Genomic DNA, 567,145 nt, shown 5'->3' on the forward strand with positions numbered 1-567,145 from the left:
CGTGGATGTTGATTTTTAATGAAACATGGTATTTCAGGTGACTTCAGAAAAAAATTGCATAAAAGTTGAAATTTAAGTTGAAGATGTTTGCAAATGAGGCAAATCAAGAAAGAAAAATTGTACTTTTTATTAATGATCATAACCAGGTTTGTCTATGGGGCAGGAAAAAAAATCTAGTTCAGCAATGCAGTTGGTTCATTAACCAGTAATATGTCAAAAAATGTGCAAAAAATCATGCAAAGAACCTGGAATAAGGAATAAGGGATAGTGGCTGAAAAATATATGCATGAGAAAAATAAGAAATGGGAAAAGGAATGAATAAAACAATCAGATGAATCACGAAAAAAAACGGATATAGTATTGTTAGTGGTCATGTTAGGATAAGTGTAAATGACAATATGTATGCAGTGTGGTGTGGGGAATCCTTGGCCTATGGAAAAGTCTGATGGCATGTGGCCCAGTGGAAAACGTCTGGTCTGGAACATGTGAACCAACAGAGTAAAAGAAACAGAGCTTGGATTAATAATAAAATGTCTGATCTGAGTTCACAAGTCTCCAATCTACAATAAAACCATTTCCTCTATGTGCTGCTAATTGTTTGATGTAGTTGCCCTCTTGTAAGTAACCATTTTATAATGAGATTTTAATCAAGTGTGATGTGTAACTCTGTGTTACAAATCCTCCACAGTGCAACAATGCTAAAGCAATTGAGGGGCACCAGGTTACTGTCAAAACTGCCTTCATTATGGCTTGGCTCGATATAGTGCCAGTTAAGGACACAAGCACATTTACCCATTCATCTGTAACTGAAAACTGTGTGCAGTCTTTTATGTGTTATTAAAACTCAAAATTATGGGCTTCCTGTAGAGATGTGGTCGCCTACAGGTCAAAGGTTACATCAGTTAATCGGATTGCTGCCGGATACCCCACAGGCCTTCCTACTCTTGATGAGTTTTCAAGCTACGAGGCACTTAACATTTATGCCCACCGTGTGGGCTGAACTCGTTTATGCTGCACAAGAAGAAAGAGAAATGAGATTTCAGCTGGTGAGAGTCACTGCGTGACTTCTGCACATCATTTTGTCATGAGCGGAAAAAGTTGAGCAGAGTAATCGGTGTGGGAAATTACAAATTTTAGTTCATGATCTTCTGCACTGATTTTATTTTATTTTTTTAAGTGCCAGATCTTTTTTAAAGTGGACCAAACACTTCATTTTAGGCAGTCTTTTAAGGTTGTTAAACTTTTCAGTTTCCACTTTATGATGAGCTAAATGTGTTTTCCCTCTCGTCTCTGTTTGATCTAAGTTGGGGACTAAATCGGCGATACCATCAGGACGAAACAGAGAGCAATCACTAGATGCTCGTGAAAAAGCTGCATACACAGCACATGTGGAGATAATAACAATTTAACTCTGTCTGCATTCCAATGTTGTGATTGTTGTGATATGATCCAGATTAATCTATTTTAGAAACCGAACTAAGCACATTTTTGTTTTATTTACTCTGACATAATGACATTTACTGCCTTAGAGTGAGAGCACATATGTAGATGCCTATTGTTCCAATATGCTGGGGAATGTCTCAAATATTTCTAAGTCCCCCTGCCAAGCTGTAATTGACTTAATCTTTCCATTAGCCCCTAGTTGCCAAAGCCAGCTGTCATCTGTTAAAGTTAACTGCTGTAACAAGGTGCTTTTCATGCTTTCTGGTAGATGTGAAGACTCAAGGGGGATTTTTAACCCCCTGACCGCCGGCACAGCACACAAACACACATACTCATGCATACCTCCTCATGCGTACCTGTATGTTCCCTGCTGACAGCTCTTATAAGCAGCAGCACACAAACTGACAAATTCTTCATTTTTTTCAGGTTATGGGGCACCGCTGATCTCATTGAGCTTGTTAATACTCCTGTAGACAGAAATAAACAGAACCTATAACCTACACGCATCATCACTTCTCCACAGGTAGCAAACAGAGATAACAAGTCCCTGCAGCTTGCTAGGAGACAAAACCACATATGTAGAATGAGAGAAAGCAGAACTGTTTCTTATATTTCCTTAAATTATTTGAACATGCAAAATTAGCTTACAAAATATAAATTATTACAAAGTTGAATATATATATATGCGTGAATACATGTCTATTTACTTCACTGCCACTACCAGAAGATGGCAACATCACATTATACAGTAAAGCGTACAGTATTGCATCAGAAATATATTATTGTGTGACAGCATGATACAGTGTTAAGAAACACAGACAAAAAAGTCTTATTCTAGTGCAGAACTGATACAAAAATGTAGTTTATTTTTAAGTCTTGATGAATTAAAATTAAGCTGAACAAGGCAATTACAACTTACTATGTTTTACAGCACAATTTCATCCACGTGCATACAGTGAAAACGTACATGCATGGATCTTTCAATAATTAGATGGGAACCGTGCTACAATGAAATTTTCAGACGTGTTCGTTTTGGTTCAGCTTGTCAGTCACGCTATTTTCCATAGTTGTGTTTTCTCACTACTGAAAGACTGCCGGGCTTAATTAGTTCAAGATCTCAACAAATGACTTTGAACTTCTATTGCTAGCTTGACTATTGCATCAGTGTTCAATTTTAGAAGCAGGGTCAGAACCTGGCCAATACATACCACATCTAATTGACAGAAGCTGGACTGCAATGCCAAATGAGTTCTACACCCACAGGCACAGCAAATGCCCTGAGGTCCTGTTAAAAGTGAGCATATATAACGCACAATAATGGGAAACGGTGTATACTTTGTTTATTTCAGTTTTTCTTTTATTTAATCATTTATTTTTGTTCTTATTTAATTCAGTCATGACTTTTAAACAGACTGAGGAAACGTCCACCAAATAGTGACTGACTAATGTGAGGTAGAAGGAGGGCTTATATATGTCTGGTCTTCTGTACCAGGCAAAGTTCAGTCAGTTTATCAAGTAATGACTAAATAGAAGCAGGGTCAAAACCTGGTCATACAGTAGCTTTCTCATTAAAGCAACCAACAACAAAATCAACAACTGTAACCCTTAAAACAGATACAAAAAATCTATTGATATATTGTTAATACATTTGTCTTGAATGATGAAAGCACAATTTATCATAGTGGTACAATTTCACAGTGATACAGCAATGTGTGTATCAATATTCCTGACATACTTAATACAATCTCATAACTTTAGAAATATCTGCTGATGGCTGGTGCACCAGAAACCTGATCAAAAGTTTACTACTGAGACCTTTTTTTTGTAAGTGCACGGCAGTTCTTGTTATTAATTATGTGCAGATTAAACACATAAATCCCAGGTGCTGGCACAGAAAATAAGAGTCATTGCATACTTGAGAAAAGTGAAAATAGTAATCAACAAGCCGAACTGGGTCGCAGGAGTCTGAGGGGAACAACAAACATCATTAACAAACGTTTGACCTAGAATTTCTAACTCTCATTGAACGTTCTCCTCTTAAGGAAGTTCCTTAAGTTAAGGAAGTCTTAAGGAAGCCTTTCTGTAATTCACTGGTTGGAAACTGTCTTAAAATGATCTTGTAAGTAAATTCAGTGCTTAACAATTTGACCACAAGTCAGTGAAAGGCTTACATCAGATTTACCCTAAATTGCAATTTTAGTAATTACCAAAATCCATCCATCCATCCATCTTCATCCGCTTATCCGAGGTCGGGTCGCGGGGGTAGCAGCCTAAGCAAAGAGGTCCAGACCTCCCTCTCCCCAGCCACCTCCTCCAGCTTGTCCGGGGGAATACCAAGGCGTTCCCAGGCCAGCCGAGAGATATAATCTCTCCAGCGTGTCCAGGGTCTGCCCAGGGGCCTCCTCCCGGTGGGACATGCCTGGAACACCTCGCCCAGGAGGCGCCCAGGGGGCATCCTTGCCAGATGCCCGAACCACCTCAGCTGGCTCCTTTCGATGTGGAGCAGCAGCTGCTCTACTCTAAGCCCCTCCCGGATGGCCGAACTTCTCACCCTATCTCTAAGGGAGAGGCCAGCCACCCTTCGGAGGAAGCTCATTTCCGCCGCTTGTATCCGCGATCTCGTTCTTTCGGTCACTACCCACAGCTCGTGGCCATAGGTGAGGGTAGGGACGTAGATCGACCGGTAAATTGAGAGCTTCGCTTTTACACTCAGCTCCCTCTTCACCACGACTGACCGGTGCAGCGTCCGCATTACTGCAGCCGCAGCCCCAATCCGTCTGTCGATCTCCAGCTCCCTTCTCCCATCACTCGCGAACAAGACCCCGAGATACTTGAACTCCTCCACTTGGGGCAGGAACTCATCCCCGACCCGGAGTGGGCACTCCACCCTTTTCCGGCTGAGAACCATGGCCTCAGATTTGGAGGTGCTGATCCTCATTCCCGCTGCGTTACACTCGGCTGCGAACCGCTCCAGTGCGAGCTGGAGGCCCTCACCCGATGAAGCCAACAGAACCACATCATCCGCAAAAATCAGAGATGAGATTCTGAGGCCACCAAAGCGAAAGCCCTCCGCCACTTGGCTGCGCCTAGAAATCCTGTCCATAAAAATTATGAACAGAACCGGAGACAAAGGGCAGCCCTGGCGGAGCCCATCACCCACCGGGAACGAGTCCGACTTATTGCCGGCAATGCGAACCAAGCTCTTGCAACGGTTGTATAGGGATTGAATGGCCCGTAGCAATGGGCCAGACACCCCATACTCGCGCAACACCTCCCACAGGACGCCCCGAGGGACACGGTCGAATGCCTTCTCCAGGTCCACAAAACACATGTAGACTGGTTGGGCAAACTCCCATGCACCCTCAAGTATCCTCGAGAGGACAAAGAGCTGGTCCAGTGTTCCGCGACCAGGACGAAAACCGCATTGTTCCTCCTGTATCCGAGGTTCGACTAGCGGACGAACCCTCCTCTCCAGCACCCTGGCATAGACTTTCCCGGGGAGGCTGAGGAGTGTGATCCCCCTGTAGTTGGAACACACCCTCCGGTCCCCCTTCTTGAAGATGGGGACCACCACCCCGGTCTGCCAGTCCACAGGTACTGCCCCTGATCTCCACGCAACATTGCAGAGACGTGTCAACCAAGACAGCCCTACAACGTCCAGAGCCTTCAGGAACTCGGGGCGGACCTCATCGACACCAGGGGCTCTGCCACCAAGGAGTTGTTTAACTGCCTCAGTGACCTCGCCCCCGGAAATTGGTGGGTCACACCCCTCATCCCCAGACTCTGCTTCCTCCCCGGAAGACGTGTCAGTGGGATTAAGGAGGTCCTCGAAGTATTCCTTCCACCGCCCGACAATTTTCTCAGTCGACGTCAACAGCGCTCCGCCAGCACTATACACAGTGCAGGTAGAGCACCGCTTTCCCCTCCTGAGACGCCTGACGGTTTGCCAGAATCTCTTCGAGGCAGTCCGAAAGTCTTTTTCCATGGCCTCTCCGAACTCCTCCCACACCCGAGTTTTTGCTTCAGCCACTGCCCGAGCCGCATTCCGCTTGGCCTGTCGATACCTGTCGGCTGCCTCCGGAGTCCCACAGGCTAACCAAGCCCGATAGGCCTCCTTCTTCAGCCTGGTGGCTCCCTTCACCTCTGGTGTCCACCATTTGGTTCGGGGATTACCACCACGGCAGGCACCAACCACCTTGCGGCCGCAGCTCAATGCAGCAGCTTCGGCAATGGAGACGCTGAACATGGTCCATTCGGACTCAATGTCCCCAGTCTCCCTCGGAATGCTGTTGAAGCTCTGCCGGAGGTGTGCGTTGAAGATCTCGCGGACTGGGGCCTCTGCTAGACGTTCCCAGCACACCCTCACTACGCGTTTAGGTGCACCAGGTCTGTCCAGCGTCCTCCCCCGCCACCTGATCCAACTCACCACCAGGTGGTGATCAGTTGACAGCTCAGCCCCTCTCTTTACCCGAGTGTCCAGAACATATGGTCGCAGGTCTGGTGATACGATTACAAAATCGATCATCGACCTACGGCCTAGAGCATCCTTGTGCCACGTGCACTTATGGACACTCTTATGTTCGAACAGGGTGTTCGTTATGGCCAAACTGTGATTAGCACAGAAGTCCAATAACAAAGCACCGCTCGGGTTCAGATCAGGGAGGCCGTTCCTCCCAATCACGCCCCTCCAGGTCTCGCTGTCGTTACCCACGTGAGCATTGCAGTCTCCCAGCAGGACAACAGAGTCTCCAGGTGGAGCACCTTCCAGCACCCCCCCCAGGGACTCTAAGAAGGCTGGGTACTCCGAACTGCCACTCGGCGCATAAGCGCAGATGACAGTCAGGACCCGTTCCCCGACCCTAAGGCGCAGGGAACAAACCCTCTCGTCCACCGGGAAAAACCCCAACGTACCGGCAGCAAGCCGAGGGGATATAAGAATACCCACCCCAGCCCGCCGCCTCTCACCAGGGGCAACTCCAGACTGAGACAGAGTCCAGCCCCTCTCCAGGAGACTGGTTCCAGAGCCCAGACAATGCGTAGAGGTGAGCCCAACTATATCTAGCCGGTACCTCTCAACCTCACGCACCAACTCAGGCTCCTTCCCCACCAGAGAGGTGACATTCCATGTCCCTATTGCCAGTCTCGGCAGCTGGGGGTCGGTCCGCCAGGGCCTCCGCTCCTGGCCGCCACCCGGCTCACAATGCACCCGACCCCTATGGCGCCTCCTGCGGGTGGTGGGCCTGCGGGAGGATGGGCCCATGTCTCCTCTTCGGGCTGTGCCCGGCCGGGCCCCATGGACTAAGGCCCGGCCACCAGACGCTCGCCCTCGGGCACCCTCCCCGGGCCTGGCTCCAGGGCGGGGCCCCGGTAACCCTATCCCGGGCAGGGTAAACTGTTCCCTCGATATTCTTTTCATGGGGGTCTTCTGAATCGCTCTTTGTCTGGTCCCTCACCCAGGACCAGTTTGCCATGGGAGACCCTACCAGGGGGCAAAAGCCCCCAGACAACATAGCCCCTGGGATCCCTGGGACACACAAACCCCTCCACCACGATAAGGTAGCGATTCAAGGAGGAATCGCTACCTAAAATCATTTTTTATATTTCTGTTATGCTTAATCCATCAGTATCCACAAGCACTTTCATCAAAATGATTAAAGAGCTTGCTAATGATATTTTCAATGAATTTCAATGAACTTTCAAATTCACTGCTTTACAAAAGCAAATACAAAACAGTAAAGCACATTAGGATTTTGTAAAAACTACCAAGTGAAACTTATTTACTTGCATTCCTGAACAAATAAATTAGTCAAATACATTTGGCAGATTTCTAAAATATTTGTGTTTTCTTGTTTTAATGACAAGTGGTCTAATACATTTGTTGGACACTGTATATACATATGAATAAAAATAAAAAACTGTAGTAGCCTGGTAGCCTGGTGGCGTAAAAAAAAGAAAGAAAGAAAGAAAGAAAGAAAGAAAGAAAGAAAGAAAGAAAGAAAGAAAGAAAAACATTATTTAAGAGGTCACTAGGATTTCTTAAGAGAAGGCAACATCCCTCTGCCCTCTAGTGGCAAATGCATTAAGTGACTTGGTGAGGGTTGTTTAACTCTAAATCACAATTTCTATCCAGTAAAATCCCACATAATTAAAGGGTGTGGCTTATAAATTTAAAAGAATGTACATCTGGGCACCAGGTGAGCAGGCGCCTATATGCCTAAGTGCAGCCCAGGTTTGAGTCTGTGACCTGCTGCATATCTTCCTCTGTTCTCTCGCCCCCTTTTCCTGTCTACTCATGTTTGACTATCAAATAAAAGCAAAATGTCCTAAAATAAATCTAAAAAGATGTGGGCCCATTTCACTTATGTGCTTGCAAACACTGCCAAGAAGAACATTCATAGGCTTCCGTTTTGTTTAGCGTTAGTGATAAAAGAAATTGGGATAATAGTTTCCAATACCAAGCTTTACATTTTTATGATGTTGATAGTTTTTTCTTTGAATATGGTATTGGGCTCATGTCTCTTAAACGTCTCTGATTATGAGCTTGCCCTCAAAACCAGGTGTCCAGGTCTGTGACTTTATCAAGCTTTTTGAAAAGCTCCCAGCTTAAAGCAGGATTGGACAGGACAGAGATCAGACCTCTCCACCAGAGAAGCCAATGAACTTAGCGAGCAGAAATATTAGGGGAACACGGTGACAATGTACTTATTTGGCAAATATGGTGCCTTGAAAATGCATTTCTTAGCTTCTGATTTCTTAGTTGTTTTTTTTGCAATTTGTTCATCAAACAAATTTTGATATTAGATTAAGCCAACCAAGTAAATACAAAATGCTGTTTTTAAATAATTATGTCATTTATTAAGGGGGGGAGAAGCTATCTAAACCTGTCTGGCTCTTTGTAAAAAGGTGATTGCTGCCTTTGTTAAATGATGATTTGATTAACAACTTGGAAAGCTGAATTCAATCTCACAAGCCACACCCAGCACTGATTACTGCCAGACTTGTTGAATCATGAAATCACTTAAATAGAACCCCTCTGAAGTGAAGCAGGATGAAAGAGCTCAAAAAGCAGCACATTACGCCACAATCGAAAGACACAGCTGAGAAACAAAGTAAGGGACATTTTTCAGTATAGCAAATGTGACAAAGCCATTTCTAAGACTTTGGGACTCCAGCAAAACATGGTTACCCCCCTTATCTACAAGACTTGGAACGGTGGTGAACCTTCCCAGGAATGGCTGGCCTACCAGAATTACTTCAAAAGAACACTGACAACCCATCCATGAAGTAGGAGTAGGAAATATGAGTAGGAAATCACAAGAACCCACTTGCCTCAGTTAAAGTCAATGTTCATGATTCAACAGTAAGAAAAAAAAACCTGGAGAAAAATGAGATTCACGGGAGAGTTCCAGGGCAAAAACAACTGCTGACCAAAAAGAACACAAAGGCTAATCTCACATTTGGCAAAAAACATCTTAACGGTTGCCAAAACCTCTGGGAAAATAATGTGTGGACTGAGTTTGGAAGGTTTGAGTCCTATTACGTCTAGCATAAAACTAACGCAGCATTTCATGAAAAGAAAACCACACCCACAATCATACATGATAGTGGTAGTGTACAGGGAGTGCAGAATTATTAGGCAAATGAGTATTTTGTCCACATCATCCTCTTCATGCATGTTGTCTTACTCCAAGCTGTATAGGCTCGAAAGCCTACTACCAATTAAGCATATTAGGTGATGTGCATCTCTGTAATGAGAAGGGGTGTGGTCTAATGACATCAACACCCTATATCAGGTGTGCATAATTATTAGGCAACGTCCTTTCCTTTGGCAAAATGGGTCAAAAGAAGGACTTGACAGGCTCAGAAAAGTCAAAAATAGTGAGATATCTTGCAGAGGGATGCAGCAGTCTCAAAATTGCAAAGCTTCTGAAGCGTGATCATCGAACAATCAAGCGTTTCATTCAAAATAGTCAACAGCGTGTGGAAAAACCAAGGTGCAAAATAACTGCCCATGAACTGAGAAAAGTCAAGCGTGCAGCTGCCAAGATGCCACTTGCCACCAGTTTGGCCATATTTCAGAGCTGCAACATCACTGGAGTGCCCAAAAGCACAAGGTGTGCAATACTCAGAGACATGGCCAAGGTAAGAAAGGCTGAAAGACGACCACCACTGAACAAGACACACAAGTTGAAACGTCAAGACTGGGCCAAGAAATATCTCAAGACTGGTTTTTCTAAGGTTTTATGGACTGATGAAATGAGAGTGAGTCTTGATGGGCCAGATGGATGGGCCCGTGGCTGGATTGGTAAAGGGCAGAGAGCTCAGACGCCAGCAAGGTGGAGGTGGAGTACTGGTTTGGGCTGGTATCATCAAAGATGAGCTTGTGGGGCCTTTTCGGGTTGAGGATGGAGTCAAGCTCAACTCCCAGTCCTACTGCCAGTTTCTGGAAGACACCTTCTTCAAGCAGTGGTACAGGAAGAAGTCTGCATCCTTCAAGAAAAACATGATTTTCATGCAGGACAATGCTCCATCCATCCCCTCCTTGAATCGCTACCTTATCATGGTGGAGGGGTTTGTGTGTCACAGGGATCCCAGGGGCTATGTTGTCTGGGGGCTTTTGCCCCCTGGTAGGGTCTCCCATGGCAAATTGGCCCTGGGTGAGGGACCAGACAAAGAGCGATTCATAAGACCCTTATGAAAAGGACACCGAGGGAACAGTTTACCCTGCCCGGGATAGGGTTACCGGGGCCCCGCCCTGGAGCCAGGCCCGGGGAGGGTGCCCGAGGGCGAGCGTCTGGTGGCCGGGCCTTAGTCCATGGGGCCCGCCGGGCACAGCCCGAAGAGGAGACTTGGGCCCATCCTCCCGCAGGCCCACCACCCGCAGGAGGCGCCATAGGGGTCGGGTGCATTGTGTGTCGGGTGGCGGCCAGGAGCGGAGGCCCTGGCGGACTGACCCCCGGCTGCCAAGACTGGCAATAGGGACATGGAATGTCACCTCTCTGGTGGGGAAGGAGCCTGAGTTAGTGCGTGAGGTTGAGAGGTACCGGCTAGATATAGTCGGGCTCACCTCTACACATGGCTTGGGCTCTGGAACCAGTCTCCTGGAGAGGGGCTGGACTCTGTCTCAGTCTGGAGTTGCCCCTGGTGAGAGGCAGCGGGCTGGGGTGGGTATCCTAATATCCCCTCGGCTTGCTGCCGGTACGTTGGGGTTTTTCCCGGTGGACGAGAGGGTTTGTTCCCTGCGCCTTAGGGTCGGGGAACGAGTCCTGTCATCTGCGCTTATGCGCCGAGTGGCAGTTCAGAGTACCCAGCCTTCTTAGAGTCCCTGGGGGGGGTGCTGGAGGGTGCTCCACCTGGAGACTCTGTTGTCCTGCTGGGAGACTTCAATGCTCACGTGGGTAACGACAGCGAGACCTGGAGGGGCGTGATTGGGAGGAACGGCCTCCCTGATCTGAACCCAAGCGGTGCTCTGTTATTGGACTTCTGTGCTAATCACAGTTTGGCCATAACGAACACCCTGTTCGAACATAAGAGTGTCCATAAGTGCACGTGGCACCAGGACGCTCTAGGCCGTAGGTCGATGATCGATTTTGTAATCGTATCAGCAGACCTGCGACCATATGTTCTGGACACTCGGGTAAAGAGAGGGGCTGAGCTGTCAACTGATCACCACCTGGTGGTGAGTTGGATCAGGTGGCGGGGGAGGACGCTGGACAGACCTGGTGCACCTAAACGCGTAGTGAGGGTGTGCTGGGAACGTCTAGCAGAGGCCCAAGTCCGCGAGATCTTCAACGCACACCTCCGGCAGAGCTTCAACAGCATTCCGAGGGAGACTGGGGACATTGAGTCCGAATGGACCATTTTCAGCGTCTCCATTGCCGATGCTGCTGCATTGAGCTGCGGCCGCAAGGTGGTTGGTGCCTGCCGTGGTGGTAATCCCCGAACCAAATGGTGGACACCAGAGGTGAAGGGAGCCACCAGGCTGAAGAAGGAGTCCTATCGGGCTTGGTTAGCCTGTGGGACTCCGGAGGCAGCCGACAGGTATCGACAGGCCAAGCGGAATGCGGCTCGGGCAGTGGCTGAAGCAAAAACTCGGGTGTGGGAGGAGTTCGGAGAGGCCATGGAAAAAGACTTTCGGACTGCCTCGAAGAGATTCTGGCAAACCGTCAGACGTCTCAGGAGGGGAAAGCGGTGCTCTACCTGCACTGTGTATAGTGCTGGCGGAGCGCTGCTGACGTCGACTGAGAAAATTGTCAGGCGGTGGAAGGAATACTTCGAGGACCTCCTTAATCCCACTGACACGTCTTCCGAGGAGGAAGCAGAGTCTGGGGATGAGGGGAATGACCCGCCAATTTCCGGGGGCGAGGTCACTGAGGCAGTTAAACAACTCCTTGGTGGCAGAGCCCCTGGTGTTGATGAGGTCTGCCCCGAGTTCCTGAAGGCTCTGGACGTTGTAGGGCTGTCCTGGTTGACACGCCTCTGCAATGTTGCGTGGAGATCAGGGGCAGTACCTGTGGACTGGCAGACCGGGGTGGTGGTCCCCATCTTTAAGAAAGGGGACCGGAGGGTGTGTTCCAACTACAGGGGGATCACACTCCTCAGCCTCCCTGGGAAAGTCTATGCCAGGGTGCTGGAAAGGAGAGTTCGTCCGTTAGTCGAACCTCGGATACAGGAGGAACAATGCGGTTTTCGTCCTGGTCGCGGAACACTGGACCAGCTCTTTATCCTCTCCAGGATACTTGAGGGTGCATGGGAGTTTGCCCAACCAGTCTACATGTGTTTTGTGGACTTGGAGAAGGCATTCGACCGTGTCCCTCGGGGTGTCCTGTGGGAGGTGTTCAGGGCATGTCCCACCGGGAGGAGGCCCCAGGGCAGACCCAGGACACGCTGGAGAGATTATATCTCTCGGCTGGCCTGGGAACGCCTTGGTATTCCCCCGGATAAGCTGGAGGAGGTGGCTGGGGAGAGGGAGGTCTGGGCCTCTTTGCTTAGGCTGCTGCCCCCGCGACCCGGCCCCGGACAAAGCGGATGAAGATGGATGGATGGATGGATGGATGGACAATGCTCCATCACACGCGTCCAAGTACTCCACAGCATGGCTGGCAAGAAAGGGTATAAAAGAAGAAAAACTAATGACATGGCCTCCTTGTTCACCTGATCTGAACCCCATTGAGAACCTGTGGTCCATCATCAAATGTGAGATTTACAAGGAGGGAAAACAATACACCTCTCTGAACAGTGTCTGGGAGGCTGTGGTTGCTGCTGCACGCAATGTTGATGGTGAACAGATCAAAACACTGACAGAATCCATGGATGGCAGGCTTTTGAGTGTCCTTGCAAAGAAAGGTGGTTCTTCTTGAGCTCTCAGCGAAGGCGGTCGCACTTTCTCCTCTCCTCCTCACCCTTATCTTCCCTGCTTCGCCTCTATGTCCTTGTCTTGTCTTGTGTGAATTTACTTTCCCTGGAACAGTCTCTCACTGTCGTTCTCTAAACCTAAAAGAGAATTATGGATTTGATCAACTGGTCTCTGAGTGCTATTGACACCCTTTTCTCAACGAGAAGTCGGGGCTCGGGAGAGCCTGAGTGCCCTGGAGGGACTTTCCCTGCCGGTTACACGATGGACGGGTGGCAGAACTGGAGGACCGTGTGCCTGGCGGGACTGTCGATCGAGGACGCTGACGATATCTACCTATTCGGAACCATGATAACAGGGTTCATGCTGATCGGCGTTGGCTTAGCCCTGGTTTATCAGAGAAATAAGAAAGCGGAACCAGCTGTTCAAACCCCCACAAGGCTGCCCGCTGGATTCGAAGCGACGGGACGAGGTGCGACCTCTCACAACGAACGTAATATGGTCAACACCTTGGAGACGCTTACAGCTGCTGTGAAGGCTCAAAACAACACCATTGAGCGTATGAGGGGAAACATCAGAGAGAGGCCTGCTCAAAATGAGACCCTTGAGCGACAGTTGGAAAACATCGCGGAACGGATCACTGCAGTTGTGAGGTCTCAGAATCAAAAGACTGACAACACCACGGAACAGAAGTTTGATACCATCATGGGGAGGCTCGCAGCTCTTCAACGGGAGATCGAGAGACCAGCCTCGGAGTGCTAGAATTCGAGCTGCTCACAAAGGAGAAATCAACAATATTCAACATTTGGACACCACGGCCCCAGCTGCAGGCCCAAGGCTGGAGCCCACCAAAACAACTCCCTGATAACGACTGTGTGATGACTATTCTTCCCGCCCCATGAAGGACACCTGGATTGGCTGGAGGACTGTTTACTTAGCCTGATAGGCCGAAGGACACTGTCTCAGCTAAACTATGGACACGCACACACACACACTTACACTGATAAGCACTCACTCATCCCCCTCCCTTTCCAACGCCTTCGATGCTTGTGCCCTACCGGGGATGATAGCAGTCAACTGGACCAGCACAGATGCTGCAGGACTGGATGCGCTGTCTACGCCGGCTCTCTCTTACCCTTTACCCGCCCCTGTTGCTTGTCTCGTGTTTCTATGGTGTATTGATAGTCATGTGCTTTTGTGCTGAGGTGTTTTTTCTTTTATCAAACTGTTCTCCCACTAGGAGCTCAGTCTGAGTGGAGTTTTTTTTCTCCTCCTCTTACCTCATGTAGTGTATTTTCGTTGTTTTTTTCCTATCAGCCTACCTTCTGACATGTCTGCCCAATGTGATGTTTGTGTAAAGTTGGTCAGAAGGTTCCTTTGTGAGTGCGCATGCGCCATTAGCGTGCTGCCTGCTGTAACCCCTAATTTGCCTCGGGATGAATAAAGTATTCTGATTCTGATTCTGATTCTATATTGGTCGCTGATTTGTTTTTGTTTTGTTTTTGAATGTCAGAAATGTATATTTGTGAATGTGGAGATGTTATATTGGTTTCACTGGTAAAAATAAATAATTGAAATGGGTATATATTTGTTTTTTGTTAAGTTGCCTAATAATTATGCACAGTAATAGTCACCTGCACACACAGATATCCCCCTAAAATAGCTAAAACTAAAAACAAACTAAAAACTACTTCCAAAAACATTCAGCTTTGATATTAATGAGTTTTTTGGGTTCATTGAGAACATGGTTGTTGTTCAATAATAAAATTATTCCTCAAAAATACAACTTGCCTAATAATTCTGCACTCCCTGTATGCTGCTTTACAACCTGAATGCCTTGCTGTCTTTGATAAAACCATGAATTCTGCTCTCGACCAGAAAAGTGCTTGATTTAAAACACTTCGGAACAGAGCAGATCAATGACAACAATAACAATAATAACCAGTCCTGCAAATTCCTCTGCACTGATGTAAAAACACTCACTGCTAGATCTTTGCTAATGCTTGTTGTAGCTCTTGCTACAAATATTGGCACAAACAGTTATTAAGTTTAGAGGGCAATTATTTTTTCTCATAGAGTGAAGTAGGTTTGGATTGCTTTGTTAATAAGTGAAACAATCATTTAACAACTGCATTTGATCGTTGTCTAATAGTCAGATTTGTTTGATAATCTAAAACAAACACATGACAAATATGCATCTAAGAAATCAAGAAAGGGGCCAATACTTGTTCATACTAAGGTGTGTATACCAGAGGCCATCTGGGTTTTCATATTCCACTGAGAAAATGTTATGCAGTGCTGCTACATCTGTTGTATAACAGCTAATTATAAAGTTCAGATTTCTAGCTTGGTTAAAAGATAAGGAAAGATCATAAGAACAGCACACAAAACTTCTCATTCCCCAAGAAAGTTGTGTACAGTCCACAGTTTAGCTGATGAATTCTGGTTGGAGATCCTTTTGTGTAAATATATCTGATAAATTAGAGTATTTATTCCTCCTTCTGTCGGTTAAATTGATGAATGGACAATTCATGACTGAATGACAGTGTAAAGAGGTTTTGAAATATTAGTTTTTTAATTATTTATTATGTTTTTACTTGTTATGTGATCTGTATTTACTAAAAGTTCGCCCATTTTAGGTTTTTGTCTTGATTTTTGTTGTCTGATTTTCAATGCAGCAGTTGCCTGATCCAGGATGTTTTTCTCCTATGGGAGACAATAATCTTATCTTCCACCCATCTATTTTCTTCCACTTATCCAATTTCAGAGTCATGGTTGGTCTGGAGCCTATACCAGCTGCCAAAGGGTAATAGGCAGGGTATGCTGTTCCTAGTCCGTTGCAGGACTGACGCAGGGAGAGAGATAACCATGCACATCTAGAGCCAATTTAGAATCACCAGTTAACCTAACAAGCATGTCTTTGGACTCTGGGAGAAAGCCAGATTAAGCAGAAGGAACCCATACAGACAAACTCCACTCAAACAGACCATAGCCAGCAAAGTAGATTCGAACTCAGAACCTTCTTGCTGTGACACTACAGTGCAAACCACCTTCCTCTGTCTCAGTTTGTCTTAAATAAAATGTACCAAAACAACATATATATATAAGTGCATTACAGTTTGCTTGTAGGATATAAAGGGATGTAATATAAAGAAGGCCAGCTTGCATCCATGCATCAGCCCTCTCTGTCAGCTAATCTCCACCAAAAGTGCATTATAATAAAATATGGGACATGAGCTGATCATACAGGACGTTATTATGGCAAGCAAGTTAACCGGAAATTGTTTTTGTCTAACTGTATCCTGGTTATATTTGATCATTAGTGTTGGAAATCATGCTACACAGACTGCTTGCAGTAAAAACTGTACACCTGCGGCCCCAGCCACACTCTTTATTACTTGAGAGCAACAGGACGCAAAAAGGAAAGCTACACCATCTGCATATACTGTAATAAATCTTTCTTTGCACTGTTATAATTGCATTAGTAAATGCACAAAACAGCAGGCTGTTTTGCAGATTTCTTGCAGGTGCAATGTAATAACAGCTGGAGTTATAACAATAACAGTGATCACAAGTCCTGTAAGTGAGATATTCCAAAGCAGGGGAAATTTGACAGATCATACACGGTGTTCTCTCACACACATACAGTATCTGTTAAAATCACACAACACTCTTACACATGCAAGTTGCAACAACTACAAAGAAAAGGAGGAAATACTAAATGTGAGTGCATGATTCATAGAACATCACTTGATGAAGTCCATCATCTCAAGACTGTCCTCTCACGATGCCTGCAACTGATTAATGTCAGGAATATACCTTCGGAGCAAAACCAAAAGGCTGAAAAAAGACGAGTAAAAGGAATTTACAAGTATGCACCTCACAAAAGTACAGAAGTACCTCGTGCAAAGTCATCCCACATAGCTGTATTTCAAAGGAGGAAGCACCGACGATGGCTGTGGAAGAAAAGGTGGTTTTGAAAGAATTTTTTAAGCCACTTCTGTGTTTGCATTAGCCAGCTAAAGACTCATATTAACCATCTTACATCAATTGGCTGTTGTTCACATAACTCAAACAGCAATCCTTTAACAGCCCAGTGGATATCAGGGATAAAGAGAATTTACAAGATCTCTTGAACAGCAATTTTTACTAGTAAAGTAGATTCTTGTGAACATTTATTAAATAACCAAAAACTTTGCAATACAAAAAAAGACGCTCTTATAGTAGTCTGTGGTTGCTGGATGTCTGTAAAACCCTTGAGTCTACAAAGATGAAAGTGGGAGGCTAGGGTGTTGCACAGATCCAAATCTCTGCTTTTTAAAGTAAATGTGTGATGTTACTAAAGGGCAAATTTTGCATGAGTTGGTAATTCCAGGGAAATCAAAGATCTTTGGTATCTGCTCCGCAGTGATGTATATCTATTCCTTGTGGTTTCCAGGAAACATCATTAGCAGACGGGTTACAGCAGCAGAAAACCACAGTGGCTGTCACTTCTGTCGGCTAAGAGCAGGAAATTGAGGCGATCGTTTTTACCAACCCCTAACAATATTGTGTGGTTTGATGACTTTTGATTTCTCCAACAAAACTACATGGTAGTCTTAAATTTGGCACAAGCAATATGAAAGCATGGATCCATTGTGCCTTTTTCCCCCCCAACTGTTCAGTGGTGGTGGTGTAGTGGTGTGGGGGATTGTCAGTATTTAAAAACCACAGCCTACTTTAGTGTTGTTGCTTTCCATATCGATCCATTTATGATCACAGTGTACTCGTATTCTGAAGATTAATTCCAGTAGGATAAGGCGCCTATATAGTCACAAAGCTCAATTCATCTAAAACTGGTTTCTTGCACATGACAATCAATTCACGCTGCTCAAATGGTCGCCACAGCTACCAAAAACAAAATCTCTGCGGGAGGCAATTCTGAAGGCAAAAGAGGGTCCAAACGAGTAGCAATGTTTATCTAATGATTTGGCCGTTATCTAATAATAACAGTTACAATTTGTTCGTGTGAGAGTATAGCTCACATAAACAAATTTTAACTGTTATTATTTTTTTTAGTTTATTTATTTTGTATGATTTTAATCCCGCCCTTAGGAGACTAGTGATTTTTGTTTTCTAGGCAACGTTATTCCTCGTTTTGTTCCTTCGTTTATTTAGCATTATCCCCGACACCTGTTACACCACTGTTAATGTCCTTAAATCTACAAAGAAAGTTACCGTGTATAGAAATTGCGCCTGGATGAACGTCACGTACTGTTTTCTTACGTGTATTTTACAGAGAAATATGCGGTAAATTGAAGGAAAGGGGTGGGCAGGGGACCTGACATGCCATTAAGTTGCAGACTCTTTGGTGGAGACTTCAGAGATTAAAAACAATCAGAGCACGCAGCTTCCCTTTCCGACTGCAGCTGTGCGCGGAGCTTCGTCGACTGATTCATGTGATTTACAACTGGAAAACATCAGGAGGTAAAGTTTGTATTCCTTCGTGCATTATTAAAGCCACAGTTAAACAAGTATTAGGGTACTTTAAACGAAAACTAAAGGATTTTAGTCGCTTGTTTTCGTGCATTTTTAAGCGAAAAACAACTTTAATCATCGTTTAGATGACGATGATATGTTATTGTTATTCGTTGTGTTAGTATGGGTGATTAATTATATATTTTACAATGTTTTAAAGGCAAACATACGTATTTTTATTTGTTTTTTTAATTTGTTTGATTTGTTTTTGGTTACGCACTGGCATCTCAAAATGTGTCATGTGAGCAGAAATGTGTCTTTTTCGTGTATAGAAGTATAACACGGTCAGTCTTTGTCAGTAGTTGACTTGGTATTTTTTCTTGTCTTTATTTTTCAGTCATTCTCCGTGAAGACTGAGACAGTTTGGGCAGCAATGTCTCAGCTGTACTATAAGAAAGCTGACAGCTCCACGTACAGGGACCGCATCCCTCTGCGGATCGTGCGGGCAGAATCGGAGCTCTCTGCTCTGGAGCGGGCCTACCTGGGGGCTGTAGAGAAGGGGGACTACGCCAGCGTGAAGCAAGCTCTGGAAGAGGCTGAGATCTACTTCAGGATCAATATCAACTGTGTGGACCCCCTGGGACGCACAGCTCTGCTCATTGCTATTGAAAACGAGAACCTGGAGATTATTGAGCTGCTCCTCAGCTATAATGTACACGTGGGTGATGCCCTGCTACATGCCATCCGTAAAGAGGTAGTGGGGGCCGTTGAGCTGCTGCTCAACCACAAGAAGCCACGTGGGGAAAAGCAGGTACCATCTGATTTGCAGTTATTGCTGACCTTTGAATATACTGATTTTTTTTTTTCATTAATTTATTTGTTCAGCCTGGCATTGGGAAAATCTGCGAGCCTCATGTGGTTAATGTAAATTATGTTATATTATATTTTGTAATGTATTTGTATAAAGACATGTTGTGGCAAGGTTACATTTGAGCAGAAGTGTCTCAATGTCTTACTACAAGCTACTAATTATTATATGGTTATATTTGTATACAGAAATATGTTGTTAAATATTTGTATATAAACTCCTCATATGTTTAAGTAGGAGCAGTGAGAAAAATCATTTTATTTTCTAGTCTGACTCTGAAAGAGATAAGATGCAAATAAGTGTGTTCTTTGCCTTTGTATTCTAGCTACGACTGGATGATTTAGGGAATAAAGCTATTATCTTCTCTCATAAGTTACCGAACCCCTACTTCCGTGGGCCTTTCTGCTACAGCTTTTACAACAAATTAGCCATTCTCCACAGTCTGTTTATCAGACTCTTTGAGAAAGGCCCCGCTTGTGTTCAGCTTCTTGACATCTTTGTAAATGAGGTCTTCCAGTACTGCTTGCTTCTCTCTATGTATTCTGTGAAAAGGGAAAAACAGGGTGTTGCTTCCAACCAGGAAGCCACTTTGAGGCCAGCTGAACCACAAGCCATTAGTTGTGTGCTTGCTGTTAGACAAGATGGTTAGAGACTGAAGACAAATGAAATTAGATCCAGTCAAAGAGTTGTTTCAGTTCCTGCAAGAGGTTTAAAAGCATTGTACTTTTGTGATAAAATGTTTGTGTACCATAAATGCGTTATTTTATGTCTATTCATTTGTGTGTTGCTCTGTTGGTTTCTTCAAAAGGTTCCATCGGCTCTGCTGGACAAACAGTTTTCAGACTTCACCCCAGACATTACTCCGATCATCCTGGCAGCTCAAACTAACAACTATGAGATCATCAAACTGCTCTTGCAGCGAGGGGTTTCTATACCCCAGCCACACGCTATACGTTGCAACTGTATGGAGTGTGTGTCCAGTTCAGACGTGGATGTCCTGCGTCACTCCCGTTCTCGTCTAAACATCTACAAGGCCCTTGCCAGCCCGTCACTCATTGCCCTCTCAAGTGAGGATCCTTTCCTCACGGCATTTCAGCTTAGCTGGGAGCTGAAGGAGCTCAGCACGGTGGAGAACGAATTTAAATCAGAGTATGAAGAGCTGTCCCGTACATGTAAACAATTTGCAAAGGACCTCTTGGACCAGACTCGTAGTTCCAGAGAGCTGGAAGTAATCCTCAATTACCGTGACAACATCAACCCATTGCTGGATGAGAACATTAATGAGCTTGCCCGACTGAAACTGGCTATCAAATATTCCCAGAAAGAGGTGAGCTTTTATTTGATTTTGATGTGGTCTTTGTCACACTGGAACAAAAAGGTTTTTCTGGATATATTTAAGGTGAAAAAGACATGAATACAGGAATTTGTCTACACCAGTGCACATGCAGATTGGCAACAAGTAATAAGAATCAACCTGTTTGAAGATGACAAGAAATGCGCCAAGATGAGCTGTAAATGGCCTGGGTGGAGATGTCCTGTGGGAGTTTAGAGCAATATGTAATTGCCAGGCTGGCTCTTAGCGATGCATTACAGTAACCCTCTTAGAGAATCCCATGATAATTGGATAATTGAGGATAATGATGGGAGAAGTAATGGCCATTTCCCTGAAATACAAACTCATAATATTTTAAACTGGGTGGGGACCGTTTAGTGTCTTTTAACATATTCTCTGGATATTTATCAATTGCATACTAGTTTTGTATTATTTGCTGCAAATGAAAGAAAACCTACTAATAATTAGATACCTTGGCATTCACACAAAGATCTGTGTCATTCATAATTATATGTATATTTAATTTATATTGGAGTATAACGGTACATTGCATGAATATCAACCTAACACAGAGCAGGTGACAACAAGTTTTTAAAAGGTGGTGCTTTTGGTGTCAGGTCTTTTTTTCACACCTAAACGGCGAATAGTGTTGGGAGAATCCAGTCACCCTCAGACTCTGTTTTGTTTTGCTATGGGTGGTGTCTCTGTAGAGCATGTATAGAGGCAGAGGCAGGTCACCTGACCCCACCCGCTCCCTGTGAATTCACCTGACAGTGACCAGTGCTATTGTCACATCGGTGCATCACACGGCGTTTATATCAGGAAGCTGTTAGAGTAAACACCAGTTAATGTTCAATCCACCTGGCATTCATGTTTTCTCGTGCAGCTATTTCTGGTATATGGTTTAACTCGACTTACACTGTTACAAATTCAGGATTGCTTTGTTTGTTTTGGTGTTTCCTGGATAACAGACTGGAATATAAAGTACACATTGCGTGCACTCAGCGGGTGTCTTTCATTTATTCCACTCATTAAAGAGGCTGTGTGGAACTTTTGGGTCTTGTTTGTGTACAGCAGTTGTATAGTATTTGCAGAGTTAATGGCTCATACCACCCATGTAGTCTTAGAATTGAGGCTTTAAGAGTATTTTGATGACACAGTTGGTGACATGAATAAGAAAGATCAGTATGACTGCCAACAGTTCTGTGTGCTACAATTTATCTCCATGGAAAAGGCTTTAGACAGGCCTTCCTACTAATTTTGTTTATCTAATCATTTGGCCTAAATGAACTCCAGTGAGCCTGAAGTGAGAACAATGATCTTGGTAAGAAAAAGAAAAAGATTTTTTCTTTCTTTTTTTAAAAACATTTTTGACATTTGATTTTCAGCTTATGTGATTATTTGTAAATTCTACATCAGCACATTAAAAAAAAAAAAAGCATTAGCATTATATTTAATGGGCCTTATAGAAAACTGTTCCCATTACCCCCAACCATGGTGTCTCCCTCTGGAACCTGGTTCTGCCCGAGGTTTCTTCCTGTTAAAAGGTAGTTTTTGCTTTCACTGTTTATTGCTCATAGGGGGTCTCTGTATTATTTTGTATTATGATACCTTGTCATGAGACAAGGTAACATTTTTCCAATATTCTGGTGACTTGATTTTAACTTTGTGACATGCAGAGTTATCCTGATGGAAGGAATCGTCAAAAAATGGGTACACTGTGGTCATAAAGGGATGAACATGGTCAGCAACAACACTGAAGTACACTGTGGTGTTTAAATGCTGATCGCCCACACCATACATCACTATCACTAACCTGGACTGTTGAAAAGCTATGGTTTCATGTTGCTTATGCCAGATTCTGACCATACCGTGTCTAGTCTATCACTTCAAAGCCATTTGGCCATTCTCCTCAGCCAACTGTATCAGAAAATTGCTTCTTACTGGATATTTAGCTTTTTTTTGTTTTTGCATCAGTCTCTGTGCACAGTAGAAGAGTCTGTGTGGGAAAATCCCAGTAGATCAGGAGTTTTCTCAGACCACCCTGTCTGACACCTACAGCCATGTAATATTCAACGTCACTTAAATCATTTCTAATTCTTGTGTGCATTTGAACCTCAGCAAGTTGTTCTGGCCATGTCTGCATGCCATGAGTTGTTGCCATGTTTGCCATCATTAGAAATCTTTGTTGTAACATGTTGTACACATGGACCTAATAGAGTGGCTCATGAGTGTAGAATATCATTCTTTATTAATAACAATAATAGCAATTATCATAACAATTCAGATTAAAAAGACAGACACAGAGCCATGTGATTCAAGGGTTTAAAAAATAAAATTCACTTAAATATTAATTGGACTACACAAACTAGAACTTGTTTGATGTCAGCAATATTAGGATCATGAAAGTCTTCTTTCTTGTATTCTTCGGAGATTTCTCTGGAGGTTTCTTTTCTTGCTACTTGCTGTGCTCACTCTGCTTTTGCACATTTTCCTCTAAACCTGAGCTCAAACTCCAAATCCAAAGTGTTAAGTGTTTAAAAAGTACAAAATATATTTAACTGATTTTGAATTTTGGATTCTCAGTAACTATTAAAAATAGTGGTAGTGTTATCTGTGAATTTTTAGATAGTAGAGTGAATATCAATGTTCTGTATGATGCAATTTGCAATATATTGTGAAATAGAAGTAAGAACACTAATTGATGTAGGAGTCTAGCGTGAGATCTGTGTAGGGTCATTTTCACCTTCAAAAAATATCCCCATACACAATCTGTTCCTTCCAGATGTCACCATTTGCCTCCAGTCATTTTATGTAAGTTCAAATCTGTCCAGGACAGTTACTGAAGGAAACTTTGAAAAGGCAGATTCTGCACTGATAGATGACCTCATCACCCGCAACAAAATGCTTTTTAGTACCATAATTGGGATCCATTTAGCCATAACTGGGTTACACTGAAATTGAATTCCATCACCATCTGCAGATGTCCAACAGACTTTTATATCAAATCTCATAGAGCAGAGAAAATGTGCATGGGGAAAAGATTTGGCAATCATTTCTTAACAGAGCGTTGAACATCACTTTAGAAATACCTTTTTGAAACTCTTTGTTTTGAATGAATGTTTCTAGTCGTTTTGCAGTTCTTGATCTTTTGTGGCAAAAAACGTGCACATCTTTTGTGTACCATTAATTACCGTTTTTTCTGTTTAGTCAGTTTTTGGTTGGACCTGAGAGACAGATGGGTAAATAAAAAACAATTTATTTCATGTAAACATCTGTAATCTTTATTTGTCTCTCTCTTTGTCTCCTAGTTTGTTGCTCAGCCCAACTGCCAGCAGCTGCTGGCGTCTCGCTGGTATGATGAATTCCCAGGCTGGAGGAGGCGTCACTGGGCAGTAAAGCTCATCACTTGTATCTTCATTGGCTTTGCGTTTCCACTGTTATCCATCTTCTACCTGATCGCTCCAAAGAGCCGCTATGGCTTATTCATCCGTAAGCCTTTCATCAAGTTCATCTGTCACACTGCTTCCTACCTGACCTTCCTCTTCCTGCTCTTCTTGGCCTCGCAGCATCTACAGAGTGATGATCGGTTGGAACACCGTCAGGGCCCACCACCCACCATTGTGGAATGGATAATCCTGCCCTGGGTGCTTGGTAATAATACACACACATATTGCAGACTCTTTTTTAGACTGCACTCCTGTGTACATGAACACTGTAGTCTAAGCAGAGGTTTGTCACATGATTTCATTCATTGCGTCTCATGTGTGTTTGCCTCGGGACAAATACCTGAGCAAAAATACAACAATGACACGTCTTATTTTCATTCCTTGAAGGCTTTTTATGGGCTGAGATCAAACAGATGTGGGATAGTGGTTTTGAGGACTACATAGATGACTGGTGGAACCTGATGGATTTCATAATGAACTCTTTGTATCTTGCAACAATTTCACTGAAGATTGTTGCCTATATTAAGGTAATTTATATTAAAGGCTTCTATCTGTCTGTCTGTTTTATTTATTACTTTGTGCTGGAGTAACCATCATGCCGGAAAAATTGACATTGTGTGCTATCAATATTGAGCATGTTTGACTATTGTTCTTTTTTTTTTCAACAGTATAGTGCAAAGTGCCAGTTGAGAGACACCTGGGAAACGTGGCACCCAACATTGGTGGCAGAGGCATTGTTTTCCATCGCCAACATTTTCAGCTCCTTGCGTCTCATCAGTCTTTTCACTGCCAACTCCCATTTGGGGCCTTTACAGATTTCATTGGGCCGCATGCTTCTGGACATACTTAAATTTCTCTTCATCTACTGTCTAGTGCTGCTAGCATTTGCCAATGGCCTCAACCAGCTCTATTTTTACTATGAAACAAATAATGGGACTTGCAAGGGCATCCGCTGTAATCAGCAAAACAACGCTTTCTCCACGCAAGTTGAAATTCTTACATAAATTACCCCTGAAAATCTGACTTGATTAATATGTTTGTTTTTCCAACAGTGCATGCTGTGATGTATGGTTGTGTTCTTTTTAGGCTATTCGAAACACTGCAGTCATTATTTTGGTCTATCTTTGGGCTGATTAACCTGTACGTGACGAACGTGGAGCCGGACCATACATTCACAGAATTTGTCGGCTCTACCATGTTTGGCACCTATAATATCATCTCCCTGGTAGTGCTTCTAAACATGCTAATTGCAATGATGAACAACTCATACCAGCACATTGCTGTAAGTAGCAAACTAAAGATTACACAATTATTTATTTTAGAGTTAGATTATTAGAGTTATCAAAATAATCTGCCTAATCTGCTCTATGAATTGTTTGTGTTTCTTTTCAGGATCATGCAGACATAGAGTGGAAATTTGCACGAACAAAATTATGGATGAGCTATTTTGAAGAAGGGGGAACTTTGCCATCTCCATTCAATTTAATACCCAGTCCAAAGTCAGTTTATTATCTAATTGGATGGATAAAAACACATTTGTTTAGGAGACCAAGCACAAAACGTCTTGAAACCTTTGAAACTTTGGGGGTAAAGTGTTTCCAGAGATTTTCTCTGACCTGTACTGTCACCACTGCATGTTATACATTTTCATGCATGCCTGTTTATACCCTGTCTACTATTACAGCCTCTAAGTGGCTTCGAAAATGAATTCATCCATGTTAATGTGTGTCAAACGATTACCTATTGAAAAAGGGCAAGTAAGAAAAAAAAATCACCTAATCAGTGAAAATGGAAATAACCCGGTGCTGTCTTAATGAGCCTTTTGTTTTTCTTGTAATTGCAGAGACGTGCAGCTGAAAATGTAAAATTAAGCCATGAGTATCAGGTAATAATTTGTATTATATTGCACTGTATTGTTTATTATTTTTGTTGTTTTTTTACTATCCTATTTTGATTGAATGTAAATGGTTAAATGTAAACATAACTCTTTGCTTGTTTAAAAATAATGTGTTTTAGGAGGTTTTGAAGAACCTCATGAAACGATATGTGGCTGCAATGATTAGAGATGCCAAGACAGAGCAGGGGTTGACAGAGGAAAATTTCAAGGTAGCATAAAATTCTTTATCATTTAAGCTTAAGTACCCAGTTGTATTATGTTTTCCATATATTTTTTCCACTGTTTAATCTCAGATTCCCAATAATTGATAGGAGCTCAAACAGGATATCTCCAGCTTTCGCTTTGAAGTTCTGGGAATGATGAAAGGTAAACCTGGGCTAGCAGGTAATATTGCAAGTACCACCTTGGCTTACCCTGGAAATCCATTCAAATATTCTCCTAAATTCCCTACTGATGAGTCTCAACAGAACCAGGACATCTTTGATATGTTCACTGCCACTACCAACACTACCAACACCACCCTACAACCTGCCAAAATCACCAGGTCTGCTTGCTTTAATAGCCAAACCAGTGGTTCAGTTATTTTGTCTACTGCAGGACAGACTCAAAAAGAGGCTGCCAAAGAAGATTCAAACCCTGGATCCCTTCACAAAAGGAAAAAACTCCCTTCTCTGAAATGTGATGAAATATGTTCATTGCCAGAGGAAGAAATGTTGGGTACTGATGAAGAAATGCAAGGAAAACATCAGACTGAGGACATAATTGTGGACGTTTCACAGACTGATGAGAAGGAATTCAAGGACATTAAACCTTCTTGCAAAGAACTTGATAAGGATGGGCCGACAAAATATAACAATTAATCTGCCAGCAAGTAAAACTTAAAATAGTTTATTGAAATAAGTTTGCTTGTGATAAACTGTACTGTAGTAAATTACCTATTCTGCTTAATCATGAATTCTATCCAGTGTATAATGGTATTAGACAATCACAAATTATATGACATGCATACAACCACAAAAATATGTGGTGAGGACAGGCGTCAGTGCCGACTTGATGCTCAAGCAATTGCCAAACATATTACTAATTTATGTTTTAAACTGAGCAATTCATTCCAAAGAATCCTTACAACCCACTGCCTATCTTCTACTCTTTTATTGCCTACTTACTATGCTATGCAAAAATACTGTATCTTATCCAGTTATTTGTACGAAAGAAATAATCAACAGTTTTAACACTGATATTGTATTCAGTACTGGAGGTAATTTGAAATTTAATCATTCTATCAAGTACACAAGCACCTTCTCTCCTACACTGGGAGGTGTAAGGGAAAGCTTTTTTCTTATTTTTGCAGTTGTAGCAGACGATGTAATCTAGATGATGTAATCTAGATTTGGTCCTGTAGTAACTGTTGTAACCTTGCAGGCAGTGTTGCGGACTAGTGAACTACATTTAACTTAATTTATAGTTTAACTTATTTTGCAATAACTTTCAGTTGATCCACAATAATGTAAGCACTTCATTTGTATGTTTTTGTGGGTGCTTAGCTGTTAAAGCTATAACTTTGACCCATTTATTTAAACAGTTTTACGATTGCAGTCAACCAGCTTTTAAACTAGGTATAGCAGGGTGGTATTGCCCAGCGTTCACTAAGCAACATCGTCAGTGATAAAAGTGATGGGTTTTTTTTTTTTCAAAAGAGTTTTACATGCTGTTTCATCCCCACCTGGAGTTCCTAGGCAACTGTGTGATGGCCAGTGTGCCAGTGTGTGCAATGATTCTTTTTTTAAATATTTTGTTAAAATGTCATATCATATGCAGATTGCCAGTTTAATCTTCTTTTTTTAAGAAAAAATCTGTTTGAAGTTATATTTAAAAGGGGCTCTATACAAATTTCTTCATGTGTTGATTTAGGTGTACTTCTTCCAGTTCTTTCAGTATGATTTACATTTTCATAACACTGCTTGCAAGGTTAAAGGCGTTCTAGAAATATGTGATAACTCTTCAGTTTAGTAACTTGTCACATGTATTTAAATTGCTCTGAATAAATAAAATCAAATGCTAATGTAAGTGTTATCTTGTCTTGCTACCACATGTGCCTCTCTTCAGTTAGAAGTCCTCCAGTTGTTTGGTTGTCTTTTGGTAAGCAATGACATTTCTGTGTGTTTGGTCTATGTCAGGGCCTTCTAAACTACTGAGAAAAGGATTAATGATAGGACCCATAAATACTGTAGAAATAGAAACATATTCTAGAAATAGAATACGTAACTTATTTCTTATTAGAAATCAGCTAAAACTAAATTTTTCTCAGATAATCAGAGACACATCTTGATTTTACATTTGAGAATGAATGGTTCAATGGTACAGTATCTTCAGCAAGGGTGAGGAATGTGTAAATTCGCTTTTGGCTGATTTATGTTTTTATGTTTTAGCTTCTCTCTGAAACACTTTTTGATTTTATCTTGAAAGGTGCTATAGAAATAAAATGTTACTTAGTTACTTTACTGTGGAATACCTATATTTGTAGTAATGCTGGCTAAAGTTCCATCACTAATCCTGACACACTGGCCGAGGGAAAGGTTGAAGATGAAGAAGAGAACATCAGCTAACTCGCTGGCATGCTCTGAGAGTCCTGCTGCCTTATGGGGGTTGAGCTTCCTCACTGCTGTGTGTACCTGAGCTCATGAGATTGTTAGGCGAGGTGATGAGGGGCAGGTGGTCCTATGTGTATGTTTCCTCTCTGTGTTATAACTGGAGGTCTCAAAACAGGTGTAGAAGGTATTGAGGTCATTGGACACGCTGTCTATGGAGCTGGTGATGCTGGTAGTGCTTGTGTAGTCTGCGATGTGTTGTAGGCCTAGCCACATGTGCCTGGAGTCAGCAGTAGAATAGAAGCCATCCAGCTTCTCTCTGTATTATTAAGGACGGAGTTGTTTAAGTAACAGGAAATAGGACATACTTAGATGTCAGGGTTTTAAGTGTGTAATGGCCCAAGAAAGATGTCTTGGCCCATTGTTGTATGTTATCTTTCCTAATGGCATAACAGTCATCCTTAATAAGGCTATTATTTCTATGTATCCAAATTATTCATCAATATATATATTAGTTACCACTAAGAAAGAGTTAAATGTTAAGTGGAAAAGGAGCAATAAAGTGATTTTGAATGTCTGTAAATCAAATAGCATTATACTTGGTTCTAACCTTTCTATTTGAAAAACTCGAAATTTAAAGGTTTCTATTAATGGTGTGTTTGTTGACCAAGTTCATGAGACCATTGTACTGTGTATAATCTTAGTAAATTATCCTGGACAGAACATATCAAGATAGTTGCTAAAATAGGAAATGGGATTTCTGGGTTTAAAAGACCAGGCTCAACCAGGTCATTTCATGATTTTAATTATTGCCAATTAATATTGATGAGATTTCTTTTTTAAAAAACCTCTCTAAATGTTATAAAACAGTTAACTCTTATGCTTTTATTATGATGTTATACATCTGTGTGGAGATTGTAATAGTGCACTGTTAAAGTTTAAAGACCCGTGACCCCAGGAAGAGTAGCTGCTTTAGCTAATGAGGATCTTAATAAACTAAACCAAACCTAATTGCTTAAATCTTGTTTGTGCTTGGAGAAAAGAATTTAGTAAATAGTTTACCTTTTCTCTACTTGTTTATACAGTCCTTCTTCTATGGAATAGTGTTGCACAGCTGTCCTCAATATGTTTCCTTTTCTCACAGACTGTGTGACGTGTTAGAGGAAAAAAAAACACTAAAGGCATATTTTTCTTTCTCATATATGACAAATAATGCTAATTCTGTTTTTGTTATGAACTATAAATTCTTACATTTGGAGCTCTTCTTATAAAAAAAACCTTTTAAAGTAGTTTTGGCCATTTTTGTAATTGTTATTTTAACCAAAGACCAAGAACAGTTGAGCTGAACAGTCATTCATTTTAAAGATAAATCAAGTGGCTTTTTTACCCATATATGTTTTCTTCTCATCACAACTATAAATATGACATGTTGTAGATTTAACTGTGAATCGACTTGTAAAATGAGGTCTGCCTTGAAGAACTACAGAAAAGAACAACTGTTTGAATGTTAGTGCTTTAGTATGACTGCTCTAGTAATAAAACTCTTACATCCACGACTCTTTGTAAGAGGTTATTAAAAGTCATTTTTAATTAGCTGTTAAGCCCAGTATACCTTTTGCCAACCTTGACCTAAATGGAAGAGAAACCTGTATGGTTTTACACTATTGATCACTGAAACTGATGCAGTAAAACTACAGGCTGTTGGTACATTTGAGAGCTTCACCACTGTTAATAATTTAGCACTCAGCACTGATATTTCCGGTTCTCTCTCACGATTGAGAGATTCTGTGGTTAGAAGAAAACTGGTTTATTTCCAAATAGGAGATGAAGCACCATCTAGTGATCTGTGAGGATATTAAAAAAACAAGCGTAGTTGGCTAATGACAATACTATGGTACCTCTGTGTAATGACTATGTAACTAATCATACTATTTAAAGTAGAAAACCTGTGAAAAACATGTCATGATGGTACCTTTCAGGTACAGAGGCCTATCGTGTTGCTACTTTTAACCTGTAGTCAACAACACAGTGCTTAATAGAGGTAAGATACTACATTGATTAACTGAGCTAATAGGTGCCTGTGAAACAGTGCTACTGGTGCTTGGTTACTCATAGTTTGTATTTTCACAGACCGTTTCACACCTTCATGGATTGAAGCTTGCAGGCAACCTTAGGTGCTGGATGAAACTGATGTCAGTTTCTGTTACCATAGTAGCCCTGCTATCTTTAGAAACCAATCAACAAAGTGTTTGGGTCTTTGTACTATATCTGAAAAGCTCACTCAGTTAAGATTGCTGTTGCACCTTTTCCTTTAATTTCCACTTAAAAGTAAAACGAGCGGAGCCCGTACTTGGGATCAAGACTTACTTTATTCTTTGTGGCACATGAAATGTTTGTGTCGGTGCCAGCGTGTGTGTCAAGGACTGATTCAGAGAGAGCGTGCTCTGATTCAAAGTGCAAAAGCCACACTGCATTTGATTATCACTGCAACGAGTGTGTGGCGATTCCATTATCTCTCACTGGCTGTTTAATAGGATGATGGGACTGCATAGTAACTGTATTTCAATGTTTTGGATTTTAGAGGATTAAGGGGCTTTCTAAATGCATTAAATAAAGGTGATAAGAAGCTTGGGCCTTCAAACTGTCACTTTTTAAATGTGATTGGCTGATTTTTTCATTTCAGGCTTACAACTTGAAAATACAAAGTCAGTCCACTGATGTTCAGCTCCAGATGTCTGTCTGTTTGCTTTTCTTTGCCATCCTCCCTTTCTAACCCCTCAACCAGTCACAGCAGATGGCTGCCTCTCCCCGAACAGGGTTCTTCCAGAGGTCTCGTTCTGTTAAGACTGAGCTCTTTTTTCCTAAGTGCTTGCTAAAAGGGGAACTTTTAGAGAGAGCTTTTCTCTCTAATATTTACCTACATCTTTACCTACAATATGAAGCTCACTAAGATAACTGCAGTTTTGAACTGATGTCACATAAATAAAACTAAACTGAGTCAATGTCTGCACGGTATTGGGTCTTAGGGTCTTTAAAAAAAAAATCCGCTGACTTGGCTGGTTAAGACAATCTTTTCCTTATCCTATTTAGAGCATCTGGTTAAAACCAGATTGGTTTCACAACATGTGCCAAACAGAACTCTATAACTAAAACCTTTGGTTACGGTACAAATAACAATTACAATTCCAGAACTGTTGATATTTGCAAAGTGAAAACAAATAATGATCATTAACCAGCACCATGAGTAATTTAGCTTATTAATAGTCAAGAGAGCTGCAACTTTTGGAAATAACAAAAGATGACATATACATTGCTTTCATATGCTTAGCACATGGGTTCCTGCTGTTCATCTTCAAGATACAGCCTGTTATCATTTCCTTGTAACAGTTGTGGGATTTTACATTTTCCACATCTGAGACATTTCCCAGACAATCGTTTCCTGTGCTCTGTATATGTGAAGTTGTTTTTAAGACGCTTCTGTTAACATGCCAGTGCAAGTTTCCTGTTGTCCTGTTACTACTTGTGTTACAGCACTTAAGTGTTGCCCCAAGACTCCATTCTTTGTAGCCTTAAAAAATACCACGGCTCCACTATGAAAACATCTGACAAGTGAATAGTAGGTGCAAAGACCTGAAAACAAGAGCTGAACTTCAAAGACTACAAAAATAGTTTTCTGCTAAACAGGAAGATACTTTCAGATACTTCTGTATCTCAATATTTACTCCTCCTCGAATGTAAAAGTAATCATGGGCAATATTATCCATGTCCAACAGCACTGTGAGCCTCGGTGCTTGTACTCCCACAGCCACAAGGTGGAGCAAATAGCATTCTGAAAGATTTACACATTCCTAGTTCTGGAATTTGTTCAGAGCAGAGATTATGTAATGTCCCTTTGTTTGTACTCCAAATAAAGGACACTTTTATAGGCAAAATACATTTGAACTATTCATCCCAAGTATCCCATCTGTTCAATATCTATATCTATCATGCATCACTCAGCTTCAAAGCACTAGACACAAACTGAAATATTTTGCATCTGTGCACTGAGAATGTGTGCTGAGCCTTCAAATCTTCGTTTGAATCAGTGTGCAGATGCAATACAACACAACAGATTTTTAGATACAACTTTTTCCATAAAGTGAAAGCATAAACTCATAAAGGGACTTTTAGAATCACTCTTATATGGCTAAAACATGTTTATGGAAATTATTTTGTGGCAAATGTGCACATTCAAATTTAGACAAGGAATCAAAAAGGTTAATTTGAAAAAATGGTAAAACTGCTAACAATCAAAAATTGTCTCGCTATTTTAAAAATGCTTTTCCTTGATCAGTTAATATAGAAAAAAAGATTGCAATCCTTGATTATAAATGGTAAAGCCCAGTGTATGTTTTAAGTCATATGGGGTTTTTTTTTAAGTGCTGGGTGGTCCATGCATGTACAAAAAAAATTGCCATCCTCCTAGGGTGGGTGAGACTTGTGGAATATAAACTCCTGCTCTCCGTCTGCTCCCACTACTCTGGGTCTGGGTGGGCTAGCGAAGGAATCAGGGATGAAGCTCCTTTTTGTGGTTGCCTGTGCACTTTTTGTGCTCTGTACATTTGATAATGCTGACTCCTCAGCTTATGACAAAATTGTTGCCCACAGCAGAATCAGAGCCAGAAAAGAAGGGTAAGCTCATCTATATATATTGTTTTGCTCTTTTTTGTGCATGCATGAACATTGAACAGTTGTTATCATTTTTGCACATTTGTATATTGTACAACTCTATAAGTTCCAACTATTTCAACAATATTAATTGTGTATTGTTTTTGAAGGGTATCTAAAATCTTGCATTTCACTTAGGACATGTTTAATCCAGCATGTGTCGTTATCACTATTCATATTTAACTGTCTGGCTTCAAAAGCAGCAGTAGTATTTGCCAAATAATTATTCATGCTTGACGGCCTGATGTCTTATCCATCTGGGCTGTTAAATAATCCTTTACACGTGAATAATTTCATAGATTCCTACTGATGTTTTACTTGCTGACTAATTCTTCATCACATTTTTTGGTATAAATTCTCATTTAGACCCAATGTCTGCGCCCTCCAGCAAGTCATGGGAACCAAGAAGAAATACTTTAGCACTTGCCGTAACTGGTACAGAGGGTCCATCTGTGGAAAGAAAGCGTGAGTGCTTGTTTTGTGTATCCAACAGGAAAAACTGTACCTCCAGTTCAAACAAATACATTCACTCAGCAGTTATGTGGGCTTACTGTTCTCTTTATTTTCTTTTCCCATTTCTTCTACTCCACCCCCACCCCACTCCCTCACCCCACCCCCTCCAACATGCGCATGCAAACACACACACACACACACACACACACACACACACACACACACACACACACACACACACACACACATCACCCCCTGCCCTCATTTTTCATGGAAACTCGGATGTTTCCACAGAGATAGACATCTGTTATCTTACTTTGAATTACATTACCACTTAAAATGAAAAACACATTTATAGATCCAGCCTTTAAACTCTTTCTTTAGAAAACAGTCCAGTTTGATCCTAAACTAAAAGTTAGGGTTCTCATAACTTGAGCAGTCGGTTGATGTTGGATGCCACAGTGGTGAACCACTGATTCCAGGATATGATGTGGCTGCAAAATGTTGACTGTATTCTTGAATGGAAAAGCGTTTAGCTCAGCCATTATAAGAAACCTCTTTATTGGTTTTATTCCAGCAATCTCAGCAGTTTTAGTTTAAACATGAATCAAGTTTGTGGCTATTAACAGACCCTTTTACTCTTTTTCTTCCTGTCACACACATATACATACATACAACACTCACACTGAGTTTGCCCTCAGCGCTTGACTGAGTCATGCTTTGCACTCTAAATAGGCTCAGTTCTTCATGATGAATACCCTCTGCTCACTGAAATCGGCAAATGATAAGGTTGAAAACAGTCAAAATATTGTGTTTTAGCGGAAGTCTGACAAGAAACTATATAATCAATGAAAAGTTGGATGGGCTAAAGCTGCAGTTAAAGCTGACTGATTTACTCATTTAAACCTGTTACAGTCTTCTAAATTAAATAAGTCAACTTCAGTTTGAGTTAGACTTTTCTCCCATAGAAGAGAACTAGATAATCTGGTCGAATATAAATAAATTGAGCTTCTTCTTTTTTTAAAGTACGAGTTATATGATTGAGGAGGCCAAGTCTCCTGGATCCATTAACTGCATCCAATTTTATTACCTTCTCCAACCAAGCCTGTTGCTCCTCCCATCATTCCTCCTACCCTGTCTTCCATAAATCCCCCAGATGTTAGTAGTCCTCCAGCATTAGAGCAAAACATTTATGTCAGTTATAACTTTCAGAAGTGCTTTATTAAAACTGCAAAATGATTTTGTTTACCAGCTCTAAATTTTGCTTGTAGGTGAGAACATGTGCGTTTTAAGCTAAAATATCACCAGTGCCTTTTGTGATCATTTGAAGAACTTCAGGGTAACTAGCTCACCAAGATAATCAAAGACAGTGAGACCTGAATAGAACTTTTCCATTTATGGCAGTTGGTGCTCAGCCTAACTTTATCTAGCCAGTCAAAGTGTTTGTCTTCACCCTCTGAGAGAATATTCTCTGCCAGAGCAGGTCCGCCTCTAAAGAAGCTTTATATTAACAAACCTTCAGAATCCAGGCTAAAAAAATTTTGGTGGGTTTAATTGAAATTACGCTTCATGGACGATACAAAACGACAAAGTTTTGTGTCGTCCATGAAGTACTTACAGTACTTTTGAAGAGATGCTGATAAATCAAAAGTTTCCAATTCCGTAGCCAGACACATTTCCACAGTGTGGGAAAGCAATGTTACGAGGGTTTTGCTGACTCTGCCTCAATGGGGCTCGTGTGATCTCATCCCAATCCCTGCAACTCTGATGCAGACCAAGAAGCATGGGTCTGTTGGCTGAAACATAATAATCAGATAAGAGCAACAGTAAAGTAAAGTCCAGACTATAAATCATCATCTTACATGCAATTCATCTTGTCACCATGTTGTATAATGTTTCTCACATGTATCCCTTAAAAGCCATAAAACTTGTGTAAATTCAGTCTTTATTGTCTAAACTTGCCTAAACTGTTCTAAACTATTAATGGCAGATTTGACATGCATTTGTCACAGGAATACTGTTGATAGAAATGAACTGCTAAACTTTTGTACTTTAACATCCTTTTTCCTTTAGTTTATTTTTCTTGTATTTGGAATCAGTATATGCATTGCCAAAAGCAATACTACTTGTTACTATAAACTAACTGCCATGACTTGGAAAAGAAGCAGTTTTCCTACTGTTAGTGTTTATTTTTTCTGACAATTAAAACTGGGCAGTTTACCTCAATAATCTCCCCTGCCAACTCTTGGTGCATATGGCATTGTTTATTCCTCATAGCTATGTCTCTGATGTTTTCATCATCTTGGGAGTCTTTTTACTGTTGAATACTCATTAGGTATTTGCGGTAAAGTAGATATATTCAAATGACCAGTTTTCCCACAGGAAGAGATAATCCTATAGCTTCAGCATGGTCGAACCTGCTGATGTAAGACATCTTTTATGTTGTGCAGCTGCACTTTGAATTTTACTGGTCTTTTCAGGCTATGATCTCAGGCATTTTGGAGAACATGCCGCTGCTCTTCATATGTGTGTCCAACAGCAAATAAAAATGTGTCAAAACATAAATCAAAATGACTATTCTCTCAGTATGAAAGTCTGTTTCAAAAACGTGTATGCTGGCGTCCAGATTAGCTAAACTAAGTCCATCAAATCCATTTTTTATGTTAACCAACATTTTGTAATCTCAGATATAATTACTGATCAGACTTTCAAGACAGACATCTTAATATAAATGTCACATAGAGTTCAGACTAATTCTGTAGCTTAAAAGAGGAGGCCTTGGTGATATAAATCTACTACTGTAATGCTAGCATGAACACAATTAGGTTTTGGCAAAAGTCTTTGGATCACATGGTCTGTTTGGGTAATGCAGAGAATAATGGGTTACATCTGGAAACACTGAAGAAAACAGAAAATCACAGAATGATGATTCAACTAAAAACATAGCAGCAAGAAAAATTACTTTCTTGCATGTATTATTATGACTGGTATCTCAAACATATGTGCAAATCCATATTTTTGATGTGTGTGTTTTTTTCCTGCAGGACTGTGATTTATGAGTGCTGCCCAGGGTATATGAAAATGGATGGCATGCTTGGCTGCCCTGCAGGTATGGCCTGTACTGTTTTGTAGAACAGTTGTAGAACAGCTGTGTTTTAGCTTTGAGATCAGACCAAATAAACTAGAAGCAAGTGCCACAGCATATTGTTGACACGTTTTTTTCCAATCGATCAGTTCAAAGATTGTGTCTTATTTCTGTTTTCAAAAACAACGCTCGACCCTTATTGTGATTTTTTTTTCTTTCTTAGTTGCCCCGATTGACCACGTGTATGGCAGTTTGTCTATAGTGAAGGCCTCATCAACCCAAAACTACGCTGACATTTCCAAGCTAAGACCTGAGATTGAGGGACCAGGATCTTTCACCTTCTTTGCTCCCAGCAATGAGGCTTGGGATAATTTGGATACGGTGAGTCAGTGCAAAACAAAAAGCTCTGGAAGATCTCCATCTTTGAGATTTTAACAACTAATTTTTTTCATCTAACAGACAGTGAGGGATGCGCTGGTCAGCAACGTCAATATTGAACTATACAACGCTCTTCATTATCATATGGTCAACAAGCGCCTCCTGACCAAAGACTTAAAGAATGGAATAAAAGTCACCTCCATGTACAATGACCTTGATCTCCATATTAACCATTACTCCAATGGGGTGTGTACTCAGTGTTATTTTAACATGTTACATTAACCATTTGTCAGGGGTATTACACTGAAACAGATGTCGTGTACAGATAGTGACTGTGAACTGCGCCAGGATCATCTACGCCAACCAGATCGCCACAAATGGAGTCGTGCATGTCATCGACCGCGTCATCAGTACTATTGGAAACACTATTCAAGATGTCATTGAAGTTAACGATGACTTGACAACCCTGAGTGTGAGTACAAGCTTTGGTAGGAGAAAAATGATTAACAACTAAAACTGCAAACCCTGCTGTTAAAGACTTATTGATGTAATACAAGACACTTACAATTACTATTATACAATTATAATGTGAATATTTTCTTTGTATGCTGCTTTGCAGTATAATGAAGTTCACTAAATATAATATTGATGGTGAAATAATCTTCTAGGATCTATTTCAAAATTCTGAGCTTTTGGAGAAACTGGGTCAGCCAGGACATTACACTCTTTTTGCCCCGACCAATGAAGCCTTTGAGCAGCTCGGCATCGATGTGCTGGAAAGAATTCAGAGTGACAAGCAGGCCCTCAAAGGTAAATCAGACTTCTTCAAAGGCTTATTTTTAGTGTTAAGTTAATTGAAGCAGAACGATGTTTACTGATGGAAGTACTGGAAAAGAAATGTAGTGGTTGCTGGGAGTATGGTTGCGCATTGAGCTTCTTCCAATTCAAAACAGATGAAGCCACAATAGATCTGGAGCTTATTTAGCTTTAAAAGCTAACTTGAACCAAAAAAAAACTTTCTTCTTTCAAGCCAAGCATTAAATTGTGAGTTTGAAAACATATGATGTAACACATAATTTGACATTTTTATGGCCTTTTTTTTTTTACTGCTATATGTATCTTCATAAAATATACTCGTATAATTATCAGTAATATTTGTTGTTGTTTAAAGTGTTGAGATATACATTGTGATTTCTTAAAGAATCAGAATTCAGAATTTCTAAAAGGCTTTCAAGGTAATTATCAATCTAAGCACCAAGAGATAGTAAAAAGTTGTACTTCATCTGTATTTCCTCATGTATATTTGCTGTGCCGTGCTCAGATCAGAACAGTTCCCCACACTAGAGGACCACTGGGATCTAAAGGATATGCAGGTTTCTTGGATATAACCTCCTTGACTTTGGTATAACAAAGGAAAAAACATTAATGTCCCAGTGTATCAGACAAACATCTACTTACACAACTAAATCATATATTAACTCAAATATTTTAGTTATTTATTTATTTATTTATTTATTGTTGTTTCAGCTCTTCTGTCTTTCCACCTCCTGGACTCAATCCAGTGCTCTGAGGGTATCCTGGCTGGCACCTCTTATGAGACACTGGAGGGCAACAACATTGAAATTGGCTGTGATGGCGAAAGCTTGACAGTCAATGGCATTAAAATGGTGCGTCAGAAGGACATTGTCACCACCAATGGTGTCATCCACATTATTGACAAAGCACTTGTTCCAGACTCAGGTTAGAGCACCTCTTTGCTTCCTATTCAGGCATGCCTTGTTTATTACACAATATGTATATCGAAGAATATGTAAATATTTTTTCTATAGTTCATATTCTAAAACCGTCAGGATTTCCTTTACCTCTTTAAGCTAAGCAGGTAATGGAACTGTTGGGAAGTTCCCAGTCAACCTTCAGTGACATGGTGTCTGAGCTGGGCCTTTCTAGTGGCATGAGATCAGATGCAGAGTACACTTTACTGGCTCCATTCAACAGTGTCTTTAGTGGTGAGTCATATACTCCTCATTATACCGCTTGCACTTCCTCTCTTATCCACTCGGCAGGTGGCAATGTCGATTTTTTAAAAATGCTTCATGGAATTCATGCAAAATCTTAATGTCATATGTGGAAAAAGTAGCCGCTATGCTTCTCATGTTTTAAGAAACAATTAATTGTAGTCAGCTAGGGAAAAATTGTATCTTATTTATATTGATAATCTTTTGTCAGTGGATGTAAAGAATTCCACAATAAGAAAATCTAAAAGTGACTGTTATCAATTAATGTTGTCACATTTATTCTGTGCATTTATCTATTTATTGTCTATCTTGACATAAGACACGTCCAAGAAAATCAGGAAAACTGTGACAGATGATGATATTTCTTGCTCAATCCATAAACATTCCCTCTGTCTGTCTGTGAACATGGACCTACAGAGCATTTATCGTCATTTGTAGGACACTATTTGTGGTTTATCTGCAGAACTGCCAGGTCAATGAGTACAGAGTTGACTTTGGTCAAAATATGTCTGTTACTGCTTTAGGGTAATGGTAGTCAAAGTAGTAAGAATACAGTTTTTTGAAGCCAGTGCTTTAAATGTAAATGTATTTTTTTCCTGGTGTAATTAATTTTAAATGAGAATCATAAAACTGTTTCTTTCCTCTGCAGATGAAATAATGTCCATGGATCAGGACTTACTCAAAATTATCCTGGAGAACCACATCTTGAAGAATAAGATTGTTCTGGGACAGCTGTACAATGGCCAGCAGCTGGAGACCATCGGAGGGAAACTTCTTCGGGTCTTCATCTATCGTTCAGTGAGTACTCTTCTCTAAAGATTTGCCCAGTAGTTATAGCTGGAGGCCATTAAAGACTTGTTATAGGCAATAGCCTCAATCAATCTTCAAATCTTTGAGATTTCAAGTTTATTCTCTTTTATTCAACTTGTTTCACATCTGCAGGCTGTGTGCATCGAGAATTCCTGCCTGATACGAGGCAGTAAAGAAGGAAGCAATGGGGCCCTTCATCTCATGAGGACTCTGTTGAAACCTGCAGAAAAAACTATGTACGAGATTCTGACAGAAAACGGAGGGTTCAAGTAAGTACAATGGTAATATAAATGGACTGTGGTCTTAAAAACCAGTATAATACTCAAACCACATCTTGACAATCATTACATTAAATCCACATGGCACATATGGGAATGGGAAAGTGCTGTTGCTGCAATATGTCATCCCTTAGAGGCGTCTACAACAGCCAAGTTACAGTTTTCTTCTCTGCTCTTTAGGATCTTTTTGTCTCTGATGGAAGCTGCTGGCTTGACTGACGTGCTTCGACAGGAGGGAGGCTTTACTCTGTTTGCCCCAAGCGACAAGGCTTTTGCAGGTTTAAGTGAAAGAGACATGGCTGTGTTGAAGAGTAAGTTTACAAGACATTTTTGTCTATTTATTTGTTGGGCAGTAAAAGTCTAGTTAGAAATGCAAAATACAATAATAGCTTATGTGTGTGTCTTTGCTTTATTTCAGAGGACATAAATGCACTCAGAACCATCCTTCTGTATCACATCAATAATGGTATCTTCATTGGCGGTGGTTTGGAGCCTGGGGTGACAAACCTTCTCAAGTCCCTCCAGGGCAGCAACCTTAAAATTGTAGTTGTAGGTATTTTGTGCATCCAGATGGAAACTATATATCTTAATCTATTAAACCTTATACTTCAGATAAATCCCTTTTTTTTCTTTTTCTTTTTTAAATTTAATCGTAAAGAGTTAAGTATTCAGTAAAACTGTTTTATATGGTAGTGTTCATGAATATTGTCTGATTAAAAGTCACTTTGAAACTCAGTGACTCCAGTAAGCTAATGATATTTAATGTGGGACAGAGATTATTCTTCATATTTTAGTATGTGGTTTCATTCACACCCAACACTTTGTGGTTTTCTTGTCTGTAACTGTTTGAAATGGTTGTCCTTAGGCAAACAACACTGTGAAGGTTAATTCTGTTCAAGTCCCTGAGGCTGATATGATGGCCACAAATGGAGTCATTCACTTTGTCAACAAGCTGTTGTATCCTGAAGGTAAAACTTTCATCCAGTTATTGTCTTATAAATCTGCCAAGAAACGTGATAACTGTAAATACCTAATTGCGGTCAACGCCCTGTGCTGTCTTGTAGAAATCCCTATTGGATCCCAGGAACTCCAGATGGTTCTGACGAAGCTCATCTCTTATATTCAATTTAAGGTTAATTTGTTTTTTGTTTTTAAAGTTCCCGAGATGTTGGGTTGGGTCTAGTTTGCAGTTTTTTTATTCTTTATTTAAGTCGTAACAAAATTGTTATAATTCCATGTAAAGTATAAGAAATAGAACATACAATGAAGATTATGCTAGTGGTTATTTTAGTAAAATGGTTCTGATTGAACATTATTGTTGTTAATTATTTATATTTTTCAGCTGAGCTGAGCAATTATATGCTTTATTATGCAGCATAGACATTTAATATGCTTTAACAATTGTATTTACTTTTTTACAGTACATTTCTGGATTCAGATATCAGGAAATTCCCCTTACATTTTTGAGTAAGTAGTTTGCATGTTTCACTGTCATTAATAACTCTGTATTTCCTGTTGTTATTATAGAGGACTGTCACTTGTGTCATTCAGGAAAGTATAGTAATGGTGATTAAAGAATATCAACATCATTTGATTCCTAATCAGTGAAGTATGACCAGTTATATTTAATAAAACTGTTGCAAGCACAAAACTGAGGAATTTCAAAAGACCAGTGGAAAAAAATAAAAACAATATATTCCTCATCTAATGACAACCGTAATATTTGATTATGACTGCTGATCTAGCTACCACATTCTGCTAACTGTTCAATGCCCCATCCTGAGGCACTCACACAATACCTGTCAATGCCTGAGAAGAAAAAAAAAACATTAGGCAGTTAGCTAAGATTAGCATTCATTAATCCATTGACATTTCTTCTTTCCACTTGCCATAAATTGTTTGGTATCACTCCATTTCCATTAAGGTAGTCAAGATGGTGAACAGTGAGGGCAGGGAGGGTACAGTGTACATTAAAAACTATGGGAATCTTTATGAGATTACCAACCAGGAATTCACAGTGCACTTTATGTAGCCAAACTTGTCAGTTTACATGCAGTCATGCACTGAAAGCTAGTTAATTACAAATTTTGAAACACAGTATTTAGATATCACTGACATAATAGTCACATGTATTTAAAATAAAGCTGTGCTAAAGCAAATCATAAAGCTGTAGAAAATTATAACACAATTGTATTAGTAGATATCCTTTGATTAGGAATCGCCTTTTCTTTCATGGAAATTTTTCACTGAAACTATTTTTTGTGTGTGTTGGCTGTACAGAAGTTGATCAGTATACAATGCTGTGCACTCTTGATTTCAGTGTAGTAAAACATGGCTTCTTTGCTTTTTTACACTTCCTGGGGTAAAAGAAGTGACGAGGGTCATTCAAAGGGAACCCATCAAAAAAACGGTTACCAGGGTGATTGAAAAGCAGAAACCCATCCAAAAGGTTACCAGGGTGATTGAAACGCAGAACCCCGTCCAAAAGGTTACCAGGGTGATTGAAAGGCAGAACCCCGTCCAAAAGGTTACCAGGGTTGTCTCTGGTAAGTATTTCTTAAGTGTAAAACACAATCATATGACTTGATATTAAGAACTCACAAATGTTGTTGTTTCCAGGGCCTCAATACTCAGTCAGCACTGGTACCAGCAACATTGATCTGGAAGGTCAGTGAAATGCTTTGGAAACTTAAAAATAAGGATTGTTTGTGTGATTATTAATTAATAATATTAATAAATTATTGTTAGATTTGATTTTAGATTAGATTAGAGCTCTCTGAATTTAGCTATCACAAATAAAATAATATAGAATATAATAAAGATAATTTATACACACATCATAGGTGACTTTTAAATACATATAATAGACTTTAAATCTTATTAAACAGTATTTAGTTAGAATTTATGTGTTATTACGCTTATCTGATATTTTTTGCCAAATATTCTAGCATCACTTTAAAGATACTTTCATTTTTCCATCAGGAGTCGATCTTTCAGAAGTTTCCACCATTGAAGCGAGCGATCTTGACACATCAAGGCTTACCAAAATAATCCAAAGTGAGTTTTTTTTTCCAAGTCTCTAGGAAGTGGAAAGCAGGAAAAGAATTCATAAATAATGTGTGATTTGTGTGTTTGTTTTGCCTTTATAGAAGGCAGTTCCAGAGGAAATAATCCCAGAAGAGTTATAGGTAAAAAATAAAGAAAGAAAGAAGAAGAAGAAGGAAAAAGAAATAGAAAGAAAGACAGAAAGAAATGAGACCTGGAATTGTAATTAATGCAGCACAGTGTGAGATAGTTTAGACTGTCACTTTAACCTTCCTGCCTTCTTGGGACCTTTTTGTGCCACTGCTATGTGTTAAATGGCTGCCATTTCCACTGTGTTCAGTGGAATATAACCAAACTTGCCACAGGATAGTTTTTACCTGTCAATGTTAATATTCCAGTGTGAATTCCTTAAATCAGCCTAAAATGGCTGAGCAGCAGAAATCCCCACACCCATCACCCTGGGGACCATTTTCTGCCCATTGACTTCCATTATAAACGCTATTTTTCAACCCCAAATTATCATCATATGATTTTATTTTTTCTTCTTTTCTTGGATGTCAATGAAGACTCAGGGCCTTGAAGTTTTAATTTTTAAATTGCAAAAAAAATGCAAAAAAAATAATGGCAGGTCAAAATGTATGTTGGTGCCAATCTTTGGTCCATCTAAAGGCCTACTTATAATGACAATCACATATTACTTCAACTGGTTTTTTGTGGAAATATTTAGTTTCGTTTTTTGGTTTTTGGGGCTTATAACACAGGGTGCTCATGTAATAACACTGGGATTTGAAGGGTTAAAACAACGAAAATATAATTAAAACTTTACATGAATATTTCAGGGAGAAGTAGTTTTACAAGGTTGGCTAATTTAAAGTGGAATAAAATATGGATATATGGTCTTTTTATGGCGTGGCTGAGAATGGTCCCTAGGGTGATGGGTGTGAGTTTTTTAAAGGATGGCAGGAGGGTTAAGACTTTGGCTTCAATTATGCTCCATTCTCTTCCTGTACCATATGTCCAACACATCCCTGCAATCACTTTGGTACCTACAGGAATAGCTTGACATTTTGGGAAATCTGCTTACACTACTCACTCTTTGTTGAGAGTTTGATAAGAAAACTGATACCACTCTCATTTATGGATTGAGAGGGCCAGCAGCCCATTAGCTTAGTTTAACACAGACAGAAGAGATGGCTGGCAATCACACTGTAATGCCAAAAAAATATAGTCCTGCACAAAGCCTTCTGTAAAACCACGTGCTGTTTCAGAATACCGATTTTTTATAGATTAAACAGATGACAAATCATTAACTGGTGCTGGTACAGACCCAGGCTAGTTATTTCCGGGTTTGTGCTTAGTTAAGCCAGCTGCTATAGCTTCATTTTTGTCTTGTGCATACAGTAATGGTATCAGTCTTCTCATCTAACTTTCAACAAGAAAGATGCAAATACAATTCCCCAAAAATCAACATTCCTTTATTCCAGCTGCAGTCTCTTTGCTCATCTGCTGTCATGCTTGCTGCCACAATGCTCTCCTCAAAAGCTATGCAGAAATGTGTCGCTTCAGTGGCTGTTATACAACATTTTGTGAGACCCACATCCAGTCAGCATCCATCTGTATAGTTTCTGAGACTATACACTTCCCAAGAGGGGAAGTCATCATCATCACTCCTGCTCCATGTGCTTGATGTTTCCATCTGGGCAGTGATGAGAGTTTGGATGCCAAACTTCAGCACAGTATATCTTTTAGACTTCGACAACAATCTAATCCACATGGCTGACAAATATTTATTGTTCTCTTTTTTCCAGCTGGCAGCAGGAGGAGGGGAAGGGACTGAGCACAAGCCGATGAGAACACCTCCTGGCTAAAAGCCGAAAGAGACGTCAAACCCAGATTTTAAAGTTGGTGTTTTAATACAAGGGCTGTGCCTAAAATTCATACTGTAATAGGTATACCTGACAAAAAAAACTACTCTCATAAACACTTTAATGGTGCTTTGAATGTATATAAAGCAAGTTCACATGAATATTTCAGCATGATTTTAAATACACAGAAAGTCAAAGCAGCTATAGGATAGTCTGAATGCATTCATTCATTAGATTTACAATAAAATACTTCAATTTTGAGCTTCTCTATGACTTTGCTTAACGCAAAGAGGTTAAAAGCTGCCTGAAAATTTTCAAAATCTAAGCATGATAAAGATAAAAAAAAAAAATTAAAAAAAAAACATGTTTTCTGACTTTAACTGTATTTTTTTTCTCTGTATATTGTTTAAATTGTAATGTAAATTTGTCTCTCTCTCTATCATTTGGAATGATGTAGCTGAATGCTTTTGGCTTTGCCTTCTATTTTCCAAACATCTTCCAATAAAAAGCTTTTGTTGAGATAAATATGCCTGTTTGAACAGGGCATTAGTGGAGATTGTGTCATTTTGAAGTCTTTGCAAAATTCTTAAATGGTAAGTTTTGTTTCATTGAGATGTTAAAACTAAATTTGTGCTTGGAAAAAAATTCTTTACTCCACAAAAGTTTGACCATAAAATTAAAGTGAAAACAGTACACAAATAACATAACTTTTTTTAAGTATGCTAATTCTGCTTTTGTTAGCCTGTTAAATGTTTAACATTATGATGGTCCTACTCAGAGAAAAATGTATAGCTTTGAAAATGTTTTGCCACTTGATATAGGATTTTATCTAGTGAGTAACTGCAAGCTTCTTTTGTTATTTTAATTTTATAATGTGCCAGCTGTTTTCAATGAGTGACATATCCAGACACAGGACCAACAGATTAGCACCTTTATTAGAGTCATGCTCCTCTATATGCTTGTATTATGGCAGTATGGGTAGCAGCATTTCTTCTACCAAAATTTGATTGTTGTTCAGCTTTAATGCTTTTCATACATTTTGGAAATGCTACTAAGCAGTGATTTCAAAAATATTTACACAAATTATGCCATAATGTAATGTACTCAATTATAGCCATTTGATGGCGTTTTTCACATTTGTGACTGTTGCTGACCCTTTGCCAAATTAACTTTATTAAATGTGAGATTGCCTGTGGATGTGTGCTTTATATTTACTTAACTTTTCCAGTATTTTTTCGAAAATATTTTGCTCACTATAAATTCATAGTAGTATTTTTTTGGTAAATGGCCTGTATTTATATAGCGCTTTACTAGTCCCTAAGGACCCCAAAGCGCTTTACATATCCAGCCATCCATTTTAGTTTAATAGTGACCTAAAAGAGGGTTTAAAAGAGTTGTAAAGTCAGTCCAACTCATTGGAAACAGAACTGTAGATACCAAAACCTATGAGTCATTCCTTTCAGTGGTTTAGCCATGCATCTGCCAGTTTAAAAGGATCCAGGCAGTTTGGATTCTGTACAAAATAAACATCAAAATTGGTTTAAAAAATAACTGCATTATCCTCATTTTCAAGAAGAGTCAACTGCCTTTACTCATAAAAAAAAAAGTCTAACTAAAAAACTACAAATAATTTATGAAAACTACAAAATATGATGAAAAAATAAATTGTAACATTGGCATCAATTGCAAATTACTTACATTTCATTTCAAAATGCATTGCCGAATTTCATTTGTCAAAAGAATATGTAAGTAACATGTGTTTTTTTATGTGTGAATGCAGCTGAGATACTTCCCTGAGGTTACAGGGACATTATGTTTGCTGTTATGTACAGATATTTGGGTCAGCACCAGCTTCTGCATTATTGTTTCATGAGAAAAATTCCTCAGTGCAGTTTATGGCTTCTTGGATACACTAAAACGGTTTAAAACCTCAAGCAGCCAAGAAACTTTTGCAACACACAAAACAGACATGGCAAAATATAAAACGTTTTGTTTTTTTCTTATCTGTTATTTCACATCAGAAATCATTTACAGGAATCGTCAACAAGCTTTGGTGATCCAGGCAGCTGGTTCACATGGGCTGATATGATGAAATCATACAAATAATCAGTGTTTTGCCATTTATATGTTGTTTTCCCCAAAACATCCCTAATGACAGCCCACGTGACGCATCACAACTGCTCATGCAGTCAGTAGCTTGTGGAAAATCAAAAATAATATTTGTCTACCAAGCAAAGAAGCACAAATAATATCTTAGTATTTTCTGTAGAGCAAGACCTGCACCATATGGCCTAAAACCTGCTCACATCTGTACTCTGTGGCTGTTTTAACAAGTAATGAACTGTCAAAAGCTCAATTGCATTGAAGTAGAACTGTGAGGCAACTTTTTATACCTCTAATTATAGATGACAGGTTTCATTACTGAATATTTGACAGGATTGCTTGCACTATAGAAGCTGCTCACTTGTGTCGGCTTGCTACATTTTTCTTACCTAATAGAAATTAAACACATTTTTATTTCACATTGTTGATGCTGTTTCTTTCAGCATATTGAAAGAAATACAAAGCACCTTCATTTTCTGTTTGATAAGTTTGTGTTATTTACAAAGGGATTAAAACTGAATGTCTCAAATTCAGCAGTGCTGAAACATACCTCTGCAGCACATTTTAGGTACCGTGTGGGATTATGTTGATATTATCTTCATGGATTTCAGCCATAAAAAAGAAACCATTTATTTTTTACATCTAAAATAAAAACATTAAAAAAAACATTTTATCTATTTCTATTTTATCTAGAAAGTGTAACCTACAGTAACATGCAAACCTAGCTACAGATAAAGTTTAATACATTCTGCAGTCAGACTCACAGTGGGCACTATTTTATACATTTACAACTTCTTCTGAAAACATCTGGTGCGGGATCATGTTACTTTTCCATTTGCCTTGTGATTTTCCATGCTCTCTTCAGCAGCAATCTACCAATCAATTATTTGGTCATTTATAAGACCGTTCTTGTCAATAACAACAGTCTCCAATTTCACTTGACTTAGTACAACAGTTTCCACTGCTCATCACCAAAAAGCAACTGTCTTCTCATCTATAAACAAAACAACAGAGTCGGCAAATGCATGTGCAGCATCCTTTAATAAGCTTTCAGACACTTGTACCTAGTTTTGTTGTGTTGACTTTTATCAGATTCTCCTATTAACATGGGTCATCTGTGCTTGAAATAAACCAGCATTTGAAGGTGCATCAGGCTACAAATTTTGAACACCATTTTTAAACTTTTTTCTTTTTCCGTTGTTTAAAAGTTTTTTCTTTAGCTGTTATTATCATATTTTACTTTACTAATCAGGGCTTATCGATTTTTAATGATCGCAGAACTGCAGAGACATTAGTATTTAAGATGTAACAATAATACAATGAAATGTATATGACAAACCCTATCTGACCAATAAATGTAGAATCTAATGGAAAGTTTCTCTCAGTTTTAACTGATCCCCATCAGCCACTCTACCAAAATAACACTCCAGTCCAGCAAATGTGCATATCAGAGGTTGCCTGGATGCAGCTGCATGAAAGCAGCACTGGCTCCAACAAGCTGTCATATTTCTGGAACACTGGATGTGTTTGATGAAGTTCAACTGCAGCCCCATCGTGTATAGACTTGGCCCTCACAAAGTACAATTTAAAGGTATTCACATGAGATTCCGAGTACAGGTGAGCATTATGTACAAAATACAATCATAGTTTCTTCATTGTGTTTTGCATTTTATTTTATTTTTACCTTGTATGGTCACAAAACTAAGACTATTAAGCCCAACAGCAATGTAGGTCATCTAAGGCTTAGCGCACAGTGACTTATTTTCCATCTCTGCGGTATATTTCATAAAGAAAAGCAGATTCAGAAGTTACATAATCATTCATTCTCTGACAGACAACCAGGAATAATTGCCAAAACAACATAAATTGAGCACAGTTATAATTTTCTGTAAATTTAAATCAGACGGTTTTTTGAGAATCTTTTTCCAAGAGTTTTATTTGCTCTCTTGCTTCACAAGATAGTGTTTTTCTCAAAATGTATGTTACATAAGTATGCTTTTGAGAACTTCCAAACCCACATGTCTTTAATTAGAACATAGTTTTAATTGTCCATAAATTTAAAAACAAAAACAGCTTTAATTTACACAACAACATAGTTATCAGTGTTAATGACATTTCGATGGATCCAATCTTATATTCATGTCTGTTCACAAGCAAATTGTGTTTGATGATGAATGCCAAGGTTTCACATAATACCCTGTCTGGCCAAAAGATGCATGAGAATAACATTATAGTACATTGTAAAAGAACAGATTTCACATAGAATGAACACTTGAAACTTCCATAAATGCCATTGTTTTGTTTCTTTCTCCCCACTTTAATGTAATTCAGCTGCAAGAGTCAGTTCTAAAAGCTTTATCTGCTCATAATTAAATAGCAGACATGCACAGACTAATGAACATAGTTGAATATGTACCACAAGACTTTTAACAATTGGATTCTTAAAGATTTTTTTAAAGAACTAAATACATTTTAAGAGCTAAGTAATAATGTTAATAAGAAAAAGCCCACAAAAAAGTTTGATATAACTACATCAAATATCAGATGTATAACTATAAGGTAAGGCTATGGTAATGCTAAATGTCCACAAAATCGGGATATTTATTAAGTGCAAAGCAGTAGCTATTTAAATTGTATAACATGAGTTCAAGGAAATATTGTTTCTGGGGAATTACTCATGTTACTAAGGGTGTGCTTTGAAATGTTAAAACTGGATACAAAATGGGCCAATGTCATTCCAAATAGCAACATAGTTTTTCACTTGGCCCAAAGACATTGCACTTTTGAACTGAATGAGGAAAAATCTGGCACTGAACACTCACAGATGTCTTGGTTAAAGAAATCCCCTCGAATATAATTACACAAATCTCTTTACACAGAGGCAATAACATTAGAATTTGGCTACAGATGCACCATATACGCACTATACCTGCTTTTATATTTTATTACTGCAAAACACTGCAGTAAAGAGAAAGACTTTAGAAAACTTGAATAAAACATAAAAAAGCAATAAAGGCATAAAAAATTGTCGCCACTGTGGTATCACTCAGTTTTGAGTTTGGCAGTTTGGCTGAAAAGTGTTGATTGCTGTTATCGTTGTTGTCATTTTTAAAGGACATTGACATATGGTAAGATGACAGCTCTCTTGCGGATAAGAAAGAGATCTAAAGAGACTCATAAAAACTGCATAAAACATTAACAAAAACACAGCTACCTGCTCTTGATGATGCATACATATCAAGCTGCCTGCAGAAAGTAGACTGAAAGCTAAAGGCTACAACTCAACATGCCTATCATCTGTTTAAATGCTTGCCCTCAGGCAAATGTTCTAGGTCCAAAGCAAGCACTACACAATCAAGAAATATTTTTTATGCCAAATTCATCTGGGAACTCTGACATCAAACAAAATAAATCAATAACACGCTATGTCAATCTAAACCTGGTGCAATACTATTCATTTTTAATTCTATACAAATTTTGGTACACAATTGCAATATTTTTAAGAAACAACTCTGACCAGTTTCACTTTCTTAAGCACATCTGAATGTCTACCTGTGTATGTATGTATGTGTATTTTTTAAAATAAGATATCTGTATGTACCTAAGTTCTGTTTCTCAGTAGTTCTATCAATAGTTCTAACTAGCTAGCTTGATTTGCAAGGTATACCCATAATCCATTAGATGCTAAGTCAGATGCTAATTCAGGCTAGCAAAAACAGGCTTAAACAAAAATTCAGGTTACTTACCAGAAAATCTGAACAGCCAGCTCTTTGGAGCTTCTCTCAGTACAGCTGAAGACTATCCACAAAATAATTCTCAACTGTTTAATATTACTGGCATGTAAATTGATCCTGAAAGGTGAAAAGCAAGCGGCAACTGGTTGCACAGAAGTCTGGAAAAACAGCCTTTGGTTCCCTTGCTCTATAATCTCAATACTGACCAGAAAATCATAAACTACTGCTGACTTTTTTGGTATTAGTCCCTAATATTAAATTTTATTGAAGATATCACAAGTAAAAACAGATGCAGTCAAATTAGCCAACATGATAGCAGCTGCTGCACCATAAACTGTAGTACCAGCAATAACTAGTGACCAGGCCTTACAGTCATAGGAGAGAAGGGTAACATCTCCTGGGTCTAGGAGCGGCTTGCCCCTCTGTTTGGGGAGTGTGACTGTCTGTGCAGTGTCTATTTGTGTCTGTCTACACGTTGGGTGAGTGCCGAGTATTTGGTTGTGTATATGGGGGTGGGAATGCACCCCTGTTCGTCTGTGTCTATATGTCAGGTTGGGTCTTAGACTCAACCTCTCTGGGAACATCTCAGGCCCTCCTAAGTATGGAGGCCTATCTCCCCTCACCACACTCCCTGCCAGCGGCTGATGCCCTCAGACGTTGGTGTGTTGGTGGTTCTTGTCGACTGGGGCTGGGCGCTCATGTATGTACTGGCTCACTCCTGGTGGCCGATTGGCGGGGCCTGGGGCCTGTGGCCCGGCTGGGCCCCTTCCGGGGGTTGGGGTGCCCTCAGGCCTCTGGCCTCTGGGCCTGAAGCTCGGTCCTCTCTGGCACAGCTGGCTGCCGGCAGAGCCCGCGGGCACGCCACTGCAACCCCCTCTGGCCTCTGCTCTGTAGCTGCTAAGTGACCTCTCGTTTGGGGCTCTACTCAGCTCTTCCCAGGAGGGTGGCACGGTTCCCCCCCTTTTGGTGGTCCTCCTCGGGTCCTCGTACTCTGGGGCCTCTGGATGTCTGGGGCCTGGATCTCCTCCATACCTGCTTCATACCCTGGTGGACGGGGCTATGGCTCCCTACACTCCCTAGCAGATCGTTACATGGAGAAACCATTGGAATACAAGCATGCTGATTCACACAGGTATGCACACAGGTGTACACACGGGTGTTCACAGACATGGACTACACCTTTCTTGGCTGCTGCCTCAGAGCACATCGTGCGCTGTCTATCTTGCGTGCTGCACGATAGCGTTTAATATTTAGTATCTACTGTTATACTGCTAGTTAGTTTAGTGATGGTGCTGTATTTATTACGTTGCTCTTTTTTTTTTGTTTGCTTTCTCTTCTGTTTTTTTTCTCCATACAGGTGATCCAGGTGTTTTGTTTGTTTTTCTTTCTTTCTTCCCCCCTTTCTCACCATCTCTTCTCCCCTCTGTTTTTCTTTCTCTCCCTCTCTTTCTTTCATTCTTTCTCAATGTCCTATACCCCAGTCATGTCTGTCCCATTTGTAGCAACCAGAAATAAAATAAATACATAATTATAATAAAGGTCAATCAAAAGGTCAATCAAATGGACCAATATGGCAAGGCCATGATGATCCACTTGGTAAAATAAATCCACTTGGCATCTTTCTTGGCCTTAAGACAACAATTCTGATGGCTAAAGATCCAAACGGGACACAAAAAAAAAAGAAAAAAAGAAGAAAAAAAGAAGCAATAGCTCACTTCAAAAATAAGGTATTACAGGACATTTATGGTACTGGATTAAAGACCTAAATCACATAATAGAGGTATTTGATGCTTGACAAAATACAGTTGTGTCTGAATGACACGTCTTTCTTGTTTTTTTCTTTTTTTTTTTCTTTTTTAAAAATGTTGCCTCTTTACACAACCACAGTGGATTTTAAATGGCAGTCAAGATTAGACTGAAGTGAAAACTTCCAGCTTTATTCAAGGATTTGTATTAACTGATGTGACTGCATATAATAACTGACTGGAAGCGACTTCGCAGTGTAAATGGATAATGACCCACAAATATACTGGAAAAGCAAAAAGTTTCTCAAGGCAAAGAAGGCAATGCCAAAGATTTCAACCCAGCAGGTCATAATCTATAGTTACTCAAGACACAACTGAAGGTAGACATCTACGAAACAGCAACAGCTGGAGATGAAGTGAAGTCCTAAGAAAGCATCTCAAAAGAGAAATCATTAGATTTTTGCCCATGGATTCTGGACTGGACTGGACTTATATTTGTTTGTCCAATTAATTTTGAGCCTTTGAAAATGAGGGACATAAAAATGGATGTAATTGCTAAACAATAAATTGAAATGAAACTGAAAGTCTGCTTGTCAGGCGCATCTTGGCTTTTTGATTTATAATACACTGTGGTGGCATATGGAGACCAACTGAGAAAATATTGTTGTTGTTAAAAAATGTATGGGCTTAACTATATAAGAAATGGTCTTCAGTTCAGTGGTCTGTAACTATACTACTTTTTCAAAAATCTTTCTAGTTAGCGAGATAGATATTATATTTTATGCACATTTTGGTTGTTTTCATTGTTTTCATTATGCCTTAATCAGTTTCATGTGCGTGACTGAATATTTATAGTAGAATTACTAACTGGGCATGCAAATCATTGTAATGATTAGGTGACAATTAGACAACCTGAGGATATACAAGTATTTCACACACAAAAACACACACAGTTCCTTGGAATTGCAAATTAAGTGTGTTTATGGGCAGTTCATTTTGTCCTATTCAGAGAAAAATCTGGATTTTTTTTTTCTAAATTTCAATGCAGTTCACTTAATAATGTAATAATGTAATAAATGTTTTTCAGAGATGTTGTTGTGACATTCATAGATTCTTTTAGCACTGAATTGGCATTTAGTATCTACACGTGAAAAAGAAAAAGTAAAACAAAACTTTTTGACTAGTTTGACCAAAGGCAGCTGTAATCTCATGGGGGTTTTTTTCCCCCAAATGTCATAGTTGGCTTTGTGCACAAGGATCAAAAGAATGAACCACTTTCTGCATATTTTATCCAACACTGGCAGGTGGACACAGGAGATCTGGTAAACAAGAACTCTGACATCCGGTGATTAGTTTATTCTCTTCGTTTTACTGAAACATCACTGAAAAACGTTGTCAGTACATTTTGTTTCTGGAGGGGTTTCAGCAGTGCATGAACTCACTATACATTTGACCTTGTTCACTGTTTCTGATTTACAACCTGGCAGCAGACCTGAGGATATTCATCATTCTTCTTCAAAGCAGCTCATCACATTGAAGTCCAGCACCTTTCATTACCTGGGCCAACCCAAATATTGTGAAATGCCCTAGTTTTCATGAGCTTTGGCTTGCAGAAGAGCTTCCATGCATGATAAAATAAGGATATTAACTCTTTCATACTGACTACATTGTGAATGGGATAACACTTTTAGCCTATACTGTACAATAGGAAATTTTACATTTCCCAAAATTAAAAGGAATGGTCTTTCCTCCATGTAACACTAAGCATCGTTTCTGTATTTTTGGAACCTACAAACCTAGGGACAGTGTGAACTTACAAACACATTAAAATGTTTTATATTGCTACTTTAAATACCAAGAACAAATTGTCTTAATAGAAGTTTATAAAATCTGTTATGACTGATGCTACAATTGTGTTTTCCTGTGGAACAGAAGCTCTAAACACTGCACAGCTGTTTAACACTCTTTGTTTTATTTCTCTTGGCGTTAGTGACAGCTTTGAGCTTTAAGCCTTTGCTGCTATGAGGCAAACTCAAAATGCAGACTATATGGTAAATGGCCTGCATTTGTATAGCGCTTTTCTAGTCCATACGACCCCAAAGCGCTTTACACTACATTCAGTCATTCACCCATTCACACACTGGCGATAGCAAGCTACATTGTAGCCACAGCTGCCCTGGGGCGCACTGACAGAGGCGAGGCTGCCGGACACAGGCGCCACCGGGCCCTCTGACCACTACCAGTAGGCAAACACGGGGTTAGTATCTTGCCCAAGGATATTTGGCATGCAGCCAGGGTGCAGCCTGGGATCGAACCACCGACCTTCTGATTAGTGGCTGACCTGCTCTGCCACCTGAGCTACAGCCACTATAACCCTGACCAGGTTTGCACGGTGATCTTGAGATCTTAAAGTACAACAAATTAAGATACCATTCAACAATAATACAATACCTCCTTCCAGACTGTATTTTGGATTGGATTATATTAGACACTTGACCAAAAATTCCTGAACCCACTTTGAATGCTATCAGTGCATTGCATGGGCATTTAAGATAAGGATGAAATTTAATGTGTAAAGATGATAATATTTTATTTAGTTCAGATTAGTCCGTGATGTCTCCAAATTTTCTTACTTCGTTTCTATTTTATGCATTTTTTATGATGCAAAATATGCATTTTCTCTGGCATGCTATGATGAGGAATCCTCCCAAAAAATCCTGCATTCAGATCCACATATGAATTTACTCCAAAAGTTAATGACTTCCAAGATCATCATTGAATGCAAATAATGGGATTAAGCATTCCCCAGTGATAACTCAAACCAGTGGAACTTTTTTAGAAATCCATGCTAAACATTAACTGTGTGATGATGCCAGGTTTATCGTGTCTTGGACTTGGTACTTAAAATTCATTAATGAAACTAGGGTTGAAACTTTGATAAAAACTTCATTTAGCATGCCCATAACTGGAGGAAATGCAGGATTCTGTATGCTAGGAGGTTACTTAATTTACAAACATTACATATAGGAGTTATCCTTGTGTGGCCAGTAATAGGAGTGTAAAGGCACTATTTCACTCTTTTCCGTCATTAGCTTTTGACCAACAGCTCTCCCCTCCCCCAGCAGTTCCTGAGAGTCATGAGCGATGTCGATGGGATTCCCTGTGCTTTTGTGGTCCAGATTTTCAGTCTGTTATTTCCTCTCTGCTCAGTGGTAGCGCTCTTAGCATGGTGTGTTTCCTTGCCAAAAGCAGATAAAGTTCACAGTTATACAATATGACCTGTCAGAAATCATAAAGCAAAATCTCAAGTGAGATGTTTTCTTTGGCAGAATGTTGTAAATGAAAAACAAGCTAATTGTTCATATGCACTATAAATTTCATATACAGAAAAAAATATGTTTCATTAAGGCAATGGCTGATCTTACCTCATCTTCCCCGTGGACTGCAGCAAGTACATCATTAGTCATGTTTCTAGGCACGGTTCAAACCCACAGAAGTTTGTTTTGAATTCAAGACAGGGTCTCCAAAGAAGCTCAAAGTGTCAGGCTAAATTAGGAAAATGTGTGTAAAATGATGCCATGATTTTGTTTTTCTCCAGATGATGTAATAGCAAAGTGCAAAATATAACTCTGAAATTAATGTTTCACTCAGCGAAACAAGTGGATGTTACTTTAATGCACAAAATTTCTGCCTGTGTACTTGATTGTTTTTTTGTCCACAAACTCCTTCCGAAAAAATCTGAAGTTCAGCAGTCAAACACAGGTACATCTTAGACCCCCAAAAGTACTTTTCTACACCAGATATGTCATCACATTGCCCAGGACCCATCTAGCAATGGGATAAAAAGACTCATTTTTAGCATTCATTAACCGAAAACACCTTTTGTTGAAGTTGAAATATGCATGATGTATTATGATATTTCCACAAAGGTTTAATAATACATGCCTATAATTTACTTTGCAAGGTGCTAAATTGTCCCCTTTTTTTCATATAAATTAGTGCTGTCACCGTTAATCTCGTTAAAATGACATTAACGCCATAACCGCATTAATGCGGCAATCCTCCGTTAGCGAGTTAACACAGAACACCCCGTGCAGGGGCTGCGCGCAGTTAGCTTGTTAACGCATTAGCGCCGTTCATGTACTAACTGCCTTGTTTTGTGCTGTATACTCTAAGGGTCTGGACGTACCAAGGTTTAACTTTTATTAACAATGTTGGGAGTCATTACAGTGACTCTTGGGCAGTGGTTCGCTTCCTGCAAGACTTATCCCATGGTGCACTGGGGTCCGTTGCCAAAAAGGATAAAGGACTAATCCAAATCCAATACTGAATTATAGCAATGAGCTACGTTCAGGATCAACATGTTTTACATATTACAAATTATTACAGTAATAGCTAAAAGAAGATACTAAATATGTAAAGAGTGTTTGAAAGCACATTTTAAGACAATACTGTACCTTAAAATTCCAGTGAAAATGCAAAATATGGGGTTAAATAATCTTAAAACCACAAATGAGTCCTAATCCTTTAAAAAAAATGCTTCATGCATTTTAAAATATTTAACTCCTGAATAAAGTCACTCCCTGCATCACTCATCAGTCTAGTCAGTGTTGTGCATACATCCTGAAAGTTTTTCATTTTCATAACAACCTTCCAGAAATTTGCATTTTGGCACGCAAACAAGTGTCATTAATCATACTTGTAAGTGCATGCCTCAAACTCAGATTTAAGGTGAGCAGAAAACCTCACTAGAGAAAAACTTTACCCCTTTGGCAGAATTAATAAAAGCATCTTTCTGCTGTCAGACACTGTACATTCATCAATCTACACATATAGAAAAGGTGAAACATTGAAGTGATGACATACATACTTTTTCTTTTTTGCCTAGAGATGAGCTTCATTCTGCCTTTGGTGTTTTAGGAGTTAGGTAAATGCTGCATTTTAGAAGGTTCATCTTGAACTAAACTTTATTATTATTGATGGTAAAGAAAACTATTTTACAACCTTTTCATGGGTTTGTGCGTTCCTGCAGCTTGTGGGTGTGTTTAGGTTAAATTACGCCTTCTGACTTAAAATATGTATATTTTTACTGAACTTTACACAATGACTGGTGGTTCATAGGATTGTCGGGAAGGTTAGACATGCACTGCTGCTAATTGTAAATATTATGTTTTCCAAACCCTGATATGAAAACGGATTGTTTCAGTTCTCAAACTGAGATAAGGCTAAATACCAGAGCCACACCTTGATGTACCTAATGAATACCTTCATGTGCTCTGGCATGCTGAACACATTAGTAGTCATCCAGGTCATGGTAATCTAAGGAGCTCGGAAAGAAAAGCGAGTGGACTTCTTTAAGTTCCTCGACGACGCTTCACCTCTCATCAGAGAAGCTTATTCAAGTATTAGACCAAATGGTGGAGAGTCCCAGGTATTTAAACCCTAATGGGATTTGTCCGTTAAGAGGACTGTTGACCTACTATGGTCATGTGCCTCATCATATGAGCCATGGTGTGAAAAAGGTGTGGGTCATTATCTTCAGAGGTTTCAGATGAAACCATTGTGCAACCTTGCCTCACCCTATCATGTGACTTACTGAGATCAACTGATGCAAGTTGTGAGTGGGCATTAAGGCTTTAACCTAAGATGAAGACAAAGCAGACTTGTTCCCAAGAGTTTGCAAATTGGATCCATGGTCAGGGGACATAGAACAAAGTTGATTGCAAATGGTCCATTTGGTAAAGTAAATCCATTGGGCATCTTTCTTAGCCTTTAGACAATAATTCTGATGGCAAAGAACCACACGGGACAGGTGAAAAAAAAAAAAAAGAACAAAGTTGATTCTATGGAGAGCACACACCGACTTCTAACTGAATGGATAAGACAGGTCCATTTCACTATCGATACACTCCAGAATAAGATCAACCAAAGTCTTCAAAACACTCCTACCCTCCCTGATTTAAGAAGTTTCTAAGTTTGTGGAAAGGCTCAGCAGGCCCAACAAATTATACGAAAAGACAGACAATTTCATAAATTCCGTACATTGCAAACAAAAACGTATCATCCCGAGTCGATACGTAGACCGTACAGACAAAAACAGGAGGACACCACAACGGAAGACAGTCAGGAAAAGTAGATGAAGAAATTAGCAGACATAATGTACATATTGGGCTTGTGAACTGTAAATAAACCTTCACTGAACTGAGTCCTGCATTTGAGTCTGGCCATGTGAGGTATGGTACACAAGTAAATTCATTACTAAAATTTGACTATTCTTTTTATTATGTCAACAATGTCAGAAACAGAAAGTGGCCAAAATACACGTTATTAATCAGGCTTGCCAGTCATTCCCCTAAATCACAGCTTTTCTTCACTGAATCTGAAAAGAAAAAGTTACTAGCCAAATGACTTAATTTTGCAATTTCTCCATAACAGCCACCCATGGTGGATGTCATCACAGCCACGAAAACAGCAATAAGGAATAATTAACTGCATACCACCGTCTGTACCCAGGGGATGCAATACCCTGTATATATGGACTTCCAAAGATTCACAAGAAGAGTCCCACTCAGAGCCATTGTTAGCAGTATAAACTCAGCCACCTACAATATTTCTAAGCACCTCACCACTGTCCGAGCTCTCCTTTTGGGTAACACATGCCATTACATCAAATACTGACTTCACTGCAATGGCAGATGAAACCATAGTGTGCCTTGATGTGGTTTCTCTCTTCAGTTGCATACCTACAACTGAGGCAACTGAGTTGTAGGTATGTGAGAACATCACTACAGCAAGTCAGCTCCTTAAAAAACACATGAGCCCATGGCACATTGGTGTGCCATGGGCTCATGTGTCACCCATTGTTGTCAACCTTTACATGGAGGAAGTGGAAAGTAAAGCTCTTGTCTCTTTCAAAGGAACTGCATCTAGCCACTGGTACAGATACGTGAGTGACACCTAGGTCAAAATCAAAGCCCAAGAAGTAGAAACCTTCACTGTTCACATCAACTTAGTGCATAGAAACATAAGGTTCACCAGAAAAGATACAAAGGATAGTAGTTTGCACACACCAGTAGGCTACCTACTCTTTGAAACCCACCATGAAAAATTGCATACCCTTCATAATGATTCCATCTTAGTCTAATTTTACCTTGTTTAACTTTTATACTTGCTTTTATACTCTCATACTTCAAGTCAGTTTTATTTATACAGCGCCAAATCACAACAACAGTGGCCTCAAGGTGCTTTATATTTTAAGGTAGACCATACAATAATACAACAGAGTAAATCACAACAATCATATGATGACCTATGAGCAAGCACTTTGGAAGGAAAAACTAGCGGTAGAACTAGACTCAATGAGGAGGGGCCATCTGCTGTGACTGGTTGGGGTGAGGGGAGGAAGCCAGGATAAAAGACATGCTGTGGAAGAGAGCCAGAGTTTAATAATAAGTAATGATTCAATGCAGAGAGGAGTACAAACACATAATGAGTAAGAAAGGTGACTGAAGAAGAAATACTCAATGCATCATGGGAATCCCCCAGCAGCCTAGACCTGTTGCAGCATAACTAAGGGAGGATTCAGGGTCACCTGATCCAGCCCTAACTATATGCTCTAGCAAAAAGGAAAGTTTTTTTTTAAGCCTAATCTTAAAGTTAGATGGTGTCTGTTTGTTGAATCCAAATTAGAACCTGGTTCCACAGAAGAAAGGTCTTAAAACTGAATGCTCTGGTTCCTAATTTACTTTTAAATACTATAGGAACAACAAGTAAGCAGTCTGAGAGCAAAGCGCTCTAATAGGGTGATATGGTACTATAAGGTCAATAACATAAGATGAAGCCCGATTATTCAAGACCTTATACGTGAGGAGCAGGATTTTGAATTCAATTCTGGATTTAACAGAGAGCCAATGAAGAGAACATAGAACATCATAGAAGACAACATAGAAGAGCCACCTCGACTGGATTTTGTACATATTGGGCTTGTGAACTGTAAATAAACCTTCACTGAACTGAGTCCTGCATTTGAGTCTGGCCATGTGAGTAATGGTACACAAGTGAATTCATTATTAAACTTCAACTATTCTTTTTCTCATGTCAGAAACAGAATGTGGCCAAAATACACATCACTAATCAGGCTTCTTTTTCCACACATGACTTGCCAGTTATTCCCCTAAATCACAGCTTCTCTTTTCTCCACATACTGACTGGTTACAAAAAGCTCTTTACATCTTAATACATTTTAAAACTCAGTCTCTAGAAGAAACAAAAAACGTTGTGTGTTTCTCATTTTTATGTCTCTTAGATCAGCCTTTGGCTGTTTTGATGTTGATGTACCGGACCCAATATGTTTGGCCTTCCTTGCACACTTTCCTGCCAGAGATATTTTACTGTTTTAGGAAACTGCTCCACTGATGTCTGCATGCGTTTGTGAATCTTCCGTTGCTGGCTTTGTCATTACTATGGCTCATCCACATGGTATTCTTCGTATATGGTCAGTGACTTTACGTTCACACAAAACATTCAACATACAGCTGTGTGCAGATTTCTGGCTTCACCCCTCATTTCTTTATATTTTGCTTCCAATGAAACAGACTTAATTCTTAACTCTTTAAAATCTGATCCATGAAATAATCCTTACCACTTGTTCTCCAGGCTTTTGGAAGGTCTTTCAGGGGTTTTCTTTAGACATTGGCTGCTTTTTCACTCATTTTCAGTCCAGTCCTCCAGTCTGATCATCTTTAGAAGAATATTTGTTTGTTGTTTGTTTGTTTGTTTTGTTTATTAAGCCACTTAATGCTGACCTATGAATCAGTCAAGCATAAAAAGGCTCCTAACTTAAAGGATGTGTCTGCACAAAACAGAAAACTTATATGACCCATTTAAATTGTATCTTTCAGCAATTTGTTACTAGCAGCCTGTTCCAAAAACACATAATTTGTTACCATTTCTTTAGTTGAATCTATAAATAAAGGGCAAATATAACACAATTTGATTGGCATAAAATATTATTTTTGTACTGATGAGGTGATTTCCAAAGAGCTATTAACCAAAAACCTGACATAATACCAGCCTGTGGTATTAGAGATCTTGTCACCAGGCAATACCGTATGGAAATCATCTGATTGGTGAGAACTCTTTTTCAGCATGTCAGTGATCCCAAACACACTGCCAATGCAGTAAAAGCATTCCTGGATTGTCCTGACTTAGAACGGAACAAAAGAAAGCCAAAATCCAAAGAGGAGCTTTGAATGTCCTTCAAGAAACTATTCCGAGTGACTACTTAAAGAAACGACCAGAAAGTTTTCCCAAGAAAGTTCAGGGTGTGTTAAAGAATAAGGTGTAAATAACTTTCAAGCTCATTAGAACTGTATCTGTGTTTGTCCTATATGTTTTACTTCTATTTTCTTAGCAACATATTAGGAAGAGTGGCGGCTCAAGACGCTGTATGTGCAGTAAGAATATCATTTATAGTCGCTTCAGGCAGCTTTTTGTTTTTCAGATGGAAACATGGCTCAGAAGGATAGCTGAAAGCAAAGCCATTACATGTCTGTGTCTGTTGTCTGAGTTCTGCCAAAAAATAATTATGCACTACATATGATGAGCATTAGTGAGGGAAGAAGATTGTACTTCAAAAGTTAAATTTGCCTCCATAAGATTGAGCATATAAACAAAGTCGTACATCTTATGTAAATATAATGCAATTGCAATTTTACAAAATGTTTTAGTCTGACAGCATTTTAACCACATGAATATGATTCACTAGCCAACACTGAAACACTCCCTTCACTTATTAATGTAATTAAACATGTAAGAACACATAAAGAAGAAGCAACAGATCATCATCTGGACTATAAGCTTGGATTTTTAGTCATTTTATAAGGGGAATGTACTAACTGTAAACTATGTAAAGGCCCCATAACACCCCAGAGATGAAGTTTATAGGTAAATTACTTTAGTCTAGTGCAAACCTCTGTTACCTCAGTTTTCCCTGCATTTTTCCTGAGCTAAAGCGTTCATGCATGTAAGACTGTCAGACTGCTGGAAGGAGTAACTGCAGCCCCTGGTACAGATAATAACTTTTTCAATAGCTGAGTGATTCATGCAGGAGACCCTTTTTTAAAAAAAAATTAAAATCTGTGAGTGAGCGCTTAAGTTAACTTCATGTCATTCTTGATGACTCCTATCAAAGCAGTGTTTCAGATTAGTAGTACGCTGTTCAATATTTAGCACCCTTTGAACCAGATGTTAAAGTAGGAACAGCGAGCTTTCCCAAATATTGAAGCATTGTTTCACCTTGGGGATGATAGTGCAAGAGCTTGCTGGAGTCAGAAAAGAACATGATCTCTCTGTCCATAAATCACAAAGCCTGAGACAGGTTTACTAGCGACCGTGATCCAGTTTTCTTTTTTCAGTCAGCCCTGTGCAGCTTATGTGGATTTCAACTGAGGACAATAAGCATTTGATTAAAAAAAGAGGTCAGGATGCACACATTTAGTTTTTCATAAAGAAAAGGTATTTTAGTTTCCTCTAATTTAATCAGCTTGTTGCCCAAACTTTTTTATCAGCTTTCTTTTAATCAAGATTATTTTTAAATACTCACATTTTTTAGAGAACAGGGCTTTGCTGAAGCGGAACTTTTTCTTCTTTTACTGACTTTTTGCAGCCACTTCAGGGACACTAACTTTCTATAATACGGACCTCAGTGGAGGGCTGAGGGGAAACTGTGACTTAAGATCCTGATGTCTGTTAGGAAAACCATTAATTTATATGGGGTTTTATGACATGTGGACAAGCGGCGTGTATTTGTGGCTCAAAAATGCAGTGCAGAGGACACAGCTGCACCATATTTTAATGTGTCTTTTACAGCTTCACCAGGAAAAAAAGGCAATTCGTTTTGACGCTTGCATTAATTGGAATCATTTGTTGTTCATTTTTTCGCATTTGTTGTGGTTGCACAATTTCCATTTGTTTCTGCTTATAGTTATAGCTCATTCATGCACATTTAGCTCTTTAACAAACCTGTTTATTTCATGGTCATAATATGAAAACATGAAACACATGGGATACCACTACCCATTTTGTTACTGGTTCATAGGAGATGTGCACTGGATAACAACATATATACTATTGTTTATGTATATCAAGTTCTAGTCTCAAGTTAATTGCCATCTTACGCCACTGCAGTGACATAGTTGCCTTGTTATGGTGAATGCTTATTTAGCGGGCTTGCACAAGGACATATAAATAAGTAAATACAAATGTTAATCATTTACTCAAGATGAATGTCTTCATTTTGAACAGATCATAGTACTGTTTGGAATAATGTTGATTGAGAGAATTATTTATCTATTATACACACAAACGCTATAAAAACCTAACATTAGACCTGCATAGCAAAAATCTGAGCCTGGAACAGTCCATGATTGATTGCATTTGTGCTTCCATTTAGAAAGGCTCTTCTTTTTGGCACACAGGCATAAATTTGTTTACACAATGCCTGAGAAGCCCCTCAGTGCCATAATTCCTGCTCAATCCCTCATTTTTCTTCCGATCTTTCTCCTAAACCGATATAAAAGAAATACTAAATAGTGGACGTGACCATTACTCTCTTCTGATTATAATTGTTTTTATGAACACCGACCATCGCATATATGCTCAAAAAGTTATGGAAAACAAAGTGTATATCTGGAACAAAGTGACACTGACAAAAAGGCAGCAATAAATTACTGACATAACTGCATCTACAGCTAAAATGAAAGTCTGGCCAGGAGATAAAAATAGATAAATATGAGAACAACTGCATGTGATTTAAATGACTAATCATTAAAGTAATGGTATGTTTTGATCCGCACTGTGATTAAACTGAAGACTAGCAGTCTAGGAAAATACGAGGTCAGGCAGGGGGAATCTGGACAAAACTGTTTTATTAAGGTTTTTTTTAAGGGGCATTATGAACATTATATAGTAGTCATGTGGAAAAAACCCACAGAGCTGCCTGTAAAAGAGTTGTACATTCATTACAGCCTTGTGTCTGGTTCTTCCAAATAACTTCTTAAATAACTCATTTTATAGCTGCTTAATCTGACTTTTATCTTATAAACTCGAAACTGAAACTCCACAAAAAAGCAGGTTACTGAATGTAAGTTACTTGAATAATTGAGGATCAGCAAAGCCAGAAACCCACATGCATATCATTTGAGTGTTGGCTGGGATGTAATTCCTCATTAATCATTGTGCATGTGTTTCAGTAGCTCCATGAGTATTGAAATGTTGAAGTCTGTTTACACAAAGAATTCAAATAACCTGTTTCTGGTTAAAACCAATCTTAATGTTGCAACTCTTCACGAAAACAGCGAATAAACAGCAAGACTAACAGTCATACTCTCTCTGTTATGCCACCTCTAACTTTTAGTTTGTGCTGCACTAATGATAATTTAATAATTATCATTATCATTTGATAATTCTTAACTGTTCAAAAATGAATTATTAAGACAATTCTGATGTCCACATAGAAAAAACATTGCTGTGACCAAACTAAATCCATGATCTATAGCTCTAAAGCAAATCACTCTTCCAAAATGGTGACCCATACATATGTTGCTCATATGTGGGCCAACCTTAACAACAGAAGACATGTTTTACCAGCCTGTTCCAGCTACAGACATTAGTCGACCTCTCGGTGAAGCAGAACAAATTCAAAATTTCCCCATCTGGTAATATAATCAAAGTAAAGACAGGCAACCTGTTTGTAGTGCACTGAGCACAACTGGACAAAAACTACAGTGAAGCAGAGTATGATGCACGTACAATTCAATGAGATGAATAATAAACTATAACTAACTTCAGAAAACAAATTCGGTAATAAGAGAATGAAAAACAGATTTCTTTTTTATTCACTTTGAGCACAATTTACAGAAACACAGGAACAAAGTTCTTATTAAATATGACCTTCATATGTTAAGGACTGGAGCTCAGATCCTTTGAACATCAGCTTGCCCTCGGGCATGACAGAGTTCAAAATAGTGAGCTAAAGCTGCACTGGATTAACACCGCAACATGTGTGAAGAGCATGTCCAGTCTGGTCCCAGTGTTTTGGCATCTGTGCTCAGTGAATACTGGGAATCTGTCAAACTGGAGATTAGACTTGTTGAGCTATTTTCCAGGGTCACAGCAGCTAAGAAACTGATGAGAGTCAGACTAGTAAAACAAAAACACAAGTGATTCAGAAAAAGTTCATTCTTAGTAAATTATGCATGTTGATTTGTTCTTATTGCTTTTAAAATGCCTGTAGGTTTCTGCTGTTTGATGGCGACATGCTAGGTAATTTTATAGTCATTAGAGGCGCATTTGAACCAAGCTGCATGTCTAATCATTCCCATGATTAGACAAAATGTTTCAACTATGAAGGATGCTAAAGGTTTTTGATTAGATTGAACTCAGAGCAACATAAAAACTGTGCCGTTTTCACCACCTCATACTCAAAATCTATGTTTGAGGTAGGATTTGACTCCCTCTGGTGTGCAGTCTCAAAAATCTGAAATCTAGTAACTGAAGGTGTCTATGGCCAACGTGACATGTTTTTAAAATCCATAGCAAATCTTCTCTTTTCGTCAGTAGATTTGTAGATATTTTCTTATTGTCCTTGGGGGCTCAATAACATGTGTTAGCAATTTCAATGAGCCATTTGCAGAGTGTTGAAAGAAGAACAACGAACAAGAAGTGGGCATGTCCTGCCTGACTCACTTTCTTCTCCTCTGGAAATATTTTACAACAATTGTATCAACATTTTGATGAACCAGCATAATTTTCTGTCTAGTCGGTCAACGGTTCGTCTGAACATTAAAATGATTTAGCACCGGTAAACAGAATCCTCAGTTTCACAGCTGCTGTGAGTGTTCAGTAAACAGGATACGGTCACTGAGCAGATTAATGTTTCAGCTTTCTCAACAGCTGGGTGACCCGAGGTCAGCTCAGACCTCTGAGGTATAACAGAGGCTTTCGGGAATCTGTTTTCAATTTTTTGTTGAATACATTCATTTGAGTTACATTAATGAAAACATATCCATTTTGTTACTTTAATTGGTGATCACCTATTAAACTAACCCATGCATGTCTTTGGATTATGGAAGCAAGTTTGAGTAAGCTGCAGACACAGGAATAGCATGCAATCTTCAGTGCATAGTTTGAGTTTGGGCATCAAGCACAAGGGTCATGACCACCTTCTTCAGCACAGCCCAAACTCTCTCAGGCAAATGTTCTTGTGATTTCTTGTAAGGTCCAGGCTACAGGGAGGCCAATCCATGACCGATAGTGCTCCATTGTGCATTTTTCTAAACAAGTATTGTAGGGGAGGAGCCACTAGCTTAAAGACTCATGGGTCTGTTCATCTGACATTCACGTGTTAAGTTACAGAGTTATAACAGCTATTCCAGTTATCTTGATCTGTTGTTGTTGTTGTTGTTATTGTTAATGTTTAACATTATTGCAGCTGTTTTCTGTATTGATTGTGGCCAGCAATGGCCACCATGACTAAGACTGCTGTACCAGTTAATGACCACTGTTGTGATTTAGGGTGATGCAATCAACAGATACATACTGGTTGTTGAAAAGTGTAAGAAACACAGGGTCTCCAGGTCAAACTAGAGATCTGTGTCTCCTTCTTGGCTTACCTTTGCAACAGTAAAATATCACTGTAATGGCAGCATGTCTGGGATACTGCGATGCTGAAAAATCAACATATTGTCAGCCACATGCTTACCTGATGGCATTGCATGTCAGATCAAAATTAGAATTTTCTGCATTCATAGTGAATCATCCAAGATTTCCCCAAAATTTGGTTAATAGCTTCAAAGAAAAAAATTATAAATATATTTTTTAAAAACAAACAAACAAAACAAAAACCTTAGCATGGCTTGAGACTGTTGAAAATGCTGCATTGTGAACTTGCTTTTTATCATAAGTTCAGCTAGTTTGCATTATTGATGAGAAGTCCTAAAAGGTGTCTCTTTATTAATATTAAGAAATATATTTACACTGCCACCGCATCATTCAGTCACCGTTTTTGAATCTATATGGAAGTGTGTATAAGTGCATAATTTCTGCTTGATATTAATGGAACTGAAATTTGATTTAATGGAAAATAAATTGTTGCAGTTGCTCACTATGACCAATAGATGGAAGTGTCCCCTTATTCAAATGGTTCATTTATCAGTAGAAGCTATTTGAATGGGTGCTTAGTGACCTCTTGTGGTTATGGTGACGAACTACAAAAATTGTCAAGTTTAGGTGGCGTTTCACTACTTCCGGTATCTATTTTTTTTAAAAGGGGGCTGACATGTGATCGTATTGGGCACGTCGGGTCGGTCGTGGAACTTTTGCTTTGAAAGGTCAGTAATGACCTCATGACACCACTAGGCTCTCCTTTACTTTAGGGAGTCGTCCAGCAGCGAAGTCTAGTTTATTTACTCAGGTTGCCGATTGAAGTTATCACTCTTTGCTAGCTAGGAGGAACGTTAGCAGGCCAATTAATAAGCTGTTCTTTGGTGTTTTTCCGCTCTCTAAGGTAAGAGCTAATATCATTCGCTATTAGGTGAGTTGGAGCTAGCTGACAGCTAGTAGTTATCACTAATTACGACTTCACGTGTTATATATATATGTTGCTGTCGGTACACTAAAATCGTGGCATAGCTCCTGACTTTGTCCGAACGCAGACGTTAGCTCTTGTTGATCTGTGTTAGCAAGTTTAACACGAGGATTAGTGTGTTTAAAGCCTGTTTTAGTGGATCGTTTTAAACCAGTAACACTGACGTACGTAACGAAAATAAACCAGGTAACATGTGATCTAGAAAGACCAAGAGGGCCATTTGCGCGATGCGTTTCACTTCTAAGTGACTTGTACTTGTGATCAAGTTTGGGGTCGAAGTTAAGTAAGCAGTAAAATATCATTTGAATAACCTTTAGCCATTTCAAAGTCTAGCCAAGATAATCATTTCCCTGCATGTGCTGTACTTAATAGAAATTTACCAATTGTCTTGTTTCAGAGCAATGGAGAAAGCTAAACAAGATGCATTTGATAATGCCAGACTTCAAGTGATCAAAGATGGCTATGAAAGGGCCTTCGAGTGCATCAATAAAGGACTCACTGCAGATGAAGCCGGAGACAAGAGTCAGGCCCTGGAGCTCTACAAAAAAGGACGACAGCACCTTCTTAGGGCTATCAGTGTACCTTCGAAGGGGGAAGAGTGTGTTGGCAACTCCTGGGAATCAGCAAGGCAGATGCAGCAGAAGATGCAGGAGACCCTGAACAACATCACCACCCGCATGGCCATACTAGAGACCAGCTCTGACCCTGAATCTGCAGTATCTGCCCCTGATGCAACAAGCATTTCTGCAAAAGGTCTCTACCCAGGACTTCCCACCACAGAGAAGCCAGTACGGCCGCCTCCACCAGACATTCCTTCTGCTAATGGTCAGCCAGCTAGAGCTGTAGGAGGTTTGCCTCCAAGCGGAGGAGTGGGTCTACCCCTCTCACCTACCAGACCCTCTGCGGTTCCTGCCGAACAGCCTCCAGCCTACTCTCCTCAGGCAGCCGATGGTCACATATCAGTCTCATATGGAACAGATTCAGGGGAGATGTCATTGGTCGGGGAAGAGTTCTACAGTCATACATCTAACTCGACACCTTCCCCTCAGAGCATAGGTGAAGATGGAGAGGAGCTGCTGTACATTCCCAACGGTGTGCAGATATTTTTTGTCACACCTGAGGGGCAAGTGAGCGCTCCCTCATACCCCGGCTACCTGCGGCTGGTGAGGTTTACCAGCGATCACTCAGACAGAGTGCCTAATCGACCACCAGCATTTCTGCAGGTGAGAGGGGAAAAATTATTTTATTTATTTATATATATATCTTTTTACTTTGTTATTTTAAAATTATACATTCATGTGGTGTTAAGCAATCACTCAAAAAATATGTTATCAATTCTCTTCCTCCTTTTCTTTTTTGTGTCCCTTTACCCGATTTCATAAGATGTTTGCTCAATTTCTTAATATCCGCATTACAGTGAGTCATCAGCAGAGGGACATAGGCCGGTTAAAGATCAATGTCCCTCCTTCCTAAGGACAGAGTCATGTGAGGGTTGTTTACCTAATGCCCTAGTCCCAGTAGGTAGGTTAATGGCTATGATGTCATCCTCGGCGGAATCCCAGACATGAATCAGATTTGGGGCACAGGTGACAATATTCAGAAAAAGAAATGAACTTATTTGGAGTGTTCATATGTGTAGGCATGTGCACTATGCCAAGATGATGTGTGAACTTAATTTTCCGTTTTAAAAAGAAAATGACAGTAGCTAGGAGCTAGATGGGCATGCAGCTCCCAAACTGACAGGTGTATCTAAATGTATTTTAATATAAATGAAAAAGTATAAAGTTTTTTTTAGTAGGAGGTGGGGTTTTTTTTTTTTTTTTGTGTGTGTGTGTGTTTGTTTTTGTTTGTTTTTACACATTTAAAACTAAAGCAGTGTTTGAACATTAATATCTCAAAGACCTTTAAAGATGAAAACCTTGACCTTTACCTGTAAATTGAATGAGGATGTGCACTTAAAGCCAAATTAAAAACCAGAATCTTCTAGGAAGCTAGAGTACCCACACAAACACTTGGAGAACATGCAAACTCAACACAGCAAAATGGTGGCGTCGAACTCAGGACCTTTTTGCTGTGAGGCAATAGTGCTAGCCACTGCACCACCTGTTTCGTAAAATGTGTAGAATCACATATTAACATGAAATTGTTAGTCAAAAATAAATAAACACTGTTATTTGGTAATGGGGTTTTTTGTGTTTTTTGGTTGTTTTTGTTTTTTTTATTGGGGGGGGGGGATTTTTTAACATATCACATGGGTTGTGAATCTTCACAGATGAGCATGATGTAGTTTGAGATGCTTTCCAGATTTTTCTTTTTCTTTTGACTTGAAATAAGTTGCTTAATACAAACCAATGATGCAGTGAAATCAAAGGTTGTGAGGTGTTTTGAACTGCCAAGTTGGATTTGTACAGGTCAACACCGCAACCAGTCAATGATAAGATAAGAAAGGGTTTGGAGGTATGTAGACAGCTTAAGCTCTTTATTAAGAGACTAAATCAATAACACCAAATGTCTCTAACCTATTCAGGATTATTTGTTATGATTACATTTGCCTTTCATGCCACTAGTGTCATGAGACTAAAATTTGCCTATTTAGTGGGGGATTTCCCAGGTGTTATTGAAAGTGTGTGACATCAGTGATTCACATGAGTGCAAGTAATTACGTAAACCCAGCTTACACAGTTATGCTCTGTAATCTTGTTAGACATGCAGCAATCACAGGATGACTGTGTACTCTAGTTTGTCTCACTGTGTTGTGCAGAAGCACCATTTGTAAAACCAGGATTCATTCAAGGTTACTTTTGAAAACTTCTAGTAAAACAAAATGTCTGCAGACTTCTTTCTCCTGTTAAATGTAACTTTCACCTCAATTCACTTACTATACTATATTACACACATCATTTCATATCATAGTATACCTGTTTTGATTTGTTTTTAATCACATTTTCCATTTGTTGCATTTTCTTCACTTTCTTTTGATCCTGGCAGGTGTGTGACTGGCTGTACCCTCTCATGGCCATGAACTCTCCAGTGTTACTCTGTAACACTGGTGTGTTTATGTTTCCGGACATGATGGCACCAGCTCCAGGGTATTATGTGGGAGTGGTTTTGTCCTCTGAGCTCCCTGCTACAGACAGAGGACTGTTTCAGGACCTGTTGTCCCAGATGACAGATCTGAGGGTTCAGGTCAGTGTGTTTCACTGTGGTTAGATCTGCAACAGCATGAAATATTTGGTATTATCTGGCAAACAATTGCAAACAGAGACCAGGCTGTAAGGCCTGTGTTTCCCAAACAGTAGAGTCTGTGGCTAAATATATCCCCAAACAGAGATCATGCTGTATTTGATTTCTGTGTTTAAAGAAATAACAAGATTATTTTTTTTAAACTAGAAAATCTAAACTTTCCCAACTTCAGATTTTTTAAATTCCAGTTTAATTGTTTTGTTGATTCTTACACAAACAACACTTTTGATGCTGCACTCTGCTGTATTGTTGGCTTGCAATGAAACTCTTGCTGCTGCTTATTTCTGATCTAGCAGCCCTCCCCAAATTACCCCTGCCTCAGCATTGTGGGGATTTGACTCAGGCAGGTGAGGAGAATTAATCAGTTATAATGCTCTTATCTGCAGCAGTTAGAACCTTAGAGCTTCAGCTGAAAGACAAGTGCCAGTTTAGCCATGATGGAGGTGTCATTTTGATTGGAGTGACACCAGGCAAGGTCATTTTTAATGAATGCACACAGCCTAATTATCTTGTCAAATGGAGGTGATATCACATCAGAAAGTAAGCATTTTTTTTAAATTTCTTTATTATTCAGTCTAATAGTATACCAGAGATTTTTAGCTCAAATCTTTCGTTACAGCAGAGAGATGTTTTTAAAATGGCAGTCTGTTTGAGAGCAAACAAATAGCGCATTGTAATGAGGAGTGCAGAATGAGAGGATGCATTGTGTGCATTGGGGGGTTACTGGGAGACGAACATCTGTAGATGTGTGCAGCTTCCACAAGTTGTCCAAAGTATTCATTTTCATCCCACACTGTCTGTCTTCATTCTGCACTGGCTAATCAATGTGTCTCTATGATCAGGCTCCAGAAGAAGCTGCAGATACCATTAATCTCAGCCAGAAGGTGTCTGTTGATACACCTGAGCAACCAGCAGAGGCTCCTGCAGAGACTCCAGCAGAGACTGAAGAGGAAAAGACTTTACCTGAATGGAGTGAAAAGGTGGCAAGCGGGATCCTGACAGGTAAGCAGTGTCTCTTAAGTTTTTAATATCATTGTTTTACAAAGTTAGGAGTTTGGAATTGGATTGTTTATGAATATAGGTCAGCAGTCCTCACTAATGATCACTAACGCTGTCTGCCCTGTGTGATCCTGTCAGGTGCATCCTGGCTAAGCTGGGGACTGGTCAAAGGAGCTGAGTACACAGGCATAGCCATTCACAAAGGGGCAGCTAAACTCAGAGAACATATCACTCCAGAGGACAAACCCACCCCCGTCAGCCCCACAGTCACAAAAGGCCTCCATGTTGCCAAGCAAGCTACAGGAGGAGCTGTCAAAGTCAGCCAGTTTCTAGGTCATTAAGTCCTCTTCAGTCAGCATTTTTTACTGTCCTTGAGTGTTAATTTGGCAGTGAACTTATAATTTACTAATGCTTTCTTACTGCAGTGGATGGCGTGTGTTCTGTTGCTAGCTGCGTGGGTCGAGAGTTGGCTCCACATGTGAAAAAACACGGAGGCAAGCTGATCCCAGAGTCTATGAAGAAGGATAAAGATGGGCGTTCCAACATTGATGGAGCCATGGTGGTGGCTGCAAGTGGTGTGCAAGGTAAAGTTAATTTTCACTTTATATTCTTTAAAACATTTTTTTTGTTTTTTTTGGGTTTGTTTGTTTTTTATTAAAAACCATATTTTTTATTTGTTTGTACTTTTATATATACACAGACGTTTTTGAAAAGACCTTTTGGTCATTTGTCACATGACCAGAAATTAAAAAAAATAAATAAATAAGAGCTCTTCTATGACAAGTGTGTAGAGGATAGTATTCAGATTAAAACACCTCAGCCGTGCTGTGTATTGTCATGCACTGGCAGAGAGCATGATAAAAAAGCATTTTTTGTTTTGCTTTTCCTGCATTGACCACCACATCCTTTTCACCAGGTTTGGCACCCTCTGACTTTGCCCTCTTTCCCAAAATTCAGCTTGAATGTCTGCTGTGTAAAATAGCAGCTATTCTGGAAATGTTACCGTTAAAAACACGCTTCAAGGGAATTTTGTCCAGTCTGAATCTGATGTATTTCATTATTACGCCCTTTGCATAAATGTATCTACCCTTACAAACACATACAAATAATACTCTTGTGTTTTCCCAGGATTTGCAACCATGTGGACAGGTTTGGAAGTAGCAGCAAAGGACATAGCTACAAGTGTAGCTTCAGAAACAGTGACCACCGTAAAACACAAGTAAGAAATTAAATAAATATAGTTTAATTACTTCTGACTACTGTCACTGCTTGAATGTGCACATATGCAATTTTTTGATCAGCACTGCTCGGGAGACGGGTTTTTGATGTGTATGTTGTAAATGACTGCATACATTGTGTAAGCAAAAACCAAAAGTGCACTCACTCTCTTCAATTTGCTTTGCAGATTTAGGGGTCTACAAAACAACTGACACTCCTAATGAGACAAAGTGTAATTTTTCCTGATTCTCCACAACTGTTTAATGCTTTTCACTTCTAATTGTGCACATAACACAAGCTTCTGGTTTTTTTTGTTCTCTTTAACAAAGCACTCTTCAGCCCTATGCTGTACCAGTTCACTCCCTTTTCTTGTGTGCCAATTTGGATTACGGGGCCTCTTTAAGTGATTCCATTGATTTCTAACAGTGTTTCTGAAGGAAATGTTATAATTGACAGTATTTTCATCCTGCCTGCCTCAACGGGTTCTCGTGTTCTAAGAAATTCTGCAAAATGCAAAATTCACATCAGAGTTAAAAACTGGTTTCAGGAGGGAAATTCTTAAAATGTTCTTATAATGATGGAAATCTGCCGTACTGTTTCTTTCTTTGAATACGTTTTGGCTTCGTTAGGCATTCCTGGGAAATCACTAAGCTGGACTCTACAGTATTACATTTGCTTTGTTTTTGCATGCATGTGTCAATACAAGTTGATTTGGTTAGAATTTGTAAATGAAATTGGCCAAAAAAGATCTTCCCATCTGCTTCCAATTGGGTAAAATTGCCAATATTCTGGCAAACAAATGTATTTATTCCAGATTGCACACTTGCATGCACTTGCAACCCTCACTCCCTCACAGAAATTCACTCGACGCATGATGGCATCTTTACAGTCTTTGCACTACATATTAATTAATTCTTCCCATACCCTCTTCTCCCCGCCTCTCGCTCTGACCTCTCACTCAATCTGACTCTGAAGGTACGGAGCAGCGGCAGGACAAGCCACAGACCACGCTGTCAATTCTGCCATTAATGTCGGTATCACTGCCTTCAATGTTGACAACCTGGGGATCAAAGCTGTGGTGAAAAGGACTGGCAGGCACACAGCGCAAGCACTTTTGGAAGACTACAAGATTCAGAAAAAACCTGAAAATGGGACTCAAGTGGAGAAGTTGGAGAAATAGCTGGTAGTGTCCTGCCTCATTCCCACAGCAATGCCTTAAAACAAAATTTGTAATTTCTATTAAATCATTCTATATTTAATATTCTTTATTTATAAAACTGGTTCTAGATTTACAAGGTAACTACTGATTATATTCATATCCTATAGTTTGATACTGCTTGGAACTTGCACTTTAATATTTATGTAATACAGGAAGATTGGACCTAAATGTGAAGGACCTGAAAATTATATAATACACACCAAAAGATTAATTATAAATGATACAATATCCTACATAACATTTAATTCATTTTGAACTGTTTAACACTGCTGTTTGTATGAAGAAAGCTTTGTTCTTGAATAGAGACATAATTATTTAATATGCATTTGTGTGTTTCCCATAATAGCAAATGTGTTTTAAACAAAAGATGATGAAATATATGTGTGCATATTTACTTTCACATATATTTAAGACCAAAGTAATACCAGCTGTACTGTTTCACTATGGTGTTGAAAATGTCAAGTTATCTCTGCTTCTAACTGTGCCTTCAAATATCAAATGATAACATTAAAAATTAACATTTCAAGCTCCAAAATTTGACTAAAACACAACAGATTCGGGACAAGTATGTAGTCTCTCTATACTCAATCAGTAACCAGTAAGATGTAAATGCATCTCAGGAGTCTAAAAGATGTTGTGCTCCAGTCTGCAGGGCTTGCTTCTGTATTTTCGACTTAGTTGTAGCCATGTTATTTTTAAATGTGGCTTATTGTATTTCATAAAAAATTCACTGTAATATGTAAACCAATATCCCGAAGAGTATTTGTAATGTTTAAATGGCCTCTAGTTGCACATTGAGATTTTGTTCCCAGCTGAATTACTCAATAAAGATGAAGACTAAATGAAGCATCCTTAGGAGTCTAAAGTAAATATTTTGTGCCAGCAGAAGTGCATATTTGCGAGTGCAGTCAATTACTTTTAATTCCTCAGGAGTTAGGGAAGTTAAGTGTGAACTATGAGCCTAGTACCTCCACCTAGTGGCGACCATTCAATCAAGCTTAATTTAACCATGTACATTCATGTCTCCTGAATGGGTGATCCAGATTAGTTTTCTTCTTTAATACCAGCTAAACACGAGGTAAAATTAAGTGCAGGTACAAAGAGATTTGTGAAAAAGCCTTGAGCCAGCCCCTTAGTTACTTTTGCTTGCAAGGAGCCAGACGTTGTCATTTTTATTTAGTTATTAAAGTGGTCTTGACCAGTAGTTCTCCAGGCTTCCTGGAAATATTCCAAACCTTTTTCAGATATTGGCTGCTTTTCAACCATTTTCAGTCCAGTTCTTGTACCTGACAATTTTTAGAGGAATGTTCAAAGCTACTTAACACAAAATTTAAGTACAAAAGAAATGTTTTGTGCTTAACATTGATAAGCAACATTCATGCAATAAAAAGGCTTCCAACTCGAGGGATGAACCAATGTTGTCTCTACAGGCAAAGAACCAGTTTTAAACTTTATCTTTAGGCACTTTGAAAAGAAAAAAGAAAAAAGACGTTCATAAGTACTGAGGTTCAAGCTTGTCAGAATTTAACAAATTAAAATATACTGCATTTCCATTAATGTTTGTACATTTCACTGATTACTGTATCATTTCTCATTTTGCCAAAAAAAAAAAAATTTAGGGGGCTTAAGACTTACACATATTGAATATTTACATTCAGTACATAAATTATTCCATTTATTTCAGCAGCTTATAAAGATTTTTCAACTGATAAGATGCCATATCTTTACTCAAACTTCACATAGGTATCCAGTCCAGTTGTTTGTTTAGCATCTCATTTTTAATGTACTCGCTGGAGAGGGAAAAGCAAATTGTAATAATTGCAAATGCAGCATTTTGCCTGTGTTCGTCGGTTTTATATTTCAAGATTAAATGCTTTGAGGTTTCTAGTGGAAATTATGACTCATCTTTACTATAATTCCTACAATGATGCACTGAAAAATTAAAGATGTTACTCAATATGAAAAGAAATGTCATCTGCATCAGTCTGACAATGCAGGGGGGAAAAATGCAAACATTTTTATCAAATATTGGCAAAACACGTTTAATGAAGTCTGCAGACCGAACTGCATAAATACCTCATGGTGTTGCTATAAGCTAATCATTTCGAAACTTTCTGTATATGCGGTCTAAACATCTTTTATACACAAATTAAAATAAAAAGGAAAGGAAAAAAAATACAGCCGTCTCTCTACTAGCTGGTCATTTCAAACTGCAAAGTTGCAGTAACTTTGTACTTAATCAGGACCCGTTTCAGGGGAAAGGACAAAATCTACAAGATTAGGATCAGGGAAGCACAAGTTACTACTGCTATCCAAAAACAAATCGAGCCAAAATGGACTAACCACATCACACTGACTGTCTGTTAAAAGGCTACTGCAGTTGGCACTGTCTGGGAAAAGTCTTGAATCGCACAAAGCTTCTGAAACTGCAAGAGTGACGTCATCAGAGCTTGAAGGTTCCCTTTGAAGTTTACATGGTGAGATAACTAGTTGGCTTGTAAAATCTACTGATACAATGTCAGGTTGGCTAACCTGAGGTAAGTCAGTGTAACACACTTCAGTTTTTTCAGGTGGGGTATAGGCTTGGCCACAATGACCTGATAGGAAAGTAACAGGATCCACCTGGTGAGAAGCAGCATCCCATAACATATGGCTTGAAGATGAGCTGGGTAAAAAAGTGTGGCTGATATCTGCTGATGTGAAAGCACATGAAGTTGCATTCATAAATGCGGTGGCTGAATTTATCCAGTTATTTTCCACAAATTGAAATGAGGCAGAGAGAAATTGATCCTGGCACACTGGCAGCATTTGTCCTCGGGGAACAGTCGATTTATCCAACAATATTGGCGGGGCATGTGCTGTGGTCAGGCTGCGCGCTCGAGGAAGTGTTTCATCCATCGTCAGAGGACTATTTGTTGTGATAGATGGCTGATTTACTTCTTTACAGAGGTCTTTCTGAGGGCATCGTGAGACACGATCTGAAATTTAGCAGTATGTTAACAAATACAACAATGTACCAAAGATAGATTTTTTTTTTTAATGAAAAACAATTCCTCACTTGACGTTTTAACAGCCGGCTTTGTCCTCTGAAGCATTCTTTTTTAAGCCTGATCGTTTTTCTGTTAGAAAAAAAAACAAAAACCAGACAGTCAGCTTGGTATTCTTACCATTTAGCGAGTTAAAAATAAATCATCTGAGTGTTCAAAACTCTTATTTGGATTGTGTACCTTTTCTTTTGTGATCTCTGTATGCTTTTCCAGAAAATGCTGGAATTCATCTCAACCACTCAACCTGGGAAAGGAAAAAAAAAAGAACATTAAAATGATCATAACATTTACTTATAATATTGATATCAGGATGCATTAGACCTAGTTTAGACAGAATACCTAAGGGAAGAGTCTCTTTCAAATAGCTTATATAATTCGCGGTGAGCTCTAGTGTGTCTGCTATGTCTAACTGACCGTTGACAAAGGGCAGAAGACCACACAAGTGTTGACAAGATGTTCTGATTTGAAGCCTGGGAACATGTCAATATGTGCAGTAAAGAAGTTACAGTTACGGTGGTGATGTGAAACCATACAGGAAATGGCCAAGGAAGAGTTTTTGGTTGCTTTGATAGCACACCCTGGAATTGTGAAAGTCTAACCTCCGCCTCTGTTCTTTGCAGCAATGACTGATTGAAGTCTGGAACTCACTTTTCTGTGAAGAAGAAGGGTAACACTTCTCCGTGGTAGGTTCATTTTTTTTTTTTATCTCATCCTCAAGCCTGAGGAGAAAAAATATCTCTGAATGTCATAACACACAATGACAGTGTATTCAGAAACTTTTAAGAACACATCAAAATGACTTTTTCCCTTACTGCTCAGGTGCTGAAGATTTATATGACTGCAGTTTTTGGCTCCTGAGTTTGTCTGAAAGAAGTGCAACCAAAGGTTAATGTACTGTTAGCATACACTGTCAAGGTGCTGTTCTAAAGGCTGGAGTTACTTCCTTATTTTAAATAGAAACCTTTGTAAGGAGCATTAGAAAGTTAAGCTTTGTATAGACTTTGTAACCACAGCACCATACATACATTTAATGCATGAATAAACATTTTAAATCACGGAGTAAAACTGGAATAAAGAACAAGAAAGTAGCGTGCTACTTAAAGCCTGGACAAAACTCTTAGGCAAGAAAAGTTAGTAAATTTTGTAGCAAGTCACAAGTTGTTAATTATATTTAGAACCTTTTAGTTGTATAACCTGATGAGCGCACTTTTGTTTGCCAATAATCTTCCAAAGTTAGAGAATAACAAAGTTATGTTTTCAGCTCTTGGACAAAAGCCACACAGTAATGTGATTCTTGGCATCAGGTTTAAATTGAGAAAAAAAAAATGCTGACAAATATAAATCCAAGATGTCCAAAAATGTATTATTAACACAAGCTGTCAGCCTATAAATATATACTAATGATTTTTTTTTTTAAAGCAAATTACTCGTTAGTTGGTCGTTTTTCTCATTCTTAAGTTGTGCTTTTAGTTTCCCTGTTAAAGGCGACATTAATCAGCCCCTCAGGCGCATTTCAGGAGCAGGTCCAAATGAACTTGTTAATTTCTCACATTACCAACACCTGTGTAAGCTTCTCCCGTTACACACAACTGCAGTGCATTATTACCGCCATACCTGCTGTCTACGTTGTTAGCGCATGCGTGAATTTTATTACTTATTTTCAACGATAGTAACCGTTTAAACGAGCTAAAACACTTGCTAGAATCTAAACTTACGGTTTGATTCGAGTTTTCTTTTTAATTCAGTGCAAATGGTTGGTTAATTACTTAAAGAAACACTAATAGTAAGTTATTTCTTTTGCCGTTTTGTTTAAAAATGTCTGTAAGATATACCATAAGGTAGCTTAAATTGGGAAAGTCACCATTTTATTGTTACTTTAGTGAAATAAACCTGCAGGCCAACTACACCTGGAAGTTAAAATAAAACTTAGGTTTTTTTTATTGCGAACTAACGGGTAAAACTTAACGAGGATTAGTAGTTTTTGATTCTAATCATCCCTAATAGTGTTACTAAAGCAGGTCAACACGAACGCGCATTTTATTAATACGTGCGAGAACGCGCCCCGGCAGCAGCGTGCACGAGGAAGGCTGACAGCAGAGCGGTCCGGTAAATCACTGCAATGGAAGAGGAGTAAGGGAGGGTGGAGGACACCGGCTACAGCCCTGCCTCCAATCTGCATGTGAGTACACAGCAGAGTAGACACACGGCAGGGAAGCAGAGCACCATCACAGGGCAACAAAGGGACGCATGGTTCATACAAGGTATCCAATAAATAAAAGATCTGAGACACGTTTCGCCTGGAAGCGTTTGATTACATCCGTCTTCACCTCAGAGGTAAGATTGCACAGAAACTAGAAGATCCTGCTGATTACCGTTTCCTTCCTTTTGTATTTTTAAGGTTTACCTTTCAATAAGCTTTTAGCCAGAATCCCATAAGAGACTGTTACTGTCCATATATTATCCCCAGTAATTGCATGTGAATTTTATATATTTAAATTGAGACACTCCAGAGAACATGAAATGGGTGTGACATGCTACTTCATAATGTGTGTATGAGCAGCAGTTGCAGCATCAAGGCTTGTGCCAGTGCTGAAGCAGGTTGTATAAGCCACTAGACTTAAAGGGAACGTAATTGGTGTAATATGTTATAAGTTAAAATGGTATTCAGATTGCAAGCATGTTCTTTCCTCATATTATTCAGTATAATAGCACAGCACAGACATGGAGCTGGAACACTTTGATGAGCGGGACAAGGCTCAAAGATACACCCGAAGGGGCTCGAGAGGGAATGGGCTCCCCAGTCCCACTCACAGCGCTCACTGCAGCCTGTACAGAACCAGGACACTGCAAGCACTAAGCTCAGAAAAGAAGGCCAAGAAGATCCGTTTCTACCGCAATGGAGACCGATACTTCAAGGGGATTGTGTATGCCATTTCTCAGGACAGATTTAGGTCTCTTGAGGCACTCTTGGCTGACCTTACAAGATGTCTGTCAGATAATGTCAACTTACCCCAAGGAGTACGGACCATATACACGATTGATGGGTCAATAAGGATCACCAGCATGGACCAGCTGGTGGAAGGTGAGCATTGTTTCTAAACAGTTTTAAGCCTGCCTTAGATTTGGCTTCTATTAAGTAAAATAGTTATCTAGTAAAATAAAATATGATGGAAATGACACTAAAATAGGAGATAAAAACAAAAACCCTTAAATTCTTCTGCTCTGACACAACCTATGCTTTTTTTTTTATATGCTATGTTTGTGTTAGCATTGCTAATGGGCTGAGAAAATCTGTTGTCTTGTTGTTGTTTTTTTCCTCCAGGAGAGAGCTATGTTTGTGCGTCTATAGAGCCATACAAGAAGGTGGACTACACAAAGAATGTAAATCCTAACTGGTCAGTTGGTCCTAAGACTGCTGTGTCTGTCCGTGACCCTTCTTCCCTTGGTAGTGGCAAGGCTGGATCTCCAGAAACCAGGGAGACCAAGGACTTCATCAAGCCCAAACTGGTGACAATTGTCCGCAGTGGAGTAAAACCTCGCAAGGCTGTACGGATCTTGCTCAACAAGAAGACTGCACACTCCTTTGAGCAAGTCATGACCGACATCACAGATGCCATCAAGTTAGACTCTGGAGTCGTCAAAAGGCTTTATACCGTTGATGGGAAGGCGGTAGGTGTTAAATTGTTGTTTCTGCAGAGTTATCGGTTTGTTCATTTCAAAGACTTCTAGTACCAGCAACAACATATTTCCAAGTGGGGTTCAAATAGGAAAGCATTTGCATTAGGTAGTGACTTTGGGAATCTCAGGCATCACCAAAAAGTTGCAAATATAATGGGATTTTATTTTCCCACAGTAAGCACGTTTGTCACTACAGCTAAAGGTGTTTAAAGTATGAAGTGACTTTCAGTGCTGTCCTTACTCAGAGGAAGCATTAAGTATACGTCTCACAACTGTGCCATTCAGGACAAGTTACATAAGTGCCTGATGATCTTCTGTTTGTATTTACACAAGTGTGTTTGTGCTTGCCATTAGTGAAGCTATGTGCACATTCATGTAACAAGCAGCGCTTTTGATACAATAAATTTGAAAAGTTTAAAAGAAGAGATGTTATTTACCTTCACATTTCCCTATTTCAAACTAAAGCTCTTAACACCAAATGTTTTTATTTGAAAATCACGGACAAAGGCAAAGCAGGAAGAACAACCATGCAGTAAGAGCCCGGTACCTACAAGAGTGCAATTGCTTTATCTTAAGCTTCTCCACCACTTAAACATATAATTGGTCACAAGTGGGAAGGGTGGAAGGATGCTTCTTTAGAAGAGAAGTCAAAGTAAAATGGGATCATGCCTCCTCAGCCCTTGTAAGTGGTTTTGGAGACAGGTATTCTGGTGTTGCCATGCTGAATTCCCATTTGTGGTGCTGTGTTACATCTTAAGTTTGATTTTAGAACATTGCAATGAACCGCACTTGGTAGACATTTGCAGGAGGCTTAAAAGATTTGGAGTTATGCATCTGACATCAGAGGCTGTGTGGTCTGTTCTTCAGTCTTGTCCCTGAGAATTGCTTCCTTACCCAACAAGAGAGCCCAGCAGGTTCAGAGTCATCTGGGAATATGTGTAAAATGTATTATGAGAAATAGGTTTCTAGGACTCCATCTCATATTCCTACTAACAGTAACACACTATTAAGTGTAAGTGAGTTTGTACAAAACATGCAATCTGATCAGCGACTTGAGACTTAATTATAAAGCTTCTTGTATTCTTGCTTCGACTATATGCTCTAAATACTCTGGACTGTTATTATTTATACATTGATAACTACACTGTATATGTAGACTAATTATATTAACCTTTGCTTGGAAATTATGGGAGTCATAAGTGACTATCAGTTTTATATGTAGGGCTGACATGGCTGGACAGCATGCAAGTACCACCTACACTACGAACTGTCTAAACATTGCACAAATAGTTAGGGCACTCTGTATTAGTATCCCTCTGACTTTTTTTTTTTTTTTTTTTTTCCCCCCGCTGTGATGGTCTCTATGGTAAAATGGTTTCCTGAGCTGGTTGCTAAGGAACAGCCTCTGCGGCAGAGCGGTGCAGTACTGATGTCAGGACTGTAGGTGTATTGTGAAAAGGCTCACAGATGCAGTGCTCAGTCTGTCAGCCTTATTATTACACACGGCGGCAAGATGGAGCACATGGCTAAGGTGTAATCCCAGGAAAGCATCCTTTGTGTAATGGTATGTAGAAGGAACAGTTGGAGTTTTTCACACTAACAAACAAATCTGCCTTCGGAATATCCTCTGTTGTTTTAGGAATAGAGATTTGTTTAGCAAAAAGCACAATGATACTGCAATTAATTAAAAGTAGAATCCCACTCTATGGAAAAAGTAGGAAATTCAGATTTATTTTTTATGGTCCTCTCACCGTCTCTGCCTTTTGTATCTGCTTCTGGATTTTGTTAACTGTATCTCCAATAATAAGCTGCTTGTGTGCTTGGTAGTGCCTTCATTTCTCTGGTTCTGTGACTTTTTGCCCTGTTGTGCCACCAGATGGCCAAATAAACACCCATTGGCATTAAGAGACCTGTTTTCACGGGTGTTTAACCTTTTGGTAAATGACCTGCTTTCTGGGGGGGAGGGGTTCTTAGACAGGCTTTTGCTGACAGTTTTAAAAAAAAAAAGAAAAGAAAAATGTGACAATTTATTTTTAAATACATTGTTTTCCAGTAAGAATTAAGTACAGATTAAATTTAAACGGCTGTAATTGATTGTTATGCATTTCTTTTTTGGGTCTGCTGGTAAATTAGCAGTGGCATTCCTGTGATTTGTTGTTTTATCCTTAGTTGTCTTTGACTCATGATTCATGGTTCTATTTGTGGATCAGCTTGGCGGGTGGCTGTGCTTGATGCCGGTGATCCTACATACTGCTGAGTCACTCTGTAATGGTGCACTGCCATGCAATGTGTGTCTAAATACATAGAGAAAATAAAATCAGTAAGGACTTAGCCACAATAAAGACACTCCAAGACACTGTAATGCACAGAGAAAAGTGATGGAGAGATGCATGCTCCACAGATAAGACCAACACAGTGGGACTTATCTATAGGGACATGGCCTGTTATGACCCCTGATATTATTCGTCAGATGGAGCAAAGAGTATTTCTAAGACTGAGTAGGTCTGAGGGGACTCGATCATGATGTTCCCATCCCTGCTCAAATGGATGTGGCTCCGCACTATAACTGTATTATGCACAGTGCTAAGTTCTCTTCATGCTAAAGTCAACACTTCTTGTTCAAATAGATGTCAACAGCCACCCGAGGATAGTCTAGCTTCACATCAGTGCATGAAAGCAGAGGCTTACGCCTCCTTTCTAAAGTTATGTATGAGAGGATGTGATTAAATGGTCCATTCATGCTTTGCCAATCAGATACACAGTGGATGTGGTTGGAATTTATGGTGCTCTGTGTACAAGAGAGCTGAAGCTAACATAATGTTTTTCTAATTCATTCCTTTAAGTTGACTTTGACTCTGCCGTTTTCTGGTCTGGATTTGCCCACAATTAATCTCTTTGGTTTCTACTCATACCACAAATGTCACGTCTGCTCTATGGATCCTGGCTGTAACTCTCATCTCACTGTCTTAGGAAAATCTCACTTTGTTTATTGATTCAATAAATAAAATGACTAAATGGTTTTAGTTGCTCTGCAGCCTTCTCAAATTCGATGTGCAAAAAGATGAACAAAATGGAAGAGTGCCTCACTTTCCTCCCACTTTCTGTAGTCTGGCTGTACAAAGAAGTGCCTTCATGTGCCACTTCATTTGGTAGATATGATTTTTAGCTCATCCAGCCAAAGGACTGATGACCTCATGCCATAGCGAGGCAGCTGTCCAGCCACAGTTAAAACTCGCTATTCCTCCTCAAGTATTGGTCAGATTTTAGTGAAACCTGCACACAGTGATCACCTAATGGATCTTCATACAAACTGTGCTCAATTGTGATGGATTACATGCTGGATGAACTTCGTCATTGCATTATCCCTTCAACCTACCCGTTGCACTCGGTGGAATTTTCTGGTGTGGAATTCAAAAGAAGCTTTACAGCATGTGAACATCCTGAGCTGTGTAAAGAAAATCTTTACAGTAACTTGTGTGTGATGTTGCAGTGAAACTATTCTTGAATATTTTAAAAGTTTAGGTGATAATATTGATCATCTGTCCGTTATTATATAGACTTTTTTGCATGCTCTCATTATACCAAAAATATTTGCAGGGCGTGGTTATTATCTTGGCTGGTTATTATAAATGTTTTTGGGGGTGTTTTTTGGTTTTGAAACACTTCTAAGAGCTAAGTGTAGAAACTTAGTTTCCTTCAATGTTTTTGGAGCAGCCCCTGTTAAGTCGCTGCTGTTTCTGCAGCAGAACTGATTTGGGCATTTGTACAACAGACTGCATATAAAGGAAGCTCATGCAAAATAGAACAAGAACCATTTGCCAAGTGGAGGTAAAGATGAGTCATGTTTCTTTCTGGCATGCTAGATGACTGGCTCCTGCTTTCACTCTCACACTTCAGAAGAAGCGTTAGTGTCCTGGGAAGCTCCACCTGTGCATGTTTTGTGTTACACAATTGTGTTCCTTTATGTGATCTTTTCTATGGCTTAAATCAATAGGCTTCTATAGCATGCATATATCCATTGTTATTTATTTCTGGAATGGATGTCAGGTGCAGCACTTGCGGAAATCATAAAACCCTGGAAATCAATACTTCCCTAGGATGCTCCTGAATTGTGAAAAGTATACGTGCGCTTTCTATGCGAATGGTAGGTTTAATGGAGTTGCTGTGTCACAGAGCCTGAAGGCAAAAATAATCAATATGAAGCATCACATTCACAGTTGCCTCTGTTATTTGGCTTCATCACAAGCTTGAGAATTCTAAATTCAAAGTACTTTGGTGGAACTACAGAACTCTGAAATAAGAGGTAACTTTTAGGCGTAGCGAAATCATTGATCAACATATTTTTTTCATGTTCTTTTATAACGTTATAAATCTTTTGTATATGTATATTGTGTATATATATGTGAACACTGCTGTTATTATTGAGAGTGCATATATCATTAATTGGATCTGTAAAAGGTTTTTAGCCCTTGGTAGGTATCATATTTTTAAACATTCAGACTCCACTATCTCATAATAAGAATAATAAGAATAATAATAATTTACCTTTAACCTTTTCAATGTTTTTGATTCCAAGACAATTCACAGAGAGAGATTGGGATTAACAAGGTGGAAATTTGAATTCTTAACAACATCCTAACAATATGCTTCGTCATTCTCTCTAAATGAGGCTATGCTGCTTTTGTGTTATCTGCAGTTTGCACCATTAAGAGCTCCAGATAGGATCTGACAGTGGGTGTCAAAGTAGCCTTCTCATTGTCTTAAACTAAGCTGTGATTTTTTTTGTCTGGTCTCCTTGGTAACTGCTGTGCAGCTCCTCCCTGTGGGATTTCCTTTTAGGAGGAGGAGGGGGTAGAATTGGGGGTAGGGGACATCAGTGATGCAGAGAAAAGGTTCTTATTTAGCAACCCCTCTCCTCAGCCCCATGTGTCTGATATTCCTTTTAACAATTCTTGACTGAATGACCTTTGAATGTTTTAAAGGTTACTGGTATAGCCAGCCTGACTGTTCTGGTTTTTTTTTGGTTTTTTTTTAATATTATTGTGATCTAAGATCAGTGCAGTGGAGACCAGAATATTGATCCATCAGAAAAAAGGTGATAACATGATGTGATAAGGTAATTCAGTAGTGGTGTTAATATACTAAAGCAAACAGTCTATCTCGCCTCTAAAATCTTTTTAGGCTCCTGATAAGCTTATCGTTCTTGATTAATGGATACCAACATTTGGCACATTTTGTTTTGCATTCGAAAACTCAATCTGTATATGTTGAACTTGTTCCTCACTGGACTACTTGAAATCATATCCAAATTATGGTTATGCATATTTTGTTGACTAAAGTGTGTTTCCCCATCATCTTGGCTTGTTACAGTCTGTCATGTGTGGGTTTGAATTTTTAAAGAAAAGAATAAGGGTGTGCTGGATTTTGCAAAAAAAAAAAAAAGGAATGCAATATAATTGCTTTCTGATCCCATTTAGGGTTTTTTTTTGTTTTGTTTTGTTTTTTTTGTTTTTTTTTGGAAGTTGTAATTTAATATAAAGTTAGATTTACTGTTGCAAGTCAGTGTCTTGTTTTTTGTGTCATTTGTTGCTGTCAGTTTTCTTGTGTACATAAGAGAGCCATTTCCTTGGTCATCAAGGTCACAGTTCAGTTTATAGGTTGAAAAAGAATGGGAGACAACAACAAAGAAGAATATATGCATAAAATCATAAACAACGTAGCAGAATGTGTGTTTGTGTATGCAAGTGTAGAAAGTTAGTAGTGGAAAGCATTTATGGATGGGTGTGTTTTTAAACCAAAATAAACAAACCCAATGAGCCTGTCAGACAGGCTGCAGGAAGGAGGGAGCTTTCATCGATGACCACACCATGTGTAAGCGTGGGTCATCCAGCTAACCCCAGTCCAATAGGCACATTGGAGAGGGATAGCAGGAGAATCCTAGAGGTGATCACAGTGGCAAACATGCAGTTCTTAACAATATATGTGATGTTGTGGAAAGCATGCCTTTGTATTCTAACTGATATCTATAATACTATAGGTCAGTTAAACAATAAGGATTAAAGGCTGAACCTTATGGAGAGGAAATTAAAACTGAAGCTCTACTTTCTCTTGCACACTCTTATTAGCCGAAGAGTCATCTGTGTCTATCTTTATTTATTCATGAGACTGCTATATAACCATTAAGATAGACTTTTCTATAAATGCAAACACCAGCACCCACCTAGCCATACAGTTCTTGTTTATAGAAAAGCAGAAATGATTGTAATTTACACTTCTGTTGTTTTTACAGTGATGGTTACTTGGTTACTATGTTATTTTATCCAAAGTTTAAACTAAGTAAAGTACATTGTGGAAATGCTGCTTTTTCAGAAACAGCCTGACCACTGTGTGTTGTTGCGATTGGATCTCTGAATAAATAGCTACTGTTAAACATTTTCTAACGTGATTTTACAAAATATAATCTGCAGTAACAGAGGGCAATTAACTTAATCGCCCACTAGAGATGACGATTTAATGGAAGACAGACACCATTGTCGTGGTCTCCACTGAATAAAATCTAACAGGTTTAAAAGGAGCTTTTCTTTTCTTAATGGTTACCCTGAAGACATTAAAGTGCAGCTGGGCTGTCACAAGAGTAGAAAGAGGTTAATTCTTTTATTTATATGCTATACATGCTGTACCATTAATTTTTTTTATTTGTGCTTAGATCACAATAAGCATTTATTCAAGCCTGGCATCCTTAAATCCAGCATTGTGATCAATAAAGTTCTTTCTTTACTAGCACATGTTTTATATACTCCATTTAACATGATTATCCAAATGTTATAAATCCTATTAAAGTTTAAAAGCCATTATACACCATTTTCTGTAAACAAACTGCTATATTCTTTGCACAAATGTGACACATATTGAAATGTGAATTATTTATTGAAGAGACCTTTTTACCAGGAAATCTTGAAATTAAAGCTCAATACATGCTAACTGCATGCTAACTGCATGTTGCCAGGGTTCAGACCTACATACCTTTTGCTGTGAGACTGTAGTGCCAACCACTGTGCAACCTGAATTTTTATGACATTTTTGTTCAATATGTTGAATCCTTCACTTAGCATTGATGTGTCATGTTGCTATGATATCGTACACTGACGCATTGAATCTCATTTGCCTCAGTTTGAAAAAAAAAAAACAAGCAGAAGAAACAGTAATATACTCATTTTTACTTGATTTGCATGTCTTTGTCTGAAAAAAATGCTTTGTCTGTTATAGTATGTATACAGTATTTCAAGATGTTAACACATCATCTTATTTCCAGATTATGTATAGTATCAGTTGAGAGTGAATGCATTTCAGACTTATTGAACTAAAGCTGACAGACATTATTTTTCTCAGGTCACCTCCCTTCAGGACTTTTTTGGGGAAGATGATATATTCATTGCTTGTGGTCCCGAAAAGTTCCGCTATCAAGACGACTTCAACTTGGATGAAAGTGGTAAGTGTAGTTATGAGGCTTGCACCAATTTCCCGTGTTTTATATGTTGTTCACCTTAAGTTGCTGTGCAGTCATTTAAAAAACATGTGAACCCTATATTTAATAGTAATACTAAATATGATGATGATGATGATTAAATGATTTTCAAATGAGGAAAAAAACTATATTTTTGTGAAATGTGCTTTGAATGAAAGAAAGAAAGAAACTAAATAAATGTGGATCATGAGCATGCCCACCACTCTATTGCATCACCTCTTTCTCTAGCTCTGAAGGAGGATTTCACATTTTTCTTGTTCAGATAAAACTTCAGCTGCTTCACAGTTTGAAGTCTCCTGCCTGATATTTTTCATTTAATTATGCTTAATTATGCGTAAAATATTTTAACATGTAACATATCTAGACTTCAAGCAGGACAGTCTGCAGCATGGACTCTTCCCTACAAACCACGAAGAATTGGCTTGCTAAAATAGGCAAAGCTTTTTTTGGGGGAAGAAAAAAATGTATATATATTTTCTGGATGGTAGTATGCTGTACACTGCTCCAAAACCTGTGCTTACTGGACTGATGTAGTGAATCTTTGTCCCGCATAAAGATTTTGGCACATGCTGTGGATGTCTTTCTGTACCACTGTTTACAGAAAGTATCTTCCAAAGACTTGCAGTTGGTTTGAGAGTATCGTCCTATCCTCAGCACAAAAAGGTTCACCAGCTCATCAGATAAATTAGCACCCCTCCTCCAACCCTCATGCACCCGAATCAAAGTGGTGTATGGTGTCTTGTACTCATCCAGCCACAGACCAATAATCTCTGTTCATTTGGTCATAAAATCTTTCTTTGTTTCAAATTGTATGATAATGATATAAATGAGATCTACATTAGTTACAGTGCGTGCTTGTTGGTAGGCAGTTGATGTCATTACTTGGTTTATACTGATAGGCCCAAAAAAAGAAAAAAAAAAAAAGAGAACAGTTGTAGCTCAGATCGTAACCCCAAGATGCTCTCTGATGCATCCAGAGTGTCAGTGGTAGATAGAAAGCACTTAAGCATAGAAAAAGTGATTGTGTGAATAGGTGAACGCAACACATTGTGTAAAGTACTTTGCGTACTCAGTAGAAAAACACAATATAAGAACCAGTCCATTTAGCATTTAATAATGCCAGAGAAGCCGAAAGAAAGACAAAAGGTCAGTATGCCACACATAAAGCTGATCATTTATTACTCTGCCATAATGATGCTGGAACAGTCCACACCTTTTATTTTGCTTGTTTTATTTCTTTTCAGAATGCAGGGTAACAAAGTCTGCATCATATGGGCGGCTGCCCACAGTACATGGTCGCTCTTCCCCAAGAAGTGGTGGAATGCCCCGCAGGAGCAAGTCTCCCTCATCTGCCGGTTCAGGTAAGAGTGTGCATGTGATCTGTCGTTCACGTCTTGTGAACTTGGTTTATGCTACAGTATTTAATCTTTATCTTATCCTAAAAGCTAATGGCACTGCAGGCAGTCAGCTGTCCACACCTCGTTCTGGAAAGTCTCCAAGCCCCTCTCCAACCAGTCCAGCTAGCCTCAGAAGACGACAGGTAAAAAAAAACAATAATGAAGTAATGAAGTAATGATTTGTGTTGTGCCAAGATTGAAGAATTTTAAGAAGTTTTTCATTTAATTAGACAGAACTTTAAGTGCTTCAACAGGTTTTGCACTGACATGGAACAGAAGTTTATCACCATCCTTGTAGTTCCAAAAAATGTGTGAGTCAGCGTTTGAATCATTATAAAGATTTATCAGTGAAATGGGGAAAAAATCCAAAATGCTTAAGTGAGCTTAAACCCTGTGGAGAAAACTCTGACATGAACTCAGGGAACCCTTGTCACAATGAAGCAATTAAGAGATTAAACAAACACGCTAGTGAATTAAAAGCCCATGTAATCAATGCTGCTGGCTAACTAGCAACTTTTCAGCAATTTGTGAATGAAACATAATCTTCACTGAAGCAGCAGCGATTCTGACATATCTGATCATGGATCAGGAGAGTGCACAGTCTCTCATTTCTCATTTAAAATCCAGGTATCAGTGATACTGGTGTCACTTATTCATAATTCTGGCTCAGGTAGCTATTGTTACTGTCGTGAAGTTTTTGCATGTCATTTTCTGTCTGTGTAGAATCACTTGGTAGTCTTTGTGCTGGTACAATGATTTCTGTAAGGTTTCACCATGCTTGGTTCATTGCTATCTACATGCTCAAGGCTAGCAGAGTGGAACAAACAAGCTTTGTGTAATCTGGCTGTAATCACATTTTTATAAGCTTTGCTCCCCTTCTGAAATTTGTTTCTTTTTATTCTCACTCCATAGCTGTCTCTTCTTTTTCAGGGATCTCAACACAGTGGTTCTTCACTCTCCTTGGCGTCTACCAAAGTATGCAGCTCAATGGATGAAGGCGATGGGCCGAGCAGCGAAGGTCAGAAAGGACACAAGACAAATCTCCAAAAGTTGATTCTGTTCATCTGGAGAAACGTTTCTCCCACAAAACGCTACGTCCAGATGAACAGAATCAACTTTTGGAGATTTACTTACCTGGATGATTGAGCATGCATCAAGACGACACAAGACATAAACTAATTTTAAACAAACAAACAAAAAACAGTTTGCAAACAACATTTAAACTACTATATAATGCTTTACCTATTATAGAGTGTATTTTATTTCATTTTATTTTTTTCACAGCTGAGCCAATGGATGAGTACTCTTCAATCCCTGCCTCCATAGCAGAGAGGTACAAAGTGGGAAGGACTTTAGGGGATGGAAACTTTGCTGTGGTCCGAGAGTGTGTGGAGAGATCCACTGGAAGGGAGTATGCGCTCAAGATCATCAGCAAAGATAAGTGCAGGGGAAAGGTGAGCCTGCTCTGCACCTGCTGAATTCAGCTTTTACACCATCAAATTTCCAATGTTCATAAAGTTGAAGTTCAACTGTTGCTGAGTCATTTTTTTAAGTCATTGGTGAGCAGGGGTTGCTATAATGCTGAAAGCAAAAATATTTGGTTCTGGTTGGTTTTGTTTTCTTTTTTGTTTAAATCACAGCATCAAATGATCCTAGTTTAGAGTTCTCTTTTGAAAACTGTTTTCTATTACTTCTCTAAAATTACAAAACAAATCTCATATATTGTGTGTAAAGGATTCTGGCTACAGTGTACAGATTGTTTTCTTTGTCACCCAGGAGCACATGATACAGAGTGAAGTATCAATCCTTCGGCGTGTGAAACATCCCAACATAGTTCTTTTGATTGAGGAAATGGACACACAAAACGAGCTCTATCTTGTAATGGAGTTAGTTAAGGTACTGATTTTTTATTTTTTAAACGAAGAAATTGAAACCTTCGATGTCACAAGATAAAATTCAAATAAGTTATCAAAAACATTTAATATGTAATGCATTCTTTTTGCTGTCATAGACTGGTTTATAGTTGAATTAATTTACTTCAGTTAAAAAGAAAATTTTATCAACCATTTATCTGCGTCAGACTGTTATAAATTTAGCAACTGGGCCTCTTTCACATTTCAAACACTCTTTCTCCAGGGGGGTGATCTCTTTGATGCCATTACATCTTCTAACAAATACACTGAGCGCGATGCCAGTTCTATGCTGTTCAACCTGGCAAGTGCTATCAAGTACCTGCACAGTCTCAATATTGTCCACAGGGACATAAAACCAGAAAATCTGTTGGTAAGTACGACTCTGCACAGAGCATCTGTATGGGTGGGGAATCGCTTTGCATTGTAAAATATCCACTTTCCCTATTAGCCCCGTTTCCGTGTCATTGTTTTTTCCTCAGAATCTGTACATATATATATACATAAGAGCTTGGATTTAAAACTACCAATAATAAATGGTGCATAGGTAAATAAGTTAATTAAATTACACAGTTCTTTGGTAATTTAACGATGATCAAATATACTCAAATTTCTTCTCTAGACCAAAAATTATTGTTGGTCTTAAAACTACACATTCACTTTTTTAGTATTACTGCTTGTTGAATAAGATTCATTTCACGATCAAACCAAAAGTCAGTTTTCTGTGCAGACCATCCGTGTTTGCAGTCAATGGAATTTTTTTGTAGTTAATTTTGCCTGAAATTACTGCACTAATAAAAAAAGAAAAATGGCTCAATAATGAAATCAAAGTTTTACTAATCAGATTGACTATTGGTGACCTTTTCATCCAGTATATCCCACTGTCCCTTTTCTGTATCTTGTCCAGGTATATGAGCACAATGATGGGAGTAAATCTCTGAAGTTAGGAGACTTTGGCTTGGCTACTGTTGTCAACGGGCCCCTTTATACTGTGTGTGGCACACCCACCTATGTAGCACCAGAGATTGTTGCTGAAATGGGGTAAATCAGTAATTACATTATCCAGTCCAGTCATCTGCAGCACCATTATCAAGACCATAAAAAAAAATGCAAGAGTGTTCTCCAAAAGTTGATTCTGTTCATCTGGACGTAGCGTTTTCAGTGAGTACCATTCAGTTAGTACCATTCATAGGGAGTTGGGGAATGGCTGCAATTGCAGCATTGTAAGATGGCAAAAGATGTACCCTTAGACCCCCTCCTCGATTTCAATGATGAGGATGTAAACATCCTGGACAGGGAGGGACGCTGGTTTGAGCGCGGAGTCAAGGAAGCCATTTATGTGAAAAGGGAAAGACCATCTCTGAATCGAGGAGGGGGCCTAAGGGTACACCTTTCACCATCTTACAATGCTGTGACTGCAGCCATTCCCCAACTCTTTGTGAATGGTACTCATGGCCATTGATCAGTGGTCTTTGATCAGTGGTTGTTGATCAATGGTCATGAGAATTTGCATAATTATGATGAAGGAACTGGTCTCCCAGCCCATTGTTCCTTCAGTGGTGCTAGTTATGCAAATGTACTGTTTATAAGATTGGGGAAACCTGCAGTCTGCTGAGACTGAAGAAGTCACTTGGATGAGTGATGAAACGTTTCTCCCACTGAAAACGCTACGTCCAGATGAACAGAATCAACTTTTGGAGATTTACTTACCTGGATGATTGAGCATGCATCAAGATGCAAGAGTGTTGTTTTTCTGCGTCAAGTGTCCTTTATGTGTTGTGTTCATATTCATATTATAGATATGGACTAAAGGTTGACATTTGGGCAGCAGGTGTCATCACTTACATACTGCTGTGTGGATTCCCTCCCTTCCGTGGGTATGTGCTCCTGTATTTGGAGGTTTACTTTAAGCGTTACACATTATTTCCATACATTTTTAAGGTGTCGCATGTAGACTAATAGTGCCTATAGAGCAACTTAGCTTTATAATTTAACTGTATACAGGAGTGGTGAAGATCAGGAGGCGCTTTTTGAACAGATTTTGAGGGGCCAGCTTGAATTTCCTGCACCACACTGGGACAATGTGTCAGACTCAGCCAAGGTTTGTATCTGAAAGTGGTCCTGCTGTGATCACGAGCCATGTGAAACACCCCAGACACCCTCAGTATGTTATTATGAATTTTTGTGGCTAACAAATCTCTGTTTAGGCTCTGATCACTGGGATGCTGCAGGTAGCAGAGGATAAAAGATATACAGCTGTACAAGTCCTTGATCACTCGTGGGTCAATGTAAGTGTGTCGTCAGTCCTTTCACCAGAATCTGCATCGATACCAGTGACGTTGAGAAAAGTAGAGTTGCTGAAGTATGGCTCTTTATATTTATCAGGATGATGGTGTGTCAAAGAAAGAACACCAGCTGCCAGTGGCTGGGAAGATCAGGAAGCACTTTAACACCAGAGTGAAGGTCAACAGCACTACAGCTGGAGTGTCCGTGATCACAGTAAGCACTGCTCTGCACTCTCCACACTGACACTGCATGTCGGTGTGCAACGGTAGATTACATTTGGGCTTTCTGCTTATTAGCATGCTTTGGCAATGAAGGACTTTTCAGCTTTGAGCCATAATGTGCCTCATACAACTCACACATGCAGAAGCTTTTTATTTTTATGCCTTGGATGTCATTTTAAGTTGGAACTAAAATTGCTGCTTTTGTAAAACAGGTAAACGATTGTCCTCTGATGTTTTTAAATCTGCAACCTCCCTGCTTTTTTCTGTCAGTCATCACTTCATCCATCTGCATCTTACTGCTAGATTTTCCTTTGTTTGCTCTGCCCTCTCATCCTACTTTTAGCTGGACTGTCAGCACTCTTGTTAGAAAAGCTTAGAAGTAACATAGTTGACCATTACGAGGTTTTAGGAGATGATATTTTAATTTGAAATATTTGCAAATACAAGCTGGATTTGAAAGATAAATAACTTGTTTTCGAAGTGAGCATTGTTATTAAGGAGGATCTGCATTGCTCTACATTTCCTGTATACAGTCTTTTATTTTGAAACCATTTTCAGTTTAGTGACATGACTTCTATCTGCGAGTATCTTATCAATAATAATAATAACAGGAGTGTAGAGATGTGTTCCTAATCCGGTAAGTGATGCTTTGAGTTCATAGTGATCCTCTGAGTTGCGCTCATCTCTCTCTGCTCAGCTGGACCAGGACTTAACCATCAAGAAGTCAGGGTCTTTGGACCGCTACCAGCATCCTTTGTACTGGATAAGGTATGACACAGCATAGTGCTTAAATAAAGTGAGTGCTTTCATGGCAAAGTGCTGGCAGTCTCCATTTCCCATCTCCCAAGGGTTTGACATATTGCCCATCAGTGGATCCCTTTTCATGCCTCATCATATCCTTCACTTTATCACCTTACATCATCTCATTTGGGCTGTAGCAGGTAGCTGCACAGTTTTCCTTGCCATCGACTTATTTTGCATTTAAAAAGGTTGTTTGAGAGTTTTGTTTTTTTTTGTTTTTATAAACTGTGCTACTTCATTTTTATTTTCCAAGATAAAAACATTTTTTTTCTTTCTAGAAGTGTTGGCAACATAAAGTGGTGGATCTTATTGCCTCTTCTTGCCTTAGAGAAGATGAAGTCATTTTTTTTTCACATAGAGGAAAAACTTGCAAGGGAAATGCAGCTTTTCACATACAAGTGCATGATGACACTGGCTCATCTAAAATGTACCTCATGCCTCAGTGAGTGGATGCCAATCCTCATTAATCTGGCTCTCTAGATACGCTAACAATTGCTGCTGTGTCACCCTCTCTCAGACCACGCCACTTGATAAAGAGAAGCAAGTTTTCCGACGAAGACGCCACCAGGATGTAAAGGCCCACCTCCCTCATGGTATCCGTGCCAGCCCCTCCCACAGCGCAAACCGTGGCCTTTCCCCTGCTGAGGTCACTTCAGAGTCCGAAGACTATTCTCCAAGTTCGGCTGACACTGTCCGTTCACCCACTTCTCCATTCTAAAAGCCTTCCTGGAGTGACAGTGCCATCCATTCCTCTGTGAAAAAAGAGGCAGAGGGTTTGATGGGTCTAGTCTGTTGACTTGAGCTTTCACAGACTGAATAATTACCCTTACCTGTTTTACCCCCCGACCCCCAAAATGTCATGTTACCTTTATTTCAATTCTTGAATGCATTTAAGAGAGAAGTCTAGTCTGGATCTGGAGGTTTATATTTTTATGCCCAAGTTCAAATGGCACATCTTTGTATCATTTAAAGTTCAAAATATTCTAATAATGCAGGCTCTCAGTTCACCCATTAAAACCTCGATTTGTAACAGGCTGTATTTGCTAACGTCTCTTCAAGGATGAGCTCACTCTGTCCTAATTGGCTAACTTCCAGAGGTTGGGCTCTCCTCTGCACAGACTTTAGCTGGCTCTTGGACTTCAGAGCTATGAAAACAAACATCAGTAGTCAGGTTTCAGTATTTTTCTATTTCCCCTAAATGTAAGCTGCAAATCTGCATTGTTGAGCCTGAACAACTCTCTTAAGAATTTTCCAACAAAGACATCCACTAACATTGAATGCTGATTTTTTTTTTTTTTTTTTAAAGCTTTTATTTTGTGTAGGCTTCTGTGATAATTCTATAAATTACAGAAAATCACGAGATGCATGTTGTTTCCCCTTCCCCTCCAAAAAGCCAACAAGCTGTTTAGGCCCTATCAAGCGGCAAGGACTGGTTCATTGTAGTACTTTGGAGCCCTCTGCTGGTTAATATTGTATCCTACAGGAAGTAAAGCTTTTTGAAACCGAAACCTTAGCCTTTAAATATTAAATTACATTCAGTAAATGATTGGTACATATCTGATTTCAGCTTGTTAATATTAACAGTATCGGCCAACCTTCTGTTGTACTGTAAGGCAAACAGTTAGCGTGCTGTAGCACTTGACTTTGTGGTGCATAAACCATTGACACGTTATTTGAAAGGACTTCAGACATGCTGCCAAATAAGTATTTCCTGGACCTAACAGAATGACGACAATTCTTGTCTTGCCACATAGTAGTTCCTCAAAGAGAAGATGGGCCACTGATATTTAACTGATGGTTTAGCTTACCTGTGTGCTCGAGGGTGATTACTTAAATAGTTCTGTTACACATCTGTGAGAGTGATTGCAGTTCACTTGTGGTGCATATGAATGTCAATGCTGTAGTTGGTAATAGGTGCATATTTTAAGGCCTTGCCTTGACACATATAGATTTAAGTGCAATTGGGTATACTGTGCTCTTGGGCAGTATACCTATCAAATGCTGTGTGTCCTTTGTAATGCTTGCATATTTGAGAATGTGCTGCTGGGATTATTGGAATGTCAAACTCTTCCCTATCACATGAGGGTAACTGGTGCAACATGGTTGATTTTCACACACTGAAATAAGAACCAAGTTAAATAATAGTAATACAACAGTGCTTCCAGTAAAATCTGCAATTTTAATATTTCTCTCCATTACATCATTTAATTTGTTGAATGTTTCTTTCAGTGATCACATCAAATATGACTGAGCAATTTTAGGTCACTAGACTTTCTGTGCTTTGTCTAATTGCTCCAAGCATTGGTTCACAGGGGACAAAATATTCATTATTATGACTGTCCTCTTTCCTTTTTCATAAACTGTAATCTGCATGTGTGCTGATATGCATCCCAAATCAGTTGTTCTGGTCTTCTACTGTTTAACATGTGCTTGTCAGATATAAAACCATTCCTTTTACCATTATACGTGTTGCCTAGATGAATGAACTTTGGTAAAGGCAGACTGTAGTCATACACAGCTAAGATTTGTATATACTTAGTCGTGTGAAGTTACTGCTGTTAAACTGACTTTGTTGTAAAAAGGGCTTTTGTTTTTCGATTGAAGGGATCAAACCCAAAAAGCACAAGAAAAGCAAAGTGTGAGTTTTGGGGAATGTGCTGAATCTTCACCAAAAGCGTATGTAATGTTTACATACGGTGTGACAAAACGGGGAGTGCTGTTATTTTGGGGGAGATGGGGTATAAAAGAATAGTGTTGTTTACCCATATTCCATAAATGTAAGGATGCTGTACAACAATCTGAATGAGAACAAAAATAAAAAGGGAAAAAATATTGCTGTGGTTAAAAAGCAAACTTCTAACAATGTACTCTGCACAGAAACCAAACCTGAGAATAAAATGGATTTAATTTGTGAGGCAGTGACTTTTTGAAACACCAGATGGCAGTATGACCAAACACCACATAAATTCCATCTCCAGCTACTTATAACATGTACTGCACTACTGCTATAACACCTTATTATAGAGTAATCACATGAGTAAAATCTCAAGAATTACTCTTGAGGTGACTACAGTGTATGCAATCAATTTTAATAAAAACAATAAAAGAAATTCAGCATACAGTTGCCAGTTTTGACCTAATTATTTCAGCTCCAGACACATCCTCCTGGAACATTTGCAGAATCCTTTTACTGTGTACTGATTGCAATAAAAATTAACTGCTTCATTCGGAGATATTGTTAATGATATGACATTTTTATTCACAATAATGACACGATTTTCACAGGAAAGAAAAACCAGTGCCTTCAGGATTTTATAACATGCAAAATATTCAGCTTTGGGTAGGTAGGTTTATGTCTTGTAGCACCTGTTTAAAAAAAAATTAACCGCTAACTCCATCAGTTTGCATATTTTTGTTCATTTAAATTGACAGCTCATGGAAATCAACTTCTCCTTGCTTCATTTAAATCAAGACTCAATAGCTTTCATGTCACCAAAAATAGACCATACTCATATTTATACTGCTGTCCTCTTCATTAATATATCATTTTGTTACACTGCTGAATACCTCTCATTGACCTATTTGTTGAACATGTCATAATATTGCTTTCAGAGCATGGAGTTATGGAGGACAGAAAATTGCAAAAGAAGAATAACTTAAAAAAATCTGATATACATAAAGAACAGTATAAATGTTTGCAGTGCCAGAAACTGTAGAATGTCTTTAAAAATGGCACTTTCAGCTTTACCATAAACACGTTGACAATCATTAGACAATCCAACAAATCTGATATTTTAATCATTCGATGTTTTTTGGAAGAAACAATGTCTAAAAATAAATGCATGTTCCACATGACAAACTGGAATCGGTATACAATCTTTTCATATTTTCCATTAATAAACAATATAGTCCCCGATTTAAAATAAATTTGGAAATATCCATATTTATGACATGGTCATAAACGCTTTTCACAAAGGACACACTGAATTTCCATATAGACATTCAAACACAACAAATTAACAGTAAACATTGTCTTTTCACATACACATACACTTGACCACTGTTAACGATAAGCAAAGAAGGGTCGTATACGTGGAACTAACCAACTAATATCTGAAGAGCAATGAAAACCTTTGCAACATTTATACATGGCTTAATGGAACATGGTGGGTAGTCTAACAGCATTTAGATCGTTGCAAGTCTTTATAAGGAAGAAACACTTTAGACTGTCCTTTTTACAGGTTGAGCATTTTTTTTTCTTAGAAAAATGTTCCAAGTATCTGCCATACAAATGTTGTATAAATGTTCCTCATTTTGTTTCGCATTTTCACAGTTGAAACAGGAACATTAAGTATGTTTTAATAACTTAACTGTGTAATTTTGTTAATTAGAGTTGATTTCAGTCTCCTCTTATCCAGAACAGCAGACCTGCTCGACTCATTTGGGTAAATACTTCAGCTGGAGCTCAGGAGAAAACCAACAAACTGACTCCAGATTGTTTAGCAGCAGACATGTGTTCACCTCAGAGGCCAGATGAACACATGCAAGAACACACAGTCCTTTATCGTGCTGATGCCCCCAGCATCTTGGATTCTCTGCAGCACAACTCGGTCACTGGTTGATAGGTTTCCCTCTTAATTCTCCACACTAGCCTCCTGCTGCACGTATCCACCTCTCGTCAGTACCTGTTCTGATGCTCGTAGTGCCAGCGGTTGAAATCTATGTTAAATGCCACAATGCTGCCAGAGGCCATGCCGGTGATCAAAGTCCTAAAAGGCAAAAAAACAAGGAATAAATACCAGATATAATATTCCAATGTTAGAAAACTACTGGAAAATGTAAATATTCTTTCTATAACTTAATGCTATTCTAAAGGTGTGTGAATGAGAGCGAGAAACCAACATGCGTTAAAATATGTTCACTGTTTAAGCGTACTGCCATGAATCTGAATGATTTGTTAAAATCCCCACAGTGAGTGAATGAAACCGGTGCAGGAGGTCATGAGGGGCTGTGACAGTAAATTACTGAGTTCCTCTGACAACTCAAGTGGACCACTGAGTCCCACTGTCTTTCTGTAAGTGCCCTATGCCCCCAGTGTCCACATCTGGCTGGTATGTAGGAAAAGCAGCTGATTTCACAGGGTCGTCTTATATTGCTACACCCCGAGGGCTAAAATGCTCCAGCACAATGAACAGAGTTTTAGCAGAATGTCCTTCTGTAAAGGGAGTCAAGGAGCCCAGCTCACTTAGATTACCTAATGTCAACTTATTGAGAAAAGACACTGCAGCTGAATCGAGGGGTTCTTCAAATATTTAAGTGATTTAAGTGGTGGTTTAATACTTGTTTAATGTAAAAAAATAAATTAAAATAATTCAGTTTCCTCCAACTAGCCACTGCTTGTCTTAAAGGGTTATTTAAGCACCTTTGATGGTGCAGATTTAAGAACTAATGTTTGGATATATATGTGCTCACAAAGTTGAAGGGCATATGTGCATGTGTGTTTTTCAAAGCAAATTGAGCCTGATTTGGTGAAATGAAAAGTGAGACATGAACTTAAAAAAAAATAGTGATCTGATGAAAATGTTGCACATTTATGCCTTGTTGATTACGCACACTTGTAATCAAGTTTTATGCATTTGGCCCGAGGTCTCTGTTTTTGGATAGGCCTGTAAATACTGAGGGATATTTGGCCTGTGGCTGTGAAGTGAAGCTTGAATGTTCAGGCTCTCTAACCTCTCTTGACTGCCAGGGTCACATGATGACGTCAGGCTTTTAGCCCCAAAGCGGACACTGCCGTCTGTGAGTCCAGACACTCATTATATGACTCCTGACAAATCTTGTGGAGAAATAACTTTCAGGACAAACAAGGGGCTGACCTGCCTTTAGATTTCTGCCTTCATGTATGTGTGCTGGCCAGTGTCCGAAATATATGCATTTGCACCCCTGTAATTTTTGTCTCTATGGCATGTGGATGAACTGTTAGAAATGTAGAGTTTATCCTTCTCAACCGGCTGGAGCAAAGAATTAAACCACTGACCTTCCAACAAGCTACCTGCTTTACCTCCTGTGCCACAACCGCCCCATTAAATGATTATAAATATACTTTGGTTTACCTCATTAAGCTCTTAATCTCATGGGCCTAATATACCATCACCAGCATACAACTGCTTGCCCTGACCTTTGATCGTGTGATAGGTCCATGGCTCGGATGCCTGCATCACAGCCTGGATAGATATAGAGCTGTTTGAAGTCACAAGCCTGCCACACCTCCACCACACCGTTGTCTCCACCTGTCACCAGGTTGTGGCCATCGCTGCTCAGGAGAATTGCCTACAGGAGGGATAGAGGCCAGTTACACGTGAAACTTCCAACCCAACATTTACTCACCTTTCTTGCTCCAGAATGAGAAATATATAGCATACTGAAAATACATGACATGATGCAACATACTGTACAACATTACTATCATCCAATCAAAGGTTAACTTGCTCAGTATGCATAAAAAAATGACTCAGTATTTGAATAAAATGTTATGTACTTGAGATTTAAATATCTCCAAACATTTTAAAACTGCAGATGAAAAAAAATGCATATTTCCTGGAGTATACTGATGTTTTTTTTAAGTTGGCATACCCTGGTGGAATCATTGACTTCCATTTGTGCCAGCAGTTTTCCATTAATGCTGAAGTTGCAGAAGCGTCCCCTCTCATAGTAGATGATACAGTGGCCCTCGCTGGAAACCGAGATGAGCCGTGGGCACAGATAGTGTTCTGGTCCCTCCAAAGCCCGCAAAAGGTCCCCTGTGATGGTATGGACCAGACACGGACCCTCTACCAAACCAGAACGCACATGTGATCAACCTGTGCTTATGTAAAGAATCTATAAAAATAGTCCATTTCTGTGAAGCGACTGCATATCTGTCATCTGGATAAACATTGGTTTGGAGGTGGTCACTAATCAAATGGTCATCTAATGCACGAGCACCGTTGTTCCAGTTTATTGGTGTACCTGATGTCACCTTTTTTTGTCCAGTCAATGTGACACGGAAGAACAAAGAAGCGCACTGACCTTTAGCTCCACTGATGACGAGGCCCAGCTCTGCACAAACTGATACACACACAACCTCCTGGTCGTGACCCGTGAGAACTGCTCGGGGTGCTGGGTAGTCACCTAAAGGACAAAAAGGCACACAATGTCACAAAACAAATGACTTGGCTAATTGTTTTTAAATCTGATGTGTGACTGCAAAAATCCTGTGAATAGCATGCTGCAGGTAATTTACCGGCCAGTACATAGTATTTTTGCGCTGTCACCGAGCACATTTATAAGACAATGAAATCATATAAACACAATCGCTGTGATTGTGACATACATCTGCTTGCAGGGAGGTCCATGTGAATTGTTATGTAAATGAAGGGATGCCCAGGGATGGCAGGGGAGGCACTTGATTTGATCCTGTGTGTCACATGATTGATGATGGCCGGGGGAGAGGTTAGTGAGGGGTGTTTCGTGGCACCTGGAGCCGACCTCGAATAGTGTCAGAACGATGAAAGCGGGAGTCTTTCTGAATTGCTCTGATCACCAAAAAAAAAAAAAAAACCACCACTAAACCTTTCCCTAAATAGTGCTGAAGAAGGGAATGAACTTTTAATTAAATTATATCATGCGTAGAATGTTAAATCTCTTTAATTAATCATTAAATTCTACTTAAAGTAAATGACAAAACACAACTGAGAATCTCTAGTTGCTTTAAAAAACAAAGCTTAATATTCTGTATTTCTTTTGCTTAAAGGATATTTTTATATAGAATTTATATTTACACGTTTGTGATAGCTAACAAGTCTTCTGTTTGGGCCTTTACTGTAGTCATCACCTTTTCCCCAGCTGCTCATGCCAAACTTATGTCAAACTAACAACTGAGACTGTTGGTGTCCACATGTAACTAAAAGTTCAGCCAATTCCGTCAAACTTTCCCTATTCACTGGATGACAGCACCATCCTGATAGATGATGTTGACACACTTTCGACCTCACCACCACCACCTCGGCATATTGCTTCTATAGCCGCGGCAGCAGTCCAGTCAGTGAGCCGGACTGTGATCGATGCAACACGGTCCCTTAGAGACCGGGACCTGAGCAGTGCTGTCAGTCCCAGTACCTGCTGCTGAGGGGGGCTGAATAGGACAAATGTCAGCAAAAGCCTCCGGGGGAAAAAGGAGCTCACCTACCCGACAAAAGATTCAATCACCCTGTACCAACTAACCCCCCCACCCTGCCTGAACCCTTGGGACAAGCTAGATTCAGCCACAACAATTACTTGGTGCAAATATCTCCTTGCAACCAGCGTGATGGGCTGAGTCTGAGGAGCATGGCCATGATTGAGCTGGAAGTTATTTTAATTATTAGACATAGAAGTTGCATGCAGGCTTTTGAGGCATGGGTGAAATCAATTTCCTCGCGAACGCCACATCTGCGAGATGATAGAGTAATGATCCGGCAAGCTGCTGCTACATATTCACAGAACCTTTTACTAGCATTACAGAAAATATAATAGGCATGAAATCACTAGAATGATATTCTTGGAAAAGATCGCTCATTGAGACAGTCAATAAGGATACAAAGGACTGCTGTTTTGCTTTACGGCATTAATTTGGGGCCTTTAATTGTAAAGGTATGAAAAGATGGTAGTAGTTAATTTGTCAAGACTAATGCCTTTCATCTGTATTTGAATATGATCATTAGTGGCTCAAAGATTTATATAAGAAAAAAGTTTAAAAGTTCTCAGCTGCATCCTAATTGTTTTCCGCTCCCTGTGCTTCAGCTACATAGCTTCCTTTTATCTCCTGTCCATTAAAGGTGCATTGTAAGCACAAGTAGTGTGAATATCAGGGGAATACTGTTTTCCTGCTGCAGTAACACAAGTGCTATTGCCCCTTGCTAATTGGAGGCATCCAAGCTGAAATTCTTAATTAACTGTCGGAGCTTCAGTGAAGTTAATTAAAGGACACTCACGACTAATTCAGAGCTCCTAGAATCTGAGACGACTGGAAACACGAGATCTTTTAGGGCACACACACGGCATTGTTATCCAAAAATAAAATAAAAAAAGTTTTTTCCCCCCCTTTATTTTCAGTTTTTTCCCCATTCCACACCATATATGGTTCTGCTTGCTGCATGGTACTGTAACAGTTCCTTTTGTGATTAATTGTCTGAAACACAAGACAATCAGTGCGAATGAGAAACTAAATGAACTGAGCAGCAGAAATCACACACTGGGGTCTACTATTATGAATGCCAAGACATCTGGAGTCCTCTACTTGAAAGCAGCACATCTCAATGTAATGAATCACACTAATGTATCACAGCTTCGGTGCAGATAAATGATCGTCCCCCGTCACTCCTCTGGATTTGATTGTAGAATCTAATTATAGAATAGAAATATTTTTCACCAGTTTATTAAAATAAAAAAAAAACAACAACCAACAAACAAACAAAAATACTAGACTTGTTTACCTTTACAGACTTTCATTTCACAAGCAAGAAATGGCATAATTAACTATAAACATGTCCAGAGGGCAGTTCTTCTCCTCTTTTGTTATGCATGCGAGTGCGTGGCACTTGGATACGGTTACTCACTGTTATTGGGGTTGTCGCCGATAATATGGTGCCGCCCACTCCAGTACCATAGTAGCAACGTAGCATCACGGGACCCAGAGACGATGTAGCAGTCTCCTCCAATGTAGGACTCTGATCGGGCCAGACATGTCACCACGTCCCAGTGGCCAAAAACTATCTGGGTCAGCTTACCTAAAGTGGATACACGCTGTACATGAGTTCGGTGTTGACAAAGTCCAGAAATGTAAAGACTGCTACAACTGGTACTGTGAATGCTGTCACTTCAGTAAAGAGAGTTAATTTATTAATTAGTGAATAAATACTTGTAAAAGTTAATCTAGTGGTTAACCAGCTTTTCAAAATAAAACTTTTGCTTATGACCCCGTTTAAAAGATAACGTCCTTAGCATTTTTAAATGGATTATTTAAGCTACCCAGTGTTTCTAAAGAGAAAGAGAGTGTGTCAAACTCCTGTAATTATATAGCATATATAAAATATGGAAGTGGCCACCATGACACCACTGATTTGTTTGTTTTGTTTGACTCACGATTTTGAAGCCATAGCATTTCAGACATCGCTATCTTGTTTTTCATTTTTAAACTGGATTTGGGAGGCAAATGATGGATCTGAGACAAATGGCATGCATATCCAGTAGCAACCTGTCAGTCACAAGGTAGCTACTCTCCAGTACATACCATGATTTTACTCAAAATAGGATAACAAGTTACAATATGATAAACATGCAGTAATAAATTAAATTAGTGACTGGGCCATAATTTAATAGGAAAGTGTTTAATAAGGTCATAAGTGAAGAGAGAAGAGGGAGAACTTTTGCAGAGCCTTTAATAGTTATTTTCACAACCAAAGGAACAAAATCAAGTTTAATGCAATTCTGCTCTAGCTTCACTTTTCAGACCTATCTTTTACATACAGTCTGTGCTTGCATTGTAAGGTGCAACGCTAATCCTTTTTATATATACACACATACCAACACAAATTAATGTTACCTAAGCCGACTGAAACATAAGAATAAGGAGAAAAAAAATTTAAAATAACTTTTTTTTTCTTATTTCAGTCCATTATTATTTATTATTTTCACCCATTTTCTACAAGGCTTGTCAGGAGAGAGGAGCAACAATACTGTATCATTACCGTCATAGCACTGTCCTCCACACATCAGTGCACACCTCTGTAGGAAATAGAGTTTACACTCTAACCTACCTGTCTCAGAGGAGTACACACGGAAGCTCTTGTCCCAGAAGCCACACACCAGGATGTAGCGGTTGTCAGCTGTCACGACAAAACAGTGTGTGGTGATTTGGATGCTTTGGTCCACTAGGTCTGTGATCTGACGCTTGTTGCTTCCAGTATTGTTGGCTGTGGGAAAAAAAAGAAAGAAAGAAATAACACATGTCCCAAGCAATTTCCCAAGCAAAGCTATAAATTAAGGACTGTGCCATTTTATACAGATCTAAAACTCCATTAGATATTTTTGTTTAATGCTGTTTTTTTTTCCATTCAAGCTCACTCACCAACCAGAGAATCCATCTCTATGGGTAAGTGATGTGCCTGTTCCAGGGAGTAGCCGGGTGCTCCTCGGAGACCTGAATCCAGACAGATATGTGAGCCTATTTCTGACCAATGGACATATCTGCACACACGCGCACACCTGTTCCACTTTTAGAGCCAAGTTAATTCATGATATCTTCCAGGAGATGGAAGCATTGGAGGTCCATCTGTCTTACTCTGCTTTTTTTCCCCCCCAGAGTGTCAAATTGAATGGAGATATTTCATCCATGTGAACATATCTGGAGCCAGTTTTGAAGCAGCTACATGCCTGAAAATATGGAGGTCTTGTTATCGTAATTATTCTGAAAAGCCAAACCACATTTCCCTCCTCTCCAACAGGATGGCAAGGGTGCTGCAGCTGTGTTCATTAGTGTGGGTGCAGCCAGAGCCGCCACATAGAGCAGGCTCTTTGGTCCGGAGGTCTGTGTGTTTCTACAGTGACAGATGGGGATGTGTGAGGAGAATGTGGTGCAGTTGTGGCCTAATTTTCTAGTAACCATTGCTTTGGCCCTCTGACCCTGAGGTGAGGCCGATTCTCAGGGTTGGGCTCCGTGGGTAATGTTGTTCACACATGTCTGAGAAGTAACATGTGGAAACACTCACGGTCAGCTTACCTGGGAGGTGCTAGCCTCTCCCATAGCCAGCTGGCTGCAGCTCTATTATGAGCAGTTGGTAGTTTTTTTGGTGTGTGTGTGTGTCTGCGATGGTGATGAAGTGATTTTACAGGGCCACTGCTGTGGTAGGTATGGCATGTGGTGTGGCACACTTTTGTGCATGTGAGCTGAGCTCCACTCACCGACGGTGTTGTGCCATCGGTTGACTGCAAATAGGCGGCTGCAGGTGACAGTGACCACAGCAGGTATTGTAAGATGGGGCAGAGTGTTGGCAGCCACGTGGGTTACGGGTGAATTGGAGGGAAACTTCAACACCATAATGACATCCTGCTGCATCTGGTCCTTGAACATTAGGGGACTCTGTGGAAGGAAACACTATTGAGTAGAAGAGAGAAAAGACAAAGTGTGGAAAAGGATGGAGTAGTACAATGTTGGGAGAGGAGGAGGAGAAGGAGGAAGAGGAGCAGGATGGGAGGCGATGGAAAAAATGAAAAAGAAGAGATATGAAAAGATGAAAGAAAAAGAATGCAAGAGGCAATTAGTATGGAGGTTGGAGGAAAAACTAGGTTTAGACACAAAGGAGAGTTTCATGCACTGTCCCCTATGGGAAGCAGGGACTAAGACACAGGTAGACATGGGAAACTGGGATGGTATTGACTGCACGTATGAGATGGTGCATACATGTACATACATCAGAAAATGGCCCATAAGGAAAGCACTAAAAGCAACTGGCTTTTTAAAAACGTTTGCAATGTGCTTTTCCTACCTTTTCCTACTATGCTGACTTCTGCATGTGTAGCAGAAGTAAAAGCAATGGCAGACATAGTGATACTAGCAATACTGTAAGATCTGAAACAGTTTTAGGTCTCATCCTTGATACAGGAAGCCATTTAAAGAACTGGAGAGAAGTGATGAAAATATTCTCAACATTTGCCAAAGTAGAAAACGGACCTAAAAGGTCTTAAGTTTCTTGTAGGGAGAGAGAAACAGAGAGCCATGTGAGGATAATGAGGACAAGGCTGGTTGTTACATGGATTGGACAGGGAAGAGGTGCTTCCAATATAAAGAAAGGCACTACTAGGCCAGTAGAGAGCACTATTCCATTTTAACCACACTCCTAGTAGGCAGTACCAGCTCCAGAACAGTGCAGACCACTGGAACTAAAAGATTGTTTGCTATACTGAGGGTCTGTGACCTACATGATGTAGGACTTCTGAAAAATGTATCTTCTGTTATAAAAGATCAGATTCAAAGAAACTTTTGGAAGTGAGAATTTGAGGACTTCCTTGTCAATCTTCTGTCTACTGTACCTACAAACACATTCACGCTAACACACACCATCCGGGCTTGGACAGGTCCACACATCCTTCCTCATGCACACCAGCACCACCAGAGGTGCAGGGAATTTTCCCAGCATGCTCGCTGTTCTCACCAGGTGCATGGCGGAGCTGCGTGGAGGATGTGGCTCAATAAGCAACTGAGATGGCGTCTGTCCAAAGCTCTGGATCTGCGCCTCTGTGGCCTGCGGGAGAGAGAGAGAGAGGAGAAGGAGAGAGAGAGAGCGGCTGTCACAATCAATATGCATCAAAGTGATGGGTCAATGCGTTACTTGACAATGCAAGCAAATCCTAACTCAGCCGTGCCTCTGAGGAAGGGGGGAGGTAAAGGGAAAGGGGTGCACTCCCAATCCGCCTGGGTGCTCCCCCTTCCCCCCTCACCCTGCAGAGTCATCCAAGTGTTAGTATGGAAGAGACAAGCCTTTTCCTATTAACATGCTTCAGTTAACCATTCCCATTTCCAGGAGCAGGGGCCCCAACTGCACAAACGTTAACCTGGAGTGACATCCAGCTAGGACCGCAGCAAGCCGGTGTGCTTTTAGATGTTATTGTGCTTGAAACAAAAGGGTAAAAGCATGTGTATGCACATTAACATGTATTAAACAGAGCCACAAAATTACACAAGCAGGTCAGGGCAATTTGGTTAAAGGTACTTTGATGAAAGATGATTCGTGGGGTATAAAATACAAGTCTAAATGCATGTGATGTTAGAAAACTACCTAAAAACAGCCATTAAAAGAGTAGATTTAAAAAAGAAAATCCATTTAAATAGACACTAGATCTAATTTGCCTGCAGTTAGAGGGAGCAAAAAACAAATAGTAAGAGCTGCTGAGCTTGACTGAAAGTGGGGCACTCCACGGTGGGAGTGATTGATGTGACTGGAGCCACTTCCACCATCAGAGGGGAGCTTGTAGACGTCCGTCAATGCCACTGTGCACAATGGAACATACATCGCTCAGCCTTTCGCCCGCCCTTCTGACTGCCTGGGCAGCTAGCCCTCATTTTCCTCCGCCTGTACACACCACTCACTATCAAAAAGACCCATTGGGTAACACATGCCACAGTGGGAGAAGTGGCATGGGAAGTTTGGAGGTGATACTGAATTAGGACAGGCCACCTGCAAGCCACACGGTCGCCCCCAACACCCCCGATCACTTCCTATCTTCCACAGCACCAAAAAAAAAAAAAAAAAAAAAAAAAAAGGCGCTGTCTGCACAGCTCTGTCGCTTAGTAGTGAAAGTTTCACGTGAGTTGGGGAGCACATTTGGCAATCATTAAGTGTTAGTCGGGGTTTCTTTACAATGCAGTCTGTCAAGTAATAAGCAACTGACATTATGGCTATTTAAGGTTAGGTTTGGGGTTAGGGTCACCGTGTCTGTTCAAGTAGAGACATTTGATACAAAGATCAGAAAGGCTAAGAAGGCCATGTGGAAAACATCAACATATTTTTTATGATGATTCTATTATTGGGGAAACTGGGTGCAGCAAAGCCCCATTTTGGTAGCCTCAGAAAACCCTGAACACCAAAAGTTTCCAAGTGCAAACAGGAGAGTTTGTCTCTGTATGTGTTTTTGTGTTATGGGGGCAGGGGGGCAGGGGGGGTTTGACTTGTTGAAGGTTAACCCAAGAACATGTTCTTCCACTATATGATCAAAACACATCAATAGCTCTCAGCTATTTAAATACTAATCTTCAGTGATGTATGTCAGAAACTTATCTCGATCTGAGATGGAGAGCACTTAACAGGTAGTTCATTAGTATAAGTCACTTCAGGCTTTGATTTTTGGCTGATAAGTGACACTTATTGCCAAAGCCATCTGGATGATCTTCCCTCCCAGCAAAAACCCACCTTGCTTGGATGAGCACCAAACATCCGTTATAACTCACCATGTGTATTTGTCTGTCTGACTTTGTTTGCATCTAATTGTGTTATGAGCAAAAGGCTTCAGAGGTGAGTGTCTCCAGCTCCCTGCGTCTCTACTGTATGCTCCCCAAACTGGTGGCAGTCTCTATGGAGGATCCTCCAGTGCACTCATGCAATGCAGCAACACAACAGCTCTGTCACACAGACTGCAGACATGGCCTTGCATTGCCCCACTAAGCACCGTGTGCTGAGTCACGACACCTGAGATGCACAGTGGCAACTGCAAACATGAAGCTGCGGCACCTTTCACCTTTTGGTAGATCCCATAGATTACAGATGGCGAATTGCTTTTAAGTAGAAATTTAAACAGGTTGCAAAAACCCATCAAAACCATACAAACCCATGTAAATATATGTGAAGGTACCATTTAGAATTTGTAAAATCTGTGTAACTGAGTTATTTTCCCATGTGACAACATCACTGCCCATTCTTTACATGCCTGTGGAAATTTGTTTAAGATAAGCTTATCTGCAATCCCTAAGTACAAATAAAGAATTGCCTTGTGGGTGTTTCTTGAGTGACAGCTTGGGAGCTGAGCAGAAATGTCTCAAACATTATGTCCACCAGTATGTGTTTGTTTCGAATGCAGCTATGATCACTGATAATGCACATTAAATCCTATATGATCGCTGATTAATACAGATTAAGGTCAAGCATTTAAACATGTATTCCATCATAATTAGAATATCACAGTGAAATCACTCTAAAGTATGTCAGCTACTTCAAAGCCCCACATTTGCTAGCTATAGCACACTTTGTTGTCTCTGTTGAATCAGAGGGGGCAGGAGGGGCAGTGACATGAGGAGGAATAGAGTCCTACTGATGAATAATTTGTCTGTTTACTTCTGAGTGACACAGTGGGGTCTGAATCCAGGGGTTGCTGTCATGTTTTTCAGTAAGAGAGCGCTGTCACGAGAAGCATCACGGTGAAGGACTGCTGTTCCGGCAGTGTGCCCAGTAGAGCTGTCACCGTGCCCTCAACCAGAGGCCCAGCGGCATGTCAGAGGGTGTCATCATTTTCATCTGACACACAGGCGGAAATTATCTCTCATGACCTCTAATTTCTTGACATTTCAAATGCCTTAATTGTTGTGACTAATGCCAGATCTGCAGCTTCACCTGTCAGGCCCAGAATGAATCAATACCCCGAAGTCAATCGCCACATTTTAGAAAAAAGCAAGACATTCACTGGGCACACTTCCATGCCACACCTCACCGACTCATTAAGGCAGAAGTGGAACAGAAGCAGGTAGTCACCTGCCAAATGTTCTTAACATTCTCAGACTGTGCAGAATATTGATGATTTTTAATCAAATTACATGGCTTCTACTTGGAACAAAATCATATTTGCAACTTTGCAATACAATAAAACAAAATAAATATATTTTAATGCATGAACATGACGACTTTTCCAAAAACCATGTTGATGAGATTACTGGGAGTTTTAATATACAAAAAAGTCCACCTGGAATGAAAAACCGAACTGTGGGTATGAAGGCTCATCTTAATTAGTGCTCATCATATCAACATTACATCAGTTGCAATTAGCTGAACCAATTTCTTTCTCCTTCACAAAATATATTCACAATACATGTCACAACAGAGAATACATCAACTGGGTGCAATTAGGGAGCCTGAGTAGCAGGCTTCCTAATGTGCAACTAACTAACAGTACTGTCATCTCACAGGGTAACAACAGCCAGGGTGGAAGACAGCTTAAAACCAGCTCAATCTGATGCAAAATAAACAAGGCATCATCTAAAATTGTCCTCAAAATGATGAAAACCAACTCTTTCACAATATGGTTTGGTAATTAGATCAGCCAAATCTTCTGCAGGTGATTTGCATAGTGGTCACTTGATAAATAAAGGCGCCCCTGGAAGTGACAGTATATAAATGACTTGTTTTGCAGACAGCAGATGGTGGATATCACAGGGAGAGACGAGCTCACACTGGAAAGTACCACAATGCATGCCAGCTGCTGCATATTCTGGTCCCCTTTCCCCTTGCAATTACGCTATTCACGAGTAGTATGGCGGAGCGAGTAGTTATTCAATTAATTTGTTAAGAACAAGAGGATTCACTCCCTCATCTACTGACTAAGTGACCTTTGGTGATTGATCAAAGAGTGAGGTCACATTCACTGATCTGATTCAGGGCGAGGACAGACAGTATCTTCGACATGACAAAAAAAGGAGGACATTGTTACGATGTTAAGACAAGCTGTGAATAATGATAATGCTGAATGATATGAAAGGACTATTGTTTATCTGAGAGAGTATTAATAATTCCAGAAAATCTGTTTGTGTAACCAGGAAATTACACAAATAAAAAATAAAACCTGCAGTGAGTCATGATCTTTATCTGATTCTCTCACGGTGTACATTTGCATGACACAACATTTGACTGACAGATGCATGATGCGAATGCTCCTGGAGCTCCTGCACATGCCAGAACAAATAGAGACAGGAAGTTGTGGTTATGTTGAGCAACAGAAAAAAAAAAAAAAGAGGGGTTGGCGTGTGTGCGTCCGTGTGCTTTACCTCTCTGAGCAAAGGGTCAGTGATACTGTCCAGGTTGACGGAGCCCTCGTAAGTCAGGTAGTGAAAGACGTTGAGGGCGCGCATCGCCTCTGGGCCTCGCTGCTTGTAGCCGAAAATAAGGTCAATCCACTGATGAAGCTGACATGACACAAACTCGCTTTCCAGGGCCTGTCAGAGGAGTATGGGGCAATTAGAGGTGAGAGGCATACCAGCAGCGCATAGCACATGGGCCAAAAGACACAATACAAATTTCACTTCCACCCAACAGTGAGTAACACAAAACACAACCTTACTGACCATTACATTACCTTTAAATATAACAAAACTAATTACAAAGTGAACTATAATGGAAAGTATGACTGAAGCATTAAACATTTTAGTTTCTATTAATAATATTTTTTTGAGTTTTTTTTTACTGGACATAAAGATTAGAAGGAGTACGCAAACAGAAGCTGAATGCTCAATAATCTAATCAGCTGACTGAAGGGGAAACCTCCCATATCATATTTCTCTGTCCACTTAAAAAACTATCTTTGCACGGAGACAAAGAAATTGGTTCAATACCAACAGGATCCATATTACAGTACAACTGTCTACAGGAAAACACTGATAAATTACTTGCAAGAGCAAAAGAGGAGACTAAATTTCTTGCGGGAGAGCTACTGAGATATTTAGGATAAGATTTATGTCCGATAATTATTATAAATATACCTATGGAAAGCATGCAGTGGGTGGGGGATGGGGGCGGGGGGTGCATTGTTCCAGAATATTGTACAATACAATTCCCATGCATGCAGGCGTAAGGCTTTGCTGGAGAAATTTTACACTCCTCCCCTCGCGTCAGGAATAACAGCCATTACCAACAAAGCCTGCTCAAGCACACAGAGGCAGAGTTTGCCACAGGGCATATCACTACAATTGAAAGTGGCACATGCAAAGATGGGAAGTGGGAGGAAAAGAGATGGAGGGAGGAGGGGTGGGGAGAAAAGGAGGGAATGAAGAAAGAAAGAGTGAGAAAGAGGGGGAGGCAGTCAGAGCGATTCTCTGACAGAAATGAAATAATAGAGGAAGCACGAGTGTGGGCTAGCTAGAGAACAGAACAAAAGAAAGACAAAAAAATGGAGGCTGAGGACTATGATTTTCAGGGCGTGTGAATACACTGGTCTGAGAATCCAACAATGCAATGCAACATCACACATGTAGCCTTCAACAGTGAGAAAACATCGACTGTAATCCTTTTTTTTTTTTTTTTATCCGTGTTGTTGGAGATGCAGACATGCCAGTAACAACTCCCAGCCTTTCCCTTTTCTACCACTTCTCTGCCAGTATACAAGGCTGAAAGAGCTCAACCAGGCAGTCCGAGTACAGCATGGGGAAAGGTCACCTGCATAAGACCAGCCAGGCTCTGTCACTCCAGCTGAAAAGGTCAAGAGTGTTCGTGCAGCCTCCTTTTACCTCTAGTTCAAAAAACACGGTGGCCTCTAACCTCAGGATGCCTGAAAGTTTGTGTCTTCATAGCAATGTTAAAGAAGCCGTTCTGGTTTTCAGGTAGAAGCAAATCTTTATACTTAAATGGAGGCGTATCATTGAGCATTATTTCCAATAATATAAACTTTGATTTTAAATGTATCTATTCTGCTCAAATTACAATTTATTTTTGAAGGTATACTATCATAACCAAGAAACATCACTACAGTACTAGACTACTGGTTATTGAAGATCAATTTTTCTAAATAGGAATTTTAAGTCTCCAAAAAGCAGCTTTTCAGCTCTAAAAACATGATGTTATTTTTAATGTTAATATTTATTGAGAAAATATGCCCATATGTGTACCAATGTATCCACACTGCTGCAAACAGAAGCTATTGTGTTCTTGCTCATTAGGTTTAGCGGGGAGGGGAGCTGTTGAGCTTCTGCAGTAAATGATTCCAGATTAAAGGGAGAGTCGAGTTTATCTGAAGGTAAGAAATGGGTCCGATCTCATTGTCTATTTCTGCTGTTCCCAAAACCTGTTGGGAGTTATGAGTCACGTGTTGATAGGCTATCTGTATTAACTGTGCACACACACAGACAAATATGCAGACATGTCCACACACATGCAGATGAAAAGCACCCCGCACACTGCTAAAGTGATGAGCCCTGGCTTTACAGAAGGTAACACTATAGGACAAACTTGCCCTCAACCTCATCTTTTGGAGACACCACTGGGGTCAGATTGTACAATGTTAGTATTGAGTGATGGGCTTTATAAGATGAGCCATGAATAAGACAAGGAGGCAGATGCATGGGAAGGTTAAAAGGAAGAGTGGGAAATTGATTGATTTGATTTTGTGAGGAAGCAGAAACATTACAAGGAGAAATGTTACATGCGCCATTTGTTTCAGAATGATGGATAAATATGTAAATAGTCTTTATAAAATTGGTCAATATTATAAATAAAACAATAATTATAACACAAAGCTGGTTCTATGAATATATGCATGCAAGAATTCTAGTTGGTGGAAGAGTCGAGGCTGAATTTTTTTTCCTTTCTTCGGGATTCCCTGACCAAACTGCTATTGATTAATCTATGCTGTCTATCAAAGACTGAGTAGTTATTAACTGTACACTGCTGTACTGAATGAATATAATATCTTTCCTGATTTATTATATTTCCTGTTTTACAAAACATGTTTATAGATGTTCATGTATCAATTGTTTTTTTAAAAAAGAGCAACTTTTACATTAGTAAATGCTAATGAGGATCCAGATATATATATATATATATATATATATATATATATATATATATATATATATATATATATAGCAGTGGGGACAGAGCATCTCCTTGGTAGATCCCGCACTTGATGGTGACTTGTGCTATGGGCTTGGAGTTGGCCTCTAGTGTTGTACGCCACATCCCCATTGAGTTCCTGATGAAGGCTCTTAGGGTCCCATTGATCTTGTACAATTCTAGGCATTCCAGTACCCAGCTGTGGGGCATTGAGTCATAGGCCTTCTTGTAATCAATCCAGGCAGTGCACAGGTTGGTCAGTCTGGTCTTGCAGTCTCGGCTGATTGTTCTGTCTACCAGTAGCTGGTGTTTTGCGCCTCTGGTATTCTTGCCAATTCCTTTCTGTGTCCCGCTCATGTATTGACCCATGTGCCTGTTCATCTTAGCCGATATGATGCCTGACAGGAGCTTCCATGTAGTACTGAGGCAGGTTATTGGTCGGTAGTTGGAGGGGACCGGTCCCTTCTTGGGGTCCTTGGGGATCAGGACCGTCCGGCCTTCAGTTAGCCATTCCGGGTGTCTCTCGTTAACTAGCAGCTGGTTCATTTGTGCTGCCAGACGCTCGTGGAGTGCAGTCAGCTTCTTCAGCCAGTAGGCGTGAACCATGTCGGGCCCTGGTGCTGTTCAACTCTTCATACTGGAGACCCTTTCTTGGATATCTGCCACTATGATGGTTACTGGACCCTGTTCAGGGAGGTCGCTGTGGTCTGCCCTCAGATCCTCTAGCCACTGAGCATTGCCATTATGGGTTGCATCCTTCTCCCATATGCTCTTCCAGTATTGCTCCGTCTCCAGCCTTGGTGGTGCTGTTCTCTTATTGTTCCCTTGCCACTCAGAGTACACCTTTGCTGGTTCTGTGGAGAACAGCTGGTTTATTCTCCTGCCTTCTATCTCTCTGGTGTACCTCCTCAAGCGGCTGGCCAAGGCTGTGAGTCTTTGCTTGGCAGTTTCCAAGGCCTCAGGTATGGACAGCTTGCTGTATTTCTTATGCACCTTCTTTGTCGCACCTTTCTGCAACTCCGTTAGTTGGCTAACCTCCCTCCGTGCTACTTTGATCTTGCCCTCTAGCCTCCTTCTCCATGGAGGGTACTGCCCCTTGTCGCTGTTCAACTTGTAGCCAAGCATCTCACTGATCACTGCTGCCGTATTGTAGATCAGCTTGTTAGTGTCGGTAATCGTGGTTGTAGGTATTGCCCGTAGTGCTGCATTAACATCATCTAGCAGACCTTCTGAGGGTACTTCACGTAATCTTGGTAACCGGCTACGGGGGATCCAGGTTTCAAGCTTGGCCATGATCCTATTTTTCAGGTCAGTTCCTCTCGCACTCAACGATCCTTCTCCTATCGCACTTGGGGCTATGTACCCAATCTCGGGTGGGGGTGATGATATCTCCCCCCTGACCTGGCGTCCTGACTCCTCCTTGCCGTAGCATTTGTGTTGTACCTCGTCAATCTCTAGCTGTGAGAGCAGTCCCTTCTTTCGAATGTTGGAACACTGAGCTACTAGTTGTTTCGCCGTCATTGTGGATGTTGGGTATCGAAGAATCCATAGGTCCCTCATCCTATTCATGTAGCCCCTTCCGCCGGGGTTACTTGCGTAGTAGCATTCCAACAACGCCCTGTTTTCGTCTCTTGCCCACCGATGCCTTCTTGTTCCAGTAGCCCACTTTTCGTCAGGGTGCCTCAACACCTGACGCGGACCTTGTTGATCTGGGCGACGTCCAAGCCGGCATGCCTTCATATTTATCTGTCTCGCTCATGTCTGCGGTAGGCTTGCTTAGCATAGGGGACCCTTACTGGATACAGACGCCCCAGGCAGGAATCGAACTTGCGATCCTCTGTTCCAAAGGCGTGTAGTCTAACCACTACGCTATCCAGCTGCTCTCTCTCTCTATATATATCTATATCTATATATATATATATATATACATATACATATATATACATACATACACACACACACACACACATAAATTAATAAAGGCAATAACTCCTAATTTCATTACAAGATGTAAACGGAAAGTATATTCTTTATATTAACAGACACTGGATACAACGTGGAGGATGCAGAGGTGTATGTATGGATAACTGTGGTCAATATAATTATAGTTATAATTATAAAATGTTGTATTTGACATGACTAAACCTTACCATCCTGTTTATCCTAACAAAGTCTTCAGGTTTCTTGGCCCAGGCTGGCAGGTCCACATCACAAATCATGGTTCTGTCTTCTCTCATTCCCAGATGGTAGCCATTGCTGTTGACAAACATCTCCGGGAGGTAGTAGAACTCAGGAATCAGTTCCTGAGGAAGAGAGACATTTCCTTTTTTACAGCTGACTGGTAGGGCAATAATGCTTAATACATACTCTACACTGTATAATCACTGAAAAATCCAGCCATGTGCAGGAAATCACATATGTAAGGACCGAGCCATAAAAAACAGAGGAAAAAAAAAAGCTCTGTATCCCACTGCGATGAAGTGAGAATTCAAGGGGAAAGGTAACACAAACAAACTAAACAGCAGGCCACGAGAAGGCGGTGAGAGGTGCTAGTCCAGTTATTCCAGGCAAAGGTGTTAGGTGTGTTAAATGAAACGGGAACGGAGTTGGGTTTTTTTCCTTGGTCTTTGGGTTCTTGTGATGGGGTCAGGACCTTGCAGTGGAGGGGAATTCAGCCTGGTAAAGGAGGCCCCTATGTATAGCCTGGTGTGATTCTACACATGGAGAAAGAGGGCAAATATTTACCAGAGGTTCTAGACAAGACTATTCCTAAAGGATTTCTCATGTGTAGAATATCCTAGTGATGTTTCTTCATTTTTAACACAGTAAGTACACATAGCACTACTTGCTGCCATCAGTCTGTAACAACTACGAGTTGATTTTTACAAATAACTGTTATCATATCTATTTAATTAGCCTTAAAATCTACAACAATTCTCACAATTCCATTGTGTTTGCCACCACTCCACTAGTAGATGGTATTTTCACGCTAAAAAAAAATGGAGCAACATTTTAAACCTTTCAAAGAAAATGGAAGAAACAAGCACATCAGGATGAAACAAACACATAACCTGGACCAACTGAAGGTACGTCTGAGGAGAAAGGAAAAGTTTACAAGTAGTTGTACTTATTAACCTTTCCTTTCTTCTCAGACGTAAAAAACTTTCTGTGGCTGAATTACGATGCAAACTTTAATTTTGTCAGCACTACTCAGAAGCAGTGAAAACGAGTAAATCAGACAAATCCTTGTTGCGGGAAACAAGATATTTAGAATGGATAATATGAATTTTACATTTCATGCTTGTGCTACAATACTGGCAACCTTTATAGCACCAGTGCTATAAGCTAACAAAGTTAAGTACAGCCCTGATAATGGACTACAGAGCACTGGAAAATAAATTCAATACACTAGATTTCTTTCTGAAATGCTGTAGGTGCTTCTGTCATTTGTTCTCCAATGCCATGTGGCAAGACGATGCAGGGCAGCCATCTAAGCCTTACTCCCTCAGAGATCAATTATGTCACTAATAGTGTTACATTCTTAGTGGATATCATAGCTCTTCTGAAAAAGAAAGCAACAAATCAGAGAAATCAGAGACTCTATCATAACTCACAAAAGCGCACGAGAAGATCTTCGCTTGGTCTGGAAAAATATTTTGTTTCTCAATGAAAAAAAGCCATTTGTAAAGCTAAGACATCTTACTACTCCTTACTTATAGAGGAAAACAGGAACAACACCAGGTTTCTTTTTCTCAGTATGGCCAGGCTGACAAACACTCTACACACTAATTTTAACCAGTAACGACTTCACAAATAGAATTTCAGTAGTTAGGGAAAGTATTCACAGTTGTCCCACCTATGTAGTATTAAGTATGACAACTACAACTGTAGCTATTTACTTAAACTCTGTATCTCCTATTGGTCTTTCATCTTCAATAATTTCTTCCTCCAAACCATCAGCATGTCTATTAGACCCCATTCCTATAAGGCTGTTCAAAGAAGTCTTAATCAGATTTACTCCATCTCCCTATTTTCTCTTTTTTTCTTCTCTCTTTCATCTCACTCACCAGTTGCAGCAGATGGCTTCCCCACCCTGAGCCTGGTTCTGCCAGAGCTTTCTTCCTGTAAAAAGCAAGTTCTTCCTTTCCACCACCGCAAAGTCCTTGGTCAAAGGAGGTTTTCTCTAGAGTACTGCAGAGTATTCACCTTGCAGTATAAAGCACCTGGAATTGACTGAATGGGCACTATATGAATAAAGATTAATTGAATTGAAGTGAGTCATGTATACTTTACTTCTGACTATTACCCAAAGCACATTATGTGTATTGGGATAGAGTTTTTATGCCAGTCAGCCTTTTATATATTTATAAATGAAAGAGACCTTACTTGAGCCACCATACATAACAAAAAAAGGCATAGAAATGCTGCAAAGACTGTCTTGGAAAGTCACAAAAATATCAGCTTGTAAAAAGCTTTTCTTTTTATTATTTATTGATGACATAGTTATAGCATTATTAGATTAAATAATGACCTGTGGCAAACAATCCATAAAGTACTGCATGTGCTGGATAGGTAAACGCAAAAAAAATAAATAAATAAATGCTGACTTAAAAGTAAATTGGTATTTTGCAGTTCCCACTGTGACCCAGTTCTGATCACTCTAAATGGCTAAGTGAGTCAAGCATTTGCACAGCCAGGCATATGCACACAAGGAATGTAGATCCTCCACTCTGTCCTCATTAAAGACATGTACAAAAGACAAGTTAATGTCTACCTTTTAGCGTGAGAAAATAAAGCAGGGTACAAGTACCTTAACTCTTTGTATTTGGCTTGTTTTATGAATGCAGTGTTTGTCAGATTCAGTGGTCCTATGGAGTTTTATATTGCCTATGGGATACATAACGTGCTGGGCTTTCAGGCAGCCATAAATCACTGGGTTTTGAGAGAACGAGTTAGCATGACATGGTACAGGCCAATAACCCTGCTGGTCTGCTGTTGGTCACATTTCACCCTCTGCACACGACAGGGAAGGGAGTAAAGTAGCCATTCCTCTCTGCTTCCTCCTGTCTCTCACATACACACAGCCACACTTTCCCTCCTCTTTTTCATTTGTAAACTTCCTGCCGTAACTCACCACCAAGCCGTTAAAACTGCCAGCTCCGTTTTCAAGCCACCCTCCCATGGCAGCCATTAATTCTGCAACAGCATTGTAATGGGCTAACAAGTCAATCACACAAGCCTCCGTTGCTTTACACTGTGTCACCTTAATGACATGTTCGTCAAAATCTGTCACCAACGGAGTGCTGCTGGATTCTTTCAGACAACATGGTGGCAGTTCTCTCTGTGTGCATGAAGACGAACGTGTAGATTTGTGTCCAATACCTCCAAGAAAAATCTCCTCGTCTTTGCCCATAGGTGGCTGTGCCAGCTAAACATAACTACATCAGTGCACACCGAAATAAATGAGAAGTATGGATGCACATTAACATTAATGATGGGGTGGTCAGGGAGGTGAGGGCTTGGTCGGTGAAGGGTTGTTTCCATTTGACTTGCTCTTTTAGGAGGTCATCCCCATCAGGGGTTCAGACTGCCTTGGTCTTGTTGTCATTACTGCTGGAGGAGGTTGGGGTTAATGAAGGAGAGACCCTGGTAAAAAACAAGCTCCCTTTAAATTAGAGGCTCAGTGGGCCGGCTTGGTGTACTGGGCTGAAATGACCTTAACCCTGTACTCTCTGCTGGGTCTGGGAATGGCATTTTTGTGTCTGTCTGGCATGCATGGAGACCTGTTTCTGTGACTGCCAGACAAACAGCCTATCCTTTTCAAAAGAAGGACTATGCTGAGCAATGTTGTTAACACAGGTATGCGGACCAAAATTACACATTTAAAAAGACAATTTCAATAGTTTGGAAGCGAAATCGTTTTTTAAAAGATTACAGCAAATAATCACGTTAAATTTCCTGATAGTTTATCATGTTGCACTATGACTAATTCATACAAGCTCTTGCACAATATTTTCCTTCTACTAATGCATTATGAAATACTGGTAGCAATCCTGTAGTTTCACGCACAGTCCAGCAGCTCTCCTAATAGATCACTGGCAATGCTATGTGTGTAAAAAGAAATGCATGCAGACATACAAGTAGTTGAAAGTAGACTGTATTTGTTAACAGGGTGGCGTTTGACTATTCAGTTGTTCACTGGTTTGCAGCTTTCTACCTCTGCCTCACATGGATTGCTAGCTGCTCTCCCCCACATTCTGGCAAGTAAAAGCTCTGTCTGTACATAAAAGACTACATTTTAAATAGCTTTTGTCATTAATGCTTTATTAATTGCCTGCGGCAACACTACCCGATGCAGGGTGTGCTGGAAATATATGACACTTTGAGGTCAGTGTGTATCCCTGCTGCGTGTTATGCAGTGGGCAAAACGGAGACAAATCAGCAGGGTTCAGCGTTTTCGATGACTGCTCTGTGGATTTGCGGAGAGATGGTTTTGTTTTTCTCTCAGATGCAGACTTTGTTCAAAAGCAGGATTGCTCTACCTCTGAGATAGTTTGCTCTCTGCATGAGATAAATCAAATGTGCATAGGGTATTCCCGTGCACTACAGCTCTTTGAGATTCACTGTTTGGAAGAGGCATTTATAATTGATGGTATATATTTTTGCAGTGGTTTTGAGGCACAGAAAGGAGGAGAGCATATGAAAAAAAAGGCTTGGTTTGGTATTTTGCAAAATATATAGATGTATGCTATATTACTATAATTTTGCATTGACTTGTGCAATAAATTCTTTTCAACCATCTTTGCTGTAAGAATTGCCTTTCGAAGACCCACAAGTCCACAACACAAGCTTTAAAAAGGAAACTAGCAAGGAATCAAATGTATATCAATTGTATTTATAGATACAGATGTTTTAGTATATCCTTTGTTGTGATTCTCACCTTTACATCTGAGGTGTCCCTCTGACAGTTTCTCCAGGATCGGGAAATGCCTGAAAACGTGCGGTCGGGGTGATCGAATTTGTTGTTGTTTGCACTGAGGAAGAACATGGTGAAGGGCTCCTATAAGGAAAGACATGTATTCATCACAAAAGTCAAATATCTCAACCCAGATTTAAAGTCCTGATCATTATTTTCTCACCCTCTTGACATCTAATTTGATTGCACCTGTCAAAATCTGAGAATTTAAAATATTTTTTCAACCTTGAGGATTAAATTTTAAATGCACGGGAATTGCCTGAATTTTCTGTATTATTCATTGTTATTTTTTCTGTAGCAGAGATCCTTCTTTCATTGTATCCAAGCCTGAGGGAAAATTAATTAGTGCTCTTCCTGAGTACAGTAAGCCATAATGATAATTGGCTCAAATTTGGTTTTCTTAGACTGAGATGGCAACCATTGCCGGTTGGAGCGGAAGGATCACTCACCAGAGGAAGAAAGAGATTGTGAGAACAAACCCAGTGAGGCCAATCTAACTGCTGTCAAGGGAGCTCCCTCAGTTCATCGGCCTCTTTCTACTAATGACGAGGGGAGGGGGAGAAATACAGTACAAATTCCTCATAAAGCGCCTTCAAATTAGTAAGATTTTTTAAAATCACATGTGCAGCAACTCAAAGAAGTGTTGGAGGTTAGAAGAGCCTTTTTTGTTGGGAACAGACTGGAAGTACATGTTCTTCCTCCTCCTCTTCTAGAGTAAATGAGGACAGTGCTCAGTAACCTTGATGGACATGTCTCCAGCGCTCACTGGGTTGCCTGAAACACATAAACCTGTCACAGCAGCCTCTGTAAATCATTACCCAGCCACTCTTTATTTAGTTCACATATGCTGGTTTACTGGCCTGTGAAATGTGTTTTCTGAGCGCCATTGGTCTAACTCAGGCCCAATCAAATTGAGATGTCGAGCTGCTTCCTGTGCAGAAGCCAACAGACCTCAAAGAAACAGCATCATCAAGTCTGACAAGTGACAATCAACTAATGCAGACAAAAAATGAAAAACTCTCTGAGGTCTGGGTTTGACTTCATTCCTATTCACATACTTGACTAATTCGGGGATTTTGCACATAGTACAATAATAAGAGGGAGGGTAGCTGCAGGAGAGGTTTTACTCACAATTCTGACAAGCCAGTGCAGGGTGGTGGCAGCTGTGGAGTAGTGGGTGTTGTAATGACAAGGTGGTGTCTGGTCATCTTCCCATGACTCATAACGTTCAGTGAAGAATGCTGCACGCTTTGGGTTCAGGGCACCAATAGGCTGAAAAGGAAATGAGGACAAAACAGGCTTAGTTGTGGCAATTATCGATTTTCTTGTATTCCGTTTCCACTTAAAAGCCTTTATAAAGATGTACTACATATGCTTTGTACAGTCATGTGAAAAAGTTGGTTCACCGTCTTTCAGCTGTAAGGTTTTTACACTATCAGGGGAAAACAAATCTGACTTTACCGGGTTCTAAAATGATTTCAATACAATCTCAGATTAACAAAAACACGATATTTCACACTGTGTTGTTTCTTACTTAACAAAAAACAAAGCCAAATCCAGTGCCCCCCATTAATTTTCTGTGTTGCTTTATAAGTCTCTTGTATCACAGTGGAGGAATCTTGGCTCACCCTTTCTTCACGATATAAAGTTAATTGAAGTTTGCAGGCATTTGTTCATGCACGACTCCCTTAAAGTCCCACAGCATTTCAATCAGGTTCATCTGCTTGATTGATTTCACTTTTTTCCTCCCATTCTGTTGTAAATTTGATTGTATGCTTGGGATGCTAGTGAAGCAGCAAGGGTTTACTTGGTTTCTCATATTTTCTCCTGCAGTTATGCACTTTGGCTTAGTTTTTGTTAATGAGTGACAATGGGTAATATTTCATGTGTTGTTTTTGATCTGAGGTTGTATTTACCTAAATTTTAAGAACCAAGAAAAAACAAATATTTTTATTATGTATTGATATATAAAATCTTAGAATTGAACAATGGTGTACTTACATGTCTGCAAGTCTCATGTTTTGTAAGGCAAACAAACCTTAGAGTTGGTCCTTTTATAAATTTTAATTGACCCTAAAGTCTTAAAGTGTGTTGAGGATTATTTGTCCAGTGCACTGAATTTAAAAGTTTGTGGGGGGTTTTTTCTCTTTGTTTCTTTCCCTACTGTGAACAAGTAGGATGTCACATGATGTAAAGATAAATGTGTCATCATGTCTTTTGTTGATGCCTTCCTTCTTAAGAGTTTCTGACATTTCTGGTTATTTTACAAATAGAAGACAATGCAAAAGCTTTTTTTTAACAAATGATATTCAATCAATGAATATATCAAAGAGAGCCAAATAAAATCCTGTTTTTCTATGAATACAACAACAACTACAGTATAGAGTTGAAATAACCAGACATATTGTATGTAGGACATGAAGCTGTCATAGTGGCATAAATCTCAGTAATGAACCTCCGTATATCCTTAAGGGTCAAATGTACAGGTTCAGTGTCTCTGCAGAATTTAGTATGCTGTGAGACAACTTAGTCATTCATTATCTTCTTGTTCAAAATATTCACCAAGCACAGTCAAAATAGACAAAAGCTGCAAATAGCTTATTATTCAAATTCAAAACTGAATAAAAGAAAAAAATCAGTACTACCAGTATTCATGATAATAACAATTCTACTGTTATAACTATAAGCACTCAAATTGAAGTTTAAGCAATGCTATGTTGTAGTTACTGGTGCTTGCTGTTTTTAAACTGGGCTAGGTTTGCATTTAAGAAAAAAAAATACAGAAATTTCAGTGACTATTTGTTTCAGTGAGGACTGTGCTGCAGAATTTTAAGAATATTCGTAAATAAAATGAAAGATTTAAAAAAAAATTAAGTCATTTTATTCTAACATAAATATTCTGTATTTATATGTTATTCGTTACTGTATACCTGCATGAGTATTTGATATTGCTTTGTTGTTACCACATTCTCATCACAACCACGTTTATTAGCCTGACTTGTAACCACCTGCTTGGCCTGCTAAAGAGCTGGAAATAACAGCTTTTGGCATTTTCTGCAACACTTAACTATAAAAAAATCTCCATAAGATCTAAGGAGACATTTTGAATTTGGCTTATGGTTATCTCACATAACAGAAAGTTATGGGTCCGTATATCAGAGACAGACACAAAAATCATGAACTCATCATTCCCATTATACAGTGTCAACTTAGATCTCATGTTTTTTCAAAAGTAAACTATCTTCTCTGTGAAATAAAAAAAACTAAACATGAGTTCCACTTGATCCGGGGCAACAAGACTAGTCAGTCCTGTGTTGTTTTGCATGCATAATTTCTAAATATTACAGCACGTCTCATGAGTCATCTCCAATCTAAATTAAATTTTTATGTACAAGCAAATCTATGGTGGTCATGCAAAGGTTATAGAAAACAACAATGCTGTATAAGTCTGGAAAAAAAGCATAGAAAATTCATATTTTTGTACATTCCTAAAAGGCACTTTCTTAACTTTGTAGCCCTCACTATTTGGCTCATCATTGCAGTTTGTAAAAACTATAGTGCATGGGAAAACAACATGTGAAGCACACTAATTCCTGCATGGGGATATGGATGATTTGCTTACCTATGATATCAAAATAGTGAGAGTAACATTATAGTCCAAACATTTTTTATTTTTATGGGATTTTTTGCAGTTTTAAAGTAATGAATCCTACTTCACTTATCCTCATAGGAACATCTCAAGCATCTCATGTCAATTTGTTCTCTGTTCTTACTTAAATTAAGAACAAATTAAATGTGTAAATTAAATGTTGCAATAGCTGAAGAATAACTGGACAGAATTAATGTAAAGAAAGCTGCAGAATCTTGGAAGGTACCAGTTGGGACATTTGTAGTAATACTGGGTGGGAAGCGGTGGAAAGTTCAGGGCAGACATGGAGCTTTACTCTGGCAATTGTCTGTCAGAGCCTGTTATTCTTCTGAACCCTTAAAGTAACTGTTGCGCTGTCTTCTGTCTAAAATTTAAATGGGCATGTTGGCAGGGGTTAGCAGGATGGTGCGTTAAGGATGGAGGGAAGAGATATGTGTGTCTCCTACTAAAACGCTGTGGCTAATCCATGTGGATTAACCCTAGCTGACCTTATTTACACCCAACACACCCATCATGGCAAGCACTTTACTCTGAACTGCTATTCTTGGCTTTAACACAGTGGGGGAGCTAATATTTATTGGGGTGGCCACTCTGATGCTAGTACTTACACATTTGGGTGGCACAGAAAATGAAGTTTTCCTGTATTGTAAATCACTGTAATCAAATATTATATTTGTTGGTCACTTGATCTGAGAATTTGCTTACATAGGCATGCTGCATTTTAGTAGCACATGATAAAGACCAATGTGGACATTGTTAAAAACTGCTATAACAATAGTAGCTACTGAATCGCAATTTCTGTGCATGTGCCCTTTATGGGCTATGTGCATGTGTGGGGTGGTCACCCTTTAAAACTCCACCTGGGTCAGCAATCCTTTGTGCTTTAACACATAGCTGTTTTTAGTACCAGGAAAATACAGTGAAATCTAATAATGCAACACTGTGTTATATTACTGGAGGCTTAGACATTGAGGTAAGCCACAGGCATGGTTTTAAAAGTGTACAATACACACTCTTAAAATTATCAACTGAAGGAAACTGGAGATCAGTTTTTCAGAGGAAAAAAATGATCTTAAAAAACCCCAGTATGGCTAGTATTTTTAGCAGAAAAGTTTGCTCATTATTAAAAATACTCCCCATAATATGCGCACAAAAAACAAGCAGAAATGATTGAAACGTCACAGCTTTGCATTTAAAAAAAAACCTGCTGCCTAATTATTTAGACCCCATAAATAATCACTGCTATATATATATTTTACATCTATCCAATTATTTCCACTGTTGGGCAAAATCTTAGAGGGTTTTTTTTTTTTTTTTTTTTTTTTTTTTTAACCACAGCCTTAGCAATAACTTCAATATTAAACTGACACCATCACTGGGTTTTAGCCCTTTGGCAGCTGTTTCATTTTTATGTGTTTTAAGGCAACAGAATTACTCCCATTAAACATACATTTAGTGGTGAATAAATTGCTTTCTCTGCCTTTTCAATCACCTCATCCAATATGAGAGCCTTAGAAGCATATTGGCAGTCAATATTAATATACTCAGTACCACTGAATCAGTTGCACAGGGGGAAGGGTGACTGGTAATGTAATCAATGGCAGCTTTTCTACCTGGAAGCTGCAGCTCAGAGGTCAGAAGAAATAAAATAAAAGCAGTTTGAGGCTTATGTCTATTCTAACGTTATTAAAAACTGCACTGTTATTGTTTTAGCTGGGTGCAGTCAGTATGAAATCTCAATATGGGAGACTCTCTTGCTCACTACCATCGTATCTGCGTGTGGTGCACTGCACATTCCTGAAGCTCTAAGTCAAAACTAAATGCAGTCTCTTTTTACTTTTTTCAGTCCTTTCTTAAAATCTAATGGCAGTCCACATCAGTGTTAGCACAATTGAATAGACTGAAAGAGAAGTTTATTGAGATCTGCGCAGATTTATGGGGTGATAATAGCCTTGCATGTGACGTCTTGGCCCAGCTGGATTGGGGTGTAAGCCACAAGACGTCTCACACTCTGTAAAAGCACTGCTAGTGTGACTAATGCAGGTTAGAGCTGTATAAAAGATCCAGGTAAATACATGTGACAGGGGGAGAAAAGTGAAGAAAAGACAGCTGAAGGTACTAATGAGAATAAAGAGGAATGCCAAACTGGCAATAGTGGTAAGTTTATAAAAAGGCTTACTTGCTCAGCTTAATATTATGGTACCAAAGAGAAAGCTGGAAAATTTACTAAAATGTGTTGAAATGAGAGAATAGGTGACATATTTTGATGAAAGATTATAACAATTAACTACACTAAGATTTATAATTTGGGTACATTCAAAGTGCCTCTGTACTGTGATTCACAGCTACCTAAACTAACAGAAACTGGAGCACCAAATTGCAGGGAAGAGATCCAAACACGCCTTAATTGACAAAGTATTTCCTGTTAATTCTTCTGTGTGGCTCTACATTCATTTAAAAGAAAAAAAAAATCCACAGCTAAACACCTTCCAACGTGTTTAGCTGTGCAAGCATAAATGGAATGAGGCATTTTCTATGTCATTTGTAATGTAGTGCAGAAGTGCTTTTTATTTCACTTTCCAGAAAACATGTGAGGATAACTAAACAAACACACTACATGGGAAACCCACAAGACCCAGGTCCCTGAAGAAAAGGGTTTTTCACACATTTGTTAAAGGGTGATTGTTCAAAACTGCACAAGTCAAGGTTGTTATATAGCTAGTACAAACCAAAAATATGAGCTATGAAGCTGACAAATACCAAACTGGGTGTGTCTCACATGATGATATAGTTGTAAACATACTATCATGAAAACTTTTTGCCCCCTTCTTGACCTGAGTAAATACAAAATATAGCTTGTAAGTGATGATTTCATTTATTAAGGGAAAAAGACTATCCAAACCTACCTGGCCCTAAGTAAAAAAAAGTACTTGCCCCCTAAACCTAAAAACGGTTTGCCAACTTTGCCAGCAAGGACTGCAATCACGCTTTTGTGATAACTGGCAAAAATTCTTTCACATCATTGTGGAGGGATTTTGGTCCACTCTTCTTTCCAGAATTGTTTAAATTCAGTCACACTGGAGGGTTTTCGAGCATAAATGGCCCATTTAATGTAATGCCAAAGCATCTCAATCTGATTTAAGTGTACACTTTGACGAGATCATTCCAGAATCTTATATTTGATCTTTTTGAGCCATTTAGAGGTGGACTGTTCTGTTTCGCATCATTGTCCTGCTGCATAATTCAAATGCAATTGAGCTTCAGAACACAAATGGATGGCCAGGCATTCTTCTTCAGGATTTTCTACTTGAGAGCAGAATTCCTCATCATTCCGTCAGTTACAGCAAGTTGTCCATCTCCTGAAGGAGCAATGCATCTGCAGAACATCACACAACCACCATCCTGTTCGATTGCTGGTATGATGGGGGTTTTTTTACGGACAAGGGGGTAATTGCTTCTTCAAATAGGGCCAGGTAGTTTTAGATAGCTTTTTTCCCTTCATTGAAAGAATCTTTAAAAAGTACATTTTGCATTTATCCAATGGTATCGTTATTCAGTGTTAAAATCCAGTCGATAATCTGAAACATGTAAGACAAATACGCAAAAAAGTAAATAAACTCAGTAAATAAATTCAAAGTATAGTTGTTGAACAGTGGTCCGTGTGTAGACTGCATATTAGGGTAACAAAAGCAATGGTCACCTATTTGTAAAGATGAGGTTGTAAACTGAAATCTTGTATTCATGCTTAATAAACTCACTTTATTACTCCAAAATCAGCACCACACTGTAGAGTATTATGATTCACCATCTTAAAGAATCATGAGCACATGTCTGGTTGTACCAAATCCAACTGCAGCTACAATTAGATGATTATTAACAGAGTAAATCTGTACACTAATTGAAAGAAACGTTTGTCTAATTAGTTCTCATTTTAAGCTATGAGCGCAACCAGTTTGTGACAAAATGAAGGGTGACTTTAAGTCCACACATTGTACTGAAATGACTCTGGGTAGCCTGAAAAAGAGACTACATCCATAACATGTTTGCCTAAATAATGCACTCAGCTACAACAGCATGCAGGACTGACACAATGAAGCTCCCATGCAGTTGTTCCAGTGGAATTTAAGCATAAAAAATAAGGACACTTCCAGTTTACCCCAAATTCTGTACATGTCCAAATTTTTGCTATAATACATAAAATCTCTGTGTGTTTTTTAATTTGTCTGTGAATGCTTCCTAGACCAAATGAATTTGAACAACAAAACTTTGCATACAGGTACATCTTGGGTCCTGTAGATTCATATCTATATTAGATATCATGCTGCCAAGTATCCACCTAGCAATGGGGTAAAATTACCAGTTTTTAGCACATCTATAATTGCTTATAAAAATCATTCTATCCATTTTATCTCACAACAATAACATCTAATTTATGATAGCATCACATTGCCAACCAACCACCTAGCCATGAGCTAAAATGACCGATTTTTAGCATATGAACAACAGCTACCCCCCCCCCCCCACCCGCTGCCTTTTGTTTTTTGTTTTTTTTTTGCCAAGAGCACCAACAGGCCTTGCCCATTAGCATGGGCATGTTGCTACAGGCTTATAGTACACACCTCAATGCCTGGTGTCATGGTTTCCTGTTCCAGTATTAAGAAGGCATACTAGTCTATTGAAAGATGTCTAAGTATGATTGTTTAGGTTTACCTCTAACATTGAATACATCTGAATAATGAACTATGTGGTTGATCTGTGGTAAAAAAAAAAGAATTTCCTTAAAACCTTAAAAAACAAAAGGACAAAATGTATAACTGAAACTATGTCCCAAAAATCGAAGTTTAATTAAACTGGTTATGGAGAATGAATGAAATACGCCAATGAATAATGTATGGAAATATAAAAAGTTGATTTTCTGTTTAAACAACTGTACAACATAATGTACAATGTCTCCAGTAATGTAAGAAAAGATACAAAGGATTTCACTGGTCGCTTATTCCTGTCATACTCACCATCTGTTGATAAGCAAAAATCAAGCTTTGCTTGCATCTGTTCAACAAACAATAATAGCCTCTTACCTTCTCCTTACATTACATATCACACTGATTACAGATATAAGACCATGAAAACAACAGCTTCAGACAACGCCACACTTTCTCCCATCTGACTTCATTTCTTCTATAACACCTGACCAAGGGAAATGCAGCTGAACAAAGTATGATCAAACTTGGATTTAACTTCAGATTTAATCAGGATCATTTGTGGTGTTGCACTCCAAAGATGTAGGAAATGAACGTGGCCATTGGTGAGTGAGTGTGCAGAGAGTGTCTCCATTTGTTTGGTCATATCTAAGCTACCTCCCAAAGAGACGCATATTGCATTTTATATTTCAAAAGAAATTACATTACAGTATGTTGCTGTGGTGCTCTGTCAGGGGAAGTCACAGTCGTTTTTGCTTGCCTCGTCAGAGGCAGGGCTGCATGCAGCTCCAGTCTAATGCAATCAAGTTGCTCCAACTCAAGATAAAGCAGATGTGCTCCAAACAGCCTGACTGGAGCAGAAGTGTGAGTGATGAAGCCTCCATTATAGAGAGAAAAGTGTGGAGGGAGTGCTTTGCAGCAGCCAAGCTGTGTCTGTGTTACTGGAAGTTTTTCTGTTAGAGATTCTGAGCACACAGAGGAAGAAAATAGCCTCCTATATATTATAGCTCTTTCAAGACCATGAGGGGTTTTTTTTCCGAATTTGTTAAGGTGGAAATATATATTTAAATTGAATAAAATCTGCGCTTGTGTCACATTTTTGTTATGTCTGTCAAAATGTTTTTCAAAAGATACACGTAATAAATTTTTCTGTGTGAAGAAGAAGCATGTTGAGCAACATCTGCTTCCTTTGCTTTCTTATGCAATTAAATACATTTCCATCACATCATTTAACAGCTATGAGGAAGATAGTTTCCATACATCTATCATCTACTTGTCACTTTGTCAAAAAATAATCATTAGAATCTAATGAAACACTTCATTGCATGAGAATGTAGCTGACATCCAAATATGCAGAACTCTGGCCTCGAGGCAAATCGACACAGCATTCAGCAGAACTTTGAAGCTAACTGAATGCAGGAAATGTAGGTGTGTACAGGTTTGGGAGGTTCTCATTAAGTAGATCAGTACGGATGTCGAGCAGTTTAGACAATACTGTCCATCAAGTGACAGTTGCACATAATTGGAAAACAGGTCTCAGGTATGACTCGTCTGTGAGAAAGAAAACCTCCCAAACTGTGCAATGTCCCTATGAGGTTATGAATACTAATCTAATAGCAATTTACAAAGCCTTAATGTTGCCTAATTGTACTGCAATTATATTGTATTAACCTAAGAGTAATGATGTGATAGTTTGTCTTCTTAACCCCTGGAGGGTCCTAGAAAAATGCATACACTATTGGGCTTAGAGCCACAAATCGACCCAAGACCCTCCAGGGGTTTTAATGATGCAACCTGAGTTCTCACGTGACAGGTGATATTACATTGGGTGACTTGATTTTACTAAACCACAGGGCAAAAATAAACAGACAAGTTAAAATAAAAACTTTATTTAAAGAACATTTTGTTGCAACCTGTAATGTGAGGTATAATCTGCTAAGTTCAGGGACAGCCTGAATTCCTTCAATATAAAAAACAAGCAAAACATGCTTCTTCTTCTTTTCTTTTTTTTTCTTTTTTTTCATGTGATAGACTGAGAGCCTGTCCAAAGTGTAACTAAATGTACTATTTTCCAGATCTTCCAGTTACCAAAAGCAGACAAATTCTGAGATACCAGTAGGGATGGGTACCGGTGTCCGGTGCCATGATGGCACCGGTTCTGACATAAACGGTAGTAACCAGACCGAAAAGCAGCGCACATTTCGGTGCTTTATTTCGGTGCTTTTTTTCCCCTGAGCTGTGATACACTTCTAGCCAATCATTTTACGTTTCCGAGGATAGTAGGCGGGCCCAGGTACGTACGTTCTTTTAGAGCAGAGCTACAGATTAAAAATGTCCAAGGCGAAGCGGTCAAAAGTCTGGCTGTACTTCACAGCAAAAGATGCAAACTCAGCAGCCTGCAACAAGTGCTTTAAGCTGATACTGTGATACTGTCAAAGGAGGTAACACCTCAAATCCGATGAAACACCTGGCGACGCATAGCGTTTTTTTTTAAAGCCCAGAAATGCGCCGTATTTAATAGCTTGCTGCGAGACCTCACACGAGCGCATCTACTGCGGGTGGGTTGCCTGTTATCGGACCCGGAGTTAGCAACATCCCCCAAAAACCCGAAGAGGAGAGTCCTGGCCCCTAGCCCTGCCAGTGTAGCAGAAATGATGACGGATGATGATGATGGCAGCAGCAGCCGTTCTTCTCTGCGTGAGTAGCTTAATGTTGTTCGTGTGTAATTTACGTTGAGTAGGCTCACCACGTTATTACATTAATGCATGTAAGGTGAACTAGCAAACATCATCATAGCTACATGCGGCTGTCTTCTTGTTTGATGGCAGATACTCCCTTCACCCTGGCCAAAAAGGCTAAAATGACCAAAGAAAAAGAGGGAAACAGCTGAACATAAGAGGTTTTTGGACAAAGTTTATGTTTTTTCCATTGTTTAAGCACTGCTTCCAGCCAAGAGTGATACCATATATGCCCCATAGCTGCAGAAAAGGCTAACATTGTTATCTTTTTACAAAAAACCAGCTGAACATGAGAGGTTTTTGGACCAATTTTGTGTTCTCCATTCTTTAAGCACCGGTTTGAGCACCGTTTGAGCACCGGCACTGTTTCAAAAGTACCGATTTGGCACCGGTATCGGATAAAACCTAAACGATACCCATCCCTAGATACCAGTGAGCTTTAAAAACTGTCTGTCTTTTTTCACCTTCAATAAAAACACCAGTATATTTATTCTCCTAGGTGTCACCATTAGTCATAGCATCCAGCTATCAGTGGAAAAGCAAAGGCTGAATGAAACTAGGCCTTAGTTACCTCAGGTCTAGAGATTGCCAGGCGGTTGCCAACCAATCAGACATCGCTAGAAAAGTGTGTATTCCCTGACTGCTTGTTGAGTGGTTGCTGGCAGTCTTTTGGTGAAACTGCTCACAATGAGGTACGTTATACAGTGCACCATACTCTCCGTGCTGTTGATTTGATCACTAGATTTCTGAGGTTGTCCACAATTTGCATTGGAGATGAGTAATTGGTGAAAATTTGCAGACACGTCTGCAAATTTGCTAGCAACACAGTAAGGTTTTTGGTGCAGCAATTTATTTGCGACCAATTTCACCTGGGGACAGCCAGCATCCGCTTACCAGCTGGTCAGGAAATACACATTTTTCTCTTATAATCCACAGTTGCCAGAGTGTGCTAACTGGTCCCTCAGCCTGTGTGACTGGGCTCATAGAAGTTAGCACTGAGGTAGAGTTAGCCAGCAAAGATGTACACATTCTGTGTGAGGTATTTCTAAAACAGCAAAAATAATAATAATGCCCCCCTTGCTATAACTTTGGATGTAAATGAAGATCAAACAGACTAATAGTGGGGAAAAATATTTGCTACTAAAAAAGTCACAATCCTTAAATCTCTACACAAAAATTTTACTTGTCTCAACTGCAAGTCATTGTTTCAGGGTTAAAATATTGGTCAATATAACAGGGGCAATGTGAGCCCAGAGGCTGTAGTGTACATGGTGAGATTTGAAGAGCTCAGCTTAAAGGTATGTACACATCAACAGTACTGAAAATAAAAGCTAAACAAGTTCATAAATCCTTTTTTTAGGATTTATGAATATGCAGTAAACAAGGGATGCAGCAATATAGAACAAAAAGACAAGAGTCTCAGCCAACTCGTTAAGAGACTTGGACCCAGTGACAGGACTGATGCGTCATCACCTACCAAACACTTACCCAGAAATCTGACTCAGATTAATCTGAAAAAGACTGAATTCCTCAAGAACTAGTAATGTATTCTTAATGGTACTCAAAACATGGGTACTGTATAAAACAATTTGAAATGATATCCAGCCTCAGTTTCCTGATACATGTACAAATCCCTGGCTAAACACAGAAGAAAGTCACCACCTAATATACAATGAATGTCTCCAGAGACTACTGCTACTACCACTGATCCATAAATGAACAAAAAAGGGCAGATGAAACAGAGAGGAGAAGAGTGGGGGCCGTCGTCCCTCTCTGCTACACCAGCTTATGTGAACTTTTGGAGGTAAGAGCCCCGGGGTTCCAAGGACAACTGTCAGGAGACACAGGCTGTGAACTCATGCTAATGAAGGCAGCTCGGCCCTGTAAACAGCATGGGAGGATGTCACTAGAATACATTACAATACATAACTGTCTCCCCGGGGCAGGAGGGTTCCACATGGCACAGCCCTGATCACTCCCCTCGACACACACATCTCTATACACACGCATACACATTCTGTGGCTTTTTCATCCCACCTGGATACCCCACAGGTAAAGAAAACAACAAGACAAGACACACAACTGTTTGTCCAAAATGTTTTCTGTTTAGTTCTCCAGAGGAGTAAAACCTTTCTTTCTTTTTTAAAATTAACAATACTTTAACTTGTGACTGATTGTTTCATAGTTTTATTTCAAAGTCCTCCATCTCTCTCACCACAAAACCAAGAAAACAGATGCTTTGAAATGCTGAAAATTGATACAAACTGTTGAGAACTGAGATGGCAAAATGAGGCTCTTAGGCTGCTTAGGTTGGTGCTTTGAGGGGAACGAGGCAGCGATAAAGTGAGTGAGAGAGAGAGCTCAGACAGGAATGTGACTGTTTTCAGGTCAGTGAGCTGGAGTGTGCATGGGCGAGAGAGCGAGAGCGAAAGAAAGAGAGACAGAAAGGGGAGGGGGTAAACCTATAAACCAGGCCATAGTTCTGCTGCCTTTTTCCCCCCTCATTCAAAGACAGAGCAAACATAACACTGAACTTTATCTATCGGGGTTGCAGGGCATTAAGGACATTGTATCATAGCTGTTGTGATTTGGCACTGTTACCCGAGCTCTTACTATTGCTCAGCTTGATCTTTTTTGGACAAGCCATATTTAGAACATCTTTCACTGCGGCACTGTGCTGATGAATTCTCTTATCAGTTCATCGACCTTGAAAATAAAAGTATATTACTCGCAGAAACTTGAACTGCTGCATGGCAGAATTTAGACGAAAATATCCTTGAAATCGTACAGTTTGTGTTGAGTGTATGAAGACTGTGCAGACATCCATTATTTAGCCCCCCAAGGATAAAGTTGTCATGATTTTACTCTTGTGTTATGCAGACTGTTCTACAAATTTGTTGAAGGACAGTCTGGATTTAACTTACAGTATATATTGATTTTGTATACATTTTCCATATTGTGATGCTGTATATGCATTTCAAAAAACTACTTCTAATTTATCTTATGATAATGACTTAACATGAGCTGATCATGCTGGGTGTATGATGGTAAATGGCCTGTATTTGTATAGCGCTGTACTAAGTCCCTAAGGATCCCAAAGCGTTTTACACATTCAGTCATCCACCCATTCACACACACATTCACACACTGGTGATGGCAAGCTACATTGTAGCCACAGCTGCGAGGCTGCCGGACACTGGCGCCGCCGGGCCCTCTGACCACCACCAGTAGGCAACGGGTGAAGTGTCTTGCCCAAGGACACAGCGACCGAAACTGTCGGAGCCGGGGCTCGAACAGGCAACCTTCCGATTACAAGACGAACTGCCAACTCTTGAGCCATGATTGCCCCATGATGAACTCAGTGTTGCCTTGCTGAGTTCATCGAGTTAGACTTGTGGTAGTAAAACATGTAAAAGCCTCTCTAGTGCAAGACCACAGAGATATGTTAAGGGTATATCCAAAGCACACAGCACAAACTGTGTGTGGAGACAATGCAGCACCCAACAAAAGGGAGTAAACTTGTATAAAGTAGAGGAGTGCATTTCATGATGCTACAATCAGCATTTTCCACTTCAGTGCAGAGACAGCACATGATTCCTTTGCCAGTAAATACCATATTGTTTTACAATCTGACTCCTAATAAGAAAATCCCCTGCCATTAGATCCAGCTGCCCCTTCTTGCCCCTCTTTTTTCCATCATTTTAAGGTGAACAGCCGAGAGGCCCCTGTACCTTTGAGAGGTCTCTGAAGTTCGCTGGCAAGGTCAAGTCCAGCTCCTCCGAGTCATAGTTGGTGAGGACCCAGGGAAACACCGGGTACTGGTTCAGATCATTGTATGTCCTCCCTAAACACACAGAGGAGACAGAAAACTGTGAGTGATGATGGGCTGGAGGCGAACAGAGAGGTTGAAAGCAGGGCAGCATACACTTGAGGCTTCAGTTACTTTAGGGGATCAACATGCAACATTCCAACAAGCCCCCAATCAGACGGACTTCCTTCCACACTTCACAGAGAGTCTGCCAAGAAAACACATACACTAATGGTAGAAAATGTGAGAATGATTCTGCGTTTCCCATGACTCTGCCTGCTGTGTCTCCTTTGTTAATAGACTGTGGGAACTGCAGGAGGCCTGTCTTTAAGTATATGGAAAACATAAGCATTTTCAAGTAGTTAGGAGAAAATGTAATTGCAGAGGTATACGTTCTTCTGGAGGAAGAAGTCATGTCTTCTGGGGACATGACTTCCAATGCCTGAAATCTCACAGCAAATCTGATTGCTGATTGACCAGATGTTCTCAAAGGAAACTATGATTTTCAGATGAGAAAACTTGGAAACCTGGAAAAGCCAAAAGCATGTACCATGTTGTCAGTAACGCTTGACTTTTCCTTTGAAGACGACATTGATACAGCTGCAAGGTCAGGTGGTGGCCAGTTGTAATCCAGGACTGGGATGGGGCTGCTTTTTGCTAGAATTTTTACTGCTTGTGATAAATCATGCTGAAAACTTTGGCTCAAAGTAAACTGAGAGTTAAAATGTAACAACTTCTTTTCCAGGAAAAATGAAACAAAAGGGCACAAAAGAGATTCTAAGGTGTCAGACCATGGTATCCTAGGATATCCTATCGTTATATGATTAAAACAAACAAAGATGTTTCCTAGAAATGTCCAGTGATTGAATACAAACTATTTTCCAGCTTCTTTAGTTAAACATTCTATACTAAAGAAGCAACAATTCCAGGACTGAAAAATAACCAACTCTACAGCAGAAATAAGCAGACAGTTTTGATCTCTACAGCTAATTTCCCTTTCAAGACACTACTACACATGACATATTACAATGTCATTATTTAGTGAATAAACATGAAGCCAAAATTCAGAACCAATGTATGAAAGTACACCCCATACTGCTTCCACAGGAATTAACTGTCAGAGTTCATTTCAGGCGCCATAGGGCCTCAGATAACATGTTAAATCTTATTGTTCACGTCAGAACAATTAGAAAAAGACTGAAGTAGTTTTTTTTTTTTTTTTTGAAAAACCACCCGAAGAAAGCCACTTCTCTCTGAACTTCTCTCCCCCCCCAAAAAACAAACAAACAAACAAACAAAACAAAACATGGCAGCATGGCTAGGTTGCATATAAAAAAAACTACAAGACTTCTGGAACAATGTCCTTGGACAGACCAGACCAAAGTAAGTATGTTTGGCCATAATGGACAGTGCTATGTTTGGCAAAAAAATAAACACAGCATGCTTGCACAAACATCTCATATCAACTGTCAGCATGTTGGTGAAGGGGTTATGATTTGAGCTTGTTTTTCAACCGCAGGACCCAGGCACCTTGCAGTTATTCAGTGGACAATGAACTCCTCTGTGTACCAAAATATTATAGATTCAAATGTGAGTCCATCTGTTTGACAGCTAAAGCTTGGTCAAAAACTGGGTCATAGAACAGGACGATGCTCCCAAGCACAGCAGCAAATCTACAACAGAAGTGCGGAAAAAGAAAACCATCAAGGTGCTGCAATGGCCCAGTGAAAGTCCAGACTTTAACCCGACTGAAATGCTGTGACGGGGCCTTAAGAAAGTTGTGCTTAAATGAATGCCCAAAGCAGGAACTTCAGCAACACTTGAGGGAAGATGAACAACTTTAATAATTGACCAACGCGTTTCGGCTTAAATGAATGCCCGCAAACCTTCGTGTACATTGGTTTTCACATTACTCTATTCTAGAGGTTGGGTTTTTATATAAATCACCCTAAATTGTATTAACACCTAAAGTCATGTGTAATTCAAGGCTACTGTGCTACTATAATTTAGCTACTGTAAGTACTAAGTGAGTGCAAACTTGTTTTGTTAAGGGTAAGTTTGTACTGAAAGACACTAGAGAGCCCACTACTATTTTTTTCCTGTTTTCAACCAAGCTGTTATCACTGGCTGGTAACTACCCAGCTTGTTACGCTCAGTGTAAGACAGAATGACCAAAATGCTAAATTCAAGGTATTGAATCTTTGCATATGCACCCTGCTGCTTTAGAATGACATTCTATCATGTAATAGAAAAACACATTTACTAAAGTCAACTTTTCAACTAAAGCACAAATGGGAATAATAAGGAAAGAATAATAAAGGATGTTTCACTACATCTAGGTCTAATTAGATTGTTCCCAGGTTTTTAATGATTAACTATTAAATATTATCAACTTGAACCAGTCAATCAGTTACAATTCTGCAGCAGGCTGGCCTTAGAAAATCCCAAACTAGCCAAGCAAGTGAAAACGTCTGACAAGCACTCATGGAGAAGGCTTCTGCAGAGTAACCAGGGTCTGGGGGAATCTAGAGAACATAATTATCCAGGTTAATGCCATGCACTCAAAAGGAAACAGCAGGCTGAGTGTGGAGGATGAGTTGGGCATTGTTGTGGTTAGACCTACTTGTGCTGAGGCCTGAGCTGGGGTGGCAGGATGTTAATAACAGTGGAATAGTGTTTAATTAGAAGACCATTTCCCGTTCGCACCTCTTCCCAGCATTTCACCCCCCGCCTGTCTACCGCTCCACACTATTCTGACATCCCTGGCAGCCCAGGTCATTACCAGGGATTTTTAATGAATTTTGGGCATGTTTTTCTGTCTGCCTTACATCTAATTAGCTGACAATAATGTATCGAAGTCGAGCACAAGCTAAATATAAATATGCATGAATATGCAGCGAGAGAGAGGATGACACCTTTCTGAGCAGAATAGCGTAGAGTCGCTCTTGCCTTCCCTGTTAGTTGCAGTTCAGATCAGAGAGTCGACAACAGAACCTTTCAGCTCCGCAGACACACGTGTGCACACTCTCACAAAGCCAGGCACTAATTATCTGGAAAAATCTGCTGCGCCTGCTCTTTGCTTCAAACAGCATACTCCCATGAGCAGTGAAGTTTACAATGTTGAGCACCTCTTAAGACTACCATGGATTCTTAAACAAATACGACATAACTGAGGCTACTGATAGTAGCTTCCAGCACCACTGACACATAAAGTTTATTGATCGTGATAGCAAACCTTAAAGCCATAAGACTCTAATGGGGAAAGTTTCACATATATAATAGATTAAAACTCTGCGATTTCACCGGTTGGAAATTTTGTCCGGATAAGGAAGAAAACAAGTCAGAATCTGTCTGTTTAACTGATGGCTGAGAAAAAGAGAATATATTATTACCGTACCTTCTGCTACTTTCAATTTAAGCAAAGAAATCTCAAAGTTGCACAACATTAGAAATTCAATACATACAACATTACCTGATATAGTGTTGAGAAACATGAGGTACTCAAAGTTGGAGATTTCTCTCCTCTGCCAGCGCTGGGTCATGTTGGAGGATTTGAAAAGCTGACGAGGAGTGGCCAGGGAGATCCGTCTGGAAAAAGCATTTAAACAATAACTCAATATCCACAGGATTAGTGCTAGCTATGGATATTTTATAACTTGATTTTATTTAAAAATTTGAACTTAAAATAAAAAAAACCAACAACAGAAAACCTGTATATGGAACTGAATTCAAAGGATTGGCTGCAAACCGTGACATTATGACATTAAAAGCCAGTCTCAGGTCTTAACACTACTACTCAGTTTTAGAATTAACATACTGAGATGAAGGATGCATAACAAAATGGTATTCATAGCTGTATATCTTTTATTCTAGCACATTAAGTGAATGCCAGTTGGTAATTAAAAAACCTTAAATCACACAATTATTCAAGCTGAACTACAATGCAGGATGCCTTTCTTGACATGCACAAAATATCCTACAAGTTGCCAGTTTTGCGGCAGTAAATAAAAAGGCCTATTAGCACCATTGGAGTCTAAAGGGAATCTTTTTTCCTGTGGTCATTGGCCTGGCTGCAATCCTCTTGTATAGAGTCTTCTGTCAGAGAATTAGGTCAGCTCAGTCAGGGTCAGTGCACATCCACTTCAATGACTGGAGCAATGGGACTTCAAATGACTCTACTGCAGGCCAGTACTGCACAGACTCTTCACCACACAGCACAGATGAGGTAACAAGGCCATAAAATAATTCTAAACATTTAACAGCATTTTGATTGCTTTATTTCAACTTACCTGGCTTGTGGAAGTCCATAGCTGGTACCCACACCCACCCGAGGGAGACTGTAAACGACTTTCTTTACTGTGGCCTGGTCAGGAAAGTTGAACATGACCGATGCTGCAAAGAGTAAAAGATAACACTTATTATATTAAAAAAATGGGAAATAAGCACTTCAATTTTAAATTCTCTAAATTGTTACTGCATTTACTTCTGTTGGCCATAAAGACCTCCAGCGCTGTGTTCTGCAGGAGATAACGTCTAGTGAAGACTGCGCGAATTTCACTGAACATCCACTTCCCATGCAAGCCCTCAGTGTATGGTAAGACCTACAAGGTGAACAAGAGAAGAGAAAAAATGTCCTGTGGTTATTGTAGCTGTATAAATCAAAATATAATGTCAGATGAAGAGTGAAATAGACTACTGATGTCTTTATTTAGCAACCAAAGGATCGGAATGCAGTACGTTGCAGATATGATGAAAGGTGTCAAAGCTGTGAGGAGACTGTAACAGAGCACTGACAGGAAAACAAACCTGAGTAAAACATTACTGTACACACTGTTTTGTTTTGGGGGGTATTTTTAGTGGAAACCTATTTTCATGGGCACCACAAATACAATTATTGAGACAGGAAACCTTTGCCTGCTACTTGCAAACTAATCCCTCTACCCATTAGGCTGCTAAGAAGAATGCTTAACTAGGCTTGCAGGCAGGTATAACAGGGTCAAAGCACCCTGATGTAATTGGGACTTGGAGCTTCACCAAACCAAGGCAAAGGAGAGGCCTCAATATCACACCAGTATCAGTTCTTTCATTCCTTTTTTCAACTTGTAGCTAAGAATTAGTGAGACTGTATAACACATTACAAGGCACAATTGGTACAAAACATGCAGCTGTGTACAGACTGTTGAATGTTTCACAGTTTTTGAGTTAGTTTAAAAGAGTCATTGGTGGAAAGGCAAGCGGTCAAAGAAATAGCCCCCTGGGTCAGTGGGATATACATAATCAATAAAAATCATCATGGCAGGAAAAAGAGAGAGAGAGCAGACAAAGAATCATTAGTGTATGCAGCACCACCGGGGGCTGCAGGTCCACACACAGAAAGACAAGACAGTTGTTCTGACAGGTGAGAATGGTCCCCTCACACACATTTCTCCCTCCTTCCATCTCACTTCCCCCTGACTGAACAATTTTGTCTAACAGTATGAGCCAGGGAGCAACCTCATCAACTCCCCAGGTTATAATCACACATAGGTTCAGTTCAGAGAGTGCGTGTGTGGGAGAGAATAAAGATTTAACAGGGCAGTAAGGGGGTGAGGCCCTACAGTGTATGTGTGTGTGTGTGTGTGTGTGTCTGTGCGTGTGTGCGGACACGTGTGTGTGGTCATGGTGGTGGGGGTAGAGATGGAGAGAATCAGAGTGAGCTGGGTTAGGTCTGATGCTAATGCTCATTTAAAATAGTGACAGGCTGGAAGAGTGCAGCACAAGCCGAGCTCCCTTAATTTCTCCCTGGAATAGCTCATGCCCGACCTCCGTGCCACATCCAAAATCTCTTGAGCTCAATTAAAATTGGATTAGGTGGAGATGCTGGATGTGCAGCCCAGCATCTCTGGTGTTCTCCTACCAGTAATGCCCCTGCTTGACACCTCTGCAACCCCCAACTCAAACAGTTGTCATAGAGACAGCACGGCCCTGAGGAGGCAGCGTGCTGACTGGAGGGGGATAGAAAAGAAGGGAGGTGCGATGGAAGGACTACTAGGAGCTGGAGGCCAGCAGCAGTTCACTGGGAAGCAGGTTATCTTTTATGCCCCCTCCCACTCTGTAGCCAGATGTTGTGGAAGCAGTCTTCTGAGTGCAATGCTGAAAGGCAAGTGATACAGATAAGCATCATGGGGAGACTACAACAGCTTACTCCATCAAAAGACTAGTGAGGTGTTATGTGAATACAAATTAAGTTATTCATATGTCTAGAGCCTCTGAATGGTTTGTCAGTTTTAGTACAGTCTTTATTCGTGAAACTAATTTCTTGTTTTAATTTACCAGTAGCTTGTGAATTCTCCATCTTTATATCATGCATTATAAAATAATACTGTAACTATAACAGCCATGGAAGCAATAAAACATAATGCAGGTTCGTAAGTATTGAAACATAAACAGCTGTAATATTCGGTCTCAAAATTGGTTTTCAATGAAATATTTTAGCGCGGGCTGTTTTTGGTTAACCAGCTAACGCAAACATTTTGCTGCCATGACAAAATACAGGGCAAAGGGCCAGCTGTCAACAAAAGAGAGGCTAAAGAGGAGAAAAAAAGAGCCGATTTCAAACGGCCCAGATCAAAAAATTTGTCATAACAACAAAGCTTTGGTCTAAACCAACACGCAGGGGCCCCTGTAGACTTGGGGATTTGACAAAGCCCAGCCCTCATTTTTGGAGGCCCAGCTGTAAAAAATGCCATTTAATGAACCTGTCTGCTGAAGCTGTCCCCTGCCTGTCAGAGGTGTCAGCCAGTGACAAGCGCTGGGGACGGCCGCCTCCAGTCACAGACAGGCCTGCCAGCTGGAGACTTCGGCCCCAATCTAATCACGCCACCAGGAAGGGACCGGCGCTCTGCTCTTGGTCTGTCACGCTCAGGGCTGGGGGAGCGGTGAGAGGGTGGGTGAAGGGGTCTGGTGTGGCCGACAAGCACAGCCTTTTGTTTCCACACAGGTCCCTCCATGCAGGCTCATTAGGAGGCACAGGCGCATGCGCTACTTTACCAGCTGCAGCATATATCCCTATCCTGAATAATAGCCATAATGCAATTTAACAACTCTCTGCTTGTTTTACGTTATTCCTTCTCTCTGGTTTCCCTGATGTGACAGAGGGCAGGCCGCGTTCTGCACGCAGAACATCATAGGAGAAAAAAAGAAAATATTTTGACAGATGAGATGAGGAGAGGCACAGGTGACACCAGTGTTTAGGCTGAAACTCATATATAATAATGTGCAGATGCTCACACGGAGCACATCATGTTTATAAGCGACAAGAAGCCACTCCATGTATGGAAATAGATTCTAATCATATTTGACTTCCGAATAGCTTTACCCCCACATTGACTGAGACACAATGACAGATGTTATTAATAAATCTAACGAAGCATTTTCTTTAAAACCTGATGCAATTTTCTCCCATACGGAACAATCTACACCCCCCTCCACTCCATTTACACCAAAATAGGAAAATATTATAATTCAGTGAGACCTCCAAGCCAGCATGACTGATATATTTATATGAGACTGTGGAGCATACTGACAACCTGGTATCACAGCACCTCTGCTGCATTCTTCTCAGATTTGTCTAATAGGCTTCCACTATAAAGCCTCACAACTGCATGGTCCCAGGCGGCCATAGAGAACAGTGAAGTGGAAGAATAAGGGGAGGATACGAGAGGCAGTTTCATTTTGAGTGATATGACTACTCCCCGAGGAGCAAGTGGGATGGATTTCACACATGGCAATTTGGAGGATCAGCACACACTGCATATACTGTATTCAATGGCTGACCCCAGGCAATATGGGCCAAATCTGTGAAGAGGTTGAGGAGCCAGAGAAGGCACAGAGAAAGCATGAAGCCTAGTAACAGGGAGAGCAGAGAACAACTCTGAGTTAAGTGGGAGATCATTGCCAACCTAAGACAACATGGAAGACTGGGCAAAAAAAGAAATAAATCAATAAAAATGAAATAATGTTTATAAAAAATTACCCAACTCGTCCACTAATCTATATCTAAATTAAAAAGGAAAAAGAAAAGTGAAAAGGAAAAGCAAGCCTTGCATAGACTGTGTTATAGCTAGCATGTACATATGTTTCCCATACTTGCTTAGATGGCAAAATATCACCCCCTGAGATTTCCCTCCAACCCAAAACAACAAAAATGACTAGAAAAATGCAAAAGCCACAAAACACATTATCACAGACAGTTGCTTTGTGATCAGCAGAAAGTAGTTTCTATGAATACACAAAATAGTTTGAAATGTAAAATATTTCCTGAATAAAACCATATGCACAAAAAATAGCCCCAACTTTGACAGTTTTTTTTAAGTTTGCAAAGCCAAAGCCAAACTCCACGTTTTTATTTTAACTTTAATCCCTTTTACATCCTGCAAAGATTCATAATATATGCCTGAGCATCAAAGCATGTTTTTATCTGATCTGTCCTTAATGTGACAACTGTTATGAAGTGTAGAAATACAAAAAATGTAAAAGATTCCCCCAGATTATTAAAAAAGAAAAAGAGCGAAAGAGAGAAAAAAAATCCACGTATTGCCTCTCCGAGAGACCCGTATCTCAACTTCAATAAAGTAGCAGGCTTCTAATGCAGGTATTGGGAGAAAACAAGATACAGATTTGCATAATCAGTGTCACTATACATTTGGGTGGTAGCTGGAGTGTGGCAAGATGACACAGCTCTGGTGCTCTGGCAAGACCAGTGGGATAAAGGAGATGAATATGCATTAAATATGCTGGCAGTTCACTGCCCAAAATGTCCAGCCAAGTTTGTCAATAACATTCATGTCAGAGATAGTATTTCACGCAGATTAGCAGACCCTGCAGTGCTGTCTTCAACGCTGCCATGGTAGGACAGGTGGGAGGAGCCCCTGGTGCAATATGCAATCGTGTCTTAAAGAGTAAAAGCTCAGCCTATGTGGAAACATAAAGCCCCAAGAAATCCAATGGGTAAAGAAAAAAAAAGAGTAACTTAGGCTTGTGGTTCTCTGCAGCAGTGATAGAAAGTCTGGCATCAAGCCACCAGAAGGTTTGGCGGTTATAAGAAACAAATCATTCTAAAGTGTATGAGCCCTCTTTAAATTACATATACGTTTAAATATAGTGTTGTTTCTTTTTAGATTTTAGATCTAGTTGGATGCCTTGTGATTGAAGCCTGATGGTGACGCCATGTTTACACTTTTGCTACTTTTATTCAAGACTACAAAGTGGGAATACAATATTTAAAAAATAAATAAATAAAATGAATGCAATAAAAATAAAAATCACAGTTTTGTGGATCATATTCTTATTGTCTAATTTCATTTTATATCAGGGTTCAGTTTGTTAGGAGACTATCAAAAGTTTGGAACATGTGTAGGAGGGAGCAAGTTTGAAAACAAAATGCTTGCACTCTTTGGAAATCAAAGGACAGACCTCGCATTTCTTTCAAAAAGCAGATCAGGCTGTAATTTAGCATTCAAGCTAACATGAGTTATCTTTGTACAAGTGTTACTATAATGAAAAAAATGTGCTTAAGAATTTTCTATGAAATATGTTTACTGCCTACATGATTGTAATTTATGAGCAAAACATTTAATTTCCTGGGTTTGTTTGTGAGCAAGCAAACGATAGAATACAACATTTAAAGCTTCGTATGGAAAATGATCACGGTCAAATGGTGAGCCACCCATAGCCACATCCACAAACATACTTAGTCAGCACATCATCCAGATAAAAAGCTTTGGGGATGGTTTCACTAAGGAGCTTGAGAGAAGGGATGCAGTCATTTGGTGTTGGGTCTTTTCAGCAAGCTTTTCCTAATGGGACGTTTTCAGGGACTTGTCAGCCTTAAGATGACTGAAATCTTCCTGGCCTGGGTACCAGCTTCATCTGGCTGCCACTGAGACTGCCAAGCTGATCGCTTTAAATTCTACTTTTCTTTTCCTCTTATTTTCCTTTCTTTCTTTCTTTTTTTTTTTTGGTTATGTGTGGGAGGAATAGAGGCTCAGAGCAAGACAGAGAAAAAGAAAAGAATAAGATGAGGATGGAGAGGCAGAGACAGAGGAGAAGAGGGACAGAAAGAGCAAGTGGTTAGACAAGAGGGCCTGATGAGCAATGAGCGCCTCACTCGTCCTCAATTAATCTTGTCTTTCTACCTTTGCTTTGGCGCTTCCCTTGGCACCAAGGTAATAATGACACCCTCATCCATTATCCTTTTATCCCCCTTATTCACAGGGAATTGCTTAATAATATGTTACAGATTCGTCCTCCTTCATATAATTCTTTCTGTCATTCGCAGTATATCATCTGGAAAACACACAGCCCCCTTTCTGCTGGACGCTGTTTGAGGATTATCGCGGGTGACACCTTCGGGATGCAGCCAGAATCTGGAGCATCATTTTTTCAGCCATAAAGTGGAATTACCCTGACTTATCTGTCATTGCCAAAAGCACAACAAGCCATTCAGGGCCAAAGCAAAGGTGGTAGAGGTTCTTATCGGCTTCTCTGAACGAGAGGGCTTGTAAATTTATGCTAATGAGGGCCTTTGTCATCCAGGCTCACCCCTTGGGGCTGAACGGGACTTGCAAGGGATGATAATCTGGCTGTTGAGTGCACTAGATAATTTGTACTTTATCCTCATGTAATTATATAGTTTAAATCTTTTTACCAATGCTAATCCTTCAACACGAGGAAGTGTCTTAGCCGTGTCCATGGTTCTTAGCAGCACTAGTTAGCGTGCATCTGACTCCCTCATAAAATCACGTAGGAGGAGTGCAGCGCTGATATAATTACTCTGACTTTCTGTAGCCTGTGCTGTGAATCCTCCTATCATTTTGATCCACCTTAGCAGCCAGGCAGTAAGCCAAGCTAGCAGCCTGGGGGTGTGGGAGACAACACAGGGAAAGGTGAAAACATTGTAGCCTGACTGAAGAGCTCTTTCCATTTTTTGTCAAGAGTAGAAAAAAATGACAGGGTGAAGAGGAAAATGAGGTAAAATTAGTAAAAGTAAGTGCAGTAGGGCAGCTTCGCAGAGCTTTTGAGGTCCCTCTGCTGTCCAGTGGGACTCCACGCCATCTCTCGTGCCTGCCAAAGCCGACAGCCCCTGACAAGCTGCTTGGCGTGCTGTAATTTGACTAATTACACTGGATTAGACCATATTAATGCAAGCTGTTTTCTCCAGGGTCATTGACCCACCCAGTGTGTCCCTTGCTGGCTTTCCTCAATTCTGCGTAAACAAAAGAATCTCAAGAAAATAAAGCAGATTTTTTAAATAAGCTTTGAACATGTATCAATTTAACTGATGTTATTTTTATAATGGGAGAGACTGCTACAAAGCATCCACAGCATAGAAACTGTGAAATGCAGACTGCACTTTCCTGGGGCACATCATCACAAGGTTCTTTGATAACAAACCAAATCTTTCTCCTCCTGCTTTGACTCTTTGCATGGAAAAAAAAGAATCTCAGAGAGGTACCATAGTTCATGAGATTTTTACAGAAACAGAAGGGGTTGGGAGTTACTAAGAATGGCATCAAAAAGCAGACAACAAGGAAAATGTAACTTTGAATTTTGTGATTTTGACTTTTAATTTTCGAAAAATATCAGGACGAAATGTGAGTAATGAAGCACTGTGAGGTTTAGCTATGTGTTCAAATGTTTTCCTAGGGAAATTGCATTTTGAAATCTAAAAGGAAATAAAAGACACATTATTTCATCTGGAAATAATACTCAGAGAACCAAAAAGCATACTTAATTGTACAAAGACTGATGGGAAACCAACTCATTTGCATTTGTAAAAATCCACAAAGAAAGAGGGGAAATGAGCCATACGATATGTGTGTTTTAATACAAATGCTCTCCCAATTGTACCAAATCAATTTGAATTCCACACAATAGAGAGGCAGCTTCACTGTTTGTATGTGTTCCTCTGCCTTGAACACGGTGTAATAATAGTCTTAAACCATGTGTTATAAAGACAGAATACCAAAGAGGCTTACAGCCTTAGTTTCATGAAACATTTAGGTAAAAGTTCCAAAGGCTGAGGATGATGAAAGAAGGTAAGCTTGAAAATGGGCTTCTGGGATCCACAGCCCTTATTGTACAGAAGTCACATCAAATTAATGCTGAGGGCCATTTGCAGCCTTTCTTCTGCTGAGCTTTTCAGAACGGATTAAGCTATGAAAACTCAGAAATTACTAAAGCACCTATTAGGCATTAAGCTTACCCTTTCTTCTCTTTCCCTTTGAAAGTCATTGAATGTGCTTCACTTCACTTGTAACACAATTCACAAGTTGTTTGCATACTTGAAAGAATGGCAGTTTGATGAAATTTGTCCTCTGAAATGTATATTTTAGACTTGCTTCTTACTATTTCTTAGCAGGAGAAAATGTTTACTTCTATACACATTTTACACCATTTACCCTTGTTTTACCCAGTTATTTGTTACTTTACAAAACTGCATATTATACAAATTCATCCTGCAGTTTCACATAGCGGTGTAAGCATTTTGCTGATAGTTTCAGTGTTTTCGCACTGGAGAAGAGCTGCTACTGCTGGCTTTCTCTCAGGCTTTCTGCACCCTGCTTTGCTCTCTGAATGCTTCTTCAAAGAAGCGCGGGGAGTGCATGAATTGTAATTATGGCTCCTAAAAGGATTCAAGAGCAACCGAACGATGGCACTTGAGAAACAGGTCGTGTGGAGTTAAACGGCTGTCAGACACTCAAAGCACAGCAGCATGTGAACAAACCCACAAAGGCTGGACAAGTCCACTTTTAGGGCCCTCCTGCCCACTTTTTCTCTTGGGAGGGAGGGGGGGGGGGGATTAAAGATCAACTAAGTCCCAACTAAAGATCCATATAGCTTTTCCTCATCTTCACTCAAATTCAAGTTTTCAAGAAGGTTCCCGTTTTCCAAGTATGAAACTCAACCTGAAAACAGTAACAACTAGTTCAAGAGCTGTTTAGATTTGACTCAAAGATTTTTAATCAGGGAAAATATTAACTTATAAACAGGCTATTATACAGAAAAAATAAATCTTCTTACATTTCAAGGTAAATGAAACAGCAGGAGTGCAGCATATGAGAAGGAGAAGCAGACGTGTGAGAGATCAGGTAATTGGTACCACCTGAGAAACCACTGTAACCACAGTGTCAGATTATCCGACAATCTAGGCTTCACAATTATGGAAAGTATCATCTGCGCTCCCCAAACAGCTTCAATGACTCACCAGGGCACAGGACCCCTCGCTTCACATTAAAGAGACCAGCCTTCAGTCAGGACCTTCAGGAACTTCAGCCCCAGCCTACTCCCTGAAAGCACCCTTAAAGAAACCAACCTGCAGCGTGAAGTCCCTATGCATGACCCTTATTAAACTCCTAATTGGATTGAGAGCCACTAAGAAAAAAAAATTCAACATTGTTCATTCAGCTGAGATTTTCTTTAACATTCCTTCCAGTAGTTTGCTCCTTCAACAATAACATTCAAACTCGTGTCACTGAAAACCTTTTTTTTCCTTTTCAAAACACAAGCAGATTTTTTTTAAATAGGAGTATAGGCAAAACCTTATTCACCTTTTTTTTCACGATGTTCAGAGCACTATTTGATTTTCACAGGGTGCAAGTGACAGGCTGAAACAAAGCTCAGGGATGCCCATTGTAAAGCCTTTCATTGTTGTAATGGTTTTAAAATGGCTACAAGCAGGGCCCTATTCACTAGTGACCAGGCTACTTCACTCTCATGTTTATATCCAGGACAAACTGTGGACTAAGTGGGAACTCTGGAGTCCAGCTGACAAGTTTACTCATACCTGGAGTGCTGGACTATCAGTGCCTACAGAGGTTCCCTCCACATTTACACTAATTATAGAGAATAAATAGTTCCATAACAACAACATCAATCAAGTTCATTATGAAAAACAGCATAATGACAATAATTACAATAATATCTCATTAAGAAAAAGAATAAGAGACAGGGGAGAATTAATAGCAGACAGGTGTACAACACACTGCAATTATGGAACCTGAAATTAGTTCATTGCCTCGAGGCAAACACAAGAGAAAGGGAAGGTTGTGTGCGCGTGTGTGTTGGTTGGTGGGGGGCTGGTTTTAGGGCTGGGAGTAGGACTGATAGAGGGAGGCTCACTGACAAAAAAAGGAATTGCAAATAAGCAAACAAAAATGTCTTAAATGTGTAAATTAGAGAGAAAAATAAGAGGGAAAAGCAGCTTTTCCCTGCAGACTGGTTCCTTAGATGAGAAAGGAGCAGCGAAACGTGATCAAGGGGAGCCGTGGAGCGGTGCGGCAGGCGTCAAGATGAGCACTCAGCCAGCGAGTGGCAGCTTCTCCTTTTCCAGTCAATCATTCATTACAGAGCCAAGTGCTGTGGAGGAGTGCCTCCTCTTTTTGACCTATCATATTACTGCCTCTGTAAACTCCTAATCCCCCCCTTCGTTAGATGGTGTCAACAGCCGACATGCTCACTCCCTGCCGCTGCACTCCCTGCTCAGACACCTCCCAAGCCCTGCCAAGACCACAGAATTGACACTCTAATAAAATCGTTTGAAATTTAACGAGGTAGAACAGCATAACTTTATCCGTCTTTCTGGTACTCTTACCCACCTTTTCGACTCGTTTTTTTTTGTAAATCGTTTGAAAGACGCACAGAAAAACCATTGACTAATTAGTTAACTTTGACATTTTGTTTCACTATAAATTTTAGATACATTTAACTGTAAACAACCTTAAAAAAGTCCTGACTTTAGGTCTTCAATCTTTTATTGGCTGGACTGAGAGGCCAGTCATTTTTTTTCTTTTTTGCCTTGAGGCTGTTTCTAAGCAGGTGAAAGCCTGAAGGCAGGAACCTGCACATCAGCACTTCTTCGTCCATCATGACTCTTTCATGGCGACCCCATCTCCCGAGCTTCTCTAATAGAGCCCAGTGAGATGACTACAATAATGAGTCCAACAGATAAAAGCCCAGCAGGACAAAGCAACATTCAGATACATCTTCACATACACACCGGCACAAATCTGGGAGTATCTCTGCAAATTTTGTTATAAAAGTAAACAAAAGAATCAGGCACATGGTGCAAAGCAGGAAACCAGATGAAATATCTGTGTTTTGGCTGAACTCCAAAACTAATTTTTCTAGCAATTAATAAAGCCATGCAGATCACAAACAACAGAAAACAATCAATTTCATTACAGGAGCGTCCAAACATATCGCAGCTGTCCTTCACACACTGACCCTTTTAAAGAAAAATATTAAAAACATACACACAGTCCAACAGATCCAAGTGCATATGGGTTTAGGTAGGGTCCCAATTTAAGCTGACAGATACCAGATAGCAGATACTCAAGGAAATGACAGCACAGATTTAGGATGGTTCTGAGTTTAGCTGAATGTGACAGTGCCGCAACAAAACTATTAAACATGAGTGAAGGCGAGTAATGCTAATATTCTTTATTTCTTAATAACATGTAGCACATAAGCCTTTGTAGTCAGTCAGGATCTTAAAATATTGCACCTTATTGGGGGTATATATGCAAATTGGTGAGATAAACTTTGTCACACCTACCACGTAACATGGTTTAAGGGATGTTAATTACCGTATAAAATAAGCAATTGGCATCCGGCCCCATATGTCCCACTTTTTGGGTGAGGAAGATGGAAATGAGGTGGGGTAGATTCGATTGTGACATACTCGCCGTCTGTGCTCCACAATGTGTGCCTTTGCCAGTAACAGGCTAATATTCAGCAGAGCTCACCACCACCAGAACTAATGAAAGTAGACAAAATGTCTCTGCTGCCATCTTTGTCTAGCATCCGCTCAGGGTGAGCCTCCCTCTTTCCCTCCTCTCCTTTTCACCTCCCCTCTTTCCCCTTGCTCTTGAAGGGAGGGTGACAGCAGCATAAAATGGTGGCGAGCAAATGTGCCTTCCATGTGGCAGCAGCGGTGGGGGTGACAGGCCAGGCTGAGGCCAGTGCTATCAGCAGTGCATGGCTGTTGCTTTGAACAAGCTGGATGGTCGCCATGGAGGATCAGGGTAGAGCTCATGAAACGCCAGCAGTTGCAAACAAAAGCATCTCAATATCAAATCAAGAAAAAGACCAGCCACCCTTGAGAGAAAACTGCTAGGTCTTTGATGAATGGAAACTTTGCTGTTTACTGACACTTGTTAATAAGTGACCGCACATCACACCATTATTCTGGTTTGTTTTACGGCCTTTAAACAAAACTGATTCAAAAAACTGCATTTACTGACATTGTATTTATTATTCAGATTTTTTCACTGTGTTGTAATTTTAATTTAATATATAAAATATTTATATATGACTTACAGAACATCTAGGCATACTTAAAACTACTGAACAAAGCAAACTCACTTCATCCAGCAATTAGTGCTTGAGTCTTTCAGGGGGTTGTTATTTAACCCAGAGCTCTGAGGATGATGAAGCAAGGGCATAAATCACAGAGTGAAACAAGGCAGACTCCTCGATTCATTAATGGAAATGATCTGTCAATATGCTGGAGTCAATTCACACGTGTCAGCTGGGCTCAGCACACAATGGCCCAGCCAACTTATGAACTCCCTGCACCACTCCAACGAGTCCATAAAACAACTGGCAACGCCGCTGGGGAGCACCCCGAGACACCACCCTCTTGCACAGACCACCAGATGACACAGATGGGGCGAAACCAAACAAAGACGAGAGTCCCTTTGTACAAAGACGGACCCCTTTCAAAAGCCATTCATGCAACAAATTGGGGAAATCTGGCCATGCAGCACTTTGGGCTTGCTCTTTTATTAGCATGAGCCTTACGTCACAGTAAGTGAAATCAGATTTATGGCTCTCTGCTACAAAAAGTGGTTAAAATTAAGCGCAATTTTAAGAAAGAAAGAAATAAAGCTAAGTTAACAACAGTTTGTTATCCAGGAACAGCTTGTTCTGCTCTAACTGAACCACGGTGTAACGAGCCAAGTCACTTTTTAAAAAATTACATTTTGCTGCATTGCACAACAACAACCAAAGCATCAGCTAAAGAACCGCTAATGAGGAAAGCTACACAAAGGCAATGCTGAGCCTTGCTTTCATGTCTTCTCCTCTGGCGCTGATGGATTATTTGGCTAAATATAGAGCTAAAACATGACATAATTTTTATTGTCAAATCATCTTGACAAGCTTGTAAGCAAATGTAACTTCAGACTTCGCGTTCACTGCATCAGATAGAGGTGCAGATATCACTGATTCTTCGCACTCACGGGGAATAATGCCTATTAATAACAGCCATGCACAAGGTACTGTAGGGGTAACTTTAAACAGCTTCAAGCTTTAGCACTTTCAAAGAAGGCCCATCAGTTATGCAGGTTTATTTCCATGTAGGTCATTAAGTATGAGCACACAAGCTTTCTCTTGTTAGTCCCTCTGCATTTTTCTTTTCTTGTTCTTTCTCAGCTGCACACTGGTGCTTCTGCAGCAATCTGCATAGAAAGACATTTGTCATCATTAGCCCTGCTCTGACAGTTGGCACCCGGTACCTCAGATCTCTAAGACTGGCAATTATGAACCCTTCATCCCTTATTTAGGCAACATCACCTAATTTCATCACAGGCCTCACCAACAGCATTTGATTACCAACACCCCCAAACCTGCAATATGCCCTCGATTCTTGCATTTCCTTTGTTTTGTGCTTTGGTGTACTCCTACTCCCAGATCACATGACACGTGGGAGAGAGTCGAGTTCATTCAATCTGAGATTTGAAATTACTTATCATACACAAGGGCCGTACAGAGGCCCGCATATGAGCATCATGGGGTCAGTGGGCAGATGATTACAGCACCCACTTTTAGACGGTAGACATCTTGCAGACATTAAGATTAATCACAGCGTTGTTGCTGAATGGCTGCCTTTAAGCACAAACAAGGTGGAAATCAACAATAAAGCAAAAACAAAGCAGCTAAACAGAAATGAAAATAAGTGCATGCTAACATACAAACTGTTCAAGTCTTTATGACCTAAACAAATCCAGTTTCTAGAAATCAACAATAGGAACTCATGTAGAATAAAGTAATAAAAACCAGGTGCCCTAGTTTCCAACACACGAAATGTTTAACAACAAAATACCAACTGCAAACTGCATGCTGATAAAGTGCAGCAGCACTGTCACTGCATCTGGCCAAATGCATAAAATGTGTATGAAAAGGTGTGCCGAGCATTACGTAAGATTGTATGTTCGTTTTAGTAACACAAACCAGGCATTTCTCTGGATTGTTACTTTGGCAAACAAACTTGAATTGTATATATATATGCAAAATTCATGCAAATACATGCATGTAATTTATCAGCGAGTCTGACAAGCGTACCATATTGCAGAGGGGAGGGGTGAAGGGCCAACTGAAGCTGAGACAATCAATTAAGTTTTATAATTTACACTTTTATTCGTCTCTCTTTTCTCAGAATGCTCCATCAAACCAATACATTTGGTTATTTCTGTGTGCTGAAGCTTACTGCGAACAATGCCTGTTGAGGTTACCGCTAGAGGGTCTCTGGGTGCCCTCTGGCCATGTGCTCCAGCTTCCTGACTTATCCAAATGAGGCTGCTAATACACAGCGGAGAATAAAACAAATGAATGGACACAATCCAAAGGGGGTCCACAGTGAGGCTCCAGGCCCCAAAATTAACTGGCCTCCTACAGAGACACCATATTGCGTGGAATAATAATGCTCCATTATTAAAAATCCCAATGACAATTTCATTTTGTGACAAACAAAATTACAGAAAAATGTGTCAAAGTGAGTGACCATCCCATGAGTATATTATTTCTCACAGTTTGAGATCCAGCTATGTCACATATCCGAAGTGTCACTGCTTTTAATCTGATCTGTACAAACAGATGCCACCCTCTTAAGTCCACTTTGGCTAATCCGTACATTAAATCGGGAGCTAGCTGGTTGAATTCCCTTTGTGTGGGAATACTGCTTGAGAGAGTCGTTTTTCAGACTAAAAAAAACCCCAGAAACCTAATGAAATTACATGTGTCAGACTTTAGTTGTGTAACTAGATTTTTAATAAAACATCATTCACAATTACAACGTCAGTAAGAGGATTGCTCACCACAGAAATCTTGATCCAGTTTGTGGCTCGTATTATTAGGTAATGCAAAAAATTGAGCTGAAACACACACGTGTGATTCTTTAAAACTCTGTGAACAGAGCATTGATTGCTATTTTCCCAATTTAAACTAATTTTCAAAATAATTTTTAATGCATGATGCTGCATAGTGTTTTATGCATGTGTGGTAAATAATACATATCTATACAGCAGCGTAAAGCACGCAAATGACTCTGGCGTCACTTGGTACAACATGACTTCCAGTCACTCAAAGCGGCACTCATCTGATCAAAGGCCAATTATGCCATCAGACGAGTACCACTGAACTTATGCCCATTTATGTTAATATGATGATCGGCCTTTCTAGAAGAAAGGAGAGAAAAAAAGGAGAAAAAATGCATGAGTGTAGAGGCATGCTCTTTGAAAACAAAGAGGCCTTCAAAACAGGGTCACATGCTTGTGCAAAATTAGGGGAAGGAGAAGTCATTGTATTGATTTACACAATCATGCATGTATTTTGCTCGGTCAGAAATAGGCCTGTGCTGGAATCACAGCCCCATATATCACATTGGAGGGCCTTCAATAGCCTAGCGGCATGGTGAATGAAGCAACAAAGATTGCAATGTAGTAATGGTAAAGATATGGGTAAGGAGACTGAATTGTCTTAGGCTAGACCTGACAACTGCTGGGACTGTCATGGGACTGCAGAGCAGGTTGAGTTACTGTGAGATCTGTGCAACCACATGCTTTAGATTAAGAGGTGATAATCTCAATGAAAATCCTTGCTTCTATCACGCATAGGGACGAAAACTGGAGTACAAACTCAAGAGGTGCAACTGGATTCTGAGGTATCTCACTTGGAGAAAGATAGCCTGGAAAGTGAGCCTAGTCTGGTTTCAATAAAGAACAAGTACCTGCTGAGCTGCAGACAGTGGGAGAGAGTGAGAGAAAAGACTATCAAAGCCAGAGAGGGGAAGACTTTTAGCTACCTCTCACCACATGAAAACGTTCAATAACGTCCTCTACAGTCACCAGAAATATGTCAATAAGAATAAAACCTTTAAGTTGTAAAATGTAGTTAAAGTTACCACAGTTAAATGTGGTGAAAACTAGAATAAAATAATATTGTTATTATTTAGTGTTAGCTAGTCTCAAACGACTGTATTTAAAGAAAGTAAAAAATAAAAAGAAATCTACCCAAATCTGTAATTTCTGCCTAGTAACAGTGTGAAATTATCACAGAGGTTTACCAAGCAGCTACTGGCAGTGTGTTCATGACAGGCTGTGCTGATAATGGGAGTCACCTATCTATCAAGGTCCTTCGTGCACACACGCCACCTCCCGCTCAGCTGCATCCATGTAGTTAGAGCTGGAACTGACGAGCAGCGGTTTGCCCTCATAATGTCTGGTTGTGTGCAGTTCAGGCTAGAGCAGAGATGAGTGTAAATGACTTTTTGTTGCTTATCTGATCCACGCAGAATCATCTTTTTGAAGTCGTCTTCAAAGCGTGCACTGTATTGTGAGATGGAGTGCCAGTGCAATGATGAGAGCCAGAAGAGGGTTTAGTGCAGATGTAAGCTCACTTTATTGAGGGTCATGGCACTGTGTATAAAATGCACATACACATGATAATTATTTTGTTTATATTTACTTTTTCATTTTTCATTTTCAAAATATTGCAACTGTTTATTTTTTTTCCTGGATTTTTTTTTTTTTTTTTTTGGGGGGGGGGGGGGGGGGGTGGTATTACTATCTTGTTGAAAAAAGTAGCTCTATTTAAGAATGCAGTATTCAATGTAAAATAATGTATTTATTTAAATAATTATTGACATTACATACAACACACAATAATAACTCTGACAATCTTTAATATTAAAATTACTTTCAGAGAAAATTAATAACCCAAAGACCAAAATAAATATTTAATTATTGCACATTCTCATTCACTGACTGAAATTAATTTTTTGGTTAAAATGATAAAACTCTTTTTTTTTAATGTAGAAAACTGTAAGAACCATATAGTTGTTAAGATTACAGCTGTTTTGGTTTTCTTAGAAAATACATTAATTTAAATGCTAAAATAAAATTACACTGTTGCTGACCCCCACCCCCACCCCCCCCCCCAAAAAATACAAATACATACATAATGTATATAAAAAATACTTACAAAAAAAAATTTCTCGTTATCATACAAGCTGAATTTTTAAAGCTGACATAAGTTACTCAAACTCATAACTACTAAATTAAATAATAAGTCAAAAATGATAAATAGCTTCAAAATATTTTATTCTTGCAAAATAAAGGCGGTAGTTCAACGCTGTTTATTCACCTAACGTAACATTTAAAGATCCAATTAAAAAAAGCAAAGCTTGATTGTTTTCATTAATATATGTCTTAAAATGTACAAAAGTATTTTAATCCATACATATTAATATATTGCTGTGTGCATTTCTCCGTTCAAATTGTGATTTATCTGCTTTAACCTACATGAAAAAAAATCGATCTCGTGCGATGCAGAAAGAGGACAATTTAAATGAAACTGAAAACTGAGCCGTTTATTAGACGAATACATGAATACCAAACAATTCTAAACCCACCTACTGTTTCAAATATGATTCTACAAAGTGCACTAAAAAAATAGAAGATAGCGTCCAACGGAAAATAAGACACGTTGAGCTGTGGAAATTCTGCTTTCTTCTTCTCTCCAAATGCGTAGGTGTACTTCCGCTCCTCGATATACTACTAGTACCTGTACTTTTTACTTGTATATAACACCCGGGGATGAATTTGTTTTCGATAAACTGCGGTGACGCATCGGACAGCGATTGGACATCTTGGTTTCAACTCCTCCCTTATAATAAAGTGTGTGTGTGTGTGTGTGTGTGTTCCCGTTGTAAAACACAGCAATACCGGGCGTCTGCGTCAAGAGGACACACTCCACTCTGCGCAATTACGCGGACTCTTAACTGGCACAGTGATCAGACAAAAACGAAAAAGGCATTTCTACTGAACAAGACTGAAATGGACTTTTAATCACAACACCCTTCTAATTTCGAGGACTTGCTTTGAACACTTCAATGCAGTTTACGGCACACCAGCTGTGAATGTTGTGATATGATTTTTACGCGTGTGCTCTGAGCACAGCTTGTTTGTTTTATAAATATACTTTTTTCTTTTTAGATAGCTTTCTTTCTTCTCTAAAATTGGCTCCCGTACAAACAGCCGCGTTGGATCCCTCGGCTTACTGCGAGACTCCGGTGTATAACCCGGATCTCTGCCCTAATATGATAGCCGCCCAGGCAAAGTTGGTGTATCACCTCAACAAATACTACAACGAGAAATGTCAGTCTCGGAAAGCAGCCATCGCCAAAACCATCCGAGAGGTGTGCAAGGTGGTTTCGGATGTCCTGAAGGAGGTGGAGGTGCAGGAGCCCCGCTTCATCAGCTCTCTCAGCGAGATGGATAATCGTTTCGAGGGACTGGAGGTCATTTCGCCCACTGAATTCGAGGTTGTGCTCTATCTGAATCAGATGGGAGTATTCAACTTTGTGGACGACGGGTCCATTCCCGGCTGCGCCGTCCTCAAACTCAGCGATGGCCGCAAGAGAAGCATGTCTCTGTGGGTCGAATTCATCACAGCCTCCGGTTACCTCTCTGCGCGCAAGATCCGGTCGAGATTTCAGACACTGGTGGCGCAGGCAGTAGACAAATGCAGCTACAGAGATGTTGTCAAAATGGTCGCTGACACAAGTGAAGTGAAGCTGCGCATTAGAGACAGATATGTGGTACAAATCACGCCAGCTTTCAAGTGCACTGGCATCTGGCCACGGAGCGCTGCGCACTGGCCCCTGCCTCACATTCCCTGGCCGGGACCTAACAGGGTGGCAGAAGTCAAAGCGGAAGGTTTCAATCTTTTATCCAAAGAGTGCTACTCCCTGAACGGCAAGCAGAGCTCAGCAGAGAGCGACGCCTGGGTCCTGCAGTTCGCCGAGGCCGAGAACCGACTCCTTCTGGGTGGATGCAGGAAGAAGTGCTTGTCTGTCCTCAAAGCGTTGCGAGACCGTCACCTCGAACTGCCCGGGCAACCTCTGAACAACTACCACATGAAAACCTTGGTTTCCTACGAGTGTGAGAAGCATCCCAGGGAGTCGGACTGGGATGAGAACTGCCTCGGCGATCGCCTGAACGGGATACTATTGCAACTTATTTCGTGTTTGCAGTGCAGAAGGTGCCCTCATTATTTCCTGCCCAATTTAGACCTGTTTCAAGGAAAACCTCACTCTGCTCTAGAGAATGCAGCCAAACAGACTTGGCGACTGGCGAGAGAAATACTGACCAACCCCAAAAGCTTGGAGAAACTCTGAGGTAAAAATAAAACATATTAGTTCACCTCGTCTTAAAAATGTTTTGAAGAGGCCTAATGAGCTCCTAAACGGACACAAAATATTGCCAACCGATTTGCAAGTCTTGTGAAATGTGACTGTCCTCTGTTGTTATGTTTTGGCCTAGCCTGTTTCAAGATGATTTTCTTTTTTAAATAACAGCCTAGCTTGTCACTCTCCCCGTGCACCTTTTGGAGGTGTCAATACTTAAATTTAAATTATTGGCTAATCCAGGAGGCCACCTCAGAAGTGGTTTCTTCCCTCTCCGTGTCACACGGCTGCCTAAATCCTGCATTTCCTTAAACGCTTTAGAATAAAGCCCGAGACAACCTTTGGAAAAACAAAAAAACACATCTGTACATTTTATACTGTAAATACATTCATAGATTGTGATTCGAGTGGTCTGAAATTGTGAATGTTGTTCTGTGACACGTAAATAGGATCCACCTGTTTAAATCTACTTCTGAACTTTTTTTTTCTTTATCTGGTAGAAACGTTTTTAATTTATACTTGCATCAGTGGTAGTCTGATTCACCTGTTTCAATGGACTTTTTCTAATTTTTAAAAGTTTACATTTTGATGGTAGGCGTACGGCATTTTGTTACATTGAAAACATTCCATCGATTTACTTGAATTATTATTTAAAGTACAAACATTTGAATTGTTTTTCTCTACCGTGCTTAGGCCTACATGATTTAAAAAAAAAAAAGAAAGAAAAGAAAATGATAACATATATATATAGTATAAATATATATTACAGTTTAATTGGAAAAAAATGCACTTGAAATACACTGGATTATAACATCTGTGATCTGTTTTTTTTTATTTCTGTCTTTGATCTAATTTAAAGAGCTAATAAAACGAGCTGTTTTATATTTGTGTCCCATTATGGTTTTATTAAATGTGTATTTGAAATAGTGAAGTAGGCCTAATGCGAAGAAATAATTATTTATTGGAACTTTTCATGTTGGGGGTCTCATGCTCTCGTTAGCATTCTACATTTCAAACTTTCCAAAAGAAAAGAAGGGAGGAAGAAAGAAAAAAAGTAATTTTCTTATTTAACGTTTTCTTATTCAATATTTTAAAGCAATCTAGCAGATTGAAAAAAGAAAAGAAAGAAAAAATGTATTAAGTACACAGCACTGGGGTCCAAAAATATGACCTAATAACAAAAATCTGAGCAATAAACTTATTCAAAAAAAAAAAATACAGAGCATATGCGGAAGAGCGGAGGACTTTATTTTTCAAGAAAACATGAAATCTCGCGTTTTGATTTTATATATAAATAAGACGTAAATGCTTAACACCTGTAAGACGGAAGGGCAAAAAACACCGAGAAGCACGTCTGAAACCAACTGGCCGCTTTAAACTTGAGCTGTACACTTGCTTGCAGGTTACTTACCTTTGAGTCGACCCTTTTGAAGGCAGGGTCATCCTCGTCCACCTCAAAGTAGATTTCAGTGGTGGTGATGGACAGAGTCCCCCGAGCCACCAGGACAGGGGCAACAAGCTGGGCCGGGCTGCTCAGGACCACTGGGCCTGTAGAGTGCAGAGGGGATGGCCACATGCTCAATAAGTAACGCGCAAAAAAGAAAAGAGATTATTACTCTTTTTTTTTTTTTTTAAATTATTATATTAAGTAAAGCGAGATAAGTGTAATTCCGCTAAACTGCCCAATGCGATTACAGTGGGTGCCATCATCTCGCGGCCGATTATCCACAAATCCCAGATGTACAACTACAATCTGTAGTTATAATTATGAATGTATTTGAATCTTTTTTCAAGTATTGCGTTTTTTTTTTATTGAAACCTTTAATTCATCAATATAACGTGTACATTGCGGCAATTGTAGGGTTTTTAAAGGCCTGTTTCTGATAGTGTGCATCCGTACATGCGAAAATACAGCGTATTCAGTGGAGTTATAGGGATGTAATTAAAAATTATTACAATAAATTTAAATATTTATATACACTATTAAGGAGAACAAAAAATGCTTTTGCAGTCTGAATGGTTTCCATAAAGGCAATCCAAAAAAAGAAAAGAAAAACGCTCTTATTATACATGAGATTAAAATATGATTTTACACAATTGTTATTCAAGACTGTTTTGACAGGGACAAGCCAAGCGACGAATTCGGAAAATTAAATATAAAAATGACAATAAAAAACAGAAATAAATGAAAAAAAAATACTCTAGTAAACCTCGTTTTCAATTCCAAAAAGTCGTCGAGAGTGTTAAGGTGGGCTTGTGGCCCTGGTCAGCTGATAGTGATCACATCTTTATTTCAGTCTCCTCCCTCCTTCTCCTCCTTCTCCTCCATGTTCTCAGATCAGTGTCGCTGTGGAGTACCGTTACAGTGATTTGTCTGCTCTCAAACGAAACCTCTCGAAATCAGGATATTTATCGATTCCTTAAACTCCAAAGAGCCACTTTAATGTCTCATCAATCTTAATCTGCGCTCCTCGGCCAATTATGGCTGCTAGTGTTACAGGAATACAAGTGGATTTCGGTCTCAACTCCCAGAGCGCCCCTTCATCGCTCTTGCAGGCTGCACAGTTAAACCGCCCTCCCTGATTTTTTTTTTCTTTCCTCAGCGTTGCTCGGATCCATTAACGGTGATCCTATCTGCTGATGCTATCAGCGCAGACGCTACACGTTGCTTACAAGCTTCATATAAGTAACCAGTAACCTCAAGCCTGTTTTTCTGCATGTCTGATAAGGTCTGGTGTATTTGTTTAAAAAGAGAGCGAGAGAGAGACAGCGAGAGAGATTAAAAAGGGAGGGGGAGTACCAATAAGAGTGAAGTGGACGAATTTGTTCTTACATTAAAATAATATTTGAAATACAATCGATTCTTTTTGTCATAAAGCCTTGAGCAACAATAAAAGTTGACTGCCCTTTTGTTCACACCAGCCCTTAAATTATAAAGCGTTCCACCTCTTACTAAAAGTAACACCTCTAGGACTAAAGCATTGTAGATTTGCCCTGAAGGACTAGGCACAGAGAAATGCTCACAGCATCCATTGCTCATAGGCAGGAAAAGGATTAGGCAGTAATCCCCTCAGGGATCCTTCCATAATTAGGCTATATGGCATTAAAATGTTTACATGAGAATAATGAAATTAGGGGCAAGTTACACAGGACGAGTTGCACAGCATGAGTGGTCTATATAGAGTAAAGCTTAAATTACCAGGCTGATGGGCCTTTGTCTTAAATAAAATGCAAATATTTCTTAAATGACAGGCCAATTTAATGAAGTGATGAAAAGTCTCATTTCATTGTGGTGGGAGTTTGGGAGAACTGCTGAGAAGATGGGTATATTATTACCCACAATCCATCTAGTGGACTGCAGTGTTTGATTAGTGCGTTTAGATTTTATATTATGACAGAAAGAGAAAGGGACATGGGTTACAAGCATACCAGAGGAGTATCATTTACTTACACATCCACTTATAGCGGATACATATATATTTACATACAAAGACATGAATTTTTTAAACTACGAAAGTACTTACAGATGTTTGAAATGACAAAACAAATTTGGGAACAAAAATAAACTTTTTCTCTTCCTCTCCCATCCTTTGAGATTTACGTTCATAAACATTATGTTGCTTTTTTCTTTATGAAGATGTTACATCTCAAGGGATCGACGCTATGAATGGAGACCTAAAATGGATTCAGAAAGCCTAAATTAGGGAGAACAAAATGGTTGCGGTGCCTAAACCACACTTTGGGGTATATTAACATGGTTCTGGGATGCCAGCTGAGCAGTCATATTTACAGTCTCCTCTTTGATACGAGAGACAGTCTGCGAGGAGGCTCTGACTTCTCCGTTCTTTGTTCTCACACACACACACTTCTATTTTCACCGATTTTGGTAACAATATGTGCATACAAAAAGGTTCATTTAATGCCAGCCCAGGCATAGACAGCATTTCCACTGTTTGTGGGGGGAGCAAAACTAATCATAGGTTCAGTAACCACAACTGCCGGAGCCCATGAGTGCAGGCGCCGCCCCTTTGGCATCAGTTGCAGGCACTGACCCAGTGGCTGGCAGGAGGAGCGCTGTTGTTGACAAGGATCTAGTCTCAGATCTGTCTTTAAGGCTGTTCATGCCTGAGATTAGATACAGGACAAACATAGACAGAGCATCCTGGTAAAAACATTACCCAAATGTTACAGTGCAGGGGAGCTGCCCTACTGGTAAAAAAAAAAAAAGAAAAGAAAAGAAATGCATTCAACTTCCATTTATCACAAATAGTTATATACATAGTTAAACCAGAATTTACTTATCAAAATCAGTGTCAACCTTCACATTTTGGTTCCTAATTTCAGCTCACACTTCATAAATGTATCTCAAATATTCAACCTCGGGATTTCTGTTTTGTACAGTATCATTATTAATTCTCTGAGGATAAAACACTTGGTTTGTATGCTAGCTCTCGCGTTGGAGTTTAGGCAGACCAGTGCAGGGTTCATCTGACAGACATGAGTGTTTGACTGCCTGCTGGCCCTGGGACAAAAAGGAGGGGTTAGTGTCCTCCTCTGAGATTCATCTGTGGGATCTTAGAGGGGATTTCACTGCTCAGCAGTGCCCTGGTTCAGACTGACATCCATATGCTAAGCCACAATAACTCTGTAATGCACCACTGTGAAAGAGAGATGTTTATTTAAGTGTCTGGCAATAGTTTTTAGACTATTCCCTTTCACTACATTTTTTTAAAAATGACAGTTTGTTCCTGGAATGAATAAATTCGATTCATGCATTTATATCTGTTACTGTCATGCAAGTTTGTTGCAGCTCTGGTTTTACAGGATTTGGAAATAACAGCTACTCAAGTACTAAGATTGTGCAATCATACCACTGAAACTGCAGTTAAACCAACAGAACCTGGTAACATCTTCTAATTATCCTGTTCAGTTTTGTTAGTTTTGAAGACAAGCCAACCACCATGAATGCGCTATCAGGGAAAAACAAATGACAGCACATAACATTTAAACAAAATTTACATCATGACTGAAAAGGCATGTCGGCCAAGAGCTAAAAATGTTATGTATATACAGCATTGATGCAGTGTGCGTTTATTTATATATTCTGAAATTAAAACAGCATCCCATGACAACAGCAACTGCTAACAAAGAGTGATGGGCTTTCACCACTTGTAGAAAAACTGCATCTACTTTTTTTTTTTGCTGCTTTTTGTTCTTGTTCACCAGACAATAGAAACATTTTTTGTTTTTGTTTTTTCTGAATGTAGAATGACTGCTAGGGTTAAGTATTCCTTTATATTCTAATAAAATAAATAACTTTAGGCATCGCACACACACAAAAAACATCAATCACCAGTTGTTTGCATGAGGTGTTAAGTGAAGATCTGGCTTTATCGACAAGAATGCAGTCCAGCATTCTTGAGCTGCACTCAAAGCTGAAGCGAACTCTGTCTAACTTGCCTTTTAAAGCTATGCCGAGGTTCAAAGGCAGCACAATTTTCTCCAGACATGTATTACTCTGGTCAAATTACAGACGTTTTGGCCAACCACCACCTTAACATACTACAATTCAGTTAGTATGCTACACCACTAACTGAATTGTGCTAGACAAAGTATTAAAGCTGTATTAGGATACTGACTGTGAAGTCAGACAATAATCATACAGGTAACACAAATCTAAGATGTTTTAATCAGTACGATTTCTATTCTTTGGCTCTTCAGAATTAAATAATGCAGCAGAATTAAGAATAATTAAGCTTCTTTAACACCCAAATATAAAAATTTATTCTATTTTAAACGTTTTCCATTCAATAGATTGTATCTTATTATGTTATAATATACAGTAGCTGTCAAGTATGTGTGTGGTATTAGGATTATTTTTTATGGTTAATACCGTCAAATCATTGCATGAGAATAGGTGTATTATCCGACATCCGATATATCACGTTATGCTAAAAGTACCAAACAATTACTGTGCATCATGCTCTTACCAAATATTTCAAGGTTTTTACTTTCAGATATACTTTTACCACTGCAATTTCATTTTAGTGCACTTTAAATGCTATAACACATGCATCCAATGACTTCACCGATTATGCCAGCTATTAGGATGGGAACAAGTAGCAGTGGTGATTTATACTTACCACCCAGGTTGTCCATCTCCTTCTCCTGCAGCAGGCTGACAGCATCGTCGTCTCCATCCAGTATTAGTTCGGTCTCAGAGTTCTGAGTGGTGACAGTTGGGCTGCGGTACACCGTCTTAGACTTGACCACTTCGTCCTTCTCAGAGGCTGTAAAAGCAAGTACGGGAAGAGAGAGCACTAAATGTCGTCTACTGCTCTTTGAAGCTAATAGCAGGATTTGTAACTGTGCTTATATGAGATTGAGATACTTGGTTAATGATTTTAAATATAATTATTTAAAAGCAGGTGGGGCAGAAGTGTGTGCCTATAGTTTTTAATTTTTTTTCTTTAATCTTTTTCTTTTTTATTTCAGAAAACTCAGTAGAAAAACAAATAAACATGAAAAGCACACAGAAACATTGCTATCTAATATTGATTTGAGTTCATAAGGCACTATGTTGCATTGGAAGGCTTATAACCTAATTGGGCTATCCAAGCTCAAAACATGGGAACTCATTTCATATATATGTTTAACATAATACACATTGTCCTCTATAGTTTCTATGCAAATATTTTGAAGCATAACGTAATAAAGTGCACATAATGCTATCAGAAGTTTAGCATGAAGGATGCTACTTGCTAGCCCCTATCCATTAGTTTTCTCAGCCACTTATCCACCACCAGTCTATTTCTATTTCTGCTATTTACCACAGAGGTTTTCAGTGCTACATTTTTCCTCAGCAAAACTGTAAAATCCAATCAAAATGTTTAGCAGTTGTACCCTACGACTGAGCAATCACTTGCTTGAAAAGTCAGTGAGGAATTTAAATAAAAGAAAATAAGTGTGTGTTATTAAAGGGGATAATAAATATCGAACAAGAAAACAACACTATTGCAACAGCAGCAAAAATCAAGTTGAAAAAAAAAAAGTTAAACCACACACCCACCAAATGACATTTGTAACTCCTGCATCCATAATACAGACGGCAATCTTACACACACACACACACACACACACACACACACACACACACACACACACACACACACACACACACACACACACGGTAACAGTTGAGAAAATATAAATGTTTTTGGATAATATTTGGTGGAAAAAAACCTTTTTATTCCTATCTATAAACTAAAATTCAAACATATGGTAAAGTATAAAAACTGAGAAAAATAAAGCACGGAGAATCTCAGCATGAAATGAATAGTGATACGTGGGATGAACCTGATACAGATGCACACTAATGTACTTGCCATTCCATATAAAAGAATGTCAGAGTACACATTTGCTCACTGACTGCTTTTTCGAGTGGTTGAACATCAGAGGTGTTTCAGCTTTTATTTTTAGACAAGGTCAACAACAAAACGCTACCTGCATCTTAAAAGACCAACAGCTGAGTCAGGCATACGTCTTAAGCTCATAGCAGATTAGAGATATCATTTGCCTCTTGCAGATACTTGACAAGAAGGAGACTGTGCAGACAGCACAATTAGACCAAGACTTCATCATATGGCTATAGTGAAGCATGTGTTCATACATCCTTGAAAAAAACAAAGAGCTCCAACAACACATTTATCAGCTTAAATCAGCACATCTCCAACATGTGCCTGCCACACAGCCGCTCAAAGCGTTCATGTGAATTTGTCTTTCTGACGTCCAATGTGGGAAATAACCAGAGGAGAAATTTGCGCTTGCGAAAGGAAGAACACATATCAAGAAACGGGAGGTGGCTGACACCAGCCTGACATGTTTCCTTTCAGCACAGTTCTTAATTCGCCTCTCCCTCCCCTGAGGAACATGTACCTTGTCTTGAAGAGGTCACATTTGACTGTTGTCAACACTGCTACCAAGAAAAAAGTCTGCTTCCTGCTCTGTCTCATATCTGGAGTGCTTTCATCAGACGAAAGGAAGCAGTCTGAGCATTTCGGAAATGAATTCTGCGCAATGTTAAAGCCAAAAGCCAGCCAGCGGTCAGAAATCAAAGCACAAAGAGAGAAATTTAAAACTGTAATTCTGTAAACCATCATTATACTCAGAGTAAATGAGGGAAACCTCGGCAGACAGGCCGATGTTCTGATTGGCAAGGCTGGACAGGGTTGAGTAGACCAAATAAACCATGCTGATTTCTACATGCAAACGACCAACATCTCCTTTTTTTAGGGCAGGCAACAATGCAGGAGGAGAGGACTGAACCCAGCTTTGCCCAAAATGCAATTTAGTTCTCAGAGAAAAGAAAATGAATAAGGTTATAAATAAGAAATGGAGTGGTATGACATGTAGGAGAAAATGTGCTGACATGAAAAGCGATGTTCTCTAGAGTCATGGCCCTGGATGGACTCTCATATTAAAAGTGCTGCTGTGAGAAGAGTCAACAATTTGTCACCATTACTGGACTTGCTGTGCAGTCATGTTGAGACAGGCTCATTAGAAAGCTTTTCATGAGTTCACCCTGGGCGAACGTAGCAAAACAAGAGGAGTGTTCCTTCAAGGACCTGATATGACTCATGTGATTGACACAAAATAAAAATGAATGGAGATGAAGGCTGGCTGATGAAGATGTGTGTCGCCTACTGAAGGACATGTCATAGTCTTTTCAGCTCTATGCTTTAGCAATAAAAAAAATAGATGGAGTGAAATGTGCCTTATGAATTATCTTATTTTGCATTTGCAGGTAAAATTGATATAATTATGTTTCTGATGTAGCGCAACAATAAAAAATACAACATCCACTGACAGAGCTCTACTTACACCCTCACCAGTCAGGTGGTCAAATCCGTCATTTATATAGTTTAGTTGAATATTTGACTCTGTGATACCCATTTAGCACCAATAAATTTATGATCCACTTTGGTTGATTAATATATGTGCTCGTGTGTTTTCATTCAAGTTTTTCTTTTGTAGTTTCCAGTTTACTTTGATATGCAGTCACTGTTTTCTCCAAGGTTAACTTCCTGGTTGCGGATAAACTCTCATGGATGGATGCATATGAATGTCCTCTACTCCATCACACTGTAATGTTTTGCTATGATATGTTTCAACCGTGCAATAGTGGACTTTGAGGTAAGATCTCTCTCTTTTTTGGTGGGTTGCCATGTTTCTAAAGTGCCGACTTGTTTATTTAACATCAAACTCAATGCACCATTCAAACATTAAAAACAGCAAGAAAAGAGTTTGCTATGTTTTTGTGGGGTTGGCTTTAGTAGGCTTGAATGCAACAATTCGGAGTTTAGGATTGGAGAAAAAGTAATAGATGTTCTTTTTGTATTTTGTTTCCTGCCTGCCTTGGCAATAATTAAATCTGGAGAGTTGTGTAGTTTTTGTATGTCTTAACGCCACAATGAAAAGACTTGGATGAATACAGTTTTTAATTTGAGATACTGCTTAATTTTCTTTTCGGTAATGTGCTGGGACACAGTTCCTCCTCAGTAAATTTAGAATAAATAACAATAAAAAGCAGATGTCTGAACCAACTTCTTGGACTGTTGTACTTATTTTGGTTTTATGAATTCCCCAAATTATACACAGATTCATTTATTTTTTTTTGGCCTAAAGGTTTTCTGTGAGAAAACTTCTCTAAGACACGGTTAATGTCAAAGTTTGCATTTCAGTCCCAGGAAAATCTTTACGTAAACTTAACCAAGCAGTTATTATATTTTATTGTATTTCTTTATTTAGCCTAATTTTAATCAAACTGAAAACTACAAAATAATAATGATAACAATAATAAAACAAATAAGCATGCAAAAGAGAGGGGGAAAAAAAGCTATGTGGTAGAAAGCTCTGACTGCCTCTCACAAGCCCGAGCTGCTGGCTCATATCCTGATCAACAGCATTAACATAACATAGAATAACATACACAGCAATCTGTGAAAAGCTACTGTCACTGACTCCTGAGTGTCACAGCAGTTTGCTTTTAAGCTCTTTAGAAACAGTTCCACGAGGAGCTACCGATCACTGGTCTCCTGGGTCGTTTTGTTCAATCACCGAGTTGAAACTGCCTCAGAGTGCACTAATTACACTCAGTAAAGTGCAATGCAGAGCTTTCATGACCTCAGTGGATGCTGATGAAGACCTGCCGGCTGTCACTAACAGAGGCCGTCTCTGAACGCACAAAGTCCGGAGTTCACCCTCTTGGATATGCAATGCCCAATGTGGCACAACTTTCCTAAAAACACTGAGTCTAACTTCATCTTTAATTTTTGCCCTGGTCAGACAGATTTGTTATATAGAGTTTAAAATATGCTAAAGAATTAAAAAAGTTATTCAGTTGTTCAGTTCAAATAAACTTTGCAAGCTTAGATAAAGGCTCCCATTTTGAAAATATTTTAGGGTTGAGCAGTTTTATTACACAATGTGGACAAGATGAGCTTTGAAAAGACTTCAAAGGAGCATTTAATCAACTATAGCAACACTGCCAGGGTCCATTCTTGATATACTGTATTGATACAGATTGAGCGTTGTGGCACTGGAATTTTATTTTTATCTCAGTAGTGTAGTGTAAGCATGGCTTTTTGCAAGTCTTATGTATAATATAGACCCTCCCTCTTACACTTTTCGCCATTCCTCAAAAAGAAATCCACAACATCCTTCTCTCATATGTTCATCCCAAAATCAATTCTCCTTGTTTGTCCTCCAGCCTGTGGTCCTGTTTATCCATTTTTTTGTTAAGAGTCGCCCACTAATGGAGACGATGTCAGCTTAATAAAGTAAATGGCACTTTCCAAAGAACACGGTTCAAAAATGTATTTTATTATTAGCTTTGTTGTGAGCGGTTCTGTTCAATTATGATTGTCAACTGTATCGCTCTTCCTTTCTGAGGAAGCATCCATCTATCCATGATTAGAGTTTCCTCCTTATGCAAGTAAACATTAATGACACTACTCTGCAATCTTAGCTAGCTGCATTCTTGTTTTGGCTGATAAATGTACACCAGTGAGAAATCAGTTCGTACTCAGAACAAGGTCTGTGGAAGCATTAAATTGTGGATCGTGATTTCTGGAAAGTGACACTTTTTATATGTAAATGCCACCTGGTTCCATTATATTTAACTGCAGGAAGACATAGTGCCAAAACAGGAAAATTCACACCAAAGTAATCTAGACACATAAATAGCAGTATGAGCCACAGGGAAAATCTTCAACAGTTTGTTACATCTTGTAATTCACTTATTATGCTATAAATAAAACTCCATATATTTGGAAGAAAAAACAAAAACAAAACTTGTATCTGAAGATAGACCCCAACTTAAAAATCTCAAGTCTGACTTTAAAAAAATAAACTCTAGAGCTTCTTCAGGAGCGTTGCTGTTTTATAAAAACATAGATTATTTACAACACAATCACCAGACTGCACTATCATTCACACAAGTTTTGCACACTCATTCCAACATCTATAGAATATGAACTCTATAGAACAGTTTAAATATATCTCTTCCGTTTCCCAGATTCAAATCCTGTCCTCCTACGCTTGGTCTCCACAGGCTCCACATTCCACAAGAGTCCTGTTCATGGGATTGCATTACTGTGAAGGGCGATGCAATTCTGCCTCTTGTCTCTATACTTTTATTTACTTTGCACTGAAAGATGAAATGAGGGAGGAGGGGGGAATGACAACTTCATACTTCCTGCAATGCGGGCCATCTGTATGTGTTTTAAGTGTGTAAATGTAAACATAACAACTTTGATGTAAGGGAGTTTATACAGTGCAGACGCTTCCTCTTGGGGTAATCTTTATCCAATATCCTGGAATAATCAGAGGTTACAAACAATCTCTTCTCTTCATCAAAAACATTAAAAAACAAGGTCTAATAATCCCCACACCTCCATATACTTGCTGAAAAGCTGCATTCAAATGCTGTTATTTTGGATTTACATGTTAGCCAGCTCATTTATCTTCATTTAATATCTGTGATTATAAAGCTGGAGCGAGCTGGAGAAGGTTAATATCACATCATGACTCTGCCTCCGCAGAAGTACAGAGCTATAAAGATCTCTGCCTGGGGCAATCAGCTCTGAGAGAAGGTGCTCACCTGAAATGAGACAGCAAGGACACTCGGAGGTAAAACACCCCGTTAAACATTTGGATCAATATTAACGTGACTTCCATTTCATGCTTGCCCAATTCCAATCACCTAACAATATACTCGGATACTGGGCGGAGGCTGGCGGTAACAGGGCAGGTTATTACAGGAAGAGGGCAGAGACAGAATGTGCTGGCTAAGCTGTCAATGCTGCTAATAGACAACGAGGTAGAGTTTAAAGCAGAGTTTAACCTCCCATCACACATGTCCGTGATTGTACACACTCTTGCACACACATTGTATAAGTTACACTTGTACTAGTTTTAACAATAACTTGATTTAAACAAATACAGATTACATTTAAAGTTGTGTATTAAATATGAATGATATCAAAACTCCACAGAGGACATTCTTTTTCTGAGATAAACACCAAACTCACTAAAACCTTATTGCAAAATACATCAACGTTTAACATGTGCTACTAAGTCTGAAAATACCATCAGTGAAAAAAAAGAAGAAGATAAAAAGCAGTTAAAATAATTGGTAAAACTTGTGAAATATAAAAAATCTTCTTAATATCAAAGAGAAAACACAAAAGAATGCGGTGCCAACAACCATGCAAGCCACTCGCTGAAATGTTGATTTAAAAAATGTTCTATTGCACTTTCATTTTACCCAAGACTGACATTTACTCTGAACACAATCATGGCAGTCTGCCCTCTTCAAACTCAAATGGTGCCTGAGTGTATACTGTCATATACTGCTGTCAAACCAGGAACTGGCTATTCAGTTTAGACAACCTGCTGGTTTTCCAGTAGTCTCTGATTTTAAAGCTTCAGTAATGACTCTCATGGGCCAAGTCAAACAAGCCTCTTTGTTTTTCTACTATAGTGCCTATGCTGCCTGGAAGCCACTAAAGAGTTGTATAGCATCTCCATCAAACCCCAGAAACAAAGTCTGGATATGACAAATGATTTCCAACCTCTCAGCCTTTGCACCAGGATTATCTACAAAGAACAGGTCCTATCCTTAATACTATGCTAATTAAAAGTGAATACTCTTGTAAAAAGCACAATGTGTCATAATCCATTTTTTTTAAAACTGCCAACTGTCACTGCCAAAAAAAACCCTGCTGAAGCTGTAACAAAGAACAAAAGGTTTCTCATTTTAACTCATAACAAAAAAATGGCCTCAACTGCGCAACCACATCAAAGACTGCTGGAAACAGCCTGAAAGTGCAGCTCACCTCTCATGGAGAGCAAGAGGGCCATCCGACCGCAGGCGATCCCTTTCACTTGACAAGTTTATACATTATTCCGCTCATTAAAACCACCGCATGCCAGCAGGACTTCAACAAGTCTTCCGTCAACCTCATTGAGGTCCTAATGTCACATTGCAGAAAGAAAACTGAAAGCTCCAAAACATTCTGGTGAACGAATGACGTAAATAGCAAGTAAAGTTCACAGTATGACAGGTGTTACCTGAGTCAGTAAAGCAGCTAATTCAATTCAATTCAATATTATTTATATAGCGCCAAATTACAACAACAGTTGCCTTAAGGCGCTTATTATAAAGGTAAAAACCCTAGATTAATACAGAGATAATGCATACTTTGAGCACCTGCACAGTGAAGTTTGACAAATAAAAATGTGTCTGGTTTGTAACTGATATATTGTTTTCTTTTTCTTTTTCATATGAACTGAGTTAAAGTTATCTTAAGAACAATAAATGAATAACAAAATACAGTAAATGTCAGTGTTGAGTGGAAGGTGAGTGGGAGGAGAGTTTATTGCGGATGTTCTGATCTGTTAAGCATTTAGTGCCACTTTATTTATTGGTAGGCAGGATTGATGCAACACAATGCAATTTCTTCATCAAAGATTCTTAAAAGCTCTTTGATATTTTTAAGTGGATTAAAAAAATACTAATTTAACATTAATTGACTTGAGCCCTTCTTACAATGGAAGCAATAAAAAGCTGAAAAGCCATGTTTGTACTTATCGAACGTAACAGTGGACCACTATAAAAAAAAATGCTATTTCTATATGGGTGGAGCATCATCCACTGAAACACCAGCTCATCTTCATGTACAGAGTTGCCATGATGTACATACTACAGCAGCCATGATAGCGCAAGAGCTGAATGTAGCCAGATGACATCCCGAACCCAACCCACCAGTCTGTTCAGTAGCTCAAAACCTGAGGCACAATGAGGTCAGGGAACATTGTCATGATCATGCATGCGTCTGCAACCATTATAACAAGGCTACGCTGACCACAAAGAGTTCCCTGCTTTCTGTTTTCCATAAAGTTAAAATGGGTCTTACTCTATTAATTTCAGCCTCAATACATTCAAACTTGTGCCATTAAACATCTGCGCTGCTATTCAATTACAGACAGGAGAGTATTGCCAAGGGATTTTAACAGTACTGAGTAGCTTTTAAAAGTCAGTGTGGCAGGATATAAAGAAATAACCGACAAAAGGTGGTGGGCAATGCTGCAAGGCTGCCTCGGTCAATGAGAAAGGTTTGAGGCATGAAGAAGAAAATAATAAAGCGGGAGAGCCAATTTGCTCTAGAGTATGTGTTGCAATGATAATAAAAAGTGCAATAAAATGGATGTGTCATGTTCAATTCACAGGACTCATAAAAAATGTTACCTATAAAAATTTCTGCTAAGCAACATGTTAAACTATATGGACAAGCGGAGGCTAAACTTTAATCCTTTTTCAAAAATGTTTTAATGGCAGCATTGAAGCATTGAAATGGGATAATGCTGGATGTGAATTTTTAGTCGCCTAATTATGAAAACTTTCTTTTTTTAAATGCACATCCCATAAAAACTCACCATACTCTTGCAGTTCCTTGCATACGACATCTAGGTGGGTGGAGCCAAATGGGTTTCTGACAAATCTCCGCCTTCGCCGCAGGTCATCTTCCCAGTAGTCAAGACGCCAGAAGTCATGCAGCTGACTATGGAGGAGACCAAAGGACAGGCAGGTTAGACAGAGCAAACAATGATGAACTGATTACACCAGCCACGTTCTTATCAGAGGAAAACATCTTGTGGAGAAAAACCAGGCCATAGTTAGAAGGCATATTAAGCTGGGCCTCTGCATACTGCATGCACCGACCTACTAATGTTAGTCCTGCTAATGCTATAGCATCAGAAGAGCAGGGAGCAGCAGCAGCCGCTGCACGCATAAATCACCAGTACTCCCATTAACAAATACAGCATCAAATTACAAGTATAAATGGCACAGCTTGCCTCCTTTTTACAATGTTTTTTAACAAGTCTTGTAAATCAAAGGTAGGAACCTCAACGCAGACAGCGTGGAGTTTAATGATCGGGGTCTTGAGGCGGTTGAGGCATGAGCCTATAAAACAAGCCCCCTCCCTGAGTATGTGGAGCCATGATTAAAATAATGTGCTGAAATATTCATTGAAATGATTCCCAGAGCCCTGGAGCAACCCAATAGAAAATTGCATTTTTATTCATTATTAATAACAGCGAATTAGGGTGGTAAAAAAAAAAAAAGACAGAGAAAGAAGAAAACAGTTCCAGCATGTGGTAACCATCTTTGTAAATGATTATTTCAACATTAGTGAGGACCTGGGATAATTTTATTGCTTGCAGCTAATGCAAACCATTAAGCACCACAACCAGCATTAGGTTTCTAAGTGCTGCTTGTTCCAACTGCACGCTAGCTGGAGCTATTTCAAAGCCTTTATGTTTCCTTTAGAGGGGAATACAGCAAGACAAGTCTTGCTTTAATTTACCTTTACCAAGGAGAAGGAAAAAAATTGCATCAACTCTAGCTGACAGACGAGAAATCCTTACATCAGCCATTCCAATTTTAACCAAATGTGAAGAAATAACATATTTTTCCTTCGTTTTGTTCTCTTTAACAATGACACTATGTGCGAATAGGGCAGCACACTTCTGTACCTCAACATTTGAGCTCATTTATTATACAAATACAGGGCATCTGTAGATCTAGAAACAGAATAAATCTAGAAACAGGCGCTCAAATCTCAAAATAAAACCTTGGACGGGATATTGAGTGTTCAAATGCAAGCTGAGATTTTCCTGTGTGTGCTGGATACAGTAAGACCCTGGCAGGCAACCGTCTATTTCATTGTATAGTTTCTGCCCCCTTCCCTGCTACAGTACTGAGGGAGTCTAAACAGATTAAAGTGTTAGAGGGGATCACATCACAAAATACAGCCTTCTTGCTCCATAAATATAATATCTACCAGTGTCAGAAATCAAGAGGCTCAGGAGACTTAGCCGGGCTCTGACAGCAACATGAGCTCAGTTTCAGTTAAGTATCAATCAAAACTGAGTGTATATGTGTGTGTCTGTGTGTGTGTGCACATGTTGTATGCACAAAGTATCATGAGCTGCTGTATGCAAAGCAACACTGAACGCCTTGAGCTTGTCCCCTGTCAATCTCCCCCAAAGCCTCACTGAAGAAAAGAGAGATGTCAGTGGGTGGAAAGGAGACACCCACGTAAATGATATTGTAAATGCGAGATTACACAGTGTGAAAAATGTAAATCCACTGCAGGCAACTGGGCGATTACTGTTGAAGATTATGTCCCCTAATTCTTAGTACAAATACACAGCAGATGCCAGTGGGGGATAAATCTGCCTCTTTGAAGAGTTCCCTGTAACAGCATTAACTAAATTTGCTGCATTTTACACAAAGTGCTTGTTTGCTTATTTGAGTACAACTTCAAGCCAAAATATCTTCATTTGTCTTTAACAGCAAGAAAATACACAACAAACCAAACCTCAATCAACTGATTAATGAGTTGGACGCCGGCATTTTTTATGTCTCCTTGCCTGTTTCAGCCTGTGCAGATGGTTTCAGTTTAAATCTGCTGTTTGAGGAGGAACTGTGATATTCTACACTATGTGGTCAGTGCTATACCGGATTTGGACTGTGCCAAAGTACTGTGCTGAAGGAACCTCCTCTCTGAGGGTGGTCCAAAAACTGCTCAGGAGGATTGCAATCCTGATGGGGATACACAGTTTGATGGCATCGAGCTTCCAGCTGCAGCTCTCCAATAGGGAAATGGCAATGAAACACTAAAGAGCACGTCCATGTCTTAAAAGCATTGTAAGAAATGAGAGTTTGTTCCCCCCCAAATGCAGCAATTTCCTCATCCATGGGCCTGAATAGCAGATTTTAAAAGTGCACTTGGATAATGTATGCACACATTTTTACTGTTTAATATGCTGCAAAAGCTAACAATCAACACCAGTCTCTTCATTTTTTAAAAAAATTCAGATAATCAATTTTTAATATAAGTAATAAAACACAAATCCAGCTACAGAATCATTAATAGAAAGATAGTGTGTTGTCTCAGTAACAAATTGTCCATCCAACATCATTCATTAAGGGATGGCTGTAGACCTTTCTTATTTGACACATCAAATGTGTCTGGCTTCATGACAACCATAAAGAATTGCTGTGAGCCGGCCGCTAGAAACTGGCAAAATTTATTAGTCCCATCACCCATCAATCACCCAAATGGATTTCAAACCGCATTTTAAAAGCTAATTTTCCAGCACTGATAACCTACAGGAAACTGGAACACCATTATTTATGGCCGCTTTCAGACTTGCTAAGTGCAGTAAGATAAATTTGTAACAGGACTATTGTCTATTCTCTGCTCTTTCAAATATGTATTTAAAGGGCATCTTTCCTCAGTGTTGAGGTCTTTGAGATGAACACCTAAGTATACGTGAAACGTAGGTTGTTGAAAAGAGAAAGCTAACTGGCGTAATTCAAAATAATAACAGTTTCTAGGAAATTATATCATTCCAAAACATTTTGGCTTACATTGGGTTGGAGGGTGAAATCTATTTTATGTTGCGGTTATAAAAGGACAGCAAAAACTCCATAGTTTCCTGAAATATTTCTGATTATTTGGCAAATAGTATCAGTGTTTATTAAAAAGGTGAAACTGTGCCAGGCAATTAAAATCATCTTAAATGTAATAAAACTATGTAAGTGATGGATTAACACATTGAAAAGTAACACATTTCTGTAAACAACAACAACAACAAACTATTTATATTGCACATTTAAAAACCAGTGGTGTACCAAAGTGCTTAACATGCAAGAGAGTAGGATGAAGTAACAGGGAAGGATGAGGGCTATGGCAAGGTACCAAAACATGCTAGCAGGTTGAATGGCATTAAAAACACAAAAGCAAAAGAATTGCATATAAAAGCATAAAAGAAAACTAAGTGTAAAGGATAAAAAAATTTTTTTAATGATTAAAAGTAATTAAGAATAAGCCGAAGATAAGAATAAGCATTAAGCTAACTAACAAGCAAGCGTTAACTAGTAGAAAAGGCGAGGCTAAATAAGTGGGGTTTTAACCGCGATTTGAAGGAATGGATAGAATCAGACTCGCGTATAGCGATGGGGAGGTTATTCCATAAATCTGGTGCAGCCAAGGCAAACGCTCGGTCACCTGTAGTCTTCAGCCGGGATCTCGGCAGTACCAAGAGTGACTGGGAAGATGATCTTAGTGCTCTAGTAGGGGTGTATAATTTAAGCAGCTCAATGAGGTAGCTTGGCGCTATATTGTTAATAATTTGGAAGGTAAGCAGCAGGATTTTGAATTTAAAGCGATACTTAATGGGAAGCCAATGCAGATCAGCAAGGACAGGGGTAATAGAGACACGCCGCCCACTACCAGTAAGGAGACGAGCAGCCGGATTCTGAACAATTTGGAGTCTATGGATAAGAGTAGAGTTAAGACCGAAGTAAAGTGAGTTACAATAATCCAACCTAGATGTCAAAAGGCGTGGATAATCTTTCCAAGGTCCCTATGCAGACCATAGTGTCTGGCCTTGCTAATAAGACGCAATTGATGGAAGCAAGATTTAACAACAGAAGACACTTGTTTGTCGAACTTAAAGAGCTATCCAAAAATACAAATATCCAAATATTTACCTATAATACAGTAACAGGAATAAGGCAAAAACATTGATACAGCAATATAATGTATCACTTCCTCTGGCAATTACAGACAAATTGACACCAAATACTAGTATTTGCATTAAAACAGACAGGCACAGTCAGTGGATTTTGCCACAAATTTGCATCACTACTTCATGACTCATTGTTGTAAAGCTTATCAAAGGAATGAAGGGAAAAGCGACCATAAACTGACTGGCAATACAGAAAAAGACATTCAGAGAGCCATAAAAGCAGAAGGAGAGGAAAGTCATCTAGAAAACATAACAAACATCTATAAAACGTAAGAAATAATAATGATAGTGTACATAAACTGACAAACCAATGTGGCAAAATGCTGTGTTAGGAAATTGTCATTCTTCTGGGCAACACATTGGAAAACTTCAGTTCAGTTCGATTCTGTTCAACCCAATTTTACCCAATCCAAGTCGCCTCAAGGAGCTTTATATTGTAAGGTAGACCCTACTATGATACATACAGAGAAAAACCCAACAATCATATGACCCCCTTATGAGCAAGCACTTTGGCGACAGTGGGAAGGAAAAACTCCCTTTTAAAAGGAAGAAACCTTCAGCAGAACTATGCTCTGGTAGGGGCAGTCGTCTGCCGTTGGGGTGAGGAGACAGGACAAAAAAAGGACAAAAAAAAAAAAAACTGAATGAGAGCCAGAGATTAATACCAACTAATGATTAATGATTAACTAAATGGGTCATATTTTGAGTTGCTTTGTGGTTTCTACCGCTATTTAATAATCAAACAATATTTTCATGACTTGCATCTATAGGTTCTTTATAAGGTAGATAATTGATGAAAACTGAAACTTTAAAATCGTCAAATGGGAATTTTCACACACACTTAAGTTGCAAAATTCTATATAGGGATATACAGTTAGGTCCATATATATTTGGACATTAACCCCAAGTTTTTTTTATCTGTTTACTAAAACAATTACAGTAAGTCCAATTACTGTTATATAACAGACATGGACATGTGTAGACTCTCAGCTTTCATTTGAGGGTATCCACATTTAAACTGGATGACGAGTTTAGGCGTCTCAGCTCTTTAACATGTACCACCCTCTTGTTTTCAAGGGACCAAAAATAATTGGACAATCGACTCAAAGGTAACTCATGGGCAGGTGTGGGCAGTTCCTTCATTATGTCATTGTCAATTGAGCAGATAACAGGCCAGTTGATTTGAGGTGTGGTGCTTGCATTTGGAAGATTTTGTTGTGAACAGACAATATGCAGTTAAAGGAGCTCTCATGTGCGTGAAACAAGCCACCCTTAGCCCTTACATGTATAGTGGTCACTACAGTGGACAGCTATTCAAAGACTGTTTTCTTGTATTTGTGTCAGTGTTGATGGTATACTTGCCACCCCCTGGTCAGTCAGTTGTCCACCTAAGTGGACATGTAAAAAACTTTTTGAAAAGTACGTTTAAAAAAATAAAGTTCAAAAATATTTTTTACTGCCTAAAGATTAATAAAAATACTTAAGAAAAAGAAATACCAATTGATAATTCATGCATGAAAGGGTTAAGCTGTGAAAACAGAAAAAAAAAATCAGAGAAGTTGCTACGATATTAGGAGCGGCAAAATCATCCTGAGAAAGAAAGAAAGGACGGGTGAACTCGGCAACGCAAAAAGGCCTGGACGTCCATGGAAGACAACAGTGGTGGATGATCGCAGAATCACTTCCATGGTGATGAGAAACCCCTTCACAACAACCAGCCACGTGAACAAAACTCTCCAGGATGTAAGTGTGTTGATATTGAAGTCTACCATAAAGAGAAGACTACATAAAAGTAAATATAGAGGTTCACTGCAAGGTGCAAGCCACTCATAAGCCTCAAGAATAGAAAGACTAGATTGGACATTGCTAAAAAAAAAAAAAAAAAAAAATCTAAAAAAGAAAGATTACTACATCATCTGAAAAACAGTGGAGGAAGTGTGATGGCTTGGGTGTGCATGGCTGCCAATGGCACTGGGACACTAGTGTTTATTGATGATGTGACACAGGACAGAAGCAGCCAGTTGAATTCTGAGGTGTTCAGAGACATACTGTCTGTTCAAATCCAGCCAATTGCAGTCAAATTGATTGGAAGGTGTATCATAATACAGATGGACAATGACCCAAAAAACAGAGCCAAAGCAACCAAGGAGTTTATTAAAGCAAAGAAGTGGAATATTCTTGAATGTCAAAGTCAATCACCTGGTCTTAACTGAACTGAGCATTTCATTTGTTGAAGACTAATCTTTGGACAGAAAGTCCCACAAAAAACCAACAACTGAAAGTCGCTGCAGTTAAGGCCTGGATGAGCATTAAAAAGGAAGAATCACCAGCATCTGGTGACGTCCTTGACTTCCGGCTGTCAATGCCAGCAAAGGGTTTTCAACTAAGTAGTAGAAATGAACATTTTATTTTCAGTTATTTAATTTGTCATGTTACTTTTTCAGCACCTGAAATGTGTTAAAAAGAGAAAGCTTTAGTTCCTCACATATTAGGCAATCTTTTTGTTCAACCCACTAAAATAAAAGTCTGCACTTCAACTGCATCTGAGTTGTTTCATTTAAAATCAATTGTGACAACGTGCAGAACCAAAATTAGAAAAAAGTTATCTCTGTCCAAATATTTATGGATCCAACTGTCGAACTAAAATGTCAGCATCCATCTATAGCCTTTGAGATGCAATGCATCTTTTTTGGAGCAATGGCCTAACACGTTACAGGCCAGCTACTTAAGAGTCCTCAACACTAACTGAAATATGCACCTATTTCTCTGTAACTTCACATCTGTAAATGTAATAAAATGTATAATGCCTTAGAGATAAGTGACCACAGTGATCTGTTGTCAAAAGCAATAATTAACTTCATGTTTTTCAAGCCATTTAAAACAGAATGGCTCATAAAACTTGCACAGCGCTCGATTGCAGACAGATGAGTTTCTCATGGTTAAAGATTTTCTTTTTATTCTATTTATGCTCAGAGGGGATTTGTGTGAGGCAGTCGGGAGGAAGGACAGGGACATGCTGATTCAATAAAACACCATTATACTCCTTTTAAAAAGCTTCCATTGGTGACATGAGTAGGGGGTAATTATAATAAATGCCAGTAATCACAGACAATTCTATTCAAAGGAGCAGCGACTGGTTTCTGTCTCACACACACACACACGGACACTGAAAACACGCCAGTTTTTAGTGTAATTCTGAGGACAAGTGGTCTTTTCTTTTTCTGTTTGCCAACCTAACAGGCTCTGACTATGTGATCTAAAAAGTGTGAACTAAAAAGTGCACGAGGAACGTGTTTGAAATGTCTCAGTTAAGGTAAAAATTGAGCTAAAGTAAAATAAGGAGACAGTAATAAATAGTTCACTTGTTATCTAGCTGCTCAACCAGTAATTTCTGCCATAGTAGTCAGTTCTCGTTCGCCCATTTAACACTGATTTATTGAAACCTATCCTTTGTGTACATTAAAATGACAACCAGACATGTGGCACTGTAATGACAGGGACCTCACACGCCATGAAAGCCATCGGGCAGCCTGCAGAGGCTGCAAACCAAAGCGAAAAAATGTGAAAACATCTTCTGTCAACCAGCACATTCTTCTTCTTTTTGGGGATTTTTATGCAGCATTCACCAACATTCTGCTGTTAGATTAAAAAACTAAAAAGACACAAAAAAGCACCCTGTGCATGAAAGTTGTGACTGGCAACCATATGGTGATGAGCCCGTTGCGTTCAAAGTAAACTATAAAGTAAGGAAAAAAATACAGAGTAATTTCCTCTATAAAAACACACCAAGTCTGATCATGTGTCTCTCGAATGCCAAGTGTTAAGTGACTGTATGGCCAACATCATGATTAGATTATCACAAAGGGCTGCAAATGGCACACAATACTTTCATCTCTTTAATTTCACCATAGCTTTTCATCGCTGTTCTCAAGACTGCCGCAGACTTTAGGTTACGAAGCTGAGATCGAAATGCTTCGGGTTACTGGATATGACTTTTCTTTTGTTGATTAAGAGATAGAATGGAAACACACTGAAGAACGTTATTGGACAAAGACAAAAGGACACAGCGGCAACAAGATTAACTCCAGGTCATCTGGCATAATGAAGACAGACATACGAGGGATGAGGAGCCACATTGTGCTGTTGGTGAGCTCCCCTGGATCGCCAGCTTTCCGGAACCTATCTTTCACTGGAAATGTGGCACAGTCAAGCAATGCCCAGCTCAATTTCAACGCCCACTGAAATTGATGATTGCGTGAATGGGCCTCTTTCCAGAGATAATTAGCACAGCGTACAAGGTTAAGAGGGCCCCAAGGGAAGAGAGCCTGGTGTAGGTCAAGAACGAATGTGAAAAAGAGAGGATAGAAGCGAGCGAGAACAAAGAAGCATCATGTTTTCAATAAGATCAAATTAATGAAGATTATAAAATGCACCCTCACTTAGAGGCTGTCTTAAACAGAGCTGCATTTTATTGATGTACATAGTAGATTAAAAAAATAAGGAAGAGCAGAAACCGCTTTGGTAGAGTGGATGGGAGATAAACATCTAAAGTGTGCATGTGAACAGAAAAAAAGCCCTTAGAGGTGAATTAATTTTATAGCAGCTTCTAAGATTCCCCTTTTGATTTTACAATATTTAACAGAGTACTTCAGATTAATCACAAGAATGTAGGATCATACACGTTTTGCTGCTCTGGACGTCAAGTATAAACGTGTCTTTGAATTATATCCAGTATGTTGCCAGATTAAATTTTGTTTTTACTGTCAGGCTCAATTGGGGACCTTGACTTTTGTTTTCTGCCCCAAAGGGATCATCAGACCTCAACCCTTGCAAGGCTTTAAGGATCTCTGAAAGTGCTCACACCCCCACTGTGGTAGTAGAATTCTATTAGAATTGATAACCCCTTTCAGGAAGGACCAAATACTGCGGGCACATTGTGAGTAAAAAGGTTCATTCCATCACAAAGTTATTATCCACGGGCAGATTGTTACCATTCATCACGTGCCAGAGATGAAACTCACTGTTAGTCAAGGGAAACGGCTGTTTCACTGCCTCGAAACAGATCAATATATGCCGCCATTTTCCTTTTGCTCCTCTGCTACAAAAAAGTAATTATACAGAAGAAATGTTGACAATCAATAGACTAGTCAGGTAAGGTTAAGGTCTGCTGTGGAGGCCAGCAGAGGCTCCTCCGTCAGCTGTCAGTGATGCTACTGAACTCAGACGCCCGCATGGGAACAAAGAGAAGCTTGTATGCTTCAGCTCCCTTTTACATTTGTGTTAGGTTGGCTGTGTCGAAACAGTTAGTATCAGTGCATGAAATCCAATGAATTTTCAAGTGTTTAAAGGTACGTGTGTGTGTTAATGTAATGCAATATTAAAATTAGACCTTTAAATATATAACAAAATATAAAACAATAACGCATATAAAAATAAAAAAAGAAAATGAACAAATACACCATTAAGCTGCCTTTTTTACTCTAACGGTGTATTCAAAAAGACTTTTGTTGCATAAAATAAAGTTGCAGTTTAACTTTGTCGAGAGAATTTATTGTGCTGTCACAGTACGGTAGTCCCGTGCTGCAAAAGTGCTGGACATTAGTCTTCAATGAATTCATCAGCATCGCCTTGACATCTACTTTCACTTTAGACGAGCCTGAACTTTATAATCCACTGGCAGGGTTCAGAGGTCAACAGCAGAGGGGACCAGAGGGCAGGGAAAATCACTCTCTCCCTGGAAAAAACTCTGACATCCAATTTTCAACTTGATTTATCAGTGTAAAGCTAAAATTGATAGGGTGTCATTACTGCACAGGGAGCTGTCTTGGAGAGATGTATCAAAGCCTCCTCATTTTGATTTAGCACAGCGGATCAATACAACCCTATACTGTTTCAATTTGAGGACTATTGATTTTTCTATGCTGACTCCATACAGAGGGACATTCATCATCAAGCAAGCATATAGTATGGATCCAACGGGCCACCATAGGGTCTGATCCTCGTATTTTTCAGGCAGATCATATGACTGTAGAGCAGCTGTTTTAAAGCCGTGTACAGATCATTTCCTTATTTACCGCTCTTGCTGTTGGTGCTACAACACAATTTCCTAAAACTGTTTGTTCTAAGGTGAACAACAACTTAAAATCAACTGGCTGCAGATACCAGGAATTCAAAAACAGAGAAATCTAATACTTGGGCATCTAATGAGCAAAGCTGCAAACATGCGGTTTAAAAAAAAAAAAAGAAAGAAAAAAAAAACACTAAACAAAGAAAAGTGTCAGTAGTCTGACTACTGCCTTCCTATGAATAATTTTGTTTATAATATATCCTACACTAATGATAAATATCCCTTGGCATGTCCCCAGGCAGAACTTGGGAGTTAAAGGCAAAGCAATCTCTGTGCAAGACGGTAAAAACAAACATTACTAACTAAAGGTTCACACACACACACACACACACACACACACACACACACACACACACACACACACACACACACACACACACACAAAACAGACAGCCACCTCAAAATGCTTGAGGGCTTTATATTTTACAAGAGAAGCATAAATGGGAAAGTTAATGTAGCATTGAATAAGACTGAGCTGCTGAACTGCAACACTGCCTTGAGCTTGTGAGCATATTGCATCATTTTTCTTCACCAGCAGGTTACCATTAAATTTGAATTTGTTGGAAGTTTTGCGGTATCATTTACAATGCACCCACGCTCAATAACCTTTTGTTTCAATGCAAATGCTATGCCTCTGAGAGAAGCTCCATAAATATTTGAACAAGAGCCCAGAATTCAGTCCAATAGATTTCCATGGGTAGTTAAGGTTCAGTCAGTTTTAAGAAAATCTGTACTTGGACCCTGAGATCCTCACAGTCACGGTCAAAATATTAACATAATATTAAACACAGTGTTTGGATAAGGTCAGTTTTTCTGCCATTGTTCTGGAAGCAATTGCAATACATTATTGCCTCTAACAAATCCAAGTGTCAACGGGAAATTGCAGCATGTGATGTCAATATACATGCATTTGATAAAATTAGACTGGCTACTGCACACAATGTTCCGTGAGTAGAAGGATAAAGAACACATTTAGCTGCTTAGAACATCTACTGATTTTGATGGAAAATGCTCGAAACATTAAAAACATAAAATAAAGCTATAAAAATTAGTAAAACATTTTTTCATATTATGAGGAAACCTGGTTTAAGATCTGAAACAAATTCACGCTCAGCAAACCCAGTCGAACATCTGCACTGTATCGTTAAAACGTAATAACAAACTTAAAGCTACTGTTTCAGCAAAGATGCAAAAATTTGGCAAATAAGCAGCTGCGGTTTGTGTATAAAGTGGCAGACTTTCTCTCAACTGGCTGCTCTTGAATTCATTTTATGTGAACAAATTTACTACTACTGTGCATTTCTACAACTGGCCTGTATAATGTGATGTGGATATTTAACTCAAACTGCCTGAGGCTTTCCCTGCACCAAGTCATTGCTCATAGTTCTGCTATTATAAAAAACTGCATGCTTTTTGTCATATCTGTAATTCCCAGCCATAAGCCCAGAAGAAAACAAAACAGCTTGCTGTGACTCCTTTGTTTGTCTAAAATAACTAGCTGTCAATGCTTCTAACCAGCCCTGCATCCATGGGACCATGTGGATGATAGTGAAAAGTAAGCAGCAGAGTGGGAGAGCTGGTGGTTGTTTTAACAGGGCCCACGGGGAAGGCTGCAACTACCACCAGGTGCTGGGCTGTGTTACTGAGAGGGTCAATGAATGCCTGGACAATGCTGCAGAAACACCCCAACCCCCGTCTTCCACCCTGGTATGTTAGATGACTGGCCAATCAGCTGTCCCCAGAGGATTAAGCCACTCGGCACTGTAATTGCATTTGCTGACCTGATTGCTGACCCTATCGGATCCTGGGAAAATGACATTAACTGGTGGCCCTATCCTCTGACTGCAGAGTACTGTGAACAGGTAACTTTTGTCCTGTAGGTTGTACCTAACATTGAGTGGCTATAGTTTATCTTGAAGTCTTAACACCACCCCTGTAGGTCTGCAGTTAAACTTGTTCAAGTGTGGGGACCTACCTCTGGGCCAGCGTGCCCCAGGCACCATGCTTGTTGGTGAGGATGTTGACGATTTTCTGCTTTAACTGGTTGGCTGTTACATGGTCTCTGTGCTTAGCGGCGCAAATCAGGTGGTCACACATCTTCTCTTCCTCTTTTCTGTCAGCAGCATACTGAGCACAGTTTGACTAATTTCAGATTTAAGAAAAGAGAAGAAAGAAACAAAATGTGTTAATCTCATTCTGTATTTATATATTTAGGTACAGTATCTACCATCAAATTTAATGCTGGACATTGTTCTAATAGCATTTGAGAATGTCTTACTTGAATAAAGTCAGAATAATATATACACTCTAATGGAGCATTTGTCACGCTGAAGAATGTTATAGCTTCATTCAACACACTTGAGTGCATAAAGATATTAGTGGACAGCTGAGAGATATATTTCTACTCCCTTGGAGGAGGGCACTAAATCACTGCAAGCACATGAAGGCAGTCCATTGCCTAACTGTGGACAGATGAGGCTTCCTGTTAGGTAGCTTTGGATGGCGCTATTAGGGGAGAAGAATATAGCCTGTCAGGGTTTACAAAGCTACAATGCCATTATATCAATAAAATGTTTATGCTGTCCGCTGGTATAGCAATGGGTTAAAATGTGAAGATTTGCAGTTATCTTCTAAAACAAACTGTAAGAATGTGTAAGAACATATTGTTTTATATAATTCAAATCATAAATATAAAAAAAATCTACTTGTCAGAATGTTTAAATAAAATACAATGTGTAAAATTTGCAGCTTTACTTATAAACCTTTTTCCTGAAGTCAGCGCAACAGAAGCGCACCAGGTAGCTAAATGTAAAGTAGAGGAGCACATGCGACTCTGTCTCACTAGGCCACCCTGAGGGGAACTCTTGCTAATATTCGCAATCTAATTTGCTAACAGAAGCTGGAAGTTAATTGAATTTCCTGCTTTAAAATTTGAATTCTGTCAGATATTATACTTCAACATATACCTCATAAAGCGGATAACTCAATCTCCGCCCGTCACCTCACATTACAACGTGACGCCGTGACAAATATCAAACATTATTTATCACTTAAAGCATATGACGCGTCTTCCTGACACCAACTTAATTGTAAAACTGTCTTATCTGCGTCCTGAATCTTCAATCTTGAAGAGTGGGTAATAAAGTAATGTCAGGCCTAGATGAAAAGTGTAGGCTGTCTGGAGTTGGCAGACAGAACGGATGGGGCCAGGTACACTTCCCCCTTCTCCTGACATTGCATATCTAACCGTCTCTTCCAGTTTATCTAGTGGGTCAAGGATCCTCAAGAACTGTATATCAAGCAGCTGTTTGAGGATGGCTGCTTCTCCCAGATAAGAAACTCATCACTACTCATATGTACAAGCTGTTAACAGAGCTGGCGGAATTGTGTGTGTGTGGTTTTGTTCGATAGCAAACACACATTTTGATTTTGAACAGTCAGACTGGTAATACTTCATAACAACTGTCGTTGCGATAATCGCATGATTATAAAACTTTGTGAATAGTTAAAAAATGCAGTACAGTGTATTTTGGGCTATTATAAAGTTGTAATGTTGCTGTTTTAAATATTTTTGTTTTAAAGTAAGCAGGTGGTGTTACAATTTAAAATCAGAAGACCAAAAACCTGAAAACTACGGTTTATGTCCTATTTAACTCTCAGTTTTGTTTTCTACTCTAGTCTATCTCACAATTACTGCGACCCCAACCCTGTGGGTATCGCCAAGATAGCCCAACAATATTTGAAACCCTCACTAATGAGGAATTAAACTTTTATTATGATACCAAATTAAACAAGTGTATTAATCAGATTTGTAATATCTACCAAACCATCCATCCACTTTTGTTGTCTAGTTCGGGGTAATATAGCACGGAGAATATTGTGCATTCTAATGATATCTGAGTTCAATGGTTATCATTTCTCACCTCTCTCAGCTATGATGTCAACACGATGCAAAAATAATTCATAAATCAAAGCTGCTCACTCTTTCACAACAGCAGTTAGCTCTGCATGTTTGATATGGTAGATATTTACACTGGATAACCTTCCATAAGAAACCCCAAAGGGATCTGTGTCTCCTCCTGGGATAAAACAGGAGATGTTTTTGCTTTTTAAATGAATGTGTAAACCACTACACAACTTGCAACTTTCTAGTACTTGCTTTCGCTTTATGAAATGCTTTAATTCTTTGTGGCAAACATTCAACACGATGTTGGAAACACTCCTCAGAGACAACGTTTGGTTGACTCTGTGGAATCCTTTAAAAAACAGTTAAAAACTTTACTGTGTAAACAAGCTTTCTGTTGACCAATGCTTTTTACATTTTTATATTTTTAATTTACATCTAGACTCTATATTGTGTATATTGTGCATTTTGCTATTTATCCCTCGATCTGGGGCTCCACGCAAGATCTCATCCCGTGGGGTCAAAATGATCATGAGAACGGTGAGCAAAGATCCCAGAACCACACGGGGGGACCTGGTGAATGACCTGCAGAGAGCTGGGACCAAAGTAACAAAGGTCACCATCAGTAACACACTACAACGGCAGGGAATCAAATCCCGCAGTGCCAGACGTGTTCCGCTGCTGAAGCCAGTGCATGTCCAGGCCCGTCTGAAGTTTGCCAGAGAGCACATGGATGATACAGCAGAGGATTGGGAGAATGTCATGTGGTCAGATGAAACCAAAGTAGAACTTTTGGTATAAACTCAACTCGTCGTGTTTGGAGGAAGAAGAATACTGAGTTGCATCCCAAGAACACCATACCTACTGTGAAGCATGGGGGTGGAAACATCATGCTATGGGGCTGTTTTTCTGCCAAGGGGACAGGACGACTGATCCGTGTTAAGGACAGAATGAATGGGGCCATGTATCGTGAGATTTTGAGCCAAAACCTCCTTCCATCAGTGAGAACTTTCAAGATGAAACGAGGCTGGGTCTTCCAACATGACAATGATCCAAAACACACCGCCCGGGCAACAAAGGAGTGGCTCCGTAAGAAGCATTTGAAAGTCCTGGAGTGGCCTAGCCAGTCTCCAGACCTCAACCCCATAGAAAATCTGTGGCGGGAGTTGAAAGTCCGTGTTGCTCGGCGACAGCCCCAAAACATCACTGCTCTCGAGAAGATCTGCATGGAGGAATGGGCCAAAATACCAGCTACTGTGTGTGCAAACCTGGTAAAGACCTATAGTAAACGTTTGACCTCTGTTATTGCCAACAAAGGTTATGTTACAAAGTATTGAGTTGTATTTTTGTTATTGACCAAATACTTATTTTCCACCCTGATTTACGAATAAATTCTTTACAAATCCTACCATGTGGATTCATGGATTTTTTTTTCACATTCTGTCTCTCACAGTTGAAGTGTACCTCTGGTGCAAATTACTGACCTCTGTCATCATTTTAAGTGGGGGAACTTGCACAATCAGTGGCTGACTAAATACTTTTTTGCCCCACTGTAGCATTACACAGTTGCAGCAGATTTTTTCCACTGCACATCCATGATTAAAATCTCCCTTCCCGCCACATTCCAAAGGTAAGCTACCATGACAATGAGCAGTGAACTCATTGTCATAGTCATAAAACAAACAGACATTTACAGCAAGCATATAGCCAGGTAGTGGTATTTAAGCAATGTTTAGTTGGAACTAAGGGGTCCAAGAAACTTTTGCCACACCATGACATCACACGCAGCCTGAACCATTCGCACAGGCAGGATAGATCGATGTGTAATTGAGGCCCTACCATTTAAATGTGGCAGCAAAAATTGAGACTCATCAGACCAGGCAATATTTTCCCAACCTTAAGTTGTCCAATTTTGGTCAATCTGCACAAACTGTATCCTCATTTTCATGTACTTCTGTACCAGTGTGGTCTTCTTCTGTTTCAAAGTTCAGTGTGTTGTGCATTCAGAGATGCTCTTCCGCATATCCTGGCTGTAAGGAGTGGTTATTTTAGTTATTGTTGTCACTAACAATCCCGCCATTTGTGCAAAATCACTTGCTCTTTTCCACAGTCTGATGTTCACTTTGAACTTCAGAAGGTTCTCTTGATTATGCATTTATAATTTCATTGAGTTGCTGCCATGTGATTGGCTGATTTGAATCAATGAGCAGTTGAACAGGTGTACTTAACAAATGGCCAGTGAGTCTAATTTATTGTAATTATTAACCTTCAAATAATAATTTGTTGTATTTGAAAAAATACTACTTACTTTCATAACATTTATTAGTGATTAGTGCTTTTATAAGGTCTTATTACTCCAGTGTGCACTTCTTTTATTATGCCACTTAAACCCTAGTGTTTCCTTTCATATCTCAAATGATGGTTTGATGGGCGTAGGCTAAATACAGACAAAGGGATTTTATCCCCCGAGTTAGTTGGCAAAAGCTCATATCAAAATCCTAAATTAATATTGCCGGGATCCCTTTGCCACCAATAATTAAATTTATACGAGTTGTAAGAGCGAGGATTTAATCCTCGTGAGGACACAGAGGGACACGATTACTGAGCATATAAAGTTGAATGCCTGTTTTATACTAATAGGATTTGTTTAGAGCTCATTAGCAGATTGTCAAAATCTATTTTCACAGCAGATGGTAAAACTGAAATTTGGTCAATTGAAATATTGAAATACTGTATTTACTGTTGATTCAGTAAGCTGTGCAACTCTGGGCAGGCCTTTAATGCTTTCAGAAGCATAGTTTATACCTCAAACTCTGCATGTTTGTGCACGTCCTCTGCTCGCTGTCTGTTGAGGATGAATTCAGCCTCGTTGGCAACCCGGACTATGTGGTCCTTCATGGCATGGCAGAGCAACCTTTAATATTGCAAAGAAATTTAAAAACAGGAGAAAACATCAGGATTTTTAAAATTACTATGCATTTCAAAGACACTCCAAAGGAAAGCACAGTGTAAAGGTAAATTTAGCTTGTCAGGACTGTGTAACATTCTGCTTAGTGAGAGAGGAGACTGGTAAACAGAATCATTTGTCTGAGTTATGTTGCAAGGCTGCAGGTCAGTGACAGACCCCTCTGTAGCATTAAGGAGGGAATAGAGTGTCATTAGAGCACTGGAGCCTGTCTGCCACGCTCCTGATTGACTGAGCATCCCTTCCCACTGACCAGAACATCAACCCAGAAACTGTATTGCTGACAAGCCTGGCGGTGGAAAGCTTCTCACATGGCTGAGTCTAGACACTCCGTGGTCTCCACCCACATTCACACATAGGTTCCAGTATCTTTAATAAGTGAAAACACCCTGGATATTGTGTGTAGATTACATGCCATTTTACACACCATTAGGCCAGCTTTGTTTTAATTAAAACACCCCTTGTTCCTCTTCAGTGCTTGATACAGATTGTAATTTTCCCTCCCATCCCAAGGAGAGGCAGTAATCCCAAGGCTGCGTTCATCAGCTGCTCTCGCCTCTTTAGTTGTTGACAAGCACTCGTTAATAGACAGAAGTTCACTGTTCAAAGACAGAGGCTGACAACGCCAAGCTTTGTTTCGAAACCAAGAATAGATGAGAAAGCAAGTTGACAAGTGATATTTGGAGATGGAAAAAAGACATTTACGCGCTCCACCAGACTTTTTGTGGTATTATTTCATGCATAGAAAACACTAATCAATCACCATTCGCGCCATGACGGAGTGAGGGTGCTTAGCTGCTACAACAAATGCAACTAAAATTTCATTATGTCAAGAGGGGGGCCTGATTATCATTAACATTTCTACTTTCTTTCGCTACAACAAATGTCTTATCATCAGTCATTTCAACAGCATTAAAGTTAAAAGGTTGTTTTTTATTTGTCTTGGTCCTTTGACTGCTTCCATGTGTGGATTGCACCTCCTGACAGTGCCTTTAGCAGAGGCGCCTCTCTCATCTCATGTTGGCATTCATTGACATACAACTCATGAAACACATTAGTTATAAAAGTAGTAACACACCTTTCTTTCTCAATAGCTATTTAATATGATAATGTCTGGTGCTAGAAGCAGCAATAACTTAATGAATGCTCTCTTTGTTTTCACGAGGGGAGGATAAATGGCCTCTAAAGTGGATGTCAGATCTGATTGTGGAATAAGCTTAAATAAAATATCCACCTAATCAGAGCATTGTTAGCCTGCCTGTTAATGGCTTGGAATTAAAACAGCTGCATTATGAAACATAGCTGAATGTTCTGTTGCACATACAACAGATACAATGTCTATGTCAGCCACGCCTTGTAAGGCAAACAGATTTACCAGACTACAACTACATATACGTCTGTCTAGTTAAGCAGAATAGGTGCACAGAGATTTGAGTAAGACTGGAAAATTATGTGTCTGTCAGCAGCACCCTGGACAGCGCCGTGTGGCCCTACTGACTGAAGCTCTTTGTTCCCGAGCCAGCGGGGGACTCAGAAGCCTGGCTGGGCTCAGGCTTGAACCTGGGCATCGAGGAGGCCTGGCCAGATGGGTCAGCAGATGGGCAAGGAGGCTGAGCCGCCCCTGATCTGCTCGACAGAAAACACAGTCTGGCCACACCCAGGGAGGAAGAGGGAGGAATCAAGAAAAACACAGCAAAAAAGACAGAGGGACAAAATACAAGAGGAGGACCCGAGACTCTTATGTTATTCTCTCACAACAATCTTATTTACTTTTACCTCCAACAGAGCAGCCAAGAGGAGCAAGAGGTTTATGGGCAATCTAGTAAAAAACAGGGGGATTAGTAACCCAGTGTCTGGCCTTGTTGTTTAATCTTATGTATATTAATAAACTGATACTTTACCTCCCTTCATTAATTAGCTCAATGAATGCCAGTCCAGCATTCTTTTGAATCGAGTTCTGCCACTCCTGAAGAGAAAGAAAAAATATTTATTACTCACACAAGGACTGCCCGTGCATCTAAATTACCATAAAGCTAACAGAATAATACAAAGAACACATCAGAAATCTTTGCAAAGCACATCAAAAATTAAAACAGACTTTGCATCCAATATGCAGCAAGATCATTCGGAAAAGAGTGACAAGAATCACATTTCGTCATGAAAATTTTATATTTGAAACTGCAATTTAGATACAGTTTCATAGCTTGTAATTCAAGTACATAAAAAAAGCATTTCGTTGATATATCCTTTGAGGAAAAAAAATAAAGTGATAGCTATAAAAAGCTGAAATTCTGCACCACATGTAAGACCATCCTTTCTTCCTCTGTGAAAAGATCTGTAAACACAGGAGAGATGTAATTGTGGGATGAAACTGTATCCTCTCGCTTAAATACAGCCATTTCCTCCGTCCCTTACAGTGACAGATTACTGAGCGGGCTCACTGAGCCCTGCAGTGAGTGCCTGGAAGGAATCCGAGTCCTGGGCCAGAGTGCCAGCACTTGCTGTCTCACAACATGCTCTGGAAATGATTAAAAAGCAGTTTGAGCGCGCGCCTTTCACTGTGGGAAATTCAGCTCTCCTGTAACCTTACTGAGGTGCAAATGGAAGAGAAAATAGAGAAGGCCACAGTTCAAAGAAAAAGGGGAAACAGAAGAAAAATGAAAGGAGAAAGGGTTTTAGTTCTAAGGGCTAATAATGTACATATAACTTAAGGCTATTCACATATATAAAGGAACCTTTGAACATTGTTTACCGAAAAAGCATTAAATATAACTGCTATTCCCAACTGAAAGACTATATGGTGGTATATAATCTGCATGCAGAAAAGAGGTACACACTGCTTGTTCCCTGTGAGTGTCTGGATAAGATAAACAGCATTTGTTTAGTATAGTACTAAAATAACTGACATTGACATTATTATGTATGGGTACGTGTTTTTGTACATAGTTGTTGTGACTGACACATACTGGTTCGCGCACGAGTGCACAGTCTGACCCTACGATGCGTTAAGTCAGGGAGATGGTGCTGACAAACTGCTGAGCATCTGGTCTCCAAATGTTCCCCCTGACCCCTTTCCTGTGCTACAGTATCTGCCTGGAATAGGCTGTTGTTGATTTGGAAAGGGATCATGTACAGCCAGACTTCCAAGGTTCCACTCGCACCATGCTCACGTGACAAAAATAAATACGGAAATCAAGGCAGACGTGACACTTGGGCAACACCGGGAAAGTGGCAGCAGGTCAGAGGAGGTAAAGCATGAACTAGTCAAATATGCTATCTTGTCTGAGGTATGCTTGTTGACAGCTGAGATAGCACTTCAGAGACTCTCTTTTTTCTTTTTCTTTTTTTTAGCTGGAGTGCACAACTCCCAGAGGAGGCTGCCTTTGATTGCAGAGATTTAAAAAATCCTCTGCAGCCCATTTGAAGGAAATTAGGCTCGACGTGCAGCTCCTTAAAAAGAGATGTAATTCTTGATGTAAATGCAGACCATAACCACAGTGCAGCACCTCTGGCTATGTAAAGTTTGTTTAGTAGTTTCGCCAAGAAAAACGAAATTTTAAAGATGCACCAATAGTTTGGCCTTTTGGACATGTCTGGTTACAATTAAAAAATAAAAAAGGCTTGACATATTTTTGTCTCATTATTATTAGCTCATAATTACATATCAAGCAGGCATATCCAGGATTACTACTTCTTAGTAATATCCGAGCAGAACTAAAGTCCTATAGTGACTTGCTTATAGCTGAGTTTAGTTTCCACACACTACAACTCATTTACACTGTATTTGATATGATATAAACTGAATTTAGCTTTCTGGGGGAAAAATGCTTCAGTTGGAAAAAACTGAAGACTACAGTAGTCTACTGTATACAAATGAATTTGCTACAAGTGGCTAAAAAGTGCCATAATACTAAAGAGCAGGTGAGTTTGTTGAAACGCAAACGATACTAAGAAGTGTTTGATGCTCACTTGGGGAAATACTGGAATTCTCCATTGTATCTTTGAAAATCCTACCACCTAAAATCCCACAACTCCTGTCCCAGTGAACAGCTTGATGGCCTTGAGAGGCATCTCTCTCTTCCCACTTTCATCTTCCTGAAATTCAGCAGGGCACTAAGTATTTGTGGTGTTTCAATCCAACCTGTCAGTATGCGGGAGCCTTTGCTTTTATCTACTCTGCTTTGCTCAGTTGTACTCTCCACATCTGGAGGCCTTCCATCACTAAATCTCTGTGGCTCCACTCTAGATCCCCCCCTCTATGTTTAAGCTGTTACAAGAAACAGAGCTGCTTGACCCTTTCATTCAGCTGCCCAGACTGAGGAGAGACACATAGTGTCTGCAGCCATGGCCAGCAACATAATGATTGCTGTGATTAGTATGCATAAATAAGAAAAGGCAGATCATTAGCACTAATTTATTCATAAAAGTGACAGGTCACAAAACAGAGAGGGACTAAAGGTCATCTAAGTGCCCTCCTTGCTGTCTTAAAACATTAATGTTAAAGTATGTGAGGGGGCATGTCAAAGATGGCATTTTATTGTGATAAAAGCTCACCCTGCATCTGACAAGACTCGCTGTGCTTTCTAAAACCAGCTGAGATTCAATATGTGCTACCAAAGACATCAATTATGAGCTCTTTGCACTGCAGTTATTAATCAGATTAAGGATTGTCTCTGCTGCTTCTGACAGCTGGTCAGCACATATGAGCTTGGTTCCCTGAAAAAAGTAATGAAGAACACACTGCTAATTATCTATTTTTACATCAGTTAATTATACCAGCTGGTAACAAAAGTGGAGTATATACATAGAGAGAGTGTATTATAAGGATGAAGAGCAATTGTTCATCTTTATCTGAACAGTTTTAGAAGGACACCAAACCGTACAATCTAGTTTCAAGGCCTTGCTGTCTGATCGATATCTCAGCCTGGGTTTCAGCCCGCGAGCCCCTAATGGCAGGAACCTCTGGAGCTGCAGTAATGCTATCTGTGTAACGGGGGGTGGACTCAGACCCTTAACAGCATGCTGATGCTCTCATCTGCAATAAATCCTAAAGCTGGAAAATGCAACTTCCCACAGACAGAAAAGCAGCACAAAAAGGAGCCCATCAAAAACCATCAAAAGAGCAACAATAACTCAAAACTGGCTCCCCCATTTACGTACATTTTTTGGTGGAAAGCCCCTGAATAATGGCCTCCATATAACAGAGGCACAGCTCCCTGCCGAAGAGCCCTTTGGACTATGGATACCATGGAGCACACTTCGTGGCAATCCACCTCCTCAAGACTTTGGCCCAGCAGTCTGGATCCACAGAGGCACCAAGTAATGGCTTCCTTATGGGCTCCCGACGCAAGACTGATGGGCTGACAGAAGGTATGTTAAATGTCTCCTGTTCTAACTGCTACATCAGGGCTCTGACCTTCCCTAAAACATGGGCTTAACAAGAGATTCAGAGGGTCAGCTCAAAGGTGATCAGTCACTTGCAGGGTTGGCATGAGGTGGAGCTCATTCTCTAAAGGAGAGCTTGGTAATAAAGCTCTAGGGCGTAGTGAGAAAGTCGGTAGATTCTCAGAGATCAGTGTGTGTCTGTACCATCCGTTTGGACAATTAGCTTAAAGAGGGAAGAGATTAAATAACTTGCTGTCTAACATGAGCCCTCAAAACTGAAGCAAGTCTTAACCATAAATGTGTATACTTTCAAAATATCCACAACTTGGACTGGATAAAGGGTATATCTAATGTGCATGTCTCTGTTTAAAATACATCTTTCAAAGTAAGAGGTGAGTGAACTAGGTTATAGCAATGACCATGTCTAATTTGCCAGTACAGAGTGTCAGCTTATATTGATCTGCAAAGGTTGAAACCAGATCCTTGCACGTCTCCACAGAGTGTTGGCAGAGAGTATGTTATCAAGAGTAGCAGAGTATAGAACGGCCTATTAGACATGAAAAAGAATGGCAGATAGAAAAAGACAAAGAGAGCCTGGGAAGATGAAAACTGTGAAAAAAATGAGAAAGAAAATGCTCACCTGAGAACAAAGGAGCATGACGAGCTCCACCACTGAGGTACTTGACTTCATACACACTAGACCTTTGGAGATAAAGCAGATGAAAAGAAGAGACATTAATCTTGCATGTTAAAGAACATAAGCATACAACTGTTGGTATGATAAGGTGTAATCATTTGGGCAAACAAGATAATATATAAAAAAAGAAAAACGCATAGAGCACAACACCGACATACAGTACTCGACTTGTGCAAAGCTACTGTATATAGCCTCTTTTAGCATTTTTGCCAACCCTCCCCAAATTGTGTTCCCAATTTGCCTGTCATAAAATTGTAAAGGAGAAAAAAACCGACAGAACAAAAAAATACATCTGCAACACATTTACATACGAGCACTCCAACCCCCACACACGCACATCCTTCACACATGCCACACGCTCACAGAAGACATTCACAGCTTCTTCCCACATCTCCATTCGGTAGACGGTGAGCCGCTGAAGCAGACAACTCTCTAATGAAACATGGGCAGGTGTGAAAAGCTCATTTGTAGAAACAATGGCTGCAACTGGTCTCGTATTCTGCACCTCCAGCCCTTCTGCTGCACTCGGCGAGAACCATTAAAGGTGCAATCATTAATAAAGCAAAGAAAGGAACTCTATAGTACTCATTATAGGCAGGCAGAGTAAAAACACCTATGCCCCATGGATGTTGTTGTTTCATGGATGATGGGGAATCCACCAAAGAAGATTTCTAGGAACTTTAAGTTTTTCACAGTACAAATACTTAAAAACAAAATAGTATTCATGTAGTTGTAATGATGGCTTATTTAATAAAATTATTAATAGCAAAATAGTTTTGCATTATACTTAAAAGCAGAGTTATCTTTGATATTATTCGGTTTTATAAAGTATGCAAAAAGCACCTGAAGACACGGGTATAAAGAATAGCCTAATTATACAGAATAGCTTAATGAGAAATGCACGAGTGTCTGCTGTAATAGCACAGAAAACAATAAATAAAACAATCACATGTGTGTCCAAGGTACAATTTGCTGTCCACATGTAAACACAGCAGCAGACCTACCTCCAAAAGTCCAAACACTAAAACTGCAGTAACATTTACATTGGTTGACATGCCTGTTAAGTATGGGCACCGTTTGATAACAATGATATATACTGATAATATTAATGCACTTGTGTATTTGTAAACTATGATATGTAAACATAACATATTAATATATTTTATAAATATGAATTTAATTCTAATTACATGACGTTTCCCTTCATGGCTTTTTATTTATTTCTATTTATGTTTTATTATTTTCTGTAATATATATAGCATATGAGTTGGATGCTTATATTAGACATGTGCAATGGGCTCAGGCCTCAGTCTGCTCTAAATCTTCTTCAGGCAGTTTTTTTTTTCTTTTTGCTGTTTTTTTGTTTGTTTGTTTTTTTTTATCTTGGCTCTGTGTGATGTCAGTGCAGTGGTTATCCCTAATATAAACATCTCAGCCACACAGCTCTGGCTCTAAGCTTCTGTTTGCATGAAACAGCCAATCAGAAAAAAGTTCACTGCCACCCTCGATGTCAGCAAAGGGAGAGGAGCTGAAACTGATTGTTTTAATAAAATAATGAACAGAGGGGCTGCAAAAAGACCTGAGAGCACTGAGATTAATAGGGATTATTTTGAACTTTGAATTTGAATTGTACAAGGGTGGAAAGCCAGGAACGAGCATAAATGGTCCCCTTTAAAGGTCAACTAGACAAAATTCAGCGGAAATGGTTTTACTTGTGTGATTAAATGGTATAATCTAACACAGAATGCAAAATATTCAAACCCTGGATGGATGGATCTTTTGGTCACTGATTCTCCATTGAGTTCTATTCATGAGCAGAGACTGTCCAAGGGAACATATTGTAAATACTCTAAGAGGATGTGACCCTTCTCTTGTACACAGAGTGCCACAGTTGACCTCTTGTTATAGCAGTGACACGCTAAGCCATAAGTCAGTCCGGACTGACACAGTAGTCAGGTGGCCAACTGACCCTGGCCTTGTGCTGGTAGACAAACTAAATGCATTCTATTTAAACATGGCCTGCCAGTCCTTTCCTGTAAACAGGGCAGGGTTAAGGCATGGGTGAATGTGGCATTGTGGGGTGATGTGCCGGCAAGCTGGGCCACTCAGGGGACAGCAAGGAGCAGGCGGCAGGCATCACAACAGCGGCAGTGTTCGCGCACAGCTCTTACCCAACAACTCCAAGTGTAAAGCTCAGGGTGCACACAACATAATTGCTGCAGTGACCACATGTCTGCAAAGGGGGTGAAGGAATAGAGTGAGGCAAAGGGGCACACGGGGCACAGGAGGGCTTGACCCCGAGCAATCTAAGGAGTGATGGATGACTGGTAATTACTGGTAAATGGAGCGCCTTTGCACTACAGCACAGTATTTCAACTGCGGGCCTGGGAAGGGTCGGGAAGAAAAGTAGATGACGAAAAGAGACGAAGCAAAATCAGTCATGAACAGACTGAAACTAAGATGGGCTGAAGTGGCTTGATAAACTTCCATATAATATAGGTGTCCAAGAGCAAGTGTTGATTCTGTGTATTTGCAGTGTTTTGACTGGTAAACCTGCTCTAATCCCTGTCAGAGTTCACATTTCACAGACCCAGACAGGGTTAAACATGTCTAGAGTGCTGAGGCCCGAGCTGTCTATCTATGACCTTGTTTGTGGGGTTACAGTCTGCAGCCTGAGATCAGCTCTGGTTTGTCAGCTTGGTCAGTCTGCTGACAGACTTTGAGTGAAAGGGTAACAGACATATTCACACTTGTCAAGGCTTTGCTACCTGATTTTTCATTCCTTTCTCCTGACACTGAGTGAGTAGACCAAGCCACATGTGCATAGCATACTCACATTTCTATTTACTTATGTATATATGTATGATATACGGCTGACTTGGAGGAAACCATGCTTGTTTGTGGAACTTAACTGGTTGGAATGGAAACATTTTTAAAAAGGAGTCCGTAAAACCTCAAATGTCCTTTTCATGAGCGCAGAAAGTACTTAATGCATCATTTCACCATTCATTTCGACAAGACTAGTTATATCAAATAAAGAAGACCCTTCTTATCATTAAACATGCCAAAGCTGATTATTTTTAAAAGCTTAAATTAGATGACAATAAAAGATGCTAATAAAAAGATCCATAAAATTTCAGATCCAACATTGCAAAACAACAAAAACCCTAACTAAATGCAATGTTATTCAAAACATTAAAATATTGGAAATGCATTTTTTAAATCAACTGGTTGTGTAAACAGTTAATGAATAAAGTATGCCCCTGGAGAAAAGTGGACAATGGTGGTCAGTAAATGTGGGTCAAAGTATTTCTCTAGCAGGGCTTAAATAACAGTCACAAGAGTGCGTTCTGGCAGCATCCTGTCATTCTCTGCCAGTGTCCACCAGTGTCGGTTAGGTTACCAGCAAAAGAAAAGACTTTTGCAATCCGCATTCAGAGAAAGCATTTTGGGTGCAAGTTGAGAGAGCGGAGACCACCCGCGTATGTTTTGGACTACATACAAACAGACAAACATCTGCAAACACACACAGTCTCACTCATGCGCGTGCTGACTGCGGTGGCCCTGTTTTCTTGTGAATACAAGCCAAAACAAGCCTGGGGAATAGAGTGGTAGTGCACACACATGTAGGCATAGAGCCCTGAGGTTAGGCACAAGTAGCACTGTGAGAGGCTGCCAACCTGAGGCTTGAAGAAGGGACTGGAAAGCTTCACGCAGCCACCAGGAAATAGAGTGGAGTGCAGCAAAGAGATTTCACACTTCTGCAAACACTATGCACAACCAAACCAGTCAGTGCAGCTCTATTTGTAAAGTGACTGCTGTAATACCGTTTTAAAATAAAATAATTAATGCCATTAAACCTCGTGGCTGCACAGAGGCACGTCTAGGTCAAACATTCAAGAGTACATTTTAATAGCAACAACAATGACTACGGTAATACAGAAACATTTAAGCACTTATACTTCATTGTAATAAAAATGTGCGTGCATATAGATTTTACTGTGCACAAAAAGGTTAAAGCTTACCCTGAAATAAAAAAATAAAAAAAGATTTCAAAATCCCTTCTAGTACAATGTGAGTTGGAAAGAGTGAGTTGGAAATTTCATCTTATTTTGGCACTAAAAATAATGCAATGAGGTGGCAAAGGCTACCAACATTTAGTTCAAAATGAGATTGGTTTGACAGTGAAATGCTGATGGTTACAAAAACATCTAGGAACAATATGTGGAAAGAATTTGAGAAAAGAATCATGAAGAAAACAAACACACACATGCCACAAGATGAATGAAAGGGAAAACAAATTTAATCAGACCCCCAGCTTGTGTGCAATATCGCAACTCTCCTGTCAATGTCTACAGCATCCAAAGTTTGGCAGCCGGTGGGGTGACTGGGACAAAAATGTTAACAGCGCACTAAGAATAAAACGCGCCATACAACATCTGTACCTTCTATGAGCAACTCTTGTCCATGGCTGCCCAGCAGGGTGCGAGACAGAAAAGGCGCAAAGTCCACAAAGATCTCTCTCAGCAGGGGTGCGACTTTCTCCAAGGCCCTTTCTAGCTTTGTAGTAATGCTGTCAGAGAGCACATCAAAGTAGAAGTCAGAAAAAGAAATTAGACACCTGAATTTCAAAAAGAAAACTTGAAAGAGGTCATTCTTTTTGCTACACTATCAAGGAGCAATAAAAAAAGGAGCAGTGAGAGCCCCACAGTTCACCCGGTGTGCACAGCTAACAGCACTTAGTGTGTAGTCAGACTGTCAGAGTCAGACTGGTGGGTGCAAGAGGTAACCAGCACATTTCAGAGGATGCAAACTAAGCCAGATATCAATGAGATTGTGGCTGCTATCAGCAGAGATGTTAGTGAGTGAAGATTTAATGTTATTAAGAGCCATGTGAACTCACATCTCACTAGCTGTTTGCATTCTTTGTTGTGATATGTTACCAGAGTTGCACTTGAGATCACAGTTGTTCACTGCAGAGGAAGTTCCACATCTTTTAGACAATCACTCTATGCCTCTGGCTGACATTATCTAAGAACCTCGGAAAAACTGTGAGCTGGAGTCATGCAGCCATACAAACTGAGACGGTGTACAAGTAGAGATACAGTATATCTCCTATGTGTACACACACACACACAGAAAAAAAAGGACAACACGAGGAGAGCTGAAGCTTGTTTTCCCAGCTAAGATGGACAGAAAGCTGCAGAATACAGAAAAACAGAAAGAGAAGAGGGACGGTTTATGTGTAGTGGAAACCCGCTTCAAGAAACCTGGGAAAACATATTCAGAGAGATGACACACTAGCATAAAGTGCAGGATGCAGGAAGTCTAGGTAGCTAGCATAGATGTCCTTGCCTAAGACACTGTCCTGCACCTCTGGAGGCTGTCTTTAATCCTGTCAGGGAGCTAAAGGGTTTGAGCTCAGGAGGTGTCAGCTTCTGACGTAGTGGATTCTGGTCTACTTCACAAAAGGCACTGAAATAGAGAGAAAAAAAATAAAGAAACCACAGGCAATCCTTCCTTCATGATGCTTTGGGACTTAAAAGTTGGGATCATGAAGTCATTATATTATAATAAAGAACTATGGTAATAATCAGATTTATTTGTTTGATTTCAGTAGACCGAAGCAATCTATTCAGCTCGGCTGTGATCTAAAATATAACACAGGCATCAGTAGGTTCTGTGGTGAGATAGTACCATCATTGACTTCACAGTTACGCTAAGTGATGTCGGTTACTGCTGCCATGGCAACTGAATCTCTATTCCTGTGGCAGAAAACACTGAGGCAGAGCAAGAGAGGAGAGCGAGACTCTGGAGAAAGACCTCGGCTCTCAGCAGTCGGTGGGAGAGTAGATCTAAGGATGTCTGTCACAAACTATTAGAGCGACGGGAGAAGATGAGTCAAGGTCACAGCCAGCTGTACTCAAGGTAATACACATGCACATAAATTAGGACAAACTTTGCCACAGTGTTAACATAAAACCACTATTTTGGTTTTTATATATACATATATATATATATCGATACACACACACACACACACACACACACACAAAATGCAGAAAACTATAGAAAATCTTGATTTAGCACTTTGAGGAAACTTTAAGGAAAAAAACACAATGTAGAAAAATCTACTTTCAGGTAGATTTTATACAGAAGTGACACAGTTTGACTAAATGAGTTTGGCTGAATGGAAGAACTGTGTTGTACCTCATGTTTTCTACTGTGTCCTCAGGCATGGGGGCCACCGTCTGCACGGCCGGCAGATTCTTACTTGTGGCTCCATTGACAAAACTGGAGGAAGAGGAGGTAGAAGCAGCTGCGTCAGTGGCTCCTGCGGGAGGAATAACAGAAGCGAATCACATTAATGCAAGGCAAAAATAATTTCAGATTTATACAGATGGCTGACAAATTAGAGGAAAGACGTCCATTAGGCATCTTATTATGATGTTAAGCCTCTAAGTGCTGCAAAAGCACGCTACGGCACTTGCTTTTGATGATGGTGGTGGTGTGTAACTCATTGGTGCACTTTCTGCCATATGTGTTCAACTGGGTCAAAATATGGTAAGTGTGAAAGCCATCACACATGGCTTGCATAATTTCTGCACTGATCAAACCATTCAGTGGCCCCCTAATGGCCTTTGAATGCAGGCATTGTCACAGTGGAAGAATACCACTTTGAATCAGGATATAAAATTTCATCTCAGCATAAAGGTGACCACCAAACAACTTTGCACTGATTTTTAGTGACCCCTCCCACTAAGTGAACAAGTGGATACAAGAAAACGCAATGCTATGTCTTATTGTGTTTTAACTATCCTTGTCAAGTACCAAGCAGAAATATTTAGGTAACTAAAAATAGACAGTAAAATGTGGTCAATTCAAAGCATTTAAATACTACCACAAGATTTGTTGAAGAAAGAAGCAACGCCTTATTCAAAACCATTGTCTATCTTCAGGGAAATTCCATTAAAGTTACATCCAGTGCTTGTAAATGTTTTTAATGGCACACAGATTGAAATGACTGAAAGAAAATGAAGGAAGGATGGGAGGTTATAAAAAAGCAGCCACAATCTGGCCCCTGACAGTAGACTTCAGCCCAAATTTCAACCAAGTAGAACAAATTATGCACTTTAACTAAATCCAAGTGCAACTCAGCTGGTTCAAACTTGTGCCAGCAGGGACACATGGAACTGTTTTGTTTAGTAAAACGACAAAGATGAAGAATCAACCAACATATCGAACATATCGGAAAAGCTTTAAACAAGCCAAGAAATTTGGATATTGTGACAACTGTAATTTAAAGGTGAAACCTGAGTCAGAGCTTCTTGGCAGCATAGTCGCAAATATAAAATCATTCTGACTGTCCTTTTGAGAGGTCAGACCAGTGAGAATGATATCATGTGGTCTGGGTGAGAGTCTGTGGATTTAGCTGAAAGCACACTTTCACTTGGGTACATTTCTCAAATTCCTTCACAAGGCCTCAGAGAGGAGAGTGATTTGTATTACCATTATTACTATTATTGTTGTTATTATTATTATTACTATTACTATTAATAATATTAATAATAATAATAATAATAATAATAATAATAATAATAATAATAATAATAATAATAATAATAATACAGCACACTAAAAGGTGTTTGAAATCCTTTGTGCTTCTTTGTGTTAAGTGGGGTATTTCAAAAGCCAGAGTACACTGGCCCTGAGGTGAATCCTGCTCAATGCAGCACAGCCTCGGGAGAAGCAATGTGACAGCAAGGGGGGAGAGGCCATTTAGTCAGTCAGATCAGAAGCCATGCACCATAAAAAGTCAGGGTATGCAAATTCACTTTTGGCAAAACAAAAAAAAAAAGATTTGTTTTCTGTACAGTTGAAGCAGATTAAAATTAGGGTGGTGTCTAGACAAATCCTGGTGGCTAAACAGCCATTTTCACTCTCAGAAGCACAGGGCTGCTTTGGGGAGTCAAAAAAGGTAAAGACTGCCATCTAGTGATAGCAAAAACCACCTGCAAGGACATCCAGGATCACATGATCATACACAGTAAAAACACTTTGTTCTATTCCTAGAATAGCATCATTTAACGGAAAATCGGGAGAGGTCAGTAAGATTACAAGTAATTGCAACTTGTAATCTTAATACTGAAGCAGTATTATGTAAATCCTAGCAAGGCTACTAGGACTGAGTGTAGGATTTGAACAACGCGGTTTTAGTCCAGTAACCTTGTTTGTAGCATACCCGTAGTGTTTATCATGCTTTTGGGGGTCGCAGAGGTAGCAGCAAAGATGTTGGGGGTGCTGCCAGTTGTCAAGCCTGGAGAGGTGCTGCTGCTGCTTCCCAGGGTGTTAACTGCTAGGCTGCCAGGGGAGGTTTTCTTCACAGGCACCACCACACTCCTACATCAAACACACACAGAATGTGTCTTATTTATATATGCACCAAAAATGATGCATTAAAAACTAAAATAAAATGACGTTATTAAAAAACACAGAACAGCTACAGGGTGTTGTAATTGCTGCAGGTGTATGAGATTCAAACTGTACATTATTAAAAAAAAAATGCTAACACAATTGACTTATATTCTTGATTGAACAGCATTTTAAATATGTTTGGATCCAGAATTAGGCCTTTTATATATGACATTCTGCTTAACAAAAAGAGAGAGTCATTTGTTTTAATAAACAGAAGGTAAAAAAAAAAAAAAGTAACACAGTAACAGTTAAAAAAAAAAGGATATAAAACTAAAGGAACAAAACAATCTACAAAAAAAATATGGATGAAGCAAGACGCAAGTTTAAATCTTACAGGAATAAAAAAAATGACGTGTTTTTAAATAAATTAAATCAGATGATAGCAGAAAGCAATTAGCATGAGCAAACCTGGTACCAAAGTCATTCATGTTTTAAGGGGGAAAATATCTGCATCTCTTACTCCTTGCAGGGCCTGCCACTACGAGCATGCGGACACATTAGTCAGGGCATTTGAAGGGTAAACATCCTGCCCTGTAACTCCATCTTTCAACGTAATGCATGCAAGGCAAACTTAGACACACATGTACACATGAGGCTTAAGTAAATAAACATGAGAACCAGCCAGCGAGCTACTACATTCCCTTACATCTGCTCTTGCCTCCAGTGGTCCCCTGGTGCAGCCTGGCCTGAAAACATCCCCAAGTCGAACAAAAGACTTTCCAGAAGCAGATTTGGGAATTCTCTACTTGGCGTTTATTCTATCCAGAGCCACAGAACATAATCTGCTTCACAGTCAGAAACTATATGAAGGGTGTAGGCATATTATGGCAATTACTACTGGTTTTACTTTGTGTTCCTAGATAGACAGGAACACAATAGAAAATAAAAATGCAATCAAAGAAACCAAAAACTTAAAAAAAACCCCCAGCTACAATCAAAAACAAATATGCACATACGGAAGTCAAAAATTACGGGTGGCTTTTTCATATAAGCTACTGCACAAAACAGAACATGGTATTATGATGAAAGGGACATTGTTTATTAACTTAGGAAATAAAGCATGTTGCTTAGGATGGAAATGACACTTGTGACCTTATGTAATGACAAAAGAAAAAGCACAGGCACACCATTAAACCACCAGACTCCTCAGTTCACATGCAATCTGACTGGCCAAGGATTAAAGATGATCTAGTGAACTTGGCTCTGCAAGAGCTCCCTGACAGAGAAGAGAAGGAAAGCTTGTCCTTATCGGGTCTGCAGTTGGCCTTTGGGTTTGTGAAGGTGCCAGATAATGTCTCGTCCAATCTCCTGCAGTTACTCTCTGTGACACAGGCCAGGCCTTTGCTCTGTCACGAGCTAAGCCTGTTGTCATCTGAACCAAATCCCCAGAATCCTTCCTCCACAAAAACAACACAGACGGTTGTTGCTGTTTTGTATCTACAGTCACAGATCATGTAAAACATGCCCTGGGAAACAGAGTTTGCCTTGGATGCGTTTCAGGCTGTTGGGTAATTTATTTTACTGATTCTGCTCAAAATATTAAAAAGTATGTTTAATTTCCCCCCAAAAAATACCTCTCTACTTTGTCTTGACGGAGAGAGAATATTCATAAAGCAGATATAATTGCGCATTAAGCAGAAGGTGCAGCCCTGGTGACAACGACATAACAAGCATACAATAATAAAAATAATAGTGAAAGAAAAAAAGCAGTTGAAACTTACACACAGAATAACAGAGAACGAGAGAGCGCCAGGAAAGCTTGAAAGCCTCCTGAAATATTAATATCTCCTGGGATACAGCTGTGCTCTGGAGAACACTGATGACAAGTATCATTTATTGAGCAGATCTTCATAGTTCTCAGTGAAATATCATTGACAGATTTCATGTTTTGATTGCAGGGGATTTTTGTGAATGTCCTCTTGTTTGCCACATTCACCCCTTCCTCACGTTCCTGCAGGGGCCTGCCCATGCTTTGGCATGGCCTGGGCATTACATTAGATCTACAGTATGTTGAGAAAACATGAAACTCTTTCGATGAATAATTCATTAGCCGGGTGCTCATGAATCATGTATAGATTATCTAGTGCATATTTTATTAATAGGATTGTCTTAATTGAGTTGCGGAGAATAAAGGAAGGATTAATCTTGAAATGAATATTAATGAGGTCTGCGGCTGTGAGGGATGACTGCAATGTAAAGTATGACCACAGAAATGTCTCCTTTGTAGATCTAGAGTAGGAATCTAATCTAATAGCACTTTATTCAGAAATACAAGGAATAAAGCAGCGCAAATGTGCTGTGGTAAAATTACACATGCAAATTTAATTTAAAAACAGTTATCGCTGCTCTTCTTCACATGAACAATCAAATATGTAGAGAGGGGACCAATAATATCTGAAATCTGGAGACCTTTAGCAGATGATAAAAGTAAATATTTGATTTTATTTTCATCCATTTAAATACAGCTTTCGAGGACTTTAAACCCCTCCTCTGTGAAAGTGTCTAGCAGAGGGGCCGCTGTGACAGCTGCCCCTGTGCACTCCACTTTCAGCCATTTTTCCCCTCCTTCTTTTTGATGTTGTCTCTCCCAATCTATTTTCATCCTGACAGACAAATGAAAGGTCCGTCCACGGCTGGCAGTTCATTTCGCTGGCAGGTGGCAAACAATTAGACACAGCAAATAGAGGCTGGAGAGGGAGTGACATGAAAAGCATGAGACAAAGTTGTAAATGTGGTCAGGAGCCTTTGTGTAAAAGCATTTCAAAAATAATACACTTTGCCGCGGCGACTCATTTCAGGCTGCCACTTTCCATTAAGGATGTGAGCGGTGAGGACGATGGCTGGCTGCGGTGTGGTGCGTGGCCACTTCTGTTCAATCTGTCATCAACGCCCAGGAGACCCCCACCCTCTAAGCTGTCCAGTTTCCACATACCACTTCATCTTTTCCCCTATTCATCAAGCTCACCTCAACCCAGCTCAGCAACAGCATGCATTAAGGCGAAGGGAGGCCCCCATTGTTGCTCCTGACCCGGTGGGTCCTCTGCTTTCTCTCTGAGGTCTGAACGCGAAAAACTCTGACCAACTAAGTGGTTTCCAGAGGAAAGGGTTAGTTTTGGTTTGTGCCAAACAAACTTAAATTACTTTGTGAAAAATGATTATTTCAAAACTTTATCAGCCACAGGAAACAGAGTTCGGAGGAACTGATGCTTGAAATCCCTGTAGAAGCAGGTTTGTAAACACACAAATCCAAAAAGATTACTGTGTGGTTTTATCTAATCCAGGAATTTAAATAAACTGCAGCAGACCCACCATGCCTCAGATACTCTTTTTAAACATGGGAATCCTTTGCTTTGTTGAAAGAATACAATACAAGTGGCCTGAAATGAAAAAAAGTGCTGCAAGCTACTTAGAAACCATTAGCGCTAAACTGGATGACTAAGGTAAACCCTGAGGATTTACATCACTGTTCTGTAGCCACTCAAGATGCTGCACACACCCAAACATATCGGCAGAAATCCGCTGATGATTCAACTCAAAGATTTTTTTAGGAAAGATCTTTTCTTTCCTATTATTTCTTAAAAACATGAAAATCAGACCCTTTTGTAATCCATCACAGTCGACATAAAGTTCAAATGTCATGCTTCATCCAGTGATGTAATGACAAACCAATGATACTGTGACTTTCATTTAAAAAATGCAAAACAAATGTTCACCTTGACAAATCTGAAACTCAATAAAGAGTGTTCACTGATTTTCGTGTTGAAAAGAAAAAGGAGGGATTATTTGCAATAATATCTTGGCGCTGTTTAGCTGGCAGAGAAAAACTGAAGCACCATCATAGAAATGATTCACTTCCTCACCTGTCAAAGGAGTGAAACTGCATGGGCAGCATGGCCTGGGCCTTGGCAGCAGGGTCTGGATAAGATAAAGGTTCCACCCCAGCCTCCATGCCCTCCATTGGAGCTGCTACCAGACTCTTCAAAATCTCTTTAACATTGATGCCCTTGCTGGGCTGACTGATGCTGGTGACAGAGGAGGTCGGTTTCAGCACCTCCACACTAGAGGATTCAGACAAGCTCTCCTGGGACTTGTTCACCTCTGAAGAGAGTGTAGATATGAGGTCATTCACGACACTTGTCCCTCCAACGCTGTGGTCCACGTCAGACCCATTAAGGACGCTGGCTACCTGCTCCTCCCCGATCCCAGAGTCTGTGTGGGGAAGAAAGCTTTCCGTGTGGAAATCTTCTGATGGTACAAGATGGTCTTTACTGCATTCAAAAGTTGGAGCTGTTTCTGTAAAATATACACAGAAAACTGAAAGTTAAAAAGGCTGAGACTAGCGTTACCAACATAAATATAGTACATTCATTATAAATGATAAGTCTAGTCATAATTATTTTTCATTTATGACTGACTGAGTCAGAAATAAGTACGGTCTAATGTGTGGTATGTAATGTTTACTGGATAAACAAGTTAATTATTCAAACTGTGTCAATCTCTACACTAAATAGGGCACCATATATCACGCATTTTAAAAACACAGTCAGTAGTCTGACAAGTGTCAAAATAAAATTCAAATAGAATTTCTTGGCATAGAAGAAATTGGTATTTTTTAATGGTTTTTAAGAAGTTAAGTAAATATGATACCAGTATTTGTGAGGACAAATAAATTCCGTGGTTTGGTTTGCAATCGTCCCCAAATAGTAAATTTAGCATGTGTAGAACGAGCCACATGCCAGGACAGTTTCTTACCCACAAGTTCTGATTCTCTGGTGAGATAATGTTTTTCCCCCTCCATGGTAATAAGCATGAATCCTTTTCTTCAGCTTTCTTCAGCCTAAAGTCATGTCTATTTAATAGTTTGAGCTAGTATTCTGCGAATTTAAAAAACAAACAAACACTGCACTGTGCATCTCTACATACATGGGGAACTTAGTCATTAAAATTAGGGTCTATGTATGGATCAAGTCTTTTTTCATTTTTCCTGAAAATGCAGAGGTGCCTCTCTCACTCTCACTGGCTCATCCTGACCCAGTGGCAACCTAGATGCAAGGGTGGCCTTATTAATATTCATCACATGCCCCCTAACGAGGTCAACAGGGCTTGATTTAGCTAGCAAGTCTACTGGCTTCCTGGTCCATCAGACAATCGTCTGCCACATGCCGTCTGGAAAATTCCCCCATTTTCTGGTGAAATTTATGAAGGCGGCAGTGTGCCTCTCTCCTCCCAGCAACCTCTATGATCCCATTCTCCTCTGGTGGATTGCTTGCCTAATGGGGACTGACAGATGGGGCTGAAAATAGCAAGCCTGGCTCCAGTGCCCCAAAAACCCACAGTAGTTGGCCAGCATGCGGCCGTTTTCTCATCTTTTAACTTCTTGCTGCTCATCTTCACTTTCTTTATTCTGTGTGTTAAACTTACATGTTTCCTTTGGCCTCTCTCCTCTTCCCGTTTCTTTTATTCTCTTCACCTTTTGTGTGAATTAAAGTTGATGAAGTGTGCTCACTCGTGCATTTCATAATAGTAAGTTGGCACTGCAGCAGACATTGTGCTCAGCCTTTGTAGCCAGCCACTGATTTCCTTTCATGTGACTTAATGTATGATTTATGACTTGAGGCATGTACTTCCTTTCATTTCAAACAGAACGTTGATACCTATTCAAGTTCATAACCACCATCTCCAGCACCAGTGTTCTTGCGTCCACATTTAATTTGCTGCGGTGCAATTAGCAGAGCTCATGAATAAATCATAGGTGAGTTAGTGGAGTGCAGCAGGATATCCCTGTTATTTTATTGGAGGAGCGCTCATAGACTGGCACTAGAAGGACCAAGGACACTTAACATTTGTGTATATCAGACAGTCACTTCAAACTGAGATTAGCTGAGCAGAAAAACAAGTTTAATCAGGGAAAGGCCTGGCATAGCTGTCCACACCTGTGCTGGTTGGTGAGTTGATCTCCTGACGCATGCTGCGGCCTGACTGGCTGCTTATTCTGACGGTCTCACGTTGGGGCTCAAGGATGTCACGGTATTTGGAAACCATGAGGACAGAGATGAAGTATACCACAGCTAAAGCCAGGAACTGGGCTTGCTTACTGTCATCCTGTAAAGAAGTATCACAAAAATGCCACTTTGTATTCAGAATATGCATTTTGACACAATCCACTGCTGCTGTTTTAAACACTTCTCACAGTATCTTACATACAAAGCATGAAAGTCACAGCGAGTAAGGTAAATATTCTCAACATATTTCTACATTTGCTTTGTATGCATGTTGATTGTATATTGTGGATTCCATCCCTGCTAACCTGCAGGGTGAAATCCTCTTTTCACACTCACTACCTCACCTTTGTGACAAACACATGTCTGGACTCACCACGTCACGAAACACCACAGCACGGAGTCGATTGATATCCACATCCTGCAGAAGGCGATCGGGGTCCTTGATGGGAGACAGGTTACTAGGGAGAGTCTCTATGGCTGTCTAAAGCAGAGAGACGACAGGACGTGACATGCTACTCCGTTTCATCAAAGCTCACCTTTATGTGTGTTTTTTCCTTTCAGATTATTTTAGGGATTAGAAAAAAGATAACGATCATAGAGCTTAAAAAAATCTGCTGATATGGTGGGTTCAAAGTCAGATTTAGCATCACTGGATGTTCAGATGATACAAAGAACTGTTTGTCCCTCTACGCATGTCACATTATGAGCACTGGTCAAAGTTTTCTCTCACTGGTGGTTCTCATGCTTTTTTGCCATGAATCACTTCAAAAACTGGAAAACAGTTCACACCCCACGGGCTGCAATTTTTTTTTATCAATAATGAACAAAGACATTTTGATCTGTATTTTATTTTAGTGAATCAAAGATCAGCAGTACAGCATCAAACTCTTGCTTACCCTCCCTACAAAAAACATTTATTCAACTTTAATGGCAATTTAGCTTTTATATAATTCATTTGGATTTGTAAACAAGGAGCATCAAACAGAACAGGGAACTTTAATTCCTAGCAGCTAAGTCAGGAGACTAGCTGCTGCAATATTTTGGACACTTGAGACAGGTCATATGTGGCATCACATCCTACCTTGCTGGTAGCGTTATGCAGGATTTCCTGAGTCTTGTTGTTGAGAATGGAAGACGTATTTCCCCTTTCCCTGTGTCTCTGCCTGCACTCCAGACAATTTCTAACGGCCACACAACACACTACACACACACACACACACACACACACAGTAGATAAATAGGCTAATTTCAGAGTTAAGTGGAAATTAAATGTTAATAAAAGGCACAAACTCTTTGAAACGAATCAGTTATCTCTGATGACTATTTGTTCCAGGCTGTCAGGAAAGATAGCAGGAGTAAAATCAGCAGGCAGACCGATTTCACACTGAAGCCTGTGATGACAAATTGTATGTTTGCACCAAGGACACTTTGTAGTCTGAAGGCTATTTTCTATCCCCCAGAGCACAACTTATGAGTCAGCAATCAAGCAAACACAGGCTCGCCAACACACAAACCCACAGGAACAAACAGGTACAGACACATTTTGACTGACTTTGTGTTTCAAATACTTCATCCAAAACATCTGAACTATGAATCTTACAGCTGTCCACATTTTAGTAACTCTGAATTTAGGCTGTTATTGCCTTTTTATTTAAATATAATTCATCTGATCTCTATTATATGAAATGTCACATGCAAACAGGCACATGGGCAGAGAGCACCTCACAGGGTCCTATGAGACACTAATGACAGACACAAAGGCTAGCATTTGCAAAGAGAACCTGATCAAACTGCAAATGAATCTCTCTGCTGGCTCTGAATCCCAAAAAATTGACTCATTTTTCACCGATAGAAACTGCAGCAAAAGCCTGAACATTCTCCAATCTAGTATACAATTAGCAAACCATTCCTAAATTAATGACCTTTTTATGATTGTCATGGATTAGAGGATTTATCAGAATATGTGAAGAGACTACCGTCATGGTATTTTCCACCTCATTCACCTTTCAGTATACAATCACTACATAAAGATATGTTAATTTAATTGCTACCTCACTGCATTGACTTTTACTCATTCACATCTCTGGCCACAAACATGTGATCACCATCTTACCAAGTCTGAGGCACTGACGCATCAGGCCACCTGAGGACATGTTCTTTTCAGCCTCGATCTCACTGAAGTTGAGGGAGCTTGAGAACACCAAGACATCCACCATGACCATGAGACGGGACAGGAAAGTGATGGCGGTCTCTGAGGACATGCCCTGTGTTGCCTCGATGTTCTCTAAATCAGTCTTGAAGAAGCAACAAGGGAGACTTGATATATGCACATTCTCACTGCCAGCTGTGGTTAAAATGTGATTATTTAAAGGAAACGTGCAAAAAATGTGAAAAGGTAGGCATGTCACATCTATTAATACAGTATAGAATGTGGCTGAATTTTCCACAGAGAAATTTAGGCCAGAAAGTAGGAAACACCATATTTCATAAGTGGTCTAAACAGGGTGTCTAAGAAAGTAGAGCTAGAATTACAAGCAAAAACTGGAGGAGTATTGGATCTGAGTTTAAGTAAATCACACACACACACACACACGCGCACGCACGCACGCACGCACGCACGCACGCACGCACGCACGCACGCGCGCACGCGCACACACACACACACACACACACACACACACACACACACACACGTGGGCAGTACATATGTATTCAGATCTATTTAGTATGAATCAACAGATTCTTTTATAACTATAGCGCAAAATTCACAGAGAGCAAATAAAATAGCGATAGAAGTACTAACCTTGGTACTCTACACAGGCACAAATGGAAAAAAAGAAAGAGAGGGGAAAAAAATAAAATCAAAATCAATTTCAATTCAAGACTGCAAATTAAATCTTATAATTGTACTAGAAAGATCAAAGTAAACAAGAAAGGCACACAGGGAAATTAATTACAAGCATAAGAAACTGTGCCAAAATAATGTCTCAAGCATTAATTATAGCAGGATGAAGCTGAACAAACAAAGCCCCAATCAATAAACACAAACAAGTATTTTTCTTTAGCCCCCACAGGTACAAACTGTATCGTTAGAGCATAGACGGAGCAGTTTTAATAAACTACCACTAGATGTCATTATTCCCCTTCACTAAAGTCAGTTTACTTACTGAAGGAGACGTGGCTGCTGAGAGAAGGGGCAAAATCCCTCCACAGGCGATAATGATGTTGTCAACCATTTGCGAGATGAGATGGATGGTGTTGTGGACAAAAATGATGTTCTCATTACTATTAACAAAGTCCATGACCGATTTAGTGGAGTGACTGCAAAGAGAGGTAGGGGAAAAAAACGCGAGCATGTGTTACTCGCTTCTATGAAACACAGGACAATTTACTGCACTGTAAGCAAAGAAACAAAAATATCAGATGAATAAGAATCTAATATCTCTAAAATAGTAATCAAACTTTGTGTTAGTTCTGGTACAGGGGTAGTAAGGGTAAGTATCACTAGGTGCACCATGCTCACCCTCCCTCTCACTGGCTCTCAAGCGCACATAAATCATTTCACACACCTCCTCCAGACATGGACGTCACTCTCCAGTGCAAACAGCAGGTCAGTGAGCAGTCTCTGGTGCATGGCTGACCATTTGAACTCTGGGATGCGGAACATTGTAGTGCGTGGGCCAGGGCTGAACTGACGTCGTTGTTCCTCTGTCATGGGCGTCCCCCTGAAGCCAAGATCCACATGTATGTCCCTTTCCATTTGGGTGATCAGGCGGCCATGCAGACTCTGATTGAAGACCAGTTAATTACTTAAACAAATTAATCTGGAATTACATATACAGTCAGTGAGATTCATGAGATACTGAAACACATTATCTAAGTGTACTTATCTGATCAATAGCTCGCCCAAAATCAGATATAACCCTACTGTCATACTATTAGTTGCAAATGATAAATTGCCAGGTTATACCGGGTCCTCAAATAACCTCTTAACACCTGCGGGTACAGAAAACTCCCCCAAAAACAACAACAAGCCCAGTGGAACCACGAAACCGCTTTAAGATGAATGAGTCAGCAAGGTGCTGCAAAAGCCCTGTTTAAAAAGCAATGGTGATAAATTCAACATGAGCAATTACGCAACAGCAAAAAAAGATTTAAAAATAAACTCTGCTCCCCACAAGCCCTCCATCACAGTGACCCAATCCAAGCAAAAGATCCTGACCTCTGAGAAGGAGCACAGCTCATAAGGGGAGCAATGAATAAATCCCAGGCGATTGCTGCAGAATAATGCTTTGTCTATTTCTACCCTCATGTTGGCTCAGCCAACTATTCCACCAGCCCAGTTTCCTGAGTCTCAGAGGGATGACGCCTGTGTGCACCAGGCCTTCCTGTATCCATTAGAAATGCAGTTGGGGAAAAGAATGATCTCTGTGGGCCTGTTAATATAGAGCTGTTCAAAAGGGCTAACACTTCCCTACAGTGACCTCAGCCTCACTCCTTACTTTCCTCTCTTTTTCCAACTCTGTCACTACCTTTTTTAAAATTCAAGATTATTTCATTTATCAGTTATAATTCCCTCCTGGATAAAAGCTTTCAAATTGGTGGTCATGTCAGTGAACTTTTACCATTTCCTCTATTTAAACTTTTTTTTTTTTAAATCTCGAAATATTGGAGAAAACTTATTTTGCTTGAGGGAACTACATGATTTAATTTCACACTAACCTGGGTGGTGGCTGTAGTCTGAATCTTCTTCGTGTCCTTGTCTTTGCCATCATCTGATTTTTCTGTGTCAGAAGTGTTGGTTGTTGCATCTACACCGCTGCTGGTCTTATTAGACACGAGGTCCCCTTCAGATTCAGCTGCCGCTGTCCCCTCGGTGACCTCTAGGTCTTTAGAAGAGGTGTCAGTTTCAGCACCGGGAACAGAGCTGATACCCTCCAGGGCTGTTTGTAGTTCAAATTCATCCTTCTCCAGGATACTGGGTAAAGAGCTGCGTGTCATGTGGACTAAAAGGCTCAGTTCAGTATCGGCACTGTTGTGGACTGGTGGCTCTGGGCTGGGTAGCACCAAAGGCTCATTTGGATTGAGTTCATGCAGTAGCTTGTCCTCAATGCTGCCTGCCACCTTTCCAAACAGGAAGCTGTTGCTGTGAGGGATGCTGTCCTCATCTAGGGTAATGAGAGGGGCTGCATTTTGGTCATCCATGCTGCCTTTTGCCAACAGCACACTGTTAACATTGGTGTTTAGCTTGTCCACAGCAGCACAATAAACATTATCCAACAGGGAATCCACCTCCACCAATGCTCCATTTTCAGATACTCCCAAAGGTTCAGAAGATAGGTCCAGATCATCCAGCTTAACCTCCGTAGCCTCCACCTTTTCAGCCTTGATGTCCACCAGGAGATCATGAACTTCGACCCGGACTCCATCTACCAAACCCTCTGTTCCTTTGAAACCCTCTTCAGACCCTTTACTTTCAGCCAGCAGATTGCGCGAGTCTGAACTCTCATACTCTGTCTCACTCTCAGGTGTCTGGGAGTTATCATCTATTTCTCTGATCTCAATCACACCCTTGATGCCAGAGGCTTGAGCAGACAGACCAGAGATGGTGCTGACCAAACCCTTCTTCCCCTTCTTAATATTCTCCTCTTCCTGACGTTGGTACTCTTCATACATCTTAGCCAAGTACTCTTTATGTGCTTCATATGTCACCTATAAAAAGGTCAGTTTTACAAACAATATCAGCTACACATTTATGATACAGCCAGCTGTGAACTGACAGCGGAGACAAGACTGAATGAATTGCAATGTTTCCACGGACGGCAGAGGTCAGTGTTTCTTCTTTGCTGTACAACGCAGCACTCACCTTTGAGTGGGCTATGGAGAGTGTGTCCACCCACACGCGCCATCCTCCCCACTCGTACTTGATTGCATGGTAGAGCAGAATGCGAAAGATGTTGTACACCATCTCCGTGATTTTCTGCTCTTCAGTACTTTTAGGGTTAATGTAGCCAAGAGAAAACATCCAGTCCTGCCAAACGGAACACTGAAGCAAACACCTGCAAAAGGCACATCAGTCAGCTAATACAATCTGCGTAGGGCAAGTATTTAATCCTCTTACCTTTAGTTTTACATTTCTAATTAGGACTGGTGATATAAAATAATTTAAACCAATTAATATTCTGCTTCTTTCCTACATCCTTGTTTCTACCAAAAGAGCACATCATGTTTATTTGACCATTTCTATAATGATTTTATTGCCAATATTAAAAAATGAGCAGAGTACAAAAAACATGAACTTTTTTCTTTATTTTACATCAACAGATTGACACGCCACAGCATTTTGACCTTTTAATTTAGGCTAATTAGTGTTCTTGATTTAGGCCAGAGGTTTCCTAGGGTCGGGAATCTAATTGCTATGTGCACTAAGATAGTGTGCATACGGATATGAGAAGGACAAATTTGAGTGAAAAAGCGAGAAAGAAGAAATGAGCAAGTGCCAAAAACTGTCATAGAAACATCTGCTGGAGAACACATGCACGTCCAAAGATAATTTAGCATTAATTAAAGATGGTAATGTTTAATAGGCTGATACATTAACCAGCAGGATAATTAATGGCGTGGGAGGGCGAAGGTGGCTAGATTCTGCTCACCGTCTGTTCTCTCGGCTGTTGCTGAACAGTTTGATCATATCCGAAAGGAAGAGGCGGCGAACCTCCATCAGCTCTGTGCTGGGGGCAGAGCTCTTCAATAAAGTTGCCACTACCTTGAGAATCACTGATATCACATCCATCCAAACACAAAAAGGTGCAGGTATTATCTATGCTGCTAGATAATCATGTACATTGGAAAGCAAAAGACTGTGACAGAGAACAGGCTCACTTGGGTTCTGAATCTTGACAGTGGAGTCAGGCTCAGGATGGGGTTTGTGAACTACCTGCGTGCACACCTGCTCCGTCAGAATCTGGCGCAGAGGGCGATGAAAAGACGTCAGTCACACATACTGTACATAAAGACCAATGTTGGAGTAATGCTAGCACATTGGAGTGGAAAATGTTTTGTTACCTCGTAAAGAGTGTTGTAGGTCGTCACAGTCACAGTGTTTGTGTGTAGCATGAGCCTCTCTCCCAGGAGAGTAAACAGGCTGTGTGTGTGCATGATCTCCACCTTCCTCCTGTAGATAAACACAATCACACACACACACACACAAACACACACACACCGGCATAATGGGAAAGTGGCTTGTTTAGAGCTCCCTAAGCCACTGAAAGGATCAGTGAGTGCCGTCAGCTTGCTTCCCAGTTCTCACCCACAGGGAGCCAGGCTCTGGAGACAAGTGTCAGGAACTGCCTGCTGTCATAAATTGGGGGAATTTTGTTGGAGGTGTGTAAGATAACGAAGTTATCCTGTCACTAGGAAAGGCTCCAAGATGCAACAGAGGCATACCACAGGTGAATTGGTTCAACAGTGACAAACTGCATGGGCAAAAAGTATAAGGACTGCTGTCATAATGCAAACCTAAAGCTGCTTTACTCTGACTAAAGACAAGTTGGAAATTTCCTAATAAATTTCAAAATCTGTATTTTATAGAGGCTGGCAAATTGAACACTCTGGGAAAGAGCAGCATTTCTCTCAACTGTATAAATATGGAAATTTAGGAGAAAAGGGCAGAGTGATGATGCATAGCATGCTGAGCTTTACAGTCAGTTACCATCACCATAAAGCAGAAGAACAAGCTTTGTTGTCAATGCTTTCATGAATGTAAATCCAGACAATGACACTCTATTTTTTCCCTGAATACACTTTAAATTAACAGTTGAGACAATATTATAAAGAAGGCACACTGTTTAAAATATGGGAATTGGATGTGAGCTATTCAGTGAAAAAAGATTAAATACCCTGCTATTAGAAAGATAAGGAAATTGTACAGCTGTAAGCACATTAAGATCTGAAGCTATAAACCTCCCATTTCATATTCACAAGGATTTTTAAATGTTTAATTTTATGATTACGGTGTGAGCAGTTGAAGTTATTACCAAAAACTGGGATTTGAGTGAAACTTGCACTTGAAAAATTTGCAAATATCTTATATTTGCTTTCTCTCATGCTCTTTTTTCCAGTTTTCTTCTACTGCCTGGGCCCAAAATACAAATTAATTTGTTTATCGGGTTGACCCATCGACCCAGACAGAATAGCAATATCTACCATCACCGTGCTAATGAATATACATAACAAATCAAATTATTATTAAAGACTCATAACCTCAAGAAAATCCTTTTAATTCATTATGAGCTGCACTAGCGCTTATAGGGAACTGCCACTGTGCATTACCTTGTGCGAAAGCTATTAAAGGGCAACGTGAGGATTTAGGCTTTTCAATTGCGCCTGAGGCTTATGCTTGCCATTTCTTTCTATTCAGCAGGCACCAGTAACACTACCTGATGCACCGCTATTGTTAACTCACCACCCGCATATCTTCCCCTGCAACCTGCATTTTAAACCATAAGCTTTCTACCCGTAGGCACTCTCTTTCCCCTCTAATGTGCAGAATACTGATAATATGCTGACATCCTAGTCAGTATTTTATTATTTATTTTACACTGTGAGACGGTAACTTGGGCTTCTTCTACCCTTCTCAAGTGAATTAATGGTTTACGGGCAAATTGCCAAGAATTCAGGTGTTCAACAAGGAAGTGCACCCACATTTGCAAAGCTGGCATCAAGTCAAGAGTTTTTGGCTCTTCCCTGTAGCAGAAACAGATGATACTTCCTCTTTCTCCAAAACCTAATTTAGAATTTTTCTTTTTCTATCTCACCAGCCTATGAAATCTTGAATTGGACATGGGCATGAACAAAACTAAAACCATTTTATATGGAGGCATGATTAAAAAAGTTCCAGGACTCTAACCGAAAAAAAAGCCAAGATATCCACCACCTGCCATGCTCCCAGCACTCCTGCTATTTTTAGATCATTCTGGACACCTTTGCTTGGGCAATTGCTTTGCATAGTGGAAATCCTCCACTGTGTAAAAACAGCACCTCTTTAACTTTATTGTGTTTTTGGTTTTGAAGTACACAGGGAGGCAAATCTGGTAAGTAGAGTGAAAATTGTGCTGATGCAAAAAACAAACAAAAAAAAAAACAAACTGCTGTGTGCTCCTGCACTGCACGATGGCATGAAAGCACGCCTCGCCTTTAAACACATTAGACTGGTAGAGTGGAACTTTGGGTTGGTACTGTAGCCTCAATCTGGGGGGTGGAAGTGGGCTGAATTCAATGCACAACCTCAGATGATGAGTATGCTCAAAGATATGCTCCTTACATAATGTGACACATGGAGGCTTTGGCACAGAGGGGATTTTGTCCCCTGATATGAGCAATGGGCCAGTTTAACAAAGAAGTTAAATCAACAGCATGTGACAATAATAGTTATGTAAGCAGTCCAGAGGTGCACAGAAAGTTCATCCTAAAGGGGATTGGATTGAATTTAAATCAAGTAAGAAGTCTCAGGAAATTTTTAAATTGCATATTAGATATTACAACATTACATATTGAGTTTCATTAAGCTTTAGATTAGTCACTATAAAATGCATAAGCGTGTGGAATTACAAAGTTATGTTAACTCACTTATGGCCCAAATGCTTAAGGAAGTACCCAAGGACTTTGAGGGACTGCACGCGAATGCTTTCACTCTTGGAGGCCATGAGCTTGTAGATTACCCTGCAATATAAACAAGCAGTGAAAACGACAGTACATGGTCTTGACAGAGTATAGCCCTGATGATAAAAAGGCTTTGCAGCAGTTAGCTGACAACAACTTCCTCTCAGAATGAATTTACATTAGCATCAAAATCTGCTATAGAAAACACAAGCAATTTCCTTAGAACTCACTTGTAATGCTACACTGTGTGCATTTATATTTTATAGGATCACATCGGGCAAGTTTGATCATCACATACAGTGAAATCAATATGGTAATATTGTTACTTTCCTATGCATATTTTTTCCCTAGTTGAACATATGAATTATTCATGCACCACACGGGCACACAGCATCAGCACAAGCGTTAGGTGCTTAGGTTTATTTTGTGAAATCACCTCTTCATTTTGTGCCTGAACAGCAAAGAGTCTTTCCCTGAGGGGCTTACCGTATTCCATTTCTCTGGTCAAAAGCAGGGATCATAGAGGCTGGATGCTCAGACATGAGGGCCACCACCAGCTGCAGCACATCATGCAGATTCTCGTCCTGCAGTCAATCCAGTGGAGAAAGAAAGTTTTAGAAAAGCAGAGAGCACAGCTTTTCTTCTAAACAAAAAGATTCCTTATTAAGACTAATAAAAGTGCAGTAAAGGCAGAATTTAAACAAACTGCAATCACAGAATACAACTGAGGCTCTGATACAAGATTTAAAAAAATCAGTACGAGAGCAGGGACCAGTTTTTGCACATCAGAAATTGCAACGTCAGTTAGATATAAACTAATTTGGCAGTTAAAGTGTTAAAATAAAAACAAACCGCTTCTAGATGAGTAATTATGAAAATGCACTGTGACCTCGAAGCTTAGAGCAGCAAAGTGATACAATAACACACTGAGTTAATTTGCTAGAAGCCGAGAGTCTCAGAGGTACCTCATGCATTGTTAACAAGTAGTTGAGGATGCTCTGTAGCTCATCCTCCTTCACACCTCGGTCCTGAAAGAGCGCAAAGAAAATTAAATATTAGAGAGGCTGAAAAAAGGCTTCAGAGCTTTTATGATTTTCCATCGATTCGTTTGAAATTGCTTGAGGTGAAACACAAGAGTTTTGGCATCCTCAGTGTCAATTTTCATTGTTGTACTCTGAACGGGTTTACGATCGATGCACCTCGTTTCTGCAACAAAACCGTATTGAACAGACAGATAACTCCAAACTTGATTTCTACTCTGTGTTAAAATTTGATATGTCTTCTTCCCTGCCCCTGGATGCGAGCACGATAATTAACTGCAGAAACATAATATCATAGGATGTAAGCAGCAACATGTCAACTTACCTGCGTGCAATAAAGAAAAACTAGCTGAAGCAAAGACAAACAGCAATTTGTAAAATTGAAACTCACAAATATATCTTCACGCAATGATGAAATAATTATTAAAACTGTCTTCTTCTTCTTCTTTTTTTTACTGAATCCATTAAACTTTTCATGCCCAGCTAGTTTCCTGAATTTATTAAGGAGCAGGCCAGGATAACATTATAGGATAACAGAGGAGCGATCTCCATATTTTCTCAGTGCAGCCGTGTGAGGAGCTATGAGGCACAAAGACAGGTAGAATATACCTTCAGGATGAGTTGCTTGAGGAAGAGAAGCATGAATGCCCGCAGAGAAATTATTTCTTTCTGGGTTGGCCTTGGACCATCTGTGAAAGGAGAGATAAAAATGAGAAAGGAGGTACAGGAACCAAATAAAACATATTCCTGTCATTTATTTTCCAATCTTGTCTCAATTTTTAATATTTTATTGGTGCCTTATCCGTTCCTTTTTGATGTTTTTTAATAACCTTAAAATATTTCTCTCGTTAAAGTCATATTTTCTGCTCCTCTGGGCTTTTGAGAAAAAGCTTGGGAGCCTTTTAAAGCGCAAGTGACTATTTTTAGATTTATTTTGGGTATGTTTTGTTGTTACAGTTTTTGGTCTATGATGTCCTTTATTGATTCACTGGATTCACCTTCAGTGTGTGGATGAAAAGTTTCACCAACAACCTAGTGTTGGGCATACAGCCAATCTCCCACTTTGTCATCAGAGCAGAACACGTACTCTGGCTTTATGCTTTAAGCCTGGGAAGGGCTCATTTGGAGTATTCATCTTAAACGTATTCATCATCCACACAGCATCCAAACTCTGTGTATCCCACGTAGCCTTGGCCACAACACAGTACCCAGGCAGCCAGCCCAAGGTCACCTCTGTCACACCTGCCCATCACACCTGCCAACATCTCATTAAATCTACGCAAAATGCCTTTGCCAACTTAAGGTCACTTTGGCACTCTGAAGTTAGCCTCACATTCTAACTTAGTCAACATGTGATGAGCTAAGCGCTGTCACCAGGTGTAAATAAAATAGAACGCCAGGAATGACAAAAAACGCTGATTAACCGTCATATCAAAGAGCTGCTCCCGTTGCAGTGATTTGGCTGGCACAAGAATTAATGTTGACACAATCAGCCACTGCTCATTATCATAAGCTCTTCAGTATTAACCAAAACATGTTTTCATGAGCAAACACTCTAATGGGCTCCAGCAACAGGCAGATCACAACAATACAGAGCTATTCAGACCGACACATCAGAATATACAGGATGTGGCATACATTACCGTCTATGACAATACAAGCCAATCCCCTTAGGATTAGCAGAACTCTCACTGTAGCACAAAGGCAGGAAATCTGGTGCATGCACACACATATTTATATCTACAGTTCATTTCTTATACATCTTATGTAGCCAATAAGGTACACTGACAAAATCTGTTGCATTTACACAGGTAAGAAATGACAGTAACAGCGTTAAACACAAAAAACCAAGTGTTTAATGGAAAATTTGATACTTTTTTCATTGTCTTTCTTCTCCTCTCAGCCCTGATAAACTCTAACCTCCACCTTGGCAGAACACATGTTCATTTGAAATGGTGACCATGCCACGATGACAGATACAACCGCAGTAGACAACTGACCATCCTGCTTCAACAACCGGTCAATGTAATCAATGATGAGGCTCCCTGAGGTTGCAGGATGATGGTAAGTGCTGCTGCATCCTGACACTGATTAATAGAGGGAGAGACAAAAAACCCAGGGCAGGGACAGAGTCTGACATAGAAGGGACGATAAGAACATTATTACTACAGCTGCCGCATCTCAGTTATTCGCAACCAATTATGCTCAGCAGCTCTGAACGGCCCTTGTTTCTCATTTACAGATTGCTTTACTTCCTCAAGGGCACAAGGAGAAAGCCTTTATTGAAAAGCGATTTATGTCCATGTGATTAATGCAGGAGCCTAATTTCAGGTTATGACTGATGATAATAACAAAGTTATGGCATGCACAAAAACATGTGTGACGTCTATTGTTACAAGGGTTTCAATAGAATAGTGAGTAAATTAATTTGTTGAGTGAATGTTTCCAAACAAACAAATTCTGACATGATGTAATAATCTGCAGTAGCACTCACTTTTTCCTTTAGATTTAGCCATGAGTTGCTTTTGCATCTTTTACCCAGGTTTAACCTTTTTTGTTATGGCGTGTAGAGTATAATCACTTTAAACTGCAATAAGAAAACATTTCATAGGGACAGACTGCAATTCAGTCCTGCCCTTACTAAAGGGTAAAGCAACTTGTGGCTCTATATTGATGTTTTACTGCATAAATGTGATTCTTTTGTAAATACTGTCTGAAAAATGCCTTAAAGTTGCAGCTGCACTGGGACAACTTAGAACTAGATTTTTATAACATACCAAACCAAACATTGTAATAAGTCGTATTTCCAGATTGCTATCCTACGAGTGTGCATAGTGCCCCTCAGTTACCTAGTCAGATCCACTCCGTGCATGAAAACAGCATGATGGTAAATGTAATGCCATCCCTCTTCTTCTCGCCACATATTTCCTCCACCAAAGATTGTTCAAACGTGACTTGTAAACAGAACGCAGACAGGCTACAGACAAATGTTTGTAGATATTAAAACCTTTTTTTTCCCTTCATGTGCTCTGTTGAGTTTTCATGGTATAAATTTGTAAATGTGACAGCACACCAATGAAAGAAGTGAAAGCCTTCTCCAAAGATACATGGTGGTTTACCCTTAAGGACGACACGCACACGCACAAACTATTCATCTAAAACTCTTGATCGTATTATTCCTCTGAAGCATCCCTGCATGTCTGTAACTGGTGATTTCTCTTATAATGGGGATAACATTAAAGTGAATGTGGTAAATGGCCAAGAAACTTTGCTGCCCATCTCATTACTCATTATTTAGTAAAACAGTCAAGGCAGAGACAAAGACAAAAGGAGAATGATATAGATTGAGACAAATTGTGTGCTGGCTTGTGGGTACATGTCACAGACTGACAGAAGCTGAGCAATGAGCAACTGTCTATGAGTGTCTGCACTGATTCTGCGCATAACCGAATGATACATGGCTTTAATTTGATAGCGCTCTCTATTAAGACCTGAGGGGAAAAAAAAGGGGGAGGCACTCCCAGAAAAAGAACGAGTAGCTGGAGGAAATCAGTTTTAAACGCCCTCTCTGTGTCCTATAATTGAACACTTCATTATCCGCTTGGCTCTCTCCCTTTTTGTATGCATCTTTGTTTGGTCATTTTTCAGTTTAGGAGGACAGAGAAAAACTGAATTGCCAAAAGATGCACAGATCAATGAAACCAGACTCACTCGGAAAATTACGTACAGCAAAAAGGTGATCCATTTGAGAGGTCTTCCATTGAATCTCAACCATTATTTCAGCCCATTACAGTCTACCAGGCACACAACGACAATCAGCACCATAATTGCACTTTGTAAAGTCTGTATTCAGGGACAGCTTAGCGAAAAAAACAACCAACTCAGCAGAGGAATGTGCTTGACAAGTATGGACTACAAAATGTAAGTGCAGATGTGGATGTGTTTGTCACACCTCTTTTTATTCACAGTTTTGTTGAGCGGCGACTGCTGCATGTGCCACTTAAAATGCATTTTTTTGTTTATATTTCTCCAGTGTACTTTTTGGATCAGTCTTAATTTTGTGCTGATGCATGATGGAACGCCGAAACAGAATTTCACAGACTTTCTAGTTTCCCTGTGTACTTCAGCTCTGTCCCCTTTAAACACAGACACCTTGTGAAGGAGCCTCATCTAGGCATTCAATTATCTGAGTCACAAGGCAATGCCCATGATTGTAAGTCAAAGTCTGGGATAGACTGGTAAATCTGGAGCTTTTTTATTCTTAACCTCTGCTGACTGTTTACCACACGAGTTGAAATCCTTGGATGGCTCCTACCTGTTTATCTCATCGTCATTCTCTCATTTGGTACACGAAATCAAATTACAGTCAGATATAATCGTAAGTCAGAGTAGTTCTAAACAGGAAACTCGCTCTTGAAACAATCTTGTGCAAAAAAAAAAAAACTACAGTTCCTACGTTTAGGACAGAAACAAGTCCTAAACAAGCTATTTTAGCATCACAGTAAGTTATTACAAATTGGTGAACGGAGTGTTCAACACACAGGTTATGATAAAATCTTGTCGGAGTAGGGTGAAAAGAATTCATTGTCCTAGAACATGAACTCAAGACAAGACATGAGAATTAAAAGGGAAAAATGTCCTAATAGGATTTTGGCTTCAACACTTGCAAAAGTCATGTGATTTATACAATTTCATACTCATTAAATGCTCCCTTGTGGCCCATGATCTGTTATAAACTGCTCCCATCAGGATAGAAATGTTTCATGACTAAAACAGATAACTCTGTTTAATAATTAGAATTTTGTTTTCTTTTTTTATTAAAAACAAAAATAGTACCCAAATCATGGCATCAGAAATGCCTCAATAACTCCTCAGTGTAAAGGTCAAGGATTCAGGGTTTCTTTAATCTGGCCCACATCTCTAGGATGAACTTTCATTACTTGAATCCTGTTAACATCCTTTGATCTACAAAGGAAGGAATAAGGGACACTACCTGGTGTGAGCTGATGTGATTTGGAACTAAATAAAGTCAGAAATCATGAGCGTAACTCAGCCTGTATGTCACTACCACTATTAGAATTATATCAGTTAGGATCACACCCATTGGTAAAGTATCATGGACGCAGGCAAAGTGTCTTGATGTGGTATATACAGACAAAACACTGCAATATTCAGCCAGCTCTGCAACAGCCCGACAGAATTAGTAAGAAATGATCAGTGCCGCAGGAAACGCTGGGGGTAGAGAAGCATGATTTTTGGAAGAAAACAGCCTCTGATTGTACAACAAGTATGACATTGTCATTGTCAGAATACAAGCTTCAACCTTCAGCAAGTAAATTTCATTGGGCATTGGTGCAGTATAAAGTGAGCTCTACGATCCAACATAAAACAAATCTTACACTGTGACACAGATAGTTTCAGTAAAGAATAATGGATAGCAAAAAGGAAATGACAGTTCAAGGGCACTTTCACTCCCAGCACAGCCTGCTTGGTGACATGCTGTTGTTTCACAGACTGAGAATGCCAGTCATGCTATTGGCCCAGGTTTCAGAGACCTAACACCCACACTAAGCACCCGAGTGGGATGACAATATTGATATGGTGTGTCTGCTTCACTGTCATCTCCTGTGATGGCCACGGTCCTAACAGCTGACAAGCAAGCGCTTCCATGTGGAGATGAGTCATTTCAAATGAGGGGGAGCTGCTGCCATTTCAGGAAGACGCTTTGATAGCAGGCTTTTGACTGAACACAATGACTGTGATTGGTTCGGTACCAATGAGTTGCTTACGAAAACACCGAGCTTCTTGTGGATGAGCCCTCGGATGGATGAGAAAGAGTTTACATAAACAGCAACCCCCATCAAATCAAATCCTAAATCCACATCAAAGAGAGAAAAAAAGAACTTGCTCAAAATGATCTAGGATGCTTCATAGGCTCACCAAGACCCTTTGGTGTGATGCCGCTGCTTTCTGAAGGGTTGACAGCCCAGTAGTAGTACTTCAGCGTATGCATGAGCTGAAGCACAGTCCCCACCCGACGAATAGTGTTGTAGATGGTCGCTGTGCCAATAAACTCAGCAGAAAGGTAGGTATACAGAGAGAGCTGTACCTGGAACACAAACATAGACACATAGATGTACTCATGTTACTAAATGCACAGTTAAGTAAAAAATGTAAGTAAATATTGACATCAGCCCAATGAACCACAAACCACTTTTAGAAAGAAGTTTTGCTGTGATATTTCACACTAACCGAGCTCATTATCCTTGCAGGTGTATGCTCTAGATGGCCACTGACCCTGTATTACTCAATTTCATATTTGTCGCAGCTCCACTCTGTTCAGTGATGATTAGCATGTCCTCTGTAATTAGCAGTAGACCTGAGAAGAATCCTTAATCCTACTACAGCCCTTTTAGCACTAAATACTGATGGCTTTTCCCCCATATGTCATAAATTGCAAGATAGTAATGAGCCAAATATGAGTCATGATGAAAGGTGGCAGAGTGGCTATGATGTGCGTGTGATGTGATATCGTTTGAGGGCCTCTGAGACAAATGAACACTGCAATACTGTTAAAGCAATATCCATGGGAACAGAGTATTAAAATTGCTCACAAAATCTTATATGACCATGGAAGGACATCATAGGTCCCGTGTAATTAATGCACAGTGCATGTCAGGGTGCTCACTGGCACAGCTGGCTCTCTGCAGCCTGTGCAGCTCGAGAATATGAAGAGAGGAAATGTGGACCTTGTGGGATGTCCTCAGGGAAGGAGCCAGAGTAGCTGTGTGTAGCTAAAGTGTTCTACCCCACTTCATTACCTAGCTGTTTCTTTCATTTCTCTACTCTTTTCTCTATGCCCTATTTTGGAGGAGTGTGGCAGTCGAGCCTCCAGACACTTTTGTATTTATTTCCTCTTTTTATTTATTCATGCCTTGGCACCACAAGCAGCATTCCTGAGGCAAATGTATTTGCCACACACACATTTAGCTTCTTTGATATACCTCATCCTATTTTTTATGGGTCATTTTTTAAAAGGAGGTGGAAAAGACCTCTGGAACATTTAAAACACGCTAGAAAAGCAGTAGTTCACTGAATGTCACTTGGGCCCTGAACACCGTCTAGAGGTAAAACGACAATTTACTTTTATTTGACATCTCAACTGGCAGAGTAAGAATAGCTTTCCTTTGGTTCAAATTTTGCAAGTTGATCCTTGGAAAAATATTTAATAATTATTCATAAAAACGTTTTTCACTTGCAGTGTTATTACCCATAGAGTTTATTTTATTGCAACATGCACAAATGCTTGCTGTCACTGAGAATCGAATCTCATCAAAACTGACACCAGTATGATGCATACTTGACAGCCTGTTTCCATTAAAATAGAATGAATGTGTAAGGATTTTTATTTTTTTATTACCACCCCACGCTACAGAAGAAATCATTATGTGGGGCATTACTAAAGCCTGTTATTGTAACTCTGGATATGCCAGTGAGAGTTACCTGCAGGAACTCACCTTGGCAGGGGTGTAGATCCAGATGGCAGGATTGAAAAGGATGTGGTCACATAGCTGCTTCAGGAGTGGTGCTCCATGTGTTAGACCATCCAGATACTTTGCAAAGGAGAGGAACTGTTCTAATACAGCCCTGGTGATGTGTACACGTGATGACTGTAGAGAGAAGCACAGAGTCATGTTAAATAACAATTGTGTCACCAAGACGATTCTGCTGTAAGCAAGTTTTTATGTTACTTGATACTTGCTGCATCAAGCAAACCCTTAAGGTAACTGTTTGTGAAATGTGTCTGCAATATCCAGGGGAAGCTAAAGCCTTTTGTCACAAACCGAATAAAAATATCTGTAACTGTGTCACCGACACCTGAAAGATAGGCAGAAGCATTAAACTACAAAAGTGGGCAGCAGCAGATAATATAGTGTGATATGATAATGTGCATTTTGAAAATCTACATCTACACATATAAATATATATATATATTCATCTATGTGTATGTTGTGTATGTTGGCATGGGTGAAAAATTGATCTACTCAGTCATTTTGTCAAGTTACTGAAGTCCAATTATAAATTAAATATACTGTATATTATATTAAAATATTCAAACAAAATGAGTGCAAGTTGTTTTGACTTTGCAGAAAAGTCAACTTTGACGAGTTCTTTTAGCGATCATGTCTGGCACCTGTTCACTGTCCAGGTGGACACTTGCTGAGGGCAAGAGAGGGGATAAAATGAAGGCCCGGGAAGAAGGGAAGGTGTGGCATAAACAGATAATGAACAGATGGTGCGATATGTGAAAGTGTGAAACCTGGCGGCGGGAAGGAAGCAAGGGAAAAAAAAAACCTTCAGCTCTCAGGTGCCGACTCTGCCTGGCTGTTAGTTAACAGCAGCTGAAGCCAGCAGGAAGGCAAGTCACTGAGTGACAAAGTGGCATCATTTCTCAGCGCTCCAAAAGAGCGAGCACTCTAGAGACACCGGCTGCTAGATCTGAATCACAAAATGGGTAAATAAAAATTGATGTGAAAAGAAAGGGAGGGTGGAGGAGGGGGGTGTTCTTCCTCTAGCTCTGTTTAGTTCAAAGACACATTTAGGACTCTGCTACAGGCAACGACAGATTAGAGTAGTAACGGGGCTGTGAGAGTGTGGGGAGACGCGGTGCACATTGGCACTGAGGACAATGGTAGATCGCTGGGATAGGACTTTGAAAAGATTTTGTTGGGAAAAAAAGCCAAATAATTTCCCAGTTATCCTTTTATTGAACTAGAAAATGAAGTGGTGAACATGTGCTTTTTTCAACTATAATAAACGTCTATACAGCTGTTATTTTATTTGTAATTTCTCACAGACAGTCAGACAGCATCTTACACGCATCATGATTATTATAATAAACCCTGACTTTTTTGTTGTGGCCTATGAGCACATCATAACAATAAACATACAGACAGACATTATGAAAGAACAACATATTGTTTAGAACAAGCCAGCAGATGCCTGGTAAAAAAAATATCTAATATAAAAATAGCAAAACTATAACAAATTTAATAAGATGCATATACTGAATACATAAAAAGGTAAAATACGCACATTTAGAGAGTGAGAATTTGATGATGAGCTGTACTGTGCAAATGTAAAGCAGCATGAGTGAGTGTTTGCAGTGATACTGAGTCTTGTGGTCTGTTAGCAGGGGAGCGAATGCTCTGTGTTCAGTAGTGTGATGGCTATGGGGTAAATGCTGTTGTTTAATCAGTTTATATAAGCGTACAGGTTCTATAGTGAAGTTGGGTCAAAATGTTCCTGTATTATTCATACAAGAAAAAGAAAGACAAACAACCAATTAAAACTGCCTGAAGCCGAATCATTTCCCTTTCAGGGCCATCTTCGTGTGCATGTCTCGACAGCTTGTAGCATAGCTGGCAGGTTTTTGGGTTTTTTTTACTACATTCACAAGATTTGTGAACTGTGAATGTGTTCCCGGGATGAGACTGAACAATAAATTGTACTGTACCATATTGAGAAATTTGATGAAGGACATTTAGCAAATACGACAAGAACTGATTTGTGAAATCTGTGTCTTGTGGAAATGTGTGAGATCAAGGAAGCATCTAATCTAAATCTAGCTTTGATGAAAGCAGTCCCAGCTCGCACAAGGAGATGAACCTGAAGGCAAAACTGTCTGAATTTTTCTATTTTATTTTTTATGGACTGATTCCAGAAGACTTTGATAGTACTGCGTATTTTTACAGGTGTGGTAACACAGGTTAAATTAGAAAACAGTGGCAATATTTTGTGTAAGCTCTTGCATACCTTCTCTAGTAGGTATCCAATGACCAAAAATCCCTTTCCTCCCAACATCTGTTCCTGCATGGCCACGGAGCTCTTGAGCAGCTCAAGCAGAAAAGCCATGAGAGTGGCACTGTAAAAGTAAAAGTCACAATCTCTCATACAGGAATAAAATGCTCATCGACTCACAGACTCTTAAGATGTAATTTGTCCATCAACTATTCTATAAACAGAATGAAAAGGGGGGGGAACAAGGTCATTTTCAGAGGATGTCAGAAGTCAGCTGGGAACTCTAGCTCACTGCTTTCATCCCTCTTCAGTGCAGGAGAAAAGGCTGGTTTGCTGGGTTCTCCAGGGACAGGGGAATTTCTTTATGGTGAACTGTAACAGAGTTTGTAGGTATCATATTTTTGTACGAGGTGGGGGAAGAAGGAGGAGGCAGGGCAGTGCAGTGAAGGCATTTTTTTCTTTGTTGCAGGGTTTTTTTCTCAGCAGAAGCCTTTGGCTGAGGAACAGTGGTGCTTGGTGACACTTCTTAATCGGCTTTTCCTCACATCCTCTAGTGGTTTTCACCCCAGCACAACAATCACAAGGACACAATCACTCCTCTGCAGGCTTGCTCATGTATAGAGAACATACACTACATGCATACAAACTCCTTTACTTAATGTTAACTTCAAGTCGTTTTTTTTCCCCTTTGGTCTATTTACTTAAACAGAGAACAGAATTAAATGACACGACTCTGTGTGGGTCTGGTTTATCCCATGATCCTTTGCTGCAAGCAGAGATTCTTTCCAATTTGGTCGAGGAGTCGTAGCTGATACGACACCAGCACTGCTTGGAAATCAAGGTGACACAGGCTCACGCTATTATTAAAGGGGATTTTTTTTAAATCACTATTTGATGATGCTGTCAAGAGCAGCCAAGGCAGATCAGGGAGCATTATATGGAGTTAATTGTTGCAGACGCTTTGAACTTCTCAGCCCAACAGGCTTTTAGAAGGACTCAGTCTAAAAGCCACGGCAAGGACAAAGCAAAGTGCTTGGGAGAGTTGCACACAGTGAGCCAAAGACTCTAACATGCTAGAAAGAGAGGAGGAGGGACAGAGAGCTGAGAGGAGAGGAATCTACAGAGGGACAGAGCTTTGGGTATCAGGGATTTGTGCTGCTATGCGGCCACTCCTGCGTCCATCCATGTCATTGAACTAACACAGGATTAGAGCAGAGCTCCGGCTCCATCCTGGGCACAGTTGGGAAGCTTTGGGCAGACCAGCTCAGAACGATGGGGTGAGAGGAGTCTGAAGCAGTGAGCAGAGATAATAATGAAAGGGGACTACAGCTTGACCAAGACTGCTATATGATACAGAAAATCTCATCACTGCATTATTTATCCAACAAATCCATGCTGCAGACCCTGGGTGTTTCTGAAGTGAATCCATCATAAGTTGTCATCTACTATAAAATCATAAGCAAACCCACATTCGTAGTTTTCAACCATATTAAGCATCAAGTTTAACAAAATAGCCCATTGCTTCTGTTGATTTTACTCCCAGTGAGTTATGAGGTTAACTGCCAATAAGCTTAACACCACAAAAAAGGGTGATAATTATTTGGAACACCTCAGTGACTTCCCAATTAGGATAAGTCAGATGCTGGAATGTTGCAGCTGAACTTGATAATTTACATGAAGATGTATTCATGGGGAAAAAAAGCAACCCTTAAGTCATTTTAAGAAGTGATTAATATTACTTTAGTTGCCAACCCTTCATCAGTCACAAACACAGCCATAAATCACAATAAAAAAAATATCAAAAAGGAATTAAATTCACAACTTTCCCCCCTCATCTACAGTTTCATGTATATAACTTCTACTTTCATTTCTAAAAGAAGTTGTACAGTCTCAAAATTGCTTCTTCTTACCAGACAGTTGTTTTCACCTGGCTGTCATTCAGCTGATGAAAGTCCAGCTGGGCAAAGAGGGGAAAGAGAACCTGGATCCCACCAATAGAGTGTATGGCACTATGGATGGAGTGAGTCACTGTGGCTTTCACATCCTGGAAGGGTAAGGCAAAACCCATAAATACGCCTTCGTACGGACTGAATTTTAAACCTTATGTAATAAAAATGAACGAGTCAGTACCTAAAGTATTGAGCACAAAGTTAAGAGTAATGCAACTGACCTGAAGCATAAGGGCGTGCGGTGAGTGCACAAAGATGGAGGCGTTTTCTCTAGGCGAAGACTCCAGGCAAAGCTGGGCATCAGTGGCCTTCGCATTATAGGTGAAGGCGATGGAGTTGGCTAATTTGCCGTCATATAATACCTGCTTGTGATGCTCTGCTAAGTGAATATCACTCTCGGACTTGAACTTAAATGTACTCTGTTAGAAAAAAAACAGAGAGAGAGAGAGAAATCAAATAAAGGAATGACATAAATAAAAGTGTGAGAGTGATGGGCTATGTATTTTTCTTAGTGAACATACACCCCATCATTGCCTCTTGGGTGTTATCTTTTAATTATAACTTCATTTGAGAATGAAAAATGGCTGACACCGAGTGCATTACAGCATATCGCCATTTTCAAAATGAATTTTCTCCATTGATTAAAGCATCCTGTTCATCTCTATCATTCTGTATGGGTGCAATCAACAACAAAAGGCAAAACCATTAGCTTTTTAGTAACTAAGAGAATAAAGTGAGCTGTGACAGCAGTATTATGTTTACATGTCAAAAGAAAAGCTGTATTCAAAATGGCTGTAAATAAATTTCCAAAATATGAGACGTAAAACTCATGTTTAAACTTATATTTGTAAAATGAATTATTTTCATCGCTATGTCTCTTGGAGATATGGAGATATTTGCTGCATATTTTGTCTTACTTTGAATGTGCACGTAAGCCTTTTGTTCTGAGTGCAACATTGCCTGATGACAATCTTCAAGTTCGACTGCAGAGTACAATGATTAGGGTCTGATGACAAAGATCAAAGCTGCTTTGATACCAGAGATGATTGTGTACCTGCATTAATTTAACCAAGAAGCATTTACTCCACTCTGTTCATCAGCAAATTCAAGCCGAGCACAGTTACTGCTGAACTCTCACAAAAACATACTAAAAGAAGGCTGCAGACAAGGCACTGTCAGAGCAGTCTTTTTGGATATAAAGTACGCAAGGTTTTTTGGTGTGTGTGTGTGTGTGTGTGGGGGGGGGGGGGGGGGGGGGTGTTGCTTTTGCTTGTTTTGCACTGACATTGTAATTTTCTTTTCCAATACAGTCATGAAGCAGAGACAAATTGGGGACGAGTTTTGCCAATACAGCTGAAAACACATTCAAATTAAAGCTGGCGGTTGGCAGTTTAGCTTCAAATTGCTGTGCCACCTCACATCTATAGTAATAAGAGGAAGAAAACGGATTATAAATTTACGCCCAGCTGAGGGAAATAAACCAGCGACTTGATGATTATGATGATAATTCAATGTTTTACTGGGACTGTGTGTCTTGTAAGAATAACTGCATCATATTTACCACAATGCCTTTACCAACATGTCTCATAAAGCACAGGTTAAATGAGTCAGTGGTTTAGTAACACATTCAATATGGCTACCATAACAAACTGCTGATCGATGACAGACTAGTCTCAATTTACTCAATCAATTAGCTGTTGACAGATGAGCTGAATTAATCTGTCAGTGCAGTGTGAACGCAGAAATCAATTTCTCTAATCAGGAGGGCTGAATTATTAATGGGTGAAAGAAATGCTTTTCCTTCCCTCTCTGACTTGTGGGCAGCAAGACTGTGGTGGTGAGATAAAGAGAGACAGAGAGAACTGAAGCAACAGTGATGAAACAACCATCTGGTCCTAGAGGGACTGTAGATAAATACAGTATGTTCCGCAACATGGCAAACAGGGTTTGCGCACCTGTCCAAAACGCATCTAAATCTGGGATTCTTTTTCTCAGTGAGGAATAAATGGATAAAAAAATGTGATCTGACTCAGATTGTCAAATTCTACAATGAGTATGGTTTCTATTCTGACTGCCTCTGAAGTGCAGAGTTGTAAGTGGGTGGCAGCCTTTAGTAGAAACTTACATTTGGAAGTTTTTAATAATCTTTATTATTAAACAACAAGTACAAGTATTGCACAACACTACCTTGCATCTTTTGAAATTTAATAATACTATTTGACATTTTCATTCCGTTTTGTTACACATGTTACAGTTTCGTCTCTGCCTAAAGTGCTATGAACCTTTTTCAACATGATGCTAGTAAATATGTCTATTTATAGAGATTTATAGAGGTGTTATATCAGTTTCCTCACAGCACTGAAACTGAGAGGGTTTAATGACATATCTACGTACAGTCCGATGATAAAAAAGCATAAGAGATAATCTCTTCGCCTGCTATGATCAGGTCCACACAGCGGACATCATGCATCTCATCATGAAGTCTCTAACATCCTTCAAAAGTTTCAACTCATGGAACCCAAGTGGCAAGAAATAACAAGCTCCACTGCTTTGCACTTTTGTGCGATCCTTGCCGCAGTGTGAAAATAATGATCCCATGGGTTTTGGGCTATCAAACCCTGTAGCGTGACAGCATCATTCCATAGGCCAGACACTCATAAAAAAAGAATTAGAGTGCAGTTCCTCCACTGACCAGGGGCAACCCAGTCTCTCTGCACACCACAGGAAGACACTTAGAGGACTGCAACACTCCCTGTTGCCTGTGATACAAGTAAAAAAATAACACAATATACCCGCGTATGACTTTCATTTTCTTCTGCTATCGACCCTTGTGTGTTTTTAATACAGTGAACTAACTATCCAACTACAAATTAAAATAAAAGCAATTTTTCACTTCCAAATAAAAAATGTTTTTCAGTATTAACCAAATGTTTGAAGATTAAGTACCATTAAATATCTGTGTGCGCTGTAAGCCCCATTTTGCTGTTTTATTACAACTGTCAAGGGTTTGCATTTTTCTTTCTGTATATTGTTTCTTACTTGCTAGGAAAAAAAAGTCACATATCTATCATCTGCATGGTTTTTGTTTTGTAGGCTGTTAGTTTTCTGTTTTACTGACTTTGCTTGTCATTGTTTTGTTTTACTTCCAGCTTTGGTCCGTTTCCCATCGGCTCCTCACTAGTTATTTATAAAAATTACTGTTGGGATTATTTTGTAAAGCAACACATTCCTGTGGATTATCTGAAGCTTTTGTGATTCGGTTTTCTTACATAGTCAAAAGTATTTGGCCATGTTCACTTTACATGTACAGGAGCTGTTTGGGCATGAAGCTCACAGTTTTTATGTTGATATTAATGTTGGTGCCAGAGAAGGTTTGGAAGTTTCCAGTTAATAAATCAGTAGACTGTTGGCCGCAAACTGACTTGTTGCAATTGTGGCACATATGAATCCAGTGAGAGAGAATGATCCATTCTTTCACAAATGTTTGTAAAGGCATACTGCACAGTTAGAGGTCAAATACTTTGGGCAACAGTGGACCAGATTTGTGCCCCAATATCTTCTCCTATAGCTTGTGTTTCATACTGCAGTGCAGTGTTGTTACAAATTTCATGGGCTAATCTACCTTATGTAGAACACATATGATAGTGATAATAGAAAACAAAGGAAAAACAAAGTGCATCATGTGAAAAACTGTTAATCATGGCACAACTGTTTTAACTTGTCAAATACAGATGACATTATTTCCAAGAGAATAAAGAAAAATGAAAAAAGAAAAAAGAAGAAAATATTAGGAATAAGTATGCAGAGAGGGGATTTTTTAGGCTTTCTGTTTAAAGAACTCCCAGACCTCGTGAGTCATTACCTGACTTTTGAAGATTAACTAACTGCTAAAACGGGAGTAATGAATGGAGAGAAAAAAAATATGTCAGCTGCTGTCAGGCACAGTGTATCCAGAAGCACCTCTAACTGTATCTGTCAAAGTCTGTGAATGTCAAGTCAATCATAAAGTTTGAACTTTACAAGAAAAAAGTTGTTTGTTTGTACTTTAAACGAAATAAACAGAAGTACATCCAAGTTCAGAGCCTGAAGAAGAAATCTAGCTAACACAACACAGTCAGATTTACAGCCATAAATCATAACATGCACTAGAAACGGTAACCCTAGGCAGCAATAATCTCTGCATTTAAACTAAGTGCAGTTACGGTTACACTGAATACACAGTGGGAGTAAGTGAAAGCATGTCGAACATCAAACATGGAGGAAAGGACCACGGATTAGAGAATAAATCATACATCAGAGGCGATGGTTTTTCTCAGGCCCTGCTGAGTTCAGACAGTATAAAGTTGAGTGTATAGTACATAGTCTAACAGATGTATGCTGAGCTTGGCTGCACTCAGACTCCTCCAGGCAATTCTGCATTAAAACAGACCTCTCGTCATTTGTATAGCACTCCCACTACAACAATAAATCAGTGGGGTAGACAACTGTCTGACCTTTCTCCCCAACTCACCTGTCTAGGTCTTAAAAACATTGTTCACAACTTCACAAACTGCAGATAATTGTCTCCCCTGGGGACATTTATTCTTCATTATTTCAAGAATTCTGAACGATTGCTTTGCTGTGTCTTAATAGAAGATCATGAAATGCAGTTAAGGAGGGGAACAACAAGTAACCAGCCATTAGCAAAAAGAGAAAACAATGATTTCTCTGAGAATTTCTTGGGCATCAGTAGACCTGACTTTAATCATCTTCAGCAGGGTAGCTTTTACTTAGTAAGTTTGTCTTTAAAACAGCTGGAGACAAAACACTAGTGGCACAAATTGGTCACTGAGAGTGCAAACTGAATGAGTCACATCTTGTGTTCAGGGTTTATTTAGCATGAAATGCCATTCCTACTTTTGTGAGAGGGTGTTGGGCTTAACACTGAAGAAACAGAACAGAAACAGCCTTTTGTGAGCATCTGGGACTAAAGTGAGACAATAAGGAGAATAATCTGAAAGTAAACAGGCACCTCCTTTTTCTTGCAGATCACTGGGATGTTTTGTCAACATATAATAAATATTCACACTGTAATCCCTATTTTGGGAGGTCAGTTTCCTTTTATATTCACATTCATGTTCTGATTTTTGTTAAGATGCTCGGGAGCGCTCCACCTGCTGCAGCTGATATAACTTGGCTCATGTCTCTATCCCCTCAGAGGGCCTGCTGCTTTCCTCTGTGTACTGTGCCATTATTCCCCAGAAGTAGGTAATTTATGCAGCCGTTTATCTGGGAGGAAAAGCAGGACAGCGATACAAGGCAAAGGAACTACAGCAGGACAGAGCTGCTCATTGATTTCACAGATGGATTGGTAATGCAGACTGCTTACATGTAATCTAATTTAGGCACCCACAAGCACATACCTTATAGCCTGGTCCTAGCTGATGAATTGCAAATATCTGAGCGGGATTGAGAGCTTCGCTGAACACAAAGACAGCTCCTAGCTGTCCGCAGAACACTCTGTTAGCATCCGCTGTCTCTGAGGACCCAAGGAAGCACTTATCATAACTCTGCAAGAGGGACATAGAAAAAGAGGCAACACCATCAGGGACTAGAAGAAAAAGAAAAAAATATATATATCACACAGCTCTATTACGCAGAGGTCTAAAAGTAAAATGTAAAATATTTGATTTTTCAAATGGGTCCTTCAAATGTGTTTTATTTTCTATTCCAGCCAAGAAATTCAATTTCGTTTTTCAAAATAACATTCTCTCATGTTGTTTCAGTGTTTACGTTGACAATTCCCTGATGGAAAGAATTTCCTAACGGCCCTGATTTACAAAGACATGAAACCTCTATATAATCTCTGTGGTAGTGAAAAAAATGTGCTCTAGTTACATCCAGCACCAAATCGAAGGGCTATTTACAGCGGCAACAGCAAATTGCATAACAAGTGAAGATCTATAAAAGAGGTTCAATGGAAGAATAAAAACATCAGATTAGTTGATAGAGATCTGGTTCTATTTAACCCTGTAAAAATGCTGTTTTACGTCCAACATGTGTAAGATTTAAAGCAAACAGTCAACCAAAACATTACCACATATATTTATGCTAACTAAGAAATACAGCTTTAGTGGACTGTATTACTTAGAAAGATACAATAATCTATATCTGAGTTGTAGTTAAGAACAGAATAAGGCAATTAAAAAGGATATCTAAAGATGACAGCATTTAACCTTTAAGATTGTAGCCTCAATAGCAAAAAAACAGAAGAAGAAATCAAAATTATACATATAATGCATGTTAGATGTCTTCCAACTAAGTAAAGAAAATTCACTGTCTACAAAACACAGAGCTTTTCAGCAAATATACAGTCCTTAACAAATTTATTTACCACCTGTCAAAATAACAAGAAAACCCAAATATTTAAAAAAAAAAAAAAATCTGCCAAAATCTTGTTTATAGCTAAAACCTATATTGTTACTTAGACAAAAAAAGTCACATTTCAGTTCATGTGAATTCATGTTTTTATGCCCTCTGGTCTTCTCAGAAATCAATCAAGCACAACACAGTCAGATTTACAGCCATAAATCATAACATGCACTAGAAACGGTAACCCTAGGCAGCAATAATCTCTGCATTTAAACTAAGTGCAGTTACGGTTACACTGAATACACAGTGGGAGTAAGTGAAAGCATGTCGAACATCAAACATGGAGGAAAGGACCACGGATTAGAGAATAAATCATACATCAGAGGACAACATTCAACCACTAAAACTTTTCTGTTAGTGGGTGTACCCCGCCTTTCTGCCTATGAAAGCTGGGATAGATTCCAGTGACCCTGTTAAGGATAAATGGAAGAGAATGGATGGAAGGACGGGATGCGGGAAAACAACTGTAATTTAGCGTCTTAATAAAAAGTTTTTAAAAGTTTGATTATTTTATCTGCTTTTCTGTAAAACAATCAATTTGAAAATTTGTGGCCAACAACAACAATTACAATTCAGCAAAATAAATATAATATAACAAAATAAAAATATAATTTTTAGTGAAAACTGATGCATAGTGATGGATTAACCATCACAGAAACATTTTGGAAATTACAGAAAATTTAGGACAGCTCTGGCTTAAACCACATTGCCAGGTTGTCTAATAAATTTGTCTATGGAATACTGCAAATGTTCATGTTTTTCTTCATGTATCGCAACATTTCTTTACAAAAATCACAAATTAAGGCATCTTCATTTAATGTGGTTGAATATTTCATGAACTACACTTGGTTCAAAGCACACCTTTCTAAATGTGTTTCCTCTCTGCAAGTCCAAATGCAACACTAATCATTTCTAAATAACTGTGCGAAATCATCTGAACATACAAATATTCTGTTAGACTGTAAATCACCTTGTTATCACACATTTTAAAAAAGACATCCTCAGTCTAATGGAAGTTATTATTTACACATAAAACAGCTACTGGGTCTCAAAATTGTATTCTGATATCTACTGCAGCACAACCGGGACAAACATGTTCAAATAAAGAGTGAAACCCTAGACAGACTTCAGAGGAAAACAGTGAGTTAAAACTCATTTTCTCATTTCATCAATGAGAATTATTGAGGATGTATACATGTTTTACTCCCACAGAGCGCGAGCCATGCGAAACATTGATGTGGCAGCCTTAGTCAGCCTTGTGCCAGGAAGCATTAAAATCACGACAAAACGGCAACAGTGAGAAAAAGTAACAAATAAGGAGGACTTACATCATTTGTGTTGACGTGCCATGCCATGTCTCCATAAGAAACAAGCTGTCCGTTAACATAGCATCTGATTTCACTGTTCCTCCAGCGGCTGTAGATGTGGACTATACTGATCATGTACCACTAAAGGTGAGAAAGAAATCAGATTGAGATTTTAAGAATACAGCATTATGTATTTAGGTCATTAATGTTTTAACTAAATGTATCATTTAGTTTATAAAACAACATCACAAATAATTTTAAATGAATCACAAAGTTCAAAAGAACAATGGAAATGAAGCTTGCTACACAATGTTCTCAGATTTACAAAGGAGGAGAGTAAATAATAGATCAGAGGACAGGCCAAAGGGACGCAAGACAGCTCATTTTTATCACACACAAAAGGAAGGTAAATACTGGAGAACTGCAGCCAAAGGGGTGAGAGGGTGCAACAATAAAAAAACAATTTAAAAATTAGCAAGAGGGAGAAAGTTGTTTCTTATTAACTATATGCTAAAAGAGGTAAACATTAATGGTCTGTTATTATATTATTTCACCGCCCATTTCACAAGGTGAAGCTGTTCAATTGCTTGTCAACACAAATCAGCCAGTCACCTGAAGTTCAACCCGAGCATCGGAATGGAGACAAAAGTTAATTTAAATCACTTTAAACATGACGTGGTTGCTGGTGTCTGCTGATGTACTGGGATTTCACGACCATTACTAGGATGGTAATGGTTGGGGGTTTCTTTCCACTCTTTGGGTTCCTTAGTACCAACTGAGCATTCACTAAATGTTACACAATACATGATTATTGTTGCTGACCATGTCCATCTCTTTATGACCACAGTATACTCATCTTCTGATTGCTCATTCCAGCAGGATTACATGTTGTGTCACAAACCATCTAAAACTGGTGTCTTGAGCATGATGATGAGTTCACTGTACAAAAAATGACCTCTACAACCATCGCATTTCAATCCTTTGGGATGTGGTTGAACACAAGATTGCGGATGTACAACTGGATGAACAACTCTGCAGCAACTGTGTGAAGTTATCACGTCAACGTGTACCAGATTCCTGGGGGAATCATTCAAGCATCTTGTTGAACTGATGCCACAAAGACTTAATGCAGTTCTGAAGGAAAAAGTAGTCCCAGCCCTGCTAGCATTAGGTACTAGCAAGGCGAACCTAAAGAAGTGAACAGTGAGTGTATTTATATATTTGACGATATCAACTGTTCATCTGCTAAAAAAACAAAAACAAACAAACAGTAACTAAAACTTAATTCTTTTAAATTAATTCTCAATTCTTTATATAATAAGAAATAGGAAACTGTAAGCAATAGTAGCAGGAATTGGAAGCAGCAGTTGGAAATGTGGAAAGTGGGACAAAGGCACACCAGGCAGAAGCAAAACAATGTGGATTAAATGATATCAAGTAGAAAAATATATTTTTTCCACCTTTTATTAAGATATATTTTCGGTCTTTTTACTTTTTGTGCCTTTACTTGAGAGTAGGAACATGGCATGTAGCAAAGAGACAGTGACACTGCAGTCCAGGCAATATATGTGGCCTCTTAATTATGAGTTTTTAAAAATGTTAATTCGATGTTGCTTTTTATTAAAAATACTGCAGAACTCCTTTGAATTGGTGTCTGCACTGCTCTTGGACTTGCTCCCCCTGTCAAGCTGCTTGTGCCGATAACAATAAGACGCCCGATGCAGAACTGCATACCACTATAAAGCACTCAGGCTGCTCATAATATGAACATAGGGTAAGACTGAGACAATCAGTCACAGCAGCAGGAAACAGATTGTCCATCTCCTACAGTACGTGACTATGCCCACTTTTTATTAGTTTGACCCAGGAAGGGCAATGTGAGCAGTCTAATAGAATTACTGCTACTTCACACAAAGGTAAGGACACTTAAAGTAGGACTCCTGGTTATGGGGAAGAATGCAAGCTACCTGTACTTATCCACAGATGTCTGAACTCAAAATCAATTAAAAACTCAATTTACAACAAGTTGTCTTCTACGTTATTCCACAAAAACATACCTGCAGTGTGACACTTGGAATGAGACGAATAGTTGTTCCCAGGTCTTATGTGAAGCCTCTAATTGTTTGACACATGCTTAGAGACAGCTTTCATTCTCTGCAGGGATAGGTACGCTACACTGACACTTCATGCTAAATTAAGTTTCATATTCTCATCTACATTTACATCCAATTAGACCTGTTAAGACTGCTCAGGGGCTTTAAATACATTCACGTTTACATGGAAACATACACAGCATGACTTATGTGTAGTGATTTGGTGTAACAATAAGTTCAAGACATTAATATAGTATAGAGACAAAGGCAACAAGCACAATTGTCAATTTAAGAAAACGGAACAGGGAATTGCAATTGGGATCAAGAAACAGTTCAAGAGAATTTATTTTTTACCGCCAAGCTTATTAAATCCCCTAATCCACACTGGCATGTTTGTTTGTTTTTTCCTGACAGTACACTGAAAAATAATCATATCAAAAGGAAAGAGTTTCTGCACCCCTGAGCCCATGCAGCCCTTTATTTGTTATACTTTTAGATAATAAAAAAACTGCATTGATGCAGAAAAGCTCTTTGCACCTACTGTTTCCGCCACACAGAAGATACACTAGGAATCGATAGAGGGTGGCATGCTGGTGCAGTGGTTAGCACTGTCACCTCACAGCAAGAAGCTTCCTGGTTTGAACGCCAGCTGTGGTCGTTCTCCAGGAGTTTCCTACAGCTACACTGGTTTCCTCCCACAGTTCAAAGACATGCTTGTCAGCTTAATTGGTGATTCTAAATTGGCCATAGATGTGAGGTGGATAAAGCGCTTGAAGTGTGTAGAATAAAGTGTCGGACTTTGAATGACAATGAAGAACACAAAAAGTACTATATGAATACAAGTACACTGCATTACACTATAATCAAATCTATAAGAGGAAATACACTAAAAACAAGGAATATCATCAACAGACATCGTGTGTATGGACTGTTAGGGTTAGACTTACTTATTTTTACAGCTACTACACATTTTTCCAGTTTTCATCATGAAATATATAAATATTTTCATCACCACAGACCTTACTAGGAATAGATAGAGTCCATGGGTACAGATAATGTAACTGAAAGAAGTCTAAATAATGATATATGGTCTAGAACAGCGGTGTCCAAACCCAGGCCTAGAGTGCCGGTGTCCTGCAGGTTTTAGATGTGTCCTTGATCCATCACAGTTGATTTAAATGGCTAAATTACCTCCTCAACATGTCTTGAAGTTCTCCAGAGGCCTGGTAATAAACTAATCATTTGATTCAGGTGTGTTGACCCAGGGTAAGATCTAAAACCTGCAGGACACCGGCCCTCGAGTCCTGGAGTCGGCCAAGCCTGGTCTAGAACACTTGGAGCAGGAACAAACCAAAAGTGCTCTTACCTTCCTGGGCTGAAAATCATACTTCACACAATGCTGAAACCCTTTTCCTTTGGACTTGAGAGATGTGATGATCAAGCAGTTACCAACAAAATGTGCAGAGTAGCCGATGCCCTTGCTGGTGCGAAAGCTGCAGAAAGAGATATTCACACAGTAAATCATGAGCTGGCAAACTTGACAGGGTAACCCAAATGTACTTAGCCACAAACAGAAAAAAAAAATATTTTTAAAGCAACAAAAGCAGAACTTTTTGACTAGCAAATTATGCAGTCCAATTTCTTTATTTTTTCATCCTTTCAACTTCATTCGTATGTTTCCTCCTTAAGGCACCAAACAAAGAAAAAGAAATTAAGAAAACGGTGGCTTTGCACTGCATAATAAGTTTGTGGTCACGCTATTTTAAATACCTTGCACTGTGCGGCCAGAAAGCAATTTACAAAAGTAACTGACAAATAACTCATAAGAGAATTGTGATATTATACCTCAAGAATCACAAGAGCAAAGTAGCTGTAGTTATTTGTTCAGCTATATAGTGAATGGATTTAAACAAACAGAAAAGCGAGACTATGCTTTGACAACGCTCTCAATGGCAAATCGCTCCACTCTGATGTTCCTGCCTTCCTGGTAAAAGATATATTACAGAAGCACTGAGGAAATTCAACTTGTAAACAATAAGAACCGACCCTATACAGCCCACACTATGTACACGCACAAACAACCTTGCAATAGAACAATAGTTCTCCACTCGTAGCCTGCTTGGAATGAACATCTTTTTCATTGCTGACACGCAATACACTTTCACAATCCTCAGGTCTATATTAGTCTTCCATCTACAAAGACCCACTCCACCACACCACCATCTAAGACAAACAGACCTCTTTGTCAAGGCAGATAAAGAGGATACAGGCCTGTGCAACGCAGGGCTGGATGCAGAGCTAGAGAAATATATGACCCACACACGGATACCGCTGAGGCAGCCAAGACACAGTGGACACACTCCTTTCTAAAGATACAATTCTTTTTGTTGTCTACATGCCCTACCAGTGAGCTGTGAGGCATTCAGAGCAAAGCATAAACAGGATTAGTTTGGCATATCTCACCTTTTTGTGGGACTGTACCAGTGCTGAATACAAACATGATTGGACGAATGCAAACATCACAGCTTAGCCATTTTTTTTTTCTTTTTGATGTTGTACATCTGACAAACACAGAACAAGTCTCTCCAAGGTGAACAGACTCTTTCATTCACACTGAACTACCTATTGGGCAATTAGTCTTCTCTCTGACTTTTCATCTTTATTATTAGCTCGCTCTCCTACTACAATTCTTTTATATGTCGCTTTTGTATTTTTCTCCTAGAGTTCCTCTAATAAACAGAGCAGCCAAACATCACTGCACGTCTAGGTTATTGACTTTAGCACTAATTACTCACAAGCTCCTTCCTGGAAGGGCTGCTACGTGAGCCTTATGTGGCAGATATTCAAAACTAAATTAATACCTCCATAGCATCTCCCAGAGCGGCAATTCACCACTGGAGTCGGCAGTTGTGTAGCCGCTGTAGTTCATGGCTCTGTGGGTTTTAATCTCAATAATCTCACCTAATTCCCTATTCTTATTATAATTCGTGAATATTATCTGGCAAAAATGAAGCCCTTTTCACAAACCACATTACATAAGAGCTGGCAGTGTGTAAAAAACTGTCTGTAAAACTAGTTTAACCTTGAAAAACAAGTTGCAGTCATAATCTACTTAGACGAGAAAATCACTGTAGGTCACAGCATATCAGACACCATACTGCTTTGTCAATAAAACTGCTTGTAGCTTTATAGGCCTCTGCAGAGAGGGTATGATTTCTAATACAAAGCTAAAGCAATTAGAATGATGGAAAACTGGAAAGCGCAATTCACTTCTCTTTGGCGTCATAACGTGGCCTTACAGCACCTATGAGAGGGATGGGCGTGTACTGAGGACATTGGAAAAAGGAATAAAAGCATAAGTTAGTGTGTACTCACCAGTAGAGATATGGTTTGTCCTTGTCCACGTTGATGTTATTTAAGGGATCCATTCTGAACCAGGTATTAAATGTAAACCCATTTTGATAAGGCCACTTAGCAATAGGAGGTAAAGCAATTGCCTAAAACAAAAAACAAACAGAAAAGATAGCAAAGGACAAATTCATGCACCATCAGAGATAGCTCCTTAAAATTATGTTCCTACTGCTATCGCTGAGTTACATGACAGGGTAAGCTAAATTATACAGACTAGTATGCACCTAAGCTTTATTCTTGTTTGCTTTGAAGAAAATAGGGGCAGTATATAAATTGAAGATAAATACTGGACTGGCTGCATAAAGTTTAACCAACTTTTGCAGCTTCCCTGCAATGCACAGGTCCTGCTCTACTATACAAATGTTATTTTAGTCCATTGTTAGATGGCATAGTGACATCATAATATATAATATACAGTATATCTGAATATTCAGATTTTTTGGCTATACATTTGATGTTACTGTTGTGAAGTTAAAATGACACAATGACTCATAAGGTGTTACCGGTTCATAAATGCTACATATGGGTCATTTTAGTCCATTGGTAGGTGGTTGCTGGACACTATGATAGCATTATAATATCTGATTTGTATAAGACGCTTCAGGGGCCTTATATGTACCTCTTTGTGCCAGTTTTGGCTGCTGAACGAGTTCTTGTGTAGGAGGAGTTCACACACAGAGAGACTGGTGTATTATAGCAGGATAATATGCTACTATACTATACCATATGAATTAAAATTAAACATAAATATATAAGTCAGTAATGTAAATTAAAATGTTCATAATTTCACCTACAAAAAAATACAAAAAGAATATCCCTGAATCCATACTTTCATTCCATTTTTGAGACTAACATAAAGGAAAGTCTTTATTTTAATTATCCAAATATGTACCTCCACTTAAATATTGATGTTTAATAATTGCTCTGGAACTGTTGTCCATAGCGTTAGGTGTTGACATAATTCTCATGCAGACTACATTATCAGCGCATGTGTTCAGCCTCTTTGACATAAATCTGCTTGAGTTCCACTTTGAGTGAATTTGCAATTAATCTCAAAGACTTTCGGGAGTTTAGTTTAAAATAACTTTTAAACCATCAGTTTAAAAAAAACAAACATTTAATGACATCACTGTGACACCTCATTTACTTGCTTTAATCAGCATCCTGCAATATGTTGATTAAAAATCCAGCAAACCAGAAAAAAACATCAACAAGGCTTTTGATCTTGCAAAGCCTTAATGAGGAAAAGGCACAGTATGGTATATTCCACATTATAGAAAGTGTATTGCCCACTATGCAGACCAAAAAGTACCTGAGATGCAGTTTGTGTATGTGGATACACCTCCCCTTATTCCCTCTTTCTTAACAGAACCCTTTGTTACCTGTGTAATCTTTGATTTTAAGGTTCATTTGCATCTTTTTATTGCATTTTCACACTGTGCATGCAAAAAAGTTCATGCTTGCAATGCATGTATGAAAACTGCTTCATGGCAGAATGTACAATCTGAAAGCTTACTGCTGCGCTGCGACCAGGAAAGTTGAAGAAGGCATCCGGACCGTGTCTCTGAGGCATCTGATTGAGCACCGACAACATTTTGACTGCATGCTTCGGCTGCACAGGTGGCAAAGATAAAAAGGGTATAGATAAGACAGCAAGGCTTTCTCTGTGGCTGGCTGGACAGCAGACATTCAATAGCTTTTCAGTTACTTCATCCAATCATTCGACAGTAAGTCAATTACAGAACAAGCCACAGACCGATCAGTGTTGATGGGTTTCTTGAGGCGACTCCAGTGACAGTGTCAAACAATCACACACATGTACAGCTCGTCCTGGTATTACTCACCCAGAGGCCTCCTTCTCCTCGCAACATGCTGAAGAGCATTTTTAGTTCCCTCACTGTGATGCTGTAGCTGGCCAGTACTCCCAACATATCCACTAGCAAATCTTTAAAGACAAAGATAACATAAACACATCACATGCAGCTGCACTTTGCTGATATTATAATTCATCCACGCTGGAGGTTTTCCTGGAGTTTCTCATGGGGAAAAGTATTCATATGACTGAACATCTGAGATAATGGAAACAGTTTTACTTTAGATTACAGTTCATTGTCCGTGAAATTCTTATATTTAACACAGAAAAGCCGAAATTGCATGGAGAATGACTTGGAACACTGCAGCGAAAATGCATTTTAATTTCATCATCTGAAGCATAATTTAGAAGTAAGATGGGGTACGGGTGTAATTTGCACAGCCCAGCATGTCAGTGACAATGACTTCAGTACACAAAACCGCAGTGACAAAAAACTCATCTCTAACATTAATCTTCAAAGACTGAGGGGTTCTGAGCTCAGTTGTTTCTACATCCTTGTGTGTCTATTTCTACCTGAAGGTGTTATCAAAAAGATATAATATAATCCTGGTACCACATTTTAATTACGTCTGTATTTTATTCGAAGCTCTGCAACAAAAAAACCCCAAAACTTTAGTTTCTAACCAATACATGTAAAATATTGCAGGATAAGTAAACAGTAAAATACAGTAGTTTATATTTAATATTAAGTGCTTTTGTGAAACGAGAATACATGTGCGTGAATGCAATGGAGTGAACAGTAGTGAAGGCAGATGAGTTTAAATACCAGGGATCAAACATCCAAAGCAATGGACAGTACACAAGAGAGGTGGAAAAAGAGAGTGCAGGTACAGTGAAGTGGGCAAAGATGAGTTTCAGGGGTTAGTTGTGACAGAAGTATAGCAGCGAGAATGAAAAAGGAGGTTTATAAGACTATAGCGAGATCTGTTATGAGGTATGGTTTGGAGGCGGTGGCATTGACAAAAAGATTGGGAAAGAAGGTGGAAGCAGCTAAGACTTTCAATGTGAATGACCAGGAGAGACATTTCCTCTTTTATACTATGTAAGATAAAGTATATTAGGAGGAGACAAAGTTAGAGAAGTAAGGCTAATGTGGTTTGGACATGTGAAGAAAAGGGACAAAGGATGTTGAATATGGAGCTCCCAGAGAGTAGGCAAAGAGGAAGATCACAGGCAAGATGATTCATGGATGTAGTGAAAGAGGACATGCAAACGGGGATAGGGTGAGATGGAGGCAGATGATCAACTGTGGCGACCCAGTTCAAGGCTATTGTGACTTTTCCCAAAAACTGATGTGTCAAAAGAATTGTGTGGATTTGCTAAATTACTGAACAAAATCTAATCCCCATACACACTTAATTTCCTTCATATTTTCAATGAGAATCATCAAGTACACTGTTGTCTTCACTACTTGGTTTTGAAGAAATTTGTTGATGTTTTTATATTTTTTAATCATGTTACTATAGAACTGTTTTGGATAAAATTTAGGGCTAAGTCGCCTTTTTTTTTTTTTACGAAAACCTTCAGCAAAAAGTACAGAGAAATTGTCTTTTTGACTGAAGCTAAATCCTAACAGGCATTCTTATGTACTTTCTAGATATAAACATCATATTCATTACCATCAATTCATCTGAAAAAAACAACAACAACAAAGAAAACCCCAAACAAAACACACATACTACGTCTACTACAGGCAAAAAATGAAGACAGAATCATATCGTTATCGTACCTGCAATCATGTCATCCACTGAGCTCATTTTCAGCAACACCTGCTGGATAAGGCCCACTTCAGTGCTCGTTTGCAGATTTCGAACACTTTTTCGAAGGACCGCAGTAAACATGCTCCAGATTTCAGCCTGGCAGGTGATGTCACAGTGCTCCAGCAGCTCCACCAGGCAGCTGATGCTTTCCGCATCTTGGATAATGAAGTTGGTCTCCAGATCAAACTCACCACCCACCAACTGCAAAATAAGGTGAGACAGAAGGAAAATGTGTGAAGAGATTGAATTTTTATGCCTTTCACATTCTGCTTAAGATGTAGTTTATTCTATGTTAATGTAATGGTCCAGCAAGTAGCAACCTTTATTAAATTTATACACTGGACACTACTGTTTGACCCAGCTTTCAACCCTCCCCCCCCCCCCCCCACACACACCTTTTTTTTTTTCCCCCTAGGGGGGACATTAACTAATAGGATCCTTTCATAAATGTTACACTTCACTACACTGATGGTTAGGGCTAGAACTGGAAAGAGAAAGTGAAAATCTTTTTCCTTCTACAAGATTTCGATCAGAATTTAAGCACCCATGAAAATAGAGCTGGCATACAACAAAATAAAAGGAGAAGGCAGATGGAGCCACTATAACTATACTGCTCCATTTAAAACACAATTGATAATCACTATTAAGAAAGTAGAAAAGTGCAATCGATAATGCAGTTCTTCGAGACCAAAAAGCATGAAATTAGCCCTTTAAAAAAGGGCATGGTATTTATGGAGTGTGTTGTCAACAACCTGCTGGTGGGCATCAAAGCAAGCAGGTGGAAAATGGACCTAGATACCCAATGCACATTACTGTGACTGACAGGTAATAGCTAGGTGAGAGCAAAAGCTGCCTACAGTAGCAGAGAAAGACTAGTCCATGGAGGTATAAATAAGGCCTCACCTCAATCATCATCATCAGATCTTGGCACAATTACATTACAATGATGTGCGCTTCAGGGCTGCTAGGACTTCAAGTTCTGAATGACAGTCTTTGCTCCGAGTGCCGATAAAATAAAATATAGAAAAACCCTGCACAATAATGTACATATTCTCTCTGGGTAAAATACACATTGATGTGCATACAAAAAGTAAACTGTTCACAAACACAATTTCATCAGACACAGTCTGGCTGAGGTTTGAGGCTAAAAGTTATCGTTATTGGCCCACTTTGAGTTATTTGTATTGCAACAAGAGTTCACACAATAGCTTTACACACAACACAACAAGAGCATCCACAGTTATTAAAAAAATAATTGCAGGAAATGGAAAAATTCATAATGGGAACATTCATATGTAATGCTATTTGGTATTATGTACATAAAAGGGACTCAATATATAAGTCCTCCTATCAAGCATCATCAAACAATGACCTGAGAGCAATGTTAACTTTCCTACAGAGCAGATGGTTCAGGCAGTCTTTTATGTCAATAGACTTCCTAAGGAAACGTTTGCTATAAATGACCAAAAGCTTACCCATGACATCTTATTGGTCTACTGGTCGTGCTTTGTTGCCATCTCCCCACATTTAACAGCTGTTGCACATGTGGAGATCATAGAACTATAAATGGTAGAATAATTCTTAACATTAAAAAAATGAAATAAAAAGCACTTGTCAACATATTTAGAAAACCATTCTCAAACCAGACCTCTTCATCGGTCGATCAGTCTTCTTGACAAAAAACAGAGACATCGATCAGTGAGATGCTAACAATTGCAGGTATTCACAGCTTGAAAACACAGGTGGTGGTGGTGGTGGTGGGGGGGGGGGGGGGGGCACAGACGATTCTATAAACTCTATAAACCCAAACAAGCTGTAACACGTCTGTGTAAGTCTAGATCCAGGTTAACTGGTTTTGGACATTAACAGACTGATGGAAAGCTTAGGTCACCATTTCATAGAAGTGATTTTTCTAAATGATGCTCAGTTGGTACACCATTACACCAGCAAAATCATTATAGATCCATGCTTTCATGTTGTTAATGCCCAATTCTGACCATACCATCCAAGAAAGCAAAGACCTATCAGACCAAGCCACGTATTTCCAGTCTTCTATTGCTCAGTTTTGGTGACCTTGTGCAAACTGTAGCCTCAGTTTCCTGTTGTTAGCTGACAGCAGTGGCACATGGTGCAGCCTTCTGCTTCAAGGCTTTAGTGCATTCAGAGATGCTCTTCTGCATAACTTGTTTGTAACCAGGGGTTATTTGAGAGATTGCTCCTAACAGCTCGAAGCAGTTTGAAAGATGGTTCAGGGGAAAGTTCTTCTCTATTCTGATGGACAATGTGAACTTTGACACATTATTTTGACTATGTTTTCATGCCTAAATGCATTGATTTGCTACCATGTGATTGGCTGGTTAGATACGTTTTGTTCAGGTTAATTAAATAGGTGTACCTAATGAAGTGGTGAGTGTAATAATACAAAGAAAAAAAATTGGCATTATGCTTAATCATATATGATGTCAACAGATATTGTATTGAGAAAATTTAACAGTTCAGTCTATGCAGCACCTGCCATGTTCCCTTCTTTTATGAACTGTGACTGTGTCTTTACAGCATGAGGTTTACCCAAGATCACAATGCATTTATGTGATTTTTAATGTGTGGTTGTTTGAGGCATAAAGAATAACAATATATCAAAAGATTGATGATGAAAGCAACTTCCTGCAATTCAAATGCTGTCAAAGGTTGTCAGTAAATTATTATCAGACAAAAGACTCCTTTTTTAGTCGCTATGATGTTCGTCATCCACGAGCATATGCAATAAGAGGGAAAAAAGCCATAAAATCTAGACTAAACCTCATAATTCTTAAGTGCAATTGCCATTAATCACACTATTCACAGGCATGTCACAATCCCGAGAAGTGAAGTAATTGCAGGTTTGGTTCCTCAGAATAATTTTCACCCATTATCTTACAAGAGGCACATAAAGACATTGAATCACTGATTACACACTTAACAGGTGGACAGCACAGCGTATCTCAGCCATATAAAAATTCAATTCAACATCAATGCACAGTTTGAACACTGCTTAGCTTCAGATGCAAACCCCATAATCAGTGTAAATGACCAAGCTTAGAAGGAAATGCTGCAGAAAACATAAAATTGCAACAAACTGTTGCTAAAAAGCAAAACCAAACTAGTATTACTATTCCACATAAAACAAGCAGTTACATCAAGTGAGTAAGGAAAATGTCCTGCTTGCAAACACGGCAAGATGCACACAACACAGCTGAAGTGAAAAACAGGGAAAACAAAGGGAGTACAGACAGCAAAGATTTGTGGTAAATTACAGCAAGTCATCCTCTACAGTTGTGTTTGATATGTCCCTATTCAGCTTCTGAAAAGGTCAGGTGATTCTTTGTTGGAGACTTGACATGGGTGGACAGCAAAATTACTGGTTTGTACTGAGATGATGCTTTTGGTGTTTGCTCCTAAGACCAATTGTAGTTTCCACTGTCATTCAAAGGCTTGCTATCATGGAAAAACCGACTATAACTGGCCCCTAAAAAATGTATTTCCTTAGGCTTAGATGGTGTAAAAGAACTTCTGGGTCTGGCTGTGATGATGGAAAACCTGCCAAAAGAGCTCTACACTACATTAATTAGACCTTCTTGGAAGAGTAGCTAGATAGATCCCGCTCCTATATTAAATGGTTATCTTAGCCTCCCTGGAGTTTTCTTAATGATAGCAAAATTGACAGCAGGAGCAGAAAATATTCTCCTCGGAACACCAGCCTGAACACCATGGGGGTAATAAACAGGAAACAAACTGCAGTTGCTCGTCACCTGGTTAGCAGAGAAGATGATGGTCCCAGCATAACCAGTAGTAGTGAGGCAACCATAAACAAAGATAAAAGCCGAAACATCTTTCAAGAAAGATGACCTCAAAGGAAGGATTCACCTTTCAGCATGACAATGACCTTTCGGCACATAGCAAAGACAGTGCTGCAGATGCTACGTGATATGTGTCTTAATGCCCAGTGATCAAGACACCAGCTATGGTCTGGAGGTGAATTTGCTTGAAAATCTTTGGAAAGGCCTGAAGGTTGTTTTCTCCAATAAATCCATCCGGTCTGTCAGGGGTTGTCACAAAAGACTAACACAAACGAGACAAAAAGTGTGATAGACGGAAGAGCATGTTGTGCTCATAAGTCAAGAAAAAGTGTCTTAAGTAATTAAGGCACTTCAAGGCATGTCCACTACACCGATGAATGAAAGAAAATGTCATGTCTAAAGTTTCCTATAGAGTGAAATGAAAGCATAACACTTCTAATAGCTCCTTCCAATGATCACTGTTAAGTCTCTAATGCTGTCCAATACCATCTAAAATGATAGCTAATGCAATCTATAATACTGTGTGCACTGCTTAAAGACCTGAAGAGGCAAAAATAATGAGATAATTGATGTAGGTAGGATTATTAAGACAGATACCAATATAATACTTGGTGATTTAAAAATCCTTTTTCTCCCCCAGACAAACAGGATACACAGATTTTCCTAACATGTGTAGGTCTTTATGAGTCCTTACTAAGATGTGGCATTGCAGTTTAAAAATAATCATGTTTTACTGTTGCAACCAGTTGTGTTCTAGTTTTTCACTCTGTTTGAGTCTGTTCTGCGTCAAATCTGTTACATGCAATCTGTTTCTGATAATACAGCGACCCTAACTTTATTAATTTGTCACAAATTACATACCCGTTGCAATCAACATAGAGAGAATTTCACATTTAACTATTTCACTAGCTGGGTCCCCGTCCTCATTTTAGGTTTGACAGCATTTTAATAGGTAAAAGTGAATGCTTTGACATGAATTGAGCTGTGGTTTGGGAAAGGCCTCGATAGGGGCCTGGCAGATCCCCACGCATTAAATAGAAATGAAAAGTTAAAGAATTGAGAACAAGGAGGGAGGGAGGGTGGGACACGTAAACGAGAATGAACAGCTTGCAGAAGTGGGGGAACCCATGTAGATGACAACAGGAAGGAGAGTGTTTGGAGGCGTGGTCCTGCTCCTGAAATTCCGATACATAATCTCCAATACATTTGTGCTCAGCAACCTTCCTGTTCAACCTGTCTGACTTCTCCACTTTACAGTCGATTGTGGAATATGTAAGAGGAAAGAAATTTAATTAACTGACTTGTTGCAACAATGGAAACCTGTTAAAGTACCATAGTCAAATTCAGTGAGCTCTGTAGAAAGGACCCATTCTCATCAAAGCAGTCTGCATGGCAAAGGGACTGAAAACACCTGAATACTTTTGCCCATATAGTGTTGCTTTAAAGGACCCATCTAAAACACTATTATATAAGGAAACAGAGAGAGGATGTGACTGTACTCTAATTTATTTTGCAACTGTCATTCTGCCCCTGATGATTCCCAATGATAGAGCACTGGTAGCTTTGTTTTGTTTACCATATTTAAACCCAAGGGTGTCTGAGTGTGCTGGTGAGACTGAGCTCCTCTGCCAAATCCTTTCCCACTGACACTCAACGATCGCTAATCTGCACTGTCAAACTCCAGCTTTGTAAAAGACAACCATCAAAAATTCAGACACAATTACATCATCAAACTGAAAGAAACTGGTTAAGTTAACTACTATGTCAAAAAAGCAAGCCAGTGGCTTTAGTGGTTTAAAGAGTCTATGAATTTATTGAATCATTAAAGCCCTGTTAAAAAACAGTGTTATAAATAAGAAGATTCAAGGTTGCTAAAGGTGGTTAATATCAGTCTGGCTATGGGAAATTACATCTAAACCTCCATCAGTATGAATATGGGGGGGAAAAAAGACAAATGGTGTTCTGCACTCTTTAAGCCTTATTTCAAGTCTTATCTTGAGATGTGATCAGATATCGTTGTAAAGCTGAACTGTCAATCAGGGTTGTACACCTAATCACAGTTGCCACTGACATAGTGATTTCACACTTAGCTACATTTATGAAAAAAATACTAAAAGGTATGCTGTCTTTATAGGAAAAAGGTTAAATAAAATTATTTAAAGCAATAGGTTTAAAAAAATTAAAAAAAAAACTATTACAGGCACCAACTTTTTTCAGACATTTTATTATTTTTCCCTTTTGGATAAATAATGTTTCTGATTTCTGTATGTGTCCTTTGGAGGATCCAAATAATGTCACTTTTAATCACATGTTCCTTTCTGCCGCTTCGTCTCACTAAAGGGAAGATTCTAAGAAAGGATGGGCTCCATCTGAAGACTTTTAGGTGTTTGAGTGTTAAGGTCTGTCTTGCAGTTCTGAGTCAGAATATCAAGTTTCATCTTTAGTATTTATTATAGTCTCTGTGCAACTACCAACCTGTATTCACTTTGTTTTCACTCAAATACAAACTTAAATGGAACTGAATCATTTGACATTTCTTTGAAAGTGCCATGGTTCAACATCAAAGAGGCATAAATGTTCTGCATAGTGCGAGAGCACTGGATTGCAGAGAAACACACAGACACATGTACATCCACCTGTACAGAAAGTCTTAGTCATATGGAAGCCTGGTATAATTGAGAGAAGAAAACTCCGCAGCCAACAATTCACAAGTACCCATTGTGCTTAAAAATCAGGGTTTTGCAGACAGTCATTTACCTATTCTCAGGGGAAGGGCCAATGGAAGGGGAAAACCTGCTTCCTGTAGCTATGGCTAAACATATAATTTCAATTAAGAATATCTGCCTGGGACTATTAAGATGCCCAGAAGCTCAGTGCAGCGCCAGGTCGATGGGTTGAAAAAAAATAAAAACGAGAGGAAGCTTATGAAAACACTACAATGTGAGTCGGGAGAGCAACACCACCTTAATTAGGCTCTAACTCGTATGGATGCAGCTCAGGCTGTCAGATGTCAGGATGGTGAGTGACAGCTAGCTATTTTCACTATACAGCGCCTCAAAATCAAGAGAAAGACTTTCCATTCACAAACCAGAGGTGAAGTAAGGAGTAGTAATAATGTCTCTCAGTCACTCAAGCACACTGGCGCATCACTAAGCTGCTCACCACAATATATGCAATCAGTAATTCCATCTGGCTGACCTGCATAGACTGATATTCCTATTAAATTACAAATAACCCAGCAGAGATTGTTGTGCCACCCATTCACTTTCTTAACCACTTATGGATTCCAGGGTCATAATAGGGGGCAGGGATAGCTCAGTAGGTAAAGTGGTCGCCCCATGATTGGAAGGTCGGCGGTTCGAATCCACTTAACGGCTACCCTGAGGTACCCCTGAGCAAGGTACCGTCCCTACACACTGCTCCCCGGGCGCCTGCTTAGTGGGCTGCCCACTGCTTCACTGAGTGAATGGGTCAAATGCAGAGAAAAACAAGTAATTTCCCCATGGGGATCAATAAAGTATCCATTATTATTATTATTATTATTATTATTATTATTAATGGGACTGGAGCCTATCCCACCTGTGAATGGGCAAAAGGTGGGGAGCATCATGGACAGATTGTCAGTCTATCATAGGGAACACAGAGTAACAGACAATCATTCATGCTATCATGCACACCTTTTTAGGATCACCAGTAAATCAACATGCATGCCTTTGGACTGTGGGACAAAGCCAGAGTTCACACAAGCATGACGACACAAGGCAAACTCCATAAAGTTAAGAAGTTTGTAAGTTTTTTACTGTAATGGGATGATGGGATATGCAGTCCACCAAGTAGGTATTTATTTTACTTGGTAGCATGGCTAAAAATTTGAAAGCAATTAAGGTGTCCGTTACTTACCCCAGTGGACACTCTCTTTTAGTGCGACAGGGTTATATGAACTTCAATTAAATACCTTTAAATAACTTTTTTCCATCAAACAACTTGTGTGTCATTGCCATGAGACACAGTATTAAGAGTTACATCTGAGCCCTCGACAATCCCCCCACTTTCAACTACTTCTGATTAGGCCAGGGCTAGAGGCTTACTGTCGCCATGGTGACAGGCAGCAATGACTGGACTTGAGACAGTTTCCAAGGGAAGTCTATAGTGGCCACTAAATTGGGTGAAAATAAATAGAAGTGATGTCCTATTTACAAAGACTGCTGCAGTGACGGAGTCGCTTGAAAGCAGATGTGGAGAGTACAAATATCCTCCCTGATATTTTTAAATTGATAAAATGAGAAGTGCCCCTGGTTTAAAGACAAATTTATGCAGTCTTCAAGATCACACAGATACTGTCCATTCTGTTAATAAAATTGGTTACCATTGTATTTATCCCTAAAAAATTAACTGGGACCTTCATAATCATCGAATGCACAGGATTGATAATGCTGAGTTTGCCAATTCAGAACTACTTTAAACTTGCACAAAAAGGCTAAAAAGAAGTGCTCATGATGCATAAAAGTTGGAGAATGAAGCTCCAAAAAATAAATAAATAAATAAATAAAAAATATATATATATATATATATATATATATATATATATATATATATATATATATAATGTTTGGTGCTGGTAACAACCAGCAAGTCATCACACATATAAAAAAACAAACAAACAAAAAAAGCAGATACCATCGCAGATTTTGCTTGGAGGTCAGTGTACTGTTGTGGCTTATTCCAGGGTCACAACCTGGAAGACAAACTCTGGTAAGGTTCAACTACAAAAGTTAGGAAAGCCAGCAGCTCCCATCTATTGAAAAACCAATGCAGTCAAGGGGATGATGAAAAATGTGGCATGCACAAGTAAAGAGGAGGAAACAACAAACTGACCATTCCCCAGCCAAGTGCTTAACAGCACCAGAGAGAGTTAAATGAAGAATACAATATTCAAGCAGCATACTTGGGTTTTTTTCACCCAATAACTTTGCTCATTTCTTCATGGTTTCTGCAAAAATATATATACTTTTAAACACCAAGGAGAAAAAGACAAATAAATCTCAGAAGTGTGAAATAATAACGGACATGAAAGAGAGTGTTATGTAATGGTAGCACAATCCATTCACACAAAACACAAGAATAAGTCTGGATTTAGACCCACAGTCTATTTTGAAAAATATCATTGAAGAAATAATGAATAATTTTCAAGTGTCTGTATTTTGAATAATGTATCACAAATACAGAAGAGAACCGAAAAGGAAGGTAAAAAGCATTCTCTACTTCTGAAAACAAATATGCTAATTTGGTGTTCTTGCATTAAAAAAGAAAAAGAATGGAAATGATAAAAAGTAAAAAGTCACAGTTGAACCACAGAAATAAGATTATGAATTTGGATAACGGGGTTCACCTCTGCAGATAAAATGAGGATAGAAAATACAGAATTAGAGCTCTCCAAGTCGTAATGGAACTACAAACAATATTAAGCTGAGAACTATATTCAAAAACGAAATGTCAAACTAATTTGGGAAACCATTCATACAAGAGAATTTCTCTTGCTTGGAGAAAAAGAAATGTGCAAAAAACAAACTGCTAACCATATTAGCTTTTAGGCTTTCTCCAATGTGCCGAAACAAATGACATGAAAAGAAAAATGGATCAAGATGTTATGCAAATGCCGCCGTGCCTTGCGACAAAATGGTGCTGCCACTCCAGGGAACAATTCTGAAGAGTTGAGCTGGAAGCCCACTCAGGGCCATTCTTTCTTTAGTCTGAAAATGTCACCAAAATAAAGGTCAAGCCATTTAAGGCAGATGGGTGAGAAGCGTTGGAGGAGGGAGTGTCAAAAATGTAAGAAATTAGTTTATTGCTTCTGTGCTTCCACTGAGTTTGATGAATGGCCTTCACATCAATGCTGAACTATGCTAATGGCCATACTAATGCCCCTATCCTCTCTGCTTCACTGATGAGTTAAGCACACAACAGTGCTGCGGACTGTCTGCAAGGGAGAAAATAATTATTCTTTCTCCCTTTAAAAGGCAATCATTGTCTAAAGCTTGCAGGGAGACATCAGACGCCACATTCAACATTTTCAAAATACTGTAAAATTCACACTACACGACATTTTTTGTGCTAGACTGTTGATATATAGACACAAACGGTGCATAATTTGCACAACTAATGTCAGACAAGGAGTACGGATTCCGAGATAATGCTGCATACAAATTACAGTCATATTGACAGCACCATCCTTCTGTCCACACTGAATATTGTTTCCTTGGGAGAGCAAGTCCCATCTCTGACTAAACACATGGTTAAACTACAGTACAAGAGAAAAAGGAGTTGAAATCAATATGACAGTCTCTTAAGTCTCATAGTGGCAGAGAACCATATCTTAGTCCTGGCATGCTTGAGAGAGTGGAACACTTCCTCATTTTCTACTCAATCACGATTCATATTTGCTTTGCCACATCATGCAACCATGTGAAAACTGTGTCTATTTAACCAAGGCCAAAAATTTAATACAAGCCTTTTGGCTTACTGAATTATACAGGGAAGATTTGCAGGGATATTGCAAACACACTCATCTCTGATTTCATGCTACAGCTAAACCAAACAGAGTCAGACTCTTTTGCAAACCCATATGGAAAGGAAATAGAAAAACAAAACACCTTGTAAGAATTTTGTTGGGGAAAGCTCGGATTTCAGTTAAGTCTTCCAAGCCTCATGCTATGACTTCCTCATTAAAGTAACCTCTTTCCCCTTTTTCACAATGAAAATTGATTACTTTATGCTAACAAAGAAATCAGTTTTCCAGGAATGATTTGCTAGCAATAGGTTGGACTCTTAACCTTAATTCCTTAATTCCCCCTACCTTAATTCTTCATGACAGAGATTCAATGAGGTGCTGGTGACGTTACTCAGAGATTTAGGTCTATGTCGACATGATAGCATGACACAGTTAATGCAGTTTTGTCAGCTGAACATCTACGATCTCAATCTTCTGTTCCCTCCCATCTTAAAGGTTGGATTGAGATCTTGTGAATTTAAGTACAGTGAAATCATTGTTCAAGGAACCAATTTGAGACGATTTGAACTTTGTGACATGGCACATTAATCCTGCTGAAAGCAGCAGGCAGAAGAGGTACACCGTGTTCACGTAGGGATGGGCACCATCAGCAAAGGCACCAAAGTAGACTGTAATGTTTAATATGTTTCTTAGCTGACAGAAGTGGCACCCAGTGTAGTCTTCTGCTTCTGTAGTCCATCTGCTTCAAGATTTGATATGTTTTACAGTCAGAGATGCCACTTGATATACCTTGGTTATATCAATTATTTGAGTTACTTTTGCCCTATCAGCTCCATGCCAATCTAGCCACTGACATATAGCATCAACAAGACATTTTTGGCACTTCGGTAGATCAGTAGGTTCAAGTTCTCTTCCCGTTAAAGTAAGTCATTCCTCCTCCTGTTCCTCCTCCTCATCATCATCACCATCATCATCATCATCATCAAGTTCTTGGTGTCAGACCATTGGGGTTCTCTCTCTAATACTCCAGGGTTTTTACCTTACCTTGAGATGACTGTTTTTGCGAGTTAGCACTATATAAAGAAAATGGAATTGAATTACATATCCATCTGGAAAAAGTTTGAACCAATCATTTCTTATCTTGCCGCAAACTGTGAAGCACACGTTTGCTTCATAATTGAAAGTACACCTCATGTTTGAGAAGCACTATCTAGACAGATGAGAGGATACAGGCCGCATAACACCCACTGCATTATACCAACTAACTTCTGTGTGACACCTGGGGAGGCTCCTCTCCTTCACCAAAAATTAGGCTCAGTCTAACATGTAGCCGACAGCAGCCACCTGGTGTGTCTGAATTTCGGAGCACATCTCATGTCATGTACAGTCAGAGTGTGGATACAAAGAAAGACTATATTTGACATCCAAATGTCTGACAGTGGTGGACAAATTTGGCAATATTTGTTTTCTCACAGCTCAGAGGACAGTGACATAATCAAAAGGGAATGTGCTTAAATCATAAAGGCAATTACGTTAAGCTTGTAAAATAAATTTTTAAGTTTTCAAGTAACCTTTAATGTCACCATTTCTGAATACAGCTGCAATACATGCATCCAATCTAAACTAGGTACATGCACTGGGAGGTCTGGAGAGAATGTGACCTGAATTACTGACGCAGTCCTCACATGTGACCAGACAGTGACTATGACATCAGGACGGCTCGTGTTTGTGGAAACAGTGCCAGAGATTTAAAGATTATGTGTTTATGCTTCACTGAACTGGGCACTTGCAGCATACAGATGGGGCTAACAAGCCCTCAGAAATGATGATGATGAAAGTTGCTCCGTAATCATTCAGTCAAAGAGGGAAGCCAGGGGCAAGGATCGTGGAAAATCTTTAGTTAACAGATCCTTTTTGAATTTATTATCTGGAAACATCTGCTTGTCAGTTCAGTGACAAGTTTGTCTTCATACCTTCTCATTATCAGCTGGGTTTGCAAACTCACGACATATCAGAAATAAAAAACCAACACACACAAAGATTTGTTTCTCTGATTTCTGGCTACTTGTATATAGTAAAAGAATATAAAATATAAGGCAAGATTTCCAGAAAATGTTGCTTTGCTTAATTTTTTAAGTCCAATATGCTGATTGGAATATATAATTGAACACTAATTGCCTCACTATAGTGTTTTGCACATGGAAGACCTATCAACATTAAATTATTCCTGACAGTTAATTAACCTAATGTAAACTACATTTCACAGTACAAATTGCTGGTAAGTTGCTATTATGGCTGTGGTAGTGGCTCAAAAGCTGCAGCAATTTCTTTGTTTTCTTTATTCATTTCAATATTTATTTTTAAATAGGAAGGCTAAAACTTATTTTACTGTTGGAACAATAAATCAGCTTTTTAATGCTTTTGAACAGCTGCATCACTAACGACACTGACAGCTTTATCATGATTAAAATTATGTGTAACTCATAAAAAATGTGATCATTTAAAAATGCTCTACTTTTCTAGCAGAAGGCTGGTAGATACAAATCACACCCTAACTACCAAGATATAGAAGCTGCATTTAACTTTCAGGCTTATCAGCCCCAGATTCACTTGTAGCATGATGGAAGTCCTAACATTTAACCACCATCTTAAAAAAAGAACATCATTGGGACAGTCTGGCGGTACACAAAGAGACACCCTAAATCACCAGAACAACACTCAACGTACTTAACAAAACATTCTCTGCAAAAATACCAAGAAGAAATAGTACTGCGTTAAAGGTAAAGAGCGCCCTTGCCAAATATTGATCTGTTCTAGATTTCTTCAGATTACTGCAAGTTCATTGATAAATAAAATTCATTCATATCATTACTTTTTAAAGCACCCTCATCTTATTTTGAAAGCCTCAGAGAGTGGAAGTTATTGTTTTCTTTATAGTCAATGACAGTTTGCTGCAGAAAGATGACTGCAGCAAAATTTTATTTTCCCGTTTGCTTGTTTTTTCATTTGAATTATAATATTTTAGCAATATTAGCAGTTTCAGCACTAAAAATCAAAAATTATGCAGACACTTACATGACCATACCTCTCATCTGTGATCCATTCAGTTTTTGAGACAACTGCTATTTGAAACATTTTATAATTCATGAATATACAAAATTGCCAACTTTATTGCCTTTCGCCAGCTATTTTCCATCAGGCCAAATGTAAGTAGAACATTAATATTTGGACTAGAGAAACATCGAGAGTTTTATGAACAGAGACTCAGCTGTCAACAGGGTTAACTCTTACACAAGGGAAAAAAAATAGGAAAATCTCTTGTTGCTGAATATTTTCAGTATCATTTCCCTCAACTTCAGCCTCTCTAATTCATCATTATTTTTATTTTATCTTTAATACTGTTACGTTTTGGTGTTGTCGGTGTGTTGTTTTTGGCATGACTGTTATGTGTTTCCTGTTTTACTTTGAAAGTCTGTGTTATCTTAGTGTTTTCAGTTTACGTTTCCCTGTCTCGTCAGTTCTAATTTGCCCCAGCTGTGTTTCCCTCCTGTTGTCCATTTTCCTGATTGCTCCCTCTATGTATTTAAACCCTGTGTTTCAGTGTGTCATGGTCGCGATCTCCCCCGTGTTGTAAATAGTTTGGTGTTTTGTTGTAAATAAATAGTTTGTTGTAAATAGCTGTAAAATAGATTTGTCGATACTTTCGTTTTGGGATTTTGGTGGTGAGCTTTAGTGGGGGGTTTTTTTCTTTATTTTTACTTTTTTTCGTGTTGCACTCCGGTTGCCTAGGCCGGGGTGTAACATATGGGGGCTCGTCCGGGATTGCCTTCGCTGGGGGGTCCGGGGACCGCCCCAGCCTTTGTCGTCTGCTGGAGGGTCAGTGGGACCGCTCCAGCCTTCATCGGCTTCGTCTGTCTGGATCAAACTTTTCACTTGGTGTTAAATGTTTGATTTTTGGGTGGGGGGAACTGTTACGTTTTGGTGTTGTCGGTGTGTTGTTTTTGGCGTGACTGTTATGTGTTTCCTGTTTTACTTTGAAAGTCTGTGTTATCTTAGTGTTTTGAGATTACGTTTCCCTGTCTCGTCAGTTCTAATTTGCCCCAGCTGTGTTTCCCTCCTGTTGTCCATTTTCCTGATTGCTCCCTCTATGTATTTAAACCCTGTGTTTCAGTGTGTCATGGTCGCGATCTCCCCCGTGTTGTAAATAGTTTGGTGTTTTGTTGTAAATAAATAGTTTGTTGTAAATAGCTGTAAAATAGATTTGTCGATACTTTCGTTTTGGGATTTTGGTGGTGAGCTTTAGTGGGGGTTTTTTGTGTGTTTTTTTTTCTTTATTTTTACTTTTTTTCGTGTTGCACTCCGGTTGCCTAGGCCGGGGTGTAACAATACTCAGCTGTGAAATCCAGACTTATAATGTAAAACATCCACCCTTTTATTCCTTATCTTCCACTTATCCAATTCATAGTTGCAGTGGTGCTGGAACCAATCCAAATGCGAGAGGCAGGGTAGATCCAGGACAGGTCACCTGACTGTCTCAGCATTAACACATAAAGACAGACAACCATTCATGCTTACATTCACACCTACAACCAATCCAGAATCATCAGGTAACCTAACGTGCATTTCTTTGGAAGGGCCAGAGTACCTGGCAAGAACCCATACAGGCAGGGAAAGCTTGCAAACGCCACACAGAAGGTCCTATTTTTGAACCCAGGTCCTCGGTTTATTTGCAACATTGCCAATCCTTTTTATTTTCATAAATTATTGACATGGATATGAGAATAGAACATAACATGTGCACAGCTCAATGTAACAAACTCCAACACAGTGTTAACATTGTTCACCAATAATTTTCTTCTGAAAATAATAACGAAATAAAAAACTAAAAACACAATGTGGTCCGATTTCTGCTGTAGCATTCAAATGGTCGGGTCGGGGCTTAAAAAACATGAGAGCATGGATCCATCTTACATTAATGGTATAATAGTGTGGGGGGGTATTCCCTTGGCAGTTTCTGAACCCTTTAATACCAACTAAGCATCACTTGTTTCCACAGCTTACCTGAGTGTTGTTACTAACCATGTCCAACACAGCAGTGTACCCGTCATCTGCTGGCTCTTTCCAGCAGGATAACGCGCCATGTCACAATGCTCAAACTTTGTGAACATGACAATCATTTCACTGTTCTTAAATGGCCCCCATAGTCACCAGAACTCTGTTCAATAGAGGACCTCTGGCATGGGGTGGAATGGGAGATTTCTATCATGGATATCCAACTAACAGATCTGTGGCAGCTGTGTGATACTATCATATCAATACGGACCTAATTCTCAGAGGAATGTTGGACCTTGTTGAATCTGTGCAACAATAAAACAGTTCTGTACCAGCAAGGAGTGAACAAAAAAAGAATTATGGAGAAATTGGAAAATTTGGAATAAATACACAAACAATCCTCCTGATCTTAACAGCATAACTTGAGTAAAACTACTGACATCTAACGGATAACCTTAGGTGTTGAGAAGACCAGACTATTTGAAGTGTTTCAAAGTCTAAGCCAAACCTTCAGCTACTGTTTTTGTAAGTAAAGTGGACAGGCTGTCAGAGAGGACCATGAGCCAATATGTTTACTGAACGGGTTGCGTTAGAATAGCAAGTCATGGCAAGACAACAGCAATCATACACAAGTCACTGTTGCTCAGACATGGAACCCTTCAGCCTCACACTGGGACTCAAAACGGAAACCAAACTGGAAAAAAGTGAGACTTCCTCAAGCTCATAGTACATAAATTTGTTCTACTCATTTAATCATTCTTGCTTTACTGATTTATTTTCTCAAGATAAGTATGCATTGCTGCAAAAGCAGAAAAAATAATTCACACAAAGTCTGCAGTAAAAGATTAATTAATTAACAAAACAACAACAAAACAGAGAAGTTCAAAGAAAGCTCCTGGATTGGAAGGGAAATGGCAACCGGCCAGTTTTGGAAGGCTTTGTGTGCTGTATCTGACTTTAGTATCCAGATACAGTTGACAAAAAGCTGTGAATCTCCTCATCTCATCCACTTATTTTCTGTGCACGGCAGAGTAACTGTGTCCTATCATGCATCACTGGGACCCCATATATTTCATCTCATACTAATCCTGGCAGTGTCTAGCTGTATTAAATTAAATGTCCTGGACGGTCTACCACATCATCAGCAATATGTCAATTCATTCATCCTGTAAGAGTCCATTTATTAACAGGAAAAAAAAGGAATTTACTGAAAGAACAAGAAGTAATAGTGGAAAAAACAGATTGTATTTTGAACTCCTACTCCTGGAAACACAATTATGTCCAAAGGTCCTCTCTCACAGAAGCACACCCACAGATATTTTTCAATTTAGATCTCGAATTCATATCTTTTGCCTCGTTTTCCGTGCCTCAAACTATTTTCCCTAACTGACACAGCTGCTACAATTATTTCAATCACATAAAAAGACCACAGAGGCACAGGAACCTGAACTGAATATTAAAAAACTCTGCTACTGTCAACAGTAAGAGACCTTACCTCCGGAAAGGTGTGAACTCATCCAGTGTTTTCATCATCTCTGCTGGTAAATTACTGAAAATTTAAATGTAGCGAATCTCAAAAAGTGCAGCAGGTGCAATTTGCAAAGGTTTGGTTATTTGCTCGTGCTCCTACCTAAGTTAATAGCATGACCCTTAGTGCCATCAACATGAAAAGGAAATAAATGGAAATACAAGCAAGGTGTGGTAAAACCATTTAGTCCTGTGTCCCACTTCTTTTTTTCCCACTTAATAGTACAACCAGATATTTAATTTGCAGACACTGTGGTTATTCATAATTTAACAAACATACTTAACCATGTTTAACCTATCAAATTATATGGTGATCTTTAAGCATACAAAGAAATAAAGCATTTAAAGGACAACTGCTAGTTAGTTACTCATATTACTAAAGCCAGAAGGTTGAAGGTTGAGTTTGAAGGTAAAACTAAAGAATAGTACTGTAATGTCAAATTTTCCCCAACAAGTAACCATTTTTTCTCCCCTCAGAAAACCCCCCAAAGCTCATCGGGTAATAGTAACCTAAATAATTTTAAGAGCAAAGTCGTAGGCTTCTGAATGATTCAGTCTACGAGGAGGGTATGAAATGGATGATTACTGCAATGAAAAAGACGCACTTGAGCAGTGAGATTCCCTTGACACCAGCTGCCTGTCTTGATTTCAGCACTGAGGACAGCTCCCTTCTTATGAAAACCTGTTGAAGAATCAGAGCAAGACTTCTGACGTGCCATACGGGAAGGTCCCCTTTAAGCGAGACTGGCAGATTTAGCTTTGTAACGTGGAGTTTTTACTTTCCATGGATTCATGAATGTGTAAAATACTTTTATGCAGTGTCTATGCTGTCAAGCCTCTACTAGTCAGTTCCATGCCAAACGCTGTCATGTGGAGCAGCCAATGAACATAGAAGTGAGGCCTTTCATCTGCGGCCAGTCTTGAACTTTAAAGCACCCTGACTGTCAAAAACTAAAATGGAGATCAAAGCCTAGTAATGCTGGTCTGTTTGCTTTTGAATGGCACTTATGAAAAGACTTTGTCTTTGTTCCACTCTACTAATTAATCACACCTTTTAGCTGGCCACACTCAGTGGGGCAGTTAGTCGAAAGGCAGTCTGAGTGCAAGGGAGGGTAAAACTCCCCAAGCCACACTGCTTTCCCTATCTCATATTCACAGCTTACTGTGTGGCAACGCCGGCCTGTTTACTATTCTGGTGGTTTGCATCATGTGGTCGTTCCTCTAATCCCTTGAAATGCTTGGAATTGTCAAACAGGAGAAGTGCTCACCTCTCCAGAGGGGGAGAGGTAGAAAATTAAAAGGCAATCTTGCAGGAAATATATCTTGCACACGGAAAAAGCCTGCACTGTGAACATAGCTACTAAGAAGCCTGAGTGAATGATAGTGCTTGTCACAGAGCATCATACAGTCTGACACAGTTATAACCGCATAGGACCCTGGAGAGAAAATGCGTATAGCCCAACATCTAAAAATGTTGTTATCAATAAATGGTTGCAGGTCAAATCTGACAAGCAATGCAAAAAATGTGTCATAAATCATCTAAACAGGAACAACTTGTAAGTCTAAGGAAATAATGCTGAGATACCATATTGTCCAAAAACTGTGAACTGGCACATACAATAACTCACTTATCAATTTTACACTATGTGGTCACCTTGACTGTGCCCTGCACTGCAGCATATTCCATGCAATCACATAACACAGGCAAGGGAAACAAAAGCATCTTTCTCTGCATCTCTAAACACACTAGCATCAAAAGTGCTCCTCTAATTCCCAGTTAATTAGGCACACTAAATATGAAGCAACACTTGTGAGCCTGTATTAAGCCTACTGACCTCGAGATATGATTTGGTTGAAATCAAGCTCATATTTGAAAAATATCACGTTACATCAACAATGAAAGACAGCTGGGGACTAGCACAACTGATCTTTTTTGTGATTAGTCTGCACAGTTTCCTCCTGCTGAATAGTGCTGTCAAAAAACATATGCTCTCCTGATATCTCGTATATTGCAAGGTGCATCCATCCAGAAATATGTGCTGCTAGCTTCCATCTGGAGAAGAGAGGAGAGGAGGAGGGACAAGGAGTGAGAGAGAAAAGGGAGAGGACTTTAAAGTTCCACTGCTGATATAAACATCTCTGCTTGATAGAGAGAAGAAAAGTACACTGCAATGCAGACAGAGGCAGAGATAGAAAGGGAGGACAGAAAACAGAAAAGCTTGAGATGGGCCTTTAGAAGGCAAAAAACAGCATAAGATGAAAAGACTGTGACAGCAGAGAGCTCTTCACTCTGTCCTGTGTCACTTCTCTTACCAGGCTAGGGACAAGATGTCCTCTAGGTTAAAAAAACCGAGATCAGTATGCAGGTCACAGAACCAAAGAGGAGAGGAAGAAAGTGGTGGAAACAGTCCACTGTGTTTACTGCAGCAATCTCCCACTTCCTCTCTCTGACCACAACACTAATGACGTTGTTTCCTCACGGACAATTCATCACACTCTGACAGCAACCCTCACTGGTTTCTTACAGCAAAAAATAAAACAAAAAACTAGATGTCATAGTAATAACACCGTCAAACACACAGTCAATACTTAAAAAAAGAAAATATAATGTAAAATACATGCACTAGAATCCTTTTCCATGTTCAGAGGACTGTAGATGTTATTGTGGAGAAGTGATGTGAACCTTGAGCTGAGGTTTATTCTTGTAAAGTCTTGAAAGTCCTTGAATTACATGAAAATCACATGAATATATGTGAATGAATGAATATATGTGTAGCTTTACCCTGAACTTTAGTGCAAATATATCAAATATTTCACTGGTACAAGTATCCTTTCCTCACAGAGGTAATTACCTAAGTAAATAAAGAAGGAATATATTTACCCCATTAAAATTCATAAGGGTAAATAAGAAGAATAAAGGACTTGTCACACTCACACGTTTACTACCTAACGCATGCATAAGCATCAAAGAGCACCAAAGCAGAGGAAAAAAAGGCAAGGATGCTTTATCTCTCATTCCCACGCACATAGATACATGCCTGGGGTATGTACATTTAAATCCTCCTAATCTTTCTCTCCTTTAATGTAATTTGTATTTAAATGTACCGCCAACCAAACCCTTACTGCCTGTTATTCTAATGCCAGAGATTCCTGACATGTTCAGCCAACCGAGACTTTTGCATCAGCTATCGGAGATGTCCAACAAAGGCTCTCATCTCCTGTAACATTAGTGTTCTCATACCATATTAAATGTAATGCGTATTTAATGTAATCTTTCCAAACACCATCTCTAATAATTGATTAAATGGAACTATTACATTGTCAAAAAGTAGCAATGTTGCAGCTATAATTACAGGAAAAGCTGGATTTTGCTTAATATTATGAAGGCTTTCTAGTGAGTTTACACCAGGTCTTGCAGCAATCGGCGGTAACACAAAAAGCCTGGGGGTGGCAGGTGAGTATTAGATGAATCGGGACTCTGGTTGTATACACATCATTATGTACTAGACACTAGTTAGAGCGTGCTCTAACAGCCAGTGGAAAAGGACAATTAATGAGAGGTTTGAGCTCATTACAAGAGTCTTTGTAGCAGCAGTGAGCAGGGAGTTTTACATATTTAACATCGGGATGAGGCAGGGGGTCAAGTATGATACCCTGTTGTCTCTTGTTGCAGGTATATTACCATCTTCATGGGAACTTCAAAGGCTTCTCAGTCAACATCATGCTGCGGAACTAATGGGAATGATGGCTTGCAGTCACTTAATGCTGTTAATTAGTCTAATAGCCATGATATTCTGGTCAATTATATGTAGAGAATTTGTTAGGAAGCTTCACCCTTTTACTCTATTAGTCAGGTAAAACTAAGCAGTAGCCTGGGTAAATGATAAGCAAATGTGAGTGTCAGAGTGGGTATGGGAGTTGCAAGCCTGCCTCCAAAACAACTAAGGGGCCTATGGCAATCTTTTGTGAGTGACACTTGTAAGTAAGCTGTTGCTTGTCAGTCTGTATGCTGTAAAATACTGTTCTTCCAATCTTGGTCATGGTTCCACTGACAAACTGTCCTCACTGCTTGCCATTTCTTTAAGCACCAGCTGCCCTCTTTCACCACTCCATCACCCCCCTCATGATAGGCCAGGCCACTTCAGCCATTCTCAACACCTCTGAATCCAAGCAGTTCTGCCTGTCTCCCTCACGGTCCTGCGGTGTAATTACTCCACCGCTTACCGCTTGCTCCACCAGCGTGGCTTGTCAGTCCTGGAAAATCCACCGACATTAACCAAAGAAAAACGGACAAATCCCTTTCCACACTGGCCCCCATATCCTCCAAAATGGTCGCTTTATAATAACAAAATACTAGACTTTAGACTTGTGCACATCACAAAAAGAAATTCACATGAAAATTCAGCACTCATGAAGTAGAATCCTCCCATAACAGAAATGGTCATGTAGCCGCGGTAAGGAAAATGAAGAAATCTCTGCTCCTTAGAAAAGGCTTTATCACTGCGTGCTGGGATCATCCATGATTCATTTCTCAGGCTAGGTAGAATATGAAATCGCTGAAGCTGAGCACAGTGGATCTCAAATGCTGCTCATTCAAAAAGGAGTGATGATGCAAGTGCTAATATAAACCCTCACACTTGACATAAATAGAACAGTAAAAAAAAAATTTGTGTATCAAAGAAAATGCAACTAAACTGAGCCACAAGGAAAAATGACAGTCAATCAATCATTATTAACATGGCAACAAAGGAGAAGATGATATTTGATCAATATCTGAACACAAACATCAATGTATTTTTTACATTTCCAGCATATCTTTAAGCCAAAAAGATATTTTTAATTAACATATCATTAATTTTTCCAGTTGTCTAAGGCTGACCAGGTATTGCAGTATTGGTGTATAGTTTGTTTTTCTTTTTGTGAAACAGCTGTGAGGGAGAAAGATAAACACAATGAGCTGATGAGGACTGCATAATCTGGAGATTGTTTTCTAGACAAAAAACCCATTTGAACTGTCAGTGCTGTCATTAAATAAAATTTTTAAACCTAACGAGGCATTTTAGCGCCAACCTACTTTTGACAAAAAGAACATTACACGCCTCGCTGAAACATTTCTGTATTCTTGCTACTGCATTAGCTCTGCTTTTCATTAAAAAATATTTTATATGAAGTGCTTTTAGTAAAAAAAAAAAAAAAGAAAACATTTACTCTATACTGCTATTGTACTACTTTTCAATTAGTCAAAGAAGCTTTTTTCCACTCTGATATGCGGGCATGTATAGACTGTAAAAAACAGACTTGTTATTTCGTTGTTGATGGAGGGAGAAAATATATTCATATAATCAAGCAGCTATTCCATGCTTTAGCTAAAATCACTAATAACAATGTGGACCTACATTACTGTAGTTCAGCTTTAGTGCACAATCTGTTTCATTCACTTGGTGAAGCTATTTAAAAATAAAAAAAAAAAGGAGGGAAAGAGCAAGACTTTTTTTCTATTTCAACCTCTACCTCAACCCTGAGAGTCTCGTTCATGGTGGGAGAAAATAAATAATTCAGCTCTGACTTGAGTGGACAAAAGAAAAAGCATGGCTATGTGCACATCTCATATTGAAACATGAGAATATTTACATTATGACTACACAAGCACAAAATTTGTGCCTTTTTGTCAGCTATGGGGCATATGTAATAATCAGTGATACCATAAATAGACACCGTGGACAGAGATGCAGAGGGAAACAATCATCTACAGCAGAGTTTTACAAGCTGTGAAAGCTCCTCTTAACCAAGCCACAGAAACATAAAACAACACAGTCAAGTGCATGCTCAGTTTATATCGAGCGAGACAAAGTGTTTTTCACTTTTCTCTCCAGCTGAATGTCAAAAAGGTTATCAAACACCCCAAAAAAAAAACAAAGACAGTGTGAACAAGCTGAAATCATGTGCATGGAAAGTGTCTGTTGAGTATCTCGTGGCATTGAAGTGTTGAAGGAACAACTTGTACGAACCCCCCCAACAAAAATATCAACTAAGAAACAGCTGAATTCACATAGTGAGTAAACAGATTCTTTGAAAACGTGACGGCAGTTTAATACTGAACTAAAAAACCCTGACCAAGTTTAATACTGTACTGTCTAAGAAAACTAAACACATGCCTACTGCATGAGTGTGGTATGTTGGCAGCACAGTGATTGATGGCTCTATTATGGTCTTATTTGATCTAGTGTGTAATTACTTGCATCAACACAATCTGTCAGCTTCAATCTGCCTAACGTCATGAGGCTGCTGAGCAGAATGCTGCTCACTGAAATGGGAGAAATGTCAACAATGCATCGTTCTCATTCACATACACTGATCAATTCCAGACAAACTGCAGACAGCACGCTGTCTGCAAATCCTTCTGCAGGGCATATGCATATTCAAAAATATGTAATAGCTCAAATGGACAAACTGTGGTATTTGTTTATTGAGTCCGTGAGGAAGAAGTGTGTAGATTAGTAAAATGAGACAAAAAAAATAAGTGTAGTACTTTTGCACCGTTACATTCATTATGTTTGATGCCTCAGCTTCCGGGATTTATAGGAGGCCGGACTTGAAAAACGATGGATGGTTTCAAATTTACTTTTGGGAGTGCTTCAGTTCACAATATAATACAAAAATATATATATAATATATTTTATTTGTTTTAATTTCCCATGTCCGTGTCATATTCAAAACATGAGCTGGAATCAAGTGGGAACAGTAATTTGCCAGCTAATTTGTTTTGGCAAAGTTTACACAAAGACAAAAGCTTGTACCATTCAAAAGCAGCCACCAGTATTTCCCACTCATTTCCCAGCATCTTTTAGTCCTGTAATGAAACTGTGTTTAAATAATCTTAGTTTACATATATACTGCTAACCATACTGTGAGCTATGTCAGACAGGTTTTAAAAACTACCAATAAGAAGACCATTACGGATTAAGCTACCATATATTTCAGTTTTGAGCGTGTAATTGTAAATCAATGAAAAAGCATCAGCTCTACATAAATCCCAGTTTTCATTTCTTGACAGTAGGTTTTAGTGTGGGTACAGAATTAATTAATTAATTAATTAATTAAATCCACAAATACTGTGAATACTTTTTGGAGTGCTAAACAACCAAATACTGTAGGAATGACTGCAAATTTAAGATGGAAATCATGTGGAATTATTAGATCCTGTCAGAATTTATGGCCATTTATAAATTCAAGATGGACTGGGGTGTGGTAAAACAACCTGGGTCTAGACAGACAGAGGAGCCAGATGGCTGTGAAACAGCAGAGTCACACTACAGTGCCAACAGTGGAGTTTGCCCACAGTGTGAAGCCCTTCACTTAATCCCCAGAAAGCACAGCAATTACCTCCAGAAATGGAGGAGAAAAAGCAAATGAATTCAGCTATAATTATATTATGGGGAAAAGAACACTAATTAACCAACCAAAAACTAGCTTTGCTCTAGCTACACTGCTGCCAGCCGAAAACAGATGCAACTTATTTTTGCTTTTACATGTTTCAGAAACAGCACTATGGAGAGATTGAAAGGTCTTAAGTGTGGTTGTGGATTTCAAGTCATTTAGTTCGTCTCATTAGTTTTAAAAAATATACAGGCTACTCTTGTAGAGAAAATCAAAATCAGAACACTCTCCAGGGATGACAGCATTGATGATTCAATTTAATATTGTGTTTGATATGGATAAAACAGGTGGCAAATGCCTATTTTACCCATGTTCATTGAATTTTTTACATAATCACCCATTTTAATTGGATAAAGGACTAAGATTATGCAGGGCTATGGCTGCTTTGACTGACAAGTTGATGCTGACACAGACAGCTGTAGCCAGTGGCTGCCTGCTAGCTGTCACCTAATCTAATTTGAGCCACTGCATTGGAGCGCTTGACCATGTTTAGGTCTTGGTAGCTTTTTTTAAATTCTGGCACAAAATATCTCCAGCTTAATTGTACTAATAAACCACTCAAGAACACTGTGTTCTGGTTTGAATGAATCTAATTTTAGGGTTTGCATGCTATTTAGACGTAATTAGCAGGTACCTAGGCCTGGGAACTGCACTTGCGATAGCAAATTTTAAGACTCCTCTTCTCTGTGTCAAGATGAACTTACCAAACATGTCTCCATGCAATCTTTCAGATAAACCACATGTTGATTTATGAGTTATCTTTTATCACACAGTGTTCTGATGACATTCTGTGACCATGGCAGTTAGGTAACTCATCTCTATAAATATTCTCTTGCTTAAAAAAACATGCAGACTGCTGTTTTAGTGTCTGTACTGTTGTTTTAACCCTTTTGCAAAGGTAAATAAACCTCAGAGACAACCTGGTCATGTGCACCTTAAGTTGTTTCATATTTTTTAACACACTCATACAGGGTATAAATTGAGCATGCAGCTTCCATAAATATGCGAAAGAAATAGGGTCAAGACTGGCTATAAAAAACAAAATGCTAAAATCAAATCTTCAAAGAAAGACTTGATCAGTCATCATTAGTTGGTGATGTCACGGTGTAGATATGAATCTTTTGTTCGTATCTGGTTTTAAAGGGGGAAAAATGGTTTTAGCTGGAGCCAAAAGAAATTCACCTGCAATGTAATACAGCAATTTTTAAACAAGTTTTGTACTTTTCCTTCTTGGACATCTTTATTTATCAAATGGACAGTATTAACAAGATAAAATAAGATAAGATAACCTTTATTAGTCCTACACGTGGGAAATTTGTTTTGTTACAGCAGAAAGTGGACAGCACATAGTTACATAGCAAAAATTAGAAAACACTGGAATAGAATAAGATACTGTACACAACTGTACACAATAGAATAGAATAGAATAAAATAATATATATACAATAGAATAAAAATGCTACATACAACTGAGTAAAATACACTTTTGTCAGAAAAAGAGTATTGCACTCAGTGTTTGCAATAATAATCCATAAAGTTGTGTTAAATAGGGTGAAAAGAGTCATTGCTTTGCTATACATGGCCTGTCTTAGAGATGCACCAGCTTAGATGCATATTCACTCACCAAAGCTCAAAACTGAGCCAAGAAAAGAGTTTTCTTAGTAGGAGCTGTTGCTGTGGTGGTTTTATAGCGCACAGAAATCACTCGTCAATCTAAACATACACCCAGTACTCTCTCCCCAAGGATTTTACTGCTGAAAAATTCCAAATTGATGTCAGGAACTAGTATGTCAGCTGGTATGTTTTTTTTCCCAGTGTGCTCTTTCCTGTATAGCATTCTACCAGTTTAGGTCAACAAAGTGACAAAAATCCGCAATTTCTTTTTTTTTTTTTTTTTTTTTTTTGGGGGGGGGGGGGGGGGGGGGCGTTCAATGGACAAAATGTCTGCATGCTTGATATCATTATTAAAAAAAACACTAAAAACATAACAAGTGCCTTGAAGGGCCTTTGACATTTGCGCATTTGGACTGAGTTGTTAAACAGAAGCCAATAACTTAAGACAAAAAAGGAAGAAAGAGGAGAGGTTTGGGCAGCCAAGAAACATGGGCACTCAGGCACCACACACACTAATCTGCAGGTGCCCCGAGCGAGGCTTGGCCATGCTCTTTGCCACACGGCAATCACACGGCTCAGTGCAGAAACACAGGCACACACCGTCCGCAACACCACTGAAGGAGGACCTGGAAGCACCAGCTGCCCTCTGAACGAGAACGAGTGTACTGACAGAGGCCAACTGTCTCTCTCCCCCCCCCAGAGTGTCATTCTGGAGCCTTCAAGCACAGCGAGGTTAGAGGAGCTGAACTGACACTGTTAAAAGCAATGGTTTGATTCAATCACCGGCCACCGATTTCATCCCTAATCCGGTTTCTCACGTAATCCAGTTTTTGTGCGGTGAGTGTAAATGTCAAGTAGCTTAGGCTAACCTTGTTAAACAGTGACTGCTGTCATGATGATGTCACAGCGCTGGCTTTTAAACTCGCCAACTTTTTTGGTTTGTTTGTTTTGTTGTTTTCGAATAGGAACCTCTGTTATAGAAAAAACTGCTGCTCCTCTAATGGCCACTTTACCTGACTCCATAAGTGAGTCGGTCCAATGTTAAAATGCCCAACTTCACAGCATAAGAACGAGCTTTAATATGCTTTTACAAAAAGAGGATAGTCTAACCCTTCATAATCCAGTTTTTGTGTTTTCTTTTTTGTGTTTATTTATTTTATTTTAATATGTATGTCGTCTGGTGTTATACTGGTAATTCTTAAAGCTCTCAAAAAACATTTACAGCAGCCAGGGATCAAACCAGCAGCCTTCCAATAATCAGCTCTGTCTCCTGAGCTACAATCACCCCAACTCACCGTATTTATTTTTAATAAATAATACATCTTGAAATCTGTGGTGTGTTAGTGACTGCAAGTATTTTATGAATCTATTACTTTGCATTAATTAGTGTACATGTGTGTATATTGCACCTTTACACTTTATGAATGTAGCTTGCCAACCAGTTTAGCATTAGCTGATCATTTAGCACACCACAATCTTCTCTAAATATGATCACTTTAGGTTCCAAAACAACAACATGTCAGCAGGCAAAAAACTAATGCTGACACTTCAAACTGTCACATAGCAAACCAACACATGATGTCATGGTGGGTATGCCCATCTTTTAAATACCCTTATGGTCACTGTTAACGGCATTTTCAAACAAACTATAACAACGTTGCTACTATAATATAGTAACTTTCTGTCAGTGAAAGAATGAGGTTACGATACATAATTTAATTGTAAGCCTGGTGTGACAGATGACAAAGTAACAAAGGACACCGAGGTCCAGCTATGCACAGTGAAGTGATATATCCTGCCTAAAGGAAAAAAAACACAGCCATATGACAGCAAAGTAAAAACAGCCTGCTCCATCTGGAATTCAAAAGGACATTTGAATAAACATCTTTCATACTTTGCACAAAACAGTTGAACTATTTTGTTCATTTCAATAATAAATAAAATATGCAAGTATTCCGCAGAATAGCTACAAGCTTTGTTAACGTTTAACGATTAATGATGTTGTGTTGCAGTATTTGTTTTAACGAAATCCTTACAGGATTTTCAGCTCTAAGCATATATCACTGCATTAATGCAGCAAATGGGTTTGCATTTAAATCACACTGATGTAGCTGTGTGGCTTGAGGGGGATCATGGCCGGTTGATTAAATCCACAGAGATACATTTTCTCCTCTTCTACTTACTTTATCCTTCTGTAACTTTTAGACTGGTGCTTTCTTATTCACCTGCCATGCTGAGCATGACCCCACGTTTAACAGGTCACATACCCTCGGTCTCATAAAGTATCGACATGAACACTGGTCTGAACTTTAAACATGCTTGACTGCTGTAGGTGTAGCAAAATCATTCCTACTCACTGAATGAAATGACAGCTGTCAAAAGGAATGAATAAACAAGATTTCATAACTTAACGGCAGCTGGAAATTCACAAACCTGTGCAGTATCTGCACCTGAGGTGTCAACATGTATTTAGCTTGTGCAGAATGTGAACAAGCAGTGCGGATTTCAGATTCACATGTTAGCTTACACACAATGACATAGTGCAATGCACAAAACAGTCAGCTGTTAATAACTGTTATTACTGCTGTGAGATTTTTGATGGTACACTTTACCAGTGTCTCTTCTGAAGGATTGTTTGTAGTAAGAAACCTTGGAACTTTGTTTTTGTAGTTGAGATAAAAATGTCTTGAATATTAAAAATATGCTTTTGCATATATTCAGGGTTATTTGTTTCCCAAGAATACAGCACCACTTATAAAATTATTCCACGTCTCTCTCCTTATATCGGTAGATGTCCATATTTAAAGGATTCTGACTGGGATCAAGCCAAAAGTTTTGAGCAGGACATCACTTATAATTAGAATAGTCATTTTTTTAAATGCACCTTGTTATGCAATTTAGTCTTGGGATATTTTCTTTTCTTTTATTATTTATATAGGAAACAAAGATTGACTATCAAGATTGAATTTGACTTTTTTAAAGCATGCCAGATACAATATATTTGAAAACATTAAACCTCACAGGAAAAAAATGGTAAATGGCCTGTATTTATATAGCGCCTTACTAGTCCCTAAGGACCCCAAAGCGCTTTACACATCCAGTCATCCAGTCAAGGAAAGTAAACTTGACAGTCCAAGTGACTTCAGTAGCAGAGCTTCAAAAAACTGAAAGTAAATGATTTTAAGATGGAAGCTGTGAAGTCATATTTATATATATTTATTTGGGGAATACTCTTTAGAGCTTTTAATTCACTAGTTCAGATGATTTCCTTGGCTGAAAGATTCCCTTCCAGGCTAATTTTAGATGTGTGTGCATATAGTGTTTATGTCTAGCATGGCACTTTAGGTTAAGGACGGGTTTCAGACAGAGTCAGGGCCAAACAGTCCATTGAGCTCTGTGGATTCTCTAAATGAGACTCCGAGATGTTGCTCGGTATGGACCGGCTGCCAAAAGAGCAGATGTCACAGTGTTTCACAAATATTTCCTCACAGTGACTGAAAATGAACATTTTGGCTCAATGACCAAGCCAGTAAATTAAAAGCTGCACCTTTTAAAATATCCTGTACAGGACAAAAACGCTGAGAAAGAATCCAGAGGAGAAGCAGATGTGCCTACACCTAAAATAAGACAGCCAAGGCAGACAACAAAAAAAAATATAGTCACATGATATTTTATACAAGCAACCATGACTCATCATGGCCACCACACCTACCTTTTAAAAACTTATCATTACTCAGGTAAGGTAGATATATGCCACAGGAATCAAATTTTCCAATCATCAGGCTACTTACTCTCTCATCTTTCTACTGGATCCACCAAAATAATTTATAAAGTAGTAATTTTTATAAACCTTTATGCTTCAACATTTCTGAGAAGACGCAGTCTAACAAGCAAGACACTGAAACTAAACAAGCTGTAGACTTTAATGATCTATAGATGACAACTTGTGTCCCTGTACCTTGAGTAGCCCACTTTTAAAACTTGATATTCCTATTGTTTGAAAACTCTACATGAAAAATTGCTCACCTCTCATTTCTCTATATTTTACTTCCAATCAGCAAGACTTTCTTGTATTAGCTGTAGTTTTCGAGGCACTTTTTTGTCTTCAAGCCACTTAACACTGACCTATGACTCATTCGAGCTGTAGCAAAGCACCCAACTCAAGGGATGAACCAGTGCTTTATCTGCACGTAAAAGAAAAAATAGCAATTAACCAAATTGTTTTTTTGGGTACTTTGTTACTAGTTGCCTGTCATAAAAACATAACACATTTTGGCAGGCATGAAATAGTATTTTCGCACCAACAAATTGGTTCCCAAAGAGCTATTAGGCAAAAACCTAGTATATGTCACAGCACGGTGTGTATTGTGTACTTAAAACTTTGGAGGAAACTAGACAGGTGGAGGAAAAAATAAGTTCCAGGACTAAAAAATGAAGACGAACAATATCTCACAGTCATGTCCTTAAGAAAGGGGGGGGGGGGGGGGGGAATCCCGCAAATTTTGCAAAATAAGGGGTAGCTCAAGACTTTTGCACAGTACCATATTACCATATGTGGTACTAAAACAAAAAGCCTGGTCAGCAGAGACATGGGATCTCTGAAGGTGTGGGAGCTTTCAGAATGCTAGAAACTTGAGGTACAGCTTTGTTAGATTTAGCAGTGTAAACTTACTTTAAAGCCTCAAGGACATTTCTGGGCCGGTGGTGGCTCGATAATTTGCTCACACTCTTAAAAAGGTAAGACAGATAAAACTGTTCCAGAGAATTGGCTATGACTCCACTGCAGCCAGAAAGCAGGCAGAATGAGCTGGCCAACTGTGATTGCGGGTCACTGGTCGATAGGCACTTGGGGAGATCATGCACATAAATAGGTTTCACTGAAGTCAATCATACTGATGTTCTTCGAGCCCGTCTGAAACATATCAAGTGTAAACACAGTTTGGTTTATGATGGCATCATAGAGACCTTCTTTAACGAGGAAAATAATAGGAAATAGGAAAATATTAGAATATAAACTGCAGATGCAGAGCTGCACAGCTCTGGACTGGAAATGTTAACAACGACCACTGCAAGACGGTAGCCATATGAAGAGCTCTCTGTTGTTAGCCACGAAGCACAACTTGGAACAATCACTGTACAAGTGTGGATTGTGAACACATTGCTGTTATAAGATGCAAGTGCAGCAGCAACATGGATTTAGCTCAGCTGTCCTCCTGTGCCCTGAAGTAGCATCGTGGCTGTCCTGAACTTCTGCTCACCTCACCCCCCCCCCCCCCCCAATCTACTACCCCCCCCTGTGGTGAAAGAGCGCTTTCCCCAAGGTTAGTCCAAGGCTGAGTCCTGCGTCAGCCACGGCTGTCGTTTTACCAGAGAAGGAAGAAAGAAAGAAAGAAAGAAAAAAAAAAAAAACACTTACACTGCTGTGACCAAACCCAAAGCTGTAAAACAAGTTGTAAAGAAACATAATAGTCTCTACACTAAAAGTACAATTAGATGCATTTAATATTATAACATTTAATGTGCATAAATTTATACATTATGCCTGTAAAACTATAATCACAATTTATGTCATACTGTGCAAGCGCCTGCCAAACACAATTGCCGGTTTTCATTCTTGTGATTCCAGTTGGACAAACTGTCAGGACACCTAGTGAAAGCAATTTTGGCCTTGGCAGGACTGGAAAAAAAGCTTCTTCAGGTTTGTAATGACATACTGTGATACCAATAAAATAAATAGTACACCGTGATTCTCTCCAGGAAGTTGGAGCCACATATTTAAACTGTGCAGACAAGGTTGTCAGCACAATAACCACCACATTGTGCTTTCCAGGAAAAAATATGCCACATGCAAACGTTACTGCTGAGATATAGAGCCTCTTTCTTCAGCAGGGATTTGTATCTTCTTTTTAAGACAAATAGCTGCCGTCTGGTTCACTTGAAATATCATTAAAAACTAGATTTCAAGTGCACTGGATTAGATGTACATTTTCCAATAAGTATCTTCTCCCACTTTTAAGGAGAGCTGTCCATTTAAAGAGAAATTAAAATAATTCATCAAATATTCTGTCTAGTTTGATAAGGATCCCAAAAAGCCTCAGAATCAGTGGGAAATGTGTTTGGGGGGTATTTTAGAAAATATGCTGTTTAAATATTTGACTTTGTTTAATTATTATATTTTTATTAAATACTCTGAGATTTTTGTCACATGAAGAAAGTGCTTGAAGTGTGTGTGTGTGTGTGTGTGTGTGTGTGTGTGTGTGTGTGTGTGTGTGTGTGTGTGTGTGTGTGTGTGTGTTTTAAACAAGTAAGCTGTGCGGACTTACTGCCCAAAGCAAGGAAATAATAGATGAACAACTTCCAGATTAATCAAAGCATGTAATCAGTCAGAAATCAGTCAGAATCACAATGTCTGGATTCAGTAATCTCCCCAGCGTTTTATCACTACTAACACACTGTATTCATAACACACTGTCCCAAGCCATGTTCCATATAGGGCATCCAATTCCATGCTGAATCATCTTCCACCAAATGCTATGGCAGTAATCCATCTCTGCTTGAGACTTGGGAGCAACAGGGAGGCACTCCAACCAGATGTTCCTTTCAAAGCAGTCCTGCTTTCGCAACTAATAGCATTAGCCCAAGACACATATTCAGCGTCTAGCCTTTGCTTGAAATTGGGATTGAGCACCCCTATAGATACAACATACTGAGCTGAATCCCCGAAGCTACATAGAAAATAAGTATGTAGCAAGAACAAACATATAACACAATAAAATCAGATCAACAGCACTAACTCGCTGTTTATTTTTAAAGCACTATCTACTAGGCATCTTGTGCTTAAAGCTCAACTGCATTCAATAGTTTTGAACAGTGAGTATTAAAACAGGCTCAAAAAGCCATATACAATGTACCATACACCATCGGATGTTTACTTCCAGATAAGAGAAGACAAATACTGATCTGCCTGGAATTGGAAAATAAATACGCTCTGAATTGATGAACTCTAAAGGAGTAGCAAAGCTGCCATTTCCAATCCATTCAGTTAAACAAGTGAAGTAGAACATCACATGTAGTCGTCCATTAGCCTCTCATGAATTTATACATGAGCAATGCTTTTGTGCTGAGGAAATCTGACGTTAAATGGCATTTGAATTAAAACTAAAGCACCAAAGTTATGTTTCATTAGAGGTATACCTAAACATTCAATAACAAATGATGAGATACCATCAAAATCAGGAAGTTAATGAAACAAACCAGAGGGAAGAAATCAAGCCAACAGCAGACAATGTCCAAGTTACTAATCATAAAATGATCCAGTTAAAATGTGGCAAGGAGGATAATAAGCCATAAAAACGAATGGTGTCTACATTCATTATGCTGATCCCTTTGTATTAATTGTAATCCAAACCCCTAACTCTCACTAAGCCCTCCATTATTTCTCCCTTACTTCAGCCACATTAAATCAGTGTGTGATCTATTACACAGTCTTTCATGCTTCAATATCAGCAGGAAATGGAAACATCCCAGCTGTACTGGAGCAATAAATATAAACATCTAGGAGATTGATTACACTAACCTTTATCAAAAAGTAAAGCTTTCATGGAACTGCCGGAAAAAAAAAATCAAGCGAAAAGGATGTACATGGGAGCCTGGCTACACATGTTTATGGTGAAACACTGCAGGGTACACTGACAGCGCTTCAAAACCAATGGAATGAAGTGTAAATGAAAGAGAAGCATCCTGGCAACAATGCCGGCTTTGTCAGGCATAATGCAAAAATCTGTATTCACAACACACATCATTAACTGCCTAGTGGCTCATGTGCAACTGGAAATTATAAATATGTCACTTCTCCGTAACACGGACCTCATGCCTTATGCTACATCAATACAGTGAGCAAAGCTCTCTTGTACGTTTTCTGTCACTAGCAGAGATTTTAAAAAAAAAGAAAGAAAAAAAAGAAAATCCTCACATTTTCTACAGGGACGCTGCTGCTGAATGACAGTGAACATGTGTTGAAGCACCTTTTTGTTGATGCATAATACTAAGAAAAACGCAGCACAAAGTACACACATGTCTACCCTTTCATTCACTGCCTCCGGAAAAAATAACAAAGGAAAAAGTATATAGATTCTGAAACATTTTCCACTCATTCATCTTTTTAACCATTTATCCAATTTTAGGGTAGCAGAGGGGCTGGAGTCAATCCCAGCTGTCACTGGTCAAGAGACAACAATACACCCTGGGTAGTTCGCCAGCATATCAGCAGCCAAACACAAACACAATTCCCCCTCACATCCACACCTACAGACAACGTCACCAGATGATCTAGTACTCATGCCTTTGGACTGTGAGAGGAAACCCATGCAGGCACATGAAGTACATGCAAACGCCAGACAGAAAGACCTCAGGCACATCTGAACCTTGAAGTCATATTGCTGTGAGACATACAAGAAAATACCCCGTTAAAATCAAAGCACAAATCAGTCCATCACAGATATATCAGTATTGGCAATAGCGATGTCTGATATTCACCACTACAAAAATGTATTTTTTTAAAGATATTTGGGGTCATTTCAAGATGGTATTACTGTACCACACCATATATCAGTGGTGCTGCTTTGGGTCATTATGCAAATATACTGTTTATAAAGTTGGGAAACCTGCAGTCAGTTGAGACTGAGGAAGTCACTTGGATGAATGACGAAACATTTCTCTCACGAAAAACGTTACGTCCAGATGAGCAGAGTCAATTTTCTGGGACTGTATCACATACTTCATCCATTCCCCCTCAATGCTACCTCAACTGTCTGCAGCACATGTAACGGAGTATGCATCACAGTTGGCCTGTGATGTCAAGAAACTTTAAACAGCCTGTCACATGCCCTTTAATATATTTGTTAGGGTTCATGACTTATATACATGTACGGATATTTTCTTGACAGTAAACTGGATCAATTGGAGTGTTTGGTGAGTTTGTTTTCAAAAGATTTAATAGTGAAAACAAACTACAGAAAACCAACTATTTTATTCATTCATATATTCAGGTACATTCAGCCAAGTAATCTTTGCTTTTGCTGCATCTGCACTGCGATGTGAACGCATTGCTTTGCTATAGCGCTGTCACTGAGCTGCAGCAAGCAATATGACTTTGCATGTTTGCCTAATCAGAGATGCAGCTCATCTCCATAGAAATGAGCATGTGAATGTAGGATCTTGTGCCCTGTTTTGGGGGGAGACAATGCATTAATACGTAGGCTGGAATTTAGTTAACTGACTCAACTAACTCCACCTGGGAGTAGTTATATTGCTGCTACATACGATAACCCAACATATTTATCCCTGACATAATAAACAGGTGAGAATGGGCCACTAACAGACCACAGATGAGTAATACGTTGCTATGCCACATGTTACAGCCGAGATCATGTTGTATTGTTAGCAGCTATAGATGTTTACCTATACCATTCAAAAAATGCTAATCTTGAAACATTAAATGAGATGCAATTTATTCATTATTATTGTATGTGTACAGAGACTAATCCCCAAGGAGAGAGTGAACATATCATGGTTTGAACAGGCTTTCTTGTAATATTCCCCTTCAGAGGTTGGAGAAGGATGAGTGATGCCAAATTGGATCAAACATCCATGCAACGTCCTTTCAATGTCAAAGTGAATTATCATCACAGCACAACCACAATCACATGTCCTTTGATAGAAAACTCGAGATGTGCTCTTCGAAATACTTTTATGTGACTCAACCAAGAGAAAAAACAAGAAAAAGAAGATTTGAAATCTAAATAAGATGCTGCCTTGTTGGTGGAAGGGCCTGTCTGCTTCATCAGCATCTTGTTTTAAATCACTATTAAAGACTTTATGATATCATCAGGCTTTCTTGTAAATGTTTTTCAAACTTTTTTATGTATATTCATTTTGCTTATTTTGTTCTTTCGATTTTTAATTTTTAGGTTTTTTTGGTTCTTAACTATGGAGTTGCATTGCATTTTCCACTTGAGTCTTGCATGGACCATTTACATTAAAATTATTAATGTTATTAGTATTATTGGAAATTCTTAAATACACAAATAAATGATACAAATACATACAAAAGAAACACATAATATTGTTTAGAAAACTGCAGGAAAATCCTTTTAATATAAACTTAAAACAAGCTTCATTCTAATGTCCCCTGACCACACAAATTCACAATAGAGCCTCAGTTTATTGGCTGCACATATGGTCACGTGGGTGTTAATAAACTCTGGAGTTAGCAGTAGAGAAGAAAATAGTACTCAGGCGAATGTATCAAGCTTTCAACCTTTCAGTGCATTTCTAACATATCAATAAAATCTTCCAAACTTGAGTCTGACTAGTCCTGCTTTTGGAGTTTATGCTGATTCCAACAGGTGCATTGACCAGGCTCTAATTTGTAGGTCATACTGTGAAGCACAACTTGATTCTCTGCAAAGTAGTTTGACAGCACAATAAAACCACAAAGGGTCTATACCCAGCGGCATTCCCACTGTTGTCAAAGCTGCTTTACATGTTACTGTTGGTCAAAAAATTGATTTCTTAACACGTATCAGCTCTGAATAGCTGAAGCAGTACATTAGCTTTTCTCACTCTTCTCCCCAACAGTGCGTTTAGGAGACTGTCCTCCTGAAATCAAATCGATAAGTCATCTCTGCAGTTATGTTTTAAAATCTGGCCGTGTGAGAAACTGAATGTAAAATATGTACCAATGATGTCACTTGCAGATGGTTTGCAAGCCAGAGAATCTGGAAAAATTGAGCTTTATAGCATGCATAAACGCCATGTAAAGGGGTGAACAGTAACTTCCACAAGAACAGTTTTGGTTGTTCAAGATGACAGAGCGAAAGCCATTTGAAAATGCAGAATATGGACAAAAGTATTGTGCCACACAATCTATTAAACGTGTTGTCCTTGGGGATTATTAAAGTATTCTGATTTAGTCCCACTGGCACGGAGGTGTTAAAATCAACCACATAGTTTGGGTCGTTTTAAAGAGCACACTGAATTTAACCATAGTACTGTAATATGATGCCACCATTGCAACAAGTCAGATTGTAAAATTTCTTCCATCCTAGAAATTCTATGATCAACTGTAAGTGGTATTATTGGAAAGTGGAAGTCAGCTATGAAGTGGCAGACACTGTAATGTTACAGAGCAGAGTGACTGAGTGCTGAGGTGCATAGTGCATAAAAGTCACCAATGCTCTGAATTCCAAACCTCCTTTGGCATTATCATGAGCACAAAAACTGTGCATGGAGCAGCTCGGCATTGGTTTCCATGGCTGAGAAGCTGCTGTAGGTGCAATGTGTAGGTGGCCCAGTACTTTTGTCCATATAGTGTAGCTTGGATTTACGTGTATTGTGTAAGTAAGTAACGTTTAAAAATGTACCTTATCATGATATAGGATTATTATTATTATTATTATTATTATTATTATTATTATTATTATTATCTTATTGTATTAAAATAAATTTTATTATGATTAACAATATTTTAATCATAGTCCAGAATTTTAAAAATTTAATGTCCCTGAATTTCTAATTTTAATATGCAATTTAATAAAAATATGATAAATCAGGACCACAAGTAGAGCAGGGCGATATGACCAAAAATATTTATCACAATATACAAATAAATTTGCGAAAATTTGCGATAATGATATAACTGACGGTATAATTGACACCAGACAAAATACTTTACAACTCCACAACTTTATTAGTGCAAAAAAACCATCAATGTATTTTCACTTAAACAAGCAGCTGTTTTTTTATGTGCATTAAAGTTATATAAAAATTTAACAGTGCAAATGCAAATTCCTTGCTGAAAGTTTAACCAAAAGGCATTTCCAGTGGAAATTGGCCGCCATATCCTCAGCATAACCACATAAAATTGTTTCGAGATCAGTAAACACAACCAGAATTCACACATAAGGCACACGGGATTATAAGAGCCACTGTCGATTTTCAGAAAAATCAAAGGATTGATTTTAAGTGTGCCATATTTTCCAAACAACACGGTAATAACGTCGCCGCCATGCTTTTTCCGCCATGCCCGTTTTACCCATATTCTATCGCAATATTTCATTTTCTTATCTCTGCCCAACATTATACCATGAACGGTATGATATGGCCCAGCCCTAACCACAAGGATACTTGACAACCTGCAGAGACCTCCTGAAAATTAGATACAACAGTGGAGCTGTGCCTCAATAGCAAAAACGCTGAATACTTTCCTTAGCTTTGTTCTTGGTTGAGGACAAGAAAATGCATATCAGCATTCTGGCTGAATCAGTCAACAGTTCAGGTAAATTACTTTTAAATAAACAGCTTTGAACAGAATAAGAATTTCTATTTTTCCTCAGATCCTAAGAAGATTATCATGGAGTAGATCAGAGGAGACTGCTGTTGGCAGAAATTGGATGGCTTAGTAGAGAATAAACTTTAGAAGGGAAAGACAATTTTAGCATACTGTAGTCCCCTCTAATATACGTGGTTCAAAGTGGAAAATAAGAAAAGGCTGAGTGAAGAATTCATAAAGGTAAACACTGCTATTCCTAATGAATGTTAAATCTCTCATTATAAAGAGCATGAAGCCTACTGCTTTTGTCCCAGGTACATTAACAGCATTAATGCAATGCCTAATTGAGCCACGTAGGTAAATTATCTTTCATTACACTGCTCTACACAGAGGTCAGTGCACCACACAGCTACAGAAGAGCATTAGCAAAACATGTTTCAGATAAACGCTACATTTAGAGTCTCTTGTTATGACATTTAACACAGCAACGGCCACATCACAATCAAAACAATTAAATGTGTTCCTGTTCTGTGTAATGCCATTAAATTGAGAATGCGTGTATCTCATCTCTTGTCGTATTAAATAGTTATTCCGTATATGCATGCAGTGAGTCTGCACAAAAGACATAAAAGAGTCATGAAGCCAATATAATTTTTAAAAGAACAAAAAACAACTATCTGTAGAACTGCACAAGGGCCCAGAGGTCATATTGATCCAAGATTGATCAAAGTGTGAAACTGACTCAACAGCAGCAGAGGGACACTTACAGTGTAGGCCAATAATAACTGAAAGCTGCTTAGACCACATACAAGTCTCAGCACTTGTCTTTCATCCATTATCAATTTTCATATATATTGAATGTCTCTTGATGGCAAGTGAGCTTTATTTTAAATTGTCTGATTCCCTGTTTTTTTGTTTGTGTGTTTACTTGGTTGCTTACATGTTGGTTTTAAATTATAACATTTCCAGCTTCTCCCGCCTTCACAGAACAGAAGGAGACTGAAAGTCTTCCTTTTTTGTTTTTGCTGTGATTTACATATTGTAAAAAGGGTCCACCTTTCGTTTTTTACTTCCGTGACATTGAAACAAAGTAAAATATGCCTTTTTTTTTTTTTTTTACAGTGAAAATCAACAATCAGTATAAGAGAAGAAACAAAGATAATTTGCAGAACAGAACCAGAATCTACCAAGGTCTCAATAACCAGAGAAAACTTGGGCCAAGTATACCTTTACCACTGCACCAGTAATATCATGTTTGGTTTTAAAGTATACTTTAAAACAGCTAGGCAGCACGGTGGTTAGCACTGTTGCCGCACAGCAAGAAGTTCCTGAGTTCAATTCCAACATCAGGCCGGGGTCTTTCTGTGTGGAGTTTGCATGTTCTCCCCGTGTTTGCGTGGGTTCCCTCCGGGTACTCCGGCTTCCTCCCACCGTCCAAAGACATGCAGCTTGTGGGGATAGGTTAATTGGAAAAATCCAAATTGCCATTAGGTGTGAATGTGCGACTGAATGTGAGTGCGAATGGTTGTCTGTCCCTGTGTGTTGGCCCTGCGACAGACTGGCAACCTGTCCAGGGTGTACCCCGCCTCTCGCCCTATGACAGCTGGGATCAGCTCCAGCGCCCCCCGCGACCCTGAAAAGGAGAAGTGGAAGCGAATGGATGGATGGTTTTAAAGTGCAGATCGCAGATTGATGAGCACCACTGCCCCCTCTCAAAGCTGAACACCTTTGGAGTCTTTGGAATTAAGAGATCTTATTATACTGACACAACTAATATACAGCAATGCACAAAAGACAAGCTATCCCAAGGTAAAAATCGCAGGGTTCAAGCTCGCCTTTGTTACACCATTTAATTCCTACGGAATTACATCAACCTTGAAGGCAGAACTCCACAACCTGTTTTCTACTACATTATCTTAATTACAGCTTTCATTTGAGGCTGGCTATACATGAAAGATTAATGACATCTCTCTTTAATTAGGTCTGATAAGGGATGGTGGCACAAAACAGTACCATCTCAGTGTTTTGCTCATTCAATTACTCTATTGCACAAACAAGATTTTGTTTTAGGGTCATGTGGGGGGAAAGCTATTTAACTCTTATTCAATTAACTTGTTAACATATATAGTGAAACAATGCTCAAAGAACGTGTCAGACTGGTGCTGCTCCAAGCTGTTCGATCAATCACTTAGATGAAATATACAGAACATTCTCATTATGCTCTGTATATTTCATTACATTTGTGGGGCTTAAGCCTATCTAAAAGTTCAGCTGGCAGAGAGCAAAAACACTCTGAATGGATGATTGGTACATCACCCTGGCCACTGCTGCCCACACCTACAAATATTAGATATTTAAAGTATTCATTACAGCTAAATGTTTGGACTGTGGACAGAACAGCTATAAGTAACCAATTAGGGCTCCTACAAGAGGTTTTCGCACATACAGTACAGCCCTGAACTTGGATCTGTATGATAGAATGCAGAAGTCTGAGTGTCTGGATCAGACATGAAATGGTCTTTAACTTGCCAGCTCCCTATTACAATGTCTGGAGAATTCACTGTGAGTAAGTATATACCATGTGCCCTGCCTCCTGGATCAGACACGAAGTATTTCCAGTAGTGAAACTGTGACATCATGTGAGAAAGATCAACTTCAAACAATGTCGCTCCATGATTCTCCTAAAACTGCCATACGCTTTGCCTTTTATTGTAAGGTACATTCATGCCTTGTAACTCTATCACAGATGGGACACCGGTTGCCCTCGGCTTAGCCACGACACACAGTCGTGTGAAAAAGACAGTTTTCACAGGACTCTAGGCAATTCTGTTAAAAATTAGGTGCACTGCTTCCAGAGGAATTAAGAGGATTGGAAGAAGCCAGGGGCTGCTAATCAAATGCACTTGATTAACTGATCATCAGCAAATGTAACCACCTCTATAAAAATCAGTTCGCTGGTCTGGAGAAGTCAGGTGTGTTAACACAATCTTCCCATGAGTGGACATCACAGCAAATTCATTCCAAGGTCAGACTGTGAAAGGCTCAGAGAAACAGCAAAAAACCCAAGCACATGATCTGAGACTCTAAAAGCCTCAGTTAACATGTTAAATGCTGAAGTTCATGACAGTACAATTATAAATTCTGTGGCAAGACTTTAAGAGAGCTGTCACACTGATAAACGCATGGCTAGATTCATGCAATAAGACAAAGACACTTGGTTTGAGGCCAAAAGAAATGGGGACTAATCTTCTAACATCAATCAGAAGTCACTCAAAGTTAATCAAGGTAATCGATTGAAACTAACACCATCTTGTGTTGTGTTGTTCATGATACTAAATACAAAACTACTTCTGACTGTACTAAAGAAGCATTTCAGCTCAGCTAAGCATTTAGCAGACCAAAAACTTTAATCTTACAAGTGGGTTTTCGAACTCTTAGACAAGCCCCCGTTTGTCACAATCCAATTCAACGTATGTGACAAAAAGAAGGAGATGACACATAGTTGTAAGATGCTGTTAAATAGTTAAATTAACTAAAAAAATGGAACCAAAGACTACTATCAGTTGTTGTCAGCACATCAGTGTCCAGGCAATGTCTGAGTGCGCTTTCAGCTGGCTGACAGAGGGAGAGGAGAGGACAAGAAAAAGAGGCCCTCAAAAAATTCTGGATGGGCTGATTGATGGAACCCTGAGTCTTCAGGCTCATGTGTGCTGCATGCTAAATTGGGTCACCTTAACCCACCAATTACCTAGAAGAGAAACACAGGTTGTATGGAAAACAGCCGAACCCTTCGGTCGTCACACTCTGGCCAGGTACAAAAAGTGCTTCATTCCCACAAAAAGGAAAAGCCCAAAATTCTAGATAGCAATTACTTCACTCTGTAAACAATTTAGTAACACAGAAACTTCATTTTGAGGAGACAAGCTGCACTACACAACTGCAGTGTTTACCCCTTGTTGACTGCTGTCGACAATCAGTGAACACATCACAAAGAAAACCAGTTTTAAAATTACAAATACCAATTTAGTGCAGACAAATGTTTAAGCTCCAGAGCCTTCTGGTGCAAAGCACTCGTTGTTTAAGTATGTCAACTCTCCAGTTTCTTCACCTTTATTCAGTATGGCAGCATCTTGACTAATTTGGCTTTCACTATAAATTAAAGATAAAACAAAGATGGTTCTCATTCAGTGAAACTGAGCTCTAGAGTATTTTGTTATCTGAAATAATCAATCAACCATAGGCCAATATGCATCACTGCACTTGTCATAAGGATAATTCTAGCAGCATTTGCAAATAAGCTCATGAAAATAACTCATTTGTATGTTGACCGTGTAATCAACAAAACATCAAGGGTATAAACTCACTTGCCAATTAATTAGGTACAGCAATTCAGCTGTTCATAATCCAAATATCTTATCAGCCAAACACGTAGTAGCAATTCAATGCATTTAGACATATGGATATGATCAAATCATGCTGAATTTCATGTTGAGCATCACAATGGTTTACAGAGAATGGTCCAGAAAAGATAAAAAACACTGGTTAATATTAGAGGTCAGAATCACAGATGGCCATACTGCTTTGAGCTGATAAGAAGGCAATAGTAACTCAAAGGTTTACAGAAGAGAACCTCTGAACACACAGTTTAATTCAATTAAATTGAACATCAAACCTTGAAGCAGATGGGCTACATCACCAAAACACCACAGCGGGTGCCACTCCTGTCAGCTAAGAACAGGAAACAGGTTATAATACACTGTGGCTCACCAACATTGGACAACAGAAGATTGGAAAAATGCTGCCTGATCTTATGAGCCTGCTGCAACATTGAGATTAAAGACATATGTTTAATGGTATAAGGGGGGTTTTATTAACAATTCTGGACCCCTTAGTACCAACTGAGCATTGTTTAAATACCACAGGCACCCTGAGTGTCACTGACAATTTCCATCCTTTCATGAACACAGTGTCTCCTGGTGCCTGCTTAACAGCGAATTAAGGCAGTTTTGTAGGCAGAAGGGGGTCCAACCCTGTATATAATAAACTGGCTGGCGAGTGTACAAAAAGCTTGCCTTCAATTTCTCTTTTAAGAATGTTAGTGCCATTTCTACCTAAGCTGGCAAGACAGTCAAGACAAGTCATACTCGCGAGGACTAAGTAACAGACCTTAGTGTGGCCTTAAGGGAACACTGTACAGGCAAGATTTTTCTAGAAATTTATTATTAAACTCCTATTTTTGACAACTAATGTAAGATTTCACAACCCTTTTATAGACCACTGGCCAACAAGGTGAGGCATTAATAAATTATTTTACGCATCACCACCCTACGTTAGCAGTTTCTTTTTCTTTAAAAAATGTGGTTCCGACCAAATAAAATTAGCATCTACACAAATTTGTTTACCTGTGACAGCAGCATCAATACTATAGAATCATACTAAATCAGTTCTTCCATCTTGCCTCCTTGCTCCTTTAATACATCCCGTGGTAACGAGAATCCTTTATCAACATGTCAGTGTTCCAGTCCACAAGTACTCTGTAGTCATTACTACATTACATCAATACTTTGTAGACAAATCCATTTTCAACCTGCCCTTCATTTTGAGCTTAACTACACACAGTTACTGCAATCACATGAACACAATCTGTCCATAAACAGATACATAAACACCTGCCAAAGCACTCAGCTGCTGAGTTAGTTCCCATGACAGTATCTCCATGACACACACACACACACACACACACACACACACACACACACACACACACACACACACACACACACACACACACACACACACACACACACACACACACACACACACACACACATTCACAAGGTGAAAACAATAGCAGCCTCTCTATCATGGAGCGGAATGAGCATGAGCAAGTAAGCCTTGTGATAACTCTGACCTGACATGACAGTGTCATCTTTTGGTGTTAATATCAACCAGTTATTGGCACTACATGGGAAGCCATGGTGTCAGGGTCATGATAATTATGTGCTTGGAAGCCTGTATCCATAGGTCAAGGTATCTTGTTTGAGTACCAATGTTCAACGTATGATCCATTAGAGCATACCTGACTTTCTTCAATCAGAGAATCGTTAAATTATTTATTCTTGGTGCTAATTATTAACTTGGAGAAACTCATCAGAGAGACAGGTTCCAAAAAATGGTCATAAACTGCACATCTGGAGTAGAAAACAGAATAAAATGTTTACATGACAGATGTTCGAGCTGGTATCCTTAAACCACAATTTTCTGAACAGTTTCCTTAGAGAATGAGAAAAACATTAATATTTTATTACTCTACAGCTGGATCCCGTGAGGCAAACTTAAGGATTCCTCAGAATGCCCAAATACTGTACACTCAAAAAAAACCCAAAAAAAAAACCCAGCCTGATCTTGTAAGGATAAATATAAATGTTTTCACCATTTTCCCTGACTAGTGAGAGCCATACACACTTTTTGGATATATAAACAGGGAGACAGAATAACAATTACGGTCTAAGTTTATGTCTTTTTTGTGTGTTTGCAGGGACATTATTTTGTTTGCGCTATAAAAAAAAAAAATCAAGCAGGATCAAACTGACTGATACCCAAAATGCCTAACCAGAGCAGACCACGAATTACCCCAGTTAATTAAATTCATCATTCAAAACAAATTGAGAACAGATGAGGCTGGAAAATGATTTGATAAAAATGCATCTTACTGTACATTACAAATAACTGAAACTAAATGAGCACAGGGAGAAAGGGGAAGCTGTGACATTAACACTTTGTATTCAGTAGGTCAAGAGAATAAACCAAGAGGCTGCAGTGTTATTCCTTGTCTGGTGTGCACATTTCCTGTGAAAAAAGCGCTGCAAAGTGTGAGGGGGCAAGGTGTCAGAGACTCCAGCTATTGCAGTACTTCTCTCATGCCTGAACATGCCAAAGGCTACAATTTGTCCTGCTCCACAAAGTGGATCTCTGTTGTGCCAGAACAGGTCGTAATTAATCTCTAGTGTGCTAACAAGGAGAGGCAAACTTCTGCAAACAGGCTGTGCAGTACTCCTGCAGATGGTCAAAGCAAAAAGGTATTAACTGCCTACACAGTCTATTTATACACCAGGACAGCAAACTGGTTTCACTTGGTTAGCCTGGTCATATATGGGTTCAAATTCTCAAACACATTGTGCTGAAATCATTCATTCTTACTTTTTTAGAAGCAGCAGTGAAACAAAATGTTCTACAGGTAACAGTAAATGTATATGGGCAGAGGGTGGTGACTATCATACTACCACAAGATACCACATTTTAATTAAGTGCAGAATCTATATCTTTAACACGCTGCTGGGGAGCTACACTGATCACATCACAAAGCAGGGCTATAGTAAGTCTGGGCTCCGTGAGAATAGCTCCCCTGCAGTTGCCAGGTCTATCCCTGAAATTTTCCCACACTTATAAGAAGCAATTGCCTTCCTGCATGGGCTCATATTTTACTTTAACATGAATACCACTTGACATTGCCCTTTAAATCCCAGCAAGTGATGCACTTCACCTGCAATGACTCTGCTTGATTTGCAGGAAAACACAAGGGAAGCTGGGACTTTGTGGGACTTCTTAGAAAACTTGAGCTATGGCTTTGTGTTCTTACCTCCACCTCCTCCTTCCTTATCTGTATGTGTACATGTGTGACTTTTAACTGTTCACTGCTGTATACTCTCCCATATCCTGGGGCAGCTGCTCATATTAATGCTGTAAATAATGTAATTATTATTTCCCCCCGCTCGATGTAAAAAATAAATAAATAAATAAATATTATTTTGTTACATGCACGTTATATTCTATTAGTTGCCACTGAACACCAGTGATGATTTGGGGTTTGTGCAGTAATGTCCAGTCACAAAGTGATAGGTAAAATGTTTGCTTACCAGATTCAGCACCGTTTCAACAATATCCCGGTTGCTAACCTCTCCAGCCTGGATCAGTCCGGTAAGAACGGCAAATTTCATCTTGATATTCCGGATAGGAACCGATGGATTCATAATCCCAGCCGGGAGGACCACTGAACCTGATCCGGACATCATCACAGTCTCACCGGCCGCAGCGGAGACTGCAGCCGCGTGTTGCCCGTGACCTGGAGGAGGTTGTCGGTCCGAGAGCGACAGCGAGCCCGGCATTGTCACCGGTCTACCGCTTGTCATTTCCAGCCAAAGCGGGAGCTTTTCAGGAGCTGTTACGCTTTATCTCTGCAATATACTTAATCACTGTTCTGGAGCATCACGAAAAAAAATGAAATAAACACTCGAGAAAAAAAACAAAAAAAGCAAAACACCAAAAAAGAAATCACTCTCTTTCAGTGAAATCCACTCTGGGGAGTTCTGGTCAGTAGGTCCTGTGTGAAATCGGTGCCGGGCAGTTTACCGAGCTGACAGACCTGCGATGAACACACAAAGCTGTGTGTGATTGTGCCCCTCTCAGGATGTGCGCTGTTCAGTGGCTGTGCTGCCGTTACCGCCATGTTGCCGCCCCCTACCTGTCGTCTCGCTCACTACGCCTGCGTTGTCTGAGATACCGGAGACGTGTCGCTTCGCCGCGTTCTCCGCGGCGTGGGCTGGAACAGCCAAGACCGGCTGGCTTCAATAACTTTAGACAGACACTTAATGTAGACAGAAAAAATAGACCGTGTTATCCTGATGGGTAATGAATTTCAACAGGTTTCTCATTTCCTTAAGTCAAAATTAGATTTTACCGGTGAAGGTTAGAGATTTATCTATTTTTTATTAGAGATGCTAATTTAGTAACTTAGGTATGAGAAAAGTTGTCATTGGAAAATAGAAAACAATTATATGTAAAATAAAGTAAAATAATATGAAATCAACACTGAGTAAAATAGAAATGGACGGGATAAAAAGAAAAGAAAACCACATGTGGTGGAAATATTCGCATTAAAAGCAGAGCCAGAGCCGAACATTACAGATGACTTCCATTGTTGGTGCACCAAACTGTATTTACTGTATTCAGTGATGAGTTGGTACACCTGAATATAATACCTGACCAATGATATTATGCGCATATACCAGCTTGCTAAAGATACCTGTACTCCTATCAAAAACGAGAATTACCAAATAACTCACTGTTGCTTTTATTTACATATTCGTGAAAGGTTAATCAGCACTGCACATGTACACTTGTAAATGTCTGTATTGTAGCTGACAATTATTATTATCTTTCTCACAAAAATGTATGGTCGTTTCGTTATAGAGCGCCAGGTGTGGCATAGTTCATGAAGGACAAATGTGACCTTGGATAGTCTTTTATGCAAGGCAATATAAATTTAATTACATTAGGATGAATACTAATACTGAGACAGGGTTTCTCTTAACTTTCCTACTGAATTAGGGAGCAGTCGTCTTGTGGACACACAATCGAATGGACAGTGTAATTATACTATGCAGCATTTCTGCCACTCCCCCCCACCTTAAATGTTTTATGAGACAATTAAGAGGGCTGACTTCTCCAATATCTTTTACATGCCCTTATTTCTCACAGAGCAATGACTAAAAGATACACTGTTGGGGCATTTTCCACTTATTTGTTTTTTTTTATAAAAGAAAGAAAAATGAATAGATGGATAGATGTAATCCCATACATATAGATACATTTTAGAGAACGTTTCTGTGCACAAACATCTGTTTTGTTTGTTTGTTTTTAAAAAAGATAATAATCAAAAAATCAGTTTCCAGCATTTATATAAAACAGGCTGGCACTGACAGCTTGGGACAATTCTGTCAATCTTCCTTTCTGACAGTCGGAAGCTGAGCGTGCCTTTCAAGAGCTCATTAAACAGATCTGTGTCAGCATGGCTTCAAAAGAGTCGTGTCAGTTTTTACTGCTGTGCCTATCATGACTACCATTGTGTAATTTTGATGTATTTTGTGATAAACCACCGCAAAATGATCCACATTGTAATATTTGCCAGTTCACCTGCGAATGAAATGTAGAAGTTTGTTGAATGACATTGTTTTTACTCACGTTTCTCGCGTTCTATTTTTCTCTTGCTATATCTTCGCATAGTGGCTTAGTTTGTAGAATGCATTGTATAAGGCATACATATATTCTATTTTATTTTTTCTAATGTTTTGTCTCTGCATATCAACGGGTCACTGAATCAATGTAACTGAGACACAAACACTGCTAGTGTTGAACTGAGATCAGTGAAGGAGGCTTGGTCTACACACACCAACGGCATGTACATAAATGGCATACAAAAACCTAGACTGCCATCAAAAATGTATTATATATGTATGGTGATATGTTCTCAACGTGCTAAAATAAATAAATGTACCGATGGCAAGATCATTAAGAGGAAAAATAAAAGCTGCCACTGTAAAAATCATTGATAAAGATCATCAATCTGCAAATAGAGGAGCCATCTAGTGGCAGAAACTGACCGTTTTCCTAGTTTAACCCAAGTTACCATATATGTCTTGATGTATTCTCAATCATTCAGGTAAGTAAATCTCCAAAAGTTGATTCTGTTCATCTGGACATAGCGGTTTCAGTGGGAGAAACGTTTCGTCACTCATCCAAGTTACTTCTTCAGTCTCAGCTGACTGCAGGTTTCCCCAATCTTATAAACAGTACATTTGCAAGTTACCATATAGTTACCATGTAGTTTGGAAGAAAAAAGCCAGAGAATAATAAAACAGTCTTTATTAGCTTTTTCAACCACTATTGAGGTGGCATTAGAAAAGCAATCAATTTCAGATAAGCCATCCTCTGTGCACTATTTCGAGTCACATGAGTTTTGTAAAAAGCCAGCAGAGGTCCCTCTCATTCCAAATCAGAGTGAAGTGTATTTTCTTGCTCGGTGTATGAACTTTTGTATTTAAAAATATTTAAGTATTTTTAAATGAGAATTTCTGACACCTCTTAAACGTCTGTAACAAGTTCTTAGCTTCTTTTGAGGATTAATCGAGTTCACATACTCCCAAAAATACTGTTTAAATTTTTACTTATTTTTAGAATCAGATAATATAATTAGGAATCAGCACACAAAGCATTTCATCATTTTCATGGTTTTATTTTTTTTTTTAAAAAAAAGAAATTTTTGGACCTGACTGCACAATTCAGTACCCTAAAGCAGGTATGATCAAGTCAAACCTTAAGTCACCTTCTTCACAACCACTGAAGGTCAACGTTTATTACAGTTACATCCATTTCAAAATGGCAATAAAGGAGCAAAGTAAAACCAGCTTACAATTTTGTACCATGTGTTTGACAGAACGGTTCACACAGAAAAATTAATTAATATATGGAAAATTAACATATGTACTCATTACCCCTTCATATATATATATATATATATATATATATATATATATATATATATATATATATATATATATATATATATATATATATACATACATACATACATATATACAAAATATACATTCTATTTAATTTACAGTATATTCACACACACACACACAGACACACATATATACACTTGAGTGTACATCATAATAATTATAGCTTTAAATCTGAAACAAACAAATATATGCTTCCCAGAAGCATTTCAGAGCTCGAATGTCCTAGACATTGTAGAAACAATAATACAATAATATTATTAAAGATAATTATTATAACATACAGTTTTAGAAACATGAAGGTAAATAAAATAGTCATAAATGTCAATGATATTGGCAGGATAATTAATTTCCCAATGAAGAATTATGCTCAGCACCTATAAGATGTCCTCTTTTAAAATTGTGCAATTTCAGAGGAGCCATAAGTTATTATCAGAGCATTTTGCATTCAGACAAACAAACAATAAACTGTGCTTTCGTTCTAGAGCCCCGTCTCTACTTTTTGTGGCTGTTAGCAATGACTCAAAGGCTCAATGTTGATCTCAAGGCTGAGCAGACACAAGCAGCAAAGAATTTCAGATTTTGGTCTCTGGGCCGTCTGTGATTAGTGGCTGAAAGGAGTTGCGGATTCGGGCAGCTTCTGCAGCACAAAGGTGGCCGAAGGCTTTGTTGTACCAGTCTGGAGTCCGTCCCCTGAAATCAAATCACTATATTCAATATACTATAGCATACATCACAAAATATTTAGAAATGCAGCTCAAACCATAAGAGAACAACTTTTCTATATAGCACTTTCTAAAAGAATCTTGTGTAAAAGCTCATTGTAGGACTTACTTCATGTCCACTCTGCAGATGTGAGTTAGTCTGGACTTTCCTGAGCCACAGGGCTCTAATAGGTAGTTAGACTCCAGGACTATAGCCCTTATCCCTCCTAAAGGAGGACAGTCTTCGTGCTCTATAGACACAGAAACCAGGGAGCAAGCACCTTTGGGCAAGTCTGTCCTCCATGACCTTGAATGCACAGAAAGAGACTGATTATGGTATCTTAAGAAATACAATTTGAGCTATTCCCAAAATAAGAGATCACTGAGTTTTCTTAAGCACTCACCTAAGAACTACAAAGTCCCTGCTGGGATGAGGGGGCATGCGACTCAGGACATACTGAAACACTTCTGTTTGCCTGTCCAGTGTCTCGCACACTTTCCACTGAAGGAGGTCCATATCCCACAGGTGGCGCTCTCGCAGCACCCGGTTCAACACCACAGATGGCGGCGCTTCCACCTCGACAGACACTTTCCAACGTCTCAAAGGGTTGCCATCTCCCACCTGGATCACACACATAAGACACAAAAAGGATTGTTTTCATGTACCACTATCTTTGAAATAAAGATAGTGGTTTAAGTTTAGGTTAGAAAACTAACCTTCTTATAATAGAGCTCTGTGTTATCAGAGCTGCTGCACGACACCCAGTATTTGGATTTTTCCCGGGCCTCTTTGAGCAGGTTCTGAAGTCTCCCCTCCAAAAGTGTTTGGTATGTTCCATCCTCCTCTTCCGACTGCTTGCACAGCTCGTCAATTGTTGGTGCATGCAAATCAGCCTCCACGTAGGAATTACGCGACTGAGTAACCATCTCATGAGGGATCTAATGGGTGCATAAAAGCATAAGGTAAGGCTCACAGCAAATAAAAACAAGACTAGATACTGCATCCAGGCTTTAAATTCTTACTGCATAATAAACACAGGTTCTCGTACCTCAAAGAGGCGGTTGCACTCTATGATCATGTGAGCGAGGCCCTGTGCCGCTGCTAAATTCTCATTCAGATCCTTCTGGTCTGGTCTGCCAGTAGCATACTTCTTATGCATGGCCCTGGAGATTATATGAGGAGAGAAAACCTATTAGGCCAGCAGGGACTTCAGGTCAACATCCCCACAAGAAACAGTATATAAACCCTTCTTCCGCTCTGCAGGAAACCGCTTTGATCTCTTTAGCAACAATTTCAACTTGCTAAATTAGAGAGCTTTGCTTTGTTTGTACACAGCATGATCTCATAAAACATTAAGCTTTAACTGGGGTAAAACTGGCCCAGAAAGAGAGTTATCTACTGCACCCCTGAGGGATGAGTAAAATCTGTAACCCACTTTATAGCGATCTTTATGGAGCTGTGGGGAAGATAATCATGCAGGAGTTAATGTATGCATGTCTTCATCATTATTTTTGTAAACACAGAATGGCAGGTAATGTTACCCAAAACCACAGACACCAAGTTAAGTGTAACACAAGAAAAAAAGAAAACAATACCTTGGTGATAGATTGTCCTTCTTCATTTTGTTGAGATGGAAGAGGGACGGAGCCAGGCACACAGCAATATTCATAGGTGTCATCTGGTTCTCCGCCACAGAGGAAGTGACATCACTAAGGAAACAGAGCAGCGTCTGCAGTACCTCTCGATTTTCATCAGACATCAACATGATGGCGGCCTGGACAGCTTGCAATCTTTGGTCCTTTGGTACATCTGCACAGGTGAATAAAAGGATTAGAACACAACATTTGTGCTTTGCAGAGGTAGTGATAACAGATAAAAATGCAGTCTTTACTTACACTGGTAAATATGGAGGAAGGTCTCTCCCAGCTTGCTGGTGAGTAGGGGCTCAGGTAAATCCCTGAAGAATTGCTTCACCATATCAGCCACATCATAGGCAGACTGATCCTCATAATTTACATTTTCTGGAGAACTTTCATTCATCTGCCTCAGAGCTTGGATTCGAGACTTCACGCCTGATTTACGAAAAAGACCCACCTGGAAGCAAAACAGTTATATCACATAAACTTCATATATGAAAATGAAAGGCATGTGCAGTGTGAGAGTATCGTATACTGTCACTGACCTGGTCAAGGCACTGACTCCTCAAGTACCGCAGGGCCTGCTGCAGGCCGAGGGGCAAGGGCTGTCCTGAACGCTGCACATGCACAATGAGAGGAACTCCAAACACATTCTTATCCTTATAATCTGGTACCTTCATTCTCTTCATAAATTTTGGCACAGACCTAGGAGAGACATTAGCACATGTTTTAAAAAATTCTCTTTAGACTAAAGAAAGATGATGGCAATGAAGGACGCCAATACAGTATATCAGGATTTGGACAAATACATACATAAATAATACTGATGACTGAGAGTGATTATCAGTTCAAAGAACTGTAATAAAATCCAAATTGAAAATAGGAATCAAACATAAGTAGTTGGGAGAATACGTTAGACTTACCAAGTCCAGCCATGTTTATTGGTCAGGGAATACTTCTCCATGATTGCAGTCAAACGCAACAGTGAAAACTTTTGTAACAAACTCAGCTGGCCTGCTGATTGGTTTGTGATCTGCAGGGATGCTCTTGAGTGACTTAGACGATTAGATATCTGAAAGCTGGGCCATCTTAACCTAATGCCAAAAGAGATTAAAAAAGCAAAGAAAATAGAGTAAACTTTTATTCATCTTAACATACTCTTACTGCTTAGTTCTATCAGTTCAGTCTTACCTATTAGGTCTTGTGAGTGATGCACCTACACCGGAGTCCCTCCTTTCCCTGAGCCTTGTAGATTCTGTCTCTGTAAGTGATACTTTGTCTCTGTCTCCATCACTAGGCACGATCTGGCTTTCCGTGACAGAATTTCCCTCAAAGTCCAATGTAATCTGACTAGAGGACTGAAGCCCTGCTGTATCATCCTTCCCGTCATCGATCTGTACTATCCCCTCGCCTCCAGGGAACACATTTTTTGACCAGTGGTCCACTATCTGTTGTAGACCATTGACATGCAGTAAGATATCATCCAGGTGTGGAAACAGATCCTCTTTCTCCAGGTCTATCAGGTCTCCAGTGCTGGCATACAGATGCGAGCCAGGAACATTATCGTACACACTGATGCGGCTACCTCTGGAAGAGGACTGGGTGGCAGGCCGTGTTTCCTTTCTGCATGAAATTAAAGGGGAGTCCAGGTGCATGCTGCCAGTGTGCCAGTTAATTGAGGCGCCACCAGTTGGGGACAGGCTCTCTATGGACAATGCTTTGGGGAAGGTTCCTGGCTTGTGGTCTTTGGGAATGTGGACCACGAGGTTTTCATAAGAGCAAAATTCATTTCTACGATTTTGTTCTGCAACTTTATTCATTTGGGATCCTGAGAAGATGTCCATGTCCTCCAAATACATGCCGCTGCGTTTATGGTCAACACGGTGAGGCTTACGCTCTTTTAGGCTGGGTGTGCTGACAGTGCTGCCACCAGAATGGCTGCTACCCTCACTACTGGAGTGGGATGGCAGAATTTTATTGCATGGTGGTTCCAGAGCTCCACCATCTCCATTTATTATGTCTTCACACCTCAATTTCTTCAGGGCCTGGGCCTTCTGCTGCAGCACAGGAGAGCTGATTACCAGCGTCTTATGGCCTTTTCCCAGAGTACCTCGGGAGCTCAGTGTATCCATACGCTTTAGTAACTCCTTGGCACGAGAGTGGGTTGTTTTGCTGTGCTTGTCAGATGGTGAATTGAAGTGAGCAAATTCTTTGGGGATGTGAGGCATTGTGAGAGAAGTTGAGTCTGGCATTGCTGCAGTGTCTGAGCAGGTGCGGTTAGAACAGTCAGAGTCCTCTGTGCTGAGGCCCCGATGACCGCTGCCTCCGCTGCTCTCGCTGTGCAAAGAAGAGACCTCTGGCTCACTGAGGTCTGTCAGAACACTCTCGCTGCTGGTGGTAGTTCTCAGAGGCACACCATCTCTGGAGAGCTCACCCTCTCTGTGATTTCCCAGCAGACTGTCAATGTCCTGTAACCTGGACCAACGCCGGCTGCTCCACTCAAAGGTCCATTTGTCACTAATAGCAAACAGATCATCTTCATCAGAGTCTTCACTCTGGGAAAAGAAAGATTATTTTACACTAATTATTCTGGCAGATATAACTGCAACTGCTGCTATTTAGGTCTCATGAAAGTTACTGCAGTAGTAAATAACTATCCACTGAAATAAGAATAACAATCAAAAAGACCATGGATGCAGAAACACTCCACAAAGGATAATTTGCATATTTTACCTCTTTGTAGTGTGTGTGTGAAATTTTTTCACTGGAAGCTAAAACGTGTGTACTAACACACAAAATCTATAGCACAAAGGATAGCTACAGGCAATAAAAGGAAAATGTGTTTGCAAAGGACTAATACCATTATGCAACCAGCCAAGACAAGGCTACATTCCAGTGCGCGAACAAATAAGAAGTAATAACTGTGAATGTAATAATAGTTGTATATAAAGATAAAGTTAGGTTCTATTTGTGCTGAAGCATGTATTAACATTTCTTTTCAACATCTTAAAAATTACTGATAACTACTGTGGTATTAGACTCAAAGATTTTTTTTCTATTAAGAGCTACAAACCAAGAATAACAGCTCAAAGCAGTCCAGACTATGTGGAGAGTCGCACACAAAAGGCTATTGTTGTGGCAAAAATAAATATATTACCAATTGAGTAGGGGTGCAACGATATTCGTATCGATATTGAACCGTTCGATACAGTGCTTTCGGTTCGGTACGCATATGTATCGAACAATACAAAATGTTTAATTTATTTTATCAACTTTCCTTCTGACAATGCTGTCTGTGTTGAGCGCTCAGTGAATCTGCGTTCGACTACTCCGCCTAGGCTCGACAGTGCAGCCTAGGCGGAGTAGTCGAACGCAGATTCACTGAGCGCTCAACACAGACAGCATCATCAGAAGGAAGAGCGCAGGGCAAGCTAGCGAGACAGAAGTTAAGCTCTCCTTACAACATGGACCTCCCGCACCCTCATTCAGATCTGGCGTTTGGAATTATTTTGGTTTTCATGTGACGTATGACCCTGAAGGTAAGCGAGTCATGCACTAAAGTAAAACAGTATGTTGGATGTGCCATGCAATGCTCAATTACATGGGTGGGAGCTAGTGTGTTAGTGCAGTTAGCTCGTTAAGGTGTTGGCCATCTAGCCCCATGCACGGGGCGATCGGCGGTAGCTCGTTAACGGAGATTTGCCGTGTTGTGGCGTTAAGGTCATTTCAACAAGATTAACCTGAAAGCACTAGTGGGAACACAACGAATATGACTGCACATTTACGCCGGCATCATCCTAGTGCAAAGACAAGTGGAAGCAGAAAAAAAACAAGCAAGCATGCTACTAACTTTAGCCGAGTCATTTAGACAGCTGTTAGCACATGATTCTCCTTATATGTTTAATATGCTGCTGAGAATATAGCCCAGAAGAAGCGGATAGTATAGCTTTTATTTTGGAAAGAGCCATTTCTCTGTAATAAACTCTCTTTTTCCAAAGATGAGTGATTCCTCAATCAGATACAGGGCTCGCAATATCGCTAGCCCGACGTCCCGGGGCTAGCGATCTTTTCAGTCGGGCTACCAAAATCTATCTCTGCCCTGCCCGTCGGGCTATTGCAGGAAGGAAAAATATATGTCAATGCTTTTGCATTCTTTCAGAAATGTAGCTGGGTAATTATGTCATTGGCATCGGTGAGCCACTGTCAATATGTGACATATTGAAATCGCGTTTGAATTTGCGCTTGTTTTTTTGCTTTCACTTTGCAATGACAGCACTGATCTGTGAGTGATGATAATTTGTGCACCAATTCCTCTGACATAGTCTTATTAATTGTTAGCTTACTATGCAAACATGACAAGTGAAATCTCCCGCAGCAAGCTTAAACATGTGAGAGGTTGATCGCGCAGAGAATCGCTGAGCTTATGTGAGTGCGTGTGTAAAAGCAGCAGGATTTATATTTGACTACGATGACCTTCACAGACAGATATATATTTTAGTTCTGCTGAGCCAAATAAGACAGGTCAGGGTGAAGAAGTGACAGCCAAAGAAAAGCTTACCACAAAACGGAGAAGTTATGACAAATCAGACTATAAGGCAAAAAGAAAGTGCAGCTTTATGGTTTCATGGACAAAAGAATTTCTGTGGCTGCAATATGACGAGCTAAATAACCAGGGCTGCACATAAGTGGTCCGCAGGTGCGCATTCGCTGTCAAAATAAAAAACACGCACAAGGGTTAGGGTTAAATTTAAAAACTGTACTTTTGAGTTAAAATATATATTTATAATTTTAATAAATGACAAATTAAAAAGGCATGAACATTTTTTTTGTATCGAAAAAATATCGAACCGTGACACCAAGGATCGAACCGAACCGAACCGTGAATTTTGTGTATCGTTGCACCCCTACAATTGAGTCATAAAGTGTTTTAAAAATATATCTCTTCAAGGAGGATGCTGTTTTTTCCCCAAATCCAAAATGCATTTAATGTTATATTATACTTGTCACAACTGTAAAAGTAAAAAGACTTTAACACTTACTTTCTTCTTTGGAAGATTCACGTCAAGTTTCATAGAGGCACACTTATTTAAAGTGTGGAGTCGCCTGAAAGAAAAACAGCCTTAGGATGAAAAGCTGTTCCAAGCAAACAAAAGAAAGCAGCAGTAGTAATCAACACCAGATGAGCAGACTAGAAAAAGATCCACTTCTGTTTGTTGTTTAAGTGTTAATCTGATCAGTGTCTGTTTGGATGCACAGCCAGACCCAGTGGGAAACTGAATGTATCCATATAATAGTATCCTAAACCTAATGAACACCGGTAATTGTCAGTTGCTCTGTTCTCTAAGTGATAGTGGCTTGAAGGGCTGCCTGTAGCAGTCTGACAAACGTGAACTTTAGTTCAACTTTGCCTAATCAAATTCATTCAAAATTTTCCCCTGTACGTGCTAACATATAGGTCTTAAATGTGATCTTCAACTTGGCATGGTGATTTAGAAAGACTGTCCTTAACATGAAGCATAGACAATATAGCTGTAGGTTTTGCATTTATCATAATCTATTTATAAATACTGATGTACATTTCCTTAGCGTAGTTTTATAAAAAGAAACAGTGAATGCTTTCAGTATCTCTAATAAACATCACGAACTAAGGCTTTGAGCGTATCCTTAGTGATTACAGTTTATAGGAGTCTGTGGGTGTGCCAACTGGAATTTACAGTACACTGTACAACGGCACTAAGAGCTGAAAATGAACCAACCGCTGCAGATGGAAAAAATGACGACATAAGAAAACACACTCCCGCTAAACTGAGTGTTGGCTTTAGACAAAGAAACAAATGTGCGGTAAGATAATTACAAGCTTTAACAGCTCCACATACTGCTAACAGGCTTTTTTTAAACCGACTGACAGTATTGTTCTGTGTCAGTAAAAGGCCTCTAACCATTCTCCAGTGTTACAGAAGGGGTTAGTTAAACAAGACGTTCCCATGATTGTTACTGTAGATAGTGGAGCACTGAAGAGGGGGATCTCTAAGCTGGGGGCCCTTTATTCCGCAGGCCAGAAGAGCTTTGAATGTGGTTACTATAAAAAGGAGGCTGCTTAGTGAAGGATCAGAGAGCAACTCACACACATAAAATAACTATCTGCTTCAGTTCAATCACAAGATGAAGGCCGCTGTTTATTTTTGCACACATGCCTGTGGTGGCAAAACTGATAATAAAGCCATCCTAATGTTACCATAGAGATGGAGGAACGTCGTGGACAACAATCACGTTAGAGGTGGAACTGTTTCCAATTGTGTTGTATTTATCCCGTGGCTAGTTTGGAATTCAGATGAGTTTCTTTAGGGTTGTTTAGAGTCACAGCATATTGAGCTGTGCAAGGCACCCCTCACGTTCCTTCTGCTGTCCTCTTGGGATGGTTGCTATAGTTACATTGGTAGCCTGAGTGCTGTTTGCATCTTGGCTCGAAAAAGTATATGCGTTGTCTCACCCTACAAGAACGTTATTATAACCACCAGTTGTTGGCTTAGTGTACGTTTTTAGTCACTCTCTGGCAAACTAGGAAATCATATACAGTATTTATGCATAGTTGGGTTAGATGAACAGCAGAAGAGTCTCATCAGTGCTCTTGCAAGTGAAGGATTTAATAAAGCTGCAAGAGGCATAAAATGTGGAAAAGGCCAAAATAATTTAAAAACAGCCGTATCCTCTTGCAGTGCTAAAAATAGGTCAACGATCCGATCTGACTTCAAAAGAGTCAATCACACTATTAGACAACCATATCCTTCCACCTGATGTTGTTCTAATTTATGCTAGCCAAAGTCTCCAATCCCAGGCTAAGTGTTCTAAAGCCTGGAAACTCTCTTATCTCTCAGATTACTTACAAACAACAAGAAGGACATCAGGTTAATATAGAAGTATTTTATCCAGTAGAAAAGAGCATGTTGCTTACACCAACTTTAAACCAAAATTTTCATTTTGTCCATTTGGGGACCACCATATCTGTGCAACCTGGTGAAGGTCTGTAAGCAGTGATTTAGTAAATGAAATAATAAACATAACTCCAAGTGGGGAAAAAACTTCATAGTAAGCTACTTTCAGCTGATCGCTGCCACATAGGGGTCCCCACAGTGGGTAGCTTCATGTTTGATTTGGCAGAGTTTTAAGCTGAATGCCCTTCCTGACACGATCCCAAAGGGGATAACCAACGAGTTTATGTAATAACAGTTGTATAAATACAGGATTTGTGTCTGCAGCTTTTAGCTTTTTAAACTTTTTTCACATCATTCCATGGAAGTTGTGCTTCCATGCCAAACTTCACAGGGCCTTTAACATAGCTCCACTTCAGTGTTTGCAACTTTATTTCAAAGATTAGCTATAAATATCTGACATGACATTACCTGCACAGAGGTTCCACAAGATCTTTGTCCAAAAAATCATGATCTCTTTTCACAGGAGTAATGTCAATGGGAAACTGCGAATCTGGAATAAAAAGAATAAAAGTTGGAGAAAGAAGCAGTGTTCAAATTCCTCCCTGACATTTTAGCAGTGTTCTTGGATATGATGAATGGATAGAGAGATGGGGAAAACACATTCTTTCCAGAACTACATTGAAAGCTGGGAGACCACTAAACTTGTTTTGTATGTGATGCTAATGAGCAGAGACAGAATTTGTTCAAATAACAGCGTTCAGACTTGTGAGCATTACGTCTTGCCCTGGGTATGGGCTTCCTCTTACATAACTTAAGAGGATGAATCTAACATTCCACTGCATTCATGTCAAGTTGTCGAATTCTTATAAAAAGCAGAGGTTGCTCAGTCTGATTTTAAAGTTGGGCGAATATTCTGTTAAACTGTATTCTGGACTTAAAAAAATGGCAAAAGCTTCAAGCACTGGGATAATTTCTAATACACAATCCCAATATCATACTAAAATTATGTTAACTTATTATTCACTCAAACAGCAATGTCTGCATTCATTGCCAAAGTCCACATACTATCTACAAACTGTCAGAAAACAAATATATTGCACCACAGCACATCAGAAGTCTGGCCACAGCGCAGAGATCTGAGGGAGTATAGCTACCTTAAGCTCTGATAAAACCCAGTTCGTCCCATGACTTTAGTCTTTAAGCACAGAAGACATGTTTATGTAGTAATCGTAGCTTGGAAAAGATTAGACTTTAAAAGCAGCTGAATTTTCCACTTGTGTTGCTGTGTCTAGGGATCTGACTGCGGTTCAAGCTCCAAGGCTTCCTGAGAATAGTGGTGTAAATGAGGCGCACTATGCAGCTCATGAATACATGGTTTTGTGTACAGTGTTGGGGGCAGACCAGATAACACTGTGTACCATTATTCACTCATCAGCTTGCAAGTCCATGTTCAATCAAAAACACTGTTCTATTTAGGAACAGATCTAAAATTTAAAAAAGCCATTTTTAGTTCCTTACAGAAGCCTTTTATTGCTGTTCTACTTTGTTAACCCTTTTCCCTTCAATGTCAACATTTCGACCCTTTGGTTATGTGTGAATGTGTGGAGGAGTTTTTTTACCTTCAAAGAGCTGAGCATACTGGGGAAATCCTGCTGCCCGCAGCCAATCACACGCCTCTTTCGCCTCAATTTCTGAAATACAAGAAATTTTGTTGTTTGAGATAAAAAGTGAAATATAGTCACATTACATGAGTTAGTTTTCATTTTGACAAAGAAACTGGGCTTTCAAGTGAAACCAAAACCAAGCCTGCGCCTTTTTCCAACACGCACAACAGACTTAAGATTGGACAGACAGCAGATCTGGGTAAATCCAGAGATACTATTATGTATAAAACAAACAGTGACAAAATGTAAATAGGGTAAAAGGATCCTTATCAGCACTCTATGTCTCTTTAATAGAGTCCGAGCAAAGCAAACAAGTAGAGTTTGTGATAATTGATCCCTCCAGTCATGATCATAAACTGGTCCCGGTGACCTGACGTCTCTGCTGATGACAAGGAGAGGAAACAGACCATTGGCGCCTTTCCATTAATGCTAATAGAGCTGGGTGACATTTACCGCCTACACAAGACATGCTGTCTGACACACCAGTGCTACAGTAAATAGGTTGCGTTACATTAGGAGAGGAAATGTAAAACTGTAGTCAATAAACATCAGAATTTATAAGAATGTGTTAGGAGAAATAATGCAGGATTATTATAGCTTTTTTATGTTGAAAAAAGGCCTACTTGTCCTCATTGAAGAAGATTATTTGCTGTTTATTGCAGTTTCCTATAAAAACATTTTTCTTAAGGTTTTTAAACTTCTGGTTGTTCTGAAAAATGCTTTTTGTTTTACTGTTTGTCTCACGATAATTAACAAACTGATCCAAAGACTAATTTATAACAAAAATTCTTAAAGTTTCAAAAAAAACACATAACCAAACAATGCCTTACATCATGGTGAGTCACTCCACAGGTACATTTTAAGCATTAGAAACCTAACTGACTCTGTGGTAAATTATTTTACATAAAACATATGAAGCACAGATTTTATATCTACCTAAATCTATTTATTAAACAGCTCTTACCAGTTTCAGGGTGGGTTTTTTGTTGTTATTGTTCAAAAACCTTTCCACAATTTGAAGACGAATACAGACAGTAAATATTAATTCCAGAATAATCGTGCATAAACTGCGCCAGCGGCTGACAAACAATTCTCCCATTACATCTGAAGTCTTATTTCCAAGCCCTATCTGAGCCTGACAAAATACGACTGAAACATAAAACACCATCATTCATCACACTATACTTCATAATTACAGCAGTTGTATTGTTTAAATGAATATACAGCTATCGGACGTTTTTCCAGATATAATCCTGAACTCACCTGTTCTGCTTTACTTGTTTTCCATCCAGAAATCTATAAAAAGTGACTTTGGTCATGCAACTGAATAAATATTAACAGTTCCCTCTGTCCTTGGATGATAGAAAAGGTCTGCTGTTTACCCCTTTAACCAGCAGTTAAGTCAACATGTGTAGGCGTCCAGGAGCCACTCTGCTCTGTTCCCACCTGTATCAGCAGGAGCTAAAGGTTTTCTAAACAGCTAGCCTTCCCTCTTAGGGGGATAATATCAGGCCTGTATTATTCAACTGTAGCTCATAGTGAGAGCGCTGCCAGATCCTCTTGTGTCCCACAGCCACAGGTTGGACCACTGGGAGCAAGTAACATGAGCTGGGAATTCCTCTCTGTTTGGCATTCTGTAACACGATACTGAGACATTCTGTCCTCTCATCCTCTCTCTAAGGAAATCTCTTGTGGATAAAAGGCTGGATGGGCATGATGCCAAAAATGAGAACTTGTGTTTTCCCTCCACAACCCACATCTTTAAAACTGTGTACAGTATAAAATTACAGTTTCACAAAGAGATGAAACCCAGTTTGGCTGTGACACAATGGCTCTGAATGTTAAAAGCTGTGCACAACTCAAGCATCTGTGGCAACTGAGGGCGTCCTTCCTTTACCATTCTCTTTGTGCAACATTACCAAAAATATATTTTTAAAAAACCCAGCTGTTATGTAATTCATTGCATGGATATGACGTGACAAAATGCCCAAAGAAAACCTAGTTTAGATACAGAATTAGGTGGGTAGTCCCACAGTCTCATCCCAAACTTTTGATAAATATTGATTGGCAACAACATGAGCAAAAACTTTTGGGGTTTTTATTTTGTTTTGTCCTGAGCCTTTATAATCTTCTTCCTTTCATACTCTTTTGTAAAACAATCTAAAATAAAAAGAACAAATTCATTCATTCATTAGTCTAATAAGTAATTATCGTCAGTGAAGCATCCGTCTTAATATGCCTACTCTCCAAAACACTTCAAACTACCACTGTAGTTTCCTGCCAGGAACAAATTATCATGTACTCACGGGATGTTTTCATCATACAGCCAGAGTGGTTCATACCGGTATATCCATCAAATCTTAAGAGTGTCTCTCAGCATGTCAGAGCATCTTCATTCCCACACTGAGCCACATTCCTGCCCTCTCTCCCTGTCTGAACACAGCTTCCAGTTGGAACTCAGATCCACAGCTCCTTTCCCTTTCTCTTTCCGTCTACCCCCAACTACCATGTGCCTGTCCCAACACTAAATCTCTCCTTCAACCCACCCCTTTCTGTGGCAGACTTGTGAACATTCACCCCCGTCTTCTTCCCCTTCAGCTCCTACTGCCCGACCCTCCTATCCAGCTCTGCCCACGACAACTCTTTTATACCCCACTCAGCAGATTTTTTGGCAAACATCTAAGCTATAACCAACAGAGGAGATTGCCTCTGAATCCTTGGACTCTCTTGTATTTCAATAATTAAAAATTAAGAATTTCCTACCATTTCCTAAAAGATGTTTCTCGACTCTCACTCAGTTTTCTGTCCAGATTACACGAGGTCAGCTTTTACAGTTTTTTTTTTCGAAACTTCATCCAAGAAGTGTTAAAAGTGATGTGGGAAAAGTTTAACTTAAACAAACAAAAGGGAAGAACGTTTTTTACAGACTCCAGATGTTGTTACAGCGGGTCAATGAAATGGAAAAAACGTAGGCAGCTGAACTCTGGGAAAACCATGACATAAACTGTCAGCAATCAGCAGCAGTGAATCATGCTGAGCCCCTCGGCTCACAAGACTTTGCGCTAACATCATCCTAACAGTAATATATGTCAATCTGTTTCAACTCTATGTCTGAAACAAAACAAATACACTCAAAGTCGTCTGATATGGTGAGAGTGTAGTTTCAAGTAAATAAATGCATAAAGAACACGATTTTTTAAAAATAAAATCTTTAAATAAAATATATTTTGACACAAACACACGTTTAAAAAAAGCAAAAAGTCAACTCAATTTACCTTAGAGTTCAATGTAAATCTTTTAAAGTGAAAGAATCAAATAAGCAAATGTTTTTATAAATCAAATCCAGAAGGACACTGGGGCCGGATTGGCTGTACAATACATCAATAGCCTAATTTTACATTATACTGATTAAATCCCCATAATTATGATTTATGAGGAAAACCTATTGGTTTAATATGCGGATAAAGCCACTTTAAAATGATCAGGGTTTTCCATGGCTCTGCGATTACGTAAGGATATCATATCCATCCATAATTTCCTATCATGTGAGTAGAATTCCAGATGTACTCCGCTTGCCCTCTGCCTGCCTCGCTGTGACACTTCTGCCATTTCCTCTCCTGGTCTAATGGGGCCAGGACTGGGTATAAAGCTTCAAGCACAGACAGAATGGCAGAGTCCCTCCACTTTAGTTACCTCAATAAATCATTTAACAGCAAAGACACTAAGAGCATGGCAGAACTTTAAAACGCTCAAACAAACGGTTTAATTTACTATCTGTGTATGCCCACACAAATGTGCCTCCTCCATACTTCGGTGCCACAAAATGAATCAGCCAGATGACTCAGACTGTAACTGAGTACTGAGACTGTCTATAGGAACACCTGGAGAATGATAAACAGAACCAGCAATATGGAAAAAAAAAAGATTCCACTAGAAGGTGTCGTCATCCTGGGAAGCCTAGAGGTGAGGCCTCTCTTCTCCTTTATGATGCTAATTGCATACAGACACCCACTCACTGTGTGGAGTCAGCTAAGGCTAGCCAGACAGCCAGGGGAAACACACTGTCCTTCTCCTAGTCTGCAACAAAACCGCAACATCTGATGTTTCATGCTGAAAATAGCCTTACATTCCTTCTGTCTCACAGCTTATAATTGTGTACAGGGGAGCAAACAGGAAGCGCAAAAGAAGAGAACAGAAGAGTTCAAGGAAATGCTTGCAATTCACAAGGTGGATTAATAGTGTGCTGCCCCATGCAATTCACCTAATGCCGTGGGAATAAAGCCTTCCTATTTCAAAAGAAGGTCTTAATTAACAAAGCTCTACATGTCCCTCAGACTCCAATATCCTCAGCACAATATGCCACAGCGAAACAGGAGGTGCCACTGCTTAACATCACAACTGCCTTTCAGTTTATAACATTCACATTATCACTGATAAACTACCAAGATAGTGAAATAAAGAATACTAGTCAAATTCAAGAGACTTTGTTTCTCTCGTATTGAGTGACAACAGAGTACCTTTGCAGATTTGACTTTGTTCTTGATTGGCACATGAGCTAGATGGCTCCACAGGCCAAGTAATTACAGAGAGCCAATGTTGAATCATCCAGGGACCTCCACCCCCTCATTTGATCCTGTGGGGCACACAGGGGACCTGTTATCCTGCGGTCGACACAGGATGCAGGTTTAAAATGATCAGCTTTTGGCTGTGTTGCTAAGACACCAAGGCAAAATGTCCCCAAATACAAATGAGCTGTGCAAATCTTGGGCCAACTTCTGCCCTGTGGTCCACACTGACCTGTGGAGAGATCCTTTCATTGGCCGACAGGTCTCCAGTAACAAAGTGGATAAAAAAAATCTCGGTGCCTCCTGAAGAACAGAGACTTTAGGACAATCACAGTGTGAGCCCAGAAAAACCTGGTGCCAAGGCGGCATTAGCATTCTGAACCTGTGTAAATGCAAGGTTTCACAATTAAATCTTAGATCCACAGACCAGCCTTTTAATCTATCATCATCATTTGGGCTTTAATTCTTTTCTTTGTCTGTTAAAAGTTATAAACCTTAGCATTTTTCATTTCTCAGCAGACACACACACACAAACTCACAGCAAGCACGTATTGATTAAATAGTAAAATGAGTAAATAACATAACAACGTGAGCTAGGGATCTGCTGCTGTTGACCATTGCCAAAGCCTGCTGGGTCAAAAGTCATCTGGGCTGTGTTTTTCTCTTGAGGTCCTGTATTGAATTTAAACAAGAGCAGCACAGCTGTGGTAACACTCTCCTTCACCTCTGAAGGACACCCAGAGAGAAGGTTCTTTCATCTTCAGGGGAAACAACCCATCAGCTCGCTTTCTTTCACCATTCATATTGCCTTTTGTCTAGAAATAGCCATTAGAGCTTTTTCAGCATTCACAAGCTAGTAATGATAATACAATGCACAGTGACAACAATTAAATACCAAGACGCTAACTCACATACGCTCATTCCTGTGCAGTGTTGGTCAGCAGTAGGTTTAAAAAACAACAACAACAAAAAAAAACCTTCAGTAAAATTCCAACTTGAAAATCATGTGGGAATGGCACGATTCATGATAATCCAAACATTGCTAAACTCTAGTAAATAACTACAAATGGTTTCTAAAAGCAAATATCAGTTTATGTTCCAAGTCAACAGTCAGAAAGAAAAGGGAAAGCTTTCAAAATCACTCTGCCACAAACAGCCTTTCCATGGAGGATTTACAGATGATCCCAGACACAAACTGTAAACTGATAGCCATTCCTGCTGGCTGGGAGTCAGAGCCAGAAGACAAATAACTGGGTATGATGCTGGGGCCACGTGGCTTCTGAGCAAGCCAAGTCTTCAAAGTTCAAACCATCAGCTCTACAGTGTTTTCAGGCAGGCTGTTACAGTGTCTCACATTGACTTGGTTTCGAGAAAACGTTCTAACAATCACATGTTGAATCCCTGGGGTTGCTTTGCAAATAGCAAAAACTGAGGTTAGTGTCAAGTGTACTTCTGCTTCACAGACAGGTGTTCTGCTTCCTCCCCTTTGGTCACACTACAGGATACTTTGGCACATGGCTTCAAACTGACACTTAAACAGAAGTGTCTTTTACTACAGAAGGGACCTCTGACCCCAAACTCTAGAAAGGATGGTAATTTCCAGATCCCCATGTACCTCCACTTTACTGCCAATAGCTCTGAATAGAGGAGAAATCAATCAGTCGAGCTTTCTGTGAAATACATACGCAGCAACTTCCAAGAGACAATGTGAAAGCTAAACACTTCCAGACACTGAACTGAAGCCACGTTCCCACGCATGTTAAAGTGTTCTGAAAACTATCGTGGAGGCCCTTTTCTTAAGGATTTGCTTTCTTTTGTGATAAAAGTATCAGCTTTGGCTTTTGCTGATTTCCTTCTTCATGCAGGCAAAAGTCCCTGAAACCCTGGACTATTTCCTCAACCCACAGTGATCTTTATAGATTAATCATTGCTCTAGTTTTCAGATGAAATTATTCACTCTATCAACAGATAAGAAACACAGTGCAAGATTAATAACATGGGCAGGGCAGTAATAACATGCACCAAGGAGTTGCTATCTGCTCTCATAAATTTTCCTTTTTCAAAACTGTGGTTTTTTTTTTTAAAGCCAACATAGGAAGCATAGCTTGTTGAAACAGATCCTAGAGAGCTATTGTACCTGTGGACATATGTGCTCCCTGCAGTCCTGATGTAAGGCCTGCAATCCTATCAGACTTACGGTGAGCTCCACTTTCTCTTCACTAACATCTCCTTGGAGCTGTCTGCTACCTCCCCTCTTTCTTTTCCTTTTCCCCTCTCTCAGCAAGATTCCTGTCAGGGCTCTTCTAGTTGACTCCCTCCTCCTCGTCTTTTATGGCAGCTCTGTTACAGTTAGCTCCTACAGTTTCTCATGTGGCCATGTAGTTAAATGTAACACTTTAGTCCTACAAACAAACTAAACAAGTTCTTATACAGTAGGTCTTTGATGCATCTGCATTCAAAGTCCATACATCTTGTCTTTTATGTGAAATTCTATAGGGTGCATGCCTTGATTCTCCATTCTCTTTGATAGTCTACGTAAACACTACAATTTGGTTTTCCAGTGAAGAAGAATTACTAATTGCTAAGAATTACTGACAAACTCTCAGGCAGCTCAGGTGAAATCTTGACAGTAACATGAAAATAGAATTACTGGAAGCTTTATGACACATGTTTCTAATGTTGTGGCACCCACAAAGATTAAAAAAAAAAAAAAAATTCAGATGCTAATTAGTATAAATGTCTTGATGCATGCTCAATCATCCAGGTAAGGAAATCCCAAAATGCTCCAGGTGATCCAGAAGAGAAGAAGGACAACTGCTGCCTAAGTGAAAACCCTTAGTGAGCCCTTATGAGTCAGGAGTATCGGAACACCTGAGGCACATTTTCTCTGTGATTTTCAAACCCCAAAACACGCTGCACCAAAAATTGGTCCACCCCAAGGATCCAGTTGCCTGGCACAAACAGAGTAATATTGTGTACGCCATTAAGTGCCAGGAGAATTACTGTGATTAATACATCGGGGAAACCAACAACCTCTGGCTAAGCGGATGGCACAACACAGAAGCACTAAGCAACCAGTGGCCACTCTCAATGGTGAGGATGTACACATCCTGGACAGGGAGGAACGCTGGTTTGAGCGGGGAGTCAGGGAGGCCCTTTTTCGTGAAAAGAGAAAGAGCATCTCTGAATCAAGGAGGGGGCCTAAGGGTACATCTTTCACATTGCAGCCATTCCCCAACTCTCTGTGAATGCTTCCCATGACCATTGATCAATGCTTGTGACAATTTGCATATTAATGATCAAGAAACTGACCTCACAGCCCATTTTTCATCAGTGGTGCTAGTTTCAGTCATTATGCAAATGTACTGTTTATAAGATTGGGGAAACCTGCAGTCAGCTGAGACTGAAGAAGTCGCTTGAATGAGTGACGAAACGTTTCCCCCCACTGAAAAGGCTACATCTAGATGAACAGAATCAACTTTTTGAGATAATTAGTATAAACTAACACATCCTGTGTAGTTTATGAGTGAAGTAATGAGTAAAGACAAAAATAGAAAGGAAAAAAACATCCTGAAGAAATCCTTCTGAAGTCAGATCCTGCAGAGCTCTATTAGGTCCTCCTTCCTCTCATTTGGAAAGGTTCCCAGAGGGCACTATGGAGGGTTCCCTCCTTCTCTGGGAATGGCCTGGGAGAGTCAGAGGGTAGAGAGAGGGCCAATGTCAGAGCACGGGCCCCATACCGTGAGAAAGCCCTCTCAGGACCTCCACAATAAAAGCATGGAGCATCCGTTGGGATGCTGGTCCTAATTAACAACTTCAAAGTGAGTGGCTACAAGATTTCCTCAGGAGCTTGATGTACTCATGAAACAGACTTGTGAGTGGCAGCACAGAGGATCATACTGTCAGCACAACTTTTGTGTATGACGAGGTACAGCTTTGGTTTACCAGTACTGCCAGCCACCCATAGAGTTAAGTGACTGTTCTGCTCTATTAGAGCATTTGTACTCTTACCCACAGAACAATAACTTAAAAATGTAAAACCACTTCTCATCTGTGCCCGTCGGCGTCTGGGCTGAATAGCCTATAAAGAGGAGAGATGGCGGCTGAATGTCTGTGACCTGGATGTGCGCTGCCTTTACACTTCTGTCATTTTTTTCCAGCTATGACTTGTAATGCACATTTCTACCACAAGAGGTCAGTCAAGTGTTAAACTCTGGCACTTAGAGCACTGTGTTTTAATCACCAATTATTTTGGACTATATAATACATAGTTATCTATATTTTTTATTTCACATCCATACAAAATACATTTATATATAAGCAAATGTGGAAATTTAAGGTCAGACCCCTAAAGGCACTGACTATATAATCTCTTTTCTAACCAAGACCAAGCCAAAATAAATCTACTATTCACTGTAAAAACAGTACAGCATTTTTTTGTGGCATGTGGAATATAAAACATCTGAGCAGTTTTCCAAAGCACTTCTGTTAATATGTGACTTTGTGTTCCTGTTACAGTGCAGCCAAGGCATTTCTTCAATCTGCACCTAGTAAATGATTAGCTCCACACATGTGGCAGCTGTCAGCCTCAACTGATTCACACACAGGAGAAGGAGTTTGCAAAGAGTATGTGAGCTCTTTGCTCTTTGCCAAATACAGGCAAAAAGTGGGAATCTGCAAAAGAGCTTTATGAATGCGATGTTTGCTTTACTTGTTAGAGGTTGGTTGGAGTGAGCCAGTTTGTTCCTGAGAGTTACAAGATTCTTAACCATTTGTTTTTTCCCTCTGTTTTTTAGTCAACAGAGCAAGAAATTTCCACCAACTAACAAACTGTACACAGTACATTTTGACCTTAGGAACAGTGGGATCTACAACAAGAACCATGTAGAGCTATAGTTTAAATAGCTCTGTTATTCAAGTGTATATGTGCTCTATTATTTAACACTCAAATAATATCTGAAATAAAATGTGTACGCCTGATGTTTTCATTGAAATTCAGACCTTTTTCCATTTGCCAGTTCAACAAAGGAGGATTGGGAGACAAAAATCTGAAACAAGGGTTGTTTAAACAATGTTGAACACTAACAATCTATTTATCTTTACACTTTTTAAACAGGTATTAGGAAGAAAGTCTTTGAGGGGGGAAAAAGCTTTTTGGTTTCGTAGATGTAAATGGCAAAACAGGATTTACAATAAAAAGTATAACAACTGGAACATTAATTTTCTAAAATTCTTAACCTTTTTGAGTACCATCCTAGCTTGCATACACCCTGGAAAGAACAGGCAGCACATTGTCCTCAAATGTTCACACCCACAGCAATACAGAGAATAAAACCACATTGGCATGTGACCAAACTCATATACATACATACATATATCTACATCTTAACTACTATGTTTAACTATCACACAGATTTCAACACACTTTTCGGTAAACGGGAAGTTATACAATACGTCCAACACCACATGACAGTCAGTTAGCAGCTTTTGACTATTGCAGCCAATTAAAATGTGAAAAAGGAAGAACTTTTTAAAGTCTTTTTAAGACTCTTTGCTTACATCCTGAATTTCTTTCCTCAGCTAAGCAGCTTCACTTTTGCAAAAAACACCAAAGTGCAAAAACACTAAAGGCTAAGACTTAATTAGAAATAGCATGGTATGGATTGGGACATAGCATTGTTATGCCTAAACTAATACACACACAATTTTAGTAATCATGTAACAGAACAAACTGCAACAGTACAAGCCATAGATTTCATTATCTGAAGTGTGATGACTGTAATGTTGGATGTAGACAACCAGCTAAGCACGTTGTCAAAATTGCTTTTCCCTCCCTGTCAGTTTTATTTACTGCCCCCTTAAGGCAGCAATCAAAATCTGCATAGCACTCTCAGCTACATCCCAGAAACTCATGAATAAAAGATAAACAGGCTTGAAGGAGCCAAGTTAACAATGTGCAAGGCTACATCTTGACTTATCATCATACTTTCATTTGAAAGAAGGAGCAGTTATATTTGTTTCACACTCAGTTCATCAAACGCGCCACATGTTGTAGCAGACCGCTGATGAATAATGCAGTGCTTTGGCAGAGGAGCCTTGACAGGGACAGGGCATGGTCTCACTGGATTCCTTACTTTGAGGAGCCCCTTCTACTGATACAACTTCTCAAAAGACAGAACAATGCAAACCCATTTCCAATGCAGTTTTCAAACCATCTTCCAGTCGGAGGAAGAACAGACGGTGCAGCTTGTCCTCTTAAAAAGCTTAAGTGGTCCTGTCTCCTCTATGCTAACTACTTAAAAATCTGCAAGCAGTACACACATTATCCCACTCAAATATTTCTGCCTCAGTAACTTATCTCTTTTAATCATTTAAACTTTACAGAAAATATAAACCTTGTCATGAAACCTTGATAAAAAAAGCAAACACTTGGTGTTTACCAAGTGTTGCTGTGTGGCGACATAAGTACTAATGTAGCTGACAGCACAATTAAGTAGGAGCCTTACAGCCATGGTAGCAAAAGAAAAGATGCAGATTCACTGATATGCACACAGCTGCCACTCAGTAACTTCTGTCATATTAAAAGGAGCAGGATTTGTCCTCAGCTATGAAGGAAAGCACTAACGGCCTTTCCAGGCTAGAGATTGGAGCCCGCTGCCTGCGCCAAGGTCAATAAGGCATGAAGAAAGGCCATGGAAGGGTCACACTGGACAGAGCTTCTTGTTCAAAACACAACAGCCCCTCACTTAGGAAAAGGCCCCAACACAGTAAGCGAGAAAATGTAGCAATGTTGCTGGAAATTCATCTTTGCTGGAGCAAACATTTCCAGCAAAGATGAAGCTTCCAGAAGTTTTCCATGATAAAACAGGAATGCTTCCACAGAGGAAAAAATGGTCCATGAACAATCGATGAACAGTCAAGTTTCATGATAGTCTGGCCGAGTTTATAGGAAAACAGATGAAAATCATCCCTTTTAACGTAAGACATATGTGCATGCAAAAATAAATGTGGCTAGTACCGACCTGTGGTAGAAGACTAAATGTATCATTCAAATGTCAGTAATAAAGGTCGTTTCTTTTTTTAAACAAGAACAACAGTACAAAAAATCGACACATTCTTGTCCAGAGACTATGTGCAGTGCCTGGACACAAATGGCTGTTTAAATGTATGATGTACTGTATGTATCTCTGCCCTATGAATAGTAACAAACAGATGCAGAAATTCTGAGAATCCAGGCAAGGGTTGAGCAGGGAGGATTTGAGGGAGAGGGCAAAAAGCTGCAGACAGACTGTAAGCCCTCCAGAGTAATCGCATGTGGGATACTCTTCTGAAATCTCAGAAATATTTTCAAGGACAGAGACGCATTCCTGCTGTAATATACAGACCCCTTCAGATCTGGAATCAGCCAACATACCTTTTTTTTCTCATCTTAATTCACACAGCTGTGCGTGCACATCCATCTACTCTCCAAGCTGGAAAGACAGAATATTTCGAGAGTAACAACTAACGATACCTTAACTTAAAGGACTGAGGAGGATCCCACGCAGATAGCTCAGGATACCTTGAAATGTCATCTAATCGGAAACGTGACTAAGATCGAACGGCCGTCCCTGGAATGTTGGAATGAAACAATACATGAGTAATGCTGCCCATCACCATGACCCACACTCACTTTCAACCTGCTGTGTCAACAGGGCCGACCAGCTGGAATGCAGCAGCTACTGCCAATACACAAAGATCAATTCGGTGGCTCTGTAGCCAGTGCTTTAAAATACCACTTCACTGTTAGCTTCAGCACTTCAGACTGGTGTAAGAGCACAAGATGATACACAACTGATACTTCCTTTAAGAAGCATTTTAGTTGTTTACCACTGTTTTTTGGTTAGATTTTTTTTTAAGTTTTTTTTTTTTTAAAGTCACAGCAGGAAAATTGCTTAATTGTGACAAAACACTGGTTCCAACTAAAAATTCCAAGCTACTCCTCAAAAACATGACAAATAAGATCTCCCATAAAAAGAAACCCTGTTATTAAAATGACTTAACTTGAATAAAAGCATCTTACATTGCACTTTAAACATACATGTTTTCTGTCCTTGTCATAGATGACCCACAATGTTGGTTTGCTGTCAACCTAGACATCTGTGATCTGAAAACAACACGTCTGGTTACATGACGCCACACGTCAGTACACACCAGATCATAAAGATTTCCACCAGAAAACAGGCGTACACACACGCAGTACTGGGAAATCCACCCAACAGCACCCTTTGTGCATCTTTTACATCATCACAATCAAAAACAAGCCTTGTGTTTTGCCCTTGCCTCTGCGGCGATACAAAATATTATCCACACAAGGCTGCATTATCTGACTCACGCTCTTGTTACTGTGACTGAGAGGAGAACTATGCTGTACGTTACCATCTGATGACCAAAGTTTCTTAGCAATGAAGCTTATGTTATGAAATGCAGCCACCCTTTGATCCAGTGGCAGAGTGCTCACACCTGCATGAGGGAGCGGGAGTCGTAGTATTTAGTTGTCTTTGTTGTTATACATGCCCTTTCTTGGCCTCTGGGGAATGGATTTAAGTCTCCAGGTATTTAAAGACAAAGGAAAGAGGTTAGAGGCCCCGGAGGAAGCTGAAGGCGAAGGGCTCACCTGGTTACAAGCAGCAATCTTTAAATGAACGGAGTGCTTGTAAACCTGTCAAGTCAAGACATTCATTGATGTATTGTGTTTACACTGTGGGCCCAGCTCTTCTTACATAACTGACCCTATTGATTATCACCTATCTGTATTTGTTATAGTCAGTCAATACCAATTATTTAACACCTCTGCACCCTTGACTACCTGTTGGCTAAAGGTCAAGTTTTTTTTCTCTTCTGCAGCGATACACACAAGCACACCCTGTTTCCGGGTGTCCTGTACATGTGTCTTAAAAAGGCTGTTAACACTGAATTCCACTTTTATCTAGAAATAAGTGAGAAACCAATAGAGATACAAACTGATATGAAAAAGACAATCAGCTTATCCCAATCAAAACAAGACACTACTTTGTCAACATATCATCCTGCAATCACAGCCTCATATTCACAAACACATGACAGAACTTATTCACTCCATGTTTTGACTACCACCTCGCTTAGTCAGTATTCCTCTCAATCCTGGAAAAATGACAAATTCACTCAAAAACCAAACAACCAAAAGAATTGAATAATTGTCTGAACTGTCACTTCTGTCCTAACAAGCCTCCTACCTCCAGCAATCTTCTTGAGTAGTTGCTGCCTGGCAATAATCCTGCCCAACCTGTAGCCAGAGCGTCTGCGGTGATGGTCCATTCTCAGGTATATATCCTGAGTCTCAGGGGTCATACTCCCGAGGCACTCACTGGCCGTGGACTCGGGAAGCTCCCAAAACATAACTGTAATAAGCCCCTATCCCCTGGCTGATAAACACTCAACCACACAGGGTCTGACCAACAGAAAACTTCACATACATGCGTGAAAAGCCTAAAGTGAGCAGAGAGGGAGGGCACAGCGGAGGCTATGGGGGGAGGAGTGCCAACACTTCAGCCTGTCTCTGCAGGCCATGTGACCACAATGAAACCAATTGCAAGCAGGCAGTGGGAGTACTGCCCACCTTTCTGAGCTGAATCCAATGTCTGTGTGAATACTTGTCAACTTCCCCCTGCTCTGGAGGGAAATATAAATACCACTGGAATGCCTATGAACTGAGTAAGGAGAGCAGGAGAGGATGAAGAGGGGTTTGGGAGGGCTTACAAAAATAGTGGCTTTCAGACCCTCCCTGTGCTAGAACAATACTTGTGCTGTTGCAGGTCACACAGGCACCAAATTTACTGCACGAGAAATTCTTGGTGTCGTTTTCGAGAAAACTACGGAACGGGAATGAGAGCGAGAAGTTGTTCTTCATTTGAGAAGTCTCATTTCTGCTCACCCACACCCACCACATAACAGCCTCTCATAACAGCCAGTCACAGGAAGTGCTCTCAGTAGGCTGCCTATAAAGTGTCAGCTACTCACAGGAAAAATAGCTTGGAGTTGGAACACGACTGACCTAATTCCACTTTACTAAACTGAAAAGTAAAGATCAATCTCCAGCAAGTACTTTAATCAGTTCTGATGATCAAAATTAAAGGCTTCCATCTCCCTGACACAATAATGTTTAGTCTCACTTTTGTACAATCTGACTATTATCATCAGTGTTGGGTAAGTTACTTTAAAATAGTAACTTAGTTACATTACTAGTTACTTCTCTCAAAAGTAACTCAGTTACTTCAAGTTACTCGTTACTTTCAAAGTAACTAGTTACTAGGGAAAGTAACTTTGGTTTTACTCAGAATTCTCTTGTTAATGTGTTTCTTCCATAACTTTGCCAGTCTTCTAGCTTGCTTACTTGCCACAAGTGCACTGTGCCACCTACCAATAGAAAGGATATGATAACGTGCATATTTCCACGAGAGAAATCCCACGCCTGGACCGTCATTGACTGCTGCCATGATTCTAGCCTACGTCACAGAGTCATGTGCGCCTTTTACATCCAACACAAAAACTGCAGTCGTGGTGCTTTCGATTGTACTCAGAACTCAGAAATTCTGCCTTCTGAATAGGAAGATGTAGGTAACACCAGACTGCAGATGAGCTGCATACAGGGCTGGACTGGGACAGAAAATTGGCCCGGGCATTTTGACTAGAAACTGGCCCACCATTATAGGAAAAATCATAAAGCCTTTGAATGAAAACAAACACTGTTGTGACAGTGATGTACACTGTTTTGATGGTATATATGCATCAATCTATCAATCGTTTGTTGTAAGATTCAGATAATTATTTTTTAAAAGCTAGACATTTTAAATGAGAATAAGAAAGAAAGTATTTCTTTGTGCCCCCCATTCCCTGTTAATGCCCTACATGCCCCCTTGGCCACACTTTGCTAGATCCGCACCTGCACAGTTACCAGCTGTCAGCTACCTAAAAAAGGATCCTGGGGTTATTTGTCTCTCAGAAACAGTTCATAACTTCCCTTCAACTCATTCATGTCACCTAAAGGGTAAACCTGTTTCTCCATCACCTGCTCAGCTCTGATGATCCAGTAAGGACATCTCCTGGTTTCATCTTCATGTTTCCCTCTCACCAGATAACCAAACCATATCATGACCAGCAGCTTTTTTTTTACAGCTGTGGCTCCAGCAAACATCAGCTGATACTAGAAATTAATATTAAATAAATTCTAACAACAGCTGATCAAGCTTAAACGTGCTGCTGTTGTTTAGCGCGACATCCGCTGGTTTCCTCTTTCGGCGCAAAGTGGGCGATAAACAAACAAGAGAGCCGATCAGCTGATCATTGATCAGTTTTCATGATTGAAGTAGAAACGGGAGAGGGAGGGGGGAGAATGAGAGAAGAAGAGGCAGCTGTGCAGCGTAAAGACACAGAATAACTCCAGCTTTGTGCCTTTTTCATTGTAGCTGAATTACGGGACAAACTGTTCCTTTTCACCTCAATAAGAAACGCGTAATATTTTCTCTGAATACCAGACGGGACGGTTGGCAACTCTAATAACTTATGAACAAATTAAGGTTCAACATCATTAACTTCATAGCACCACCCAGCTGTGTAGAAACTCCGTCATGCTAGCTAGCACGCAGTACGGAAAAAGTCAGAATAACGAAAATAAACTCCACCTAAGCTTGGTTTATATCTGACCCAGAGAGACTGCAGGTCATAACTTCTTACCTGAAGTTCAGTTCACACTTGGACCGGCGGCCGCCTCGGGTCTCTTTTCCTTCTGCGTCCCTTTTCCTTCATCCACCTGCTGCCTCCACCACTTGCTAATGTTACTGAATCTGTGGAAACTCCGCGATGCCACCACACGAAGTAACGAGTAACGACCCTATCTAAATCCCAGTAACGAGTAACGCGTTCCTGATTTTGGCATAATAACTAGTTACCGTGCTCGTTACCACAATAATAACGTAGTTACTGTAACGCGTTACTTAATAACGCGTTAGTCCCAACACTGATTATCATGTAATAGTTCCTCATAATTGCAGCTGTTGTAGCTGGTACACAAAGACTTAATGACTTTCCATTTTCTGCCATGGACCAACAGACATCTATCAAACTGTGACTTTAAATAAAGCTGTGTAGAACAAAAGGAAAAATTAGGTATTTATGGGACAATCGCTACAACTTATTACAACTTCTTTTTGCATATAATCCCCCTCTCGCCCCCATTTATTTGTTTATTTATTCATATGCAACTCCGCAAGCTCATTTTCTTGTAAGACATTCCAGGACAGTAACAAAGTAACAGCTAAATCAATGTACAATGCATTAAAATAAAGATAAACAATCACATGCTCCCTTAAACACATTCTTTGTGATTCCCTTATGCTTACTAATGACAGAGCAACACATCCCCTGCAATCCTAAAGCTTTTTAGAAGCTTGTGAAAAGGTAAATGTCCTATCCCAGTGGGATCAGATATTAGCCGCTCTTTGAAACTGCTAGATTGCACCAATGTATGGGCAGTGTAGGTGACAGTTCGGTGCATTCACTTTATTTGTGCTCTATCCAGGCAACTCCACATGGCTTATTATTTCCAGTATTGCAAACACATCTCATTTGGATTATTTTTTGTGGAAAATATCCCAAACATATCCTCCAGAAACTAAACAAAGCTCAGCATAAAAACGGCGTTACAAGGTTGGATTTTTTGGCTCCGCCTTCTTTTCAGGTTTTACAAGTAAAACCAAAAATGAATCTCCTCTAAGCTAAAAAAAAAAACAAAAAAAACATCTCAAATATTTTCAAAAGCAAGTCACTTACTCCATTTGGAATGGCAAACTAAATCATATATTCTTATGATTTTAAAGTCCACTTCTGTCAGCCAGTTTACACCATAAAATAACAGCCTTCTAATACCTGAAATATGCTTTGGTACCAGCAGACACACCCAGTGCCAATCAAGGCCCCTGCCACTCTCCCAGTGACTGTCCCGGCCTCAGCATACAGGCTTGTCTGTTTAGTGTGAGCATGGCGCCACACACGTGAATAGAGCAGAAATAGGCAAGCGACCAAGTTAAACACAGCCCCTGTCTGTTCCTCTCACTAGCTGGCATAATCCACCCTAGCTTAAGCTCACAAAGACCACAATTCAGCAGCACACTTCAGAGCCCGCTTCACATTTTCATAAACTTCTCCCGGGTTTAATGGCCCTCCCCACACCCTCAAGTGGCATGTTTAATACAAGGCTCTCGCTTTTTTAAAAGCACTAGGTGATGGTGCGACACCATTCAGATGATTTCATTGGGTGACGACTCTTTTTTTTTTCCCCTCTTTTTACACACACACAAACACCTGCATTCATTCATGTTGTGAAAGAATGGCTTAAAGTGTTAGATGCAAAAAATGAGGGCAAACATTTCTGCATATTTCTCTTCCCTTTTGTCTAGACGATGTATATCACCGAGTGCATCATACGTATCACATTACAGAATCAATCTTGTAAATGACAGTGAATGAGATTAATGGTGTCACCGTCTCCGTCCATGCTCAAATACCTGAGCGGTGATCGTGAAAGAGCTACAACATCTTCTGTGTACTCAGAGATGTCCTTGTGTTTAACTTTATGCCGCAAGCCATGATGAAATGGCTGTGGTCTGTCCTTAGAGGGAGCGCAGTGACTCCAGCCCTTATCAAACTTGTTTCAACACGCCACTGTCTGGGTTTCAGAGCTCAACTGCTATACCACATGACAACAGGAATCCAGACTCACATTACAGATGCACAAAAACATACAGAGGCTCTGTCAACATAGCTACCATGTCACAAAGTGGATTTTTATTGTTTATATACCCCATAAAGAAAAAAATAGATATATGTGATACTGGGTTTGAATCATGTCCAGTTCACATATAGCAGCAGTATCACACTTCATTATTAGGCCCAAGCCATAATGCAGACTTTTAATACATGTCAAACTTTCATTGCTTTCCACTCACTTTCTGCCATGTGTGATTACAAAAGGGGAACTTGTATTCTGAATCATCTTGAGTTAGTTGACGTTAGTCTGATGTGGTTTTATTCAGCAGCAGACACATGTATTCTGGACTGGGCAGTCTTGCTTCTGGTGTGGCTATGTTTCCTGTGGCTAAGTTTTAAGAATAACTCTAGTGTGACAGAAGATTTCCACTTCATGAGCCACCACATTTCTGACTGCTGAACTCAGCTCTGCATGATCATCACGCTCAAATACTGCAAGACCAGTTGAGCTCTATATGATGAGGTGGTTAAACTTTTTAACTCGCTTCAGCTCTTGGATGCTTTTTTTTTGTTTTTAGCAAGACTTCATGCCTATATTTGTCATTGGGAGTTAATTTAACAATATAAATGCTACAAACCAATTATTTCACCATTGGCTTGTTAATTGTAAGTTTTGCTTCTGCTGGGGGTAAAATTTCCAGATAAAATTACGACAGGAGGACAGTTGCTCAAAGCTGCTTATTGACACTTAAACAAATATCTAGCATACCCATCAGCCAGGTGTGATTCTAAAAAAAAAACAACTGTTTTCTGGATTTGAAGCTTGAGCTCTAAAGCTAAGTACAGAAGGAATATTTGTGGGTTTAGACACCAGGCATAATCTGCAAATGATCCCCAGTTCAAGATTGGGGGACACACAAAAACCCGATTTCTGGCTTAGATAGCCCTAATGCCAATGCCATACCCAGATAAACTGGAGGTTTTAAGAAGGCTTACTTGTGTAAAGTCTGTACCAAATCAAACGTGCAGATCTGTCTGCTGTGGCAACCCCTTGGGAAATAAGGAAGCAGACCAAAGTATCCAGGATTTATTTATTCCAGGATGCCTATGTCTCCACAATCTATCAGAACTGGACACATAGATCAAGAACGTCTCAACTCACTAAAGTGATGATTGACAGAGAAAACCACTAAACCCTCAGTTTATAAATAAACCAAATATTTTAACACTTTTAAGAGCTGTAATAGATGCGTCACAGTACTGTACAATACAGGCAATCTTGTATATTTGTATTCCTCCACAGAATTCAGTTTCAACACCTAAATGTCAAATAAAATACTGTTACGGCTGACTTCTAAGGCTGCAACACAACTTACTCCAAAGCTCCTAAATAAGCCAAACAAATCAAATCAGGCATTTGACTTAAAGCTAAACTTTCAGTTTGAAAATTTCTGCTTTGCCAACAAAAATTCAGTTTAAGAGGTTTAATTAATGTCTAGGATTTGGACAAAGGCTCAAAGTCTCAAAGTCATAACCTTGGACTGTCACCTTATAATGAAAAAAAAGTTTGTGATTTAAACTTATCTACATAGGCTGGCAGCTCACATCTCTTTGTTTGAATATGTAATGAACACACATTAATCTCAGAGGTGTTGATAAGGCTTATTAAAGCTTTGGTTTAAATTTGTTTGCTGCAGAATGGCCTTAAATGTATCTTCATAATATAAGATACTGTATAATTTATTTTTAAAAAATTAAACTAAACTTTTAGCCAGTTCGTTAGTATTTTAGGGTGCAAACACACTTGTCGCAACATAAGTTCTTTGTGACATCATAAGTTCTTCGCTGACAGACCAAATCCATCTCGAGTACCTCACTAGCACCATTATCTACATATACACTGAAAAAAGAAAATATCCAAAAATAGAAATTTGTACCGCACCTAGCACCCTAAAAACAGAGAAAAGAAAAAACTTTCAGACAGAGTTCACAAATGATTCAAATCAATTCCCATATGTCAGCCATCTACATCTGGGTCTGGTCTCTATGCAGCATTTGTCCCCTCATTGTTCAGTGTCTGCATAAGCAGCTTCACATGCTGCATATGGAAAAGAATGCAAGATTAATGTGTCAGATATCCAGACACTGGCAAACTCAGCTGCTGCACCAGTGACGTTCCTAAACAGGCTTCACAGCTGAGCCAAGCATGGATCAGATCTGATATGCAACTCTGTGCGCACACTCATAAAAACATCTGGTCTCCATTTGAATGACTACAGCACTTCAAATCCACCAGTGAAGACAGAGCTGTTTTGTCATTCATGTGGTTTTCCCCACATAAGGCGCTATTGTGGTCACTTTACTGCACCTGGCGGTACACTCGGGCAACTGCACAGATGACTGACGTTCACTTCTGACGCAATTCTCTCAGGGCCATTAAGAGAACCAGTGCAACAAAAACTGACCTTGAAATTATTAACTTAAATCAATCCCAGAGTACTCTAAAAATTAAACATTTTCCACATTATGTAACACAGTCTTAGAAGAAGCAAAAAAAAATACCATAACATACCACTAACAAAACTGTGCCTATTGTGGTAAATGTTTCCATCTCTTTTGCCATTAAGTGCCACTTCCTCATATAGAGTTAATTTCATACGCATTTCAAAAAGTTAACATGTATGCTATACGTGATATTACTTGGAAAATAAAGTTCACTTTCACTGAATAATTCTTGGCAACACATGTGTTGTCACCAAAAAAGGCAGATGCATTTTGAAGGTGTTAAAGAACCTATGTGTAAATATTTTCAATGCAGTCACAAAGTTGCTTCAGTTTGGGTTTATTTGGGATTTTTTTTTTGAGCCAAGTATGAGCAAATAATGTAAAGGGAAAAAAATGTGATCTATAATCTCAAAGACAGTGGCACAGAAAGCATGCACAATAATGTTACCCTGCAGAAATACAGTCATTATAACTAATGAAAGAAAACCAAATGAAAACCAATTTCTTATGAACACAATAATAACTTAACGTAAATTATGTGACAGAAAATAAGATCAAACATTGCTTCATTCAATCTCATTCACTTCATAAAGCTGGTGAAATTACTTATCAGCGCCCCCTTGCGACCCCACTGTCATTTGAAAGTAATAAAAAAAATCGACGCTAATAAAGGAAAACTCTCCTACAGAAAGGTATTAAACTGTATTTATTATAAGTTTATGGCATTTATTAGACAGTTTTTTTAGTTTGCTGCCTAACTACCTACACCTTCAACTGAGCGCAACTAAAAAAATAATTTTTAAAATTGTAATATTAGACCAGACTACATGCACGCGTGGAGTAATTTTTAGGATAAACAGTATCAATAGTGTCTAGACAAAAAAAAAAAATCTACCAACACAAAACAAATTCATAGCCTACCACATTAAGAATGTGTTTTCTTCTTAAATTCTCTTTAAATGTCACTCTGATCAGTGTGCAATAATAAAACAATAATAATTGTTATACACGAATTATATACGAATTAAAGAACTCTTCCCAGTAATAGGATGGGGTCACCTCAGTCTCTGCTGCGGTGGATGACACTCTATTCCAGCCTATACCGCGGGCTAAGATCTGACCTGAAGCGGGCTACTGACCTGCCAGTCTCCGCTCTCTGACACCCTTCCAGAGTAAATCCCAGGCTTTGGATGTGGAGCTCCACAGCTGCTCGCTGAAAGACCGCCGGAGCTTCAGTTTCGCTGACCTTCTTTTAGAATTCATCTCAAATCCTCCACTCGGACATAATAATAAACTCCTCCTGGTATCTCACAAACCCCTTTAAACACCCCGACACAAAATCACCTTTTTCCCGGCTTCAAGTTCTTTCTATAGTGGCGGCAAACCTGACTCCGGTGACCGGTCTTCAAACGAAGTTGTCACCATTTCAAGGGGAATTAAATGTATCCCCCCCAGTTAAAAACGGAAATCAGCAAGACAAGTAAAAGTAAGAAAGTGACAGTAAAGCATTAAGCGCGGCTTTCCCACTTCACACCAGATGTGTTTGTGTGCGCGCGTGTATCGACATACAGCCCTGTAGTCGTGATGCCTTCAAGTACCGTGGGAAACATGGAAATTGTTAGGAGAACCGATAAGATCCTTACAGCGAAACAGTACATAATATCTGGGAAAGAATCAGCGGAGCTTAGAGGGCTGGTGTGAGCAAAAGTGGTTAGATTACATAATTTTAAAACCCAGTTTTGAATAAAATAGAATCATGAGTTTATGCATTTAACAAATACGTTTACAGTATATAGAGTACAGTAGAAGAAATATTAGCTACCTTTAAACCCATGTCAGTGAAGTCAACATTAGCCTATGACACATTTATTATATGTTCTCGGTTTAATATTTATTTTTTTCAGAACATAAACACACATTTTGTGCAGCAAAGTTTTCTGGACTCCATCGTGAAACTGACTCTGTCATTTGTAACGCTGGCTGTCATCTTATCAGCACTATTACAGCTGAGCAGTTAATACAATATTGTGTACAATGTTAACGCTTTGCATACAAAGTTACTTTTTAGATTAACGCTTCCACAGTTGTACTCGTTCAATTTTCAAGTGGTGCCCAGGTCTACGTAGGGCACTTGAAGGCATCACGAGCTACAAACCACGCAACACCGCAAATACACACCGTGGCTCTCAAATGACAGAATCCACAAGCGAGCAATCACTTTCTCCTGTACTGTCACAATATTCTAATATGAAAATCCAAAAAAATAGCACTGAAATAAATAAATCCAAAATTAGACAAATGCTCTATTATAGGTATTCTTTGCGTGTGATGATTAATAATAATTATTCAGTTATTTTACTTACAAATTTGTGTATTATCTTTACAGTCAGTCTTTCTTTATTAGGTATAACTGACAACTCACATATAGTCTTCATCAGGCAAACCCTGCTAGTACCAGGTTGAACTCCCTTTTGCCTTCATAGCTACCTCAGTCCTCTGCCTTAATTCTGAAAGTATCACAGACTTCCACATGCATGATGCAAATCTCATGTTCCATCACATCTTAAAGGTTACCTAAGATCTGGTGGATGAAAAAGTAAATGAAATACCATCCTGCTGGAAGATGCTCAGAAGATGGATACACTGTGGTCATAAATCAAATCAAATCAAATCAAATCACTTTTATTGTCACATCACATGTGCAGATACATTGGTACAGCACATGTGAGTGAAATTCTTGTGTGCGAGCTTCACAAGCAACAGAGTTGTGCAAAATACAATAATGTAAACAAGCAAAATACAAGAATGGCTACATCTGAAACTAATAAATATATGTACAATATATAATAGTATATGCATTTCTGGATGTGTATACTAAATATTTTTCTACGTGTGTGTGTGTGTGTGTGTGTGTGTGTGTACATATTTTACAAATTAAATTAAAGGGATGGACATGGCATTTAAATGATACTCAGTTGGTGCTAAAGGACCCAACGTATACCAAGAAATTCTTCCCCACACCGTTACACCAACAGCAGCACCCTGACCCATAGATACAAAGCAGGATCGATCCATGCTTTCATGTTGTTTACACCAAATTCTGACCCTACTACCTGAATCTCGCAGCAGAAATCGAGACTCATCAGACCAAGTAGCAACATTAACATTTTCAACTGTCCGATTTTGGATTGATCAACAAAAATTCTAGCTTTAGTTTCCTGCTCTTAGCTGACAAGAAAATCACCCAGTGTGGTCTTTTACTGCTGTAGCCCATCTGCTTCAAGGTTTGGCATGTTGCACATTCAAATAGGGTCTTCTGCATTCTTTGGTTGTAATGAATAGTTGAGCTACTGTTGCCTTCATAACAGATCGAAGCAGTCGGGAATTTGTTCTCTGACCAGTGACATCAATGAGGCATTTTTGCCCTGAGAGCTGCTGCTTACTGGACATTTTTTCTTTTTCTGGACCACTCTCTACAAATCCCAAATACTTTTGTGTGCTAAAAATCCCAGTAGACCAGCAGTTTCTGAAGTACTCAGACCAGACTATCTGACACCAACAACCATGCCACATTCAAAGTCACTTTCTTCTCCATTCTGTTGCTCAGTTTTAACCTCAGTCCAACAGGTCATCTTGACCATGTCTACGTGCCTGAATGCACTGAGCTGCTGTCATGTGATTGGCTGATTTGATATTTGTGTTAATGAGCAACCAAACAAGTGCACCTAATGAAATAGCCTATGAGTGTATGCGTTAGCTGTTACCAGAATTTGCACCTCTGTTCGGGACAATGTGGTCTATTACTCAAAGCTTAACATGGGTTCAGAGTGTTCTCCCCAGGTAGGTCTGAGCAGGTTACATGTTTAAGAAAAAACAAATAAATTTCTTTTTACAAAAATGTGCAACAAAAATACTAACGCAAGAAAACATCAGGTCATCCCTGAAGAATAACCACAGTAAGCTCTTCTAAGCTGGCAGCTGCCATTGAAGACAGCAGCTTCAATGATCGTTCTACCATAATTATTTTAGGAATTTCCTCCTATTATTGTATGCTCGCTCAGGCAGTGCATGACCTAAATGCAGTGATATCATATCAGCTGAATTCATTTCATGGGCACCAGCTGGGATTGCTGCTGTAACAGGTTTAAATCCATGCTAAACACACAGGATGACACTTTCTGGAATAACTAAACCTCTGCTGACCCCAGCTTGCCCTCTCAGTATGAAGCTGATGTGACAGTGCTGAAATTAATAAAAGACAAAGACCATTTTTCTCCTGAGCAGGACAGGTGATTTAAACATTATAGCAAGGTCACATAGTGAGATATCTCTGTACCAAAGTGTGTGCAGCTGAGAATATTAATGAAGGGCTCCGTTTTCCATTTGTTCTGTTTGAAAGTGAAATTATACGATGTTAGGGAGAGTTAGAAACTGCACGTAGGAGCCCATAGAACTCCTCTGATCTTAGCTTATCTGACATGACAACAATAACAGCTGCATACTTCTCATTTTATGTTGCAAACATCAAATACTTCCAACCAGGCAAAATATCAAAATTTACACATTTACCGTTTTCTCAGTGTGTAACATCCTTTTTCTGTATTTCTATAAAAAGCGATCTGTCACTCTTAGCAAGTGACAGGAATGAAATGTATTTCAGAAAATATAGATGCTTTTTTTAGGCTCGCCACTGGCCTGTTCCGCAGCCAGTGATCAGTGTGGTGCTATTTTCAGCACCACTTATTCACCTCAGGCTAAAATGTAGCTCGGAGGACTAAAACACACGTACACACTTCAGTAAAGAAGCTGCTTCATTTGATCCTGTGAGTCTTTTAGAAAGGGTCAGGGTCAGGCCCAGTCAAGCACTTTGTTTTCCACTGGTCACATGACCCAGGAAGCCCACAGAGAAAAGGCCAGAATGTCAACAGACAGCACAATATCTAATTTAACACAAAAGACAGTAACAGCTGTTGACGTTGTCTTTCTGGGGGAGGTTTTTTATAACATGATTTTTGTCACAAAGAACCCATCTTGATGCACCTGTAGTAGACACGGGTTGAAAAAAGGACAGTGAAGACAAGATCTTGGCAATGTAAACAAGGGACGAGTCTCTAGTCTCAGTGACGTAGAAGGCAAGAACGGACAGATAGACAATACCAACCCTGTCATCTTCTAAAGAGCAAAGGTGATGGAGGAAGAACAGCAACTAGATTTTGACCTCTTTTGACATGAATCACCAAAGAGGAAAAAACGCAATCTACTTACTCTAAAAAGAAGCCACTTGGACAGTAAAGACGAGCATTATCACACTGTGGATCATTGTGGCTAGACAATGACTTAGCCTCTGGAGCAGTCCTTGGCAGCAGAAGTAATAGCAGATGCAAAGAGAGGAAACATCAGTCAGCTTGAGAATGTTTTCCTTTTGCTGACTCACCCACTTGTTTATTTTGGCCAGGCAGCACTCGTTTTCCCGTTTTCCCCGAAAAAGTGCTGTACTTTCTGGACTACATTTTTTTTCTCCCTTGTCCACCCTCTCTCTCCATCCTTCATAAACACAAACAGATAAACACACTGATATTTACTCATGCATTATATGTCTGCATTTGAACAGTTCCAGAGTTTGAACCGTTGTCTGTGCCTATGTCTGGTGACAGATGTGGAATGCTGTCCCATTGCTGTAGTGGGAAAATCCCCGATGCGAGGAAACTGATTTCTCCTCCTTGAATGGGTCATGTTCTTGGCCAGGAGGTCTTACACCAGGCCCCCTTGAAATGTCTGGGAGATTGCACTTCCCAGCCTAATGGAAACAAAGCACAGGGAATGGGGAGATCGCTCCTCCACCTCCATCCCTGCCCCTGAGGGCTTGTCTCAGGCATGTGCTATAAATTTCCTGACCATATATTCCCAAGCCGAGTTCATTTTTCCAGCAGAGCCACACATGTGGTGTATATCTGGGTTTAGATTATGTGGTTGAGGAAGGAGGGGCTGACTTTGGTCCCAATCCATTAAAGTGGCCACTAATTCTGTTTTCTTAAAGGGCCGTCTGTTGTAACGTAATGGTTTCTTCCTTTAGTAAGGCTTGTTCTTTTTAAAGCCATTAAATCCAAAATAGATGATCATTTACTTTTAGTCTTTCTTCAACAGATTAACTGAGATTTTTCATGTTTCTTCATATCTTGTTATTGCAGTAGAAGTTTACATAACTTGACATCCTGAATTAAACTATAAGTGAGGTAAAACTCAAAAACATATACAAATATTCCCCATGCCATGAAGCTTCTGTAGATGCGTAAGTCCACAGGGGTCAAAGTTTGTAAAAACAGGCTTGAGGAATGTAAAACTGGCATGACAAGCGTATGTGGCTATTGTTTAATTGAATGACAAAGCATGTAATGCTGTCAGGTCTGAATCTCTTAAAGCTCTGCTGCCCACAAAAATCCATGGGAAAACATTTACACAACTCTTGGGCACCTGGTTTCTATTAGAGCAATGAGGATTTAATCACAGAGGTACACTTCTCTCTCAATAACTGCTTCTCAATAACAGCTGATGTAAAATGTTTATTAGCTTGTGCTCCATGGTACCTTCAAAGCAATCAGCGGCATACAGCTGACGGGATTACTTTAGAGAAATTACATCTCGGACGAGGTTCTTATTCTCATGGCATCAAACCTAACCATTTTGTCAAAGTCGCCGGCATCTCAAATATACACACAAGCTGTCTTTTGACTTTTGTGCTGTGATGCAGCCAATAGCGACTCATCTCACATTTAAGAGATGCAATAGGTTAATCTTGTGAACAGGCATAATTTAACCCGTCAATCTTTTTTTTGTGTGAACTTAACCAAGAAAAAAGGAATGAAAGTGAAAACTAGACACAAACAAGCAAACTGAATATAGCTTGAAGAGTTTGTCAGTGGACCATGATCTGCACTTGTTGCTATCACTGGTGCATTACGGCATCAACACAAAGGCACATTTTATGCCTCTCAAACATAACTGTGACATTTCATTGAATCCCATTTGTTTTCTTCAGCAGGGCCTTAGCCCTAATGACACAAACTGAAACAGGAAGTTACTGTTTATAGCTCAGGATAAGCATTTTCCAAGAAGACAGAGTTAAAATGCTAACAGAGACCAAAGTAAAAATTGACAGCTGCTTAAAATTAAAGCCACAGTAAGTGTTTGTACTCTCCCCTCCCATGACAAATGTCAAATAGGACATCAGAAGTCACTCAAAAGTCATTTGAAGTTGTTACAGTTGGCTTTCAGAGATCTGAAACTCCTTATTATGATTAGTAAACCACATTATTTCCCAACCTATGAGTTGCCACTTTGGGAATTCCTAGACCACATGCTTATAAAACAAAGTTAGGTTAACAACATCGGGGGGTGGGGGGGGGCAGAGCCCACTTATCTCTGTCCCTCAAACAGTTTTCATAATGAAGCACATGTGGAATCGCCAAGCCTATTGCCAAAAATTCTGCTCAACTCATCAACCATGATAAGCTGGATGTACAGTACAGGTATTGTTTTCACACTGAGAAACAAACAAGTCCTAGTGGGCCCTTGAGTTTTAAAGCCAGTGAGCCAGAGAGCAGAGAGGATGCAGGAAGTCTGCTCTGCTTCAGCCTGCTATTGCTCTTTGATTACTGAGCCAAATTGTTCAATCAGGTCTGAAACCACAAGAAAGCTGCAGTGCTACACCGCCCAAGGACAGAGCTTCTTTTAAGAGCCTGCTGTGTTTTTTTTTTGTTATCTGGGTACAAGTGAAAAGGGAACGGCTATCTAAATCTCCAGCAGCATGGGTGCCTGTAGCCTTGCTTCAGTGCAAAAACACACAGTGCGTGATGTGAGATGTGCCACGCGATTGGTCAACCTGAGGATGCGGAGGCAAGGGCTCGAGGCCCAGCGGAGGAACAGACTTTTTGCCTCCCTGCAACATCTGGAATCTCTGTGGTTTATGTGGGAAATTTGGAAGGCCACTGCGAGAGCCAATGAAGTTATTGTATCTAAACTGGCCCTGAGGAAATGTTCTTGGCTTCGAAGTTGAGTGTGTGTGTGTTTTGCAGGAACACTGAGGTACAAAGTGGATCACCAGATTCGATGAAGCTTTATGTGAGGAAGAAGTTATTGTTTGCATTCATTTCCAGTAGATTGGTAAACATTTACACACAAAAGGAGACACGTGGACATGAGCCGGTTGTCTGTTTAGTCACCAACATCCTGGTGTGGGACCCTAAAGTGGTGTGTCTTTTCCTGGCTCATTACTTCCTCAATCTTCTTTCTGCTTTTCTTCTCAGCTGAGTGGTGGACCAACCTGGTAGCTTTTGTGTTGCTTCACACACTCACTCACACACAGAGTTTCTGCCCTTGTGAAACTGGCCTGCGTCCTGACACGGCTGCCCATGTCTCCTTCGGCTTAGTTTACAAAACCCAGGCCTGAATTACCCCAACGTGCACACCAACTCAGGAAGCTGATCCCTAAAGGATTTATTGCCTGCTTTTTTCTCTAATTGGCAGCATGGGTGTAATTGGGAATGAGAACAATAAACCCGTTTCCGCTCCATGAAGGACATACACTTGGGAGATAGTGTCTGCTCAAACAGCTTTGCGAACACACACAATACACAATGACAGGATCAAACCAGATGATTTATACTGGGCAATAAATTATGCCCCACGATCTAAGAAACTGTAGAACATGATGATCTCATTCAGTGCAAGGGCCTTGGAGGCATTATTAAATGATATTATGTGCTATTGCATATATGATTGCTAAAATAATTGCAATGAAAATGTTGAAACTGCAATGAAAACTTTAAAAGATTTCAGACCTTGTTAACCACGCTGTTCTGTAATGTTTGCACAACCTTGACAAATTACTGTATATACAAAGAAAAGTCCAGAAATACTAGCAGTCCAGCCCACCTCCACCCCCACCCTTGCTCTCCCTCTGAAACTGCCGAGCTGGCCTCTGTTCTCAGGAAACCGCAAGTCGTTTTCCATCTTTCCATGTGTGGAATTTTTCATGCATTTGTCATGCCAGCAGCACCCTTTATAGTCTGAGCTGCATCTATCTGCTTATAAATTTAGAGCATGATGTCACTGATCTGGCACCTGTCGGGAAACAGCCAGAGGGGAATAAAAATAATGGGACGATTTTGTGAACGTTAGTTTTTCTGTGGTAATAGTGGTAGTAGTAAATTAATTTAGGAAAAATTTTCTTTTTCTTTCGTCTTTATGAGACAGAACAGCTGATGTCTAAATCCTTGCGCTTCTGGCCAGCAATCACATCTTTGTCATGAAACACTGTGTGCAAATTATAGCACCTTTCCTTTAAGGACTTTGTGTGCTGACTAAAGGTGCCATACATACTTGTATGTGGCATGGTCAAAAGCCTCTCAGCTGCTGACATTGAAGTTAGATGGTTTGGACACAGGAGGGATAGTGGATATATTGGAAAAAGGATGTTGAACATGGAAAGGAAAAGAGGAAGACCACGGAGAACATTCATGGATCTAGTAAAGGACATGTGGGTTGGTGTGGGAGAACAAGATACAAGGGACTAGGTGAGTTGGAAGCAGATGATCAGCTGCCGCAGCCACTAAAGGAAACAGCTGAGAGGAGAAGAAGAACTGAATTAAGGTCTAAGTCAGTCATCACTTCTTATGAATTGGATCTCAAAGGGTTCATTCTACTGCTAACAAGAATAATAAATCATCTGGTTTGGTGTTGCTTACAGCCTATATATAATATATCGTCTCACGTAGCAATAATATCACAGAAAATCAAATAATGTGGCAGCCAAGTCAACAGTGTGTGCCCAATTTTACAGAAACATTTTGGAAAATATATTCACATTTTTTGTGTTCTCAATTTGGATTTGGAGGAACTTGATGTTCTTACATCCTAACTCTATCCAGCACCTTTGGGATGAACTTGAAGACTGGAAGCCACCCTTATCACCAGCATCAGTGGCTGACCTCACTAATCCTCTTGTGGCTGAACGAAAACAAAATCTCTGCAGTCAGCTGTAAGAATCTTGTGAAAAGCCTTGAGGGAAAAAAAAAAATCGCAGGCTGTTAAAAGTATTTGCCCCTTGCTGATTTTTTCTTTTTAAAATAATTTTTTTTTTGCATATTTGACACATTTACATGTTTCAGATTATCAAACAACATTTGAGTAAACATAGAACACACTTTTTGTACGAGGATTTCATTTTTCATTTTGGAAAGCGGAGTTCAGTATCACTACCCAGACCTAGGACTGATTACTGTCAGACCTGCTGACTCAATAAACCACTTAAATAAAAGTGTATGGCAAATATAAGCAGACTAAAACACCCCAAAAAGTAAAACATTATGCCATGATCTAAAAACATTCAAGAACAGCAGAGAATCAAAATCATTGACATCAATCTGTCTGGAAAAGGTTATAAAGCCATTTCTAAGGCTCTGGGACTACAGCAAACCACGGTGAAAACAGTGGTGAACTTTCCCAGGAGTGTATGACCTACCAAAGTTACTCCAAGAGCTAGAGTGTTATCCAGGAGGTCATAAAAGAATCTAGAGAAACATATAAAGAACTGCATGTCTCACTTGTTTCAGTTAAGGTCAGCGTTCATGTTTCAACAATGAGAAAAAGACTGGACAAAAATAGCCTCAATGATAGAGTTCCAAAGTGAAAATCACTGCTGACTAAAAGATTTTTCACACTTTCACACAGAGATAGGTAGTTTATTTTCTCTTAATAGATGAAATCACCATTTAAAAACTGCATTTTGTATTTACTCAGGTTATGTTTGTCTAATACTAAATTTTGACTGATGATCTGAAATATGTAAGAGTAACAAATGTGCACAAAGAAAGAAAGGAGGAGGCAGATACATTTTCAAAGCACTGTAGCTGTATATTCATGCTTATGGGTTTTCCGAGGTTTCACAATCTCCTGTGAGTGTCTACACAATTTTGGACATATTTGTACTGGATTCTGGATGTGTTCTAACAAAGAGAAATAAAGCTACAATAACAATTCAAGGAAAATAGGAAAATGATCAGAGTTCCTTCAAAATGATCCATTCCTTGTTCTTCCCCAGGGAAAAATGCGACACTTAGCTAAGTATGGAATGAGAATGAGGTCAGACCATAACAAAGAATAACAACAGAGTTATTATTCCTTCACACAGCCTAAAACGTACATCTGATTTCAATACTAGCCCCACCAGCCCACTTTGCTTGTATATGTTCTGATTAGAACTGCGTAGGTGTCAGGCTATGTCATCTACTACTCACGTTCCCATGATGCTCTTGTGATGTGTATATTATAGTCTCTAACCAGCCTCCAGGGAGAGAAACGGAGAGAGCGACTGCAGCTGTCTGAGGTCACAGTCAGTCTCCATCAGCAGGCTGTGACCCTGGGTGACACTGGAGTTTGAGAACAGCTGAAGAATATGCAGGAGTAAAAAAACAGCAACCCTGCTTTAATGCATTACTAGCCATGGACATTATATAATACCCACTGGTGCACCATCTATAGCCGGACTGGTGATTTATAATAGCAGTGTATACATAAGGCTCAACAGAGGAGTCATTTCACAGTGAGAAGGATTCTCATGTTGGCCAGTTTCACTGTGGGAATCATGAGTAAGGCTGGTAAATGGTTCTAGCTCTACTGTGCATTTAATCCCAATCATCAGAGCCTGATTAAACTTGACTTGGTGCCAAGGGGAACTGTCCAGGGAAGTCAACATTGTCATATTAGTTTTATACTGTTAATAGCAGACTAGAGAAAACATCTGTGGTGATGTTTTACATAAATAAGTACAGTTTTTTTTTCAGTTTTCACAGTCTGATCAAAAACACCTGGGCCTTGTACACAAAGCAAGCAACTAGCTCTTACTGTGGATTTTACAACCCCTCTGCAGTTCAGCCTCAGTCATCAGGATCATGAGCGAAATACTTCATAGGAAATAAGATGTAACTATAATATGTGAGCAGAACAAATTAGTTAAAGTAAAAATTAATTTAAAATAGAATCTTACTGTATATACAATGTGATCTTGGATGGTACTGTATAGTATCCACAGTAAGCTTTGTGCATGCAAGCACTTAAGCATAACAGATTAAATTGACCATCTATGCATGCCATTATTAGTTAAATTAAGCATTCAGTGTGACACACTGGTGCAGGGTGTAGCACTGTGGTTTTTTCAGTCTGCTCCTGTTTCTTCTCACACAAAAGTAAGGCATGCATGTTCAGTTAATTTTGGTGATTCTCAGTTGTTCATAAGATATCTGCTTTCTCTTTGTGTTAGCCCCGCAATGGGCCAGTGTCAGCTGGGATAGGCTTCAATTCTCCTGCAATCCTAACTAAATGAGTGGTTATTGAAAAACGGTTGAAGGATAGATTTTGGTCATTTCCTCAATGTAGAAATTATTGTCCCCTCTGTTAGATCAATACAATCTGCTGTAAAATGTGCTGTTATTCAGTGTGCAAAAAATATTTTTAAATTCAAGTTTCACTGCTTATATTTACAGTCATATGAAAACTTTTTTCAAAGGACACTATGCAGTTCTGTGGAAGTGAAGTACAATTTTTCGTAGAGAAATTTTGCCACTCTTCTTTACATTGCATCAGTTCACCGAGGTTTGCATGTATTCATTTATGCTCGGTTCTCTTAAGGTCCCACCACAGTAATCAATCAGGCCGAGGTCTGAACTGGGGTATTGCAACACCTTGATTCTTTTGTTTTTTAGCTGTTCTGTTGTAAATTTGCTGCTGTGCTTGGGGTCATTGTCCTGTTGCATGACCCAGTTTTGGCCAAGGTTTAGCTGTCAGACAAATGGCCTCACATCTGACTAGAATACTGTGGCGACAGAGGACTTCATAGTTGATTAAATGACTGCAATGTGCCAAGGTCCTGTGGCTGCAAAACAAGCCCAAGTGCCTAATAGTTGGTATGAGACATTTGTGCATATGTGCTAAGTTTGTTTTTTGCCAAATGTGGAGCTGTGTATTTCACCTCCACTTTGGGTTATGTTTCTCCAAAGGACATTGGTCAAGAAATGGTTTGTTCAGACACAACTCTGCAAACCTAAGCCCTCTGCAATCTTTCTCCTGAACAACTTACTTGTTCAGTCATTTTCTAATTGCGCTGTCATGAAATTTAACATTTAACATTCTAAGTGAGGCCTGTAGAAGCTGAGACGCAGCTCTTAAGTTTTTTTTCTGTAATTTCTTTGAGCATTGCACAGTCTGACCTTGGGGTGAATTTGAAGGGACGCCCACTTCTGGTAAGATTGAGGTAAACGCTCCAAAGCAGCAGACTGCCTAAGCTTCTGCTTTTATAGAGATGGACACACCTGCTGATCATTAATCAATCAAGTGCACGGGATTAGCAGCACACTGGTGCAACTTATCCTTTTAATTCCGAAGGAATCAGTAAGGGTGTACTTAGTTGTGAAAACTCTCTTTTCCCCCTTTGTTTTTCTTATAATCAGCAGCAAGAGATTTCCACACTGAAAGTAGATTAGCATATGTATTCAGCAGAGGTGGGACCAAGTCATTGTTTTGCAAGTCTCAAGTAAGTCTCAAGTCTTTATCCTCAAGTCTCAAGTCAAGTCTCAAGTAGTGTCAGGCAAGTCAGAGTCGAGTCTCAAGTCACTGGTGTAAAAGTCCGAGTCAAGTCACAAGTCTGAAACTTTGAATTTCAAGTCCTTTCGAGTCATTCAAAAAAACGAAAAAAAGCATGTTGCAGTTATATGCTAAATGTAAATATTAGACCATGTAATTTTTAAATCTGTGTTTTTCTCAACACATGACAAAATAGTGAACTTAGAAAATATACACAAATTGTGAAATTGCACCTCTTTAAAATGCAGCTCAATTAAACCTAGCTCCAAGAATAGTTTTCACCGACAGTTCTGAGATAAGCTGCATGTTATTCTTGGATGCGGTTGTAGGACCGGTGTTGTGCCAAAAAGTGATTGTCTGCCAAAAACTGATTTCCGGTATTTGCCAAAAACTGATTGCTCGTATTTAAACTGCTATAAGTAACTTGTTGGGCTATAATATGTGAAACATATGTCAAATGCATCCCTCATGGATGACATAAAGTCATCTTGAGCCACAAACAACATTCGTGTAACAAGGTAGAAGCCGCAATCAGTTTTTGGCAGTGACTTTTATATAACCTTTATTTAAACAGTTAAAAAAAATCTCATTAACATTAAAAATGTCTTTTGTAAGAGTAAGTTGGCCAAGAGGACAGCAGAAATGGCAGCAAATATTACAATATTTCTGTAAAAATATTTTAAGTGGGGATAAAGGACCGGATTGGTTATAATGTAAGTACAATAGCAGAGAGTTGTAAAGATACTTGAAAAACAGATATTGTTTTAATTCTCTATATAACCCCTTTGTAAACCCTGTTCACCGAAGTCTATTTACGAACATACGTAAAGATATTACACATAAAAAATACACAGAAACATTGGAAATCAGTTTTTGGCAGACAATCACTTTTTGGCACAACACCGGCTTTAAAATCGCATGACAAAAATATCATACACATTAAAAAAAAACTGTATCACCAACGTAGCCTGGACAACATTTGCTAGTTAGATGAAGTCAGCTATCTCATCGTAGCATATTTATATGCATATTTATAATCATACGGCTCTTGGAGTGAGTGCATACACTCATGAAGTTTAGTAACTTCAGGTCACTGCAACAAGCCCAGGTACAGTTTACCGACGGATGGGTACAGGACCTTGAAATGCACCGTGTAGAACGAAAGACCATCGTACGTATCATAAGTTTACCAGTCTCACAAATCGTCGTCATAAATACACATTCCTTAACCGTTTATTAATAGGACCTTTGAGCTCAACGGTAATTAATTAGTAGTGGAAATAATTTCTGGTAGCATCACAGAAATGTAGCAGTGACAATAATATTGTATGCTGTAATCGTACTGGGCAATTAGTGATACAAAAAAACCCGTTTTATCCTGTGAATAAAAGTATATGTTTTTGTCAATGTACCATAATAACAGAAGCGAAACGCAATATTGTGTCAGGACAATTCACTATTTATGCACAATAAATAAAGGAGCATAGCGCGACAATTTCTGTTCAGCGCCAGACTTGCTTGTAACCTATATCACCAATTATTTTATGAAAAATGACGTATTAACTACTAAAAAACACTGACCTTCGTGTAAATGCTTGGAGCAGACTAACCTGTGAGCTGGAGTGTTCTGGGACGTTATATTTGATCTTTGAATGGCTGCAATCCAGGCCATCCATCGCGTCTTTGTTACTTCGGAAACATGGCTCGAACAATTTCTCTTCAACGACATAATCCGATAACAACCGATCTCTTTACCCGTCGGCTTCCCGTGGCTGTCATGCGACCGGCTATTGCAGTTAATAATACAACAGCTTCTTGCCATTTTTGTGTTTCTTTTTATCGCTGTATAACTGATTTCAATTGAAAGTCTGTGTGCGCTAGTACCTCTTGCCACGAGTTCCCAGAATCCTTTGCGGTTCTACCCGTGAATGACGTCACATTTTCAATCTCTATATAATATGCATGTTAAATTTTATATTTGGGGTAAAATCAGAGGCGGAGCCAGACATTTGAAACACCCGGGGCTTAGCCCTAAAGGATAGTATGCATGTGGGATTTTTTTTCCCTTGGGGGGGGGGGGGGGTGGAAATGACTGAAAGATTAATTGGCTCTGTTTTGAGTTTTGTTCAAAAAAGAATGACTTCATATAGGGAAAAATATATATCACATGTGCAGAACACCTTAAACTAGTTTTTTAATTAAGCAGCGAGGCAGAACAAAATCAGGGCTGTATCAAGACACGAGGACTAAACCCCAATTCAACCAGACCAAGAACTGATCCAGAATTAAAACAGGACTACAACAGTTCAAAATCAGCACTACTTGGGACTTAACCAAGACAGAACCAGAATCAGAACTAGATGATAGTAGCACTAAAAATCATCATAGACCTGCACTACATTTATTTTTTAATTCTACCAAAGTACAATATTTAGATTGAGAAAGGTTTATATAATTATTTAGCCTTGTTGTGCAAACAAGCCTGCATAACTTAATAAATATAGAATTTGAAAAATAACAAACCTAAAAAGAAACACTAGGTATGAGATACATGAGTACCTATGATACGGTGATACTTTTGGTAAACAACCATTTGACTAACATGTGAGTCTCACCTGCTCTTGTTCATCTCTGTTCTGTCCTCATTCTCCATCTCCCTCTCTCTCCCTCTCTGTTCCTCTCTCCCTCTTTGTGCTGACAATCATCAAATATACAGATATTTACAAACTCTTCAGATAAAAACACTTTTTAATTGTAACATCAAATCAGACTAAATGTTTATTTTTTTAGATTGATAAATATAAAAAACATATTTGTTAACTTTAAGAGTAAAGAGAGAAATCGTCTGTATTTCTTAATTGCAAATGGAACCAAATTGTATTCAAAATTGAGCCACACTTATGGAGCTCCACAGTTCTTTTCCTGGTGTTTTGGTTGACATCTCTTGATGTCCCCATGTCACAGAAACAGGCTCTGTGTTTTGCCTTATATGCATCCACAGCTGTGCCACCAATTTACTCACATGGACTCTACTAACCTATCAGAAGCTTCTTCAGCTCAGAATGGAATCGTCTGCAGTTTTCTTATTAATTAACAATAAACTTAGTGTACATGTACTCCTAAATTTGATGAAAGTGATAAAAAACAGAAAGCTCTGTCTCTCTTTATTGTGACATTTAACTAATTCAAAAGATATTTCAATATTTATCTAAAACAAAAGTTTACTCTAAATTGATGTTGTACAGTAAAAATGTTTTATGTTTTCTCCCTAAAGTGTAAATATCTGGTTACAAATGTGAATATCCTGCTGTGTACTGAAACCCCTCTTGTTTTGCATAGAAATATACTGAACAACATACAAAGCATAATATATAAAATAACATTTACCTGAGTTTTTCTTTGAAAGAACCCTCTAATGTCCATTCTTATATTTCAGTACATAACTGAAACCGATTTAGTCGGGGAGGGTAAGAACTGAAAATATGAAATAAACACACGTAAGCTAAGACTCTAAAAAAAAAGCATTTGTTCGGCTTTTCATTTCGCCATTTGTTGATTCACTTGAAGAGCAAGTAACGTAATATGGGTCAAGTGATCAGTTTGATATCAATCTTTCGTGATGCACCGTCATATTTACATTATTTGTACAGTACGAATGATTTGCTTTGGTACCTGGTCAAACTTAAGCTCTCCTTAGTATGGCTGGCTCCGTCTCTCCAACAGCGCACTGACGGGCAGCAGCTGCCCCGCCCCCTCGCTCAGTCGCTTAGTGCCTGAGCTTGGATCATACCAATATCAGGGGGGGATTCACGCACAGTCGTAAACTCCCACAGTGTGCACTATGTGCTTCGAATATTGTGTGTACTTTTTGTTTTATACAGTTGTCAGCCAGGCATCTAACTATGAAAAAATTGCACTCCAAAATACCCCGGGCTTCTGACAAAACAACCCGGGCTTAAGCCCAGTAAGCCACCCCCACGCTCCGCCCCTGGGTAAAATATCAAGTCTTTTCAAGTAAACCGGTTCAAGTCCAATTCAAGTCCCAAGTCATTGGTGTAAAAGTCCAAGTCAAGTCACAAGTCTTAGAACATTTTTTCAAGTCAAGTCTAAAGTCATAAAATTAATGACTCGAGTCTGACTCGAGTCCAAGTCATGTGACTCGAGTCCACACCTCTGGTATTCAGAGACAGGATCTGTGTAAATGAGAGTATTAGAGGGAAGCCTCAGCCTGACAGTTCTGGGCCACAGAGTGCTTTTTAAGCCACATTTGTGTGATTTTCTCTCAGACTGGTGCTTGGGTAATACGATGTTGATCATAAAGCAAAAGACCACTTACTTACGCAAGTTTAAAGTCACAGAGTTCGACATAGCTGTGTCTTGGAGCCATTTCTGTGTCTAAACTTCACTGAAACTTGAAAAATGTAAGAAAATATACTTTTGCTGGACACAAAATCCAAAACGCATCTATTAATAAACCTAAATTTCTTCCTACGATTAAATAAATCTTTCAGTGAAGACAGTAAAGGCAGTTTCACTACTCTACTTATCTGTATTGTATCTGTATCTCTGGCAGAGACCTGGCCGAATATGCAGCTTTCAGCATTAGTGTCACTGTGGATTCATTAAATCTATGATTTTATATCAGTCAGGCAGTGGGGTTGAACATAGTTGCCTCCTCTCACCAAAGGAAGCCATTCATTTCCACACTGCAATCAAAGACATGGGAGGGACTGGATTTCCATACAAATGACTGTATGTGACAGGGATTAAGGTACTTTTTGCTCATCATCTATGCAAGGTTTAAAAAACTGTCTATAAATGTTGAGCAATATCTTCAGAAATTAAACATTTCAAAATCAGTTTTAAGCTTTTTCCCCATCTTCTCTGAGTGTTTCCATATGTGGCTTGAATGAAGCTCTAGGCTTTTCTTTTTTCTTTTGAATCAGGAAACAACAAAACCAAAAGTCAAGAAGGTTAAAAGGTTGACTGTTTTCCAGAAATGACTCACAACATGATCTTAAATAAACAACAAGAAGTAGGAAGAACTATTTCAAAGATCTCTGCTCTCTGCTCGTTCTATTATAAGTTACAAACATGAAGTTCAATGTTCAAAAGAATTCAACACCATTAAAAGCTGTGCTGCTCTGACCGACCACCATGCTAACAAAAGATTTTTTTTCCACACTTTGTTAATAAAAATCAGAATTAAAGAGGTTCCTGCAGCCCAGCTGCAAAATACAACCAGGAAAACTCACACCTAATGAGAAAAGACCATCTTTTACAGGATCATTCTCCGTGTCACTGGTTCATGTCTAAACCATTTGTAGATTCTATGTGCTTTTTGACCTAATAAAGTAGATAGGGATATTGTGTCTAATCTAGCTTATTCCAATCAAACTATCCAAACTAAATAAAAAAAAATTCCCATCAGAAATCATTTGATGGGAATCTTTTATCTGGGTTGACAGATCTGTTGATGTTTTTCACTGTGCTCGCACACTCAGGTTTCCAAGAATCAGTCACAGGACATATCTCATTCACACGACCAGACCGCACATTAGTTAACTGCTTCATAAAAGTGACATGGAATTTTTCCAGACCGTAATGTCCACTTGTGCAGTGTAATCATGTACAGCTGAGGTCATGTGAGAGTGCAACCTGAGACTAAAATGGCATCTACCCAAATCCTGCAGCTGCCCCACAAGGCCTACATCACACCAAGCCAAATATTTCCTCACAGCAAAACAGAAACAATTTTAACCACCATGTGACCAATATATAAAAGGCCTTTAAAACAAGACTCTGTGCATTTGGACATTCTCAAGACACGGTTGGGAGGGAGCTGCCACCTGTGGCCATCAGTCTTATTGTCTGGTGCCTGAAGAATGCCACCATGTGAGCCAGCGTGCAATCCAGCCTCAGAGTGCACAGAGGGTTGTTTTTTTAAAATTACATACAGCAGTGGTCCTCAACCCCCGGGCCACAGACTGTGAGTCGTTTGGTACTGGGCCGCGAGAGTTGAAACTCAGGTGTGAAATTTATGGTTTTTAGGGTTTTTATCGTTATTTATTTTAAATCGTTTTTATCGTTAACTCTGTTTCCCTGGGTCTTTTTCCTTGTGTTATGAATAAATCTTCTTTTTTTGTACCGATACAGGTTTTGCTGTATTTATCCGCAACACCTTAAAGGCCGGTCCGAGAAAATATTGTCGGACACAAACCGCTCTGTGGTGCAAAAAAGGTTGGGGACCGCTGTCATACAGGACCGTACTTCACTGATGTTAAACTGGCTGTGGACTAAGACCAAAGACTCCTTAAACAATGACACTTTATGATCCAGTTATAAAGTTTCAAGGCATCAAAATTTAAAATTTCAGGGTCTTATGCTTTCAAACTCCCAAAAGAAATTCTACAAGGTGACAGCGTCTAATCCTTTTCTTACATAATAGTACTATTATGTAATAGTAGTTTTACTGTACAGTGAACATTAATTGATTTACAGATCTCCTTCCCCTCCAACAAAAAATCATGGTGCATTATATTTGCTGAGATATTTGAAAAATTGCATTAGAAATTACTAATCAAAAAAATGTTACTCTGTTTATGCTCACTCTTCTGTAGCTACCTAGATGCTAAAGTACCGTGAGCGGAACTTTACATGAATATGAAGGGAAAAGGATATGTTAAAGATGTAAGGACCATAATTGTATTAATCAACAAATACCTCCATGCAATCACTGGAAGTAATAGTAATATGCATTAACCTACTTATCAGATTTAATTCCTTATTAAGTGAAGGTGCCAGTCCACTTTAACACTTGATTATAGCTATACAAAAAAAACGACCCTTAGCTTTAGTGTAATATTAACTAATACTGATTTTTTTTAAAAAGTGAAAGCAATACTTATTGATATGCAATTACCCCCCACTGCTTTCTGGTATACTCAGAAAGCATTTTCTCTATCAGCTTTATCTGGTCACATGCTCTCCCAGCATGCACTGCATAGACAGGCATTTTGTTGGGCAGCCACTAATAAAAAACAGAAATATTGTCTTACCTGCACGTGATGCATCGGTCACCTTACTGAACATCTGCAGGAAAAAACATTCAAATACTGGTCACTGTAGCAGAAACTGTATATATAACATGGTTTCTTTTTTAATGGCACTTTTCAAAAAAGAAGATAATAAATAATAATAATAATAATAATAATAATAATAATAATAATAATAATAATAATAACAACAATAAATTAATAGTCACTAAGGCTTTACTTGAATGCAGCTTCACTTTGGCAGCCATACATATGCACCAGTTCACATTTTTTTTGCCATGAAAACTATTCAGATACAAGCTCCTAGTTCAATGATTTTCTTTAAAATGTACTTATCATTATCTAATTATAATTATATAATCCCCTTTTAAAGAGAGTCTTATCAGCTTGCTTTCCCCAATAAGACCAAAGAAAAACTATCAAAGATCATTTTACAGAATCATTTCTTTGGAATGCTGTTAGCGCTGGAAAATAGACCTGTGTGGAAATGGTCTTGATGCATTCTCAATCATCCAGGAAAGTAAATCTGAAAAAGTTGATTCTGTTCATCTGGACATAGCGTTTTGTGGGAGAAACGTTTCGTCACTCATCCAAGTGACTTCTTCAGTCTCAGCTGACTTCAGGTTTCCCCCAAATCTTATAAACAGTGGAAATGAAGTGCTGATACATGAACTTGTCACTGTAAAATTACGCTGGTCAGCATATTCTTTATAACCTTTTAGTTTAATGGTTATTAATATAATTCTGCTACTGCCAATAGAGGCCAAGGAACTGAAAATCTTTTCCTGACTGGACATGATCTGCTCTCCTGCCCATCTCTCTTTTCCATTTCCCCTCTGTGGCTCACTGGTTTGATTTATCCACTTGTTTGCCTGCCCTGATTCCACGTTCATTGTGGAATAGGCAAAAATGCGGCATATAGTCCCAAGATGTCTTTTTTCTAAAACTACAGAGCCTCCATCACGACTGTTAACATACAATTAGCCCACAGGGCACTGTTTAGATTTTCTATTAACATACTAGCAAAGATTTCATAACTACAAACAGTATAAACCCTCACATTTTTACCTCTAGGCTGGATGAGCAACCTAGTAAAAGTCATGTCCATGTTGCTGTCTTCTCTAGATAGTCATTGACACTATTAGGGAATATAGCAAATAAGCACAAAGGACAGCAGGCAGTCGAAAGGAGATTAAGGGAATAATTCCCAACAAGTGTCTGGCAGGTGGAGGGGGAATTATCCAGGGTTAGCAGGCTCAACCACTCAGTTACCTCCAGGCACAAAAATCCAACTCTCTTTGAGAACCAAATTCAAAAACAAGTCATAAATGTATGACTCATACCCTTATGTGTGTATTTTTATCTCTGTTTAAACATAGACGAGTTGAGTGGAGCCTCTTCAAACCATGAGGTATAGCCACTGATGGATCCCTCATTATTGACTGTGAGATTTGGCACAGCCTGGCAGAATTTCCTCACGTATCTAAACACTGAAAAGAGTGTTTAGATACTCTTAATGTACAGACATGAAGAAAGTCCTTATCTCTGTGCTTAACTCTGTGCTGTAAATAAATTTTCTGTAAATGCAGCCCTGGTAAGTTAGTCTCAATAGACCTGCTTTAGACCTAGTTTCAGAAATAAACTCAGGAAAATGAACACTCCAAAAACCAGATGCTGAGCCCCAGAGGAGATGTACCAATTTGAAGAGGTTTCAAAGACATGAACACATCAATCATTCTCTTTGTCTCAAAAGCCCCTGAAAATTATTTTATCCTGACTTATCCTGAGATCTGACCCACTTGAAGCACACATCGCCTGATTCAGGCCAATCACAGACACATGTCAAAGGTTACAGGTCAGAAAATGTGACATCCTAAAAAGAAGCGAAGCACAGAGTACCTTTTCATGGCTGTTGTCAGAGGAAAAACTTCCCTTTGCTTGCATCAACAAGAATGTTTATACGGATGGACAAGTCTGTGTAAGTGAATGACAGCTGCTGTCTCACCACACATGACAAGTCAACAAGGCCGAACAGTCAGTCTGAATGAGAGACCAGCATGCTCTACGTATACCCGTCTTTGTCAATGGCAATTAATGGAGGAAACCTCAACCCAAATACGTCTCTATTCACCAATCACAGAACACTGAAAAAAAGCTGGTCTCAAAAGCAGGGTGAAGCTAACCAGTACAAACATGAATAGAGTTGTTATTTTTCAGGCTTTATAGTCACATATACTCATCATGAACTAAATGTCATGGTGATTTGGGGCTTTTAAGGATTTCTTTGAACAGCGCAACACATTAAAAAAGAAAAAGGAATAGCACTCTAATGCTAAACTAGTGTGCAATGCTACCTCTCATACACTCAAACTGTGTTGTCTAGAGTGGCTCTATTATTTTACTCTGTATTATGTGTTTACCCTCTTCCCATCTTTGCTACCATAAGACTTCTCCATGTTTGTGACTGGTCAGATGCTGCTAACACCACCCCTTTCATGTGAACGTGCGTGTTGCTAGATTGAGAAACTCTGGGTAGATTTATCGAGTTGATTACCACCTACATTGCCGACGTCAGGGTAGATGAAGCCAGATCACAGTAAGATATTCTGGGTATCTTGAACTTGCTTCATAGATGCAGGAGGTAAACACCATGTGACACAAGAGAGTGCTGCTGCAGTATGATTCAAATGAACTTTCAGTTCAAGTCCAGTTAATGCTAGAAGCACTGAAATCGAACTGTTTGCAGAAAAAAAGATACGTCTCTTTGTGCCTTTTGTAAAATCAGGTCTGTTTAGCTATTCATAATGGATTTTTTATGACAACTTTGAAAACCTTAAAACGTATTTTCCTCATTGGAACCACACGCAAGGAATATTTTTCTATAAAATCGCATAATATTTTGCTGTAGACATTGTGTAAAGAATTCTGTGTGCATCTTCCTCTACCAAGGCATTATCTTAATCAACATCCAAGACATTCCTGCTCAGATAAGGTCTAGCCTGAGGAAGCTATGAACTGCATTCCAGTTTTTAGAGATGTTACAGATGTAAGGGAGTGTATCATCCAGGTGCAAAAAACCTTTGCCACATGGTTCATAAAACATCTGTAAATTAAGCTGCAATTACCAGTTCCAGCCGTGTGTTTTGTCTCACACATTCAGCTTGTTTATTCTTTGACTCCAAGTCTGTGACTGAGACTTCATTTCAACTCCCAGCTGTCAGAAGTTTCATACGGACCCCAGAGCTTAACATGTCCATGCTGCATGTCATTTCATTTCACCTATATCTGTAAACTTTGCATGGTCACTTAGTTATATTGTTTGGCATTTGCAGATATATGTTCATTTGCTTGTTTGTGGAGGGATAGTGCTATAGTTACTGATATGGTATTTGGTGATCATGGGACAGATCTCTTGAACAGCCTAAAACATTTCATAACTGAAGAATAACATGAACTCATTATCCAACAAAATTACTCCATCTATAAAATATGTGAACATACACAGCTGCTCTGACACCAAGTTTTAACTCATGCCGTCATCATTTCCAAGAGGTACTCACGGGTTTCACAGAACATACAGGTGTCACCTATTCTGAGAATGTTCCAGAGACCAAAATGATCCATTTTGTTTAACTACAACAAAATCCAGTCTGTGGTTTCGTGTTGCAGCCAAACAAAATGAAACCTTTTCAGACTAACATCAAATATTATAATGTGGATGAACATGTCACAAAATGATACTAAAAACATGTATTAGAGGGATTTTATATTTTGGAAATCTTTCAGTTTCAGTTATTTGTTCAATTATTTCTTCATGGCAGCGAAACAGTCACATTCTTTGCCATAAGAAGTGAGTTGTGCCTCTCTAAGGATGTTTGACTGACCTGATTTCAAATCCAAACCCTAAATATTTACAGATGTGTAGACAGATGGAAATGTTGTGTAGATTGGGAATGAAAAAGATCAAAATCCCAATGATGGCTTTATCTTTAAAATAGTTACACATTTAAAATGTTTACTTTTGGGATTTTGTTTTGTCTACACACTTTGATATTAACAGTGCAGAGACAGGTAAAAGGTTGTTGCTTGAAGTTGCTGAATTTCAAGCGACTTCATGCTTGAAATTCTTCACTCTTATTTATAGTCACATCGATTACCTCCCTGCAGGTTTAGTAAAGGCCACTTTGCAACAGTATTTATTTCTCCTATGCCATTCACTTTTTAAGGTCTCTTTGATTGCCACATCAAAATCATTGGCTACCATATGGGATGGTAATTTGGCCCGAGGTTTTGTACTATTATTGTATTATTGTAGGGTCTTTACCTTAAAAAAAAAAAGCACCTTGAAGAAACTGTTGTTTCTGATTTGGTGTTATATAAACAAAATTGAACTGAAATTGATTTAAATAAAAACAGGGTTTAACAGAATGTAGGAAAAACTGCTGACTCGCTAATGTCTCTTGGTGTAAACTGAAATCTAGCTCATAACATTTGCTATTGACAAATCTGTCTTTGTACCATCCATCCATTCGCTTCCGCTTATCCTTCGCTTCCACGACAGTGCTAACCACCGTGCCACTGTGGTTTATTTAAATCGCTGATTGTTAACAACTAGTGAGGTCACAGTCACCATTACTTATGACTTTTGACTACTTGAATGTTTGAGATATTACATTCACCAGAATGAGATTCAAGGACAAGCAGACAACCTAAAAAGCTATCGACTTGGATCATCTGTCATAAAGCAGCAGAAAAGCTAAATGGTAAATTTACATCATTTGTCATTGGATTATTTATAGATCATTATAATTTAGAAGGAAGAAGAAAGAAAAGAATTCTTAGCTACTTTAAATTAACAGGCAGTCCATTGAGTAATGCCCATTGGCAGTCACCCAAATATGCTGTAATAAAAATCCAGAAACTTAAATCTTAGGCTGGATCTACCAAATTAATTGAGAACAACAGCAGAGTTTGCATATCCTGTACTGCACACTATAAGCTCTTATTGGCTTAGAGAAACTGACTGATCCCTGCAGGAAGCTGAGGTTCTTAGAAAAACTTACCGTCTTCTTGGTTCTTGCTCTGGTTCCCATTGAGGAGCTGCGAGGTGTAGAAAACCAGTCTCTGTTCTGACATTCTTCTCTTTCTGGTCTATGGAGAACTTGGTCGTTCAGGGTTCGTTTTAACGTGGGCTTTGGAAGCGCACCACCCCACTGCAACAACATCACAACAGCAAACTGTCAACAACACTGTTTGGTCAAACAGAAAAGGACAGGATGGGCTCAACAGTGGCCAGGGGAAAAGAAAACAAGAGGCTGAGGTCGGCGTCTGGGGAAGTGAAATCTCCACTCTCAAATCAGCTTGACAGAAGCACACAAAGGAGCCTGTATGTGTGCATCTTCCTTTGAGAAGACAGAGAGTATGACCTTGTCAAATGTCCCAGTAAAGATGTCTTGTCTTCTTGCCCAGTTGCCTGTCATTAGTTAAAGCAAGTAATAGTGAATGCCTGGGATGGTTATGCAGATGCCTGTGAGGCATGTAAGCCTCTCTCAGCCATTCCTAATGGACCAAATCATACAAACTCCCTTCCAACACAACAGCTCTTCTGTGCAGTACATACATATGGAGCCCAAAAGAGCACTTTTGTTCATGAATGCAAACTCTTGTGGGATATTCCATGAAACACGCCACCATGAGAAGGGCCCTTTTTAGAAAACAGTGGTATGGTCGCAGTTGTAATGGCAAAAGTACAATAGCAGTCTGTTCCTGCTGCACCACTCTGACCAGGCTAAAGCACTGTAGATTCCAGTATCACATCTAAGTGCCGCAGACCTACATGATTACACAGACTAAGAGGCACACAGATACTTCTAGACAGCGTGACAAAGCCCATAGTGTCACAGACTTTATTACCATATCTCACAAACCTTGCAGCACACTATACCTCCCTCCACATACTGGGTTTATGGGTTGTTCCTGCCTTATTTGAGAGCTTGTCTATATCCTCACCTAATGTGCAGCTCTTTAAATATATGGACCAGGACATAAAAAATTGAACACCTGTTACTTACAGGTCCAAATAATCCACTGGGATTTTCTCAGAGAGCAAACTAAATTGATTTAGGAAAGTTTAAAAAGTGTGACCAAGTATGCGGCATGCGCTTCCCAGGAATGCAGACATACCACACCAAAGTGGCTGTAACACTTCACATATCATAAGGTACTGAAAGTGGAAGTGCTGCACCCCGCGTGCTGCTTTATAACACATTCAGTGACACGTACTATTAATTCTGCACGAGTATCAAAATACAAAACTCATTGCTAATTATAGCTATGATATCAAGCTGTGTGAACAGACACCAACCTGTTTCTTGCGGGTGGTGCAGGGCGTGTCTGAGGGGGACGAGCTTGCACTCAGAGCCTCCTCTATGTCCAGATTAAGCTGGTCTAGTTTCTTCATTAGCTGACTTATTGACTCCGACCAGGGTGACTGGACCTGTGGAGACTCCTGTGAGTAATCAAGCACTCAGGTAAGAGTCAACAAGCAAACAATGCCATTATATAGTATTCAGCCAAAAATTGAGTCAATACAGGGACACTTTTTAGTACTGTCTAATTAAAACTATCAAGGGGTGTTTTATTCTGCAAAAAATTGGGCATTTTAAATTGTCACTTTTACTATCTTAATTATTGCTGATGTATTATAATAGACTTTTCACAGTTTTCAGAAAACATCTGTATCTTATTTTTTGCAAGTTTTAACTGTCAAATAAATCGCATAGACTAATCACATCATCAAAATCAAAAGTCGTCATCAAAACTGCAATGGAAGTAATCCAAATGAGGGTGACTGGTTAGTCAAATTTGACACATGCAAGCTTCCAGGTAACATCTGTCAATTTACCACATCCCCATAGGCTCAAAAAGTTACAGACAAACCCCCCAAAATGTTCTTGTAAATTGCAGATGCAGAGATCAGAGGTCTGCCTTGCTGCCATGCATGCATGAAATGTGATATCCTCAGGGTGAAAGAGCAGACGAGGAGGTTCCAGACATGTGTGCCATACAGAGCATGATGGAATACCCCGCACTGGCTTTCACCACTCCCCAGACACACAGTGCGTATATAAATAGACCATCTTTACGCAGACAGGAGCTGTGTCGGTGCTTCTGGAGGTCCATCCTCATTAATCAGCTGGATACACTTCAGTCACCAAAGCATAAATTATCATTGCTGTTCTGTAATCTGAGTAGAATGTCAGCCTGACAGAAAGGACAGATATCACTGTGTGTTTTCCTTGTGTAGCCCTGGGAAAGATCAAATCCAACAGCACCCGTGTGTACCTTTTTCAAGAACCTGAGTATGAAATCCTGGGTTTTCTGGAGGATTTATCACAGTAGTAACAGTTTTAAGGGAGCTCCTCCAGGTATTCCATACACTGCAGAGTAAGTATGTTAAAATTGTATTCCAGGACAAAGAGCTGGACATTTAGTAAACAGAAGTTTGAGTTCAGATCAGCAAAGGTTCACTCGTGGTTTATCCAGTAGAGCTTCTGTGTTCATGTTTTTGTATGAGGTAGATGCACCAAGGCCATTCTGAATCGTTGTCTGTGACGTCTTCAAGTTTGCACGGAGTTGTCATATCAGTTCCTTCCCAGCTACTTTGTTGCTAAAATGTGGATTTTTGAGTAAAAACAAAAGATAAGAGTGTGTAACAATCGTGACTCCAGGCTTTTAAACGTTTCCTTGAAATCCCAGATAGTTACAGAAAGTAATGCCTGGGTGTTTCTTTTCCTCAGTGAATGTTGATCGACTCCAATTTCCTGTTAAACTCAGAGGCAGTGATCATCAACCACCTCCGTAAAACCAATACGTAATTTCCTAGAATTTTAACTAAAACCCATGCCTGAGCCTTCTGTAATCAAGTCATTTTCTCCAACATTAGAGCTTACTTTTCCGAATGAATGCTCTGTTGGGGAGTTCCTGACAATGCCTTGGAAAAGTGTACCTTTCCAGTCGGAAGGTCATTATTTTCAAATGTTTGGAAACAAAAAAGGAAAATCTAATGAAAAGTAAGAATAAATACAAGCTATCCTATCTACTTTAAAGTAACTTTCTTACTAATAAATACCTCCATTTCAGAGAAATAAACTCAAACAATCCCTGGTTACATGGAGCTCTACAAATGTTGTGACATTGAGGCAAGTAATAATAACACTAATAGCAGTAGGAGTAATATTTGTACTAATAGTAATATCCCTTTTTACTTAATATTTTTATCCCTTTTTATTTAATATCATCAGCTTTCTTAAAGCTGTAAATCACTCTCAATGTAGCAAAACATTTAAATAATATTACAAACTTATTTTGCATTCTTTCTAAAATTTGATGAGCTGGAGGAGACACCAGGCACACTTTTCAGCCGGCTGATCAGCCATGGTTAGCTGACTGACCCAGCACTGGGAGAAAGTGCTTCCTTTCACTCAATCCCAGAGGAATGACCTAAATCTGGCCAATCCCCTGCTGACCTCTAAGGCCTGAAGGGTCTTGAGGGGTCACCAAAGAGGAAAAAATAAAGCTTCCTTTCTCTGCTAGGTCTGCTTTTCAAGACTGATCAGGGAATGTAAAAGGTTTGACATTGGATCAGAATGTTTAGACAGCCCAATCCTCTCTGTCTGCTTAACAAATACAAGGAATTTTCACTTATTGTGAACAGAAACCAGACAGCACAAACTCTGCCCTGTGGTGGATAAACTTGTGGCCACTGCTAATAAGTGAAATGAGAATGATAACAATGATTCTGTGCCTGAGCTTTTTTTATTTTACATGTAAGCTTCATCAGGATATTCAAAATGAAAGAATACACACTTATTCCCAAAAAAGAATCCTCCTACACGCTCAGTGTTTCTGTTTCAGCTTCTGTTTGTGTCTGTCTGAGGTATTCTGCAGATTGAAAACAAGATATTTTCCTGTTTGTGTTTATGAAAAACAGTCATGGAAGGAAAAAGTTGTTCAGCTGCTCAGTGTATGTTTGTCTGTGGCTATTTGAACTCTTTTGATGAAGAGTCAAAAAGCCGAAATAGTCATTTTAAAGATATTGGTGATCAATTCTAGGCCAAATGACTGAAAATACTGAAGGAACGGAAGCTGGAGATCTTGTGAGGTAATTGACCCTGGGTATCAGACAAACACAAACGCAAGAGCCAGATGCCTCATTCTGGAACAAGCTTGAGCCAAATCTGTAACACACTCACACTGCATCTTTTTAGTGACATCCCCACAAGGTGCTCCTCAGGAATGTGGGCACTTCTACTTGGAATGAGACAAATTCCAGTGAGGACTTGACAGTCAAGTGAGACACTACCCTTGATTCATCTCGTCATGCCTTTACCCTCAATCCTGCCCTGGCAATTGTGTGAAGCCTCTACACCATAGCAACTGCGCTGGTATGAGTCAATCCTTTAGATAAATGCATCAATACTATCATCTGGGGACAACAAGATGTGAGCTGACTATAACTTTATCAGCGCAAATTGGCCACATTGTAAACCCCAACATACTGGCTTTGACATGGAAATGAGGAGTTAAGTGTGTGAGATCTGGGCTGGCTGCCTAGTCTACGCCACCCACAGAGAGTGCCAGAGATCACCATGGAGGTATCCAAATGTAGCAGCCGGTCATGCGAAAGGGCAACGGCTACCTGGCTGCTTGGAGAAATAAATTACATTCCTACTACCCTGTGTTGCAAAAATACCCCATGAACACAGCCACAGCCATATCTGTAGAGCTGGAAAGATAGTTTAAGAAGTGCATTCTTTTACTTACGTTTGAGCCAAAATCAGCTGAAGTAAAGAGTTGTGAAGATACCACAGAGTGTTAACTTTATGCAAATGGTGCCCTCATATGGTTCATGTTAACTACTGCAACTGTGTGCTATTTCAGAAATAATCTTTCACATCCAGAGACTTTAAAGAAAGATATGCACACTACCACAGTCAAAACAAACTGGACTGTGCAGCTCTAGTGTTCTGCAATTACATATTTAAATTATTCAATCAGAGGTCTGGAGCCAACCCAGAAAAGGGAAAAAAAAAACCAGACAGGATGAGGCTGAGAGATGAAGCAAATAACAATAACTACAAGATAAGTAATTAATTAGTTAACTAATTTATATTGCTACGCTGATGTTTGCTACTTTTTATTTTACTTTATTTTACTTGTGTATTCATTTATTGGTATATTTTCCATAGCCCTACTGGCTCCCCCTTCTAATAACACACTATGAGACTCAAGCATGCTCACAGAAACATAAAGTTGTCCGCACACTAGTTCCTTAAAACTTCACAAACAACTTTTACATGCCTTGCCTGGCTTACAGTAACCCTCACATAACAGCCTGCCTGCCATAAGATGACACGGTTTGTCGTGTGACAGCACAAGAAACATTTGTTGCTGTCCTTTAATAATATTTACAACAGACTCCCTGGATTCCCTGCATTCCTCAACTCCTCTCCAAAACAACCTATTCAGGGCAGAGTATCATTCTGCACATAAAGCTGGCATTACGACATCTTCCCCAACCAACAGACAGAGAAGTCGACATGCGCTTTACTCTGCCCTGCTCGACTGTTAAAAAAAAAAAAAGACAGTTATGTGCAATTGGATACAACCTCCTCAGCTGTAGCGGAACACATATTTAATGGATTATAAGACGAATGTGCATATAAGATTTTAAAAGGGCAATAAAGATTAGTGATTGCCTTCGATAAAGATGGGGCAGAAAGCTCAGTAATGGGCAGCTAAGTTCGGTGCCAATAGGCCTACTGAAATGTTGCTGCCTTCTGATGGAGTGCAAGGAAACAGAACTGCAAACAGCTTTGTACATCAGTACCAATGTGGAGTCTATGTACTCCCACACACTTATAGCAACTCTGTTTTAGCTCTCAGTGTCAACCTTTCCTTTTCTAAAGAAAACAGAAAAATCATGAATTCAGACACTGAACTGTACCTATGTTATCAGTATATCCGTTTCCCTCTTCTTAGGATATCATGCTCTAAAACACTTTATTTTATTTGCCTCCAAGAAATCTTGTGTGAATTTATGACAGAATTCACCGGTTTTAGCACACGTGGGAAAACATTTCACATGTGCTAAATTCAAGTGCAGGGTCTTCTTACATTATGTCTTGTATTGAGATATTTCATATGTTAAATATATAGTTTTTTGGGGGGGGGGGGGGGGGGGGTTTGTAGGGGGACATCTAAAATAAATATCACGTGTCATTTATGAGTGCTGTGAGCGCTGCCTTATGTGGCAGGAATAAACAGTTCTGTGGCAGCATTTAGTGATGAATCTACTGTTGTAGATTTCCACTTCATTACGTTTCTTTTCTGTTGCTAAGTAAGCAGATATTTTATTTGTGAAATTGTGCATCTAAAAATAACTTCTATTTTCATGGCAAGGGGTTATTAATTGATTAATACTAAAATTGAAGGGCAAAAGAGAATATTTTAAAGCATACCTTCTCACTGCTGGTTTCCCCCTCTGCTTCATAACCACAGCTTCTCAGTGTGTGATCATTTCCTGCTTGTGAGCTCGTGCAAAGTTTCTTTTTCTCTTTGCCTGCGTTCCTCTGTCTATGATGGACAAGGAGATCTTGACCGTGAGGTAGCTCTGGGAACACATCGTCATCGTCGTCGTCGTCATTGTCGCCGTCGTGATGACCATCATCGTCCTGCTCACCTTCCTGTGATGAGCCTCCGTCGTCAGAGCTCTCATTTACAAAAGCATAGCCGTTGCCTGTCGGAGGGCAGGTGTAGTCTGAGAAGGTAATGGAGCTCTGTTTGTGTTTCACAATGTGTGGCAAATCCAGGACTCTCAAGCCACATTCGGGAATAACTGCAGGGACCTCAGTGGCAGGAATGGAGTTCCGATTAAGGGCGACTAGGTCAAAGTTTTTGCGGTCTATTTTCAAATATTCACAGGTAAAATCCAGCGTCTCATCAGGATGATTCTGCACAGCTTTGCTTGACTGGTCTTCTGATTCAGGAGGAGGAGGTGAAAAGTTACCACAGCAGCTCTGATTAGTCCTGAGTGAAATAAGTTTCGATTCAAGAAGCTGAGCTGAGTTCAGAGATGCTTCCCTAGGGATGACTGACTTTTCTTCAGTCTCCAGAAAGCACACAGTCTTCTGAACAGCACAAACAAAAGCCTTTTCATTTGTGGTTATATCTCCACTTCGCTCTAAGAGTGAGCTTTGGGCTTTAGAACAAAAATCATCTCCTCTGCGCTCCAGTGAGTCATTAGTTGAGATAGCAGCATATTCTCTAGGTGAGTCTTTTGTGAGAAAGGTCACTTTGTGCAATCCTAAAACTGTCCAAGACTGATGATTCTCCAAATTCACCTCCGATGTGACCTCCATTTTTGTTGTATTTTATAGTATTTCATAATTCAAAGCATAAATCCACAAGTACTTGAGCTTGATATATCGGACGGCCATTTTTCATGCAAGACTCTCAAACTGTGAGGCAAATGAACCTGAAACAAACAGACAGATCATTTGTAATTCATGTGAAAAAGAACAAGAAGATCACAGCTCACAGCACACGTAAAACGAGATGATACATACTTGAGATGTTTACGTATGTCTCTGTGTCCTGTAATTACCACAGCCTCACTATACCCTGTACATGTGTAATATAAAGCCTCTAAATCTAGCTTTGAACGGCTCTGAGTACATGCCATCCAGCCAAGAGCGTGGAGTGAAACTAAACTCAACATCTGGCTCATGCTGGGCTGTTCAAGTCTGGATCTGTTTCACACCCAATAGTGGTGACATCACTGCACAGAGGAATCTGACTGCTCTTCCACAGTTGGTGATTTATTATGCACTCCGCCATTCATCAGGGCAGAGGATGTCCGTGGATGTCACCCCTTCATTAAGCCCTTCTTTAAAACGCACCTTGGACAAGCCCGAGACATTCAAAGTGTACGCAGAAAAACAAACAATTTCCTTATTGTCACGGCGAATGAGATGAGCCGTGTGGAAAAATAAAGGAGGATCCAAACGCAGGCACTTGTAAAGGTGTGAGGGTGGTTTATTAAACACAAAAAATAAAAATGGACAAAAGGCGAAAGGAACAAAGGCTAAACTATACTGGGAACAAACTGACTACAGAACACGAACCTGAATATGAATGAGAGCGAACAGAAACAGATGGCGGTGGACAGCAGGAAAACACACAGATGAAGCAGGGTGGATACACAGACGGACCAGCAACTACAAAGACAGAAGACGCGACTTAAATGCACACAGAGAAACACAGGGAGATTACACACAGGTGGGGGACACAGCTGGGAGTAATCAACGAGACGAGACAAGAGGTAAAACTGAACACACTCACATGAGACGCAGACCTTCACAATAAAACAGGAACAAGAAACCATCACACAAAGACGCAGACTCGACACTGAGAGACAGACAGAAAATGACACATGGAACTTGAACTAAACCTGCAAAAACATGAGAACACAAAACCTACTAACAACTCCCTAAACAAGAATAGCTGAAACATAGATTCATAATCATCATAAGGAAAGAATCCAAAATGCAAAAACACACCAAAACACGACAACTCAAAATACTGGGTCAAACTGACCCAGAACCGCGACACTTATTTTGCCACCAAACAAGTTTGTCATCTGTGTAAGTCAAATGACATTTTTTCAGATGATCCAGGACGATTCCTGAATAACCATAACCTACAGGAGACCTGCTGTTTCTAATCAGCATTTTAAAAGCAAAACAAGTCACATGCAAGCCCAAACGTTTATCAAGATCATCATTTAGGTACGCGTATTTACGTGTATTTTGAAAGTTAATTTGTGTAGTTTAGCCCATGTGGGTCGGTGCTGTTTCTGTGAGAAATCAGCAGTTGGCAACGCCTTTACATGGCCTTGAGACACTTGACAAACAGTCATACACAAACACACATGCACACGAACTTTGGAAAACAAGCAGATAAGGCATTCTCAGACAAGGACAAATCCTAACTGGAAAAACAATGCTAGACATATGCATTTGCAAAGGCATAAGCAGTGTTAAATAATAGTTTACGAAACTCTGTATAGGGTCTTCAGTACAACCTGTCCTTACATGGTGTATGTGAAGTGTACAGAGGATTAGGGTGCCTTTCAAGGAAATGCTCTTTTTTTTCCTTACTTCTTTCTTTCTCTTTTTTTTCTTTTGTTTAGTGTTTCCTTGAAAAGTCTCATTATCCTCAGATGAATGCCGGGCTGATTTAAATGAAGAGAAGAAGTCACAGAGTGAAGACAGACTTCGTGTGTTCACTGACATGGCAAGACTATCTAGAAAAGTGAAAAGAGTCTTGGGGGATTATTAAGGCAATAAGAAAAAGTCCTGAATAGTTCAACATACTTAGAAACAACATACAGCCTAACACACAAACTCAGCTAAGCATTATTAGCAAAGAGAGAAATTAACAGTTATCGTGGTTTCTACACTCATAAGCACAGGGAAGGTGACTCTTACCTGCTGAGTAGAAATGAGTTGTCTGTGTTTCCTAAACAATGTCACTGAAATCATGGCAAGACAGAAACAGCAAGCCTGGTTCCTGTAAAAACAGAGAGAGAGAGAGAAAGAGAGAGAGAGAGAGAGAGGGAGTTGGACAGCCCCTCACAGCGGCACACATGTTCACATAGACTTCTTCTGGCAAGCCTGCCATCACCCCCTCCTTATGCTTTTCTCTGGGATAGGGGGGCAGCAAGAGTGATCAGCTCACATTCTCCCTGCATATGAGCAGGGAGAATGTGTACTTGCTCGGAGGTGAAAGGGGAGGAGAAAGGAGATGGAGGTGGGTGTGCAGAGTAAAGGGACCAACAGTTGATAGTGTAAAATAACGTGAAATGGTTTCAAGACCTCAAAAACAACCTCTGGGGAATGCCTGAGTTCACTGGCTGAACCGTCTGTGCTCAGCTTTGAAACACTGTGATGAGAAAGAATGCTTTCAAGTCATTCACCCTGGGAATCAGGCTGGAGCAGGTAATCACAGATTAAGATGATATCTTTGTGAGAAGATTGAAACGGAAGATTCAGATGCTGAAAAGGAAGCATGCTTCCTCAAGTTTTCATTTACAAGCAAACACTGACTGTTCGGTTTACATGAATACCACATTGTACTAATTTGTGTAATATTCACATTATAAAACATAAATACATTATTCTTAATGGCACCTTTGGGAAATGCCTAATAACTGAGTTACATTATTGATATTACTTCATGTATAGAAAATATTTTTTTAATGTCTGTTCAAAGAAAGTCCCTATAGGTCTCCATATTTTTTAAGTGATGTAGATTTATTTTATTTTATTTCATACTGCTTCTGGAAGAAATTTGAAGTAAAATTATGCTTGCTTTTATAAGTTTATAACAATTGTCTCTTTTATTTGATTGTCAGGAATAATATGTGAAACCACTTCTACAGAAATAAAAAGCATTTGGACTCAAACTGACCTCTGGCCTGAGGGGAGAAAATGCTTCTCTCATTCATAAAATACTTTGCATTCAGCCTGTGGCTGTCATCTTCCCTCAGCAGTGTTGAGAGCTTCCTCCTGCTCTTTATTCCTCTTTTCCTAATTGTCTTCAGCCTTCTTCCTGCACCGTTCACAGTTTGAGTTAGGTGTGAATTTTACGCTTGAACAATCCATAGATCAGTGTTAAGTGACTTAATAATAATAATAATAATAATAATGGATACTTTATTGATCCCCATGGGGAAATTACTTGTTTTTCTCTGCATTTGACCCATTCACTCAGTGAAGCAGTGGGCAGCCCACTAAGCAGGCGCCCGGGGAGCAGTGTGTAGGGACGGTACCTTGCTCAGGGGTACCTCAGGGTAGCCGTTAAGTGGATTCGAACCGCCGACCTTCCGATCATGTGGCGACCACTTTACCTACTGAGCTATCCCTGCCCCACAAGCAAGTTAAAAAGATTCCTCTAAAAAAATTCAGGTAAATAAACTGGTCTGCAAATGAATCCAAAAGCTTCCAAAAACTGTAAGACTATACTATGCTATATAGTACAGTATAATATACTTATATATATATATATATATATATATATATATATATATATATATATATATATATATATATATATATATATATATATACACACACACACACACACACACACACACACTATATAGTATACTATATACTATACTATATATAGTATAGTATAGTATACTATAGTATACCATACTATAGTATACTATAGTAGTATATAGTATACTATAACAGTATACCATACTATATAGTATATACTATTACTATACTATTACTGACCCTTATAGTGCATTTTTTTTTCTTAATCATATAACCCATATGTACGTACAGCAGCAGAAATGTTTCCATGTATATTTAGGAATACTTAACACAGCAGTTGTTGAATATCTATTCAAATCTGCTTTTTGACCTTTAAGATAGGGTATGAGTGCAGAGTGTGCATGATCTTTTGTTCAGTCATGACATTCCTGATGTCCTTGATGTGTTTATGTTTATATTTCCTCTACTGTCTGGATGCTTACATGGAAAGGTTACATGAGGCACACAAGAGCTTTGGTGTTTGAACATTATCATAAAAGGGAAGTAGTATAGCCCACTAAATCTCTCTATGTATATATATACACTGTATATTTACAGTAGTCACTTTACACTGGTCTAACACACAGCTAGCAGCTACACCCACCTGGCCATTCATCTCTCAGTCAAAATGGTCATGCTTTTAAAAAAAGCATGCATAACTGAAAAAGCAAACAAAAAAAAGTATGTTTTTTAAAAAAAATTGCTCTATTGGACTGAAATCAGGTGGATGTGGAGAGCAGTCACCAGTGAACTCCTTGTCATATTGAAGAAACCAGTTTGAAATGATTTGAGCTTTGTGACGTGCTGTGTTATCCCGCTGGAAGTAGCCATCAGAAGATGGTCACACTGAGGGATTGGCAATAATCAGGTAGGCTGTGGTGTTTAAATGATGCTCATTTGGCACTGAGGTGCCAAGAAAATATCTCCCACACCATTACAGCAGCAGAAGCCTAAACTGCTGATACAAGGCAGGATGAATCCAAGATTTCATGTTGGTTGCAAACAATTCTGATCCTACCATCTGGATGTCAAGGCAGAACTCCAATTCTTTTAGGCAATTTATGACTTTAGCCAGTGAAAATTCATTTAATTTGACTAGGCTTTTAAATTCAGAACTGTTGCACTTGAGTGATTTTACTAACAAGTCGAAGAAGTCATGTTTTGGGCCCGTGTAGCCATTGAAGTTTCTATTTTCTTCATTCTAGTGGTTCCAGAAACATTCAACTGTTTAGTACCAAAGCTAAGCGCAACTTTTGAACCCACAATCATACGCAGAGCTTGTCAAAAAGGAAACAAGACAAGGCTTCCCACTGCAGATCACTGCTATGACAACTATGTCAAGACAGGTCTGGGGATGGATATGTCAGGCTTGCAAAGCAAACTATTTGAGATGGCAGGAATTCCACCAAGGCAGCAGGCAGCAGGCGGAGGCGTTCCGTGCCAAACCCTCCAGAAAGAAGCAAGTGTGAGTGAAAAAGGATATTACTGATACTTCTGGCAGATTTACAGAGCAATCAGAGAGACAGATTACCAATCTGTTCGTCACTCACTTCAGCTGGATGTATAAGAGACTGAAACTAGAGGAGTTCATGATCACTCTGTTTTTCTGTTCTCTCTTTTCGAAACATTACAGTTTGACAAATCTAAGGTTATGGAAGATCTTTCTGGGGTGACGATTTGCCTTTGAGTTCACACAGCCATGTGAAAAAAACTGTCAAAAGAGTCATCTAAACCCCACAATGCTAAAAAGCAATAACACTTTTTATGTCCATTTATATTTACTAAATATAAACTCCAAATAAATATCCTTTACATCCTGTGTGTGAATGATCTATTTTTTACTTTCAAACTTTTCATGATCATTTTAGAACTAATTAAATGTAGTTATTTCTACTTTTTGGAGTTAACATGTAATATATAGCGAACTGTTTATGGACCTCCGGTACAAACATCACCTGTAATTATATTTTCACACGTAACAATGATATACACGTAGTGATGTCAAGATATTAAGAGATTTATAACTTGTGAGGATGATTTACACTGTATGAGGTGAAACACATTCACTTGCTGTCTCGTCTCTCCTTCTTCTTATCAGAGATATCAACAGGGCTGTCAAGATGAGACAGACGCTCTGAAGACGCTGTGATCTTCACATTGTATAGTGAGATTAAAGTGAGGGAAAGGAAATGGAGCCAGCTGTGTTGTTGAAACATGTGGCTGTATGGTGGTAGGTTTGCCTGCCAGCAATGAAATGTCCTATTGCTACACAGAGCAAGAGACAGAAAACACTAACAGTGTCAGTATGGAAAATGAATAATTTATCTGCTTCTGCAACACTGATAACATAAAGCATTGCTTATGCTGTTGTACGCATTTTATGCAATGCAAACTGTACAGAGCTGTGGCAACAGACAGATACAATATAAAACACAAACATCACATTCCAGCGATACCGCAGTCTGGCTCAATATCTCTGCTGCTTTCTGACTCCCCTACAGATTCACAGCATACCAAAGAACATGGGCAGATGTTCTGCATTATCACATGAAGCTACACTTGAGCTTTATCCCATAAAGATTGTTTTTTGTCCTCATCAGATTTGAATTATAGCCTCTAAAGACTGATAAAGGTATATTCACAGTAGTTTTAATGGCACATTTCATCCTGAATTCATCTAGGAAAAACTAAGATGTCGATAATTGTGAGATATTATTTTAAAATACCAGCAATAAAAAAGCAAAATCACAAGAGCTACAGGGAACAAATTGGATAATTATAGAAATCAAACGTAATAAGCATTTTAAAGGAGAAATTTATGTTTTCACTAAGCAGGTGACAACATGCATGATGAAGCCTGATGGGTGAGGTGAGGGCTTAACTTAAATGTGCATGCAAACAGCTTGCCAACTTCTCTGGGGATGAGTATCCCTTTATTAGAATAAAAACTCAGATTTCATCAGTAGTGTTGCAGTTTACATGTTTGCTTTGCAATCAAAACAGCATTGACGCAGTCCTGAGAGAAGACTTAAATCCAACTGGAGTTGTGTTAGGAAAGGCATCCACCATTAAAAAAAAAAAAGAAAGAAAGAAAATTTTCCAACTCAAATATGCAAATAAGGGAGCTGCTGAAAGTAGAGTTCATTAAAAAATAAAAAGGGCAACATCAGCAGATCCCAGATCTTAAAGCCACCCCTCTGAAATAAAACACTCTCTTGAATGAATTAGAACAGCTGTTCTTGAAATGCCCCCATGAGGGCCATCAGTGTGTGATAGCAGATGTTATCTTGGTTTGTTAATTGCTTAAGCTTTTTCTTGCTGATAAAACAGCAACAGAGACTATTCTATTCTAATTATCTATCTTAAAATAGAGTTAAATATTCAGATTTAGTGACCAGTAGATTGTTGCGTTAATCAAATATTTTCCACTTAAATTGAAAAGCTGAGACTTTAAAACCAAGAGCTTTTCCACTCGCACCTCAACTGTAACCCCGCTGGCAAATATTTGTGTGTCTATATTTTTGGCTATGCTCCCTTTCATGAAGTCTTGGCTCATTGGCTCACGCATAACAGCTTTGACAACACATATGGGCAGAATGCATAACAAAGGAGAGCCATACAGAAAGAATTAGTCAGGGTAACAGCTGTAAGGACATTGCCAAACAATGAGCGATGCCAGGGAATACTGAGAAGATAATGAACGGAAAAATGTAAACACTGGGTGAAACGACAGAAAATTATACCACAGCCCAAACACAGGCTGCCTCACCTGGATGTATGTGATTATAGGAACACAGGACTGGATGAGGAGTCAGTCCATTATACTTTTCGTGTGACCAGAGGATTGCCTTGGAGGGAACGAGCAACAGGCCGTCAATATCATACAGAAACAGCAGCTACAAATTAATTCAATCCAATAACCACTCCTGCTCTCACCTGCTGCAACACGCTCTACAAGCGCTCGCAATCTACCAAGGAATTCTTTCCGCTCGGAGTTGAGGGGTGGAAGGTGCGCACAGAGGGGTTTGTGGGCTTGATGTTGTGATTGTTGTGTAATTGACAGGTATGTTCAAATCCAGTGTCTGATGCAAACATTGCACCACACACTCCCCTACTTGGGTTAGACAACTAGCACGTTTGCTGCTTCCTGGAACATGAAAATACATGCCAAGATGACAGGGCTATTTGGAGATGACAGGGTTATTCATTTGGTTAAAAACACATTGCGTGCAGAATAAAATTGATCATGCATTTGTGTATAATAAATGTTATTCGGGGGACGTTTTTTGTTTTGTTTTGTTTTTTTAGTTGAAAAAAAAAAACAACAACTTTGCTTTCTAAGCAAGGAACCAATTGTAACTTATGCCACGATGAGGAAGAAAAGCTTTCTCACTTTAGTCAACCTGCTCGTATTTTGCCTGATGAGAGAAAGAGAAAAACAGATCAAAGGCCAGCAGTTGTCATCTTCTTTCTTTGTTGCTGCCGTCAATGAGATGCAGGAGCTGCAAGCCTTGAAAACAGCTGCCCTGAAGCAGACTGCAGCTCACAGCTGTGCGTCAACTCTGCTTTCTGCTTCACTTGTGAAAAATACTGCAGAACTACACAAGGGTGTTATCACACTTTAACATTTGATCAAGTCATGGATATCATACTTCACAATGTGGTTCTCATTTTCTCTCACTCTCTCTCGCTGTATGACAGGTTTCAACCCCTCGACCCTGGTAAGCCTGAACATGATAGTGGGGATGGATGGATGGATTTTCAAAGTAATATACTGCAGTATTTGATGCATTGTTAGTGCTGTTATAGTCTTCTTGGTCTTCAGCAATCATGAACTTGCTTTAGAATTAAAATAAATCACAGTAAATATCAAGTTTGCAGTATTTTAACATGTAATTTATGTTTTATTGCATGTTACTCCACTTTACATGATTATAGTGCCAAACAAAAAAAAATATATATATATACCTGAAAATGAAAAAGAATTTAAAAAATCAAATGAGAAAATTCTTTATTTATCCTGATTCTAGTTGCTTAAATATGATTATTTACTGTTTTCTTAGTCCTCCTTACAGTAAACTGAATATTTGGACTGTTAGTCCTCATCCTAATGACACACAACAAATACCAAATAATGTTTATTAATTTAAGCAGCAATTACATATCAGAGAAGCTAAAAACAATTTCATGTTGTGTAAAATGAAAACATATACTTAATCCATCCATTCCTCCATCACCAGTTAACCTAACATGGATCTCCCTAGACTGAAGGAGAAAACCCACACAGGCACAGGCAGAACATGCAAACTTGATACTGAAAAGCTCCAGCTGCTCAAAATATATGCTTTTCTTTACAAATTGCAGCTTTCATCTGTGTATAGTCCACATTAATAATTGAAAGCAGTCTCTTTCCCAGTGTCTGCTAGAGTGCCTCTGCTTCCTGAGAGTGAGCGATACTTTAAATTAGGACCCGAGGCCATTATGAACTCATTAAAACTGTATAGGTGAAACTGGGTGCTTCTGACTGGGCTCCCCCCAGTACAACACACAAAAAGCTTTAAATAAAATAGAAGCACATAAAAATAAATCTTCAGGATCAAAGTGACTCTGAAAATAATAAAAAACTGAAAATCCCAGAATTCTACTCATTCTGCACCTCACAGCAAATAGAAAATTCAGCAAATAAGCTAGTAGATTTTTGACACTGTAGGGAAATTAATAGAAATCACTGGTTGCCTGGAACACTCATGCGCCACGTGTACAAGTGATTTGTCATAAAAGACTGAGCACATGGTCTTTACAATGATGAGATGAAATTTAGTAAAACACCAAAGCAAAAGAGAAAATCCACCATAATAAATTAATATAACCTTTATCGCCAGCACAATCCCTCTGTCAAGATATATCGGAGTCTTTCAGTTAAGAACAGCCACCTTCATCTCTCTCTATTCGAAATGCCTGTTAACAGGAATGAAGTCAGTGATTGATTTTACCTCTCTAATCTCCTCTCTCTATTATGAAGAGATTTCCCCTCTGCACCTGAGGCCAGCATGCTCGTCTTATTTCTTATCTACCAGTGAGTACAGTAGCCACTCTCAGGGGGCTGTGCTAACCCCAATCAGCCAGACAATTCTCTCTCTCTAACACACACACATCCACACACACAGCCCCCCACACACACACATATTCATGAAGAGCCAGCAGTCTGCCAGACGGTGCCTTGAGCTGCCTGCAAGCAATGTGAGACAGACAGCCAGAGAGGTAGAACCAGACACAAAAGCAGCTCAAATCCACGACAGTACAGTGACAAGAACACTGTAGTATTCTTTTAGCTAAATTATCACATTTTACATCTATAAAAAGAAAGAAATTACTGATATTATAATACTTTACTTGCCACAGAGCCCTTCTGCAACTTTTAGCTGGAACATGTGGGAGTGAAGACAATAAATCTCTCAGGCTCTGACATGATTTTGCTGTGACACCATAAATCATCCTCTCTCACTATGATTAACCACCTCAGTTCATGGTGTGCTGACATGGAGCTGACAGTGATGGGAACAAAGGAGGACACAGGACGATTGCCTAAAGATGGTCAGGATACAGATAAACATCGGACAGGAAGTGGAAACAAAACAATTACCCCTGCCGTTATATGGAAATATAGTAGAAAGGAGGGGCAGTGTGTGGGTAGAAAACAAAAAACTTATGTTTGACCATGCCATAAAGGTTTGTATGTTAAAAACAGGATATAACAGACTTACGTTTTTGTTTAGTTTTTTCTTCAGATGACATTCACAGTCAGCCACATAAAGAATGTGCATTCAGCCTTGTCTAAGCCAATCCATCTGTTTTCTGACCCTAACTCAGGAATCTGAGCAGCTTACTTCAGCGGATGCTGCTCACTGGATGACGACTAAACTACAACATCAGGGGAACAAGATGTGGATTTGAGCCAGATGTAGTAACATCATGGTTCCCTCAACAACAAACAAAAAACTTGTTCTCACATGGCTTTGAATGGCCTGCAATACAGACCTTTACTCATATGAACCCTTAAGCTAATAAAAGAAAATAAATTTTTTTAGAATCATTTAGTGCTTTTTCTAGTTTTAGCTTGATTGTGATAACTGAAATGAAAATTGTACTTGCCTACCTGAAGTTTGAAATTATATATATCTATATCTATATCTATATATATATATATATATATATATTTTTTTAATAGACTACTTAATTTACAAGTACTTAATTTAATTATTTCAAACAGAAGCATGCATGTTACATTAATAACCCATATACATAGGCACACGACAGTACAAAAATCTTGTTCCACCCCCCATTCTTAATATTTTGTTTCCAAGGAGTCTGGCTTTCTTGTTTGGCTTTTAATTGGTTTTAAGCAATAGTTCCTAAGGCTTTCTGAAGGTCTTTCAAATTTTTGCTTTTTTCACTTTGCTTTTTGTTTGTTTGTTTGTTGATCACACTGATTTGAGAATTATTCAAGCATAAAAGAGGTGCCTAGCTTAAGGGATAAACCAGTGTTTGTTTTTCCTCACATAGCAGACAATTTTAGAGAACCAATTTTAAATTAAGTATTTTTTGTTATGCGCAGCCTGTCACATAAACACCAATCGTTTCCATTTCTTTACTTGAATCTATGAAAAATACCAAAGATAAAACAGTCTGACAGGAATTAAATACACACACACTAAACACTAAACATCCTGTTTAGTGTGTCCTTAAAAATGAAGAAACTGGACAAGTGGAGAGCAGAAAAAAAGTAGCAGGCCTAAAAAAAAAACTATCCCCACCAGATGAACAGTATCTGCAATTCATGTCCTTAAGAAATATGAAAAAATAAGACTTGATACAGGACATGAGAGATATTGAGAGACGCATCTGGCCCTTCAGTCGATCCATTTACTGTTTGCTGAAGCTTCATCATGAATGGTCTGAGTGGAAGGATGGCTATCAAGAAGGCATTATTAAGGAAGGGAAACAGGGGGAAATGGCTGAGGTATGCTAAATTACCCAACAAATGGACTGGACTGAAAATCAGTGACGGCAGCTCTTATTGAGTGATGAACCCAAATGAGAGAGGTAAAACAATGCGTGTTTACAGTCATCAGAAGTACACTTCAGCATGACAATCATTCTAAGCACAATCCTAAGGCAGTGAAAGCACAGCTGGATAGAAAAACACATAACGGATCACTATCAGTGATGGAATAGCTTCTCCTCAACATTATTAAAGCAGTGTGGGGTCATGTTGATAGAGAATAAAACAAAAACCAGCCAACTAAAAAAGAAAAAAAAAAGATTTGAAATGTCCTTCAATAAACCTGGAGCGCTACTTTACTTGTGAAGACTACTTATATTACCGAGAGTTCAGACAAGTCATTCTCCTGCACACATTCTCCTAGCAAATGATAAAACATTAAGAGGTGGTTCAAGATTTTTGCATAATACTGAAATAGTATATGCGTGTAAATCTGTGGATAGGATACAACTGATTAAAATAATACTCACCATCAAGTTGTACTATAGTAGAAAACAGAGCAGTAGAAAGAAACCGTGACAGCAGCACAGAAAGTTATTTGCACTCCATAACAGAAGATGGCAGCAGTAGACTGAGGAGGCGCTGTAACAGCCAAGCATCCCGTTACACAGTACACGGGACACTTTATGGACTTCCTGTCTCGTTTCATAACATCGTAACTGTGTATAATGTAGCATTCTCCCGTCTTAAGTAAGCGACTATCATTCATTGCTTCCTGTCTTAATAATGACCTGCATTAAGCGGCTGTTCTCTAAAGGACCTCGCTCCAAAGTCGCGTGGTTGATGACTGGTGAAGCTCTCACCTCCTGCAGGTGCTTCCATGCTGAACTAGTAAGAAGTTTGTATGATAATTTAAACAAAGTGAACTGAAGTATTTTTCCCCTGAACGCCGCAGTGGGTGCATTATAAAACTCACCTTTTTCATCTCGCAGGTGAGACACGAATCTAGCGCGCTTCCAGTAGTTCATCACAGCAAGTATGTGTGTGACCTCCCACCCAATCACAGGTTTCCGATGGGAAAGTTTCCCCGGGTTTTACAGTGTTTGCTCAGAGATCAGGTCATTACAGAGAAACAGGTGAGTGAGACACTTTTATGATATCTGCCTGTGATTATAATCGATTATTTGATTTTATGATTTACAGGCATCCAGTTTCTAAACATAACAAGATCAACTAATAGTGAATATCACTGCTGCTATTAAAAGTAGTATTTATTGGAAAGCACATTTTCCTGTTGATGTGCCTTTTCCTTTCTTACAGTAGGTGTGGGTCCCTGAAATTGCCTCTAAGGATTTACTGAGCTGTGTGCACACCGAGGACTACCTGGACAACTTCATAAATGGGAAAATAAGTGAGCAAGAGCAAAGGAGGACAGGCTTTCCCTGGAGTGAAGGCATAGTGAGGCGCTGTCGATATGAAACAGGTGAGAGAAATTCATGACGTACACGTGACCCGGAAAGATTGCATTATGTTTGCTGTTAACGTTCTCTCTCATTGCCAGGTGGGACTGTTTTAGCTGCTGAAGTCGCTCTGCAGAGGGGTCTGGCTTGCAGCACAGCAGGGGGAACTCATCATGCTTTTCCCAGCTATGGTTCGGGGTTTTGTCTCCTCAATGATCTTGCAGTCGCAGCCAAATACACGATGAACAATTCTCCTAATTCTCCTTCTACTAAACGCAAAGTTCTCATTGTGGATCTAGATGTTCATCAGGTGGAGTGCACTAGTCTCTGTTGTGGATTAGGATTTGTCTTTGTTGAGAAGCTAAACCTTTTTCATGTGTCAAACATCCTACAGGGTGATGGCACCGCTTTCATCTTTAAAGAGGAGCCTTCTGTGTTTACATTCTCAGTGCACTGTGGGAAAAATTTCCCACTTCGTAAACAACAGAGCGACCTTGATATCAGTGTGGAGGATGGGCTGGAGGACAAGGATTACCTCTCCACAGGTATGTAGATACTCTCCATTTTAATAAATATCTAATCACTGAATCGCAATTCTAGCACTACTGTTTTCAATTTGTGAGAATTGTTGTTTTTGTCCTTGCTGATTTTGAAACTACTGTTTTTTTTTTCTGTACGTTGAGATGATTTTCATTGACGATGCTTCTAAAAACTCACTAATATGTCTGATGGTGTACCCAACAGTTGAAGCCCACCTTCCCTGGCTGCTGGAAACCTTTCGCCCAGACCTGGTTTTGTATGACGCAGGGGTTGATCCTCACTGGGAAGATGAACTCGGAAGGCTTCGCCTGACAGACCAAGGTGAGCCATTCTGTTTTACACCCAGGTGTTTTTTACCTTCAAATCACTTACAGACTTTTTGAATGACTTCAAGTGTCCCTTAGGGCTCTATCAGAGAGATTTGTTTGTGCTGAAGACTGTGGTGAAAAGAGGTGTCCCTATCGCTGCTGTTATTGGTGGAGGATACTCTAGAGACATTGATAAACTGTCACTCAGACACTCTATCGTCCACAGAGCAGCAACTCAGGTAAATGAAACACAGCAGATAGAAGACTTGTTTGTCCAATTTTATGTACAGAAACAATTAGTTTTAAAACCGAGTTCTCATTATAACCTTGCTATTCATGTTTCAGGTTTGGAGGGAGTGTGGTATGTAAAACTTGGCTCCCTAATCAAGAGGATCCTCAGTGGGTAGCTGATATTTGAGAGAATGCCATGGTCATTTGGAAAGTTTCAAAAATGTATTAGAAACTGACCAGTACTTCAGTTACTTTGGCATATTTATTTAATTTACACAGTTGAGATTAACTGTAGTAGTGATACATCTTATGCGGTCACATATTAGAACTTATTTCACTCATTTTTGGTTCATTGCAATGATGGTCTTGTAACTACAATTATATTGTTATAGGGACATCACAGCCACCATAACAACATATTTTTACATTCATCTGAAAAAGAAGGTTTTTATGGAACTCAGTACAGTCCTGTGGAAAAACTGTTTATATAGGAATCAAGAGGTGCTGCTTATCAAATGCTCTTGATTAATTGGTCAAAAACACAAAAGCAGAGTTTCTGGTAGTTTTCTGGAATGGAGCTTTCAGCTCCCTGTTAATGCCACAATCTTACCAGGAGTGGAAATTCCACAAAATTCACTCAAAGGTCAGACAATACAACTCTTAGGGAGGATTTTCTTTTTTTTGGGGGGGGCATAAAAAACTAAGAGCTAAAAACTTTACAAGCCTCAGGTAGTATCGGAAATGTTAACATTCCAATGCAATTAGAAAAAAAACTGCATTTAAATAAACTTCTGCAACAATGTTTCTGATGAGACTAAAGCAGAGATGCTTGTCCATAATGGATAGCGCCATTTTGGGTACAAAACACTACATGTCAATGCAAAGACCACATATCAGCTCACAAGCACGGTGGTGGAGGGATAATGATTCGGGTTTGTTTTGTATCCACAGGATTTGGGCATCTTGCGGTCATTGAATCAACCTCGACCTACAATAAAATGTTTGAAAAAGAAAAGAGTCAAGGTGTTGTAGTGACCCAGACCAGATTTAAATGCTAGTGTGGTGTGGCTTTTAAGAGCTGTGCATAAATGAATGCCAATAAACATTAATGAACTGAAGCAATATTAAAAAGAAGAGGATTTCACTACAATGTGAGAGACCAATACAGTCCTACAGTAAAATAATTAAGTTATTGCATAGACTGCAGAGTCCAATGGAAATCTTCTTCACGTGACTACATGTTAAAGAATTATTTAAAAATCCTCACAAATCAAATATTAAGGCTTTCATTTGTAGGCTGGTGATGATTCTAGTATAGTATGTGCAAGTTGGCTATAAATACTTTTAGCTTACCATTTACCAAATTGTACCTGTGTGACAATTAAATATTCTAGAAATAAACTGTACATGAACAAATCTTTGTTGTTAATGGGAGTAGAAGCAACACAACACCCGTGAACAAAAACAAATTTAATAAAAAAACCAAAACAAAGTATTTACATCAGCTCACACAAGACATTTGCCACTTTTAAGACAAACCTAGTTGGTCCACAAAAACTATACAGCTAAAGAAATGCACCACAATGGATATAAACAGTTTTTCAAGTCTCACCTATTATGTCATTCACTGACATCAAGCAGCGATATACTTGTGATAGAGTGCAATGTTTATTCACAGTACATGAGGCAGTTTTCTGATTTGCTGAGACATACCAAATTGTTACAAGACACAATGCCACTATTGCAAATATCTACATCAAGGGCGCGCACACACACAGACACGCCCACTGGCGACATGTCGTCTGGAACACTTGTAGAGTAAAACAACAAGAAAATGGCACTAATGTTTCGGAAGAGATTCTGCACAATTTTAAACTTGTATGAGAGTGCAATGAAAAAGTACGCACGAGCAGTTTCACAGGAAGCGTTACCAAGAAGTCCGCAGCTGATACTAGCTGCAAATTTGGCTCCTTTTAATGAGAGATAAGCAGCATGCAATTTTGCAGACACAAAGAAAGAAAGAATTCTCTACTGAAATCAATATATTAAAATATAACAGCAGAGGGAAGAGTATGCTGTAGCTTTGTACATTTCTCTTCTGCTCATATTTAAAGCACAAGAGAAGAAATGTTCTTTTAAAATGCAAATCAATAGCTGTGATGCAGCCCACTAGGGTTAAATAACAAAACACCGACTCTAAAAGACACACTGTAGATTTATTGAAAAAGAATAAATAGTTAAAAATAATCTGGTACAACATACAGTAACGGCCACGGTTGAACACTTCCATAAAATATCTATTTGCTGCTTTCCAAAAGCTCTGACATATAGCTGGTTCCAGGATAAAATAAATACATGGATAAAAATCTCATTTTTAAATAGTTCATGAGAGAATTACAGCACTGGAGAATGTTAGTGTTACCTAGACCTTCAACAATGGCTACATTTGCACATTTAAATGAAAAGAATGTCATTATTCTCACATGTGGAATTCAGTGCTAAAACTTGAGGCAGAGGCGATGCAAAGTGAACTCAAATATGACAAGTTCCGGTCATATTTTCCATACCTGAACTTTCTCTGCCACCACACACCAATTGGCGTGATCAAAGTAGGTGTGTTTAACATGAAGTTCTTCGACATGATTCGCTATCAGCTCTGCCAGCTCGCCCTCCCTGAAGACGTGGTAGTACCTCAGGCAGGAGCCTTCCACCTGCCCTTCACTCCCCTGAGGACTCTGTGTGCTTTCCTGCAGCTCTTCTCCCAGCAGCCCTCCATCTCTTTCATCTCCAGACTGCTTTAGGTCCTCCCCCTGCAAGGAGACTAGATCTGGTAGAGCCAGAGAGCCACACTCCTGGACTAAAGACACTGCGCTGCTGTTGTTAGTGGTGCCATTGCCTCCAGAATTATTCGGTCCCTTGTGCTGCTCTGTGACAAAGACATCCTCTTCTGATCCGACCACAGATGGCGGAGAAAAGAAACTTGAGACTTGCTTGATAAGCCCTCGTCCTCTCCTGCTCAGGTTGAACTTGTTCCCCTCATTTTCACCTGTGGGGGAAGATAAAGTGCTCATGTCTCTGGAGGATGAACGGGAGATCCCCAAGCTTCCGAAGTCGAACACAGAATCAAGAGACCTGGAGAAGAACCACAGTTTGTGTGTCCTCTGCTGTGGTGTAGTGCGACCAAGATCTTCTTCGTCTGCCACAGAGGATGTGCTTCTAACCTTCCTGTGCTTTTCAGTGTTGTCTATGGCTTCGCTCACGCTCTGTGCTGTGGTTCTCCTCCTCGGTTTGTTGAGGCCGGGAAGGAATTGAGGATTGGGGTTCCAAGGAACAAAGATGTCCTGTTTCTCAAATTTACGACGTTTCTGCTCCATGGCCCACACGTAGATCATAATGCGTCCGCCCACTCGCAGAGTGCGAGCCATCTCCTTTATTGCTCGAATGCGACGCTCTTTGGTGGACAGATGATGAATGACTGTGACAAAAATATGAATTTGTCAGCTTTAAGCATGGATTTATGAGGTATCATGTACACTGTGTGTATAATGGAAGATAAATGAATAGTGCAGCTGTTTGGTTTGGACCTAATTACACTCTTTTTTTTGGTAGGACACAATAATTATTTTTCACACTGTTGGCTTGGCAACGCAAGTTTGTGGTAATATGATGTTTATCATTATATGAGTTAACTTAATTTGAGGTAGATGTCGGCGTTTGAGCTCATGCATATGAAGGGAGTGATTTGTTACTAAGTGAAATATTTTTAAAAAAGCCTCTTATCTCATCTATAATAACTGCTTATAGTTCTGACCATTACCTGCAATAGAAAGCATAGCATCAAAGCAGCTGTCTCTGTAAGGCAAATGCAGCCCATCACACATCTGGACCTCATGTCCTTGGCTCCAGGCAAAATCCACCAGGGGGCGACAAACGTCACACCCCAGCTTGAACACGTCCTTGTTGATGTGGAGATACTTACCATTACCACAACCTGGAAAGACAAGACAGTCAGCTACAACATAACACAAGAAATGTAAGCCAGCTGTAATTGGACTTTCAGGATCACATTACTGCTGGAGACCCACCAATGTCAGCAACGATGCTCCCAGGCTGCAGTTCCAGGAGGAACTGCCGTACCTTCGGCCAGGCTTTATAGCGGCTGTCGTTGAAATATGGAGCAATCTTGTCGTAGACATTGTGTACATGATCTCTTTCAAGCTGGCTGGCAGCCTCCTCCATCATGTTCGCCCAGGCGGCCTCATGCAGTGGCCTCAGAGCATCATGACTGCAGGGAGAAGAGTCTTTTTGGTTATTTCCATTAAACTGTGAATTTCACCATGAAAAAAAAAATATTGTGATAGTGTGGACTTGTTAAATAGAAATGGCACAGTGGAGACCCTCTCTGCATGCTTGTTAAAGTCCCACAAGGTCAGCTCAAAACCATAATCAGCGGACACACAAACATCTGTCAGGTGGTAATTTAATATCAGACCCTCTGCTTTGTACTTCAAGTACCAGCTGAATCAGTGCACTCTCTCACATCCATCCAGCAGTGCACAGTGAGGTTCTGCTCTATGAATACAAGTCAGGTATAATTTGTCACTTTGAGTATGTAACTGCGGAAAAACACAGACTACAGGATATAAATTAACTAACCAAGTCACCGCAAATAGGCACACCTCATCTCACCAAGCTCTTAGCAGGTCCATGTCCACAGCAGCTGTGAGAAATTGGTTTTACAGTAACGGGGAAGCAAAAGGTCAACACATAAATCACTTTTGTGTCAGTAACAGGATGCAAAACAAACATGAATCATGTTTGAGTGAGTGATTTTCATCGATTCCGTCACACTCTGTAAGTAAGCATTATGCTGCTGTTGGGGTTTATATATCGCAGCATTTCTTTCACTGTCACATGCAGTGGAAGGTCTGGACGTTTACCTAATTTGACCTTCATTAATCCTGAGAAAGACTTTAAATTTCCATGGAAATAAAGCACAGCAGTACTGAATATCAATATGTTATAGCTTAGCCAGGCCAAATACTGATTGTTTGTTGGTTTACTACACTTTGTTCATAAAAGTTAATTGATTAAAAGAGACTATTTTTAAAGTTATCACTTAAGATGATGCCCTGAGTACAATATTGTGCATGAAAAGGAACGTACCCACAATAGTGCATCAATCTAGCTCATTCTTTTACTACGTTGTAGTATCTTGGACAATATTTATATAAGTTCAGGCCATCTAATGTTTGGATAATGACTCTGACTTTGAGACACTTTGAGTTTTTATCTATAAACACAGTACGGCAAACCCCAAATCTACAGCTCACAGCAACCACCTTGACAACAACAGGACATTGTTGCCCACATTTCTATAGTTTTCTTTTCAAGCATATTTGTATGTAATGCCGACATTATGTAAACTTCAGGGACACGCTGTAGAGTTTCAAACTCGACAGAAAATTTCAGGGGTTGTATAATTGTGACGTTTGTGTTATTCACAGCTCCCACTGCAGTCATCCCAGTTTATCAGGATGCAGCCCACAGCTCCTGCAGTGCTGCTGCTGTGGCTCCCTGAAGCACTAACCCCACTGGCCACTTTACTAGGCACACCCATAAAAAACTAATGAAATCCAAAACAATGACTCTGGCATGAATTCAACTCTTTTGGATCTTTTTGTTTCACCTTTTGTTTTCATCATCTTTAACATTCATGATCCACTGTGTTACATAGTGCTGTAATAGCTGTGAAGGATTGTGCACTCCATTAAGGTACAGAAGGGGAGAAAAATATGCCACAAAAAGAAATGGACAAGAATATCTGGCTATTCAGAGTTCTTATTTGATCTTTCTGATTATTGTGTCGTGGTTTAATTAATTTCATGCAAAGCAAACCCACACAAAACAGTTTCGATCACATGTTAACTTCAAGGAAGTTTTAGAAGTACATGTGTACAAACTGCATGTTTGTAATGCTGAATAAATTAATTAAACTGTAATAATTATAAGCTTTCAAACCCCCCTGTCCTTAAAAATCTTATCCTGGATAAATTTAGCCCATGATTTGTTGCATACTTATACTGTTAGCATACAGCTGACCTCAACGCAGAACACTAACTCTACTATTCTCCACAAATACAGCTTCCCATTTAAATTCCTAAATTGATTCATTAAGTCTTGGATCAACAGTGGAAATACACTTTCAAAGGCAAAAACAAATAAATGGCTGATTCCTGACGAGGCCAGCAGAAAAGAAGATGTCTCTGTTTTTATCTGCATTCAACATCTTTTATACCCACACTACTATTAACCAACAAGTGATTGTTAAATCAGTGCTGAACACTGCCTTTTTTGCTTGCAAATTATCTGCTTTGAAATCACTGACTGTGTGTGCCATAAGACTCTTCTCATTTTACCCCTGTACTGAGCAATGTGACAAAGACTTTCCGCTCTGTGTGACACGGAGATGGGAGATAAGAGTTGTTTTCAATCGGCTGCGATAGATGAGAGCTGGTGGTGCTATGTATCCCAGCAGAAATTCACTGCTAACATATGTCGTAAAATCAATGTGCACAGCAAATATGGGTTTACTTTTGAGGTTTATCTGTAACTGCATTGTACAATACAAAATTTCAACCCACTTAATCTTCTATCACTTCAGGTTGGACAGTAAACAGAAGGATGTACAGACTGTCAGCAAAGAAATCAACATTAATAGATGTAGTTCAGACCATTGCAACCTACTGAACCATGCAGTGCCATAGGATGATTTGTTAAGGTTAGAAGGGAGGAAAGCCACCAGACATTTGGGCTCCATTTCTTTCAAAAGGCATTAGGTATGTCCTTGAATGTAATACAGACTATTGCCCATTCAGTGCGCACACAATGAAAATTACTGGAAACATTTACCACAGGATATTAGTAACAAAGCCCGACTTGCACTACATGAAACACAAATATCTCTTTTTATGACCTGACAATCAGAGCCTTCTCTGTGCATTAACAAGCTTATCTTCACTCCACTGTTTGTAAATATAGTGTACGCCGCATCCTTTGCTCAGACCTATTTCTGGACCACCATCATCTGCATCATCTCAGCCAAGTGGAAGTAAAACATCCCTTATGTAACGCTGTAATCTGGCCTCATTCTGTGTTGTCTGTGCTCAATTCCACTCGAGTTTCCCCCTCTGCTCACTAAACTGTGGCAGTCCTCAGCTGACATTATGTAACCAGCAGCTGGGCAGGCTCAGAGCTTTACCTCTGAATGACAATGGGAACTAAAATTAAATCAGATGACAACGTCTGGTGCACAGATCTGTCCTAGGTGCAGGGCATTCAGGGGATAAAGGTAAAAATCAGCCATTATTTTAGTCATTTTCTGTACACAGATTCTGTAAGTAATCAATAACTTAGATATTAACTTAGATATTTTCATCATACATGATCCACTGCGTACAACATTTGCCACTGAGTACACTATTCTGCGAATATGTGACTTTAAATATGCGTTCCTAGGCCGTGTTAACAAGCTCAGACCTCCACTGTGCTTTTATGTGATGTAGTGGTGTTAGGACTGTATGAACAGACAGGGCTGCGACGGCTGAGCACGGGGAGCCCAAGGAGAGCAGGTTTAACCGTGAAGCATGCCAGCGTGAACATGTGCGCAGAGATCTTGAGGTTTATTCTACCAGACCTCCTCATTAGTAAAATGAGCAGTAAATAACAAGTTAATATATTCAAAGGCAGACAGATGAAATCTCTGGACAGTAACCTGCAATTCAATTAATCGCCCAAGATTTAAATGAGCCCCGTATTTAACTATATTACTAGATTATATTATATTTAATAATGGGTGGGGTACCGGGCTTGTTCTGTATCGGGGAGCTGCAACTTTTAGTCCAAATCAAAGTTTCTTTTGATATATGTGCAACTGATGTATACCAGCCTAAAGTTTAAATACTGAATTGCATTAATAACAAAAATGTAACCAACTTATTTGCAATTCATAAACAGCTTTCTCGTAATCCGTGTCAATAACTGCACAGCCTCCCTGCCGAAATCACTTACCGTATAAACTGCCGTTGTATTATCCGCCTCTAGCCTCGGGTCGGTGGAGGTAAACTTCCCTCTCCGCACATGCGATAGATCTATATGATCCACCTGTAATGTGGATCAGAGGAAGGTGCTCTTTAAGGTGGTCCCGAGCTCATCAACAACCACATTGTGCTGGCGGTTTAAAAAAAGCAAGATAAAAACGTGCGGCGTGTGACCGCCAGAAGTCTACTGGCCGAAGGACGGCATCAAATCCAGGACTGGGAGCTCCACACCTGTCAAGCCAATGAAAAGATAGGGCAAAACTTCCGGTCACGTGTTTCAAAATTAAAGCAACCCAAAGTAGGACAACAAACTAAGAAACTGCAATGACCGAAAATCAAAGAAAAAAGTAACAATGATTTGGTGAAAATGAGAAATCCCATATGTTAATCTCATAAACGAAATGTAAATTAACCCACCACCCCCCAACAATACACAACTAAAACGAATTAAAACCAATATATGGAGTAGAAATGATTTAAAAATACAATTAGGACCAACAATAATCCAGTAAAACTAGCAAAAGCTACACATTCAATTCTGTAAAACAGTTAGAAATTAGGTAAAGGGGTTTTTAAAAAAAAGATACCTGGACTACTGAAAGATAGTTAAACTGATAATGTTGCAGTTTAACTAGCATGATTTTGGTAAGCAGTTCCAGTTTAAAGGCTATTGAAGTTGATGGAGCTAAAATTGCATCTAGAAAAATATAATGATACAAACCACATAATATCTGAGGGTTTGTGACAGTAGTCGTGCCTCAGTAAAAAAAACAAACAAAAAAACTTTGGTGATGAATTAATAAAGCTGCAAAAGTGATCACAGTATCTTCTTCTTTCAGCTTGTCCCTCTAGGGGTCGCCACAACAGATCACCTGCCTCCATCTCACCCTATCACTAGTATTTTCGTCTGTCGCACAAACGCTCTGCTGGTCCTCCTTCACTATACATGAATCTGCCCTGACGTCTTCCTCTTTTCCTTCTGCCTGGCAGCTTCATTTTCAGCATCCTTTGTCCAGTACACCCACTCTCGTGACACCCTCGTGTCAGATGCCCAAACCAATTAGTCAGTATCTATACAACAGAAACAATGCCACATGGCTACACCAACTCTTGAATAATTAATTATGGGAACAATAATTCATCTGCTCAAACATTCCCATCTCCCAGCTGTTTGATGGAAATTAAGCTTGATTTTGTACCTCTGTATTATAGATGATGCAATGCTCCTTCATTTGACTTTGATAGACTAATACCAACTTTTAGAAATAATTTTAGGCAGAACTAAAACCATCAAAATTGTACTTGTGTAATGATATGTATATAAAAGATCCTACTCCTTGTCCAGTCATTGGATGTTCATGTATTTTCACTATTCAGCCCACTACTGATTTCTATAACAAAAGACACACCCTTGCGCCTTTATTTTGAAAATCACGCCATGCAGCATCCGCTCTTCTTGTATATAACTTGACACAACTGATGGGTTTTCAGCGTGTAAAAAGATGACACCCTGTGCGGTTGCAGAGCATGGCTGTCATTGGCTATGAGCCTCACGTGACAACCACAATAAACAACGTGACAGGTAGAACATGAGGTCCTTCATTTTATGCTTCACCCGTTTCCCATTTCCCTTAATGGCTTTTAACTTTTACAAAGTCCCTGACTTCATCCCAAGGCTGCAATAAAAACTGACAACCCCCCCCCCCCCCCCCCCCCCCCCAATTCATTCAATTAAAGTAGAAACTGACAGTAATCCATAAGATGTTTTTTACAGTTTCACCTACATGTTGGTATTAATTGCTAATTAATTACTATTACAGGCTCCTCAATGAGATATGATCGCCCCATTTTTTATTGCTTTGTAAATAGCACTTACTCTCATTAGCACCAAGTACAAAGGGTGAGCTACAGGATCCTGTTCATCCTGATCTTCCACTTGCAATGATATGGTACTAAGGTTATAATAACACAAGAACTGCATATATTAAAAACTAAATAAAAAAAATTAAACAGCTTTTAGTTCCACACCATTAAGCCACTTAATGTGTTTTCTACTCTGGTAATAATTAGTGCACATTAGCCTGTCACATCCACTTTTCCTTGTCCTCTGCTTCCCATGTCAGCTGTGAATTCATCTGCCATTTTTGTTCCTGAGATGCTTAAGAGCAGAAACGTATTTATGGTTCATCACTGCCATTTAGGGAGCACAGAGCACTCATCACAGCTGCCTACATCATCATCATTCAAAGCACACTTTTGCTCCATTCTGCTGCAGGCTTTCTCACATTAAAATGACGCGCACCTCCGCACCCGAGAAGTACACAGTACAAACACATTTAAACTGGCGGCTAATGAAAATAAGTAGAAACGCAGATGTCCCCTCAGCAGAGGTTTAGCAGCTGTTAAACAACAGTAATTACTTTTAGTCTCTTCAAACACTCTGTTAAATCATGAATTCAGTTAGGAGACAGACGGCATCCTTCATAATGGTTATATATCAAGGACACTTATGAGTCCTTAGCACGCAGATTTCTATTTTTCTGCAGCAGAAAATATTTCCCAGGGACAGACATTATCTCATAGTATTTGCCTTTCATTGATTTAAGCCGGCACCTTTTAGTCCAAGCCTGCTCCCTACAGACTGTATCACCAAAACACTTGCTGCTGTATTTATTAACTGGTTGTTGTTAACTAAAGACTGTGACTTTGTGGTGCCAGGAGGAAGTGTGGGTGTGGTAACTCCTGCTCAAATTATGAGTTTTCCTGTTTCCTGACTTCCTGTAATTGAGTGGCAAATTGTGTTACAGTGATCTTCTGTACATTCTAAGGTAGTTTTTAAATACTGCTGGCCAGTGCTGTTGCATGAGAAATATCAGCAGTGGTCTGTAACTCCATTGGATAAGGGTTTGTTGGAGTTGCTAAATCCAGCCACCAATACAGTCATAATAACTTCTTATCCCTGCTATTTATAGAACGATCATTTCTAAGTGTGCCTGCAGAAGGTCAGTGACTGAAAGGCTGCCCCTACAGAACGAACAATGCACTGCAAAGTCTTCAGTGCTTTTTTCCGCCCCATTATAATGGACCATGAAATAGAAATGTCAATAGAAATCATAAAAACGCCATGTAGTTCCCTGCCTCTGCAATGTGGTCCTCTTTAGACAGCTGCTGAAACAATCCTCCTTCAAAACAAGATTTTATGACATCAGAATAATCGTGTTTTTCTTTGGAAATGGACTGTTTCCTATAACCCTCTCCATATCAGCATTCAGACACGAGCTTCATCGAGGTCCTACTTGTTAAACAGCTCCAGGATTACAAAGGTCAAAGCTTTTACATTAAAGATAAGGGAGTCGACAGCTGTGCTGCTCAGCACTGATGTTTGTGATTTAAAAGTTCAAAGGTCTTATTCTGTTACAGTGACAGCCACAAGACCAGCTTTTTTCCTTCTTGGCTGTCTTTGCCTCTCTTCTAGGTAACAGGTGGGTGAAGCTGACCTAGTTAGGGTTGCACTATAAAGCAGGGCTGTCGAAACCTCTCAGGGGCTCTTCTCTGCTGCTCTCCCCCATGCTGGCTTACTGACAGACAGAGCATCTCAGGTTTTCCTTTTTATTTTTGCATGCATACAGTCACTCATTCATTTACAGTTCACCGAGACGTTGCGTACATATTAATTAGCTGACAATCAAGCATACTATTTTTGGTTTTATTACTTTAATTAAAATAACAAACATCATCTATGTGAGGCCTTCATTTTGAGCCGAATTGTGACAACATACAGTTGTCTACTGTTTCCTGGTCTGATAAGACTTTTAATAACTAATTCAAGCTTGTTTGCATTATTATTCTAACAAGGGTGGAACCAAAGGGCCTTTAATTTTATAGAAAATGTTTTTGGAGGGTGTAATTTCTCTTTAAAAAGTGAAGTCTAGATTAAATTTAAAACGGTTTCTCTTCTTTGTTATTGACTTGAGTTACTCATTAAAGCCTTTTCATCTTGTTCTTCTGCCCCCGGCACCCATTTTGCAAGAAAATCTAATAGCAGTTTTTGACCATTTAGCCTAACTCTTCACTGCAGACAGGGCTGCACTCACATCAAAAGACAGAAAGCAAATCCATTAGAAATCCCCTTTAAAGGGCCTCTTCATTGATTCTCTTGACTCAAGGTCAGATTATATCTTAGGGAGACTCACAGGACGGCTTAGCCTTTTTAAATACTGAACATACTTGAGGCCAGCTCTGCATTTTAAGATTCAATAAGTTTTTATTTACCAGTTAAATCTAATTTATGGGTTTCCTTCCTACCATTTATTTTCACAGTTTAGCCTTGACTTTTTTTTGTAGTTCCGTGCAGAATAACCCTTTAAACAAATAAGGCAATCATTTACAAAAATCAAAAAGCAAGCTTGTGCAAGACTTAGATTCAGTCTTAAAACTTCCACAAACACTGAAACAGAGAGATTATTGCATATCTTACATATCACATCAACCTGCATTATTTTTTTTTTGTGGAAAATTTGTAACACTAAAATGTATAAAATGTAAAAAGTTGGTGTAGCATTAAAAACCCTCTACAGAAAAGATAGGAAGCTGCAGACAGCAGTACGCTGAATACTGCAGTCTAAAAAACAAATAACTAACCCTAAACACATATTTTTAAGACTGGAAGAGCATCAGTTGGAAACACTGCCTTCAAGAGAATTAAAACTACGACCAGTGAAACCAGTCACGTGGATTCCTATTATTAAGTTAATATTTGGTAAAAAGTGTGACCTCACAGTGGCATTTCATTCTGGACAATAATCCTTTGCCCACTCTCATTCACTGGTATTTTCTTCACCCTTCACTGATCCCTTTCTCTAACTCAAACCAACACATACTGCATTTGGGTTAAATCTCAGTTTATGTGCATCCAATTATCAGTATGCTGTTCTTAAGCATACAACAGTGCAGCAAAATGTGAAGCAGAGAAACAGGAAAGTTAACCCAGATCTGTCACATTAAGATCCCAAAGACAAATACCAACTTGTCCCATGTTAGTCCCAGTTCCAAAAACACGACCTAATTTTCTTAAAAACAAAATTTTCAACCAGTATAACACCGCAGACACACATTTAACTATATAGTCTGTGGTGTAGAAAAAACTTTCTGGTTCCCCACACAACAACGATTGGGGGAAAAGAGTCAACAAAACATCACCTCTGTGCCGCATTAATGAGCACCAGCAGGAACAGTGGGGTGAAATGTGATTTCCTGTGAGACACACAGTAATGAACACTGAATGCTATCAGACAAAGACCTCTCCACACTTGGTGTTTAGCGCTATATCAGAGTTTCTACAGTAATAGGGTCTCTACTCAACGTTTCCCTACAGTAATTGGCTGCAGCAGCTGTAGATGGGTTATTCTTCTTTGGCAAACTGTCCGTGAGGCATATTGTGTTTACAAAGACGCAACAGTTTTTAACTGGAGGCACACCTATTACTGCTTCGCTTTCACAAATGAGCACACAAAATGCAGGATCACCAATTTTGAGTCTGCCAGAAGACAGAAACAATATTGTCCATTTGCACACTGACAGGGTTAGTTTTTGTTTACCGGTATGCTGATTACAATTTACAGGCCTTTGTTTAAAAAAAACATGTTTTTAAAAGTTTACCAGGAGCCAAGATGAGGTTCTTTTTCATCCTTTCATGCACCCAAACAAAGAAACACAAAGAATCTGTTTTATACAAGAAACACTAAATTTTTATCAGGTTGATTTGTTTAACTCTGACTTTTTGGACACTCATTTTAGCTTCAGGCACACTTTTTTAGATCACTTGGACTCAGCACAGCTTAGGAAAGGATTTCCTAATAACCACTATGAACAGAAGAAAAATTCTGTTCAAATTAGAAAATTTCAATTGGTTTCAAACATTATGCACCAACACTTTAACTCAAAGACATCAGAATCAGTCTGTTTTGTTAATCCTTAAGCGCTTCTGCTAGGAAACTGTTCTACTAGCTGCCATAAAATATTTACCCTAAAAAAAGCATTAAATAGTTTTCACAAAGACATTAAAACAGAAAAAATGCATCACATGGAAGTTACTGTATAGTTTAGTTGTTTTTCACAGGACGGTGTGTAGTCCTGTGAAAAACTAAGTACATATTTACTGCTTTGATAGGAAATAAGAGGGCATTTAGCAGCCAGGTGCTGCTGCTTCAATGCACTTAATTAACTGACCAATCAGTAAGTGTGACCACCTCAATAAAAGCAGTTTGGCAGTCTGCAGTCTCCAAAAAAGCTCAATCTCAGCCTCTTCAGGCCCCAGTTAGCAGGTTAAATATTAAAGTTCATGGTAGTATAATATAAAAAGACTGAACACGTATGGCTTATTTGATATTATTTGAAAAAACATTCATCTCTCTAAAAATATGGCAACACAGCTTAGATTTGCAAAGTTGCATCTGAAAAACCACAGGACTTCTGGGGCAATGACGTCTGGAGACATAAAGTATGACAAAAATGCAGATATTATAGAGCCGCTACTGATGAACATCCAACACAGCATATCAGCAAACACCTCACACCGGCTGTCAAGCACAGTGGCAGAGGGGTGAGTTAGTTCATTTGGAAGCCACAGGACCTCGGCATCTTGCAGTCATTGAGTTTACAAAGAACTCCTCTGTATACCAAAGTATTCTAGAGTGAGCTGTGCGGTCAACTGTCTCACGGTTAAAGCTTGGCTGAAATTCTGCGACTTCAGTTACTGCTGCTAAAGGTGGTTCTGCAAACTAATAAAATCAGAGGGTATACTTGAATCGACTAAATTTCTTTATACACACAGACACATAATGTGTGTGATATTCCCATGTTGGTGTTGTTCCTGCATCAACATTTGCTTATGTAAAACTCTCTTCTGGAACAAATAGAAAGCACTTCAAGTGTTTCCTTTATTAATGTATGCTATATAACAATATATTATCAAGCTATTTTTGCTGTTAGCCAAATTTAGCTACTCATATTGGTTTACTTGTGACAGCTTTTAATAGCATTAGCTAGCTTCTTGGCTAATGCTAACTAAATACCCAGACAACAGGACTGGTCAGTTGCAACACTGATCCTGGACCAACAATGTTTTAATTATGTAAGAACAACACTAACACCAGTGTAACAAACTAAAAAAGAAAATTCATATCAATGTTTATATTTGGCTATTTTGGCACTGAAAATCTGCCTATTGGTTATGTCGCAGGAAGAAACAATTTCTAGCTAAAAAAAAAAAAAGAAAGAAAGAAAGAAAGAGAACAACAACCATGATGATAAATCACTGATCAAGCTCACCAAAAATTGGAACAACTTGTAAATGAGTAAAAAAATAAATTTAAAACAGGGCAAACTCCTGGTTTTCACTGTTGTTCTGTAATGTGAAGAATACGCATACTGTAAAAATCTGTTATTACATACTAAATTGCAATTTTAATTTCCTCAGAAAAATATTTTTTCTCTTTTCTTAGAAAAAAATTACAGTATACAAAGTAATATATTAAAAACAGGTACAAATTATAAAAATCACAATATTTACTCTAAAAATGGTCATACAAGGTAAATTACGAAGCTGTTAAATTGTCTTAGAAATTATGTAAATTTGGCTTTTTCCTCATCATTTGTGGCTGCTCTGGTTGACGTCTCTGGTTCACATGAAACGGTTCTTCTGAATTCATGACAATGTCTATGGATATGGGAATAGAAAAACGGTCCATCATCTGCGCGATCTTCTCCTGAGGAACACCGTGTTTGTTCCTCCTGGAGGTAAAAGAAAAAGAAAAAAAGAGGATAATGTTAGAATGTGAAGTCTAAACTATGTCTAACAGCATTTTAATATCATGAGTCAGAAATCATACTTCTCCAGCTCGTAAGGATCATATTTCCACCTGGTGTCCGGTTCACAAAAGTCAACTTTGTATCCGCTCTCCAAAGCCTGATGCAGGAGTTGGAGGAATTCGAAGGATTAGTGAAAGTGGTATGAAATATTAACTAATAATAAAAACAACAACAACAATAATAATAAATATTTAGTATGGCCACTTACCATTTTGACATATGGCTTCATTTCCCAGGCTTGAATGTTTGTATTATCAATAATAATGGGAGACCGGCCATCATGAAGAGCACTTCTAGCTGAGAAGATTAAGAAAAGATTCTGACAAGTTCTGGCAAGAAAATTAAAACTGTTTTTAAACCAAAATGTTTAATTTGTTTTATGTTCCATTTAATTTGATTTTTTTTTTTCGACAATCACTTTTCGCCCCCATGTTGCTCACACATTATCAGTGAAAAAGTCACCTATTTAACATTTCTGTTTTAAATGCTGGATAGCTAGGCCACTGAAACATCTCTTCAAATAAACACACTCGCACATTAGCACAACATTAAAACCACCTGTCTGAAAATTGTGTAGGCCAACCCACACAAAAACAACACTAACCAATTAGGGACTTCCAGGGGTCTCCTGTGATATCAGGCACCATTAAAGTTAACAGTGAATCCTTTTGGTTACCAAGATGTTTAGGAGACCGTGTAAATGCCTTAGGCTCTTTTTTAAGTGTGTTAATGTTGTGGCTGATTCATTTAAAATACTCTATAGACCGGGGGATCTTGCTTTTTGTCAGATGAATATGTAAACCACTACAGTACAAAGGCATTGTGGTTGCTTTACTCGTATTAAATGACTGAAATTGTAATGAGTCAATACCTCTTCTCTGATTCCACTCATGTGCTGCTCCAAGAAGACTAGGATCATAGTGGTAGCCATCTTTGTGTGCAAAGTAATCATCTGTGCTCAAAATGATCCCACTGGGGCCAGTGGAGAGCAGCTCCCTGTGGGAAACAATCGGTGTCAAACTGCTGTTTTTAAGCTATAAGATAAGAATAAATAGATCGAAATTAAATTAAGATTACACACAGATTTACCTGGCACGTGTGGATTTCCCAGATCCTGGCAATCCCCGCATCAAGATCAGCACCAGGGCTGAATGGCTTGCATGTGTGTCGTCACGCGGCTGATAGTAGTGCTGTCGCTCCCAAGGTTCATTTTCTGAATCACATCTCTGGAGCCTGTCATAATCTTCATTTAACTGAGAGAGCTCTTCACTTCTATCTCTAGGCCACCTGACATTTTCATTAGCTGAGTGTCCATCATAGCTGGAGCCATGCACATCCCTGTCAAACTGATGTTGAGGACCTCCATAAAATCCCTGAGAGTGGTGTCTGGAAACATTTGGAGGTGGGAATCTATAAAAAGGTGGAAACCGCAGCTCCTCTTGAAAGCGGTTTGCCATGCTTGGATGTTGAAAGGTAGGGTTCACATGTGGTGGTGGGTTTTGTAGATTTGGGAATGCATACGGTGGTGGTTGGTGAGGGAATGGTGGCCTCTGAAATCTCAGGTGTGGTGGCCTGTCCAGTGGTTGTGGATGACGCCACTGGGGAGAGCTCAGCTCCGGGCCTGGCCTCTGCCTCCTGGGATTGTATGGCTCATTTTGATACCAGTGAGGCCATGCTGGCTGTTTTCTTCCATTGCTTTTTTGGGAGCCATCTGTTTCTTCAAAGTCCCTCATGGTAGCAATTTTCTCCTCAGGAACATCCTGAGTTTTGTTGCTGGTGGGTAATTTAGTAGGTACAAGTGGCTGATCAAAAGCTGCATCTTGTTTCCCTGGGTTACCATTAGCACCATCAGGGGTATTGATCTTCTCAAGCTCTTTGTAAAACTCACTCAGCGAGTCTTCAATGACAGACTCGGCTGCAGTTGTTTGTGGAGGAAATGCTGGACCGATGAAGGCAGAGCTGGTGAATCCTACCTCCCTTAACACGCGGTCCCTGACACTGCTGTCTGGAGCGCCACCGTCAGTGCCCACACACTTACTGTTTGTGTCAGCAGAGTCATCTTTACAAGCTTCTTTATCCTCACTCACACAAGATGTTTCTATGGCATCAGAGGTTGTACAACATAATTCAGGCTGAGACATCTGGATGAAAACAGATTAGAATACTTACAACATTGAAACACCACAAAAATACTACATAATAATACTGTATTTTATTCCTATTCTTATTATTTTGCTTTATTTATTTTATCTTATAGATTTTTCAGTGCTGCTATGCCAATTTATAAACGTAGCAGAAAAAGTAAGAAAATGTTTGGTTGATTATTTCTTTGTAACAACGCTTTTTGGCAAAAAAAAAGAAAGAAAAAAAAAAAGAGTTATGCTTGTGGAAAGCTTGTTTATTTGACCTGAAATGGTGCCGCATTTGTAAGGAAAATGCATTTCTGGGTTGAGCAGAAGAGTTGAATATGTGGGTTGCACCCATGAAAAATCTTCTCTGCTGATGCCAGCCACACATCTTATTCTGCTTCTGTCTCTTGTTTGGTGTTATTTACTGGAGTGTGATGATTAAAGTCTGAAGAAAGAAAGCATTTTGCCAATTTAATAATTTATTAATTAAACAAACAGGAGCCTGCCATCTCCTTTTCATGCTGGTCAACAGCTTGGTCACACACTGCTGTGGGATGCCATCCCATTTGTCAACCAGCATTTGTCACAAGTCAGCCAATGTGGTTGTGTTGGTCATTCTGGCACAAACGCCCACAAAGCCTAAGCTGATCCCAAAAATATTCAATGGGACTTTGATAAACCCCGCTCTGTCAGGGTGAGTGTTGTGATCGTGGAGAATAAAGGTTAGTTCCAGACTGTGGGGATCTTTCTGCACTAAAATTGCCTCCAATGATGACAAGCCTTGTTTTTACAGTGAGGGAGATGACACTCCATATCATCACACTGTTTCCACCAAAAGCTGTTACGCTATCCAATCAGCATAAAGTTCCCTGCATCTTATCCACAGTCTGTCTCTATGATCCAACTGCGATAGGAGAAATCTCATTAGAGCCCATGCTCACAGGTGCTGATAATCAGGCACCAATAAGGCACGTGATTGTCAACACATGGGGTGCCAGAAGCTCAAACTAAGAGTCAATAGCAGAATAAGACCCTTGACATTGGCAGAAAAGATTTGGCGAGTTTTTCATTTTCCTTACAAATGTAAAGGGAAATAAACAGACTTTCCAACGGTATAAGACTTTTTGTCAATAACCCATGTCACAAAATATATACATCCACCAAAAACATTTGGCTTGCTTTTTGGGCTGGGTTTATATGTAAATACAAGTGCACATGATTAAACACACCGTAGATTAATCAGCTAAAATCGAAACCATGTCTTCTGCCAACCATTAACCTTTGGCTAACGTGCCACAACACGAGTTGCACAGAAAACAAGAAAAATAAATAAATAAATAAACAAAATTGTTCACTACGTAAACGTAAAATAATAGAGTAACGGACGATATTCACGGTTGCCTACCGTTCATACTGGGGATGCATAAATTCAGGGGAAACCCACATTAACCGGTGTGCAGATTCAAAATCGCACTTGCCTTGTGTTTACGGAAGTGACTTTCTTCTTCTATTCTCTTATTAATGGCAGGCATCCTGGCCACTCGTTGCGTGAGCGACACCAGCGGGACTGAAAGGCGACGGGGTAGTGACAAAAATGGGTACAAAGAGCAGTAGCTACTTTATACAAAGAGCAGTAACTACTTCACCGAGTCCCGCTGTATTTTATAATGCCTGCGTTTCTATAGCGTATGTGAGCAGTTGCTATTCACTGCCCTGGACTGCATTATAAACTGCTTCCTGACATCTTTATATTGAAAATACCTAAATAAATTTTAAAAAAAGAGACCAGAATTAAAAAAAAAAGAAAAAAAAAAGTCCAAGTCAGCATTACAGTTAAGCGAAAACAGCTAAATCAAATCGATATACTTGTGACATCTCCACAAACTAATCACTAGTGGTGTAGCAAAATGGTGAAATACTTAACGCTTTGAATCAAGATCACTCAAAGTGGTTATTACAAACTTTTTTATATGGTGAATTTCTTTAAGTTATACTGTATTCTTGTACCTATAAACCTTTTTTAAAGCTTCCAAAAATAAATCAATATTTGTCAGTTTGACATAACTGACAAATCTTACCTTGATTAATAACCCTTAATTAGTTGTTCCCACCTTTAGTAAAATGACTAAAGGAATTTGCTCATTTGTAGTCTAGAGGAATCATTTTTCTGTATGACTTTATCAGCCTCTCATATCTTCTTTACATTGTTTCAGTTCATTGAAGTTATGCTTGTATAAATGAATGCAACCAAACTATATTATGTGATTATTTCAGATGCAATTTGGCAAACCCGAGCTGTACTTTTATATAGATGCTCAAACTTGTTGACGATCAATTAATCAAGTACAGTTCATTAACAGCAAGTAGCTGCTACTTCCCTTCTTAATTCCTAAGAAGGCAGTAAGGATGTAAACCCCCCAAACAACAATACATTACTACAAGAATCAACCAGTTTCTCAACCCTGAAGGTGTTTGTCTTTAAATGCAAAAACAGACCCACAGACCAAAACTGCTAGAATAAAATTCTGAATTTATTTAACACTGAATGCAGGAACCTCACAGAAACAAGTATAAAATTGTAAAACATTGTGAAGTGACATGATTTCAATATTTACTTTCCCCATTTTATGAGGCCAACAAGTCTACAAAAAACCCTAAAAAAATGTGTTATATACACACAGAACCTTAACATCTACATTCAGTCAATTGAAAAGCTGTAGCGTGTTTGTCATCACACAGTGGTATGTATCTAGATTAAATTAACACGCAGTGCCTGGGTATCAATCATAGCCAGTTCCTCATCATTCACCCATTCATCCTCCCCTAGTGAGTCAGCGGGTTTGTGAGATGGTGTCTGTACAGTTTTTAAAGTGCTTGGTGTCACAGACCTCCGAGGTGGGTTGAATGTCTTATTTACACATGGAGAAGCCACTGAGCCCAGATGGGAAAGAGGTGGCGGAGACGGGATACGAGACAGATAGTCCAGTGCTCTCCTTCTTTTCAGGCTTTTGGGATCTTTTTCTGCTGAAGATGTTGGTGTAGGAGACTTCCTGCTGACAGGTGTGACGGATCCAAGGTTTCTGCCTGGCTTCTGAGAAATCACCTGTATAAAAAGACACAATCAAGATGATGGGCTTAGAACTGATATATTACTAGATGACATTATGTTATAACAGATATACTGAAAAACACCAGATACCACAGCATGAAGTTAAACTCACACTTGATTTTATGTCTTGTCTTCTGTCTGTTAGAGAAGCTGGTGTTTGTCTTTGGAGAGCTGGAGAGGAGCTGTAGCTACGGCCATTTGATCTGACTAATTCTGAAAGCTTCTCTTCAGCAGTTACAAAGAAGTTCTCCTGACACTGAAAAGAAAAGTGATGAAAATGTTAACATTTTATTGCATTCAAATAAGTCTGAGATGAAGATAAACAAGGAAAAAAAAATATGTTAGTACACTACTTTATTACATTTTCTACAAAACAATTTTTAGTACTGAGGAGATTAGCACTTTTGCTGTGAGAGAGCAGTTTCTGAAGAATATCAGCAGCTTTTAAGGTTTTGATTTTAGCATCTTACCTGGACCAGAGTTTTAAGCTGGCTGAAAGATTCCTGTAGATGAACCTCTTTAGGATTTGTAGAAAAACTTGTCAGATCTCCAGCATACACAACAGGCGTGGGATGCATTGACTGACCTCTGAGCTGGAGGTTGCTCAGAGCCAATATGACGCGTGGTTTTAACACGTCTTCTAGACCAGTCTGAGACAAGCTGCTGAAACAGCGAACTTTCACAAAATTCAGTTTCTCATCAGCCAAATAAAATGCAGGAGATGAACCTGTGTTCAAAAGAAGACGACTTTTCAGCTAACTTGATGCGAGCAGTTGTAAGAAAAGCAAGTGATAAAACAAAAAACAAAAAAACACCTACCCTTTCCATCTACAACATTGATGACATATCCTGCTAGATCAATTTCTCCACACAGTGGCTCAAAATCTGGATTTTGAAGATTCAAAAAATTTGTGCAAACTCTTGGTTGGAAGTATGTTGACAACCATTCATGTGATGCCTGAATGGAAACATTACAAAAGTTTCAATGACATGTTTAATTTATAAACGGTAAAAAAAAAAAAAATTCACATGTGCTAAAGGGAGTTTGTTTCCTACAGTACCTGTAGCTCTTGAAATTGTGTTTTCTTTGTCCCAGTGAGCTGAACAGGTTCGATACAGCTACGTTTCTTTCCATCTGAAGTGGTGAGGTTATAGACTTTGAATCGACAGCCTTCCTTTAGTAAAGACTGTAGATCTGAGGAAGGTCGCCAAAGATTCAGCTGGTAAACTGAAACCAAGATTAAAACAAAAAAAAGTTAGCACAACGTAGTTCGCAAGTTACAGTAATTATAAAAAAAAAAAAAAAGAGTCAAACAAGAAGACAAATGAAGACACACCCCTGCCGGGTTGCTCCATGGAGTCGGCAATGCAGAGTCTCCACACGGGTGTAACCTCTCGTTTGGGGCAGTTCATTTCATTCTCCTCTGCTTCCAGAGCACGGTGATATCGATCCTGCAGTTCAGCCTGCTTCTTCTCCATCAGAGAGCGTCTGTAGGTATGAAGGGCCTCCAACTGGTGTGCACTCAAATGAGCCTAAGAGGGGAAAAATAATATACTAAAACCCTTCACAGCTGAAATTAGGCCAACAATCTGTAAAGCAAATGTTTTACTACCTCAAGGTAAGCCGGATCATCTCCCACTGCTTCATACAGCTCTTCTCCATCCTGCAGATTTGCAATTTCTTGATGACTGATTGTTTTTCTTCGCCGCTGTGGTTTGATACTCCCTAAAGATAAAAGCTTATAAAAAACTTATCGAATTTCAGACTGTAGCAGCTTGTTCAACTTGTTGTAAACCTGATCCTTACCCTTTTCTTCATTTTCAAATTCAGATTGAATCTTGGCAAATAAGATTTCCATTGCGTTTTGTTTGTGACTGTTGTATCGTCTCGCCTCCTTCTCTTCTGCACGTGAAGAACGGAATACAACACTGCCATCTGGCTTCCTCTCCATCCACTGAGAAATACATATTAGACAGAGTTAAAAAGGATAAAACCCAAATCTGACTAACAGTGATTATATATCAGTGCACACCTGCATGGGATAGCTTCTCAGTACAACAATGTCAACAGATCCTACTGGACCTCCATTGCTATACAAACAGGAGATTGGAAGGAGGAATGGCCGAGGATCCTTGTGAAATCCTAGCTTAGCATCCCATCGTGCAGGTCTGCAGCTATTGGCACAGATCTAAACACATGAAGCGGAAGTAAGACACCTTCTTTTCTGGTTGTGTTGTGTAGAGATAAAAGTTGTGGTCTCTGTCTTAGACTACCTTTAACATCAGAGATTCAGGCGCCTCCAGAGGGGAGCAAGCATCTTGTGATCCGACCAGCTGAGCCCCATGGATGATCAACTTGCCCCCGACAGTCAGTCGACCTTTGTGAACCATTGCAGTCAAAGGTTCATCCAGCTGAGCTTTAATGGCATACCAACCATCTGTCAGCCAAATGAGTGCAGCTGAAGTTTCAACCTTTGCATCTGCACTGTGAGGGGTTTTGGTGTCATTGTGACTCTGTGTTTTTGGGGAGTGACCCCTGGAGATGATATCGCAAACACAGAGAACCAGGGTTTTGGCTGCCGTGTCATCCTTTTCCATGATCTTTCTCAGAGCTGGCCTGCGGCTGTGGTCCACCTCTACATCATATCTGACATAAACAGAATATGTTTTAGAAAAAATCAATGAATACATTAAATTGAGTCAATAATTACCTAGCAGCTATTTTGCTAGGTAGATGCCAACATTTGTATCCCACATTTAACATTATCCCATTGTATTCAGCATAATTAGCTAAAAGTGTAATTCACTGCAAAGTCTATATTTTCAACATTTATTTTGCCTGTAAAATACCATACAAAATGGCAGTTAGAAAAGCATAACAACACTTATTTGTCAACAAGATATGCAAATTAAAAAGTGACCTACAACTGCATAAATATCTGAGCAAGCTTTAGTTGCACATACCTGTACTTAAGTTGGAGGAGAATCTGCTCGGGTGTGAGACACCGGCTGCCCACTATTTCTGGAAAAGATTTTTCCATAGAGGCCTGCTTCCACACAATCCATCTGTAGTGATTGTACACCCATGCTTCACTGATCAATTTAGGATCCACACCCGGGGTGTCACATAAAGCTCTGTGGGCATATAAGGACGAGATATTTAGTATATTAAGCTTATATTTTATTGCTAAACCTGATTACTCCAATTCATTTAACACAAAGTGTGATTCAGTAATACCTATAAAACTCTTCTTTCCCCGCAGTCCCATCATTGCTGGGGACCAGCCATCCTCCATCAGCAAGCTGAACTCCACCTTCATCTGTAAAGGCTTCCAGTTTGATGAACTGCAGCAGGCTGAAGCGGAAAGATTCTGCATTCTCACTAGTGATATCGGAAACATATTTTTGGACTCCATATCCATAAAGCTGAAAAATAAAAACAAGTACATTTGTGTCTCACAGTCTGTGTTTAAAACCAAAACAAACAAATCAAAGTATGCTTAAAAATGCTAAAAAACCCAGTGACAATTACAGCCTTGCCTTTTTTGGGGTGTATCTTCCTGGGATCTTTCCATTCACTGCAGCTTTTAGTGGGATCCTAGGTACTCCTGATGTTTTTTTAAGATACAAGCTCCCTGGAAGAGGTCGAATGTTCTGGCGCTTCTTCTTCCTGAGCCTCATGTCTTGTATATCCTGTGCCAGCTCAGTGTTCTGAAGATTCTGATATACATCTGCAAACGGATTTTTTTTTAAACTGTCACAAAGAAACTTTTACACTGATGTACCTCAAACTGTTTACTGCACCTTGTCTTCTTGAACATGTGCCATCTACACCTGATGTCTCTCCAACAGCACTGACAGACCTGAAGTCAACAGGTAAGCTTTGATTATTCATATCGTCACTTCGAGCTGCAGCCACAGCAGTTCCATCCGCAGCGCCTTGTGTTTTTTTAGTGGGCGGCACAAAACACTTGCTGTTAGATGACATTACAAACGGTTTTTGGTGTTTGTCTTCCCCCTCATGCGCTTTACAGGAACTCTCTTCAACAATAGTTCTTTGTTTTTTGAATGGAGGAACAAAGGCTGAAGGTATTCTTATGCTATCCTTGAGCACCATAGTCTTATGGGTTTCTGTCTTTGCATTTCTGACAAATGGAGGAACAAATGCTGATGTCTTGTAATATGCCGATTTGCTCCTGGGGTCTCCTGTCATTGAGTTCTGTATTTGTGTCTTTTGGAATCTAGTTTCCACATAGGTTTTTCCACTGTTGCAGAAAAGAAAAGAAAGGACATATCAGAAAAAGCTTATAACTTTGTTAACCTGTTTGAAAACATGGTGCTTCAACAGGAACATACCTGTGCGGCCGAGTAATGTTTGGATAAAGGGAGGTGCTGTATTTAAAAACTCCCCTGTCCTTCATTAAACCTTATTTAGGGATAAATACAAATAGTTATTTAATGAATAACACAAAATAAACAGTTCTCAGAAAACGTGCCATAGTGCTAACAATTTACCATTGGAACAACTTTTGACTGGGTAGAGAGTTGAAGCTTTTGGATCCACGAGACTCCTGTCAAACTCTTCCAGTAACCGTCTTTTTAGGGGAGGCTGACCTAAATAGTTAGAAGGCTATTATTCTCAAAGCAGAGCTGTGGCTTAAAGTTAATTATGATCAGGCATGTTTACTCATCTGAAAACAATGGTTTCATGTCATAAAGTATCATTTAACTTTTCTAAAAAAAAAAAAAAAAAAGAAAATTCCAAATAGTAAGCAATACAGCTTAATCCTAAATTGCAAGAAATGTATTAATGCAATTTGCTTGAAAAACATCAATAAATTAATTAAATAAGTTTTGAAAATAGCAGCACAGTTTCAATAAAAATATTACACTTAAACTCTGAGTAGCAATGCAGGTACCTACCATTCATTTCTGTGTCTTCCACTGATCTTTTCCCTCTTCTCTTTTCACTCTCTTCACACCCATTGGCACTTGTGTTATGTTGTAGTGGCATATTTTCTAAAGTCATGAAGAGATTGTGTTCAGCCAGACCTTCATCTTCTAGCAAAGCTTTAGTACAGTCCAGAGCTTCCTGGGCAAGAAATTTTTGCTGGGTCTCTGTGCAACCAGTAAGGTTAAGTGACTGAAAGTTAAGAACTGAAGACTCATTTGGTTTTAAAACTTTAGACTCCTTGGTGCTGCTCTCCTCATTTATTTCATAGTCCAGCAGACACTGCATTTCCTCTTCAGGGCAATCATGCAGAGTGCCTGCCCCAGATGGTGTTATGGTGTCTTCCTGAAACTTAAATGCATCTTTAGCTGCCTTGTTATTGACAGACGTACAACCATGTCCTCTTAAATTTTCAACTTTTAGGTCAGACTCTTGCAAGGAGGGCACGGATTCAACTACAAGAGAGGCAGTTCCCTTGGTAGACATGTACTTGTCAGAGGCTGTTGTGAGGTTTGAACCCGAAGGTCCTTCCACATCTTCTACTTTTGACAGATTTGGCATAGGATCGTCTTGTGGGCTTGTTGAAAATAATAGGGAATCATGACATTCCCCATCATCAAATTCTTTGAAAAGACTGGTTGCTTTCAAAAGACTTTTTTTGGACACTTGGACTTTAACTCCCCCTGCAGTGCTGAAACCACAATGTGTTTCCTCTCGATTGTGAGCATCAATTTTCTTATCGTTCTTTCTTGTGTGTGCAACAGCTGGGGTGTCTCTGCTCTGACTAATATCACTGAAAAGAGCTTTCGCCTTCTGCATGGCCTCTGATGAAAGTGCAACAGGCTTACCACTGGCTGCAAGAAAACCACTACTCCTGAATGGTGGACCATGAGCCGAAATCTTGCCCCGTGGTGCTGTTATACTGATTTTATCCTCAACTCCTTCACATTCACTTAGAAGGGTTTTGGCTCTCTTCAGAGCTTTAGATGAAACAGCGACTCCTTTTCCACTTGCTGTCTGAAATCCAACACTTTGTTGGGGCCAAGTGTTTTTTTGTTTCATGTGTTCATTTGTGACTTCAGTACATCCATTTCCTGAGTCCTTAGAAATGTCACTGATAGACAATGTATTATGTTTTACTGAAATTCCATAGTTAATATCCATATTGCAATCTTTAGTAAAACCATCTTCCACTTGCATTGCCTTTTTTGAAACAGAGTCATCAGCTTCCTTCAAAAGATGTTTTGCTTTCAGAAGGTTTTGCTCTGAAACATTAACTTTTTCTCCTCCTACAGTTTTGGAGCTACATTGCATTTTCTGTGTGTTTTCACCGTAGTCATATTTCTTGTGACTATTCTTTGCATGTGGAATCTCTGCACTGATACTTATATCACCAAAGAGAGCTTTCGCCCTCTGAAGGGCCTCAGAGGAAAATGCTACAGGCTTTCCACTTGCAGCACGAAATCCACCATTCTGAGGAAGTGAGTCATGAACTGGAATCTTGGAACATGAAGGGTTTATACCAATTTTATCCTCCATTTCATTACATTCACCCAACAGAGATCTTGCTTTCCTTAGAGCTTCAGATGCAATGGTAACTCCTTTTCCACTCGCTGTTTGTAGCAACAAAGTGTCATTTTTTTGTTCCGCTTGTTTGTCTTTGTCCTCAGTGTATCTTTTCTCAGACTCTACAGAAAAGCCCAAAGTCGCCTTTTGCTGTAGTCTGGTTTCTGGAAGGTTTTTCTCATCACTCCCTGTTCCAACCATAGGTGCTATACTTTTGTGTTTTGCTGAAATGCCATTGCTAACATCCATATCACAGTCTTCTGCCATTTGCATTGCTTTTGTTAAAACAGAATCATCTAAGACCTTCAAAAGATGTTTTGCATTCAAAAGATCTTTCTGTGATACATGAACCTTTTTTCCGCCTGCAGTTTTGAAACCGCTCTGCATTTTTGCCATAGGTTCACAATTGTCATGGTTTCTGTCACTGTTCTTTGCATGTGGGCTCTCTGCACTGGAAATTATATCACTGAAGAGAGTTTTAGCCTTCTGAAGGGCCTCAGATGAAAGTGCCACAGGCTTTCCACTGGCTGCAAGAAATCTACCATTCTCTGGGACTGGAGTCTTTGAACATGATGGCTTTCCACTTCTATCACCCAATTCATCAAATTCACCCAACAGGGATTTTGCTTTCTTGAGGGCTTCAGATGAAATAGCAAGTCCTTTTCCGCTCGCTGTCTGAAACCCACCACTTTGTAGTGGGAAACTGGCTTCTTCTTTTTTTAGCTGTTTGTTTTTGTCTTCAGTGCATCCACTTCCAGACTTTACAAAAATTTTTATACTCTGTGTGTGTGGAACAACTGGACTCTCTGTACTGGAAATGATATCACTGAAAAGAGCCTTCTGAAGGGCTTCGGATGAAAGTGTCAAAGCCTTTCCACTGGCTGCATGAAATCCACCACTTGTGGGGAGTGGGCTGTAAACTGAAGTCTTCAAATGTGACTGATTAACATTGATTTTAGTGTTCTCTTCATCACATTGCTCCAACAGGGATGTTGCTCTCTTAAGGGCTTCAGATGAAATGGAAACTCCCTTTCCATTTACTGGACCAAATCCACCACTTTGTAGTGGCAAACTGTCTTTTTGTTTCACTTGTTTATTTGCAGACTCTACAGAAATGTTTGAAGTCATCCCTTGATCTGGTCTAATTCCTAAGTCACTGCCACTTCCACTTGTATGCATAATATTTTCACCATTGTTAACATCTATATCACAGTCTACTCTCTCTTGCATAGCGTTTGTTAAAACAGAATCTTCAAAGTCCTTTAAAATTTGCTTCTCTGAGACATGGACGTTTTCTCCCTCTGCGGTCAAACCACTCTGCATTTTGTCTGGATGTTCACAATTGTCATTTTCCTTGTCACCGTTCTTTGGGTAAGGACCAGCTGGGCTGTCTGCACTGAAACTGATATCACTGAAAAGTGCTTTGGCCTTCTGAAGGGCCTTGGAGGAAAATGCTATTTTCTTTCCACTGGCTGCAAGAAATCCTACATTGCTGGGTGGTGGGCCATATACTGGAATCTTGTAATGTGATGGTTTTGCATTGATTTTATGATACACTGTATCAGATTCACTCAACGGGCATTTTGCTTTCTTGTGAGCTGTGGATGAAATTGAAACTCCTTTCCCAGTGGCTGTGTCAAATCCACTTGTTTTAGGAATAGATTCTTTATTTTGAGCAGTGAACTGTGCTGCTCTTAAAACATTTTCTTTTTGGCTTATTTTTTTGCTTGTGTCTTCAAGTGAATAAGTGTCATTCAGAAGACATTTAGCCTTTTTCATTGCATCAGCTGACACGGATACTTTCCTCCCACTGGCTGTACAGAATCCATCACCACTGCTCAATTCACTGATGGCAGAGGAATCAATACTCTTTAATGCTGGGCATGGTAGAAGCTTTGAAGTGGAAAATGAGTTTTCATGGAAAGAAACTGGATTTTTAAATTCCAGCACAGTGTTACAACCAACACGTTCCATTTCTATATCATCAGGATGTGGCCTACTTAGTCCAGTGTTTACATTCTCAAACTCTGTGTCTACAATGGCATGTTCCTCAGAAATGGTAATGGCATCCATTTTGCAGTTTTCAAAACTTTTCGTAGTATCTTTATCTTGCATGTCTCTGGCCTGTTTCAATGCAGAGACAGGCTGTTTGGTGTTGGAAAAACAACTCCAAGTTTTCTCTTCAACGTGGCAGTCGTCTTTGAGAGTGAACTTGAAATCAGCTGTGGCCGTTTCAGAATCTACATTGCACATCTTTTTGGTTTTTGCATCAGTCTCAGCAGCCTGTTTGTGTGATATATTCAGATCTGACACATTAATTTCTAAATCAGCAAATAAAGCTCTAGCTTTGCTTAGACATGTTTTTGAAACTCTTAAAGCATTCCCTCCTGCAGTCTTAAAGGTAACACCAAGCATTAAAGGATTCGGTTTCTCCATCTTGCTTGCGTCACCGTGCTCAGCTCTGTTAAGACTTTTTTGCTTCTTTGATATAAGCCAATTATTTCTTCCAGGAATGTCTTCTGAAGAGGAAAGCACCTCTCCAGCAGAGATATTTTCTCTTTTTACAGAACTCGACACTGATACACCGGTGGATTTATCAGTGATGTTTGATGTCCCACCATTTGCTTTTTCATCTACCACACAGGTCATTTTGTCAGGCATGGCAGTTATTGCCAAGTGCTTTTCAGCATCTGAACTAAAGCTGTCATCAAAATCTATGCCTGCAAGAAAATCAGGATCAAGGTCTTTGTCAGTCTTCTCTAGAAAGCAGGCATTTTCTTGAAAAGGCTGTTTTACTTCTGCACCTCTGAACTGTGTAAATTCAAACTGGCTATCTGCTTCTTCCAAGAGAGTGCACAGTTCTGTCACATCAGCTTTTTGTGAAGCTGTTAAGTGGCAGCTGCCACCCTCAAATATTTCACTTACAGAAGGTTGCTGATTTGATACAGAAACTGTGCTTGTCATGGATCCATTGCTCTGGCTATTTTTAAGTTTCGTGGCACTGTTGCATTTGGTGGGCTGATCGCCATCTCTTTCTTCAAAGAGATGCCTTGCCTTCTCCAGGTTGGCCAAGGAAATTTGTATACCTTTATTTGAAGCCGTTTTGAATCCTGATGCATGAGCGGGTGGAAGAGAAATGTTTGTCTTCTCTAGCAGTCTGCCACGAACCTCACCATTTTGTGGAATGCAGTTAAGGCCATCATCAGTTCCTTTTAGACTGCTTGGCAGTTGTGATACTGTGCTCTCCTTGTCCAACTGACCTTCTCTTTCGCCATCTATAGTCTGTCTTTCCAGGAGCTGGGATTTTTCATTTCCTCTCTGCGTAGATGGAAAAGGAGTAGTCCTGTGAATATCAGTTTTTGATCCAGTGTTCTCTGAGAAAGGAACAATACAAGAAGAAGCAGTGTGAGTGATATCTGCAACAGCAGACTGGAAACCACTGTCACTTATGGTGCCTTCATTGGTGGAATAATTTTGATTAGTGGTAGACGTATGTCCTGTGTTACTGATGCTGTTATAGTCATGGTGAAGGCTTGCTTGAATTGTTTGATGCTTAGCTTTTTTCATGGCCAACAGACAGGCTGAAGGTGAGAAGTGGTCTTGATCTTCTGCAACTCCTTTAGTCGGTCTACCAGAGTCTGAAATTTGGCTGAAGTCTTGTGCAAAATCTTTGTGAAGCTGTGACATGTCAAGATCCTGGACTTTTTCTTGCACAGATGAAGGCAAATTTTCCAAAGTACATTTTTCTTCTGCATTCTTCTCATTACTGCAGCAGCTTGCTTCATCTGGGGCATCTTGTGACTGCTTACTACTCAGTTCTGGTCCTAAAAGAAAGCATGGTGATAAAAAACAAAAGTTTTCAGTCATTATAGAAAACAAAAAAAAAACCACTTCTATTTTAACAGAAAAATATACATATATTTTTAATAATTAAATATGTTACCAGTATCTGGAATTACTGATGATGTGTTCATCTTCTGAAAGTTAGTTTCATTTTCTTTAACTTTTGGCTTCAAAGTCTCAACAGTGTAAATAAATTTTCTTTTTTTCCTAATTAATCCAGTGTCTGTGATTTTTATAGGTGGCCTGACAAGCTGTCTAGAATCAAAGTCAGGCTGCAGTTCTGTTAAAATATTATTTTCTGCAGTACAAGGGGGAATTTCAGATAAATTCAATGGAGACCATTGGCTGATTCCAGTGCTTCCATTTTTTGCCGGTGGGGATGATGGAACGGTGCTATGTTCTTCATCAGCTTTGTGCTCTTCATTACACTGGTTTGTTTTTGAGATATCTGTAGAGCTGCAGTCATGTTCACTTAATTTGAATTGCTTCCGTCTGATTCTGTCAGGTTTCACTTTTCTCAGTGCTGAACTACTGTTGGCGAGGAAAGTGGATGAAGCATTTTGAAATTCATCAGGAGCACTGGCCATTTTGCCATCTCCATTAGCACCCCGTAGTATCTGTTGCCAAATACCCTCATTCTGCATTAATAAAGTCTGGGAGGAAACAACTTCAGGCAAAACAGCATCTGTTGATGACAGAGCAACAATCAGCATGTCAGCCAAAATTGTTGGGAGCCATAGTTAGTTCACAAATATTCACCATTTCAGTTAATGTGATACTAAAAAAAGAGAAGTCAGTACCGTGGTTATCAGTAGTTATATTATCATTTTTAGGTGGTGCTACCACAATTCTGGAAGGATTTGAAAGAGAAGGGAAAAGCTTCCGTACAAACTGGAAAAGGTAAGAGGACAAAACACTTTGTCAGCAGAAATCTGAAATGTTGCACCTCTTTGCTTGTAATATGTCAAAAAGAGTAATACAATAAGAACAATTTCTGATTCTGATTTCTAGTAACACATAAAATCATAAATTCAACCATTCTTAACATGTTACAATTTCAGAATATCCATTTAAAGAATGTGAATACAGCAGGACCAGAAATTCAACATTGAGTGATATTCATCAAAATAATAGATAAAGATAGGTTTGCTGTATATTTGTGCTGGACTGAGTACTCACAACAACACTTTTGTCTGCAGAAACACTCACTGGACAGGGACTCTCATCAACTTTAGCTGCAAGATTAAAAGGAGACAAAAAATTAATGAACATATAACCTTTTCAGTTGTTTAAAATGAGCGAGTCTGCTATTGGCTTACACAAAATCAGGGTAGATGGAACAGGGGGTGGTGTATTCAAAGAACTGGTCCATGAAATATCAGGGTTAATCTGTGCACCAAGACTTTCAGAAATATGCTTGGCATAGCTCATCTGTATCATTAAAAACAAAAATCAAAACAAAAACATAAAGATAGGTACATTTAATTTTATTCACTCTTCTACATTCAAATACTATCAGAAAAATATTAATCATTGGATATGCTATACGTACTGGAGATTTATGCGGGGTATCAAGTGGATCTGTAAATATGGTAGAAGTAAGCAAATTAAGCAGTGATGATTAAGTCTTGGCTTCTGTATGCAATTCATGTAAATGAGACTAAGATTATATTTAACCTCACCAAAATTGTCCTGATTCTGAGGTTGGATTTCCTCATATTCTGTATCAGGAACCCTAAAAAAGTCAAAACATACATTAAAAACAGCCAATAGCTGGAAAAACATAAAAAGCCAAGCTGTTGTTGTAAAATTATCATGAAAATAGCTCCCTCCCAACCCCCCCCCCCCAACAAAATAAGGCAGTTTTTCAGTATGCTTTATTAAAATCAGTTATTGTTGTTCCTGTTGTGATTTAATTACACAACTACTTAAATTATTTAATCACTTAAAAAACAAAACAACCCCCCCCCCCCATACCATTCACAAAAATGGCAGTATATATAGCAACTCTGAATTTAAACACTGATAATTCATTGTTGCACTCACCCCTTTTTTGAGATCCGAAACACATATGGACTTTGTGTTTCCATCCATGGCAATGTATCATTTTCTAAGAAGTATCACAGAGAAACAATATTTTTAGATTTAATCTAAGAATAAGTAGGTTACAGCAGCTTCTTGATTGCAATTAAATCAAAACAGAAACCTATATTTTTATTTAGCAAGTGTTTAAATAACATGTTGGAGATTTACAGTATAAATAAGTAACAATCTGAATGAATTACCTTGTGTAGTAGAGAACGACTGCTCATCCACAATTTCAGGTAACACAATTCGACTGTGTCTGAAAACTTTAGGAGTAGAAAACAGCTGACTGTCTACTGCAGTTTTGTCTAAAGGGGTTTTAAAATGTCCCTCCTGATTGGCACAGAGCTCATCTTGATCAGAGCCGCTACCCTCATTCGCTGACGTTTGAGCAGTCAGTATGTCAAACCAGTTGTGATCCAGTGGTCCCAGTTCTAAAATGTTCATAATGGGTAAGAACTCATCATTAAGTCGACAAGCCACAAACCGATTTAGAGGGGAAAGGTAAATCTGTACAATGCATTTCTACTTATAATATTCAGAATACAACTGTTTTTGCGGGCGTCTGATTAAAAAGTACCGATGACCAAAATCACAGCTTTTTGATGTTGCATAGGTTTTCCTACCTTTCCAGATTTCATCTTTGAATGTCTCGTACATGTTTTTTAAGGGCAAATCCATTCCACTGACTGCACTGTACTACAGCTTGATACCTGAGAATGTGAATGTAACATAACTTGAATGAAAAAGCAGAAAGGTTTCCCGAGTTTCAGAACAAAGTTGTGGTGTACATTTACTAGGGCAGTCACACTACAACGTAGCCGGTATTCAACTACATTACCTAAAAACTACCGTGACAGCGAAACTGTTTGGGCAACAATGAGTAACGTTAGCTTACGTTTGTTTTAGATAAGCAAAAAAACTTTACGGAGAAACATTTTATTTTACACTGACAGCCTATCGTTGTCAAATTTGGGGGAGCCCACAAAAAGTGAATTTAACGTTTTTCAGACTTACCATGACGACGTTCAAGAGTGTGCACTTTCATGTCGCGATATATCTCGTAATATAATGATGTAAAGACACAATAAAACTAAAAATACGATGCAAAGGGGATAGCCAAGAAAAACTCGGCCTGCTAGCTAGCACGTTCACGCGACAAAAACAAACCTCGCGCGTCGCGCACCGGAACTCAAGGGCACTTCAAAATAAAAGACCGCTTGAATTTTTAACCCTTGATATTCCTAATAACACGAATGCTACTGATACTACTACTACTACTAACAACAACAATAATAATAATCGAATTGAATTATTTAGTAAGCAGTCGTTAAACTTTTGACTTTATATGATACTAAGCTGGAAGACTCACTTCTTCACTTTTATTTATCTGCGCAGTTTAAGCAGATAAATAAAAATAAGCAAATAAATAAATTCCAATAACAAATTCCAACCACAAATAAGAAATCTAAGCTTAATTTTATTGTTGTATTAGTGAACAGAATACCAAAGTACAGTACATTGCAAAGGCAGTTTTTACAGCATTTACAAGGCCAAAGGCTACACCACTGTTGTGGAAGATTTATATATATATATGTATATGTAGCTACTCACTCTGCATGCACCTAAACTGTAACTTCATAAAAATACAATCTGATGAGTCTCAGCAAAGCCCCCCTTTTCACTATGTACATTTTCTTTCATTTAAAATAGTTTCTCTCTTTGTTCATAAACTTTACTATTACATTTTTATTGTACACAGAATTTGCACGCTTGGCAGGTTTAACAGATAAAATAAAATATTTTTTCTATAAATCTAGTCTGATAAAAGCACATTTTCTTTTGTTAACAATATAAATAATTTACCTATTTGCTAAAAGCTGCACAGTTAAAAGGTACAGTAAGATGTTTTGAGTAACAGATAACCCACACAAGAGTTTGTAGGATTGAGAGACATTACAGTAGATCTGCAGCATGTCAGAATTTTTTTAACATGAACCACTTGCAGTATACAAATCAGTCTTAATAATTCCATCTGTGATGGTCGTCAGACTTGAATTCACACACTCAAGCACACTCATAACACACCTACACCAACACACAAACCAAGTAATGAAGCCTCCCTTTTTCTGTGCTAACAGTGTTCATGTTTTCCAATGCTATGATATTCAAATACATAATTTCAGGAGACAGTAAATTTCTTCCACTTTAGTGAAGGATTGCACATTTTCCCTTGACAATTAAAACAACATAACTGAAAGAGAATAACTCAGCTTTGGTATTTCATTTCATTTTTCTTTAAATGTGAAAATTATGTACTTCAGTACACACAGGCTGCTTTGTGACATTTCTATTATTAGTGCAATAAAAGCTGTACTGTGTTTGCAACAGCAAAGTCACTCATCAGTCTAAAAACAACAGTACTGCTGCACATCTGAAGATTGGACTTCATGACATTCTGATGTACTTTAAGCAAGAAGAGGAAACAGCGGTTTGGTTATTCCCAAGAGAAAGTTCACCCTTGAGATGATAGAAGCTACCACAGACAACAGGTGACACTAGGCATGACATTGGGTGTTTTGTAGTTCTGGCTGTCAGAGTCATCAGAGAGTTGAGCCTGAAACCCTGGAGTCTGGGAGAAAAGCTGTGATGGTGCGGTAGCCCTGGGCTCTTCGGATCATGTCCCGAGTTTCTCCATTAAGTTCCATCAACTTGACAGAAATTTCTGTCAAGTCTTGTTTTGAACCCACCAGAGCAAAAGTTCCTGTCTGACCCAGAGTTTGATGTCTAAAGTAGATGTTCAGCAATGTTTGGACCTCATCCTCAGAGTGGCTACCAAAGATATCATTAGGCCACATTGTTCTGGAAGGAAATCATAAGTATTTGTTTTAATAAGTAACACATTTATCAAAAAACACTTTTAATAAACACTGAAACAAGAATTTTACTTTTCTCACCTGCACACACGAATGTAGTGAACAGCGGTTGGAAAGTCATTGTTCTTTAGACCTTCTAGGATGGCCTGCACTGCAGCCTCGGAGGAGCTAAAAACCGGCTCAGAGCAGGAACTCTCACAGGCAGCAATCTCATCATTTGCCACTGAAGCAGCTGCTAACCTCAGGTTGCTCTTCAACTCATTAAGCTCTTGGGACATGTTTGTCAGCTAAAAGTTGAGAGGGGTTTATGTTACTGAACAGGAACACAGATAAAAAAAAAAGTGTGTTTTTATGCCTTCAAAAACTGAAGAGAAGCAAATGCAGATATACCTACCTCTGGAACAGAGCTTATTGCATGGACCTGTTCAGTCAGTTTGCAGTAGGACTGAAAAAGCAGCAACAACTGAAAGTGGAGTTTGTAGAGTCTTTGACAGAGCTCCAGTTGCTGAAAGTAATAGAAAATGATTATCAGAAAATAAGTCTTTAACTTCTTGTTTCCTCCTTTTTAAAATGTCTGCACAACCGCAATTGAAGACTTAAAAAAGTATCCTTTTGCTGAAAATGACAATACAATAAATACAATGTTGTTTTGTTTTAAATCGGAAAGTAGAGACAAGCCTTTTCCAACTTACAGCCAGAAATTCCATTTGCTATCAAGCAAGCATGTTATGGGGTAGAAAAGAAGTAAGAAGTAAGGAAAACACACAGAGAGAATGAAATTCATGCAAATGGTCATTATTTACAACATAGAGTGGGTGAGAAGTATAGAACAGGTCTAACTGGTGTCATTTTATTGACATGCACAGAGGAAGAAAGTTAGGGTAGATGTTTGTGCAAATTAGAATTATGAAGAGGGCTTATAGTTTCCATGAACTATTAAATACAAAATAAATAAATAAATAAAAACACGTTTTTAAAAAAGAAAAAGAAAAGCCAAGCATGTTCTGCATGTTAATCAGCACTCACTTAAGTGACAAACTCATACATTTTAACAGCAAAACTTTCTATTTTGCTGTTAACCATCTTCAGTTATGAAGCCTGATTAAATTGCAACATAAGAGAGCTCACTCCCATGCCCAGAAGAACTGAAAATCAACACAATGCACACTGGATATGAAATATTAAATGTGACGTGCATCAACTTAAGTTTGTCAAAAACTTAAAGTGCAAGAGAATTAGAGGTAACACTCACAGAGCTACAGTATCACACAGTAATCCCAATGCAGAAAGTACAGTATGAAAGATCAGATGAAATGGAATCCTTCATATGTTCAGTTCAGTTTTTGTTAAATGTACATAATCAACAATTATTTTGGTTGTACACTGGCTTAATGCAGTATCTAAGCCAAAGTAAATACTAACCCACTGCTTTACTTTATCCCACTGTTGATATGATAGCATGAGATGCTCAAATAAATATATTTATAATAATTATTATTACCTTTTCCTCATGCTCCAGTGGTTGACACGTTATCACCGAACCCCCAGCACTCTTGGGAAAAGCAGCTTTACAGTTGCTCAACCACTGTGTAAAACAGAGGTCAATTTAAATAATTCAGCAACAACATACAGGTGACATCTAGAGTGACAAGCACACGATAAGAACCACTTACTGTGAGAACTGCCTCCTTTCTGTTGTTGTAAGTATCAAAATATTCTTGAAGTTCCAACACACTAAATTTCATCTTTTCAAGGAGTCCATAAGACATGATCTGGAAAAATACCAATTTGTCATTAAATTTGTTGAAATACACTGGAAGTCGCTAAATGTCAGGCAACTTACTGTGTCTGCATCAATAAAAAGTGTTGGGCACTCTGAACATGATGTCAGCATCTGAGAAGACCTCAAAAACTTTGATCCTAGTCCTCTCAGGCCATCACCAAGGTAACTGACGGCATCACATGTCAAAGAACAAAATTTGGTTTGGATATTCTGCAAAACATAAAAAACATGCTGTCTGTAACACCACTAGAATCCCGCCTACATAATTTAAGGCACTAGTGCATCCTTCATTAATTCAATTTTTCTGAAATGTTGCCCTGTCAGCTTTGGTCAGTGAAGTGAACAACAACCGGTTAATGGATCTCAGGAGATTTTCAAGCTGAGAGCATCTACGGAGTGACCCTAATTTTCAATTAAGCAGTCCTCTTCTGAAAGGTCAGTTTGCCTTATAGCTAATCCTGTTAACCTTTCGGTTTAATTATACAATTTGACATCTCATACTACACGTCGCGCTGATGTCTTTTGGGATTAGGCTGGCTGCAGGGTCAAGCTATAATACCTGAAAAAGTGAGGAAAACACATGAAAAGTGTAGACGGCACAGGATCCATCTGAGTCAGACACAAGCTGGTTGATGTGGCTTCGCCAAGCCTCTTCTGCATCATCGCACACATTTGGCTGGAAAGCCGCAAGGATGGCAGAGAAGAAAGGTGACGGTGGTGGTGAAGAACGCGACTCCGGCATGTCATCTCGCTCTTCCTCAGCAAGACTGAATGGATATGGCCACATCTTAGGAGAAGTGCATTTTTCATGACACTTTATTTATAGCTAAATATTTAAATGTTGCAATAGGTACCTTGGTAAGCAGCCTTCAAGATCTAGTTTTCCTTTGTAATCATTGTTAGTTATATCCATTGTCAAACTGTCACCACAGTGATACTCAGGGGGCAGCTCAGTGATGGAAAGAGAAATGTCCTCCTCATGGACAATGTTGTCATCATCTTCTTGTGACATCTCATGCTGAAAGAAAGCAGAAGAGACAGTTGACAACTGGAAATATTAATGTAATTAATTACAAAACAAATACTGAAGCAGCATGCATGAAATGTATTCCCTCTGTTATTTTTAGTTATTAAACAGTAACACTAACCTTGCCATGGGACCCTATGGACACTCCTTGTGGTGTTTTCTTTTATTTGGTCAATTTAGTGTGCAAAAATTATGCCAATTAAATGGATAAAAAATTTGAACTTAGCCAGCATCGTGGCTCTGCACACTCAGAGATTGAAACAGGCAATGTGTAAACCTTTTCTGACCTTCCACATGCTGAGAGATTTTAGTTTTGCTTACAGCCACCCACACAGAAGCAATAGGCATACACATTGCCTTAAATAGACAGATACGGAAAGAAAGAAATGTTTTTTGTTTCTACTGCTGGCTACAACCCCTCACATCCCCAGACAAACTGCCACAATTAAAGTTAGACAAGAAATAGCCCGGAGCCCAAAGCTTTAGATCACCTGCTTGTCAATTTTAGTTGTTTTTTTATGATTTTGCATGCAACTACTGAAATATCAAGAAAAGGTCACTCATGCTCTACTCTAAAGAAAGGAAATGTAGAAAAGTCACAGTGTTGCAAAATAACACCTATGATTGCCTTAACCCAAAGCACATTTAACATTCAATACACGAGAAAACAGAACAGCTCCTATTTAGCAAAATTAGTAAAGAACTCTATTATAGAACTACGATAGGAATTAGTAGTTCCCAGAATCTCAGACACTCTGAAGCCCTTATTCACCCGGTGCTTCGAGTCCTCTGGTTGTTGGACCTCGAAACTTGGATTTTTGGTGCTCAGAGGAGTCGAATCTGCTGAAGTGGTATCGCAGAAGGGAGAGGGAGAGTCAATGCTACTCATCTCTGCAGTTGGAGAGAGGCTGACAGTCTGAAAAAGAGACAAAGAAACATTTAATAGAATCTTTAAAATAAACGGCACTGAACTAAAAACAGCAAAATCGTCTGAAACTGTATCACCGACAGTAGTGGAGTTTCTTAAAACTCAAAAGCAAGAGGTGAAGATGACGGCTGTGTTGACCCACAGGTTTCAGTCTGCTACGGCAACTTTAGCAACCTTTAGCTAATGCTGAATGGCTCTTTCTGTCATGGAATAACAGAAAGGTAATGGAACAAGACAGAATGTGACAGAAAGGCCCATTATATTTTCAGACTTGAAAATCTGGCCCTAAGCTTGACACTAGAGGAAAAGTCTTAATCTGAGAGAGAAAGACATTTTTTAAACCCTATACAGCTTGGCACAGAGAGTGGCACAATAGAAAAAAACTCTTGAATTGTTAAGATATAAAGAGTTTGTCCTTGAAATCCCTTTTACTTGTTACAGTTGGTTTTAACTGTTATTTGAGGTTTTACCTTCATTGTGATTTTCAATTATTATAACACAAATGAATAAACTTACAAGCTGTGAGTGGGAGAGTGTCTGGCTGGTGGTCAGGGAATCCTCCTCAGATGACTCGTCTGAATCTTCATGAGCGAGCTTGCTGAGGCTGGGCATGCTGCTGGACATCTGACTTTCCTCCAAAGGCTGCAGGTCATTTCGGTCCAGACTGTCCATAGAGCGTCTACGCACACCCCAGTTGAAGTTGTCCATAGTCTCTCCCTGCAACAGTAAACATCTGTTAGATACCGAGTACCAAGTAGCACAGCATAATCTTTTCTTCAACACAAACTTCATAAACATACTTCACACCAACATTTACACAACCATGCAGTGCTGGTTCTGGGAGGGGACAGTTTATGGGAGAGTTTTTTCCCTTCAAAGCTAAAAAAGGAAGGAACAGCGGTGCTCAATGCAGTAAGCCCTCCTTAACATGGTCACAATTCAAATATTAACAGGCTTTAATTGCTTTGGTCTTTTAAAAAAAAAAAAATACAGAGTGATTTTCAAGCGTGACTCCATGGATGCTAGCCAACTCTCACGTTCCACCAAAGCTCCACATCAACAGACAAAACAAGCATATCCAACTACGATTAGTTTAAAACCTGTCACAGTAAAGGCTCTGACTTTGACATTTCTTGCCCATATTAATCATTTAGGTTTTTTCGATCGAGTTTCCTGAAAATATGGTGTTAGTGAAGCCTAAAAACCACACTAAGTACATTTCAGAGTCTCAAGAAGTAACAACAGCTTTTTCTTACATCCTTGGCAAATAATACAGTTTAAATGTTTACAATTAGCAAAGGTAATTTACTGTTTGGATTTCAGTGTGATGGAGGGTTAAACCTGAGCAGAATTTCTTCCACTGAGTCTCTAGATGGAGCCAACACTCCATGATATGAACAACTGTGGTTTGCTTTAGAAAATCATATGATGTTGACCAGATAGCCATATAACTATAGAAAATTATGATTAAATGTATTCACTTTATGTCAATCATATGATAAAAAAATATTAATAAACATTATGATAACTTATGGAATAACAATTAAAACCCATCAGTTTTTTCTGTCACTTAATGTTACAGCTTGATAAGTCTGTCAACTTACATAGTGCCAGCTTTGCTTCCTGACTTCACATAGTCAAGACTTTAACATTAAAAATCTTTTCCGGGCTTACTGACTGAAGCACTTAAAATGTGTTTGTACAAAGCGCACGGTTCCTTTCACACACACTCACATTACCAATATGTCTGCAGCAGGCCTGTTGTTTCAGCCTGAATTCTGCAATTGACCTTTCTGTATTTTCCTAATATCACAGTTTTGTCTTTCCTTGTAAGATTAGTTGCTCTTTTGCTAGTAGACCTGTCAATGTTTCTGATTGGGCCAGATGCTGCCAACACCATCCCTTTTGTGTAAACACACTTGTAGCTAGACTGGAAAGCCCTGGTTTGAGTTATTGAGTTGATAACCACAGTCACATAACCACTTAGGCTGAGTGCCAGTGTGAGATCAAGTACTGGTAAATCTGGTAAAACGGGCTTTAAGATACCCTATATTTCAATAGCAACTACTAGACCATGATGATAAGCCTGGTGAGAGAACTAAGAATAACATGCTGTGTTTCCAATACTCTACTCTCTAATACAGGGACATTGCAGAATCAGTTTTGTAACTAACACAACATGCATGCACACTTTCTACTCTTTGCCGTCAGTCGACTAAAATATCTGCACAAGCAAATTGTCATTCATAGAACACAGCAAATAAAAATGTAACACAACTAAACTTACCTGTAGCTCCTAGATAGCACAGATAGAAAAAAAACACAGAAAAAGAAACCCTGTTACACAGAGCAGGCAGACTTGACCCAACACAGTACTGCTCCTCAGTGGAAAATCCTCATTACAGTCTTTATAAGGTTTTCTTACTGCTCTTGTTTTACATCTACTTTAACATCTAAAGTATAAGTAATTATTCTACCAAGCGTCCCATGACTCACCTCTCCATCCTCAAGCTCAACATCCAGGAAGTCAAAGTCTCTAAAGACTCTGAACTGCTGCTCTGAGGTGGTGTCATCTGTGTTTTCTGGTTCCCGAGTCCCGTCATCAGAGGATACCTGGCTAGGCTGGTGCTCCATAAGATCCAGCTCCCCACAACTTGAGAAAATCACCTATACCGAACAATGAACAAAGAAAAACAAAAAAAAGGCAAAATTGTTTTTTTTTTTTTAAATCCATGATTAAAAAAAGTTCAGAGTGCTGAATTTCCCAACGGACAACATAAAGTATATCTTACTGAAGGATTTTTTGTGAGCCCCACTTCTTGTCCCAGCAGAGACAACACATTCACCAGTTTTTCCCGTGTTCTTTTCTGCAGAGGGAAAGAGAACACCCAAATATTGTGAATAAATCCCTTTAATTTGATCCACATTATAGTTTTTTGTGAACATTTGACTTTTGTATCTGTTTGAGTATCCTACCATTTTAAAATTTAGTCTCATATTTGCCTGGCATCAACATGCATTTCCCCTTATTTGGATATACAATGGGATTTAAATTTTGGGAATAAACAGGATGAAGACGTCTCAAACACAGCATGTGCATCAAATACATCCTGCGTTGTGATTGTCTTGCATAATGAAATACAATTACATGCAATGTCTTCATTTGTCAAATCCTAACAGTTTTACACTTTGACCCCTTGGGAATAAGTTTTCACCTGAGAAGATTGAGGCCTTTTCCAGCTGACTGGCACCAACACGTTGTTTAAAGTGGATCCAGAGGAGGTAGAGGAGGTGCTGTGGGTCACTGCTGTTGTCATGCTCTTCACATCCTGGCCTGGAGTGCGTCGGAGATCATCAAAACGACGACCAATCACTGGCGTCTGAAAGAATCGACACAAACAAACAATTGTGAGGACAAAATTAAAATGAGCAAAAGCAGGAAGAAGAGAAAGTCTTTCTCTGCTTAGTCAATCCATTACTCAGGCTCCTTGACAGCTCCTGCTTCGTCTAGGCTCACAGTTCCAAAATGACTGTAAAGCAATCAACACGTCAAGATAGGCTGATTGCTTTTTTACAAGTGGTCACAGCTTTTATTCCACTTGACATTCAAGAAAAAAACCCAAACCCAAAACATCAACTTTCTCGGTTTTATACTCAATCTTAAAATGTCCGAATATCATAACAACTATCACTGGTGTGCCCAGTATGTCTAAAGTTTAAAGCCACCCTGTTGGCTGCTCACTACAACTCCCTGACTCACATACAAAGACGGCAGCAAAAAGCTGACATCATTTCCTGCCATTCATGAACTACACAAACAGCTCCCTGTTCGGTTCCCACACATACGCCGCTCTCCTTGTATCTTTTACATCGCTTTCCAGCTCTGCACTGCTTGACTAATTGTGTTTACCTTTCACGCTTTCAAGCTAATCTCACAGGGTTTGGTCGAAAAGAAATATCACCATTAAGGAAGGGGAAGAAATGTTTCCTTTCCAAAGACCTTTAAAAGATTCCACACAACCTCAACAAGTACCACACCCTGGAAAATACAGGGAAATATACAGGGGCGAGCATACATTTCAAGGATTAACCTTTCTTTTCACAAGAACAACAAGGACTTTCACACAGTGAAAAGAAAGTCAAAGAAATGGCCTCTAACCTGAGATATGTCAAAGTGGAAATCCAGCGTTTTCCCAGGCAAGGCCTTGGAAGAGCGGTCCCAGACACGGCTGATGTCCTCGTAGGAGAGGTCACTTTGTGGAAATGAAGGCTGTGCCAAACTGGCCGATCGAGAAACCACCAGCTTGAGTATATTCTGTGCTTCTCTCCAATGAACAGTCTACAGCAAAAACAGAAACACACACAACTTCACCTGTATGTGCAGACAAAGAGCAACACAAGATGTAAAAACACAGTTTTCATGTAGTTTTATTTATAGTTACAGAGGTACTAAAGGGAAATGGATGCCATATGAGAATAAGCAGAGGCTTGGCCCATAGCAGAACAGCAGACTGTTTATAGATTGGGTGTGTCCACAAATTTACAGCGCTGACATAAGACAGCTTTTTCCTTTTTTTTCACATGAGCACTAAGAAAAAGAGCAAGGAATACAAGACTCTTACGCAGAGCTCTCAGCTAAAGATTTGAACTGAGCACATGCGCATGCAAAGTATATGTTAGTGAGTTTCTACAAAATTGTCAACTTATTCTATTTTTAAAATATGTTCGATGGCACATAAAGTCACTGCATATTCAAACTAATACATTCCCGATAAAAAAGGACCATTTGAACTCACCTGGACAAATTTCTCTATTGTCTTGAGCACCTCTATGTTGAAGGGTTTGGCTTGAATTACACTCAAGTCCATGTGGCTCAGGAGGCTGTAGATAATTTGCAAAAGGGTCTGCTGCATACTTGGGAGACCTTTCTCCAACAGCTATTACAACAACAAAAGAAAAGAAAAGAGAAAACTCACTTTACATAGTACTTTTAACACACTGTAATTGTGACTTAGCACCTTTCAGCTGTACACACCTCTGCCATATAAGTGACCAGACTCAGGGTGATATCCGAGAAAGCTTCGTGAAGATATCGACACACCACATTGACCCAAGAGAAGCAGTCTCGTGTGTAGGAGTGGGTTTTATACAGAGCCATGACATGAGCAAGGTTGGAAAGCTTGGCGTTGTTCTCCTCAAGGCATACCTACACACACAAAGGTGTGTTAGTTTAAGATGTGAAATTTGTGAAATGAAAAAAAGGGATAAAAATGGCAAACCTGTGCGATCCTCTCAGCAACCTCCTGACAGAACTGTGTGGGGCCATCAAAGTTCTGTACCAGATGAGGGAGCAGGCAGAGAACATTCAAAGGAAAACCTAGTAGACAAAAAAACCCCCCGAAAAACAAAACAAATGACATTAATATAAAATTTTGGAAAAAAGTCACAAAGCATGTGTCTTTGTACAAGTACAAAAAATATAAATATATAAATGTAAAGTTTATCCGTCCACTGTTTACTTTTAAAACCACTTATTTATTGATTCCTACATTATACCTATGGCTTGTGATGTGTCCACAACAGGCACTCGCGACACAGGAGTCAGTTGGCATAAGAGATGAAGCGTGAGATCGGTTGTAGACATGGAGGTGAAACCCTTTAAAAGGAGCTGCTGCAGCCCAGTGAAGGTGCTCCATTTTAGCTGATTATGCAGCTTCTCCAGCTTCTCTCTGTTTTCCTGTTTGTCCAGTGACATGTTGGCCAGCAGCTTATTCAACAGTCTTAAAGACATCTGATACTCAAACTCAAAGTCTGACTCCATCAGTGACACTGCCACCCAGAAGATGGTGGCTAGCAGGTTGCTGGGGTGGTTGATGCTTGTTGGGTCAGTCACACTGTCTCTAGATGAGGATGAGCTGCGAACCTTAGCTAACAGAGCTTGCTGTTCAGAGGCTTGGATACGGTCCAGTGTGGCACTGCGTGGTGGATCAGACCACCGGTCTGCCTCTCCAAACTTCTTGGGAACAGAGGAGCTCCTTTGATGTCTGCTCCTTTCTTCTCTCCTGAGATTGAGCTGCCCTGTGCTCTTCCTGTTAGATAGCAGCTTGAAACTGGTGAGGAATTCTGGGGATGAGGCTCTGTGATGATAGCATGGAGAAATAATTTAAAGTCACTACATATTTGGGCAGAAATACCATCTTTGAACATAAATTCATGTAGAGGAGACACAAACCTTGTCAAAATAGCCATGAGATCACTGTTTTTAAGACACTCAGCCAAGTTATCCACCACTGACTCCAGCGTGAGTAATATTTCCATCACATAGCCCTGGCAGAAAAAAAAGACACACATAGATTTTTAGACTGTATTTTGATAATACAATTTAATAATTTAACATACAATAGTATAATTTTCTACACGGACGACCAACATTTGACACCATAAATGATGCAAACAAGAAATCCCCACATAAAAACTGGCACCATTCAAGTATACACATGGCGCTCTGACCTGCACTTCTTCTCCATGTTCACCGATGACTTCCACCAGCCTTGAGAGAAGGTCAGACACAGCGTGGGCAGATATTGGCTGGCGAAGGGCTCGAAACACCTGAAAGGAGCGGCCAGCGTAGTGACGCGATGAGCTACACAAGGCTGTCTGCAGCGCTATGTCGCTAAGCTGCTGTTCCAGATGGAAATCTGACAAAGACACAGACAGAAATGTGTAAATGAAAGTCATTCAGTTACACATAATGTTTAAGAGATAATCAAATTAAAGAAAATGAAAGAATTACTGTTACGGGCATACAGAATTACCTGACTTGGACTCTTTGAACACAGATACCACATATCGCAGAAAATTTGTCAGCTGCCCAGTGCTTTTTGAAATTTGGTTCTTTGGTGAAATGTCTTCATGGCACCACAGAGGTCCATATGCTCTATAAAACAATCATTTTTAGTTACTGAAAACAAACTATATTCTGAATCATTCAAATTAACAGTGCCAAGTCCAGCATAAGGTGCCTGTCAATTAATACAATCCTAAATATTTTTTTAATTAGTTTTGTAAGATGACAGTTTTAATTTAAATTTACAGTGTGTTCAATTAATCGTGGGAAATGCCAGTCATATTTAAATCTCAGATCTAAGCTATGCTTATAAGAAATTGCATTATCCAGCAGCCCCACTAGGTGGGAACCAAAAACCAGAAATATAAGAAGTTTATCACCATATCAAGCCCATAACTAGCAATATTTTAATACATGCAGCCATACATTTTTTTCTGTTTGCAAAACTACAGTGTAAAAACTCATGCATTTGCTGAGTGACTCTAACGAAAGAATTACAAATCTGTGTCCATACCTTGTGGTTAAAAACTCAATTAGCTTGTTGGTTTTGTCATTCATTTTATTGGAGGCCACCAGGTCTTCCACCTCCTGTGAAATCTCTGGCAGGTTGCTGCTGCTGCCCCCCAAACTTAAACTGGATGACGTAGACGAAGAACTCAAACCCGAGTCTGGCCCGGGGGATGCCTGACACTCCCGCAGGAAGTCAAAACCTCCTGAACACATCACAGAAACAGGTGTGTGATTACAAACAAGTTACAGTGGTATATATTTTATGAATGTTTGATTTCATATACCTAACTGCAACTTTAAGCTACAGATGGATTTAGCCAGTGCAAGAAGAAGAGATGCTGTTGTGAGCACATGACTTGTGCTAAAACATTTTCATGGATGTAGATCCAGTAGTTCCTATTATTATTGCTGCAAAGCTAACCACTCTTTTGTTATAAACAAAAAGCCAAACCTTTGTGTAAGAAACCACATATTACACATGAACATAACACGCATATAAAAGAAAGTTGTATAAAGCATGTTTACTTTCGCTTTTAAACTATTGTTATAGCATTTTTTTTATTGCTAATAAAATACATTTTTATTGGATATACATTTTCTTTTTTCATATGGTCAAATGGACAACAAATACTTTCAAAATGTGAAGACATTTGCAAAACATTTTATCAGCTAAGAGAGGAGCTAAAGCCAGCCATGCAAGCTTTAGCAGATGGCCCCAATTTGGGAAAGTGGATAAAAATAGCAGAATGGAATGCTTTAATCAAGACCTTTGATGTGCTCTGGGCTCCATATTGCTTTTGGCACAGCATCCAAATATTTTCTTTCAAGATAAGAACCTTATCTATTGTCTGAAAGGAATGCTAGCCATTCCTTCCTAATGTTCGAGTTTATATTAGCCAAAGACAAGATCCGCATGTCAAAGGGCCAGCTGCTCAGTCAACCTCATCTAGGTCTACTTTAACCATTCAGTGAAGAGTGAATGTATTTATACTTGAAAAGGGCAGATGCTTACCTGAAGGCAAGTACTCCATCTGAATGCTTGGTTTGCAGGTGAGGGTCTTGGTACCATTGATCTCACGTGTCTGCAATAAGACCGCTGCAATAGTGTGGAAGTTGTTGTCGCATGACAATGCGATGAGCAGGTGGAGAAGAAGTCGTTTACTGTGTTCAAACACCTCTGGACGAAAGTGATCCATGCCTTGAATAAAAACAACATAATTGGACAAATAAGTCTATTTTACGGTCAATTCAATTTAAATTTCAGCTACTCCTTATGGTCATCTGGGACGAAGTAACACAGTAAGATCAAAACCTTACAATATTACAGAGAGAACATTAGGGATTCTCTCTGAGTTGCACTTTTCACTCAACTCTACAGTGCATCATTAGATATGTAATCATTATACTACAGCTGTTAAAGAGAAGACTGATTGTACTGTGAATTTACCCAAAAACAGTGAATGTAGCAGCAAAGGTAGGTGCATGGTCCAATCCTCGGTCACACTGTGGTCCACGACCATCTCTGTCATGAAGATGACCGCTATGTTACACCTATAATAAGCAAACATTCACACTATTAACCCTCTGAGTGAAACACCATTTCATATCCTAAGAAAATCAATTTCTTAAGATAGATTTAAATAAAAACTTTTTTGTGGTGGATACAGATGAATACTATTACAGTAAATTCATTTAGAAACAACATAGCAGGTTATAGCAGCTAACCTGTGCAGTGGTCCCCTGGGAGTAATGGTCTCTGGTAAAAAGTCCACTAGTGGAGCCCAACATCCTCCAGTCAGAGGCATGGGCAGAGGATGGGGCTGGTTGGTCTCAATAACAGCCACAAGCCAGTCAGCATAGGGTGGCAAAGGTTCACCTGTATGGTTTAAGAGCCCATTGTTCATGATGTAAATACACAAAAAAGAACTTCAGTTTTGAAATATAGTTGTCATAACTAATTTCCAGGATTCTTTTAATAATCGTCAGATTATGTTTAGCCACATTTATCTCTAGAACCATTACAGGCTAAGAGGGTTTAACAAAGCTGTTTTTGGGTCACTAGCAGCAGTGTGGGGGCCCTAGGCTCAACTCCTTGTATTTTAGTGCCAATTATCACAGAGTCTCTTAAAAAGCCCCAGGCCACTTTGCACTGCTCATAAATTATCACTGGAATATGGCTGATTACCAATGTACCCTCCAACCAGGCTGTATATTCTATACTCATCAAAACCATTACAATCACATTTTCTTTCTTAGGTGCTTGGTACAGAAAAATACTCACTCTTATCTTCATCATAAGATCCTCCCGAGCTGTTGCTGTAGCGCGATTCCAGACGATTATGTGCTCGTATTATATGAGTAAGCCTGAAGTCACAGAAAAAGATTTTTTGATAATAGGGTAGGGTGTTGATAACACTGCGTTAAATCAATCACACAATTAAAGACATTTTTGCCCACTGCACCTCTCCTCATTCTCCTTTAAAGTCTTGGTATCATCTGTATCAGTGAAGCTTTCTTGGCCTGCAACAACAGTATTGCTGCTTGATGTGGTGCCTAGAAATTAATCAGAAATCAAGTGAGGCTAAACTCCAACACTGCTTCACATGCACAATTTGGATCTTTCCCAGAAGGGAATTTTAATGGTGGTTTACAAAAAACAAAAAACAAAAAATATATATGTGCAAGCTTTTTCAAAAGATGTACCTGAAGCAGCTGCAGAAGCCTTGCTTGTGGCTGTAAATCGATAAAAAGGAGGGCTATCACAGTGTTGCACCACAGGATTCACAGGATCAGTCTGCTGTAACTCAAATATCAGTTCCTCCATGGTTTGGATTGTGTTGTTTCGGCATAGATAGATCACCACCTTCTTGATCTGAATAAATACACCAACACATTTCTGTGAGAAACTGTAAGGATACAAAACCGCTCCCAAAAAACAAAGTTACATAACATTACAAACAGGGCTTGATATCTTACATATGGGAGAAGGGCAGTGTCACTGCTGACACCACACAAGCTGATGAGAAACTGCAGTGTGGTTCTCAGATTGTTGCTCCATTTGTCATTGCTGATTAAAGCATTCCAGGCATTTTCCATTTCTGGTCCAGGTAGATCATCTCCATACTGGGAAGGCAGGGGGTTAAAAAAAAGAACATATTCCATGTCAGCTACGTTTATCTCAGATTACCTACGCCTCTTTTGATAAAATCATATTTCCCAAGCATGCGGTTACCTTGGCGGTCATAAACATGAGATTATTGAGAACCATAGATGTAGCTTGTAAGGAGCCCCAGCCAGTGCCTTTTAGTGGGTGTGATGAACCTGCGCTGGTTAATTGGCTAGAAGAGTTGTAACTTGAGGAGCATGGTGAGAACATTGGGAGCAGCAGGCCGCTATCAACCAGCTCTATGTTACCAAGCCAGGGCAGGAGGTAGGTTAGCATGATCTGCCTCCCATTGGTATGAGTGGTGGGGAACCTCTGGCTAACCTCTGGAACAAGCAGAAGGAAGGCAATACAGTGGTCACTGTGGTTTTTTCATTTTATAGGAAACTCAAACACATGCTGTACATTCAGTTTCACCATAATTGGCAGTTTGATCCTGATCCGCATATGCATTAAACTTAAACAGGGGTTGCCCCTAAGTCAAGTTAGGCTCTCTGTGTGTCTGTGGTTAGCAGAAGTGGCCATAAAAAGAGGTCTGCTTCTCTGGGGGATGAGCCAGTAGTATTTAGAAAGAAACCGAGAGAAGATGACAAGCCTGTGAAAAGCTGAACTACAGTAAACTACATTACTATTACAAGCATCAACATCTACCTGAGAATAGAGGAAGTGTGAGCTCAGGGTACATCTTTGCCAGCTGGCAGGAGAGCTGAGGTAGGGAAACACTGTACAAAGGTGGCAGTGGACCATGTGTGCCATAGAGGATACTGTTTGGCTTTTGCTCTGCGATCTTCTTAGAGTATGCAAACAACTTAGCTTCAAGAATCTGTTAAATGGAAGAGGGAGAATGTGTCCTTTAAGCTGGAACCACAGAAAACTGCATAAAAGAGCTCAGCAAACTGAGGTTTCTCACCTGCATTAGCTGCATTGAAATCTCATAGATTTCTCTGTTGGTGTCTGACGCCTTAAAGAGCACCAGATTTAGCAGCGTTACTATGTCACTTGGGTAGGTTTTGCTTGTGAAGAAACAGAGAAAAATGAGTATGAATCACTTATTTAGTGTTATCAAAGTAAGAGGCTCATGTTGCAAGATTTAACATCCACATTATGGTGTTGTTCCTAAAATGTAATTATTGCTGTTTTAGCAACACAACTTACTAAGCACGTTGTTTTAATCGACTGGAAAAATAGGAAATACTTAATACTTAACCCACATATGCCCTTTAAAACTCTGTAAAAATATTATAACTGTTTCAGAACATATGCAAAATGGGTGTGTTATGCAGCAAACAAGCGTTAGTATTGCCGAAAAAAACGTACCAACATATGATGTTTGTGAAACAGCCTATTTTTCACCCATACTATAATCCTTTCTCGATACTTAATTGAGTAGTTTAAGTGTTTAGATTGTAGCAGAAGAAGTTAAAGAAGAAGATAAAGATGAATGATAGTCCTGGAGCAACTCTGACAAAAATGTTGTATGAACAACACAGTGATATCAAATACATCATTTCATGCATGTTTCAATTTCTGAGATAAAGCAAGTGAAGAATTTCAGTGTAATAGTGAGTTGTTAGTTTGAGACTTTGGCTAATTTACTTACTAAAATGGACCGTAATGCTAAATGAGAGAATTCAGTGTCAGTCCAAATTAGCCAAAGTAAATGCACTTCAAAAACCTATACAGATAAACTAATGAAGACCCAATAAAAAAAAATCACTGAAAATGCAAAATTCATCTGAGATTTTGTACCTGCAGCCACAGACTGTAGCGATGGCTTTGAAGCACCCCGAGGCGACCTGCTTTGAGCCTGTGTAGCAACGATCCACAGCCCAGTTGAATAGGTTGACCTGGTCAACATTGAGTTCCAGCAACAAGATGACAACTTCACAGCCAAGCTGATGGACCTGAGCCAGGAGCAAACACCAACACAGACTTTTTTAGATTTAATTTCTTCTTTTTTCCCCTCCCTTGTACTCCACACTTTGTATCAGTCATCAGTAAATGATTTAAGGTCTCAGTGTAGCATGGTTCTAGGAGCTCTACAAAGAAGTTGATAAATGACCAGTTAATGCAACTCCTCAAACCACATAATAAATTGTGCTAAGGAAAAATATCTAAAAAAATATCTAAAATAAACATGCAGGTGCTTTATCTTGTATCATAAATGGGAATAAAGTCAAAATCAGTTTATCCTGAAAGAAAACTGCCCTTCTCCAGCAAGATAATGCTGAGCAGTTGGCAAGCACTAGTGCTGGCTTTTTATAAAGCAAGCTTCAGAAAGCTATCCGAGGGGCTTCCTGGGTCAGCTCCTTGTTTAAATGCACCACAGTGGTAAAGTATTGGCTACAGACCCGCTGATCCTGGCAGGCTAGTATATTATCCAGCCACTTGTAGAGGTATCCGTCTGGAGAGAGGCCAACGTTATCAAACACAGGCCCACAGCACAGCACAGCAGACATAGCCTGTGAGAACATCAGCCAAGAATGCTCACATGTTAATGGTTTAAACAACCAAGACAAGACAACCCTATTCACTCTGCCACTGTTCTACCAACAACTCTTTCTTTTTATCTAGAAATGCGACATAACATTTAATCTCAATGTGGTCATTCAACACAGCTGAATACTAAACAATCAGATTCTTCTTACTTATTCTGAATTTGTGACTTAGTCATTTACTTAGAGTCTAATTATGATTACCTTTAGGGCACAATACTGATATCTTGTGATCTGATGATTTCTGTCGCTGTAGCGATCCAGAGGAGTGAACATGATGCTGAAAGGCCCAGCCCACTGGCTGAAGAGGATGAAGAGGTGATGCCGCAGGCTCTGCTGTGGAAACAGGAAGCGTCTGTGGTGCACTGGGTTGGAGGTGGAGGTGGAGGGGATGAAAGAGCTTGTTATAGGTTTGCTCATTAAAAAAGTCTAGAGCCAGCAAAAATTATCCCGGCATCTTAAGCCCATCACAACTAAATAAAAGTGCATTTTCCCAATCTGATAATAGGTTCTTGATGTCCCCTGACAGACTATTAGCCATTCAGTGGGGACTTGTGAATGCTTGGCAACTCATGAGTCATCACCTGCCCTTTCCTGCACTGTCTTTAAGTAGAACTATTCTTGGATCCACTCCCCTTGGGCTACATCCAAATCAAGATCAATGTCAAGACTCTGGTCTTTCATGCAGTGTTCTAATGGCAGCCTAATGGAAACCTATTATACAATTCACTTTTCGAAAATGGACAGATGGATTACACCAGGTACTCATAAAAAGGAATACAGAACTTTCACATTTTCTGCTAAGTAATTTATCAGTCTGACCTATAGAGCAGTGACTGGTCTGACAAGAAAGGACTTTAAATTTAAGCTAGTTGCAGTAGTACCTGGTACGCATTGGATGAGGTTGGCCACCATGGCACTGAAGTGAGCTCGGATGTCCTTAAGGATCTCTGCATCTTTATCATTCTCAGCTTCCAGAAGCATCCGGGTCAGATCCACATATTCCAGGAAGAGAGCCCCCAGGGCGAGTGTGTCACGTTCCAATGCTCCATTTGTACTGTGGCATGAAAAAAAAAACCCCACAGAGACACCCGGTTCAGAGACATCACCAAGAAAATATTATGCAATAATGACATATTCACTTCTGTTTAAATACCTATAAACTGTAGCACTAATGGCAATTATTTGTATCAAAAACTCACTTGCATGAAACTGGGGGAGCCGTCTCTGTAATTAAGTACCTTTTTGCGATTCAGTCTTTTTTTGGGCTAACAGTGTCAACTGATACTATCACACTAACCTATCACTGATGACACCAGCATCAGCCAGGAGCTCAAATATCCTCAGCAGTTGAAGTCTCAGCAGGTCTCGTCGTTCACGCCGCTTCTTGTTCTGTAAAACATAATTAGAACATCTTTACAACCAGATTGTCTGTAAAAATAAAATGTTCTAAACTATATGAACTCTTTAGCAAATACTACATTATAGTCTAACATAGCTATAAATTCTCTCTGATTGTGCATATTTTGCATATATTATTAATTGAGTCATATATACCTCAGGTCTTCTCTCTAATGCCTCTTTCATAAGGGGATGCAGCTCCTCCACAAGCTCTCTGTGTGCATTAAAAACATAAACTCGTGATATAAATGTAAAATACAAAATGAAGTTCAGTAGCAAAAATTAAACTGCAGAATGACATTTTTCAAAAACAATTAAAAAAGCTATTAAATCTGACCTCTAGGAAACAATTTAGAAACAGCTATGTGAGGCATCAAAGTATTATTCAACTCTAATCCTCTGCTCATCTGCACTTTAAAAGCCACACAAATGCACTACCTTTAATTATTGAAAAACTATTAGATTGCACTCTCAGTTTTTCACAGGTTAATTAAAAAAAAAAAAGACAAAACAGAACTGAAGATGTTTTGTGGCAATATTTAATCCATAAAGAAAATCACAAAAAAAGCATCACAGGAAAAAAAAGGAAAGTTTGTTTGCTTAGTTAAGCAGTAAATGATTAGCACCTAATATATAGATCTTTGATATACCTGAACACAAGAAAATTGGTGCGACCAAAGCCCAGAACTAATGACTCTGTCAACTCGATGCTCTCTGCCCTCATCAGTGGAACCAACTGCTTCAGAAGCCAAGCCACAGATGGGCTCCCGATAACCTGAAACATCAAACACCAACTGCTCAGTCAGACACATAAAATCTGCCACGACCACTAATTACTTAGAGCTGCATTGATATAAGTGTCTGTACACTTAAGAACACATTGACTTCATGCTCTATTCATGTGAAATAGCTGCTGTAATTTGATGCTTTGAGTTTTAAAGTCAACAAAGCTCAGTATGAACACCTGATCCTGGAGAGACAAAGCGCAGAGGGAATTAATAAGGCCAGAGGACAGGGAGGCATGTACCTTGTTATCGAGGTTGACACTGCTGTCGGGTGTAGGAGCTGTGATCTCAGGTGTCGATGCTCTCAGATGGCCGGGGCTCATGATACTGGGCTTGGCCACTCCAAAGCAAAGGATCAGGTAGTTTCTCCATAGGGTTATATAGTTATCTCCACTGCCAGAGGTACTGGTCTTCTTTGCGTACACTGGATTACTGGTAAGGAAAAGGAAATATTATTAGATCCTTTATAATCTCACATTCTTTCAGTGGGGAATTTTGACTTTAAGCTCAATGAAGAACTGGAATATGGGGGCAGAAACAGAAAAGGGAAGATTAAATAGGGATGTGCAGAAAATAAAAATACAGAAGTGTTTCATGTTCCCTCCTGACCACACTGTAGTCTGAAAGGGCACTTACTTTGGGTCTACCAGGGGCATGAGCATCTGCATCCGAGTGAAGGCATAAGGCCAGGCGTAGCTGAGAGCTGTGGGGCAGTGCTTGGGAAGGTTGTCCTGTCGGAGGAGGCTGTATATGCACAGCACCCAGGGGTCCTTGACAGACTGAGCAAAGATCCACACATGTGAGGGGCTCCTAATATCATAATGACTGTTGACAAGCAATGCATTCCACTCCACGAGCCACTGCAGGTCCACGTGGTGACCAGCTGGCAGGGTGACCTGCAAACAAGCAGGTGACAGAGCAGGGTCAGAGGTCAGGGACATGCCTGAAATATATCTTAAAGCACTGCTTCTTTCTGACTGTCGACCAATGTGTAAAACTAATTTATTACAGTGTGAATAAGGCAGTAATTAGGACAACAAGACAAATACATACTATATTTAGAAAAGCTTTTTTATGTTGCATATATTGCATGCCACTCTCATTATACTCAGAAAAATGCTTATAGCTGAAATGACAGCTGGCCAGAAGTTGCTCAGCTGTTTATTTAATTTTACATGATAATTAATGAACCTGGCTTCTGTTTTCTGCTTACTTACAAGATTATTTGCTAAACCAGATTTTACATGGGGTTAAAAATCTTGTTTTTATATTTTTATGTCAGTCAGATAGAAGCTAAAGCTCCACCAACACTTCGGTTTGTGGCTTTCATCGGGGTCATCTTAAAACATATTACAAACAGCATTTTCAAGTCGCCTGGGTAAGAGTAGAAAAAATACTAAACAACCAATAATATACATTTACACATCTGACAATGGGGCACCAACAAGAATGAACTGGATCACATGTTTTACGGCGACTCACTGTCCCTGGCAACAGAGAGTGCTCAGTGGAAAATGAAGGTGGTAACTTCCACAGCATTAGGCTGAAAAAGTGCAACCAAGTTTTGCCCTACCCAATGATGAAAAAATTCCCTCAATCCTGAAAGGTCTGCCTGACTGTCCTTTCATTACAGTTAGCCAATAAATGTGGTTTTTTTATACTGCCAGTGTTGCTGGAGCTTTAAGTTCACAGATCCTATCATCTTCTCCATACAGCTTGAGGTTGTCCCTGAAAACTCATCTCTGAAAGTCGAGCCATGTGAAATGAACACAGTGACGAAAGACAAATATTAGGAAAATGAAACACGAAGCAAATAAACAGAAACATCTCGAGGTTTACTTTGGAGCGGTGCCACAAACTGGAGGTACAAACAACTTACTGTGTCAGAGACTGCAGCGTTGACAAAGCTATCCAATATACCGGGGCTGAGCTGATCCATGATCTCTATCATTGGTTTATCATCATCCTATAGTTGGCAAAGCATACATTTTTAACCTGTACATAAAATATCTTTCTTATATTATGTTTCCTCAGCGTTCCTTCTGTGTTTTACCTCACACTGTCCAATAGTCACGAACAGACTGCGTATCTCTTTTAGGATAGCAATGGCGAGTCTGCGGGTGCTCAGCTGGCAGGAGCAGAGCAGGACGACCGCTAGTCCCTCCACAGCATGCAGCACAGTGGAGTGTGGACCTCGTTCTGAAGGCGTCTTGAGACTTGAGTTGGTCTGCGGCAGCTGTGATAAAATAAAGAAAAGCTGATTACCCAGTAGTAATATCACAATACTAAACTAGTTTATTTCTATTTCTAAAATGGGCAGTTAGTAAAAGACAACTGTGTATACCTCAGTGGTGTGCATTTTAGAGGTGTCAGACGTCTTTCCTGGTGCAGCCATGGTGAGTTTCCACTGAGTGAGGAGCTGCAGCAGTAATTTAAGGGATGTATCTAACAATCCCTGGTGGGTGTCTTGGACCTCACGCAACAGGAAGTTGGTAAATCCAAACAGGACGTCATCACGCCAGTCGGAGAAATCCAGCAGCAGACTTTGCAAGGAATTCTGTGCTATGAGTCGAAGCTCATCATCCATGTGGATTGTCAGTCTGACAAAGACAAAATAAACCAAACAAAAATAATGATAAATGAAGAATAACTTTTATGCAGATGAATGACAGGTCTTCTATGTATTGTTTCATATCAGGTTACTCACCGAGACAGGAGGTCTATGAGTTCTGGCTTAGACATCCCATCAGGCAGGATGCGAGGAATGGCAGCGACACATGTCCTGAACAAGTCGATCTTAGGTTTTCTCTCACCTCTGAAAAGGTCGCATTTCAGTTATGTTAGAAAGTCTTGTTTTCTGTGTCAAAGTGTAAATTGATCAAGTATTGAGAACAAGAGCGTTAAGTTAATGATGAGTCCAGTCCAGTCCAGTCAGCTGGGATGTGTGCAAACTTACGTGATCATGTCCTCAGGCTCTTTGTTCAACATCTGAGCATTGGTCATCATCATGCATCGGCCCACCTCCTTGTCCAGGTGTCTGAGAATGTTGTCAATAGCCTTTCGGACGTGAAAATAATACTGAGACATACCTGGGAACATGAGAGAGGAAAACCTATTGAACTACTTTAGCTCACTGGAATATTTTTAATTGAATTCCTATAATTTAAAATGCAGAAGCATGACATTTTCAGAATTCGTGACCATGGTCTGCCTCTCTCACCAATGACTTTGGCCTCTTCATCTGTTAGTGTCTTGCTCAGATATGTCTTCTTTACTCGGAGTGTGTTCCCAGAGGGCAAAGTGCAACCAGTGTTAGGCATGGGAGGCTCACCGTCCTTCTGCTGCAGTTTATCGGCTACAACCAGGAATGCTCTCAGACCAATATTCATTCTCTAAACATGACAGAAGGGTCACCTGTTAGTTATCAGTTTCCAGCATCCCATTACCAGTCTTGCAGGACCTTTACAAATGAAATTGACTGCTATACAAACGTGTACCTCAGGATTAAGACTAAAGGCTTTTGCAGGTTTCCCAACACACAGAAGGTCAAAGATAATCTCTTTCATGGCATAATCCAGTCTTTCCTGCAGAAAAATGAACATAAAATACAAATCAGTTATAAATAACCTGATTATTCTATTACGAATGGCATCTGCTAACAGTCATACAGTACAGTACAGCACACAAGTGTATTCACCTGGGCGATAAACTGGATGATTTTCACAAAGATATTGAGGGGCATGTCTCTTGGTACCACACTGCGGGATCCTTTGGGGAAAAGTGTTGTTACAATGGTGTTGAGTCGACTGAGAAATGAGACAAAGAAAGCAAGTTAATAAAAGACTTTGTGCAAACATTTAACAAATTAGACAGATCATTTTAAGACATGTTTATTTTGGGCTTGATCAGCACCCAAATATCTGTCTGGACCCATCTGGAATTCCTCAAGTGGGCTTTAGCTTGTACGTAATAACATCTGCAAACAGCTGATAACCCTGCAGGCAACTGTTACTGGAAATCTTGTATTGGTTTGAGCCTAAATCTGTCTAAATCAGTTCTAAAAATATAAAAAAAAACCACAAAATGTTTTTAAAAACATTTTTTTAATCTTCCCTAAATCCGCCACTTCATCATGTTCAGAATTTGTTTTGTAATAAAATATAAAATAGGATATTTCTACGATAACAGTTATTTACTGACACTTAAAAAGAAAAGAAATGTAAATGCAAACAGTAAAGGATTTTTACCCTTGTGTCGCAGTGTTGCTCTCACACTTGATTCTGATCATGTAAACCCACAACAGTCTATAGAGGGACTCCAGTGCAACACGAGCCATTTTTGGGTCTCTACTCTGTAATGAAATAAGGTTGATCGAAGAAGTCAATGATAGATCCATCTTGAAGAAAAATAATCAGTGTAATATTGCTCACAATATCAAGTAAAAAATGTAGTTCACGCAATTATTTTTGACAATTAAAGCTGTAATATTTGGACTGACTGAGACGCAGCATCCTTTAAATAACAAATGCAGTTTTACAACTGTTAGTTACTAAGTTACATTACCTTCAGATTTGAGAGGCAGTTGTTAAGGAAGATGTGCCATCTGTTAAGGAAGAACTGTTTCTGGCTGACACACAGCAGGCACGTCACCAAAGGGTAAAATGCCTGAACAGAAGACACAAAGTGCAGCCTTGTTACAACAAATTCTCTCTTTTTTTAATTTGTAAGTTATTGACTTACAACTAAAACACTGGGATTTTCTGCATATTATATTCAAACTTGCCTATTAAGTTGTCAATTTGTGGAATAATGCATTATCTCTGAGCAACCTTTGCATAAGTGCATCTTAAACCAGCTTCCTTTTGAAGACATAATGTGGTTCCCTCTTTTTTAAAAAATGTTTTTTGCTGATGGTGCATCATTCATAAAATATAGCTTTCAGCCATTATCGTTGCCTCAGGAGAAAGTAGATGGCTGTTGTCTTTCCAGATCCATGTGAACTACCATGGTGAAATGTTTTATTGAAGACACTTAGAGGAGAAGAGACTTTAAATATGCTTACACATACTGCAGTGCTTTTAATGTGTTTTTTTAATGCTATGAAACAGCAGCCTGTCTTCCCTCATAAATGTTTTCTATTGTAGACACTAAAAAACTAAAAAAAACACACACAAAAGTGACCTTGAAAATTCACAGGCATCCAGGGAATCTGAGCATGTAACTGAAGATGTACAAAAGAGACAGGTCCAACAATCAGTGTCACTTTGTTTTGAACTAACCAGTGAGTGCTTCTTCCTGGAGGACAAGTCCAGGGTTGTGTCGTACAAGCTGTCCACAAAATTCCTCAGGCATGGTACGTTCACCTCGTTCTTCACAGCCTAAGACAAGATTACACATCACAGTATGGCACAAAAAGACAAAAACGTCTCCCCCTGAGTGATCTTCTATATATAGTGTAAAACATTTCCAATGCAGAGCCTAAAACTAATGCTATTTTGTGTGTGTTTAAAGTTATTGCTAATTTGCAACTATCACCTTTATTTGGGTTTTTACATACTGTAAATAGTACTTTCATAAGATATGCAGTGTTCACTATACACTATAGATACACTGCTACAATGAAATACACATAACAACTGGGTATTGCACACAAGAATCAGATGAGGAAGAAACTTACTGCTGCCACGGGAACCAGAATCTCAACAAAGAGGCCAGCTAAAGCATGCTTAATGTCCTTGTCTTTGACTTCCAGGAAATACTGGGCACACTCCTGTGAAAGAGAAAAAATAGTGTAAGCTGCATGAAAAAGCCAATGGGAAGCACAGTTAAAATAAAACATCAAATCTTAACAGTTCTCAGAATTTAATTCATAGTTTCTACCCAACAGAAACATTAGTATAGAAGAGTTTAATACGGCAGAGGATGAGTACAGAAGAAGTACAATATTCATATATATTCAGTTTATAATGTATTGAGGCAGAAATATTATTCAGTTACTAAAGCTATTATACCTGCATAAACTGAAAAGAGGCTTCAAAATCCTCAACGGGATACATCTTAATTCGGAAGAACTTGACCCCCATGATGAGGCTAATGGTACTCTGGACCACATAAGGATTGTGCTCTTTTTGCCGCAGCTCCTTTAGCTCAGTCATAAACTTCTTCTTCACAGCAGGAAACCTGAGAATAAAAATAGCTAAATGAGGCTCTATATTAAGACATGCTTGCACAGCTCAGTCAGACAAATCCCAAGTCAGCACTTCCATAAAGAAGCAGAGTTGTGACTCAGAAAGAATACAGTGATAATATTCAGCGTGCACACCTCCCAAAATATCAGCCCCTCATCTCACCCTCTATATGCAGACTGTGAGTCTGTGCCCCCAGATGAACTCCTCATCTAGCACCTGATCCTTTGCCCAAATTGAACCAGAGATGAGATTCTTCAGCTGGTCTAAATTTAGACGATAATTCATCATGGGAGCTCATATGAGCATTTCTTAACCTCTTCCCTGTTGGCTAGAGCTGCACTTGAAAGAAAGTGAATACAGCTGGGAGAAGAAATGCTGTATTATTTCGACAGTCAAAATCAGCAACCCTTTAAAAAAAAAAAGAGACTGCATCAACCTTTCTGAAGACGATTCATTTTAGTTTACAGCCAAATTCATTACCTCTTCCTTTGCCTGATCTTTAGAAAAGTAAATATCTCACTAATATGTCATATAAGTGTCCTTTAGAAAAGGTTATGTGGCATGCCCATCGGCAATATCTCTATTTTAAGGGCTTATTCCTTTCTTCGGTGATCTCAAAACTTCAAAATAAACAGAGACATTCATTTCCAGTCCTAGTTTGGGGTGAAGGGGATCGCTCCAGAAGTATGTCATCCCTACAGTACGTTCCAGTCTCTTAAACCAGGGAATGTTTTGCAAGAAGGCATTAGGAACAGTAACACACCAATGTGATGTGGCATGACAGCAACAGAGGAGAGGGTAGTAATTTATCATACAGTGAAAAAAAGTTAAAACACAGCCAATAGTACTGAATTATTATCACTGTTCTGTTTTTGTGCCTTACTTGGACTGGGCTAATACTCCTATGACTTCAGCATAGAGGTCTGCTACAGTGTGCATGTTGCCAGTGTTCGGACCATGATACCTGCAGGAAAACAATGCATTATACCAAAAACAGCACATTTTAGAGAGACTGAATGAAAAGTAAACTTTGTAAGGACAGATGAGATCTTACCCCTCTTTGTATCTAAAGTGCTTAAAGGCTAAGTTAATGACTTCATTCACCAAACTGTCAAGGGTCGGGTAGAGCGGCATCTGATTAAGAATCAATAGAAAACATGATCATCTCAAGATGTCTGCCAAATTAAGTTTATTTTGTCAGCAGCAATAAATCAGGGAACCTGATGAAATTATAGGATAAGCTAAGTAGATTTTGTGTAGTACAGAGTTTAGTCACTTTACCTGTTTCAAAACTTCTATAAGTACAAGAGAGAAGATGAAATCAATGGCCAAATCCCGCCTTTCAAGTAGATAATCTCTCTGTTGCTCGTCACTGTTAGAGAGAAAACATGTTTGCTATAATCATAAAGCACACCTGAGCCTCACCATTCTTTTGTCTACAAGTGACTCATGCTTGCGTGCAGAAATCAATGTAATTGTTCTCACTTTTTGGACTTGGTGTTGGCTCTTGGGCGGTACTCGTGCAACTCCTCTTCTAATCCATTTTGTCGTTTGTACCAGTCAAACAAAGTGCGGAGGATGGAAGGGAGACTGTATTCAGCCAAAGAGCTCATGGAGCTTATCAACTAGGAGAGCAAGACATACATAGCGCAAATGAGCATTTGGGTTTAGCGGTCCACATACCAAAGTGAAAGATAGCCATCAGTATTTCCTTTGTTTATTTGAGCAGCAATTTCAACATCAATTCCAATAACAAACAAGCATTAATTTGCATTTCATCATGTCTCAAGCATTTTTTAAACATTTTAACAATAAATGGGCAACATGGGTTTAAGTAAAGTAAAAGCAACACTAAGAAAAGGCACCGAGTTTGAATAGTGAACTGGTTCTTATTGGGGATACAGTACGCAGAAATACAGAGCGCCCATGGGGCTGCCTCCCTCAGTCTTGGGGGTGGGTGAGCGAAAGGAAGGAACAGGCCGGGCACACAGGAAGGGAGGAGAGTCTGGTGGGACTGGGGAACACAGTGAGCCCTTCATTCAGCACACGGCTGGAGAAGAATCCTGGCTCTGTGTGGCTGCTGAATGGCCTCGCGCAGCAGCACAGACACACCTCTGTGGCTGTGAAAGGGCCTTCTCTGAAAAGCCACAGACCTGCTCGATACACCTAGTGCTGAGGCAGTGCCAGCTGTCAAGGTAAACACTCCTGCCCATGACTAGATCTGAAAGACCTTTTGGGATGTGAGCTGGGCTTTCAACCATCAACTTTTTCAAGCTGAAGTGCATCATACTAGAGCAGTATCTATGACGTGCTTATTTTCCAATTGGGAGAGGAAACACAGTTACCTCTGTGTTGGTGTTGGATTTTGTATAGAATAAAAATATAATCTAATATGGTTATATTACAGGTAAAACAAATAGTTTATCTAGTGAGCATTTGGTCCTAGGTCCCTGTATTTCTATGCACTTACTTGGTCAAACTGAGGATCTTCTCCCCGCTGTAGTGACTTTGTTAATGGCTTTTCCTAAAAAGGCAGAAAAAATAGTCATTTTAAAACTTTATTTTTGCAATAATACAGACAAAAAAAGTTCTTTGTAGTGTGATTTAAAGAGTATAACTCCAAATCTGATGACTAAGGAGTATGAACCGGGACTGATCACAGCCCAGCTAATGAGAGGGCCATCAATCAGTCTGTTGCCTGGCTAGGAGCAGGCAGGGTCACTTACAATATTAGAGATGGGACATTTATGACAGTTCTTATTATTACAGTCTTCCATCATCTAAGATAAAAGCCTTCAAAAGGGTTTAATTCTCAGTGCACCCATCTCCTGGCAAAGTGACAGGCCCGTCGATGACTTCTTGACTCTCTAGCCATCAGGTCATAACCAGCCATCCTTTTTATGAAAAGGCTTAAAAAACATAAGCTGTTAACACAGATGGTTTAACTCTCTGAAACTCACTTCACTTCATATATACCGCACACAAATATCTACTTAAAACATTTGGGAAAACGGCAACGAAATTGTTAGCATTGTACAATTTTTGGAAAGATAAGACAACATTTTAGGTGAAGCTCCATCACACAACGCAAGCCTGATTTAAGGGCAAATTTACGTAAAACAGACAGTAGCATCATTCTACATCTATTGTTTATTCTTGTGCAATTAAAAATGTCTTCTTTCTCTTCCTTTTTGCAACCCTGCTTTTCCAAAAACTCCCTATTGCCATGTCATCAGCCAGGCAGCACATCACAGCACTTCAGTTGCTGATTAATCCAAAAAAGCTAACTGTGTGATCTGTGTCACAGTGACATTGCGTGGGCCATAATGCTCTCTCTCTCTCTCTCTCTCTCTCTCACACACAGCTGGAACACCAGCTAAGCTCCAAGGTTTGATGAACCTTTTAGTTTTTAGACAAATGCTTGAATCTGAGACGCCCATCTGTGCTGGAATGACAGAAAAGTCAATGCTTCTAGCTCGGCATGGCTTTTAAAGATTTTACTGCCATTTGGTCCAGCCTGATTCCTCATAGGTTTAAAGCATTTTTTTCATTGATACATGTATTTTGTAACCTGTGTCTTTTTGTGCTTTACCCTAACAAATGTTGACTACAGATCAATGTCCATGATGGATTCTGATAAATGAACTCACAACAACAGTGGGAAAACTACAAGAAGAGACTAAAACAAATTACTCAGCCAGGTCTCCACTGAGAGGAAAAACCAAGAGAGACACATCCTCCCTGCAGTCCTCTGGAGGGTAACAGAATGAAACAAGGGGCTACACTCTTCCCCTATGGTAATTAACACTTCACTGCAAGCCGAAGCGGGTGACTAACAGTTTTTTGTAAATCACAGCACCTAAAACTGGAGACAGAATGTCCACAGCAGCTTCACTGATTCAAGGCAACAAGTAAACTCACAATTTATCAGACCTACTAAAAATCACATGGAAGAGTAGCTATGTGTTTCAAATAATTAAATAACAGTATGTAAAGCAAAATGTATGATGATGATCATCAAATGGCGGTAACACTTATAAGATACTGATACACCAGTCTGACTTTCTGTCCACAGAATTATTTCTGTGAGCTGTTTTTGGCCTGAAAGGATCAGCTCCATCCTCCACTGGACTAAAAGTCTCCTGGAGATTTTATTGCCAGCTTGTGCATTCATCTAGTTTTCCAGAAATATTTAATTGCAACATAAAGACAAAGTCAGAACAGCTAGAAATGAGTTTATGGTGGGTTTCTATTGATTAAATATTAATTTTATGGTTAAAATGAATGATAAATGAATACATATTGGAAGAGAAACATAATTAGTATAGAGACGACATGTACTTTCCTGTGAAAACATGAAAATATTAACTCTAGATAAAAGCCTCGGAAGAGGACTCGCTTTACTTCAGTGAAAGTACATTTTTTGCTGTTGGACATTGATTGCACGTATCTGCAGAGACTAACTACTGATCAGCGGGGGGTGTACATGCAAAGTGAGCTACTTTTGATTGGAAGGTAATGGCACAGGTCACGTGGTGGAGGGCAGTCTTCTTCCAAATAATCGTGGTCTGACTTGGAATCACTGCAATCAGACAGGTTGACAAAGGTTTGTCAATAATTGCTAACTAATTTTGCATGTTGCAATAGATCTAAGTCAGTCTGAAGATGACTGCGACTTGTCTTTGCAATCGGGGACTCAGCTGGTTGCCAGATGACTGCATTCTGGTTACATTCTTACATAAAAAGCAGGGTGCCAAGCACCTAGACAGTTAAATCTGTCCTGGCTGTATTTGTGGGGAAATATTTGAATTTCTGCTTCAGTTCTACGAGGCTCTGTCTGGACTCTGAATGGAAGTACTTCATGTGAATTTCTTTGTATACAGATGGCAGCAGATTTTCACTTTTAATCGATTTATCACAGTTAATCACCTTATGACCACAAACTGACGGCATGAAATTTCCAATTTGACAGAACTGAGTTGTAAACTGATAGCAAAACTCCATCTTATTGGCACTTCACTGACACACAAAGATGCTTTGAGAATTGCAGTTTGCTGATAACTGTTGCACATCTGGTCCCTGTCTTCTAAGAAACCATTTCAAAGGCAGCGAAGTTGCAAATTCATTGCACATAATGACATTAATATTGGTCATGCCACAACCATTGTTTTCCTAATGTGACTATAAGATAGTAGTGCAAAAATTCCATCATATTTTTGAGACACAAAAGTGACTTCATGTTATCTGTCTGACTGACAGAACAAAAGTCAAACAAAAGCTATAACTCTTTCGATAAGGGACAATCATCTCAAGCATTACTCATTTAGCAAAATTCTTACTTAATTATTATATATTTTAAATAGTTAAATAGATAATATATTTCTCCTAATATCATTTGATTTGAAATTTCTTCAGTTCATTAGACGCTTCTGTGCTTCTGAGTACCCGGACTGTGTGTTTTTAAATTATTACTAAAACATTATTTTCTTAGAAGTAAAGCATCCTTCACCACTTGTAATTCATTACAGTCAACAAAAAAGGACACAGGCCTGTCTTTCCAGCATCTTTCTGTTATAGAGATTTATAATCTGGGGTCAGAACACCCACCAGGGCTCAGGAGATGATTAACAGGATAGTAAACAAGAAAAAAAATCTAAGGGTTAATTTTTTACTCTAAACTTTTTACTTTTTGTTTATATTTAACTAATATAACACTCTTTAATGCTACATTTTTAGTTTCACATTATTATCTTATAGCCATAAGATAAACAGAATGTCAACTAATCACTACAGGACACAAAGAGCAGTAACCCTCTTCCCACTCACCAGCGGTTCAGCCATGATTATTCGGATCTTGCGCTCAGACATGGTGGTGAAGTTGGCAAACAGGCTCTTGAGGACGTACTCGCCTGGCTTGCTCTCTGGGTCAATGGTGATGGGCATCATGGCAGGGGGACCCTTCTCTCCCTGAGGACAGCAGAGTGGAGGGATGGGAGGTTTACTGTATCCGTTCCCCACGGGCGAGGCTGCGGAGGAGAAACAAAAACCACAAGATGGGAAACAGTTTCATTAAGTAAAACATTGCCAAATCGAGCACAATGAGTGGGACAGGATCAGCCACTAGAGAAAAAGAGTTCACCGAACAGGGTATTGCTGAGAAGTTTCCAAACATGGACAAAAAGTTCCCAACATGTTGAGCATTCCTCAGTAAGACTGTCCAAAGGGCACCGTCTTGCCCTGAGTCTGCTGTTTCTTTCCTCCTGCTACAGTGAGCAGAGCACATATGGAAATAAAACACCATGGCCTGCAGCTGGTGTTTTGGTTTTGTACCAAAGTCGTCACTGTCCTTTGAGGGAAACAAAAACCTTGTGCGTGTGATCATCCTTCACTCAGTGTTATGATATGGCCCACCTTTAATAACGAATGGCTTGCCTCGGGCCACTTAAACCCATGAAAAAACCCACGAGTTAATAATTTAACCTCTGTGTTGAACTCTTGTGCCTCCAGACACAAACCTGCTACATACAGTAAAGACATGCATACAAACATCTTATTAGAAGCGTGACATTTTCCTTCAGCGATAACTCTGCAATTTCTAACCAGGCCTCAGCCTCACAAACTGCCTGGGTTTGGTGTATAATAGTCAAAGGACAGAACAGAGCTAGTGCCTTACAGTGAGAACCATATTTTCGTAAACATGTGCATGCGCATGTAATAAATACGTCTGGACAGAAATCAGCAACAGTAAAGGTCAACCCAAACTGTTCATCTGTCAAAATCACAAATCACATTTTTCCTTTTTAGTTTTATTTTCACTCACTTTGTGCTGCATATTTATCCAAAGCGACACAGTCATATGGAGAGATTTCCCTGAGAGGCCAGTGCTGCTTGACAAATATTTCTTTAAATGACCTCACCAAACCATAAAAACCTGAAAAATGTTTTAATTGAGAGTACTCATATATTTTTAATGTACAATTGAAGGCTTTAACCTTTTCTTTTGCTGGAGATGTAGAATTATTACGTCTACTATTTGGCTGCATGTAAGTCTTGAAATTTAATATATTAGTCTAGTAAGGTTGTGACAAGATAAAAGACAATTAACAATATAATTTAAGGATTTCATTTGTTGTATGCCACATGAGAGAGCCAAAACAGGAAGGTTTAAGACGTTCATACAAAGTTTGATAGGTTCATCAGCGACTACAAGTTGTGCTGTTACTGCTTTACTAAAAGCTATTACCTCTTTACAACTAACTTTAAATAAATTGCCAAAAACTGAATCGCAGCTTAGATTTTACACATCTGTACAAGCTGCATGCAACATAATGAGAGGAGATGAGCAAACACACAATGAGCATTTTATGAGGCACCACAAATTATGCAACACTGACAAATTGCATAAGAGAAGTTGGAGAAGCTGGTACAAGTACACAAGTTTTCTTCTCCAGGTCTTTTCAGGACATGGAGCATTCGGCAATCTCTCAAGGAATGCCCAGCATGTGTAACAACCTTTTATGGCTTTCAGAACATGCTTCCCTCATTCGTGGCGATCCACGCAGCACCTACCCAGACCCTTGATGAAGCTAATGACGCTGGCCTTGCTCCAGCACACAGCTGTCCCGTCCATAGTGGGAAAGGAGGATATGGTATCCAGGGTTGTCCTGATTTAAGACAAACGCTCGCTAGTAAAATCCACCAACTTCCATGTCTTGTGTGTCAGCTGGCTCTGTCCTTCTGGTTATAGTTTCCATGGTGCACAGAGCCAACAGCGGGTGTGTTTTAAAAAGTGGGAGTAGTGTTTGGTACAGGAGACCACACAATCTCTAGATCTCGCTCTCTCTCTTTCTCTCTGACAGCGGCTTCTGCTATGGCTTCCTCCAGCCTTGTGACCACCCGGTGCCTTCCAACAGTGAAGGTCAGGCGGGAATTTTTAGCTGAGGCACAGGACAACGATGAGGTCCAGCATGCTATGGTGGCATAGACTGGTGACTATATTTATCCAGGAGTAAACACTATACTGACAGAGCACTCCCCCCACCCCCTATCGGTGATGCAAAACCACGAGGTACAGACAACCAGAGTGTAAACACCATTCTTGACCACAGTGACTGTTTCACTGCACTTCCCTTAAAGTCTGACAACTTCTTAAAGAAGAACTAAAGTCATTAAGGCAAAGATTTTAGGCAACGTTCCAGCAACAGACACTCTGTGATTTAACACCCCAGATTTATAAAGCAATATCTACATTTTCCCTTGACAAAATATTAAACCAGAGACGAGCTGTAAATAGGAACCAGTGTGCATATCAAGCCTGTGTCTGTTGCTCTGGCACTGTACGAAGTCTGAGACATGACATGTGACCCTGCAAACAAGGAGCTCAGGCACAGCGTGCATTACATCATCGCCATGCTGGAAACACCCTGGGCATGGTGGTACTCCCTGGAGGACAATGCAAACAGGCTGACAAGTGTCTCTCTTGCACACACACACACACACACACACACACACACACACACACACACACACACACACACACACACACACACACACACGCACACACACAAAACATGCAGTCCACAGAGACATCCCTACTGAGTAAACAATGTCTTTAAGCGGCAGTTTGTGAACAGAGTGGCTGGATATTTAGATACCACTGACCTCTTAAACTGGACCAAAAATTCCAGTGTCAATATAGACTTCTGGGAAACTTTGTTCAACTTCTCTAAAGCTGACATTGCATTTTAAGAGATAGCAGTAAGAAAAGGAAGTTTCCAAATGTACACACTATACTATTCTTCCAGGCTGGGAAAAAAGGGACAACATCCTTAGTTACTCGACTAAAAGGAAGTGTTTATAATACTGTAACAAATTGCTGCATAGAGTAGACCATAAAGTGACAGAGCATTTCATTTACAACCCAAATTGTTAAAATATTCCACAGACACCTCCACAAAATGTGACATTTCTCCAATAAATAATTAAAACCTCTCTGGACTTGAAGAAACAGAAAGACAACATTATTATGCTAATATTTTCACTAGTTCACAGCTTTAGTCTTTCAAAAAGTGAGAATGAGAGAGTGATTACGAACCTCTGTGAAAAGCAGCTTAAAATGATGGTTGCAAATTATTGACCATCGGCCCTGTTTGAGCCAGCTGACATCATGCAGGAAACTACTGCCTGCTGTGAGAGAGCATTTCAGGCCAATTATATAAGCCCTGGTCAAAAAGCCCACATCTGTCTGTTTAAAGTGCACATAGAACAATTTTAGCTCCTATTAAAATACTACTTTCAGCTTCTCAAAAATAGAGCTCTTGTTGTACTGTATACTGCTACACAAAGCTAAACATTAAAGAAGAATGAATAAAGAACTTAATTCAAAATGTGAGAAGAAACTGAATAGTAGCTTTTAAAAATGTCAGAAAATAAATTGTAACTAAACATGTTTGGACCGCACCGCTCTACCCAGATCCCCACAGCTCATCTCCTGCTCTGATTGGCTGATGGAGGACTGGCCTTCAGTCACATTGAACAACAAACCTGATGCAGCTGCTCCACAATGGCAGTTCTGTCCTGCTGTTTGTTACTGTTTTATTAGTGCTGGACAAACTAACTTATCAAACCGGGTATCCAAAAATGTTTGTGATTATTAACCCTGTGCTCACACACAGACACACACACATGCTACACCAATTTGGAAGCTATTATTTTCTATATTAAACTAAAATAGATAAATAAATAAATAAATAAATATATATAAATACATATAGTTCATCAAGTCACATATTAGCAGGCACTGTGTCTCACATCTCATGAAGGAAAAAAGAACTTTTATTAGCAACACTATATCTGTTGCCATCTTGTGATACATTACATAACAGCTTGTGAGAATGGAAGCAGAGAGATGAGATTAGGGAAGAGCACAAATTTAATGAAAATGTTAAATGCTGATACAGTACAATGACTGCCTGTGCCTTTATCACTTTAGCAAAGTGACCCAGTGTGGGGATTATGCAACATCATCAGGAGATGGCTCAATGTTTAGTGTGTGGAAAGGGGCAGCTTGTTCGATGGTTTCTCTTTGCATTCAGATTAAGCTCCTAATGCAGTCTGCTTGAGACATGCAACTAGCTTGTAAACATTTAGCACTTTAGGTATTAATCAATTTAGTGTGGCGATATACAGATATAGCACACATGAATAAACTGCTAAGAAGCTAGGTTTAATGCCTGCGTTCGGCTTTTTCATTAGTTTTGCATCCATTCTGTAGGCCACCTCTCACACCTCACATAAAACAGAATAGCACCATGATCTGAAGCATGAAGGCATTTCATCTCACTCTGATGGTTTCACTAGAAGGCAATGAAGCTGTGAGCTTTGGACAGAAGATGCAACCAAGCTGAACCTCCAGTAATCCTATTACTGTGTCCTTGCACTTAATAAGAGCTATTCTGGCTCTGTTTATAAGTGAAATATGGCCACAATTTAAATATAATCAGATGCAGAATCACCATCCGCAAAACTTGTAACATAAGCTATTGTATAATGACTTAGCTAGTCATCCTTGAGGAACTTATGTATCTGGCTGTTGCTAAGAGACAACTAAAAAGCTGTTTTAACTGTGGTGTGCTGTTACTACAAGTACATTAAATTTGCAGCTTCTGGCATACAGAACTATCACATTTCGCTGATCTTAATTTGCACCAAGAAGCAGCATAGAGCTATAAAGTCAGGTTACTAACAGTCATTCAGCTCTGCCAGGTGAACACTACAATAACAACAAACTGGTACTCACTTCCACTCCATGACTTCAGCAAAGACTTGATGCTGATTTCAAAGAAGCCCGAGTCCTGCTGGCTTGTCATGGCTGTAGCTTCCTACCCCCTTTTCTACTTGTGGTTTCCCTCCAGTAGCAGCAACAGCAGCAGTTAGGTTGGGACCAGCAGGTATTGCCTGCTGTCACCTCTCTGTGACGCACACAATGCTGTGCTGACAAGACCCTGAGAAAACACACTAGCACTGCTATACCCCTCCTCTTGTGTCCTGTCCTTGGCTATCAGCCCTCTCTCTCCCTCCCTCTACTCTTTCTCTCTCCCTCTCTAAAGCTGTGGCAGGCAGTGGGCGGCAGTGCAAGCTCCCTTTAAATAACTGCGTGGAGGCTGAGAGTGCAGGAAGCAATCCTCTTAGGGGAGAGCAGTTAATAATAACTACTGTTTGTCTGCGTGCAAGGCCTGATAATGATGAGAGAACTGGGCATGTGCGTCTTTCAGGATGACTGAGAGAATCTGTCAGGTCACGACCACTGACAGAGGAGATGAGAAATCAGGAAGTATGACACATTACATCTGGCTGAGCGAAAAGAAAATGACTCTAACTGTTCTAACTGTAAGTGATCAGCCAGCCAATAAAATCAACTGAATGTAGAAAATAAATATGGGAAGAGGGGCCGACTCTCCCAAAAAAGAATTGTCAGCCGCATAGTGTAAAACTTCTCTTTTGCAGATAATGCAAAAATGAATACATTGGAATGTGTCCAATGTTCACACAGTCCAGTGTTGCATCTCACAGATTCTTTCAGCACTATTGCAACTATATTTAAAATCATGCAATGGACTAATGTTTACTGTTAACAGCATTACTGAAAATATATTAAATTAATTTTAATTTATATATAATTTTTTTTATACATCAGAGCTGAAAACAGTGGAGCAAAGGAATTTTTCCCCCAATATCAAGACAATTAATATACAAAAAGAAAGAGCATTATAAAAAAAAATTGCAATTTTTTGATTTTTTTTGTATAGATGTCTACAAATCATTTTACCAAAGTAAAACTATAATACAATGCTCCTTTTTTTCATCCAATATTTACATTATTCTGGCATGTGGAAAGCACAAGCAAGTTGCCTGACCATATGGACTATAAAGACATCCTCCAATCTACCCCCTCTCACTCCCGCTCAGTGCTCTCAGGATAATCCTATCAGAATTCTGCCTATCCATCAAGCGGCAGCCACTTGCACTTGATTACGTAATACACTCTGTGATGGAGAAGCCACCACTGGCCGTGGCAGTGTTTGGTAAACACACATTTCAGAGGCTCAGGTGTCCTGGATATACCCAACCCAGTAGTTGGGTATACTGAATACACCAAGCAGGACATTCCTGCTTGGTGTACTGAAGCGTTCCACACATTGTGTTACTCTACAATCAATCCCTCCCGCAGCAGTTTTATGTCATGACATAAATAAACAAGTGAGTGAAAAGATGCTGTTGACTTCATTTATGAGGGTTGTTAAATCTCCTTACACACTTGTTTATAGTTACAAAAGAGTCATAAAGCAATAATCTATGGTATCTATATTACAAGGGGAAGGGTTTTTCTGACTTCTTTTATTTACAGTTGGTCTTTTTTAAGACAGTAATGTCAAAACATTAAATATCAAATGTTTAAACTAAACTGAAGTTTACAAGCTTTTAGATAAGTTCATCTAAATAATTTGTTAATAGGTAAATACTCACATGTTGCTTGTATCATGGCCCTCTCAGCAAACATCTCCTCAATTCAATTCAACAAGTAACTATTTAAGCCGAGCACTATTTTTAACAGGAGAATTCATTATGTTCTCTAATCAGACTTGACTATACATGGTCAATTCCTGCCAATTCTGATTTTTAAAAAGCATAATTTCTTAAGAAGAGTTTTTAAAACATATTTAGCTGGTCAGCTTGACTGGAATCTTTGAAATGCAAAGACTTATTCAATTCCATCATTTTTTAGCAAGGCTGCGGAACACTGAGAAGTCAAAGTAAAGGAAGAATGATGGAGAAAGAAAGAAACGAAAGAAAGAAAACGTGGGAAATACCAACCACTTTCAGGCCTGTGTTACACATTTCGGGGTTACCTTAAAACCTTTTAGGGTCCTACAGTAGTTTAAATATATATATATATCAATACAAAAAACACTGTTTATTCAATGAAGTGCATTTGTGTCAGCAAGTAGTTGATGCAGATTTATCAGCTGCAAGTTAATGAAGTGGATCACCTCTTTCACCAGTTTCCACAAGTGCTCTATTGAATTGAGATTTGGTGACTGTGGAGGACAGTGAACTCGTTGTTATCAAGAAATTAGTTGGACATGATTTGAGCTTTATGATGTGGCACATTATCCTGCTGGAAGATGGGCACACTGTGGACATAAAGGAATGGCCACGATCAACAACAGCACTCAGGTAGACTGTGGTGTCTAAGCAGTGATCAGTGTGCTGAGAAAACTACTGTTACTGTTGTTTTCCTATCAGTTTGAAGCGGTCTGGTCATTCTCCTCCAACTTCTGACATCAACAAGATAATCTCACCCAGACAACTGCCGCACCCTGGATATTTTCACTTTTTTGAATCACTCTCCGAAACCCTAGAGTTGGCTGTACTGGAAAATCCCAGTAGTTCATCTGTTTCTGAAACACTCTGAAAACATGTCACAGTCACAGTTCTTCCCTGTCCTGATGCTCAGTTTGATACTCTTAACCATATCTACATGCGTAATTGCTACAACGTGATTCATTAGATATCTGAATTAACAAAAATTGGAAAAAATATGTTATGTTATGTTATGTTATGTTATGTTATTGCATTGCATTGCATTGCATTGCATTGCATCAGCCAAACATGTTTATCATGAAAAGACCTTGTGTTACTTTGAAGAAACTTTCTTTACCCTGTTTGTGGCATAACAATGTGTCTGGATAACTAGGGGCAACTGATGCCAAACGTAGATATAAAGCAGTGGCAGTTTGCTGGCACACTGGCTAGAATCAGCGAGACTTCTCAAGAAGGAAAGCTGCCTGAGAATAATCTTGTAAATGCCAGTTATAGTTTTATCATTTTCAGTGGCAACTTCTCCACAAATCATGTTCACTAACAAAACACCCAAACAGAGGATGAATAAATAAGAAAAGTATTGCTGGTTATAAAAAACCCCCAATGTAAGCATCTTTCCTTCTTTAGGCTTTAAGTGGGCACAGCCTTTAACACATTAAGCACTTATTATAGGCATTATCAAGCTCTGATGAAGGTGAGGAATGTGAAATATGTCTGTCTAGTTCAGCCATTTTTATGGTTATCAACTTCAAACCCTTTACTGCCTCCCACACTCGCTCAGTGCACCCGGTGCCCCTAGCTTCTTCATCTTCTTTTGTCTCTCTCAAACATTCTTTAATGTCCCGTTTATTTGAAGTCATCTTGTTTCTCTGTTGATTAATTTACTTAAGAAATAAGGTCCATAAAAACTGAAAAGGTCAGCTAATTCATCATCCTACATAATATAAAAAATTATGTGATGTACACGCTCTAAGTCCATTACAAACAAGTCACTGGATTCCTGTGTAACTATGAGAAATACAACGAGGAGGTGAGGAATTTCACAAAGTGGGGGCATGAGTGGCTGAAACACTGGTATTGGTTGCTCACCAGATATTTCCAAAACCACATTTTACACAGATTACTGAGGAAATCACTACAACTTCACTGTGTCAAAGCAGCACCTACTTTCAAGAATAGTTGGCCTCTTCCTATGACGCATCTTTTTAAACTTCCCCCTGAAGTCCTTGGGTGGGAATGGATCCAAAGGTAAGCTGGCAATGCGCCCCAGAGCAATCTCATCCAGTCCCTCAGAGCAATCTGTCTCACTTTTGGCCATTTCTCTCACGACACTCTCTCCTAAAGACATGTTGGATGGCAGGAAGCCCAACACTACTTCTTTCATTCTTCTAAAAGAGTCATTTGAAGGAATGCCAGGTTTTCCACTCTTTTTGTAGAACAATTTTTAATTTCTCCTCCTCCCTTTCCCTCGTTAGTAACGTAGTTCTTCGTCCTTGCTGGACACTAATTTTCTGCCGCGCAGAGATGCTTCAAGTGCTGTCGGCTTCAGTCTACTAATGTGTTTCAACTACAGTACTTGTCAGGGCAGTTCAGCAACTTACAGTAACATTCATGAATTGGGCAGGTGTTGAATTACTTAGACAGCTCCTCCTTCATTCAGCAAAAAAGGCAGGAGGCTGAGAAGAGAGGGGCAAAGTTATAACTAAAGAGGGCGGGAGGGGATAGAGAGGCTGCTCTGACAGCCACAGCATCCCTGCCTACTGTATGCCCATGAGGCAGCGCTGAATAAATATCCTGTATTTGTCTAAACAGGCATCTCTTGCCCCTGGAAGCAATAATTAGATAGAAACTAATTCCTTAAATGATCGTGAATCCCTACGAGAATGCTGAAAAGTGTGCGTTAAATGTTGTGTGACAACTTCTTTGTTTGTTCTGTGTTTGACAAACAAATAGATCTTCCAGTTGCTTCACAGAACAGGTTCCGTTAGTTCAGTACATGATCGGTGACTCTGCGTTAGGCCATTCTTATACTCTAGTTAGTCTTCTTCAAGGACTGAAGTGAACACTAACTGGACACACCTATCACATGAACCAGTTTTTCCTAGTCTGACCTACATCCGTAACACAAACACCCTGTGTATGTACGTGACATAAAGGCGTTTTCTGTTTTAGGAAGAAACAGCAGAACAACTAGCCTATACTTTATGTACCTCTTGTATGCATTTCCAGTGAACAAAGAAATGTGTTGACAATTAAAAAGCCAACCATCACACTCAGACATAACTATCTTCATGGTCTGCTGACATGTAGAGTTGGACTCTGTCAAAGAGCAAAGAGAATCACTGAACAACAGGGAGCCCCTGGCAACATGCCTTTCCCCAAAGTAATAAGTCCAGCAGTAATGTCACCTGTCAAAGAAAATATTATCCTAAAGAAAACACTATGAAATACTTCATAGTGCAAGTACATTCATCGGGATTCCCAGAATTTGAGTCTGGTTTTCATGCACGTTTGAGCCTGACCTACTTAAAAACACAGTCATGTTGTCAGAGTAAATAATAAGCAGAACGAAGTCCTATCATCACAACATCTGAAAACACGCTTCCTGTTTTGGACTCATACCACCAAAAGCAAGAACAAAAATATCACACCTAAATATCTTTGCACCGTAACACTAAAAGTAAAAGACCCCTTTAGTCTGATTTCTAATGAGCATGTGCGGTTTTTGTGCAGTTGTGCAAATATTTCAAGTTAGGGTTTGATTAATATTTTCAGGTCAAGTATTTCAAGCATTCTCAACAATAAAAATATTTACAGCAATACACAAACGTTCCAAGCTTCTGAGACAAAAGCTGCCGTATTGTACTGTGGCGCTACTGAAAATGAATGTAGGAGGGAAATATGTTATAGTGATAGAGCACCCTCTAGTGTCAAGTAATACCACCTTTCTCCAGTCAGTCATTGTTTGAAAATGTGACTTTTAGCACCACATGCATTTCTTTATCCACATATGACAAAAATAGATCTCCTTGCTGAGTCACTGTATGACCTTAGTTCAAGTAACATCTACAATTATGACTTGATTATGACACTTTGATAATGCAATAGGAGCGGGAAGTACATGCAAGTGTAACTTTGTTTCCACATTAAACAATAATTGTTTATTTAGTTTATTGACCAATAAAACTGCAGACTCTCAATCTAGAGAACTGCCCTGCAATATTCAGATACGTTTATGTGTCCTTTAGCCAATACAACAGCAAAAGTAGATCTGTAGAGTTTATGTGTTTAAACTTTTAGATGCTACATCATTTATTTAAACTGTGAGATGGACATTGACTAGATATTTATGTTTAATGCTTTAACTTTACTAAACCAGTGTATTACTTGTTTATACTTTATTATTATAATGGGCATTATTATAGTGACTTAAAAGTCCATTATTAGTTCTAAACTACCTCATATTATAATAAAAACAGCAACAAAACGTCACCAATTCAGTGTTGCATCAAAAAGACACCAGAAATATGACACTAACATTGAGGAATATGAGAATCTTCCAGAACATCAAGCTCTGATCGACTTTCTCATAATTTTAATTTTCATTCATCAACCATAACTGAGCTAATGTCTAGTCTGAGCATGTAATCCAAAATAAAAATGTTCAAATATACTGAGCTTGCCTGTTGCCCAAAGTCAGCTGGAACAGGCTCAACCCCTTCCCAAGTGACTCTGTGGTAAAAAGAAAAAAGAAAAAAAAGAGAGAGACAGAGATAAGAAAACAGACGATTGGACGGATGTACTGAATTTGTTCCATGTACACCAAAGTTGAGGAGGAGTAGCCAAACTGGGAAAATAGGCCGGTGTCGGCATGGCCGCTGAAACCAACACCCTCTGGTGGAGCTACAAGGCTGTTTCCATGGTGAGACACATTTAGATTTGAACAGGCACAGCAGAACACGATGAATAATTGATAGATATCAAGACCTAATGTTAGCACAAACCTGCTGAAGGTTAATTCCAGATATGCTCATGGACTCTTGAATAGGACACATGCAACAAGTAGCAAGACACAATGTGGGAATGAAAGCTGGATACAAATGGCTGCGATGTTACATATGATAAGTTATTAGTGTCTATGAAAATGCAACAAAGAGCATTTCTCTTTAAGTGTTTACTGTCAGCAAAGAAGCAGCATTAATCTACATTTCAGAGGGCTGTTTAAAAATTTACAAACTTCCTGAATGTTAAATGGAGAGACTTTGCATAATGACAATTTAGAGCCACATGGTATCGAGGCTGTCAGATTTTTACAGCTGCTAAAACCTTTTATTACTTTGACATGCCAGCCGTTTCCACATTTTACATAAACAGCTAAGGTTAAAAACAAAAAGCAAGCATCCACAGAAAGTAATTATTCAATGGGCCACCTATTCTTTACACTGCTTTGGATCTGGGATGGGTCAGCACACAAAAGGACTATTCAAGGGCTACAAACAAGTCGACAAACAGCACCTGTTCCCTGCTCTGCATGCCTATTATCGGCCTGACGAGGGAGGGTTTCTTACTGAACACATGCAGCCACTGTGTCCCCTGAAAAAGGAGAGCAGATCCAGTTACAGTGAGGTGATTATGTTCTTATACATTGTGCATCAACAGTGCAGGTTTGCCTCTCGTATTGATAGCTTCTAATGGATGCTGGAGACAATACCAGCACAGCGCACGCTGCAGACTGACTTAAAAGCATGTGTTCATTATTGATTCAGTCTTTTGTGCCATGTGGATTGCCTCGGGGTTTATCTAAGTAACTCATAAGCATTGTACACATCAAAAAAGGGGAAAATATGTTAAGATTCATTGTTAAGGCCTTCATTATATTCATTGCCCTACAGGCAAACACAGACTCTCTCATGAGGAAGGGTTGGAAATCTTTACAAGTATTCTTCTTCTCTGCTGAAGATGAGGTTTAAATAACAACTCTGATTCTGGCAAATCTGTATGACTACTGTATGTTACAACATTCTCGTTTTATAATGCTATTGATATCAACAGTATATCACTTAAAGGCTGCAGGATTCGAGCTTCCCTAAAATAACAATAATGCCACTTGACAATAAGTTCAAGTCAATCATATTTATTCATCTCTTTTTGTTCAAACAATTTTGTTCTGTTTATTTCACAGAAAAAAACCCTAAAGAGCTAAAATAACAAACAGCTAATTTAGATGCAGTTTGAGTCTCTCCACAAAAATACAAACTCACAGTTGCATTCCTGTGATGAAAGATCAGATATCCAAAATCCAATGTTGTTACACAATGTATGCAAGCTATGGCACGCCTTAATTTCATTGTATTGTTTTGTAACCCTATTGCGACTTTATTTTAATGGGAAGGAAGACATAGTCCTATTAACAGTGCACTTGGTGATCTGAATTATGTAACTGACAAAAGCTTATATGGCACATTATATTACTACTCTGTTAGATGTCTAAACTTAGCTTTTAGGAGTTTCTTCCTCGAGGTTTAATATGTAGTTTCAATGCACTGATGAGCTGTTAATAAACAGATGGCCACTTACTTATGTTGGAAACGCACACATCAAAAGTTAATTACTAGAACAAAGTGTCAGAAATGAGGAAAAAATCCTCTGTGGTCACGAGTGTTAACTCTGTCCTGGCATTGAATGGCATTTTTTTTTTTTTTTACTTTTTGAACACAAATGTGTAGAAAAAACAAGCTCCACAAAAAAGTCTCACAACCTGTCGGTTTCTTCTGGACGCTGACAGTGTTGGCAACTCAGCCACCTTGGCATCCCCAAGGCAACACTTCTGTTTTTTTGGGTTTTGTTTTTTTTTTGGAAATCTGCTAAGCTTGAGCAACATGTAGCGAGTCTATATACAAATATAGAATTTCACGTTTTTCTCTCTTAAGTACTCAAGTGCTCAGTACTTTGACCTTGTAGAAAAGAAGACTGCTGGAAATCTGAAAACTCACTTGGATTATAGGTACAGCATGACATGCAAAATCACAAAAAACCTTCAACGGGGAATTTCCCCCCTTGTGACGTGATTAGATCTGGGCTAAAAGACACCCTCTGATTCACTACAGTTTTGTGTTTAAAGATTAACCTCTCTGTAACTTTCGTTTTCTTCCCGCATTGGTCATGCAAACGGACTTTGGAACTATTTGACACGATTAACCAAAAATCCGTTTCCTTTAAACAGATGCGAAAAAATATTTGGGTGAAAAACTTATAAAGTCTACTTTCAATAAATCCATCTCAATTTTAATTAGCTTCGACTTGACAGCTACTCCAGCTATCAGCAGCTTACATCGAGAGAGTTTCAAGTCATATATTCCTGTAGTCTCTGAAATACCAGAGAGATAAATAAGCGGGTTATACTATCTTCTAATTTAAAAAGAAAAACAAACACAAGAAAAAACAAAAACCAAGACTGGAGTAAAATATGAACTCCTGAAACTTCAATCAGAAGACTACTCAATATTTTAAAAGCTGATAAATACCTTTGACTGTAACAGAAATCAGTTGTTTCGCTTACTCCATCTCCTCTCGGGAAGTTGGTCCAAGTCTTTGCCCCGAAATCCCCCCAGGAGCTCCACTTGTTAAGATGCACTTGCTCTCACTATCACCTTCTCCCTCCATCAGCTCGGACAGAGACTCCGCCCCCGGCAGCCACCATGCTCATGTCCTCCTGAATAATGAAAAACACTCCTCAGTCTGCAAGATGAACCTGACTCTGGGCCAGTGTATGCGTTTTTAAATAGCCCAGCACAAAATAGTACAGGTTATTACAATACACTGAGTTGAAACATTACACATTTCATTATGGAGTTCAACTATGGACTGTCTTTCAAATGGACACAGAGAGTGTCATGATGCATAATAAAGGGATTATAAGGAAAAGCACAATGACATTATCTCAACAAGATCTACCATGAAAGCTAAAAAAAAGAGACAACATTGTACACACTGTGGAATAGCTATAACACTGCACAGATTACAACAGTAGACCTAATGTGCGAATAAACAGTGTGCACTCAAATTGTCACCAGCAGACATGAGTGACCTCTTGTTTCATAGACTTGTCTACAAATTCAACTCCACACAGTCCCCCTCCCCGCCTAAACAAACGAGTTTTATGGAATCAATAGAAGCAACGTGAGACTTGTGGTATTAGTTTCATAAGAATCCAGCAGGTGGCGTCAAAGTACACAGAGTAACAAACATTTGGAAAAGACACAAAAAGTCAAGTGCACAAGGGGATTAGTTTCAGACTTAGCCAAAGATATGTGCACATATCAGAGTTTGACAGGACTTGATGTTTTCTTTTGGTTTATAAACAGTACAGATTAACCTACATTTAAAAAAATAATAATTTATTTTTTAATACGACCCTACTTATAGATTCGAAAGGAATTAAAATCATCACGGATGGATAGAGTTCAGTGGCTGGCCGTCAACCTCTCAGACGTCACTGTTTTAGCACTCAGGGTGAGCATGTTCCTGATTCGGCTTGATAGCCTGCCCAAGAGCTCTGTGCAAAGGAGAATAACAAAATTGCTTTGTCAACTGTATGCACACACCAGGGCTTGTCATGATGACAGCAGGACTTTATGGTGCGAGTGAGCTGTAGAGGAGCAGGTGTGCTACAAGACCGGACAGAAGAAATCATTTAAAAAAAAAAAAAAAGAAGTTGTGATTTCAAATAAACAATCTCATCCATGATTGCAGAGACAGCAGTGTTGTTGTGATTAAACCAGCTTGAGTTTGACTCGTATGGATGCAGCACAGATGCAGTGCAATCAAATTTATGATTATGCTTTGGAAGACGTTTCCTGTGTGTTCTCTCTTTTTTCTTATGAAGTGAGCCAGGTTTTCGAGGGTGCAACATCTTGGCTGAGGTGATAATTCTGTTAAGCTACAAAACAATGAAATAACACATCAGTGCCACAGCACAAAAGAAAGACAAAATTCAAAGCAGTTGCATAACTCAGCAGCACAGCTCCGACCTGATCCAAGTGCTCCTTTTCTGGTTTCTTCGAGGAATAGAGAAATGCGGGATAAAGGAGGATGTGGATGACTGTCACACTGCAAGGCTTTGATGCACATGCAGGTAGTTTGGAGCTCAGATGAAAGTGTGCCAACCAATTAGAAAGACATTCCACAAACCAGTTGCGAAAGCCGTGACCCACACAGACATGCATATAATCACATTAGCGGCATCTTTAAAGTAAGTCATGCTTCACTTTGCACTTGAGGGTTGTCGGTTCAGTATCCTCTTGACATTTTTCAGGCATATTCTGCTGATATGGCTGCAGCAACTCTACACTGGGAGATTTCTTGCTATAATATGAACGCTTTCTGTTTGGAACTTGCCTCACAGCTGAAAGCCTTTGGCAGAATGACCCTTGATTCATGCCTTGGCTCTTTTAATGGAGAATACAGGTCTGCTTTTCAAGCCTTTGAGTTACAGCACAACTGGTTTGTCCCCTACAGAGAGGTGCTGCAGAGGGAGAAGGCACTGAAGCACCAGGTCAGGAGTGTGGATCAAAACTCTAGTGCGGTGCAGGAATGCTTTGAGTGTGTGGTTTGGGTTGTGCCGCACAATTCTACAAACAGTATTGATGGTGCCACCGACGAGCTGCCTCAGCGTCAGTGAGCTCTGCTAAGTGTTTGAACAAGGACACAAAACTTCGTTTTCTTGCTGCAGACCTGCCACGGCTGTATATTGTTAGACGAGCGACGCTGTCAGTTCGTCTCCATTTTAAGAATTCAGCCAGCAGCAGCACAAAGCCTAGTCTCATAATTTGAATTACCAGAGTGAGGAAGAAAAGGTTTAATTAATGCTGTTCAGCTAATTGGAGTTGACTGTGGTATTTGTAACTCCTACCAAAGAGATGCTTGGCATTATTAGTGGTTTCTTTGAGAGAAGCTTGAAAACAGCAGGTGATGTTGTTGCTGGAGAGAAGAGAAATATGCATAGACGTATAAAAAGAATGATCCAGAAGCCTACTTGGAAAGGCTTGAGATTTATGTATGGATTTAATTTGACAAACAGCTGGGCGATGCAACTAATAGCTTTCAGGCAGATGGAAAACATAGGAGAGCCTATGCAATTTGCATACAGGTTCGGGAGAGCTTTAAAGATGCCGCCTTATGTTTTTACACCATCATCTTCAGGGTTAAATACTAAAGGAAGTCTTTCAATCAGTGTCTTTTGAACCCCATCCAAAGTCTCACTTGGCAAGCTGACAGCTCCTAAAGGCGGCAACTGTTGACAGCCAGGAGTCATGTATCATCAGTAAACTGAACCTTCCACTCACGTTTAGAAAGCAAGGCTCTGATTGTGAAATGCCAAAGAAGACCAAAGGGAAAGAAAAGATCAAATCATTATAAAGCTGTTTGATCCAGACTGCTAAAGCAGGTGTATGTTTCCATTAGTACCTTGTTTCATTCTTTTTTAAAGCCACTCTGTCACCTTCATTGCTGATTTCAAAGCTACTATAATAAAAGACATATTTAGTGCAAATGCACAGAAAGTATTTCAACATAAGTAAGTGTTATCAGTGCAAAAAATTATATGGAGATAATACATTCTGTAAATGAAAATCCAAGGTGCAACTTAACCCAAGACCTTAAGTAGCATTTCACCCACTTATTAATCAAAGAAAAAAATTCTCCCTCAGCAAAGGGCCCTGGAATTTACACAGGAAGAACCAAAGCGGAAAAAGGGATGATATTCAATTAAAACACAATATATTCTGCTGTTCAAATAAAGAGTTACAAATGCCTTAAGTTTAAATCAGGAGCTGGCAGGTTCAGCCACAGCAATGCTTTCTTTTTATGCACAGCTAGCCACTTGGCACACTGTGCACGGCATGCTGCAGCACCAATACTCTGCACAGCTAAGGGGACTTTAATGGGTTTTTCTTTCCACTTTGGGTTTAGCAACAAAACTTACCACCACTTGCTGGTCAGGACACCATTGGAGCCATACCCGTCTCATTTGGGTGCATTTTAGATGATCAGCTTTTAACAAGAAACTTAACAAGAAATGTAAGTAATACCTTCAGCTGATTTCACAGCAGCATTTTTAGCATTATTACTAATAACAGGAATTGTCCAAGTCTAATCTCATAGTAATGAATACATTACTTTCATATCTGTAAGCGTACAAGCTTTTATACATACTTTTTTCTTATTGGTGACTACTTTGAAAGTAGTTCATGAAGTGCATTTGGCAGGGCTGCCAATTGTTAATGTAATATCATTTGAATGAGTGATTACAAACATTGTAAAAAATAATTAAGCCCTGTTCATTCTGGTCGTGTGCATCAGTTTTCCTCAAAAATGATGAACTCTTGCTGCTTCGCTCCTATTGGGGTCTTTTCATTAGGCTACTTCAGATAAATGTAATGACCAGTTCTGGCTTCATTACAATACAGTACAATCTGTGATTACTGCATGATCTCTTTTTGTTGTTGCTGTGATGGCTCTGGGATTCCGATTGACTGTGCAAGGCAGGAAGCAAGATTCAATTATACTTAATTAATATGACTTTATGGAGAGAATAGATGAGGATGTGGAAGCTAGAGAGCAACTGGAACATCTGCGAATAGGATGGACAGCATCAGTCTTACTGTTAGAGCTCTATAGGAAAGCAGAGGTGAGGCGTGCATCATTTTCCTGCAACTGATGCTCCAATTCATCATGCCCTTTCTGTCTGGTTTCAATCTGTCCTCTACCTGCTAATCTCCCCCTGGAGGATAGCAAGCCTGGGCACAAAAGCACACAGAAAGGCTGCTTGTTAATCTTTCATTTGATCAAAAACCTGCTCTTCTGAAAATGTAGCACACCACAAGAGAGCACGGCTTCAAGTTATGAGGCTGCTGTAATATATAGCATTCAAAATGGCAAGATCTTATCAAATCAATTTTGGGATTAGCTTATTCTTGGGCATCATATAGCTTACAATAAATGAAATTGAAGATTCAAACCGGTTATCAAATCTGCCTGGATGCACGAATGTATACACCTTTCAAATCCAATAAACATCAGAGTCAGAGAATGCTAAATGTTTTCTTAAACGACATTAACAGTCATGCAGTGTTATAGCGATGCTACTGATAACATTTAAACCCTGATCTTACTTGTCACCAGATTGATTGACAGGCTACAGAAAGCACATAAACATCTGTCTCAGCAGGTAAGCGCTTTGCTGCCAGTGAGCTGTCTGCATGTAAACCATGGAATTTGTCCTCTGGATGTCTCCTAATTTGATTAGTATGTACGGATCTAAAGGATGAAGAAGAGTGATATCAAATAATGTCTGCAGGAATTTTTGCATCACCCACTTGTGTTTCACACCAATTTGCCTCACATAACGGGATTGTTCAGAGCCTCTATCGGTGACTATACATCTCTGAGAGATGCCAAGTTGAATGCAGACTAAAACTATTACGAGAGACTTTAATCCACCCGGGGCACATTTATAAGGAAGCTAATACAGACAAATGACATCATACGATACACAATATAACTTTAATTCTCTTACAGTGTTTATAATGCTGCTATTACTCATGAACTTGACTTGAAATTCAATTTAATAAACCAATTAAAAGTAACTTAGTCTATATATATTACAGTTCTGCCATACTTCTTATATTGAAATATGATCTCCCATTAACACAATCAAAAGCATTGCTAATTATATCTGTGATGTTTAACTTATTTATTTATGCTGCTGATGTTTTTCTTTTCAAGTGTGGCAGTATAAACAGTGAACAGACCACAAAGCTATTCGATCCACAGCTGGGCACAGTACAATAAAAATCCATTACAACTTTGGCAAAGCAATCATGTCCGGGTGAAGAGGTTAACATAAGCAATAGGGACATGCTTACTTGCATCTGAACTTTGTTTTGCTTTCACTGTTTTGTGAGTATCACCACAAAGTCAGCATTCAATCAAGAAAAGTTTAAGATTTTCAGGTTTGGGTCTGTCAGTTGATCAGCAGCCACCTACTGGAGAGCCTGACACGAACTTTGCTACAGAGACTGATGGTACTAATAAATTCAACTAATCTTACTGATTCTATGACTCTAACTTTGTCACCACAATGAGGTTATAACATTTGTGTTAAATGTGGATTAAATGCAATGAGGCTGTGTTTATTATGCATGTTTGTATCTGTATAACCTGTATAATCTGTATAATGGTTGTGTGGTAAAACCCCAGTAGATTGACAGTTTCTGAAATACAACCTTGAAGAGTTCAAAGTACCTTAAATCCCTGTTTGTCCACAATTCAGGCTTCAAATTCAGCTGGTTGTCTTGATAAATGGAGTGAGTTGCTGCCTCATTGTGAACAGCTGTACTTACATAACTGACTGTGAGTGTATATTGTTAGCATCGATGCTGTCTCTACAGACTCACAGAACTCTAAGTACTTTTTTTTTTTACTATTAGTTCCCAGTACTGGAAAGGTCATCATGGCATTTCGGTTCAGACATTCATGTTTTAAGATTCTTAGTTTACAACTTTGGTCATCTCCTCCTCCTTTTTTTTTTTTTTTTCCATGTAGCACCATCACCAGGCCAATTTTTTATCCATCCAAAATTTTGCAATATGACCTGACAAAATGTACAGCATTCAAATAAGTTACATTATTCAATTTTAGAACCAGGGCAGCACGGTGGCACGGTGGTTAGTGCTGTTGCCGCACAGCAAGACGGTCCTGAGTTCAATTCCACCATCAGGCCGGGGTCTTTCTGTGTGGAGTTTGCATGTTCTCCCCGTGTTTGCGTGGGTTCCCTCCGGGTACTCCGGCTTCCTCCCACCGTCCAAAGACATGCAGCTTGTGGGGATAGGTTAATTGATTAATCCAAATTGTCACTAGGTGTGAATGTTCGAATGAATGTGAGTGCAAATGGTTGTCTGTCCCTGTGTGTTGGCCCTGCGACAGACTGGCGACCTGTCCAGGGTGTACCCTGCCTCTCGCCCTATGACAGCTGGGATAGGCTCCAGCGCCCCCCGCGACCCTGAAAAGGATAAGCGGAAGCGAATGGATGGATGGAATTTTAGAACCAGAAGTACTAAAATCGTAAACAAAGAACATCACTAAATTAACACAGACACTGTGAGTGAATTAGCATTCTGATGGCACTTCTGTAAGAAGTACTGCTGTGCACAAGTGTGGTCTAACAAAGCTGCTAGCTGTAGAGTATTCCAAAGAACCTGGACTCATACAGTAACACATCTTTGAGTTGAAACAGCTAAGCAAACGGAAGTGAGAACGAATATTAAGCACATACAGATAACTTCATAAAACAAAAGTGGAGGCCATCTGTGTCTGCCTTCAAAGTCACTGCATGAAAGGACAGATGAATCAACAGCTTCATTGTACTTTAAATGTCACGCTTGATTAGGTTTTCTCTCTTCTGAACTGATCTTTTGAAACTTTCAGCACTCTAGCTTTATCACTGTTGTATAAATTTACATAAGGCCTGATTTTTATGCGACTAGAGCGATAATAATGGAGACCATTCGGATACTATATTTGCACTACTGGCAATTTAGGTCATGCAAATGATGATTGGAACATTTTACTATAGAAACACTGCACTGATAAGAACATTTAAATGGAATGACAGTAAATGTATCCCTGTACATCCTTATTATTGTTATATTAACTCTAACGAGGAACAAAACTCTGCGAGTGTCTGTTAACTGTTTTTCTTTTTGCGCCTATGTAGGAACCACTGACAGTTTCGTTGCTCAGATTAAAATTTCAAACACACTTGAGGATTCATCATAATTATTCTTTCACATTTATCACATGGTGAAACTGAAGATGCAAACACTCAAGGGAAATATTTTTTTCCACTACAAACAATTTGAACCACTTGTCTCCGTCACAGACTTGTACAGTTAATTAGTATGTGAACACTGTGATCAGTCAAAATATAAAGTGGCTGCAAAGTAACCTGAATGAAATATAAAACTATATCCTGCTTATAAAATAATGACAGCAGTAGTTCCTTATTTGACATTTTATTACTATAGAAGGCTTTTACCATATTCTCGGGGAGGATGTCATTGAATACAGCTCCGGATAGGCTCACTAGGCTAAGAATAGCAGGACTCTGGTGGTACAAGTACAAAGGGTTTACAGACATTCATATAAAATGAAAAATATGCATAAAGGTGCATATATTAAAAACATATCTCACAATTGATATATGATCATAAACTGTAAACCATATTATAATGAAACAAACAAACTATAAGCAGATGATACAAGCACTGGAATATTAATAAGGACCAGACAATGCACCAGCAGGCCTAGTGCATAAAAGGTATTGTATTCAGTTCTAGCTACCATGCTGTGTCTTATTTGCCAATAACTGTCAACATACAGCGCAAGAGTGTTCACGTGGTTTGCTTTCTTTGTATGAAGCCATCATCACAGCGTATTTTCATGAAAGCCCAACTGCTTCTGTGTAGCCTGCCGAGCTTCAAGAGAAGCAGTAATTAACTCAGAGTTAACGTCAACATACCAAAAATAGTTGGTAGTTGCAGCCAAGTCCAACCTGCAGTCAGTGGCGATCCTAGAATCTGTTGGGCCCCTAAGAAAAGATTAACAGGGGGCCCCTCCACCCAGCAGTCTACCAATAATAATAAATTGCACACTTTGGACTCATTCATTAGGCTACCATCCTAGTTAGGTTAACTAAAAGGTCAAAAGTAAACAAAACGACTGATGTGATGCTAGCAGAAGTTACATTATTCAAGTGTCTCACTTAGCTCACCACAGTGACGCCTAGAGTAGCAGCATTTCATCATTCAACATTACAGTAGTGGTAAACTGCTGTAACTTCAGCCCCACGGGGGGTGCTCATTGGCCTGGGGCCTCTAGGAGTTGGTTGCCTTGTCTGGTGGCACCTCTGCTTGCAGTTCTATATTATCTGGAATTGTTCCTGTTGGCATTAGGTCCTTTTAAAAAATGTACTTAGCACACTGGTTCGAAACAGCTCTCCCCTCTGGCATGACACCATATTATTCTTGCTAAAGGGCTTCAGGTTACAAGGTTTTGTTATTCATCGTACACCATGATTACTAAACCATTCACAAATGTAATTAAGTAGCCATTATACACTGTTCAAGAATAATGTTTTTAACTGTGTTGTCAAAGTCAAAGTCTGCTTTATTATCAAAAACTACATGTACAAATCATACAGATCATTTTGGCTCAATAGGAGATCTATGATCTAAAGAACCACACTGTGATTTTCCACTATGGAAAAAAAATAATGTCATTGGTTAGCAATGTTTTTGTTTGTTTGCTTTTTTTGTACAGTGACACTAATATTTCATCTATGAATTTGCTAAACATAAGCAATGTTTAGAAATGGCTGAGTGCACTTTTTGCTCATGAGTGACTAAAGCAGATGAAGGCAGCAATAATTGCACTAATAATTGTCACATTTCCTACTTCACCAACAACCCACTCATTATTTCCTTATTCATTAATTAGGGAAGGATTAATATAAATATAACAAAGCAAACTAAAATTGCTATTGAGATATTTAAATGGTTGCTTTAAATTTATTAACATAAAATATAATACCAAATATTGAATATTCCCCAATACCCTATCAGCATACTGTGTATTCAAATGGTTTGAGAGGATCTCTTGCACCTTCTTTAGCCTCTTTTCAAGTTTTAGAAAATCTAGTCTGTGACAGAAGACTTTTGAACCAGACTGGGTGAGTAAAATAAAGCAGGATAAAGAAGAAAAAAAGGTCCATGCGAGAAACATCCTGTGTTGGCATGGTAGGTTAAGCAAAGGGCTTTTACATGGAAGAGCAAAGCTGAATGCCATGCGATGCAAAAGTCAGTAGTGACCTTTCAGCACACATGATGGAAGGTGTATAGTCCAGAGAAGGGAGAGCCACAGGAGGGGGGCTGTCTATACTCAGATTTATGTGTGTTAGTAGTGCAGTATTTCCAGACTTTTCTTCTCTTATTAAATACTATATATCTGCAGAGCTATGCCACTCTGACTTACCCACACCTCACGAAATGGTTACATTTCATGCAGAGATGAACGTGAACAGGTGGCCATTTTTCTCTACATTCTGTGCCTGAAAGATAAACGAGGGTTAACGCATGTGGGAGGAAATCTGACTAGTTCATTACACCATGCTTCAGGAACAGTTGCTGTACCGAAGCACCTGCACATGGAGATGCTTTGCACTTTTTATTTCATGACTGGCTATGCTTGCACCATTTCAAAGCAGTAATATTATAACACACTGCCTGAATATCGAATAACTCAGGCAGGGTCACTACCCTTGGAATTGGAGATGCTTTACAGGTGCCACTGTTAGGATGGAAAAATTTAAAGGCAAAATTAGTCCAAGGGCATATACACTAACTCTATATGAAGTACCAGTGAAACCACAGGTCATATTTATTGATTCAAGTGCAGTATACAAATATATTATGGTCTGGCTCACAGGATTGCACCTTTCTGACTAATCCTGCAGGCATGTCACACCCCCGTGCAGGGTGTGATGCTCATACAGTTTCTGGAGCTAGTGGCGAAATCTCATATAATCCAGAACTCCTACTCTTATTTCACTTAACAAAATAAGCTTCTTAGAGTTAACGTTGTTGCTAAACCCGTGACTATCGACAGAGCTGCTGTCAGATTTGCTCAGACCCTTGTAACCTTTTAACAAATGCGTGCAAAACACTACACATTGATCATCCATGTCATTAGGACTTCAGTCTATACTGTATGTGAATAAATACAATTTTGAAAAGAGAGTTCCTCCAAGCACAATTTCTTTTATAGCAGGAGCTTTTTGAGCTACAATCTGGTTGGTTTTGAGCTGCTTGAGACTTCAAATATGGGACAGGAAACTGTATAATTTAAATGTGATGTGTGATTTTTGAAAGATGAAAATCAGGTAAAATCTGCACTTTGACTGAGCCATTGCACCACTTAGATTTTTTCTTTTTCACCCACGCTGTTGTAAAATTGCTTTTACAACAGCGTGGTTACAATCACCAATCAACTTCACCTGTCAGACAGATGGCCTCATATTTGTACCTAGAAAACGTTGGCATATAGAGTGACCCAGGCCATGTAACTGCAAATCAAGCCCAAATGATCAATCCTGTATCACGATACTTCACAGTTGGTTTGTGCTGGTATACCAGTTTATGCCAAATGTATTGTTGTGCGTTTTGGTCAAACAGTTTTCTTCTCTATCCACAGGACCCGGTCCCAAAAGTTTTATAGTTTCTTCAGATGAAACTTTGCAAACCTGAGTTGGGCTCCTTGTTCTTTTAGAGAGAAGAAGCTTTTTCCCGACAAATTTTTCAAACACACCACAGCTGTTCAGTTTTTTTTTCTAATTGTACTGTCATGAACTTTAAAATTCAAACTGAGGCAGAGCTGTAGCTAGTGGATTTTTTGCAGTTTCTCTGAGAACTGCACTGTCTGACCACTGGGTGAATTTGCTGGAACAGCAACTTCATTAAGATTGACAACTGTCTTGAATTTATTTCACTGGTGAATAATCTTTCTCAGTGTAGAATGATGGACTTGGGCCTGTCTAATATTTACCATCTTCATTCTCATGGATATAATTAACGCTGTACTCAGTTTTCCACATGACTGCATAGAATCCTGTGAAAACTTTCTTTTTCACATGACTGCAGGAAAACAAACCTCTGTTTTGCTTTGCTGCTTTGCATGATTCACAGTTCAAAATAATGCTTATTTATTTTATACAGCACTTTTGAGGAGCCCCTTGAGAAGCTAATCCTCTGTCTCAAAGAAAGGATTTTACCTCTTTTCTCTTTGAAGCCACCTTCTCTTTACTCCAACTTTCTTTTGATTGGCAGCCCTTGACAAACAGAAGACCTGAACAGCAGGTGGGTGGGACTGCCAGGCTCACAGCTAGGGATCTGTCCCTGGGATGACATTGTGCAGAGCCAAGAGTAGGAAAACCTGTGAGAAGTTGAGCCATTGGAGCAGGTGGGAGCTGAAGGTTTTGGTTCACAGTGATGAATTTAAGATTATAAGAGGGAAAATAAAGAGAGCAAGAAAGGCCATTTTAGAGATTTACTCTTGTTAGTTTGCAACTTATAATATTTTAGTGGTTTACAATCTAAAATATATGGGAACCAATGCACATTACACTGTACTGGAGTACTTGGGTGTTACTGGGCTATCGTGAGGAACATTGTAGATTACATATTTTTTTTGTATGTTTACCTTTTGCCCCAGCTGTTTGCTCCATGTTAATGCATTAAGCTTTGAAGATATACACCCTATGATGAAATTGTAGATACAAACGCTCAAAAACACATGCACGCTTACCTCCTTATACTCCACTTACCTCTTGGACAGCGAATACCATCTCCCCCCACAAAGCAGACAACACGGTGTCCCATACTGCAGCCTGAACAGAGACAGCGGGTGTGTTGTTCCCCTGCCAATAAAACTGATTAACTCAGAGTGATAGTCTCGGTCTCCACTGCACAAACACACGTGTATGGCATTCCTATTTTTCTTTATTTCCTTTCTTTTATCCATTTGTTTATGTTGAGTGGTTATTTACTGTAATTGGCTGATTTTTTCCCCATCACATATATCATTAATTGCAATTTTGGGGTCATATATGCTTCTGTTTTGCATTGTTGCTTGATATTATTTTACTGTTTTTGTGTCCTTGCTACTGTGCCTTCCATCCATCTTTTGTGTAAGACAAATTTCCCTGCAAGGACAATAAAGCTTATTTGATATAATCTAATCTTCTCTTAGAGCAGGCAGCTGGCGGATGAGAAGCATTCGGAAATATTTTAATAGCTATCAGTAGCTCGACACATGACAGCATACTATTTATTTTACTGTTGGATCAGCTATAAAACCACTCTTGCATAACTGATGGATAAGAGCTGGTAAGATTTTGACTTTCAACACTTGTCCTTGGCCTGCCTTTTACTGCACCTGCCTGTTTCCTGGCACATATGCACAAGTTCAACATCTCCTCTACCATCCGCTCTCTCTTTTTTTCAAGAGGCCCATCTCAGGCTCAGTATTGTAATTTGACACTGAATTTATCTTGAGAAATTGCCCAGGCTCAATCATATTATCCTTACTGTGCAGAGCTGAATTATACATATACATAAAAATAATTCATTTGCCAGACACGCCAACATTCATTATTTTTTTGATTGTCTTATTCTAAATGGACAAGCAAACAGATGACTTCTGCTAAGGAACACTTTCTGAATGCATAATAATGCGTATATAATCAAATTCATTTAGATGGAGTCAGTAAAGCCTGAATAAGAGACACCTATGATGCATCTGTATATATGCATATATAAATTCCAGTCCTTATAACATGTAACATTAATTTCTGGCTGTCTATGTCTGAAACAGAAAGAGAGAGGGAGTGAAAGAGATGTGCATGGTCGCACTTTAAGGAAAGAAACATTAAGAAATCATGAGTTACCATATTAATAAATCTCCTTGCCCTCTCAACCTGACCTTTTCGCTGGCTGTAATTTTGTTAAAAGATTCAGTTTGGCAGATATTACATTTGTGTCATTAATGTGACCTGCAAGCATAAATTACTTGCAAGTCATCCTGTAAATCACTATAAAAGAGGGGTCAGTTAATAACTCACAAAAAAGGAAGGAACACAAACATTATAGTAAGTTTTTTGTTATAGAAATAAAAAAAATATATATAATACAAAGTGACTCTACAGCCAAGTTTACTGATAGAAAACAACTTCAGTGTTATACATGACAAATAAGCTATTTTAACTAATATGTTCAAGGTCGAAAAGCTACAATGCAACAACTTAAATATGGGTGTTATGTTTAAGAGCAGATGGCTCCCAAGGCTTTATTTTAACTCACTGCAACTGGCAAAAAAAAAAGTATTGTAACTATGTAAGAAGAATCACTGCAGGCACTGTTGTTCTTCTGAAGGGATGGAAAACAGGCTGACAACAAATGAGAAAAGTGAGTGATGATAAAAGCCTCAGCAGACACGACTATGACAGAGATATGAGATGAGATGTAACTGCAGCAGCTCTTTCATCCGCTCCACTTTGGTGGCCCTGATGGGCACAGTGAATCCCAGGAAGAAAATTCAACACCCTCTCCAACCGGAACCCTTTATGGTTCACAAAAGCTTCTATTCAAATAAAGCTTTATGAATAATGTGGCCATGTGTCTTTACAAAGATATGAGAAGACAGTGAATTTTGTGACGAGCTAAACCTTCTGTTCAATGAACGGCTTAAAAGGGAGATATAAATATAAATAGGTGCAAAAAGAGAGTGTGAGATCAAGGCCATAGTTATAATATATATCACAGATTCCCTCAATATTCAGATGGGCTCGAGATAGTTCTGCTCCTCCTTAAATGTACTGAGAAAAGCAACAGCAAACCGCACATCATCAGAAATTATCATTGCTTGATGAGCATAATTATAATTATAATAATTGCCATTATCAGTGTTAATACAATGCATTGCAGCCCTATGGGATGACTGCCTAAATGGTTTTACTGGCTAGCTTTGTGTAAACATAAAATAGAATATTCCTATCTGTTGTTAATGAGTCACTTACAGTATAAATGCTATGGTTTTATATATAAAAAACCTTTTTTTCCAAGAAATGTATGTAATGTATGGTAACGTTAAACATACTTTTTGTTATTCTTTGCAAAATTTTCACTATAATCTCAGCCACCAGGGGGCAGTCTTTTCCTAGCTGGTGTGTTATAGTGTTTTTCAGATATGCGCTGCTGCTTAACCTTTACGTATTTTCAGATACTCCCGTTTGGAAAATGGAAACAGGCTTTTCCATTTTCAGACTGTGGTGGAAATAATGTGTTCTTAACATCTTGCATGCTTAAAAATAGGTTACACCGATTCATCACGCCATCTTGTGATACAAAGAGATATTACATCAAAATACAGCTCAGCCCTCATTCAACTTGAGCTGATACAGCCCCAAAACAATACATACATGCTTTGAATATTAAGTCATGGCAGCTGTTTCTTTACATTCTTTCAATAGCTTAAATCATTTTAAAATGTAATTTTTAAACCCAGGAATTTACAATATATATCTTTAATTGTGTAAATAAGTGTTGTAATGGATTTTAACCAAATGCTTTTGGCAAAATTGAGGCAATGAACCATCACCTGCCTCCAAACATCCAGATATTGATTTGTTTTCCCAGCATTGACTCCATGGCCATCTTTCTGCAATGTTTCTAGTTTTAAAGCTGATGTTTCAAGCAAGGTTTTGACTCAACTCTGTAGACTGTACAACTATTACCTCTGAGGATCCTAAATCATGTCGGTTTTTCCAGTAAAAACTGGATTTTTCTTCAGGGGAGGTTACAGTTTAGGATTACCCAAGGCGTTTTGGTTAAATTTCTTTTAAAAGGGTTTGAGTATGTAACTTCAGTAGTATCCTGTAAAATCATTGATGCAAGCTTAACATGGCATTGGAGAATGTCATCCATCTAGTTCAATGTTTTAGACAAGCCAAAAAAGCAAAATTCACCACCTGACAAAGTTGAACCTGGCCAGAATATTGCTGCTGACATACTATTCTGAATTACACAGAGGATTTCCCTCTGAGCACAGCACCATTTCACCATCACTCATCACTCCATGTGTGGGTGAGTCCCACTAGGAATTTAATTTGTTTCCTGCAAATAGGTTACAATTCATAGGTGTGTTAGAGGATGTCTGCTTGAGTTATTGCACTGTTTCAAATGCCTGAAGCCATTAGACTTTTCATGAACTTGCACCAGCCCGCTGTGCTATTAGGACGGTGTAAATTTAGCACCTTAGTGCAGAAAAGATCTGTAAAGAGAGGAACATCTTCTGTTTTACAGTGTGCATTTGAGAGATGGTAATGAGTTTTCCTTTATTAACATTTCAGATTTTCATTAGCCGAGCGTAATAAATATCGAGCCTTTCATAACCCACCGGTCTTCTAAAGCTTTTTTGGCCGTTACTAGTCACTCCGAGTGTTTTGAGAATGAAACATTACAGCTAATTTTTCAAGTTGGCAAACAGCCAGTAGAGGAAAAGTTTAATTTTTCAACTGCATGCTCAAGGTCTTTCAAAGACCTTTAATAATAGTCAGCAAATTACTTAGTCCACCAATTAATTAGGAGATAGACAAAAAATGAAAATGAATTGGTTTTGATGTTGTTAAATAATACATTTATTCTTAATACCTTCTTTATGTTAGTATGGCAATGAAATTGTGTGCCTGTGTCTCTATGAGGAAGGAGAACACCTTGAGAAATAGATGATTATGAAAAAAACCCACAATGTAAATAGACAAGTTTAAAAATAAGATGTTTGTCTGTTGTCTGTGCACAGTAGGACTCTTTTAAAAAGTAAACATTTTAAGGGCACAAATTTTCACAATGCTTCTGAGAGAATTCACGCTGCTTTGTAGCTGCACAGAAGAGACTGCTCATATTGTAGTTTTGCCATCTTAGTCATAGCATTAATTAACCTTTAACAACCTCATCATTTATACATTGCCCAGTTAGACTAAATCCTGCAATAGGTCCCAAATGAAAGCAAAAAGCAAAATATTTTGAAATATTAATGCCTTTATGACAAAATAGAGCACATTGTACAACATTAGTGATCATTGTAAAATACACCATTTCTCCAAAGAAACGATATGCTCCTCTATAAGGTATTAGATTAAGATATAAATATACACATATTCCCAAATTTGACAGCAACCATAACATGCAACTCAGTCATGAAAACACTCAAATATTAAATCACGGACACATGCTCGCATGGTCCTTCTTTATAACAGCTCAACATCAACATTACAAAAAAACAAAACAAAACATTTACATCTGTGAACTGATAATTTTCCCATCACTCGACATACACACACTGTATATACATATAAAAGTATTCATACAGGCTAGTTTATGTGCTTAAATTCATTATAGTTCAGTTTTTCCACTTTTCAGTTCATCTTGACTTGCTGTGAAGTCATTCTTAAGCCATTTGTTGAAGACAGCAATGGGGTCAATGTTCCAGTGTTTATGAAAAGAGATGGGCACCTGGTGAGCTAGGAAGTCTCTGGCATAGTCCTCTGGGCGTGCCTGAAAGGTAAGATTAAGCATGGTAATTTATATTTGGAAGCTGTCTCAGGAGACGTAGGAGAAAAGGTATGAAAGCACGAGTTTCTGTTCAGATGCCTCCTGAAAATAGAGAAAGTAACACTTACGATGTCTAATTATAGGTCATGCATGCTTGTGGTGTAGCGACTCATTTGACATTTAACTTTTTCACGATTGTGAGAAATGACTTAAAGCCATTTTGGAATATCAGAGCAGCAAATGCACAGGTTTAAATGCACTTTTGGATGTGAAACAATCACCTCCCACCTGGAATCAGCAGGCCCTTTTGTTTTATGTCAGACTGCACAGCCTTTTGTCCCCTTCTCCCATGTACTAGAGCAATACATGTGATTTTGATTGGCTCTAGTAACACTGGAATCTCACAAGAAATGTGTGACCTACAAAGAGATGTGCTTATCTATGAATGCATGACATGCCACTCTATAGGCATATTTTATGCCCACTATCTGTGGTGCCCTGTTGGCACCCTACCTGTATATAGGTATATATATGCCTGCTATACTCCCTCACATGGTGAATAAAAAAAAAAGACAGACTTAAGACTGGAAAGAAGAAAACTGCATGTAAAGACGAAACATGAGTTATTTATAGATTATGAAATGTACATGACGAGATTTTATAAGTATATGTTTATACTCCTGGGGATCTGAGCAGAAGAATACTTCACATCGGGCCTATACATAAGCTTTTGGCAGATTATATAAATATCATCTGTCAATGTACACACATGATGTACACGTTGAAGTGAAGAAGCAGTAGGAAATTAAGTGGTCTAAAAACCGATTTAACACAGTTACATAATCACACATGGTATTAGCAACATTTTAGAGCTTCTTCTTCTCAACCATAGCTATGTTTGGATAACATCAGGCAAACAGCAATGTCATGGAAATGAGATGATATGAAAATGATTTTGCAAGGATGAACGATTTCGCTTTCTTCCTTTTTTTGACTGTTTGACCTAAACACACGCATCTGTAATGATGCCCGACCGCAGAAGCACCAGTGCAATTGTACTCTGCCTTGTTTCTGAAGGTGTCACTAAAACATAACAGGAAGACAGCAAGTCAAAGGAAAAAAATCTCCTGTTATTCTTTTTGGAAAAAGGCTATCTAGCTGTTTTGGAGACTGCTATAAGTCTTCCAATTTTTTTCTGTCTTGCCACTTTCAGCAAAGCATTGCTGGATAAAAAAGATCAATATCCTGTGAAGTGTAAATATGTTTTTATCACTGAGAAGGGTGGACATACCCTAGAAATCCCACAGGACTGCTTCTACCCACAATAAGTCCTATTCACATGTTAAGCGCTCTGCTTGTCACCCGTAGCTTTGTAGCTCACTACTGGTTGCTGGTGGACATTCCAGTCTTATGTATTTGACATGCCGTGACATATCAGTCAACAGTATCCTCAACCTCAGCTATTCTCTTCCTGTGTTTATGCCCCCATGCTGTCACCCAACCTGTCTGCGTAGCACCCCCTTCATTCAGGCGTATTGATGAGCATTGCACGTTTATATTAGTGATGCTGTAATTACCGGTTTCTGATTTGTAAGTACAGTCCACATCAACGCACCCATAATTACAACTAGGAATTTTCTAAGAGCTCAGCTTACCTAAATGAACCAGGAGAAAAGGATGGTAAATATGAGGTTCAGACTGCATCACACTTTCAGAAGTACAAACTCTAATGTGGATGGTTTCACCGTTCACTAGCTTGAAATTACAGAACCTGTGATAGAAAATTACTTTAGCATATGCAGTGCCTAATCAACCAGAAAAACAAAAAAAAAAAATCCTGCGTAGGTGTACAGGGCTTTTGAAAATCAGACATCAGCCAGTTCTCAGTCTGCCTGCAGATGATGAGGCTGAAACACCTAAAAAGAAATGTGGCTTCCTTTGCACGGTCTGTTCCTTAAAAGTCATCACATATCTCAATGTAAAATCTCCTTTATCGTTATACCTGAAGAGATTTTTCATTAAAGAAAAAAAGATTATTGACATTAAAAAAAATCCTTATATTCTTCACACAAAAAAGAATGTATTGTGAGAGTATGATTACAACCTGGTGGAAGAGAGGACTATGTGTGACAGGAAGTCCAAGAGCATTGAGGCACATGCCCAGCACCATGTCATCTGGCGCGTCATTGCTGTAGCACTTGCAGCCACTCTTAAGAAGTCGCACCACAGCTTCCCTGCTGAACACCATACTGCAGCAACGCATAAACATACAAAAAGGCATGTAAAAGACACACATAACACACTTATCTGAAGTGTAAATGATCAATTTAGAAGGAATTTTTTTTTGCCAGGAAATTATATATGCATGCCTTTCCACTATCATTTTAAGGTCCATTATGCGTGTTTCATTCAATTGAGGGGGAGGGCAATAGAATAGAGTAAAATTATGAGCTGAGAGTGAGATGGGTTTTTTCATATAAATTGGCTCTGCGTAACAATGATGCGACAATTCAATGAAAAGAGAAACAATTACAGATGACAAAATGAATATTAAGCTGACAGAAAAATCGCTCATTGCCACTCAGAATGGGTCTTTTTTTTTTAGATATTATTCTTCAGAAAACTGGCAGCTATAGTGTTGTGAAGTGTCACAGCAACTGAAGTGTTCCTAAATGGAGTTTCTCACACAGCTCACTCACAGCTCAAGAGGTATCTAAAGCACAGATTTTGCCAAATAGGTGAGATTTGTGCTGTCGAAATAAAAGTGAACTACCACTTTTGCTTTTTGCCCACTTTATGATCTTACATCTGATGTAAGCAAAATGGCACTAAAATCAGATTTTTAATTAAATTCTGGGTGTTTTTCTTTCACCTGCTTTAACAACTGATGGCCATTTGTGATTCAGTGGGGTTTTATTTCATATTTTTATTGAGTTCTTTTACTGCAATGCAGTCTCCAAACTCATTTCCCTTAGGGGAGCACCACACTTTTAAACTAAATTGAAAGGGTTTATCTGTAAATTACAGATTACGTTTTTTTTATTACACACTTTATAGTTCCTCTGCTGCCCCTGAATCTTCTATCATCATCATTCCCAGAGCATTTGAGCAGTGAAACTAACTCACCCACCACCTCCTGTTATGTAACTGTAGCCACCTTGGCTCAAGCCATAGCCGTATCGCTCCCCCAGACTCACTGGTTCAGAGGAGTCATAACAGCTCAGCAAGACTTGCAGTCTGGGAATGCTGGAGGAAGCACAGTTCAAACTAATCACACACTCATCATCATCATCATACGCACATTCTGGTGCCTACACACCTAAAAAACTATTCATCTAGAGGGAGAATTAACTGCGCTCCCTCAGGCTATTTTAAACACCCAGAGGCTTCCAAATGAAGAGGCAACGTGACAGAAAGTGAAGCCAGCTGGACATGAAGTTGTATGCTGAGCTTTTTAGATGTTTGATAGGATGGTAATATCTCTAGAACTCATTTTTACAAAGTGACTTCATTCCGAGCGTCTCTCTCTTTCAACCTTTTCACAGCTAAGACAGAATCTGGTAGAAATTTTATGAATAAATGTCAGTCAAACAGTCAGAGTTTAGGCCACAAAAATCCCAAACAAACACATTTCCAAATGACAAGAACATACCTGATAAGTGTGTCATCATCCACAATGAGGAGCCACTTTGTGTCCGGCACAGCGCTGCTTAGAAATCTTTGAAGAATTGCAAATGTTTTTCCACAGTGGCCTGCAAATACAGACATGCTATCAACAGAATGGCCAGTATGACTTAATCACATATTGACCATCTGGTTTACAAAGATAAATGACCCTGTTAGGAAGAAAATCACAGTTGGTATAAACAGTTATTTATATGCACAGATGCCTTCATGCACACAAACGCAGGCACAAGGCAGTAGCAACAAAAATTATAGTCATTTATTATTCGGACTGGATTTGAAAGGAGTGAAGCTAACCAATAGTCACAGTTGTTAACTACAGAAAGAGCAATGTTTAACTTAGGAAAGCATACGAGACTTGATTTTCAAGCTACGTTTAGATAAAAAGTAACTAATTAGAGTTTTATTCTCTCGATAGGGGCCTTTTCAGAAGGTAAGAAAAATAAGCACGACCATAGGGCTTTTTATTTGTAGCTTTTGCTTGTAGTTCTGCATTAACTTGACAGCAGTGAGGACTGTTTGGGCAAACAAAGAGCAGCTCTGCATTCTGCTCAAAGACACCTCAAAAGTATGTTTGCTTTTACATATGCATGTCAGCAACTGCACAGGTCAAACAGGTGATCGCACATGTAAAGATCTGTTAAAAAAAATGATTCACCTCTTCAAGGTTTGGATTGCACAGCAATGAATAAAATCCTCTCTGGGCTTTTCAGTGCAAAGATATGTCCTACAAAGCTTTGTAAGCAAAAAAAAAGAAAGAAAAAAAGAAAGCCCTTGTCTACATTCTGACATCTCAAAGAAAAAACAAGGTATGTTTGGAATGATGAGCCCGGAGATCAAACTTTTACTCTGGCAAGTTTGACATGACGGCCAGATGGAACAAAATTTTCTGCCAACTCCTGAAAACAAAAACAGTGATGTGGAAGTAAACAACAAATACAAAGAAACCAAAGAAATATGCCCATCAGAATCCAAATATGTGCACCATCAGGGCTGAGAGCTGAGACATGGAAATCTCTGGTGGCAAGCATCACAAAGAATACTGAGGCCTTACTGTTTTATTTATAAGGCACCCAAGGTGTTTTTGCTGGTATCTGAATATAGAATAAGAAGGGACACCTTGAACTGCTGACAGGAATAAAATCCAAAAACACGCTGATCTCTGGTAATCTTATATCTAGTCGTGGGAGTTTAGTGAAGATCAGGGTCGTGGATAGATAGTAGTTTTCTTCTTCATGTTTAATGCAGTCTTTAGAAGAAAAGAGCAAACAACCACAGCTACATTCATATGAACATAATACTACAGAAAGTTTTGCTTTGGCCCAGCTTTGACATTTTCTTTTTACCCAAGTATTTGTTCATACTCGGCCGTGAATCGTACTCGTACTTGCTTGATAAAGTTCCTATGCCACTTTTCCATTTCAAGGTCTTGCATCATTCTCTGCCTCACTTGCTCAGACTATATAAATTTTTAAACTCAGCCTGTTGAGTGTATTTTTCCATTTTCAAAATAAATGTATACTGTAAAGATGTGGGTTTTCCACCAGACTTAATATTTCTTTGTGGTTTCAGACAGATGCATGATGAGCTAGACAGTTCTGAGTTGGGTGGATACTTGTGTTAGATTTGTATTGTTGATTGTCATTTATGCTTAGAAATATCTACTCATATATGCTTAGAGTTGTATAATCAATGTCATGTTGGTAGAGGTTTGATCCTTAGTAGTCTGTGGAGACTTTGTGTGCATTCCAAAGTGTTCTGGCATTCACACCCACACCCTGGGAGCATGGGAGAGGTCGTACCTTCTCTTATTGTTTTGTGGTAGGATAAACGTATCTATGTCTGTTTTAGGCTAAGTGCCTTTTGTTTAGAGGAACTGCTGGACTTCCAGACCAGCAGGTTTAGGGAAGTCTTTATGGGGTCACACTCTGACCACACACACACACACACACACACACACACACACACACACACACACACACACACACACACACACACACACACACACACACACACACACACACACACACAGGCAAGGTACTCTTTGTTTGTATGTAGGCGTCATATGTTAATGAACCTATGTATATTCATGTGACCTCAATAAAAGAGCAGTGTTACGGGGGAGCGGGCGAGAGCAACTGGGGTCAAGCGAAGGGACGGCGTTTGTCCAGTTCTCTCCCGTGCACGAGAAACATAAAGAACTTTGCTTTTGCTGTGTAATTAAATTGTCTTCAACGTTCCAGCGAATTGGTTTAAGCTACAAACCTATCAACTTGTTTTTCAGGACAATGCGAATGAATTACTTTTATGTCAGATCTGTTTTTACATTGGACTCTTGACAATAATTCTGTCTGCCAGTCTGTGCCTCTTTCCTTGATAAATGTGATGGCTTATGCTGCATTTCATTTTCTTTGTGCACATGTAAATGCACGATATGGCTTTAAGATTTGCTCCGAGGGCACAGGCAACAATGTTAGTGATGAACAGACTCTTGACATATCGATGCCTGACGATGATGAACTTCAAGGATGCTCTCAGCAATCATTAGCATAAAGTTTGAGGCCTTGGGAAAGAAGAAGAAAGAAATGAGCAAAAGAAATGGAAATTAATTTTTTATGTACCGATCATCTCCTCCTTTCCTTAAGACAGATATATTCCTTTTATGTCTCATTTCACTGCATTCTTATCTAATAACGTAATGGCCACTGTCCTCATATTGATAAGTACCCGACACTGTTGCATATTTCTAAATATAGATACTGTAAATCAGTGAGGGTTTTTTCTGTTGTCGTGGTTTGTGGCTGGGGCAATCTCATTTAAAGTCTTTTACTAGATCTTTTACATCACACTGCAGAAATCCAATCTATCGTACATCCTCCAGGATGTAAATCCTATTATTAGTTCTGTTTGACTGACATTATGCACTGACAGTAGCTTACGTATCTGGCTATTTACCAGAATCACTGAAGATGCCCCTGCCTTGATGATGGACCGTGGACTGCTGCCATCACAGAAGGCAAAATTGGAAGGGAAGGAGGCACTTTCTTTTAGATTACCTGGGAGAAAGACTTGGCCAACACTGCCCTTTTGTGGAACAAGGTGTAAAACTCAGGGGCAAGTCATACCAACTCTTAGGTAATAAAGGTAATGTGTTGACTTATGCAAAAGAATAAACTCCATGAGAATCCTGACAGCTTCAATTTCAGTTTTTTGTCAGAGCACAACCAGCTGCAGGCTTGTCTGGTTGGCTGTCTGCAGACTGTGAATGGCGTCTTACCCTTACCCCATGTTCTATTGTCTAGAGAGAAATGATCATGAAATATCAGTTCTGCTTTAGGCAATAATTAAACAAATGTTCTTTAACATAAATGATCTAAATCTTTAGGTAAGATCAGATCCACTAGACTAAGGAACACTTCCACACTCTGCAATTAATTATCCATTTTTATTTATTCTTGCTTGCCCACTAAAACTAAGACAAACTGTAGCTTTAGACAACCATTTACGTGTTTGATTGGAAGCAGATGATACAAATCTGTTATAGCGGCCTTACAATTTAATGACAACTTTTCATGACCTTTTCTAGGCTAGTGTAGATGAAGTCTACGTGTATACTACAGTAGGCAGCACCTTAGTTTTTACCCCTCAACTGTAAATGGCTGATGGTGTATTTTATATCTTGATAACGTGATAATGAGGTGATGGAAGACTTTCAAATTCATCCAACAGAAGCAGCTACTAAAATCTTGGATGGGTTTTAATCTCAGTGGCCTTGATCAGAGGTCAGCTCGAGATCAGACGTCAGCTTTACTGAAAAACACCTAGTATTTGTTCACATGTATACCATCAGTACATCTACTAGGAGGCTGTTGGGTAGCACTGGGCAGTATCTTTTTAACACTATCAACAGTGTATTTAGCCATATTTATATTTTAGACTTTATATAGTGATCATGTTCCCTTGGTCTGAATGAATTTAGATGTTGTTCTGACTGGACAACCAAAAAAACATTTCAGTCAATACAACATTAATAATACATGATATGCTACAGTGTCTATGGTAAGAAACCTCCTCATTGTGGATAGTGACAAGCAGCAAAAGAACAAGTAAACAAAAAAGTCAGTTTCCAGATTTAAATCACATCTCCATCAATGAATTCAACATGACTGAGTAATGTATGAGCATTTTTACACTTTCAATTACCCCTAAGCAAAGCAATCACTCTCCATATACATCAGGTAGTGGCATGTTTAACGATTTCTCTTGGATTTTACTGGTTCTAAATCGATGTGGTTTTACTGTTTCAAGGGAACTGAAAGAGGATTACTTTCACTATAGCGTGGCCCTACTCCAAACAGATGTGCATTAGCAATGCATAATAAGTTGCTGAGTGCACTGAGGGGGCCCATGGGACTCCACTGTCACCTTGTTTTACTCTTCACACATACAACCTCCAACTGTACACCAGTTATGTCACCTTAAGAACTTGTGCATTTAAGACTTTACTACTATGAGATGTATACTTCTGCACTTTCCCCATCCGCATTAGTAAATTTAACAAGATGCAGGTTTGTTTAGGTAAGAATTACATATTCTTCTTGCGGAGTTATTTTAAACCCCAATGCAAGTCACAGAACCAACAGAGGCGTCAGCATGATAGAAATCCAGAAATCCTTTAATCTGATTTGCATATACCGTTTTTTTTTCTTCTGTTGAAGTTTGACTTTAAAAAAATCAAAATTATTTCGGTCTGAAGTCTGAGAGCATTGACAGTGCAGAAGAACTATTTGTTTAGTGTTTGAAAAGCAAAGGCTCTCATTTTGGATTTGTTTAAGAGCAAGAAGTGCGTGAGACCTGCCACTATCTACAACGAGGAGGTGGAGATGAGGCGGCTCTCAAGTATGGGGGTTGCATATCAACACCAAACTGCACTGATAAGAGAGTAACTTTGCTAGAGAAGGTTGGCTTTTATTCTTTGGAAGGCTCAGATCTGCATCATACTAGTACAAATTTACTAGCAAGTACCCAGTGGCAGTTTACATCTATACAGCGAGAGGTTGCAAGAGACATCCTTGTTAAAAGTGCTAAGCTGCCTGGAGACAGTGACTGAAGGGAGGCACGGGTCTACACCAGAGCTCTGAACAACAAGTTTTACCTACAGTGGAGTTAAACTGGCAACAGCCAATGCAGCATCTTTTTAAGGTACAGAACGCGGAGTCTTTCGTGTCACTGTGTTGCCGATGGCTATGAGGTAGAATAATTTTTTGCCCAAAGCAGAGAGTTTGTACCGTTCTTGTAAACTACCCTGGATTGCTTGGTGCATTCTTCAGGTCTATGTACTGTATATTTGTGCACGTTTCCCATTACCACACCCAGTGTGATGCATTCCATAATTCTATAACATTACTATGATTACGTTACATCTGGACAGGTTCTGTCATTGCAGATGCAATGATGAATTAAATACAAATAAGTAAGTTTTTGTGCATGTATCTCTAAAAGTTACAAATAAATAAATCCTTGATATAAAAATGAAGGACCATAAATAAATTAGCTGAGATATCTTATTTTGCAAAAAAAAACAAAAACAAAACAGACCTTATTGCTCACACAGAAATGAAGGACGCTTAAGGATGAAGGTAGATGCAAAGAGTATCGGACTAAGCCATATTGAAAATACTTATCATTTCAGTGCACACTACATTGCATTTCATTTATTTATTGTTCTCGGTAGAACAACAATAAATATATCCATCCATCCATGTGTAGACCAGCTCTGCATCATTTAGCTCAACAACATCCCCCAGTTCCTCCCTTAGTTGATCAGCTTGGTACGTTGTTGGATTAAAGACCCTCCAGGGGGATTGCAAGGTTTTCAGTCCACCTGAGGATGTATTTTTCTAGCAGAGAAACCAGGTCTGCCCCAGAGTCTCTTCCCAGTCAATCAAGTCTGGTGCACCCCCTGCGGGAGCCTCCTTTGAGCTTTGTTACTAAGTGTAGCCAGTTGTTGTTAACCGCTGAACATCATCTATGCTACTTATCCTATCCAAGCTCTAAATGTAGATGCAATTGAAACACGTAAACAGGAATTTGAAACAGCTGATGTTTCTCAGAAATGAAAAATTATGCTCAAAAACTGTATTCTTTTCATTTGTATGAAACTTATCAAAACTGGTGTTACAAGGTGCTTCCCAGAAACATAGAATAAACAAACAAACTAAATGATAAAGCATTTTACATATCAGTCGAAATAGGCCACACTCGAGTATAACATCAAAATAAGAATGAGAATGAAGTGGTTCCATTGTAAAGAACAAATTAAAATTAACACACATAACCTAAAGGTTAAAAGAATAAGATGCAAGTAGGATATAAAATTTATGTTAAAATGTATATAAAAAGCCTAATGATACAAATGAGACTAGCAGTGGTTTAACAGAAGACACAGACAAGGCCAGCTAGAGATCTTCAGGCAGATCATTTTACAACTGAGGAGCCCTAGCAGCAAATGCTCAATCACCTTTTGCCTTGAAGCAGTTGGTGGGAATAGTTAATCGTGTCTGAGGATCTGCACCTGAACTAGTTAAGATGGGAACATCACTTTGAGTGTATATTCTGGGGCCAGGTGGTGAAGGACTTTAAAAGTAAAGTCCTTCACTTTAAAAGTAAAGTCCTTCACCAAAAGTAAAAAAAAGTAAAATCTTAAAATCAGTTCTAAAAGTAATGTCAGAAAGCTGCTGCAATCTGAAGTCTAATCTAACCAAGAGAAAATAAAGGCATGGATGACAATCGATGAGTTTCACTAAAATGCAGAAGTGATCATATTTCTTAGATGGCAGTAGCAGGACTGGATGATCTTGCTTATACATGTTTCTTGAGGGTGAGACTAGAATTAAAAAGCACAACCAGGTTTTTGACTGCTGGTTTTACATAAACTCGTAAAGGAAAAGGGGGGATTCATACTGGGATGAAGCTTGTGTGACACAACAATAAGAATGTGTTTAATTTTAGAAAATTTGGAAAATATTTCTTAATATCAGTTAATTTGTAAGACTGGACTGGGTTTTGATTTTATTAGAGTGATAGAACAATGTGTCACTGGCATAGCACTGGAAAAAAAACCAAATGGGCAGGTCCCAGTACAGACCCCTGAGGGGCTCCACAGTACAGAGTAAGCAGCAATGTGGTCACCGTAGAAAAATTCTGTCTGGTCATCGAAAAGTTTTCATTCCAGATACACCTGCTCAGTGCTTTGTCCCCTTGATCAAACTTTTATGGTTTACTGTGTCAAAATATTGCAGTTACGTCAAGTAACATCAGAGAAGAACAGTGACTGGTATCAGCAGTTCATCTGTTACCTTCCTAAGCACAAAATCTTTACTGTGGTGTCTGACTAAACTAAACCTGACAAAAAACTTTTAAAATGTTCAGATGTAATGCTTCTAGAAGCTGTAGACAATTGTCTATACAAGTTTTGTTGTAATACTTGTAATCGCTCTTTAAGTTTTTCAGTAAGAAGGATTGAGGCCCGATTTTTTGATGAGTGGTTGCACACGGGCTGTCTTTAAATACTCTGGAGAGTGGACAAAGGACAGAGAACTGTTAAATATTTAAAGTAGAAAACTGTTAAGTATTTAAAGGGGCAGTGACATCCAAAACTTCAATTAAGCATGTTGGACACAGGTAAGTAATTATACAGTACAGCAGGATGGATTTTACATGATGTATACCCATTTTCAAAAAAAAATAAAAAAATAATGGGAAATGGGTATAGATCTTATAAACAGCACTTGTTCATGAATTAAATTGGAAAGGAGTGCGAGCACTGAAACTGCTACATCGGTGAAATGATTAAATAAACCAACTTTAGGAAACCACCAGCTTTAAAACAAATATTTGGAACAAAGACTAGTCATAAAAAGGTGACCTAGTATTTAAGTCCTAGAGATGGTAGAAGTCACCGGGGGATTATTGATTAAAGTGGTCAGTAGGTTAGAAAATTATAGTTCTTGGTCAAGAGAAGCTCATATCAAACAGAAGGCACAAAGCCAGTTTTCTAAAAGAAAAATATGCCTTACAAAAGAAAAACTGCAGCACACTCCTGCTGCCAACTGAGAAGAGTTTTATTCATGTCACTGTTTTACAGTAAATTGATTTTTATGCTGAAAAGTTGAAATACCCACTGACAAAAGTACTCCAGCTCAATCTGGTTCCAGTTCTCCTTAAATGTTGGATTTGAATCACATCCCCTTCATGTGGTGGTGAAAGGTGTATAACTTTTGAGCCTAATTAGCCAGTTCAGCCTGGACCAATATACTAGGCCAGTAAGTGTATCTGCCGGTACAAGTGATGATTGGTGTGATGAAAAGTGAGGCTGTGAAAGGATAACTTACCCCTTTCAGTATTTGGAACACCTAAATTAATGGTTGGTATTGAAGGATCGGCATGATCGCTGTAGTACTCCAAAAATAAGGCGTCCTTTTCCCAAGTCTTCTTTATCACTGGCACTAGAGATAGAAGGAGAAAAATCAATACAGTGTTCAGAGTTTCACAACAAGCAGACCTCATGTTCTGTGCAATGTTTTCTGACCAAATGAAAACATTCTGATATTCTGTGTTTTTAAAGTAAATATTTTATTTAGGGAGATGAATCATTAAGGATAGTGAAATGATAAACAATGTTCCCTTTAATCCTTCGACTTTGTTCAGATTAGATTAATTCAGTATGTACCGACACTGTGCTCTTTTGTTACTTGGGGAAAAGCCTCTTTTGATTCTGGCTTGGATGACTGGCTTTCAATATTTGATTAGACATATGATTAGTTACACCAAAGTAAATCACAAAACTTTTCAAAGTAACTTGTAAAATAAAGGGTTTCTTTCCTTTACTTTTACATTTCAGAGCTTTGACTCTGGGGATTTTTGTCAGGCCTCAAAAATAATTTAACTTCATTGTGCTTAATGCCCAGTAGCACTGTGAAACCTGCAGCTTTTGGCAGTGGAAAGGTACTGCAGATAGCAGATTACTGGATCTGTATTTTTCATTCTATTTATACCCTGCTATCACAGGTAGGATAAGGCACAGTAGCACCAAGTTGCTGACTTAATTCTTGGTGTCAAAGGTCAGCGTTTTCCTCTACATTTTATTACGATAGGACTCATGAATTTTTGGATATTTGAAAGTTTCTGGGCTGTTTAATTCACAGAGTATTAATGCAGAGAAACACAGGATACCCTGACATCTACAGCAGCATCAGCAGCTCAAGGCTGTGTTCATCTCTCATAAATCATCAAAAATGAATCAAAGTGGCATGTTTAAGATTAAAAGAATAAAACAAAAAACAAAAAAAGTTGTGTTCAGTGCCTGTACAGGTTCTGAACTGATAAGAAACATCAAGTACAATCAAGCTCGAAGTGCACATGTATCTTACATTACCACATTAAACAGCTAAAGCAAACAAGTATATTCCAAAAGCATCATTCAGGTCAGATATTGACTGCTTTAGACAATCATTAGGTTAAAAAGAAAACTTTGAACACAGAGTGAAGCAGCAAACACAACCTACACATTGCTGTTAAAAAAAGACAACTGTGGCTCTTGAGGATATAAAATGGCATTTTATCAGACAAATGCCACTTAAACTGAAGCACACCAGTACATTAAAACACAGTTAAAGCAGAGACTGTGTTACAAGATGGCATGAGGTTCTGTAGTTCTTAAGAAGTGCTGTAAATATTTCATTAAAAGCAAATGAAAAGATAGAGGTGAATAAATTGTGTATCACAGTAAAAAATACAGTATTATTATACTACACTATCTGCATGCCACATTTCAACTGGTTTTTAAGAAGGGTAACATCCATCCATCCATCTTCATCCGCTTTGTCCGGGGCCGGGTCGCGGGGGCAGCAGCCTAAGCAAAGAGGCCCAGACCTCCCTCTCCCCAGCCACCTCCTCCAGCTTATCCGGGGGAATACCAAGGCGTTCCCAGGCCAGCCGAGAGATATAATCTCTCCAGCGTGTCCTGGGTCTGCCCCGGGGCCTCCTCCCGGTGGGACATGCCTGGAACACCTCACCCAGGAGGCGCCCAGGGGGCATCCTTGTCAGATGCCCGAACCACCTCAGCTGGCTCCTTTCGATGTGGAGCAGCAGCTGCTCTACTCTGAGCCCCTCCCGGATGGCCGAACTTCTCACCCTAAGAAGGGTAACATGCTTTTCTTTAATGTTTTACTTCATTCTATGTTTTTGTCAACTCATGTTGACTTTTTATGTTTTGGAGAGAATGAAAGCTATAGAAAACAACAAAACTGACTTGGTGGTTCTGCATTTATTTCTGTTTCAAATCAGTGCAGAACCACAAAAACGTCCACGTAACAATAGAGCTACATACGGATTTCTTTTTGTGGTAGTACAGGCTAGTTCTAGGTGCAACCTTCTTGTTTAGAAATCAATTTTACAATCACGATTTCATTGAAAGCAAGCCACTTCAACAATCTCCAACAAAGCACAGTCCTTTGGAAAATATGTAAGAAAACCGTTCCCACTAAAGGTGGAAACAAACTTGTTTCTCCACCTGAGGCAAAAACACACCGTTGACTACAGCGGATGATGTGTGACCAAATGCCTGGACCTAAGATCAGAGGAGCATTAGGAGGAGCAAACAGTGAATGGAACTAAACTGGTTAAAAAAGCTCAACCCAAAACACAACATGCAAGTTAAATGATGCTAGTTATTGTTAAACTGAAGTGTTAAGCAGTCAGTTATACTTGTAGTTAATGTTTCTAGGAAGAACACTACCCAGGCTACTTTTGTGCTTACAACTGACTTATGCTGTGTTACTGCTATTGCACAACAATGTTGCTGTTGCTGACAACAAGTTTCAATAGGTTCACACTTCTAACTAGGCAATGTGTCATCAATGACAGTAGCTCATAATTGAAAATACCCGTCTTTTATTAACACTCAAAAATGGTGATTGTTGTTCAGTATTTTTTTGTTTATGTATTGCAAATTTTCTTGCAACATCGTAATATAGTTTTGAGGCTCTATTTTCTCACCCCTAATGAGAGTTCATCCTACAGTATTTTATTGTCTTCGTATTAGTATTTATTTATTTATTGTCATTGTCAAGAACAATGAAATTGCGTTTGGGGCTTCCATACAACCCAAAAAAAAGAAGAAAATAATAAATACCCCTTAAAACCCAAGTGTACATATTTAACCCAGTGTGACTCCAATGCAATAAGACAATCCTTAGCAATAATGTTCGTAGAAATTCAGACTACAGAAGATTAAAAAGCCTTCACACTGATTGACATCTTAAATTAAACGTGATACACTTTCATGTCTCTTGCTTTACGCAGCTAAGCTAACCTTTGATGTCTGAATCTAATATTCATTTTCATCTTGTCTGCATTTGAAACTGATAATAGCTGCTTGGCAAAGAAAATGTAATTAAGGTAATTAGTGGAATTACTTTTGAGTGACGCCCTTTACGTATGGTGTTCAATTTGTCTGATCCATCTAAAGTTAATTTGAAATTTGATCTATTGACTTAACCCGCAACAGTTTTATCAGTTTAAAAGTGGAGTACATTTACTATAGATAGCTTAATGTTAGGGAGTGCGTGCCAGTAAGTGGCATTGCTGGATGACTGAGCATTTGGAGCAATAAGGGAGACACAGAAAGAAGTATAGCTAAAGGTATTTTTATCAGTCTAGACATAGCAGTGATGGAAAGATTTACAGAAAGAGTTTGCTCATACAATCATATAGGTCAAAGGTAAAGCAAATCAATTATGAGATAGCAAGAGGACAAAAATGTGTGCTGTATAAAGGGAAAATGTTCATCATTTCTGGATTTGGTATGAGAGGGAATGACTCACCTCTTTCACTGTGAAACTTCTTGCATGTTTTCACAGCAACAAATATATCTTCTTTATTTACAGGCTCCCCCTTTGATAAAAATAGGAGACATGAGTCAAAGACAAAAGCACACATATCACATATAAGTAAACCTGAAGCTCGACATGTATTGCAGCTAAATAGCTGAAACTCAGTTTCCAGACTATATTAAATGTCCAAGTGATTAGTGGGAGTTCATATCTTCAAAGTGAAATTAGAATTGGATTTTTTCTTTCATATGGTCTAAGGTCATTTGTCCTTCTAGTTGCCTTAGGTTCTCCTTTTGAAACTAAAGACAGACACTATCTGATAACCGTGCAGCATATTTGAAGGGATGCAGGAATGAATTCAGTTTTCATTTGTAGCATCTGTAGTCTCGGAAATGAAAAAAACAACAACAAACCAACAAAAAAAACCCACACATGATGGGAGAGACAGAAAGCAATGAAAGAAAAACGAACATCTAAATGCAATTTAGCAATTTCTTTCTCAAAAACAATTCACTAAATCACCTTCAGACAGAGTGCATTAAAAATGTATGCCACATTAAAACATCAAAAGCTGCTGAACAAACTGTCACTTTTCCAACAATATTAATGAAACAAAATGCTACGTAATGTAAAGATCTCTTGTGCCGTGAAGCCTGAGCTACAAATACAAAATAAAAGACACACAAAGTACATTTAAATATTAACGGAGAAAAGAGATTCTTTGCTTTTTTACGTAATGCATAAAATGTCAGAAACGAGTGAAAAATGCTCGTCACAATCTGAGCAGAGCTAAAAGTGGCCTCTTCAAACGGACTTTGAGTGGTCCAAAACATAACTTAAAAAATACAGACACACATACACAGAAAAGGAAAAAATAGACCTCAAGGATGCTAAGATTTTGTTTATTCTGTGTCTCACGCCAGAATAAACAAGGCTTCGTTGTTATTCGTTGGCCTGTCTTACAAATTTTTTTGAAAACGACTGTTGTAGGGTGAGAATTTGAACAATCTTCTGCCCTGAAATGTTTAGCATTTTGATAGAAACCGCTCTACAATAAGTTTAGTTATTGCCTAAAATAAAAACAACAGGCTTTGCTGTCGTTGCCACTTGGGTTGTAATCATTTTGCCCTCTTAAATCTGCCTCTCGAGGCTCCTGATTCTTTTGTCGACGCTGCAGCCGAGTGCTGCTCTTAAGCCACTTGCCAATTTGTCTCACAACTGTTTCGTTCACTGTCCGGTTACGATGCATCCCCTCCTGTTCTGTCTGAATGGAAACTTCTCCCTGAATACTTATTAAACCTGTGACCTTCACGTTTCTCTGCCGGCTGCTTGGCTTGTTGTCCTGTTTTCTGTTTAAATGAATGTCGTTTTATGAGGATAGAAGTTCCGTGGAGAGGGAGGTAATAACCACATGAATATAAATCTGACAGTTTGCACTGCAGCAAACATGTACTAGACTCAAGACCACAAATGCACATACACTATGTGATTTGAATAACAAATGAAAAGATCAGATTCAATTTTTGTTTTTTCCGTCAAAACCAGGAGGGAAAATCATGAAAAATTAAAATGGAAAAACTCAGAAATGGGACACTCTCAGCAGCAAGCTCTGGCATCTCAAATTCAACTCGCCTCACCTTCTCCACAAAACTCGAGTCGCATCTATCCCAAACAATCACTTCTTACTAGTATTACTGATCAATTTATGGTGTGCGTGGAACCAACTGCTGCAGGCTAAAGAATATCACACCCTTCTAATAAGTTCACAAACCAAACTTCTCTCAGCTTGAGCAAACATCATACACTGGAGATCCTGTGGAGAATTTTGCTTAGAATTCAGCACAGCATAGTCAGTTGCAGCAAATCTAACCAACACAAAAAAAAAATCTACCCCAGCAAGTATGATTAAGCTTCAGTAGGAATCCTACTGACCTTACTTACATTCTGACCGAATCAATTTTTTTTTTCCCCCATTAGTTACACCCACTCACTGGCTCCCACTCAGATACAACGAAAAATAAAAAAAAATGTCCTAATGGAAGCTTATAAAGAAAACTAAAACTGCTTTCGTGTTTTGCATGTTTCCCCAGTGCAAAATTTAGACGGTAGAAATATCTGCTACAGATTCATGACACAATAAATGTGCGTGATGATTTATGTTTCAATGACAAATACAGCAAATATTCAAATATAATGCAAGCGTTCAGGTTAAGACACAGCTTGAAAAAAGGCATTGCAATGTTTGACATTTGACAGTAAATACATAGAAAAATATTTAGATATAAAAAAATACAGAATAAAACATCTGATTTGAATTTGGAAACAAACTGAAAGGATGTTGCTTTGCAATTGGCTGATATCTTAAATTAATTTGGCAAAACAAATGAAAGACTTCCGTCTTTTCTGGTTGCACAGTATGTGGTATAAAAGCAGTACTTCACCGTGAAATGCCAGCGTGGCTCGGATTCAACCTTGGGCAAGAGGGCCATCATACATCATTACATGACTGCCAATACCTCACAGTGAACCATCCTCTGTTTTGTGCTGTCATTTAATTTTGCTCCCTTTTCATTTCCTGGGAATTGAGGACAATCAAACTGATCCAAATACAGAGCAGATACTCACACACAGTGGAGGCTTTTTGCTCACAGTGGTTGCACAGTGGCTGGCCTGGGGAGAGTCCTCTGGCACAGTACACAGCTCAGGAACTGCAGTGAGATGTGGACCCTTCCCATTGTCCCAGATATACAAGGCAACCTAAAAAAATCCAGAATCATGTGGTCAAGCTTATGAGTTATGGACAGAATGCAATCCTTAAGACATTAATGACTGATTAAAAACATAAACATGTGCTGCTTTTTGTATTATTATTGTCTTATTTTATATTATAATAAAAAGAACAGTTTAGAAAATTCCAGGAGCATATTCACTATTTAAGCCGAATAACAAAAAAGATTAAGAAGAGGAGAGATTAGAGGAGACTTGAGAACTGGTGAGTATTACTGCATTTCTTCCTGAAGAAGAAAATCTGGGTTTCAAGTTAAATATTCTGCATGGAGAAGACAGAGATGTTGCAGAGTAAGAATGTGTCATGAGATGTGACAGCTAGTGCTGCCTGGAACTGTCTAAAGTAGCAGAAAAATACAGAAACTGTAAACTTACCAGCAATGAACTGCTGCAATTCATGCAGCATATTACATGTACAGTAATATTTAAAGCACACATTTCATTAAACAAAAAAAAAAAAAAAGAAAACTCAGAATTCTATTTTTTTTTTTTTTTATATATATAAGGTAGGTAGAAGGTGTAATATTTCTACTCAACTGAAAGAGATCTAACGGCACCACCTTTTTCAGTCTGAGCCAGATAAGTCTGATGTTCTGTTTACTCAACAAAATCCCTAGACGCCTCTCTGGCTGAATTTCAGTGATAAAAAAAAAAAAATAAGAGCCTCAATACAGCACCATGACAATTCTCCAAAGTAATGAGATTTCACTTCAAGGTTAGATGAATTTCATGCCTTGCTCTTTTTGTGCAAATAAATTATAATGGGCTGGCATTGACTTGAGAGTGAAAAAAGCTGTTAGAAAATGGTTGCAAACCAGTAGGCTCGTGATCTCACTCCATGCAAAACCGCATGACTTGCATAGTATCTTACCTCATGTTTAAGGTCAATAGTGAAGTCAGATTTAAGTGGCTCCTCTTTCACTTTCTTTGCAAGCCTAAAATAATAAATAAGATTTTGAAATCAAACACACAGCAAATAAATAATAAATGTATGTGTAAATATACGTGATAGTGATGTAACCTTATTTTCTGAAGCCTGTATGAAGAATTCAGTTTTACAGATTTATTGCACATACTCACCGAACAACTAGGGGGATGCTTAAGGCCCAAGAGGCAGCAAAGTCTGGATATTTAAAGATGGAGGGGTTCTCTGCAAAGGCATAATGATGGATGATGGTCGATTCCTCATCAAAGAGGGGCTTACCCAGAAACCACTCCTGATAAATAAGTTTAAGAGACACATTTCACTATGTCACACATAAAAAGTTTTTATTGTTTTTCCCCATTAAAATGCTGTGAATTAAATTGTGGCCTAATTTAATTTTCACACTGCACGTCAGAAAATCTTTGAAATTATTTCCAGTGAATAAGTTTGTTGCTAACTGGGGAAATAATAAGATTTCTTCACTGAACAAAGTTCAAAGATGACAGATATTGTAGCTACAAAGGCTGTGATCATGGTTCTTGACATATCTGGTGGAAAAAGAATAATCTGACAGTTTTAGAAAATCCCCCTAGAGCTGAAGTAGATCGAGTTAAAAGGAATTGTCCAACAGTTCAGTAAACATATTCATGCTTCTGATGTAGAATTGTTAGGAAGATCAACACCATCCTCTCATATCTGTACAGTAAAGTTAGCTGCCAGTTAGCTTATCTTAGCACCACCAGGCCTAAACCCCTGCTACAAATCCTGCCTTTCATAAAGGTTGAAAAAAGTCTTCATGAAGTTTCCACTTTTTTGTGTTGTTTTATGCTCACTGTGAACATTACTTGTTTAAAGGTGTTTCTAATATGTTATTTGAACCATTAATATCAATAAGACAGACCAAACTGGGATGTGTCTAAACCAGAACGTCAATGCTGTACTAGCTTAACCAACTCATGAGCCATCATAAATCACAAGTTACTGTAATGTGTGAGAAATATAAAGAAAGTGACACATTTTGATTGGCTGTATTGCAAAAATATAATGAGAATTAAAATTCACTAAGATATCAACGGGGCTCACAAACCCAGGCCACAAAGTAAATGGCCTGGATTTGTATAGCGCTTTTCTAGTCCCCAAGGACCCCAAAGTGCTTCACACTACATTCAGTCATTCACCCATTCACACACACATTCACACACTGGCGATGGCAAGCTACATTGTAGCCACAGCTGCCCTGGTAATCTGGTTGATCACCTAATAAAAGGATTCAAGAGTATTTTGACTGCATGGTCAGTAGTAACCATGGCCATAAAAAGCATGAAAATATGCATCAGAGTAGCACTGACTATATTTCTTCTATTAGCATAATGGTGATAAAAAGACCCCAACCCAACCACGCCTTTCCAATGTGGGAGTCAACCATTAGGACTACTCCATGATTATGACCAATAAGACCATGATCATCAGGAATACATGTGGTGGGCAACATGTGTGGCAAAGCAATATTTCAAGGAATAAATATAATTTGGTGTTTCTCTCGTTTTGTGCATGAAAAATGTATTTTACGTTAACAAGTTTGCTAAATGGTTAGTTCTGAATTTTATTCAGTACATCAGCAGTGGAAATGTGGTGAAATTTAAATTCTAAGTAGTGTTTGTGAAGGTTGTGCTGTGAAAATGGAAATGTCTCTAAAATGACAAATATGACATTAACCTTCAGCAGAGTATGTGTGAAAACCCACTAGGTCATTGCATGTAAGCTTCACTAAAATCTGACCATCACTCAACAGTAGCAGGAGTAGCAGTCTTTGGGAATGGTAGATGGATGATAGAGTGGCTACAGTCTGTGTAATTAAACATTTGCTTTTCTTTATTCAAGCCCAGCAACCCGTGGTCACAGGCTAGTGCACTCTTAGCGGCGGTCACAGCCCTGGATATTATCCCAGTTGCATCAGGAAGGCCATCCAGTATAAAATCTGTGGCAAATCAACATGCGGATCCAGCCACTGAGACAACCTCAGTAAAGACAACCCTCAGTAAATAAGGGAGCAGCCAAAACTACCTTCTTCGCTTCTTTGTTCGATTTAGTTTATCAAATAAATCCACAAATTGCAACTACAGTATATCACAAGTTGCACTGTGTTTAATTACTGTCATGCTCTGGCACCTAACTGGTTGAAGTTAATTGGAAAGTGGCAACTCATTTTTGTGAGGAGCCTTTGCTGCTTAAAACACTCTGATATGAAATCCAATTTTGTGACTTAACATGAGGCTGACCCCCACTAAGCTATAACACCTGAGAGAGAAGAGTTTGCCTTTGGGCATGTTGTAATGAATCAAGTCATCAGGACGTTGTATCTGTTGCTGGCTTTGCTTTAGAATGAATTTGCGAAGATGCGTTCAATAATGAAACCGATCCCTAAGTTGGAAGTGAAATCCCACGCAGGGTGGAAATTGCCTTTTATGACAATCCAAGGGCACAGCAAAGCAAACTTCTTACAAACAGCTTAAATTTCAAAAACAAATGTTAAAAATGTGCCACATTTGTGTTATTTAAATAATTCATAAATGAAGAACTGAAGGAGAAAGTTATTTTGCTGAGCTCAACTAAGAGAAATGACAATTCCAATGCATGAATTTCTGGAGTGCTCATTCAATATTTATACTTGGCATACTCCACCAACCCATATAGATGAAAAATAATTTCATGAGTGGAGGGACAGGCCTTAAATTAGGTCTACAGCTGAGACTGGAGTGACATATCTGACAGGTTACGCTGTGAGCTGGTGGTGCTCAGTGCAGCTCGACTGTTGCAAAGAAGCTGCAGCCAACCTGATACTGTATCTCATATAACTGAAGCAATGATCGGCTAAGCTGGAATGAAAACAGGAAGCTTTGGTCTCACTGATGAATTTCTTAAAAAGCAAGAGAGAAAGCAATGGGAGAGAAAAAGACAGATGTAGATTAGGAGAAAATATTTTCTGCTTACTTTATTTTTGTCAACTTTTGCAAGGACTTTGATGAGAGCAATCAACTTCACGTTTGTTTCTTCCTCAAGAAATACAATCCATGAAGAGTTTTTCCCAAAGGAATGTGATAAGCTGAGGACACACACGCAGACAGAAATATATAGAGTTAAATAATAAAAACATTTCACTTCAGTCTACTCTGAGGAGATATCTGAGGCTGAGGCTCCTGACCCAGTCAGATCAAAGCAGTCACAACATTTCCCCAGAGGACAGAAAGACAAAAAAACAACACAAGCACACCGAGTTCTTTCAGGGAGGAAAGCCTTTCTATATAATGGTCTGGGAATATTCTATGCTACAAGTCTATGCCATGGATGATGAGAACACATTTAGATGCTGTTACACACACCTCCCTAAAACAATCATAAGACATATTTTTGATTTTTAAAAAGGCTCAGGCATCCAGACAACTGAAGCTAATGCCTTTATAATGCTGTTCATACCGCTGAATACCTGTTGTCACACCTACATGCACATTAAGAAGGTATTTATCATAAAATGAAGCAATAAATCACCGTTACTGTGTTAGTAATGGCCTTTACACAAATGTGGCAACAAAATGTCCTCAAAACAGAAAAATTTACCTTCAAAATTTCAAATTTACACAGTAGAAATTGACAGAAGACAGTGTTTCTCATATGCAGTCCTCAGCACAAAGCTGAGTTGTGTTAACTGTTTGTTAATCACACCCAATCATTACCAGTTTAGGGATACTTACTAAGGCAGCAGAGGAAGGATGCTCCAGTCGCCTTCATTTTCTGATAAACTGTGAAGGAGCAAAACCACCGGCTGTTTCTGTAAGAAACAACACAGAAACGACAGATAAGAATTTCCATTCCCTCCATCAGTAGATTTTTTTTCTATATAAGTTTCATAAGACTGATGTCTCTTGTTATTTAACATGTTTCCTTTTTTATGTTTTAGCTGATTTCCTCCAAATCCTACACACTGTACAGTTGTGTAAAATTTCTTGAGATATCCCTCATTTCTTTATATTTTAGTTAGAAAACAATTCAGCAATTTGTCATCATGGAAATGCAGTATTTAAGGCAAAGACAGAGTTTGCATCATTCTAACGAGCTTGGAAGTCAATAGTTTGATTTGAGCACCTTTATTCTTTAACACAGCCTGAACTCTCTTAGACAGGCTTTCTTGAAATTTCTTTAGGTAGTCTTCAGGAACAGTTCTTCAGGCTTTTTGATGGACATTCAAAGCTCTTGTTTGGATATTGGCTGCCTTTTGTTCTATTCTCTTTTAAGATGATCCCACACTGCTTCAATAATAATGAGGTCTGGGCTCTGGGGAGGCCAGTCCATGATTGATAGGTTTCCATTGTGTAGTTTTGTTTTGTTTCTTTTTTGTGTGTGTGTGTGTGTGTGTGTGTGTGTGTGTGTGTGTGTACTATATTGGCAGCGTGTTGGGCATGTCATGCTGAAAAATTGTGTCAAAAAGTTGCCAATCACATGCTTTCCACATGGTATTGTATGGTGGATCGAAATTCCGTTTCTGTTTTTACAGTTTTTTGTGTTTATAATTATGATAATTCCAACAATTACAAACCCCATCACCACTGGATGAACTCCCAGATGCCCTTAGACTGATGAGGCTTCGGCAAACAGTAGATGGATCAACTGACGGGTCAGATTTAACTCTCAGGTCCCGTAAAAAGGTGTTTGGTGGATTTTTTCCTATTTTCTTAGGGGCATTCATTCATTTCAGGTACCATTCATCTGATGTAGTTCATTTTTTAGATCTTCCACTTCTTCTTTTGTCCTCACCTGTGCTTTTTTTTTTCCTTTTAAAAAAAAGGCACACTACACTATATGCCAAATTTTTAGCTAATACCTTTTTCAGGATCACCTTATTGGTGCAAAAATACAAATTTTTTTCCTGTCAAATTGTATTATCTTTGGTATTTTTCATAGATTCAGCCAAAGAAATGGGAACAAATGTGTTTTTGGCACAGGCTGCAAGTAACAAAATGCCTAAAAATACTATTTCAAATTGGCTCTTTGCTAAGTTGTCTGTTATGTGTAGAAACAACATGAGTGGCTTTTTTTATGTCTAAATAATTCATAGGTCAGCATTAAGTGGATTAACGAAAGAAAAAAAAAAAAAGGTCAGGTACAAGGAGTGGACTGAAAATAAATGAAAAAGCATCCAGTGTCCAAAGACAAACTTTGAATACCTTCAAAAAGCCCTGAGAACTCATGCTTAAGACCAATTACAAGAAAGTATAGCTCCTTAGACGCTAAACATGAAAAACTGAACTGTGCATGACCAGCTTTGCATAATACTGTACTGTGTACAATTCTGCAAATCAGACTGGTGTGTTTTACTGTTCTGCACAGCACAGCTACTGTTTACTATTAATTTCAGTAAATCAATAAGTAAAGAAGTCAATGATTTCACAAAAATATTGTCACTTTGATGAATGCATTTGTTAAACTACTCTGCTTATAATTGGGTTTTTCAAGTATCTGGGTTGTGTTGCACATTAAAACCTCTCATCATACTTTCATGAATCTGGATATGCTCATTAGAATATTCCAAATTAAATCATCATGCTGAAGTTTTCCCAACAACGATGGTGAGAAATCAGGATATCAGAACGCATGACATTTCTGTCTTTTGAGATGGTCACTGTATCAGATCAGTTGACTGTGGCATTAGAAAAAACATGACGAAAAAACTATAAAACTAAGTCCAGAGCTGCTGCTGCTGCTACTTCCTGTCCTTACACTAAAATATATACTTTGATAAGAAATAAATAAACAAGAACAGGATATTTTAGGATGCGTACAGTGCCTACAATACCTTCTAAATCAAAATTTCCTTTTGAGTGGCCAGAGCTGAGAAATTGTGTGAGGATTGTCTGAGAGAGCCAAGGTTTCATTTCACACTGTGAGGAAAACAAAGCAGCAGAGCGTAAGACCCTGTGGTTCATTACAGCATGGTCCACTCATCATGCAGGAAGTCAGGGAGAACAGTCTCCTCTGAGTCGTTCTGTCTAGCGGCAGCATGTTTGATTTAGCTGATGAGGCCGACACTGTGTATACATATTAATCCTTATTAGTCAGCTGAGGTTTATTATCTCTAACCATATTACACACGTTTACTCTTAAAACGATCACACGTCTGACGTCTGCCATGTTTTATTAAACTGTTCTCTACTTGACATTTACACTATTGCTGTTCCATGAAAAAATAAAGGGGAAAAATAAAATCAAAGACGCATCATCTTCAGATAATAATGCAAATTCACAACGAGGGCTTTTTCTTCGAAGAGCTATCGAAATTCTTTTGATAAAAGAGGCATTCAAGAAGACCAGACAGATAGTTTTATAGCAGTTGGGTGCGAGCTGCAAACTGCTAATCAAAAGATAAGAGCCAGTCCTCACGAGGACATGAACAGGACACTGATTGCTTGCTGACTGGGAAGATAATGGGGGTCAGTGGGACCTGGCTGTAAAACAGTCATAGGAAGCTTTAACCAATAAGGGCTGGAGGAGAGAAAAAAGATCCAGAAGCCACCTGTAAAAATAAGGACTGCAGTTGAAAAGAAAACCCATTTTTCATACAAACAAATTTTCATCACTGTGGCTTCTTATACGCATGAATTGCTATTACAGTGATGAACAGGAAAGCATTAAAAACATGCATATTGCAATACTGCTGGTAAAGGTTTTAGTTTAATCGCATTTTGCTGTAGTCTCAGCGCGTCTCTGTGGATATAAGCATTGGCTAAATGACAAAAACACTATAAATGTAATGTGAATTTTCCCAGAAGGCAGAATGTCAGACTGTAGGAACATGGGCTGTGAACCGACACAGAATGCACAAGTTCCTGTGTGTAAATCAGTGCAACACAACCTTTAGGAGTCCAATGAGGAAAAAACAGAAATATCAGAAAGTTTCCAGTTAACTGACCCTGAAACTTCACATAATTAGAGAAACAGTGTGAACTTTTAATTATTTAATTATCTAAAACAACATTTTGCCCACATCCAAATTTCATTACCAAAACTATCCAAGGTTATCTCTTTTCTGCATTGTCGTTGCTGTGTTTTCAAAAAATGATTTATAGATATTTTCATGACAGTTTTCTGTTCCACAGAACTGTATACATCTAAAATAACAATAAACAGCAAAAGTACAATCTTAGCAAGTCTCTTTGGCTTTGATGGCTTTCTTTCACTGTTTCTATAACACCCTGTAAGACTGTTGGAATTATAAGATTTTCTGTGATGTGCCTCGGAGGTGTGACTGTAGACATAGACAGCTGGTTATAACTTATGTTTGGCTTGGGATGATAGGCTGGCAGACAGTAATATCAATTGGAGTTTACATTTTATCCATGCTATTCGAACACCTTTTCTGCTTTTGTTTTGGCATATTTTTATTCTGACAGCAATTCAACAAAACAGGATCCTGCAAAACAGAAGCAGCTTGCACAAAAACTGCCACTTGATGATTTTAAGAGCTATTCTAAATGAAAATATTTTAATATGTTAACTGAAATTGGACCTCAGTAATAGAGGCTAGAGCTCTCTTGGTGATCATTTAGTAACTACTCATGGTGAGGGACAAATGTGCATTCCCTAACAGAAATGTGTATACTTTATCACTGGTTGAGGAAAGGGGTTCCTCCAGATTTCTTTTTTCAGGACATTGTGTTCTGTGTCCTGATTGGCTGTAGATCATTGTCTATCAATCTCGTGCTGTGTCTCCTGTACAGTACAGAATGCGTCCAGCTTGTCAAATTTACATAAATCTTCGATTGCTAGCAGTATGACTCTGAAGTGCTGTACTGTATGTTTGTAAGTTTCTCCCCAACAAACAACAATGTTGACGAAATGTTTTGCACCATCAAAGGCACCAGCTGGTGCCTTTGGTTTCATTCTATAATGCTGGACTTATTTTTCTACGATGGTTTGAACGTGAGCGTTTAAACAAGAGAGAAAAGTGTGAAAATGTTCATGCCTGTCTGAGAAAAGCATATAAAGTGTGTAGTGAAGGGTTTTAAAACCTTAAAACATCTATAATAATTGTAAAACATAAAGTTGGCTACTTTGCGAATTTCACCTATCGCGGGTTATTTTAGAACGTAATCCCCGCGATAAACGGGGGACCACTGTATAGTGCTTTTCTAATCTTACCTAGCACTCAAGCTACCTAGCACAGGTGAAACTGGTCTCAATGAGGTATATGATGCTGCACCGAAAAGCTCCTGCTTTATACAAACTAGAGATGGACCGATCCGATATTACGTATCGGTATCGGTCCGATACTGACCTAAATTACTTGATCGGATATCGGAGAAAAATAAAAAATGTAATTCGATCCATTAAATATCACGAAAGCACCTCACAAAACTTGCAACACGCCGTAACTCACCTCAGAACGTTAGCACGTTGGAGCAGTATGCATCACGTGATAGAGCGCTGTGGCATGCGGGACCTGTCGGTGGTCTGGATAGCATTTGGAGCTTCACTAGCAACCCGGCATTTCATCTCCAACAAAGTTATCCCCGAGAGAAGTAAAGCAAGTGTGTAAGTCCATCTCTGAATGTTTGTTAAGCATTCCTGCTTAACAAACGATATATGGAGCAACTGACTCTTCTTGCTGCTACTTCAATCATGAAACTGCTTAATGATCAGCTGATCGGCTTTTCTGTCGTGAGTCCATCTCTCTTGTTTGTTTTTGGCCCACTTTGCACCAGAAAGAGTAAACCAGCGGCTGAACAACAGCAGCACGTTTAAGCTTGATAAGCTGTTGTTAGAATTTATTTAATATTCATTTTGTACACCAGGAGCTGACGCCGGTCACTGTGCAGGGGCGGATCTAGCAAAGTTTAGCCAGGGGGGCCGATAGGGCATTAACAGCGAAAAGGGGGGCACAAAGACATACTTTTCTTTCTTATTCTCATTTAAAATGTCAAGCTGATGTAACCCACATAAAAATAAAAAGAACTGCACCTATAACTAAATCGGAATTTCAAATTCCAACCGGAGCGTGTCCATGAAGGCATCGTGACGCGTCGTGACGCACGCCACGCCGCGAGTCTGCACGTGCCTGTTGTGACCAATCATATTCGCGAGGCACCGATATATGCCTTCCGGGTTGTCGTCTCGAAAAGACGCGGGGGAGAGGCGTTAGCGGATGGAAGCAACAGGTACGTGGGGCGAGCGCTTTTCGCTGTTTACTAGCTTGACTTGTTTTTGAATTAATTGTGGATTGCGTTCAACAGTATTTTGATACCGCCGCGGGTAGATGCGTGGGGGCTCGTATGTGACATCGCACGTAGTGAATGGTGAGTTGAGCCTGAATGTTTGTTTGTATTTGTAACCTGTATCAGTATGCCAGTGCTATTAGCTGATGGGATAGCTAAGGCTGAGGCCTACTACATTACTACTACTCTCACTTTACGTGGCTGTAGTTTTGTTATTAGAGATTGTTATTTATTTTAATTTATTACAATGGTTGGATATGTATTTGTTGTATATTGGTATTTTCTCATGAACTTTATTGTGTACACTGGAACTAAAGCTAGCTTGGGAAATTTAGATGAATTTTGCTAATAGTGGTCCTGTGATTATAGTGCAGGCTAGTGGTGCCCTGGAGAGACCACAGCGACACCACTACCTTGGATGGCGAGCTAGGCCCAACGAGCCAGAACCCCAGCTACAACTTCCTGCGGTCTGGTAGGAGGCTGCTGCGGCCTACACTCTCCCCCCCTGGTTTTCAGTCCCCCAAATCTCACTTTCGAGATCTCAGTCTTGGAATCTCAGTTCTGATCATCACACTTCCAATTTCAACCTGTTACAGACTGTCATACGCGTTGGACTTATATCAATTATGAAATAGCAACTTTATGGACATTGTCTGCCGGGGGTTGGAGGAGGTTGCTGCACCACTGTGCAGCGGATACTTTACAAGCTTGAATTATGTTTTATCTTTTCCTGTCTGCAGATTTGTAAATATTGGTATTTGGTAATTGCACTTTATTTTCACTATAAATAATAACTGTAATCACAATATCTGTGGTTGTATGTTTATTGTACTTCACTCACCTCCTAGAGCCGAATCTGATATCTTCTGAATTAGCCCAACTACTCATAACCAACATAAATTATTTTAGCTTATGTACTTGCTACACTTTTAATAAATAATTATCTGACACCCAAAGTTTTAATTTGATGTAAAATGAATAGAAGTCAATTACTGTATATAGTAACTATTAAGTCTAATTTAAATACCCTAGTAAGCTATAGTACTGTTTCCTTTGGGAAGGTACCATCTGTGCAGTCTGCAATTTTGTTGAAGAAAGATGTTGAATCTATTTAATATTTCTTGAAAAATAATTGATTTCTGTGCATTTTTTTTCACACTGCATCAAATTAAGGTTGATTACGTCGATTAAGCGTCATGAGGTGGAGCGTGAGGGGTGGTTCCCTATTTTTTATTTATTTATTTTTGTTGATGCTGGGAGTTGGAACCCTATTAGTTAGGTTGCTTAATATTTACGCTAAGTACTCTTTAAAATACCAGAATAGGGAGGATGGTGTAGGTTTAAGTTTATTAGATTGATCAGTATTGCTGAACTATGAAATATTTTTTTTGCATACAGGTATAACAGAATAGCTTTAGTGTAGTTGTTGTTTTAAACTTGAGTATGAACTTATACAAAATGCAGCAAGATATTTAAAAAAAAAACAGTTTTGTTGATTAAAAAACACTATATCGGATTCATATCGGTATCGGCAGATATCCAAATTTATGATATCGGTATCGGACATAAAAAAGTGGTATCGTGCCATCTCTAATACAAACTACTGGTGCTACAGTCACCAGTAGTTTGCAGTTAAGTTGGCATCTTTTATACAAACACTTGCAAGCACTACTGTCAAATGTGTGATGCAAACTGGAATTAGAGAATGTTCACCTTCAAAGTAAAACTTGCAATCTGAATTGTGTTGGCTGTAGTGGTATGACACAACTGTTACTCTGAAGGCCAGTCAAAGTGTGTTTATGTGGCACTCAGTGAATTAAAATGGTGAGTGTTTGCAGACAAGTCAGCGTCTTCCTAACAAACTACAGGGGACCGCAGCAATCCGCTAGTGACAAAAGAGATTTCTGGTGCAGCTCTTTGCAAACAATTTCCCCAGTGAGCAAAATTCCAACCTTCACTCGCTGCCAGTCAGTCAGGATATACACTTACTGCCATAGGCACTGGTCAGACTCTAGGGGTGTGTGACTGAGGCCTTACTTGGATGACTACTGTAGATACCTTATTAAGCTATGTTTAAGTCTGTCCGTTTATAGAGATGAACAGAAAAACAAAAGAGTGAAAGAATGTAAATTCTCATTCATGTCAGGAGCAAAAGTTTAGCTCACTTTTTGTGCTCTGAGATCCTGGTGGATGGATGGGTCAACACAGCGCCAAGTTTTTATTATGGAGCAAACCACTGCTCCTTCCTCTCCTTGCTCTAACAGTAGTTATCGGTAGTTGCTTTCATCACTGCCACTATCACTCCCTATCATTAACCAACTACTCAAAGATGATTGTGCCTGGATTTATCCAAACCTAAACTATAGCAGCTTCAGATAAGAAAATGTTTTTTTCCATTAAAAATAAGAGATTTGTCGCAGTGAAGTAATTTTTCTTTGTCAATTTTAGCGTTCAATTAAAAAGGAATTTAAAAAGCTGTGCTATTACAGATACAGATGTCCTTGATTCATTTAGTGGACTTATTAAATGAGAATTATTTTGCTGATTAAAATTAAAATTAAATGCACAAGCAAAAGACTACATTTTATTAAGTCATGGAATTAAAAACTGAACACGGTAAAGGTAAACAATGAAATAAAAGGTTTTAATGAAAAAGAAATGCAAGTATAAGAGGGAAAATTGTTGTTCCCATTGTCCTCTCTCCCCCTTTTTGCATTTGCATTTTTTCCATCTGATATTTCACGCTTTATAAATTCTACTAGATTTTAATTTTGGGTTAAGTCATGTTTCATACAGACCCACATTAAATTTTAACGTGTTAACGTGTTGAATATGCAGCCTTTGTGTAACAGCAGCATTCATTCCCCGTGAGCTTTTTTTTGTGCATTTCAATCAAAATTCTGGTTTATCACAAATCTTATAACTCTTTAAAAAGCTGTTAAGCCCTTACTGATGTGTCTTTAAGAAGCTGCCGGCTCTGAAATTAGTTTGTGTAATTGCATTCAACAGATGCTAAAATGCCAGTCATCTCTGAGATCTCAAATGCAAACAGAACATGATGTGGCAAGTCTGTCTCGTCTCATAAAACATGATGTGGATTAGTGTAACTAAATCTCATCGTGACAAGTCTTGTCATCTTGCATAAACTGAGGCCACTGTTTATTACAGCAAACATATTTTTAAAGTGTACCAGCTATTAAAGCATGCAAAATAAAATAAAAAAAATCTGACCTATAAAAATTTAATTAGACATTAACTCTAATTTCTTATTTTTGGACTTTGTAATTCTTGTGGTGTAGTGTGCGCCTTTGGGGTTGTTTTCACACAAAGATGAGACAAAAAAAGAAGACAATACAGGCTCCAGTAATTTTCAAGGGAAGGGTTTAAAGTTGTTGCTGAAAAACTGATTGCTTTTTTAAAATGGGAACAGACTCTTTTGAAACACTTCAGTTGGGTTTTAGAGTAAACCACAGCACAGACACTGCACTCCTTAGAGTGATGATTGCCAGTGATGCTGGAAAATATTTATTGAAATGCCTTTAACATTGTTAAAGGCATTTCAATAAATGTCTTTGAAATGTATTATTATTTAGCATTTCTGGTCCACCTTTTTTTTTTTTTTTTTTTTTTTTATAAGACTTTTTATTTTCATTTTTTAAATTGAAGACGAACAACAAACAAACAGAAACAAACAATAAAAGACATTTACAGTTATGGGACAGAGTAGGTATCATCAACTAGCCAAAGCTTGACTGGCCATTATGACAAAAAAATAAATAAATAAATAATAATAATAATATATATATATATATATATATATATATATTCTCTCAGGAACACACTCTAGTGTCTTTATCTTTATCTTTCTGGTCCACTTTTAAAGTGATTTTATTCTTATTACAGGATAGGTCTTTTAGTGTAAAACCTGGCAATTCATGGTCATCCTCTATAAAAATGACCCATGGAGTACCTCAGGGGTCTGTCCTTGGACCTTTTTTTGTTCTCTGTACATGTCACCCTTGAGGTATGCCATCTGTAGATATAGTGTGAATTTCCATTTCGGTGCAGATGACATGCAGCTGCACATCTCTTTAAACCCCAATGACATTCATCAACTCAACATATTTTATCCATGATCAAATACTGGATGGCACAGAACCTCCTTTAATAAATATGACTGATGTAATCTTTACGTGAATCTTTATCTAGTGGTCCTGATGGAGCGCAAGCATATACGACAACACATCATGGGTGTTTGTCCATGAATTTTGGCAAATATTTTGTCACTTGCGACAAAGCTCCTTGGCTTGAACAGGCATGTCATCTCTATTGTCTCCTCATTCTTTATGGAACTCAGGAGACTCACCAATATCAGTTCAATTTCTAAAACTCCTTATACACATGTTTGGGTCAAGAAACTACAACAAACTAAACTACAACTTGTCTATAATTTATTTTTAAAAACGCCTCTCTCAGCTGAGGACGAAGGGTGACCAGGCTTTTCTGATAGGACACCCACTCTCTGAGACAACTTCCCTAAGGAGATCAAATTGACACACTCCCGGTCTTCTTAAATGTCTCTTAAAGACATGTTTTTAGAAGTGGGCTTTCTCGCTGCTTCCACTTTGAGCTAATTTTATATCATCTATTCATCTGTCCATCCGTTCACCCATCCATTTTCTTCCACTTATCCACTTTTGCTGTTTTCATTTAGAATTAAATTTTTGTGTTTTAATTGTCTTGTGCTGTAAGGTTTCCCTCTATGTATAAATTTCTTCTTAAATGTTTTGTTACATTTAGCTTGTATTGTTTATTAATTTATTTATTTATATTACTGTGGCAACACGAATCAGAAAATATGACTTGCTCTAAATTCGGCACAGCTAGTCAATACTCTGGATACAAGATACACAGCATTGAGCAGGAGACTGAGACAATATTGTTTCCAACTCAGTGACCAATCCAAGAATACTGAGGAAGAAAAAAAGTCTTTTAATAGAATAAATGCAGCGAGTGATTAGATTCCTTTAATTGAATGTAATATTGTTGTTAGCAACACTGCATTGACTATTTAACTGAATAGATTATATCATGCATTGTACTACATTAAATCTACTCTGAATAGACTTGAAGAAAAAAAGCCAGGCTGACATAATGCTGATGTTCTTACTGGGAGTTTACAAATCCCTTAAAATGCTGAAAACAAACAAACAAACAAACTTTTGATGATGATTATTAAGTATGTAAGTGGTCACAGTGATACATGTGAAAATCAAAGTTAGACAACTCACTGGATTTCCATAACAAATAAAATATTAAAAGCACATGAGAAGCTATTTCAAACTACACTTACTTCATACTTTTGACTAAAAAGTACTTTACAGGTTAATCTGAAACTACCATGAATTATATAATACTAATATTTAATATTTGATCTGATGAGCAATGAGTAACGTTGCAACTAGTAAACAATTAGCAAAGTGTTTATGTTTAAACCCCTTAGTGTGTAGATTTTAAATGAAAAATGAGTTTAACTGAATGTTATGACACCCTGCAGCAACATAAACAGAAAGAACTCATATTCAGATGAGACTGATGCTGAAAGCTGATGTCATGATCAACACATATTTATACTAAAATGTACCACCATAGGAAAAAGGCGTGCACATTGAGTCTTACCTTCGTAAAACCGCGTGCCTGCTTGAGCAAATCCTCTCTCCGTCTTTCTGCCTGCCTCACATGGAAGGTGTTGCTTTGACTCTGGATGACGAACACTATCTCCCGCAGGTCTGGAGGAACACAAAGGACAAAAATGTGTGACAGCTCACATACTGTGAAAAAGGATCATGGCAATCGATGACCTTCTGCAAGCAAGGCAAGATAAGAGCCACAGCCTGAATAACAGAGGTGACTTTTGCTAATATCCATTACTGGCCTGGTGATAATAACCAGGACATCAAGAGCTTAATTGGCTTGGGGAGAGAGTATGTAAATGTCACATCCCAGACTGTTTTAGTTAATAAAAGATTAGCAGTCAGAAGTCTTTCTCTGAGGTGCTGTAACACCCAAAGGTTGACACAGCCCAGCTGTTCATTTCTAGCTGGCTTACACAACTGCAAAATCAGTAGAAATAAGTATTGTTCCAGCAATGTTAAGGCCAAGGTTAGGAGAAAGTGACTAGCTCAACAATGTCCGTTTGAAATCTGCTAATAGAAGCTATAGAATAGAATGCTGACCAGTGGAACTCTGGTAGATGTTAACTTATATATTATGCTTTGTATGTTGTTCAGTATATTTCTATGCAAAACAAGAGGAATTTCAATACACAGCAGTATATTCACAGTTTAAACCAGGGGCGATTCTAGGATCAGAGCTTTGGGGGTGCTGAGCACCAGGAGAGCTGCCCAGCCAGGCAAGATAAACTTTACTTGTCACAGAGACCTCGTCTCTGTCAGTCCCTGCATCCCTAAATGTCTCCAGTTGTCCTGAGTTTTCTCTGACTGTCTCCTTGGTGCATTTAAACCCCTGTTCCTCCCTGTTCTCGTTGTCTGTTGTCTGCATCTCCGTTATCAGTCATCATAATTTTACCATCTCTGTGAAAGTCTGCAAATTTCTTTATCAAATCATAAGATTCTTAAATTCATCAAGTCTCTCTGTGCCTGGGTCCTCGTCACAAAACAGGAGATCACTGTTTTGTACATTTTAACACAATTTAATGAGCATATGTTTCAGCCAGTACCTTTTGATTAGCCTTGTCTCGTGGTTTCTTGCCCTGTGGTAATCTTTATTCTGTTTTCACTGAGATATTTGAATGCTAATCAATAAATCAATATTCAATTCTAAAAAAAAAAAAAAAAAAAATTATCCCCACATTTGTGAAAGAAAAGCAAAACACTTTTTTGAAAAGTCTGTAACAAAACCATCAAATCTGATAAAGGTTATTTAAATGCTGCCAAAGAAGAATGGATTGGAATAAAAAAAATAATACATATCCTAACCTTAATTACTGGGGGAGAATAATGAATGATGCTCATAGTGAGTAAAAAGTAAACTGAATACATTTTTTGGACAGAGATTCACTTTTAAAGTATATGTATAATATAATACAGATACATAAAAATACACTCCAAAAATAGAAGAGTCCTTTAAATGTACAAATGTACAAAATGTTAATTAAAAAAATTATAAAAATGGAGGCAACTGTGCCTATGGTACAATGTATGAAAAGATCTTTACTGCAGATACTAATATGGCTCTGCAGATTTTCTATTTTATTTTAATCTATGTCACCTTCAGCAAATCTATCACTGAGTCCATGTGAGTAAATTGGTGACACACCTGTGGATGCATATAAGGCAAAACACAGAGCCTGTTTCTGTGAAATGGGAAAATCAAGAGATATCAACCAAAACACCAGGAAAAGAATTGTGGAGCTCCATAAGTGTGGCTCAATTTTGAATACAATTTGGTGCCATTTACAATTAAGAAATACAGATAGTTTCTCTCTTTACTCTTAAAGTTAACAAATATGTTTTTTTATATTTATCAACCTAAAAAAAATAAACATTTAGTCTGATTTGATGTTACAATTAAAAAAGTGTTTGTGTTTTTATCTGAAGAGTATGTAAATATCTGGTTTCAACTATTATTTGATGATGTTGGTGTTTGGTTTGATTGTCAGCACAAAGAGGGAGAGAGAGGAACAGAGAGAGAGAGAGAGGAACAGAGAGAGAGAGAGAGGAACAGAGAGAGAGAGAGGAACAGAGAGAGAGAGAGGAACAGAGAGAGAGAGAGGAACAGAGAGAGAGAGAGAGAGGAAACAGAGAGGGAGAGAGAGGGAACAGAGAAGAGAGAGAGAGGAACAGAGAGAGAGAGAGGAACAGAGAGGGAGAGAGAGGAACAGAGAGAGAGAGAGAGGAACAGAGAGAGAGAGAGAGGAACAGAGAGAGAGAGAGAGGAACAGAGAGGGAGAACAGAGAGAGAGAGAGAGGAACAGAGAGAGAGAGAGAGGAACAGAGAGAGGAGAGAGAGGAACAGAGAGAGAGAGAGAGAGGAACAGAGAGAGAGAGAGAGAGGAACAGAGAGAGAGGAGGAACAGAGAGAGAGAGAGAGAGAACAGAGAGAGAGAGAGAGAGGAACAGAGAGAGAGAGAGAGAGGAACAGAGAGAGAGAGAGAGGAACAGAGAGAGAGAGAGGAACAGAGAGGAGAGAGGGAACAGAGAGAGAGGGAGAGAGAGAGAGGAAGAGAGAGAGAGAGAGGAACAGAGAGAGAGAGAGAGAGAGAGAACAGAGAGAGAGAGAGAGAGAGAGAGAGAGAGAGAGAGAGAGAGAGAGAGGAACAGAGAGAGAGAGAGAGGAACAGAGAGAGAGAGAGAGGAACAGAGAGAGAGAGAGAGAGGAACAGAGAGAGAGAGAGGAACAGAGAGAGAGAGAGAGGAACAGAGAGGGAGAGAGAGGAACAGAGAGGGAGAGAGGAAGAGAGAGAGAGGAACAGAGAGAGAGAGAGGAGGAACAGAGAGAGAGAGAGAGAGGAACAGAGAGGAGAGGGAGAGAGAGGAGCAGAGAGAGAGAGAGAGGAACAGAGAGAGAGAGAGAGAGAGAGAGAGGAACAGAGAGAGAGAGGAACAGAGAGAGAGAGAGGAACAGAGAGAGAGAGAGAGAGAGGAACAGAGAGGGAGAGAGAGGAACAGAGAGGGAGAGAGAGGAACAGAGAGAGAGAGAGAGGAACAGAGAGAGAGAGAGAGAGAGAGGAACAGAGAGAGAGAGAGAGAGAGAGGAACAGAGAGAGAGAGAGAGAGAGAGAGAAACAGAGAGAGAGAGAGAGGAACAGAGAGAGAGAGAGGAACAGAGAGAGAGAGAGGAACAGAGAGAGAGAGAGAGAGAGGAACAGAGAGAGAGAGAGAGAGGAACAGAGAGGGAGAGAGAGGAACAGAGAGGGAGAGAGAGGAACAGAGAGAGAGAGAGAGGAACAGAGAGAGAGAGAGGAACAGAGAGAGAGAGAGAGGAACAGAGAGAGAGGAGCAGAGAGAGAGAGAGGAACAGAGAGAGAGGAACAGAGAGAGAGAGGAACAGAGAGAGAGAGGAACAGAGAGAGAGGAGCAGAGAGAGGAACAGAGAGAGAGAGAGGAGAGGAGGGAGAGAGAGGACAGAGAGAGAGAGAGAGGAACAGAGAAAGAGAGAGAGGAGAGAGAGAGAGGAACAGAGAGAGAGGAGCAGAGAGAGAGAGAGAGGAACAGAGAGAGAGAGAGGAACAGAGAGAGGAGAGAGAGGAACAGAGAGAGAGAGAGAGGAACAGAGAGAGAGAGAGGGAACAGAGAGAGAGAGAGGAACAGAGAGAGAGAGAGAGAGAAAGAGAGAGAGGAACAGAGAGAGAGAGAGGGAGGAACAGAGAGAGAGGAACAGAGAGAGAGAGAGAGAACAGAGAGGAGAGAGAGAGAGAGAGAGAGGGACAGAGAGAGAGGAGAGAGAGAGAGAGAACAGAGAGGAAAGAGAGAGAGAGAGAGAGAGGAACAGAGAGGAGAGAGAGAGAGGGAACAGAGAGAGAGAGAGAGGGAACAGAGAGAGAGAGAGAGGAACAGAGAGAGAGAGAGAGGAACAGAGAGAGAGAGAGAGAGGAACAGAGAGAGAGAGAGAGGAACAGAGAGAGAGAGAGGAACAGAGAGGGAGAGAGAGGAACAGAGAGAGAGAGAGAGGAACAGAGAGAGAGAGAGAGGAACAGAGAGAGAGAGAGAGAGAGAGGAACAGAGAGGAGGAGAGAGAAGAGGAGAGAGAGAGGAACAGAGAGAGAGAGGAAGAGAAAAGAGAAGAGAGAAGGAAAGAGAGAAAGAGAAGAGAGGAACAGAGAAGAGAGAGAGAGAAGGAACAGAGAAAGAGAGAGAGAGGAACAGAGAGAGAGAGAGAGAGAGAGAGAGAGAGAGAGAGAGAGAGAGAGAGAGAGAGACAGAGAGAGAGAGAAAGAGAGAGAGAGAGAGAAGGAAAGAGAGAGAGGAGAGAGAGGAACAGAGAGAGAGAGAGAGAGGAACAGAGAGAGAGAGAGGAACAGAGAGAGAGAGAGAGGAACAGAGAGGGAGAGAGAGGAACAGAGAGGGAGAGAGAGGAACAGAGAGGGAGAGAGAGGAACAGAGAGAGAGAGGAGCAGAGAGGGAGAGAGAAAGAGAGAGAGAGGAACAGAGAGAGAGAGAGGAACAGAGAGAGAGAGAGAGAGGAGGAACAGAGAGAGAGAGAGAGAGGAACAGAGAGGAGAGAGAGAGAGAGGAACAGAGAGAGAGAGAGAGAGAACAGAGAGAGAGAGAGAGAGGAACAGAGAGAAGAGAGGAGAGAGAGGCAGAGAGAGAGAGAGAGGAACAGAGAGAGAGAGGAACAGAGAGAGAGAGAGAGAAAGAGAGAGAGAGAGAGAACAGAGAGAGAGAGAGGAGAGAGGAACAGAGAGAGAGAGAGGAACAGAGAGAGAGAGAGGAACAGAGAGGGAGAGAGAGGAACAGAGAGGGAGATGGAGAATAAGGACAGAGGTGGAACAAGAGCAGGTGAGACACACATGTTAGTCAAATGGTTGTTTACCAAAAGTATCACCGTATCATAGGTCCTCATGTATCTCATACCTAGTGTTTCTTTTTAGGTTTGTTATTTTTCAAATTCTACATTTATTAAGTTCTGCAGGCTTGTTTGCACAACAAGGCTAAATAATTATATGAACTTTTCTCAATCTAAATAGTGGACTTTGGTAGAATTAAAAAACAAGTGTAGTGCAGGTCTATGATGATTTTTAGTGCTACTATCATCTAGTTCTGATTCTGTCTTGGTTAAGTTCTAAGTAGTCCTGATTTTGAACTGTTGTAGTCCTGTTTTAATTCTGGATCAGTTCTGGGTCTGGTTGAATTGGGTGTTAGTCCGCATGTCTTGATAAAGCCCCAACTTTGTTCTGCCTCGCTGCTTAATTAAAAAGCTAGTTTAAGGTGTCCTGCATATGTGATATATATATTTTTCCCTATATGAAGTCATTCTTTTTTGAACAAAACTCAAAACAGAGCCTATTAATCTTTCAGTCATTTCAACCCCCCCTTCCCCAAATCCCACATGCATACTATCCTTTAGGGCTAAGCCCCGGGTGTGTCAAATGTCTGCCTCCGCCTCTGATGCTGACAACATCTTTAGATTCTACCTTTGTCGTCGACCCAGCTAGCTGCCGTTCCTCTTCATTTGAAATCTATTTACAGGCTAGTAATAGTGACACAGCTCAGTGAAGAATGACATTGGCTACACAAAAAAGTCCATATAAACCCTGTGGCTCTCACGACCACTACAATCAAACTGAGACCAAAGGACCAGAGGCAGGGAATAAAAAAAAAAAAAACAACTAAAAAAAAACTGTCATTTTATCCAGCTCTGTACAATTACAGCTGACAACTCTTAAATCCTGTAAGCTGTCCATCACATCAAATAGAGTCTGCAGCACCTGGCTGGAATGACTGTTACAACTGAAAATCTTCTCAAGGATTTAAAGCTCAGAGGTAGGTGAAGTAAGAAGGAGAAACTGGGGAGGTGTAAGAGTTATGGCCGGCACCTCAGAAACTTTGGACGTGCAGGGTTCTTGTGTACACGTTTACTTATTATGAGCTCAAACAAACAACACAGTCTGTGCCAAATAATTCTAACGTGCTTTATCTGTGTCCATTAGTTACTTATTTAAACAGAATACAGTCATAGAGAATACACTGCGTCTTGAATTCTAATTACCAGCAGGAATTCTCCAACAATGCTTTCCCAGATTTGTGAGAAAGTGTATTTTTTTTAGTCTTTCAAAACAAATAAGTAGCAGTCACCACTGACAGGTCTACAGTCTTCCCTTCGGAACAGTTGTGCGAGGAAAAAAGGGGAATGGCGAGTGCTGACATTGGCAGGATTAGATGGATTGCCTCCACCTCAATTACACTACTTGAACCTATTCCCATACTGAGTTTGGATATTAGCATCGGGGTCAGGGACAGACACTATGTCAGAGTACAGTATCTGTGTCAAATCTTTTTAATTAAGTGTCGGTGGGTGTGTCGCTGCTTTGCTCAGCTCATAACAAAGATCCCATTCATCCTGGAGCCCTAGTAATGGGGGAGATTACTTGCTAAATCTCAGCATGTCCATCTCCCAACAGATCTAACCTCCACTGAGCTGAGCTTACATAGTGAATACCCCTACACCACCTCTAAATGTCCTTCTGCTGAGTTCGCTAAATGAATGTGCGTGTACGTGCGTGCGCATATGGTTTCACATAAAGCAGTGCATTTTAAAGCCCCAAGTGAGGTACCAGTCTCTTGATACTGCACAGTACAGCAATAATACCAGCTGCAGGAGACTAACAGCAAAATCAGATAAGCAGTTTGCCAATCCCTCATTGTGTAGATAACACGTACCCTACGTCAAAGCAAAGGAGAATGAGGGGTAAAAAAAGAAACTAATTAAAACAGAATTCACTGCTCTCGAGTCCACACTAATGGGTTTCGATTAATCATCAAACAATGGAGAGAAAAGGGGAAGAGGAAAAATCCTGTTATAGTACCCCTCTTCCTTCGTCTCTTTTTTTCTCTGTCCTTCTCCTTTCAGGTAAAAATCACCTTTGTATACACTCTCGATACAATCGATACATCTACCTTTACGTAATTATAGGACCGAGATTTAAAACAATGCCTTCGGCGCTAGCACTTTTCACTGTGGAGGCAAGATTATACAGGGATGCCTCTAGGCTTAGATCTATATAGATTTAACTTGAGAAAAAGTTACGTGTTTTGTAAACGCACTGTGTGTGGTTTGTGTTTGGAGGTTTGCGGCTAGGTTGAGGTTGCTGGTGTGATCGCTCACATGTACGATTTCTAATTGATTGCTATATTGTTGCTGGGTAATTGTGCCAAGAGAGTCGAAGTGCTGGAGATGGTTGTTAGTTGTTGTGCTATCTGACAAATGGGAGGTATTTTTAGGCCCTATTACAGCGGGAATGTCTGACTGTTTCAAGGACAAAATAAAAAATAAAAAAAAGCTCGGCATGATTTTCTTACTCTTCACAGCGTCCTGCAAAGTTAAAAAAGCATCCAAGTAGCCCAGTTTTCCTCTTTCCTTTCCTTCACATGTAATGCAGTTTTGCACTATTTAAATTAAGTACCAAGCCTGCTTTTTCTTTAACAGTTTCTAGTGTATTTAGATAGGATGTCAGATGTTTTCTTGGGTGTTTTTGGTCATGGTCATAGCTTTCAGAGTAACTACGCAAGTTTGACAAGTTGCATTTAATGGTTGTTTGGATGTGCTGCTTTCACAGCTGTCACAGAAAAAGTGCTATTAATCTTAGCAGTAGTAGCTGTATTAATAGCAGAATTGCCAGAGGTGAAAGTATGCAATCAATTCATCTATTTAATAACAGGCCCAAGATGTGACGTTGCACCCTGGTGCAAAACACACAACACAGTGCTTTTTTCTGCAGTTAAATTAAATTATCAAAGGATCCCTCTTGGCTGAAAATAATATGCCTTGAATGAAAGAGATTGAAGGTTCCTGAGGAGATGAAGCCAATGCCCTAGTCCCCTCGGTGCAGATGATTTTATTTTGCCAGGTCGATGGAACTAGAAAGCAGTATTCGTTTATCTCCCCTCGTTCAGCATTCCACAGAGGCAACTCCATAGAAAAAAAAAAAAGGACTGTATCAGCCTTGAAATATATTGGATGAAATGAAACACTGGAGAATTCTGCCTCCTCCTCTCTCTCTGATCTGATGCTTTTCTCAATTCATGAAACCACTCTTTAAAGGCCATCACCATCTGATCTGTGGAAAACTCCACAGGGAGGCTTTGAGTCTCGTGTGTACTCACAGCTTCAGCATCTCTGCGCATAAGAGGGTATGATCAGGCTGATTAAAGAATCAAGGCTGAAGTGTTTGTATTTCTAGGTATGCACACGGAAAGGAGGGCATACAGCGAGAGAGAGATACACGGCTGTATATAGATTGTGTTCTTCTAGTGGCCTGGCCGTGCTGTGTTGTCGCCTCACTGACACAAATCAATAGTGACACTTCCTTAGAGCAGGATTGCAGATGTTGCCAAGTGGCAGCGGAGCTGAGAGCCCACTGACCTCTAGGCTCTCCTGCAGCTCTGTCATTTCCATCAGTGTCACAGAGCAGGTGTGTGTAGTCCGTGGAACTGTCACAGAAACATTTCATCTCAGCCCCGAGTATTTCCATCTCCGCAGTCAAATAAACACACGTTCGAGGCAAGGGGCAGCAAACATATAGAAATATGCTTGTATGTTTGGGAGAAGATGGAAATCAGATCCATAGTGCAATTTCAATGACAAAAGTCGGCTAAGATCTAGAGGGATGGGCTTCTGTGGAGGGGGCCATTAGGCTGTTGTGGGAACAATACCACTGCCATGACAGATTCAGAGCCCTTCATTGCCAGCACATAGTGAGAGATGACAGAGGATGTCAATAGCTCATTTCCATACTCAGCAGGCCAAACCCCCCATCCAGCAGCTGATTGTGCTGCTGTAAAACCTGCTACACTCCAGTGACTCACATCATTGGACTCCCCGAGACAAGATGGCCCAGAATCATCTATCTCCCAAAAAATCCCCTCCATCTTTCCCTTCCTCGTGTCCAAAACGCAAGAGACAAAATTCAATCGAGCAAACTGTGTTGCAGTTTTCTGTCCACACTAACCATGACCACCAATACCAACCAGGTCCAGGATTTATTATTCAAAATGAATACACCCTCTTTTTTTTTTTTTTTTTTCGGTTGAGTTTTAGGAATAAAAATTATTTACCTTCTTGAAAGATGATAATCTAGTGTGGCAAAGGCCCCTGCTGTAAGTAAAAATGATTTTCTATCACCCATCTTCCTCTATTAATACATACTTTTAATTAGCCTGCACAAGATCAATAGAGAGCATGGTGTATTTAACTTTTAGCTTACTGCTGAAAAGGTCAGCATCATAAATATCTCTCAATAAAACACAGGGAGGAAAATGCCAAAGTGGGGAACAACAGAAAGGGAGCGGAATGAGGAAGAAAGCCAGCAGACAACGATAGGGAGTCACTTGCATTGAAAAACAACAACAACAACAAAAGACTGGAAAGGAAAGACTGTGCATGAAGTAGAAGCAAGATGGGAAAGCCAAGAAAGGAAACAAGCAATCTTTTATAAACATTCTCTTCAAGTAGTAACACAGAAACACACAGAAATTACAACATGTAAAAGGACAGGCTGAAAAAAGCTGCATCCAACCTGTGATAATCACACTCATTAGAGGTTCTCTGGAGTTCCTGACTCCATGGATAACTCTGCTAAAGACTAATGAGTGCTGAATGCAAACCTTAAACCTCACTTAGAATCAATAATTCAGGAAGCTCAGGCAATTAACGCTTAACAGATTCCAGGTTTTGCTTATGAATCCCATTCGTTACCCATTAAAGTACCGAATGAGTCGAGGATGGATTTGATATCACTTTAAAACATTTTTTTTTCTAATTTCTGTAAAGCTGAATTTTTGGGAATATGTTTGCTTTCATATCTTATTTGGCAATATATGCCACGACTGATTGCATTTCTCAGGATGGTTGCCTGCTTTTTAAATTACTTTTTAAATTAAATGAAATAAAGCCATCAGCTATGTTCAGGTGTTTGAGCGGGTTTTCCACTAATCACATGGCTAGAGATTTAATCCCTGGCTTCTCCACAAGTGTCCTTGGGCAAAATACTAAACAGGATGCTCCCGGTGGCTGGTGAGCACCTTGCATGACAACTGCACCTCCATTGTAAATATGTGGAAAAAGTGAACGAGACACAAAGCAGCAACGCAAAGGAGTTTGAGAACTTCTAAGAAGACCTATAAGTGCAAGCCATTTACCACTTGAATAAAGGAAAGACACAGACACAATAGAGCATTGTCACAAGCAAGCAGCAAAGCACTGTTTGTAGGGAGGGGAAAAAAAAAAGGAAAATAAGAAATACTAGTTAGAAAAAGGAGTTCAGTCAACATCTTGTGAACATTGATATGCATTCTATCTTCTCGCGTGTCCTCTTGGCCTGGAGAGGCTGAGCCACTGAATAAATATAATATAGCCGCATACGGGACAGTAACACAGCTTTCCTAGGATTAACGACTGCTATAGTGATAATTGGATTTAAATTCTGGCATTTGGGTTTTGTTCTGAAAAAGGAGATGTAGAATAGAGTTAGTATATAACCTCAACTATATAACAGTATACATTTAGATCCAGATTTAAAACACAGCTTTGGGCAATACACCTTGGATCTGCCCAATGCTGGTACATTCCCTGAAAAACAATTTAAGGTTATTTATTTATTATATCAACTTTCTAGTACATCGATTTAACATTTTAATAAACATTTTGAAAATGAAAGAAATATACTAGAAAAAAAGACCACACACAGATACTGGTGATGACCCAAATAAACAGCAAAGGTACCATTAGACTATATTAATGTAATTAATGATGTCTGTATTAAGGTTTCCATTCTATTCTTATAATATGCTGCTAATTAATGTGTCCCTAATAGAAGGGGAAAAAAGACAAAAGTTCAAATGAAAAGTTTTATGACTTCTTATGAAGTCAGTAATTAACCTCACACATCTCCACTGATGCTTTTAAAATTAGCCTAATAGTAAAGTAAGTAATGGATTACTATGGTTTAAGTGGTGACCTGGATAGATTTTAGTCAAAAACTGCCTCATTTAGCCATGTATGTAAGTTATAAACACTGCGTTGGATCTACCTAATAAAAATAATTGGAATTGGCAGAAAAGTTATTCTTGTTTAGATGTTTTACCTCCTGATACAGTATTTCTAAATGGCACAAACAATGCACGTGAACTTCTTTTGAAGTTGTTTTAATAGGAGATAGTTTTCTGTTTTTCTTACATGTATTGCTATTCATAACTCGGACTTCTCTGCTGTGCCAGTATGCATATAAAACACACGTTTTATCCATTTGATCTTTTCCTCTTTGGACTAGCAGTGTGATAGTGAAATGAAATGACTGAACTGATTAAGCTAGACAGATAAAGGCCTTACAAGCTTTGGATTGTTTAATTGTTTTTGTCATGCTGAACAATAAATTTTTTTTTTTTTTACTTCAATACAAACTGATCAAGAGAGAAAAAATAAGATGAGAGACACAAACCTATTGTAATGTAATACAATAGTCTCATTTCGAAATTTGCTCACTTTTATCAACAAGTTGAAGACACGTCCTCCTGCCGGGATAGATTTATGATGGTACTTTGGAGCTTCAATGAAAGACCAAACAAAACCTTGGAAATTAATGTGCAGAACACATTTAACCGAGTAAAATGAAAAAAAAAATCAGATTCCATTCGGTGATAGCGCAGTGGGAGAGACTTGCAGCCCTGGAAACTGATGGGGAACATGCACATCTAAGCATCTATCTGTATTTGAACAGTTCTATACCCAGTGCATTTAGGTAGGTCACACTCTCAACAATTTAGTTATCTGTTGTTAAGATGTAGCATGCTGCATTTTTAAAGCACTACTTATTGCACAATATGGCCGGTGGGCTCACACTGTTTTTTTAGTTTTTGTTCCATCTATGAATATCTGTAGCATGTACATACTGCACATAATGCATTTACTTTATTTAAAGTCTGCACCCTGTACTCCCTCTGAAGAAAGATTGCTAAATGAATGACTTCTAATACCCATCAAATGTTACTGGGGCTTTTAAAATAAACAATCCAGTCAGACCTCCTGAAGTTTGCTGTATTGTTAAAACAAAAGGGAGTCTGGCTCTCCGTGATTCATCTTTTACATTCCTGCCCACAAACAACATTCTCTGCAGGCGAGCGTAGCTTTTCTGGTGTGACAAAGGGAATTACTATGGCAGTGCCAGATAGTGTAGCTCCATTTTTCAGATCGCTGTCTGTTTGTATTTCCTTTCTGTGCCGAGGTGCCAAATGAGAGCATTACGAAGTTGCTTTTGTGTGCTTTTGCGTCTGTGGTGACCCAGTTGAATGAACAGGCAGAGGTCCAGAAAGCGGGCTCCAAACTCCTCTGCAGTCTCCCGAAAATCACTCTCAGATGGTGATTGTGCGAGTCCACTGAAGCGTGAAAAGCATGCATGAGATCTTTTTATTTGCTCTACTTATGAAATTCCTGGTTGCTGTCAAGTCGTTGAAGAAAGATGGGACTTTATTTATGAAGTCTGCGAAACTCTCAAGATTAAATTTTCAAGGTACGCATAAGCAAAACCCATTTTACTATTTTGATTTTGCAGTACTTGCCATTTAAGTTTCACACTGTCCAATATTACTCAGTTCAGGTTTTATTATTCATGATTTTATCAAGCAATAATGTCAATTCAATTCTTTCATCATACAGCGCTCTTTAAAATTGAACTATATTAAGCAATAGTTCATCCCTTTGGATGTCATCTGGAATTACGGGTTAGTTCTACTGAGTTAGTCTGATCTGAATTATCAAATACAGTAACATCAAACTACTGTAAATCAAATTGAATACAAGAACTCCACTATCAAAGACAGCAATACCTGTATTTATAATCAAGTACATACAAATATGAATACTTCTAGGAATGTATGGATGTTTATCATACTCCATTTGCCTATAAAATGAAATGTAGGTCAATTAATTGTTTACAATCTCTATTTTTATTAGTAAAGGAAAAAATTGTGCTTAGACTAAATATGATAACTATTTAGTCTTGTTCCATTACATGGTGCTGTACTATTGCTATCTGGTAGTTAAAAAAGCCAGTGTTCTCATTGCTATGATATCATACCATGCAAAAAAAATGGTAGAGACACAAATAACTTTTACTGTGGTAAAGCACACAGTAAACCAATGCAACAACCTTTTTATTATCTTGTTATTATAATTATAGTGTACATTATTGCAGAGAATGTTCATCAGAGCATGACCTTCAGTGTCTGGGGCTGTTTGGAGTCAAATGTGAAGCCGCCAGCATGAGATGCCCGATTGCTGTATTGGGTTAGGGAAGGGTTGTTTCCCTAAAGAAGTTTTACTATACTGTTCAAAAGTAATGGTATATGGCAGCGTGACCTGGAGAGAAAGCTTGCTGTGGCTTCAGCAGCAATGCAGGTATTGTACACGTTAGCAGAAAGGATAAGCTTTTAATCTTTTAGTTGATCTACACTCACCAATTAACATGTAGCAACTATATTGACATAATAGCATCATGCAACAGTTGCTACAGATTTCCTGGCTTCACATCCATGATGTGAGCCTTCCATTTCACCATATCCCAAAGTTGCTCTGTTATACTGGGATCTGGTGACTGTGGAGGCCATTTGAGTACACTGTAATGTTCAAGAAACTAGTTTGAGATGATCTGAGTTTTGTGACACGGTACCGTAACCTTCTGGAAACAGCCATCAGAAGATGGACACACTGTGCTCATACAGAACTGAGCATGGTCAGTAAAAATAGGCTCAAGTGTTTAATCGATGTCTGGTTTATGCTTGGTTTGATATTCAGCAAGTTTTTCACCATGTCTGCATGGCAAATATAGACAAATAGGTCACCTTGAGATTGACTGATTAGATATTTGTTCTATTGAGCAGTTGAAAAGATATACCTAACAAAGTGCCCAGTGAGTGTATGTTCCAGTCCTAACCTGCTCTCACGAGCTCTAGGTAGTTTTTGAAAGAGTGAGATCAAGCAGACAAAATTTGTGATAGCTGTGCTAAGGCTTAGAGATAGGGTGAGGAGCTTGTAGATGCAGATGGAGCTCAGAGTAAATCTGTTGCATGACCCAGACTTCACTGGATTTTATACATCTCATCTCACCCCAATGTTCCTAGGAAGTAGGATGTCTGAAACCCCCTGTATAGCCTCTACACCCAGGACCCAGCCAGAGATAAGTGGTAGAAAACAAATGGAACAATGGGGTGTAATGAATGGATGAAAAAAAAAAACCATCAGGCTAAAAGTAATTAAGTTATAATTCTCAGTTGTGGCTATAAGATTGAAACTATATTTGTTGACATATTGTCAACTAGTAAAATGACCTTTTGGGTCCAAAATAAGTTCCAGTCAGATCTAGAACTAAATCATTTGTATTTTTTAATTAAACATTTGAAATTACTGTAAGTGGTACACATAGTATATGTTGACTAATTTTCTTTGTGTCCTTAGCTGTATCTACAGCAGATAAGGACATACTGTTTAAGCATATGCTCCCTTGTCTGAGCACTGCAAGTACAGGATAATGTGATTCAGGTTTTCAGTTTCCCTCCTAAACACGAATTTGTTATTTTCCAGTTTCCTTCTGCTTTTAAGTGTTTTATTAGCAAACCACACACACACACACACACACACACAGAATATTAAAAATTATACACGCTCCACAAACACACAAGTTTTTTTCCACTTTCTATTTTTTACTACTAATTAGGAATAAAAGACTTACCCAGCTGATTGTTGTGAATGACGTGCAAATCATCCTGGCTCTGAAAAGACAGAGAGACTTTTTAATAATTCAAATTGCAGTCTTCAAATAATGACCCACATACATTCTCTTCTTTGTTTTAACATATCATGTAAAAAGTGTCAAAATATGAATTGTGTGAAAATCTTTTTTCTTTTGCAAAATACTCCATTTCCTCTCGCTAATCACTAATTAAGACTTAGTGATACTAAATATGGAATCCCCTACAGGATATTTGGAAATATAATGGGCGACACCCCACGTCATTAGCCCATCCTAATTGTGTGGGTTTTGTGCCTGCAGCATTAAGCTCTGTGCATGAGGCTCAATTAAGGCATTCTGCACTGTTCCACCTCCAGAGCTGTCAGCACTGGCTGCAGACCATGGAAGGATGAGTAAATCAATCACAAGCCAGGGAAACTTTGAAGAGCTGTCTTTCACCTCTATCTTTCAGAGTAAAATTTTTCAGTCTTGGGGAAGATTGCATGAATGTCTGAGTTGTGCCTGTTTCCAGAACTCTAGACCGAGAGCTGCAGAGTATTAATAGATAATGACAAACCAAACCCTTTTTTGATTTATGACTTCCTCTAGACTAACAATCATTTCACTGGCAAGCTGATGCAGCCTTCAGATAGCTTAACTAAGTCATAAATTCACTGTCGATGGGTGTGGTACAGCGGTTACAGGGATTCACAGTAGTTTGGTGGCATTTGCAAGAAGCAGGCTACATATAAATGTGCTATCTCAGCACATTTACAAACGAACAATTTCTAGATTAGAGAACAGCCCATTAATTTACCCACTTTCCTCCTGAACACCTTCCTATAACTGTTGTGAGTACACATTTATTTTTGTGGTGTGCACGTTTCCTGCACGTCCCCTCTGTTAATTGACCAAATCTCAAAATTGAGCATTTGACATGAGATGTAATAAACTGGAAACAAAAACAAAAACAAAAAAAAAACTGGCATCCATAACGCCATTAACACAGCAGTGATTTGTGCATGTGTGATGCTCTCTGTCTTTTCCTATTTTTTCAGGTGATCAGAGTTAGAGGCAATATATGCACAGGCAGACAAGATCATATCAGGGTGATTTGATTCAGTGGGTACATCAGCTTAATTGGACTCAGTAGCATTAGTCATGCCCACAAGGCTTCTGTCTCATCTTATCAGACATTACTCGTTTGAAATCATTTCGTTAGCTGAAGAGAGAAGGCACCTAAGGAAAAAAAAGCATCTCATAAGCCAGGAGAATCTGACTTGTTATCAGATAATTAGTCTTATAAAATCTCTTCAACTTGAAAATATAGCAGGTTATTATGGAAGAGAAACTACTCAAAAAGTGGAGGTATGAATTAAAGGGGTGTAGAAATTGCTATATATATGGTGGTTGTGACAGAGGCGTGCCACATGCTTTTCACTCTGTCTCTCCCAGCACAACTTCACTCTGGGGCACAGAAGAAACAGTAAATCACTGCACTGTGACTACAAGGAAAAAATAAATCAAGACACCCATTATGACGAATTACCTGCTCTGTCAAACATTGCCAATTATATTGATTGTATGTGTACAAATGTTTGTGTGTATATAATGTGCACATGAAAATGATTTTTACACAAGCCTTAACAAGGCCTAATGCTTTGTGACACACTTTAATGAGAAATGTCAAAATAGACCCTGTACCCCTACACCAATCTAAATCATTTTGTAATGTTGTGTCTTTTTTCCATTTTAAATCAGTTATTTTGTTATGAACTCTTGTAATACAATCTGTGTTGAGTCAGAAAAAAAGGAGCCTCCTCATTTATTTTATGTAGACCACTGTTTTGGCACTCCTGACGCAGCTGCCTCTGGCCACAAATATTGCAAAAAAAAGAAAATCCACTGGGTCATCTGACAGCAAAAGCTGAACATTTCCAACACATCATCATCATCCAGCGAGGGACTGTTTTGACTGTTCAATCACATGCAAGAGCACGTTCTTGGCATATTCCTTTTCTCAGTTACCGATCTCTTGTAGTGACGGGGTAGAAATTGTTGCTGGTACAGCTTCCTAGAATCATGTGCTATTGCACTGTGAAACAGCTGCACAGCATTTTACCCTCTGTTTAGCCTTCAAACTCAGCTCCATTACTCAACCCGGAATTTTCGGCTCACATTTCATCTTCTCACCTGCACACGCTGTAAACTCTTTGTGCTTATTTATACAATGTTATTTTCAGCTCTAACACCTGCTTAAGCTACCTGATGTACTTTCTTGATGCATTTTCTTTTATTCGCTTACTTCAGCAAGACATTGCTCTAAACACGATTATTTTTACATAGAGTATCTATTAACCTCCAGTGAATGGTGGATTTTCAAAAAAGTAAAAAACACAACAAAGTTATGTCAAATAATCTTCATTTAGCATAGAAAACCCCAAAACACTAAGCAGAATGAGAAAACAACGTGCCAGACGTTAAAATCTGAATCTTTTTCTGTTTGTTTTTTTTCTTATACTACTTATAGGCGCATTGCCATCGCATTGCGTTTTATCTCTTATCAATTGACACATTTAAAAAATAAATAAATAGTTGACAGAATGAAAATGAAACCTCAGTGAAGCTTCAGCTCCACTGAGAAAAACAAAAACAAAACAAAAAACCTACCAATAAATACAGGCATCAAAACATCAAATCTATGTAGGACAGAGAAGGGGAATATAAAGTATATTAAAAAAAAACAAACTCTTAACTGAAACTATGAAAAGCATAAAATGTCAGATTTCTATCATGTTTTGAATATGCGGTCTGACTTTTTGTTTTTAATTACTTCATTTTGTTTAGCTCTCTTCTACTGCAAAGGTTTAATGCCACCTCACTGCTGAAATAGAAGTTGGAAAGCAGTCAGTACAATGTGGCGTGAGTTTCATTTTCTTTTGAAGGTTGTTTTTTTTTTTTCAAGCTTGTGCAGATTGATCAAATTCTGGGTTGTTGATGTTTAACTGGACTTTTTCTTTCAAAGACGTCATATTATGCTTTTCTTGAGTGCATTTTACATATTGTTTCTGCATGTATAGAATGGTACAAGGTTAGAAGTCTATAACAAAGAGGATTATTTTCTCCCACAGAAAATGAATTTAATTTTAATCCATTACTGATGGCATCATAACATATGAGATATATTGCAATATATTACAATATTTAAATGTGTGGCTATAAATTAGAAGTCATAGTCATGAGATTAAAATGATATGATGGTTTTATAAAGTGTTACGGGTGCATAAATATTAAAAATGGCCCATTTTGGTAGGTGGTTGCCAGGCAACATGATTGTGTCATTATATTTAATGCATAATTCAGGTTTTTTCAATACAAATGAATTGTTACTGTTGTGAAATTAAAATGATGTAATGCTTTAATAAAATGTAAAACATTATTCATTTTAGCCTGTTGGTAGGTGGTTTGACATCATAATATCTGATATAGATAAGAACCTTCAGGGACCTAACATGTACCTGTGTGCCAAGTGTGGTTGCTGAAGTCTGGATTGTGTAACAAGAGTTGTGTGGACCAAACATACAGACAAAGATTTTGTGTATTACAGTGAGATGCCTGCTTACTAGTTAGAACAGAGGATGAGCAGAGCAAGCGCAATTTTCTTCAAAACAAATTCCTGATTTATGCGGAGCAAAGAATCAGTGATTAAAATTACGTTTCAACACTGTTACCCGCGTTTTTACTGTCTTCTCTCAAAGGCTGCTGCCTGAACCAGGCATAGTTCAGTGTTGGATTTTTGCAGCAGTTCCCTGGTCTGCAAAAATCAGAAAAGAAGGCATTACATAATGGATAGCTGGCTGACCAATCAAAGCAGACTAGGTTTAATACGGAGGCTTTAGAGAGAAAGAACATAAAACAAAGCGTTTCCGACAAACGGTGAAGTGAAGTGCTGCATGCACGGTAAGAATAAAAAAAGTTTTTTCAAATAGGAAGTGATGTCAACCAATTCCAGAAAACCTCCAGAATAAATTTATGAACCTACAAAAGAGCATATTGTGGCCTCTTTACAAGCTTGATCTATTACCTGCATGTAAACAACATGGAAATAAAATCTGCTTCAACAACAAATTTATATGGTGAAGAAATGAGTCATTGGATTTTACCTAAAATTCCTTTTAAAGCCATCTCTTTGGTTTCACTTCATAAAATCCCTGGGTGACACAAGGGCTACAAATCTTTCTTTGGGAAATGATCTCATATTCCACGCCAGAGTGAACTCACATCAGGTCTCATATCATTTTTACTATTACTGAGAGATTAATTAGTCTCAGCTCACAGAATCCGGCTCTTCTTAGCCTTCTATACTTTTGCACGCAGGTAAGGCTCTTCCTAATCCCATCTGACAGCAGGCTGTCTGCCATTTGCAGCAGGAATCAGACACCCATTGGTGTTAAAAAGAAATTGCTGAGAGTCTATACTGTCCATCTGAAGGGGTTAGTTTCACCATCCCTTGAGCGCTTTTGATCTAAGACACCACAACACTGATGCAGACAGACAGAAAGATTGTGCCTCGTGTAGTGTAACCTTAGAACAAAGGCAGCACCGCAGTAAAGGTACTCAGAGGTGTACATGTGTAAACTGAAGAATGATCCTCAGCCTACCTAATGCGATTGTTACGTAATCAAGGACACCGCAATGACAACCTTTTGATCCCTGTCTTTTATTTGGATGCTCTTCACATACACACAAAGACGAGTTCCCGGCCCTGTTACGGCTCTCAGTCCCCGAGGACACAGACGCTTCACTGACATGAGTGACCCGTCAGGTCAGATTAGATTTCTGTTTACTGATGGCAAGCATGTTTCAAGGTTGCAGGATTTTCTGGATTTCGACATGTGGAAAATGTGTGATGTTCAGAGAAGCTGATGTCTAGAAGGACTCTGAGCACCTTAAGAATGTGAAAGGTTGGAGATTATATTGGTCTATATTTGTGTTAAAGCTGGGTTCTTGTGTTTTTGTGTAATTTTACACAAAATTATAAAAAAACGTTCAGAGTATTACAACTAAAGTAGTATAAAAGGAAATATTGTGTTTAGGCTTTGGCCAATCTGACAACTTTTATACTAGATACAGTGATGCAAAGCAGAACACATTCACCAAAAATCTGCATGCAAAGTCTTAGTATGCATATGCCTGTGCTTTGTGTAGCTGGAATGGTTTAGAACAGCGAGTAGGAACTAGTTCCAGGAGGAGGGCTGTCTATTTTAAAATTGCAGCTTTAACTATAAATTAAGATGATTCCAAATTGTCACCTTCATTTTATGGATGCTTTTAGAGCTATTGAGCGGTTTAAGAATCAAAACGTCTTTCATATCCCTCCCCAATTTTAGGGTGTCCAGAGAACTGACAGATTAAAATTTTATTCTCTGCCAATTTTTCACACAAGCAAAACTGCTAATGTGTAATGACTTAATGAGTTAAAACGTCTCCTGTCTCAACATTAGGAAGCTATTCTTTTCAGGTTTTCTTCCTAGCCCCTTTCAGCATTTTGTTGACAGCAGTTGAAAAGTATCATATCAGGCCATAGACATTGCGGTTACTGATGCCAAAAATTAGTAAGCACATGCATGTTATGATGTTCCATAGAAGCATTTCAAATAAGAAGGAAAGACAAATGTCTTGGTCAACACCTTCCATGAAAGCGATACTGATCAACCATTCACTTAATATTTATTACTATTAAAATAAAAGTCAAATTTCAACAGACAGCAAGGTGACATTCTTAAGTGTCTGGCACTAATAAATAAGAATGACAAAACCTAGAATACATGAAGTTATATGCACTAATATAAAAACATAAAAGATGCATATTTTCACATTTCAGATGTTGCTTGACATTTATTTATTCTGGGTTTTCTTTCATATGATGGCTCATGTGGTTAATCAACAAATAGTTTGAGCTCAAGAAAGACAAAACACAACAATGAATTCATGCAACAAATATTGCCTACATAGCCAAAACCAAATAAAGCTTTCTCCTCTGAGCCACGGAGCTCTGTCGTCGTCCAAAAAATATTAAACATGTCAGTGAGTCACCAGTGATCCACTTGCACTGGCTGACATGTTCTTTGCTTATGATAAACACGCTGTGGTTTATCTTGAGTTAGTCCCACATGCACCATCCTTCTGCAATACATTATAAATATGCACCACATGAAAATGAAAGTAGACCTTAACACAGGTGCTTCTTATTCCTGTTTGAGCTACATTTGCAAAAAGCTAAAGTGCCCAGCTCTTCAATGAAATTATTCAACTTTTATGAAAAATGATACTATAATTACTTGTGACGTGTTTGTACTTAGTGGGAACCACTGGGTTTGGATCACAGAAGAAGTAGCAGAAGTAGTCAAAGTACAAAGAGACTGAAATGAAAGCGCCTACACAGCAATTCGTTATTTATTGCAAACATTAAGTAATATGAATGTTATAAACTAAATTATAGTCGGAGGACATATCTCACAAACAGGCCTTCTGCTTTCACAAGACTTTTTGCTGTTTTTTTTACTTTCTCCCACAATGCCACCATTGTCAGGTTGATGAGTGCTTCCATTCATGCACCATTTGTATTGGTCTGTTGCAATACAGTGGAAGAAATAATTATTTGATCGCCTGCTGAATTAGCAAATTTGCTCACTCACAAACAAATGAGCAGTCTCTATTTTTATGGTTATTTCATTTTAATGGAGAGAGAGAAAACATCAACACATTGCAAAAAAGACATAAATTGAGTGAAATAAGAATTTTAATCCCCGAGCAAAACACGACTTCATATTTGCCAACCCTTGTTGGAAAGCACAGCAGCCAGATATTCCTGGTAGTTTGTCACCAGTTTTGCATACATATTGGGAGGCATTTTGGCGCTCATCTTTATAGAAATTCTCTAAATCCTTTAGTTTTCTTGGCTGCCAAATGGCAACCTGAACATTCGGCTCCATCAACAGATTTTTCTATAGGATTGAGGTCTGGAGATTGTCTGACCACTCCATGACTTTGGGTGCTTCTTCTTTAGCTACGCCTGGTATGTTTTGGGTCACTTTCATGTTGGCAGACCCATCCATAACCCATCTTTTAATGTTCTGGCTGAAGGAAAGAGGTTCTTGTTAAAGAGTCTACAGCACATGGCTTTGTCAATTGGCTTCTAAGTGATGAAGTCATCCTCCATGCCTGACTGTGGATTTGGTGTTCTTTGGGTCACACTCAGTATTTCTCTTGCTCCAATCATGGCAGGTTGAGTTGATGCCAAATAGCATTATTTTGGTTTCATCTGACCACAGTAATTTCTCAAAAGCCCGCTTGGACTCAGTAATTCACTGGCAAATTTAAGACAGACTTGTACATGTGCCTACTTGAGCCGGCGACCTTGCGAGTGCTGCAAGATTTAAATCTATTATGGTGTAGTGTGTCACCAATAGTGTTCTTGGTGACTGTGTTCCAACTGCCTCCGAATCATTAACAAGCTCCTCCCATGTAGTTTCTGGGTGATCCACCAGCTTCTTATGGTCATCTACATTCCATGAAGCAAGATCTAGCATGGAGCTCCACCTCTTTGTATTTCTTCCTTTTCCAAATAATCATACCAAGAGTTGTCACTTCCCCATCCATGGCTGCTCAGCCATGGAAACCCATTCCACGAAGCTCTCTGTACAGTGTTCTTAGGCGTGAATGTGAAGGCCCGCATGTAGTTTGGAGGTCTGTAGTGTCTGACTCTGGCTAAAGTTGCCGACCTCTGTACTCATGCGCCTTAGCTTTAGCTGAACTTGCTCTGTGATTTTACGTGGCCTAATACTTTGCGGCTGACGTGCTGTTGTTCCCATTCGCTTCCACTTTGTTATAATACCACTAAAGGTTGACTGTGAAATATTTAGTAGTGATGGAATTTCACAACTGGATGTGTTGCACTTGCCCAGTACCACACTGGAATTCACTCAGCTCCTGAGAGGAACCCATTTTTCACAAATGTTTGCAGTCTGCATGCCTATGTGCTTGATTTTATACACTTGTGGCCATGGAAGTGATTGGAACACCTCATTTCAATGATTTGGATGGGTGAGTGAATATGATTGATTGATTGATTATAATCTGTATGCCATAAGGGAGCCAGAACTTCAATGACATTCAAACCATGACTCAAGTCAATTCATCTTTTATATAATGTATTTTCAAATGGATAGATGGATAGATAAATGAACTGATGGATGATATTTTTTCTGGATTTTTGATTAATATTCTGACTCTCTGAAACTACCATAAAAATTAGAGACTGTTTATTTCTTTGGAAGTGAGCAAACTTAGAAATTTAGCAGGGGATCAAACAATGATTGTCTCAACTGTACATATGGTTTAGTAACTATAACACTGTATAGACCAAAGACTATCAATCTAAGCAATGTTTGAGCCATTTTGAGTAAAAATATTTATATCGAACCAAAAACATATCTAAGCCTTACAATGAATCTTCTGACACATTTTCATTACATTAATAGCATATTTTTTGTTGCATTTGCTAAATTACAGAGCTAAAAAGTATATATGTTTTTTTTTAACTTTCAGTATTATTTTAATATCAAAAAAAGAGGAATAAAACTGGAGCAAAAAAAAAAAAAAAGATGTTGTTATTTCGATTCTTCTAATGTGACAACATTTGCAATAATATAATGACAGAAAGATCTTCTCTCTGCTTCTGCATCAAATAGAAGTAGAAGAAGTCAAATCACCGGGACTACCATGAGAGATTCACTTGATGTAGATTTGTTCTGAAAGCCCTGGTACTTAAGAAGGCACAGGCAAAGTGTATAGGGAGATTTAAGGCAGGCTGTTGTTAGCTAATACTGAGGGTATATCACTGCATGCACCCTTAATCATTTTTACAATTCAGCTAACCAAAATAAATGTAAGTAAGTAATTATATGCATCAAATCAAGTAACTCTAAAATGTAATTAACTGGCATAAAGTTATAGCTGTATCCCTAGCAACAAGCATCATGGATTCGATTAAGAACAAGAGGCTCAGCTTTATTAACAATCCAAAGTAAAAGTAAGAATGAAAGAATGATGCCACTGAATATAAATTTCACATTTGCAAGGTAATGAATTTAGGATGTTAAATTACAAAGGGATTAATATTTAACTCCTGCAAGCCGGGTTTAATTTTTTTTCTTTTTTTCCTTTTCTTTTCTAGAGACACCGGTCGAGTCTGAAAAGGGGTCTTTCTTGTCAAAAACACAGCACCGATTTACTGCGCTAATAGTTGAAGTGCATTGTTGATTAATCTTTCCATAGGTGACCCGCTGTGTTGGTTTTTGCCCCTGCCTCCTTACCCGAACTGATATTGATAAATATCAGGATGAGTCTTTTTTTTTTTTTTTCTCATGTTACAGAGTTTAAGGTGCATTTTTTTCCCCAAACATACACAGTATTTAACTCCTAAACTTTTCCGGAGATTTGGCTCGTCTTATTTGGCAATAATACCGATCTATTGTGTTATTATTCATTTTTTCTTCTATTTCTCACGCAGTGAAATAGTTCAACGAGGGCACTTTTGCTTAGTTTGAAGACTGTTCTCTGAGGGATTTAGCTTTGCTTTTCTAAGCACTGGAGAACTGTTGCCAACACAGACGACCAGACAGCACAAAATTGTTGACAGTGGTCCAAATCTGGTTGCCTGGGGCAATGGGCAGCCGTTACTGTCAAGCCCTGCTGTGTAGGTTATTCAGGGTCACACTATGTTCCGTGGCCTCTTCATAACATGCCTGATAAATGTTTTTGACAAAATTTTACCAATCAATATTTAGAAAATGAGATCAGTCACACAGGACTACACATTTCTCTTTATTATTTTAACCAACTCCTATGTATCTAACAGGTAGACCTACTGTATACCAGTAGGCCTACATACATTAAGTTGTTTCTCAGCCAGTGCATTTTACACATGCTATTTATACCAAGACAAAAATGGTTAGACAGACTCTAGTTTAACATATTTTTCCTTCCATTTTCTGCGATGTCTGCTACACATAATCCCCTCGTGTCTGTGTTTACATTCATCCAATGAGCTGATACACTTCTGCAACGTTTCTCTCTGTAACATCCATTCATTACCAACAGTAAGAGTTGTGGCAGCTGGTCAGGCCGGGTGGGAAAGGTGGTGGGCGGCACAGCTTTGTGAAACGGGAAGATGGAACAGCCATATGAGACTGTGGATGTTTGTATCACTGATTAGGTCTTAGTTTTGGAACCATTACAATCCTAATGATTGTGGCCTATATCTCGGCATAAATTAATCAGAATATTGTTAGTCCTCTGATGACATAGATGGAGGCCTTGTTTCTGCACAGCTAATTAAAACTCCCCATTTTAAACCATGTCTGGATAAAGCAAAAATGACACCATTTGATCAAAGGCAGATGGTCACAGTAACAACCACACAGCAGCCAGCTACACACAAGAGGCACAGACTAAAGACAACAACCCACATTAACTTTCATACAAAACTCTCCTTCTTATCTTACTTACAAACAAGAATACTACTTATCTTAGCCCCAGCTTGTTCCTCTCAAGGCATACTTGCCATTTGGAAAAAAAAACAACCCAGAGGACCATTTAAAAACACTTTCCACTGTTATTAAGAGTAACTAGATGAAGATATGTGGGCTTCTATTTAACAGCAGTGTTGTATTTTCTTTTAATCATACTTACTGATTAATTAGCTTTTGAAGAAACTGGAATGGCTACTGATTGATGGAACATTAAAGCTATTTCTGGCTGCTTCCTTATAGGGCTGGGCTATATCATACCGTTCACGGTAATACCGGTGTAATTTTGGGCAAGGATAGGAAAATGAAATATCGCGATAGAATATGGGTAAAATGCGCATGTGCAGTGCCTATGTTTACATACGCACATGGCGGCGACGGAGAATGAGAAGAGCGAAAGTGGATCGTTAAATGAAACGGATGAACCAGAATTGGTTTGTAAAAAGGCTGCAACTTCAGTGGTGTGGAACTGGTTTAGCTTTCGTCCGTCAGATATACAACAAAGCACTATTTTTGGTAGAGCATGCTAGCGGGCCATCGTTATTAACCGTATTGTTTGGAAAATACAGCACACTTAAAATCAATCCTTTGATTTTTCTGAAAATCTACAGTGCCCCTTATGTATGAATTCTGGTTATGTTTACTGACCTCGAAACAATTTTATGTTGTACACGGCGCTCGAAAATCTGTCAAATGTTTTAGTACGACTTTGCTAAGCTACGAACCCGCACCGCTTGATGGATTGTCGGAGCATTACGGCTATATTAGGCAGGCGCCTCGCGGAGTGATACGTACTGTGCTTCAACATAATATTACTGTATTGGGTGTGTATAACCTCTTTTTAGGTTTTGTTGATATTATACATGGTTATGCTGAGGATATGTTGGCCAATTTCCACTGGAAATGCCTTTTGGTTAAACTGTCAGCAAGGAATTTGCACTGCTACATTTTTATATAACTTTAATGCACATAAAAAACAGCTGCTTGTTTAAGTGAAAATACATTATTAGTGCAAAAACCCCATCAAAGTTGTGGAGTTGTAAAGTATTTTGTCTAGTGTCAATTATATCGTCAGTTATATCGTTATCGCTAATAATAATAATAATAATAATAATAATAATAATAATAATAATAATAATAATAATGGATTGGATTTATATAGCACTTTTCAAGGCACCCAAAGCGCTTTACAATACCACTATTCATTCACTCTCGCATTCATACACTGGTGGAGGCAAGCTACGGTTGTAGCCACAGCTGCCCTGGGGCAGACTGACAGAAGCGAGGCTGCCATTTCGCGCCATCGGCCCCTCTGGCCAACACCAGTAGGCAGTAGGGTAAAATGTCTTGCCCAAGGACACAACGACCAGGACAGAGAGCCCAGGGATCGAACCGGCGACCTTCCGGTTACAGATACGCTTCCCAACCCCCTGATCCACGGTCGCCCCAAAATTTTCAAATGTATATCGTGATAAATATTTTTGGTCATATCGCCCTGCTCTACTTCCCTACTCACAAATGTTCACCACAGCAAGTATCTTTGAATGTTTGATTTGGCAGATTTTTTTATTTTATTTATGCCAGATACCCTCTCTGGTACAACCCCAAAGGGTTTTGAGTTGGCAGTATTTGCTTATTTGGCAAACATGTAAACCACTGCACTATGGAGCCATTGCTGAAGGATATAAACACAAAAAAAGTCACTGATTTGTTTAGGGTTTCATTATCTGTAAACTAACAAAACAGTATCCGTACACTACAGTGACAGCTTGCTCCTGTAAATAAAATAAAATAAAATAAAATGACTTTTTACCTGGGATATTAAATCATTTTTCTCCTCAAAATCTGACCCCAAACAAACATTCTGGGTAGAAACACTTCCAGTCCAACGAAAAATAAAGTGTCCGCAGGAAAAGTACGAACACCCTTACTATTTCCAGAGAAATTAAGAGGGTAAGTAGCAACCAGGTGTTGCTAATCAGATACATTTTATCAACTGATCATCTGCAACCATGACCACCATTGTAAATCCGGAGGTTTTAGAATTCTGCAGCATTCAGGTGTATGTCAACACAATCTTTTTTAGTGGACATCCCACTAAAAATCTCCCCTTAAGGTCAGACCGAGTAATGCTCAGAGAATTGCAAAAAACCCAAGAACTACAACTCATGCTAAATGTGAACGTTTCTGCAACTACAATTAGAAAAAGGAGAAAGCCTAAAAAGCCTAAAAAGAACAGGGTAGAATAAGAAAAAAAAAGAAAAAGATCTGAACAAACCTCAAGACTTTTGGAACAATGTCCTTTGGACAAGCTACACCAAACAGAAGATGTTTGGCTATAATAATCAGCATCATGACTGGCAAAAACCAAACACAACATATCAGTAGAAATGGCTCATACCAATTGTAAAGCACGGTGGTGAAGTGGTGGTGACTTTGGGCTTCTTTGTAGCCACCATCACTGAGTTTACCATAAAGTCTTTGTATATCAAAGCACTCTTCAGTCAAATGTGAGCCCATCCATCTAACAGATAAGATTGACTGAAACTGGATCATGCAACAGGACAGTGATCCAAAGCACAGCAGCAAATCCACACCAGAATTGCCGAAAAAGAAAAGAATCAAGGTACTACAATGGCCCAGCTGAAGTCCATACCTCTGATTACAATGCAGGACTTTAGGAGAACTGTGCATATATAAATGTATGCAAACTTCAATGAACTGAAGCAATGTTATAAAGATGAATGGATATGAGAAACTGAAAACAGTCATACAGAAAACAATTACTTCCAGTTAATGCTGCTAAAGGTGGTTGTATAAGCTACTGAATCTTGGGGTGTACTAGGTTCTTCACAGACCCACACAGAGTCCTTTGAAAGCTGTCATTTTCCTTTCCTTTTCACATGACTGTAATTGTGAATGCACTTTAATTAGCTTAGGAAAATCAGAAACTGCTTGTTTGTTGTATTTTGTCTCTTCTACCTGTGCTTGGTACCTGCAGTCAATTAAACATAGACAATGACAAGCCAGTCAAAACAGATTACTTTTTTTTTTTTTATACATGTGATTGATAACATGACTGATGACTGATAGTATTCTCTTTCAATATACAGGGAGTGCAGAATTATTAGGCAAATGAGTATTTTGTCCACATCATCCTCTTCATGCATGTTGTCTTACTCCAAGCTGTATAGGCTCGAAAGCCTACTACCAATTAAGCATATTAGGTGATGTGCATCTCTGTAATGAGAAGGGGTGTGGTCTAATGACATCAACACCCTATATCAGGTGTGCATAATTATTAGGCAACGTCCTTTCCTTTGGCAAAATGGGTCAAAAGAAGGACTTGACAGGCTCAGAAAAGTCAAAAATAGTGAGATATCTTGCAGAGGGATGCAGCAGTCTCAAAATTGCAAAGCTTCTGAAGCGTGATCATCGAACAATCAAGCGTTTCATTCAAAATAGTCAACAGGGTCGCAAGAAGCGTGTGGAAAAACCAAGGCGCCAAATAACTGCCCATGAAAGTCAAGCGTGCAGCTGCCAAGATGCCACTTGCCACCAGTTTGGCCATATTTCAGAGCTGCAACATCACTGGAGTGCCCAAAAGCACAAGGTGTGCAATACTCAGAGACATGGCCAAGGTAAGAAAGGCTGAAAGACGACCACCACTGAACAAGACACACAAGCTGAAACGTCAAGACTGGGCCAAGAAATATCTCAAGACTGGTTTTTCTAAGGTTTTATGGACTGATAAAATGAGAGGGAGTCTTGATGGGCCAGATGGATGGGCCCGTGGCTGGATTGGTAAAGGGCAGAGAGCTCCAGTCCGACTCAGACGCCAGCAAGGTGGAGGTGGAGTACTGGTTTGGGCTGGTATCATCAAAGATGAGCTTGTGGGGCCTTTTCGGGTTGAGGATGGAGTCAAGCTCAACTCCCAGTCCTACTGCCAGTTTCTGGAAGACACCTTCTTCAAGCAGTGGTACAGGAAAAAGTCTGCATCCTTCAAGAAAAACGTGATTTTCATGCAGGACAATGCTCCATCACACGCGTCCAAGTACTCCACAGCGTGGCTGGCAAGAAAGGGTATAAAAGAAGAAAAACTAATGACATGGCCACCTTGTTCACCTGATCTGAACCCCATTGAGAACCTGTGGTCCATCATCAAATGTGAGATTTACAAGGAGGGAAAACAGTACACCTCTCTGAACAGTGTCTGGGAGGCTGTGGTTGCTGCTGCACGCAATGTTGATGGTGAACAGATCAAAACACTGACAGAATCCATGGATGGCAGGCTTTTGAGTGTCCTTGCAAAGAAAGGTGGCTATATTGGTCGCTGATTTGTTTTTGAATGTCAGAAATGTATATTTGTGAATGTGGAGATGTTATATTGGTGTCACTGGTAAAAATAAATAATTGAAATGGGTATATATTTGTTTTTTGTTAAGTTGCCTAATAATTGTGCACAGTAATAGTCACCTGCACACACAGATATCCCCCTAAAATAGCTAAAACTAAAAACAAACTAAAAACTACTTCCAAAAACATTCAGCTTTGATATTAATGAGTTTTTTGGGTTCATTGAGAACATGGTTGTTGTTCAATAATAAAATTATTCCTCAAAAATACAACTTGCCTAATAATTCTGCACTCCCTGTAGGTACATTTTTAGGTTAATGTTCCTCACGGTTTCATTCAGACATTACCTCGATTGTGATAGAGAGGATATTGTTGTTATTCAAGATTAGAAAGTACATCAAGTTATTTTTTGTTACTGCAGACAGCAGTCTGCTGTTCAGACCTGTGATAGACTGAAAGTGATGTTTTTTTTCCACAAAGTTTGATCCAGTGCTACTGTGACTTTTATAAGGACTTAAGACCTGAAGCCAACACATTTAGATGTCATCTGATTAATGGACTTAAGTGCACATCTGAAACAGGCTTTAGGTATAAGCTCATTTTGCATCCTTTTTTAACATTATTAATAATAACTTCTAAAAAAGTTACAGTATTTTTGACCGTGAAAAGCAATGATAATGTGATTCAGACAAAGAGTAATTGGGCTACTAAGAATTAAGATTAAATGCTTTTGGCTAATCTATAGCTGCATGTGTGTACACAGGTTTTCCCCAAACATGAGATTTCCAGATATAATAGATAATGTTGGAGCTTAATGCAAATTAGTGTGTAATATCTGGGAACTGCTGGTACTTGGGTTTTTTCCAGGTGCTGTGGGATCTTTGAATGAATATTGACAGCATTCACAAAGGTTTGTTATCTCAGAAAAAATAATCATTTTTCCTGAGCTGAGGTCACTGCAGACGAGTTGAAGCAATGATTCAGACATTAGACATCTCTTCTTGAGTTTGATTTCTGCAAAGCAACTGCCCAAGGTGAAGAGAATAGGAATACTAAGAAAAACTCTTTTTGCTTCTAGTGACAGCCGTTTAGGCTCTACAGATTAATTCTGGCAGAAAAACAACAACCTGCAAACGCTGGGGAAGGTGTTATTGCTCAATCTAACATGGTGAGTCAAATAGTGCTTTTTTAAGGAATCACTTTTCTTTATCTTCAAGACTAATCATTATGTCAACCACTGAAATGTACTCAAAACTTGAAACCTACAAAAGACAAAAAGCACTCTTCTCTGCTGGTCACAGTTGAAAATAAGTGGTTGTTATATTTGTTATCTGGATTACTTCACAAAGAAACTATATCATTTTGGAGTAACTGGAATGCTTGTCCCAACCTTCAGAGAACACCATGTCCCATCCTGCACAGTGTACATTCATACTCAAGAAAATGTTTATATTATATAACTTTGTGAAACTATACCACTTAGTCTCAAAAACACATTAAATAACTCATTGACTCACAAAGATGCACTTTCGGTTACATTTGTTCTGCTTGTCTCCATGTGTGTGGTGACTGCTCTGTGCTTTCCCCCCACATATATTAACACCACCAGAAGGTGATGCTGACCCTTTCAGAGTGGAACGCTTTCAGGCTGGGTCATGTATTTAATTTTAGAAGTGTATTCATAACTTGCAAAGCCTCAAAGTCAAGCATTAGAGAAATGCTTTTCACTGGCTTTGCAGGACCATCAGCAGGAGGTTTGTTCTCACATTGTATAGTTATCTTGCATCCTTCCTCATGAGTCCTCAAAGTACACACAATCAAGGCACTTGTGCTTACATAAGCAAATGTGTAGTATTCTTGTTGTTTCTGAAGCCCTGAAGCGACAGATAATCGCAGCACCTGTGCTTGCCTTTGCCACCTTCTCCAAGTCATTTTCAGTTCAAACTGCTGCAAGTCATCAGCGGCTTCAGGCCATCTTCAAAGGAAAAGGAGGTGGGGAGGGGGTCGATATGCAAGCCACTGACTGTGTTGAAAGATGACAACTGATTACGTTGATATTTACAGCTGCAACTGTGTTTCTTGAATTACATATGATGAGTCTCTTGTTGCAATGGTATAATCAAAAAGCTGATTAAAGCAAAGTATGAATCAAAACTTCTTCTTCCATTGGAAGAAGTAAACAGTAAGCAGCAGTAAAATTGGTTGTAGCTTCTTTGCATTCTGATATTAGCATTTCCCATATCACACACCACACGAGCCGTGCAGATTTATTCGGATCTGATGAGCACAGCTGTTTGAAGTCAGTTGGGGAATCCTCTTTCATGCAGCAGCAGATCTTCTGAGCTGACCATTTGGTCTGAAAATCATGTGAAATACACTCTGAAGAAGTAATTTAGTTAAAAGGCTTACTCTACTAAATATCCATACCAGGGGTATGAAACCTTTCTGATGACGAGTGCCATTTAAAATTTCTTCAGAAGTCAGTGTGCCATATGATTGCATTAGCAATAAATTTAATAACGCTCTATATGAACAGTTACACACTATATAGAACCACTTTATAGAATTATATTTGTTCGCAGATGTTGCCAGCTATCAGCGAATAGTTATCAGCTATTTTGAAACAAAAAAAAGACACATTTTATCCATAACAAGAACTCCATAACAGCAAATGAACTGTACAACAGAAAATGCAAATGCTATTTATGGTCTCCTCACAACAATGATAAGAAAAATTAACTGGGCCAATATGGCATGTCTGTTAATACACTCTGATCTCTGGTCTCCCACTCAGAGACACAGGTCTCCAAGTGTCCAGCATTCAGACGGCTACCTGAGGACACTCATGAAAATCTGCTCACACAGATATGTAGAGCTAAATACTGTCAATAAGGCCTATGCAATGTTCTGAAGACAGTTAAACTTGTCAGGTAGTGATGTCCAGCAGGTGAAAATGCAAGCTCCATGAACACGCACAGCTGTGGATGTTATATGTATGATTTCTATACATTTTACGTCAGATAAAAACTATGGTTGTAAGCTTCAGATAATTATTTAATAACAGCTAGACATTTTAAATGAGAATTAGAAAGTATTTCTTTGTGTCCCCTTCTCCCTGTTAATGCCCTACCTGGCCCCCTGGCAAAACTTTGCTAGACCCGCCCCTGCATAGTTACCAGCTGTCAGCTACATAAAAAAAAAAGGATCCTGGTGTTATTTGTCTCTCAGAAACAGTTCATAACTTCCCTTCAACTCATTCATGTCACCTTAAAGGTAAACCTGTTTCTCCATCACCTGCTCAGCTCTGATGATTCAGTAAGGACATCTCCTGGTTTCATCTTCATGTTTCCCTCTCACCAGATATACAAACCGACATCATGACCAGCAGCTTTTACAGCTGTGGCTCCAGCAAACATCAGCTGATACTAGAAATTAATATTAAATAAATTCTGACAACAGCTGATCAAGCTTAAACGTGCTGCTGTTGCTTAGCGCGACATCCGCCGGTTTCCTCTTTCTGGCGCAAAGTGGGCGATAAACAAACAAGAGAGAAAAGCCGATCAGCTGATCATTGATCAGTTTCATGATTAAAGAAGAAACAGGAGAGGGAGGGGGAGGGAATGAGAGAAGAAGAGGCAGTTGTGCAGTGTAATGACAGAATAACTCCAGCTTTGTGTCTTTTTCCATTCTAGCTGAAGTACGGGACAAAATGTTCCTTTTCACCTCAACACGAAACACGTAATATTTTCTCTCAATGCAGGACGATTCCATCTTTTTACGGGACGGTTGGCAACTCTACTAACTAACCTTATGAATTAAATAAAGTTCAACATCAGTAACATCAAAGCACCTACCCAGCTGTATAGAAACTCTGTCATGCTAGCATGATGGTACGAGCAGTACAAGTTATTGTAGCTGACTGTAAAAAGTCAGCACAACGAAAATAAACTCCGCCTAAACTTGGTTTATATCTGACCCAGATAGACAGCAGGTCATAACTTCTTACCTGAAGTTCAGTTCACCTGACACTCCGACCGGCGGCTGTCTCAGGTCTCTGCTCCTCCTGCCTCCCCTTTCTCTCATCCACCTGCTGGCCTCCACCACTTGCTAATTTTACTGAATCTGAGGAAGCACCGCCATAGCCACCACCAAACAACTGAGTTATTTTTACACACCGACCAGCATCTGGCCAATCCACCACCTTTCATTGTTTATACCGCTACAAAGAAAAAAAAGTCACCGGGCCACCGAGCAAATGCCCAGTATGCCCGATGGCTAGTCCAGCTATGGTCGTGCCATCAGTTAACCCTCGCGTGCCTAGGGTTGCCGACCCCTGATCTATACAATGGCATTTACACATATATTGCTTCTGAAATTTCTATTGGATATACTAATTAGTATTTGCTTATTTTTAGTGGATTCTTTAAGCACTTCCTGTTTTTGCACTGATGAGGCCCTGTTAATGATCGGAACCACTTATTGCACAATAACAAGTGATTACAAAAACATCAACCAAAAATAAATAAATATGAACAAGAGAATCAGGAAGCAAAATCTAAACTGCAAAAACAACTCATTTTTGATGTAAAGCAGGAAAAAAATTGTTGTTTCTTATTACCCCTGCCACAAAAAAGGCTGTACAAGCACTTTTGTAAAATGTCAATAACTATCAGTGGGACAAGCATTTAAAATGCTTTATTCATAAACGGTATAAAATTCCAAACATTAACATTGTTTTCTTACTCTTTGATCATTTCTAAGGATATGTTGCAAAATATTTTATGTGTGAGTGACCTTCAAGCCTCCTGCCACAGCCCTGATCTATATTTTATGACTTTTCATAACTAAACTGGAGCACTTCCATGACCTAAAAATTTGTATTCCGTTCTAATTTGTTAATGTTGTTTCTCAGCTCGGAAGATCTAAAAAGGAAATAAATAACCTGGTTCACATTTGACCCGAGTTACACAAAACACACACACACACACACGCTAAATACAACAAATGTACATACAGAAGGCAAAGTGTCTTTATGTCTGAGAAACCTGCTAAAATTTTCTAAATGGTAAATGGATTTTATGTAGTGTTTTCCTATTCATTACACACTCAAAGTGCTTTCCATTATAATCAACATTCACTTATGCACCCACACGTCAGTGCATCACTTTTCACTGTAAACATGGTCCAAGGACACTTGGACGTGCAGCCTGGAGTAGAGGTTATTGAACCACTAAACGTCTGAGCAGTGGGTGACCTACCCTGCCCCTTTAGCCACAGCCTATGCAGTGGGCAGTGAGTGCATTAGGAAATTCATAGTATGCTGGGAGTATAAAGAGATCATGAGCTTTCAAAACCATTAGCAACCTCATGCAAGGGTAAATATAGGAAAAGACAGAAATAAATGTTGAGCTGTTTCCCCGTGCTTTTTGCAGACATTTAAGTGTATGAATAGATTCATTGCGGCAGTTTAGACATAAAGGAACTCCATAAACTGGTTTCTCTGCTTTTATCATTGTGGCATGATTCACAATCACGTCTTTTTTTCAGCACATTAGCAATTTTATTCCTGATTATCTTTTCTTTGTTGTAAAAACTCAGCTCTTTTCAGTGCCCCCAATGGGTTTCTTCTCCTGGGTGATTATTATATAAATCGTTTTACTTTATCACTTTGATGGGCAGCAGTGCCAAATGGTTCCCTAGTTAAAAAAGGGGATCATGATTTGAATGAGTATCTTTTCTAATAGATACCTTAATAATTTGATAATTTTATTAGGAAAACTGCCTTCTTTTTTTGTTTAAATTGGATGCCAATAGCTTATGCAGTTCTCACGAATACAATCCAACAAAGAACCAACTGTTTTAGGGTATTTATATTCAGTTGGATCACACTGGAGGTTTAGTTAAAAACAATTTCTCCATCATTTATAAGAACATGGGGGAACAAAACTGAAAAAGTGTCAAACTAAAAGAGCAAAACTTCCTCAGCAGGAAAAGAATTAGTTGACATCAGTAAAAAAGTAAGACAGTAATTTGCCGTTTTTGTGATGCTAAGCACCTCTGCCAGGAGGCTTACTGTCAACATCTTCTCACACCAATAAGAAGTAGAGCAACTGAAAATGTTAATTATTTATCACACAGCAACTGCAGACTACAGAAAGTGCAAGAGCAAGAAAACCACACTGAACTTGCAGAAAATCGACTTTGTGCTGAGCAAATCAAACTTCTGATCTAGAGGCCAATATGGGTTCAATTACAAAAACATGGCTAATTTGAGCTGGTCAGGAAGTGGAGGCTTCCCGACCAACTGAAAAGCAAGAAACAAATGATTAACTACTTACAATACCTCAGTGTACTGACAGTGTAAGGTTTCAGGTATCATATCAAGTTTCATTTTCACATAGGAAACAAAGAATAATGGGGGTCAACTGTTTTTCTTACCTGTGTGTCTTTTCCTGAGCTGCCAGCAGCAAGGTGAACTGAAACAATGGAAAAAGATTATGTTATTCCAAATCATCCAGCAAAAAGAAATAAAATATTCAAAACTGAAACAGTCTCCTTTGTGCTTCAGTCTTCACCATCTAAAAGTTGTCATACAAATGCAACACTAAAAGAAAACAACTTGTTTATTATTATTTGTGGACAAACAACATATTTAAAAGGTATTTGAGGGTTTTCTTCCATTCGGAGTTGCTGCTGGATGTCTAAAAGCGTACGGCACCATTTCACCATTCGAGATTATAATTAGAGCCTTGAGAGCTTCTATCCAATTACATTGCCATCGATTCAGAGACAAGAAAATCTTCTCAGAAAGGTTCTCAGGATTTCAAATCAATACATCAAAAACGGCAGCGTTGCTGAGAATGAATTAATAAAGCAATTTATATTAAATTACACTGCCTTCACTCCCACATCACTCAGCTTTAAATCTGACTTTAATTAGATGATCTAACATAAAAAATTGTTAAATTTCCTCTGCTGACTCACTGCACTGTGGCCATTAAAAAGGTCAACAGAGAGTTCAGATTAAAACCTAAAAGCAGCAGATATGTTTTCGAGCTTCAACCGAACCACTATGTAATATCCAAAATATAGGCTCTACAGAAAAGATATAACTATCTGTATTTCAGAAGATTGATACAATCTCTGTGAACCACTCTGCAATAATTTGGTCAGATATTGATTCCAGCCATAGTAAGGAAACCCTTAACTTAAATTATTTAACAAGCACAAAAAGTCAATTTAAATACTTCTGTCTGCAAAGCCTGGAATGAAGCTGCCAGATCAAAACGAGTGACTGCTATTATTCTTATAATGAAAACACTGAAAATAACAGTGGATGCTGACACTTTTAAAACTATCTAAAGGAAATGAAGGGATTTTATTTTTCCTAAGAATGGAAGAGAAGGTCTGATTTTTACTAGTTAGGTTTTCTTGCATTTAAAAACATAAATAAATTCTGTTTCCTGCTACTGTTTACAGCAGTTCACAGTTAATTTAAAGTGCTTGTGTGACAAGGACAAAATGAGACAAATGGAGAGAAGACAGAAAAGATGATGCTGATGAGCTGTTAAATCAACCAAACATGAATGACATTCAAATAATTAACAGAGAAACAAAACACAGCACATAGTGTCTTAAAAGAAATTCCACAATGACTCAGCAGTGACTTTGTTAATTAGAAATAACATTAGTACCATTATATAATAGTGCAGAATGAACCATCATGCTCAACTTTAAGGCTAATGTGAAAGAAATTACTTAATAATGGTTTCATTTCCTGATTAAATACTTCAGATAAAATGGGTATAAATTGACATAAAAAAAAAAAGCAAATAGATAAACGCATGTGCAACAACATTGTTCAGTATAGGAAAAAAAAATCGTGGATAGCAACTTCCCACTGAATAAAGAAAAGCAGTTATTTCAAACATTGCTGAACAAGGTCAAATATTTCCCTTTGGAGTGTAAAATCATGGTGTCTGCAAATAAAATGGATTTCCAGTGTGTTTCAGGCAGCTTTTGTGATGTGGTCCATGCTCATATTTCAATGAATATAAAGAATGCAATGTATTGACCAGCACTACTGACAAATCTTTGATTTTTTTAGACTGTTATATTTTACAGGTAACTCTCTCTTCAAACATTTCCCACAAAAAGAGTCTGCATCTAACAGACACAGGGTGACCAAAGAAAAAGGTAAAAGAAAGAAGAGGGGGAGCCTGATCGTATTTATAAAATGAGAAGCTCAAAATAAATCTTGCATAATGGGAATCACAATCTGGATTAAACTGCCTCCTTTTTTCTTCATTATACACAAGAAGCCAGCAAAACTCAATTTTGTACACCCCCACCCCCACCCCCCTCCCATCATTATCTGATATCTGTATATCCTAAAAGCTATGTGAAGTTCACAAACATAAAGCGAGAGCCAGCAAAGCTTTAGGTATGTAGACACTACACACGACATCATGATATTGTATTCTGGTTTCTGTTGTTATTAAAAATGCAACATTTGGTATGAAACTGGGCTTCCTACAGGAATACATACAAGTTAACAATACATTCTGCTACCTCTGCTCAAAATTCCCATCTTTTCATGGCTCACCCTGGAGAGGCAGAGATGCACAGAAAGGAAGAGGGGGAATAACTCCATACATAACATCAGGAGCGGTGACTGGAGCACCTCCATCTCATTGCTTCCTCAGCCTGCATAATCAAGTCTGTTGTTTCCAACCGTGTTTTCAATTGAGCCACACTGAGATGAAGTGGCTTTGATTTCAGAAAGTCTCCAAATTCCTTTACACAATGACGGCGCTGAATGGTTTAGCTTTTAAACAAGCCTGTGCAGAATATACGCTGTTGTCATAATGACAGAACATGTCCAGTGCAATTATCAAGGAAACGCTGCACTCGGGTTTCATCTTAGGCGAATCCAAATTCAAGACTGACAAAGAATGTATGCAGAGCAGCTAGATACTTTATTAAATTCAAACAGGTTGAAGGGTTCTACTGAGAGCCATTTCCTGCTAATGAAAAATGGATTCATAGTAATTAAACAATGGCTTGCTTGTTTGACAATTGGTCAGTGTCTGACTTTAATTACTTCCAGCATTTAATGGGCGCTGAGAGAGCTGGGAAAAATAGAGACACCACATGAAAAGTGCTTTGAAGTAACTAAATCGTATTAACAAAGGCAGTTATTCAGGTGTATTATATTAACTTGAATGCAAATTAGCAATCAGTGTCTGCTTTAAAAGAGCTCTGATAATCACCATGTCCATGTGGGGTATTCAAAGCAACATGAGACAACTAAGGGCTTCCAAATAGACTGAATAGAGAAAGCTCTGAACTGCAGCTGCAGTGGTTCAAAAAACAAAGTTATTTAATTTGGCAAAAACAATAAAATCTAAAATCCTGTTAGCTTCACAGTGCTGATGTATGTGGCAGGGCTGCCATCCAGAAACCACTTTTGAGACCAGCGTGCAAACACTGCCAAGCTGAGAGCCATTAAACATGGATTCAGCTCTTACCAACCTCTTCTGAAAGGCCATCCATAGCCCTCCTCTTTGCACAACAACACTACCTGGCACAAGATGTTGTAAAGTGGCTGGTGAAAAGAACAAACATTTAGGAAAATGAAACATGAGAAAAAATGCACGAGTATTTGTCTTGAATAACACAGGTGGGGAAAAACATACTGCTTTGTTTTCTAATGTTGGCCTATTTCGATCATTAAGTATCTTCAAGTTGAAGACAAAGTTAATTTTCATCCTGCTTTATTAATGTTAAATGTTTTGAAAATGTCATCACGACATGAACCAGGCCACAGCTTTTTTTTATCTTCTTCTTTCAGCTCCTCCCTTTAGCAGTCGCAACAGTAGATCATCTGACCCCATCACTTGCATCTTCATCTATCAGTCCAACACTCTGCATGTCCTCCTTCACTACATCCATTAACCCCCTCTGTGGTCTTTGTCTTTTACTCCTGCCTGGCAGCTCCATGTTCAACATTACATGTCCAAACATCAACCATGGCTGTCTAACTTTGTGTCCAAATCACTTAACCTGAGCTGCCCTTCTCGTTTCTATTCTGCAATTCATTTCAACTCTGCCACCTACGGCTCCACCTACTGTCTTTTTGTCACTGAAACATCTCCAAATCACACATCATATCAGGTTTCTGTACAATTTTATAAACCCTCCTTTTCATAGTTTCTGCTATCCTTCTGCTAACGCCTGTGTGACTGCAATCTACATCCAAATCCCATCATACCGTTTAAGTCCACTACCAACATCCCCTGATGAACCTCTGTTGGTAAGATCAGTTTTGCCATTCATATCTAATAGATGGGTTGGAGTCAGGGTTACTTCACAGCAAATTAAAAGAACAAATTATAAATATGACAAATGTTAGGATCCCTTTCTACTTTTTCTTTTCCCTCTACATTAAAAATCTGATCCCTTCTGGTTTCCTACTTGTGCGGGCAGACTTTGGCGTTGATTGTGTCTAGGGGTGGTCAATAATGCCTCAAAATTATATCACGAAACTTCAAGAAATTTTGTGATAATGATATTTCACACAAAAAAAAACAAAAAAAAAAAACTGCACAACATTTTATCAATGCCTGCACCTTGCAGGCAGCAGCATTTATGAGTGCAAGTAAATGAAGTGCATTCTCTACCCTTCTTTTCCAATGAGTTACTGTCACTGATGACAGACTACCTAATTTGAAGTGTGAATCCATTGAAACAAGGTCCCAGCAGCAGCAGCATTACAGTACAATAGAGGTGACTCATCATGAGTCAAGTGTAAGCACAAAAGTAGTGTTTCCCTTGGAATTTAAAATAAAAGTCTAAAATAAAAATTTAAAATAACTTCTTAGCACTAGTTTAAGAATAACTAAAGAAACTTCATCTTGCTTGATTCATTGCTTTTCAACTGTTTGAACTGGTATCATATACCTGGCCAAACTATATGGAACAGCATCAGTAATTTCCTTCCACCATCTTCTCTTCCTGTCACATAAATTGCAGCTAACAAGAGCAGCTAGCGATGCTTGGTTGAGTCATTCGTTTAAATTTGAGTCGCATATCACCACCTGTTAGTTTTTGCCTCTAATGGGGAAACAAGCTTGTTGTTTCCACCCTCGATGGGAATGGGGACAAATGGTTGCTGGCAGTTGCTACAGTGGGTGAAATCAGTCACAAAAAGTTATATGTTGGTGCATCAAAAACCTTTTTTGCAGATATTTCTGTCACTGGTGGAATTTGGACACAAGTCGATCTGCTAGTGACCAAGGCAATCACAAGGAGGTTTTTGATGCAGCAACCTCTTTCACCTAGTGACAGTCAGCAACCACTGGGGCAGCACATCAAGGGCGGTTATGATGAATTTTCATCAGTAATGATCAATAATAACCCCAGGCTGAAGAAAACTTACCATAACTTATACGTGAGGTAAGATGATTTCAGGATGCCAGCATTTCTCATTGAAAAATTATAGAACTTAGCAGCAACAAGAACAATAAAAGCTATTATAAGTAAATCTCCTCAAAGGGCTGGCACAGATGGCACACAGTTTCACACACAGTTGTAATAATTCATTTGGTTTATATTTTTTGACAACTGCTCTGCAAACTGTTCGGCATGCAAGATGCAGAAGCTTCATCTGGGATTGTGTCATATTAAATTTAAACTTTCTCTCCCAGCTCGAGCACCACCAGCAGCCATCCAAGATCCATACTAGCAACACGTAATCGAGTTAGAGCTATGGCGCTCACTCTCAGTGCAAATGTTTTATTGTTTGGTTGGTTGGATTTTTAAATATATAAATGCTGATTACATTAAATAAACGTTATCATACTTTTGTAGCAGCTTTTAATCATGAAATTATTATTTGTTTATACAGCTTCATGTCTCGTTCACAGACTGTCTCAGATATATAAAGATGCCAATGTACTAAAACCACCAATGCTATAGTGGGTGTCTCCAAGATTAGATTTTGCCAGAATGACACACAAACACATGCACACATACACACACAAACTCACAAGGTGAAAACAACAACCAGACAGCTGCAGACGGCTCATATAGCAGATTAAGATGCTGTATTCCGCAAATATATTAAAAAGTAATGGACAAGGACAATGCCATACTCAGCAAACATAAGTTGGACCACATCCATTCTTTAACTTGACCTTCATTTTGTTCTGAGCTACAGATCTGTCAAGTCCAGCGACTGTGTCAATATCAGGCTGCAGACATTTAGAGTGACAGGAAAAATACAGGAAACTGCCTTTGTTGTGGGTTTTTTTCTAATGAAACTAGGTGTTTCCAGGAGCACATTTTGCAATGATGGCACCATATACTGCACATAAAGATGTGTGTAGCCTTCCAACATGATTTTATAAGAAAATGACCCTACCAGATCTATAACATCAGTATACACATTCCAAACTAACCAATAATTTCAATAGTTTTAGGTCTATTTTATTAAAATGTAATGCTCATATTTAAAATTATGGTCCCACATTAAATGACAAAGCAGGGTATATTTTTAGGCATAGCTACTTTTTGACTGACATGTCACTACCATATGAGCGCAACATCACAAAACATGTTGCCAATGGGAGCGCAAAGTGTCCAGGTTATCTTGCAACAATATGCAAATGTACAGGTACACAGTCTGCCAAAATGAGAGCATATCAGGTGGTCAAACCCTAATGAAACAACAAAAACAGTGGTATAGTAAGACAGCATAAGCACACATTTTACAGTTGAGTTTCAACAGCATGCTAATCGATATGTTTCTATATAAGGGTGAAGTCTTCTGTCAGAAAATTGATGGAGACTGTGTTGGGTCTTTAAGGTTTTGAGCAGTGGTCGTCTGCTTAAATCTCACAGCTCAGGTAGAGTAACAAACACATCTGAAGTATAAATCTTAAATCCGTGTATAACAGGTGATCAGCAGGATACACAGAAGAGAAAGAACAAAACATTTTTTAAGTTCAGATCCTGACTGATCTGCGAGTTAATAAGGTTGCTATGCCATGTGCTGAAATGTATGCATGTTGTTTTATCTGCCTGCCACAAGAGGCTGCAGTTATTTATTAAAGTCAAAGGAATTAATTTGATTTGCTGTGGGCAGCAAAGAAACATTAATAGCTATATTTCTACAGACATTTCATATTAGAGAGGAGTAAAGATAAATAATACTAAAATAATGGGAAAAACAAAACATGAATGCGATTTGTGAGTTGCATGGCCGAGTGTGTGTACTTGTGAGTAAAGAAACACACAGTTTGCTCTGCAGTTTTTCTTGTGGACTGATATTGGAACATGAAGCACCCCAACAACTAATTCTGGTGCTTGCATTACATCCATAGCACCTATGCTAGCATTTGTAAACTATTATCCCCCCTCTCTCCAACACTAATATACAAGTAATATCAATATTAAGGACCAGAAATACATCAGATCCAAGCACTGAGGATGGAGACTCACTGAAGAGTTACACGACAGAGGCAAAACTTTGGCTTTCTGCTCCAGGTGTTTCACTCACGCCTTTATTCTCATAACATCTCTCACTGCCATTCCTACTAGAATTAATGCTTCAAGTGATGACTATCACTACAAAAAAATATCACATGCTTTTATTCTTTGCTTTCAGCAGCTGGTAGTTAATTGCTGGCTGCAAGCCTTTGTAGATTTTCTAACTCACTGAATCCAAGTTTTGCACTCTAATAGGGAAACTCCCACAAATACATATGCAGCAGCAGAAATAACGGTGTCCACGCCTTTCTGTCACAAAGATGCCAAAACTAATTTATGCTGGTGCAACCTGTTCCTTAAACTGGCCCTGTGCCTTTTTATTAAGCTAAATTGATGTTTTTAAATCAACAACCTAAACAGCTAAAGGACTTCTAAGCACCAATTTGTCACTTAGCCAAAATCTCGTCGTTCATTGTCGATATAGTCATATCTTTTCGCTCCCCCTATGGGATAAGATCTGTTCCAAGACCTGCGAGAGAGTAATCATGAATCCTAATCCTCCTCACCATGTGAGCTGTATGCCTTCAGTCACTTCTAAAAACCCAAAAGTGACCACAGCTGAAGGTCAGAACAAAGACTATTGTTTAAGAGCTGGCTCAGCTCTCCTTTCTCCCCATCATCGCCCACTTCAATCTCACAGTCCTTTTTACTGTCTCTGAACTGAGTCATCCTAAGGTAGAGGAATGGGGAAAAAATTTTGAAGATAAATTGGCAATCTGTCACTTAGACACATGATGAAAAAAAAAACAAATAAAAAAACAAAAACCTTTAAGAAGCTGTTTTCTGGATTGCAATGAAAATGTCAGCAACCAACAAACCAACTGCTCGTGTTTAGACAAATTTTACAGTAAATAAATAACTAGTGTTTTAAATTTAATTGCTCTAAATTAACAGCACAGTTTTACCGGCTTCTCCAGCCACAAGTGATAAATGTTGCTGTTCACCAACAGCATAAGAAAAGCTGAATCCACATTTTTATATAGCTCTACAACCCCATGTATTGTACATCACTGCACTATCTCTAAGTCAACAAGCAATTGCACACTCTATGGAAATACTGCATGTACCACAATTGAAATGCGCCCCATGTGGACCCAGAAAATGCGCTGTGGTCTCAAACTGCTGGTCCCGACTGCATCACACTCAATGTCAAACCACTTGAGTGCACATCAGAAATGACAGTTGGTTGAGGCTCCATGGACAACATCATTGAAAAACAGCAGAGGTGGCACCCTAATGTCACCAAACTGGCTGTTCTCCAGACCTCGGCTGTACTTCAATGTTAGGTCCATGAATATTACATACAGGGGGAGCAGACAAGCAGCCTTGTCTGAGTGTGATGCCCAGCTAAATGTGCTTGACTCAGGGCCAAATACACAAACAGAGCTTTCACCCGGGCACAGGGTCAATTGCAGCAGACACCATGGCTGCTCATACTGCCCAGAAAGTAGTGCATATTTTACATCACACATGCATTGACTTGAGGACTTTTTCAAACTGCTACGGTTTTGTTTAATGTGCAACATCCGCAGGTAGGCTTCAAAGCAGCACTTCCTTCTTTTCCAGTTATTAGGAATTAATTGAACTGAGACAAGGCTTGATTTATTTACTTATTTATTTTTGCCAGAAATAAGCATCCAAGGAAGGAAGCTGATCAGAAATTATATGTGATATATGTTTCTCCTTTTTCTAGTGAAATTCTGCAAAATAAAAAGTCATGAACATATTCATGTTTGGAATAAGCAAAGCAAAGCAAAGAAAGGAACGTAAAGCAGCGGCTAACTGTAGGTTAAAATCTTAATTATCCTAGGTCGAATCCAATTAATAATGAATCAGTAGTACTGAGAATGACCTGTGGTAATGCAACACATTGGCAGATCCTTGTGTATTTAGCTATTTAGCTTTTGTCACCATGACAATTTTCAGTCCCAGTGAGGCAAGCAGCTCAGCATTTATCTCATCTCGTTCAGGTGGACCTTCACCATGGTACACTGGGCAGATATAATATTGGTCACTCAGTCCAATTCTCTTCCCAGCTGCAGCCACAAATTGTGTGCTGCAACGTCCATGTCACATCACTGAATATGTGACTGTATGTGCACGGAACATGTACACGCAGAAGAACATGCACACATATGCTAATGCAAATATACGTGGAGCATGCTTAGAGCATGCATTAATTCGTGTTAAACCAATTCAACTAAAAGATTTAACATATCAATTAAATATTTATCAAGTTAAGAAATCAACTTCATTGAGGGAATTATGAAACAATTTTGCCAATATTTGTGCTACAAATTAAAAACTATATATAGTCAAAGCGCAAAGATATCCTTTCACTTGTTTTTCAGTCTGTGGACATAATTTCCTTTTACTCTCTTACAGCGACAAAAATAGGAACAAGTCATGCTTTTAACTGTGGCTTTTGTTTAATCTTCTGCATTTGTTTTTTAAATTCCAAGCGCACATCCAGGGCGACAAAGAAACCCCCAACTTAAAGCTTTTGGGAGCTGTAGCCTGAGGTGCATTGATCCTCGGGCTTGACTCCTGTCGGTGCAACGTCGATATGTCAGGGAAAAAAGCAGCCCCGCTTGTCGCGAGGGGGGGGATTTGATTTCAACAGAAATGCCACGAGAGAGCTTCCAAACCCTCTCCTCTGCCGTTAACTCTAATATAAACTCATTGGTCTACATAAAGCCACATGGCACCCGGTGAGTGCAAATCGCCTTTAAACTCCTCAGGAAGTTGAGGCGGATCATGGTTCCGCACTTCACACTTAAGAAAATACACTCGCAGCTCGCCTCTTCGCGCTGTTGGCAAAACTGTATCAAGCGCAACACTGTCCCTTGTTTCCAAACAAAAATCAGCTTCGCCTTGAAAAACGGAACAAACTGTTTACTGTTGCCGGGATCGTTACGTCCCTCACAGCTGTCTGGTCCGAGCCCCCTGACTTGAAGATTAGAAAGTAAAGTGAGTACTTACAGAAAGAGAGGAAAAGCAAACAGCCTGCCACTTTGTGACCGACGTGTGGGCTGTTCGACAGCATCCCGGGAGAGTCGTATTTGAGCTGTGTAGGTGGTGGAGGAAGCTCGCAGAGCATGGGCTTTCTGACTGTTAAAAAACAAACAACTGGGCTTTTCCTTTTCACGGAAAACGAGGAGTAGATCTATGCTCCGGCAGGAGGCATCGCCACTTTCTGTACGAGGCGCAGGGACGCGCTCTGCTGGCGGGATGAATTCACTGAGCTCAGCTGACAGGCTGCCCGGCCAGATGGTGGAAAAAAACAGAAACGCTTACTGGAGGCTAACTGCTGCTACCTTCAAGTGCTCCCGTGAAACTCCCGACTTAGCTCTAGAGCTGGAAATACATCTTACCGAGCAGTCTTTTTTTTTTTTTTTTTTTTTTTTTTTTATCAAAACGTGTTCGAAAAGGTCAATGTAGGTTTATCAAAGGTTATAATTATAATTTTAATTAAATGAAATAAAAAATAAGCCATGAGTTGCTTAAAATTTAACCCATAGCTCCAACTAAAGCATAGCAATAATTTTAGAGAATTCAAAATGCTAAAAAAAAAAAATCCACCCAAATGACCCAAATATTTAAAGTTTACTGTTAATTAACGGAGCACCAAATCCACACAGTTAAGAAGCTGATACCAAGAAATGTTCGCCAGCCTGTTAGAAATGTTATGTTTACCTGAGTAACTAATCGATTATGTAGTTCCAATTCTACTCTGGAGATAACTGTTCAGTTTTCTCTACAGTTATGTCACTTCCTCCCCCCACAGTAAACATTTGTCATGTCTTACCAGAGGAAATCACACGGGCAACTAGTGACATGAACTAATTGGTTCCAGTTATGCTTTCTTATAAACCATGCCATTAGGTCAGCTTAGATAATTGCCGGATCCTGGAACTGGGACGCCTAAGTAGGATGCAGCTTATTGTTGAATTTCATCGAATGGTTTCCTTGCTTTATGTTGAAATATATTCCTGGAAAATGTCAGTAAGAGGTCACAACTTACATTCATGATAATAATGATGTGCAGATCTGCTATATACAGCACTGCAGACTGTTGGTTTTGCACATAAAGAAACCACAGGGAGACATTTATCAAAAACTCTCCACACTCACCCAACACTTCTTTGTAGATTTTTATAGATCCCCATAAAGCAGCTGTCTCCATGTTTCTGACTCACATTTTGCAAAGCCTTCATTTTTCACGTTGTTTTTTATACACGCCATTAGTTGTTTTGTTGTTGTTGTTGTTTTTTATTTAGGTGCACTTGTTCAGTTATTTGCTAATGCAAATATCTTATATCTCAAATATCAGTTAAGACTATTTAGGCATATATTCATATATGACCTGCTGAAGATCAAAATGAGCATCAGAATGGGATTTTTAGTGACTCTGACTCTTGTTGGTATCAAACAGGCTGCTCTGAGTACTTCACTAACTGCTGATCTACTGAGAATTTTTCAAAAGAAGAAAAATCAAGGGAGTAGCAGTTCTTTGGGAAACTGGGTGAAAAGGCCTTGTTGAGGTCAGAGGAGAATGACTAGAATGCTTCAAGCTGATGGGAAGCCAAATAACTCAAATAACCACTCGTTACAACCAACTGAACCTAAGGCAGATGGGTTATAGTAGAAGAAGATCACTCTGAGCACCACTTATGTCAGCTAAGAAGAGGAAACTGAGGCTAAAATTCACACTGACTCACCAAAATTGGACAAACAGAAGAAAGAAAAAATGTTACTTGGTGTGACGAGGCTTGATTTCTACTATGGCATTCAGGTGGTCGGGTCAAAATCTGGTACAAACAACATGAAAGCATGGATCATGATGTCTGCTTCCAACAGGATAATGCACCATGTCATGAACTCAAATGATCTCATACTAGTTTTCTGAACACTACGGTAAGTTCACTGAATTCAAATGACCTCTGCAGTCACCGCATCTCAATCCAAACAGAGCACCTGTGGGGTGTGGTGGAACAGAGATCGTGCTCATGTATACACAGCTCACAAATCTGCAGCAATTGGGATGCTACCATGTCAATATTGACCAAAATTTGTGAGGAATGTTTTTAGCACCTTGTTGGATCATGATAGCGTTGCGCATCTAGTTTACTGTTTCCATTTTATTATGTCTTACTGTTTCCTGCTATGACAAGAAACGTATATCTAGTAAAACACCTGCAAAGTCAATGTGCATTTTCGCCTGATTACACTTCTCCTGAAAAGACTCTGGTTCCTTCATATCTGGAGTTAATTTGAACTTGTGAGAGTGGGACAGCTTACACCTTTATCATTCTAATTAGGAGACAGTGGATTAGTTACGTCATTAAGTCCCAGCAAAATGTGAGCAGGGGCCTAATTAGCACAATAACTTAAAGCCCTTATGTGCTGGGTCTGAAACTGTGTTATGTCGTAACCAGCTGCATAACCATATTACTTTGTTCTATTGAGAATATGGTAATATTGAGCTTCTTATGGTATGGTATGAATAGCCAAATCAATAGCTTTCTGTAGCCATGTCAATATGTTGTAAAATGTGACATTATGGGAACAGATCTAAAAATTGAGGGGACATTTTTGCATCCGAAACAGAAGCTTAACTAACATTATAGCATGTTAGCTATATTGCATTTTAGTTGTTGTTGTTTTTTTTTTAAGTTTTTTTCTCTTGTATATGTTTTTCAGATTTTTCTCTTCATTTTTTTCATCCTTGGAAAAGGAATGCTTTTCTGAGGGCTGCATTGTACAAATGTACAAATTAGGCATCTAAGATCAGCAGTAGTTTAATTGTTTTATTGTTATTTGCTTATTGGGGAAAAATCACTGTTAAAACTAAGACAAGTAATGAAAATCAAAATGTCTTTTTATCATTATACAGAAGAATAGGCCCAATTGACTTTGAATTTCAATTGGTGGCATCACCTCTGTGCTCCAAACTCCATAAATGCTACATTTTGGCAACTGGGGTGGCTCAAATTCACTGCTTTCTGTTATTCATCTTTCACGTGGGATGTGAGAAACACGCTTTTCAACATCCTGTGAAGGCAGCATTCATTCAGATGCACTTTGACAGATCTGTCCAGATTTGTGACTATGAACACAGCTAGAAACAAGAAAATCAGGACAGTGTCTTGTTTTGTTTTTTTCCCTCCAGTGACAGTACATGAAAGAGCAAGTTGTGAACAGTGACGGTGACTTGATTTTACAGAGACAAAGTAGACTTGACTGGTTTCTAAGTGCTAACATAAGAAGCAACTTGCCCCCAGTCTACTGTTACTGAAGTTACTACATGTTCTGTCTATATTAAACATTAAATAACAACATTAACATGTTTTTGTGTACTAAATGTGTAACTAATGTGAATTTCTGAGAGCTTTAACCTGTAATTATAATGTTATTAACTATAAACACAAACTATTATACGATTTAATAGTTACTGTAATCAAAAACCCATCAGATGTGCATAACCTCCCCTGGGTTTCTCTTCTAATTATTGTTTGTTAACCTTATATTACAAACCCTCATACTTTCCCAGTAAGAGAAGGACTGGGGACTATTCAGGTCTGTCTGTGTGAATGCGTGTGTAAGAAAAAGGATGATGGATTGCAGGTTTTAAAGTTCTCCATGGATATTGTTTCTACGACAGTCCAGAAGAAAAAAATAAATACCACAGTGACAATTTACTTGATGAACTACACACTATGCACACTATCTCAGTCCCTCATTTTTCATTTTATGTCACATTTCATTTTGTTTTCACAAAGTTGACTCTGTCTACAATGGTGCATTCCCCTTACTTTTACCTGAAATACATGCAGCAATTCCTTCTAAAATATTGCAATCCACGCTACTTGGTTTATACAGGCAGGTGACAAATTAAAACCCCTGACCGCTACAGTGAAGTGATTTGGTGGCTCTTGGAGCTATTTTACTAAGAGAATCAGGATCCACTTGTCCCCTTAGAGGGAAATCAATACAGAATGGTTGTGAGAGATTAGCCTTTATCCTGTGATGAAACATTTCCATCCCGATGAGTGGTCTCTTCCAGGATGATGAGACTCCAATCTATAGGGGTCACTAAATGGTTTAATAAGTATGAAAATGTGATGTGAATCACATGGAATGTTTTGGATGTATTAGACACATCTTTTTACCACAGTCACTAAAACATAAAGATACTTTCTGTTTTGTTTTGTTTTTTTCCCTCAATTTGCCATTGTCTTTATTCTGATAAAGGTCTCCATCTTTGTTATACTTTAAGCAGGTGTCTCCTGTTTAGACTCAAGGATCAGATAGATCCTTCTCCTTCATGTGCTCAGAAAAAACAAAGAAGGGCATTTAATGTAAACTGCAATGCTTTATTTCTAAATGATAAGAATAAAAAATCTGAAAGCAGACTTTTATTAAGAAGACAATGTACAGTACTGTGGATGGGGTAATTTATTGAAATGCACTGACATACGCTGTATATGTTTATACAGTGCTATTGATCTTGAAAGTCAATATTGAACCTTTATTCTTCAAAACCGCCTGAACTCTCTTAGATAAGCTCTCCTGTACTTTCTTTAAGTAAGTAGTCTTCATGAATAGTTCTCCAGGCTTCTTGAAGGACATTCAAAGCTCTTCTTTGGATGTTGGTTGTTTTGTTCCATTCTTTGTCAAGATGATCCCACACTGCTTCAGTAATGTTAAGGTTGGAAGTCTGAGGACATCAGCCCGTGGCTGATAGAGGCCCATTATGTGTTTTTCTATCCAGGTATGCATTTCTTCTTTGGGATTATTGTTACGCTGATGAATGAAGTCATTGTCAGCTAGATGTTTTCCAGATGGTACTGCATAGTGGCACTTTTTTGTGTTCCCAATTCTATCAATTTTGACAAGATTCCCAACAACACTGGCTGCAATTCTGCCCAAACAGATGGTTGTAGACACTCATTGTAGTACCTCTTTCTTGACCTCCATATATATATATATATAAATATAAGAACTAACTTCAGGTATGGCCCCCACAGAGCCCAGATCTCAACATCATTGATTGTGTCTGGGATTACATGAAGAGAGAAGGATCCAAGGAAGCCTTCATCCACAGAAGATCTGTGATCAGTTCTCCGGGATGTTTGGAACAATCTACGAGCCGAATTCCTTCAAAAACTGTGTGCAAGTGTACCTAGAAGAATTGATGCTGTTTGGTCACACCACATATTGATTTGATTTAGATTTGTCTTTTGTTAATTCAGTGCACTTTGCTGATTAATGAAAATAACTGATTAACATTTCCATTTTTGGAAGCATTCTTTGTTTACAGCATTTTTCTCGCCTGCCTAAAACTTTTGCACAGTAGTGTGTAATTGTTTTCTACATTCAAAACATAAACAAATTATTTGTTTTTGTGACAGGCAGCTAACTAAACACCTAAAATACAATTAAAATTGGTTCTTTGCTATGGCACTGGTTCTTCCCTTGCACTGGGTGACTTTTTAATGCTTGAATGATTCATAAGTTAGTGCTGTCTTTTAACGACCTTTGGAAAGCCTGGAGAATTACTATTATTATTTTTTAAAGGCCACTTTAAAAAAATTACAAAAGTCTGACTTCTTGGAACCAAAATATAAAAAAATAAGGGGTGGATCAAGACTTTTGCACAGTACTGTATGTTAGTCTGATAAAAAAAATAATAATAATCATGAATAATGCACATATAAATCTGCATATACATATACATATATTTTGGTGAAAAATCTCATTAAATTGTGCAAACCAGAGTTCTGCTCATTGAAACCACATTTTTTTCCTATGAATTTGTGTTTTTCCCCAATAATGTCAAATTTTCAACCAAACAACAAAAGGAATAAAGAATAATATTAATGAATTCATGTTTTCGCATACTCTCGTACATTTAAATATTTACTAGCCAATTATATTTTGGTG

General features: G+C 39.3%; 13 protein-coding genes and 1 long non-coding RNA gene across 51 annotated transcripts; 6 read left to right on the forward strand and 8 right to left on the reverse strand.

Moving 5' to 3' along the window:
• Positions 1–18,145: 18,145 nt before the first annotated feature.
• Positions 18,146–27,773, forward strand: trpc4b (transient receptor potential cation channel, subfamily C, member 4b). Of its 3 annotated transcripts, XM_026193550.1 has the most exons (12): positions 18,146–18,262; positions 18,651–19,064; positions 19,930–20,448; positions 23,766–24,108; positions 24,291–24,430; positions 24,572–24,885; positions 24,990–25,185; positions 25,296–25,490; positions 25,747–25,788; positions 25,920–26,009; positions 26,112–26,166; positions 26,398–27,773. In XM_026193550.1, exons 2-12 carry the CDS (start codon positions 18,687–18,689, stop codon positions 26,658–26,660), a joined length of 2,535 nt encoding a protein of 844 aa, XP_026049335.1. In that variant the 5' UTR covers positions 18,146–18,262; positions 18,651–18,686; the 3' UTR covers positions 26,661–27,773. The 3 variants fall into 3 exon arrangements, with proteins under 3 accessions (XP_026049335.1, XP_026049334.1, XP_026049336.1); XM_026193549.1 differs by having other exon boundaries at positions 26,112–27,773; XM_026193551.1 differs by lacking the exon at positions 26,398–27,773 and having other exon boundaries at positions 26,094–26,157.
• A 5,133-nt stretch (positions 27,774–32,906) lies between these two features.
• Positions 32,907–46,219, forward strand: postnb (periostin, osteoblast specific factor b). Of its 2 annotated transcripts, XM_026192838.1 has the most exons (21): positions 32,907–33,059; positions 33,462–33,560; positions 36,593–36,657; positions 36,857–37,014; positions 37,093–37,257; positions 37,337–37,483; positions 37,680–37,821; positions 38,539–38,751; positions 38,883–39,017; positions 39,676–39,824; positions 39,969–40,105; positions 40,295–40,425; positions 40,533–40,663; positions 40,980–41,082; positions 41,179–41,246; positions 41,536–41,581; positions 42,484–42,660; positions 42,734–42,781; positions 43,097–43,171; positions 43,264–43,302; positions 44,968–46,219. In XM_026192838.1, the coding sequence occupies exons 1-21, from the start codon at positions 32,941–32,943 to the stop codon at positions 44,994–44,996; spliced, it is 2,376 nt and encodes a 791-aa protein (XP_026048623.1). In that variant the 5' UTR covers positions 32,907–32,940; the 3' UTR covers positions 44,997–46,219. The 2 variants fall into 2 exon arrangements, with proteins under 2 accessions (XP_026048623.1, XP_026048624.1); XM_026192839.1 differs by lacking the exon at positions 43,264–43,302.
• A 21,666-nt stretch (positions 46,220–67,885) lies between these two features.
• spartb (spartin b) lies at positions 67,886–75,782 on the forward strand. Of its 3 annotated transcripts, XM_026191628.1 has the most exons (9): positions 68,002–68,171; positions 68,650–69,475; positions 71,241–71,438; positions 72,338–72,497; positions 72,633–72,827; positions 72,920–73,078; positions 73,623–73,713; positions 73,900–73,944; positions 74,688–74,748. In XM_026191628.1, the coding sequence occupies exons 2-8, from the start codon at positions 68,654–68,656 to the stop codon at positions 73,922–73,924; spliced, it is 1,650 nt and encodes a 549-aa protein (XP_026047413.1). In that variant the 5' UTR covers positions 68,002–68,171; positions 68,650–68,653; the 3' UTR covers positions 73,925–73,944; positions 74,688–74,748. The 3 variants fall into 3 exon arrangements, with proteins under 3 accessions (XP_026047412.1, XP_026047413.1, XP_026047411.1); XM_026191627.1 differs by lacking the exons at positions 68,002–68,171; positions 73,900–73,944 and adding an exon at positions 67,886–67,995 and having other exon boundaries at positions 74,688–75,782; XM_026191626.1 differs by lacking the exon at positions 73,900–73,944 and having other exon boundaries at positions 74,688–75,782.
• A 1,112-nt stretch (positions 75,783–76,894) lies between these two features.
• LOC113035852 (uncharacterized) lies at positions 76,895–79,493 on the reverse strand. Of its 5 annotated transcripts, none has more exons than XR_003274393.1 (6): positions 79,406–79,493; positions 78,791–78,842; positions 78,627–78,697; positions 78,159–78,222; positions 77,990–78,050; positions 76,895–77,909 (listed from the first exon to the last, which is right to left on the reverse strand). It is a non-coding gene; the product is annotated as an uncharacterized LOC113035852 (long non-coding RNA). The 5 variants fall into 5 exon arrangements; XR_003274396.1 differs by having other exon boundaries at positions 78,578–78,697; XR_003274397.1 differs by lacking the exon at positions 79,406–79,493 and adding an exon at positions 79,186–79,399.
• Positions 78,598–98,913, forward strand: dclk1b (doublecortin-like kinase 1b). Of its 5 annotated transcripts, XM_026191623.1 has the most exons (17): positions 79,613–80,312; positions 80,680–81,060; positions 81,301–81,647; positions 89,046–89,145; positions 90,426–90,542; positions 90,627–90,721; positions 91,509–91,596; positions 91,863–92,032; positions 92,355–92,474; positions 92,715–92,861; positions 93,396–93,529; positions 94,288–94,365; positions 94,493–94,589; positions 94,696–94,776; positions 94,874–94,987; positions 95,693–95,763; positions 96,314–96,437. In XM_026191623.1, the coding sequence occupies exons 2-17, from the start codon at positions 80,700–80,702 to the stop codon at positions 96,369–96,371; spliced, it is 2,178 nt and encodes a 725-aa protein (XP_026047408.1). In that variant the 5' UTR covers positions 79,613–80,312; positions 80,680–80,699; the 3' UTR covers positions 96,372–96,437. The 5 variants fall into 5 exon arrangements, with proteins under 5 accessions (XP_026047406.1, XP_026047408.1, XP_026047407.1 ...); XM_026191621.1 differs by lacking the exons at positions 79,613–80,312; positions 95,693–95,763 and adding an exon at positions 78,598–78,661 and having other exon boundaries at positions 96,314–98,913; XM_026191622.1 differs by lacking the exon at positions 95,693–95,763 and having other exon boundaries at positions 79,632–80,157; positions 96,314–98,913.
• Positions 98,914–99,029: 116 nt separating this feature from the next.
• nbeab (neurobeachin b) lies at positions 99,030–300,489 on the reverse strand. 5 transcript variants are annotated; one of them, XM_026191617.1, is made up of 58 exons: positions 299,797–300,489; positions 253,545–253,776; positions 251,787–251,887; positions 251,459–251,554; positions 249,907–250,028; positions 247,898–248,024; positions 244,460–244,579; positions 242,123–242,269; positions 236,942–237,139; positions 236,682–236,815; positions 234,787–234,895; positions 232,488–232,640; positions 230,911–231,079; positions 225,580–225,659; positions 224,896–224,958; positions 224,417–224,514; positions 223,898–223,990; positions 221,336–221,444; positions 221,153–221,234; positions 220,924–221,047; positions 220,137–220,329; positions 218,993–219,982; positions 217,840–218,057; positions 217,438–217,591; positions 217,074–217,082; positions 216,384–216,564; positions 215,352–215,470; positions 214,644–214,709; positions 214,202–214,370; positions 212,129–212,561; positions 208,036–208,193; positions 206,004–206,127; positions 205,149–205,268; positions 204,239–204,366; positions 199,737–199,798; positions 195,613–195,677; positions 193,552–193,660; positions 188,818–188,984; positions 176,549–176,673; positions 167,695–167,841; positions 162,963–163,099; positions 142,529–142,646; positions 142,335–142,437; positions 141,518–141,633; positions 137,969–138,081; positions 124,282–124,422; positions 123,115–123,234; positions 118,325–118,477; positions 113,399–113,566; positions 109,026–109,115; positions 107,776–107,968; positions 106,943–107,014; positions 106,632–106,787; positions 105,432–105,602; positions 102,865–102,966; positions 102,430–102,626; positions 101,975–102,126; positions 99,030–100,565 (listed from the first exon to the last, which is right to left on the reverse strand). In XM_026191617.1, exons 1-58 carry the CDS (start codon positions 300,067–300,069, stop codon positions 100,475–100,477), a joined length of 8,760 nt encoding a protein of 2,919 aa, XP_026047402.1. In that variant the 5' UTR covers positions 300,070–300,489; the 3' UTR covers positions 99,030–100,474. The 5 variants fall into 5 exon arrangements, with proteins under 5 accessions (XP_026047402.1, XP_026047401.1, XP_026047400.1 ...); XM_026191616.1 differs by having other exon boundaries at positions 107,776–107,953; positions 214,644–214,751; XM_026191615.1 differs by having other exon boundaries at positions 214,644–214,751.
• mab21l1 (mab-21-like 1) lies at positions 159,588–162,282 on the forward strand. Its single transcript, XM_026191629.1, has one exon. The coding sequence runs from the start codon at positions 160,463–160,465 to the stop codon at positions 161,540–161,542; it is 1,080 nt and encodes a 359-aa protein (XP_026047414.1). The 5' UTR covers positions 159,588–160,462; the 3' UTR covers positions 161,543–162,282.
• Positions 300,490–303,321: 2,832 nt separating the features above from the next.
• stard13b (StAR related lipid transfer domain containing 13b) lies at positions 303,322–380,914 on the reverse strand. Of its 9 annotated transcripts, none has more exons than XM_026193279.1 (19): positions 380,865–380,914; positions 370,273–370,354; positions 367,243–368,258; positions 362,085–362,228; positions 360,784–360,933; positions 355,724–355,757; positions 314,134–314,205; positions 312,983–313,064; positions 310,622–310,685; positions 306,774–308,137; positions 306,506–306,676; positions 306,128–306,287; positions 305,841–306,039; positions 305,541–305,754; positions 304,994–305,108; positions 304,662–304,883; positions 304,349–304,566; positions 304,075–304,251; positions 303,322–303,933 (listed from the first exon to the last, which is right to left on the reverse strand). In XM_026193279.1, the coding sequence occupies exons 3-19, from the start codon at positions 368,140–368,142 to the stop codon at positions 303,816–303,818; spliced, it is 4,404 nt and encodes a 1,467-aa protein (XP_026049064.1). In that variant the 5' UTR covers positions 368,143–368,258; positions 370,273–370,354; positions 380,865–380,914; the 3' UTR covers positions 303,322–303,815. The 9 variants fall into 9 exon arrangements, with proteins under 9 accessions (XP_026049064.1, XP_026049066.1, XP_026049065.1 ...); XM_026193281.1 differs by lacking the exon at positions 380,865–380,914 and adding an exon at positions 369,943–370,016 and having other exon boundaries at positions 370,273–370,676; XM_026193280.1 differs by lacking the exon at positions 380,865–380,914 and adding an exon at positions 369,943–370,088 and having other exon boundaries at positions 370,273–370,676.
• Positions 380,516–383,843, forward strand: hdac12 (histone deacetylase 12). 3 transcript variants are annotated; one of them, XR_003274497.1, is made up of 8 exons: positions 380,516–380,779; positions 380,881–381,024; positions 381,212–381,371; positions 381,450–381,658; positions 381,743–381,893; positions 382,093–382,209; positions 382,304–382,435; positions 382,542–383,843. XR_003274497.1 is itself a non-coding variant. In XM_026193290.1 (8 exons), exons 1-8 carry the CDS (start codon positions 380,675–380,677, stop codon positions 382,563–382,565), a joined length of 1,053 nt encoding a protein of 350 aa, XP_026049075.1. In that variant the 5' UTR covers positions 380,517–380,674; the 3' UTR covers positions 382,566–383,843. The 3 variants fall into 3 exon arrangements, 2 of the variants coding, with proteins under 2 accessions (XP_026049076.1, XP_026049075.1); XM_026193290.1 differs by having other exon boundaries at positions 380,517–380,779; positions 382,293–382,435; XM_026193291.1 differs by lacking the exon at positions 382,542–383,843 and having other exon boundaries at positions 382,304–382,449.
• Positions 383,844–383,882: 39 nt separating this feature from the next.
• Positions 383,883–390,753, reverse strand: trmt9b (tRNA methyltransferase 9B). Its single transcript, XM_026193289.1, has 4 exons — positions 390,498–390,753; positions 386,513–386,712; positions 386,245–386,418; positions 383,883–385,902 (listed from the first exon to the last, which is right to left on the reverse strand). Exons 2-4 carry the CDS (start codon positions 386,667–386,669, stop codon positions 384,980–384,982), a joined length of 1,254 nt encoding a protein of 417 aa, XP_026049074.1. The 5' UTR covers positions 386,670–386,712; positions 390,498–390,753; the 3' UTR covers positions 383,883–384,979.
• Positions 390,754–398,049: 7,296 nt separating this feature from the next.
• Positions 398,050–402,103, reverse strand: n4bp2l2 (NEDD4 binding protein 2-like 2). 4 transcript variants are annotated; one of them, XM_026193595.1, is made up of 6 exons: positions 402,003–402,099; positions 399,485–400,536; positions 399,267–399,391; positions 398,604–398,692; positions 398,416–398,492; positions 398,050–398,317 (listed from the first exon to the last, which is right to left on the reverse strand). In XM_026193595.1, exons 1-6 carry the CDS (start codon positions 402,054–402,056, stop codon positions 398,143–398,145), a joined length of 1,572 nt encoding a protein of 523 aa, XP_026049380.1. In that variant the 5' UTR covers positions 402,057–402,099; the 3' UTR covers positions 398,050–398,142. The 4 variants fall into 4 exon arrangements, with proteins under 4 accessions (XP_026049380.1, XP_026049381.1, XP_026049382.1 ...); XM_026193596.1 differs by having other exon boundaries at positions 401,930–402,036; XM_026193597.1 differs by lacking the exon at positions 402,003–402,099 and adding an exon at positions 401,754–401,772.
• Positions 402,104–403,037: 934 nt separating this feature from the next.
• brca2 (BRCA2 DNA repair associated) lies at positions 403,038–417,259 on the reverse strand. The gene is made up of 27 exons (XM_026192521.1): positions 417,096–417,259; positions 416,705–416,791; positions 416,279–416,512; positions 416,040–416,103; positions 415,676–415,728; positions 415,546–415,574; positions 415,313–415,424; positions 415,173–415,228; positions 414,794–414,884; positions 414,094–414,678; positions 408,557–413,974; positions 408,149–408,247; positions 407,990–408,059; positions 407,438–407,898; positions 407,174–407,364; positions 406,872–407,059; positions 406,598–406,768; positions 405,908–406,280; positions 405,667–405,822; positions 405,441–405,588; positions 405,247–405,359; positions 404,971–405,166; positions 404,695–404,861; positions 404,453–404,591; positions 404,104–404,360; positions 403,746–403,889; positions 403,038–403,627 (listed from the first exon to the last, which is right to left on the reverse strand). The coding sequence occupies exons 2-27, from the start codon at positions 416,757–416,759 to the stop codon at positions 403,274–403,276; spliced, it is 9,924 nt and encodes a 3,307-aa protein (XP_026048306.1). The 5' UTR covers positions 416,760–416,791; positions 417,096–417,259; the 3' UTR covers positions 403,038–403,273.
• A 279-nt stretch (positions 417,260–417,538) lies between these two features.
• Positions 417,539–464,065, reverse strand: frya (furry homolog a (Drosophila)). Of its 8 annotated transcripts, none has more exons than XM_026193657.1 (63): positions 463,989–464,065; positions 449,908–450,107; positions 446,552–446,605; positions 445,567–445,706; positions 445,363–445,453; positions 445,136–445,215; positions 444,965–445,045; positions 443,905–444,073; positions 443,571–443,663; positions 443,173–443,271; positions 442,457–442,558; positions 442,141–442,244; positions 441,591–441,699; positions 441,391–441,477; positions 441,114–441,285; positions 440,850–440,982; positions 440,601–440,708; positions 440,238–440,493; positions 439,947–440,129; positions 439,773–439,859; positions 438,530–438,789; positions 438,136–438,325; positions 437,759–437,883; positions 437,265–437,322; positions 437,008–437,099; positions 436,592–436,764; positions 435,912–436,072; positions 435,564–435,674; positions 434,962–435,116; positions 434,123–434,225; positions 433,864–434,035; positions 433,282–433,538; positions 433,026–433,172; positions 432,753–432,921; positions 432,512–432,602; positions 432,331–432,413; positions 431,775–431,925; positions 431,497–431,600; positions 431,062–431,247; positions 430,054–430,252; positions 429,508–429,629; positions 429,203–429,390; positions 428,925–429,019; positions 428,249–428,829; positions 427,972–428,069; positions 427,728–427,898; positions 427,489–427,629; positions 426,852–427,031; positions 425,908–426,072; positions 425,485–425,559; positions 425,189–425,359; positions 424,980–424,988; positions 423,209–423,409; positions 422,537–422,680; positions 421,592–421,755; positions 421,297–421,504; positions 420,798–420,947; positions 420,628–420,726; positions 420,456–420,539; positions 419,647–419,664; positions 419,349–419,459; positions 419,036–419,241; positions 417,539–418,940 (listed from the first exon to the last, which is right to left on the reverse strand). In XM_026193657.1, exons 2-63 carry the CDS (start codon positions 450,025–450,027, stop codon positions 418,682–418,684), a joined length of 8,895 nt encoding a protein of 2,964 aa, XP_026049442.1. In that variant the 5' UTR covers positions 450,028–450,107; positions 463,989–464,065; the 3' UTR covers positions 417,539–418,681. The 8 variants fall into 8 exon arrangements, with proteins under 8 accessions (XP_026049442.1, XP_026049436.1, XP_026049439.1 ...); XM_026193651.1 differs by lacking the exon at positions 463,989–464,065 and adding an exon at positions 458,632–459,014; XM_026193654.1 differs by lacking the exon at positions 463,989–464,065 and adding an exon at positions 454,880–455,173.
• Positions 464,066–480,152: 16,087 nt separating this feature from the next.
• Positions 480,153–561,541, reverse strand: b3glcta (beta 3-glucosyltransferase a). Its single transcript, XM_026191752.1, has 15 exons — positions 561,182–561,541; positions 551,087–551,124; positions 529,701–529,740; positions 514,916–515,025; positions 503,723–503,799; positions 502,965–503,076; positions 500,129–500,265; positions 499,920–499,983; positions 498,887–499,018; positions 496,253–496,322; positions 492,761–492,874; positions 484,336–484,435; positions 483,810–483,929; positions 482,788–482,932; positions 480,153–480,686 (listed from the first exon to the last, which is right to left on the reverse strand). Exons 1-15 carry the CDS (start codon positions 561,297–561,299, stop codon positions 480,525–480,527), a joined length of 1,539 nt encoding a protein of 512 aa, XP_026047537.1. The 5' UTR covers positions 561,300–561,541; the 3' UTR covers positions 480,153–480,524.
• Between the last annotated feature and the right edge of the window lie 5,604 nt (positions 561,542–567,145).

Source organism: Astatotilapia calliptera, chromosome 14 (genome assembly GCF_900246225.1).
Source record: "Astatotilapia calliptera chromosome 14, fAstCal1.2, whole genome shotgun sequence".
NCBI classification, from domain to species: Eukaryota; Metazoa; Chordata; class Actinopteri; order Cichliformes; family Cichlidae; genus Astatotilapia; species Astatotilapia calliptera.

Excerpts from the sequence above, each read along its gene's own strand:
- trpc4b (XM_026193549.1), top strand. The coding sequence starts at position 18,687 with ATGTCTCAGCTGTACTATAAGAAAGCTGACAGCTCCACGTACAGGGAC. Across the intron at positions 24,886-24,989 it reads CAAAACAACGCTTTCTCCAC|GCTATTCGAAACACTGCAGT; the intron begins GCAAGTTGAAAT and ends TGTTCTTTTTAG. Across the intron at positions 26,010-26,111 it reads TGACAGAGGAAAATTTCAAG|GAGCTCAAACAGGATATCTC; the intron begins GTAGCATAAAAT and ends AATAATTGATAG.
- postnb (XM_026192838.1), top strand. The coding sequence starts at position 32,941 with ATGAAGCTCCTTTTTGTGGTTGCCTGTGCACTTTTTGTGCTCTGTACA. Across the intron at positions 33,060-33,461 it reads ATCAGAGCCAGAAAAGAAGG|ACCCAATGTCTGCGCCCTCC; the intron begins GTAAGCTCATCT and ends ATTCTCATTTAG. Across the intron at positions 37,015-37,092 it reads CTTGGGATAATTTGGATACG|ACAGTGAGGGATGCGCTGGT; the intron begins GTGAGTCAGTGC and ends TTCATCTAACAG.
- spartb (XM_026191627.1), top strand. The coding sequence starts at position 68,654 with ATGGAGAAAGCTAAACAAGATGCATTTGATAATGCCAGACTTCAAGTG. Across the intron at positions 71,439-72,337 it reads TGACAGATCTGAGGGTTCAG|GCTCCAGAAGAAGCTGCAGA; the intron begins GTCAGTGTGTTT and ends CTCTATGATCAG. Across the intron at positions 72,498-72,632 it reads GGCAAGCGGGATCCTGACAG|GTGCATCCTGGCTAAGCTGG; the intron begins GTAAGCAGTGTC and ends TGATCCTGTCAG.
- dclk1b (XM_026191621.1), top strand. The coding sequence starts at position 80,700 with ATGGAGCTGGAACACTTTGATGAGCGGGACAAGGCTCAAAGATACACC. Across the intron at positions 92,862-93,395 it reads TAAAACCAGAAAATCTGTTG|GTATATGAGCACAATGATGG; the intron begins GTAAGTACGACT and ends TATCTTGTCCAG. Across the intron at positions 94,366-94,492 it reads GGATTCCCTCCCTTCCGTGG|GAGTGGTGAAGATCAGGAGG; the intron begins GTATGTGCTCCT and ends AACTGTATACAG.
- mab21l1 (XM_026191629.1), top strand. The coding sequence starts at position 160,463 with ATGATAGCCGCCCAGGCAAAGTTGGTGTATCACCTCAACAAATACTAC.
- nbeab (XM_026191615.1), bottom strand. The coding sequence starts at position 300,069 with ATGACAAGCGGTAGACCGGTGACAATGCCGGGCTCGCTGTCGCTCTCG. Across the intron at positions 215,471-216,383 it reads GCGTCAGTGCCTCAGACTTG|TGTGTTGTGTGGCCGTTAGA; the intron begins GTAAGATGGTGA and ends GTGTGTGTGTAG. Across the intron at positions 138,082-141,517 it reads GTTTCTCAACACTATATCAG|GGAGGACATACAATGATCTG; the intron begins GTAATGTTGTAT and ends CTGTGTGTTTAG.
- stard13b (XM_026193279.1), bottom strand. The coding sequence starts at position 368,142 with ATGGAGGTCACATCGGAGGTGAATTTGGAGAATCATCAGTCTTGGACA. Across the intron at positions 355,758-360,783 it reads GAGCAAGAACCAAGAAGACG|ATGTTCAGTAAGGTGACCGA; the intron begins GTAAGTTTTTCT and ends TTTTTCCTGCAG. Across the intron at positions 306,040-306,127 it reads GGAGTCAGTGCCTTGACCAG|GTGGGTCTTTTTCGTAAATC; the intron begins GTCAGTGACAGT and ends TTTTGCTTCCAG.
- hdac12 (XM_026193290.1), top strand. The coding sequence starts at position 380,675 with ATGACCTGCATTAAGCGGCTGTTCTCTAAAGGACCTCGCTCCAAAGTC. Across the intron at positions 381,372-381,449 it reads GCGCTGTCGATATGAAACAG|GTGGGACTGTTTTAGCTGCT; the intron begins GTGAGAGAAATT and ends TCTCATTGCCAG. Across the intron at positions 382,436-382,541 it reads TCCACAGAGCAGCAACTCAG|GTTTGGAGGGAGTGTGGTAT; the intron begins GTAAATGAAACA and ends TTCATGTTTCAG.
- trmt9b (XM_026193289.1), bottom strand. The coding sequence starts at position 386,669 with ATGATGGAGGAGGCTGCCAGCCAGCTTGAAAGAGATCATGTACACAAT. Across the intron at positions 386,419-386,512 it reads GAGCATCGTTGCTGACATTG|GTTGTGGTAATGGTAAGTAT; the intron begins GTGGGTCTCCAG and ends TTGTCTTTCCAG. Across the intron at positions 385,903-386,244 it reads TGCTATGCTTTCTATTGCAG|TCATTCATCATCTGTCCACC; the intron begins GTAATGGTCAGA and ends TTTTTGTCACAG.
- n4bp2l2 (XM_026193595.1), bottom strand. The coding sequence starts at position 402,056 with ATGCCTGCCATTAATAAGAGAATAGAAGAAGAAAGTCACTTCCGTAAA. Across the intron at positions 398,493-398,603 it reads TGAAGCCATATGTCAAAATG|GCTTTGGAGAGCGGATACAA; the intron begins GTAAGTGGCCAT and ends CTCCTGCATCAG. Across the intron at positions 398,318-398,415 it reads GATCCTTACGAGCTGGAGAA|GAGGAACAAACACGGTGTTC; the intron begins GTATGATTTCTG and ends TTTTACCTCCAG.
- brca2 (XM_026192521.1), bottom strand. The coding sequence starts at position 416,759 with ATGGATTTGCCCTTAAAAAACATGTACGAGACATTCAAAGATGAAATC. Across the intron at positions 416,104-416,278 it reads GTCGTTCTCTACTACACAAG|AAAATGATACATTGCCATGG; the intron begins GTAATTCATTCA and ends GATACTTCTTAG. Across the intron at positions 415,729-416,039 it reads TTTCGGATCTCAAAAAAGGG|GGTTCCTGATACAGAATATG; the intron begins GTGAGTGCAACA and ends TGACTTTTTTAG.
- frya (XM_026193651.1), bottom strand. The coding sequence starts at position 458,848 with ATGAAAGAAGTAGTGTTGGGCTTCCTGCCATCCAACATGTCTTTAGGA. Across the intron at positions 437,884-438,135 it reads GTGTCAACCTCGATAACAAG|GTTATCGGGAGCCCATCTGT; the intron begins GTACATGCCTCC and ends TTGATGTTTCAG. Across the intron at positions 425,360-425,484 it reads GGCTCACAAAAAATCCTTCA|GTGATTTTCTCAAGTTGTGG; the intron begins GTAAGATATACT and ends TGTTCGGTATAG.
- b3glcta (XM_026191752.1), bottom strand. The coding sequence starts at position 561,299 with ATGCTCTGCGAGCTTCCTCCACCACCTACACAGCTCAAATACGACTCT. Across the intron at positions 503,800-514,915 it reads AGGCACGCGGTTTTACGAAG|AAACAGCCGGTGGTTTTGCT; the intron begins GTAAGACTCAAT and ends TGTTTCTTACAG. Across the intron at positions 482,933-483,809 it reads TACATAACAGGAGGTGGTGG|TATGGTGTTCAGCAGGGAAG; the intron begins GTGAGTTAGTTT and ends GCGTTGCTGCAG.